Genomic DNA, 532,268 nt, shown 5'->3' with positions numbered 1-532,268 from the left:
TTATATTTTTCTCATAACTGTCACGACTTGGTCTATCACCCGTTTTCGTTTTATCGTTGACTCCTGGGACACCCTGTAGATGATAAATTTGACTAAAAGAAAATAATAAAAATATTTCAAGTTTAGTAGTTCTTTTTATTTTCTGTATCCCACAATTTCCAATTATAATAGAAAAAACTAAGGAAACTTAGTGACAAGACACGATTCTCAATGCTCCGCCCAATTTTGCCCACATAATATACCACATATACCACTTTATAAATAACTTTAAACACTACCTTAAAATTATTGTCTCTCTCAAGATAAAAGTTGAAATAAAAACATAGAAAACGAATAAAATATATTTAAAACTAAAATAAAATATATAAAACCTAGTGTAAACATACCCTTATAATAGTCATAGCCGTTTAGAACGTCCGAAATATATAATTATAAGAGCCAGCATCGTTATAAGTACGGGAGGTCACACAAATAGATGTACAAAGTACGTGAAGATGGATTGAGTGACAAAGTTTAATCAAAATAATCATAATAAAAATTAATATTGGATATTCTTTCTACTTCTATAATAGAAAGACGTTAGTAGTTGCTGAAAAAAATGTCTAAAATAGTTTTTAAAATAAACGGAATCCAGTATGAAGGTAAGTTTAGCTTACGAAAAAAATTTTTATTTTAATACTTTCTTTAATGTATTAATAATTTCAAACGCGGCTGGTGTGGGTTCGAGCTGCACACAAGGAAATGGAATATTTATTTAAGTTTATATTTTCATTTCTTCGCTCTCACAACAAGGTAAAGCACGACGTTAAGTTCCACCACTCAACCCGCAATGCCTCTAGAATTCGACTGAAAACTAGGGAACAGAATGCCTTAATGCTTGTTTCTTAATTTTTTGTAATATGAAATATTAAATAAGATTTTATAATAAACTAAAACGGGCAATATAAGTCTTATTTGTGTTAGTCGACACAGCTAAATAGCATGTTTCACGAAAAAATTGTAATGTAAACTATCTATCCAAATTATAATTATAAGGTAGATTATTTACATAAATTAATAATAACTCCATATAAAACTTAACAATTTACTACTTCATATTCTTAATTAAAAATGTAAATATAAGCAGGAAAAGAATAATTTAAATTACTAAAATGTTTTTATTTAAGATTATTTTCCTTATTTTACTTACATATCTATGAGACTAGAGACTATCTTGAGACTAGAAAACTTCAACTTTACAAGCTATTTTTAAAATGTAAAACTAAAAAGATGTTATGTAGAAATAATTAAAAATTTCATTATAGCTGACGGAAAGTACGGGCCAGATGTATCATTAAACGAATTCATAAGAACGGTAGCAGATCTTCGAGGGACCAAGGCCATGTGCCAAGAAGGAGGATGCGGAGCCTGCATAGTTTCTGTTCAAGCCGCCTTACCACCAAACAATGAGGTCAAGACCTTCTCTGTTAACTCGGTAAGTATTTAATATATATTTGGATTCACACTGTATACGATAAGTACTGGAAGTGGCAACTGGAAGCCCAGTGAAGAAATACTCCGTTTCCATTTAAACATTTCCGTTCCCCATTTTCTGGTAAACTCTCGAGGCATTGCGTTGAGTGGTGAAACTCTAAAGCGAGCTTTGGCTTCTTATCAGAGCGAGGATATGAAAATGTGGAGGATATGAAAAAAATCCCCCAAGCGTATATAAGGGAGGTAAGTCTAGATGGTAATGAATAATTATTGGCTCTCAAATCAAAATAAGATATGTCCTATATTAACTCTTTAAAACTATTCTTGAAAAAAGTTAAAGACGTTTAAAAGTAGTATTTAATATAAAATAATATAGGTACAGCAAAGATGATAAACGAAGATTAACACTAAAATTGTCATAATTACTTCCTGCAAAATAATTGTCTAAATCATTACAGCTTGAAATGTACAAATGTACTGTATGTACACAAATAATATAAAATATGATTTTATTTCAAAATGCAGATTATTTACATATATATATATTGACAGCTGGCTTGGCATTGGTATGCAGATGGAGCCTAGAGTTAAGACACTTCGTTCCCCATTTTCCGCTGAATTCTAGAGGTAATGCAAGTTGAGTGGCGGAATTGCCTCTGCATGCCGTTGTGCCTCTACCCCGCAAATGGCCCGACAAATTAATTGCTATCATTATAAGGTTGGAAAAATTCAGACATTTTTGTAATTATTTACAAATTAATTTCGAAAGTTGTATTATATTTAGTAAAGATTATATTATAAAATATTTTAAATATCTTAAAATTATAATTATTTGCTTTACAGTGTCTCGTATCAATTTTCTCATGTCAAGGTTGGGAGATAACGACTGTAGAAGGAATTGGGAATAGAACAATAGGCTATCACGATATACAAACCAGATTAGCCAAGTTTAATGGCACCCAGTGTGGCTATTGTACGCCAGGATGGGTTATGAATATGTATAGGTAACATAATTTTTAGCAAAACAGTATTTACTTTTTATACTTTTTTTAAATCAACATTTTTCTTTCCAAAATGTGTAAAATCACTTTAGAAATGTTAAAAAACTGTATCCATCTATGCATATTTAGTATGTATATAAAAATGCAAAACTAAATATTACAAACAATAATGCGCTATGGGAACTTGGGAATCTAGTATTAAGAGACATCGTCCCCATTAACAAACTTCCTTTCCCTTTTTCCGCCTGATATTTGAGACATTGTGTGGATCTCAACTGCGCTTACCAGAGCGAAGATATTAAAAATGTAAATTACTATAAATATTTCATCTCCTCGTGGGAATCGAACCAGTCTATTTTAATATAAAGTCACACTTTGCGCCACGACTGGCCTTTTTCTTCTGACTGGATTCGCTTCCTACTATTTGATTATCAATCAGTAATCAATGATTATAAATGATAATATTTATAAGATATCTATCATTTAATTGCAGTTTATACACTTCAAAAAACAAAAAAATGAACATGGAGGAAATTGAAAACTCATTCGCCAGTAACATGTGCAGATGTACAGGCTACAGACCGATAGCTGAAGCGTTCAAAAGTCTTGCCTCTGATGCTGATGAGTGTTTGCTAAAAAAACTTCAAGATATAGAAGACTTAGGAGTATTTAAAACTTGCGGCATCAAATGTAACCAAGCATGTAAACATAAAAGAAAAGAATCTTTTAATATAGATGTAAGAAACGATTGGTGCGTTTTGGAGAAAGAAAATAATAAAATGATTACTTTAGAAGGAAGCCAACATAAATGGTTTAAAGTATATAACTTAGAAGACGTGTTTAAAGCTATAGCTGAATGTTCTGACTATAAACTAGTGGCTGGTAATACAGGACAAGGTAATGTGACTAATTTAAAAAAAACTATATTAAATATCTTTGTAATATTTTCAATATTTTATTTGAAAAGCCTTACGCATATTTTATCGAAAAATCATTACTTACGAGGGTCAAGTCAGAAAATAGTAAATATTTATACTCGAAACAAAATTGCTTTATCTTATATTGTATATTAAATTTATGAACTATGAATACTTGGACAATTTGGTTTTGATAATACATTTAATTTTAGGAGTTTATCATATAACAGGATATCCGAAAAATGTAATAGATATTTTCAATGTGACCGATATTAAAGGATACATAATAGACGTTAACCTGATAGTGGGAGCGGGAATGCCATTATCCGAAATGATGGAAGTATTTCTTAAATTATCATCAGAAAACGAAGATTTTAGCTATTTAAAGGAATTTTACAATCACATGGATCTTGTAGCACACATTCCAGTTAGAAATGTAAGTAAAAGTTTTGACTGCAGCTACAACGGGTTTAATCGAAGCTTATCTTCATAAATTGACTTTTAAACAGGAAAATATTTTTTTGTGCTAAATAGTCAATTGAATTCCAACCAAGTACATAGTTCTATGAAAGACAAACCAAACGAACTCTTCTGCTTTAAAATATACCATATAGGACCAAATAAGACTAAAAGGTTATCAGAAGAATAATTAATGTAATAAAGATACAAGGTATTATATGCGGAATTCTAACACTGACATTTGTCAGTGTTAGTAGGTAACAAACCTGTACAAGTGTAAGTATACAAAAGATAACAGTATAAAGCAGATAAAGTATCCTGCGTGATAGTATATGAGTACTGGAAAAACAATAACTCATGTTGTCATGTCATGTTATCTTTATATCATGTTATCCTATTCTTTCTTCTCTTTTATTTAAATGTTAAAGTTAGCAGGACAGGATCGTCGTCCATTGTACTTGATACTAAAAGATGCATGAAATTAGAAACTAAAATTAATTGACGGTTGAGTTGACTATCTATTATTTTCATGGAATAGAACTTTTTATATTATCAAAAATTCTTACTTTAAATAAAGTGTTTGGTCATTTGTTTATATTATTTATATATTTCAGATTGGCACAATTGGTGGAAATTTGTACCTGAAATACACGAATAATGAATTTCCATCTGACCTTTTCCTACTTTTCGAAACTGTTGGAGCGATGATAACTATCGGTAAAGTTTGTACAAGAAGTTTACCTTACATTTTAAGCCTAAGATAGTTATTGTATTTATAGTAGTTACTTATTGTATTTATAGGCATACTTACGTGCATACGAAAGCTTATTTTAAGGTTAAAATATTCCTTTTTTTAGCATTATCCTTTTCCAGCATATACTAGTAGTTATATGCGTAAGCAAGAAAAATATAATATGAAGGCACTCAATTACCATAACGATTCCAACCCCTGTGTCAATATGTTGGTAATAATAACATATTTATGATCAGTTCATATTTATAACGTTATTTTTGTTAAATAAAAATAACAGTATAATTATGTCCATAATGAAATATTTTTTATTTTTTGTAACTAAGCATACTAAGTAAAAAATCAAAGATGTATGACGCGCTGTTCAAACGTTACAAGACTTGAATACCCACGCACTATAGGAATAGCGCGTGGGTATGCGAATCTGGAGAAATATCATATAACAAATAGTCAATTTTTAAAGTACTTGCTAATGAAGTAATAACTTGAAGTAAATACACATGTTTGTATTTAATTACTTGGTCGATTTTATGTATTTACGTAGGAAAATAAGTAATACAAAAATCCTAAGTTTTTAAAACATTGAATGATGAGGCCATCATGCCACAGTTGACACCGCGTACTGGTCACACTAGAGAAATTATTTGTTTCATTTCTTCTCTGTGGTAAAACTAATCAATGTGTTAGGTTCCGCCACTCAATACATCATTTGAGTCTCGAATCCAGGCGATAAGTAGAGATTGAAGTTTTGTAAAATCATCTCCAAGCCAAGATAAATATTAAGGAAAGCTTCGTTCTCGACTTCACCGACAAAATCACGGGAGATCAGAATTCTGTGTTCACACAGGTTCACTTGATTGTTAATAATTCTATAATTTAATATCTCTCTGATTAATTTCAGCTACGGCGGCCAAAAAATATCAGACTATAAATCTAGTAGATTTTTTAAAATTTGATATGAAAAATAAAATTGTTACGAGTATAAGCTTACCACCTTTATCAGATTGCTGTATGGTCAAAACTTATAAGGTTAGTGATAGACCAAATTAAAGTATTTTTCTCTATATTTTTATTGTGCGATAAAAAATATCTATTCTGCAGATAATGCCTAGATCACAGAACGCCCACGCAATTGTCAACGCTGGATTTCTTTTCAAATTTAAGCAAAATGAGCAAGTACTAGAAAAAATGTCAATAGTTTATGGCAATATAAATCCAAAATTTATACATGCAACTAAAACTGAACAAGCCTTGATTAACAAGGATCCTTTCTCAGATGATGCATTACAGTTAGCACTCAAAACTTTATCGTCAGAGATTAATCCTGATGAAGCATCACCTGAACCATCTCCAGAATATAGAAAAATATTAGCTTTGGCTCTATATTATAAGGTGAATTTACTGCTTATCAAGAGGTATTATTTTATTTTCGTATAAAAAATTCTGCAAACAAAGATTTGGCAGATATTTGTCTCTGCTCGTGTATATAATTTTTTTTAAATCTGTCTGTTATTTAAATGTTAAATCAGTAATATATTTGAAAAATTTCAGGCTATTTTAAAACTATGTCCTGATGACAAATTAGATAAAAAATATCGATCTGGAGGAGAGGTTATTAAACGTCACATATCAAAGAGCCTCCAAAAGTATGATACAGATAAAAGTGTTTGGCCACTAAATAAGCCAATTCCAAAACTAGAAGCGTTAGCGCAATGTAGCGGCGAAGCCACTTTTGCAAATGATTTACCAGCGCAAATAGATGAAGTTTTCGGTGCATTTGTCACGGCTGATGTAAACGCTGGTAGTATTATTGAAGAATTTGATACTACAGATGCCATGGTAAACTTTCTATATTATTTTTGTTTGTTTAATTGAAATTTCTTTCATGCTCATTTAAAAATAAAACACGATCATAATATTAGGATTTTATATGAGGAATTCTCAATGATTATTCTGGTTACAGAAAGTGCCCGGCGTTATCGAATTTTACTCTGCCAAAGACATACCTGGCGCTAATAACTTCACACCAATTAATATTCCACTTATTTCATCCATAGAAGAAATTTTGTGTTCTAGGGAAGTAAAATTTTATGGTCAACCTGTAGGTATAATTGTAGCTAACAAAGAAAAGGCAGCAAGCAATGCTGCTAAGCTTGTTAACATAAATTATAGGTCGATTTCAAAGAAAATACCTTTATTAAACGTAGAAGATGTGTTAGCGTCATCAGAAAATCAAAGAATAAATACAGATAAAGTAATAGAGCCTACTGAAACTGGAAACGATATAGAAATGGTAATAAAAGATGAAATATCATTTGACACACAGTATCACTACTCCATGGAACCACAAACTTGTGTAGTAAAACCAACTGAAGACGGATTTGACGTTTATGCTTCAACTCAATGGATTGACTTAACTAATGTTGCTATTGCTGAATGTTTAAATATTCCTGTAAATAGGTAAAGTATCTACAGTGAAAAAATATGAGTATTACTTCACTATTCTTTTAGCATACTTAAAAAATATAATATGAAATTCTACTCAGGAATTTCTATAATCGAGGCCAGTCGTGGCGCAGAGGCACAAAGAGTGTACGAAAATCGACTGGTTGTGGACTTGATCCCCACTCGAGGAAAGGAAATATTTATTTAAATTTATATTTTCATTCCTCCGCTCTGGTGTCGAGGCAAAGCAAGCTCGGCGACGACACGCAATACCACCAGAATCCGGTGAAAAGTGGGCAACGGAGAGTCTTAACACGAGGTTCCCGTTGCGTACCCTGCTCTGTGCGGGATACAGCATGAAGCTGAATATTTTATAATATAGCTTTACTAATGTTAAGTTGATTACAAAAATTTTTCACATATGAACTATTTCAGCGTAAACGTAATAGTCCGTAGAGTTGGAGGTGCATATGGAGGAAAAATAACTAGATCAACACAAATTGCCTGCGCTGCAGCGATCGTATCATATTTACAAGGAAAATCTTGTAGGTTTGTACTACCTTTACAAACCAATATGAAGATCGTTGGAAAAAGAGCTCCAACGTACTGTAATTTAGAAGTATGTCATATCATTTTTGTAGCTGTATTTTATAAGTTACATTTAAGATTCTGAAGTGTGATTTTAAATTTTCGTGTTAGTTTTGTACATTTCGTTTGTACATCAAAACTCTACTAATTGTATTAACTTTATAGTTTGGTGTAAATAAAGAAGGCGAAATTCAGTACTTAAAAAACAAATACTATCAAGACAACGGGTGCTCAAAGAACGAGACTACAACATTGATGACATTAAACCACATGCACAATTGTTATAATTCCAAACGATGGCATATAGAAGCTTGCAGCGTACTAACTGATATTCCGTCAACAACTTGGTGCAGGGCTCCAGGTAACGTTACTTCAGACAAGGTAAAACGAATATTTGAGTTAGTTTTCGTATTTTTTCGGATATTCTTGCGTCTCCTACATAAGAAAAATAGCACGGCAACCAATTTTTTATTACATAAAGAAATGTTTGAAAAATTAATATTAATAATTTTAGCTTCCTCTGAGGGTATCGCAATGACTGAATATGTGATGGAAAGAATAGCACACGATGTAGGCAAAGATCCATTAGAAGTACGTTTACAAAATATGACAAAGGAGAATAATCCCATTCCAGAATTAATAGACGAATTAAAAAAGAATTCTGACTATGACCAAAGACAACAACATATCGGAGATTTTAATAAAAACAATCGTTGGAGAAAGCGAGCTATGAGAATATTACCAATGACTTACGACCTATTTTATTTAGGTCCCTATAATTGCATAGTGTCAATTTACCAAGCTGATGGCTCGGTTGCCATAACTCATGGTGGTACTGAAATGGGACAAGGAATTAATACAAAAGTAGCACAAGTATGTGCTTACATTTTAGGAATTCCAATGGAAAAAATAATCGTCAAACCCAGTTCTAGTCTTACATCACCAAATTCTATGGCCACAGGAGGTAGTATTGGAAGCGAATGTGTTGCGTATGCCACTGTAAAAGCTTGTGAAATTTTAAATGATAGGTTAAGTCCAGTGAAAAAGGAACTAAATAATGCTAAATGGGAAGATATTATTAAAAAAGCTTATTACTTAGGAATTGATTTGCAGGCGTCATATATGTTTTCTTTAAATGAACCTGTAAAACCCTACCTTATATATGGGGTAGTTATAATGGAAGTGGAAGTTGACATTCTAACTGGGAATTATGATATAATTAGAGTCGATTTACTGGAAGATACTGGACGAAGTTTGAATCCCGAAATTGATATTGCTCAGGTGAAAAGTTTAATATTTATTTTACTTCGACTAATTATAAGTGGAGTTGTGGTTGAGTTAACCCTCCACTCTCTCATTTTAAAGAATCTCTTCTTTAAAAAATGTTTAAATGACTACAATATTAAACTCAGACAGACTGAAACACACACTAATATTATTTTTCCAGATAGAGGGAGCATTTGTAATGGGTCTAGGATATTGGACATCCGAAAAAATCATTTATGACAAAACTACTGGAAGACTACTGACAGACCGTACGTGGACTTACAAGCCACCCGGGATTAAAGACATACCAGCTGATTTTAGAGTTTACTTCCGCAGAAATTCAGATAACAAATTTGGTGTTTTACAATCTAAAGGTACTTGCAACATAAAATAATAAAGAGACGAATTAAAACAATGCTATAAAATAAATATTATTTTCATTATTATGTTTTTAATTAAATGATTATATTATTTAAATGATTATATATTTTATATATATATATACATATATATGGCTGCGTAAACTTATAGCAACGGGTGAACCAGCACTGTGCCTAGCAGTAGTCATTACCCACGCTTTACGAGAAGCTGTGAGGTTGGCCCGTTTGGACGCAGGATACGAAGACAAATGGATTAATATTGGTAATTTTTTTTTTTTCGTTTTATTTACTCAATAGTAATTTGCATATATGTAATTAGGACGTTAACCCATTAATGCATATTTTGTGCGTTTTTACTGAAATTTTTTTATAATGAGAATGATATTTTTCCTTGCATTTTGAAATGTTGAAACTCTGCAGTTAAATGCTTAAAGATTTGATTATTTTCCAATGAAATAAATATAATTTATAGTTATAATTAAGAAATTAATATCTTTTGTTTAATATCAATTTATTCAGCTTTTGCATTCTCATTTACAACTTTATATAATAGAAAGTTCCAGACATAATGTAATACGCTTTTACTTGGATGAAGTGGGTCGTATATGAAAAACAAGTATCCACCTCCGCTTCGCTAAAGTCCCAAAGCTATCCCACGTGTATTTCGGTAATTTTAGAAAAACACATGACAATTTGCTTCTTGACTTAGTTAAATAAAAATTACCAAAAAACCATAATTAATAAGGTGATTTTGATGATTTCTTTTAGTTTCTTAAATCGTCATGTACAAACGTTTTTTAGTTTCTTAAATTGTCATACTCGTAGGTATACCAACGCTAGATAAAAAAAGACAAATTTTAAAAAATCCTTTTTGAGGTTCTATAAGATTAATAAATGCCCTCAATAAGAGATTTTTTCACATATCACACTCCTAAGCAACAACAGGCCTACCCTGCTAAATGAAGGATATCGTATAGAGCTAAAAAAAATGTTTTTTTTTTTTTATTTCAGGGAATCCTTGCACCACGGAAAATGTATTCATGGCTGTTGATCACAAACTAGAACATTTCAAATTGAAATAAATTCCAAAGTATAAGTTTCCAAGGTCTAACCTAAACTTTGCATTTTTACGAGTGTTCATATATATGTAGTGTAGGTGTAACGTCAATTGCTTATCCTAAGCCTAATATTCTTTTGTTGTAAGCAATTTATTAAAAATAAAAGATAAATAAAAGATATCATTAACCAAGAAGGGAAAATATATGTGACAAAGCAGAAAAAAAAGTTAAAAAATGTTCTTGATGATATAAAGGAAATTATAAGATTAATTATGAATAACTCAAAATTTCAAATTTCTTTCAAAATTTCAATTTCAAACAATGTCTGGCGTAGAAAAATTTACATATTATTTATGATATATTTTTTTTATTGCTTTCTAATAGTAAACTTTTTATTTTCTAGTTTTACCTCTAATAATTTCTCACACAAATGTAAACTACAACTTTATATTTAGTTTTACTTTGTAAAGTTAGCACATAAAATAAATAAATTTCTTTGTATTAAAATATATTTATTTAATACACTTTTTGATTGTTATATGCTTCTAATTTATTGACATCTCCACTTCCCACCCCAACAAAGATGAAACAAATTATTTAGGTATCACCGCATGGGCAAGACGTTAAGTTCTTTTTTTCAGCTTCCCGTTGTATCCTGCAAATCTCAGGGTAGGCAGAGGGACTCTTCGTTTCTCAGTTCCCACTGAATGGCTTGTTTTTGCCTTGGTACCAGAGTGCCTGAGATGCAGAGCCCCTGTGCCATAACGGCCAACCTAGAGTTCAATATGCAAAAGTCTGATTTTGGGCGGAAAATGGGGAAAATTATATCTTGACTTAAATTCTCTCTGCCTATTATATTACGCGAAAAAAAAAATGCAACTTTCACCGTAGAATCAGTCTCTAATACTACTCTATTAAATATTACACAAATAAAAAAGTATAAGAAAAAAGAACTGAAATTTTCTCTACACAAATCCAAATACAAAAGCAGCTATAAACAACTTAAAACAAACGAAGGACAAACAGGCGTGTACTTACGAAGAGTTTAAAAACGTTATTGGAAAATATTTCTTATCAAATATTCAAGGCTCCGCCCCATTCGACAGTTTGATTGTGTCTAATAAAAAAAACATATCTTCACTCTTTATAAAGAAAATAAGTATATTATTCGATTTCTAATCGCTATATATAATAAAACAGTAAAAATATTTTGTCTGTACATTTAGTATTTTTGACTGAAATGGTTAGAGGGGCACTTAAAAAGAATAATAGAAAGCAAAATATATTTTTTTAATTTCTTGTCTGTCTGTCTGTATGTATGATCACTAATCTCTGTAAGTACTGAACCGATTTACGTAAAACTTTCACCAATTTCTTTGTTTTAACCCAGCTAGGATCTTAATATTCAGTATATTTTTTAATATACTGAAATGAATCAAGCTTCGTTTAAGGTTTTAACTAGAACCTAGGAACGTTGTTTTAAGACACTCTGTTCCACATTCCCTACTCTATTCCCTACTTTTCACCGAATTCTTGAAGCATTGCGTGAGTGACGGAACTCAACTGAGTAAATCTGATTGTAAGAAATCATATGAAATAGATAATGATTTTACTTCTAAAGATTACAGGGCTGTAACAAATCACCCTTAATTAAAAAAAAGTTATAAAACTTCCTCTCTAATACTTTCCAGAACTTTAATTGTTTTAAAAAAATCACCTGCTATATTTTCTACCCGTATGTTAATTAAAAACTCTTACTATTATTTTACATTCAATTATGTTATTTTAAAATAAGTTAATAATTTCTTTTTATCAGACAGTAATAATAAACCTTTCTGTAATTGCAGGAATGACGTAATAGCCCTCGAGCTAACGATACCATTGGCTTATGGGCGTGGCTGTACAGTCATGTCCTTAATAGATGAAACTATATATTTTATTAAGCCATATATTTCTGGGTTCCCATGTTCCCCCTGTGTACCCCTGCGTAAAAAAATATATACACAATGTCTCTAATTCGGAAAGCGGAGATCGAAGTGCTTTGATATTTGATTCTCTTTATCTACCCTGCCGGATGGGGGGTAAAGTATAATCCTGAAAAAAATATGATGTATTATAAGATTTATGATGGTCAGTGTGGTGTAAGGAAACAAAATGGTTAATTCGATTTCCATTCAAAGATTTTTTTATATTCAAAACATATTTTTATTTTTTGTATCTTTCGATACAAACTATGCAATCGGATAGCGTTTCTAATAAACAATCTTCCTAATAAAGAATATTTTATAAAATAATAATAAACGACATGAAAAAAGGATACTGACCAAATGTGTGTAAAGTTTTTAAATATTAAAAAAAAAATAAGAACATCTTCACTACTTTTGTATTAAAGTTTATTGTTAGTATACCTCTGCATACACTACACCCCACATGATATGATGGATTCATTAAAAAACACAAAATTTTAATAAAAAATATGAAAATAAACTATTTACTAATAGAATTAAACATTTTTACTTTTTGAGTATACGATAGTAGCTTGGCCATTGGAAAGCGTTGCAGCGTCGTCCGAGTACTGGAACAGCTGCCCCCGAGTACACACCGTCACACGTACGTATGACATGCCTTATTATATCCATGTAGATATTCTATCAAAAAATACTTTTTAAATTAAATAAAACAACTATTATTTAAACATTCGCTTTAATTTTCTTTTCTCATCTTTTCAAGTCTTCTCTTATCTTGTCTCAATGTCTTTAACATTCAATTTAGGCTTTAAAAATATTCTTTTGTCATCTAGATATGCAATTTTTTAAGCAAATATGGACTGCGAAAATTAGGCCAAAATAACATTGGAATTCCGCACATAGCATATATAGGGTAGGCACAGGAAACCTACTGTTAAGTCACTCCGTTCCCCATTAAAATGCTTCTGTTCCCCACTTTCATCCAAATTCTTGAGGTATTGAGTGTTTAGTAGCGTAGCTTAACACCGCTCTTGCCTCGTTATCAGAGAAATAACAGAGTGCTTAGCACTAGGTTCTCAAATTCCCTCTGCCTATGTGCGAAATACAGCGTGATGCTAAAAATCCATTAATCAACCAAGAATCGACCAAGTTTCCCGAGATTTCTCCACTTTTTGATTTGCAGTACCACGCTGAAATCTTTAAATTTGGGCGTGTATTCTGTATAGTGCGTACTCTAGTGATTTATTCGACCGTATAAGCGGATATCCGAAGAAAAAGGAATATCCACATCGGCCTATTAGAACACCAAACACCTATCCGTAAACCGTCAAAACATAAACGACTTCAAACGCAAAAAAAATATTTACCTTATATATTAAAATCTATTTATTTCACATTTCATTTTTTCATAATTTGTGCATTGTATAGCGTGTCCACTTTAGAATATGTATATAATTAATTTCGAGTGTAGATTGTTTCTATTGATAGAAATATAAGTTTAATTATCATTAAACATAACACTATGAATTACTCATATAATTTTTGTTTAATATCTTTAAATTTTGTAAAAACGTGCAATTTTATTTAATTTATTAAGACACTTCTAATTACATAATAAATTCAAAAGGTGTGATAAGGTGTGCATACCTTTTGTTTAATCTTTAAAACACTAGTTTAAATTAACTATACAGTTTTCGAAAAAATACAAATAGTTATAAAATTACTGAAGCAAAGATATAATGTATGTGCGCAGAAAATAGGAACACACATGTAAACACGCACAGGTGCACACACACACACACATACACATACACACAAATACACACTCATGGACGATTGGATATCTTTTTCTTTTTTGTTATTTTTGTATTTTTGTCAAAAAATTTAGGTACCTTTATATATAAGAATTATTTTTTGTTTGAGAATACGATGGAGTAATTGTCGTTTCTCATTTCTAAGGTATAACTAAAAAACAATGATGCTTGAGAGTCAAAACCCAAGCATCATTAACTGAATTACATCTTTTGCCACAATGACAATGTCCTATTGTTTTAAAATTGTTTGTTTTTCATGGCAACAAATTAAACAAAAACAATTACGAAAAATTTTTAAACTTTACATATATTTATGAATATTTAAGTAAATATAATAACTTCTATACCAGCCACTTGTAATCCCTGTATAAACTTTGAACATTATTATAAGGAAAATTAATAAATAATACATAAATAATGATCTACAGTTTACAGTAGAATAAGATCCTTAATTAAGACGCTTTGTTCTCGTTGGCAGGATAAAATCATGTCTTGTTACCTAGAAATTATAAAATTAATGTATTGTTTTAACCGAAATATTAATAAATAACTAAAATTGTATCTTGGATTTTTCTATATTTTTTTCTTTGATAAGAAAAGATAGAAAGATATTATAATGGTTATATATTTTTTCCTTTTTTTTTAATACTGAATAATTACAAGGAAAATAATAGTTGAACTATACAATGATAGTGGAATCTGGAGAAGTATTTTAAAAAATATGCACTTTATATTTTTTTCTATTAGGGCAAAAACCTGAAAACAATGCGACCTAAATCTTTTATTTATAATTATACAATCGACGGAAAGTGAGGAACGGAGTGTTTAAATACTAAAATCCTCTGAATATCCTGCTATGTGCGGGATACAGCTGAAGCTACAAAAGAAATAAACATACAAAAGTCCCCAAAAAAATAAAAAGATCAACAAGTTCAGTATTTAAGCTAAGCACTTAGACTGTATAAACTTGTACTTATACACTATTACTCTCTACTTTTTCTATAAATTAAGAGAAATCAAACTTTCTATAACATAAAAACGATTATCGAAGCACGTACATACTCTTTGGTGGACTAACATTTTTCGTAAATTATTTATTACATCCCCCGAACTAGATAAAAATATATTTTTTTAAAGTTTATCACCGAGTGGAAGAAACATTATTGGAAACCTATTGCTAAGGCACTCCGTTCCCATTAAGATACTTCTGGTTGCCACTATCTACCAAATTGTGGAGGCATTTCGTGTCGGATTGCGCAACAAATAAAATATTAAATTAACAAGTAAAATATTAAATTTATTCATTTTCTCCAGTAAATATCGTACAATTTAATTAACTTTCATATACTCCGTAATAAGTATTCTTCCTTATATATACTTTTAATATATGTAAGGAAAACTACTGATGATGTCAAGTTGATGAGAACCGACACATGGTGGTTACCCATCGATTGCACATTAACGGAGTAAATGCATTGATTTATTTTTTTTATTAATATAATTTATGTAGAGCACGTATAATATAATTGTTATGAATATTTCTGTAAAAAGGGGGTGACCTTTAGATCAACATGCCGCTTGCCAAGCATATGAAAATTGCAGCTGGGTGCGGAGGTGCTGCCATGTTTGGAATTCTTTTTGGATGGGTTCTTTTTCCTACGATTCTGAAAAGTCAACTGAAAAAGGTAATAACCAAAATTTGTATGATATATTAGTTTGTATGTTATATAACATGCAGAGAGGGTTAACCCTAATTCGAAAATTGTGTTGCTATTATTCTCCCGTGACGGGAGACGAATGACGGATGGATGACTAAAAATGTTATACCCACAATCTCTCGGGATATTTTTTGTGTTTTAAACGATTAATTTTGTTAAAAAAGAATAGTATTTGTATTTAATATTATATTTTACTAGTAACTGAATCGCGACTTTGCCAGTCTACTCTCGCTATTATATTATATTGTATCTCGTCCTTACAGTCAGGTAAACTGACTCCGCATATCCCAAGAAGAGATTACATCTCCACAACATTCATCTTTTTAAATTCTTCTTCTGTAATATCCAAGTTTCTGCTATAGAACAGAGTCGGTACCAGCTCTCCATTATTTACGGCCAAACTTGAAGCTAAGCAAACTCCCCAAAAATTTGGCGGAAAATGGGGGACGGAATTTCTTAACACTAGGTTCCCTCTGCCTAACTTGCTGTATGCGGGATACAGTGTGACGATAAATACAAACATAGTAATTTGAAAACTGTCCAAAATATCATAACTAAGAAATGTTTCTAAATACGTCCACGTCAAAAGCTTGTCGTTTACCAAAAGAGCTTTGATACAATGCTTTGGAATCCTCCAAATCTTTTCAAAGTGAACTTCAGTTGTTCAGTTAATTCAATACAATTATATTTTAAAATACGTCAATCTATGTCTGTTTGGAATATTACGAATCCATACCTATATTATAAATTCGAAAGTAACTCTGTCTGTCTGTCTGTCTGTCTGTCTGTCTTTTACGCAATCAGGGCCAAACCGCTAATTTAATTGTGATAAAATACTCATATAGAGATACTTGAGGGTCTCGGGATGAACATAGGATACTTTTTTTTCTCATATTTGTAATTTGTAATATTTTCGATATATACCAATATATTAAAATACTTATTAATTTTACATACAATTTATTCCGCCATGTTAATAACAACCGTCGTTGCTAAACAACGATTTGCAAAGTTTGTTGTTAGAAAACGTCACTCAAAATGAGCTTGTTAACGCATCTCTCTATTGAAAACTGAAAATAATTTCATAAATATATTTAATAAATATTCGTATAGTTCAAGCGCGCGTAGCCGCGTTCGGGTCCACTAGTATAGTTATATATTTCATCTCTAGGTAATAATTTTGTTTATCAGATTGTTTGATTTAGAACCATAGCTATAAGTTCGGCCCTTTTGGACAATGTTTATATTTAAAATATTTAATTTTCTCTATGTTGAATAGACATACGATGTTCACAGAATATAAAATTGTATGTGGCCGTAATAAAAAGTAAAATACAATAGTTTTTGAGCTTACATATAGAAGAATAACAAAGGGAACCTAATGTTAAAGCAGTCCGTTATATTTTGCGGATTAAATGGACGAACTCAACGCCGCACGTGTTCTTGTTGCTAGAGTGAGAAAATGGAAAAATCAATCAAATTTGGGAAAACCCAAATGGAAATCAAACCCACACTATATAATGATATAGTGATCTCATTTACTCTCTTTTAAGTACAAAATTACAGTCACTTTAAGTTATTTTTCACACAATATTGAATAACAAATCTAATTTTAGGAAATGGCTCTATCAAAAAAGACAGACATACGTCAAATGTGGTCAAAGGTTCCCTTCGCAATCGACTTCAAGGTGTACCTTTTCAACTACACTAATGCTGAAGAGGTCCAGAAAGGAGCTCTACCTATTGTGAAAGAAGTTGGACCTTATTATTTTGAGTAAGTTTCTTGTTTTTGTTGTAGCGTGTGAAATAAAATAATAATAATGTATAAAATAGATAATAATTATAATAATAATTATAATCAGCTTCACACAACAGGGTCTTACAGTAAGTGAATTTTTCATATTTTAAAATATGAGTAAATCTGGACTAAATTAAATAAAAATTTAATGTTTGTTTCTTTTTTTTATATTTTGTCTTATGCCCAAATGAATAGGGTATAGTAACTCTCTACTTAATGTCTCAAATATATTATTTTTTATTAATATATTTAAGATATTAATCATATCGAAACTCATAAACTGTCATAGTATTTTCTAAACCTGCAATCTTCCAAAAAACCAAACAAACTGTGATCGCACAGCAAAGGTTAATCTTAATTATTTAGTTACATAATGAAAAAAATATCTCGTTTGGTTCATCTATCTACTTCGTATTCTCGATCTTGTACGACGTTGACAAATTAAAATGTACTCTCTAAAGAATTAAGTTTACATGATGGAAAATAAAATACAAACGAAAATTGAAATACTAGAATATTGCCTAAAACTAATAAAGACAGAATCGATATTTGAAACTCATATGTAAAGCAAAGGAATGTAAGGCAACAAGGAACAGAGATAAAATTTGCATGACTGATCTGAACAGTTGTGGACCTGCGATCCAAGAGTTTTAAGGGTCATTAAAGCTCGCCATCCGTCATCCGAGCTTCTGTCCTCAACTTGATTAAATACGAAATGATTCTACTAGTGCCGCCTTGCAAGTGTGTTCTAGATATGAATTGATGACAGTTCCAAAATAGGCTAAAATGTATTAATTAGCAAATCATGGAGAGATTTTACCATTATTCATATTGCTTTTACTTCAAACAGAGAAAACAAAAAAAGTAACAGTTTATTTACTAAAATGTTATATAAGAGTGTATTTTTTATTTTAAAAAATATAATACTTACATATTAAGGGCAGTCGTAGTACAGGGACACAAAAGTGCTCCTGGAAACGCGACGGTTGTGGGTTCGATGCCCACTCAGGGAAGTGAAATATTAAATATTTTTATTTCTTCGCTCTGGTAATGAGGCGCAGCATTGCCTTGAGAATTCGACGGTTTATGGAATACAGAAGTGTCTTAAAGGGAATGGAATGTCTTAACCAGGTTCCCAGGTTCCCTCTACCTACCTTGCTATGTGCGGCATACACGTAAAGCTAAAAATTATAATAAATATTTTTCAGATAATTTAGGCACTATGTAATATTGTTGTACCTACGTGTACATCGATTAAGTTTTATTAATACCTCGTATTCATTTTCGCAACACGTAATAATGTTATGTTTTATAAATGGAAAAGGTTTTTATACAAGCCTTTAATTTACTACAATCGATACAGAAAAATATTGTAGAAGTGTTAGAGTGTGACGTGGCCCAATGATTATGAAATTGCTTCGTAAATAATAGGATCTTTGTTTTATATAGGTTTTTCATTCCAAATTCATTCTTTTACGCAACAAATTTAAAATTTACTCTTCAAATTCATCTTTTTACATATCAAATGCGCAATTTTTCACTTCAAATTAATCCTCTAATTTTTCGAAAGAGACGTTTAAACCTCAAATTCATCCTTAAAATTCAATCTTTCTGAAAAAAAAAAAATTTTAACTGCAAATTATTGGTATGAACATAAATATTATTTGCTCTGCAGCGACCGTAAGAAGTAGACCATAATTTAAGTTTTAATAATATTTATCAATATTTATTTATTCTATAGTTATCGTCGTGCAGTGCCACGGGCTTGTCACTGTAAACATGGCTATGGACTACTATGGATTCGTATTGCGTAGGTACAATGAAATATTTAATATTTTCATTTCCTCGTTCCGGTAACAAGGCAAAGCACGGCGTTAAAAGTGAGGAACTATCACTAAGTCTTATCACTAAATTCCTTGTGTTATATGCGGGATACAGCGTGAAGCTAAAAATATATTCACTTATAATCTTATCAGTTATCCTATTCTTAACATATATTTTATTTTAAACACGTAAACAGCATTATTTTCGTAAAAATAATGGAAATCCAACTAAGAAAAACGGCCTCAAAATTAGCTTATAAGCATAATAAGCATATTTTACTTATAGAGAATGGAAAGAAAAGGTTGAGATGGAAGACCAAGATGATACAGACACAATTGATTATAAAAGACTTGACAAATTCTACTTCAGAAAGGACCTATCTGGCCCAGGCCTAACTGGGGAGGAGGTGATAGTCATGCCGCATGCCTTTATGCTCGTATGTTACTCTTATTTTACAACTATAGTTTTACTATCCATGTTTAATCTTCTTTTTTATTAAATTCTATTACAGTCATAATTAAATCAAGTAAAGATATTTCGCATAAATTTCATAAATAAGTAAAATAATATACTCGTAATTAACTTGTTTTAACAAATATTTATATCCTTAGGGTATGGCGACGATAGTTAATAGAGAGAAACCTGCAATGATTAATATGGTCGGCAAAGCTTTAAATGGGATATTCGATAACCCTGAAGATGTATTCATGAGAGTTAAAGTTTTGGATCTTCTTTTTCGAGGAATCGTTATAAATTGTGCTAGAACAGAGTTTGCACCTAAAGCAGTTTGTACTGCTTTAAAGAAAGAGGCTGCCGACAGGTTAATTTTTGAGCCTAATAATCAGTACAGATTCTCTTTATTTGGATTGGTAAGTTATTTTTCATTTTATATTTTTGCAAGTTTTAAACGACTTCCGACTTTCTTACAATTTATTTATTCCATACCGCCATTTATCTTATTACTTCGTTCCTCCTAATTTAAGTGAAATTTCATTAATAACAGTTGCTTTTCATTCAGCGTAACGCAACTGTTGACAAACACGTAGTTACTGTTAGGCGTGGTGTGAAGAATGTGATGGACGTTGGTAAAGTAATAGCAATAGATGGTAAAATGGAACAAGATGTATGGCAAGGGAAATGTAACGAGTTTGAAGGAACCGATGGAACAATTTTTCCGCCATTTTTGACTCAATTTGATAAGTTGGAATCATTTGCTGGAGATTTGTGCCGGTTAGTGCTAGAATCTAAAGTAATATATATTTATCATAAAAAATATATTCGAAAATGGGCTAAAGTCAGTGTATTTCTTGCAACTTATAAATATTTATTTTTACTGAAATAATCATCAATACAAAATTTAATTAATATCGATTCTAGATCGTTTAAGCCTTGGTACCAAAAGAAGACATCTTACGGAGGAATTAAAACTAACCGATACATTGCCAATATTGGTGATTTTGCTAATGATCCTGAGCTCCAATGCTATTGTGACTCTCCTGATGCATGCCCGCCAAAAGGTTTGATGGACTTGACTAAGTGCATAGGTGTTCCAATGTACGTCTCCATGCCACATTTCTACGATAGTGATCCTAAGTTATTGGAAGGTGTTAAAGGATTGAATCCTGATGTGAATGAACATGAAATTGCCATTGATTTTGAGCCAGTGAGTATAATATTTAATTATTATAAATTTAATGGTCCTTAAAAAGATTAAAATTTGGTGTATTTAAAATTGTTTTAGATTACTGGTACACCATTAGTAGCTAAACAAAGAGTACAATTCAATATGCAATTACTGAAAATTGAAAAATTGGATTTGTGCAAGGATCTACCTGACGTTATGGCGCCTATGTTTTGGATAGAAGAGGTAATACTAGCACCAATTAACAGCTTTAATCACCTTTATGGACGTACAAACAGATTTAATATTCACATTACAATTAAATATTTTTGTTTACTTAACAAAAGAATATATTCTAGTATTACTATACTAGTACACAGTTAATATGATATCAAATAATGCTAACTATTTTCAATGGTCAGATGTAAAATAGGTAGGTTACTAATTACTAAATTTCTACTGTGCAAAAAACCTTGATTGTTATTGAAGAACATTATAGTTGGGTCTGAATAATTATGACGAGTTCTTATCTAGATAATTTTTGCAAGCCAGAAAATGTCAGTTTCTTCTAAATATTCTGCAAACCGGAAGCCAACCGACCTCAATAAAAGTGAAAATATGGGTAGGACGGAGACATTTACGTGCAATTTATATACCATTGAATTTGTTTCCAGGGTCTAGCTTTAAATAAAACATTTATAAATTTGTTAAAACATCAACTATTTCTACCGAAGCGTATTGTGGGGGTGGTACGTTGGCTGCTCGTGTCTTTCGGCACCCTGGGTTGCCTCGCCAGCTTGGTGTATCACTACAAAGGTACTATTCGTGTGGTAAATATTTATTATATATGTATATCTAAGTAGTGTATTTTCTGTATTTATATATTTATGGTCAAGTTAAATGTTTGTTTTATAAACATGGGTGTTGGAATTGGTTGGGGGAGCCTTGTGGAATATGCCCATCACAAAACATTAAGGCCCAAATGTATAAATCGCTCTAAAGTCTGAGATTTATCAACACATTTCATAAAGTTCAGTTTAGTGTTGGTATACAGTATAATCATTTATGTAAATATGTGAAGATTTTCATAAAAATTAAGTCAACTTCGATAGAATGATCATCTAACCAAGGACCTTGCCAAATGGACCAAGTAATTACTAACGACCAGGTTCCCCCTAGATAAATTGCCTCCAGATGCCTATACACCCATAATTGTCACATTGTGACGAGATACTTAGATTCATATAAATAATATGAATATTTCTTAGTATACTTCAAATATATACATATACGACTGTAATCACGAATATATTCCGCTCAAGGCATTGCATGTTTAGTGGCGAAACTCAACGCTGCCCTTTGCCTCGACGCCAGAGCGATGAAAATATAAATTTTAAATAAATATTTAATTTCCTCAAGTGGGGATCGAACCCACAGCCAATCGACTTAGTCATACTTTGTGCTCTGCGCCACGAGTGGCCTTAACGTAAACAATAAACAAAAAAATATATTTATTTCAGAACACATAATACGCTTCGCTGTGTCAACAGACTCTGCGACCACAAAAGTTAATCCAGAAGTCACTGAACATAAAGAAATTAACACTATATCTCAAGGACCACCTAAAATCGAAATGTAATATTATTTAACTCTTTCAACAATTAGTTATTTATGTTATTAGGTTAATAATTTTAAGCTTTATTGACTTATTATCAAATTCCTTATTTTTTATCCAATTCGTCGTAATTAAAGGCACAGCTCATATATACATACATGTATCTAATAATATAAATAGAAGTAGATTATTTTGTAGTTTAAATTGCACTAAATTGACTCTCTGTCATATCTCAAGATATGAGAAATGTATAAATATTTACAATTTATTTATTCTTTAAATAAAAGAATGAATTCTTATAGAAAAACAGCATGCACTCTGTTAGGTACAAAATTGTTTTCTCATTTCGTTCATTATTATTTAAGTCCATAGAATAATACAGACCTCTTTGAAAAATGTTCATTTTTTTCGTATCGAAAGCCTTAAGTAAACTCACCTATAAATATGTATCTATTAAAAATTTAATAATTTTATTGATAGTATTATTTAAGCCAGCACCTACAAAGCAGTGTGGAATCCTTCAATGCATCAATTAAGTTTTATTAAATAAACTATAGATTTTAATATTTAGTTTCATTTCGAATTTCCATTTCAGTTTTCAATTCAATTTCCCTGGAGCCTAATTTATTAGTGGATCCCAATTATTATTAGTTAAAATTGAACGTTACTTTAATCAATTTTGTGAAGATTAGAGATAGAATACAAGATATATCAAAATTATTATTTCATTTTCTCCTCTTATCATAGGACTCTCATCATATGAGACAGGTACTGGTAGAAACCATTGTTTTTCCGTTCGTGTTCAATTTGTCTAGCCTAAATAAGAATAATTTATTTACTTCTATTACACCTTTTAAAAAAAGAGTAGACATAAAGAACCCGATTTTAAGAATTTTTGCTTTCTAGTTTCCACGCGATACGACTCTTTTGCCTCTCATTTTGAGGGGAGTACGAGGTTCCCCAATTTCTCACTCTTTTAACCGACCTCCCTCGAATATCATCGATATTATGTTCTAGACTGACAACCGAAGTCTCCCTATAGCTTTCTTAACTTAGTTTTTTATTAACAAACAACAACCAATAATAGTATAAAACATGATTTATTTCTCTAAAGCCTATTAAATATTTACAAACTACCACCTAATAATATCACAATAACTTAATATGGTAACATATGGTAACTAAAGAAATATTTTGGTATTCACAGATTTTTCTTTATCGATTTTGCATCTATTATCGATGTCTTAAACGGTATATCGATAAACTTATCGATTTTTTTACTTTGTACATTAACGAGCCAGTTGAAACTGAACCTTAAAGTGTAAATAATAAGAGCGACAGCGATGATTACGAGGATGAGGAAAGTGAAAGCAATATCTAACATATAATACTCGATGAAATTTAGATCTTTAGCAGACGATTGTAAATGATATGCCCCTTTGTGCTGTATCACGTATTCTGTCCAATATATCGCCCTTTCTAGTGGAGATTCCTTTTGATTTCTTAACAAAGTTTGACGATATTTCACTTGAGATTTATATTTTGGTTCCACAATAACTTCTTGGATCGCTTGGTACAGTTTCTCTGAGGTCAAATGATGGAGATCTAATTTCCTCGCGTACCCATCTGCTTCAGCTTTAGCTGCGTTTGCGTCGTGGTCGCAGAAAACTGGTATTGTTATGATGGGTACTCCGTGGAACACCGTTTCGAACATGCTGAGGAGGCCTCCATGAGTCACGAAAGCTTTTATCTTTGGATGCCCTGTAAAATGTCATTATATTTTGAGTAAAAGTAAAGAAAAATGCAGTATTCTATACATAATAATTAATAATTATGATATGATAGGTTATATAATGATGATCATTATTTCAACTCGTTAATCAATAATATAGTAAACAAAAATAACTTAATGATGCACCATCACAGCCTTAAGTCGGTGACTATTTTTAGGGATCCGCGCCTCTAAAGGAAAAACGGAAATCTTATCAGATCACTTTGTTATTCGTTTGGTATGACCATTTATCTTGATATCAAGTTTACGTATGAAGCTGAAATATTTTCTGCATTTTCTATGAAATTTGCTCATAATCAAAACCTATGTGGTACTTCCCGTACGTTTGCCGAGAGTGTGTACTCGCTGCCTACTTAGAACAAAAAAATAAAATATAGCCGCTAGTTTGTCAATATAAAATGCACAATGAAGTGTTTACGCTGTAACGCTGTATGCGCGGGGAATGGCGCAACTCAACGCCGCACTCTGTTTTGTCACCAGAACGAGAAAATGAATATAATTCACCGCTTCAAGCGTTGCTATTTTAAAATAAAAGAAATGTGTTTATTATAGCAAAAAATATATATAAACAGCAAAAGCTAAATTAATTTGCATACTTTTACAGAGTAAATTGTACAATCTAGAAACAAATTATACCATCTTCTCTCCAACTACAACTGTAGTGTATATTTTGACAAAAACCACTATTTTAGATAAGTATAAATTAAACAAACTAACTATATTAAACTAAGAAACGAATTAAAATATGCAAATGTAGCTAAATTGCTTAAGAGTTTGCATAACTCTGACATAAAATGAAATATGTAAATGAAACGATGTCAGTCCTTATATCTGCTCCATCACCGTGTTGAGTAAGTGTGTTGAGTTGAACGCTTCATCGTTATTGTGTCATGAGCTTTTACTTTATATATATACATATATGTTTGTAAATATAACAATAATACTAGAAGTATTATTAGGGTTTTTTTTAGCTTTCAGACGGGTAGGGAGAGGGAACGTACTGTTGAGACACTCCGTTCCCCATTCAAACTCAACGCCGCCCAATGCCTTGACACCAGAGCAAATATATAGAAATATAAATTAAATCAGCTTCACACTCGCACACAGCAGGGTAGGCAGAGGGAACCAAGTGTTTAGACACTCGGTTCCCACTTTCTGCCGAATTCTGGAGGTATTGTATGTTGAATGGCAGAACTCAACGCCGCGCTTTGCCTCGACACCAGAGTGAAGAAAATGGAAATAACACTAAGTTCCCTCTGTTTACCCTGCTGTGTGCGAGATATAGCTCAGAACAGCTTCACTGATTTTTTTATATATACATACGGATGTTGTTATTATTATACATTTATATGTAAAAAAATGGACCCAAAAAACTAAATAAAACATAACCACACCTAATAAATCCTGTTGCGGAAGCCACTTGTACAATCTTACATTCGATGGTATATCTGTCAAATTTTGCTCCCCATCCTGTTTCCATAGCACCCTCTGGGGTAGTTTTTTCAGGGCGTCTATGAATAAATGATGTGCCGCAAGAGGCATTTTGTTTGTCCGAACCGATGACCCCATGGACACGTACACAAACCCTGCTTCACCCGCGCCAGATATCCATTCTTCTAAATCCTGGAATGTAAAATTACCTTCGTTATTGAATAATATGTGTTTAATCTATATATATAAAATCGAAAGGTCACTCACTCATCACGAAATCTCAGAAACTACATGTGCTAGGAATCTCAAATTTTGCATAGGACTTACTTATAGGACGTAGGTGCTCGCTAAGACGGGAATTTGCAATATTCGATTTCTAAAGGGTTGTTTTTGGGGTCGAAAGTTTGTATGAAACTTCGTTACTACAAATGCTAGGAGTCTCAAATTTTGCATAGACGTCACTAGGAGGTAGTCATGGAGACAGAAATTAATAATAACATAGTTCACGCGGGTGAAACCGCGAGCGGGCCGCTAGTAATATACATAAAAGACATTCTTTTAAATCTATTTAAATAAGGCTAAATATATAATTTTATTTCCATTTTCCAAGTTATAATTAAAGTGACCATTAAAGAAGTAGAATAAGGGGTCTTTGTACGTATAAATATATAATTATTAATAGATATAAACACCTCAATATCTATATTTGTATCAAGTCAACCCAACCAAAACAAACAATAGTACGTCTAGACCAATTTTTCTCTTCAAATATATTTAGATATTGTGTAAGACAATCAAAACATTTTACTCACAGCATCCAATCTCTTAGATTCCTTGCAATGTATACAGGCGACTTCAGCAACGTTCGGCAAAAACGGTCTCGGGTAAGTAACAGAGAAGTGTCCATTTTGAAGAATAAAACTAACATTTTTAGCTATATCATAAACATGAGGCATTTGAGGTCCAAAATGTCTTCTTAAAACTCGTTGTAAGATTGCGACGCTGACCCCATGACCCAACATCGCACCAACATGCCAAAAAGCATTTATAGATCTGTCTATAAATCCCATATTGTCCGTGAATGATCGAGCAAAGAATGGCATTACAGAATATGGCGCTGGACTTCCTGAAGTACTTGTTGGTGATGCGTAAAAGGCTACAGTGTTTATGTACATGAATGGCACTTTCATTCTATATGCAATTCCCAAAGCGCATTCTGGATAGGCCCCGTCTAATATTATAAGATCATAGGTTTTCCCTGAGCGTAGAAATGATCTTGTCTCGATATCATTGAGGAAGGAATCGCATGCCTGAAAAGAAATATATAATATTCTTATATAATATCCTTATTATATAGGTAAACATTATACATGTGCAAATAACAAAAGCCTAACATTTTACTTTTACTGTACGGGATACATACGTGAAGATAAAAAAGAGTAGGCAGAGAGAACCTGGGAACGTCTTATTAATATATTCCGTTCTCATTTAAATACTTCCCTTCTCCACCTTTCGCCAAATTCTAGAAGCATTGCATGTCTCAATGCCGCGTTTACCCTTGTTTGTTGGAACGAAAAAATTAAAATGTTAAATCTTTCAATCCCGTAAATATTTTTTTATTTCTTAAATCTGAATAAACAAGTTCAGCTATAAAGGCTTAATATCATAACTATTAGCAATTTAATGTAATAATATATTGACAATACCTCATATCCATATCTTATAATATCCATATATGGCAAAGGCTCCTCCCCTCTCATCCTTGCACCAACAAGATCGAAGGACATATATCCTCGTACAAAAGAGGCCAGACCTTGGGGGGTGATTTCTTCTAAGCCCTCAATGTGAAAATCCGGAAGGAATGGACTGATTAATGTTATGTTGTGATCCCTGTAATTTAAAAGAGATTTTGGATAAGATTTTAACTAAAATATATTATATTGTGAAGATTAAATCATTCATGCTAACTATATATCTTTTTTTTTTATTTCGCGCTGTTTCCCGCTTCTAGCTTGTAGGCACGGAACCTAGTGTTAAGACACTCCGCTCTCCACTTTCCGTCAAATTTTGGAGATATTACATATTGAGTGGCGGAACTCAACCAAAAAAAAAACGAAAAAATGCTACCTTCTTATTAGTCCTCTCGCTAGTTCTAAGAATGGTATTTTGTGGGACTTGGTGCCTCCCATCGTGATCATCAGTATGTCGCTTCCACATACTGACGCCGCGAGTAAAATCGGCAGACAGAACATAGGCCACCGTCGACCCTGGAAAAAAAATATAATTTATTGATTTTATTGATTTTTTTAGTTCGATTATTTTATTATTTTTAATATATTTAAAGTTATTAGAAAGAAAAAATATTACTCATTTAGAAAACGTATTAAAAATTGAACGTTAAAAAAATTTGGACTCGCGCCCTGGCTACCGTATGATAACGTTAGAGAACGTGTGGCTTAGTGGTCAAAGCGCTTGGGCGGAATCCAAGAGGTGGGGTTCAAATCATGCTACATAAATTTTTTATAGGTTTTCTAAATAAGTAAAAAGGTTTTTGTTTGTTCTCTCTCTTCATCCTCATAACAAATTTATACTACCATGTATAATTTATATTTATTTTCGAAACATAAAGAACAATAAAAACAAATCTTTTCTAAATTTCCTCTTCGATATGCTTACATAATGGTATATAATGTTTATGATGTACGTACGTACTGGCCAACATGTAGTAATAGCGAGTTTTGATCAATTGCATTCACAAGTGTTGTAACACATCGAGAATATTTCCTATTACAACATTTGATTTCATAGAAAAAGAATTCGTAGGTTTTATTGAAATAAAAGCGATTTTTATATTACAAGAGTTAAAACACTCCGTTCTCCACATTTCAGTTATTTTTCGAGACGCTTTTTTTGGTGAAAGTAGATTTGCCTACCAAACCAGGAAAGTAATTTAAATATAATAATTCCCATGACTAGAAAACGAACCTACAGTCATCAAACATACCGTTAGAAAATTTTCAGTATAATTTTGAATTTTTGGATTACTTTACTACTTTAGATAAAAAATTGGTAATAGCATTTTCTTTGTATTGAAAAAGTATGACAAGCTTTTTAGTTTTTACTTTTTATATAATTGTGCCATACAAAACAAAAATTACATTATTCAAACAATTGCAATTTCTATTAATGCACTAGGTATAGAATATTAGGATATATTTTATTCCAAGTTTATAGTGATTATAAGATTTGAAACAACCGGATTCGAAGCTGCGTCCCGAAGCATGTCTAGGTCACGGTCCTCCAAAAAAATACATACAAACTTACACAAAAATATTTCTTATGCCAAGTAATACTATTGTAGACATAGAATAAAAAGTCGTATACATTTGTGTCGTGGGAAGAAAAGGTCCATTCATATAGCAGCTATTACTAAAAGATTGCTTACATGCTATAACCATTACATTAATGCTAAAATGTTTACTTTATTGATTATATGACAAGATTTTTTATTTAAAGGCAAGGAGAGCTTTAAATCTTAATCAAAATTAAATCAGCTTCACGCTGTATCCCGCACATAGCAGGGTAGGTAGAGGGAACCTAGTGTTAAGTCCGAATTTAAGAAGCATGGCATGCTTAGTGGCGGAACTCCACCAGACCAGACACCAGAGCGAAGAAATGAGAATAGAAATTTAAATTATTATTTTATTTCCTCGAGTGGAGATCGAACCCACAACCGTCACGTTACAGTCACACCCTTGTGCCGCTGCGCCACTGATACTCAATAATCCTGATAATCTTCCTAACCTTTAATAACCTTGACCAATTCTTCTATTATCTAAAAGGTATTTAGTCTATCAGCTTAGTAAGTAGTAACATTGCAACGCACGTATCAGTTGATTAATATTATCTCTTGTCCCATTCATTAGGCAAAGGAGGGTAATGTGTTTGGCACGTTTGTCCATTTTAACTAGTTCGCACCTTAAAATGAATAATAAGCCTAGAAACTAACGATGGTCGTCATCGATCGTCTATTAATGTTATTTTATTATGATAAATTATTTATTTTTGGTATATTTATTGTTATTACATTTAGCTGCAAAGCGGTATATTTTGAAAATAAATATTTATTTTTTGTAAATTTAATTGGAAATCGTCCGTTATCCGCGGTATAGATATCCTCCATTCAATAAATCCAAATCCAGTTCGAACACTAGGTTCCCCCTGGGAAAAAAAACTGTACGTCTATAATCTATATATATATTATAATAGTGAACAAACTTAATTTTGCGGTGCTGCTTTAGAATATGCACACAAAGCCATTTTATCTCATACCTTACATGAACTAGCGGCTTTAATACCAAATTTTGCCCCCTTTTTAGGCTATTATTTGTTAAGATATAACCAAAAATTTATAGTTTTTTTCCTGACCAAGTACTATCCGTAGATGCTAGCTTTTTTCAGGAAATCAAAGGACCGTAAACTTGAGTGTATGGTTTAAATTTCAACTCGACATCTCCAAGCATTCCTGAGATAAAGGCTCTTGACAGACAGACAGAAAGATAGACGGACGAACGGATAACAAAAGTGTAAGAGTTCCTTTTCTTCTTAAAGTGTACGGAATCCTTAAAACTGAGACAGCAAAAATAAAAGGTATTTTCTGTAATAATAATACATCATAGCGTGACTTTACATGTTATTAATTATTATATTATCCAATTATTATAACAATTTAATAAATTGACATGACATATATACCTACCTACCACGAATGTGTGTGTGTGTGTCATTACAACCTGCATCCAAATGTCGGTCAGATTACAGAAGTTGACGCAATGCTTGGCCCTTAGATAATATCTTTCTTCATTTACCTCTAGTGGTTTACAAGTTTGGAATGTTCCTTTAGAAAGGAGGAGGAGGAGGAGGACCTCAATTTGACTTTTAATTTTTGAGAAATTTGTTAACGAATATATATTTAACAGGCTAGGCTAGTGTGAAGACACTCCGTTCCCCACTTTCCGGTAAATTCTGTAGACATTGCGACACCTTGCCTCAGCACCAGAGCGAAGAAATAAAAATGCAAATTTAAATCAATTTCCTTGCCTCGAGTGGGAATCGAATCCACAACCAGTCCCTTTTACAGTCACGCTTTGTGTCCCCACGCCACGGCTGGTCTCAAACACATGGCATGGCAGTGTAGGTAGGCTGGGAAAACCTGGGAACCTAGTGTTTAAGAACCCCGTTCTCCACTAAGACATTTCGTTGCTCACTTTCTACCGAATACCTAAGGTATTGCGTGTGGAAATCAACGCCGCACTTAGCCTCGTTACTAAAGCTAGAAAATAGAAATATTAAATATTTCATCCCCCGAGTGGGAATCGGAACCACAACCGACGGCCTGGGTTTCATAGAATTACATTAGAATAAAATAGAATAGCAAAATTGAATTTTAGTATTCAATTTATATTAAATATAAATTACCTTTAATATAGTGACAAATATTTCGTTCAAACTTTTTCAGTTTAAGTTATGTTTTAGATTTTCTTAAGCCCTCTGTGACCTTAATATAAATAGAAAAGTTGTTAAATTTATTATGCTAGGAGACCAAATATTTGATTCCATTTTTCTTTTTTTTTTACTCTACATCTGGTTTTTACATGAATAAATAAAATAAATCTTTTTTTTAGAAAAAGCTTATATTTCGGCGCTGTAATAAGGAGAATATTTTTTTCTTTTAAATTTAACTATCAACTCATATCCTCTCTACTATTTATATGATCATAAAAGCTTTTCGCACTAATTAATATTTAATTAAATTGTAATTTTAAAAATTTAAACTTAGCAGATTTTACGTAATTACTTTTTACTAGTTTATTTACAAAAGTAAATCATAATTAATATCCTAAAATAAAAAAAAGGAATCAGGTCTAATATCAAAAAAGGAAAACTGCATTTTAAGTGTTAAAACAACCTGAACCACAACGACCTTGCCTTATTTTCCTCCAACATGCCCTTAACTCAAAACAAAAGATATATTAAGATATATAAACAAAGCCATTAAAAACCATAAAGCGAAACCATAAATAATTACTAGCATCACGTGCGGTGTGGTCCGCACCTTATATGGAGTAATGTCTTCCATTCAAAGGCTTGCTTTATTTTAATGTAAATTAACATGTTTACAAACAGTGTAAAGCTTGTGTCGCTTGTTTTTAAGTTTTATAGCTTTGTATCTATCGTTATATCTTTGTATAGCTTTGTATCTCGGTGTTCTATTAAGTAGATAATATATTTCAGGCACAGTAAAGACAGTCTGTAAGCTAAAATTGTAAGATTGAATTAAAGTCTGTTGACAATTTTGTCTGACAATTTTGTCTTATTAAAATTTAGAATAAAGCTCTAAAAGCTCTAAATTTAGAATCGCAACTAAGCAGTTAAAGGCGGCGTTAAAACCCGTCGTCCATAATATAATTTAAATTAGCAGAATAATGTGACTAAAATATATGTTTCGGAGAAATTAATTATTGTTTATTAATACTTTCATTTCTTCGTTTTGGTAACAAGGCAAAACGCGGCGTTAAGTTCCGCCACTCAATACGCAAAGCCTCAAAAATTAATTTCAGAAAATAGAGAATGAATTAGGTTCCTTCAGCCTATCCTGCTAAATGCGGGATATAGCGTGAAGCTAAAACAAATATATGTAAATGAGATATATAATTTAAAATATCATCATAGTTAATTCAATAAGTAATTATCTTTAACCAAAACTCTACCGTCTTTACAAGTATAGTTACTCACGTTTGTTTGTATGAAAATTGTATTTAGCAATGTTTGAATATTTAGTCATAATAGATCATTGTGACACTGTTTTAGCTTTAGCTTAGGAAAACTGTTAAGAGAGTGCGACGACCTGCTTTTAACACAGCATAATGAGAAATCAATTTTGTAAAACATTTGCCAATCAAAATTTTGTAATTTAATAGTTATTGCTATATTATTTCGTTTAAACAGTTCCAATTCTCTTTTTTTTTTGCTGTATTGGCTATAGTTATTTTATAGAGCGGTTTTCAATTCAATCATAATTTTAACTTTATTTATCATCTTTTACAGTTTCTTAAATACAAGTTACAAGTTAGTTAGTTTCCTATGACATACAATATAAGGGTCTTCAAAACCCGAGTGAATAGGTATCTGCTAGGCAAGCGTGCCACACCGTAGATCGCATCAACGCTCACCAGATAGACTGGGATCCGGCCGTTGAATCCTGCATAAACGAGTTTTCTTAATTAAACCTATATTAATGAATAATACATGATTAGTAGAACAGATTACACCTGGGTTGCCTGGAAGAATCCTGCCGCAATCACCTTTAATTTCATTTTTTCGTAACTCGTTTTTGGAGATAATTGCACCAATACGTTTTTTATATGAATCGCACATCATTTGAAAGATAATCGCATAAGGAATTGGAAAATTAAGGGTTGCCAGCTCTCAGTCTGCCGCAAGTCTAGGGTTGCCTGGTTTAAAGATGTCACTAAATGTTAATAATTTGCACTCATGTGTTTTTTTAATGAATTATATATCAAATTAAAGCTTATTTTTTTCTGAACACTATAAAACAGGGTTGCCTGGAAAATTCCTGCCGCAAACTGGGGTTGCCAGCGTTTGAAATATTTTATTCCGGTTCCGTTTGACTATGAGAATAGACGATGAAATGCGCGGTCTGCCCCATGTTTTAAAGTAAAATATTATATAATAGAAGGTCAATCTTAAAATCAATGTTTATTCTAATTGTTCACCTGTTAAATGATGATTTTAATCATATTAAGTACACGTAGAAAACTATTTAAAGATGAAATCATCCTTATTTTTCAAGTAAAATAATGAATGTATAATATTGAGTCTTTGCAAAATCTATTTTCTAAATACTAATATTTATTTAAATTACCATTTTGAAACAACTAAAATATTTTATTAAATAAATGTTTACAAATATCGATCTACTATAAGCTATTAATATACATACATATACATCATGTTTCCTTAATATAATGAAGGGTGACCATTATTGCGGATATTTTTTAAATTAATTATATTGAAAAATATATTTCAATGAACTCTCTGTCTCTCTCTCTCTCTCTCTCTCTTCATCCTCTACTTGTTTGATTTGACAACGCTTGCCGCAACTTTTTTTTTCTCACGCAACTTTTAATAATTTGCATAGGAAAAAAAAATATATATATAATAGAATTATAATAAACAAAACTAAGTTAGCAAAGATTAATTCCAAGAAAATTCGGCAGTAATGCCGACTAATAAACGCTATTTACGATTTATGACCAGGAGTCGGCAAATATCAATTAGTTAGTTCGCTATTTTTTACTATAGATAAACATTTTGCAGCGCGAAACAAAGCAAACCACATGCAATAAAATTATTTTCGAAGATGTATTGTTTCTAAATGCAATAAAAGGGCAGATGGCCAAATGAGTTGTTTTTGAGCATATTACTTAGTTACTTACCTTTCGTTTTAGAGTAAAGACGTTTTTACTTGACAAAAATGAAGATGTGTTTTTTGTGCGGCCGGAGTGAAAATGTGATAGAATTTAACGAGGAATCTCTCCAAAAGTGTAAAATTATGCTATTGTTTCGCCAAAAAATGAATTTTAAATACAGTGACATTTTTTTTAATAGTGACACAATGCACGGTTATCATTTACAGTGTTACAAAAAGTTCATTGTTTTAAAACAAAAATATAAAGAAGTATTTTTTAATTATTTTCTAATGCAAAACGTAAGTATACTTTAATGTTTAATATTATATATTTTTATCTATGTAAATAACTTCTAATACAGAATAAAATCTAGACAATTGTGGCAGTGGGATAGTTGCCTCAGTTTTGATTACACTAAGTTAGGGACGTTAGGAGTGATTGTGCTTTATTATAATTATAAGAACAATTCTTTCAGACCTAAATGCCTTAAAAACTATCAGCATAAACGGACAAGTTCTTGCTAGTGAAATTTTTTATTTATAATTTTTTAATAGTTATTATTAGTTGAATAGTTTTTCTTGGAATTAATCTTTGCTAACTTAGTTTTGTTTATTATAATTCTATTATATATATATTTTTTTTTCCTATGCAAATTATTAAAAGTTGCGTGAGAAAAAAAAAGTTGCGGCAAGCGTTGTCAAATCAAACAAGTAGAGGATGAAGAGAGAGAGAGAGAGAGAGAGACAGAGAGTTCATTGAAATATATTTTTCAATATAATTAATTTAAAAAATATCCGCAATAATGGTCACCCTTCATTATATTAAGGAAACATGATGTATATGTATGTATATTAATAGCTTATAGTAGATCGATATTTGTAAACATTTATTTAATAAAATATTTTAGTTGTTTCAAAATGGTAATTTAAATAAATATTAGTATTTAGAAAATAGATTTTGCAAAGACTCAATATTATACATTCATTATTTTACTTGAAAAATAAGGATGATTTCATCTTTAAATAGTTTTCTACGTGTACTTAATATGATTAAAATCATCATTTAACAGGTGAACAATTAGAATAAACATTGATTTTAAGATTGACCTTCTATTATATAATATTTTACTTTAAAACATGGGGCAGACCGCGCATTTCATCGTCTATTCTCATAGTCAAACGGAACCGGAATAAAATATTTCAAACGCTGGCAACCCCAGTTTGCGGCAGGAATTTTCCAGGCAACCCTGTTTTATAGTGTTCAGAAAAAAATAAGCTTTAATTTGATATATAATTCATTAAAAAAACACATGAGTGCAAATTATTAACATTTAGTGACATCTTTAAACCAGGCAACCCTAGACTTGCGGCAGACTGAGAGCTGGCAACCCTTAATTTTCCAATTCCTTATGCGATTATCTTTCAAATGATGTGCGATTCATATAAAAAACGTATTGGTGCAATTATCTCCAAAAACGAGTTACGAAAAAATGAAATTAAAGGTGATTGCGGCAGGATTCTTCCAGGCAACCCAGGTGTAATCTGTTCTACTAATCATGTATTATTCATTAATATAGGTTTAATTAAGAAAACTCGTTTATGCAGGATTCAACGGCCGGATCCCAGGGTAAGACTTGATGCGGTCAAACGCAAGCCTATTCAATATTAAAAAAAAAGTTTTTAAGGTTAGGTTATCTATGCAGTTAGTGCCATTTTTGTGGAGGGTAATGTATCACTAAAAGTTTGATAAAATTTTCAATAAATAATTAAAAATATTTTAGAAATTATTATGATTTATTATGACGATTGTGGGTTCAATCCCCACTCGGGGGAATGACTTATTATTTATTAATATTTTCATTTCGCCGCTCTGGCACCAAGGCAAAAGCCCAGCGTTGAGTTCCGACTCTCAACACGGAATGCCTCGACAAATTCGACGGAAAGTGGAGAACAGAGTGCTTTTAATACTTGGTTGATGCCCTGCCTATCCTGCTATATGCGGGATCCAGCGTGAAGCAGCGTATTAAACTACAAATATATTTCTGTTCGTAAAAAAAAATATAAAAAAATATAAAATATTTTATATGTTTTGTATGACTTAATAATTTTTTATATGCGTTAAGTAAGATAACGAGTCTAAATTGTATAATTCAATAACTCTTTAAGTAGTTATGAGTCGCTTTTACACGAACTTTTAAAAACCAATAAACTTCGAGGTAAATTCGTAATATTTTGGGCGTCAAGTAAAAAATATAGGGTCAAGTCCTTTAGTTAAGGAAATCGAGTTAACTTTCCGATAAATTTGACCTTAAAATTTTTATAATAATTAACTTTATTCGAACGGAAACTCATGTGGAGGACAAATGGAGCTTATTGTTGTCACATTCCTCCGTTCTCTCATTTTATTTACATTATAAATATATGAACAAAATTTTTGACATTTAAAAATATCATTCCACACGTATTAAAGAAAAACACTTTTGTAGAAAACATATAAATATTTGAACGTAGCGGAAACCTGTACCTCTTGGAGACTATCCAATAGATCTGACCACTAAGCCATAGGTTCAGAACGTTTATACTAAACGAAGAACACAAAACAAAAAATATGCAAAGATCTTAAAAATCTGATTGCACCTATCCAAGTTTTTAACTATTCACATTAACTGATGAGTGGTTTCAGGACGGCGTTATCCTATTACCAGAGCGACAATATAAAAATAGTTAATTGACCCGAGTGGGAATCGAACCCACGGTCGTTGCATCTACAGCGCACGACGGCCACGACTAGTTTACATATGAATATCTAAAAAAGTACGTATAAATGCTAGTCGTGTTGATTTTTACTGCCTTTACTCAATTTCATATAAAAAAACTTGGCACAGCCGAGGTGTAAATTGAACAACTCGTTTTTCGGTTAAATAACACGCAAGAAAAGTCCTTTCGTGACCAAAAGGCCTAATGAAGGCCAACCAGTTACATAATTTTATTAATATCGATTTTTTTCGATTGGAATTCTTTAAAACACCTAAATTGTTCTTTAAAGCTACTATTAAATTATAAAGGCGTAATAAATTATCTGTAGACGTAGGCAGGGGAAGCCTAATGTAAAGACACTCTAATCCTCACTTTCCGTTGAAAGCATATTGAGTGGCGGAACAAACAGAGCGAAGAAATGGAAATATTTAAATATTTAATGTCCTCGAGTGAGAATCAAACCTACAACCTGTCGTATTTACGTACGTACGTCTCGTGCCTACTCTACGGCTTGCCTTAATAACAATCTTTTCTTTAATATTAATAATGCCCAAGGCTAACGAAAATTAGGTTGTTCAAGATTTCTATAGCGATGCAGCTCCATTTTCCTTAAAAATACCTTGAAAGTTGGAACAATGTGATAATAATGAATAAATTAACAAGTTATTATAAAAACGATAGCAATAGAAAATTATATCATCGAAGGTACAATACTGTTTGATAAAGTTCAAAGTCAAAAGAGATTTATATAAAAAAATCCAAAATTAAATTAATAATAAAATAAAAATTATCCTTACTCTAGCTCTAGCTCTAGCGATATATCAGTTCTCTATATTCCAATAAAATAAATAACTTATTATTTTTCTATATAATTAGATAAAATACTTTTGAGTTAAGATTTTGCTTTCCAGTTTAATGGAAAATACAGTTCTGCATAAAGCAGGTTAAGCTGAAATTTGAAAATAAATTTATGTATGTATATAAACACAGTAAACTTATTGTCTAAGTCACTCCGTTCTCTGGTTATCATTCAAATTAGAGGCATTGCCTCCACCACCTTTGGTGGAACTCAACGTCCACTTCGACAGACTATTTTTTTGATTATATTATTGTTGTTGGATAATGTTAAATTACAATAAAAAATAAATGTACTAACAGAAAAACTAGTAAATAAAATAATAATAAAATAAAAGTTAAATCAGCTTCACGCTGCATTCCGCACACAGCAGGGTAGGCAGAGGGAACCTAGTGTTAAGACAGTGGCAGAACTCAACATAATAAAATAAATAATAAATTATAAAATAAATATAAAAAGCATAATATTTCATTAATTTTGACAATTCTTTTGCTACATTAATGACTTTTAGTGTATTCAAGATTATCGCAAAAAATGCTAATTATTTATTTCAACACAATTACTAATTATGTTGAAAGATTAGCATTTTATTTTTTAAAAGAAATTAATGATTAAGTTTAAATAGAATTAACAATTAATTTGTCGCAAAATTTTCAAGTTCAAACGTAATTATATTTTAAGTCACATTTTAAAACTACTATTTTTTTCTATAGCTTAGCGACGTAAATTGCAAAAATTAATAAAAAATAAGCAAAGTATAATTATTGTAGGTACAAAAATGAGATACAAATCCATTAACATACCAAAAACATCACCTAACGAACTAAACAATGTACATTTTTTATATATTTGTATATATGTATTAGTATTCTAAGTCTTAATAGAACAGATGACATATCTATCATAATATACTGTAGTAAGGTAAATAACCGCTTTTAAAACATACAAAAAAAAATCACATAAATAATAATTAAATACAATATGATAATATATAACTAGAATATAAGAAAAAACTGATTTTCATACATACTGGCCATGACCTCAAAAACTACAAGCCATTTGCAAATTAGCTAACGAAAATCTATGATAAATATATTAAGGAAAAAAACTGATAGCTACATAATGTTTTAGATAAAGTAATAATTTTATCGTTAGACTAGCTGTCACCAGCGACTTTGCCTTCGTAGGAATAAAAACTAAGAATTGTGAATGACTGATTCTAAATTACATCGAAACATTCTACGTGGTACTCCTATATAGCCAACTAGCGATACAAATGCGGCTTCACCCGCTTAAACTTATAGTTATATACTGCCTATGTAATATACTGAGTTATAAGCTATGTTACTGCAAAATTTGATCTATATCAGGATGCTAAATGCAGGATACACAGTGAAGCTATAAAAAATAAAATAAAACAAAACAGTAACAGACCTTAAGCAAAAGCTAAAACACAAATATTAAATTACATAAACAAACTTAGATGCTGTAACCGTTGTTATTTATCTACATTACACTACACATAATAAATATTATACGTATTGTATATTACGAGAGTGTTACATCACTATGTTAGAAAGATAGCATTAGCGGAGATTTGCCTTTCTTTCTATAATAAAAGCTATATTTATATACGAGTATTATGAGAAACGTACCATTCAGATTAGTTAATGTTCCGAATGATTACCTATCCGAGGCCAGTTGTGGCTCAAGGCTTGTATTGGGTATTTGGGTTGTAGGTTCGTTTCCCACTCGAGGAAATGCAATATTTATATAATATAATATATCATACAGAGGCAAAACTCGGCATTATATATGCCTCCAGAATTCAGCGAAAAGTGGGGGAAAGGTTATCAAGTTCCCTCTGCCCACCATGCTACCATGCATGATAAAATAATTTATTTTTAAAGGTGACAATGTAATTAAGTTTAAACACTTAATAGTAAAAAAAAAATCCAAAAAAATTGCAAGAAAATATGAATAACTAGCGGCCCGCCCGCGGCTTCGCCTGCGTGAATTACTTTATTATTAATTTCTGTCTCCATGAGTACCTACGGCCTATAAGTGACGTCCTCTCAATTTGAGACTCCTAGCATTTGTAGTACCGAAGTTTCATACAAACTTTCAACCCCAAAAACAACCCCTTAGAAGTCGAATATTACAAATTCCCGTCTTAGCGAGCACCTGCGGCCTATAAGTAACTCCTGTGCAAAATTTCAGATTCCTAGCACTTGTAGTTTCTGAGATTTCGTGATGAGTGAGTGATTTTATATATATAGAATAAGCGGCATTTTTGGAAAGATTTATCGTATCGTATATAATTAAAAAGAATGATATAAAACTTTAAATAGTTATACTATAATGAAGAATTGTAAAAATTTACATAACACGTTCAAGTTTAATAATACTAACCAATTAATTTATAAACATTCATTTAATTTGTTAACATTATGTTACGGTGTAATTTTGAAATGAAAAAAAAAAGTTTCTTTATTATAAAAGAACTAATATACAATTTATACATATTATTAAAATGTTAGTGGGGATAATACTAGTAGAAAAAGGAAGTGATCCTACTCTTTCCTCTCCATTAAAATATATGTATTTAGAATATTTTAAAATATCATAATAAATTTCTAGTATTAAAATTATCATTTTTAACATTTTATATAGGTAAAGCAAACCAAAAAAGCATATTTTATATATAGATTTTTACATACATTGTACTTTTATAATATTTAACAGGTGTTTCGCTTGCGTCTCCGGCCGCGTGGAATTTACTGATATTGTTATTTCGTTATTCCCAGTTATTATGAGAAAAAGTAATAACATAAATTGTACCAATATTTACTCAATATAAACATTGAATATTCGTCAAGGGAACCCACTACTGTTGCGTTTACAATCAGACGGCCAAAAACCTATTATATAGCTACAAAAAATAAATGCCGAAAATAATTAATTGGAAGCAATACTTATTTAATACTTTATCGTCCCTGACAAGTTGTTATAATTAATACACAATTACGCATACATAGTGCGATACATAATAAATGAGCAAATTTGGATTTCCGGACGGAAGCGAAGCAAGATCTCCAGAAAACCTTTAGATATTAATGTATGATACTATATTTGTTCCTAATTATATTTGCCATTAATATAAATGTCAACATTATATTATTTATTGACAATTTCAATATGAAATAAGACATTTTTTTATATTTTTGCTCCAATAGAAGTAGTTGAGGCCGTTGAGAATAAATAAAATGTTTTTTAGTTTTATGCATATTGCAAAGGATACATAGTGTTAAGACACTCTGTTCCCGACAACCAAATTCGAACAGTTTTAAACTTCTTGATAATTTACACAATCTAATAAGAAATAAAAATAGTATGTATTTTATATTCAATACATTTTTTATTTTTCATCATTCAAGTGGAGAGGTTGAAGAGGTAATCATGTGAGGTAAAGTAGCTTTTGTATGGGCCGATTAAAAGCTTTTACATTCCAAGAGACCCTAAATTATTAAAATCGAACAATTTTGTTTCGTTCAGGAAACGGAAATTAATAAAAAAGTATGTATTTTATGTCTATCAATGAGAAAACGTGATTCCTTCAAGCTTATTGACATGAAAAAAATACATTTTAGTTCATTTTTTTCACAAAAGTATGTATTTTTAAGTATTATTTATTTATTATTTTTTGTAATGTGTGTGGAATACAAAGTGAAATTTAAAAAAAAATAAAGAAAATCTCATACTAGAAATGTACTATAAGTGCCTTTATACACCATAGATATACCACATAATTACACACGCTTTCACTATCGACGGGCAATTTCGTTCATAGACGATTTCGATTATGTAATATTTTTACGTACTGTTTCTTTATTATTATATTTTTCTTTATTAGTCGACATATTTAGAGTCGGTTAGGTTCCGTTTTTATTATAATATCTTTAATTTTTTTATTTTTTATAAACAGAATTAGTATGCGCTCTTGCCTCAGTACACGAGCGAAGAAATGAAAATATCAATAAAAAATAATTCATTCCCCCGAGTAGTGATCGATTTAAGACAAAGGCTTGTGCCCCACCACCACGAATGCCTCTGCTATTTCCTAGTTATGATAATATCATTGTTTTATCTAAAGATATACCTTAAATGCAAAAAATTTCTGCCACTCAACACACCTCCAGCCTGCCTCCAGAATTCGTCAGAAAGTGGGGAACGGAGTGTCTTAACACTAGGTTCCCTCTGCCTATACACCGTGCAGCTGATTTTTTTTTTCAATCATAAGCATGTCACACTGGGTTTCTATAGTCCAAAAATTCAATACTAAAATTTGATTATTGAATAAAGACTATAGTATTATAAGTGTAGGTTACCAGGACGTTATATGACCTTACGTAACGAAAGGTTTAACCTGTTTTAATGGTTTCATATTGAAAAGTGCCAAATATAGATGTTTCCGAGGTTATTATGTATATATTAATTAACATTGCAATATTAACTTAATGAATCTGATTATTATTTTTGCATTCATTTTATGTATCAGGGCAGAAAGGAACCTAGGAATGCCTTATTCTTAGTTTCCTATCATTTCGGTTCCCTATCCGGATACTTATTTCCTATGGATTTAGCGATATTAAAGAGCATACCAGATAAATCTATTTACTTGAATATTATATAGCTAAAGAGTTTGTTAAGTTGAAAGCGCTAATCTCAGGAACTATCAGTTCGAATTGAAAAATATTTTTATAGTGGATAATCTATTTATATTAAAAAATATATTTATTCTTTGGTTATATTATAAAAAAATATTCAACGTTCGTTAAGTCTCTAATATTAAATAAATAATAAACAAAACAAATATGAGCGAGCTAAAATACATTTAAAAGTAAAATGAAAACTGACTTTTATTTATTGAAATAAAACAAAATAAACAAACAAATTACTGCTTAAATAAAGCTTTACCACTTTCATTTCAAATACATTCACAACTTTTATATCAAAACAATAACATTTAATACTTAGAAATAAGAGCAGCCTGTGTTAAAATTAAGTAAATATTGCTTTAGGGGCGTTGTGACTCAGTAGAGTAACGTAAGCAGACTGTAATCGCGTTAGTTGTGGGTTTGAGTTCACTCAGAGAATTATTTATTGATGTTATCTCTGAATTAGAAATTAATTTATTAACTTCATATATAGTTAACCTAGAGTTTTTACCTGAGGCTTCGTCAGCGCGACCAAATGGAAGAGTTAAATAATCTATGACACATGACAGATGTCATAGACATGATAGTTGTCTATGACAAGACAAGTAGATATATGACGATGAATATAGCGAAAATACTCTAAGCCTAATGTATTCTAAGTTCCTGACTCTGGATGTAACTTCAAACGCCAGCACAAAGGGCTATATCGAAGAAAAATACGAAATATGACATAGTCTTCCTGTGTGAATGGACTATCCCATACATTTTGTATTACGGTACATCCATACCTATATCCATACCTATATTATAAATTCGAAAGTAACTCTGTCTGTCTGTCTGTCTGTCTTTTACGCAATCAGGGCCAAACCGCTAATTTAATTGTGATAAAATACTCATATAGAGATACTTGAGGGTCTCGGGATGAACATGGGATACTTTTTTTTTCTCATATTTGTAATATTATCGAAATATACCATTATATTAAAATACTTATTAATTTGACATGCAATTTATTCTGCCATGTCAATAACAACCGTCGCTGAGCGACCGTTGCTAAGCAACGATTTGCAAAGTTTGTTGTTGGAAAACGTCACCCAAAATGAGCTTGCTTAACGCATCTCTCTATTGAAAACTGAAAATAGTTTCATAAATATATTTAATAAATATTAGTATAGTTCAAGCGGGCGTAGCCGCGTTCGGGTCCACTAGTATTTCCATATATTAAGTATCTAGGTGTAGTAGTACCTACACCTAGATACTTTCCAACTACTTACAATGTTATTTACTTAAGGCTTATATTAAAAGGTGCTTTTATAGTTTAAGTAAAACTAAAATCATGTAACAGCCGCTAGCAATGACCAATCACTACCAAGGAGACATTACCACTTCCTTATATCCCACTATAAAGTGGACCATTTAATCTGATTAAAAAATCATGTCATATTTTTATAATATACTAATTATATATTGAAATAATACAGTAATTGTTATTATTAAGAGCTTTAAGTAAATGTTGTTTAAGATTTTTGTATTCATTACTAAGTAAGGTTATTTATTTAACTAGGAATTTTATCTTGGTTCTGTATAAATAAAAATATTATTTATTCGTATATGTTTTTTTCAATAACTTAATAGTAATACACTCCGTGCCTCGTCATTCTATTAGGATGAGGAAATTAAAATAACCCATTCCCCTGAGTGGGAATTGAACCCATAACCATGACGTTGGCAGTCAGAAGCTGTGTATTGCTATTTTTTAACTGAACAGTAAAATTTTTAAGTAGAATGACAATTAAATACTTTCATACATTATATATATATTCTAGATTTGCCTTTAGATATGAAACCAGTGTCAAAGTAATGTAGTTGAAATAATAAATTCAAACGAAACTCGTTTAAAGTTCATAGTACGCTCATTTTTAAGGTTCCGTACGCAAAGTGTAAAGCGAGACCTTCTTATTCAGATTCTGTCTGTCTATCTGTCACTGTATATTATGAACCATTATAGTTAGATTACAGTTACAGTTGATTTTTTATATAATTAATAGTGACCTAGGTGTGCGAGTCCAACTCGGACTTGGCAGGTTTTTTTTTATTCTCGTAGAAAATTTCAAGCAAAATTACCGTAAAGCCTGTTCTTTCTATTTTTCACTTTTCGTCTGTATACGAAAATTTCTACGGGGACGGAAAAACAGGAATATACGTTTTAAAGTGTTATTACTTACAAACTTTCTATTTATACAATTTTAACATAAATACAAGATTCCAAAAAAAAAAGAACATCCCAATATTATTATTATTTTTTTATATATTTTATTATATTATAGTCACGAATTATTAAAAGGCGAATATTTATTCATATACATAATAAATGCAATCTTCATATAAAAGATTCAAATGTTGATTTCACATTTTATAATCTTACAAGAAATGTTTATTGCCAAAACCATTGTTCGCCTAAAGCCGCGACCGTGACCGTAGTGAGAGTACACTTTCGCTATACTTCCGTAACAAAAACTAATATAATATCAACTTTAAAACCTATGTAATAAGATTCAAAATACTATGAACTCGCCAAATCAGGATATAAATTCATATAAATTAAAAAAATAATCTTTATTTATATGTATTTATGTTACAAATTAAAATAACATATTTTTTTTATTTAATTCACATATAAAATATGTTAATACTGACATTACATGTATTATGAGAAAGGTCGTGTTATATCAACTATACGTAATTGGTTTCGGTGACATATACAGGTTTTTTTTTATATATTTCCATACAAACAGTAATAAGGCCGTTCTGGTACAGTGGCACAAGGGTGTGACTGTGGCGGGTTCGATCCCAACTCGATAGAATGAATGAATGATGAGATGAGCTCGACGTTGAGTTTCATGACTCAAAGCGGAAAGTGGGGAACGAAGACAGACAGAACACTAGGTTCCCTCTGCTTAACCTGCTGTATGCGAGATATTACGTGAAACTGATTTATTTCACAATTTTTAAAAGTAATGGCTTAAATCTTATATTATAGAGCCGTTAAGGGTTTGTAAGTACCCTAATGGCAATATTTAACGTTTTCCCTTACGATGCAAAAAATATAATCCTGACCTAAAACTGTTACGCAATTCTATTAGGCAATTTTAGAAGGTTACTATTAAAATTTATATATATATTAATAAATGATTATTAATATAAACTGGTTAAAATAATACAAAAGAATAAAGCGAACAATACAAACTACTTCACTTAAGTGATTAAACTTGTTAAAATTTAAATCAACGTAATAAAATACAGTTACATATTTTTACGAGAATTTAATATTATAATAAATTTATCATTATATACAAATGTATAAATGTTAAATAAAAAAATAAAAATAAGTGTTAAATAACTGTATTCCGTACCGTTCTGCTATTATTATATTTTCTAGTGCTCGAAAATTAATGTCATTTCGTTAGTTTTCTCTAAACTTTGTTTTGTCCGTGGCTTTGCCTGCTTGGACATAGTCCATATTTTTCAGTTTATATAAATATTATTTTAGTATAACTAAAATAATATTTATATAAACTGAAAAATAATATATGTTTATAAATCTTAAAATAGTTCAGTCTACTAGTGAAAACCAAATCAAAACCCTCTCCATGCAAAATCTAAGTGAAGGTACATCTTCTGTTATAAAGAATTGCTAAAAGGATGATTTTAAATTGCTTTTTTCATTAATTTATCATTTCTCTCATAGTTAATTACGATGTCTGAGATATCCAAAACAAATTAAGCATTTAAAAAGTGACTTGAAGCATATTTTTTACTGTCATAAGCGTACGAACGGAAGTAGGTAATTAAAATTCACTTAGAAGCAGATAAAGCTTAAGAATTTTAAATACCAATTTCATAAATATACAAACTCGAAATTTGAATTAGAGAATCGATGTGACATAACTCGGAATAGATAATAATAATCGATGTGAGTAATTTGGTTAATATCATTTATTTAATAAATATAATTATTTTAAATATATTTATGTGTACGTAGCAATATTTACTTATTAATTCGCCTGCTTGTTATATTTTAAGTATAATTATTGACAGCATTGCCATCCCTTTTTTCCAGATACTTGAGGAGATATTTGTCGCATTACTTGTCAAATTACGTAACAGATAAAAAATGGCAACTCAAAAATAGTTTTAATTGAAGCAGGGGAGAGCAAAAATAAAATAAAATTGTCTCTAAATCAAAATAACTATCGACATTGAATAAAAATATACTTATATCATTTTGCGTGTCGCCACTACGTCTCAAATATTCCTTCCAATAAATAAGGAACATATAAACATATCTATATACGACGTAAGCACCTATTGTATAATTGTGTAATGTGCTATTAGTTATTATACATTAGTGATAAGGAAATCGGAGAGCACGTGAAAGGATGTACGATTTAATTCCGTCATTAAGTCACCTTGATAATGATTAAACTACTCCAAACATTCTTAGCCATGGGGATAGATGAATATTTTAAATTTTGAATCTTTCGAGGATTTCTGTTGAGTGGAGAAGCTCAACGCCGAGTTTTTGCTAGTTTAATGATTAATCATTATGCATTTTTCTAAAAATGATACAATTGTAATAAAAAATAATAAATTAATGTATGACTATGTTCAGAGATAGGAAGTATTTGTATCATCATTTATTATATTTAGTATACTGAATCTGTGTAAAATTTAAATAAAGATAAAACCATTTTATATATTAAATACTAATATAGTATAAATTATTCTTAAAAACGGCCAAATTTTGCATTTTTATATACATACATATCAGCAAAAGACACGTTTTTTTTTCACTTGTTTTAAATCTATTGACTATTAATTGACTTTAAGTTCTCTAATATTTGCCGCTTTTACTTCTACAATTACTAGATTATTGTTATAATTCATTTTATTCTCCCTTATTATTTATGTAATTGTGTCAGAGAACAGATGAAATACTGAAATTAGCTGATCCGTTAGCCATTTATTTTTTCGCTTTTTGCTGCCTACATTATCAGTAATATTTTTTTAATGCGATAATATTCAAAAGGTTTCACATAGAGACACATCACTATGTGTAGGCCTGATTATATGGTTTCACGACAACTGAGTACATCATTTCACTGACGGGAAAAGTAAACTTAGAGTATCTGTAAAAAGATATTATTCAAAAGAAAAGAAAAATATTCAAAGTAAATTAATAATGTTAAAATTTTTGTTCAGATATAATTTAAGATTGTATATATGTTACGCGTGGTTTATACGTATTTCTTCACACGTTACAATTATATAACAAGCTAGTTAACAACCGCACAGATGCCTTAAAAGATAAATAAAATTATTTACAAACAATGAAAGACTGTCCACTCTCACTCTTCTGCGTAGAATAGTTAAAAAATTTAAAAAACCTTACATTTTAGTAATGTTTTTGTTTATTTTATCGTAAAATGTCGTTATTTAAAAATGTCAGTTTATTAAAAACAAAAAGCCAATTATATTTAAAAAAACTGTCTCTTTTTTTTCATTTTTTGAATCTAATAATACTACAGACATATGGCCCGTGCCCTCATTTTCCATATCATAATTTTTTTTACAAGTTTTGTTACAAAAAAAATTTTTGTCTTTTTTAAAATATTTACAAATAAAAATATTTTAAAAAAGACAAAAGTTACATAATATACCGACGATTCCTATAAGACTTAAAGATATTATTTTATCAATACTACAAAATGCATAACATGTAAAATGTATTATTATACAGGTTACGCTGTATAACGCATATAGCAGGGTACGCAGAAGCAACCTAGTCGTGAGACAAAACACACCTTTCCCCACTTTCCGTCGAATTTTCGAAACATCACGTGTTAAGTGGCGGAACCCAACCCGGCGCCTTACATTGAGCAACAAAATGAAAATGTTAATAAATAAAAATTAATTTCTCTAAGTGGGAATCGTACACACAATCATCGCGTTTAATCACTGCGCCGCGACATCCTCTATTATTATTAGCAATAGCTACCAAACAACAATTTGAAATTAAATTTAAATGTCAAATTCAATTTATTGATAATTTAATATACGCTAAACGCATATAAGTTTATACATAAAAAATATAATAAAATAACTTACCATCTTCAAAATATATATTTAACACTGGCAACACTTATATTTTTAACACAAAACACAATTCACTACAGCGCCATTAACTACGGAATGCACTTGCTCTCGTCTCGATTCTGCAAAAAAAAAAACACAACTTAGTGAAAGTGAACGTGGCGTTGATTTTGGCAGAGTTAGGCGCCAATTTTTATTGTAACGTTATATAGTAACCGTTGGTTAACAGTTTTTATAAACAAATAGATGACATTACTGTTTAATTTTTTTTTATCTATTTAAAATCAACTGGTAGTTCTGGGCGTTTTCCGTTTGGTTCGAAAAGCTTCAATATGTAAGAAAACAAGCCATTTAATACCTTTTGATTCCCTTGAATGTAATAGTTTAAATAATAATATTTAAATAATTCCAGCTGAATGAAAAGGGAATGTCTTAATGGTAGGTTTCCTCTACGTGCGGGATACAATGTGAAGCTAATAAAAAATAGTCGTAACTTAAATCTTTTTAATTAAAATTGTATATATATAGACTGACTTTTAACCAACACACTAAACTAAGTATTAGTCACTCTCATGCTTTTATAGACACCATAACAACTACATTATATGTGTTATAATTATACTCAAAAATATATATATAATTATACTTTTATATTCTGTATGAAAGAAAAAAATATGTTTTACAAGCACAGATTTGCCACAGAACTAGAAATTTGCAGATTATAATGAATTAAAATAACAATTTAGCATCATAAACTTCAAGATCTTTGAAAAGATAAAGTTAACATTTATAAAAAACGAGGTTAATTTTATACTTTTGTTCTCGATACCTGAATTTTACTTTCCATTTCAAACATTACGTAAAATTAATTATTACATTCGTAAACATCCGACGCTTACACAAAATTTGCTTTAAAACATATTATTTATTAAATGTTAAATTATTTATGAGACATAAATGATGACACCCATTCGTTCATAAAAAATTAAATATTTAATTGATAGTTTTATCACTATTTTCGCTGCTACTTTATTTTGGCGTATCTCTCCTTTTGGGACAGGATCATTTGTTCATATGAATGAAATACTTTAGGAACCGAGAGTTTCACCTATTTCAGCTAAGCAAAACATAAAGAAATCAATACAACAAACGCTCTTAAAAGAACATCGAATCTAGAACTATTGACAGAGAGATTCTCTAACTGAGCTATAATGGTCGTATATTAGAAGGACAATCACAAACTAAAAATATTTTAAATTGTCAAAGAGAATGTGGAAGAAAATAGGACCACGTACATATACGTAATCAAAAGCGGTGTCAGTATGTCGCGGCATTACGCGTTTATTTGCACCCAGTTAAATATACACACCATGTATAAGCATAGCGTACATAACTTACATCAAGTAATTTTTTTTCAGCTTCAGCCTGTATCCTGCATGACGCAGGGTAGGCAGAGGAAACCTAGTGCCTACCTAAGACTCTACGTTCTCCATTTTCGGTCACTTTTTCTGGAGGCATAGCATGTTGCCTTATTATTAAAGACTCAACGTTATGATATAATTAAAAACTTAACCTATTTTACAACCAATATTTCTTAACAACGAGCCTTGTAAAATTTAAATAAGCTCCGACTGTTAATCCTAATGAATTATTGTTGGTTTCTTTTTAATCTTTTTAGTTTAATCAGTATTTTTTATATAGGTAAATATTTATTTAATTTCATCTCATATAAAAACTGAATAAAGAAAAAAAATATTGAAGTAAAAACAAACATAAAGCCGAATTAACCTCCTCCTTTGTGTATTCAATTAAAAAAATAAAAAATTAAAAATCATAACTAATAATAATAATATACTTTTAGGCGCTTTTAAAAGCCGGACGTATAAAATTCAATAAATGTACACGAAGCCTTACAATGTGAAAACACTTTAGTATATGAACTTGAAAGGTGTTATACAATCTTTATTTGCGTACAATTATATTTTAGTGAAAATAACACGTTTACTAGTTACTTGTATTTTGAAACTACTTGCACAAACATACATATTAAATACATAGTAAATACATAGTTTAGTATTATATATTATAATATTAAACTATACATATAATATATATGTTTGTATGAGTCTAATATCAACAATTTTAGGTGTAGATATATTTGTACTATCTCGATTGTATCTACAGTATGGTACAATTGCACGTGATCTTTAAAAGTAATGGTCAATAATTCTCCAGAGTTTGCTGGAAAGTGGAGAATGGAAGTTCTTAATGGGAATCTGTTACCTGAATTCTGTCCCATTAAGAACTTGCGTTCCCCACGTGTCTTAACACTAGGTTCCCTCTGTCTACTGATACAGCGTGATATTAAAAAAAAGTGTTTTAATTTGATGAAAATGGGAACCTAGTACACACTATTTCCCGTTTTGCACTGAATTCTGTAGGCATTGCCCGTTGAATGGCGGAACTCAACGCCGCGCTTCATCTCGACATTAGAGCAAAGAAATGAAAATAAAAATTTAACTAAATATTTTATTTCTTCAAGGGATCGAACCCAAAACCTTACATCAACGCTCTTGTGCCCCTGCACCACGACTGGCCTCAAACTGCAACTACTAAGGAGTTTGTATATCTGTTGACTTTACAAGATAACTAGACGTGCATTAAAATCCGTTTCAATATAATTGAAAAGTAAATTTATTTAAGAGGACATTGGCATCTTCATATATAAACATGTTAATTTGAATATCATTCACATATACCAGTAACCAACGTAATACCGACAAATATGAAGTAATTCTGCTTTTTTTAGCGTGACGATGTATCCCGCTCACAATAGAGTAGGCAGAGGAACCTAGTGTTAAGACACTCTGTTCTCCATTTTCCGTCGATTTGCGGAGGCGTTGCGTGTTGAGCCGCGGAACTCAACACCGCGCTTCACATCGTTACCAGAGGCGAAATAAAATATAAAAATATCAAAGTTGTTAAAAATAAAAAAATCCACACAAATATATTCTCATAGATAAATTTTATATATTCATTCTTATTAAATGAAAGATTTGCAAAGCCCACTTTAAAAGCGGTAATAGATAATTTATGCATTAATTAAATATTGCTCTATCAAGTTTCAATTTCAAGGTTGCCTTTGAAACTTTTGAAGTCCACTCGGGTTGTTTATTAAAAGTTTAATGAAAGGACGAAACGATGAGATTGTGAATCTTTAATTAGTTGTAGTCTAGAACTTCCTTATGTTTAGGAAATGCCTTTTTATTTTAGAAAAATCTTTTTATTTTCTATTTTTTTGAGAACATTTAGTGTTAAGATACGTGTTATCTTTCCAATGTCAACACGATGTGATGAATAACGGAATTCAATAGCAAAAATGACAAAATAAAGTAATAATTAGTAATTTGTACTGAAAAATATATTTTAGATTTATTATAATACTGCAACAAAGAAATATGCAGTTTCTATAGATAATTGTAATGACATTTGCCTGTATACCCCACTAACAACCTTATTAAATGAAACCTAGGTTTTAGTATATAAAGGTTTAGTAATTCGAGGTAAAAACTTGTTGTGACATGACGAAACTAATTGAAAGCTTTGATCAGATCCTTTGAGATTATACTGCGATTTTCTGCGTATATAGAGGAAACAAAATTAAAATAAGCGAAATCGAACTGCAATTTCATCCACAATTCAACAGAAATATTGTGTAAATAACCATAAGTGTTTATATGATTATTTGATTAAAAATTATTTTTGTTACTTCTTGCCACTAGAGGACGGAGTACGGAGTGTCTTAACACAAGGTTCCTTCTACCTACCCTGCTGTGTGCGTGACGCTAAAACTGTCTATATTTTAGTAAGTACATACTACCAATATATATTTTTTATTTTAAAATAATTTGTTTTTCTTCTTTGTTTATTTTTTATTATTAAAGAAAAGAAAAAGTGGTTACTATTAAATATTGTGATATAAATAGCCCTAAGATACAGAAGTTACTCCAACTTAGAAAACATAGTAATCTAACACCTTACTTTCCATTTATATCTAACTTGAACGTCTAACACTACTTTTCTATTATTCTACCACAAACATTGTAAATATCTTTAGTTTACATCTTCAACAGTAAATCGAACCTTAGACCTATGAAGTTCCACAAAAATCATTTAATATAAAGGCTCTATCGATACGGCACGAGACGTAACAAGACAAACCCGTTATATCCGTCGCACTTCCTGCTCTTTCCTAGGGTACTAGAGCGGTAAGGCGAGCTTATGCAATGGACGATTATGCATTATAACTATTACATAATACTTTGGTAAATCATCTTTCAAAGCTTTTATAGTTTTTGCAATGTCTCATCCAATACCATGACTTTTTTAATTAAAAATAATGTAAGCTTAAAAGTAAGAGAAATAAATGTAAATACTCACGAGTACGAAGCAAAAATAAAAAAACAACTCACAGATTTCTGAACTGGCAAAATAGTTCTTTTCACAGATATTTTAATATACATTGGCATTGCATGTTGAGTGAAAGAACTCAACGCTCTACGCTCTTTATCAAAGTGAGAAAATGAAAATATTAAATATTTAATTTCCTTGAGTGGGAATCGAACCCACACAGTGGCACGCTTGTGCCGGTGCGCCACAAAAGGCCCCCTACTACTAGGTAAATAATATGTAGATATATTCAAACGTTATAAAATTCTAAATACTCACGAATTTTCATATATAAAAAAAATACTAAGATTTTCTGGAACATAAAACCTTATTGCCGATTAATTTCCAATAAAACAAAGTTTGGGCTGCCGTTTGGGATCACGGTCACGTCTTGAGATTCCATCAAAAGTTTGTGCCCTATATTGTCTGCTAATATTAGTTTTTCTAACATAAATTGATAGAGTTGAATTCGTTATTTAAAACAAACACATGCTTGAAATAGGGCTCTTCGAATAAATTAAAATAAATCTAAATTAAATCAGCTTCACGCTTATCCCGCTTACAGTATAGTAGGCAGAGGAATCCTAGTGTTAAGACACTCTATCCTTCACTTTCCGCCGAGTTTTTCGAGGCATGACAGCTTCCCAATTTTAATTTGTTCAGTAAATTTAATTTAAAGTGTTTGCGTGATTTACGTACGTTTATTCTTAACGCATCCTATTTTGCCTTCAATTATAATAACACGTTACACTGTTGTAAATGATTAGATAAAAATACAAGGATCAAATTATGCCTTGAAAAATATTAAGAATCCGTTAACCTACTACTCTAGTTCAGCATGCTTAGCGTGAACGCCATCCTAGAATAATCGTAATGCAAATAATTGTTTTGTTGTTTCTTATTCACAGTAAAGAAAACAACTGGAAATATATTTTAATTAAATATTTTTAACTGAATAAAATTTATAGAAAAAATACAACATTAAAATTTATAGAAAAATTTCAATATATAAAAAAAATACAAGAGATTTTATGCAGGAGTATATATATTATTTAAAAAAAAAGTCTCAACTATTTCTGTTTAATGTAGACATATTTATATATATTATATATATATATATATATATATATATATATATATATATATATATATATATATATATATATATATATAATTGAAATTAGTATAAAAATGTAGATCTGCACGTTATATTTTTCTTATATTACTTCATAAACAAATTCTAATTGATACAAGTGAGGAACGAAGTATCTTTTAACTTACATGAGTAAAAAAATTAAATTGAATTCATTTAAATCTAATGTTATTAAATGCGTTAAATTGTGATTAACCTAAGTAAAAAAAATGCTAAAATAAAACTTATTTTATTAATGGACTGTAATTACTTTTCGTATCTTGTTCGAATTGTGTTGAGTAATTTAAATAGAAATTTATCTGCACAAAGTAATTAATTACATCGAAATCTAGCAATTTGTAAGACCCGCTAAATGCATTAAATACGATATCGAATTACGATTCATAAAAGCTTTCTAGCAATATTTTTAATTTAATCTGCACATTTATTTCATACATTTATCTCTATATAAATTTTATTATTATTTATTTATGTCCGTTTATAATTTACACATTGGTTAATATTTCAATTATTAAAAAATTATAAATAAGAATTTTGTTTGAATATATTATTTTAAAAATAATTTGTATCACTTAAATAATTCAAAACTCACTTGATTCCGTAGCGATAAAAAAAATTAAAAAGTACGACTGCGCGTGCGTTTCCCGCGCGACTACGACGAGAATACTTCCTCTCACCACCACTACACGTGTGGCAATGATTTCTTGACGCATTTCGACCTTTTAATTGTATATTTTTTTGGTATAACTTACCCTACTTTGTATTTTTGTTATTAAATAAATAAAAACAAAAAAATATATAAATTTATAAACATTTTTCTGGACTCCCAAATTATGATTAATGTAGCTTAGCAGGATTTTTGATTTCAACAAGAAAATATTAAAGCCCATGACGACCTTTTTTTTTATTCTCCAAAATATTCGTACTGTATCCGTAAAAATATTTTATATAATAGATAGAGATATTATACTTTTATTAATTAAATTATTTTGCTAAACTGTTAAAATATCTTGTCGGCCCTCTTGTACCTAGATATTTCTTGCAAAACTAAGAAACTGCTTATGTTACAAACATAGATCCCTATAAAATAAAACAGTAGTGCATAATAAGTTAGAAATAGAAACATTGACGCTCTAGTTATCGTCAATATTAATATTTCTATTCAGAATCCGGACTCGATTTTTATTTTTCGCTATTTTTGAGGCTTCTTCGCTGAACGTCTGTCAGTCTGTATGTCACAGCCACTTTATAATATATTCGTCATCCTTCTACTAATAACACAAGGTAAGTACTACTACTATAAGAACTACGCAATAGAAACTTGGTAAATAGATGTTGGTATACCTTTAGTTTTACATGACTCCCACATATAGCGAGGTGGGCGGAGAGAATTTGATATTAAGACAGAAATACATGCAAGTGTTTTACTAAAACGGGGTAAAAATAATTTACTTAATTAATCTCTCATCAAACCCTAAACGAACGCTTTTACGGTCAAAAACTGTCCCACTACGTTACGATGGACAATATGTAGATAAGCGTTATTTATAAACACAAGTATATATTTAATGTATTATTTTCAATCAAGGATAAAAATAAAATAATTGCATAGGACAAAAATAAACGATAATAATCCTTTATTTTTATCAAATTAAATACAAAATATAATGTTGATATAGGTACGTACAATGGTTATTAAAATTCAATATGATTAAAATAAATAAACTAATTAATAGTTTTATAATTAAAAGGAAATAAATTTTAATTATATATTTAAATAGCTAGTGCATCTATTGAAGAGACAAAATGGTGAAATTGATAAAAGTCACTGACACAATTTAGCCTAAATGTTTAAAGCATAAAAAGATCTAAAGTGCGAAATTCGGACAAACTATTTCACGTTTAATTTACCGTTCAGTTTTTACTTACAATAGAAGCAAGAATTACTATTTATTGGACATTTTTTATTGTATGATAGTATTTTTAATTTTTCTCTTGTAGTAAAACTTTACCTTTTACTTAAGTAAAAGAAGCTGTAAGTCAAATTATTCTATACAAGATCTGCTTGTACGTTTCTTGAAAAACTCGATGAAATGATGGCACACCAGGATCGGATCGGACAGGATAGACAATTGTGACTCGAAACGAATCCTACTAGAGGAAATTTTTTTAGGTAAGTAGATACAGATATGGAATTATGGTAAGGTTTTTTCCATATCTAGTCTATAGATATCGAAAAAACTTTTCAATCATTAGGTACCTTACTCTGGGCAAGAAGTGAGAGACCACACAAAGTTAACAATATTTTCTAACTAATATATAGACATCAGTAGAAGACATAAAGGAAGATATTAAGTGTGACCTTCGATTACTATCATTAGCCAGAGAAAGTTGTTTATAATAATAGTCTAATAAATAATACGGTGCGGTGGCTGCTATCTCCACAATAATAACAGCATGCACCTTTCTAACATGACGTAATTCATATACATAGATTTTTTTTGCCAGCTTGCATCTCCCGCGTATAGCAAAAGAGAACGTAGTGTTAAAACTATCCTTTTTTCTTTTCTTTATTTTTTTATCAGCTTCACGTTTTATCCCGAATACAGCAAGGTAGACGGAGGGAGTCCAGTGTTAAGATACGTCATTCCCCATTTTCTGCCGAATTTTTCGAGGTTTTGCGTGATGACAGGCGGAACTTAACGCCGGATTTTGCCTTGGTGCCAGAACGAAGACATGAAAATATTAAGAAATAATAATTCATTCCCTCGACAGGTGATAAAACCCGTCCCTTTTCAATCACACAGGGTCCCCGAACAACGACGGGCTTTGCTTTTTCTGATATATATGTTAATTAATATAATAAAAAATCGTCATGGTCCGTATATAAACTCGACAATTGTGAGTTCGATCCCCACCTCTCCTCTAGAAAACACGGCGTTGAGCACCAAAGAATTAAACCAAATGTATTAATACTAGGTTCCCTCTGCCTACTCTGATATATAAAGGATACAGCATAATGCTATTTTATTAGAAGTTTATTTTTTGTCACCAAGATGCTGCATCAAAATTTGCCTTTGATTTTTCTAAAAAAATAATAACTAATTTAGGGAGTGATGATACTTCTATTAAGAAATTAATATTTAAATTGTGACGTTTGACGCGGCGAAGTTATAAGTGCGCTATTGAAAAGGTTAAATGTCACAGGCAAAAGAACAATTTTAGCAATAAGGTAAACAATTTTCGTATGTTTTTCTTGTAAGTTTTTCTTCAATTAGTTATTAATTTATAATTATTTTAAAATAACTATTGATTGAATATCAAAATAATTAAATATTTTGATAAATATCTAAAGAGAATTTTAAAATCTATTGAAGTGTGTGCATATAACATTGTATTAATAAAGAAATGATTATAGAGAGATAATAAAGCAAATGTTTATATTCTTTTACAATTTATTTATAAATATACCTGTTTATAATAAACGAATATAATATGTTCGACAAAATCAACAAATAAATTTAATTTATGTGTATAATAACTCAATACAAAGCGATAACTTAAAAAAATTAAAAAACCAAAAATATATTAATCAGTCAAAACATATAAGTAGAAATATTCCATTATAACTATTTAAATGAAGATAAAAGTTAATCTTAGATTAAAAATAATGTTTGTTACAATGTCTACAATCAAGTTAAGAACTTATAAGTACCTAAATAAATGAGGACGCTTTCAGTAAAACATATCGCTTAATATAAAATAACATTTAAAACTAATGTGTATATTAAATGCAAGTTGTCTTTTTAAGCTTAAAACACATTTTTATATGAGAAAAGGGGCAATTTATATTTTTATTAGCGTATGTATAACATAACTATAATTTATATAATATAATCAAAACGCTGCGTTCAGTTCTGCCACTCAATAATCAATTTTTCACACACACATCTTTTCACAAAACAATTGAGTTTTTATTAAAATTATAAAAACAAGTATACAAACTTAAAATAAATTATTCTATATTAAATTAATTATAAATTATTTTAGAGCACCAAGTAACAACGAGTACAATATTTTCTATACAAACATTACAACTTTTGTATCAACGCCCAGTTTTGCTCCGACACCAAAGCGAAATAATGAAAATATTAAATATTTTCATGGGCGTTGAGTTCCGCCACTCAACACGCAGTAACTCCTGAATTCGGCAGAAAATGGGGAGTGGAGTGCCTTAACACTAGACTCCCTCTGCCTACCATGCTACATGCGGGATACCACGTGAAGCTGAAAAACAATCCATAATACGTTTATTACATGTTCAAACCTGGAACTGATACTTTGACAGACGAGAATGTTTACTTCCTTGCGCGGTACTATTAATAAAAAATAATTTTACCATTGAAACATTACTAAAGTAGAATAACAGAATGATTTTATGAAATATAAAATAAAAAAAGGATAATTTGTTTAATGTCAGTTAGGAGGTATTGGAACTTCACCGCCGACATACGCTTATGCTATAAAACTAATAATGGATTTAGTTTTCATTTTCTAAAAGTCACAACACAAAAATACCAAAGTACATTAAAGGCACTCGTTTTTTTTATGCACAATACACATATACCTATAGTATAATTTCAAAACAAGCACTTTTCTATAATAACAGAATTATTTATCTGTACTTCAATATCATCTGCCAATTTGATGTTACTTAATGTTTTTTCTTCTTTTCCTTTGTTTGGACCATTCAATGCTTGTAGTTGAGATGAAATGAAATGTTCGGATATATGTTGTCTTAATTCAATATGAAGACGGAAGCTTTCTGTACATTCTGTGCATCTGAAATTTATTTACCAAATAATTATTTCAAGGAGTACTCAATGTCGCACCAGAACAAGTGCAATCTAAACAGCCTATATCAAAAATTAAATAGCTTACTACTTGAAAATGTGTAAATCTGCCACTAATTTTGCCAAACATAGGTGAAAATTTAATCATAAATTCTACTTGCAACGTTAGATAAATATTTATACTATCCTACAAATATTATAAATGCTTAAGTTTGCGAGGATGGATTCTGTTCAGTTGTTCTCACGCAAGAACAACTGAACAGATTTAGATGAAACTTTACAGTAATATTTAACACATATTACAATTTATATAAAGATTTTGTATAATTTGACTACAATATTAAGTTAAAGACGTTAAGGTCACAAGTTGTTTTCGTAATACTCACTTATATATCTTGTCGCCCAAATGTGCTCTACGATGTTTGACAAGATCATTACTTTGTGTAAAGGCCCTTTCACACATCTCGCATTTATATGGTTTTTCACCAGTGTGAATACGATTATGGCGTTTTAAATGATCTCTACTTGAAAATCTAAAAATAGATAGAAATAATAAAATTTATGTATTTTCAAAAATAATCGATAAATCACTATATTAATATAAAATTTTTGATTTTTATTAGCTGTACGCTATCAAGCACATAACAAAGCATAGCATACCAAAGGGTAGGCAGAAGGAACCTGGAAACTTGGTGTTACGTCACCCTGTTCCACTTAAAACACTTCCGTTCCCAACTTTCCACCGAATTCTGGAGATATTGAATGTTGAGGGATTCGTAGGGAGCGTAGAAATGGAAATATTAAATATTTTTTTTCCTCTAGTGTAAATCAAACCCACAACTTGTCGCGTACAATCACACGCTGTGCCTGATCTAATATGTTTAGTACAGTGAAATTAGTAATGAACAGAAATATAATCAATAACGAATAATATATTAGACACTAATTACTAATGTTAAGTGGTAATAAATATACTAAAAGTATTATATTATGGTCGCTGAGACACAACAGTACACCCTCTGACTGTAAACGTGATAGTTATAACTCAAGGTAATGAGTTTTATGCATTTTCACACTCAGATAACAAGACAAAAAGCAGCATTGAGTTCTGCCCGTTTCAATATGCAATGTCTTATAATTTGGGAGGTGCTGTGAGGCTCATAATGTCTTAAAACTAGGTTCCTAGATTCCCTCTGTCTACCTAGCTAGATACCCAAAAAATAAATAAATTCCTTACTTCATGGAGCATGTTTCACATTGGTAAGGTTTTATTCCCAAGTGTCTCAATTTGTGTTTCACTAATGAAGTTCTCTTTGTAAATGATGCTCCACATTGATCACATGTATAGGATTTTTCACCTGTATGAGTTATTGTGTGGGACTTTAATTCTCCTGAAAATTATTATTGGACATATTACTTTTTAGGTAAACTGTGTGTTAATATTGATGCGATGGTTGCAGGTTCAAGGTCAAATGATGAAATTAATTGTTTCCGTTTTGCCACTTTGCTTAGATAGAGAAATATCTGTACCCAAGCAATTCAATAGAATTCTGTCACTTAAATTTCTAAAACTCTGTCTATTGTCTCACACTTGGCTAAATACAGCAGATAGTGGTGCTGTGATACCACATTGATATAGCATAGAGCAAAAATATCACTTTTTACTTTTATAAGCACAAGTTTATAATAAAGACGAAAAATAAACCAAAACAACTTATAACAATGTGCACAACACTCAAAAATTTTGCTTATATTAAAATAAGTATTTTTAACAACACACAAAAGAGTAATGAGTAAAATTATTAATCTAAATTCCAAAGGATTTGCTACTCTCAGAATTTACCGTAATATAACATATGAAAAATATTCATGGATTTTAAATCCTACATTACCTTTACTTACAAATTTCCGTGGACACATTGTACATTCAAACTGCTTCAAACCTAAGTGACGTCTCATATGTTGATCTAAATTTGTACTGGAGTCAAATTTCTTACCACATGTCGGACATAAGAATTTATCTCTCTGATGTACTTTAATATGTGCCGTTAATGTTGTTAAATGCGCAAATGACTTAGGACATAGGGGACACGAATGTGGCTTAATTCCATTATGCCTATTCACATGACCTTTTAATGTTTCTTCACTTTGAAATGCTCTAGGACACAATGTGCATTTATACTGACGACTATTTTCATGGATTTTCTCATGTCTTTTTAAGTGGCTTATTTTTTTGAATACTTTGCCACATTTGCTACAAGCTATTATTCTATTTTTTTCTGTATGTTTTCTCATATGAGCTGATAGGGAATTTATAGATTTAAATTTTGAGGGACACATGTTGCATTGTATAACTTGATTTGAGCTTTGTTCAGTTGCTTCACCATTTGTGTCATTATTGTCATTATTTTTCAATGATTGTGTTTGCTCCTCATTCTTTGAATCTCTTGGAACACATTCTTCATTAACTTTGTGCCTTTGTAGATGATATTGTAATCTTGTAAACTTTATGAATGTCTTGTTACAATGATTACAACTATACTTCTTTTTACTACTTTTCTCTCTACACTTTGTATTTGGTTTGTTAGGGCTATACTTATCGGAATTAATATTTTCATCTATATTTGAAATTAAAATATCTTCATGTTTCATTTCAATTTTGGGTTCAAACTCAAAAAAATTATCACCATCAAAGTTCTGTTCTTCTTTGATATTAAGTTTATGGACTTTTTCCATATCAATGTTAATGGACATTTTGGTATCATTGTTACTGAGGAGTATTTCTCTTAATCTCATATCAACTTTTTCTGCAACTTCCCGAAAGTTATAGAAATTTAAAAGGCATTTTTGGCAAAATTTACAGATTTTTTTTGGTAAAGCATCTTCCTTTTGCACCTATAAAAATTTTAAAAATTTATATCAAATCATTAGTTTTTAATATCACAATAATTATAAAAAAAGGTACGAATAAGAGGAAGTGAAACAAAATAGTAATCTTTATAAACTTAAGGTATTAAACTACTTACACTTAATCTTGTACATGATGTTAATATATCAGCTAAATTTGTAGAATTTAATGTATATATAAAAATATCAAACATAGAAGAATCTTCATTCATACACGTACGACAACAGTTCTCATAAGATTTTAAATCTTTATCAGATTCCATGGCAATTAAACTGTATCTACATTAAATTTATTATAGATTTATATTCTTGTTAGATTATGTTAATAAGGTAAAGGTAATAATTTTAAAATCATATAAAATTATTTTGCAACAATAAAAAATAATAGTTTTATTTCTTCTGTCACTTGAATTGAATGTCAATCACAATTGTCAAATCTAAATATTTATTACTGTCATCGAACTTTGACAAGTATCCACAGACCTTGTGGTCTTGTGGTTCCAAATTTTCAATCCTCTATAGGCCGTTTTACGCCTGTGAAGGCTTGCCAAGCTTCAACCAACACCAGAGTCTAAACCAATACATCAAACAGGTGTATCCATTGGACCAGGGTTGTGATGGCTTGTGAGAGCTTGTCGCCGATTTGGTCTGATGTATTTTGGTTTTTAAGCGCAGATCAAAGGGAAGGCGAGGTATGCACGTGTAGGCGCATAACGTATATTAAGTCTCAAGCATGGAACCTGTACTCTTTAGAGTAATTTATGGTCTCACTCATGAGTTCATGCCGAGTAGATTTGTTATACTGCGCATTATTATAATTCTTTACAAGGAAATAAATAATTGAAAATTGCACTATCTACTGATTTATTTTAATGTAAGCCAAGTTATAAATATTGTGCGTTTATACATATGGTAAATGAGCTAAAATATATGAAACACTATTGTTAGTGTATTCTTTCATTGTTAATTCAGAATAAATAAAACCTCAAAGTTATTTTAATTTCATAAACATATATTAATTTATTCCAATATACAAAATACTTATTTCATGTCGTTTTTTTACTGTTTAATTGTTTGTTTGTTTGTTTCTCTGAAGAGCTTTCAAAAAATTCAAAAGTGGACCGGTCCGAATCGGTGTCAAATTTCAAATGGTGGTGTTGATAGCCACTTGGCAAATCTCAAAAGTCGTGTAAGCACTGCATTAAACGCATTTATATATTGTTTGATAATTTACACGAATCTATATATAATTCTAGTAAAAAAAATTACTTCTCACCTTCACAGTTTATTCCGCAGGAGACTTTGGTTATTATAACATATTAAGAACTGGATAACATATTAGTATTTTATGTCTGGCAATGTATCCTTTACAAACGTCAATTTGAAATTGCACAAAACTGCAGTGTAGTCTGTGCTTCGAGGTATAAATATTTAATATTATATAAATTTTATATTATAAAATATTTTAAATAAAAAAAAATTGTGTTATTTCGTACGACCTAATAAAATAAAAGAAGGTGAGTTTTAATTATACTTTTAATAATGTTTTTATTTTAACATACCAAGATATTATATCATTGGCTGACTATAATAAAACTTTAAACTTCGTTTTTGCGTATTATTCATTGAACAAAAAAAAATTAAAAATAGTTTATTACACAAGATTTAAAACGGATCTTGTCTAAAATAAAGGAACTTATACATTAATATTCAATTTCTAATTATGTGCTATATCTAAATAATTATACAATTTATTGTAATTTGATCATTGCGATCATTGTTTGATGGTAATATACACATACATACTTAACATTAAATAAGAAAGAAAAACGTAACAATCAGTGCTGACAAAGTATAGTGTAAATATAGATGCATTTTTATGCAAAATATAATTAAAATAATATTTTTATACTCTTCATACATTTAACATTATATTTGAAACAAAAAAGGGACAAGTGTTCCTTAATTTTGTAAATGATACATTTGTTATACAATAAACAAGTTCTTACTGTTACTTAATTTTTAAATTTGGATTATGTTTATAATGTTCCAACATTCTAAGTTTGTTCCGTTGTTGTCTGTTCTTCATTAATTAATACTGTATGCCCAGTTATGTCAAACACAATACCTTTTTGTATAACATTATATTGATTGTATACAACAATAAGGCAATAGACATAAATACCTGAAAAGTGTAAATTTATTTGTTATCAGTACAATAGTAGTGTACATTAGGCTTTTATGGTGGAGTGGCCCAATTTCTGACTGTAATGCTAAGGATCTGTGTCCGATTTCTACTTTAGGGAATTAGTTATTTTCATAAAGTGTAGCAGTGAATACTGCCTCAACACACAATGTCTCTAAAATTTGGCCAGATAGTGTGAGATAGTTATTTTGATATATTCCCTTTGTTTCTTGTAAAGTGTGAAGCAAATAAAAAAAAATTGCATTGTAAACTACTTACCAAATATTACAATTGTTATTACACCTAAATTCCAGTAACCTTGTATAAATTGTAACAGGCCAGTTACAAATATAATTATCAATAGCATAGATCCATAAAGAAAGTAAGCAAGCACAAAACCTGATATCTTCTGTAAATTAAAAATTATATTGTTTTTAAATATTGCTTTTTAAATATTGTTTTTAAAAAAAATACACTAAGTCATTAGTTGAATGATGATTCAAGAGATTCAACAGCATACAGAATATTTAGCATTATATTTGGAAGACTAGTTACCAATACTTACTTTCCTTATTCCTATGAAAAGCAAAGTAGAAAAAACCACTGCAAGTGCAGATAAAATTAATAAAATTCCAGTAACTATCCATATTATCTTTGTGTCCAAGTTAACATGAAATATGTGTGGGGAATATTCTTTAATATTATGTGTATAATTTGGTTGGTATAACTTTTCTTCTCCTATGATTATATAAAGAGAAAAACCTACACCGAAAGTTCCTAAGATCTGAAAATAATAAAATTAATAATATATATAACTGAGAACTCAAACTGTAACAAGTTTGAGGCTTTAGAAAGGGTACGCGGTAGTTTGATGCCGCCCTGGTAAATGAATTATTTTATTTTTTTCTCTGGTGGATTATGCATGAGGTTGAATTCCATACTGAACACACAATGTCTTGAAAATTACAATAACACTGGGTAACAAATGGCTGATTATGCATATAGTATAAGTAAAGCCAATAAAATATGCTGCTTAATAACTAAACAATTATTATATTTGAGTTGTAAATGAGACCAGTCATGGTATAGGGACACACACATGTGACTATAAACACAATAAGATGTGGCTTCGATTCTCAGTCGAAGAAATGAAATATTTAATATTTTTATTTGTTCTCTCTGGTGTCGAGGCAAAGCGCGGCGTTGAGTTCCGCCACTAACATGCAATTCCTCCAGAATTCGACGAAAACTGGGAAACAGAAATGTCTTAATAATCTTAATGGAATGGAGTGTCTTAATACTAAGTTTCCAGGATCACTCTGTCTCCTTGCTATGTGCAGGATACAGCATGAACGTACAAAAATAATGTTTATTTTTATTTCGAATAAGAATTTAACAATAACATCGTTTGAAGCGACACCTCCATTTTAATATTTTACTCGTTTTAATATGTTAAAATCTAAGAACTGTTATAAATACTTACAAATGTTGCAATACTAAGTATAATGAGTCCTCTTGCCATTTTGAATTACGCGTAACAACGCGGCTTTTATCACCACTGTCAAGTTACTATAGAAAACAGGATAATTTAATAATTTTCAGTTCAGTTCAATTCAGTGCTTAATTTATAGGGCTTCGAGCGTGCCAGTTGAGCACCAATCAATTCGCCAATATCACATTTAATTATTTTATTCAAAACTATTACAACGTAATAATTTTATACGATATTGTATGTTTTACATTACTTTTTAATTCTAGTTCCCACTGAAACAGATTCTGGAATGACAATGAGCTTTACAAGTCAATCTCAAAATGTTTAATCACCAAGTTTGAATGAAAACTTTTTTCTAGGAACGACTTTATTTAACAGGGCCGTATTTCGAATATTTATATTTTTCATGCTTATTAAACTAAATTTTGTGATTTATTTATTTTTCACATTTCGCATCTCTCTTAAAACAAAGGCATTGTATTGGTTAAGGGGTGCAAACCAATGTACAAATCAATAATTTTTACAAGAATATTTTAAATAAATTGACCCAAATTTTTAACTAATTTTTAAACTATTTTTTATTTGTGAAAAATTATGAACAATTTAATTTAACAATCAGTGACGCGAATTTGGTGAATATATATATATACCTATATATTTAAAACGAAATAAAATATTGTTAATTATTAATATAATATTGGTAAGTTCGGCCCAGAACCTTAACAAGCATACATCATCAACTTAACATATGTGCCAACACGATTTATCCGGTCAGGGCGGTCAGTTATCGGGCTCTAAGGAGAAACGATAAAAAATATTTATAAACATTGTACGAAAGCTTTGTAAGCACAATGCTAAGTCTGAAGAACGTATGTACCTATATTATATTACTAGCCGACTTGGGCGGCTTTGCCCACTTGAACTATACGAATATTTATTAAATATATTTACAAAATATAATAAAAGAGTGGGAACGCCACTGAGTGCCACTGACTGAGGTAAGCCCGTAACCGATGATGGTAGAAATGTAAAATTTGGACAGATGTTTTTTTCGTAATCTTAGACACCTGGGATTCTGAGAGTTTAATTTTTTTTAACCCTTAAGGAATGAAATAGGAGTTGAAAATTTGTATGGTTTTCATTAGTTAAAATTTGAAATTTAGACTTGAAAATATTTCATCGAACACGTGTTTCATGGTTTATTAGAATTCACCCCTAAGGGTGCAAATAAGCAAGCCAAGCTGCGCACGTTCGCTAGTTTTTTATAGATTAGCTGGGTTGTTATAGTTCTTAGATGTTGCAGATCTTCTATATGTTAATGGAAAATGTCTATCGCGCTCAAAAACTTATGTTATGGAGGGATCAAAATATTTCTTATAATTTAGCTGGAAGTCTTTAAAATCGAATATAGCTTAGATCCTGCCCAAACCAAATAGTTACAAACAAACAAAAGTTTCATTCAATTAGGTTCAGTAGTTAAGAGGATGTGCCTGTACAAAAAGAAAATCATAGAGCCATATTCTATTATTTATCATAAGCGCCGCTTACCGCTGCATTCTGTTTTCGTAAAAATACACATATTATATCAATCATTCAATATACTATTTTTTTGTGTTTTATCAAAGTATAGATTGTTCAGTCGTCCCTTAAAAATAATTGTGGAAGATTTTATTGTAAAAAGGTCCTTAGAATAGAAACCGTAGACGGTGTTGAATTTGATTCGGACTCGTTACGTAAACGGTCTGACTTAGAATTGCGCCACATCATATCCATGTATGGTTTGTTAAATTAGCTTTCTTCACTCGCTTTCTTGACGATATATGATTAGACTACCTCGTCTCTGATAATGTCAAATGATGCAGAATATGCTTAAGAATTTTTTTTATAGATCTCAGATATATTTTTCTAGAGCGTAAAACTACAGAAACATAAGGTAATATTACATTTTTATTATATTTTTAGTAGTACCTTAAAAAAATTATACGATAATTTCGTTAAGTTAATATTTATATTTGTTGCTATGCTTAAAACGTCAATTATCCACGGGTAAGACAAAAAAATGATGAAACTGTCTCAAGACCAACTAGAAAAACTTTATCGAAATGTATTGTAATAGCGAAGTACGCTTCTTGCCATTGAACCCATAGATAAGCTTCTGTAGAGGTCGCTATGACCTGTTTCCACAAAACAAATACAAAATTGTCAGTGTCGCGCCGGTCACCGCAAAGTGTAGACGTGTTTAGTGTCGTGTTATAATATCTCGTGAGGTAAACTTTTAATTAATTTCTATAATTGCAAAATGTTTGCCAAACAAAAATTACTGCAATATTCTCATATTTTTCTTAATACTTTTTTTTATAAATGATTTCTTTAACTTTCTTGACCTTCATCAGTCATATTCTAGTAATTTATTATGCAATAGCTGTAATGCTAATTAATCGTGAATACATAAAAAATAATTAAATTTGTTATACGATACATATAAGACATTTATAGATTTTAATCAGAATATGTGTAACGTGGCAGGTGTAAACATTTTCACATAAAATTTACTTCGGTATTATGTAGATATACAAACACTGAGCTCGGTATGTGATAAGAATCAAAATTACTTTTCATTTCCATTTGCAAGCTTCTACAGATCTACTGTACATACATTAGTGATTTAAAAGAAACTATCGACACAAATTAATTACTTTAGAAGATGGAGGACTTCAAGTAATTTGCAGATGACATTGTCTCGGTCAAAACTTTTTTATTTTGCTACCCAATTTAGTAAGATTTTTTAAAAGCCATTCTTTAACCGGATTAATCGCGTATATTTAAAATAATATATTTTTGGAAACCCATTACATTTAATAATACATTATTTCACACACTTTGCGGTAGTTAGTCTGTGGTCACGGATAGATATTAAATATATAAGGATCAAAACATCCTATTAGCAACTCTTTCTACTGATTTATTAACAATATTAAGGACATTGAATGAAGAAATTGAAAATGAATATTTTAAGGATTATTTACATAATATGAGAGTATGTAAACAAAAATCTTATAATTAGTGTTCCATCCATGTTTGTAACAGTATCCATTTTAAAAGTAAGCAGCCAATTAACGCAAATGCACTTTGTATGGCAGCTGTACCACGCGTAAAATATTGTTCATAATTTAAAACACGAGGCTTATATCAGACGGCTAGTTAATAATCACATTTTTTTTATAGCCCAGGTCCAGGACTGAAATCAATAGTGTTTTTATTTCGTAAAACAATTAATTACCATATAAATATTTTATAATAATAATCAAAACTATTTATTAAACTACAGAATAAAACCCATTCAATAATCATAACAGTTTGTTTTGTACAATTTTCCTCAACTTTGCTAATAAACAAACACAAAAATAAAAATACAAAAGCTGATAATAAAAGCCTGTAGGTACATCTTTGTTGGGAATGCTCTAAGAATAAAAATAAAACTCCTTATTATTAGTTTCTATATCAATCGGAATCATGCAACCGCAAATGATTTTCCCTTCCTCTATTGAAGTCGTTATTTATAGATCATAATATAATTTTGTTGTTCGTGAACCGATAACAATGTAAGATTTGTCTTATTGTAATTTTAATGATATCTTAAATTTCATTCTTGTTTAAAACAAATTTGTTTGCTTATGCGGGTATTGTAATCCCTTTTAAACAAAACTAGCGTTTTAGTAGGAGGAGTGTTGAAAATTAATAAGGTAAGATTTGTTTACAAAAAAAGAGTGATGACTAGTAATTTCATACATAAAAGTCTAACATTGTTTAAAATATTTTTAATTTCTTTATATCAGTAAATTATAGTTTAACTTATAATTTTCTTCATATTCCTTTGGTTGGTGAGCTAAAATAAACATGCTTAAGTACTTATATTAAGAAGTTAATGTTTTACCTGCTAGTTCATTTACAATGCTTTCATATATTACACATGAACATGACCCCATTCTCCCTAGTATTAGCTTTAAACCTAACGATTAACAGCACAGAAATGAGCATTTATTTACGCATTCAATTAATTATAATAGTTCGTTCTGAAACCTATTGCAGATTAGAGGGTTCCCAGGCTTCTCTTCTCAAATATAAATAAGAGATTTTTAAATAAAATTTTCAATATTTTGATTTATTTTTGACAATATATTTACATTTTTTTTTGTCTTTGGCTCGGAGAAGTCTTCTATAAAATTGAGATCACTGATCTATAATGTTATTATGCAAATTGTACGAGGTCAATAATCTCTAGATATATTAATTTTACTACTAGTTCGAGTTCGACGGCCGGCATTGGCACATGTCAACCGACAGGTCAGGGTCGGCGCCTTTCCAACTTCAGTTAGAACCTCGGACTATATAAACCTGAGTTAATGAAACTGAGATTGCATTAAAATTATATATTTATGTATAATGATATTAGAAGCCAGTCCTGGCGCAGGGGCATAGGTGTGGCTATAAATGCGACTGGTTGTGAGTTCGATCCCAGCTCGAAGAAATGGAATATTTATTTAAATTTATATTTTCGTTTCTACCCTCTGGCATAGAGGGAAAGCCAGAATAATAATATTAGTTTTTAGGCATAAATAAATAGATAAATTATTTTTTTTTGTGTTTTATATTGAGTGATCAAACAAGTAATGTCTAAATGTGCGAAAACTTAATATAGTTTCTCTAGCTAGAACTAATAACAAGATAATAATTACTTATCTAATATTTTTGTGCTAATTAATAATAAAAGATATAAATTATAACAATTGATTACCATTATTGATACGGTATTATCAGTCACAAACAGAAATAAAGGAAAACAACTTATCCAAATTTCCATTATCGGCCAAACTCCTATCGTATAGAGACAGTACATTTAGATTGATTGTTGAGTGACACATTTTTTTTTACTTTAATTATTATAAAAATAATAATATTACGTACGAATCCTTCACGTGATGATGATGATGTAAATTAGCTATTGTTTTTAATTATGTTGTTGTTGAACTTTATATATGAATAAAGTAATATTGTAGTCTGTCTGTGATTTCAAAATAACCGTGTTTTCCTAAAAGTGTAATGTTATTTAACTATACTAAAGCATTAAAAAATATCATTTTTATCGTTTTTCCTGCATTTGTTTGTTTCAGTTAACTTAACAGTTGAACAGTTAAGTTAATTAACAGTGAATGTAATAGTAGTAGTAGTATATACCTAGATTTTATCCCCAAATTCCCACGGGATCGAATTTTACGTATTATTATATATCCATCCATCAGCCTTTTAAGGTCCACTGCTGGACATAGGCCTCCCCCAATGCTCGCCACTCCGCCCGGTCCTGCGCCCTTTGAATCCAGCGGGTTCCCGCTGTCTTCTTAAGGTTTTCGGTCCACCTGGTTGGAGGGCGGCCTGTACTCCTTTATTATATATATATTTATTAATTATTTTAAGATTATTTTGAACAATAATTTTCCCACGAACAGCAGCTTTATAAGTAATATTAAAATTAATGATAATATGTATTTAAATTTATGTATGTAATAATATAAGGGATATTACAATTATTCTCACTTAATATTAATATATGGGCTACATAAATATGTATTATCTTCCATAACGTTTTAAACGTATAAATCGAAAAAGGCTTAAATAGGTCATATCTGTTTTTATTTTTAGCACAAATGATTCAAAGTGATAAGAAGAAAGTAATTAATCATTTTCATGTAAAGTCATTAACGTGCTAATATATAAAGATTAGTAAAAAATATTTGCATGTCATTTGTGGAAGAAAGGTTGAAATACTTACCTCTTTTTAACTTGACGTTGTACTTCACCACGCAGCATTGGAGGCAGAGAATTTTTTTCTGGTGTTAAGGTACTCTGTTTTCATTGAGACACTTCCGTGTACCAATTTCTACCAAATTCAGGAAGCCTTGCATGGCGGAGCCTAACGCTGCGTTTCGCCTTTGAACCAGAGCGAGCAATAGAAAATATAATAAATATTTTATTTGCTCAAATGGGTATTGAACTTACAACTTGTCGCATTCGTATTCGCGCTTGTGCCCCTAAGCCACGCCTGGCTACAAAATTTTGTCATTTTTTAAATAACTTACTTAATTTTTTTTATAGTTTAAAACATTTTTTAATTATATTTATTTTTAATACAGGTAATTGTATAACAATAGCTTACTATAATACTTAGGTACAACAAGAAATATTAATTGTCTGACTTAGCTTAGAATTTTATTATTAGTAGTACATTATATTATAATTTTTTTAATGTTCTAAATTTCTTTTATCTCATTTGTTTCAGATCCACAATCGAGCGAGACCTCACGAAACGAACCGATCTAGTCAATTTTTTAATATAAATATTATTATAGTTGAAAAATGAAATAGATATTAACTTATTGTGATAAATCAAGTACTTAGTGTTTGTTAAATATTTTTATTTGTTATCTATCTTTCTAAAAATGCACATTTTAAAAGCAAGATACGCTCTAAGAGCGACCGCGAATCACTTGCAAACATGGAGTTGTGCAAGAAACCGGACGGCAGCCACAGTAAGTAAATATCAAATTAATTATTACTATATAATATATGTTATGCTACTTACCTTTATTTATATGGCATAGTGATACTAAATATGACATAAATATAGGGTGGTTTTGAATTTAAATTCCAAAATAATTTAAAATAGATTTCTTTCGATTGCTTTCGGTCATTTTTTGCAAAACAAACTTTTCGTCATCTTACAAACTTACGAAACGAGTGGTTTTTGTTATATATATTATATATACTAGTAAATATTACTAGTAAATAAATAATTGGCAGTGGCATGGATTTTTACATTTTTCTTTTTTTTATTTTCTTTGCCTACTTTGCAGCAGCAGATAAAAAAATGTCACGTTCAAAAAATCTGTATTTCTTCGTATAGAATTCATATGGCGTTAATATTATTGTTTATTTAAATAGGTGAAGGATACTCATATTGTTTCTTATTTACCTGTTTTTTCTTTTGCCTGATTGAATACTGATTGCTATCTCTGATTATTTTTTATCTAAGCTGACAATAAGTACATATCGTACAAATATATTTACTTAACTATTAAATATTATGACCTCGTACATCGTACACAAATTATTTTAAATAACAATTTAAAATGACCTTGTATAAGTCTCACAACACATATCTTTTTACTTTATCAGAAGATTTTTATAAAGAATTGTTGCTGTTGCTTTGATATTTAATATTTATTACTAAGTTCGATGAATATAAAATATTTCTTAAATAAATAAACTATCTAATTCAAGTCGTAGTACGTAGTAGTGTAATATTAAAATGCTCCATATTAACGCCGTATCACATTGTAACAGACCGAGACAAATTTTGTACTAAATCATAAAAAATAATAAGTATTAGATACTTATTTTACGAGAACTTTACGATTTTAAACCATTCGCTTCTTTTTTTTATTTTTTTATTATTTAATGTAACTTTTTATAAAAATATGATTTACAAAAATTATATTTAATATCTAAGTTTACTTAATAATAAAAGTTTTGAATATTAATTATGGAAAATATTATAAAACTTAATTATGCAACGTTAAAAAATATTTAAAAAAACATTACTTCAGTTCATTTATTAAGGCGTTCTGATTTTGAACAATATTTAAAAAAAATAATAACATTTAAAACCCTTGTCAACTTGACGTTTATGTAGTACCTGAAGTTTTTGTCAAAATTTATTTTGTAATAGGTAATACCACAGAAAACGATACCTAAAACTCGAAGAATTATTGAATTTGATTTTAGGTAATTCACGTACAAAACGCCATAAAAAACTGAATTGAACTGAACACTATTTCATCAAAAAGCATTACAATATGATTAAATTCGAAATGAAGTAGATAAATAGACATTTATAAAAATGTACAGTTGTAAAGTTGTCTAATTTAAAATAACTAAAAGTTTCAATTAAATCATTTAATGGTACCAGTAACCACTTGCGGGCACAGGCGGAACGGCCCGTTACTTTTAAATTATATAAATATGTAACCGTAACATTATATTACACATTAAGTATATATTTTTGTATTACCTTTAATACGATAATGCTAACTTTAATTTTCTCCTAACAGGACTCAAAAACTGTAGATTACAAGCCGATCAGAAGTGTTCTGGTAGCAAATAGAGGAGAAATAGCAATCAGAGTGTTCAGAGCATGTACGGAGCTGGGCATTCGGTCTGTCGCTATTTACAGCGAGCAGGACCGCCTTCAGATGCACAGGTACCTAATGTGTAATAATGGAAATGGAATTACATTAAAAAAAATAAAAAATTACAAAATTTCTTCGATTTAATTTATTCTTTGTAAACTATTTATAAAGTAATTTAGTTATAAATGAACAATGGACATGATCTTTGAGATTCGCGTGTGGAGTTTTGATTTTGCTAGTTCTTGTCAGAAGAACTTTATATCGAATGTAGCTAATTTTCTTAACAAAATTTTTACAAATCTTTACAAAATACAAATTTTTTTTCTGTACAAAACAGAAAATAAATATTCCATTTGCATAAGTAATCTGTTTTATTATATAGAAAGTAAACCATTTAAATATTTACATTAACACTGGTTAAAACTTGTCCGCCAACATAACATTTTTATCGCATTTCGATTTAATATATTTACGATAAGAAATGATAATTGGAAGAAAATTAGTATAGGTTTTGTATATGATTGTAATCTCTTTACAAGTTTTTTATTAACTGACACTTTATTATGGCGATAAGTTATTTTATCAACATTAAATGGAAAAAATATGAAGATTTATTGCATATTTCTGTGACGTTTGAAGCTTATGATATAAAATAGTATATATTTTAAATATGCCACTACAGAAATTTAAAGTAACTTTAAAAACAAAGTAGTAAGTGTATTACTCTGTCCAGGAAAAAATTGTAGAATTGTAATATCATTTGAATATTATGCAGGATAGATAGGCCTGGGCGCAGGGCTTGTGCCCCTACGTCACGACGGCCTCATAAGCAACGTATACAGATACTTTTTAATCTATTGGCAAAGATGTTCATCAAACAAAAAAAATGTCCGAGATGGTAATCGAAACTACTAAATCTGATTTAGCATTCACAATCATTTACTACCAGACCAATAGACAAGGCAATTTATATTAAAAAACTATAAAAAAATACCTAAAAGAATTTTATTTAATCTTATGTGCGCACTTATGTTAAATGATAGTAGGATTGACTTTGCACTTTGATTCTGTTTTGTTTATTACTTTTTGTATATTTTGTCTAATATAGAGATAACCTGATATCGTAATGTTATCAAGACAAACAATTGTAGCAATATTGACATAAATGATAAACATGACAATAAAACTATGCATTTTTAAAATTATCAGATACAGATGCTCACATATTTAAATAATACGATAAAAGAGTTATCTTCTAACAATATAAAATCTTCATTAATATGTATTACAAATAAGAAGAAAGGAGAGCTATAAGATTTTTTTCCTTTAAATCGATTAAAGCAATCGTGCGACTCTTGAATTTATAATGTAATAGCTATATATATATATGTTTATATATAGTATGTTTTTAGAATTTTTCCTCAAAACAATAACAATACTTTAAATGCTTATAGAAAAATAATAATTAGTAGTAGGGAATGTAATTGTCTTAATACTGGACTTCTAGGTACCCTCTGCCTACCCTGCTATGTTCAGGATATACATCGTGAAGCTACAAAAATATTTTGTATAAAACAATACATTCTTTTTTTAACTATTTCTAGACAAAAAGCCGACGAGTCATATGTGGTAGGCAAAGGACTACCACCAGTAGAAGCATATTTAAGCATCCCAGAAATCATCAGAGTTGCAAAGGAAAATGACGTGGATGCCGTACATCCTGGTTATGGCTTACTTTCTGAAAGGTAACATTTTATTATTTATGTATTACGTATTTATAATAAGGATTTCCAAGGCATTTTCCATTTCCCGCATGCAACACGCAGAGAGAACTTAGTCATTTTCTTATTTTGCCACTATTCTAGACATGCTAAGAGGATTGGGGTTCCGGACGGAGGAATTGAATTTAGAAATATATATTCTTTAATTTCTTTAATAATTATATGTATTTTTTTATTTTAGATCAGATTTTGCGCAAGCGGTAATAAATGCTGGACTTCGCTTCATCGGACCATCTCCCGCTGTTGTACAACAGATGGGAGACAAGGTAGCTGCGAGGAAGGCCGCTATTGAAGCTAGTATGTTAATTGTATTTTATATATAGTTTATACAGTTACCTTTAAAGAGAATGTAGTATTTTTCTGATTTATAAGCTATATTATTATAAAATTTTATCTAAAACTGTTTAGTAATTTTGGCGTGAAATTCAAATTCAAATTCAAAATATTCTTTATTCAAATAAACTTATAATAAGCACTTTTGAATCGTCGAATGAACATATGAACAAAAAGTTACCACCGGTTCGGAAGGCTGAGAAGCTATCCTGCATTACATTCAATAGACATTAATTCCATACATGTTTGTCCTCTAAGTATTCTTGAACAGTGTAATAAGCTTTACTTGTCAGAATTTTTTTTACTGATATTTTAAATTTTGGAAGTGGCAAATCTAGAATACACTGTGGAATTTTATTATATACGGAAACGATACGTAAAGTGGAACATTCATCCATCTTCATATATTTTTTTCATCATCAGAGGTGCCAATTGTACCGGGTACTGACGGACCAATTACTACAAAGGAAGAGGCACTAGAATTCTGTAAACAACACGGCCTTCCTGTCATTTTCAAGGTAAAATATTTAATAATATTATATGGAAATTGTTTGTTTTATAAAGTATCTAATTAAGTTTGTAACTTTAGTGTGAAACTTGAATTATTTTACATAAGAACAATGGAATAGGCCGTCATGATGTTTACTTAACGTAACTACTTATTGTGGTATATTATATAGTGGCCGTTCATTTTGAAAATTACCACTTAAGCTATTATTATTGTAAAGTTATCTTATTTTATAACTATATCTGAATATAGGCTAAACGCTTTTTTAACATTTCAGGCTGCATACGGCGGTGGAGGTCGTGGTATGAGGGTAGTAAGAGAGATGAGTGAAGTGGCATCCTCCTTTGAGAGGGCCTCTTCAGAAGCATTGGGAGCCTTCGGTAACGGATCTATGTTCATAGAGAGATTTATTGAAAGGCCAAGGCATATTGAAGTGCAGTTATTAGGTAAGATGATTGATTTATAACTAAAAACGAATTTTAATCGAAAAGATTATGGGTTCGATTCCCACTCGGAAGAATAAAATATTTAATATTTTCATTTCTTCGATCTTGTGACGAGGCAAAGCGCGGCGTTGAGTATACAACGTGAAGATAAAAAAGAAGAAAATGACATCTTTTATAAGAATCTACTGACTCTGTCAATAATCCAATAATTTGAGGAAAAGAAAAAATACATCTCACTTTATTATCACAGTTTATACTAGAATTATATTCCGAATCTTAACAAACAGCTTATGCAATTTGTATAGGTATTCTAAAGATACTAATTAGCCTTGACAGATAACGGTTAAATTGACCTAATTACATGTTAATAACCTTTACGGTGATATGAACATTTTACTGTCTTATCTAATTTAGCATTTTTCGACCGTTTTCCTACCTATATTTTTAACTTAACATATAGCAGTGTAGGCAGAAGAGTGAACTAGTGTCGAGACACTCTGTTCCCCGCAATCCGTCCGAATTCGAAATATAATGTGTAAAGTACGAGCACTCAAGATTAGTGGACTGAAAATAATATTTTTTCTCAGTTTGTATTAGATTTTCATGAAGCATAAATAATTCAGTCAATAAAAAAACTCAATATTTTACCCAGCGTGAGTTGAAGTTGGGGCTGTCGTGTCGCAGTGGGATAGCGAATGAATGTAAACAGAATGGTTTTGGGTTTGATTCCCATTCGGGGGAATGATTATATTTAAATTATTATCAACACGAAATGTCTCGAAAAGTTGGCGGAAAGTGAAGGACTGAGTAAAACTAGGTCCTTCAGTCCTTTATGCGAGATGAAGCTAAAAGAAACGAAATATATATATATTTACAATAATTTATTTTCTCAGGTGACAAAGCTGGTAATGTAGTACATCTCTACGAAAGAGACTGTTCAGTGCAACGTCGACACCAGAAAGTTGTTGAAATCGCACCCGCGCCAAGATTGGATCCTGAGGTTATTGTCTATTATTTTCCTTTTTTTTAATTATTGCCATTTCATAAATCGAAATCGAATGAGGCCAGTCGTGGCGCAAGGGCACAAAGTGTTACTGTAATTTCGACTGGTTGTGGGTTCGATCGCTACTTGAGGAAATGAAATATTTATTTACGTTTATATTTTCATATCTTCGTTCTGTTGTCGAGGCAAAGTTCTGCATTAAGTTCCGCCACTCAACACGCAATACCTCCAGAACTCGGTGGAAAGTGGGGAACGGAGTGTCTTAACACTAGGTTCCTTCTGCCTATCCTGCTGTGTAGCTGATTATAAATCGAACGAAAATCAAAGGGACAGCCTCTATAATGCGGAAAGGACACATTTGCTCCCCATTCACGCGAATTAATTTTTATTTCGTCGCCCCTGTACGTAACAAGACAAAGCGCGGCGTTGAGTTCCGCCACGCAACGTACAATTTCTAGAAATCAATTTCCCTAGCCGGTGCGTTGGAAACGGAGTGTAACAACTAAACGCTAAAATTCCCCTTCTATCTTATCTTACATGTGGGATGCAGCGGGAAACAAATAAAAGTAATTTGTAATACTTTAAAACTATTATTACCACTAATTAACAAATACTTACAAAGATTATTAATATAACAGACCCGTCAAAGGATGACCGACTGCGCGATACACTTAGCGAGGCATGTCGGGTATGAGAACGCGGGCACTGTGGAGTTCCTACTTGATGATAAAGGCAACTTCTACTTCATTGAAGTTAATGCTAGGTATTTGAGTCTTAAAATCTAATTAAGTATTTTGATTTTTTTGAGAGTTAGATTGTAGATTGTTACAAATATAACATTATTAATGATTTTATACATAAAATTTTTGTTTTTAAGAAACTGGTCAAAACACTTTAATCATCTTTTTACATTTTAAAGTGATATTTCCACAATTAAGTTTTTTGAATGGATCTTAAAATTGACTTAATTTACTAAGGTTTTAAATTTTATCAAGAATAAAGAAGTGAAAAATAAAAATGCATAAGATGTTTAACATTGTTACAGGGCTTTAGTCGAAACGAGTTCCTCTTAACTCTGAGTTAAATAAAAATTAATCAATCCAGTTCCCGTTAATTCAAAACAAATTTTAAATAATTATTATCTAATTTAAGGTTACAAGTAGAACACACAATAACAGAAGAAGTAACTGGTATAGACTTAGTGCAGTCACAAATAAGAGTTGCCGAGGGAATGACTTTACCAGAAATGGGTTTAACGCAGGATAACATCAAACCTCAAGGGTACGCGATACAATGTAGGGTGACTACTGAAGATCCGGCTAATAACTTCCAGCCCAGTACAGGCAGGATTGAAGTTTTTAGGTAATATTTTAATATTTATTAATTGTACTTATAAATAAAATTGAATGTCTGTCTGCGATTTCAAAATAACCGTGTTTTTTTCAAGTCTTAATAGTTTATTTTTGTATTGCACTTAAACTTAAACAAATGATTTTAAAATTATTTTTATGGTACAACGACATTATAGGCTTGAACAATACGAGTAATAAATAAATATTTGTGTAGTAATAAAATATTAAATAGGGCATAAGATTTTCGAGTTTAATCCAAATTATTTTGTTATAAAAGTAGAATGGATTCATATTGTATTGCACTCTAAGTATAAAAGCGATATAACTTAAAATTTGTAATATGTGAGAAAGTATAGAATCCTAGATAGTTATTTCATGATTTCTATATCGAAAAAGGACATACATAAACAAAGCTATGCTAAAGCTGCTTAACATAATTTCTAATTATATATTTGTTTTATTTTCCAGATCCGGTGAAGGCATGGGTATCCGACTTGACTCTGCTTCAACTTATGCAGGCGCTATTATATCACCCTACTATGATTCTTTACTAGTGAAAGTAAGTTCATTGAAATATAAATTTTATAATAAAAATAATTAATTTATCCTAATATCATAATTGTACAGTACAGTCGTACCTGCCCAAAAGCTATCTTAAATGGCTGCGCAGATTTGATTTTAGTATTTTTTTTACTTTTGATTATTTTCTTCCCGAGTGTATAATGCGCAAAAGTTCAAAAACCCTAATTTCAGCTACGACCCATAGACCTTACTGTCGACCGCAACTACAGTTAATCCATCTAATTTACTGTTTTTTTTTTAGTTTTACAGACAATTATTATTTAACAATATATTTTTAATACTATATTAAAATACTTCTTCTCCTACTTCAAGGTAATATCCCACGCTCAAGATTTATCAGCATCAGCAGCTAAAATGAACAGAGCGTTAAGGGAGTTCCGTATACGTGGCGTTAAAACCAACATACCGTTCTTACTCAATGTATTGGAGAATCAGAAGTTTTTGAATGGTGTGGATTTTTTTTCATTTTTTTAATATAAATTTAATCTTAGATACATAGGTGATAGAATACTGTATTAATTAACAATTTTATGCTTAATCTATATTTTTAATCAAATCTGTTAATTTGATTACTAATAATGATTTAATTCGACATAAAACTATGTATATATAACTTAAAATATTTTATTTAGTAAAAATTATTTGCCGAAAGCTTTAAATTATTGTGAAACGTAAGATAATCAATATTATCTCACAATTAAATGTTTTATTGTAAAATTTAAAATTGATTGTTTAATCTCTTTGTATTATATACTTCGCAGCATATAGGGTTAACAATTCATTTAAATATCTACATAATATTTATTTAATCTATAATATTCTAATTGTTTTAACAGGTGCCGTGGATACTTACTTCATAGATGAACACCCACAACTATTTATGTTCAAGGCATCGCAGAACAGGGCTCAGAAAATATTGAATTATTTGGGACAAGTCCTAGTAAATGGCCCCGCTACACCTTTAGCTACTAAAATACCACCATCTGATGTCAAACCGTACATACCGCCTGTGCCTTTAGGTAAGATTCCTCTTTTTTTTCAGATTCGCATTGTAATAACAGGGTAGGCAGGTAATTTTTTTAGGATCTTGTAAACTATTTACTTGTTTTTTGTTTTTAATAATATACAAGGCCGTCGTGGTGCAGCGGTACACCGACTGACTGTGAACGCGACGGTTGTGAGTTCCATTCCCTCTCTGGTAATGAATTATTTTCATATCCTCACTCTGAGCTCTGCTTCTGCTAACAAAACAAAGTCGGCGTAGATTTCTGTCATGCAACATACTATGTCCGGGAAACTGGGAGGTGCGTGGAGAACGCAGTGTCTTATCACTAGGTTCCCAGATTCCCTTTGCCTACCTATGCTTTGTGCGGAATACACCGTGGATCTAAAAATAATGTTTTTTTTCATTAATAATGATTTTATCTTCACCAATTAAATTTAGGTATTTAACACGTGCTTAATGTCTATATTACAATAAATCAAGTTATTTAACACTAAGTTACTAAATAACTGTAAAATATTTTTTTATTTGAATATAACAGATCTCTTTTGAATAATTTTATTTATTAATAATTAAAGGATTACTTTATTACACAATTTAAGTTATTACTTTAGTTACGAATTTAGAAACCATTCTGTTTTAATGAAGAGTTAAATTAAAATACTAATTATATGTTACTAATATTTTAAATTCACATTTCAATGTACTTGAATTTTTCAGTCCGCCCTGGTCATGGTAGGTTCGAGAAAGTTCTAAGATAATTACTTTTCGCCTGCTTTTAATATTCTACAGTTTTATTTAATTTAATTACCTTCATTTTATAACCACTTCTAAAAATTCACAATGATTATGGTAAAAGTGTTATTTATGTTTAACATGATGTTTTTGTTTTTTTTATACTTAGCTTAGCTGTATATTGATAAAAATGGTTATTCTATTCAAAAAATACTTAATGAGCATTAAATATATTAAGAAAAATCTAAATGAAATCATTTTTATCAAATCGAAAGGCAAAATTTTAACATAACAAAAAGCCATTTTATGTTGTAATCCATTTATAACGTTAATTGTGCGTCCACTAACACCGGGCTAACTTTAGTTTACTTTTTCCGCCATTTTGTTAAACAACACCAGCTTTAACACGCACTGTGCCATTATTATCACTAAACATATTTTTCAGACCTTTCCCCAGAGGCCGTTAAAAGGCAAGAACTGACTGGAGAAAACACAGGTACGGCCATTTTATATCATGCATGGAATGACATTTGTGAATAAACAACTAAATGTTTATGGGTTTCCTGCAATATATTGGCAAATTAAAAGAAATATATAAATTTCTATAAAAGTTAATAATGTATTTAATGTTATGTTTACGTTATTCTTTATATCATTGGAAATATTAATGTTCTCAATATGTGCATATTTCAATTGTCCATTTTTATGGGACAAATTTTAAAAGAATAAACAATCGTGCTTAAAATTTAACTTATAATAACTTAATATACACACCTCCCCCGATTATAAGAAAACAAAATCTAAATATGCATTTTTTTTTATAAATCGTTAATGGTTATAATAAAGTGTCCTTAGTACCATGACAATTTATTCTATAGTATACAGGCATATAATCGTTTCAACGTATGTTTACTTTGAAAATATATTAACAACAATTCACATATAAATATCTGTAATGTAGAATAGCACAACAAAAATAATTACATGCTAATGATTCATTTATATTTAACAAAATTGCAGCGGTAGAACCTCCGAAAGGTTTTAGACAGATTCTCAAAGACGGTGGTCCAGAGGCTTTTGCGAAAGCAGTGAGAAACCACAAAGGTCTCTTACTGATGGACACGACCTTCAGAGATGCGCATCAGTCTCTGCTGGCGACGCGCGTCAGGACTCACGACCTGGTATCAGTGTCGCCATATGTAGCGCACAATTTGAATAATTTGTATTCATTGGAAAACTGGGGTGGAGCTACTTTTGATGTTGCTTTGAGGTATTCTATTTCTTTTTGCTTGTTTTGTTGTTTTTTTTATTAGATTTCTATCCTCGTTCTATAAACGAGACAAATCATTCAATACGCAATGCCTCCAGAATTCGGCCAAAAGGGGTCAGAGTGTGTTAACACTAGGTTCCCAGGTTCCCTCTGCATACCTTTCTGTGTGCTAAATACAGCGTAAAGCTAAAAAAATCTTAGCATAATAAGTTAAATATTTAAATATTAACCATAATTATGATTTATGACATATTTTCTCTATATATTAAAAGATTTTTACACGAATGTCCATGGGAGAGGCTAGAGGATATGCGCAGGTTAATACCGAACATTCCCTTCCAAATGTTACTGAGAGGCGCCAACGCTGTGGGCTATACCAACTATCCTGATAACGTTGTTTTTGAATTTTGCGATATGGCGGTAAGTAATGGTTTTTTTACTGTTGATTATTGTTTAAATAATTTGATAATAATATATTAATTTAATATGATATTTAAAATATGTTAATAAAAAAGAAGAAACGAAAAAATCGTTTAAAAAAAAATTTCCATCAACAGGTAAAAACTGGTATGGATATATTCAGAGTGTTTGACTCTCTAAACTACTTGCCCAACCTAATATTGGGTATGGAGGCTGCAGGCAAAGCCGGAGGTGTTGTCGAAGCTGCCATCTCTTATACCGGGGATGTATCAGATCCTAGTAAAAAAAAATACGACCTTAAATATTATTTGAATTTAGCTGATGAACTAGTAAAGGCAGGAACACATGTTTTGGGAATTAAGGATATGGCCGGTTTATTGAAGCCTCAGGCTGCTGAGTGAGTAGATGTTTTGTTTTTTTTGTATGGTTTATCACGACTGACAAATAATGTCATAATTTGGTTCCTAATGAACAATTGTATAAAAATATAACATTTTTACTCAATGATAACTTGCCACGAGATTTATTAATATTTTACATTATCAAATTTCACCCAACTATATCAAACCATCTGGGAAGCTTGGAAGACTATGTGACGTCATGTCGGTTACTGTTTCATATTTACAAATAGAAAAAACAAATTTAAAAAATGTAAACGTAACTACTATTATATTAAACTAGTCAATGTTTGCCAGGCTACTAATAAAGGCGATACGCGACAAGCACCCGTCGGTGCCCATCCACGTGCACACGCACGACACGTCGGGTGCGGGCGTGGCGGCCATGCTGGCGTGCGCGCGCGCTGGCGCCGACGCTGTTGATGTCGCCGTGGACTCCATGTCCGGCCTCACCAGTCAGCCCAGCATGGGCGCTATGGTGGCCTCCTTGCAGGGGACCAACTTGGATACTGGTAAGTCGAATGGGTGCAATAAAATGTTAAAAAAATGCGACTGACTTCTTGTTAGGGATTTGCAGGCTGGCTACTAATGGGAGCTATGGTGGCTCTCATACAGGGGACTGACTTAAATTTAAAAAAAAGCGCCGACTACTATTAGAACTTAGATTAATCCTTATTGATAAAAACATTTACAGGTATTAAGCAGAAGCAAATTCTTAAGTAAACTTATTATACATTTTTCCCCAGGCATCCCCCTACAGACAGTATCCGAATATTCCGCCTACTGGGAACAGGCGCGTACACTGTACGGGCCGTTCGAGGCAACGGCTACAATGAAATCCGGTAACGCCGATGTCTACATAAATGAGATACCCGGAGGTCAATACACTAATTTACAGTTCCAGGCGTTCTCTTTGGGACTTGGAAGCCAGTTTGAGGAGGTTAAGAAGGCTTATAGGTAATTAGATTTATTAAATGTATATTTTTTCAATAAAACCTACTTCACTGAGACCATCGTTTCGCATCGGCAAATCGCCTGACTATAAAGACTGTTGTAGGGTCGAATTCCTCTCTTTGGTAATAAGACAAAGCGCAGCATGTAGTTTCGCCACTCAACACGCAATGTTTCGAAACTTGTGATACCTATGTAGGATATCACTATCCCGTAGGAAATTGTCATTTCTTTTGTCAACCAAGGTATTTTATACCCATTAGTAAACCTAAAAAGATTGTGGCGAAGTCGCAAGCAAAAGCAAAGTAAACAAAGATTAATTTTTCAGGGAAGCCAACCTACTCCTCGGTGATATTATCAAGGTGACCCCATCTTCTAAAGTGGTAGGAGATCTCGCCCAATTCATGGTGCAAAACAAATTGACCGCGGCAGAAATCGAATCTAGGGCCGAGGAACTGTCGTTCCCGAAGTCAGTTGTGGAATTCTTCCAAGGTGCCATTGGGGCACCTTATGGTGGATTCCCCGAACCTCTTAGGTATGTATTTTTTTATAAATGTATTTGCTATTGATTTTATTTTGATTAAAGTTATAATTTCTTAAAGTAATAAAAACTGAATATCATTGAAATGTTTTTTTCTTTGTAATGACTTAGTGTTAAAACACTAAGTTTTCTACCTTTCTTTCGATATGCAGAAAACAGCGTAAACCTAAAAAAACCTCCGTAATAAACATATAATTTCAGATCGAAGATACTTAAAGATATGCCCAGGATTGAAGGTCGTCCAGGGCAAGAGATGCCTCCACTGGACTTTGTCAAGTTAAAGTCTGATTTGCAAGAGTCCCACCCAGAGGTATTAAACAAATTTTATTTAAAAAGAAAAATTATATTGTTGCTTGAACTAAAAACTAATCTCTTTGAGTCTTTCTATTTAAATTTCATTTTTAATAGAAAAACATAACTTTTTTTTTCAATATTTATTTACTTACACTTTGAGAATGTATGCTTTTTGCATTTTTATATTTTAATTCTTAATTTTTTGAATATTGTTGCAAAAAAAAGGTATTATTTATTTCTACTTTATGCCATATGCATAATTTATAATACCATAGTATATACGCCATCTTGTTATAACTTAACAACAACTTGGTCTTGGAGCCTATCTTTATTATAATATCAACATTAGTCTAATTTGTTTGTCACAAAGTTTTTGCCAAATATTGTCGTGTTAAAAGATAAAATCGAGGCAAATCATCGGCCAGGGGCATAAAGTGTACCTGTAAACGCGGCTGTTTGTGGGTTCGATCCTCACTCGAGGAAATGAAATATTTATTTAAATGTTATATTTCCACTTCTTCGCTCTGCCTACCCTGATGAGTGCGGGATACAGCGTGAAGCTGATTTGATTAGATTTAAAAGCTATTTTTTTTATTCTGAAATTTAAATATATTTAATAAAAACCTTATTTATAAAAGTAACCTAAATCTTGTCCATCCAGGTATCCGACAGAGATGTGATGTCAGCGGCGATGTACCCGCAAGTGGCGAACGACTTCTTCCGCATCAGAGACAAGTATGGACCTGTCAAACATTTGGACACCAAGACTTTCCTTATTGGACCCACTGTAAGATTTTAATTTTTTTTGTGTTAGAAATTTTTATGTTTGTAGTGTATGCGTTTATGAACACATTCTTCATGTAAAAATAATAATTGTGCTCGCAACGCAAGTGTGACCCAATATCTCGAAAATTGGACGGTGCGTGTGGATTGTCTTAATACAAGGGTCTAGGATCCTTCTGCCTACAATACTATATAGAACATATAGCGTTTATAAAAAAAGACAATTAATGGTAAAATTAACACCAATTAACAACTCTGACTTGGATTATAATACAAAAACCTAACAAATTAAACTTATTATTCAGGTGGGAGAAACAATAGAAGTTAAAATTGAGCGTGGAAAGACGTTAGACATTAAGACATTGGCCGTATCAGATGAAATGACGGCGGCTGGTGAGAGGGAAGTTTTCTTTGAACTTAACGGTCAATTGAGATCTGTTTTTATAAGGGACGATCAGGCTAGCAAGGTAATTTTTTTTATATTGTGTTATTTTTTATTTATGTGTGGTAATTTGGTGGTAAATTACTTTATATTTGCCTGGGCGCATTTTTTTATCAATATATTGTGAAAAGTTGTTGATAATAAAATTATTGAATATTTTTTTTACATAATTACATTTTCATCTAAAAGACAGAACAGAGTGTGCATCACTTTTGTTAAAATCAAAAAAATAAATTTCTCTCTTAAATTTAATTTAAAGTTAAGAGATTTTTGTTATTTTTGTAGGAAATGAAGATCCATCCAAAGGCAGTGAAAGGTGATAAGAACCAAGTTGGAGCGCCTATGCCTGGAACAGTGCTAAGTAAGTATGATTTTATAATACAAAAAATAACAAGTATTAATTGAGACTATTAATAGTAATTATTTTTTAAGCATAGAGGTAAAGAAAAAAATAAATAAAAAATAGTTCCGAGCAAGCAACGCAACGCTTCGAAATTTCAGCGGAAAGTGAGGAACGAAGTGTCTTAACACTAGGTTCCCTCTGCCATCCTGTTAAATGCGGGTACAGTGTGAAGATGAAAAAAAAAAGTTTAAATGATTATAAATTTACGTTTGTTGATATAACTAATACATTTAATAATTTTATTCCAGCAATCAAAGTAAAAGAAGGTGACCATGTAGAAAAAGGCCAACCCATAGCCGTCCTATCCGCTATGAAAATGGAAATGATAGTTCAAGCACCCCGAGCCGGAGAAATTAAATCAGTTTCTATAACTAATGGACAAAAGCTAGAAGGAGACGATTTGATTTGTATTATTGATTAAATATATTTAATATTCATATATTTATACTGTTAAATTGTATATATATAAAAATATAGTTGAAATGAGTTATGAAGTTATAATTTCTTTGTGGATATGTATACTCTTTCTTAATATTTTGTAAATTAAGCGATTTGTTTTTGTTTTATATTACTTCTATTATATAAAGAGTGTAATGGTAGAGCAGTTCAAATAAATACATATACCGAATATAAGCAAGAAAGACATTGTCACATTTAGAATATTATAGAATATTTTTCTAATTTTATATGAAATTGAAATCTTTTAATATAGTTAATAATTCCTTACAATTAATCTGAATCTTTTAAATTCTATAGTATCTATAGAATTTTGTTATTTTGTCATGCACTTTTCTGTGAAAGTTCAAAATTATTATTTATTAATTTCTTGGAGCAACAAGGGTATGAAATTCGTGCAATTATAATGAAAACAAAAGCCTGTGATATTTTCACTATATAATAGTGGGCGATACTTAATGCACGACGGTACAAAATGTCCAACATCACATGGTGAGGCATGGTCGTGGCGTAGCGGCACCGCGTGACAGTAAATTGAAATGAATGAATGCGAATTCTTTTCATTACAACACAAGGCGTTGAGCCCTGCCACTCAACACGCAACGTCTCGATATCCGGGTTACAGCGTGTTACAAAATGGGATTGTAAATTCGATATTTGTTAAAAATGTTATAAACATATTTATAATCAATAAGCGACACAAAGTGTTAGAATAAGATTTATCTCAATTTTAGAATAATATCTTTTATTTTATTGTCATATGATTTGATTCAAATTTGTTAAAAAAGATGGGTATAAAAAATAAAATCCAAATGTTTTTTTTTACTCTTTATTTGTTAATGATAAAGATATTTTTATAGTTCAATCATCACAAATGTTTGTTAATTGAGTGCTTCCAATAATATGTTAGTTTTTATTCTTTTTTTTACTGTTTTTATTTGAAAATTTATAATATTATTTAATAAATGTTTTAAAAGTTACACTTTATACAATTTTCATTTACTTTCCCCATAATAATAGATGATGTAATCTAATATATATAAATATTTTATTCTTTATTCCTTTATAAAATACTGTGAGACTTTTAAAATAAAAATAAAACTACAAAATCATTTTACAGAATATATTTTTGTACTAAATTTAAACAAGTCTTATTACATTAGATGACTTATGAAAATTATAATACTAAAAAAAAAACATTAAACATTTGGATTATATTCATTAAATTTAATTGATAAACAATTAAGGCATACAAAATTACAATGCCTAGTACTACGTACTTTGCATTATATTAAAGATTTACATCTTAATACCACAGTATAATCTTAGTATTAAATATATATTTTATTGTTTAAAATACATGCATGTGCAATTAGAAATAGTAGGTAGTTAAAAAAGTATATGGTTTTTATTTCTAAAGTTGTTTTAAATTATACTAACCTGTATAATTAAGATGGATTTTTAAATTTCTGATCAAACAAAATATTTAAAAAAACGCTTTACCTATGGCACAGTTTAATGAAATGTAAATTTAATAATTTATTTCAATGAATCTGGTCAAATATAATATGCTCGAATAAAGCTTGTAAACCAACATAGTAAATTTTTATTAAGCAATCAATAAATAAGCAATCAATAAAAAAACGGATTGAAGTGATCGATCTGAAGTTCTACTAAACATATAAATGTGGAGCTAAGTATATGTAATTATTATGGAATATATGAAATTATTATAACTAAAATAAAAAATCTGCTTATCTTTATATATTTAGGTGTCTGTGTAAAACTATTCTATAGTGAATAAATCTATGTAACTAACCAGTAGCTGTAACTATTCAGTAGCATTTATTTAGTTACAAATTTATATAGTACAAAAAAAATATTATAACAGCTGTTATTTATTTGTTATTTTAATTTATATGTCAAAATTAAAAAGTAATACATATTCATAAATATTTATTTTTCGATATTTGTCAGGGTCAAAGTTAAACAGTAAAATCTTAATGATAAACATAAAATAATAAGAAAATGGTGCAAAAAAAAAAAAAACACCAGGCGTGGTGGCTTAGGAGCACAAGCGTGTGCAAAATATATTAAATAAATTGACGCTATTATAATTGAAGGTGCTAGAGACAAGCTAGTTAATTATTTTTATATTAAATATAATGTTACGGATCGCTTGTAGGCGTGGAAGTCTCGGGGTAGTCGCGGTCTACGAGCGGTCGTCGGAGGGAGTTGGCGGGAATGGAATTTACATAAAATTTGGGCGGGAAATATTTTTTATTGTAGTTATTGTAATTAAAATATAATTGTATGAAATAGTACAATTGGAAGTGAATAAGGTGGAATACGTTTTGGTTATAAGATATAAAGGTCGGCTTTTCACTGTGGCTACGCCCGCATGGTATAATGGATATAACTATGAGATTTGTAAGACACGTGACAAAAAAAAAAAGTGCCAAACCACATGTGGGTTATGTGGAAAGTAATTACAATTAATTGAGTAATTCGAAGAAAATAATAATTCGAGCCTGTACTTTCTGATAAGTGCGTTATACCAAACAAATTGTAACTTTATAATATTAAATACCGATAACAAATTCACTAAGAAAATAAGTATTCGTGTATTAATTATAGCATAATCTAATCCAATTTCATCCACATTTCTAAAATAAATCTTAAATATATAAACTTAAATGTTAGTGCGAGTAAGTGCCTAATTGGGTCAAACATAATTTATTCAGAATAATTACATAATACATTGAGATCACGTAATTCTGGTCCAAAATTCCAAAAAAAAAACTGCCAAACCAATAAAAACATCGAAAGTTATGTATAACTTTTTAAATATACAGTAGAACCTCGATTAGCTGGACTAATTGTCGCTGATAGATATTCTGATAAACGAATATCTGAATAATTAAACAATTGATAATAAAGGATGTTACACATATTACCATGAAGATTAAGTAAATGTTTATTTTCTTAATTGCCTAATTCTATATAATTTTTTTCTATTAAATCTTATTAAACGTTACTCTTTTAAATCTACATTTAACAAATTAATAATCCAGTCCGTATAACCAAGGTCCGGATAATCGAAACTCCATTTCAATATATACAAATTTTCAATCCAAATCGCCTGGATGTAACAAATCTTTATCAACTTGAGCATATGCGAAGGAATCAGCAATTTCCTGTGACAATTCCAATTTCTCTTGTATTATATCTATTTCATTTCCCGAATTAACCGAATGATCGCTCAGACTTAGACTATCAGCGTCTTCGCCATAACATCTTCTTTTGTGGTCCGGTGGTAGATTTTTGTATGAACTGTTTTCTACTCGTATTGCTTGAGTTGTGTTGCTAGAAAGGAAATAATTTATTGAGATTATTAGAAAACTTGTCAGGAGTTTGATTCCCGCTCGGGGGAATTAATTATTTTTATTTTCTTGATCTGGTAACAAGTCAAAATACGGCTCCGAGACCCAACACGTAATGTTTCGAAAATTGAAAATGCGCGGTGAGTGGCAAACGGCGTACGTAAATAGTAACTTTTCTCTGCCTTCCCCATATGCGGTATATCCCGCGATGTTAAAAAAAATAAAACACACATGATTTTTTTATTTTCATGTCATAAGATCAGATTTGAGGCTGTCTTAGTCTTTAATGAATTATTTTTATTTGCTGTAGTTACAAAGACAGAATCGGAAACGGACTGGTTTAACACTGAGTGCACTGTCAGAAAAAGTGTGAAGTACTTATGTACGTACTTGCATTTGTATTTTATTACATACCAAGTTTTCCTCAAAATGGGCCGCCCCATCTCCACTTGCAACTCCAACGAGTACAACTTGGCCAACGACTCCAACTTCTCCTTCTCGACGGGATCTTGAAAACTTGGCAACTTCAACTCAGATTGGCAAGAGTCTTGCAAAAACTTCGACAATTGTTCATTAGCTGCGCTCAAAATCAAAAAACCTGGACGTTCTTCCCTAATGCGCCTACAACCCGCCCTAATTTCTCGGACCTCAGAAACCGTAGCATTCCCCATCGAATGTTCACTATAATAATGATCGCTCTGCGGTGATTTCTCACTTAAATTCAGATCACTCGACGATGTTTTCTGTAAAGTGAAATTAGTTCGCGGCGTTTGATTAAACTCCTCCTTTCCCTCAGTTTTCTCTTGAAACGCTTGAAATGAATGAAAAAACGTTTCGTCTGCGTTCTGTCCGGATGCTCCCGCGTTTATAATATCACTGAAGGTCGATAGCGAGGAATGCGGCATAATATCTTTTTCTTTTGAAGCCTCTTCTTCTAAATCGACTACTGTCTTCGAATCCGATACCATCGCGTCATCGTCGTTACCAGAATCGACTTTAGCACGTTTCTTCTTATATCTATTCTTACAACTCGCCCAACCACCTTTTACTAGTAACTTTTCCTTCTTCAAACGTTTTGGTGGAGGCATATTACTGACTGATTTAGTACAATTATTATTGACCGATTTGGAGGATTTGAACGTTAGACTTTTGTTAAAGACCTTTAATTCTTCTATACCAGGCCAATCTGTTAGTTCATCGTCTCCCTCTCTATCGCTATCATTTGTTATAACACCATCTGAGTCACTACTGCTTAGTGAACTACTTTCATTTCCACAATCCATTCCGCTATTAGAATCCTCGAATTGCAAAGGATTTCTTAATAAATTAGGCGGTGGATGACTTTTGTTTAACATTTTGATCTTCCTCTGATATTTTCCATCAAAACTTTTCCCTGAACCTGATGCAGCGTTAAAAAACGGCGGTAGATCTGTGGCTATTCTATATCCGGTTAGTTTAGATATATTTAGGGTTCCATTTTTAGATAAATTCTTATACACGAAATTAAAGCTGGAACTGCCGGGCAAAGAAGGCGTATTGGAAAAAGAAGATGGGGTGTCATCTTCAGCGTTATGATTCTTTAATACAATTTTTCCTGGTTGTAAAACAGAATCTTTCCTTCGTTTCTCACAGTCGTGCCTTTTAGATTTAAAATCACTTTTAAAGAATGAAGATTTAGAGGAGCATCCACCACTAAAGGATCTTTCTCTCATTTCGCAACCATCACTTTTATCTCTGTGAGACCATTTTCGTTTACCGCAGAAAGCGTTCCTAAAGACATAAAATTATGAATTAACAAATAATAATATGATATTTTTTATAAAATTTTATTCTATTTATTAATTATGTATTATTCTTTGAGGTACCTCTCCTGTTTTTGTTTCGGCACGTGTAGTAACGGAGACACGCTTTGCGTCTGAAGCGTAATTGTAACAGGCAGGGTGTTGGGCTAAAACAAATAAGTCATGGTTTAAAATAATAAAAAGTAGTTTAAATATATTTATAGAATCATTTCACGTTTATAAATCGATAAATAATTATTCAAGTTGAGAAGCATTTAATTGTAAAATTAAATATTTACTGTAGGTATCGACAATGATTCGTTGCCGCCCTGAACTATGGCGCATTGTGGACTCCTGCGATATAAATTATAAAAATCCGTGACACAAAACTTTTTTATAAAATAAAAAGAAATATTTGCTCACTATGATTTGGCTAATTGGTAAAATATTAAGTTCTACAAAACACGTCACTAAAGCAGACGGAAAGCGGAGAACAGAGTGATTTACCACTAGGCTTCATCTACCTACTACGTCTAAATATGTTGTAAATAAAAAAATACGTGAATAACACGTAAAAAGAAAAAAATGTTTACAATATTTTACGCACATATACAAAAGAAATACAAAAATAAAATCATTTATGATAATACAATTAAAATAAAAATAAAATATGCAAAAAAAGAAAATAAAATAAAAAAAAGATTTGTCAGAAGTGGGATTCGAACCCACGCCCTCAGAGAGGACCAGAACAACTCGCACCTACATTTGTATAGGCAAGGGGAACCTTGAGTCTGGCGCCTTAGACCGCTCGGCCATCCTGACATGTAATTGAAATGGCGAAATAGTACACTAGTTGATGAAATATGAAGATTATTTTATTATATTTATTTTTATGTTTCTCAGTTAAACGAATTAAGCAATGTAGCGTTATAATATAAGTTTTGTTTACGATAAATAAAAAAAATTACTAATTACTAGTAAAATGCGATGAATAAACAAAGGCCAGTTGTGGCGCAGGTGCTCAATGTGTCTGTAAACGATAAGTTGTGGGTTTGATTCCCACTCGACGAACGGGAATATTTAATATTTTCATTCCTTCGCTCTGGTGTCAAGGTGAAGCGTGGCGCTCAGTTCCGCAACTCCACGCAATGCCTCCAGAATTCAGCGGAAAGTGGAGAACGGAGTGTTTTAACACTAGAACTCAGACTATCCTGCTATATGCGAGATACAGCGTGAACCTGATTTGATTTAGATTTTTAAAAATAATAATTGCCTAAAAAACAATTCCTATCAGTTCACTACTCTCTATCTGACAATGTAATGTTATACAATGTGAGTACATTGTTTTTGTTATATGATATGTTGTTTATATTCATATAACTTTTGAAACAACTTCTTTAGTATTGCTATAGCCAAGTAATAAGCAGATTAATATTAACAGTTAAAATGTTTAGATTATAATAGTCTGTTATAGAATATATTGTATATGTAAATTAATTTTCAAAGATAAAAAAATTAAAATTTTGGTATTACTATATAAAAAAATTAAGTAAATCTTACCTCAGTAGTAACACTCAGTATTTCAATCGGCGGAGATCTCTTCCCGTCAGAATACTCAACAGGCATCTTTTTATACTTCCTCTTCCTTCTAGCATTTGCAGGCCTCGTCGGTGAAAAGTTTTCATTAAATGAATCTGATTCAAAATTTCCTATCTGACAATAATGTCGAGATTTCAAATTTGTTGAATTGTGAATGTTTAGATGAGGGTCGTCAGAATCTGATAATGGTTGTGTGATCAGTGGTGCTTGTGGTGGACTACTTGAGCTGCCATCTTCTACCAAACTCACTGTGACTGCGGCAGCTAAGACAAAGAATATTTCCGACATATTCACATAAAATTGTTGATTGTGTTTCAATAGCATTATGGTATTTTGTGTTTTTAAAAGCTAAAATATTACTATTTAACATAATATTTTCATATCTACACAAATTCAGATACAATTATTGTGTCATTCTATAAAAAAAATATGAATAAAGATCAGACATATTTATTATCACCGATATTAGTTTTTCTAAATAAATTTTAAGCATTTAATATATTTTGTATTTTGCGACTACATTGGAACATTTTTATTTTCATTAAAAGATATTTCTATAATAACAAAAGAATAATATTAACTTTTATTTACTTCATGGTATTATATCAAATGACTTCTATACACAAACAAATATCTAATCAAGCTGCCTGCTAAGATGTTAAGACAAATAAGTCATGGTTACTATAATAGTTCCACATATATAAACAAATAACTAACGCAGGTTTCCCGCGGATCGAGTTCTTCTCCGCAGTCCAAGCTTACGCCGCTCCTGCCTGCCACAATTACTCTCTTCTAGCGCCAGGTTTAAGTCATGAGAGAGCCTCTCCATAATTTTTTAATAATACACTTGAGCCATTATCGCAAACGACTTACGAATTGACATCTAGAACTTACTATACGACCGGCAATACTTTGTTTACACCACTATTTGCCCTACTTCCAAGTTTCCTTTCACTAATTCTTTTCAAATTCATATACAATTATATTTATGATTATTCTTTCTTTTTTAACTATGACGATAATACTAATTATTTTTTATAATATTTTGTCTCTATTAAGAAATTAAAAACTTATTCAAGCACTATATTTTACATATTCAACTAATGTTTTATTTTCACTTTTGTTTTAATATTATTTTTTAAGGCTATTATAAATTGTAATTTACAAAAATGGGCAAAGAATTATTCACACACAAACAAAGATGTATTATTTTGATATATAGCAAAGTTGATAGTTGAATGAAATTCACAGATTAGTGAAATATAAAAAAAATACGAAGCCATCATTTTATTTTACAGACATAGACTATATTTAGGAACCAATTCTATTCGTAATTGGTTGGCTACCCAATCAATTTATATTTTTTGTAGTTAATTCTCTGAGGAATAATTAATTAATAAATTTAACATTGTAAATGCTGTTTTAAAAACCAATGATAAACTTATAAAGGGTTTATTATAGGTTTGTTTATGTACATTATAATAATAAAATTAGAATATTTTATAACTAAAAGAATTTTGAAATAAATAAATGTTGCTTAATTTTGAAAATCATTTATTGTAACATTATCAATGTAGAGGCAAAGCGCGGAATTGAGTCCTGCTACTCAATACGCATTGTCCATAACTCGGCGGAAAGTGGGAAATGAAATGAATACTAGGTTCCCTCTGCCTACTCTGATGAGTGCAGTGTGAGCTGTGTATGTGTGTGTAATTTGATTTCAATAATTATAATAGTTAAATGACTTTATTGTATTTTATTAAGCAATATATTAAGGTAAGCGTACTTAATCATATTTTACATTATAAAATTTGAACGCAGCCGTAAAGTTTTTTTTTAAAGCGTGTAGCCTGTGACCGTTGTTTGCAACTGTCAATTTGTGCGCCAATTTTACTTTTATTAGTTTTATTTGAGCAAGTTTTAATAGTTGTTTTCAAACACAATTTTTGAACCAGGTTTGTATTTACTGATTATAATTATTATATTACTTTCATAATGTTCGTAATATTAATATATTTAAGATGCAATCACAAAATTGTCTTTAAATAATATAGCAGTCGAGATCTTGGTTTTAAGCATCTTATATGTTTATGTTGGATTAGATATTTGAATATAACACATTAGTTTGAAGTCAGAAATATAAATGGTTTAAATTTAATTAATACTGATTCATTACTATTCTAAAAGTTATCGTAAGTTTAGATTCAACTTCAGTCATGATGATTTTATGAAAAGCACTAGATGTCGTTCACTACAGCACTATAAAACATCGTGCAGGTCAGTTTTAAGAATTATTTTGATAAGCTTTATTAAGCTTTTGAGCTATTTTAACATTGAGCTATTCATCTTCATTCAAAGTTTAGTGCATTTATTCAGTACCCACTAACACCTTATTCATCATTGTCGCTAATATGCAGTTCACCTAAATATTTTAATTATTAACTTTTCACAAAACTACTTCAAATAAAATTAGCTTTAAATATTTCTGTCTCTTAATGCTTTCCTAACTTTAAAAAATATAGTATTATATTAATGCATTTTATTCATATATACTATTGTTTAGTATAGATCATTTAAACCATTTAAATATTCACATGATTATAATAAAAATCACTTAATACCAAGGTATTTTAACATAAATTATATTTTTTTATTTTATTCTGAATTGAATATAACTAAAATAGTGACTTGGTGGCGATGGATAGTACATGGTAAGGTTGTTGGTTCAATCCTTACAGAATTAATTATCCTTGTTCTGATCTGAAAATGTGTGACATATGTGTATAAGTTCTGTCACTTAAGATGCGACGTCTCAAAAATTAAGTGACACCACTTAATTTTTAAGGTTTACGAAGTATGTTTTTTATACTAGGTTCCCTCTGTCTACCCCTGCTATATGAAATTTATTTAAAAACATTAGTTATGATTCTGTTACCTGATGTTTTTAAAAAAATACTTTTATCATATAGATTAATAAGAAGTTATAATATTTTAACTACAACATAAAAAAAAAATCTAGAATATTTTGTACTTTTTTTTCTACTTGTATTCTTTATATAGTAGAAAGGCAGAGAGAAGAGGAAGTGGGTTTGATTACCACCCGAGGAAATTAATCATTTTACTATAAGTGGAGTTGAATTTCACCACATGTATTAAAATTGAGTTCTGCAGCGTGGAATAAAGTTTCTTAATACTAGATTCCATCTGCCTACCTTTCTATACAACATAACAAAAATAATAATTGAAATATTTGTTTATTATTTTTCAATTAGATATAATAGATATACATAGGTAATGGAGTCACCAGAAGCGCCGCGGCGTACCCGCGCAGCTTTGGCCGAAATACCCGCGCGTCTGGACAGGCTGCGTGTGACGCCATTACATCCACGTACGACGAATACGAGGGAAGTGTCGCCATCTCTCCCGCCAGGGTATTTGAGTCCGGCGCCATCACCTGATGAATTCTTGATACAGCAAAGAGGTTTCTTGTTATTATTATTTCTATTTTTTGTTATACCACTTAAGGAAAAGAAATATTATTACTTAAAACATGTATTTTTTTGTATGGAAACCGTCCAAGTAGCGAGTTCAATATTTTTAAAGTGAATATAAGGCAAATGGGAACTGATTCTTTTTATAATTTTAAATCGCAATCGTGATGTAAAATTATAAAAAGAAAGTAAATATACGATGATTGTGGGTTCGATCCCCATTGCCTCATTCCTTCATTTTATTTAAATCGTCATAATCTTTCAATTACGCGTATACAAAGCATAGCATTGATTACGACCATGCACTCAACATGTATTGTTAAAATCGAAGGAAAATGAAAAACTGTTAAAAATGAAATAGGATATACAAGAAGTAACCAATTGTGTTTTTGGATATTTTACACAAACTTTATATAATTAATACAAAGTATACTTGTAATAAGTAAAGTATATAGTATGAAATAATCATAAGAAACCACAGTGAAAGGACTAATAATGTAAATGTGATATGAAATGCTACATACACTTTTATTTCAGGTCGCAAGCGTCTCCCAGTGACATGGTCGCCGGACATCGACCTAAAGCGATCAACCTTCCAATCAACTGTACGCACTCCCCCAAAAAACACACCCGGTAGAAATTCTCCCCCCAAATTGGGTGTAACATTACGTTCTACACCCCGAAAACGCCTTTTACTAGGAGAAGTTGAACGGATACCGCTAACTCCCGAAAAAATCGACTTCAGCGACTTAAGTACGCCGCAAAAATTCAAAATTAATACCCCAATCAAAGGCACGCCACCTATAAAAAGGGCGCGGCTGGATAGAACTTTCGATGGCGAATTCGCGGGTCCTTTAGACTCTGCCCTAAAAGGTCTTAGTCCTACGCAACTTATCCATATGATAAAACGTATTACTAACAAACACCCCGAAGTAGAGAAGGAGATACGTCAAGATATGCCAACTCCAGATTTAACGCCGTTAGAGGAAAAATTGAATTATTTGAAATCTAATATTTTCAAAAGTTTACCGACTTCTCGTTTGACGTCCAAAACGGATTCACCAGCTTATTCTCGAGTTTCAACACATTTGATGGCTTTCAAAAAGTGTTTGATTGATCAAGGAAAGGTACTTGTTGAATCCCAGCATTGGGAGTCTGTTATAAAATATGTTCTGCTATCATGGTCTTATGTTAAAGCCACACCTGTATGGGACAATCAGCCTCACAATGCTCATAGGAAACAGTGTTTTAAAGCGCTAAACAATTTTTGTATAATGGCTCTGAAAAAGGGGGCATTTGACAAAGATTTCATAATCGATGTCGAGGATAAGCTCCAAAGCATGGAATCCGATAGTGATGAAATACTGTCTTCTGTCAAATATGTGCAAGGGTTAATGCAACATTAGTGTTTTTTTTAAATAATATCTAATTTTGTGTTGGTAGTTCTAATTATCACTTATATTTCGGTCGACATGGCATTTGGCGGTAAAAGTGACGGTTGCAATTTCTATTCGGGTGGTTTTTTTTTTTCTTTTCTGGTAACAAGACAACACAATGTGTTGAATTCTGTCTCTCAACATGCTATGTCTCAAGAGGTATGAACAGTTGGGAATAGTGTTTTAATACTATGTATCCTTTGCCTACCCTACAATTTTGCGGGATACAGCGTGAAGTTATAAAACACCATTTATTTAAATTTTTAATGTAGCGATTTTTTTTATTATGCCAATTATTATTGAAATGTTCTAGTTATTTAAGTCTTATGTACAATATTTTTTTCTCTAAAATGTACATATTTTAAATTTTAATTAATTCATTTGTTGTGATGCATTTGTTAAGATTAATTATGTATTAAGTCACTGTAATTTTGAGCACTTAAACTAAATAAAATGCGTTGTTTATTTATTTTAAGATGTTAGAATTTTTTAAGGTCAATCCCAGTGTTAATAATTTTAAAAAACATGTCAAATCAGTGAAATCCCCCATTTTCGTAACTAAAAAAAATCCAAATGTAAAATTTGTAACTTTATAATATTATTATAGATATAACTATAACATTATTAATTTACATATTTTTTTAAATTGTAATTTCTAAGTTGAATGCCAAATATGCCTTCTGCCTAACTACATGTAATATAATTAATATATTTTACCTTTTCATTAAGTTAAGTAATTTTGTTCAATGATTTTTAAACGGTTTTGATATACATGGTGTTTTTAATTAGAGTAATTTAAAAAAATATATTTTTCTCTTTAATTGGCTTCACAAAAATAGTGATTTTATATAATCTTCTTGTTTTCGGTATTTTTAATTATGTAGTAATTTTTTTTTAAATTGACTTGATTTTTTTATATGTGGCCTTATAATGTAATTAAATATAAGTGAAATTGTGCCTTACTCTTAATTCCTTCAATTGTAAAGGATGTTGACAAATATCCAATGATATCCCAGTTTCGTGTTTAGTTATAAGCAACTATTTTGAATAAATTATTTTTTAAATATTATCGTTTTTTTTTTCTATGTAAAACCTGTAACTGATATAATAAAATAAATATTTTCTTAATTGTAAAAATTGACATATAGAAATTTCGATAGTAATTTATGCAATTTAATTTTTAATTTAATTAAATTTTCGACGCCAGAGCAAAGAAATGAAAATATGAAATATTTTTTCTCGATCAGTGATCGAACCCACAACCTGTCATGTTTACAGTCAAACGTGTGTGCCCTTGCGCCACTACTGTCCTCAGAATGTAAGTAGTTTTCTAAAATACATATTTATTGTGTCTATATTCTTATTGTTACTATATTCACGGAACGTTTTATAAGAATAACAGGAAAGTTATTGCAATCAATGATTTGTTTATTTCTATAGCTTCTTTATGTTTCGAAATTATTTTGAAGTTCTTATTTAATTATTCAGGTTTTTTAGAAACAGAATAGTCTGGTTCCCAATCCAAAAATTTTACTAACGAAAGATTTGCCCCGAAAAATTAAAAAAACAATATAACAACACAAAGTGTTATGAAAAGTAATTTTTAATATGATTGTACCACAAACAACTAAGCACACAAAAATAATTAATATATTTTATTATAAAATGAATATAATTACCAATTGTAACATGTACCTACCTTATGTAAAGTATTTTTGCGAATAATTAACGACAATTAAGAATTTAACCACAGTTAAAGAAGCCAAAGAGTAGCAAAATAATTAATTAATTACACTATTTACTAATTTTAATGTATAAAAAGAGTAGCAAATCAATTATTTTTATCATCTGAGTTTCATTCTGATATGAATTTTCTTAATAATTCATGTTACATAAATAAAATAGATTTGAATCTGTCTGAAATTTGTACAATGTCGGGTGAACGCATTGAACAATACAAGATCAAAGAAAAGGAAATTGGAAAAAGATAACATAAAAATATAGTCCTGGTAATACTCGTCTCTACCAAGTTTTAATAAGCGGGCGAAACCGCGAGCGGGCCGTTAGTATTTTTAAACAAGCAATTTAAGTTAAAAATAAAAAAATAATATACTATGTAAAGTTTATTATAAAAGCTTTATTGTTTTCGAGGCAAAGCAAAGAAAATGTTGACTTCTTATGAAAGCCCAATAAAAATCCCATCCCCATCTAATTACTTAATGATGTAAATAACAAAACAATTAATTAATTGATTGTGATTTAATAATTATCATTTGTTTAGTATAAAAGCTCTAGTAAGTAATCTAAATATATTAGTTGTGTTTGATACGTGAGTTGATAAGATCTTCGCGACACTATATAAAATGAATTTTAATTTATCGGAAATTTGTACCATGTTGGGTGATCGAATTGAACAGTATAATAGTTCCAACCGAAAACGTAAAGTTAGCAGAGGTAAGTGAATGAATATTTTATTATATAATGAGTTCGTTTCCTAATAGGAAGAATGAGTTATTTTCATTAATACATTCCTCGCTCTTATTAAAACAAAGTCCGAGGTTAAGCTCTACCAATCTAAATATGCTCTACCTCTCCAAATTCAACATCTAATGTCCCGCATTCGGATGAAAAGTGGAAAACGAACAAAATTTTCAATTCAACTTATCTTTTCGTCATTTAGTATTAGATACATCAACAGTTTAAATGTATAAAATTCATAATATTACCTACATAATTTATTAATAATCTTATATGATTTTGTTTACAGAGAGAGTTGTGCATGCCAAGATCGCTAGGCTGAGGTCAGAGAAGGAATACAAGGAATTTTTTAGTGGAAAATGTAAGTCTATTATTTTTTTTATTTCTACACTTAATTTCTATTTTGAAAAAGAAAAAAAAAGGGAAATAAGGGTAAAAAAGAATCTAATCTTAGATTCCCATTTTACCTAAATATACTTATTATGCCTAAAAAGGCAAGGTTTATATATTTTTTTGTTTTATTGCCTAAATATAATAAATGTAGTTTATAATTTCTTTTTGTTAAAGGTATTTCAACATCGACCCCCGTCCGAACTCCGAAGTTATTAAAGAAGCAACAATCTCCTGCCAGTTTCTCACCTGCCACTAAAACTATACAAGAAACTCCCAAACGAAGAGTGTTACGTGTTCATAGAAAAATTATATCAAACGCAAGACGATTGACCTTTGACAGTGAAGAATTTGATGATAATATCTGAATATCTAACGTTAAGGGTACAATATAGTATAGAGTTAGTGGAGTGTCCACAATCTAGTATACCAGTCTCCAAATCATCGAAAGACTTTCTTCTTACATTTCTTCTTTCTTACTTCTTTATCTTTTCTTTACGATGCAGTGATAAAACAAACATCAATCAAAGCGCAATCTAGTCGTCATATAATTATGTATCTAGACCTAAATATATAATAATAACATATGTTAGCAAATAGAAATTAAAATGTAGTTTGTAGTATTTACTATGTTAATAATTTAATTTAAAATAATTGTTATAGTGTAAAAGATTTTTTTTAAATTTATTAAATATAATTATGTTGTTAATAATGTCGATGTTTTATTTCTTATTTTAATGTCTAAAAATAAAAATTGGATAATCCAGAACATAGTAGATAACAGGCGCTTTAAAAAATTAAACACTTTCTTGGTTGTTTCTAATACACTGTATCCCGCATAAATCAGGATAGGCAGAGGGAACCTAGTGTTAAGCCAGTCCGTTCCCCACTTTGTGCCGAATTGTAGAGGCATTTCGTGTTGAGTGGCAGCACTCAACACCGCGCTTTGCCTCGACACCAGAGCGAAGAAATGGAAATGCGCCACGAAGGCCTATAGGCCAGTGGCGTTGGCTATAGCCAAACGTATTATTTTTAAATGACGGATTCTTGTTACAGACTACTTTGTAGAAATACAAAGCACAGCTAAGAATGAATTATATCATTCGTTTATAGGTAGTATTATATTCTTTTTCATAAATAATTTGCCGCATATCTAATAGTATATATTAGATTAAAATATTGCAGTGGCGTAGCTAGGGTATTTGCTGCCGGTGCGGCTTAGGGGACTTGATGCCCTTTAAAAATGGTCTAAGGTCTAAAAAAAAACACCAAAGTGTCTTCTACTCTCACGTAGATCAAGTGTCACACACTAAAATATGACATTGGCTACCTTTAAAAAGAAAAATCGTCGACTTGATGCCCCTTTCCTTTTGATGCCCGGTGCGCCTTAGAGGACTTGATGCCCTTTAAAATGGTCTAAGGTCTAAAAAACAAAGTGTCTTCTACGTCAGACACTAAAATGTGACATTGGCTACCTTTAAAAAAATAATCGTCGACTTTGATGCCCCTTTCCTTTTGTTGCCCGGTGCGACCGCACCGCTCGCACCTCCCTAGCTACGCGACTGAAATATTGAGTAAATATTATTTAAAAAAACATTTGGAATAATTTTTCCACAAAAATTTACAACATCTCTTACAATTTAGTGTATGGTCAATTAAAAAAATGTTCCCATTTTTTTTCATAAAATTTAATTAATAGCCTTAAAAAGGCTCCGCACCTCGAAACGAAAAAACGGAACCCTTATAAGATCACTTTGCTGTCCGTTCGTCCGTTCGTCTGTCAAGACAGCCAAAAGATACAGCCATTTGCCCTCTTTAAGGAACGAGTGAATAGGTACTACCTAGGCAAGCATGCTCCACCTTCGTTCGCATCGTCACTTACCACCAGGTGAGATAGCGGACAAATGCTTGCCTATCAACAAAAAAAAAAAAACAAAAAAAAAGCCATTTATGCCGCAAAATAGCATTGCATTTTGTGTTAAGTGGCGGAACTCAAGGCTTGGCTTTGGCCTTGGTGCCAGAGCGAAGAAATAAAAATAATAATAAATAATAATTCATCTGAGTGGAGATCGAACTCCCAGTTGTCACATTATAGTCACACTCTTGTGCCCCTAAGCCACGATGGTCTCAATATATAAAATAAATGTCTCATTAGAATTATAAATATTTATTCTAAGTTTATTTAAGCGCGGCGTTAAGCCCTGCCACTTAACACACAATATCTCTAGAATTAAGCGAAAAGTAGCGATCGGAGTGTCTTAACACTAAAATATATGATAGGTAGGCACCACGCAAAGTCGCCTAAAATGCGAGGAAAAGAGTTAAGCTAAAAAAATAAAAATCATTTAAAATAACACCGACAGGTTTTTATAAAGTTTGTGAATTCGATTGTCATCTACGAAAGATTTTACCATCAGTTTTCACAAATGAGTGTTTTGTTTGTTGTTTAATTATTGTTTTTTTTAACTTTAGGTTCATATCTAAGAGTTAACTGTAATGGGCTGAAATGATTGAGTGTAGTAAAACACTTTATTTGGACATTTTATGGACATCCAGTAAAACAGACCTGTCATCTAATTACATACTTAATGATGTAAACAACAAAACAATTAATTAATTGATTGTGATTTAATAATTATCATTTGTTTAGTATAAAAGCTCTTGTAAGTAATCTAAATACATCAGTTGAGTTTGATACGTGAGTTAATAAGATCTTCGCGACTCTATATAAAATGAATTTTAATTTATCGGAAATTTGTACCATGTTGGGTGACCGAATTGAACAGTATAATAGTTCCAACCGAAAACGTAAAGTTAGCAGAGGTAAGTGAATTAATATTTTATTATATTGTGAGTTCGTTCTCTAATAGGAAGAATGAGAATTTTCATTCATTCATTCATTTCTCGCTTTTATTAAAACAAAGTCCGAAGTTAAAGAAGAAAAGTGGAAAACGAACAAAAATTTGCAATTAAACTAATCTTTTTGTCATTTAGTGTTAGATACATCAACAGATTAAATGTATAAAATGCATAATATTATCCAAGTAATTTATTAATAATTTTATATTTTGTTTACAGAGAGAGTTATACATGCCAAGATCGCTAAGCTGATGTCAGAGAAGGAATACAAGGACATTTTTAGTAAAAAATGTAAGTCTATTATTAATTTTTTTATTTGTAGCCTTAACTTCCATCTTGACAGAGGAAAAGAAGGGATAGACGCTAGTTTTACCTAAAAACTTATTCGTTTATTTTTTTGTTTTATTAATATACTTAAATATAATAATTTCTTTTTGTTAAAGGTATTTCAACATCGACTCCCATCCAAAGTCCTAAGTTATCAAAGAAGCAACAATCTCCTGCCAGTTTCTCATCTGCCACTAAAACTATACAAGAAACTCCCAAACGAAGAGTGTTACGTGTTCATAGAAAAATTATATCAAACGCCAGACGATTGACCTTTGACAGTGAAGAATTTGATGATAATAACTGAATATCTAACGTTAAGGGCACGTACAAAATAGTATAGAGTTAGTGGAGTGTCCACAATCTAGTATACCAGTCTCCAAATCATCGAAAGACTTTCTTCTTACATTTCTTCTTTCTTACTTCTTTATCTTTTCTTTACGATGCAGTGATAAAACAAACATCAATCAAAGCGCAATCTAGTCGTCATATAATTATGTACCTAGACCTAAATATATAATAATAAGATATGTTAGCAAATAGAAATTAAAATGTAGTTTGTAGTATTTACTATGTTAATAATTTCATTTAAAATAATTGTTATTTTGTAAAAGATGTTTTTTTAATTTATTAAAAATGATTATGTTGTTAATAATGTCGTATTTTAATTTCTAAAAATAAGAACTGGATAATCCAGAACATAGTAGATAACAGGCGCTTTAAATATTTAAACAGTTTCTTGGTTGTTTCTAACACACTGTATCCCGCATACCCTACCCTGCTGTAGGCAGAGGAAACCTAGTGTTAAGCCACTCCGTTCCCCACTCTGTGCCGAGTTCTGTTGTGCGTGTTGAGTGGCAGAACTCATTGCCGCGCTTTGCCTCGACATCAGAGCGAAGAAATAGAAATATAAACATAAATAAATATTTCACTTTCTCGAGTGGGGATCGAACCCACAACCGTCGCGTTACAGTTACACCTTGTGCTACTGCGCCACGACGGCCTATAGACAAACGTATTATTTTTAAATGACAGATTTTTGTTACAAACTACTTTGTAGAAATGCAAAGCACAGCTAAGAATTAATTATATCATTCGTTTGTAGGTAGTATAATATTCTTTTTCATAGATAATTTGCCGCATATCTAATGGTGTATATTAGATTAAAATATTGAGTAAATGTTATAAAAAAATACATCTGGAATAATTTTTCCACAAAAATTACAACATCTCTTACAATTTAGTGTATGGTCAATTAAAAAAATGTTCCCATTTTTTTTCATAAAATTTAATTAATATTTTTAAGGTTCCGCACCTCGAAACGAAAAAACGGAACCCTAATAAGATCACTTTGCTGTCCGTTCGTCCGTTCGTCTGTCAAGACAGTCAAAAGATACAGCCATTTATGCCGCAACATAGCATTGCATTTTGTGTTAAGTGGCGGAACTCAAGGCTTGGCTTTTGCCTTGGCCAGAGCGAAGAAATAAAAATAATAATAAATAATAATTCATCTGAGTGGAGCTCGAACTCACACGCGTCGCATTATAGTCACACTCTTGTGCCACTAAGCCACGGTGGCCTCAATATATAAAATATATGCCTCATTAAAATTATAAATATTTATCCTAAGTTTATTTAAGCGCGGCGTTATGCCCCGCCACTTAACACGCAATATCTCTAGAATTAGGCGGAAAGTAGCGATCGGAGTGTCTTAACACTAAAATATATGATAGGTAGGCACCACGCAAAGTCACGTAAAATGCGAGAAAAAGCGTAAAGCTAAAAAAATAAAAATCATTTAACATAACACAGACAGGTTTTTATAAAGTTTGTAAGTTCGATTGTCATCTACGAAAGATTTATACCATCAGTTTTCACACATGAGAATTTTATTGGCTGTGTTTAATTATTGTTTATTTAGCTTTAGGTTCATATCCAAGAGTTAAATGTAATGAGCTGAAATGATTTAGTGTAGTAACACATTTTATTTTGACATTTTATGGACATCCAGTAAAACTGACCAATCATCTAATTACATACTTAATTATGTAAATAACAAAATAATTAATTAATTGATTGTAATTTAATAATTATCATTTGCTTAATATAAAAGCTCTAGTAAGTTATCTCAATACCACAGTTAAGTTTTCTACGTGAGTTGATTAGGTCTTCTCGATTTTATATAAAATGGTTTTAAATTTGTCTGAAATTTGTACCATGTTGGGTGACAGAATTGAACAGTATAATAGTTCCAATCGAAAACGTAAAGTTAGCAGAGGTAAGTGAATGAATATTTTATTATATTGTGAGTTCGTTCCCTAATAGGAACAATTAGTTATTTTCATTTCCTCCCCCTGGTAACTAACAGTGTAATGTTAAGTTCTACCAGTCCGCCATTCAACATGACTCGGATTCGGGTGAAAAGTGGAGAAAGAACAAAGAAAAATTTCCAATTGACCCAAGCTTTTTGTCATTTTGTATTACATTACTTACCTACATAATTTATTAATAATCTTATATGATTATGTTTACAGAGAGAGTTGTGCATGCCAAGATCGCTAGGCTGAGGTCAGAGAAGGAATACAAGGAAATTTTTAGTGAAAAATGTAAGTCTATTATTTTTTTTATTTGTACACTTAATTTCTATTTTGAAAAAGTAAAAAAAAAAAAGGGATATAAGGGTAAAAAAGATTCTTGGTAGATTTTCATCTTACCTAAATATACTTATTATGCCTAAAAAGGCAAGGTTTATATATTTTTTTTTGTTTAATTGCCTAAATATAATAAATATAATTTATAATTTCTTTTTGTTAAAGGTATTTCAACATCGAGCCCCATCCGAACTCCGAAGTTATCAAAGAAGCAACAATCTCCTGCCAGTTTTTCATCTGCCACTAAAATTATACAAGAAACTCCTAAACGAAGAGTGTTACGTGTTCGTAGAAAAAATATTTCAAACGCAAGACGATTAACCTTCGATATTGAAGATTTTGATATTTAATGTAAAATTGGAATGGCACAGTCGATACTGTCTTAAGATACGTCGGAGCCCTTGAGTACACGTGATTTTGGGCTCCGGTTGAAAACTAAGTAAAAAGTAACCAATTGTTACAGATTGTAGATGTTTACTGAGCCTTATTTTATATCAGGGGCCATGGGCACGTTATGATAAAGGAAATGGGCACAATCAGGCCGCATAGGATAGTTTAAAAAGTTACAATTTTTTTTAATAATAATTTATTTATAATTAGTTTTGTAATATTTATTATGATAATTAGGTAATTTGTTTTTAATTTATAGTAGGTATTTATGCATGATCTTATTTAAGTATAATATTAATTTTTGTTCTTGTTAATAAAAAAAATATGTAATAAAATAGAAAAGTTGTTTAAGATACGAATAATCGTTGTATGCAACTTGCCATGAAATGAATATATGTACACATACGTATGCATATAAATAAATATGATTTCAACTCTAGCGTAGCTCTAGCTAACTAAAATAATAACTAAAATGCTTAAGGTATGACGGGTGTATATTTTACAAAACAATCATTAAACTAATAAACAATATAAATTTACATGAAAATGGTTCAATCGCCACCGACGACAAATAAGAGTATGCGGAAATATAACATAGCAAGCATCTCTATATTTTCTAATCCTTTTCGTTCTGTAAACTGTATGTATTAGGTACACATAAATGTAATGTTTTTATATAGTTTTTTTTATAAATAAATTCTACATACTGCAGTGTAGGTACTGCAAAGGCCAACAAGTGACAGCTAAAATAAAAGTACTTTTTTGCATTCTTGCTAATATAATTAAATCCCGTAAATCCGGTTTGTTTTTTGTGATGAGGACCGCCGAAATAAATTACAAGTAAAGTCCTAAGTAACAATTTAACGCTACAATATTCGTTTATATTAAGTTTTAAAAGTTGTATATTTCATTTTTTTTTGTAAAGTGATAGTTAATTATTTAATAATATAGTTTTTGAATATAAATATATATATAATGATATTAAAAAAACAGTTACTTTACCAGTCAATAAAATATTTATTTATAAACGATTTGTTTTATTTTCACGCATACTTCCTATTTAACCAGCTAGAGGCTAGAGCGCACTTTTTTTTTTTTTTTTTTTTTTTTTTTTTTTTTTTTTTTTTTTTTATGGAAAAAGGACAAGGCAAACGAGCGTTCGGGTCACCTGATGATGATCACCGCCGCCCACGACCCCGTGCAGCACCAGAGGAGCTACAGGTGCGTTGCCGGCCTTTGAGGTGGAGATAGACGCGCTTTTTGAAGGTACCCATATCGTACCGACCTGGAAACACTGCCGCGGGTAGGCCGTTCCACAGTTCGGTGGCGCGTGGAAGGAAACGCACTTATTAAAACTTCTCTACTTTCCAGATATGAAGGGCTAGGGGACCGAGTCCAATGCTACACTTTATATAACTAACTATACCGGGTGGAAGCGTCAGCGCACCTTTTACGGGAACAGCATATAGGTTAAAATATTTCAAACCCATACCTAAAGAAATTAAACAAGATGTTATATATATTGTTATATGATTAAACATCATCCCTGTATTTCCATATTTGTATTTCGTGTGACGCAAGTACGCATAGATACAAATAACGCATACACTTACTACTACAAAAATACTACTAAAGGTACAACTTTGAACTTTATCGCCAATACGTACGACTCCATTTCGGAATGAGGCGTGTGCGGCGGTGTCCCTTTGATAGGTTATTTGTGCCTGCTTCGTCCTTAATAAATGGCGTTTTATTTTAGAACCATAATTTTATTATTTATTTTGTTTGTAAAAAAAATAATTTTCATTTTTGGGAAAAAGAAATATTGTATTAGGCTTTTATAGAGTTGTTAAAACTGCGGTTTCATTTAAAGTGGTGCTGATAAAAACACTGTATAATACCTAGACTGTAAACATTAGAGTTAAATTCGAGGCCATCGTGGCGCAGAGGGCCGGCATGTGACTACGTATGCGACGGTTCTAGATTCGTTCCGTACTTGGGGGGGACAAAGGTAAAGTCTCGAACACATGTGTCGAAGAACGGAGTGTTTTAACATAAATTAGTTTTGAACTACCCACTATATGGTTTATACAAGGAGAATGAATGAAAACAATACGAAAATAGGACAATAGATTTATCGTGCGAAGGTTGACATACCTAGTCGAAGGCTATTCACATGTAGATGTAAATCTTTTATATCTTTAGGTATATATATATGCCTTTGTAATGTCACTACAACTGTTTTTATTTCCCTTGTTTATTCTTAAGTTAGTTTATTTCACTTTTAAAAATAAATTAATAGTTTTAAAATAAAACACACATTTTTAAGGATTTCGGCACTTCAAAATCAGCACGAAAAATTTCCTTCCTTCTAAAGCATTTAAAATGTATAATAAAACAATATTTTATTACCGTTAGTCTTCAGTCAACTGCGAGATTTCTTGTTGAGATGTCTTATATTGAGTTCAGCGTGAACGGACAAGCATGTTCAGGTAGCGTTTATTTACATATAAGTAGTATTTCAATAATAAAATATTATTTTCAATAGCCTTAAAATGGATTTTGGTCTCTTAATATAAAATTAAATATTTAAAAAAAATATAAATATTTTTTTAGTACTTAAATTTATTATTTTAATATATTGCTCAAATATATTCCATTTTCATTTATTCATGAAGTAGGACAATATGGTAGATTATTATTTTCTGTAATAGCTAAAAAAACGTCTAATACAGTCCGTATTAACATTAGGTTTCCAGGTTTACCCTGCTATGTGCGGATAGAGCGTGAGGCGAAAAAATTAAAGTAATAGGCATTTTATCTTTTTCAACCGACTTCTGTAAAAGGAGGAAGTTATGCATTCGACTGTATTTTTTTTATGTTTGTTCCCCCAGAATTTTTAACTGGGTATACCGATTTTGATAATATTTTTTTTATTCTAAAGCTGGTGCTTCGTCGTCGGTTTTACGTGTGATTCCATTTTAATTTGGTCTGTTTCTGCCAATAGAAAGAAAATTACATACTTAAGTCTTAAATTTGGCGACAAATGGACAAATAAGTATATATAACGCCACCCGATTTCGATGAAACTTTTTTATTAGAAAGGATACACTTGATGGGTAGTTTGATGAGAGTTTAGTTAGATTCTGATTATGAAATCCGGAATGAAGTCGGTTTTTTTACTAAACTACAAACAATTTAATTTTATAGTGTTATAATAAATTACTTTAAACTTCCCGGACCTACATAATTTTACACATAAATAATAAACATGCATATCTTTACATACAATTATTAACAGTTATGTTTTTCCTTTATACTAGTAGTAACTTTATTTAACTTTTTTACAGATTTCGATATGATTGTTTTTTTTGTAGAACATAAAAATATTTCAAGAGAAATAGAACATAAAAATATTTCATTTTCAAATATTGAGTAAACCGTAAGAACTTATTTCTTTCGTTCTTTTGCAATATTTTACAAACTTGACTTCAATGACTTAAAATTTTGGGCGTTGAATGGGGAACAGGTTGTCTTAACATTACGTTCCCTCTGCTTAACTGGCTACTAGAAACTGAAGGTGTAAAAAAATAAAAATTTAACAACCATCACACAACCATGGCGTATTGGCGTAACCACATCCTGACGATAAAATAAGTCTTTTCGTGCGATTTTGGAAGTCATTCGCTTTAATACTAAATTTGTATAAAAATAAAAAAATAGGTACCTAAGTATACCTATCGCATACGGGCTTACGACGTAATAACGTAACGTATAGCACGTTTTTTCTACTACTATTAAGTTTTTTTTAACTTCACGTTATATCCTGCACGTAACAGGGTAGGTAAAGGGAATCCGGGAACCTAAAGTGAAGTGAAGGTACTCCGTTCCCATTAAGACATATTCGTTCCCCACTTCCCCACCAAAGAAGAAAAGTGGGAAACGGATATGTCTTAATATATGTCTAGAGGCATTAGGTGAGAGTGTCGCAATATGTCGCCTTTACAGTCATACGCCCCAACCTGGCCTATTAAGTTATTTAAGTATAATATAAGAAAAATCCTTCGAACTGTGAACGTAAGAAAAATCTTGTTTCTTTTATTCGTTTGCACGTAACTACCGTAATAGGTTCATAATAACGGACGTTACTTGTTTCGATATGATTATTATAATGAGACGCTTGTCTCTTACAGACTTCATATTTTTGCTAAGTATTTTTTTTTGTTAAATTATAACATTCAATATATTACTAACATTTAGACTCTCTTATTTTTTTAAACTATTATCTACGATTTTGTTCTTTCTTGTTCTGTTTATAAAGAAATATATAGGAAAAAGAAACTAGATATATAATCGTAATGAGACCGTCTAAACTTAGTAGGTACTTTAATATTTAAAATGACTTTAGTTAACATCTGCGTAACCTCAGACTTTTTTTTTAAATCTGCCCTAATATTTTACGTATATTATTATTTATTATTCGGTGATTTTTCTTTCGGCTTATTGCAATAGCCTATAATTTGTTGATTTTTAAGTTAGGCCACGTTTGTTTTGAGAGCACAATGGAATATTATTTTTAAAGACAACAAATACGTCTTTTTATTTATTTAACACACTTTTAAAGTAATTTAATGACATTTATGCATTAATTCAAGTTTTTAAATGAGGTCGTGAAAAAGTTTCGTTTTCTTGTTATTTCGTGTAACATGTAGAGTCATTGTAAGCGTATAGTAATCATGTTAATTTTTAGTCCATTGAAAATAAGACTAAAGATATATAAAATTCTCTCTCTTTTCTCTCCTCTTTATTCTCTCTCTTCTTTATTTCTTTCGTAATGTTCGGATTTTTTTTTAGTATTTTAAGATATTAGTTTTACAAATATTACTCTCACATACAGCTCTAATATTAGATGATGTTACAGAAAACTGTATTTAGTAATGACAAGAAATAAATAACAATTACTCCAATAAAAAAGTATTTTGTGTTAATTAAAAAAAAATTCAAAGTGATAAAAAACTGACACTATAGATATGATATAATACATGTTTTACATTACTCACAAAATGATATGAAACATGCGATAAAGGAAAAACGTAAATAATTTACCAATTTTAATTCATGTAAAGCTGAAAAAAATTCTAGCTGAAATAGAAAGTATCTAGATATCAAACTTTTTTACCATCGTAGTTGTAGTAATACATATTTCTTATTCTTTTGTAAATGTTTCTTGCTGTATAATTTCTTTCACATTGTTTCAATTGTGGAATATAATAAATAAATTATATTTATTACAATTAAAGACATATATATTTCCTAATTTTCTTTGCAAAAATCATTTGTTTAGTTTTTTAATGCAACCTTTTGCACCCTTAAAATTTCACCCTTTTTTTGTTTCCCTCTTAATTTTTGTGAACACACCCAAGGGTGTGACTGTAACGCGACGGGTGTGGGTTCGATCCCCACTCGAGGAAGTGAAATATTTATTTACATTTATATTTCCATTTCTTCGCTCTGGTGTCTGAGGCAAAGCGCGGCGTTGAGTTCTGCCACTCAACACGCAATGCCTCCAGAGTTCGGCAGAAAGTGGGGAACGTAGTGTCTTAACACTAGGTTCTCTCTACCTACCCTACTGTGTGCGGGTTACAGCGTGAAGCCGATTTTTTTGTATATCTGCAGATATTATGGGTTAAGTAAGAAATGGTGTTATTTTAAGATATTTATTTGTCAATTTCTTTAATATTTTTCTATTCTCTTTCAGTAAACTGCTCAACCCACGCCAACACCACGTTGAATGCGTACCTCAGGTACCACTTAGGCCTCCCTGGTACAAAGGCGATGTGCCATCAGGGAGTATGTGGCTCTTGTATAGTTAATGTTACTGCTAAAAGGCAAACTTCTGGTGCTGTAGAGTTTTTTAGTGTCAATTCTGTAAGTAAATATGAGGTATATTAGCAAACTTGTGACTAATATAGTTTTTAAAATATGTTATTCTAATTTTCTTTGTAAATAAGCAGTGATTTTGACGGTTACTACTTTTATAATTTATATTTATCTAGATACTAGAATTAGGTATGTTGCAAACAACATATCTGATATAATCGAAGGTAATATAATCTTTTGAATTGTTTAATTTAATATGGTACTTTTTTCATATAAGTATACAGGGTGGAATTGTCAGCACCACTTTAAATGAAACCACAGTTTTACTTACTCTATAAAATCCTAATATAATTCAGAAAAAAATAAATCCCAAAAAGGAAAGTTTTTTTTTAAATTTAAACAAAATAAATAATAAAATTATCGTTTTAAAATAAAACGCCATTTTTAAGGTATAAAATAAACACGCACACACACACCTGTCAAAACGGCAACGTCGCACACGTATGTGTGCGTCACACGAAATACAAGTGTAGATAAAAATCGTGAAATGAAAAAAAAAATCTACGTCCAAACTTTTACCTTATATGTAGTTTCAGTAAAAGGAGCGCTGCCTCTACCATCTGTATAATATATTTTTTAAAATAAACATATTTTGTTTACATATTATCATTTATTTAATAAACATCTAGGCACTTCAAACAAATAATAATTAACCCATTGCAAAACCTTTTAGTGTCTAGTGCTTATATTTTCTTGTCACGGATGGGACATCACTACAGTGGAGAGTGTAGGGAATAGACGCGATGGCTACAATGAGATACAAAAGCGTTTTTCTTTCTACAACGGCACCCAATGTGGATACTGTACGCCGGGATGGGTAATGTCGTTAAATAGGTTAGTATTATTATGCAATATTTTAATACAATTTACAAAAATAATATAATCGTATTATACGGTTGGTACGGCGTTGAGTTTCGTCACTCAACACGCAATGCCTCCAGAATCCGGCGGAAAGTAGAAAGCGGAGAGATTAACACTAGGCTCCCTCTGCCTGAAGCTGAAATAATGAAATTATTTTATTATTGTTAACGAGAATGTTCCATTAAACAAATAGTTTAAATATTTATTAAGTCTCGTTTAACGACTTTAATTTGTCATTTGCGTTACAATTTAAAAATAAAAGTAAAGCGACCTCGTAACACATGTTTGTCTTAAGCGTGAAGGTCAATCTCTTGTTATTTTGTAGGAAACATTAAATATTAATTTGTGACATAACATATATTATATATGGCAATATTAGGTATAGAATTTTTAATCTATGGGAAATGTCATGCGAGTCCCTTTGACACCGTTGTCGCCTCTGATCTTAAACGCGACTTTCGACTTCCACTCGGAGGAATAAATTATTTTCATGTCCTCACTTTGGTGAGAAGGCTAAGCGTGGCGTTCAGTTTCAACACTTAACCCACATGGTCACGCATATTGGCATGAAAGCCTACTCTGGTATAGGCGTAAAACCGTACAACTGATTCTCTTAGAAAAACAAAAAACACTAAGAGAGAGATTTCCTGAAATATGTTAACATACTTATAGGAATAGGACATAAATAGATTTAAGAGTAAAACTATGCGTCAAATGTACTAAGCAAGTTAAGTCGCAAGCCATAATTTGTTGTATAAGCTAGTTTTTTGTGAACTCTACTATCGTGATAACATTCCCCGTATAATCTATTAAAATCATGTTAATGCCATATCAAAAGATAGGATAGAACTGTAGAAAAATCGTCTTTTACTTCTGCTTCACGCTGTATCCCGCACACAGCAGGGGGAACATAGTGTCAAGACATTCTGTTTGCCACATCCCGCCGAATTTTTCGTGGCATTGTAGCATTGCATTCTGACATGAAAAATTCGGCGTTAAGTAGCGCCTCTCAACACGCAGTCTCGATTTCGAGCGTAAAGTCCCCCCTTATTCCTCCAGGCTATTTTGGCACTAGGTTAATTCAGCTTTTTCTACTGTTGCAGGATAAATATTTTAAAAATTTTTTTTACAGCAAATCAACCATTACGTCTACGACTTTAAAATAGTTACTTAAATATTTGCAACATAAAAGACATTAATTCAAAATTTACTTTGTATTGTTGAATTTTGTTAACATAAATAATTATATTTAAACAGCTTTAATAATTTGCAAATGACGCATTATATTTTAAATATTATTTGGTTAGGTGAAAAATTATGTTAAATACACTGTGAAAAATTATGTTAATACTTGTGTTAAAATTAAAAATATATAATATTGTAGGTAAAGTAGGTAGTTCCAGAATTTAATTTCTGTTTCTATTTATGTAATAGGAACATCAGTTTTACGCTGTATCTCGCACACAGCAGGGTAGGTAGAGGGAACCTAGTGTTAAGGCACTTCGTTCCCCACTTTCTGAGGAATTCTGGAGACTTTGCGTGTTGAGTGTAATAGGAACATATAATATTTTTTTCCATTTATTATAGACTTTTGTTATTTATCTAATAATCTAATGGCACATAGCATGGCATATATATGCATAATTTTTTTTAATGATTCTGATAAATGATGGAATTAAATTTATATTATTTAAACAACTGTAGACATCTGTTTCGAAGTAAATAATTTTAACAGTTAAGTATCTATGGTATATGAGTAGCATTTCTTACGCTATATATTTCTTTTATTAGGTAGGTATATTATGTATTTACAATTGCTACACTGCGTTACAAATATTTTTTTATTACAGAAGCAATGAAAATCTTTCTTGTTTCACATTATTTTTCTTGCTCATGCGTAGCGCAACACAAACATATTCGTGATTTTGGCGAGAATTGACGCGAATTATAATACGAGTTTGCGTTGCCATAGCAACGTGTATGCCACTTTATAAACATAAAAGTGTAAATATTTTCAAATCTTTGGTAGTAATGTTTTATTTATTGATTTAATGTACTTTATAAGCATCCAAAGGACCGTCGTGGCGCAGCGGCACAAAGGTGTGACTGTAACGCGACGGTTGTGGGTTCAATCCCCACTCGAGGAAATGAAATATTTATTTAAATTTATATTTCCATTTCTTCGCTCTGGTGTCGAGGCAAAGCGCGGCGTTGAGTTCTGCTACAACACGCAAAGCCTCCAGCCAAATTCGACGGAAAGTGGGGAACGAACACTAGGTTCCCTCTGCCTACCTTGATATGTGCGGGATACAGCATGATTATTTAATTATTGAAAAATATTAGCGTTATGCACTTCTACATATAAAGGATAAATGTGATAAATTTCATATTCCCATTCGCGCAATTATTGTAAAAAGGTGTCCAAAGATTTTGCTTCACGTATTAATTACATAAAGATTATTTAATGTCAAACAAAACGCAATTTCATAATAATTAATCGTTTAGTTCAGTTCTTTAAACATCGCGTTTCAAATCGCAATTAATTCAACTAGATATCTATGGATAGTCACGCACTTTAGTACGACGGCTTCTAACTTAATTACTGTAGATAATTACTTCAGAAAAAAAATAAATACAAATATAAATAAATACTGACAATCCTATATAATCGACTTCTTTTTCAAAAAGGAGGAGGTTCAATATTCGTTAACAGTATTTTGTTTTCATGTTTTTTATTATGTTTGTTGGTTGATTTCTCAGTCATTTGTGGACTGGTCTTATAAATTCTTTTTTATTTGAAAGAGGGTACCTTCCTTTTGGTCCCATTATCATCAAGTCAGGATCTAATAATGATTTTTTTTTTAAATTTTTAATAATTTATATTGATACTTGTTGAGCGGAGTGTCTTCAAACTAGGTTTCTAGGTACCCTCTGCCTAACCTGTATTTATTCTAATTTTTTTGTTTTTTTTTTAGCCTTCTACCTAAAAAGCTAACAAAAGCCGAACTAGAGAACTCCTTCGCCAGTAACACCTGCAGGTGCACTGGATACAGGGGCATTTTGAATGCTATACAAACATTCGGTGTAGATTCAAATCCAGCATACGTGCACGACATAGAAGAAATTACTACTTGCCTTAAAGATAAGAATAAAATATGCGACCGTCGTTGCTCCGTGAGCAGCGACTGGAGCGTGATGAGCGATGAGAAAACTGTTACTGACATGATTGTACTGAACTGTGGACAAACTATCTTCATTAAAGTTTTTGATGAAGATCAAATTTTCCAAGTGTTAAAAACTTATGGCACCGATTCGTATATGCTTATTGATGGCAACACCGGCAAAGGTAAGTTTGTCGACGTTTCGTTTGTTTTTATATGAAAGTGTCATAATAATTAATAATGATTTGTTTATTATCAAGCGACAATTGTGGATATATTTTTTTATAATAATTTCACCTATATATAATAAAGAAAATTATGTATGTTTTATTATTTTCCAAACAGCTACTATAATTTTCATTATTTTTTGCAGCGGTTATAAAAAATTTCGCATACGCCACAGTTCTGGTAGACATTAGCGATGTGACTTCACTAAAACAGTATTACATCGATCAAAATCTAGTTCTTGGGGCCAATATATCTATACAAGACTGTATGGATATATTTAAAACAATATCGCTAAACTCAGGAGATTTTTCATACTTAGAAGAGTTTTATAAACACATGGACTTAGTTGCAAATATTCCAGTTAGAAAGGTAACATTTACACAGATTAACAGTTTTACACAGATTTTTTAAAATTAATTTCAAATTTGTTTTTATTTTTAATATCTTAAATACCATAGCAGAGGGGTCGTAGTGGCGCAACGACAATGCGTGTGACTGTTAACAACGGCTGTAGGTTCGATCCCTACTCGGGGGCTTGAATTATTTTCATTCGCTCTGGTTGCAAGACAAAGCGCGATTTCGAAAATTAGGCTCTGTGTGGTGGATGGAGTACCATGACAGTTAACATCAGGTTTTCTCTGCCAACCCTGGTATAGGTTATGCGGAATAGAGCATTCCATAAATTGGTTACAAAAATAATATTTCATTGAATTGATTAAAACTTTAATTTGCAATAAAGTCATTCGGATTAGTTAATAAATAATAGCGAAAGTATTATGGGACTTACTTATTAAAAATAAGGATAGAGATGTGCAGCTCAGAAAAAAATATTTTTACTATAAGCGTGATATTATTACACTGAAAAGTTTTTTTTTTCCAGATTGGGTCCTTGGCTGGTAACTTGATGTTGAAGCATATGATACCATCTTATCAATCAGACATCTTCCTTCTCTTCGAGGCAGTGGGAGCCGTGATTAATATACGTGAGTTATTTCCTTAGTAATTAATCTTTCCTCCAGGATCTCCGGTTTTACTGTGACTTATAACCTTGGATCCATCTCTAAGTAACCATAGGCAAAGGGCCAGAGATTTTTGGTTACTGGAGGAAATATGGAACATATTGAAAACTAAATTGAGGCTATGGAAGTTTGGAAATATTTACTATTATACTATTATACAGTCGACACGGAGTCTACATGCAAATTGTTAGAAACGTCGGGTTTTCCAAAAATGTTTAACACTCAACGGTCAACCGAAACTCTTAAAAGATTTTCATTTAAAATATGTAAAATGGGTGTAAAATCGAGAGAATCAAAGATTTTTTTACGGTATATTTAATTTAAGTCGTCATCTAAATGTAATAATTATTTATTCTTAATAATAAATGGCCATCATGATCCCACTCCTCCTCCTCGCTTTAGATAAAGCGCGACGTCGAGTTCAACCGCCACTCAACTAAAACACGGAACGGAGGTTTCCTCTACCTGCCATAGGAATACCTGCCATAGGAATAGGAATAGGGAAATTAATAATTCACGTTATTACTTTAATCATGCTACACTAATCAGATTAATGCTGGCTCTGGTTACAGTAAATGTTACATATTATATACATACTAGTGGACCCGGACGCGGCTACGCCTGCTTCAACTATAAGAATATTTATTAAATATATTCATTAAATTATTTTCAATTTTCAATAGAATTAGTAAGAAAATATAAGTTTAATAATCAAAAAGAATAATAAGTAGATACACATTATTAGAAAAAAATATCTGAGTTATTGAAATTAACCAACAAAAGGATTAAAAGTTACTAAAGGATAGATATTCTTAATATTAGAAAAAGTACCTAAAGTTTTCCTTGAGTGCGTACATAGATATCGACTCTACGAAATAACAACATTTCTCTCTATAAAGCAGGATAATTTTAGCGGGCAATATCAAATAAAATAAGAAGAGAACCAAAGTGTAGCTTAAATTAATTATAAACAGCAAATAATTACATAAACATTTACAATAGTTCGAAAATGTATGAAAATTTATAAAACCCGCCCGTTCGCGTCGGATATACTGAGCCGCCCGTAGGCTAGGTCATTTGGAATCAGTGACATCTCCTTAATTATTGATTAGAATGTTATACAGTAAACTATAATTTCAATCTAGATAAAATAAATGTTAATAGTGACTATTATATTTATTTTCATAAGGATGAATATCAAAATGTCGCGGTAACGGTTGCGTAGCGACGCGACGGTTGTTATTAACATGGCAGAATAAATTGCATGTCAAATTAGAAAGTACTTTAAAATATATTAGTATATATGTGTAATGTAATGTTATATAGCCTATAGCACTTCTGAAGAATGCAGCTTTCATACAAAACAAAAACAATGAAAATCGGACCAGTAGATCCAGAGATCTTAGCGTTCAAACAAACAAACAAACAAACAAACAAACAAACTCTTCCGCTTTATTATATTAGTATAGAAGTATAGATAATACTGATTGTTCCTGCGATTAGATACACCTTTTGTACGATTTCAAATGTTTATTGAATTTGTATTTCGGTTTCATGTTTGAAAATAGTGAAAAAGACTAAAAATAAGACTAAAATTACATAATTTTAATGATTCTAGTGTTAGATTTAATATTAATATTAGAGAAATATCTACGTGAGTAAAAATATCTTAAACTTTGTATTTAAAAACTATTTTATTAAAATAAAATACAATTATTATTAAAACTAGTTCTTAACTATAAGAGTGCTGGTAGTGGAATCCGCCTTATCCCTAAGGTTGGTCGGCTTTAATACAAGTTCGGGTGTCCCCACCCCTTTGGCTGGTTTCCCACGATGCTTTGTTTCTCATGGAGTTATTATATGAAAATTCCTCGAAGTCGAAAATCATCGAGCCTATTGTCATCGACATCCAAATGTTCATCTGCCCCAACATGTGCAGCAGGGTTCTCGTAATGCTTTTAAAGAACTTTCTCTCGGAGTCATAAATCTACCAAGGGCCCACATGCCGTCGGGCGCTTGTTTTATATTTATTATCTTTTATTTAAACCATGTGTTACAACAATGCTAGACTAGGTTGACTGTCCCCCTCCAAATTCGAAGTACATGTTTCGAACTAAACCTGGATCTGAGAATTTAAGCATAAATTAGGCATATCAATATAGTAATAGTTATAATAGTTGTCAACCATATTATACTATGTCGTGATTTTCATAGTTAAATGTTGGAATTTCATTTATTCTCCATTTCCATTAGCTGTAATTCTTTTTCCATCGATGGTTTTTTCCATTTGACATCTTCCGCTATTCACAAGTATTCTTTTATAAAATATTTCCTTTGCATATTAATGTTCTAGTTCAGTATAATCTTCGACATCATATATTGTATGCTATAATTACCGTTCACATTATAGGATAGGAACAGGGAAGGTTGTATTGGATAGTAGGTACAATATTTCATATTTTCTATATACTACTTTACACAATTATCAATAAAAAATCATATTAAATTTACAATACAATCTAGTATTTACTGAAACAATTTTTATTTTAATATGTTCTAAAATAATATGTATACTTTGATATCTGTGATTTACATCTTTCTAATTTATGTATAATAATTTTTATTTCTAACTTATATAATTATTGTATAGCACTTTCCATCTAATATTTGAGTAGGTTTTACTACATTTTCCGAAGGGTCTAACTACTTGAACTTATATCCGAAAGTATAGAGGATTCTGAAACAATTAGTTCCTCTACGTGATAAATTTTTCCATTGCTTATTTTATATTTTTTATGCGGTTCTATACTTAAGATTTTGTATGGACCCAGAAATCTTGATTTCGTTTTGTGCCTATCTATCATTGAATTTTTTAAATAAACCTTATCATCTATTTTAAATACTTTTGGAGGCTGAATCAATCTATCATTCCTATAACTCTTTTGTTTTCTACATAATTCACAATTTAAAATATATTTCTTAATAATCTTTCGCATATTTTCAAAATAATATTTTTTCCGTAATTGCTTATAAACACTTTTAATACCTGCATGTTTATTATTTAATAAATGACACTCTTTAATTAAATGTAATTGTTCCTCTTTTTTATCTATCTCTATTAAAAACTTAGTATATCTTATTGGCTTAAACTTACTATGACCAAAATATTTCCTATATACTTCTAAAACTTTATAATATAATTTTTCATTAGGTATTATAAACGCATATTTTTCTTTACTTAAATATTCTAACATAAAATTTTTAATAACTTTTTCCTCATTATTTGGTGGAATATAAAAATACCACATACTTTTTTTCATATTTCGCGTTTTCGTTAGGCGCACTTTCAAATACTACACGTCTCAAACGTTTCGGTGGATAACTGTTAATAATTGGTATGCCACTATCACTGTCTTGTTGGCATGAATCTATTGTATTACTTAATGTTTTATTATCTGAAAGTAGTGAATTGGACTCAGTATTTACAGTAGAGTCCGTTTTACATGGTGTACTGTCTAACGATATTTCCTCATCGCAATGAGCTTGTAATGAATCCGAGCTCGTCTGGAATATTTCAATTATATTTAATGCATCTGCATCGTGATTCTCTTTATCTTTCACATGTTCTATACTATGTGATGTTTTATCGCGGTTGGCAACTTCGTGAAAATTTAAATTAATATTATCAGAATTAATTTCATGGTGGAATACTTCCTCAGCAACAATATCTTTCCCTAAATTGATCTGACCAGGACGCAATGGAGGGGCTGATTGCATTGAAACATCCCCCATTTCCTGCGGGGTCCTATTTGTATTAGGATGATATTGATTCCTTTTAAAATAACTATTCTGCGGCCTAGTAAAAAAATTATTTGCATTCGGAGTCCATTGATTTTTATTATGGTTGTAATTATTATTATTATAAAAATTATTATTATAATTATGTCGCATCGGAAAATTATTCGATCGCGATGTAGACGGATTAATATGTCTCTGGTTATAATTATAGTTCGGTTTATATTGCGAATACCCATTTTGATGTACATTACGCGGCGGCGGTAAAACACTATAAAAATTTTGTTTAAAGTTGTCATATCTCCCTTCTGCTTCTAATTGCAATATTCTAGTTGCTGTTTCATTAAAATTACAGTTAGATACATATATTTGGTCATGATACGGTAAACTTTTTCTTAAGGTATTCTGGGCGGTATTTATGTACGGCTCCATCACCTCATCTACTAAAAGTTTTTCACTATATTTATCTAATAATTTACTTCTAATAAAAAATAACTTTTGTTTTAATTCGAATATTAAATCTTTATATAAACCTTTTCTCCTAACATTTGCTAACTCTATTAATAACGTATTTAAATCTCTATTATCTCCGCATTCTCTTTTTAATGCTAATTCTATATTATTCCATTTTAAATTATGCTCAATCATAGATATTGATATAACAGCTTTAGATTCTAATTTACTTAATAATAACATAATATTTTGTGGTGTATCTCCACCCGCTATCTGTAGCCATTGCTTAGCACAGTTAATATAATTATATAAAGTAAATGCATCGCCATTATACGAAGGGACGAACGAAAGTAAGGTTTTTGGATCCATTGTTTAATGTAAACACGGGACTCTAAAATGGTAGGACGACTGACTCGCGCTACTTTCACTACTCTCACTATCAGAAGGAGAGTGAATAACACTACTAGTATTCCTATAGCTATTATATACAAAAGTTGGGAGTTTCAGATGGGAAGGAATGGTGACAAAGATAATGCTACTTGGTACTTACAGAATGCTCTCGACGGCAGCTTCCTTGATCATTTTCTTCCACTGATAACAGTATTTTTACGTATTTATATGGTTTCGTTGCCTAGCCATAGTCTTGAGAGACTTCGCGAAACTTTTGCGGAATTACTTATGATTGCGCGTTTTGTTCACTTAGCTAGGCCCCACCGATGGGCGCCAGTAAAAATATCTTAAACTTTGTATTTAAAAACTATTTTATTAAAATAAAATACAATTATTATTAAAACTAGTTCTTAACTATAAGAGTGCTGGTAGTGGAATCCGCCTTATCCCTAAGGTTGGTCGGCTTTAATACAAGTTCGGGTGTCCCCACCCCTTTGGCTGGTTTCCCACGATGCTTTGTTTCTCATGGAGTTATTATATGAAAATTCCTCGAAGTCGAAAATCATCGAGCCTATTGTCATCGACATCCAAATGTTCATCTGCCCCAACATGTGCAGCAGGGTTCTCGTAATGCTTTTAAAGAACTTTCTCTCGGAGTCATAAATCTACCAAGGGCCCACATGCCGTCGGGCGCTTGTTTTATATTTATTATCTTTTATTTAAACCATGTGTTACAACAATGCTAGACTAGGTTGACTCGTGTATATATATATTAGGAGACTATTCATCTGCAAGAACCCCTCTTCGGGTGAAGGCATCCTCCAAAAGACTCCAAAAGGGGCCATGACTGTCTGTCCTGAGCAACTTGAATCAAGTGGGGGCCATCTACTCTAATTATATCGTTCTGCCATTTCGCGTGAGGTCTCTTGGATCTCTAAACTTCTATAATGATATCCAAAAACATTCCAATCTGTTAAACTTTATAATTAATACAAAACTTCCTTAGTTTTAAATTTGTATATCCTTTTTATATTTAATAAGTAAGTATATTCAAGTGCAATTTTCTACAGGTAGCAGTAACGGGGAAACTACAAAATTAACTTTGCCTAACTTCCTGAATTATGATATGAAAGGAAAATTGATAGTAAACTTGGAACTACCGCCGCAAGGGTCTAATTATATTTTCAGAAGTTATAAGGTACGATATATTATCAACAAATTATAATAATAATATTGAAGGTTCGATTCTCACTCGAGGAAATGAAATATTTTTTTTTATTTCTTCGCTCTAAGGTCGAGGTTAAGTGAGTCCCTTCATTCAACACGCAATGCCTCCAGAATTCGGGGGAAAGTGGGGAACGGAGTGTCTTAACACTAGGTTCCCTCTGCCTACCCTGCTATGTAACTCTTTATTTTCTAGATAATGCCGAGAAGTCAAAACGCACTAGCATTAGTCAATGCTGCTTTTAACATAAAAATGAACATGAGTACCAGTGTCATAGAAAAGGCTTCAATTGTTTATGGAAATATTTCCGCTGATTTTATACATGCAACTAAACTAGAGAATTATTTGGAAAGAAAAAATGTTTTCAATAACCAAATATTGCAAGGCGCTATACAAGTGTTGAGTAAGGAATTGTTTCCAAAGGCGGAACCCCCGAAGCCTTCTCCAGAGATGCGAAAGAAGTTAGCAATCGATTTGTTTTATAAGGTAAGTTGATTAAATTATACTTGTTGGCTATATAAAACGGTAATTTTATAAAAAGTGATGGTTTAATTATTGCCCTTATATAATATGCCTTTATTGATAAAACAATATAAATAATTATTAATTTTTCCCATTGTTTGTGTTTATTTATAAGCGACTTTTTTACAATATCTGTGTAATAGGCGGAAAATGAAAAATGAATTTTTTCTCTTCTCTCTTTTCTTCTTTGCCTACCTTAATATAGGTAAACAAATGATAATAGATACGTAGAATAGAAAAACGTCAACATATCTTTATCTAATTTCTTAATACATAATTCTATTGTTGATAGTTCGTCCTGAGCATTTGTCCATCGAATATAATCAATGCCCGATATAAGTCCGGCGGGGTGTCGAACGTGCGACCCGTATCCAGCGGCTACCATGACTTCCAAGCTGACCCCTCATTGTTTCCTCTGAACCAACCGTTGGAAAAGTTAGAAGGTGTTATTCAAAGTTCTGGAGAAGCGCAATATGTGAATGATATTCCACCACATCCTAATCAAGTGTTCGCAGCGTTCGTCCTTTCGAAAGTACACGCTGGTTCTGTCGATGTTGTCGATAAGGAAGATATTTTGGTGAGTTATACGTTTAAATAATAATAATAATAATAATAATAATAATAATAGTATATAATAAATATATATTTTAGGTATTTGAAGTATATATTTTTTTAAACATAAGTGTCATAGTGGCCGCTCGTTTCTCACTCAAAGCGACAAAGCGCGGCGTTGAGTTCCGCCACTCAACACGCAATTGGTCAAGAATTTGTTGGAAAATGGGAAACGAAAGTGTCATAATGGAGAACGAAGTGACTTTATAGAGTCTAAATAGAGTTCGCAGGTTCCCTCTGCTTACCCTGCTATGTGCGAGCTTGCTAATAAAATCAAATAATAAAAATATTTGCAGAAATTGGAAGGCGTGTCCGCCGTATTCACGGCTAAAGACATAAAGGGTGTGAACTCATTCACGTACCCTGGTTTCCAATTACAAACAGATGATGAAGAAATATTGGCAGATCAAAATATCAAATACTTCGGTCAGCCCGTCGCTATAGTAGTAGCTTGTAACGAAGATTTAGCAGTTAAAGCTGCTGAATTAGTTAAAGTTACATATAAAAATGTGCCAGATACGCCACCAGTTTTAACTATAGATGATGCTAAAAAGGATAGTAAGAGAATATTTACTGGTTCCACTATAGAGCCTAAAAGCAGAGGGAATAATGTAAAGAAAGTGGTGAAGGGTGTGTATGAAATACACGCACAATATCATTATTATCTGGAGCCGTTGACCTGCGTGGTGGTGCCCGTGGATAAAGGGTTGGAGGTGTACGATGCGTCACAGTGGATGGACTTGACTCAGGCCGCTATAGCTCGGAGTTTGAATATCTCTGAGAGTCTGTAAGTATGTAGTAGTAGTATGTGTATGTAGTTAAAATGTTTATATTAAATATTGTAAAGCAATATTTAATATAAACATTTGAACTAACGTCTCGTCGTCGATACTATCGTGGATTATTCAAATCACTTGTTGTTTTCACATTTTAGTCGCTAATAAAAAGTTTTTAAAAACTTTAAATACATTATTTAGTAAAAAATGTAATATCATTTCTAAGTGTTATTTAATATAGTTCGTAGTAGAGTGCTATTTGCTTTTATATATTATGAAAAAAATATTGACGAAATACTTAGACTAACGCCACCCGTCACTCCCGTTCGAATCTTAGAAGATGACAAATTTCAGCCTTCTACTTTACGTAGTCGTCTGTGCGTTGTCTCTCAGAAAAGAAAGAAATTTATGTATATTTTATTATATTATAACAGAGTGACCGTAATAGTACGCCGCCTTGGAGGTGGTTTTGGAGGTAAGCTAAGTCGTGGGGTGCAGGTAGCTTGCGGAGCAGCTCTCGTTGTCAGCGAGATGGACGTGCCTTGCCGTTTTATATTACCGATGTCAACTAATCTCACCATTGCTGGACGCAGGTTGCCGTGCAAGTGCGAATATGAGGTAATGTATGGTATACAGTGTTTTTATCTTCACCAAATTAAATGAAAGTACAGTTTTAAATAGAAAAAGTGATTTTTATCAAAGAAAATAAAATTAATAAAATTATTGTTGTAAAATAAAATGTCATTTGCTAAGAATGCACACGCCTTATCTCTTTACTTCATAATCAGTTTTTTTAACAAAAAACAATATATTTTTCCGAACTAGGCAGGAGTAGATGATGATGGCAAAATTCAATATTTAAATGCCGTAATAACTGAAGATGATGGGTTCTCCCATAACGAAAATATATTAAGTTACACTGCTGAAGGTTTCCCTAATTGCTACAACAAGGATTATTTTAATCTGAAAACCTTTGCCGTACTCACCGACAAGCCCTCTAATACGTTTGCTAGGGCTCCCGGTAAGTTGTATATCCATGTAACATAAGGAACGAAAGACATCTTGATTGATTTTATTCTCTTAATATGTGATATAAGTACTAAATATAAAGCTTTTCTTATATATATATTTTTAAATATTATATGAATATTTACCATTTATTTTTATAATTATTAGGTACAATGGAAGGCATTGCATGTATAGAGAATATAATGGAACATATAGCTGTCGCTGTACAAAAAGATCCAACTGACGTTCGTCTAGCTAACATGAGAACAGAGGATAACGATTTACCTTCACTCATTGAAAATCTTAAAATGAAAGCTGATTACGATAAAAGACTTGACGAAGTTAAAAAGTTTAATAAAAGCCAAAGATGGTATAAAAGAGCAATAAAGATCAATGTCATGTTGTTCCCTGTAGTATTTTATGGTAATTACACAGCCATGGTGTCCATATATCGAGGGGATGGCACCGTAACAGTTACTACTGGTGGTATCGAAATGGGTCAAGGTGTAAACACGAAGGCCGCCCAAGTTTGTGCCTACGAACTAGGTATTCCTGTAGCATCCGTGTCTGTATTGCCAAGTTATTCTTTCGTAGCTGCTAATAATGTCTTCTCAGGATCCAGTATAGTCAGCGAGAGTGTGTGCTACTCTATTATTCGTGCTTGTAATATACTTAAGGAAAGATTACAGCCTATAAAGGACAAGTTGAGCAATCCAACTTGGTTCGAATTGATAAAGAAAGCTGGAGAGGAAGAAATAGATTTGACAGCCAGTTACATGATGAATGAAAAAGAGCCGGACCTCTCTGGATATAGTGCGTTTTCGGTCTCTATTTTGGAAGTAGAACTCAATTGTTTAACAGGAAGGTTTGAGATCATTCGTGTGGATATATTGGAGGATGCAGGATTGAGTGCCAATCCCAAGCTGGATATTGGACAGGTATTACTTACAGTTTTTGTTCTATAATGTAATAATAGTTATTGATTTAATGAAAATGTAAAAATAAACAATTTAACTTTATTATTTTATCCTATTATATATTTTTTAATTTTCGTCACGTACTCTACTTTTCTAATCTTTAATTTTTTTTAACCTAAGTGGTAGGAAAAAAGATAATCAAATTATAACAATATAATAACTAAAACTGTAATGACATGTTCTTATATTGGTCATACACGTTTTTAACTCCGCTTTCAGGTAGAAGGAGCGTACGTCCAAGGCGCTAGTTACTTTACATATGAAGATTTCAAATTCAGCCCTCAAGGCGAACTCTTGAACAACGACGCGCTCAGCTACGAGGTGTACCTCGCTAAGGACATTCCTATTGATATGAGAGTGTATTTACGATACAATTCCAAAAATCCTAAAGGAGTCTTAGGGGCCAAAGGTATTATTAATAAAATTGTACTATATATATACATATATCTACAACTTATTTGATACCGCTTGAATGTGACCATAAGTAGGGCACAAAAAATACAATATAAAATGTATGTAGGTAATTGTAAATTTGAGAAAAAAAAAAAACTATACAAGTCTTTGATTTCTAGTAAATGAGTGATAAATTTATTATATAAGTGCTACTATATATGTATATTTCTAGCTGTGGGTGAGATGGGTATTTGTTTGTCGCACGGCATTCTGTATGCGCTGCGAGATTGCATCATGGAGTCGCGCAAGGACTCCGGGTACGACCCCACAGAGTGGATCGATATTGGTAAAGTAATATTTAATAATTATACTATAGCTATAGCTTTTTACTTCTAGTTGAAAGTACGTACTGGCTTGGTGTTAAGGTCTTACAACAGATTTATCCTATTGTAGAAAAGTAAAAACAAATTGTGTTCATGTTTTTTACTTCTTAATTATCAAATCTATTTTAAGGTAAATAAATAATTTGTTAATCAAAAAATTTTTTGAAACTAACAAGATATTCTCAGCAGAACTGAGCAGCAGATCTTTTGTAGGACTGGGACTAATGTAATTCTATGTAGGTAATTTGGCGATTCAAAACTGCTTGTAATCCGCCTAATTGATAGAAGAATATTTTAATTTTGATTTTGAAATAAATATAAGTATCTAGCGTATAATACGCCATAGAAATGTTTAATTGTTGTACATACTATCGTAGTAACTTAATAAAATATTAAGTATATTTTTCTCCTTTTGCAGAAATACCTATGACCACAGAATCCATATTAAATGCATTGGATGTTAAAACAAGTGAGTTTCTTTTAAGCTAAAAGGTAAAAAGTCATTATTGTAATGAATCAAAATGTATTAATATAATGAAGTTATCAAAATAATAATTATCTTGTTTTATTTACATACTAAATTAACAGAAATAAACATTTCAAATATCTCTATAATTTCAAAAAAACTATAGAATAGAAAAACGACGATTTCGTTTGCCAAAACAAGGCATACAGAAATAACTTTTCCTACATAGTAGGTACGTAGATTGAACTCCCAACATTACATAATTTTTGAGACGCTGACGTTGACTTGTTGAGTAAGCATTATGAATTTATGAATGAGATCGTGGAATTCTTCTCTAAGCTTTGTGTGGTGACTGATGAGAGATGGAAAATAGTTCCAAGGTGAGAATAAATTTAAAGTACATATAATGATATTAATAAGAAATTTACCATTTTTGAACATCTGCGTATCTGACGTTAGACCAATCATCTTAATCCAAATGTTGATGTTCAATAAGCAATTTTAAAGAGGCAGTTAAAACCTTAGGAATTGAAGGTTTTTTTACTTTTGTTTGAAAAAAGACTAAAATCATTGTCACAATTAACTGATGTTCCAGAATGTTCATGAACAAACTCATCATTTATACAGTCGCTATCCCCTACCATAAGCGATGTGACATCATCGTTATTAAAATCAGCACTCATGTGACAATGGTTCCCATTCTGGCGTGCAACTGTTTCTCGAAGCCACCGATTTCCTTCTAGCAATTTCTTTGAAACACTACCTTTCCGCTGTCTTGACCTTTCTTTCCCTCTCGACGGTGTTTACGCCTTAAATCATTTGACGACGAAAAACTACTTCAACTGGAACTTGAAGCTAAGCCTTGAAGCTAAGGGGCTTCGCCGCTGCTGATTCGGTGAGGAAGAAGTTCCCGGATCCTCGGAGACTATATTGTTTTCCATGCTAAACACAAAAAGAGAACACTATTTTTCGAAAAAAAAGGAAAGATCGATTAACTTTTGTCAAGAAATTATCAATTAGCTACATGAAACAAAAGCGTTAACATATAGCGTTAGCGAAAGTAAGTTAGTTAGTTCTAAATGGTAAATTAGTGAAATTTCTAAAGGCAAGAATAAGAATAGGGCTCTTCGTCACTAGTACTTAATTAATTTCAGGTTTTACAGTTCAGTAACATAATCAACGATTAAATAGCATTCTTTCTCATCTAAATGATTCTATACTAAGAAGCTGCCCTTGTAAACGTAATAATATTTCCTCTCCCCTTCCTTTTTTTCTTCCCTTCTTTTTCCTCTTCCCCCCGGACCACCGTAAGTAAGGTACAAACGTGTCTAGAGTCCGTGTTAATTTGTTTAATAAACGAATAATTAAAATTTAAGTGAATAAATTCATCTTCATATAATAGGAGAGCATAAACTGAAGAAGCTTAACTATAAGCAACATTTGTTCCTGCTCGCCTGGTACTTTCGACTCCGCCCAAGTGAGTGAATACTGCTTTTAATATATATCCATCCAATCTGCGCAAACGCACACCCCACCTGGCAGCTGGATCCGCCCTACTGCTTGGAGTTGTCCACGCCCCTTTAATGCAATTGGATCATCTTCAAGCAACAAGTGGCAGCTGCAGTCGCTCCTCATTTGTCGAATTCTACGGTTAGCAATCACCTCTCCACTTATACTACCCTGGTGCTCCAAAATGGAATATACTCTAAATAAATCACTCTCAGACACAGATATCATCAATACTTTGGGACAAAATGACACTCCTCCTAACTTTGTGTCGACCAGAAACAAAAGGAAAAGGAATGACGACTCTTCAGTCGAATTTTCATCCTTCAAAGAGGAAATTAAAGATATGATTTCAAGTTTGTTATCAGGTCAAAACCAAGAATTTAAGCAGAATTTAGCACTCTTGAAAGAAATCCAAACTACTAATAAAAACATAGAAAACTAACTCCATAGCTTTCCTTTCCTCCCAAAACGAGGAATTTCAGAGAAAAATTACTGGCTTGGAGCATCAGATTAAGGAGGATAGAAAATATATAACTGTTCTGGAAGATAAGATCGAAGAAATGCAGAGGTATAGTCGTAAAACAAATTTTGAAATTAAAAATGTGCCCAAACAAGTAAACGAATCCAAAGAAGATTTAATTAACATGGTTACATCATTATCTAACACCATTGACTGTCGCTTAAACGCATCTGACATACGCGACATCTATAGAGTGCGCCTAAAAAAGGAAAATGTAATAAATACTCCGATCGTAGTAGAAACTTCGTCGACTCTGTTAAAGAATAAAGTTATAAGATTATGTAAGACATTTAATATTAAACAAAAAAATAAACTTTGTGCCAAGCATCTCGTTCTGCATTCTTCTGTGGATACACCAATTTTTATTACGGAACAGTTAACTACCATGGCATCACGCTTATATTTTCTAGCACGCGACCTTACAAGATCTAAAACTTATAAATATTGCTGGACTGCCTACGGAAAAGTTTATGTGAGAAAGGAAGATACATCTCCCATCATACAGATACAAAATGAAGCACAAATTCACAAGCTCTCACAGGGAATATGACTAGAATCAGACTCTTTTAACGTTTATTATGCTGAGGTGCTACATGTATTTTACTCTCTAAGAATATTTAATTTTTATATTTCGTTACTAGTAACGATAACGTTTATTTTTGTACCTTTTTTATTTTGTTCTAACTATATTTGCTATATCTATAACTTGGTAAGCAAACTTAATATATCAATGTTAATATTTTATTTACTAATCTTAATATATCTTAAAATTACACATCATTCATATAATCAACACAAACACATACTCGAGCATATGGTTCACCAAATAATATCGAAAATAAGCACACATAATATATATTGGGATAATACTCTTGGCTTCTTCTTCTTATTTTACCCCGAATGGATAAGCACTCTATTTTTTATTTTTGATCTAAATGGATCACAATTCATTTAAAACGTTACAAGATATTGACCACACGGTTATTACGTGCTCTACACTATGTGATATTGAGGAGCTAACAAACATGAAGGTAAATAGTAATGATTTCACGATTGTGTCGCAGAATATAAGGAGTATCTACAATAACTTGAATGATTTTCAAATAACTTTGTCACAATTAAATTTTTGCGTAGATATTTTAGTTTTAACAGAATGCAGATTAAACTCATCTAAAGAAGTGCCGCGTCTCCCTAATTATAACGTATTTACAACATCTCAGCATATTAACCAAAACGACGGTGTAGTTTTCTACGTCAAAAACACTCTTAATGCCAATACCCAGCAAATAAGACTTACGCAAGCTACATGTTTACAATTAAACACTGACGACACATTGATCCTAGGGATTTATAGATCGCCTTCAAATCCTAACGCAACGAACTTTATAAGTTCCTTGAGTAATCACTTAGAAACTATTAAGTCATACAAAAATATTATTATTACGGGAGATTTAAACATAAATATTATAACTAAGCCTAATGAGAACTCGAACGACTATAATAATAGACACAATTACCTTTTAATGTTATCTACGCATGGGCTTCTCCCTGGGCATTCACTTCCAACTCGAGGTGTTAACTGCTTAGATCACTTCATGTTAAAACTGTATAAAAATATATATTCATCATATATAGCAGTCATTAATACGTCTACAACTGACCACTCTACAATTCTATTAAAACTTTCTCTGCTATGTAGTGTTAATCGATGCCCTAAGACAAAAAAGTTCACTGATTTCAGCAAGGCTCTTTCGATGTTAGCTGAAAAAAATTTAACAGCTTTGTTATGTTGTGAAGGTCCTAATCTTGTTACTGAATTGCTTATTTCTAAAGTGACAGAGTCATTGAACGAAAGTTCTTATGTAAAACATATCCCAAAGAAAAATCGTTCTATTAAACCGTGGATTACACCTGGCATTCTGCGATGTATTCGGAACAGAAACCAGATGCAAAAAAAGCTAAAAAATAACCCAGATTGTGAAATAATGACAATCGCTTTTAAAAGATACCGTACTCATTGCAACAATTAATAAAAAAGGCTAAAAGAAAATATGATAGTGAACAATTAATGTCATGTACTAAAAATCTAAAAAAACTCTGGGACAAAATTAGAGCCATAACTCCTTTAAAGCCCTCTATGTCAAATTGCGATAGGCTTTTGAATGTAAAACCAACTCCAACAGATTCCGTGAATTATATTAACGATTACTTTGCGAATATCGGAAAACAGCTTGCAGATAATATACTTTTAAAATTAACTAAAGAAAATAACATTCAACCTCTTATAAAATCTACGTCATTTTCTTTCGTACTGCTTGATTCGGACATTAAAGAAATAGATTCCATTATTATGAATTTGAAATCTGATAGTGCCCCTGGTTGGGATAACATTCCAACGACATTTTTAAAATTAGTCAGACATATCCTTAGCCCTATAATCTGTCATCTAGCGAACCTATGTTTCAAACTAGGAACCTTCCCTACTCTAATAAAACAATCAATTATAACACCAGTTCACAAGGGAGGGGATAAATGTAATATTAATAACTACAGACCTATTTCAGTTTTACCATCTATTGCCAAAGTTATAGAAAAGCTACTAAACTCAAGACTACTTAATTATATGGAAAAATTTAATATTATCTCTAATTCACAGTATGGCTTTCGACGCAAAAAAAGTACTGAAGATGCCATTGTGACACTAACTTCTCATATTTCCGACAGTATTGATAAAGGCAAGAAGTGCTTAACCGTCTTTCTAGACCTAAAAAAAGCCTTTCACACAGTCTCCGCTCCTATTCTGCTGCAAAAACTCGAGAGTGTCGGTATAAGAGGTACTCCCCTGTTATTATTTCAAGACTACCTAAGTAACAGGAAACAGCGAGTAAAAATTGGTGAATATACAAGTAGCGACTGTCCCGTAAGCTTCGGTATTCCCCAAGGAAGCGTGTTGGGGCCATCTCTATTTTTAATTTACGTGAATGACTTGCTAACTATGAATATTAAGAATGGTCAAACTTTTGCTTACGCAGACGACACTGCAATTGTCTTTTCGGGTCCTTCTTGGAACGAGGTAAAGCAAACCGCGGAGATGGGACTAGCAAAAGTGTCTCTATGGCTTAAATCTAATGTTCTCACACTTAATATAGACGAAACCAACTACATTTGCTTCACTATCGACAATAGAACTCAACCCGGAACTAATTTTATACTAGAATTGCATAAGCCCGTATAGTAATACTTCTGCATGTGATTGTGCCCCTTAGATCTTGAGTAGAGTTTCTACTACCAAATACCTTGGTGTAATGCTTGATCAGCGTTTATCATGGCATACACACATAGACTATACAAGTACGAGAATTCGAAAAATTATATGGGTTTTTAAAAATCTGAGACATGTAACAAATAAAACAATACTAATCCAAATTTACGTAGCTTTAGCTCAGTCAGTATTGGGATATTGTATCTCTGTATGGGGTGGAGCATCTAAAATAAAGTTCCTTCAGATAGAAAGAGCACAAAGATCCTTGCTGAAAGTTATGTTTTTTAAACCTTTTAGATTTTCAACAGAGTTTATATACTCTAGCTGCGACTTATTGTCTGTACGAAAGCTATATATATTAAATTGTGCTTTGAAGGTTCACAAAGCTGTAGTTTTTTCAAACAACCTGGAACAACCTAACAAAAGGAGGTATGTCCCAGCTTATACTCCTCTTATGAAAACTAAATTTGGTAACCATCAATTTGCAAACCGGTCGAAGTGTTTATATAATGCAATAAGCAAAATATTAAACATATATTCCTTAAACTTCTTCGAATGTAAAAAAGCTGTTACTGCTTGGCTGCGAAGCCTAGATTATGACTCTATAGAAGCCCTGATGCGACGTTGAATTTGCACTACACATACACAAACGCACCCACGCACTCACACACACACACCCACACACACACACACACACACACACGAACACGAACACGAACAGACAAACACATGCACACATTTTAGCTTAAATTGATCTATATACATAAATTTAGTTATTTATTATTATTGTTTGTTTTCTATATATTTTGTATTGTAAAGTAGCTATAATTATATCCCATTTATTTTTGTTTTTGTTTCCATAACGAATGTATGAAGTGTTATGGAAGAGCAGGGCCTCCTGTTACAAGTACTAGTATTGTACTAGTTACTTACTAGGCTGGTCTCATTACTTTCTATGTAGCTATATAATATGTGGAACTGAAATAAATATTTTTATTTTATTTTATTATTTTAATATATATGAAATAATATAGATATATTATCCAGAATGGGGTGGTTGTATATCAAATTCCATTACATTACTAAACGACTAACTATAAATAAAAAAACACCTTAGATAATACATGTTTATTGTTGCATCATTCATCAATTATACAAAAATGTAGGCCAAAATTACATTAGGCTTTTTAGGCCATACGAGAAAAACCATAAACCAAAATATTCCATATAATTAGAAGAAAAAAAAACCCAAAAAAAATAAATACCTATTAATAAATTATTCATTCGCTATACAACCTAAGATGCTTAAATCACTACACAATGTATGTATTTACATACATAATATTATATATCTATACAAAGTAATATCAACAGTTTTTTTTATTTTTGTGTTATGCAAAAAGTGCAACCCGAACTAGCTTAAACGAGACGACGAATACACGATTTTAGTATATTTATTTAATCTAATATAATATACAATATGAAATATTTATTAAATGTTGACATGTGTATGCAGCGTTTAGACTGGACTCATTTTGGTGGAGCTGTATTTAAAAAAACTATGATAAACTTACAAGTGAGTTAGTAACTAGTTAGTTTTTTGAGATTTTCAACAACATTGTGAATACAATAAAAAAAAGATAAATAGATTTCAATAATTGGAAGAAAGGAAACTGTATGAAACTAAAAGAAATTTAGGATATTACATACTTATAGTTAGTATGGATACATAACTTTTATTATAAATAGATTTATTTTAAAGAAATTATAGCCATTTAAATTCTTAATTTGAATAATAATAATATAAAATACACAAACACACAGCCCATCAAAACACACAATCATACAAACTAAAATCGCGTATTCATTTGAAGCTTGGTCGAAATTCATATAGCGCTGTACCATCTATGGACAAATGTAACTACGCTTAGAAAACTACAATCTAATTAGTCGCCGTTAGTTCATAGCTTAACAATCTTACTGATACGAGGAAATATATTCCTTAAATTATTAAAAAAAAAAACTTAATTCATAGATCATAGCTACAGATAAAAAATAAAACAAAAATGTTATTTATTGTATTTCCCTCGTATTGTAGATTATGATCACAAAAGCTGGTAACGTGATTGCTAACAACATATTTTTATAGGTAATTTCAATTAGACACCGAAGAAGTAATTTATTATTACAAAAGTGTCCGTCGCGCGCGCAAACACTAAACTAACATTGAATTTCGATTAATTTCTAGAAGTTTCGAGATTCGTTGAAGATCTTAATAACAATCAGTCGTTTAGTATTAATTTGTAATTACTTTTTACTGAACTTTTTAAATTGAGCGTTTCTACTGACTTATAACAAATGCCTGGATATTAAGGCACCGAATAGAATTTTCGCACGTTCAATTTTAAAAAGAAATAATTAACTATAAATCTTTTAAAATATTTTATATGAAAAAAAAAACTCTAAAAGTTATATTAGGCCCAGAGTATATATAGTAGGATAGGCAAAGGGTCATTTTGAAGATAATTCGTGTTGAGTAGCGGAATCTAACGCCGTGTTATCTACTAACTTTCTGTTTGTCTTTTTACCCGGGCGAGAAATTATTCCTCTTAGTGAGAACGGTACCTCCAACTGTTGTGAGACGCTGTAGCTACGCCACTGACGGCCTCTTACAAAATTCATTCTTTTGAAAATCAAACGAGCGAAACACTTAGGTTTAGCTACCGTTTGGGCTAATTATAACAATTGCAAAAGGTCTTTTATTTTGCAAATGTTAGTATTTTTTTTCTTATTTTCATTTGTCTCGCCTTATCAACATTTCTTATAACAATTCGTTCGATCAATTTAACAAATCTTCTTCAATAAGTTAATATATTATTAATTTCAATGTTATCAGCAAAAAATAACATAAGAAAAAAATATGAATTACAAACAAAACATCGTAAAAATAAAAAAATAACAAAAAAAAATTTACATTTTAACTTAAAAAATATACCTATTATTTAAATACAATGTTGTTTATTTGTGATTATGAATATCTTTGGACACTACACGCTTTAGTTCTACTGCAACTATTATACCCTGCACATATGTATAGAACAGTCGGTAATGTATTGAAATTAATTATTAAATAATTTTATTTTAATTTTAATTTGAATAACCATTTTAGGTTTTCCTCGTTTTATTAGTCTCTAGCGGAACATCCTCTAACTATATTGTGGAAGCGATTATAAAAAAATAAAAAATAGCCCTTATTCTTTAAAAACAACTTTATAGTAAAAGAATATTTAACGAATAAATAAACGAATTTTTCTTCACTGTTATTTACAAAGTAATTTCATAAATTAAGAAGAACCTTTATTTTACATATAAAGTTATTAAATAGAAATAAAACTATAAATAATAATAAATTTCCATACATTACCTAAAAATACAAAATCTAATTGGCGTTCCGCAAACATATCAAAGTAAGCATTATAGCGACTGAAAACCATACGAAATCCATAAAACTCTTACAGTAGGGTCGACGAGTTATGGCCGCCCCGAAGTTAAACTTTCTAAACTTTTGCGCATTGTTCACTCAAAGTAGATAATCAAAAGTAAATAAAATCCTAATACAAATCTGCGCAGCCATCTACAGCTTATTTCAAGACGTCCACGACTCATCGACTGTACTATTCAATCCATACAAAAAAGCCAATCATACAAAAAGGCTAAAACGTATTCTACAAAATATGAGGTATATTTTAAAAACTAGCGACCGACTTTTCTATACTGATACAAAATAGATCAGATCTATATAATTGTTAAAGTTTCATCATTTTGCGTCATTCATTTAAAAGTAATGTTAATGGACGCTATAACTTTAGTTATTGTAAGATTTTTTTTCATTTATATTTGAATATAATATGTCTGTCGTATGTTTAAGAGTTACTTTGGCAAAAAAGATGATTAATTCATTCATTTAGTAAGATTAATGTCAATTCAACGCAATGCAGTGCTATGTGCGAGCGCAGGCGGTCTCAGATAAATTGGTAGCTAATTGTGTGGACGCTCTCTTAGGAACCTATCTGGTGAGTGGTGGCATCACTTCTGCCACTATATGAAAATAATACTGCCTGAGGAAAACTTTAAACAGTTTCTTTGTATGGAAGTTGATACTGTTCACTCTTAAGAAAGCGACTGAATATGATATTCATTTGTTGTAAATGTATTTAATGATGGAGAGTAGATTTCAAAACGTTGGGGTGTCTGTAGGAGATATTTTTTTATACATATGAGAATAGTAAGGGAGTTCAGTGTCAAACTGTAATTTCGACCCAATAAAGTTTAAATGTTGTAATGTAAACTATTAATAATTATTAATAGTCTTAAATTATATAATGACAATGTAGAACTATTTCTGAATTAACTTATTATAATTCTCATAGAGGACATATTTGGATATATCAATAAAAGCCATAATAAAAAAAGAATATAAAAAATGTGTTCAAATATTATTTTCTACGGACAGACATATTACATTCAAAATTTACATCCTCGATCACGCAACATTACTAGTATTGTCCTGGCTTCGTTTCTTGTGATCGGGGGTCGATTTCAATATGTCGGGTTGTCCATGAGAGACGATACGCTCCATATGAGGGAAGGTCGATGTATGGGAGCTTAGGGTCAAAGTGGCATTTCTATCTGACAATGTCATTGTTGTATGCGAGTGGGCGTGGGGATGAGTATGGGAGTGGGAGTGAGGGTGGGAGTGCGGGAGGGTCGACGGGGAGGAATGAGGGAGGGTCTTTCGTATTGAACGATGTGAGCCATTACGTGTGAGAGAATTCATTTGTGGAGTTCCAGGCCCGCAATGGCGGAGGAGGGCATTCTTGTAGTCTGCTATTAAGTGGGTTAGCTCGGCCATCTGGAATGCAATTTAGAAATTTATTTAATCCAAAATATCTTTGGATTCAAATTCACTTTATATATATTTACAAATATATTCTTAATTATTGTGCAGTTATTATTTTTTATTTATACTGTATACGATACCTTTGGCTTATTGAGACTGATCAACATCTTGTGTACGGGACTCGTGGCATCCTCCGCGTCGATTAACATCATTAAATCATCCTGTAAATAAATTTACATAATAATAATATTACCACCAAGTTTTAATATATAGTCTTACTATAATCAATTGTATGTATGTGGCTCCAATAAGTTATTATTGCTTTTGTGCCTCTAAATGTTTGAAACATCTATACTACATTTGTTTTTAGTTAAAACTAACTAACTAACTAACTGTAATATGAAAATAAAAGCCCAGAAAAAAATCCCCGTCATAAGATGAAGCGCAGCGTTGATTTCCACCACTTAAAAATGTCTTGGACATTCGGCATTAATGGAGTGACATAACACTAGATTCCTTCTGCATACTTTTCTATGCCGAAATAAAAACGTGAAACTGTAGGTATATACAAATATAATAATTTCACCAGCTCCACTTAATGCTGGAGATACGTAAAAAAAAAGGAAAACCAATTTTACCTGTAGCCCTCCAAAGAGTCCTATGGAGTTGAGGGCGTATCGCCCTATGACGGCCATTGACGCGAGCTCCAGCACCGTGACGCCGTCCTCCGACACCGCCAGCCATACCATCGATAAGTCGGGTTGTTTTATCTGTAAATTTAGTTAGTTTAGCTATAGTTATCTATTATTAATACTATTTGTTTATCTCTACTCTTGTTCTTCTTGTATATTTATCGATAAATAATATTATAAAGCTGAAAAGTTTGTTTGGTTGAACGAGGTAATCTTAACAAGTAATGGCTCGAATTTATTGCTAGGTAACTCTTTTAAAAAAGAAGGAAGGCTATTAGTCTTAGATATAGGCTGTTATATCCCGATAATATTTAATAAAATGATATATTTTTATAAATTTTATAGCTCTTAAGTAAAGGGTTGTGGGGTCGATTCCCATTGGGGCGTTAATTTCATTTTCTTGCTTTAGTAACAGAACAAAGTGCGCCGTGGAGTCTTGCATCTCAAATTCAAATTCTCAAGAAATAAGCGGTGAGTGGAGGAACGTAGTGACTAAACACTATTTTCTTTTTATCTACTTTGCGGTACAGAGTGTGAAGCAAAAAAAATAGTAATAATAAAGAATAATCTGAATTTACCCGAGCTTGGAATAACGTAGCGCCGAAGAAGGGCCATTTTCTGGTACAATTTAGGTAAATTCTGACACAATCCGCCGTACTGCGGCCTTTTAGTGCTATCCATTTTGATCTCAGTTTTTCTTCTATATCCCTGTTAGACATTTTTAACAAACTATAGCATAAATAATATACTTTTTAAATGTATTTTTTATTATGGTATTTTTAAAGGTAAATAACCTTTAATTTTTTATTTATAAACCTTTTATAACCTTTTATTTATAGGAAGATGTATGTATTTTTGACAAACTATTCAAAATATTTATACGAATTTTTTTCTATTTTTTAAAAAAATATATTGCCCCTTTATAACTAACGTACAATATTTATCATAGTTAATTAATTACTTATTAATATTACAAAAGGAACTTGTATAAAAATAATTATCTATATATATAAAAGGACTTGTCCTATATAAAACATTATACATCATTTATGCAGATAGGTATGTGCGTATGTGTGTAGATGTGTATTGTGTGCGTAAGTACCTGAGTTCGTCGTTATTAAGAGCCGCCCTATATCTATAAGGATAAAACCTCTGCGCGAGCGGTTGCGCGTGCGCGTGCGGGTGCGCGTGTGCCGCCGCGTGCTCGCCCATGTCCAGCTGCGCCATCAGCGCGCCCAGCTCCGCCGCCAGCTCGCGCGTCACCGGGAACCGACCGCCTACCACTGTGACGGGAACAGAGGGGGTCAATTTGATATTTTACTCTGTATTTTTCTGTCTGGATTTTTATGGACCTGTTACTTTTATGGGGAATAAATGTAATACGCAAAAAAATAAACAATTATATCATTACCTTGATGATTTATCTGATAGCAGAGCAATAACCTCTCCTTGTCTGTTTCGGTCCTGACGGAATTTTTGAAGTACAACCTGTTGCGGTACGTTAGTCTGATTACTCTGGAATTTTCGAATTTTCCAGAACCTTTCTCTCTTAACGCCGTCTCCCATTTTGATATTACGTCGCATAACTGAAAAAAAAACTAGAGTAGTATAAATGCATAATATTTTTTATTTCAATTACTAGTTCAATAATTATAATTAAATATGTATATTATACATAAAATAATAAAAAATAAAATTAAAGTCGGTTTTTAATACATTTAAATAATAATAATTAATTTAAATAATACCAAAAACGAGGAGATTAAATATTACTATTACTTTTCTAGATTTGAATATCGATTAATCTTCTTTCAATATATGAAAAACACTATTTTCTTACTTTTTTATCCGGTTTAATGTGGTGTTCCAAGTCCTTTTCAATAGGATCATCGCTGAACAACGCAAAGCCTGACGCAGCTGACTCCCGACATCCTAATTCAGTACTTAACGTCGATAAAAACTCCTCTACTGTTGTTGAACCGTCGAAACTTATTACCTGAAGTGAGAATGTGACTTATTTTTATAGTTAGTTAAATTATGTAAAAATAATTACAATTGAAAAGACGTACTCCTATATTCGTGAATATTTTTAATAAAATTTCAAAATGCGTAGAGATTTATTATCAAGTTTTTATCCTTTTATTTGTAAGAAAAGATTATAGAATTATTATTGTTGATTATAGAGGCTATTGATTAAAGCAGAGAATTTTAAAGCGTAATTTAAAGCAAAACTTGTTTCAACTAAATTAAAGAGTATAACACAAAAAGCACCGCGCAATCGAATAAAATTTGCATTCAATTAATAACAAACAATTTTTAAAACATTCTGTAATATAGTTTTATATCATGTTTTAAAAATATAGATTTCTTTTAAAAAAAACAAATGACTCTACTAAAAGTCAATTAAATCATTATAACATACCTGATAAGTATTATTGAGCATATGTACAGGTATAGCGTGTGGCAGACAATGATGATATGGATTCTTTAACAATATAGATAGCACCTCCATCCGCGAAGGTTTGTCCGTCCGTCCGCCGTTACGTAACGTCCTCTCTAACGCGCGTGAGCAATACGCTGCGTATTTACCACATTCCGTCCTGAAATTGTTGTAGTTAAAGTGAGATAAAGTAATTCAAAATATGAAGTTACATATATGATTAATTTTCGGCGCAAAAATACTCAGCTCAAAAACCAAAAAAATCGTTATTTTCTTCGTTTTAATGCGTTCAAACATTACAATTATACAATTGTCAATTGTCAAATATTACAATTATATTGTTATATAATAATTCATATGATTTCTATAGGATTAAAGATAAAGAAATATAGAAAAAATAACAATTGAACTTACTTAGAATCAGCATGCCTGCTCAAATGTAATTTCAAATACCATAATAGCCTGTTGTTCCGCGGTACAAACAGACTGACGGCCAGCGCTAGCAACTGCCAGCCTTGTACAAAACTGTACGTAGGCGGGTTACTCTTACAGTCCACAGATAGAAGTGGCGCCTGTAAAAATCCAACATGTGTAGATTATATTTTATTAAGTTTTTAATGATTAAGGTCTTCGTTATTTTCAATTTGCCTTTCTCATATGATCTTAATGGATAGAATAATGAAAATGGAACTATTTATTGGCTTCAAATGAAAATGACTAAACTGACTGAAACTGGCTGAAGTTGATCAATGAATTCGTTTACCCTAATGAGTTGTACACATCGTTTTATTATATCTAAAGTTCCAGTTGAAAATTGTGACGCACTTTTCATAAAATTATCTGATTAATACATACGTTGTTAACGAAAATATGTAAATTGTAAAAGAATTTTAATCTTTGTGTATTTGAGTATGAATAAATCTAGTTTCGTACTGTATGCAATATTGGAATTTTAAAAATATTACTTGAGCGCGTAGACATTATTTAAATAAATACAATTCCTGTAAATGTACAAAAAAATAATATTATTGTACCAAACATTTTAATAACACAAATGAAATTTAAATCTCTACTAATCCAATTGTAGTGAAAATAAAGCCGCCTATCCATGACAAGTGCGCCACATAACATTACCTGTATAGAACTGGGCGATCCCGCCGAGTTCTGCGGCAGGTCGCTCTTGTTGTCGCCGGTCACGGACGACGCGCCCGTGTCGCAAGTGAACAACGACTGCGTCGCGCACAGTAGCAGTTGCTGTACAAATGAAATGTTGGTGTTCGGATCGTCAGTGGGGGGCTTTGTTTCTACGAGACTACTGTCTTTTTTATATTAATTGGTAAGGCTTTATGTTTGTGTAAATGAAGTTGCGACTCAATGTGATAGATAATATATAAATAGTGTAATGAACACTACTGAATGTTAGTGAATGTTGTTAAACAGGTACGAGTAAAGCATACAGGCAACATTTAAGGGGGGGGAGTTGTTATTTTTTTATGGTTAAATGAGTCAAATAGGACATCTATGTCGTATATTACATATATAATAGGATAGGATTTGTTCTCATTCATAATCATGTATTAGAATTATTTAACTAGGTACATAAATTCTCAATAATTATTAATTACTAACTGTTTCGTTTTATTATTTTAAAAGGATTTTTTTATTTATACTGACTACAGTTTAATAAATAAATTATAAATTAGTTACCATATTTAATAAATATTTAAAGTTTAGTTAGTGTGTGTGTGTGTGTTAAGTACGTAATATTAAGAAAATATTTACATAATGTGGAAATAATATTGTCATGTGTGTATCAAGTTGCCTTCACCAATTTTAAAGTACTTGCCTGCACTAAATTAACTATTGAAAAAATATTTTCATGAAAAATATATTGAACTTTCACCGTGTGTTATACCTATTATGTACATTGTGGTATAGCTTAATTTTCTAAATCGCAATACAACTGCATAGTGTTATTAAAATTACTATAATATTGATATAGTACTTCGAATTGTATAGATAAAAAGGTTACATTAATTATTTTACTAACAAGAATATTAAAAGAAAAAAATAATATCAGAGAATAAATTGTAAGCGTTTTGTTCAAAGAATTACAATAAATACTATTTGAAGGAACAAAAAAAACATAAATTACATATAATTATGAAAACCATAAATTACGACAAAATGCAGTTGTAAAGGATATAAAATTATCTTTACTTACCTCCCACATACTACACATACATATATAATATATGGTCTAAACAAACTTGCAACGTCAGCCTTTCATACAAAGGAGATCGTAGTGCATAGTAGCTATGACAGTATGGGATGAAGAAAGAAAAAAACATTCCCTAGAAACTATGGGGAGGGCAGACATTCTTGGAAAAAAACTTCAAATTATAAAAATAAAGGGAAAATTTACACCAACATTCCATTTGATATGCGACTATATTTATAAAATATTTGGTCATGGCAACATTTATATATCATCTGTTTGAGTTGCCACATTGAAAAGTCATTACGTATTAATGTTGCCAGAACTAGGAGATCAAGTTGGAATACGACTTTATAAGTAACGTATTATTTTTTTAAATAATATTTACAAGATAATAACCCATTTTTAGTAAGAAGCCAATAAATATTCACATTTACAATTCCAAATTGATCATAACGAAGCTTAGATACAGCGACACACAAAGCTGTACACTTATATATTTAAATATGGTTTGTTAGTGTATTTAGATTCCGAAATGTAAATAACAAATGCGACTAATTTCGGAAGATGTGCTCTAAACTAAAAAGTTATTTGTTTTAATTATCTATTAGAATGGACTGCATATTTTGTTTTAAGTTGCATTCAAGGGATGATATGAATTATAATAATCACCCACCTAGCAAATATTCCTTACCCCAAAAAAGAAATGATAACTTATTTTTAATATAACAAGAGTTTTAACAAAAAATAACAAATGAATTAAAGGACCAAAACTCACAAGCTTCTTTTCATTTAACGTTATAAGAATATTAGTAGAATGTTAATTCAACATTATATACAAGAAAGCAGGAGATTTAAAAAAAAACGGGATTGAAATCTACAAATTTCAATTGAGCCTATATAGCGTCAATTATGATAAACAACTTGAAAAATACACAGTCCATTCACATATATTATAATATTAATTAAACTATATCTAATTATTTATATTAAACTAACACCAACAAAACAATTTATAAATAATAAAATAGCTCGGAAGAGTGTCTACTATGAAACTACTCTGTGTACAGATAAGTGACAAGTTATAATATATATAGGTGACATATGAGAAAAGCATTGCGGCGTTTCGCGTGAAGCTTATGCTGAATAAGCTAATTAAATATTGATTAAATATATTTATAATACATTTGATGGTATATATGTATATCGCGAGTTTTATTATCAATAAATTATTTTAAAATTAACTTATTTGGTCAAAGTATTAGGATTGTCGTGCCAATCAAGGGTGAAACAAGCACGACAATCAAGGGTGAAATATTTATTTATATTTTCACTTCTTCTCTGTGGTTTCGAAGCAAAGCGCGGCGTTGAGTTCTGCCACTCAATACGCAATGCCTCCAGAATTCGGCAGAAAGGGGAGAACGGACTATCTTAACACCAGGTTCCCTCTGCCTACAATGTTGTGTGCGGGATACAGCGTGAAGTTGATTTTTTTATTAAGATTTCTGTTAGCCACTAAGTGGATCAAAGGATAAAAGTAAAGTCGTCTTTATAATCAGGCATTATTTTGACTTTTAAAAATTTCGTGTCGTTTTATTATTTTTGTTTTATTTCGATAAGCATTTATACTTTTATATACCATCAGATGTATATTGATATGAAATAACAATAAGGTTATATTTTAATTTACAATAAATAGTAACAATTTACTCTAACATTAATGTTATATAGTCTGTGCAATAAATTTATTTATTTACAAGTTTATATTACATTACTTTGAAATCAAGTAATAGCAAGATGTATAGCATATAATTTGGAGTTTACTTGATAGATGAAGATTGGATGTTGTGAAGTATCATAAGATATATATCTTATGATACTCTGTCGATATTTATATTTATTATTATTATTATCAACAATTTCAGTTGTATAATTAATTGATTAAGTTTTTGTTATATTTATTTGAGTCGCATCGTTCGTTAAATAGGGGGTTCAACTCCCACTGCACATTAGACGGAAAGAGATATATACGACTATAGAGGATATATGCGATATAAGTGGGATAAAATATAAACCGAGTCAACTCGAGTTGAAATGGAGTTAAATTATTCTGAGTTAAATGGAATTTCGAATTATCTTGAGTAACTACTTTTTTATCAGTTTAGACAATTAAAAAAACTAATCAACTCCAGTCCCATCACTAAACCCTAACATTAAAAGTACATTACGGTTAAAGAGTCGTGACCGTCCTGAAGTTAGAGAAAACTGAGCATTGTTAACTCAATAAGAAAATAATCCCAACTAACAAACAAATCAATTTCAAGATCGCGCAACTATCCACAGCTAAGTTCAGGGCGGCCCTACGAGGCAAGCCAGTACGCAAGAAGCACTCACAGCGCGCGGGTGTCTCCGCGGTACCTGCACGCCGTGCTTGGAGTGGTGCGGCGCGCTCTGCTTGCACAGCGCCGATACCAGCTCGTCTTGCAACTCCGCCACCTCCAGGCACTGCTGCAGCGCGTTCTGCGCCAGCACCACGTGGTAGTCGATGCCCGCGTGCTCCACTGCCACTGACATGAACAGTTGGACGCACTGAAAACCAAACATTTGCTATTTTTAATAGATTAGAAACAAATAAAAATTTGAACTCGTCATGGCGTGGCATCTGCCACTTAATTTTCGTAACACGTAATGTGTACACCGGTTAGTTCCTAGAACTATGTCGGTAGAAGTGCTTGCTATGTCTGTCCCTAGAGTTAGACCCCTCGAACGCCAAGCGATGGTTGGATGTTGTGATGCTGTGAGGACATAAGAGCCAGTAGACTAACCATCCAACCAGGATACTGAAGAACGTACACAAGAGACTAAGGGCAGACTCTGGCAATAATAACCGGGACTAATGCCATGTAGAAGATTATAATTTTTACAAATAAAAAAATAATATACTTGAATTAAAATTATTTAATTTAATTTAATAAATGATTTTAGTATTAGTTAAACATTTTTTTATTTAAAAAAAAAACTTTATATTACCTTAAATAATTTCAAGGCTTCTGCTTGCAACGCTTCAGAATTGAGTGATGTTAACGGAGACGTTATATTTTCTTTGGAATATAATAATGTTGGATGCCTCCATAATACACAATCTGTAAAGAAAAATACTTTATTAATAATCTTTTATAAGAAATCTTTTAGAGGTTAATTTTAAAAAGCCATACTAGAAAGAATTGAAAAGTATCTGACTACTAAGTGGGATATAGTGTGTCAAATACATACTTACAGTAGTGTACCGACTTTACAGGAAGTATATAAAAGAAGCTTGGGTTCTGTCTCCACGGGTCATTATTATTATTGTTTAATTTCGAATGAAAATAATAAATATTTCATTCCCCCGAATGGGAATAGAGCCCACAATCGTTGTGCACACTTGCGCCTTTGCGCCAACGACGATAAGAACAGGGAATTTATATATTAAAAACATTTTTTTATATATTATGGCTGAAGGTCTGATCTAATCCAGCACTGGCACTGCGTAAACAAAAGAACAGTAACATGACTCCTTTATATACTCATTTATTTTATTAGAGAAGAGTTGAAATACCATTCGATATTAAAAAAAACACTAACAATCACAAAACAACTTACTAGGATCGCCATCGGTTTCCATAAGTTTCTGTACTAATTGCTCAAAATGTGTCCCTTGACTGAGTCCACCACCGCTCACCACTGTTAAGTGGTAGAGCCACGAGTCCTTGTCGGATTTGCTCTCGAAAAGTAAGTAGGTTGGGCCCTGGAAGAAAATTTGATTTAAAGATATTAGTGTAAGCAACTGCTATTTATATTTAAAATTGTATATGATAATTTCATTGTCAATTTGAAAATTGTATTAATAATCAAGTGAATATCTACGAATCCTTATCGCATTTATTCTCTAAAAGGAGGTGAAAAGAAATGAGTGTTAAGTTTTTTATAATTATTTTTCTTAGTTAATATTAACTCACTCACAATTTTACGTTATTATATACAAAAATTTCATAACACTGACCCCAGTGACCTGATGCTGAGGATATATGGCGACGGTAAGGTTTCTAGAATCATCGTTCTTTTCCTCTGAATCCGAATCGGACACGTGTTCTACGTCTTCCACTCGCGCGTCTCTCATGTTTATTTGGCCAGTTGGGTTCTGAAAAATGTAAGAATTTATGTATATATTCATTTTGGAAAATAAAGTATTCGAGTAAAAGAGTTTTATTTAAACTTCAAATACTAATTAAAATTTCACAAGAACAAAATTCCTTACATAAAAAACATATTTCAAAAAAGATTATTGCTGGAAATTCGACTTTTTTTTATTTTCTTTATCTCACATCTTTTTGATAGATGAAAGTACTTGTTCTAACCAGATTTCAACATCTACATTATTAATAAATAGTCTCTCGAAAAGGTTCAAGCTAAAAACCTTCCGAGTTGACACTTATCAACAATATGCGAAAATTTGTCAATGTTCTCAATAACATATTTAATAAGTAATAACTATCAATTATAAAATCACCTGGTCACCAGGAGTCTTAAAATACAGGAACATCTTGCCAAGTAAAACACACCAACTTTTCTTGGCGTGTCCATTTTTAACTTTAGTGAGCCAACCTTGTATTGTAGGCTTGTTGTCTTCTTTGCTTAATAGTAATTTTGTTGCGTTTCGCCTTTGGACGTTCTGTAATATATTAATAAAGAAATTTGTAAATATTTATTTTGCCAATATTTATTTATTTATTTTTAAGGGAAACATACAGTACAATAAATATATTCTAATAACACACAATAAATATTGCATATACCAATCTATTTCCCACAAACTACTTACTCATAAATCTAAAGAACAATTTAAGTATCGACGCCTAACCAAATACAAAATAAAAAACAATTCATAAAAGTTTCTTTAAACAACCCTTGAAATTAATGATTTTTTTATGAAATATGCCCGAAACATATGAAAGTATGAAACATTTTACAAAACCTTGAATTTAAAAACAATTTTTATAGATAAGGTGCCCATATAAAGGTTTGAAATATTACAAAAAGCTTAAAAACAGTTTTTTCAATATTATATTATTATATAGTTTCTTTTCTAAACTACGCTACTTGTAATATGGAAATTAAATACTTTTACGGTTTTCGTGGTGTAGTGGTACATACTGTAATTGTAAATATAATAGTTGTGGGTTCGATTTCCACTCAATGGAATAAATTATTTAAAATTTTCAAGGAAACATAAATAAATTGGAAAAGTTATTGAAATCAGGTGATGATTGATTTATTCATATGCTTTTTATTCTCGCTGGTTTTCTCGTTACATATTTTGTATCAATTTTAAATTTAAAAAATCGGCTATTTCTTAATTACCACGGTACCACAGGAGAATATACCCAGCATTTCCGACTAGGGATCTTTTAATAAGAAGTAAATGAATATGTAATAATTTCACTGGGTTTGTTTAAATTATCAATCACTTTTCTCGAACGTGAGATTACTGTTGCCCTATTTCATAACGACACCGGGAAGGAGGACAGGAGGAAGAGGGTACCTCATCCCTAAGAATTCGAAAGCACTGCGTGTCTACGTGAATAGGAGGTAGTCAGGAACAGGGTGTTCCCTGTGGGACTCGAATCTAGGCTTGCAGCTGGGTAATAGTAATAATCAAGTAATAAATAAGGTAATAATAATATTCATTATATGAACATATAATTAACTTACCTGTAAAACTCTTATCCAATCCTCCATGGTGGCAATGCTATCAGCTGTCAGATAATAAGTCCGACTGCCGGTGAATATTTCAAATGTGGCTGCACCTTCGTTTCGTGATATTTTACAAGCTTCACCCAAACCGATTTGGCCTTGAGGTTTTCTATTAACTTCTGATTGGGACTTCCAGTAGGATAGCGTGCCGTTTTTGAGGACAAACCTGGTGAAATTAAATTTAGTAGAAAAGTGTTTTATAATGTAAGTAAGTATTATAGAAATAATTAAGAATTATTGGTTAAATATATTTAAGGAGTTCGTTACTCGAGTACGTTTAAAAAAAAAGACTAAGTTTTAGTAAATTTGTAAAAAACATTAAATTTACTGAATATTCTTTGTATATCTTTTTAATTTAAGCAACTTAAAACTTTACACCATCATTTTTACATTATTTTGCTTGTTCCAATGTAGTTGTCACATAACCATTAAGTTGTTGTTCTGTTTTTATTAAATTAAAGTTTGTTTTTATTAATAAGCCTAAATAAAAATTTGATTAGATGCATTAAGGATTTTATCCAGGTCAAAAAGTTTAAAGAAATTTGTGAAAAAAAATTACGATATTCCCACTAACCATCTCTTCCTCCAAGTCTTCAACTTGCCACCCAGCTTAGCCAGGTGCCCGCTCTTCTCTAGTGCGTCGTGTCGGCGCGGAGAGTCCCGCGCGCCCAGCGCTCCGCTCTCGCATGACACCGCGTCCGGGGGGATCGCGTAGTCGTCCGACATGCCTGATTCGAAGGACGTGTCTGGAACGAATGAGTTAATGAACAAGTGGTGAATTGAGTGAATGGATGGTTGAATGAGTATAAACATATTATGTTTATTCGCATGCCCAAATCAAGAAAAGTAAAAATTTCATAGTGAGCGAATGAATAAATAGACAAGTTAGTGTCACCAATTTTCGGCACTTCAACTTGTATCAATGTCAATTCAAATGCCTGGAAATGGCTTACATAACATATTTTCACAGTGAAGTCCCATACAATGAGTACATATATGTAAAGAAACCATATATAAAATTATATTGAATATACCACCAAGTACTAACCATTTGTACCTTTATATTGTGTGTGTGTATTATATATTTATGCATAATATAATTCATTATCCATTTAATATCTCTTAAACTAAACAGCTAGCATTTTAGATGTTATACTAAAAAGTTGAATCATTAATTTGAATTCAATGATTCTATATTCTAATAACAAAGTACTATGCGAGTGGATCTGAACACTATTGCATGTGATGAAATGAAAACTACTTATATTGCTATTCATTAAGAATTTTCGTTTTGTTATCATCATAATGAATGGAACTGTAATAAACCAAAATCAAAAAAATCCTGACAAAAAATGTATGTAAATAAATGTAAGATACACATTTATTGTAATAAATGTTTCAATACAAACCTCTAGTTTTACTCTGTTTACTCGGCGATCCACTGCTAGATCTTTTGGCTGGACTCAAACTGGAGCTGGTCTTCACACTCTTGGAAGGACTGCTTGCACTTAAACTAGTGTCTGATGAACTGCACTGTCCGTTCGTACTGTTTAGCACCAGACCGTGAGGGCCTGAGGTTTGTTGTATGGAGGCTGGGAGCACGCTTGTTAGATTGATATTGTTGATTGGCATTTGGGAGGTTTGACCTAAAATACATTTATCATTAGAAAAATACTTTTATATAATGCGCGCCTATGGAAAGTTCTAATGTAAAGGCATTCCTTCATTAATGATTATTTCTAAAACTAAAATGACTAAAGAGGTAAATATATAGTTTTCTTTTTGAAATGTAAACATTCTCTCTAGACATAGTCAAATTCTTAACAATTATATGTAGAAAATATAAATTCTATATTGCAACAGTAGTATAAAATCAATATTTTTAATTTACACATTAACCTATAGTAGCATAAAAACATACCATATAGAGGATTATGATGTGGTGTATTATGGACAGTGACACCCATAGATTCTTCTCCATCCGACGAGTCGTCTGAAGAATCCCCCGTAAAAGGCATCGATCTAATTTGACTGGCTCTCTAAAAGATTTAAAAAATATAGTAATTTCATTATCGATTGTGGACACAAATTTAATTTTTAGATTCACCCTTTATCCCCATTCATTAAATTTGTTTATTTAAGAAAACTTAGATCCCATTTCATATTGAAATTGATAAGATGTATCAGAACGACAACTTTAGGTCTTTTATTCAATAGTTTATAAACATTTAATTGGCTCAACAAACTGGCTTAAAAATATGTAATTAAAAATTAAAAAATAAGTATTATACTATAAAATTGGCAAAAAAATATTTCTTAATCTATAACACTATTACTATTCTAAGTGAAAATAAACAAAAACAAACAATAATCACCCCCTTAACAGTAGCATAAACAGGCACAGAGATATCCTGGTAGCTCGTCGACTCGTGCATAGTCCGCGGACATGGCGGCGGACTCAGCTCCTCTTCTATTGACTGTTGGAGACCGTCGTCTGCTACCTAGTGGAAATGAAATTATTTTAATTAGTAAATTATCTTATTAATATTAAATTAATATTACAGATCTAAAAGTTTATTAGGATTGATGTTTTCTCGACTTTCACGTAAAAGATGAAATTTTACTGTGATGTTCTGATATGGAAACCCAGTCCCCCAGAACCCCAGTCGGCAATCTGCCACGACTGTCCCTTGCACTACGACATTCACAAAATAACTTCAAACTAACCTGATATATTTTGGCCTCCCAGCTGGGGAATCTGTGTAAGGGCGGAGTGGGGGGCCTCGGCTGTTCTGATGTGGAACTGTCTCCAGTGGAAGACCCACCACGACTGTTGCCTTGAACTATTACATTCACACCTTGCCATGCTGGGGTTCGTTCTGGAAAATAAATGGAAAAACATGTTTTCATGTATTATTATTATTTATTATTAATTAAGGTCGTAGCTGCGCAGGGACATTAGCGTGCGACTATAAACGCAACGGTTATGCGCAACTCTCACTCTGGTAAAGAAGCAAAAGCGCGGGGTTGAGTTCCGCGACTTAACGGGGAAGTTACTTATAAGAAATGATAAATTTAAGTTTGCGGGCATATGAAATTTTGTATGAAATGAACAAAATAAGTATAAAGTGAGTTTTTTATGATATACCTATAAATTTTCAACATTCAAACTTTTCTTTTGTTTGTATTGTGAGGTATTATAATTGTAGGTCTATGGGAAGTGTTTACTCTATATGTTTTGATTACGCGGCTAATTAATTCCATACGAAACTTAGCAAAAAATACAACACTCGTAATTTTTTGATAGCGTTCACTTAAAATCTTAACATTTTCTATGCTCTAAGGAACCACAGACATGGATATACGATATTAATTTTAATTCGAAAACTCCACACGATCATGAGATAGATGGTACTACTGATAGAAGAACAGAAAGACAGACAGACAACAACGTTAAAAGTTTGTATCACACAGAACATCTAGGGAAACTCCTGTATATATATTTTTTATAAATATATTTATATTATATTTATATAACTAACCTCTACTAGGCGTATATATTTCAGCGTAGTCGTGTGTCGTATCACCGTCGGTCGACGTGTTCGGTGTTGTTGGTAGAACTACCAAATTTTCTACTGCAGCCTATAACAAAACATATTATTAATTTGTATTACTGATTTTACGGTTTCTTTTTTTAAATATTTTAAAATACATATTAAATACTCTAAAAGATCATAATTATTTTCTTAATAGTGTTTCAAACAAAATATTATATTATAAATATTTAATGTATTTGATGACCCTCTGTTATCTAAATTACTTAGTAAAGTAACAAAGAAAAAATTATAAGCAAAAATAACAATACATCATATGAGAAGTATTATTTATGATTCATATTTTTTATAATAAAACATGAATTTCATATCAACGTGGCGAAATTATAATTGCTTCCATATTCCTATATTGACAAAAAGTTGAGAACTACATTAAAAAATCTTCAAGTCAAAGTAAAACTATGTATATTATAAATCAAAACAAACATACAGCTAAATCATCTGCTAGAAGACTGGCCGTCGTCCTTTCATCCATGGTCTTGTTCATAGTATTCAATTGACTGTTGGCACTAGTCTGCGTCAAATTAGTAGTACCTATCGATAAATTTCTTCTATGCCTCACCGGTGTACTGTAATGGGGTTCCGATGAAACAATTGGCAACTGAAACGAAAGAAAAGCAATTTCATTAAATAAATTAAATTGTTTTTTTATCTTCAGTCTTGAAGTATAGTGTTGAGTGGCGGAACTCAACGCCGTGCTTTACTTAGTTACCAGAGTGAGGAAATGAAAATATTAAATATTTCATTTGCTCGAGTGGGAATTGAATCCACAACAGTCGTGTATACAGTTGTATGTACGTGCACCTGCACCACGACAACCTCAATAAGTAAAATAAATCAAAATAATAATTAACATATTAATTCTATGTACTAGCACCATCTATTATAAATTGTAATTTTTATTTCAATACCTTTATTCTTGTTAAGTCCTTGTATTTTTTCAGTGTTACCTCCTGTGTATTAGATTTTTAATGTTAAAATTGTATACAAACTGTATGAATAAGGGACAACAGTCATAAAAAAAATATATTATTTACTTTACAAATTAATAAAGTTTCATATATTAATTAAAAATTAAATTATTAATTAAAAATTAAATTATTAATTAAAAATTAAATAAATAATTTTGAATTTTTATATTACTTGATTTAAAATGTTTAAGTACATTTTAAACTTAAAAAAATATATATCAAAATTAAGAAAAGATTTTGTAATAATAAACAATTTAGCAATTTAGATATTTTACACTACACACTGAAGGCTGAAATAAAAAATCCTAAATAGCAATGCAATGCTGTGAATCTAGAGATATAACAAAATAGATTGTGCTTATAAAAAAATACTATGAAATAAATAAAAGATTGATTATTGGATAATTTTCATGCAATGTTTATACCGTTTGTCACAGTATAAGACCTTATGAAACAATATAATTTAAATTATTTAGTATTGAAGATTACAATAAAAAATAAAACTTATTATTTAATATAAGATTATAGTAAATTTCAGTTCCTCTAAATAAAACAGCTATTATACACACTAAGCCTATAAGGCTATAAAGTAATTTATTTTCACACACGGCAGTATATACTCGGTCTATAGAATATATAGTAACAAAACATAAAATAATCTATAAAAGTGAATTAAAATAGCATTACAAATAAATAGGTGGTGCTGATAAATAAATAAAGAGCACATCAACCACAAAAATTCTTCTAAAATCTACCTGGGGGCCTTCTAAGCTCTCTGAGCGACGACGATTGTTTGCCAATAGGCTTGATGAGGCTCGAGTGTCCTCAGATCTCACTTCAAGGGACAAACTCCCCCGAGAGGGTAGGAACTGCTAATAAAGGTTTTAATTCTAAATCTTATATTTGGTTATAAATAATAATTTCCTACATGGAAAGGTATTTTTAATTATTATATGTATATGAGAATGAGGTCTTATCATTTATTATATGCATTTTGTACTTACAGCACAATTTCTGCTTCCTTGAGCTGCTATGTGGTTTCTTAATAACTCAAGCTGTTGATTACAGCGGTCGTTTTGTTCTCTTAATTGTTGGTTCTGTTGTTCGAGTTCACGGAGCTTGTTCGTCACCCACTCCTTTATGCGGGCGGCTTTTGCTTCCACTTGTTTCGCGTCTTGGAGTCGCAGCTGCTTCTGAAACAAATTAGTGTTAATGATCTATTCATTCATTTAATAATGTTTTGATTTTGAATTTTTGTCCGTTCGGATTAGATATTAATCGCTTATATAAGTATTATAAAATTAAATCGTATGTTAAAAAAATATCGAATATGTTATAGACACATTCGATAATAATTCAAATATTTATTTATATAATGTACAATAGATGAAATTTTAAAAAAATATACCTGCATTTTCTGACTTATGTTTTGTATTATTTTAATAGTGGTTTTTGCTAAGAGTCTTTACCTACTATAATCATTAATATAGGAAACAAAAATAAATTGAAATAAAACATATTTTCAGTCAAGAAATTATAAAAAACGTAACATGAAGTCAAACATAAACAAAAACAACGTCCTCTTATAAAGCGTAAAGTAACGTTATAAACGTCATAGTGACGTTACGTAATGACGTATCAGTCAATGACGCCAAGGCAAGGACCGGATAATGCCTCACAATTTTATCAATGCATTCAATATATACAGGTGAAATTTTACGAATATTTGAAATTTTACGAAAAGAATATTTGTTTTTATTTTACCTTAAATCATAAACATTGCCAAATACAATTTATAATTATCCTTCAAAAATTAGAAATCCAGAAGTAAAAGCTTTCTAAACCTCGTAAACAAAATTATTCCCTAAAGCGTACTTAAAGTAAAATAGGCATTCTCAAGTCAAAGTTACATAAGCTTTTACGCAATAAATTACAAAACGTTTCTTTTTGGGTTGGGTTGTAGTTAGATCTTAAGGTTTCGGAATTATGAACTATATAATTGCGTACCTGTTCTTCAATTTGGCCTTCAAGTCTTGAGATGGCTTTCGGCGCACCCTCAGCGCCAGCTGGCCACTCGCAAAGCCGCTGCTCCATGGCGCGAACCTAAAACGCAAAAAGGCAATTCTTTAATATAATATTTTTTTCAACTTTTCTATTATGATATTTTTTTTATAATTTTGGGCTGTAGGGCGCGAGGGTTGTAGGTTCAATTCCCACACAGGAGAATTTATTATTATTATTTTATTTCTTCGCTCTGGTACAAAGCTAAAGGCGTGACATTGAATTCTACATACACACAATGCTTCAAAAAATCGGCGGTAATTAATTACTTCTGCCTACCCTGCCATATGAAAAACGACCATTTTATAAAACCACTCAAAGTTACATATGATTCAAGATTTAAATTACTACATGTAATATAATATATCTATGTAATACCTAAGTTTAATATGGCATTTCGTATTGTTTACATAGTACAAGATTATACGAAACCGCAGTAATGTAAAATCATTCCACTTGACATATAACCTTAGACTATACATCTGTATTAGGAGTCATGTCGTACTTGGTTACATTCTGAAGCTGACCGCATTGTAACAATGTTATCAAGACAAGCTGAATACCAGCTAATAATATATGTTGGTATGAGTATAATAATAGAATTTATATAATGCATTTCACGTTCATTTAAATGAAATATTATATGTCTTTAAGAAACAAAAAAAAATAGAATACATATTTTAATTAATAATTAATTAATAAAATTACTAGGTTTAGGTTGTTAATATAAGTTATTCGCACGAATAGATTATTTTTTAAGTAGGTGTTGATACTTACACATATCCATACAGGTATGTAGGTAGACCATTGTGACGGCTTTCGTTATAAGGAGTGTAAAATGGATTACTTCTCAATACATTTTAGTTCATAGTTTATATTTAATAAAGCACTTTTCACTCATTGATCACTTATTTTCGATTATTTTTTCACTTTTAAAGGAAATGAAGGTATATAATAAATTATTTAATATGAAAACTATGCTAAAGTAATACAACAAAATTTTTAAAACATTTTAATATATCGATTTTTGTTATAAGCTTCACAAGAAAAATAAAAGTTTTTAATAGTTATATTTCATGAAGGAAGGCGAAGAACAATGCAAAGAGAACTGAAGGAATACCCAGGAATAGATCGCATTAATCACAAATGCCGTAATTTGCCTGACTCATGACACGAGGGGACGCCACGAATATCCAGAACTTTCTATATCGGGTAACACTTAGAGGGTGGACGTGGAAAAATAAATGATGGACACGTTCAGGAGGAAACTTTCAAAGTGGACAATAAAATACGCATGTATCAAATTTAATATCAGAGTGCTGTTTTGAAATTGTCGCTTGAATTTTTTATCATCTAAGCCCCATTAAAAGTAAAAATTATTGGTTACAAAAAAAGACAATAACGTTTTGTTACTATTTCTATACAAATATATTGAGTTTGTATAAAATATTGAATTTTAAAATCTTTTCAAGTACTTATCGTAATTTGGATATCTTGTATAATAATACTTATTAGTATAAAGTTATTAATTTTCATATAGAAGTTTGAATTTGTGGCCAAGTGTAAATAGTGTGTAGGAGGCACAAACAAGTACGTTCATTACCAAGTTCTGTCTAATTAAACTGTTCGCAGCAATGAATTGTTCAGTTGGAAGCTTCCTTATTTATATTGCACTCGGCGGCAGTTAAAGTAATAAAGCTAGAGAGGATGCTGTGAAAGATTACTTCTTCATAATATTTACACTTATAAATTAATTTTTACTTAATAATGGTTATGGACGCGTGGATATACAAAGAATTTAATCAGACAGAACTGTAATTGAGGGGAGTTTCAATTGAAGGGATTATCATAATAGTAAATAAACTGAAAATATTTTCAAAATAATCAAATATAACACTTTAAATGTGAATGCTAAAGTTTCAACAGACTTAATAAAATATGTTACAAATGAACGCACCGTTAATTTCGACCGGATGTCGCGAGTATCATTTTGCTCTTCTGGTAATTTGAAATAACTACAATTTCAGCATAGATTTAAATTTAATTTTAAGTTAGTTGAATTCGTTAGTTAATTGAATTCGTTTCGATAATATGAAGATATAAGAGAAAATATTATTTCTAAATAATTTCAAAACCAATGTGACCAATCTAAGTAATTTAATAATATTTGTTTCTCTACATAATTTAAAAAAAAAATATTCGAATTATATCTTTCATCGGATACATCGGTTTGGAATAGAATCGTATGTACCTATCAATGTAAGCAAAGATGTTTAAAATATATAAAATTTAAAAAAAATATGCTTCTCAAACATACGAACTGTTACGATGAAATGCTTAAACTATAAATATATATAATTTATTTGAGCTAATACAAAATTCTTACTAATATTAACGCCGTAAAGGGTGGGTATTTTAATTTGTTATGAAATCACTTAAAATGTACACGTTAGATGAAAACTGACTAACTTGCAAATATATTATATATAGGAAACGTAACTTGTATTTGAAATAATTCAAAGAATCATTTCCAACTTGAAAGGAGAGTAAAAAGAACAAGCACAAAGCAATTTCATGCCCGCCTGTGATGTTCCAATTTAGTGCTGGAGTTATATAACTTTCTTAACGTATAGCGTGATAACAGTCATCAAAATGGCTTTACATAAAATTTTATCATAATATGTTAACATATAAAATCACATATTGTAAAAAGAAGGTTTACACAGTTCATTGGTTTATTTTTAGTATATTTTTTTATTAAATAGCAACAACATAAGATTAAATATGTTATATGATAATGCTATAAAGAGGAAGAGGCCCCCTTTTTGATTTCTTATGAGTCCAACTTTCACTACCTGATGAAAAAACTTCTGCTCAAGCTTAGTATATATTGGAAATTATATATCCTAGTCATATTGTGGTCATAGTCAAGGTGGGATTGGAGTGTCTTAACACTATGTTCCATGTGTCTACCCCGAGATACAGCGTGAAGCTAAGAAAAAAAAAACTTAAATTGATTTTATAATCTTTTTAAAAATTTCTATAAATAGAGAAAGAGGAGAGTGTAAAGGCCACCCTAGACACTTAGTTTTACAAACAAGCTACACACTGTTTGTTCTTTCCTAAGCGATCAATCTGTGTAACAGTGGCACGCTCCATTTGGCATCAAAAATAGATCAAAGTTTAACACAACTTGCAATTACACGAGTTTTAAACATATACAAATGTCTTTTTGAGAATTTTGGTAATTCCGAAAAAGACATTAAGATAGATAACACATAAATATTCTAGATATTTAGAACATAAATGAATTAAAAAGAAAATTGAGAGAGACACTATTTTTGCTTAAATGTAAGTGTAATGATATGTGCGCCCACAACCCCGTGCAACACCAGAGGAGTTTTAGGTGCGTTGCCGGCCTTTGAGGTATTTTCTAAAGTTATTGTTTAACTTACTATTTAAGTTATTATTTAACTTTTGTTTTTATAGCTTAATTTAAATGAATTTAAACCTTTATAAACAACTAGTGGACCCGGACGCGGCTACGCCTGCTTGAACTATATGAATATTTTCGTCGGTCTATTATATTTATTTTCATAAGGATGAATATCAAAATGTCGCGGTAACGGTTGCGTAGCGTCGCGACGGTTGTTATTAACATGGCAGAATAAATTCCATGTCAAATTAGAAAGTACTTTAAAATATATTAGTTTATATATATAATGTAATGTTATATAGCCTATAGCACTTCTGAAGAATGCAGCTTTCATACAAAACAAAAACATAGTAAATCGGACCAGTAGATCCAGAGATCTTAGCGTTCAAACAAACAAACAAACAAACTCTTCCGCTTTATTATATTAGTATAGATAGTATAGATAGATTTGTCATTTGCTCGTTCAATCGTTTCATATGCAATCAATCCCTAATAATGGTGCGCTCCATTTAACACCAAGAATAGATCAAAGATTAACACTACGGGTTTGGACATGTCTCGGATGTGGCATCCGTCTTTTTTGGACGGCACTTTGTATGTATGTTCGTCTGTACTTATGTCACGTAACAATTATTCATTATGTAACTCGTGCTTATGAATTATAGAATACCATCGACTGATGCATCTATTCAAATTGTTTTTGAAGGTCAGCTTGACGCGTCAAGTGTGAAGATATTAGCGAGGTTGTTTATTAGTATTGCAATATTTAATAATTATATTTTTTCTGTACAGTGAGTTTGTGGAATAGAATCAATCAAAAAATTGATTTGTAAAATAATTTAATCATAATAAATAACATTTTACTATAACGTAAATTTAAGTAAATAAATTTTATAAAGTTATGGACTACAGTCTATCAACGCTTTATCTTAATTCATATTTAAGTCTATCAGTTCATTTTTATTATCTATGTCATATAATTGAATAGGCAATTAAATATTTTGTACATATAAAGATGAAGGTATTAACAGAAAAGATTTATTTTAAATATATATTACAAAAAGTACTTTAAAAGAATCAATGAACTTTTTACTGTAGTTATTACAAGTTTTCTTCTTTAAAAAGTGTAATTTTATTTCAATCAATCGTGTGGGTTTACTGGGGCAGAGTTACGTCCGTCCATAATGAGAAAAGTTTGGCCAGTTTGTTACACAACAAGTTTGTTGGCTTTTTTTTAAAAGCATGAGTTTTATCTATAATATGTACGCTGTCGGGAACTAACTTACTATATGAGATTGTATATTTTGATTTGGATTGATTTGAATAAAGCACAGACACTACTTTACACTTAAAGTATATTATTTTTATCTTACTTTCTATAGATTTAGCGATATATTGTGTAAGCGTGTTTTAAGGCAAAATGTTAAGCAACCCTTTACTTACCAAAAATTTTATAGTTAAATTAAATTTGAAAAGTGTGAATTTATTGAAATACTTATACGATTTTAGTTTATCGGCGGTCTTTACGTATAGCAGACAGCAGACACTATGTAAATTTAAAAAAAGTTTTAACAACCCTGCAAAAAAGTTTCCAGTTTGTTCACTAACTATGTGAGCTGTAAATCGAATGTAACTCAGAAAATGTAAATTCTAAAAACTATATAACTAGCTAACTTTAATATTGCCGTGCCAATTTTCATGTATGTATGTTACCGTAGAAAAGAACCCAGTTTCTATTATATAGATAATTAATTATATTAACAAGTAAAGTAAAAGTATTACGAAGTACCAACCTTAAGATTTTATAAGTATAAAAAGTTCCATATCTAATTTCCCAACAGCGCTCCCTCTAATTCAACTTTACCTTTTCCTCTCATTTCAAGTTCTAATTAACTTAACCTAAGTCGGATTTACCGCGCTATATTCCCACAGCACAGATAATAAATCAGCGTAGTGAAAACTCGTGTTAACACTCGCATCACGAAACTGTTGGTGGTGTGGAAGATTTTGTCGTATATTTTACCTTATATCGCTTAATATAATTATTATGTACATTGGAAAAATTATTTTAGGTTTGATTTGTAGTTATGAATAATGTTTGAAAAAAAAATAGAATAAGCTACAAATATACATGTGAGTTCTTCTCAATAAAAAAAATATTAAAGAAATATGTATCTACTAAATTATACATGAATTGTATAATCACAATATATAACTAAATCAACGTGATAAAGAAAAATATTTATTAAAAAAATGATTATTCATTAAAATTGTCAATTTACGTAGCTATACAATAGATGAAAACTGAATATTGAATTACAGAATTTACTGCCCAATTTATCCACTAATTGTATTGTGAACGTTACAATCAGCATAGGGCTTCCGTATCGAATGCCATCAATAATAATTCAGGTGCTAAATGTAGCGATTAACACCCTTTTACGTCTAACAACCTTTTGCGTTTCAGTCACAAATAAACCTTTTTAAGCCGTCTAAAATAATTAGAAGATATTTCGTCGTCGATAAAATTAAATTTAAAAAAAAATACTTTAATTCTAATTTCGTCAAAAAAAAAGGATTTCACAAATTTTAAATATCCAATAAAACAAACATTTAGCACTAAAAACTTCACTAAACACAGATTATAAACACAACAATTCATTCGATCTCAGCACAATTTAAAAAAAAAAACACCTTCAACTCCGGGAGTATTTTAAACATGGAACGCGACGTATGCGCTAGCTGCGGCGCGGAAGCGAACTAACTGTGCCGCCCGCGATATCCTACAGGACTACGGATCGATATTTACATAGTGCTGTTAATATTACCATGGCTTGTTTATTTTTATCTTTATGTTTTAAATGGCTGAGAATACGTCTGACGACTACGACGAGAGATGGACTTAAGTGGATGAATAAAGTTAGTAGTAAATTATTTCATTCATAAAATATACTCATAGTTCAAGTGGCTCGTGAGTTAAATATTTAATTATGAAAGGTTTTAATTAATCACCTTATTGTACTAATACTATACATATGAAGGTAAGTTTGTTTGTTACGCCTTCACGCCAAAACTACTAACTCGATAATCATGAAACTTTGTAAATATATTATTTGATTGAGGTGTTAGAAATGACAAAATTCTTTTTATATTTAAAAAATATATGAAAATAAATTTAAGCGGGCGAAACCGCGTTTGAGTCTCTTGTATTTAATACATTAAAATAATAGGGAAGCTTTTAGTAGCAATTGTCACATTTGTTAGTGTCGTAAAGTTGGTTAGAGGAATTCCCCTTTATGTATTTTAATGATCACCATTCTAATATTAATAATATGATATACACTATCTTTTTTTTATAAAAAAAATAAAATTCAGAAAAAATAGATTTCTATATTGTTTTAAACATTTTTATATTCCAAACAATAGCTCATATAATACCTAGAAAAAAAGAAACAAAAATTATTCCCATAAATATTCATAGGACATGTTTGGTCGAAAACGCTTTTGACATTCCTAGTTACGCTTGTTTAGTATGTAAATTTTGTTCGTATGCGGTACGCTCGGAGAAAATTTCATTTATTTTCCATGTCTTTTAGTACCGTAACCGTAATGTAGTATTAAAACTTATGAATTAATTTAATAAGTAAAACATGATTTCCCTTCATTTCAAAATAAAATAACAAATGTAAACTATTGCTAAATTTAAACCTAGTCGTGGCTTTTACGGGAGCACGAGCGTCCGAGTATAAGCGCGACAGATTGTAGGTTCGATTCTCATTCAAAATTTTTAAATCGAAATTAGTATTTCTCTCATTATACAGTTTTACTGTAAGATATATACCATAGTACAATTTTACCAAACCTAATCTAATTTTTGAATAAAAGAGTATAGAAAGCAGACGAACAGACTAATAAATCTCAAGGAAGCATAATAAAGTTTTGGTAAGAATACATAAAATGCAGTTTTATTGCGGTACGACGCGACGCATTCTAAACATGATTTAAATCTACTTCGTTACTTTCTATTGTGGAGACAAAAGATAAAATCTTTTTTATACTTTGCTATAGTGGACGCGAGTTATTATACTTTTATAATAAGTAAATTAAAAGGGCAGTGTTATATAAGAAACAGATCGCATGTTGAGGATAGAATTAATTTATTTTATTCATAGCATCTCTTTTGAATTGTTGGTAATCAATAAAAATGGTAACTTTAATATATCTTTAAGTGTTTAAGAAAATGCCAACATTATACATTAAAAAGTGGAGACAATTATATTATTTAAAAAAGAAAAGTACTGTGCCTGCATCTCGTCATCGATATGACACATTTCTTAAAAATATATTAGATTTCATTAGATTATAGAGTGTATTAAAAATACGCAGAGTTTTAAAGAGTTAAAAATTGTACAGATTTGAAATAAAAAATAAACATTACAGACTAAAAATCACCTAAAACAGTAACAGTAAGCCCACACTTACGAGTACATTATAAAAGTAAAACCAAGTATGACGCATCTGGAAAACTTCCAGACACTAGACACAGCCAAGTTTGCCAAAATCAGGAGTTCCAAGAGTAAAAGGGGAATTGAAGTTTTAGCTCTTCAATTTTACTTTTGCTGTAGTCTTGTGAAACGAAGATAAGAGATGATTAAGGAGGTAAACGTTTGTGAAGCTTTTACTGTATTAATTTTGGTAAGCTTCTCTTTTGGGCTCTATATTTCTTATAAATTTGTTGCTTTGTAAAGTTAAATTATCCTAGGTCTTCGGTAGGTTCGATTTCGTTATGGGAAACTTAAAAATCATTTCGAGTCGTTGAATATATGTACGTTCAACAATTATTACTTATAAAAAAATCAACGTAACTTATAATTAAAAAGAAAACTTTTTATTTACAAAATCTATTTCGTTTTGTTTTATTTAGGAAAACTTTATTAAAATTGCTTGTTGGTTAATAAGAATTTTTCAGAAGCTCAGTAAGCTTTTACTCATAACATTAAATATTTTATTAGTAACCTTGTCATTCTTTTCTGTGTGATATAAGCACGATCAGAAGTTTTTCTAACATAACAAATTAATTCACCAAATAACTATAAAAAGGCACGATGCCAGACAAACTCGAATCTATCCATCAACATATAAGCCAAGTTAAGCAATAAAAGCTTCAAGGTCAACGCTTGCCACTGGACTCATTCCAAATATCTATGGCATCCCTTATAAGTTTTCTTATCTGATTACATATATAGGGCTAAATATCGATCCTACTTTACAAGGGGTCCGAGACCCTACTTTTGCCTCACTGACTTACTTAGGGGTGCTATATTGTTATTTATAAAAATTAATAAGCTAATTTAGACTTTACGTATTGAAAAATAAGAACTAATTGCGGAGAATTTCTCCTGTTCGTGAAAGTAAGTAAATGCGGTCAAATATTTGTCCATTACTAGGATGTATGTTTTTCGCGACCCCTAAACATTAAAATGTAGTGATATTAACAATGTATAACATGTTTCTATATAAGGAAATAATACACTTAAAAACTTTTTCAAAAGTAATTTCTTTTTAGTAAGTTATCAATTCGATGGATTCAAAGGGCGCAGGACCGGACGGAGTGGCGAGCATTGGGGGAGGCCTATGTCCAGCAGTGGACCTTAAAAGGTTGATGGATGGAAGTTATCAATTTAGGGAAAGACTGTGGAAGTATAAAATTATTTCTTAAAGCTTACATTATATTAATTAATCAATACAAAGTCGTTCACATGTCAATCGTTTTTTGTTACAAAATTCTGCAAAACATAAAATTCGATAATTAATTTGTATGTACTCTGTACTCTGTTTGATTGTAATTATTTTTTACTTACTCTTCGCAGAATTCTGAAGGCATTGTTGAGTAGCAGATCTTAACGCCGCGGTTTGCAGAAAAGAAATTATTAAATGTTTCATTACCTCGACTGGGAATCGAAGCCACCCTGTCGCTTTTTAATCCTATGAGACTTATGCCACTTATGCTACACCATGACTGGCTTTTAATAATATATAACAACGGAATTTAATTAAGGTTTGATTAAATGTTTGTCAATGTCCGCATACCGACTTTCAAACGGCGGCGAATAATGCACGGAATATTTCTATTTCGATCATAAATGCTTAAAGAATTTTGCTATTATTATTGCTATTAGAAACCACAATCAATTAATTGTAGAAATAAAATATATAAATATAGATATTAATGATGTTTTTATTTAGCTTGATCTATCTCATAACATCTATAATATTAATAAAGTTATATAAGTAAGCTAAATGAAAGTTATCGTTTCGCAGATTTTTTTAATGTTTATTTAAACTTTATATTGACTCTTAGCTATTGTAATAACGTTTTTAAAAAAGGTAGCTAAATCTAACAAATGAGTTGTATAAATATTATTTTAAATCTATACGATTTATAACGTGGCCGCATTAGGCAGATTGACGATAGCAGTTCAAATATTATTATTATACTGAATGCTTCGTCATACAAGATATTTCCAAGGCGTTTCACCCACCTTCCCCACCCATTTCCGGCGCCGACGTGGCGCCTATGCTCTAGAATTTTACTTTACGTATACTAAGTCAGTATTAAGTTTAAACTGTTTTTAGTAGATAAAAAATATCAGCTTCACGCTATACAGCAGAATAGGCAGAGGGAATTTAGTGTTTAAACACTCCGTTTCTCACCTTCAGCCTAATTTATCGAGGCATTACGTGTTAAGGGGCGAACCAGGCCAGGCTTTGGCCTTAGTGCCAGAGCGAAGAAATGAAAATATTAAGAAATAATATTCCTTTCGCGATTGCCGATATCAGACACAACCCTACTGGACTTCTTTAGTCTTAGTTTTTAAAAGCACATTTACTTGTTAAATGCATAAATGAGCTAATATTATTTTTTAAATAAATAATAAATTACTTAGTGTCTCCCATATCATATCTCGTCAGCATCAGCATTTCAAGGTATTAAATGAAAGTGTTAAAAAATATTATTCTTAAATAAATATGGAATAAAAATGAAATTCCATTCTGAACGTTCGACTTAGAGGATTTCAACGTGAAAACGTTTAAATTGCTATCGTCTCTAAACAATACTATTGACTTCAAACAGTCCAGCCAGTGCTTTGTTATAATGAAATAGATTTTATTGATCATATTTTTACTGTATAACCATGTGAAAAAAATTCTTTTTCACCTTCGCGTTGGGTCCCGCATACAGCAGGATAGGCAGAAGGAACCTAGTGTTAACACCGTTCCCCATTTTCCGACGAAATCTCGAGGAATGTTCGGAGTTGATGGAACTAAGCGACGCACTTTACCTTGTTACCAGAGCGAGAAAATTAATAATTTATGCCCCCGAGTGGGAATCGAACCTACAATACTCACTAAAACGGTTTTCCAAAAATATATTATAATAAAGAAAGTACATATATTATGAGCCTACTTGCTTACAAGTTGTTTTATTAACTAGTTCATTGTAAATCTATCATCGTTTCCAACTATGGATATAATCCCAGAGTGAAAGCTTCCGAGAGCCGATTTGTGTACTAGTAGTTGATTTGTTTATTTATTCTAAAATTGGGTAATTTATAAGTATATGGATATATTTTGGCTTTATTATTGAATTTACAATCATTGACACAATACAATTTATTTGAAAAAATATTGCTATTTCTAAAAACAGTGTAATAAAAAATTGCTAGGTATATAGCAGGGTATGCAGAGGAAAAGTAGTGTTAAGAAAAGTGGCGGAACTCAACGCCGCACTCGAAAATAATACATTCCACCGACTGGGAATCGCACCCACAACCGGCGCGTGTGGGATGCTATACCACTGGGCCACGTCCAGAGTCAGAGACATTCTTTTATAATCCTAAGAATTTTACTACACATTACAAACGAAAATATCTTCCAGTAAAGCTACATGCAAAATTTGACATATTTAAAAAAAAAAACAAGTGACATATGTGACATATTTAAAAAAAAAACAAGTAAATTAAGTAACAATTTAGTTACTCACAGTACTTAATCATTGTTCTAACATGGTAAAAATAGACATTGTTCTGAGCATCTCTATATTAGGAAGATTATTTTGTTTCATGATGTAACCAGATAATGTTTCTTCATAACGATGCTATATTCCGATATAGCTTTCATATGAAGAGGTTTAAACGTAAACATTTACATTTTAGAGAATAACTTTTTTAACAAAATAACTCTTAAAAAAGTTACTTTCAAAGCAATAATAGTTGTTGATGTTAAAAGTGTCGACATATGGATATATTAGTATGTTTAAATACTTTATATTAAGTCTATCTAAATACCCAGGGCAGTTTTGCTAATAATAAATAAACAAAGATCTCGTTATTATCTTTCTCTTCTCTCTTTCTATCTTCTCGTTTTGTATAAAAGATTCAATTATAAAAATATATTTTATTCTCATTATAATATTTTTCATACTTATTACTTGAGATTACATATAACAATATAAAAGTATAAATCCATTATGCCTTCGCAATGTTTAGAACAAACTTGAAAATTGCGAAGTTTGCAATTTTTAAGTGCTACGAGAGTAGAGACCAGTAAATGTAGAGACACTTACTCCCTTGTTTTAAATGTTTTAGCGCACGGTTAAATATACTGAATGAGAATTATACCATACTACATACATACATAGACATATATTTTTGTCGTTTTTATACTCTTCTTTTTCTTCTTAATGTGTAATTTTGCACAATAAAGTGTAAATAAATAAATAAATATATTTTTTTTACTAAATAGAGCACCTTATTCAATTTTCTTTTAGATTTACAAAAGATTTTCTAATGAAGAAAAAATTGTAGTGAATCATTGTAATTTCCAAAAAGTATAAAAAAAATCTAATTTCCAATATATTTTCGATATAAAAACAAACGATTTCCATGAATAATCGTCAGTAAAAGGCATTTAAAGGTTTTTACATTTCGAAAACCCGTCAAAAGTGAGTCATCCAACACAAAAGGCAGAGCAATAAAAACGACAGCACACGTTTCTAGCAAATTGGAGTGGCAGTCGTTAAAGCATTGATTCCTTCACTAATCCCGATGGTCTAGCGTTTGTAGAGCGATGCACGTACAGAAGTGTCTCTAGTGATTAACCTAAAGCTTAATAGTATATATAGTTTAATAATACATTAAGATATTTTTTAGCTTCACGCTGTATCCCGCAAGTAGCAGGATTAAGCTATTTCTGAGATTAGCGTGCAGACCTACAGACAAACAGACAGAAAATCTAAAAATCGTTGGTTTGGGTTCTCTTATTGATCAATAACGTTTTTCTTATTTGTTTTCCATATACGGACACCAATTTCATACTATTTTATTATAAGTATATAATAGATGAATAGAATGGCATTTGATAAAATTAATCATGATGATGAATTTACTTACTTCAACATCCATATTTATTTACATATATTATTTTTATTACATGTACAATTTTCATAACTAAACTAAGCATAATAGGACTATGCTAAACATAAAAATAAAATGAAACATAAAGTTAAGGAACACATAGAGTCTTGTCTACACGAGTTCAGATAGTAGCAATTTTACAGTACACTATTCTAATTCAAAAAAGGGAAAAACGACTTATCGCCGGAGCCACGGTCTGGCGCGTGTCCAAACATAAAACATATCTATACGCTCGCATATTCATTTAAGTTCTGAACTACTGCTTCAAAATAATGCTTTGAAAAATTAAGCCTTATTACTAGTACAATAAAGTAGTCAAAGAAAATGAAAAAGAGTTATTATTGTCGTCTAAGATTTGTTGTTTTGGTGTCAGCATGGAAAGGTTAGGTGTGTCAATTGTTGTTAATACTGACCAAGTAAGCTTAATAGTTCTTTCATGGCTCTATAGTGGCTTAGCAAGAATTGTTGTTTTTGTTGCGATGTACCGTTATTATTTATACTGTACTGTTTTTTTTTAAACAGAAAAATGTTTATTATGGATTAAATGGATATGGATATATTAACAAGGATAGAATTATCACACTAGCAAAAAGAAATAAAATTGTTTGTTTTTTATAGTTTTTTTATTTTTTTGAGTAATTTGTCATTTAATTCTTAGAATTGAAGAGTTATGCTTTGTATTTCTCTCTTTTTAACAGACGTTCTGGTCGATGTCCACGCCTGGATGCCAAGTCAAAGAGGAATATATATATATAATATAACATTATGTATAAATTATGTTATAATTTGTTAACCCAACTTACAGTAAACTTAAAAAGTAGAGAAAAAACAATTTGTGACTGAGTTTTCTATACCTAACTTCCACTGTGTAAATAAATTACAAACATTAGCGAAAAATAAAAACAACAAAAAAAAACAAATTCGCTCTTTCAAAAATAACTATTTAAGATAGGATCGTGACAAATTTACTAGTAATTAAGTTCGTGACGGACAGACAGACGCTCAAAGAATATAGATAAGTTGTTAATATTGCGGGAGACGGCAACGTTTCCTGTGACAATTTTGGACGTGATTTCCTGCGAGGAATCTCCAAGTCGACTTGATGAATTCAATGAGGAAATATTAATAATCAACTGTGGAACATTACAGGCACGTTCCAGGAAGGGTGTGAATAAGTGAAAGTATTTTAGTACGGACAGTCAATTTGAATTTTATTTCTGATTTAAGATTGATGGCTAAGATAATAAGAGATTAAGAGATTTTTTCACGCTGTATCCCGTATGTAGCAGGGAAGACAGGGAGAGCCTCTGCTCCCTCACGAGACACTCCTCTCCCGACTTTCTGCTAATTTCTGGAGATAATATTTATTCAGTGATGGAACCCAACGCCTTGATTTGCCTCAATTTGCCGGAGCGAAGAAATGAAAGTATTAAATATTTCATGTCCTTGAGTGGGAATCGAACCCACAGCTTGACACAATTTAGTCACACGTGCCCTTGCGCCACGATTGGCCTCATACTAAGAGTTTCCTTTGATTATTGAAGTTAATTACAATATGGGTAAGTATAATCTACCCATGTTTTTATTATCTCAGGTTGTATTTTAAAAACAACAATGCCTGTAAAAAAAATATTCTAATGACGCAAACTGTCGTAGATTCTTATTCAACATCTAATGCAATTCTTTCGCTCGCACCACCTACTTTAAAACTTTTCAATCTTGCATTGCGGGAAAGTGCAACTGTAGAATCGTCGCGAGAAACACTTGCGAACGACCGAAGGACATTAAGCGCTTACAAATGGGATATAAAAGACGGATTCTCAATACAATGGGTGTTTTATTAAAATTTTATTTCTCGCCAGCTGCGTCCTGTGTGTGTGTGTGTGTGTGTGTGTCAGTCTATATTCTATAGGATCTATGTAAATGCGCAATGCGTCATACTATGCACTATGCACTATGCAGGCTAATGAATAATGTATGGTTTAATCATTTGCTAAATTGTTTTTGGACCTTTGCCTTGTTGTTAGTAAATGTTTCTTTATATGATTTTAAAAATAAGTGTTTTTTTAGTTTCACACTGTATCCCGCACAAATCACAGAAGGCAAAGAGAACCTTGTGTTAGGACATTTTTCGCTGAATTCTGGAGGCATTGCGTGTTGAGTGGTGGAAATCAACGCCGCGCCTTGACACCAACCACCATGCAAAGAAATAGAAACATAAACTTCAATAAATATTTCATTTCCACGAGTGGGGATCGAACCCACAATCAATCGCGATTATGGTCACACTTTGCACCACGACCTGCCTCATTTTTATAAAAACAATCCTAAAATATCTTAATAGAACCTTTAAAAAATAAATCTACATTAAATAAAATGGCGTCCTCATTACGTGTGATATGTGCCTTACCTGATATTTTTTTGTACAGAATATAGGTCGTAGTGTCGCTGTAAAAAGTAGTAAAAACTGTAGTAGAAAAAACGTAAAATGCAACAGTGTACGGTAACGACTCTGTTCACGATAGCAGCGTTAGTTAAAAGGCTTTAAAGCGTTGGCAACGATAAAATATGAATGGAAGCCAAAAGAATAGTGATATAGAACGTGAGGAAGTGATTAATTAAAAAAATACGAGTTTATGTATATTCAAAAGAGCCATATAGGCGTAGTTTTGTTTTATCTAACTAATGATTGTGGGTTTGATTCTCATTTGGAGAAATATCTTGAAATATAATTTAAAAGTTACCCCGATCTCGTTCAGAACATTACAATATTTCATTTTCACCAAAATTATGGACGGAGTAACATTTCACTAAATTCTGTTCTCTTCCTATATTATACATATAGAATCTATTTGAAGATAAAAAATTACGTTAAATAAATTACAATCTGGGTAATTTTTTGTATGTGTAATATCAAAACATTTTTATAAGCGTTTGAATCTATTATTATTCTTTGTATCTTTTTAACAATTCGTGTCGATTTTAATTGATTAATTAAAATACAAATGTTCGCACATTAATACCGTATTATATAACCGTAATGTACAAACATGAAAGTGTCAAGAGCTCGCGTGACAATAAAAGCCTTCACGCGATATAAGTTAAATGGATGACCAAGTATTTTATTAAGCTTTATCGTAATAATTTGAGCAGAATAGTCCTCGTAGAGTAGTTAGGAAGTATACCTATCGTATAGAGGCAAAGCGCGGTGTTCAGTTTCGCCACTCAACAAGCAATGCCTTCAGAATTTGGCAGAAAGTGGAGAATGGAGTGTGTTAACACTAAGTTCTCTCCGTCTACCAAAGCTGATTTGATTTTGATTTAATTATTGAGCACGCTAATAAGAGGAATCGTAAAATCAACAAATGTCTGACTTTCATTTTCAACAAAGTTAAATCTTTTATAATTGTATACGCTAATTGGACTTACGACAAGTTTATTTCTAACTTGTGAACTTTACTCGTTACCTTAACGGCTCCGTCGGGGACTATAGATATGCTGAAAAGTTGTTTAAAATTTGTTGCTCTGATTTTACGCGTTAACGTTGTATATAGAATATACCTACAGATTTAATTAAACTATATTGAAATTGATTGAAATTAATATGCGAGCTTTTTGAATCAATCGTAAACAGCAAAAACTCTAGTATCATATTCAATTCTCCACTTTCTGCTGTTTTTTTTTCTATTTGGTACCTAAGAGTAAGCTTAATTTTCCCCAGTAAAAGAAACGAAAATATCTAAAATATAATTCTTTTAGTACTTTACTAACTACTTTGAAACGTGTGAATTTCACAATCATGATCTTAAATTTGCGTTGAGTTTTGTATGACACAATTCTGTTTGCCAAGTAAAGCTATAATTTGTCACTGATGTAGTATATAGTAATTAATAATCTATAGAACAATATTAAAATATATATAGATTTGTAAATAGACAAAAAAATGGTTGATATACACGTACCAACTCGCAAAAAAATATGATGCTATATATAACTTAGTGATAGCGATATAATCACTATATATTATCTGTAAATTAAAAGACAGCATATTCTTCTACTACCTGTATATAGAAACAATAAATACAAAATATACAATAATATACGTATCGACTGTCAGAGAAGAAAGAAATAGAGTTTATTTCTATAAGAAAAAACACTGAAAAAGCAAACTATTAACTTCTTTCTTCCAGGTAAACTAAGAAGAGTTTCCATTATGTGTATCACATGCCTTAATCCAGCCACCGACCGCTGTCTGTCTAGCTGTCAAGGCGGGTTGTTGCACCGTGAGTCACTGTAGACATCGATTCAACGTACCAAATATAAACTCTTGTAAATATTGTGTTGAACGATCGCTTTCTTACATCCTTTACTGGATTATATCGTATCGTTTATAATATGTTACTGAGATTATTAACTGTTGTATTAGTATTAATAATTTAATATATTTTTATTTTGAACATAAGTTTTGTTTTCTCTGTACGATGTGTTTTCTCCTTAAGTTATAATATGTGTAAATGTATGCATTTATTCGAAACTTGTCACTACTCTCCTGCTTCTAACGACGATAAATATTGTAGTAAAATATTTAAGCATATTATTGTTTTAAATATTTTAAAACAATAATATATACATTTTTACAGCCTATTTTAACAAGATAATATCGTTTTTCTGTTTGTAAATCACGAAATCTTCACGAATCACGATTCTGTGAAACTTTCCATAACATTAAACGTTTAGTATACAAACACGACGCTGTGCAATTATAAAAATTCACTTTAAACTATACATATACATAATTTTTACCATGTCAAGCAGTTCATTTACACTACTCAATCACCATTGTTGGGTTACGTTACGTCAAACATGGCGGGAACGTAGTACGCATGCGGACAGCTGGCGCCGCGCCGCCATATTGTTGGATCGCATGTGCTTACTACCGTATTATGAATTAAAACTATTGTTTTTTTTTAATGACACAGCATCTTAGATATGTCACATTTTTTATCCGCCTTAAATAAGGTTTTTAGTATTAATTTAATAAAATATACAAAATGTTGATTTTATTGTAATTCAATTTGGGTGATGGCAATTTATAGCAATATATTTTAATTGCATAGTCCAAAACAAACAATATACATATTTGAAAAAACATTTAAAACTTGGAAATGTTAATAATTATACGTTTAGATGATACTTCTTTCTTATGCCATAAATAAAGTAAATTTACAGTTTAGTAAATGAAAATAGCCAATAAATGTAAGCCTGTTTAATTTCGCAAAGTAATTTTAAAAATAATATAAATAGTACAGGAGAAACAGTAGTATAAAGAACAAAAATGTAAATGTACTTTGTGCAAAAATGGTAGTATAGACATCCAAATGACAGTGGTATTAGTAAATACTGACCATAATCGTATGAAAAATTTTAGAGACAATATTGTAAATATAAACCTGAATATTTTTATATACAGACATGCCATACCAAGTGGTAGAGCTTTAACTAAAATCATGCATAATTTGACGAATTAACCGTTAGATATTTAATAGTTTATATTTTGTACCGAATTATATAACACAATTGAAATTTTCTAACTTAAATTCTTTTTTAGGAAAACACTAATATGTTTTATTCAATTTCTTGCAACAACAATATCCCAAATTCTATAAAATATACTAAGTTTTATTTATATACAAAAATAAGTATGACATTAACTAATATATTGCATTTCTTTTTTAAGACAATGTAGACTAAAAACATAAAGGAAAATCCACTTACAGGTGACTGCTATGAATTAGGATCCGTTTTCTTCATGGCATGTCCTCGTTTCTCAGCGAATTCTGCACTCAATCTGTGCGCCTTCAACGTGTTAGGCTTCGACATATCAATAGATTGTCACGAATAAAACTATAAAACTAATAAAAATTCGTTGTATCCGATATCTTACGTATTTGTTTAGCACAAGCGACGCTCTGAACACAAATAATTAATAGCTATCGATTATTTATTCTATAATCCGATTTTAACTTCTATATACAGTCACACCACTTGTTTGTAGATGATTTTAAATAAATTCTTATATGAGACGGAATGTATGGAGGCGAGTATTTTATTTTACATTAAAATAACACGGATTATGTATATACAGTTTAGATGTGAAGTTATTGCGTGTAGAGCTTGGTGTCGTATAACTTGAAGTTGGGGTCCATTGCGCATGCGTAAGGGTGCTTCTGGTAGGGTTACCATTAATGTTACACAATTATTTCGTTATTATGGCTTGACATATAAATATAAACTTAAGTATATTATCATACAATATAAAATGATAGCGATAAAATGTTCACAACTTTTTACTTTCTCCGAATTGAAAAAATATTGCCCTAGTCTTTATTTATTGATAAATATAATTTTAAAAAATCAAGTTTTTATTTTCTCTGATATATGTATGTATTAAATATGTAGTATTAAATAAAAAAAACATCACTTGAAATATATATTAAAAATCGTTTATTGGATTTTGTACCATGGTGACCCTACAAGGGTGACTACTGTATTGTTGCCAGTGCCAGACTTTTGATAAAAAAAATGAGATTGTCTATGAAAGGGATTTCAGTTTTATATTCACGTGAATACAGGTTATAGTCGTATGTAGTTATATGTATATTTGGTTTTTGTGTACAAAGCACAGAGCCACATGGGTAGGGTTACGTCATTGATTGTAACCATAGATTATACTCGAGTAAAAAAGACGTTGCGCATAAATGAAATCTTTTAGCCGTTATGTCATCTTTTTGTTATCAATTATAATAATACAAGAGACACAAATGCAACGTCTTTTTATATTATAACTAAAGGACAATAGTATTTAGAAATATATATTTTGTTAAAAAAATCCTATGCCCTTCTAATCCCTCTAAGAACATACGTGCAAAGTTTCATGACAATTAGCTGAGTAGTTTTGTCGTTAAAGCGTAACGAACAAACTTACATTCATATATTTATAATATGAGTATGTTGATGATTATTATTATTAATACTCTACTGTCTGTGAAAGAAAGATTCTTTTTTATCATTTATCATAATGTAGCTAGCAGTGTTCTACAGATCGATCGACTGCCATATTATATTGTGCAAAATTTCTTTTTTCTTAAAAAAATTAACTAATTTATAGTTTAAGTTTATATTTGCATTATAAAGTCTTTAAATTTTTTTACTTTTGAAATTTTTTGCTAAAGTTATTAAAAATTCACTAATGCTATTTCAATGCTAAAAATGAATGTTATTTAATTGCAGAAACTATATTTTACTTATATAGCTTAGTTTAACAAAATAGAAAGCGGTTTTTAGAGCATTCTATTCACATATAAAAGCACAAACACTATGTTATGCCAGTATTTAGGTCAAGACGTTGAAGTTTGAGAGGCAGTTAGGTTTTATGTCTATTCTAGGAAAAAGCTGGAAGTAGAGAGCTTCTTTCAGATAACAAAGGTCTGGGTTACGAGTATTTTCTAAACAAACAAGACAAGTATGTCAAGTTATCAATAGAATAAAATAAGAGAACAAAAGAATAAGTACTTAGTACGAGTACTACTTTACCATATTAGGTTTTCAAAGTTACATAATATTTCGTAGTATAACATTAAAAATCATCTATCTTAATTATAATATAAATATATATGTGTATATTAAAGTTATTCCTATACTAAGATTAACTTTAAATTAAACAGAGTTGTACATAGAGCAATGTGTAAACAAAACGTTGTACTAATAAATCTGTACGAGTATAGCAAATATGAATGAGTCATAGTGCAATCGGGAAAATCGATAGCATCCCGGAGGATCGGCGCTTTGTGTGTACAGTTCGCAAATAAAACACTTGCATTGAAAATGCTGAACGTTATTATTATACTTTTAACATTTTTAAAGTATGGTATAACCATAATTTAGAAAGGATAAATACTTTCTATAGAACATTATATTATTTATATGTATTTTATTTGATTATATTTAAATACTAGTTTTTCTCTAACGTAGCAATAGGACATTTTCATTTCAAATGATCAAAAACAAATATTCCTATGATATTTAAATATTTATAAATTGAAATAGTAAATAAAAATCTTATCCTATATTATTTTCTTAATATATACTTGTCAATTATTGAGTATAATTAGCGAAGTAAAGTGTGAGCTTAAATCAAAATAATAAAAAAATCTACATTTGATTTTAAAAAAATGTGTATGTTAATAAAAAAAATATAGAAAGATTTACTTACAATATCGACTTAATTCATAATATAGATAATTTATTATGCATATCGTACATCATCACATAATAACCCCTAAACGGAGCGTCCCCACTGAAGTGTCACGAAATTTAAATAAGCGAGGGTTGATGACGAGCCGCTTACTTATATTAATAATGTATCGAAAATAATTAAAAATAGCCATTTGACTAATTCCCGGTTATGATTCATTAGAGTTATTAGTAATATAGGAATTGCCGGTCTCTGGCCAATTCGTATTTGTTATCAAAAAAAATATTTTCTTACTAAGACTTTCTGATCATATAAATACCAATTAATTTTTAAATAAACTTTTTGAATAAATTTTATTACAGTAATAAGAATGTATAAAATTAATTCGTTGCTTATATTATACTAATTATATGTAAATGGATGGAAATTCGTCCCTTTAATGTAATTTGGAGGCATAAATAATTTGTAGAGTCCTTAATTAAAACGTTACGTTTGTATTGACATCGGATCGCTTTGAAGTAAATTAAGTGAAAATATATTTACATTTATAAAGAGGGTAAGCTGTTAATTCGTAGTAAATGTAAAATTAGTCGACCTTTCAAGGCTTAATACGCTTCGTTAAATTTTATTAAATATTTATTGGTATTTTCAATTGATTTTAAGTCATGTTTAAGCGTTATATAGAAGGCGCATATTTTTTTAGTACAAACGTTGAAGAAATCATATGATAAATTAAAACATGTAGGTTAGTTTTGCGTTAGGGGCAATAGAACCTGACTGTAAACTCGACAGGTCCACAACCTGTGTTTAAATTTATAAATATGAAAACTAAAAATAATATATTTGACTTCCTCGCTCTGGTGTTGAGGCAAAGCCTCCAGAATTTGGAAAGTGTGGAAGTGAGACAAGTGCCTAACCAATCCACTTGTGGGGCAGCGTGAAGCTAAAAAAAATATACTCCCGTGGTTCGTATACGATCTCTACGATCGTCTACGGATATTTTATTTTATATAAAAGCAACGCCGCAGTATTTCAGCTGATTTTCCTATAATTATTTTTCAGAGACACCAACAAAAAAAAAACAATTTCACACTTACAATAACCATCTCTAACCCCATGTCATTATATTTCAGAAACTGTATTGTATTTCAAAACTAATTTGCGAAGCTTTCCAACAAAACACTGAAGCTCTCAAGAGCGAAGGGTCTAATGTTTTTGCCGACCCTACTGACTTGCATTAAATGTTTTGTGAAGTATTTCTATAGCTTTTCAGGCAGATAAAAACCGGCCTTTGAAAATAATTGCGAGATTTATAACGATACTGGAAACGGATGAGTCATTGTGAGTTTTATTTTATTAATTTGTCGCATCCGTTACTCCTAATGGGGTGAGCAGGATGAGGTTTTTAAAAACTTTTTTCGCTTGACGCGTGAATATATACTTACTTGATATACTAATTATTTTTTTCATGGAATTTGAAAATTACATTAGTTTTGTTACTTTTAAAAATAAATTACATATATTTAAGTTGTAAAATTAATAAAGTTACAATATTTTAATATATGTTATATATTTTTTGTTCTTTGATAAATAATTAAATACATACCTTGTCTTCCGCCTCCTCCGCCCTCCCTTCAGCTTCAAGGACTCGCTGCTCGAGCTCCGAGAGCTGAAACAAAGAAACGTTTTTTTAAGTGTACTTCAAAAAACACCAGGGCATCACATTGTTTCCTACCCGTCTATTACACGATATAATATTAAGTATAATAGTTCTTATATAAAATATTAACCTCGAGAACCTCGATTATTCATTGTCTATGAAGAGAAAACTGGCTTTCTTAAGGTAAAACATCGAAAATTGTAACAGAATATTATGGAAAGTGTAGCCATCTAGTGGTAAATCTGAAATAGTTTATGAAACTGAAAACTCTACCTCGAAACAAACCATTTCAGCTGTTTTCATGACGTAACTCCGCCACCCTTCGCTAGATGGCGTTGATTCTCGCACATATTTTATTGAACCACGTGGTTGGGAAGGGTAGTTTATATACATTATGTTGTAAAGGAGGCTGTGGCAATAGTATTGTATTGTTATGTAAGAGAGTATTTGTGAGGTTTTAGGCGAAAGGGTGGCACATCCAAGCTTTGATGTATGTATGCAAAGCTACGAATTAGGCTGTGTTTTAAAAGATTAAACGATGTTCACAGTAGGACGGGGATTTTATTTTGGGGTTGCCAATTTCTATAGTAATTTGTTTTAGTGTCCGATAACAGTTTAAAAGAATTAAAATAGTAATATAGAATTGCTTGTAAAAATAACAATATTATATTACTTCTATTTCCACTATTGCAGAAGTTCCTGGCTCCAACAAAATAAACTTGCAATTGCTACGTCGAGTAGCTAGCTGACAGTGCTTTCTAAAAATACGGAAATTTTATAAAATCACATACATTTCAATATAGAATTTGCAAACAGACTTTTGACAGTAAATTTTATACAATTTCGATACAGGATTTACCTGAAGGTTTGCAGTTAACGAATTCACAAATAAAATAAGTTTCAGATGCACCGTGTGCCGAGGATGACGTAAATCCAAATAAAAAGAATTGTATGCTGTCAAAAGGAATCCGTATTAAGTGCATTTAGATTTATAAATCATTCATATTATCAGTTTAGATGGCATCTAGACAGCTTATAAATAATAAAAACAATTTATAAAATGTATTATTTTAAATTTTTTGAATCTTTCCTCATATCATTATTTGTCAACACATTATTACTACGTTTGTTGGTGGTTGTAATAATTGTATCATCATGAAACGTGGGAGCTTAGGTGATAATAAAATACTATGATATTAACGAGCTAACCTCACGAAAAAACCAGGACCTAAATAGTGGACTTTATCAGAGATTTTTCTGAAAAAACTTTGAGCTATAAGCATAGTTTGTGCTGTAGCACTTGTATTTGGGGGAAAAAAATGTGTTTTTTTGTTGTTTCTTTTTAAAACATATATTATTGATCTCGATAGCATAGCGATGTAAGCTTTTTTATTCAGTTTTTCTTCTGTTAGTGTCTGGCATCCTAAGTCTTTTTTTCGACTTACTAAGGAATTGTTTTCAATTTCAATATAAGTCCCCGAATCGTACCCACAACACATGTAAGTATGCGAATCTTATTAAGGATCAAACTATCTCTACCGAATTTAGTAATATAGAAAGCAATAAAAAGAATTAAATAAAAACATTTAAATACTTTTCCAAAATTAATTTGACAATTTCGCATCAATTCTCTAAATCGCCAGCCATTTTGTTGAGCTCTAAACCACTGTCAACATGTGTTTATGACACGAACGTACATACAATTAATTGTTAAGTTCAAGCAAATTTTGCTCTTAACACGTGTTAAATAGATCTGAAATCCCTTAAAGTTTGTTTATGTATAGCATTTTGGTATGGGGTCACAGATAGCTATTAAGTTCGTAATGGCGTCTGAACTACGATATATCTTGACCCGTCAATGTCTTTGATGATATATGTTTATGTATTTTTTTCAGTTTCAAGCTATATCCTACATATAGCTAAGTAGACAGAGGGAGCTTAGTGGTAAGACACTCCGCTCCCGACTTTTCGCCGAATTCTAGAGACATTGCATGTTGAGTAGTAGTACTTAACGCCGCGCTGTCTAGATACCAGAGCGAAGAAATGAAAATATTTAATATTTTATCGAAGTGGGAATCGAACCCATAATCTGTTGTGTTTACGTTACATTAGTACAGCCTCTACGCCACGACAGGCCTCATTAAGTAGGTATATAAGCAATTTTATAATCATTTTTAAATATAGTGGCTAATAAATTTTTGCGCGTACTTTTTCTGAAATTTAGTCTCGTTTTAAACAAATTTAAATTAAAAATGAAACAATCTTATAAAGTATCGAATTTGCATTAAAATATTTAAATTTAAATGTATCATAGTATCAAAGGCAAACGTCGGCGACAATTGAGTTAAAATACTGACAAAGATGTTGAAATTATGCGAGCTCACGCACTTCATAAATATTAGTGACAAATATATTATCATATTCAAATTTTTGTTACTTTCACGCATTTCCCGCATTTTGTGGGGTAATTGGTGATAGACCAGTAATATATTACTTGGTTTTTAACTTTCTACTTATTTTAGAAAAATTGTGTGCAGAATTAGGAAACTTAACGTTTGTTAAAATAAATAAACAAGGTATTTGAACCTACAACTATTCTTTTGTAGACACCATTGTAACACAATATGTACTTGTGTTTTTCATAGTCAAGGAAAAACGCGGCGTTGAGTTTCGCTATTTAACACAGAATGTTTCCAATCAGGGCGAAAAATGGTGAACAGAGTCTCTTAATACTATGTGCAGGATAAAGCGAAAAAAATGTACTAGAGTTTTACTCTCGGTGACACCAAGAGTATGTCATGTGTCATATTCATATGAAATGCTTAGTTATTTTCATAACTTATGCGGGTAACGCCACAGGCAGAACTTAGTATTTACTACAACGTAAATACATTCCAGTTTTTATTTTCGACACAAAATTGAGATTTACAATACAATACAATACAATACAATAAAATTGACTGGTAAACAGATTCAGCTGAGCTAAACTCTCATATACAGCCAATACACGGTTCAATAAAATGACAGTTCCACACCAGCCGTCAAGATCCGGCCTTATTGAGCCATAAATATGTCGCGATCAATTTGTATAGAATTTCTCTGAATTTGATGATTACGAAATGTTCACACCCTGTATTGTATTGCGTTCTAAATATTTTATGTTATATATTAAGGATTTTTATTCAAAATCTATGAAAATTTATTATGTAGTGATCTAACACTCTATTATTTACTTTATTTTGGCGCTTATTTTTCTCTGGCTATCTCGCTAATAATAAAGAGTTTAGGATCGTTATTCAAAATCTATGAAAATTTATTATGTAGTGATCTAACACTCTATTATTTACTTTATTTTGGCGCTTATTTTTCTCTGGGTGTGTCGCTAATAATAAAGCGTAAAGTTAAAAAAAGCGCTCGATACATTCATATGTTATATAATTAGTATGAAAAATTTTCTCTATGAAAATAATTGTAAAGAAAATTCTTAAAACTCTCTTAATTACAAACAATAATGGAAATTTTCGTATAAAAACTTATTTTAAGAGAGTATATAAAAACATAATATAGTTTAAAAATATGTTATGTAAAATAATATTATTAGTATCTATAACATAAGATAAGATCCCTTTAGTTAACTTCATCACTGTCTAAATTTACGCGTGATATCCCTAACAAAGTCGCCGGGTTACACCAAAAGCAGTTTAATTTTCTGCATCGAAGCCGCGACCCGATATTGAAACTGTGAATCGCCGAATTTTCCACTGGACTAGGTTACTTTGATGTCCCTTGGAACGGAATGGAACAGTCATGTTAGTAGAGCAGAAGTAAATGAACGGGTTACGCATTGTGTTTTCATGAAAAATTTGTATACATATATATTCTTAGATGTTATTAAAGTTTGTTAAATTAAAATATATATTTTTTTAGTATTATTATATAAAGTTATATAATATAAGTATTATTAGTAATAGTGTATATTATTTTAAGTCAATTCATAATATTTTCTAAATTACTAATATTAAATGCAAAGGACTGACTTTTGTACACAATATATAATATATATTTATCTATATATATAAAAGGACTTGTCCTCACTGACTGAGGTAAGACGCACGCACAGCCGTAACCGCTGGTGGTAGAAACGTGAAATTTGGACAAAAGTTTACTTTCGTAATCTGGACATCCACTAAGAAGGGATTTTGAAAAATTTTAACCCTAAAGGGGTGAAATAGGGGTTCAAAGTTTGTATGGAAAAAATTTTAAATCGGCACCGATTTTTATAAAATTTGAAATTTAGATTTTTAAAAGTATTTAATTGAACACGTGTTTCATGATTTTCTAGAATTCACCCACTAAAGGTGCAAATAAGGGGTTGAAAGTTTGTATAGGTTTTTTTTAAATCGTCAGCAATTTTTATAAAATTTGAAATTCAGACTCTTAAACGTATATAATTAAACACATGTTTCATGGTTTTCTAGAATTCACCCCCTAAGGGTGCAAATAAGGGGTTGAAAGTTTGTATGGGAAAATTCTTAAATCGCCACCGATTTTTATAAAATTTGATATTTAGACTTTTTAAAATATTTAATTGAACATATGTTTCATGGTTTTCTAGAATTCACCCCCTAAGGGTGCAAATAAGGGGTTGAAAGTTTGTATGGAAAAATCTTTAAATCGCCACACAAGTGGGTGATTGTAAAAGCGACTACTAGTGGGTTCGATCCCCACTCGAGGAAATGAAATATTTCTTTAAATTTGTGTTTTTATTTCAACGCTTTGATGTCGAGGGAAAGCATGAAGCTGGGTATATAAATATATAATTAATAATTTAGTGTTCAAAATCCTTAGCACAAGTCGATATAACTAAATTTAATGATATAATTATATAGATCTATACGTTATATAAATTATTAAGTAATTTAATGGAACATCTGAGGCCTTTGTGGCGCAGCGGCACAAGGGTGTGACTGTAACGCGACAGTTGTGGGTTCGATCCCCACTTGAGGAAGTGAAATATTTATTTACGTTTATATTTCCATTTCTTCGCTCTGGTGTCGAGGCATAGCGCGGCGTTGAGTTCTGCCACTCAACACGCAATGCCTCCAGACATCGGCAGAAAGTGGGGAACGGAGTGTTTTAACACTAGGTTCCCTCAGCCTACCCTGCTGTGTGCGAGATACAGCGTGAAGCTGATTTGATTTGATTTTAATGGAACATCTTATATTAGTGATACAATCATTTAATAATACAAGCATTACCATAAATGGTATCCACGAGGAACGATCGATCTTCTAATTGGTCGACGAGTAATTACTTTAACACTATTGACCGAATCTCAGAGGACCATTTATGGACCATTTATTATACATTCAGTTTAAGATATTAATCTAGTATTTATAATAGAGACATTATATATAATACTAGCGGCCCGCTCGCGGTTTCACCCGCGTGAACTATGTTATTATTAATTTCTGTCTCCATGACTACGTCCTAGTGACGTCTATGCAAAATTTGAGACTCCTAGCATTTGTAGTAACGAAGTTTCATACAAACTTTCGACCCCAAAAACAACCCCTTAGAAATCGAATATTGCCAATTCCCGTCTTAGCGAGCACCTACGTCCTATAAGTAACTCCTATGCAAAATTTGAGATTCCTAGCACATGTAGTTTGTGAGATTTCGTGATGAGTGAGTGACCTTTCTATTTTATATATATAGATTAACATTATATAATATATAATTTATATTTGTATGTTGTAAATATTAAATACGGAGGGATTTTTTAAAATTAGTTTGAAGCATATAATCAGCTTCACGTTTTTCCTCGTATACAAGGGTTCTTAGAGAGAACCAAATGTCAAGACACTTCATTTTCCATTTCCCACCTGAATTCGAGACATTGCGTATAGAGTGGCGTAACTCAACGCTGCGCTTTCTCTTGCCACGGCAGTAAAAAGAAAAATAATCCATGTTCCAGAGATCCAACCCCAAATACTTACATCGCGTTTACAGTGACAATGTCCTACCATCATGATAAAATGTATTATGAAAGAAAAAAATAATGTATTTCTTTGTTAAGTAAGCTATACTTTCTCATATCATCAAATTGAAATTTCACCGTCAATTAATATTTAATTGACATTAAACATAATATTTAAGCTCTATTAAATATTTAAGTTAACTAAATATTGTTAATAGCCTGGTTTTAATAAATGTATGGTATTATTAATGACCTAATAACCTTTTCGTCCTGACCTCGTTTCGTACACTCGCTATCACGTTTAGCATTTATCACTAGTTCAGATTATATTTTCATCGACGAGAATGTTTTATGTTTGTGGCAACCAAAATATTGCTATATTATACATTTTTTCTTTTATTTTTTTTCAGCTTTACGCTGACTCCCGTGTGTAGAAAGGTAAGCAGAGAGAGCCTAGTGTTAAGACATTCCATTCCTCACTCTCCGCCGAATTCTAGTGGCATTGTGTGTTGAGTGACGAAAATAAATGCCGCGCTTTTACCTCGACATTAGAGCAAAGAAATGAAAATATTAAATATTTTATTTCCTTCAATGGGAACCGAACTCACAACTTGTGTTATAATCACACCCTAGTACCACTGCGCCACGACCGGCCTCAAATTAGACAAAAATATAACAATATTAAATATCGTCGTAGCGGAATTGAAAGATTTAATACTCTGCGGCTATAAAATGGTTACGAATTGAATTTTCGTTTTAGAGGACTATTTGTATTAAAAAATAATTTTTAATTTCGCATAGCATTTTCTTCAGCTTCTTGCTGTCTCCGGCATTCGGCAGAGTAAGCAAAGAAAGCGGAAGGTGTCTTTTCGAGATATTGCATGTTGGCTTGCGGAACTTAACGTCGCACGTTAACATTAAGACATGAACTCTCTCTATTTATTACACCAATAAATATTTAAGCTATCATATAAAACACTACTTATCAAATCAATCCAACAAAAGCTTTGAACGCGACCCAATAACCTTTATTTCCAAGGCAACACGTCAAGACGTCCATCCTCGCCCTCTCTTCCCGGACAAACGACCTCCCCGGTACGGAGAGACAGCTGTGATCAAATATTAACAAAGTGCCCGTCCTCGACGATACAGGCGGAGTGTTTCACTCACTTAGGGTTTTGGATTTACAGTAAATATATATAAATGGTTTTGTGGAAGAAATTATGGTGATTCAATTGATTTGGAGAAAGGTAATGGAATGATTGTTTAATTACAGCTATTGACTGGGATTTTGAATAATTAAATGTATAATTTGGCGAAATTATTATGAATTTGTATAATAAATATTGTAAAAAAGGGACACCAGGGAGTGACTACAGTCACACATTACAATGTGACGGTTATTAATATTTTTATTTCTTCCCTCTGGCAAGGTAAAAGCCCGGCGTTGAATTCCGCCACTCAACACGGGATGTCTCGAAAAATGCAGCGGAATGTGGGAATGTTTACCCTTCTGTACGCGGGATATAGCGTGAAGCTTATTTTTTTAACTAATGTAAAACAAACACCAATATAAAAACTTTTGTATTACACCCTTTTAAATTTTCATTAAAAAAATCAATTATAAGTAAACTAAAGAAAACAAATAAAAATTGTCATTATAAAAATACACAAATAATTAAAATACATTTATTTTCATAATATATTTTAATTAATCCATTAAACCGTTATCAGTCCTTAAGTGACGGATTATGCCAGACTGCCGTAATGGCCGAAGTTATGAACTGATGTAACCGAGTAGATCAAGCTCGTCGCCCAGAGAATGGATTTTTTTCTATAAAATATTTTATGTTGTGGATAGTTATTTAATGGATTTTAGATACTATGAACATAATATTTATTATTTTTTTTATTTGCCTTTATAGGCACAAGGAGCCTTATGTTAAGACATCTAACCTCACTTTCTGTTTTGATTGACACCAGAGCGAAGAAATGAAAACATAAATTTAAAGAAATATTTCACCAATAATACACCGACAGCCAGATCAATTTTCATCAATTATTTGCTTAAAATTAAAAAAAAAAAATTCAATTTGCTGAATAAATTGAAATTTACTCGATATTTTGTCTTTTTGAAATAAAATATAGGCACTGTCAATAGCACATGTAAGTACGTGCAGGTAAAAATATTAAATGTGAATACGAAAATTTCGAGGCAAAGCACGGTATTGGCTACAGGATTAGTCTAAAAATGGAGAACGAAGTGTTACAGCATAAACCTGACATATAATATCTTTTAAAATGATTAACTCTCAGTGGAAATGTATCTTACGTATAAAATGTTATGAAGTTCGATGTAACGCCAGCACCAGCACCTGCGTAATATGATCGTAACGACTTAGGAGTTGGGATATTTCTGTCATTAAAAAACCTGTAAAATGGAAGTAATATTCTATAAATTTTATAATAAATGGATACTGCTGGCTTTTAAGCTCAACTTTTAACGCGATACTTTTCCGTCGCACTTAAAAGTATTAAGTGTGCTAATAACACTTTGAAAGATATTGAAATATTGAATATTTAATTTGTTGTTAATTATTTTAGATATTCCAAGGTTTAGCCGAAAAAAAAAGTATATATATTTAAAATATCTTATACATTACATTTACAGTTTAATTTTTTTTACTTCAAAGCAGAATATGCAGAGAGTACCTAGTGTTAAGATACTCTGTTCCCCAATTTTAGCCAAATCTAAAAATAAAAATAATTTAAACATAATCAAAATACTATGTTTTTTCTTTTTGTTTCCAGTTAGTTAATATTATTTTAGTATGTAGTGTTTAATTTAAGCCTAGAATTATATACGAACAAACCACCAAACACTACGTAGCAAATGACTGAGAAAATACAAAGAATGTTAGTAGCGGTTACCCAAAGTGTGGCGGACTCTTTGTAAACATTTCCACTATTGCAAAAATGTGAGAATTTTAAGTACTAATGGTGGCTCTAGCGTTTTATTTCCGTATAAAACGGCTTTCCATTGAAATTTCGATGTGAATGATAAATATAAACGTTAGGAAAATAAAGAAAATGAACAAATATTTGGAAACATGAACTATTTATTTTCAACCCAGAATCTGGGCTTAAAAATGCTGCAAATTATTATTTTGACAGTATATATATTAATATTTCATATACCTATTTTTATTATTATTGCAAAAAAACATTGGTCTCTCGAAATCTACTTTACATTAAAAAAAAAAGCTAAAAATCATAATATATTAAATGTAACTGACACTGACAGAGACAGATTTTTTAAATATATTTATTTTTTAATAAAAGGTAACATAAACAACATCGTTGTACAGTCGAGACCAACGCGGCGTCGAGTTCTGCTACTCAACAAGTCAGCGTGCAATACCTCCAGAATTCACCTGAAAGTGGGGAGCGAAGGTTCTTAACACTAGGCTCCCTCTGCCTACCCTGCTACGCCAAAAACATCGTTGAATACTGTATAAAGTAAAACAATCTCCTAAAACATCAAAGACAAAATACATACTAACGTAAAATGGAACAGCCGAAAACACGTTAGAAGCAGATACCAAAAAGACAAGACTACCAATCAAGTGAGTGGAGGCCAATCCATCAACGAGCCTGTGGTATACCAATTTCCATGCGAACTTTTCATCGTCTCGAAAAACCAATTAAAATAACTCATCCGTCGGCTCATTCATCATCAACCAGTCAACGGTTGATAAAACGAGTTTATTGCGTTTAAAAGATTATGATTTATTATGGGATCCGCGATAATGGACATTGTGATAACTTTTTTGATGTTACAATTCATCTTAATTTAAATTAAATTTTAAATAATATATATTAAAACCTCGATCAAACGCATTTATTTTGGTATATAGTAAAATTACTAGAAATTAGTTGGGTTTCAGTAACTCCTAGACTTCAGTAGACCAGTGATAACCCAGCCATAGTGTGAAGCTAAAATTTATGACGGAAAAGTGAGTGGTAAGAGAGGTAGGGGGAAACCTCGGTTGACCTTCGAAAACACAGTATCAAAGATATTTGAGATTGATGACAATGGATGAGGCGAAAGAGGTATGTAGAGACCGTAGCATTTGGCGCTCCTTTCTTTCTGACTACCCCGCTAGGGATAAAGCGTGAAGCAAAGTATGTAAATTAAATTATATTTCATACGATATATTTAACAACAGTCAACACAAAACAAGATTAATCCTTAACTATAATTAAACTTACAACCATATATAGTTTATTATATCCAAACTAATATTAAGCAAAGCTAAAAATTGGGCACAATGGATGGTGGAAGTTCAAGCCAGGATCGTTTCGCGAGCTGATATTCCTAGATACCTATTACGTTTCGCCACACACGTTAATAAGAGCCAGGTAGTTGGCTCTCCTCCAAAGTACTAGATATTAGAGGACATTCTGCAACCGCTGTTAAATCATAGGTGTGCTAGAATAGTGCATATTAAATTATATTTTGAGTTGAAAGATTCATTACTTTATATAAATAATAACGTATTAAATTATTAATTATTTTATTAAATATTTGTTTTGTTATAAAAAGAAAACAAAAATTAGATGGTATAGAAATAATTGTAATTACACATTTCTAATTCTTTCAATATCGTGAAACTTGACGATTATATATAAATCAGTAAAAAAAAAAAAACTCCATACTGTTTCCTGCATATAGCAGAGTAAGCAGAGAGATTCTAGTGTTAAGACACTCCATTTCCACTTCCCGTCTAATTTTCTAGACATTGTGTGTTGACTGGTTAAGCTTACCAATCAGTTGTTCATATGGGTACTAAGATGCCTATTAATTCTTGTGAACCCATCGAGTTTGGGCACGTTTAAATAGTCTTAATATTCAGTTTATTAAAATATATATAGGTACTTGTTTATTAAACGTATATATAACTAGCGGCCCGCTCGCGGTTTCACCCGCGTGAACTATGTTATTATTAATTTCTGTCTCCATGACTACGTCCTAGTGACGTCTATGCAAAATTTGAGACTCCTAGCATTTGTAGTAACAAAATTTCATACAAACTTTCGACCCCAAAAACAACCCCCTTAGAAATCGAATATTGCTAATTCCCGTCTTAGCGAGCACCTACGTCCTATAAGTAACTCCTATGCAAATTTGAGATTCCTAGCACTTGTAGTTTCTGAGATTTCGTGATGAGTGAGTGACCTTTCGATTTTATATATATAGATTAAAAATAAGAAAAACTAAACTCTTCACGTAATTTTAAACTATCTATAAGCTTTAGTTTTTCCATTTGAATATACTAGAAACTCATAGTTTATTATATAAAACTAGTTTCTATACAACCCTCGTGGGTACAATATGAAGTTCGCTAACAGACGCGATTACAGTGTTTGTCCGAGTGAAGTCGAGTAGAAATATTCTGTCTTTAGCAAAACTTTCTTGACTCCCCTTTTATTTGGTGGCGAATATTTTATTATTTTCGTTTCATAACTTTTATTTATGTACAGATAATATTTTTTAGCTTAGTACCCAGGGAACCTAGTGTTAACACACTCCTTTCCCCATTTTCCGCCGAATTCTGAAGGCATTGCCTCGCGAAGAATTTAAAATGATAAATAGTTAATTTCCTCGATTGGGAACCGAACCCACAACCTGTCGAGTTCACAATGCCCACGCTTGCGCTCCTGCGCCACGACTGGCCTCGTGAATGTTATTCATAAACTATTATATTGTTAGACAATATATTTAACGTTGAAACTGTCATTAGTAAATTTGGAAGCGTAAATTGCATTTACACTTTTAAAAATAAGGCGTAAGTTATTTCGAAAAAAGTTAAGTCGTAAAGTTTCAATAGAAATCGTTCAAACATTATCACAAAAAAGAAAAATATATTAACATATTTTGTTTGTTAAAACTACTTATAATTCGTAGTTTCAATAAGAAAAATGCACTTTAAATCAAAATATATGCAGAAATTTCACAATCGCACTATAGGGTATTATCAGTATACGAGTAGGTACAGCCTCCCTGCACGGTACTTTATCTTATCCATTCAGATTTTTCCCGCTACCACAAAAAGAGCACAGAATCACATAATTGAATCTGCACCGTCTTAGCATACGAATTGCCGCATCAACCTCTCTACATTAACCTTCGTTTGCGGTCCATACGATGCTTTCAACTTTTGTATTGTATGGTTTACACTTGAAATTTAGACAAAAATTGATATTCTATAGTTTACTGTTTCACGCTGTATCCCGCATATAGCAGGTTAGCTAAAGGGAACATGATAACCTAGTGCTTAGACGCTCTATTCAAATTTAGACTCTTCTGTTCCCTACTTTCTGTCTTGAGTAACTCAGCACCACTCCTCGGTTCTTAGGCTTTCCCCCGAGAGGGACTCGAACCAACTACCGTCGGGTTTGCGAAACGAGACGAAAATAACTCAAGGCGTATTATGTTAACGTAAGAAAGATCCAATCCGTGTGTTGAGACTATGGTAATTATGGTCTCATTATATTTTTATACTTACAGGGATTGATGTTATAAGCCACAAAGACAATCAACAAGCAATATCTCTACAAATACGGCGGAGAATGACAAGCGGAGTGTCGTAACACTAGGTTCCTTCTGACTACCCTGCCAAATACGAAATATACCGTGAAACCACAAAAAACAAAAGTAAATACGAAAACTAAAACGTAACTAAATATTAACAACTAATTTTCTTCTCCAATGAGAATAGCTGATAGAATTAACGCTGTCTCTACATGTCACGAAGTGAAGAGGAATCATTTCCTGCTTACCCTTGCGGTTACTGTTCTCAGCTCGAGCCTCGTTTCGAATGGTGCCGACAAAATGTCATACAGCTGTGAAGTTTCCATATGAAAATTGAATTAGACTCCTAAAGTGCTTTTGATCAGGGCTTTTTGTTTTTGATATAATGAAACAGATGTTGGAATATATGTGTTGGTCTTGGTTAAATGTAACTTTTCGGTGTTTAATATTTTCATTTCTTCGCTCTGGCGAGGCAAAGTGCGGTGTTGTGTTCCGCACTTATGCAATGTTTTCAGAATTAAGCGGAAAGTGAAAATTAAAGAACAGAATATTTTTTGTTAAAAAACATTTTAATGCGTAACCCACTAAATACAAAAAAAACATTAAAAAAAGAGATTTATGTACGATGATTAATAAAAAATAAAAAATAATAACTTCGCGCTTTTTCCCACACACAATAGGGTTGAGGGAACATAGTGTTGAGACACTTCATTCCTCACATTCTGCCGAACTGTTCATGGCATTTCATATTGAGTGGCGGAACTAAAGTGCCTGTGCAATGAAAATATTAATAACTATCAATTCATTCCCTCATCCCTGATGAACGAACTCCCAACCGTCGTGTTACAGTCACACCCTGAGAAACGGTCTCATTGTCATTATTACTAAAATTAAATAATTAAACAATTACAATCATATTTAGATACCCAGGGTGAAAAATAAATGGTTATAAAGCTCAACCGTATTGAAGTAACAAACAACACCGTTCAAAGGTAATGGAAATAATTACTTAAAACATCATCTTGTAAGCTTACAGCTTAAAATCTCACAAATGGCGATAGGTCCAACAAACTCACGGGGAAAATAGGGACAAAGGAAAACTGACAATTATTTAAGCAGTGCTTCAGGCTAAAAAAGCGAGGGTACGCTATCTGGTCGAGTGAATAAATTGTCGGTACAGTCCACCACAGAGGAATACATAATGACCCTAATGATGTACGGCATAAGGGTCATGAATTAAGTTTAGGGTTAAGTTCCTTACTGTAGAGACCGCAAAAAAATTGAAAACAATATATACGACGGACTGTTGGTATCGGTAAATGTGATGGGAATTGTTAGTCTGTGGTGTTGTGCCGTCGCGCCGCATCATGTCGCTGTTTGTCGACGTCTGTGAGGCATTTTGAGTTTTGTTGTTACGTAGATTATGTTCGTTTTTTGTGTAGCAAGAGACCGTCTTGGCGCTGAGTAGTGGGTTCGATTTCAGCTTCGATGAAATTAAATCCATACCTAAATTATAAATTCGAAAGTAACTCTGTCTGTCTGTCTGTCTGCCTTTTACGCAATCAGGGCCAAACCGCTAATTTAATTGTGAGAAAATACTCATATAGATACTTGAGGGTCTCGGGATAAACATAGGATACTTTTTTTTCTTATATTTGTAATATTATCGATATATACCAATATATTAAAATACTTATTAATTTGACATGCAATTTATTCTGCCATGTTAATAACAACCGTCGCTAAGCGACCGTTGCTAAGCAACGATTTGCAAAGTTTGTTGTTAGAAAACGTCACCCAAATTGTATTTGCTTAACGCATCTCTATTGAAAACTGAAAATAATTTCATAAATATATCTAATAAATATTCGTATACTTGAAGCGGGCGTAGCCGCGTTCGGGTCCACTAGTATTTAATATTTTAATGTTTCGACTCTGGTACCAAAGTAAAAGAGCGGCGTTGACTTCTGGGTTAACACTAGGTTCCCTTTGCCTATCCCGCCATATATGGAATATGGCGTAAAATGAAAAAAAGCTACATTAAATCCCTTTATTTTTCAACGAACAAGGGACCCCTACGGACCCAAATGAATTAGTTTAAAAGTGGGTCAGACATTCCACTCCGCTTTACATTTTTGCATAATGTGTTTACCTTAAGTTTATAACTTTATCAAGTCGTTTTTTGTCAACGTTAAAAGTTAATGTGGCATACTGTCAAAACATTTTTCAGTTTTAATTTAGTATCTATTGTTATAATAATATTATTTAAATGTAAATACTCTGTTTTGCTACAATTTGGAGGCGGATCTCCAGCTTCACTTCGTATCGTGCTAACGACAGTGTAGGCAGAGGGATACTAGAGTTAAGACACTCCATTCTCTACTTTCTGCCGAAATTTTCGAAGCATTGCGGGTTGAGTAACGGAACTAAACACAGGGCTTTTGCCTTGGTGTCAGAGCGAACAAAAGAAAACCCACAACCGTTATAGTTACACCCTGAGCCAGGATGGCCTCAAGCTGCAGATTTACATATAATTGGATATGTCATTAATCTTCAAAATTATATAGCTTTTGCTAAATTAATGTGATATTCAGAGAAAAAAAATCGTGACGACACAAGTGAACGTTGATGGCATAGTGGGCTAGTGTTTGACTGAAATGCTGACTGATGGGTGAAGGTTCGATCCCCATTCCGGGGAATGAATATATTTAAAGTACCCATTTTTTATATAAAGCGTGGCAAAGAGTTACAAGGCAGTTTCTTGAAAATCGGACGGACAAAAGGGATTGGGAAATGTTTTAACACTGTTAAATTGCCTAATTCATATTGTTTTTAAAAATACATTGTAAACACTTACTTTGTACTTTATTGTAAACATTCCATTAACCAGGATTAGAACTTACAACCACAAGTTACAAGTCAATAATATTTTTCAATAAAAAATAATAAAAAAAACATATTTTTAATATATTCATTCTCATAATTGAAAGGCCTGAGTCGAGACGAGGGTAGAACTGTAGTAATACTAGTATACTACCCTACCCTATAATATCTATAGATATCTGTTAGTCAATTTTCCGCCCGTGAATTTTAAGCAGCTTTTGAGTGATATTGAAAACATGTAAAGCCTAATTACGTTATAAATTTGAAATTAATAATCGAGCCTCGTATAAACTCTTTATAATTATCTTGTTTTGGTTATTCAATTAAAACGAAACGAGTTTTAATTAACATTTCTTAATCAGGTAGATTGAAATGTAAATAATTTATTTTGTTATATTTTAATTATATTACTAAATTATTACTTTTATTTATCGTTTATTTTTTATACATTACAATTATATAATCTATACTAATATAATAAAGCGGAAGAGTTTGTTTGTTTGTTTGTTTGAACGCTAAGATCTGTGGATCTACTGGTCCGATTTACTATGTTTTTGTTTTGTATGAAAGCTGCATTCTTCAGAAGTGCTATAGGCTATATAACATTACATTACACATATAAACTAACTAGCGGACCCGGACGCGGCTACGCCTGCTTGAAATATAAGAATATAATTTCTATAGAAATATAATTTCAATCTAGATGAAATGCTAAAAGTGACTATTATATTTATTTTCATAAGGATGAATATCAAAATGACGCGGTAACGAACGCGGTCGCGTAGCGACGACGGTTGTTATTAACATGGCAGAATAAATTGCACGTCAAATTAGAAAGTATTTTAATTTATTAGTATATATGTGTAATGTAATATTACATAGCCTATAGCCTATATATTAGTATAGATATATTTTTAAGTACTTTCTAATTTGACATGCGATTTATTCTGCCATGTTAATAACAACCGTCGCGTCGCTACGCGACCGTTACCGCGACATTTTGACTTCCATCCTTATGAAAATAAATATAATAGTCATTTCATCTAGATTGAAATTATAGTTTACTGTATAACATTCTAATAAATAATTAAGGAGATGTCACTGATTCGAAATGACCTAGCCTACGGGCGGCATAGTACGAGTATGACCGACGCGAAAATATTCTTATAGTTCAAGCAGGCGTAGCCGCGTCCGGGTCCACTAGTACAAATATAAATGCTTAATATTTTATCCGTTTAAGGCAACGTTTAAGTTTTTATTTTTAAGTTCTCTTGAAAGAAGATATTTTATTTAAAAAATGGATATTTGAAATTCAATCGTAAATCTGAAAGTTTAGCGTGAACAACTTCTCAACACTCAGGCCGGACTTGATATTTACAGCTCTTGTACTTCTCAGCAAGTTACTTACTATGTATTACATTTGACGTTTGTTTACAGAAATATTTAGATCTCTCTAAGACGCAAAATTAATGCAAAAAAAAAATATTTTTTAAAATAACAATAATAAATCCACGATTTTTAGTACAATAATTTTAAAAAAAAATATTGTAAATACAAGATCGTACTCTATGAAAATATTATTATATAAAAAAGTACATACAAAATACATTGTTCTGTAGGTTAAGTAAAAATTGAAGGTACATTTTTATTACCAGGGATTTTAGTTAGGCCCGATATATATTTTGTCCTCAAATAAAAATCAATCTAGCGGAATGGTTCGCGTGTGCTATTTTTCAGCGTGGAGTGTTTCAGATTAAATATTTGCGGTTTTCTAAATATAGTAGTATAGCACGGTCCGTTATTGTAGATAGTAATACTGTGTTAATACACTCTGTTCTCCATTTTACTGGAACTGGAAGCCGCAGTTTGTTACCAAAGTGAGGAAATGAAAATTATTCATTCTCCCGGAATCGAACCTATAATTGTCGAGTTGACGCTGTCCCACTGCACCACAACGGCCTTTGGATATTTTATTAAATCTTTTTTATAGAATCGATATTAGAATAGTACTCGCGATGGGTTTTAATCGCGGAATTAAATTTCCGCACGAGCGAATTATAAATATTTTTCGTCACTACAAGGAGCCACTTAATATTTAAAAAAAAATAAAAACGCAATCTTCAAAATAGCTTTCAGCGTCGTCATAAAATAGAAGAATATATTGTCATTTAAAGATGTTTTAAGCATTTCAAGTGATTCCTTTTCAACACAACACAGACAAGAAAAAAGAAAACTTTCTCTTTTAGTCGTCTACAAGAAGTATTATTGCTTTTTATAGAACTCTACTGAAACTTCTACGTCTCCATTAACTAATTGCAGAGGAACTTCTACAGATGTTTTCCAGGTCCTCTTGATGAGGTGTCATATTGTACTTGCAGTAGGTACTCGTATGTAAATATGCAAAAAATTTTTTTAATTTTTACAATTTTAATGTCTCTTTTTCATCTATAATTTCTTTAGTTTGATATTTTTTAAATAATATCTTTAATTTTTTAACATTTTTATTGTTCCGAATTTTATTTAATAAATATAATTAATAAAATTAAATATAGGTAATATTAATTTCTATATCTAATAAACATGTGTATGGTAAAATAGATGCTTTTAAGTTTCAATAGCATTTTTCCATCAGCCGTCATCGTTGTTACCAATTCGTGTTGCGGCTGCGGTCACAACTCTCGTTTCAATTACTTGGTGTTCGTATTGAGAGATCAATACTTGTTAATATTGTTAACAATATTAGACTTTACTTTTCAACTATACATTTTATTATTAGTCTATATATTATCACTAGCGTGAACTACGTTATAAATTTCTGTCTCCATGAGTCCTATAAGTGACGTCCATGCAAAAAAATTGAGACACCTAGCATTTGTAGTAACGAAGTTTCATACAAACTTTCAACCCCAAAAACAACCCCTTGGAAGTCGAATATTGCAAATTCCCGTTTTAGTGAGCACCTACGTCCTATAAGTAACTCCTATGCAAAATTTGAGATTTCTAGCACATGTAGTTTCTGAGATTAGGTGATGAGTGAGTGACCTTTCGATTTTATATGTATAGATATAGATATTTGATGTATCATGTATATAGATTCAATCCCAGAACATAATTTAGTCGCCCAATTTCAAAGTCAATTTCTATAAATTCGTATTATCTTCTAAGCTTTTATTTACTTGTATTATATACGTTTCAGGGTGAAACTGAAAATAAATATAAATATGTCTTCACAAATATTTCCCACATAAATTATATTTACAGTGACTCTCATACGTTCTTTTATATAGAACACGCCATGTTTGAAGTACTGAGTTATCTCCTTACGTTCCCTTGTGACGCGTACCGCTTCGGGGCATCTAAGCCTCGTGTAGACCGCGAAATACCTCAAAGAAATATTTCTTGTTTACTCCTATATTTAATATTTATATTAATATTTTAATATTAATATAACGTTATAACATACACACATAAAAAGGAAAAAAAATACTTAAGGGTTTATTAATAGGAGGAGGAGAGGATATTAAGGTATAGGTTTAGTGAATTTCTTTACTATGTATAAAATAGTAGATTTAACGTGCGGCTTCGCCCGTATGGTCACAAGCTACAAAAGCCTTAACTGCGATTTGTATGGCATGTGACACTTTATAAGTTCAAAAACATATTTCCTGAGATGAGCGCGTTCAACAAAACATAATCTATATATATAAAAGGACTTGTCCTCACTGACTGAGGTAAGACGCACGCACAGCCGTAACTGCTGAAGGTAGAAACGTGAAATTTGGACAGATTTTTACTTTTGTAATCTGGACTAAGAAGGGATTTTGAAAAATTTTAACCCTAAAGGGGTAATATAGGGGTTGAAAGTTTGTATGGAAAAAAAATTAAATCGGCACCGATTTCTATAAAATTTGAAATTTAGATTTTTAAAAGTATTTAATTGAACACGTGTTTCATTGTTTTCTAGAATTCTTCCCCTAAGGGTGCAAATAAGGGGTTGAAAGTTTGTATGGAAAAATCTTTAAATCGCCACCGATTTTTATAAAATTTGAAATTTACACTCTTAAAAATATTTCAATGAACACGTTTCGTGGTTTATTAGAATTCACCCCTAAATAAGCAAGCGAAGCTGCGCGCGTCCGCTAGTCTTCTATATTACTATATATATTTATACATATGCGAGTTTAATAAATAAATGTTAATAAATAATAAATTTAAATGTAATTTAAGCTTAAAATCTATTTAATTTTTTATGTGCAAATCTTAATTGTTTGCAAATATCTATACATCCATCGTACATTGATCTTTGTAAAAGTTTGCATTAATAACAAAAAAATAGGACGTACTGTATACAAAGGAAAATTTTTTAACCAACTCGATTTTCTTCAAGAGGGTAGAGGGGTTCCCCTTGCTCCTTTGATGTTATGATTAGGTTTATTCTGTATAATGATAACAGAAATATGCATTTTTCGTTTAAAATGAATTGTAAGGATCTTCAAAGCACTTTGACAGTGAATTACCCCGTAAATAGCATTTTGGGGAGATTTAAGTGTTCACAGATAGGGGAACCTAGTGTGCTTAGAATATTTATTTTTCCATATTTCGCACGAATTTCCAGACATTACTAGCACTAAAAATAAATATAAGAAGAAATAAAAGATTGGTTGCAGCTTTTTCAATTATCGCTTTTATAAGATATTTTTTTACTTTGTACTCAAAGTTACTTTAAGGAATATGAAAAATGGGGAGTGTCTTAGCACTGGGTTTCCTCTGTCTATCCTGCTATGTGCAGGATACAGGTTGTTGCCAAAAAAACGAAAAGAGAAGTATTTATACTCTACACAACTATAACTAAAAATGATTACACAACTGCTTAACAATTTAATTTAGTACATTTACATACCATGTTTGTAAAAATTTGTTTTAAATAATATTACTTGTTGCAATCCCGTACATATCTATTATCTCATCTCTTTTTGTCATAGAAATGAACGGCGCGCGACGCGACGCGACGGTGAGAACACACCGGTGGACCATCGTATGAATTTTCCTTGTAAGCTTCCACTTTTGACAGCAACTTATCCTAAATTTTACATATTTTTCACTAAATTGCTTTGTTTTTCATATATTTGAGAACATGGAAGAAAAGGTTGATTTGTTCCTAGCAAAAATTTCAGAAAAAGGAAAAAGTTTAAAATGACTTTCAAAGACTTGAAAATAGTGAATATAATTTTAAGTACACATAAAAGTTACTCTAGTAGAGCTCGGAGCTTTACTAGAGTGACTGAAAACTCATTCAAAGTTTTCTTAAGTTTTCTTAAATTTTTAAAGATTTTATTATACGTAGAGTATAGATTAATACAATTATTTTAAAATATTCTGCACGATTTTCTTTAGGCATAGAATAAACTTTGTCAAAAAACAGACAAAAACCATCACCAACAAACTAAAAACCAATCAAATTATGTAAAAAGATAAAATACAAAACCGTATAAAGACAAGATATTTATGAAATAAAAAGTTAAATTGCTTATTTAATCTGTGTACTTTATTTCTAAGGAAAAATAAATAACGGCGATAGAAAAGAATCTAACGACTAATGGCGAGCAATTCGTTCAAGATGCCGCCCACACTAATGTTTCTCGCCAAGGGTTAGTTAAATAAAATATTTTATCCGCCTCCTCAGCAAACCTCAAAAGTATCCATTAATATACAATCAGGAAAAAAGATTCATTTTTTTCAAAAAATCCTTAATTTCTAGTACGTAAGGTCTATATTACAAAAGTATTATTATTTTGCCGACCGTACTCGATATAGAACAAATGTAAGAAAAAGCTTATACTGATTTATGTTAGGTGCGTGCTTCTTTTTGTTGGATGAGACCTTTAAAGTAGGCATATCGTATGTAATAAAAGTGATATGAACTGCTTTATCCTATTGATAACAGTTTAATTCACCGGCCATTTTTTTCATGTTAACTTGACTAGAAAATATGACATTATACTGAGGTCTGTCGGGGCGCAGAGGCACTCTCACGCGACGTTGTGGGTTCAATTTCCTTTTTGAGTTTCACCACTCAACACGCAATGCCTCCAGAATTTGGTGTATAATGTGGAACGGAGTGTTAAGACACTAGGTTCCCAAGGTCCCTACTCTGCTATGCAGGATGAAGCGTAAAGCAAAAAAAACATTACGTTCTAATTTTATCAGATAACAGTTTAAAAGAGTAAATATGCCCACTACACATACTCGTCATTCGGTTCCCTTCCTGAAGTGCTGAATACAGTGATTACTAGTGATCTAAAAAATAATAAAAAACGAATATAAAAATATATTCTATTAAAGGTTCACATAAATAAATGTACATAAAGTCAAAGACCTGCACAACTAAAAATTTCATAGCTTCCATCATCCTCCTAGCCTTACCAAGCAAGTCAAATATATTTATTGATCAATACTAGGCTATAACGGCACAGCGGCGATGGGGAAGATTATTCAGGGATGAATTTTACATGGACACCGACTGGGATTTAAGTCTTACATATTTGTATAGAACAGACAGACGTCCGCACCGGATCAAATATGACGAATGTTTTAACGAGTGTCCATCCATGCATGGATTTGGGCCTCGATGGATATTGTAATCAGTCTGCTAGTATATCTTATAGATAAGTATAAAACGCTATAGAAACATATAAAACTGAAATGTGTTTTCTGTTCTATTGTTGGATTATTAATTCAGCATCACGCACATAATAGGGCAGAGCGAACATAGGAACCTAGGATTAGAAATTTGATTCCCCCTAAGGTACTACAGTTCTCCACTTTCTGTCGAATTCGTTCTTCGTTAAAGGTGGAACAGGATATTATATGTTAAGTACCTATGAAAATTGCCTTTTACTATAGATAGATTAAACTGGCTATATATTTATTATTATATATGCTATATGTCTTAACGTAGAGACTACTAAGACATGCGTGGTCAGCATCTGTTTAGCAACTCATTAAACATTTAGGTAGATTAGTATATTAACAGTGTGTGACGGATGTCATCGGCGAATAACATTAACTGGAATTAGCATCACCTAATTTGCATTAGTAATAGGGGTAAGGTTCTTGAATTAAACTCTTGTTATTAGAAGAAGTTTTTATGTAGCAGGGAAGGCAGAGGGACCCTAGTGTTATCATCGAGAAAATGAAATATTAAATATTTTCATTTCTTCGTAAAACGCAGCGATGAGTTCTGCCACTAAACATGCAATACATCCTGAATTCGGCGGAAAGTTGGGAGCGGAGTGTCTTAACACTAGGGTCCCTTTACTTACGTTGCTAGAATCGGGACACAGTGTGAAACCGAAAAGAAATGTATATATATATACTAGTGGACCCGAACGCGGCTACGCCCGCTTGAACTATACGAATATTTATTAAATATATTTATGAAATTATTTACAGTTTTCAATAGAGAGATGCGTTAAGCAAGCTCATTTTGGGTGACGTTTAAAACAACAAACTTTGCAAACCGTCGCTACGGTCGCATAGTGACGGTTGTTATTAACCTGGCGGAATAAATTGCATGTCAAATTAATAAGTATTTTGATATATTGGTATTTATCCAAAATATTACAAATATGAGAAAAAAAAGTATCCTATGTTCATCCCGCGACCCTCAAGTATCTCTATATGAGTATTTTATCACAATTAAATTAGCGGTTTGGCCCTGATTGCGTAAAAGACAGACAGACAGACAGACAGAGTTACTTTCGAATTTATAATATAGGTATGGATATATTACGGCATATAAGGTAATTTAGCTTTTCCTTTCTCGGCACGTCATATGAAGAGGTTTACTGAAGGTTTTTACTGTGGGGCCGTTTATTATAAACTTTATGGTGGCATAAAGCATAAAATAATGGTGTATTTTTACAACCCGAAGCTGTAAAACACCTTTTATGATTGTGATAACATCGCTATTGGATATTTGGCGCGTGTGTAGCGTTTAGTATGGACGATTGGGATTTTTAATTAAGTTTTTTTTTTGTTTATAATTATTTATAAGAAACGTTATAATGTTACGGCAAGATTTTACAGTATTATCAAATAAAATTTTTAAAATTGATTATCTATACTGTTTTTTTTAATTATTGATGAGAATTAATATATATTAATGATAAAGGTGTGTAAAGAAACGTTTAAATTTTATTTTTGATATATCGTGGTATATTTACAGTATTTTCCATCTAGTTTTCCATTCTCACAGACAAAATCTAAAACGAAGAAATTGTCAATAAAACCAGCTAATTTAGATAGACGAAGTCAATCAACTGTAACTGAAGCGAGATAAATTGCATTAGTTCTCAAGTTAGTGGTGCTCTATTGTTATTTCTATTTTATATTGTTTTAATCATTTTATAAATCTTTTAGTTTGTTCATTGAAAATCTTATCTTAGAAATTGATTGGTCATTTTAAGTTATTACAAAACTGTTTTAGATATCTAGGTATTAGTGTAGCAAAAGACCGTGCAAAATGGAGTAGGTTGAGTAGGAGGGCAGACCCTGGCAATAGCCGGGATTAATGCCAGGAGGAAGAAGAGTGTAGCAACTTATATATATTCTAAAAGAAAACTCTTTTGCCTCGTCTACTGTCGTCAACCTCTATATAGATGCCGTCCCTCATGTTTTTTATGTGACCTTCCTCTGATATTCTCGATACTACTGACCGTTCTGGAAGGTAAAACGAGATCTCACCCTGCCTCTCTTACCACTTTCTTGCTTCATTTTTTTTCCCCTCGTAGCTTAGTGTCACAACCGCGAGGCTTTAGACGCAACGGTTGTGGGTTTGATTCCCATTCAGGGAATAAATTTTTTAATATTTATGTTTCCTGGCTCTGGTAACAAGGAAAAAGCGTGGCGTTGAGTTCTACCATTTAACTCACTCAACACGCCTTGAAAATCTTTGTCGTCTTGCCACTAAGTTCCCTTTGTCTATCCTGTGACAATCGGGATACAGCGTGAAGCTGATTTTCTTTTTTTTTTATTTCATGAATTGCTATAGTCATATAACAAACTATACCTTTCTCATTTCTCCCTTTATTTTCTTTTATCGATAGTTAATACAGGCATAAAGGAATTCCGATTCATCTAATTGATGGACTTAATTGAATACGTCTAGCCAAAATGAAGAAGTCTAGGCATTACGTCGTCTGGGACCGTAAATCATCTTCATTGTTCTAGAAGCTTTAAGCTTTTTCAAAAGGAATATTTAATTATGCCTAGAATAGAAATAAGATATTTGTTAAATTAATAATATTAAATTTATAAAATTAACTTTTACTTATATAATTGAGTTCTAAGCATTTATGTATAACAGCACCAATTTCCTGCATAATTTAGAGAGGCTACTCTATCTTACGAGATTGATACTAACATAAGTATAGTTTTATGTACAAGTAATTATTCTCCTGAATGAGAATCGAATTTCACAACAGACTTTAAAGACTGTTCCACTGTGCCACGATGGTGTAAAGAGAAAACAGTTACAAATTTGAAGTCTGTATATTTAACGTATGGTAAACGGATACGGAATGGATGGAACAATGTTTTTCTTCTTTTTAAAAGAACTGTAGTTTTTTTTTGTTTAAAAAAACAACTGCATATAAGGTATTTTTGTAGAGATTTGGATGAAGTAATAGCTTTTTTAAAATTAAAATTAGTATTATTACACTATATTTCGTGCCTTTTCATTGTTGTTCTCAATTTTATTATTTCATCATCAATTCCGTTGACCTTATGTTGATTGAAGAGTTAAAATGAAGTAAAAAATATGTGTTTTTATTTTTAAATCTGTTTTTAGAAGTCAAAATTAAATAAAAATTTTATAAATATTGCAAGTCTCTTTCTTATAAGTTTTACTGCTAAAAGTTTTATTTACTAAGCTACGAACACAGGTGTAGAATAAAGAAAGACAAGTTGAAACTTCAAATTAAGAAGACGCCGTTCTTCCTTCACAATTAAATTCAATACACAGTTTGAAAGTAACAATGTAAGTCTGTACAAAAGTCTATCAGAAACGACTTACTGTACTGGCGATGCATTTTACTCTACGAGCTGCCAGTCTGCTGTGAAATTGCTTGCTAATTGCGTTAAGCGAAAAACTGTTTAGACTTATTTCCACATAAAGTGTATTTAAGTTGTTTTCTATTATTTTCATTTAAAGAGGGTTGAACTATTGTAAGGGATTTTTTTAACATATAGATATTTAACATATAAAAATTGTAATCTAAGGTATTGCTATTGATTGAATATTTAAAAGATTCTATTATCTCTACAAATATTTTAATATTTATTATTTATTATGTATGAATATTTAAAATAATCTGGGGTCTTGGTGGTGAAGAGGAAGGAGTTTGATTGGAAATATTGTGGTCATGGGTTCGATTCCTACTCGTTAGAATTATTTCTCTTCCTTTCCTCGCTCACAAGTAAGAAGATTGTTTTACAGACCATTTTTAGTTATGATTTTTTATCATTCTAGAAATAAAAAAATATATATACAGTCACATAAAAATTATTCAACAAAAAAAATAAAAAAATTATCAAAAGATGTCTACTTTCAGGATCTTCCTTCGAAATTCGCAAATACGGTGCCATTCGTTTAATTCATCAAAACAACTGAATCGGAATCTGAACCCAATCATCGTAACTAAGCTGGAGCTGGAGGGAGTCCTTTCCTCCTTTTTCCGTAACGTCTCGCGAGGCCTCGCCAATTTTTCCATGTGGCTTGTCAAAGAAAATTTATTAAGGAAACGAAAACTCGCGATCGTGTACGAATAACAAACGTTACGTAAAATTAACGAAGTTACTGTTTATGTTGCTGCGAAATTGGAGGATTTTGTGGTTAAATATTTATATTAAAATGTTTTGGTATTAAATTGTTTTTTGTGTTTGTTTTGATATTTTGTATTTTCCATACTTTTTGGTATTTTCCGTATAGTAGGAAACACAGAGTAAGTGTAATGTTGAGACACTCCGTTCAATATTTTCGGAAAATTACCCATTATTTGGCTACGCTTAACGCCGTGGTTTGTCGATCTGGGCGGGGAAATGAAAACAATTGAAATACAGTCTTCTCGAGCGGGATACAAATTCACGCTCAAATTCTAAGTAAATCCAACTGCACTATATAGTTCCATAGAGAGAGAGAGAGTTTCATAGAGAATATTTCTTATATTTAACAATATTTTTTCACTTTTTGCAATTACCAACCATATAATCTAAATTTATCATTGAAAATACCACTCTAAAATACCACGAAAAACCCCAATTGACAAACAAAACCAGTAGCCTCAATATAAAGAATTCTTAAACTGAGATAAGAGAGCTTAGACGGAATCCTCAATCGACTGAAGTAAATTTCCTAGGTCCATCTAAGGACGTAAACTTGGCCGGTAAACAATGAAGGCCATTGTGAATTCAAAGCACAGTGCGATCGGGCTCGAAAATTTTCACCACTTTCTAGAAAATTCGAAATTTCTCTCAAGTTCTAAAACAAATAACATTTGTGAGGGATTTCGTGAAATTAGCCGTGTTTGGAGACCGACCGTGAGTGAAATTGTCACGTGGCATTTTACAGGAAGTAAAGGAAACGTGGTGTAATTACAAGTGTCTATATTTAAGTAGTATTTGTAACTGTTCATTAAGAGTGTATGGTTTTGATATTTTCTTTTCAACTTAGTAAATATTTTTTAAAATATTTATTAAAGATATGGATATAGACGCAATAATTGTCAACTATATTTGTTTTTTTTTTGTGTCTGTAGAAGTATTTATTACTTTTATTTAGCTTCACACTGTATCCCGCACAAAGCAGGGTTAATGCTGAGGGAACCTGGAAACCTAGTGGTAATGCACTCCGTTCACGATAAAACACTTCTTTTCCCCATTTTTCACACAATTCTGAAGGGATTGCGTGTAGAGTGGCTGTTTTCAACGATGGGCTTTGTTCGTTACCAGTGCGACGAAACGAAAATATTAAATGTTTCATTTCTTCAAGTGGGAATCGAATTCATAATCGTTACGTTTCACTTTTACCCCAGCGCCAGAACTAACCTCAAGCTTTTTGAAATAAAAAATAACTATTAAGAAAAAAAAAACAGTTAAAATTACATTTTTATAGTTAAATCTCACCAAAAAGTTCCACTGCTTAGCCATATTCATCCCCAAAACGTACCTATAAAAGAAAAAAAAACAAAAATTAATCTCAAAGTGCAAAGCTCACGTCCACCAGTATTAACGCGAATCGTCTGTGATTGAATAAACTTTGATTGGCTAGTTCATATCTCGCTGGATGACGTCACGTCCGGTACAGTCACGTGGTCAATTTCCGGCCCAATTTCCGATGCAGGCACCCGTCATTTTGGGAGCGACGGTGGAGAAGTTAAGATGTCTTATATAATTTAATATCTAGATTAATTTATAAATATTTAGTTATATTTTTGTAAATATAATATTGTGATAGGATTTAATTTTATTTTAGCTTAGATGTTTTTGAGGGAGAAAACCATATACCGCCTTTGAACTTAAACCCCAAAATCTAATGGTAATTTAATAAAGTACATATAATAAGCATATTGCTTTAAATAAAATTAATTTCAAGGCTTGATCTATTTTATATTCCTCCAGAATAAATTGTAAATAAATAATTAACTTGATAAAAAAAATACTTTTCGTATACCTGAAATATAAACACTACTAATATTATAAATGTAAATGTATGTGAGGATGTATGTTGGTTCCATTTTCGCGCAAAAACTACTGAACCGATGTAGATGAAACTTTACATTATACATTTGGTAAAAATTTAATATCACAATAAGTTGAAGCGGGCGAAGCCGCGTATGTATCGCTAGTTATATATAATATAATATGATATAAGTAACACATTAGGAGCTAGTCATATCTACATACGTCATCGCTACCACAGAACAGAATAATTAAAAGGACGAGAAACACATAATTTAATTAAGCAAATGGATCGTACATATACAAAATTAATTTAATTAAAATTAATTACTTTCCCTCGCAGGGAAATCTTGATATTGCTCGGGTGTTTTCTTCTTAGTGGTAATCATTCGAAACTTCCTTTTGTGGTGAGTTTTGTTGTAAACTTCATTGTTTAAGCCCCATTATGCCTTTAGCGTCGATAAATTAATTGAAATCCATTCGTGAAAGTTTATTATTCAGTTGAAAATTTTCGACAGCTTCCAAACTTATGATGCGTACTTTGTACGGGTGGTTTTTTTTTTGTTTGTGGTTAAAAAAGGAAACATGGTAGTTGAATAAATATTTTAATATTTAGAGAAATCCCTTTTTAAAAAAAACCATTTTAAGTTACTGTATTTTTAGAGAAATAGTTTATCAACAGACTTTTTCAGCTTCACGCTGTATCCCGCACACAGCAGGGTAGCCAGAGGGCACCTAGTGTTAAGACACTCCGTTCTCCATTTTCTGCCAAATTCTGGAGGCATTGCGTATTGAGTAATTCAAATTAAAAAAATACTTAAAAATATAAAAAACAAAAAAATATCAAGACGAAAACAGATGTTTACTATAAATTAAAACACCTAATTACTCTTTGATCTCAGTCACTTTTCGCCTATTACCTTAATATATCACCATCAAAGGCTTTCCACAGAATCTTTGTTTTTCGTGCTTTACAATAACCGTTCTTATTCTCTCCAGCATAAAGCATATTCATCATCTTAATTTTGTTGCGTCATTAGTACATCTCAAAGTTATTACAGTCCGCTACTAAATTAGTAATGCTTCAATTATGATGGCTTGAATTATCCTTCCTAGAATACGGAGGCAAAATCAATAGTTACTTAGTAGTGTGTAAACACTACCTTGTGGTTTAGTATTATGAGAGGGAAATGAACGTTATAATTAATTGGTTGAATATGGCTTAGTGGTTAAAACCTTTTGTCGTTAACGAAAATATTCAAAATAATTACTTTAAACTAAAAACGTAATATAAATACAAGTACGTACGTTATAAATTGGTTATTGAGACCCAGCACCCGTAAATACTGGTTTTAAGACAATGTGCTCAGTGAGTGAGTGGCGGAACTGAACGCCGAGTTTTGTCTTGTTAACAGAGCAAGGAATTGAAATTATATGTTTCGTTTCTTGTCAACATCAAAGAAATTCGTAATTTTTTTTAAAACATCTCGTTTTTCAGAAAGGAAAAGTTAAAATGAACAATTACGCAGCTAGGAATGTCACGGCCATAAATCAAAGGATGGGAGATTAACCGGGGCATATCTTCACCTAAACCGGATTTTGTCGGATGTCGTTCGACGTGGTTCGAATACATTAGCCAATGCTCCTCCGGTCGACTTATCACGATATCCCGACAAGATTATAATCGTTCTTTGATGCAGTCGGTTAAAACGTGGTGCGAGAAACGATTTAAATATTTAAAGTCTACTTGGTTTGATGCCAACGTTGTTTTCTACTTAAGGGTATATTTATATATAAATAATGGTTCGTTTCCATTAAAATACTTCTGTTTCCCATTTTCAGGTTCCCAATTTAGGAGGCATTACGTGTTGAGGGCTGGAATTCAACGTCTCGTTACCGAAGTGAGAAAACCAAAATATTAAGTATTTTATTTCCTCAAGTGGGAATCAAACTCACAGCCTGTCGCGTTTACAATTTTATTTTAATGTATAATAATAATTCTATCATCAGGGATTTATGTCAAACCAGTATTGTATGCCTTTGATCTCACTAAATGCAACTTGACAAATTTGGGCATAAAATTGGGAACGGAATGTTCTAACACTAGGCTCTATCATCCTACTCTATTAACCAGAAAAAAATAAAGCTGAAAAAAACAATAAAAGAACAACAAAACATGCAAAAACAGTTCAAACAAATTTAAAACAGCACATAAGCCCAATAATTGAAAAGGTCGCGAAAACTGAAATTTCCTTCAATCCACAGCGGGATGAAGGCGGAACACGAATCTCGCATTATCGAACGCTCAACTCCTCCATGCAATTGTTGTGAGAAAGAAGAAACTTGATTTGTCAATATTTATTTATAGATATTTAGTTTCAAAAGTACTGTATAGTATAACAGGTTCTTTTAGTTAATTCTTTACTAGCAAGGAATGCAATCTCAAATATTCTGTACTAATATTATTAAACTGAAGAGTTTGTTTGGTGGAACTAATCTAATAAAATACTAATTATTTTTTTAGCGTCACGCTGTATCCCGCACACAGCAAGGTAAGAGGCAGAGGAGCAGAGGGAACCTAGTGTTAGGATACTCCGTTCCATATTTTCCATCAAATTCTGGAGCCATTGCGTGTCGAGTGGCGTAACTCAACGCCGAACTTAAAAAATATTTTCTTTTTCTGTTGTATATATATATATATATAGGTCGTTTAAAGAGGAATGCTTAAGGCTTATATTACTTCAAGTTAGTAATTGTCTCTGGGGTCAAAGCTACCCCGGACTCCTAAATTTCAATGCTGATCGCTTTGAAATTTGCAGATTTTTTTTAAACTGAAACAATTACTATTAACCTATATTAAGAAAACAAAAGAATAAACTCAAAATACTAGTAGAATAATATGAAACTATTTTATTCTTCAAGAAAATTTTATATAACATGAAAATCATGTTCCAATTCAATTTCAATCGAAGTTTTATTTTTAAAAAGGAAATATTTTCTATTAAAGCAGCCACATTTCACTGACGCCGGTAGCAACAATTTATCGTACATTCAGTTTGATTTGCATATGAACGAGTCACTGGCTATTTGCCGGGGTCTTTTGGACTGTGCGAATTAGGCAATGGTCGAATGTTTAGCGCCGATGTATGGTTAAGGGGGATAGAACTTGCATGTATTTTGAGTTGGGGAATGATAAATCTTGACATGTTCTATCAATGAATGTTGAGGCCAGTCGTGGCCCAGAGGCACAAGAGTGTGTTTTTATAAGCGACAGGTTGTGGTTTCAATTCCCACTCGAGGAGAAGAAATATTTTATATTTTCATTTTTTCGCCCCGGTGACAAGGCAAAGCTCGGTTCGGATTCGACGGTAATTGGCGAACAAAAGTGTCTTAATGGAAACCGAGTATCTTAACACTACGTCAACAGGTTCCCTATGCCTACTCCGTAATGCGTTGGACTATAACGTTTAAATATATTAAAACAATAAAAAATATGTATTGGTGTTATTTATTTCTCTTCCTTTCCCCACATTAACAGATTATTTTATATAAGCATTCATAAGATCATTATTTGAATCTATAATCATTGTTTAAAGTTAAATACGTCCAACTACACCATTAAATTGTGAATTAATAAACGAAATCTCAAATTAACTATGCAGACCAGAAGTCAGTAGTTTTCAGTTGGGTCTAGTCAGTTGTACCAATATAGTTCCTATATATATGAAAAATTTATGAAATATTTCAGTGATTTAATATTGTAATTATAGAAGTATTTTTTGTACACTCTAAATTAACTAATATAAATACGATATAAGTCAACTATTCTTTTATTTTAATACGTTCATATGTTGTAGAGTAGAGAAAATTAAGTAAAACATTTCTCTACTCTTAATTAATTTTCTGTACATTTTAAGTCAAAAATATGTATATTTTGATATAACGTGCAGAATATGTATACTCGTATGTCTAAATACAAAAAAATGTGTATAAAATTAATAAATTATTACACTTTCCCCTTTAAAAAATTAAATTAAATCAGCTTCACGCTGTATCCCGCACATAGCAGGATAGGCAAAGGGAACCTAGTGTTAAGATAATCCCCACACATTATTTCTATTATGACATCTTTTTATTACCTCCTTGAACTCAATAGTCAGTTAAAAGAAACTAAAATAAAAAAAATGCATTAAACGAGACACAGTGGACTATACCATTTAAGTCCTCTAAGAGGCTAAGGACTTAATCTCGCTATTACACGATCTTAACGATACCTCTTATCCGTGCAACGTTCCAGGTTGCCGTTTTACTGTCGTGAAATATTGCAACTGTTTTTTAGGTGTATACAGGAGTTCAGGTATTTCTTGGTTAAGAGAACCTGGAGAAATTTTCGGAGAGTAGTTACATGTATATGTATTATATATGTAGGTATATTTTTTTTGTGTTTGAAATATAATTACAACTAATTTGATTAAGAATGAGTAATGAAAATATTTAAAAGCTTATATGCTAGCACGTTTTTTTGTACTTTCTAACATATTAAATCCAGTTCTGATATTTTATTAATCATACATTTTGTATATTGCTGATTGTAAGACAGACAGACGACAAATGTTTTGCCAATGTTAAGAAAAATGGAAGACATATATACCATTTTATGGTTTATAATTACCTGCATTTATTTGCGAGTTTTGTAGTACCTATTATGTTCCATCCTATCCTATCCTATATCTTATAAAACAAAGTCGCTTTTCGTGTCTGTCTGAACTTTCTAACTCTTCTTCTTCTAAACCACCCAACGGATTTTTATGCGGTTTTCACCATTAGGTCGGGTATTTCTCAGGGAAGGTTTATATATAGTTTATTATTTGTACATTCTTATGTAAATTAACATAAATACGATAAATGTGTCTAAAGTCCTACCCATTGAGACACTTTCGCGCATGCGCTGCTTTAATGGTAAGTACTACATGAAAATAATGTACTGGAGTATTGTTCCTCTTAATAAGATCTACAAAAAAGTCCGCGACAGCATATTTTTATCTTTTAAGGATAACGTGTAGTGATCTAATTTCTGTCTAAAAATAGTAATTTCAATATTTTTTTTTTGTGAGGGATATTTTTCCATAATGATATTAATCCTTATCCTTTAAAATACTTTATTAATTTTCTACGTTAAACGAAGATAAAATTTGCTGTTTACACTATTTCGAAGTTGCGAATAGTTTTAGAGAAAAACGCATTTAATTGTTGACATATCACGCCGTTGACTCATCAGCTGTGCCGACTCAAGTTTTACTTATCCCTTACTCTCAGCATATAAATAAGTATATTAGTTACGTTGGCCATTTCTGTTTTTTAATTTTAATAAGTACTTTAGAAGTTGTTACAATATCAAAACATCCTTGCTGCGAAACGCGCCCCGCGACGTTTTGCTTATACAAGCGCGTCATGAGCAGTCATCGGTGGTTCAGTGGTAGAATGCTCGCCTGCCACGCGGGCGGCCTGGGTTCGATTCCCGGCCAATGCATTCTATTTAATTTTCCTCACAGGCAGCCACGCAGTGCTTGCTTTTCATCAGGGACAGAATACCCTCTTCAGCATTAACCACAAACGAAAAAAAATAACCCGCCTGCCTCTATAGCAACGAAGATTTAGATGCGTTTGCACTTGCATTGGATAATTGGAGTTGAATGTATTATTTCAGCGCGATATATTTGGTTTCATATTTTTTGTAGTTAGTTAGATAGTTATTAGTAGGTAGGTTTTTGTTTATAATTTCTTCCGTTAAAAAATAGTCATTTAAATATATTTTAATAAGTACTTGAAAAGATTAGTAGCACAGATTTAAAATTACGGTACCTACTAAAAAATCCTTGCCGAGTAAAACAATTGGAAAATCCTTATTGAAACTACGAAAATGCGGGTTGCATAAGAGTTTAATTAATGTTCACATTATCTTATGTGCTTTGCAAACATACATTATATGAATAATCCAGTAGTAAAAGCGGGCGAAGCCGCAAGGGGGTCGCTAGTATACGATAAATTTGTTTCTATAATATAAAAATTATAATATAACCTCAAAAGTAACTAGAATACCTAAATTTCTTCTAAGTTTGTTATATATACAATTTAAAATTTAGATTCTTATCAAGGATGCTTAGCTCTTAAAGCGTAAATATATCCAGGTGAAGTGGTGACGGGTTATATGGTCCGATTTATTTGCTTCCTCGCTTCGCCTACTTCGCCTAGGCGTTGAAAGTTTACATAAGCTGGATAAAGTACTTGTGAGTCTTCTTGTAATCTTCTTTCTTAGGAAAAGTAAGAGCAAGTTAATGTGAAATAGCTAATATGATATTAAATATTAACAAGTGACTGTAACGCGACGGTTGTGGGTTCGATCACCACTCGAGGAAGTGAAATATTTATTATTTTCATTATCTTCGCTCTGGTGTCGAGGTGCAGCGCGTCGTTGAGTTCCGCCACTCAACACGCAATGTCTCCAGAATTTAGTGGAAATTAGGGAGCAGAAGTGAAACACTAGACTACCAGGTTTCCTCTGCCTACTCTACTAAGTGCAGCGTGGAGTCAAAGATTATATTTTATATGTGTATTTTATATGTATACACAAAATAAGCATTTAATTTTTTTTTAAATAATAATTATTCTGGCAAGCTAAAGGGCAAATTGTCAAGGCGTACCATTAACAAACAATGCTACATCCCTACTCTTCCAGGATTAATAGTGAAACATAAAAATCGAATACCTTCTCGGGACCTGGCGTTTTATTGCTCGTCCTTTGATCGCGACAATGGCAACTGTAATAAAATTTCAAAAAAAAAAGAAACACACCCCATTGTAGGCCCCTCTGCGGGGTTGAAATTTCAAATTGCGTTTATTTCAGTAAAGGAAGGTAATGTGGAAGTCCCATAAATCGCACCTATTAACTTTTTACGGTATAACATTTACAGAATCTTGTGCTAGGCTAAAACGGAATGCGATTTGGTCTCTAATAGCTTATTTGTAGCCGGAAGCGTTTCGACCGATGGGACCGGTCATATTTGGATTTATAGTCGAAATACCCACCTTCAGGCGATTTACGAGGTTCTGTGAATATTATTAGAAGATCAAAAAATATTAAATGTATGTCTGTATTTATGTTTTAGTCAATGAATAAGAGATTCTGAGGTCAGTCGTGGTGAGGGCACAAGTGTGTGACTGTAAATAGGACTTGGTTGTGGATTCGACCCCCATTCGAGGAAATAAAAATATATTTAAATTTTCATTTCTCCGTTGAGTGCCGCCACTCGACACGGGTTGCAGAATTCGGCTAATACTGGGGAACGGAGTGTTTTAACACTAGGTTACCTCTGCCTACCTTGTTGTGTGCGGGATACAGCGTGAAGCTTCATATAAGTTAGAACCAAACGCATACTATACCGGAATGCAATTAACAAGCTACTACACTCGTAAGTACTACACAAGCACTGTCGTCGTCTGTCGACCAAAAGAAAAATACAGGCAATATATTTAAGACTATTATACTTTTAATTACCCTTTAGCTAGTGACTAGGGTGATTTACGTAGTTAAAAACAACACGCAATTACAGTACAGTGGACCGGCACAGCAAGTAGCCAGCATGGTAAACCCTCAAATGATGGCGTGAAATTGTTCACGTATAATAAAACGTTATCGGGGCCATTCGGACCGCTATAAATATGGACTTGGAAGCAATCCAAATTATCGTTTTTAAATAAAATTGAATATGTCTGTCTGTATCATTCGTTAATTAGTATAAAAATATGGTGAAGTTCTGATTGCGTGCGACAGATGTTACTGATGGGGGTGGATGACTTTAAAATATTGTTTGAAATTGGTATTAAAAATATCGATTGAAATATAACAAGACCAGTTCTGGGTACAGGCATGTGAATGTAAAGGCGACAGGTTGTGGGTTCGATTCCCACTGGCACGGGGCACGAGAATATTAAATATTTCACATTTTCATTTCTTCGTTCCGGTGTCGAAGCAATTCGCAGTTTTGAATTTCGCTACTCAACACGAAAAGTCTACAGAATTCTGCGGAAAATGAGGAACGGAATGTCTTAAGACTAGATTCCTAGTGGGGAATCCTTCTGTGCGGAATATAAGCGAAAGAAAAAAATATAAGAAGTTAAATTTTAATAATACCGTGAATTCACAATAATTAAAATAAATTAATTTATATTTATTATTAAGTAAGTCAATTTTTATTATTTTTGAAAAGACAATTTTTAATGATCAATTGTTTTTTTTTAAAGATATTAACAATTTCACATAGACTCCAGATCAAAACAACCAAGGACCTAAAGACCTACATTAGGCAAAAGCCAGTTATACCGATGGGCAAACTAAATTTCCTTTTAAAAAAAACATCAAAATCACAAACTAAACCAGCAAGTAACTGAAGCATTTTTCCTCCGTAACATAGTTGCGTGCAAACGGCACATTAATCGGAATTAACGCGGAGTACGCTTTCTGCCGATATATGCGAGCTTTTAAACTGCATTGCAGATAACGGACAATAACCATCAAACGAATATCCCCTTTATTACTACGAGATATCGTCGACAATTGTATATATTATACATCTATGAATATTCCTTTGGGTGAATGATCTGTGTGATAGGATTTAATTCACTTTGTCGGTCAAAAAGACTAATTTATAATGTACCCGGACAAGCCTCCTGTAGATAAAGTTATTAGCATTTTATTAGAAAAGTAGGTAATGTTTCACATGCAAAGGCATAAATTTTCAGTGGTTTACATTAAAATATATTAGGTTTTTCTTTATATTAGCTCGAGTATATATGTAAATGATAATGATGTATATATGTAACTCTACTTTGCATGAAATATATAAATAAATATATATTTTGTTATATATAGATATCTCCTGTTCTTTGTAGAAATGAAGGAACAATTCTTAAATTCAATTTTTTTCTGCAATCTTCAATTTTCATTTCTATAAAAAAAAAACTTCATAAACGGCATAAAATACTTAGAAAAGTAATTAGAACAACACATAAAAAAGCCGTCGTAACCACTGAATAAACATCTAAAGAACTCCAGTTAACTATTTACAGCGTTGTTAAAAGTTAAACCACGTTTTCCATCTCGAAGAAAAACTGAATAAAAAAAATCGATTACGACCACCAGCACCACCATACGGTTGCGAATATTATAAATTGACCGACCGCAAAATCATCTCGCGTCGGGATTTAAATGAATAAATAATCGAGTTTCCGAATTTAGGGCAAATCTTCGTAACGAGTTGAAAACAAATAAACGCCGGGAAGTTATTATGCTGGCAATAAATAATAAAGCGAGCGCGCCCGTAGGGGTTCAAGTTTTAATATGAATGTTGTGTCGACGCCCGATGTCGGGTTAACGGGGATGTAAACACCTTAGTCGAAATGTGGCCAGCTCACCCGCTATGTAACATACTCGTATACGGTCCCTTGCATCTTATGTGATGATAATATCACATAGATTGGCTAAATATTTAATAAACTATTTAAATAATATGGTTAAAATATATTTAAATATAATTTTTGAAGTTAACCGTAGAACATAGCACAAGAGTGGCTGTAAAAGGGGCAGGTTGTGGTTTTAATTCTCACTCGAGGAAATTAGATTTTTAATATTTTCATTTCTTCTTCTTTATGGTAGCAATATAGGGTTTCTCCGTACCACACGCCATAAGTATAATAAACAATAATTGTTACCCTCGTTAGTCCACGAAGCGATAAAGGTAAGTAAAAATATTAAATTCTCCACCCATGTTAAAAGTTTGAGGCCTTCATGGCACGGGGACTTAAGTATGTGATTGTATATGAAATATTTAACATTTTCAGTTTCTTTGCTATGGTTTCGAGGCCAAGCGCGGCGTTAAGCTCCGCCACTCGGCACGCAATACCTCGAAAGTGCAGCAGAAAGTGAGGAACGGCGGGTTTTAACAGTAGGTTCCCTGTGCCTACTCTGCTACGATATAAAACGAAACAGAAAAAAAAATTTAGAGATTCATCCTAAAAAAACCAAAACCAATAACAATTAGTTATCCAGCATAAATTTAATGCCAAAAATAATATTGTCAAAACATTTGCATGGTAATGACATATTTGACAAATTACCTGAATAATTAGCATGCTAATTAAACAAATTGTGGAATACGTGAGTGGTAGGTAGTACCTAGTGACTGATACATTCAATTTGCAAATTCAATAAAAAATCAACAGAAGTAAATTGAAATGTGAGTGAAAAATAAGAAAATACAAACCCATCCCTCGTGTAGGTATTCGGTAAAAATTGAAACTGAGAAAATATTTGTTTTAACGAACAATTTTTTGAGTGAAAAATCAGAAGTCTAATATATACGTATATTTTTGTAAAAGGATTTATGTTTTTTTTTAATTAATAAACTGGAGTGTAGATTATTTTATGAAATATTAAACTTTTTAAGGATTTTAAAAAATCTATTTAAAATATCTATCTATTACTGTTGTAGCGCTATTGACAAACGGAACGTTTGTACGGATCTGCCAACCATATATGAATGGAAAATGGTAAAAGAACGTCTTGTCCAAAACTATAAATATTTAAAAGAGCTAAGATCTTAAAAAACAAAATGGCAATGATACTTGAGGAAGGTCATGTAAAAAGCATCACCGTTTGGCGCTCAATTCTTTCTGGGTAGAAATTAGGGCTCCAGTGTCAAACTAAAAAAAAAATAGTGTTTCTGAGTTATTAAAAAATGGATGAAAGAGATATTCCTTTCCAAATTCTTAACCACCATCCCAGAAATACTCCAAAATACTCCAAAATACTCTCATACTCTTACTATGACGTTAAAACCCTCATAGTAATAATGATACTTAATGAATATTCAGAAAAGCGTTCCAAATTGAATGAAGTGTTTACACGCTTAGTGTGCATCATGTTCCTACGTAACATATTGAAAATCGAGTTGGTAATAAATTTAAATTAATTAGCGTACAGACTGGAATGAGCACATCGATTATAATCGATTCGGCCGCACTCATCAATTCGTAATTAAAAATAAATTCGAATATACGATTAATTGAATGTTTATCGCGAAAGCGATAACGGGTGTTGTGCGTTTTTGCTAAAAATCGATTTTATTGCTTGCAATTTGGACAGGATTATCTCCTGAATGGGAAGAATTACAAAATTTGTTTAATTGAATCGATATAAGCCAGTTAAGTTATACATTTGCAAGCGATTGTTTCGGGATTGGTATTTGCGTTATTGGATAGACGGATGAAACATGGGAATTGAACTTTTTTATATCTGTTATATTTACAAATTCAAAAAAAAACTATGTAATTTTTTATTTTGAATGGTATGTTTAATATTTTCATTTCGTCGCTCTGGCAACGAGGCAAGCCGCGGCATTTGGCTCTACAATTCAGCGGAAAATGGAGATCAGAAGTGTTTTAACCCTATATTTCCAGGATCTCTCTCCCCATCCTATTACGAGCGGAATGCTAAAAACAGGAAAAGTAAACATAATTAATTCATATATTTTACATTATTCTCACAATCATAGCCGGTAAGCATTAACAATTGTAAGTTGAAATATAAAAAGTTAATAATGATAGTTGTTCATGCTTAATCATATAGAGCGAGATGATTTTATACAATCGAATGAGTTTCATTCAATATTTCAATGGGTAATGGTATATAATGATAATCCACTATGTAAATGATAATTTACTATGTGAATGTTTTTTTCAGCTTTATACTGCATCCTATATACCTAAAGCATGAGACGGTTGAGGGTGCCTGAAGGGTTTCACTATTCAGGTCTTGGCTCCATCATCAGACCAATTTCAGAATTATCTATATTGCGATATTCTTTTACTGTAAAATGTCATGATTTTACAATTATTACAAGTGGATCAAATTCAGTTTCTTAGATTTTATAACAGTTATATAAGTCGACTTATAACAAAAGTCAGGTTAATTTGTGAAGAGGGAAAATATGTCTTTCATCAGCAACGATAATCCATCAACACGGTTGTCTCGTCAAAATACCAAAATTAACATTCAAAGAGTGATCCACGTCTCTTCCGCGCGAATATTTACATGAATATTTCGTTAACCACCCCCAGGCCAGGCCCGACCAGGCCCCGCCAGGCCCCAGGCCAGGCCTCGGTCATACGTTAACGCGTACCGCTATTAATTTTTAATTTCGCTTTTACGACTTTTTTGTACTTTGTTTTTATTTGCCGTTTAAACTGGCCGGTTTATTAAGCGCGCTTTTCATCGCTGAATGCGTTCGATGAATAAAATATGTCTGTATCAATATAGTTCAATTTGGAGGGTAGAAGTTTTAACTACAATTTCGAAAGTTTTTTTTGTGTGTGCGTGTTCACACCGGGTACAGGTTTGTAAACAAAAATAAGGGTTCTACAATTATAACTTTAACTTTTAATTTTGTATTTTTTTGCAAAATTTAAATATAAATGTAAATATATAATAATATTAATCTTTAAGCGACTCGACAGTGCGCGGCCATTTGTAGCGCTCACACAGTTAACATCAACGAGCGAACTTAAGAATTTTAAATAAGACATTTCAATTATAATAATAGCATCCTTTAAAAGGTATTTCCTTAATAAATTTCCCTGCACATCAACTCTACACATACAAATTAATTTAGCGAAACTAACTTTCCAGTTAACTCCATTGTAAGCACAACAATAAGTCTAGCAAATGTGAGGCTCTACCTCTATCTAAGTACAATGGCAAGCATGATCTTGTGCTATCCATTATATTACGGAAAACAAACGCTAACAAAAGCAAGCTCATCAGCTAAATGCACCGGCTGCGTTCCCCATAATTAGTTGGTAATAAAGAAAGTGGAAAAATATACTATAATATGCTATATATGTGCTATATGTCGAATATTTATATATTATAAACAGTTAAGTGAAGAATGTTGTGAAATATTAATAATTAAAGAGGTATGCAGAGACCGGAGTGTTTAGCTCTCCGTACTCTCTGACTACCCCGCTAGAGGTAAAGAGTTAAGTTAAGTTAAGTTTTTTTAAGTTATTATAGAATGTGAAAATAATTATCAGAATTATCTATATCTTCCCTTACTTCAAACTTTAGAACAAAAATCTGCTCTTTACTTCAGCAATAGGTTTTTTTTTCTGCAATAATAGCACCATCAATTTCTATGAATGTGGTATTTTTTATCATTTATTAATTAGTAATATTAAACAAAAGTTCAATTTCACTTTAAATATCGTTGAAACTATAAACCTTTTATTTAATTTAAAAGTTCACGGAGACGAAGTCAGGCACTTCACAGAAGCTTGTATTGTATTAACAAAGAAACATTATTTTTAAAATCTCGAGATATAGAAAGATTTCCAAATATAAAAAAAAACATTAGTAAATATAATTCAATTATTACATTTAATTTATATTGGTGGTTTATAGGAAAATGAAAAACAACGTAGGAATACGTAACCAAAGACTTTCTATCGTTAAAATTGAAATATTCTATATAAATGACATAAGTTCATGAAACGAGGCGAAGGCTACATTTTTTGCATGACGTCGCGCCGTCTGCGGACTTTCAATCTTTTTTTAATGGCAACGTAGACACGAGCGTGGTGTTAGTTATATTCAATAAATATTCTTTCAGCGTCTATTAAATTTATAAGATAAATTGAAAATTAAAAATAATAATTGGTTATTTAATGCCTCCAGAATTCGGCGGAAAGTGCGAAACGGAAGTAAGTTATTATTGAGAACGGAGTGTCTTAACACTAGGAACTCGCAGGTTACTCTACCCTGCTATGTGCGGAATACAACGTAAAACTAAAAAAAAGATGTAATTTAGTGTTTCGTGAAAACCAAACTTTAGATGAAAAAATAACATTTTCTTGACTTTTCACTGAAAAAACCTAATGAAACTCATCGCTGTGCATTGTGCAACCGTTGCTTACTAAATTAGAAAACATCTCAATATGTTACAAATATAAAAAAAATCTAAAGGTAATTTGAAAAATTAATCATTATTTTTATACAACAATCTCAAAAACTCTTAATTCAATATAAAACATAATCAACTCACAAATTATATTAAAGAGGTAGTCTAGAAAAATAATAGCCTCTCCACCCTGGCTCCTAGTGCATACTTCACACTTACTTAATTAGCCCGAGCCTGAACTCAGACCCCGTCTAAGTAGTGCTGTGCTTAGCACAATTTATTATGTACCCTCAGTCTGTTAATATCTTACGGTGTTATGAATAAAAGTACTCCCAGGGTACTCGAGGGTCCGGGCGGTCGAGAGTGACGTTTATAATATATCAGTGTTTATTACGTTTTAATTTAATATAAGAGATTGTAGTGCAGAGGAAAATGATATAGTAGTAGTTTAAAGATTTCTAGGAGGAAAAATTATGTTAGACAAAGTAAAACTGTTATTTTTGAGGCCACAAGCGAAACGTGAAATCTCTTTTGCTTTAATTGTATTGGGCTTTTGATAGAGAAGAGAAAATTGTGGTTACATTCATTAGAATGATATATTCATTTTAATTCTAATGTATTTAATCAAATAAAATCAGCTTCACGCTGTATCCAGCACACAGCAGGGTAGGCAGAGGGAATCCAGTGTTAAGACACTCCGTTCCCGACTTTCTGCCGAATTCTGAAGGCATTGCGTGTTGAGTGGCAGAAATCAACGCCGCGCTTTGCCACGACACCAGAGCGGAGAAATGGAAATATAAATATAAATAATTATTTCACATCCTCTAGTGGGAATCGAACCCACAACCGTTGCGTTATTTAATCATATTAGACTTTTATTAGCTGTATAAATTATTCAATTAGTAATAAAAAATATAATTCTTGTCTTAATTACCTACTAACTAAAATATTATCCACCGAGGCGAGAAAAATATTTTATTTAAAAGTAACACGTTTTATTAACATTTTTCACTATCCAGTTGGACGATGTCATTATAAAAAAATAGGTTAGTATAATTAATTAATCACTTGTAACGTGTCACTCTAAGCCATTGCATTTTCCAGGGTGACTCTAAAATTAGATATTTGTGGATATAACGATGAAAATAACTTGAAGGTGTGACTGTAACGCGATGAGTGTGGGTTCAATCTTCATTTAAGGGAATTAATTATTATTTATTAATATTTTAATTTTATCTCTTAGCACAAAGACAAAAACACGGCGTTAAGTTCCGCCACTCAACACGCAATGCCTCGAAAGATTCTACGGAAAGTGGAGAACGGAGTGTCTTAACACTCCTACCTTGGAAAATAACTAATACATCATTTAAAATTAACATTATATACCATAAGACTGTGTTTAATTCATGGTACACATAGTACGTAAATGCTTTTTGTAAGTTTCTTACATAACTTTTATAATATTTTTTTGTATATTTATAGTTTTCACCATAAATATTTTCTTTAGAAGTCCCTTATTCTCAAGAGAGGATGATCTTTGAGGAAACTTCAAGTTTCTACGCATTGTGGATCCCAGATACGAATATCCTGTTATGAATGTTGAGTAACATATATTCATATGTATTCAGAAGCAATTTGTTGTATTATAAATATATCCATATATATTTTTAGCTATAAGGTAGTTTTTTCTTTATTTATAAATAATAGTTTTTTTTAATTATTTATACAATAAACAATATCACAGTAAATAAATTCAACTATATGAAATATTTAGTTTTCAATTTAGATGTAGTGAAAACACGAATTGAATAACATTACTTATATATACTATTTGCTAAATTATCTTTAAATCGTGTATTTTAACATGTATAATATTTAATAAACATATCTACATATATCCCAACATTTTGCCTTAAGCCTGGCAACCCTGTTAACAGTGACATATGACGGATGGTAGTTACGACCCTATAGTTACAAATACATTAATTATTATGATATATTATTATATGCATTTTGTAGGCTATGCTTCGTTAGTGGTGGGCTGCCATGATTTATTAACGTGGTAGCAGTAAATCTTTTTAATAAATGTTGACATTGCAATATTAATATTATAGATGTTATTAGTGTAAATATACTTATAGGTAGGTGATATTTTATTTAATTAATTAACTATTAAATCGTATATTATTTCACTAGAAGCAAGGTTTGAGTACTGTTAAGATGCCTTAATTTATTTCTTTAAGAAAAATAACATAAGTACTGTAAAAAATTTAAAATAAATAAAAATAATAATAAACTTATAAAAGAAATTTGCAATAAATTCTAATTTTCTTAAAAAATACCAAAAAGCTCACCTTTCGAAGCATTTCCTCGAGCGAGTCCATGTCGGCAACGGCGGGTAACCCGCCGGCGCTTACCCCGTTATTGTTGTTCGTCATAGAGACCCCCGCTGTTGCTCGCGTCGCAACATTCGGCACTCACACTTGGTACACAATTCGTATATACACTGGACTATTCATATTAATATTTAGTTAAATATTTTTTTGGTTCTGTTTAAACATAATATAAATATATTTTTAGATTAAAAATTTAGTGTTGATAATATCACTGTCACTCTCTTGCTTATGTAATATAATATTTCATTTTATTTTAAACATTTTGCTAAGTATTTTTATGAAAAACAGTAATTAAAATGTAACTTATTTAAAAAATAGAACTTTCATAAATGATTAATAAGCTTTTAGATATTAGCGTTTGAAGTCATTTAATTATGTATAATGTACGATTTGTCGAAAACCACTGTTGAAACATTATAATACAATCCCTCATATTAGACACAAAAAGAAATTAAAAGCTGCCGTTAGCTATCACTGTTGGAACCCGAAATGTGTAAAAAATGAAAATCGTACAGATTAATGAATGAATAACTTCTGACAACATTATTTCTTACCGAGAAAATACACTGTATTTTAAACTAGTTTCACAATTTCTTCACACTACCACTATTGCTATCAAATAAATTTTGTTTGTGATATGCGAGTATCGTCGCTGGGGGGTTAAGCTGTGTAAACAGAGATAGTGGGTCGATGTGACTTTGCATATACGTTAAGGGTTTAGCGGTGTGTTATGTTCACCAGCAATACATAATACAGGTGGTGTAGCTTTTGTAAAAATCTGTCACAGAGTTACTATTTAGCTTTATTAACCTTTTTTATTACAATATTTTGAATAAAATAAATAGATTTAGATAGATTTGGATTTCCAGATTGCATTCTTAAAATTTTCTTTTTATGTTCTTTACTAATTGAAGTAAAACTGTAGACTGTTTGAAATAATTATTTGGTATATTCACATGGATATCTACGATCGACTCACGATCTACAGATATAGAGACTGACTAGATATTTGCATAAATTATATATAGTTCATTTATTACGATTAACTGCGATACTACGATTAGGATGAGCTATTGTAATTAACTTACATTGAAATATATAAAAACAAAATTAAAAAGAAAAACATTTATTTCTATAAAATTCTTTGAAACTGAACTGAATAAAACGAAACATAAAATATAATATATTCAAAAGCAATTAACAAAATGCAAATATAGAGTTATTAGGTCAAACTAAATTAAGTTTTTAGTTTTAAATCCTTCAAAAGAAGGCCTAAACTGTTCGAAACGTCACGCAATAAAAATAAATATTTAATGAACAATAAATATAAACTGACGTTATCGCGATAAGTAACTCGTAAATTTGTTAGTAAACGTAAAGTATGAATAAAAAATCCTGTTTCTAATCATATTTTTTTTTTTTTTTTTTTTTTTTTTTTTTTTCGCGGGTAGGTGTTAAAAAAGTTAACACTTTAAAGTTTTACTGTCTTCGATTTTTTGTTAATTTAAATCATTTAAAAGTAATTTTATTCAATTATAAGTGAAAAAATAAGTGTAAACAGTGTGAACAATTATTGGAAAATACTTTTGTTGTGCATTTAATGTGTTTATTTGCGTAAAGTAGCACTTACCTGCTGGCTCACTAATTATACTAGTCTATAACAAGTTATCAATCAGAACACAATATGAGCAGAGTGGAGGATATCTTGGAGGTTCATAGAAATATTGCAGAGGCACTAGGAAAGAGAATGGCACATTTCGAAAAACAATTAAATAACACTGGTTCGAATGATACCGGTAAGGGAGGTCTCGACAAGCTGGCATCTGAATTTAAGGAATTTAAGACTTCAGTGTGGAACATTTTGGATCTCCTCAAGTCTTTAATCTCAAATTTATCTTCACAAATTGATGAAGTTGACAATTCAACCAGAAGAAATGCTCTTCTTTTTGGTGGGATTCAGGAGGCAGAGGGTGAAAATTTGGTCTCCACTATACTTGGAACCATTCAAGTCCTCATGGGAGTCTCTGATATAAACCCTTCTGCCATACAATCCTGTCAACGGCTGGGTATTAAATCAGCAAATCGTTGTCGTCCAATTCTGGTGCGCTTTAATGACTTTAAGGTGAGGAGTGATCTCTGGGGCAATAAGAAGAAGCTAAAGTCCTCTCAAGTTGTGCTGAGTGAGTTTCTCACAAAATCTCGCCAGTCCATATTTATTTCAGCGCGCAAATCTTTTGGAGTGAGGAATACATGGACATATAATGGTAACATTTTTATCAAACTTCCTAATAACGAGCGTAGGCGAATATCTACTACTGCTGAGCTTGGCGAGTGTTTAAAACTGCTTCCTCAAGCCGTTTCTCCTGTTTCTCCAGTTGTAAATGCCACTACCTCTGAGCGACCCAAAATAAGTCCTACAGTCATCAGTCAACCCGTGGGGAGGCCCTTCACTAGGCGTAATATTGTAAAGAAACCCTAGCCTATTTAAGTAATTTGTATCTTTAATTTTAATTTTTCACTTATATACATCCCATATTCAATGTGACCATATTATTTATCTTTTGCATCTTATTTGCTTAGCTATGTTGCCGGTTATTGTTATTAAAATATTTTATGTCATTGCAATATGTACTCTTTACTATACTTTATTTCACATAATAATATACACATAATAATATGTAGTATGTGTTTTTTCTTGTCCTGTTGATGCCGGTTACTGTTATTAAAATATTTTATGTAATTGCAATATATACTCTTTACTATACTTTATTTCACATAATAATATGTAGTATGTGTTTTTTCTTGTTCTTTTGATGCCGGTTATTGTTATTAAAATATTTTATGTAATTGCAATATGTACTCTTTACTATAGTTTTTTTCACATAATAATATGTAATATGTGTTTTTTCTTGTTCTGTTGATGCCGGTTGTTGTTATTAAAATTTCTTATGTAATTGCAATATGTACTCTTTACTATACTTTATTTCACATAATAATATGTAGAATGTGTTTTTTCTTGTTCTGTTGATGCTGGTTATTGTTATTAAAGTATCTTATGTAATTGCAATATGTAATCTTTACTATTCTTTATTTTATAATAGTATAATATTTCAATAATAGGTAGTATGAGTTTTTTCTTGTTCTGTTTACTTTTAGTGTTTACAACTTTCTTGCTTAATGTTATCTGTCAGTGTCAACTGTCATTAGTAAGTTAATATATTTGTGACACGGACAGCAGTATTTTGGTAACTTAGTTTTTATTGTTTGTAGTTAAGGTCGTGGGATGTATGTGAATACATTTTAATCATTACAGCATTAGTTTAAGTCTGATATGATCATTTTGTTTTATATACATTTTTTCTTTTTATTTTCTCGAGCCATCAGGTCATGTGTGTGTTTATTTCATATTCACTTTACAATTAATTTATTTTTGTTTTATCTAATATATATATATTTTTTTAATTATAACATACTATTTTATTTATATATATTTATTGTAATTTATTTAAATTTATATTTTTCATTTTAATATATTTGTATATATATATATATATATTTTAATTTTATTTTTTTAATATTATATTATGGATTCAAGTATCGATTCTTATCATTCCGCGCTCAGCTATGACGAGTTATCCAGTAGCTCCTTTTGTAGTTTGGATGACCCCAGTTTGTCGCTTGACATAGTTCTTTCGAATGAATTTGCACCGCTTCATAAAAACTTTAATTTTTGTCACATTAATGCGCAGAGCATCCCTGCTCACTTTTCCGAATTTTATACCACTTTCAACCAAAATAACATCCATGCCGTTTTGATCTCCGAATCTTGGCTAAAACCTTCACTACAATCTACTTGCTTTTCTGTCCCGGACTACATACTAATAAGAAACGATCGTCTAGAAAGGGTCGGCGGTGGGGTTGCCATATACTTAAAAAGTCACATTTCGTATAAAATCATCTGTCAATCGACTCCTTCACCTGAATCGTGCTTAGAATATATATTTATCGAAATAAACCTAGGAGTAAAGTTTGCCCTTGGGGTTGTGTACTGCCCACCTAATAGTAATTATTTTAATAACTTAGAGATTCTTTTCGAAGATCTTTTAGCTAACTACTCCCATCTTATAATCTCAGGTGATTTTAACACGTGTCTCTTGCGAAATGATACTCGAGCGAGAAAACTTAACTGTATGTTAGAGTCACTTAATTTAAATTTATTACCACTTAACCCTACTCACCACACCAACAATGTTGATACACTGCTTGACCTAATAATCACATCAAATTCTGATCTTGTCACCAAATTTGGTCAATTTTCTGCTCCAGGTTTTTCTCTCCATGACCTTGTTTTTGCGTCATTAAAAGTAAAATCACCCAAGCCAAAACCACAAACTCTTTCAATTAGAAGTTTCACCAACCTTAATCATGAGAAGCTTAAGAGCGATGCTTCCTGCATTGACTGGTCGGCGATCGAAGTGTTGTGTTCGATCGATGAGAAAGTTGATCTGTTGACCTCAAACATAACTGGATTGTTTGACAGACATGCACCAATCCAACTCATCCGAATCAAAAACCAACCAGCTTTATGGTTTAACGACGATTTTCGTAAAGCCAGGGCTAAGCGAGATAGGGCTTTTTCAAAATTTAAAAACAATCGATGTGATCTCAATTGGTCCATTTATAAGGCTGCAAGGAATCAGTGTAACCAGTTGGGTAGAAAATTAAAACGCCAATACATCTTTAATAAAATACGCAATTCTTCTCCCGAAGCGACTTTAAAATTTTTAAAGTCCCTCGGTATTGGCAAACTTTCATCTTCCTCAATTAATCCTGATCTTAATTTGAATGTCCTGAATATGCATTTTTCATCATCTTCTGCCCTTGATATTAGTGTTAAATCCTGTACTCTTTCTGAAATTCACAGTTTGCCGAAAATTAACCTCCCTACCTTTACCTTTTCTTCTATCAGTGATAATGATACCAAGAAAACCATTCTAGCTATCTCCTCTAAAGCGGTAGGATCTGACGATATTAGTCGTGGTATGATCACCCTTATTTTACACATCCTTGTTCCTGTAATAACCCACATTATTAATTTTTCTTTTTCCTCTAGTCAGTTTCCCGTGATGTGGCGCAAGGCATTTGTTCTCCCACTTCCTAAAATATCTAATCCTACGCTACCGTCACATTTTCGTCCCATTTCTATCCTACCTTTCCTCTCTAAAATTCTAGAATCCACCGCTTACCAACAAATCTCTAGGCATTTTTCTAAATACAATCTATTAAACCCTCTACAGTCCGGATTTAGAACTGGTCACAGCACCACTACTGCTTTACTGAGAGTCACTGAAGACGTTAGATCAGCAATGGAAAATAAGCACTTAACTGTGCTTATTTTAATAGATTTCAGTAATGCATTCAATGCCGTAGACCATGATCTTCTTATTGCACTCTTATCCTGCGCTAACGTCTCCAGCACAGCTTTACAATGGTTTTCGTCTTATCTTCAGGGGCGTCGGCAGTCGGTTCGTGTAGGCCAGACCTCTTCTGACTGGCATGATGTGACAGCTGGTGTCCCTCAAGGCGGTATTCTATCTCCTCTTCTTTTTTCATTATTCATTAACTCCATCACTTCCGTTATAACCTCTCGATACCATCTTTATGCTGATGACTTGCAGCTTTATGAACACGCTAGTGTAGATAATATTGTTGGTGTTGTTAATTCTCTTAACAATAATCTTCGTAACATTTCGATTTGGTCGTCCAAATACGGAATAAATGTTAATCCTGACAAATGTCAGGCTATAATTATCGGCAGCTCGCGACAGCTAGCCAAGCTCGATTACAGCAAACTGCCCAACTTAACATATAATGGCACGGTCATCAATTTCACCACCACTGTAAAAGACTTAGGTATTATAATTGATAATAAATTAACTTGGAGCAATCATGTGGCAGATATGTCCCGCAAAATTTACGCTTCCTTGCACTCAATGGTGCGCCTCAAAAATTTCTTACCTGTGCAGACCAAACTACAGTTGGTCAATACCTTGCTGCTTCCTATTATTGATTACGGTGATGCTTGCTCCTTGGATATGAATAAAGAACTGGTAAACAAGCTCGAGCGGATACTCAACACTTGTATACGCTTTATTTATAACCTCCGCAAGTATGACCGTATATCATCTTATAGGAGGCAGCTTGGCTGGCTTTCTGTGGCTGATCGCAGGAAGTCTAGAGTCCTTTGTTTACTTTACTCCATCCTCTTCAATCCTCAGTCTCCCACTTATCTATCTTCTGACTTTTCCTTCCTTTCCTCTTTCCACGATACATCCTTACGTTCCCAATCCAATTTTATGCTGTCCACACCCCGGCATACGTCAGGGTTCATGTCTGACTCCTTTGCGGTCGCCGGTGTCAGGCTATGGAATGAGCTACCCGAGCCCATAAGAAAAGCTCCCTCTCGTGAGGTATTCAAGCGCCGGGTAAAAGAGTATTTTTTTAAAAATAACATAAATATATAATATTCATCTATTTAATTAATTGTATATATTGGAGTATATATGGTATGCTATATTATTATATGGTTTATATTTTTATGTATTTTTTTTTTATTTCTTTTATTTATAATATCCGTAATATTTTATTATAATTATATATTATATGTATAACTATTTATTATATGTATATTTATATATTTATTGGATGTGTATGTATGTATATGTATGTATATTTTACTTCTGCACACCTGCATACTCATTATCCCACATGACAAGGTCGGCTGGGAGAGAATGCTTTTAGCGTTAAGCCCGCCTTTTGTACATTGTTTTTTTGTAATTTTGTGCAATAAAGTATATATAAATAAATAAATAAATAATTTTAGGATACCATAGCACCATTGAATTAATATAAAAAAAATCAAAATTAAATCAGCTTCACGCTGTATCCCGCACACAGAAGCGTAGGCAGAGAGAACCTAGTGTTAAGATACTCCGTTCCTCACTTTCTGCCGGATTCTGGAGACATTTCGTGTTGACTGGCAGAACTCAACGCCAAGCTTTGCCTCGACACCAGAGCGAAGAAATGGAAATGTAAACGTAAATAAATATTTCATTTCCTCGAGTGGGGATCGAACTCACAACCGTCGCGTTACAGTCACACCCTTGTGCCGCTACGCCACGACGGTTTCATTATATGTATTCTTTCTTATTATAGGTATTACTTAAAAATTACTTCATTAGGCTACCTGTATCCGTTTCAATACCGCACGCGACTTGCGTGCCAAAAGTCACGATTGGTTTAGTTGTTTTTCTATTTATAAATACTAAATATACTAAGTATACTAAATATTTGTATTTTTTCTACTTCGCACTAGTAGTGTTTTTAATCATAATAAATGATGCATAATAGTTTAGTTTAGTTTATACTTTATTGCACACAAATAGAAGAAAAAGAATAAAACAAATAGAACAGAAAAGACATAAAAAAACAAGTATGCAAAGGCGGCCTTATTGCTTCAAGCAGTCTCTTCCAGGCAACCTTTGGTAACAGCAAAGGACTTAAAATATAAGAAGAGAAGGGTGGAATAACGTAAGTGCAAACTAAATAATAATAATAATAATACTAAGTAAACACATAAAATACTTATGATATATACAAAAATACATAAGCTCATACACAATACACAAATACATTAATTTATAAATACATACATACAAACATATATAAACTTATACAAACAAATGCTACATATAATATAATACAATATATGATATAATATGTACAATATAATTAATAGATAGAAGAGTCTACAAATTTTCTAAATTAAAAAGGTGTTGTTTTAGACGTCTTTTAAATATGTTAAGTGACATTGAATGTCGCACTTCAGTAGGAAGTGCATTCCAGAGAATAACAGCTTTCACAGTAAAGGAGTTGGAAAAGAAGTGGGTATAGCAGGTTGGATGTTTGAGGAGGTTATCACTTCGCGACCTTAGTTCAAGGTGTAGAAGAGAATCGGAAGCAAGGAAGTTGAATCGCTCTTTTAAATAAGAGGGAGCGAAAGGATTGTAAAGGATCGAATAAAGAAGAGTAAGCATACGATAATTGCGGCGAAGTCTAATAGGAAGCCATCCTAGCTGACGACGGTAATCGGAGACATGATCATATTTACGCAGGCCAAAAATAAATCTTATACATAGATTTTGTAACCGCTCTAGTTTATTCAATTGCTCCTCAGATAAATCCGGGTAACAAGAGTCAGCATAATCTAAAATCGGTAGCAGTAGTGTATGAGCTAGAGTAGTTTTGGTTTTCATAGGTAGAAAATATTTCCATCTTTTCAAGCCTCCGATATTAGCGAATAGTTTTCTGCTCACCTCAGCTATCTGCGCTGACCAAGATAGTGAGTTGTCTAAAAAGATCCCAAGGTTTTTAACGGTCGGTCTAACAGATAAATCAGTACCATCGAACTGTATAGTAGGAAGGTCATTCATATTAAGTTTTTTTAACTGCTTAGTACTACCAATGATACTAACCTGTGATTTGCCAGGATTAACAGATAGGCCATAAGACCTGCTCCAACTAGCAACATTCTGCAAATCCATATTGAATTTACGAATAGCTTCATCTATATAACATAATAATACAGTAGGCTAACTTAGTATACAAGCTTTTACCAAACCCATCGCCTAAGAGCCCAAAATACCTAACCGCAGGGGCACAGGACCCACTGTGGGTTAAATCGAAATGATTAACGCGATACCCCCTAACCAGAGTGAGGCAATTATTAAATAATTCTTTCCCCGAATGAGAATCGAACTCACAACTCACACCTTTGACCAGTAGTTTCAGAAATCTTAGCGTTTAAAATAAACAAACACACCCTTCCGCTTTATTATATTAGTATAGATATTCGTATAGATAGTTTAGAATATGTTTGTACAGTAATATTTTAGAAGCAATAGCGTTCGATACGATAACTTTCCAAAGACGAAGACTAAGAAGCAATCAACGGGAGCACTGATAAGCGAAGATCTAGGTCATCTGAACTCCAAACTTATTTCATCAATTCATCATAAAGACCATCAATCACCGTCAAACTATCTTCTCTTCAGCTGAAAATTTAATTGAAAGTTCCAGTATGCCGTACATCCGTTTGGAACTCGTTTCAGTTTGTAAACAACTCGTCTGGAGCACATGCTGTTAAATACTCTGTCTGTCTGTGTTTAAACATTGGTTATTCACTATTTAGTTAGTGCTTATCCGAAATTTCAATATTGCTCGAGCGTCAATAGCTATACTGATTTAATAAACTTGTTTATTTAGTTCTTTTTTTAGCTTTAAACTTGTAAAGCTTTTAAATATTTTAATAGGTTTTATTTGTACTAGTATTATTTAAGTAGAATTTTCTTAACTGCAATGTATTTTTTATGAACTTGAATAAAAAATGGCTTAAGATTAGCAGCTTCGCTAGCTTATTTAGGGGTGAATTCTAATAAACCATGAAAAATGTGTTCAATCAAATATTTTTAAGAGTCTAAATTTCAAATTTTATAAAAATCGGTGGCGATTTAAAGATTTTTCCATATAAACTTTCATCCCCTTATCTGCACCCTTAGGGGGTGAATTCTAGAAAACCATGAAACACATGTTCAATTACATATGTTTAAGAGTCCAAATTTCAAATTTTATAAAAATCGGTGACGATTTAAGATTTTTTCCATACAAATTTTCAACCCCATTTTTTGCACCCTTAAGGGGAGAATTATAGAAAACGATGAAACACGTGTTCAATTAAATATTTTTAAAAATCTAAATTACAAATTTTATAAGAATCGGTGCCGATTTAATTTTTTTTCCATACAAACTTTCAACCCCTGGTTCACCCCTTTAGGGTGAAAATTTTTCAAAATCCCTTCTTAGTGGATGTCTAGATTACGAAAGTAAACATCTGTCCAAATTCCACATTTGTATCAACAGCGGTTACGGCTGTGAGTGCGTCTTACCTCAGTCAGTGAGGACAAGTCCTTTTATATACTCGTATATAGATTAAAAAACAAAACTACTACATATTAGTAAATTAATAATTATGTTTCAAGCGGGCGAAGCCGAAAGCGAATCGCTACTAAAAACATATATACTGTGCCAGCATATAAATTACAGAACACATGTATGTGTGTATAAAAGGATAAACATAAAGAGTAATAACTTTTGATATTTCTAATTAGAAAACTAGACCGTATAGGAATATTCTATTCTATTTCTCTCACAGTGTCATATATCCATAAAATGGTTAGGTTAGAATATAATCGTAAAATTTAATATTCCACCAGCAATAACAAAATACTGTACCATTTTCGTTGAAACTAATTGCGAATGCAAATAAGCTGTTAGCCCCAGCTTGTGTAATGGCTCTGAAAGTTTCGAGTGTGGCTTGACACTGATTGGCTTGAGAACACTCCTTTTTATGCTTTAATCATGTTTAAGCTCGCCTTTTAAATTGCTTCGGATTATACTTGTTTTAAAAATTGTATTTTTTCGTGTGTGTGTGCATGTTTTAATTGTGAATGAAGGTAATTTTAAAGGATGAAGTTTGTGAGTTAAATTAGGTTTTCTTAATTTTTGGTAAAATTTGGGTGTTAAATTATAGGTAATTCTCACATCACTATATTTGTGCGTATACAAACACAATTGCTGCCGTGATTTCGGGCGAAGCCGCAAGCAAATCACTAGTATCAACACACACACAAGAACACACCCCGGATTCGATTCTAGAACTACATAAACAGGAAACCAACCACCCAACCAAGTGGTATCCCAATTTTAAGCAAATTTTATAGCACACACTGTACACAAAGGCAATTTACAAGCAATATAACAATAGATGCAATACAATGTGTATGGGATGCATTTTTTATAACTTCACGAATAAGCGTGCTGCTCATAGTAATTTGTAGGCACGCGTCATGGCGTAGCTGGTGGAGAATTTAAAATTGGATATAAAAATACATAATAATATGTTACATAGAATCAGCAGTTATAAATCTATTAATACAAAAGAAAACAGAAAATATTTGAAATTTAAATTGTTCTATAGTGGTTCTGTTTAAAATTAGTATTTTTTTATGGGCCGGTTTAAAATTAGAATCTACGACCAATGAATGCGTTATTCATTTAAAAAATATTTTGACTCTACCTTGAATCTATAATATAAATATTAACTATACAACAAATATAAGATTTTTTGATTTTCTGGTACCTATTAAATAAATATAGCGCAGCCTCAAGTTGCAGAACTCTATACGCAATGTGTCGATTGGGCGAAAAGTGGGGAAAAGAGTATCCTAACATTAGGTTCCTTTACTTACCCTGCTAAATGTGAACTACAGCTATAAAAATAATAAAGAATTTTCTTAACAATTTATTAGTTTCCATAAAATAAATAAGATGGGATGGTTAAATCCCTCTATTAAATATATCAAATTTTACAATTAAAAAAGGGAAATGCAAAGTCCACACACATTCATACATACATTATGGGACAATGAAAACTAAAAGTACATAAAGCTGTTCACTTCTGCCTCGGCCCAGGAACCACGGGGACCCGTGCCAAGTGTCATTGACCCCAGCAACAATGGCTACGGCTAATGTATACTACTACATGACTACATGACTTCTATGTAAATAGTATAAAAAGTTTACTTTTCTTTTGTAATTCTGTTTGTGGCTTTGTATTTAGTGTTAGGTTTCTTGAGACACTTGTAATGGATTTGATGGTTTATTTTTGGTTTTTTATTTTTTATGTTGTTATAATAATGGAGGTAGTGGCATAGGGGCACAAGCGACATGTTGTGGTTTCGATTCTCACTCGGCACAAAGTTGGGAGCGGAGTGATTTAACACTAGGCTCCTTTTACCTACCATGTTCTATGCGTGAAACTAAAAATGAATAACAACGGAAAAATCTTACGTATTATTAGATTAATATAAATGGGATTAAAGTAATATTGTCAATTAAACAAACTTTATAGGTTTATAATAGTATTGATTGAAGTCATTGGTCGTAATTGACCTTGCTAAAATCTAAAACATAAGTAGAACTAAGCCCTTTTGTACACAATATTAAAGAAACTACTACTAGAGTCAAATGTAAATTGAGAAACTTAACTAAAATGGTAAAATCTTTCAAGTATTATTTGGGATTTTCGAAACTTTGTGTTAGCAAAAGAGCTTAATGTTTAGAAACAATTGTGAACATTGTACGAATGCTATATTTGAGGTCATCGTGGCGCAGTAGTGCAGGGCATGACCGTGATGGTGATGGTTGTGGGTTTTATTTACAATTAGGAAAAGATTTTATTTATTGTTTTCTTCCCGTTGACTAGTATTAGTTACTCTTAATACGCAATCTCTTTAATTTATCGGGTGGAAAGTGGGGAACAGAGTGTATTGACTTCCCTTCGCAAACTCCGCTGTCACAAAAATGTTACTATCTAATTTTAAATAATAATATTAAAACTTCACTGCCTAATTTATAACTAAAAAAAATCCACTTAAGAATATTCAGAAGATTTAATGTCCCAGAAAATATCTGAAAAAAAAAATATTAATAATAAATAATAATTGCATTTATTTCACCAATTTATATGAGGCATTAAGTTTCAAAGAGTCTTTTTAAAATTTTCAAACTCCTGAAGCTGCGAGGCTTATAACTTTTAATTACACTAGAGAACTATTTAATCGGCGCTGACGTTGTGGTAGTTTGGGTGAAACGGGTTTCGTTAAAGTTAAGTTCTTAATTTAACCCATTGTTGTGAGTTCAAATCACAGACCAGAAAATATTTACGATTATTTCATTAGATAATTTATTAGAAAATGAACGAAAACACGTATTTTATACTAAATATAAACATATGGCAATATACTAGCAGATAAAGCTTATGATTAGGATTTTTTTTTTTTTCAATTTAAACAATCATTCCCCCAGTTCACATCGAACCCATAACTCTTGAACCATCCCACTGAGCCACAAGGGTTATAGAAAATTCCTTCAAGAACAAAATGACTTCATAAAATACATAATGGAAGTTTATATAAGAGCTAGAAGCATTCAGTTACAACCCACGTCTAAATTCCAACCTTTTGAAGTGAATGTCACACGTTAAAGAGGAAGTACGTAACGTGACCTCATTGTTCTGACCTACCCATGTAACACGAGATGATGCCGTCCAAATAATAGAATAGTGGATATTGACAGTGAACTTTAAATTGTATAGAGTTATTTTTAAAATTATGTTTTAGAACAAGAAAAAAAATAGTGTCAAGACACTACGTTTTAGGCTTTTTGCTATTCGGGATATGGTGTTTTGATTAGACACTAATGTTTTGTTAAATAGTTTTTTTTAAAACTTTTTTAATATAAAATATATATATTTATTTAATACTTAATAGACAATATTTTTAAATCTAGACTTAAAAGAATATAAAAAAATAACCGAAATTTTCACTAACTATATCTATTCATAGTTCAACCCAACCACGTTTAAATTACGAATCTACGGTTATAGCACTTGTATATAAAATATTTTACCACTGTACCATTAGGTACATTGAAGCTGTCAATCCAGTCCAAGCTTCGCCCATGTCTTGGCTCTGGCTGGGTCAAGGACCACATCCACGCAAAATGCAAATACGTGCGTCACCATTCGCCTTTCATTCATAACACCTACGCTGAATGAAGTGAGAGGTAAAAATGTATTGACTAATAGTTTAACCGTTTGTTTGTTACGAATATTTAAGTTATATTATGTTTGACGCCGTCTTGGTGCAGAGGTACAAGGGTGTGACTGGAAGGTTATGGGTTCTGTTCTCATTTGGAGGAATGAATTATTATTATTATTCGTTAATAAATTCATTTTTTCGTTCTGGCTCCAAAGCCACCGTTCCGTTACTCCACAAAAAAGATTTCGAAAAATCGGCGGAATGCGGGAACCAGTGTCTTAACACGAGGTTTTCTCTGCCTAGCCTGCTATATCTAGGATACAGCATTAAGTTAAAAAATTATTTAAAATTTTAATACTAGGTACATATTTTTAATTTTCAAAGGACTGCTAATATAGCGAAACGGTTTCGTACGGGTCGATTCCAGTCGGGTGAATAAATATATTAAAATCATATTTTTGGGCACTGATAAGAGCGCGTCATTGGACTCTGATACTCCCTGCAATTGAAAGTGGACAATAGCATACCTTATGATTAGGTTCAATCTATATACATTCTTAATTACAAGAGATGAATATGTTAAGCTAAAAAAATATACAAAAAAAAAACCCCCTTGTAAAATTTGAACTCAAACCTATCATTATAAATCTAACCATAACTAGATTACAAAAGGCAAAATAAATAACCATTTAAATAGTAATCCCCACACAATAAAAGAGCAGGTTGCATACTAAACACCATTGTTTCATATTAAAAGTATTAAAACGTTTTCATTGATGTATTCCATACGTGGCTAAATAAGTCTCTTTTTCCAGTTACTTCGTACGTGAGGCCTATCAATAGTATGTGTTATTTATTTGACAGAATCTATACTAATATAATAAAGCGGAAGAGTTTGTTTGTTTGTTTGTTTGTTTGTTTGTTTGTTTGAACGCTAAGATCTCTGGATCTACTGGACCGATTTACTTTGTTTTTGTTTTGTATGAAAGCTGAATTCTTCAGAAGTGCTATAGGCTATATAACATTACATTACACATATATACTAATAAATTAAAATACTTTCTAATTTGACATGCAATTTATTCTGCCATGTTAATAACAACCGTCGTCGCTACGCGACCGCGTTCGTTACCGCGTCATTTTGATATTCATCCTTATGAAAATAAATATAATAGTCACTTTTAGCATTTCATCTAGATTGAAATTATATTTCTATAGAAATTATATTCTTATATTTCAAGCAGGCGTAGCCGCGTCCGGGTCCGCTAGTTTATTATAAAACTATGCTGATTATAAAACGCGTGTAATGAAACGTATTTTTAAGATATTTTTAAAATTCCATTTCAGTTCCGAAGATATTGCGGTAAAATAAGCCTTTTTTAATATTATTTTTTAATATTTATATATTCAAAAAAAAATTGTAACTTCCGCATATAAGTAAGTAATAAGTAAAGGTATTCCGCAAGATATGCTATTCTATTAACAGACAAATATAATTTTTCTATTCGACTAAATAGTTAGATTAGTGCGATCAGCTTAATTAGATTGAGAAGAAGAGAATATCACATCTGGTGCCATATAAGGTATATAACATATTTCTATACAAAAAAACACAATTAACAACGAAGCTGCATCATGAAGGTATAAGCATTGATTTATTAAAAAATGTCTATTTACAAAAGTGTTATAAAGGATTATCTTTTTTTAATATTTAACTTTGAGTAATAAAAGTGTTCCCCTTCCTCATTGTTGACAGACTGTCTACGAAGTCAATTTTTGACTAGGAGCTTCCAATATAGAAAATTTTGCTTTTATTTAAGTTTGTTATTAATTTTTTTAATTAAATAAAGGGTCTTAACACTAGATTCCCTCTGCTTACCCCAATATACGGGAAAGAGCGTGAACGAGCGTGTAAAACAAATTCAAAAGTACTTAAGAATCGTGCACCTTATAAATATAGACTCCAAATGCAACTTAACTACAACTTTGTAGCACTGCAATTAATGTTAGCACGTTACACAGAAACTTTCTGGGCTTGTCGCGTCTACTTTGAAAATGTAACATTAGATATTCTTACTGTTTCATACGTTTCGAACTTAATACTCGCTGTGTTCTCTAACTTGGTGGGCACGTAATTTTAGTATTATAAGGATATAAGGTCTACCGTGAATAAGCATTGTTATTATATTTTAAATATTCTTTGGGTAATACTTAACTGTTAATGGATACATAAAATGTACTTGTACAAATAAAAGGAAAAACTATTTGAGTATGTTTTAAATTAATCTTTTTTTGTCATAAAAGTTGTGCATTTTTTTTATTTTGTAATTATTTTTGACGTGATAACGTTTTATAAATCGAGGAGCGACGGCTGTATGCATGAAAAAGCATAACTCATTGTCACGTTCTACCTGAGCCGAGTGTGTAAGCGAGAGCGTGGAAAAAACGATTGAGAGGCACAATTCGTCTGTCCATTCATTGTTGAAATGAAACTTAAATTAACGAATTCCATGAATTGTCCGTTTGCTTAAACTTAAGTTTCAATAAATGTTAATTATCGAAAAAAATATATAGGTATGGAACTCCTTTATATTATACAAAATCAATTCTAATCATAAATATATGCAATTTTTGATTGATGTTTTCTTATGGCATTATCATCGGTAAACAGACAGACAATATTACATGTAAATATTTCATATTTGTATTACATGTAGGTATTTCCTAAATATGTTTTTTCGTTATAATGCCGTAGAGGAACAGTGTCTTAATATAACCGGGTTGATTGAAATTGTCGAAAAAAATGAATGATTATCTCTTAATATAAATATTTGAATAAAACGTAATTAAATTTAATATTGACATTTAAAAAAAGGGTCGGCTCAAACAATAAACAAAGTAAGGGCTTTCATTAAAATAAAAACGAAAAACTTTTAGCCAGATTGAATTCATTAACCAGGCCCTATAGCGCTTTGTCAACTCCAAGTTTCTATTTTTTTTCTTCTACGAAATTATTTTTGTATAATTTGTTTATATCAAAATATTTATACATAGAATTGAGAGCTATACGTAAAAAATATTAGAATATAAAACTCTTATAAGAATTATTGCTAAAAAAAACAAGAAATATACCTATACGATATTTATATTCAACTTAAGCAATTAACACCATAATATATCTTAATAAATTTTAGGAAATAAAAAAATCGACAAATTTGCTCTAATAAATAATTTCATAACACAAAAGACCGTCGTGGTGGAGTGGCACAAGCGTGTGAGTGTAACGAGACGGTTGTGGGTTCCATTCCCACTGGATGGAATAAATTATTATTAATTAATATTTTTATTTCTTCTCTTTGGTCACAAGGCAAAGCGCAGCTTAGAGCTCCGCCACTTACATAGTTTACATATTACTGAGCATACAATGCTTCAAAAATTCGACGAAACGTCCTAACCTGCTATACCGGGATACAGGGTGAAGCTTAGAAAACAAAATCATGAAATAATATATTAATAATAGTATCCACCCTGTAACATATCCTCTAGAATGTTATTAACAATGTGTTTACATCACAACAAGCACACAAAGCTCTTTGACGTAGCCGTCGTCTACGTTGTTACGGGAATTACGTACTGCAAGGCATTATCGATCAGTTGTTAGCATGGTGAGAAGTTCGCGAATACAGTTAATATTGTAGTTTTACGTATGAACTTGGGTTTCTATCGGTAGTTTTAGTATGCTGATTGTAGAAGCGAAGGTTGTGGATTCGATTCCCATTCGGCCGGATGAAACATTTTTATTTCCTTGTCTCGGTAAGAAGACAAAGTGCAGCGATAGCTCGGCAAAGCGACAAATGCTTGGAAAGTTGAGCGATAAGTGGGTAACCGAGGTTAACAGTAGGTTCCCTTAGCCTACGCTAAAAAATATTAAAAGATTATATTACAAATTAAATATATCTTACATATTATATTTTTTATGAATGACTATGTAATTGGTACTCCTACCCGATAAGTGAATCCAATGCCGCGCTATGACCTAGACCGATATCATTTACTTCACTCAACTAACAATTTCTAGAGGTTACAGGTTTTTAATTATGAACTTTGATTGGTTGTGAGTATTTTTCATATAAGTCATAAATAAAAATATTTTGTTCATATATAGTCGAATTTAGCCGAGTAATGTTATATTTTAGTTTTGTCAAACTATGAAGAACGGAGTGTTCTACCAAGTTATAAATAATTCTATAGGTAATAAATATAGTAGTTCTATAGACACACATATAATAACTTACTTTTTAATCTAAGCTAAAGAAAGAACATTTAATATCTAAATTAGGTAAAAGTAAATATTTTTTAAATAATTTATTAAGAATACTTTGGTAGCTAAAGCCACACCAAGCTTTTGTTTCATTCCAGCATAAGCAGCTTAACATGATTGGATTGTTCGGAAATATTAACTTGGTGGCACAATTATTATCTCGGGACCAGCTTTGTTTTATAAGATATAATAATAATGTAATATTCGTAATGTTTTGTTGTCTTTGTCGCTACTTGCTCGCTTGTATCTCTTAAACTAAGAATATTTTGTTTATTCCTTCTAAGAAATATAATATGTTGTTATTACAGTTTATTATTAAGAAAAGTTAGTAATGCTACTAGATTCCTATCTAGATATCTTTCACCCCCATAAAAAGTAAGTAAACATTAAGAAATTTATTTTGCATTTTAAGTACGCAGACGATAAAAATATATTAAAAGTAATAAAAGGAATAATTTAATATCAAAAACTTTCAAATATATAAGGGACATAGATGGAAAATGTATTTATCCTAAGATTTAAACTCACATTTACGAAACGTACTGGCTTCGGTACAAGAATTATTATTATCTTCTCTAAAGGTCTTATGTTATCTATTTTATCTGGAAGACAATAACCTGAAGCGATACAGCTTAATAGTAACGTCAGGAAGACGGTTAGTTTAAACCGCTTTGCAGGATCCGAGATTAAGTAAAGCGTATTGCGAGATAAATAACAGATTTTCTGTAAAACTTTCAATATATTTTATATTAATAGAGAATCGAGAAGAAATAGGTAATAATGTTAGTTAACGTAAGGTTTAGGCAACATTTGCAAAAAAAATAACAAATTTAAATAAAAAAATATTAATTAATATTGATATACCTATATAAAATTATGGCACGTACATGGATGGATTATACATCACTATTATTTTTTTCTCAGTGTCGATTTAAAAATGACTCGTATATTTTTTTATTCAATCGTTTCATGTCTAACACAATATATTCACTGTACCTACACTAACAGAATAAAAAAGATCAATTTTCATTCAGGGGAACGAACTACGAGTATATTCATTTACTCTCTCTCTGATAACAAGACAAACCGTAGCATTTAACACGAAATTTCGATATTTGGGTTGGGAAGTATTTTAACACTACCTTCCCTCTACCTACGCAGCTAGATACAGGTGTAACCCGGGAACCTAAGTCCAAAATAGTATTAACATCGTTAAATATAAGTTTCAAATCTCATAAGTAACTGTCGCAAAATCCAAACCTACTTCCCGCCGAGAATTATGCAAAGATTGATAGCGTATATTATGCTAAACATCCTATACAAAGCAATGGGTTATTAACAACCCTTTAGAAATAAACATAGTATAAAGGTTTTACTTTACGGCGTTTATAGAGAAAGGATTTAAGCACGAGGGACAAAAGTACAATTTAATTGTTTTAGTAGGTGCTGGTTTTCATTCCAAAGATTTTTTTTGGAAAAAATATAACAAACAAATAGCTAACTAAAAAAATATATTAATGATACTTTATATATTTTCGTTATTAGATCAATAAATATGTTGTTAATTAGATTTTACTTTATTGTACAGTCTATTTTGGCCATTTCCTTTCAATTATTTAACTATAAAACATTTAAAATAAAGTTATTTAATAAACTATTAATATTTAAGAATTTATTATACTATTTATAAAATCATATTACATAAGCACTTTAACGTTTTTTTTTTATGAATAAGATGAAATGGCGATTGTGAAAGTGTATATCGTACGTAAAACCTTTCGGAGGCTGAAAACCTTGTAGGTCGATGACCCAAGCACAATAGAATAATGTGAGGATTGTTAGAAATGGGAAAATTCTAAAAACTGCAAATAATATACATGATTCTGTTAAAATTATATTATTATTCCTTTACCATAGAGTATTTTAAAGTTATAAGATAATAATTACTTTAATAATTTAGTAAAAAAAGATAAAGTTGCGTAAAATTCTTGTCTGATTTAACATTTTCTATGAAAATAATATTGCTAAATATAATAATGTAATGTCTATTGTTTATAATTTGGGCAATCTATATGTACCCTGCTTAACTTCGCCTGAGAGTGAAAGTGATAAATGGATACCAACACGAATTATTATTAGGATTAAACACTAATAATCACTATCAAAAAATATATAAATATAAAAATATTTGACACTTACATCAAAACGATTTATTTACAAAATTTATTTAAAAAAAAAAACTTCCAACTCATACATAAAAATGCACTTCACATCACCAAAACACTAACGCTCACATCTTAGACGTACATTAATTAAAATTTCAAAGGAATTCGGTAACGAAAGGGTTAATCTGCTTCACAAAATATTACGTTATCCAACGGTAACGGTAGCGGTAACGGTAACGGGCGTAGCGTACGTCTACGCGGCGCGAGCTCGCGGAGACGACTGCCGACTGCGTTACTATAGCACCCGCCGCTACGCCGTAGCTCTAACGCATTACAGACCTTTTATAACGATGGTAAATAAACAATGTTGCATTCATTGCACTTATGAAGTAAATTTGATTGTACTTCTTTCTTTTTATGTCGGGATATTATGTGTTTTCTTATCGGTAGTGTGTTTTATAATAGTTGAGGGTACATAAAGATTTTAAAGCACGGTTTTGTATTAGTTTGTATTTTTACATTTAATTTTAGTGGGGAACGGAATGTCTTAACACAAGGTTCCCAGGTTCCCTTTGTGGTAGACAAAGACATTTGATTTGATATTTCTTGTGTGGTAGTAACTTTGTTTGAATACATTATAGTCGATTTACTGTTGTCCATAAGTTAAACACAAATACTAATAATACTTTGAACTAAATGAATTTATTAAAAGTAAATGCTAAAATTTTGTAGACGAAAATTTATAGCACTGACTTGTAGAAAGAAATCGTAACAAAATTTTCATTATTTTATCTCACCTGTTTATGTATGTGATTATATATCATTAGAGGGATTATAGGATTATGTTCGCCATTTTATGCGTTTTAAAGTTATGCTTAGTTTAACAAGACCCGAGACAAACAACTTTATAATAAATTATGTAGCTTCGTAATATATGAAGAGAACGAAGTGTCTTGACACTAAGTGCCCTCTGTCTGTCCTATTATATATTGTTTTTTTATTGAAAGACTTTATTTTAATTACACTACGGATTACGGACTATGTCCGTGTCATTTAGTTTTAACTGACTATATATTTTTTTTGTTTATTGTTCTTTTTAATCTATTTGGACAATATCATTATATGTGGGTGGAATCTAAGAAAGAGTAAAAATACTCTTTACAAAATTGTAAAGAATATATTTTTTCAATCCTTTACACAAACCTTCTTAAGCCCACTGACGGTAACTAATGACGTATTAAAGGTCAACAGCCCACAGGCTTAGCTAATGTAAGCTCGCCTCAGTTCAATGACAAATTGCTCCTTAATTATCTATAGCGTGGTTACAATGCTATGATTTAGAACTATATTATATATGTAGATATGGATATACGATAATGCAGTTCTTGAAGGCGATCTACGTATATATTGTATCTATGTTTATATTAATACTTGTTATGTATTATTATTGATTTGAAATTGTGTTAGAAACTCTGTAGTGTTAATTAGTATATCTTTATATGGCAGTTTAAAATCAGCTTCAGAGGGAACCTTGTGTTACGACACTCTGTTGCCCACTTATCGCTGAATCGTTCGAAGCCTTCGTGTTGAATGGCGAAAATCAACGCTGGAATTTTTGTTTTAGCGCTAAAACGAAGAAATTAATAAATAATAATTCATCCCCTCAAACAGGAAGGGATCGAACCCACGATCATCGTACTGTGCCATGACGGCCTCGCTGTATAAGCTCGGTCGCAAGAGTCAATATGAACTAGCCACCTTTAAAGTGGTGGCTATTTCATATTGACTCTTGCCTCCAGTAAAACACAAAATCTTAACTAAGCCTGAAATAAGTGTCGCTTTTTTTTAATTCAAGGCATCGCACAATGCCTCCAGAATTCGGTGGAAAGTGCGAAGCGGAGTGTCTTAACACTAGGCTCCCTATACCTATCCTGTTTTATACGGGATACAATGTGAAGCTGAAAAAAAATAATAGGGAAACTTTTTCAAATAAAAATTTCAATCACCCCTAATTACTAAGGACACGTGTGAGTCAAGTTCCCGTTATGAAATTTCAATATGTGCTGCATCGCCTCAAAGGAATCGCGTGCTCCACGTGTTCTACTTGATTGGAATACCGATGGCATTTCTCATGCTTATAATGTAATTTAAGTTATTAATTTACTTAAATGGACTTTAATTGTAGAGATTTTATAATTGAGATTAATTGTAACGTCTTGTTGTAGATTAAGCTTATCTTGATGGATTAATTGTTAATTTGTTATCAGTTGTAATATTACATCCGTTTTGTTTATATACATTTATAAGGAGGATGTTAAAATTATTACATGTATATGTCAGCTGGTTCAAATATGATATAGCGAAAGTACGTACGAATTCTGAAGGGAAAATTGAAAGAAAATATTTAGAAAAAAAAAAATTTTTGTTCCTAGTTGAAAAGAGTTAACTTCATATCTTTATTTTTCGCATAGAAATGAACATAATTTACGTTATTAATTTAATTAAACTGACTTTAATTATAGAGATTTGTTAATTAAGATTAACTGTAACGTCTTAGATTACTCTTATCTTACTTATCTTGAGTGATTGGGTGTTAATTTGTTATCAGTTGTAATATTACACCGGTTTTGTATATATATTGCATAAGAATAGAGTCAAAATTATTATTATGTTGAAGTCAGTAGGTTCAAATTTAATGAAAAGTATGTGTGAATTTTAAAGGTAAAATTGAAAGGTATATTATAGGAAATATTTAAGAATTTTCTTGGATAAAAAGACTTAACTTGGTCTCTGTACTTCTTGCATATAAATGAACATAATAAATTGTGTGATAATTATATTTTTATATAGTTACATACAATAAAGATATAAAATTGATAAAGACAAACATACAACTTTTCACTTTAGGTTTTCGTAGTTGAGTAATAAAACCCACGTTCTCAAAAGGTCACTGATACCTACGTAACTGTGTGAAACAAAATTTCCCGGTCAAGGCCGGTCTTAGACTCTGATACAATAATAGATGTTCGCTAAATATAGAACGAATAGAAGCCTGCCCGACTAGATTTGGTAAGAAAATCTTAAAAGTTTGGAAACCAGAGGCGTGGCCATGGCTATAAACGGTGGTTGTAAGACTCGATAACATGAAATATTTAAATTAATATTTTCATTTCTTTTACTCTAGTGTCGATCTATATTCTGAAGGCATTGCGTGTTAAGTAGCGGAACTCTACGCCTCGAGCCTTCAAAACGAAGATACCAAAATATTAAATATTATATTTCCTTGAATGGAGCTCGAACCCATAACCTATCACGTTCACACGCCCCTGCTCTACGAAAAGGGCGACAAGTTCATATACATTTTTCACACTTTACCCACAGATGTTACACATCGCACTAAAAACATTCCCAACACTAATTGCCCCAACACTAAAATCCATACACATAAATTAGGCGGACAGCCATACAAAAACCTGTTTACAAAATAACAAATGCATTTACAGAAACTCTATGCTAAACGTAATAGAGATTACATTACTTTATTTATTTCCATCACTTAGATTGGTTTACCGTCATTGGTTCATATAGTGATGTAAGGTTCATATAGTGATGTAAAATACGGCATTAATTAAATTAATGGACCAAAATGGGGACTGCGGCAGATGGATACCCACAGACACACTGGGGATATTTCCCTATATGATACCGCAAGCCTGTTTTTTTATATGTGGTACGGATATTGTATTATGATAAGGGCAGGATTCGATGTATATATTTTTTGTCATGTTAAGTTAAGTAATATGTTGTTTTTTCGGGTGTAACTTAAAATTACATCGTTTTTTAGCTTCATGCTTTATTCCGCTTATAGCAGGGTGGGAAGAGGGAACCTGGGAATCTAGTGACAAAATACTCCATTTCCGTTAAGACACTTCTGGTTCCCCACTTTCCATCGAATTTTCGTGGGATTTTGTATTGAGTGGCGGAAGTGAAGTGAAGAGAAGTGAAGTGAAGAGTGGAAGAAGTTAATATATTAATGAATTAAAAACATACGACTACTTAATACAACAAAAAAAACAAGTATCTTTAGTTTCTTATAATATTTTCTCAATGAAATATAAATTAACTCTAACACGACAATCTATGATTAATTTTAACAGACGATACCCATAAGCCTGTAAATGTATCTGAAAAAAAAAAACAATGGTACTATAAACATAGAAACTAGAACCCAGTTTCATTCCATATAATTGCACTCTACAGTATAAGATTTATTTATCTTCGCGAGGTCAAATTTACGAACGCGTATAAAATACTTAAGCAGTAGTATCGCCCACGTGCTATTATTCAATGGAGTTGTTTCATAATGCAAGGTACGTCTTCTATGTGTTGCAGAATAAACTTTAATATTTGTTATTAGATATATTTTTGTTAAGATTTCTTTGTGGGTGGCTATGATACGCGAAAGACATTGTGTGTTGAGTAGTGGAACTTAACGCCGGGTTTTTACATTGGTGCCAGGGCGTAGAAATTAAAATAATATGAAATAAATTAATTTCCTCGAATCCACAACCTGTCACGTTTACTTACGGTACATGATTATCACACGAGGAAATGAAATATGTTCGTTCTGGTGTCGATGCAAACCGCGAGATCGAGATCAGCCACTCAACACGTAATGCCTTCGGAATTCAGCGGACAGTGGCAAATGATGTGTCATAACACTAGGCTCCCTCTGCCTATCCTGCTATACACGGGATACAGTGGAAGCTGAAAAAAATAATAATAGCACAACATAGGATAGTACAGGCAAGTATAATAGTACTCGTATAATAATCCTTAATTTACCATGCTGGCGTGAAGAGGCGGTGTCGGCCAACGCGAATAATTCCGAATTACATTTTGCATACAGTACTGCAGTAGTCAGTAGTCCGTGGTTCCGATATACTGATGTGGTATTCGTCTGTCAGTCAATATAATTATCATTGTATGAAGCCTTCGAACATTTTCATACACGAGGCAAATATAATTATTATATTATTTACAATATATATAATTAACGATACATATATATGTTTTTTAATGTACGTAACAGGTTTTTCTCGTGACTTTGAAGGGCTACTTAGAAAAAATATATTTTATATACTCGTATTCTTTCCGTTAGTCAAAAGTACATACTTCCGCCTACACATGTGAATTGAATAATGGTTCAAATAGCAGAAAATATAGACATTTAATCAAACTTAACAGTGAACACAGGGTGCCGGCCAGGAACGCAGTGTTTCTAACTCCACTGTAAAAATAACTATTAAATATATATAAAAGCAACGCAAGTCAAACACAATAATAACTATATGTCCACGTGGTTAAATAACAATTAACGTTTAACGGCCTTTAATTTCGCAGCATCCATTTACAATTATACATTTATTGACACGATCTCGTATTTACTCATTAGAGCGGGGCCCCGTTGCTAGGCAACGGCACGCTCGAAATTTTCTAATTTCACCCTTTACCGGGGATTACCCGGTAGCCAGGGTGGTACCACCACCAGTGTAAACTGAAACTTAAATTATATATCGCTTATGTTACATATGTTGTTAAAATATTGAACACACACAGAATTGTAGTGATTGAGCTCAAAAAGTTGAGGTTTATGGGAAATCATCATTTAATTCTGGACTAAGCTTTTATACTTGTAATAGAAGTAGTATCGCTGCCCACCCGGGCCGAGGAATATTTTCTATTTCCCGATCTAGCAAGATCTTGGCGTTCTGTTTCGTTACGCAACCTACAATGTCTCTCCGAAAGATTGATGGAAAGCGAAAAACGGAGTGTCTAATTTCTGCCTACACTGCCATGTTAGGCATAAAGTAAGAAAAAATAATATGATTTTCTATTAAAAAATAACAAAATAAATACGGCTGTATCTAATAGAATATCATACAATATTGCTTTATACTCGTACCATTTTAATCCTTTTCCTTATATTGATAATGAAAATATTGAGGTCGTCCGTTCTAATGCTTCGTAAGAATAGAATGGAAATATAGGTTAAAACCGTATTACCGACGTTAAAAGGTATTTTCAGTTAATATAAAGTTAATGAATATTACAGACCATTGTGGCCCGATTGGGATTTACCTCACTATAGAGTTGATAGTGGTAGTACTCATTAAAATATGTATATGATATTATTAAAATATATGTATATGATACATATATGTTCCTTCTTAAAATACGAAAGACCTTATCAAGTTTTCCCTTTCTTCCCTACAAATTACGGAATAATGAAAAAACACAACAGTAGCAGAACTAGATTAAAGGAGACTTAGAGTTAAGACACTTAATTCTCCATTTTTCGTCTGAATAGGATTCTCCATTTTCCCCAATCATCACGTTTATTTTCAAATACAAAAATCAAATAATCGCAATAAATCTTTGCTGTTTCTCTACAAACATATTCAAAAGCAATCTTGAAAGCTGAAGGAAGCAGTGTGTTACAAAACAGAGGCAGAGAATTCTCTTTGACTAGAATTCTAGAATACAATACTAATAGTATCAGTTCCAAGGCGTAAGACTTGTTCCAAAGACTAGAGGACTATAAGGCTCTGCTTCCAAAGCACAGCTTAAGTTAGTCAAAGCTATGAAAGCTATTATGATATAAATAAAATCGAAATATGTGGAGGCAGGTATTAAGTGAAGCTATCAATATCAAATTAAATACAAAAATAAATAATACCTAATTGAACAAAATCCATTAATTTTAATATTTTTCCTTTTTATTATAATAAAAACTACATTTTGGATTGCTTGTTAAATATTAATTATCACGTTTGATTAATATAATTCAATAATATTTCTTATAGTTTCGCACCTACACTAAAAATAAGGTGATTTATTAATAACTAAATATAATATTCTGATCTCTACTCTCTCTCTGCTCTTACTAAGTACAATAAAGGACCAAGAATATGGAAAATTAGCATGTAGGTACCACCAGCTCAAAGGCTGACTACGATTAAGACACTCGTCGCGCCACTTTGGATCTGAACTGGAACAGGCGCTGGCACTAGCAGAGGTGACAGATTGCGTGATTGCTCAGACGGTAATAGCCGTAGTAATAATGTAGGGGGGAATTTGGTAATATATATATATGTAGAAGTATGTGAAGGATTTTTAATAATGAGGTTTCTCTATTTATTTAAGACATTTTGTTTTATTTTGATTTTTGAGAAAAATTACAAAAAAAATATAAATAAAAATTAATATTTTTAAAATATAATTAAAAACAATATAAATAGAAATTTACATAATTTGTTTGATTTTTAATTAAAATTTTACCTGTATATTATAACTATCTAATATTTCATTGTTATTATAATGCTGTAATTGTTTTTTTTATTGTAAAATCGATTAACCAACGTAATATATTTTTCTTTAGTTTATGATCACGAAAAAAAAGCAACAAATAAGTCTTGTATAGATACATACATAAAAGTTATTTTAATATAAACATTGTAATTATAAAGAAATAGGTCAAACTTCTTATGAAAATGGTAAAGTCATTAAAATGTATATTAGTTAACGTATAAATTCCCTCTGAAACGTTAATACGACTTATCTAACATACGAGTACATCCTACTTAGAAGCGACAGAGCCCTCAAAGGAATTAATTATATTATAGCTATTTACTAAAGCTACTTTATAATCGTTGTATCTAGAAATAAACATAATAATTATTATATTTCTTAACAAAAACATAAGGTAAAAATTATAAGAAAATATAAAATAATAAAAAATAAGGATTTGCTAGTAATTTCTTATCTTATCTTAATATTGCGTAATAAATAAAAAAAAGTTAGTGATTCATCATTTCGTTCTTCCATTACCAGGCCAGGCTAGGTACCAACCCAGTTTTCAAAATATCTAAAAAAAAATATATTTTATCATTAAAAAATATTTGAAAAAAAAAAAGAAAATTGCAAACTAAAATAAAAAAGAAAAAAAATCCAAAAAAGGAATTAGCAGAGCGTAGTTTCGATCTACGGACCTCTGGGTTATGGGCCCAGCACGCTTCCACTGCGCCACTCTGCTCTATAGTAGAGTTGCGAATTAGTGTGTCATGTTCGTATGATAGTTGAAATGAGTCACCATTCTTATGAAATGTATATCTAACGACTGTTCTATAAATTTTCTACAAAATAGTATTAATAAGTATACTATTTTGTAGAAAATTTATCTTTGTGATATATGATTTTGTTATAGAAATATTTTAAGAACGAGCTTTAAACAATCAGGATTAAATTGAGCTTGAAAGATTTCTTATATTATGGCAAGTCAAATAAAAGCTTATAATAAAAACCAAGAGAAGAAACTGTAATTATAAGAGAATAAATGAAGGTTTTAATCAATACCTACTCGGTAGAATTATTTTCATTTCCGGAAGTTGAGTTATATCACTTTATATGCTCTCGAAATCTGGCGAAAAGTAGAGAACGGAGTGTCATTTTATGAAATAAAAAAGAAAAACAAAAAGTAAGTCACCACCATGTTCCATATATAATAGTAACATGTACAAAATTAAAGGGCCCGCCGAATATCCGGTTTAGAAAAAAAAACACCTGTCCCCTCGTCGGTAATGGCGTTAAGATTTATCTCCTATTACACGAAATTTTAATGTTACGCACACCGGACTAATGTGAGACGCCTGCCAAATATTTATGTTCACGTCGAAATGGTCAGTAAATATTTAGTGAGGATTCGCACTTCGACGGTTTCCAAGAGGCGCGGGTTCAAATCCCGCTAAATTCATATTTTTATAAGGTTTCTAGAAAAGTAGGATTCACGCTATAGTTTTAAATTCAAAATTCAAAAAATATACATTGATTAATTAATTAAAATTGTTGTAAATTTTTTTATAACTTCCACCATATCCATTACCACTTTACTTAATTTGGAGTCTGTACTGAGAAAAGAAAGGAAAATCATGCAAAAAGAGTAAAGAAAACCCATTAAACCATTTAACAAAGGCACGTAACGTCCGATTTTTGCCATAAAATTATTATAGGCTGAGGGATCGTGGGTAATGGTCACATTGACCACTGGTCCGGAAACTCGCGATAATGTAACTGAATTATAGATCATTTTGGGATGACTCTCACCAAAATTAATTTATAAAAGCCGAGTGCTAGGTAATGTAAATCTTTGCAGTGTTATAATTTTATAGCTGAGGGTAATAAAATTAGCTTCAGCTATTTTTAGAGTAGCGAATGATGCGACTTTAATAAATGCGACAGGTTGTGTGGGTTTGATTCCCTATTGAAGAAATTAAATACTTAATATTTTCATTTTCTTGCTCTGGTAACGAGGCAGAGCGCGGCTTTGAATTTCGCCGCTGACCACTCAATGCGTTCAGACTGTAAACAGAGTGTCTCAACACTAGGTTCCCATGTTCCCTCTGCCTACCCTGCTATATGTGAGTTGCAGTGTGAAGCTTTAACAAAATATATAAAGAAAACGGTCGTGAAATGCAAGCGATATTCGCTCTACCGGCTAAATGGAATTGTTTTAAATGTTTATAAGTTTTTTTAACTACGTTGTCTTATCTTCCAGGATATTACACTTCCTGTAAAGACTATTAAAGAAAATAGTTTAGCCGAAGCCGCAATTTTAATTTAAAACTTAATTGAAATTTGCATTTTAGCATTCTTCGTTAACTGTGAACGAAGTAAAAATTAATAAGGCTTAAAACTTTAGACTACGATAAAATGGACTATATATAACAAAATACAGTTTTACTAACAAAAAAATTACCCGGAAACTACGTTTACACCAACATATATATTAAAAGGTAAGTCCAGGCCCTCCCCAGAAACCCCCCCTTTCTAGATACGCTAATGCATGTGGGTATTGAAGTTTTATAGAAAAGAAAAGTTATAAATATATGGAGGCTCAGCCTATCAACCTATCTTTACGAGTGGAATCCCCTGAAAGCTTTATGCCATTGTTTGTTGGATAACCGAAAAGGTCGAATTTATATAACTCTCAATTATACTAGGATTTAAAATGGTCACGGCACGTGCGCGAAACGAAAGTAAAAAACATATTTCGACGATATACGAGCGGAAGTACAAAATGTTTTTGCATTTTTTAAAATTTAGTCACCATTTTTTTTCGTTTTTTGTTTTGTTTTTATGAAGATTTTAGAGCGAATTGAAACTACTGTGGCATGGAACAGAGTAATTTTATTTCAATGCTGTTTTCCTTTCCATACAATTTACTTTTTGTTTAGTTTTTGTATACAATGTTTGGATAGTTAGTTTACTTTTATATGTGTAAAATATTTATTCTTATTTATATTAAAAATCTTATTGTGGTATATTCATAATTTCATTCGATCTATCAATAACAATAATTTTGACATTAATCCTTTTGAATACTACGCAAAATCTGGTTCCAGACCGAGATCAGGTGTTCCACAATGGACCTAATCAGGATTATTCTAGACCAATTATGCAAATATGTTGATAAGCCAACATATACGCAGACACATGTTAAATACTTATGTTAATACAAATAATTACCCTAAGTAATTACTGAACCCACTACCTACGGCCTAGGCCAGTTATTAATCACTAAACCAAATGGTAAGAAGACCTTTGATTAATAATTTGTCTATTTAGGAGTTATTTAAACAGTAATATTATTCTATAAGGCAATAATTAATATTGTATCCGATACTGCCTTATATTATAATAGAATTGTACATAATATGGGTATAGCAGGTACTATTGTTAGTTTCGATTACTACAGGCTAAACAATGTGCATACATGCTGAGTATCACATTACTCAGGCCAGTGGAGATTGCTATTGCAACTAAGCTATACTAAATCTATATATTATTAAAATCTTTAATTATAATGGTGTTTTCATTTTATTTAATAAAAAACTATTTTCTTAACAAATTGGATAAGTATATTTTATAACGCTAGTTAGCTAAGTTAATAATTTCTTTTAAATGATTATTTGGTTTGTTAACGGTTTTTCTTTTACTTCGTTTTCTGATTTCCGCTTGGATTTGTGTCTTACAGGAGAGAGAAAATAAAAATATTTCTAAATTGTTTAATTTATTATTGAATATTTTTAAAGGTAGAGTTCAAAGTAATCACTAGTAATTTCTCTACCTCCCATCTCCCATTCTTATCAAATATCCTAAGACGTACAATTATCTTTGGTTTTATATACAAATCAAAAATGAGCTAAGAAATATTAACAAGAAATTTAACCTCCACTTCCTAATTCCAAAATTCTGTACAATATAAGCATTTTCTATGTAAATTTAAATTAACTAAATCAATATTCGCTAACCACCATAACGAACGCCATTTGTGTTGCAGAATAAATACAGGGTCTGAGGGCAAGTTAACCGCATTTGCATATTGATTGTTTATAGACGTGTCCAGACTTGTCCGGCGTGTCTGTCTTAGGAACTCAAATATAGGAACAATGCCGCTTAAGACTCCTGCTGACCATTCTGGAAACTGTTTTAGTTATATATTGATAAAAGGTAAAAACATTGGGTGTGACTGTAACGCGATGGATGTGGGTTCAATCCCCACTCGAGGGAATGAATTATTATTGATTAAAATTAAAATTTAATTTCTTCGCTCGCCCAAGGCACAAGCCCGGCGTTGCAATGCTCGCAATGCTTCAAAAAAATCGGCCGAAAGTGGAGAACAGAGTGTAGGTTCACTAGGTACCCTCTGCTTATCCTGTTGTGTGCGGGATACAGCGTAAGGCTATTTATTTATATTTAGTTAAAAACATGAGGCCTACATTCCTCCTTCGTTCACACATTTATTATTTACACAGCAACAAACATCAGGTGTGCTTCTGAACCCAATGTACATAACCCACCCTTTCAGATTATCCAAAAAGTTTACCCTTCACTAAATAACCCTGTCACTCCATCAAATTGCAGTCTAAGGCAATTTTTAAGGCACTTCTGTAAGGCACTAGCTCCAGCCATTATCTCGTCAGCGTCATTTTAAGTGCCATCTATTTTAAGTCTCCTCTAATGGAGGTGTCATGTTACTTTCAGGAATATTGTTATCCACTTATTTTCTTTACCTACTTTTCAAATATTCGATGAGATGGAAGGAAAGTCGTAACTTTTACGTGGGTGTAATGCTGTTGCTATTTTTGTAACAATTTCAATTGCTTCAAATGACTTCTATTTTTATTTAAAAGTAGAGGAGGCCAGTCATGACGCAGGGGCATAGACGACTATCAATGCGGCAGGTTTTTGGGTTCAATTCCAATTTCATATTATCATTTCCTCGCTGTGGTAACGAAGTAAGGTGCGTGGTTGAGCTTCGTTACTTAACACGCAATGCCTCCAGGAGCCCGCAACAATTGGGGAACAGATATGGGTTCTCAGTTTCCCACTGCCTATCCTGTTAGGAACGGGATATAGCGTGAAGTAAATAGCAACATGTTCCTGCTCTAATAAATGAGCTAAAGATCAGTTGTCAATTAATTATAACAAAAATAGACTAAAGAAATTTTGTGTAAGGATTTAAGACTTCAGCAACAACAAGATAATGGGATATACTTACCAGTTAATTACAAATCAACTATAATTGGTAACGTCGTTGCTTTTATTCATATGGCCTGATGTATGGGGCTGTTATCACCTAGCCCGCTAATTGCATTTCAACGGCTGAATTATGTCCTACGCGTGGGTCACGCAGACAATGAGCGTCTGCTCTGGGTGTTTACTGGCCTGGCCTGGAATGGCTTGTTGGATGGATGTTGGGCCAAAGCTATTTCTGTATAAAAGTGCTATAGTGATGGATGTGTCTGGCTTTGGTTCTATTATCATTTTGGGATAATAGATGAATTCTTAATATTACATTATATTTCTAGGAAATAGGCAATATGTCTTATGGCTGATATTGAAGCAAAGTTTAGGCGTATCTGATTAAATATGAAAAGCTTAAAATCACATTAGGGTATCCGGTTGTAATCTACTTATAATTATTTTAATCAAAATATGTCTTGTAGTAAGAAGTTACACATGGGGGCTATAAATGTACTTTTACTTGCAATTATGCAAATAAGCTGCTATCGCTAGATTACTATATCTAGAGTATATACAGGGGTTCCTGCGTTTATCCAGAATAAAAAATACAAGTCTTCAAGTTCGCTTTGAGTCCAATTTGTTTTTAAAATTTTCTACCCCAAGTACCACCGATAGGGCAAAAAATCGTCTGGTATCCTCACAGCACCTGCAGTGTTTGCATAAACGTCGTTTTTGCGAAGCTCTAACGATGCAATATTTTGTAAATTCCAAATTGCAACTTTATCGGATGACGCCATCAAATACGAATGCTGTGAATTATACGTTCGCCGTATTTTCTTCACGGACGCCCGACTCGTTGGTTTCCATTAAAGTGTGAATAATTGCCATACCTTTTAAAATTTCAAGTTTCTATTTGTAGGAGAAAGAAAGATTCGCCTTTCACTTGAAAATTCGACACTATTTTTCTTTCATTCAATGAATGGTCGGTGAATTCAATGTATTAAGGAATTGAAGTCTTGCTATTTCAACGTCTTTACTTAGAAAGTGTTAAATTTTACTCCGTATTTTTACTCCGTAGAGTATTTATTTATATAAAATATAAATACAATTAGAATTTCACATTATTATAATTGCAGATTTTTATTTCGTTTTCTCGTTAAAAGGCAAAGTGAACTATTATATACAAGTTTAAATCATTTTTAATAAATACTATTTACAACTACAAAGAAAAATGAGCTAAATTTAAATGCAATAAGGTTCAAATTGTCGTCGTATTTGTTGAGTGTACAATAATTACATAGGAGAATCTATGGACGGGTAAACCAGAAATGGTAGTGCAGTTCCCGGTGAAATGTGGTTACACGGTGAACGGTGGTTGTGAAGATGGAGAAGTTGACGTGATACCCGATCGTATCTACTCTAGCCTATAACATGTCAATATCATGTTAATAGTATATCTATTATAAACTTATAAGTAAATTTATAAAACAGTGTATAGTAAAAACTATTGTATTTGTTTGTTTATTTGTTGAGTACCACACTATATTCCTAGCGATGTAGTCAGAGAGAACGGAGTGTTAAACGCTTCGATCTCTATAATACTCTACATATCTCGTTCGCCTCGTCCACTGTCATCAACCTCTTCATACATAATATATTATCGAAGTAAATTATATATTTTTTTATCAAAACAAGGAATAAAATAATATGTAGGTATAACGAATTAACAGCTGAAATACTAGAAGTATATCTATTTTCTTCTTCTTCAAAAAAAGTAGCCTCTTTGAAGATTTATTCTTATTCATAAAAACTCTACACCACTTCACTGACAATATACGTACAGACATACATAAATACACCTAACTATTGCTATTGAATATAGTTACTTATTGTTTAGAACAGGCATTGTTAGATAATGTTTATGTGTTGAGATGAGAATGAAACACCTGTTTTGCAATAGTTAGGTTCGTAGCGCCTTTGTATACCATTTTGATTTGTTTGTTATAATCTTTCGTGTTGTTCTACTTGAATGTACTCGTTAGTTAGTTTAACTGGTTGCTGGTAATGTTCACTTTATTTTGTGTTATAGGGTTTATTTTACTGTTTAATTGTTTTATTATTAACTATACGGTTAAGGAAATTCATATAGAAAGCTAAAAATATGTTGAATTATAGTTACAAAAATCTGATTTACTAGTACATACATGATAATAAAATCTTTTACATGCAAATAAATACACTTTTTTTAAAATTTAAATATATGATATCTTTCTGGATAAAACACAAGGTCACTAAGTTGAAATTGCCTATTCATATCTAGTTCATTACTGACTCACTTTTCTGTGAAGAATACTTTCTTTCCAAGCAAAATCCTTTGAGGATTTATGCTTTTTTCACCTTTGTCCACGTATTTTTTATTTATGTATAAAAAAACGCGCAGTGTCTCGAATGGGAAAGCGGAGAGTAAAAGCTCTTTCACTAGGTTCTCTTTACATAGTAAAAGGAAGTACCATATCACAAGACACATGGTCCACGTAAGCGTAAGTAAAATTGCAATAATAAACTAGTTTATAAATAAATAAAAAAAACATATAACAGTAATTTCACTCTAAGCTAAGTTTAAGTGTGCCTTAATAACACGTCTTGTAAATGGTTTTGCTCATTCTCGTGTATGTAGCGTCGACGTCTCGCACCTGCCTCAGAAATATTGTTATCTTCTCTGTTTGCTTAATTTGTTAGCGTGAGTTGTAATATATGACATTTACTAAATGCTGGTATTTTGTATAAAACTAAGTCTAGTAATATTTACGTATATACCATTTAAATTAATTTATTTTAACAAATAGGTACTTTTATGCTTAATTTAGTTTTTGCTATCATATATCGCTTAGTGTTTTAATGAATTGTTGACAAGTTAAAATGATATTTTAATAAAACTTTATAACAGTAATTCGGTTGACAAAGCCATTTTTCTGCCATTACATAAGAATTACGGGATATATTATTTAAACTACACTTTGGTTCTCTTCTTATTTTATTTGATATTGCTCGCTAAAATTATCCAATTTAATATAGAAAAATACACACAGGCAAAACTTTAGGTACTTTTTCTAATATTCTTAATATTACTTTAGTTACTTTTACTTCTTTTGTTGGTTCATTTCAATAACTCAGATATTTTTTCTAATAATATGTCTCTACTTATTGCTCTTTTTGATTATTTAAGCTTATATTTTCTTAGTAATTCTATTGAAAATTGAAAATAAATATAAATATAATAATAATAATAATATAATACTTTATTGCACAAATAAGAAGAGAAAAAAAAAATACAAATCATTAGAAACACGATTAACAAGTGTGCAATGGCGGCCTTATCACAAAAAGCGATTTCTTACAGGCAACCAAAGAAAAAAACGGGAGGATTAAATTTAGAAAAGAAGGCAGAAAGGTGCAAAAAGTACATAAAATATATTAAAACCAATATTCAGAGAACACAAAATAGTTTAATACATACATTTATACATACATATCTACACAAATGCCTACATACATACATATATACATACATACAACAATTAAAGATAAATACATATATAATTATAGTATTGTCGTTTTATGAATTGAGTTGGAGATAGTAAAGTTAAAGACGTCGTTTAAAAATCCCAATTGACTGGGACCGTCTTACTTCCAGCGGCAACTTATTCCATAGCTTTACTGTTTTAACCGTAAAAGAGTCACTATAGCATTTCGTGTGGCATAGAGGAATTTCGAGGATATGGTTATGGTGGGAACGGAGGTTTTGGGAATCGAAGGTGTCTGACCCCAGGAACTTAAAACGCTCCTTGAGATAGGATGGTGTAACAGGATTGAAAAGGATGCTATAAAGAAGAGTGAGGGCATGCAAGTTACGCCTGTATTCTATTGGCAGCCATTTCAGTTGACTACGATACTGAGACACATGGTCATGTTTCCTTAACCCAAAAATAAATCTAATTATAAGATTTTGCAGACGCTCAAGTTTATTTAGTAGTTGCTGGGACAGATCTAAGTAGCATGTATCAGCATAGTCTAGGATAGGTAGAAGGAGAGCGTGGGCAAGAGAGATTTTAGTCTTTAACGGTAAGACGTTCTTCCATCTTCTCAATCTACCTATGGTACAAAAGACCTTACGACTAAGCTCAGATACCTGAGACGACCAGCAAAAAGAACCATCCATCCTGATTCCCAGATCATCTGATGATATTTAATAAATATCTTATAGTTCAAGCAGGCGTAGCCGCGTCCGGGTCCGCTAGTCATTTATAAGTCACGTTCTTTAACAACAGTTTTAAACAGCACGCAAAAATCTTTAAAATAAACTTCAAGTGTTAACAGAACTACAATAACACAATTTGATTTATGTTCATCTCCATTTACTAAGAACTCTTTATAATTCTCCACGCGTCTTAAACGAGATCCAAGAAATTTAATTTCCAAAACGACCCCCAAAACCCGCCATCAATCATACAAGGATCAATGGTAAGTAACGTAAGTAACTTTAAAACCCCATTAAGGAAGTTCCATTGAACTCGTTCAGTATTGTGCGTATTACTTCCCCGCATTCGAGATAAAGCTTAGTGCGTAAACATAGGGAACCCTCGAGAGGAACTAACGATCCGTGTTCAGTATTGAAAATTTATTCTCAGTACGCGGCGCTCTGATGGTTAGTTATGACATTTGCCTGTCTACCCACCAATCTACCTTGATCTTTTATTACCCAACATTCGCTATGTTTATTTGTTAAAATGCACCGCAGATATTGGATGCCAGTCGTGGCGCAAAAAGTCGTTGTTTGTAAGTTCGATTCCCAGTTGAGGAAATGAAATATTTAATATTTTCATTTCGTCGCTCTAATGTCGACGAAAAGCGCGGCGTTGAGTTTAGCCATTCAATGGTTCCAGAATAAGGCAAAAAGTGGAGAACGGAATGTCCTAACAATGGGCTTTCTCTGCCTATCCTGCTACATGCGTGATAGAGCGTGAAGCTGAAAACATTGGAAATAAAAAGAAATTGGATGCCAGCTCAAACTAAGCTGGTAGAGCTTAGCACTAAATGTAAGAAGATATGTTTGGTGCGAGTTATTTTTTCGGATCAACAGAAGCTTTTTCACTGTTTGAAAGGAACAATTCCGCTGTAAAAATATGTATTGGAAACAAAGATGGTAGATTCATGTTTATAGATCTCGTGGAGTGCTCTAAGAAATAGTAAATTTGTAGTTGAGGGGAAAGCTTTTCTTATACTAACAATGACTTCCATTGTTGTATAGTATAGCATATTTATTACGTGTTTGTGTAAAATATATGTAGGTATATCATCATATTTAAAATTCGTTTATGAAAAAAATATATATAAAAAAAGGCAACATTTTGATATTCGATAGGATAATTCCTCATACGAAGGCCGTCATGGTGCAGGGGCGTAGGGCTGTGACAAGGGAATCAAGTATTACTTATTAATATTTTCATTTCTTTGCTCTGGCAACAGAGCAAAAGCCCGGCGTTGAGTTCCGCCACTCAACATGCAATACCTCGAAAAATTCAGCGTAAAGTGGGGAACGGAGTGTCTTAACACTAGGTTCCTTTTACCTGTCCTGGGTGTATGAAGGCAATTGTAGACTTCCCTGTACTTTGCAGAAAGTCTTTACTCATAATTATTCTTTATTTTATTCTTCTTTATTTTATGTATGTAAAATTTGAATATTCTTAGCTTTACACTGTATCTCGCACATAGCCGGCTAGGCAAAGGGAACCTAGGAACCTAGTTCCCTGTTCCCATTAAAATATTTCCGTTTCTTACTGTACGATAAATATTCTTAAACATCATATCTTATAAATTTAGATGTATATTAAAATTATTTTACTGATAACTAGGGTCTAAGTAATTTCGACGACAAAGTCCCGGACCCTCTGAATTGCTTTTTGTCGCGGTAATAATTAAATTTGTGACGTTTCGCCGGTAGCCCGTTGCGATATTAGGAAAGTTGAATTCTGACATTAAGAATTTCTATGATCAAAGAATTTAGTATTAATTTAAACATTTTTAATAAAGACCAATTTCTTTATAAATTATAAATCGTAGAGAAAAAATGTTTCAGTATAAATTAAAACTCTAAAAATCCATATACCACTATTTATTAGTACAACCAATGGCTATACTACAAGATACATCAATATATTTCTTCTCAAAGCTTTTACTCAATCAAAGGAATTTTCCGAAAATCTAAAGTGATATTAAACACCCACCCATTATAATACATCAACCCAATAAAAACCAGTGACTTCCCTTCAAGATACGAGATTACTTCCACTGTGAAAGAGAGGAAGCTCAACAAAGCAACTACTCAGATGAACTTTAAAACTTTTATTAAACCCTGTACCATTCAAATAGTTAAAATGGCCATTCCACAGAAATGAGCGCATATAGGGAAATGAATATTAAATGAAACTGCAGAACGTATTAACTTTAAGACAAACTAACTTCAGCATATGATTGTTGCGTTTTTGAATTGCATTGTTTTTGAGGAAAAATAGACTATAAGACCTTCATTTAAAGTTTAAAATTCATTTTTCATTGTCGCTATTGTATAACTACTCATGAAATATATGTATAATAAAGGATGCGGCTACGGCGTAGAACAAAAGTACGGTTTTCTTCCGCTAAAAGCTCGTTTATTATGAAAGCAATAAGCCTTCTCCTTTCGTTAATACTGTATAGCGCTATAATTATAAGTTTAGAGTTGTTGATATTTATGAAATTCACAATGTTGTTGTCAATTTTAATAGATTTTTTTATATATTAACTACGAACATTCGTTCCCTAGGACAATGGAGTGTCTTAACACTACGTTTCCTCTGCCTACCCTGTTGTTTTCGGGATACAGCGGAAAGCTGAAAAAAAAAACTATCAAAATTGTATTGAAATGTACGTATTTACGTTATATATTTGTTTGCCTACTAGAGAAAAATTTTCACAAGCTACGGTGATAAAATATTGACACGAATAAATGTATGCGCTATTACATGTTTACACATGAAGGGATATATGCTTTGGGTAGAAATTTGCGAAAAAACGACGACGTTTCACGCTTGGTTACGCAGCTTGGTAAACAAAATCAAGCGGGATATGGCAAAATATGAAGGAATATGAAAAAAAATACAGATCTCTCGGTAGTGTTTCGTGAAGATTTTTTTTTAAATAACTCATTTTTCGCTAATGACTGAAAGCTATAAAATGGGGTAAATTATTTTTTACTTTTTTTATTAGCTGACAGAAATACCAGTAGTTTTTAATGCTTTGATACATTCCATTGCAGAGATAGCTCTAGCACTAATATAAAATATAGAAACATATAGAAGAAAAAAGAAAAAATATTAATAGCTTACATATGACCGAACTCTCGAAAATAAAATCTGGCTTTTATTCGCACTATTAAGACCATATTTTATTTACTTCCTCTAAGTAAACTACAAACAAGTGAAACTTATAATAAGCGACGGTTGCCATGAGTTAGAAGAAAGTTGGTAATGAGATATCTTTGGATTTGTTATTGCTATACACGTTCAGTATTTTGTGGTTTGTATATATAAGTACCTCTAGATATTCAGTATGTAATATTCTTTGTAAAACAATCTTTTGTTTGTTTGTCTTGTCTTTGTTAATAATAAGAAAATAATTTGTAAGCTAGGCTTAAAATTATGATCCAAAATTAAAAAAATCTGGCTCGGCACTCAATTTTCAAGTAATTCCGACGGTATGAGGTGGACTAAATTCATCATAATTATCATCATCATCATCAGCCTGTCCTCGTCCACTGCTGGACATAGGCCTCTCCAATGGCACTAAATTACAGTGGTAAAATTAAAAGCGATGTCCATAACCAGAGCGAGCGAGAGAGAGAAAATATTAAATATGTCATTCTCCTTGAGAGAATCGAACCCACAACCATCACGTTGACAGTCACACCCTAGCGACGGCCTCGTCCAACTACATATATATTTCACAAGTTACTATAAATATATGTTTAAAACTTCCACCACACTCCCTAGTAATGTGTCCCTCGATAAAGCGAGCATATGCAGAGTGCAGCAGTTGCGGACTGATGTCAATTTTCTCCTTAACTAACCCTAGATTAAAATTACGGCCCCAGTTCAGCTATCAAGAAGTGAAGCAATGTAGTGATTAGGTTCATTTAGAATAGTAACGTTAAGAAACATATTAAACAAGTAACTTCTAAGATTATAAATATACTAGACATAAACGCGGCTTCGCTTGCTTAAGCTTATATTTATATATGATATTCTTTAAATTACCTTATGTCCTTTCTAATATCTCTAAGAATATGCGTACAAAGTTTCATTATAATCGGTTGAGTTGTTTTCGCGTGTAAGCGTAGCATACAAACTTACATTTACATTTATAATATTAGTATGATTGATGATGTAGTTTAGTTAATAGGAAAGTCTAGATAAGGAATTCCAAATTTTACTTGTGATTTTTTTTTTGTATACACAAAACGCTTTTTAATTTTCTATACGCTCATGCACGTGCACAGATAAAAAAAAAGGAAAATAAAAAATCTCTCTCTCTCTCTCTCACTTAATATATCTGTAACTATCACTTATCTTAATTGCTTTAAAATTTCTTTTACTCAAAAGGCTATTTATTTATTTAAAAGTCAAAAATATTAGTAAATCTCAAATATTTTCTTCAGTTTAATTTGTATCTCGTTAAGCATCAGCTAAGCCCGCACAGTTATTTAACCCCTTCGCTTTGATTAGTCGAGCATTAAACAACGTAGATATGTTGGCACGATACCTATAACTTTCCAGAGCCTCCAGCAGAACTAAGATAAATCACTTTTGTTTTCATCTCTTCAACTGTCAAAACAAAACCTTTGGTGAATTTGAAAGAGTGTGTTGACCTGGTAGGATATTTAGGTGAAAATATTTTTATAACAGGTTTTCTTCAAAATAATGTTGTTATTTTTTAATGTTTGTTGATTCTTTTTTGTTTTTCTATTGGTTTTATTCACAGAACCAGTATATAACTGTAGATACATAGAAAAGTAATTAATATTTTTTCTTTTTTAAATATTAATAAGTATCTGCTTCTTATTTTTATTTAAACGCTTTCAAACCCGCATATAATAGTTTAGATAAAGCGAACACAGTATTAAAAGATACAATTCTCCATTTTATCTAACTTCACTTACAAAAATATTAAATAGTGCCTTACAGCAATATTAGGTTTCATTCGGCAACTACGAAAAGAGCTAAGCAGTATTGTACTACCGCACGCAGGCAGCACCATTAGTTACTGTCGACCCCCAGACTAGGATATTGATATTTCTGAAATGATAAATGGTCTTACAAACTCGTTTCGTCCTGGACCCTGTGTGGATGTAGGCCAATGTGGCCAAATATGGATTTTAACGATATGTAACATTTGTTGTACGAATGAAAATTTCAGTTATTTTTAGTTAGTTCTTGATATAATAATGAGAGGTCAAGAAGTTACTTATGTTTAATATTTTTTGATTATATATAATGTAAAAATAATTAATTCCCCGAGTAGGAATCGAATTCACACTCAACGAATCTTAGTAGCAGAGTTCTGTTTTACTTTTGGGTATAGAACTTCAAAAAGAATTACGACCAGAACGATTAGACCAAAATTTTTGTCAATTGACCAAGCACAAGTATTTCTAGTCTTTTGTCAAAATATTCATCTTGAATGACATTAAAATAACTTTGTCTTATATTATTCTTTCATAACTTAGAGAAACATTTATGCCTGTATCCACAAGGATAATCGTTCTGTATCGTTATCGTTACACAAGTAAGGATAACGAAAATATTACAAAGGAAATTTATTCTCTATTTCTCTTTATAATCATTGATGTAATTGAATGAAATCAAATATTTGTAAAACGAAAAGTGTTTTTATTGTTCATTCTTTCTATCTATTTTGTGATGGAATAAAGCTGCTTCTTTGATTTATTTATTAAAATAATAATAAAATAATAATATTTTATATTATATATTAAAATTATTATAAAGTAAATAACTTACCTTCCCCATTCGAAGAAGTGAAATATTTAATTACATTTATATTTCCATTTCTTCCCTCTGTTGCCGGGCCAAAGCGCGACGTTGAGTTCTATCACTCAACACGCCATGCCTCCAGAATTCGGCAGAAAGTGGGGAACGGAGTGTCTTAACACTGGGTTCCCTTTGCCTACCCTGCTGTGTGCGGGATATAGCGTGAAGCTGAAGTTTTAATTATTTTCCGATTAGATAATGTTAATTGTATGTTATGTTTGTGGATCCTATTTAAGCTCAAGCGTGTGGCAATATTTATATAATTTATTTCACAGTAGAACAGCTTTATCTCTGTTAATGAAGTTCGGACCTCGCTACAGTGGTTTTCGCATTTTACATCAAACTTTGCTCTAGGTTCAAAGGGCAAAGCGCTAGTGTTTTGATTAGTTACCACCATGTTGATATACGGAACATCTCGAGCGTAACTTACTCATTTTCATATCCTAAAGGCATATTTGTCCTATTTTAATACATATATTTTGTATTATAATAAACGTTTTAATTACAAATTGGCCAATATTTGTTGTATTTGAAAAAATTTAATTGAGACCAGTGTCCGTTCTCACTTTCCCGCCGAATTTTGTAGCCATTGTTGAGTGGCGAAACTCTACGTTACCAGAGCAAGGAAATGATAACATTAATTATTTCATTTCCTCAAATGGGAATCGAATCTACAACCTGCCGCATTGAGAGTTCCAAGCTTGTGACCCTGTACCACGACTAGACTCATCTAATGCATCAGCAGTCATCGTTCCAAATTCCATGACCACAGCCATTGAATTCGTAATAAGAAACTGCATATTGCAATTTCACTAGTATACTATACTATACTATCGAATATAACCATAGAAAACTAATATAGAAAGTATATTTTCAAAAATTTGAATTTCAACAGCTCTCCAAGGCTTGGTGGGGCTATAAAAATATATAACATTGTTGTTTGGTCGTTCGCGAGTCCGACTATACCGATAATGTTGGATTAAACTTGCCTTGTTCCTGTTACTTTAACTGCACTAGCAAGACGTTTTAGTTTCCTTTTGTTTGTATAAAGATATATTTGAAATAATTTAATAGAAATCTAAATGTAATTGAGATATTACCTTAATGAAAGAGTTATTTGCTCTCAATATATATTATGTATAGTTAATAATTAAAAAAGATTGTGCAAAATATTATTAGTAGTTCAAAGACCTTGTCTAACGATATCAAATAGCATTCGATTTCACAAAGCGAAAGCTACCTAATACACAATTTAATTAAAAAAGAGTACGACGATTTTTCTACCTATTCTGCACAAAGCAATGTTATTTAAAATAAAAAAGAAATAAACTTATAAAAAAACAGTTTGCACATTATATTAATTAATATTACCAATAAATTGTCAAAATTATAATACTTTACTACTATTTTAGTACATTTAATGTTATAATTAATGATAACTTTAATCATAATTCGACCTCCAAAGCACAAAATTTACATGTTCAACGTAAATCACGAAGGCAGCGTAATTAATTAATGTAATCTTTTACAAGGACTTGAACACAGCGAGTAAGTCATGTTCAATTCGTCTAAAACTGTATTTCGGATATTAGGTATTTAGTAATTTCTATATAGGTACTTTTTTTATTTTTGAAACTTTTTTTAAGGCGAAATTGACGATATATCTGTTTATTACCCGACTGCGGTGAAGCGAAGCGATGAGAAGAAAAGAAGAGAGCTATGTATTCATTTAAATTATAGAAATTATGCCAATATGAATTACTTTGTAAATTGAAAAATGAGATTACAAACCACTTCTACTACAGTTATTTAATTTCAATCATAATTTATTTTCCACTATTTCAATCAATTTGAACCGTTTAAAATGTAACATAATTATATTTATTAAAAGATAGTGGTATTGTATTATTAGTTGTTTTTAATAAATCTACTATTAGCGTGTGGACTCCAAAAGGAATTTAACAAATTTCAGTTCGACGACATTTTTATGTTTTCCCTAGATTTTATTCTATCCGTGAAATAATTTTTGTAACTGTTTGTTTCCTGGGACTTCCTTTGCATGCAACACGCCATACGATTTCGACAAAAGTTCTTAGTAAAATGTAAAATGCGACATAATAATAATGTCACATTAAATACTTAATTTCACTTTTCAAGGCAATAAACCATTATTCAATGAAGCCGAAAACTTTGGGTCGATCTAAGAAGTGGTACTGGTACTTATTGTTAGAGAAATATTAAGGCAAAGCGGAATTAAACTATACCAAAAAGAAACAAGTTGTTGATAGAGCAGTTTGGATTTTTTTTTCAGCTTCACCCAGTATTCTGCACATAGCAGAGTAGGTAAAAGGAACCTAGTGTTACGACACGCCGTCCCTAGTTTTGACCAAATTCTGGAAGCATTGTGTGTTGAGTGGCGAGAGCGAGGAAATGAAAATAATAAATAATTTATTACGCATATTAATATATATGAATATAGAATCGAACCCACGAACTGTTGCGTTTACAATCACGCTTGTCTCCTGCACCACGACTGACTTACAAGTTTGCTATTTAATTAAAACCTTACAGAACTATTATTAGAAGCGCATTGCTAACTTTCAACAGTAAATATGACTTTAGCATAGTACAAACTAAAGTAAAATACAAATATTTATACAATTTACTAAAACAACGCAGTGAAATCTCAACGTGAGCCAGTCTCTATTCTAGTGAGATAATAATTGAAGCGTGATGTACTCGTATAATAACGCGACGTGCTGCTGTGAACGAAATTAAATGCTAGACGACGCTTTCATATAAATATAGCTTATATTAATAGTAGTAAATAAGTCAAAGAGTTAACATAAATTATACTTTATTAAGTTTGTATGCTCGGCGTTTATAGGTTCGATTCCTAGGAGGAATGTATTATTTTCTTTATTTCACTCTATTGACAGAACAATGCGCGGCGTTGACGTTCTACCAACAACGTAACTCGCATAAGGCAGAGTAGGCAGAGGTAAACTAGTGTTAAGTACTCCCTCTCTGTTCGTCACTTTCCTCTCAATTATCCAGATATAGCGGGTTGAGCGACGGAGTTCAACACCGCGCTTTCTTTTGTAACAAGCATAATAAAAACACAGTCATTATAAGAATAGTAAAAGATAAAATCTTAAATGATATCTAAGTATTTTAATACAGAATTGTTTATAGTTCTACCCTGCACTAAAACACCGAGTAATGCGAAATGTAGCTAGACAAGCAATTCTTAAACTACACTGCTATTTGGGAGATCAAGGACTTTACGCTTCTTGAAAACTCACCAGCTCCAAAAGTAAGACTTCGTACGTATTCTTACCTGAAACAAAGGAAATGGCATTTTACAAAACTGTTTTAAATAAACAAAATGACAATTTAAATTCTATTAGTGTATAAATGAAAATTTTATATTGTATACGAATAAAGGAGTTGTAATTGATCCAGATGTTATATAGTGATATTTAAATACTATAGTATGAATATTTCAATAATTCACGTTGTATCCAGCAACTTGATAGCCATAGGAAACGTAGTGTTGAAACACTCCGTTCCTCATGTACCACCCAGTTTTGGAGTAATGGAACTCAATGAAAAAATGAGTCTCTCCTGAGAATCGAAACTAAAATTAAATTTATTAGATTATCTAAGATATTAAAAATATAGACACTAATAGGAGTTCCATAAAAATTACTCTACCTCTCTCTCCTTCCTATAACACAATAGCTACCTTCATTCTGTCCATAACGTTGTCTTTAGGAGTAATCGTCCAGCGTACAAACAAACATCCCCCCTTGGAACCCTGATATACCAATCCAATCACCGCACTTTATTTACAAAGACTTCCAAGATAATTTGTGTGCCTCCCAAGAACATCAGACGTGCTTTATCTTTCGATCGAGAACAACTCCACAATATGGTGTAGTCCATTCAATTAGTTTATGGTGTAGGGTGGTGATAATATGGGAAATAGGTGAAAAGGAAAATCAGTCATTTTGCTATAGGCATAAAGCTTATAATATTGAAACATGATTTCTACTAGATATAATGTTGAGGGCAGTCGTGGCATAGGGGCACAAGCGTACGACTGTAGACGCGACTGTATATGGGTTCTATTCCCATCTGAGGTAGTGAAATATTTAATATTTTCATTTCTTCGCTCTGGTAACGATAGATCGGCGGAAAGTAGGAAACGGAGTGTCTTAACACTAAGCTAAAAAAAGTTTAGAACGTTTCAAAGAATTTTATTAAAACGGTTTAAGCGAAACAAAAGCGTATATGTATTCAGATACAATATTGCGTGTACCTTTTCAAAAAATAGGTAATTACTTCCCACATTGGGGAAGTAAATCTTTCATGTGCAAGTTTCTTTTCAAGTTGCGTTATTAATGTTTGACATTTGTTATGAATTGTTTGCGACGAGCAACAATTGGTAGTTTAATTAGAAATATTAGAGGCGGGAAAATGAACGCCATTTTTCCGCTGTAAGGAAGGTACTTCCTGAAAAATATAATATTAAATTTTTCTTCGACGTCAAACAACCGCTGTCAAATACAAATATCTATGTTTATGAATGGTTTTCAGCTTTATTGCAACAAAAAAATATATTACATTTTAAGAGGTATAAACTTGCCTTTAAAAGTGATCTAATGGAATAAGATAAGAATAAGAATAGATCTAATTACAATAGGATGTGCTTTAATACATGTTTATAAATAAACCTAGTGTTAAGACACTCTGTTCTCCAGTTTCCGCCTAATTTTTCGAGGCACTGTGTTGAGCACGGAATTCTGTGACGGGCCTTGCCTTGGTGCTGGCGAAGATATGATAATATTAATGGGAATCGAACCTACTACCGCGGCGTTACAATCACACCCTTGTGCCTCTGCGCCTCAAAATTTGACTAGGATCTAGGTACATAAAAAAAACTGCTTCCCGCTGTATCCCGCACACAGCAGGGTAGGCAGAGGGAACTTAGTGTTAAGACACTCCGTTTCCCCACTTTTCCCCGAGTTTTGTTTTTGAGCGAAGAAATGACAATATTAATTTAGACAAATATTTCCTTTCCTCGAGTGGAGATCGAATCCTCAACCAGTCGATTTTGCAGCACAGTTTGTGTCCCTGCGCCTGCGCTTCAAATAGGAAATTGACATAAACAGCCTAGTGTCAAAGCACTCCGTTCTCCTATTTTGACCAAATAGTTCGAGACATATGCGTGTTGAGTGGCGGTACTTAACGCCACACAAACTTTTTTTTAAATATATTTTTCGTTACACATTAACAGCAAAATATTTGTACAAATGTAGCAAAATATGGAAAAGCAGATATCCCGGACAGTTCCTGTACATCGCGCTCGTCGCGTCCGGTGAGCGCTTCCTACCAAATGTTACTTCGCTGATGAAACTTTCATATCCGGTATATTGTATTTTATTAAATACAGAACTATTTAAACTTAATAACTAGTACTGTTACTCTTAATTATAACGCGACGGTTAAGGGTTCGATGCCCACGAGGGAATAAGCTACTCGTATTATTTCATAATAGTTTCATTTCTTCGCTTTGGCACCAAGACGAAAGACCAGCGTCGAGTTTCGGAATATTTGAAAAAATCGGCGGAAAACGGAGTATCTTAACACTAGGTTCCCTTTGACTACCGTGCTTCATGCGGGATACAGCGTGAAGCTAATTTATTTATGATTTAATTTTTTAACTAGCACTTTTAGATTTTTTATTTTATTACTTTTTTAAAAGCATATAAAAATATTCAAATTAAACTTTGATCTTAACTAGAAAATTTATTCATAGATTTTTTTGTAATAGTAGACTACAACATGAAGTAAAGTAATATGCTATAAAAAATAAAGTAATGTACTTTAAACCTTAATTTCAGCTTAGACTAGTTTAATAAAGATTCTAGATTAAACTACGCATTTTATATACTGTATACAATTTTATGAGATTAAAGTACCTATATAGAATTTTTCTTCACCATCATGGCGCACTAAGACAGTTTGATTGTAAAGAGGATAATTGTGGGTTCAATCACTATTCTTTTTTTTCAGCTTCACGCTATACCCACACATAGAAGTGTAGGCAGAGGGATCCTAGAGTTAAGACACTCCGTTCCCAACTTTCCGGCAAATGCTGAAGGCATTGCTTACGCTATGCCTGGCCCCTGCGTACGAACTTAGGTAGCTATATTAAAAAGTCCAAAACAAAAACAGTACGAATACATTAACAACTAAATTACCTGCTCCGCTTCAACACAACACAAACAAAACAGCAACATTTCCATTTCATCACACTTCAAGAAAATCATTTATACCAATATTTCAGTACAGTACATAAAATTATGCGCGTCCCTAGTCACTTGCCTAACCTTAAAAACAAAAGACTTCATGAAAATTGACTTTCATCGACTTACATTAGGAGGACGGAGGGAAAATAAAGAGGAAATGAGGAACATTACATAAATATTCAAGAGCATCCACTCCATAATGAAAAACCCGGAGGTTTATTCAAATAGAGGCAGATGTGTCGACATCTTAACGATGCGAGGATTAATGAATCGTGAGATTAGAGATGCTGTGGCTTTAAAAATTGATTTTGAAGTTCAATTGAAAATAAAACCTTCACAATAAAAAAACTTTCACGCATTTATTCTGCAAGTCAGGGTAAGCAGAGAGAACCTAATGTCAAGATAATCTGTTCTCCCATTTCCTTATGAGAATACTTTGTTCCTCCGAAGAGGACGTCTTGATGCAGATATATAACGTGCGATTGTAAACGTACAGGTTGTGGGTTCGCAATGCCTTCAGAATTCGGAGAAAATTGGGGAACGCAAGTGTCCCAATGTGAAGGGATGGTTTAACACTGGGTTCCCAGATCCTCAATTCACATCAAAAACAAAAAATACAGTTAATTGTGCTGAAGATAAGCAAAAGCGATTTCTTACGAACCGAAAGAAACAAAAAAATTAAGTTAATTTACAAAAGAATACAGAAAGTGCAAATGTACTTAAAATTATATAATAAATCAGTATAATTATATACAATAGTTTTATACATAAATAAATACACAAACATACAAACAGTTATCTCAGGACAATTCTGGAATAGAAAGACAGATTGAGTATCCTCTCTCGGGCGAGTAGAGCTGACTTATTTGTGATGACAGTCATATTTCTCCGACTTAGAAAATGCTTTTAAAATAGAATACTTTATTTATCATAATTTTTCAAATGTAATGTAATTTTTGCTAATGGAATAAGTAGTATAAGCTTTAACGGTCTTTATTTTTTTCTATAGAAGATTATATTCGCATTTAGGAGTAGACTTTTAAGTATTATGATGTAGGAGTATTCTCCACTTATAATTCTTAGAATCTAACTATACTACAGATAGAAATAAATGTAAAAGTTCCTTCAAATAAGTTTTTACCTTATTTAGATGTTTAACTATAACTAGACACCAGTAGTGGCGCAGGGGCACAAGCTTGTGACTGCAAATACAACGGGCTATGGGTTCGATTCCCACTCGAGGAAATGAAATATTTAATATTTTCATTTCTTCGCTCTGGTTACGGGGTAAACCGCGGCGTTGAGTTGCGAAACCTAGAAAGCAATGACTCGGCGAGAGCGGATTGTTTTAATACTAGGCTCCATATGTGGGATACAACATGAAGCAGAAAAAAAACTATCGCTGGCCGTAAAGAAGCCGTGCCTCTAGTGTCAAAGGGGCACAACTGTTTCTAAAAAGCTCATTCTACATAACTTTTTTCACACCTAGTTAGCAAAGTGTTTGAAATGTAAATGCGTGTATCTGAGCGAGACTAGTACACGAGTATAATTAGAAACACATAAAATCATTGTATTTAGTCATATAAATGTAAATTTGGAAAATATCTTTTAACTAGAATTAAACTAGACTAACGATATAAAAAGGAAAAATTAAAATATCTTCCAAAATAAATTCAAACCCTTCAAAACAATCAATCTCCATAAAGAACACTCTAAGTAAAAAAAGTAGTGTTCCTAAAAAAGCTAATTTTACGCAACTTTTTTCACAAATAACAAACAATTGAAAGAACATCAAAAGGTAGAGTTTGAAATGTAAATGGATCTATCTGAACGAGAGTAGTATACGAGAATAATTGGGCACCTAAAATTATTATAATTATGTAACTAAGCTAAAGATAGTAAAAAAAAATTTAAACACCCCTTAAACAAATTCTCATAATTTACAGCCATTTCCAAGCACCCTGACAACTCCACAGCTGTGTCAAAGAGACAAAACTATTTTTAAAAAGCTCATTCTACGTAACTCTTTTCACACATACTAAGCAATACTTTATTAAGCAACTGAACGAGGATCCGAGGGTAATGTTTGAAATGTAAATGCGTGAAACTGAACAAGAGTACCATACAAGTATAATTGGTACCAGCTAACAGCCCCCGGCGTTACATTACATGCGGCAATTAACATGTAATTATATGAATTTGATGCTTTAGATCTCCCTATTTGATGTATAAGTGAAATTATTATAAAACTAGGAGGGATCCAAATGCGGTTTAAACTTCTTGTTTTATTATAGACAAATTATACAAAATGTTTACAGAAATTGTAGCCCATATGTTGATCTGAAATAAACTGTAAAGTTTTATCTATATGGGTTAAGTGGAATAAGCTATCATCTTTCATTAGTAGAATTTACATACAAATGACCTTTGATGATATGGCTCTTAAGTTATAGTGCATTGTTCTTAATGCTGTTATTGTAAATTTAAAATATAATTAGCATAAGAAGAAAAATATTCATTAAAAACATTCAGTAAAAGTTAAAATGAATATTAAAAAAAAGGTGTAAAATTCATCTCTTCAATTATTTTAATTCCTATATCATCGTTTAGAGAGAAGTGATTTTAATATATTTGTTTTATCGACCTGTATTCCTATTCTTTACTAGTTTAATTTTAACGTTATTTTTAGATTGAAAGCTAAAGGCTAGAGGTAGTAGTGGCGAGGCGCGCCATGAATTAGTAAATAAATGTAGAGGTAAGAATACAGGGTAAATAATTCTACAAAAGTAAATAAAATATGTTTTACATGTAAATAAATAATATCAAACGCTAGTTTTAACCTTTAAAAAAGTTTAAGTGAAGGTTAAGCTAAATATGTAACGCTTCTCGTGAATTATAACATTGTCGACTAATTTGTAGTTGTTATTTTCCTTTGAACGAGTAATAACTTTGTTTTACTAAGGACATAGAAATAAAAGTACAAAAGATTTATAAAATAAAAATAAGTTTTTGGAACGGTTGCTTTGAAACTTAATATTAGAAAAATTTAAAGTAGACATAAAATATGTGATTATGGCGCAGTGGGACCTTATTATAAGCGCGATAGTAATGGACTCAAATTCTTCATTTAGGGGAAATGAACTATTTTACTTCCTCACTCAAACCGCAATTGCAAAAATTAGTAAATAGAGAGATTTAGATTGGATTATTTCTATTTACCCTGTTATGTAGAATAAAACAAGAAACTGGGAAAAAAATCTTAAAATAATTATGACCCCAAAGTATTACATGTTATCACAAAAAGCACCACAGACAGACGACAACTCTACCACTCTACATATATATAAAAAGGAACACAGCAAACTCAAAGTTATGTAACAAAAGCGAAGTCACTCCGCTTTGAATACGAAGGAATAACCTCAAAGTGGGAAAACTTGCCCTACTTGAAAATGTGCGGGAAATCCGTAAGATCTTAAAACATTGGCTCCCTGAAATATACGATCTGTCTGAGATATGTATGTGGATGTATGAAATCTGGCACTCTATGCTTTTACGTAATAAAATAGGTTTACCTACTATCGGGATAAATATAGTGGGATTATGTCATTTAGTGTCATTGTGTCAGCTCTTGAAATTTGAGGTCGTCCTGATGTAGCGGCTCAGCGTGAGACTGTGAAAAAGCCGGTTCTGGGTTCGATTCTCACTCTGGAAAATGAATTATTTCATTTTCTCGCGGTAGTAAACGAACACAAAGTTAAGAAAATTTATTAAATATTTATAAAGTTATTAACATATTTTCAACTTTTTCAGACTAGATAAAAAGTAGTATTATTTTCCGGCACAGAGTGCTCAATTTCTTCGATTATCATCATAAGCAAACGCTCTCTCTCTTTCTATCTTTCTCTTTTTTACTATGATATTTTGACGAATATTTATATTACAATTCTAAAATATTTTTTAGAAAAAGTTATACTGTTTTATCCTATTTGAAAATAGCTTATTGGTCACAAATATTATCAATATTGAATGTAAAATCATAATTAATATTAAGTTCATATTTATTAATGAATTTCTCCCTAAAGACACTATAAAATTTCCACAGTTCATACAAAAGCTTGCACTAAGTACTAAACAAGAATAACACTCAAAAACCCACCTAATATAAAGAAGTAGTAAATATAAGAAGTTGATTCTTGTTAGTCATGCGATATTGGATACAAAACAGCCAACAGATGTGTGTAACTGCTGAGCTGAACTCTCCAAAGTTGGCCAAACTCGAGTTAGGAAGTACTGGGAACTCGACGAAAGGTCGAACTTATTGATACCTCCCGCCTGTTTGATTTTCTGGTTAATTGTATTAAACGTATATAGGTAGGTATTTATGTTGGGTAATATGGTTATTTTAGAGTTTTTTATGCTTAGTTAATTTTTATTGATAACCGATTGTAAATAATTTTATATCTTAGTAAGAAAAAAGTAATTTGAATGATTTATATCGATTTCAACCTATTTATTAAAAAAAAGTACTGAACCGACATATAATGGATGGTTTTTTTAGCTTTACCCTGTATCTCATAATAGAAAGATATGCCAGAGAGGACCTAGAATTAAGACAGTCCTTTCACCATTCATTGTTATTCATTATTTTCCTTGTTACCAGACCAAGAAAATTAAAGTAATTCATTACCAAGAGGTAATCGAACTCACAACTCTCATATTGAGGCGAAATTTCAAATTTAAAACGTCATAACATATACTATAGTCATTCATCTCAGTTCCTACAATATCACATTGCTTACTAAAATAATGGTAGGGATCCATAAAGGATTTGTCACTGCTAATCGGCTCTCCCTTACAAAACTGTTTAAACTCGCTAACCTATTTACGTGTTTATCTCACTTCGCAGGAACTTGCTGGATGCAATTTGTTTTCTTTTAAGTTGTATTTACATCTTTTGTCTGTAAATGTTGGCTTAAGTTGTGAAATGGTGATGTTTATTATATTTTTTAGGATTTACGTTTATATTTCCATTTTTTCGCTCTGGTGTCGAGGTAAAGCGTGGTGTTAAGTTCTGCCTCTCTACAGGTAATGCCTCCAGAATTAGGCAGAAAGTAGGGAATGGAGTGTCTTAACACTAGGTTCTCTCTACCTACCTTGCTATGTGCGAGATACAGCGCGAAGCTGATAAATAAAAGATAAAATATCATTAATTTTATAAAGTGAAAGTTGGACTAAATGGATATTTGTTATATTGTAGGCCTAAAACTGCTGAAAAGAATTAGATAAGCTTTTACAGTAAAACATATACGTATACTTCACTATAACATAGGCTACGTAAATGTCCACGTAATTTTCTAACTCTACCGCAAAATGTGCACATTTCATAATTATTTGCATGGAGATACAAAAATATTTAATAACTAAAAAAAAATCCCGAGAATTTTATATATAGAACCTACATGCTTTGGCATTTAATCTCCTAACTTTGCAATGTTATCATATTAACATACAAAAATGCCTAAAATATATAAAGTCTTGATTAAATGAATAGCCACGCACCCTAAATGCGTTTTTCAGACAGCAAATGGAGACAATCCTGGGATTAACGTTCATCCCAGCCTTCAGCCGAGACCCTGCGTACGCACGGTAACCTCATGAAAATGTATCAGAAAAATCAAGTGGCATCTCCCGTTTAGGAATATGGTACAAGTTAGGGGCGAGGCGTTTTTTTGTTAATTTATAAAGGTTTTTCTGATTTTATTATAATTTGTTTGGTTTTTATGATAAAGAAAACTTGTTTAGATGCGTTCATGGCGCAGCGGTCGTAGGATATGACTGTTCACACGATGGTCGTGGGATCGATTCCCACTTGGGGGAAGGAATTTTTATTTATTAACATTTTTATTTCTTCGCTCTAGTATAAAGGCAAACCGCAGCGTTGAGTTCCGCCCTTCAACACACAATGCCTTCAGAATTTGGCTGAAAAGTGGGAAGCGATGCTTCTTAACATTATGTTTCCTCTGTCTTCCCCCCTGCTGAGTGGGGAAACAGCGTGAAGCTGATATTTTATTTACTAATATACTTTAAAAATCGCGACTCGTCTAATACCTCGACTTCCCAACATAAATATTCAGTGCGTAGCGAAGATCTCTTATTAATGAAAAAGGGTCACGAGGTATTTTAATTCAACTACGTGTTAAGGATTTGGTTGGAAGGCACGTGCGTGAGTTAGGGGGACTGTTGTGGTCAAGTATTCTCAGGGATACACCGCGTGATTAGATTTCCCTGGATTCCGCAACTAAAATGGACAAAATCCCATAGAATTTCCATTTTTAGGGGAAATATTGGGGTTGTAAATGTAGCACTGTTTTCATGGATTATTTTAAGTAACTAGTGTTATTGGTATGAGAAAAATAAAAATAGATCGAAGACGTCGCGGCTGAGCAGCACCACGTTACCACCACCACCACCACCAGTTACCAGAACGAGGAAGTGAAAACATTAAATATTGCTCTATAACCGCATTTAGTTATGAGAATTTTGCCCCCATAACTAACAACATTACATAATTCACAAAATTGTATAACTAACATTTATTCCAGTAATAACTTAATTTTATTACCAAAGTACTATTAAATCCACTCAGCATTCCGACTACTGTTAAACGTTTCAGCTATTTCCACATAACTGCAGAACAGCCTGCCGCCGCAGGCAGGAATTACTCGAAAGCTATAATTTTCTCCGCACACCAGCACTTAAGCCCTTTTATTTTGCGAAAGCCGAAGTAGGTATAAACACAACCCCAGTAATTACTAAAGGCTAAGCGTTAAGACCCGAATTTCCTGTTGAACGACCCTGAGGGTTAAGGCTGGTGCCGTACATTATCACTCCTCATGTTTGAACTAGTCCGTCGTGTCGTCCTCGCTAGGTCGTCAAGACGCAGGAGTTCAAGTGTGTGACTGCTACGCGACAGTTATGGGTTCGATTCCCACTCGAGGAAATTAATTATTTATCAATATTTTCATTTCGCTCTAACACCAAAGCAAAAGCCCGGCGTTGAGCAGCCACTCAACACGTATTGCCTTGAAAAATTCAGCGGATAGTTGGGAACGGAGTGTTTTAACACTAGGTTCCATCTGACTACCTGTGTGCGAGATACAGTGTGAAGATGATTTTTTTTATGTTTGAATGCTCTTGGATGACCGTGTTTCTATATATCAATTCAGAGAGAGGGGTCACTATACGCTTGCTTTGAAACCGGGACCCTCACGAAATCTTGGAACATCCGGAGTCTTACTCAAAGAATGTGTAATGCTAAGCCGCTGGAGTAATGTACCAGAGTAAATTAAACTCTATTCTCTGATCTTAAAATTGATATTAGATTGTAATCATTCACAAAGTAAATCAATTTGAAACTTGTATCGAGTTTATGTCTAGCTCCGAAAGTTTGTCCGAAATTGTTTGCATATATTTGGTAATTATTGAAACAACGTTTATAATGTTATGAATACTAAGGAAGTGACTTTGAATTTGTTACAAAATTGCTTTTACATAAAAAAGGGTCTGTTCAGTTAACATATAAAGTTACAGGTTACTTTTAACTGGAAAAAACGAATATAGAAAACTAATACTATAGAAACTTTTAAGTAGAGACGGTAAGTGTAGATATATTTCTGTTTTAACTAATAAGAAACTAGTATGAAAAAGCTTTTTAAATTAACTAGGAATTTTAGTACATGCTTCTTTCTGTATTTTTTTTTGTATAACTCTTGGATCTGCAACATGACTGTACTAAATAGATTTTAATTCAATGACACCTAACGAAAACGTTAGTAATTTGTACAAAAGATTTTTTTAGCTTCAAGCTGCATTTCGCACATAGCAAGAAAGAAAGAGGGAACCTGAGAATGGGTAGGAATCGAACCTATATCCGTTAGTTTTGTAAACACAGGCATATCCCCCTGCGCTGTGACCATCATGGCCGCGAAGGAGAAAAGAAGAAAACAAGAAAGGCCTCTAAGGAGAAAAGAGAAGAAATATTTTAGGTAAAGTCAAGGCAAATTACTAGTACAACCTAAGAAAATATAAAATAATTTTAAGAAAACGTAGTACAATTCTACAAAGTGAAATACTAGGTTTAACAAAAATTAAAAAAGTACTCGTCTGCAATATACATACTACATTTTACATAAAATGAGCTTTTTTACTCGAAGAAGTTGTTCAAAGGAGCAATGAATATTGTAAAACTGTCGATGAAAGAAAGAAAATGTCTAATTGTAAAACTGTCGATGAAAGAAAGAAAATGTCTAATTAATTCTAAATGTAGAGAGACGGACTTTCATGAAGTCGACGTGAAAAGCAACACGGTAAAATTTTAAAGAAAACTTCAACATTTCAGGAATATTCTTTTTTGAAGTATTTTTTAGTAAGTTCTAAATTAATTTCTTTAATTTTACTTATAACTTTTACGTAAACAGTTACTTTTGTATTGTAAAAATTGTATTGTATTGTGTAAAAAAGCGTCTAGTGGCGTTCCTTAAATCCAATTAGGACACAAATATCAAATATTTTAATTAATAACGAAAACGAAAATCATAACGATTTATCGTCATTAGTCGATAACGATTATTTAGGTCACTTGTAAAGGTGAGGTGATTTTTTCCGTCTAACACAGTAAACCTATAGATTGTTGTCGTAGATATTAACTTCTTATCAATAAAGTAAGAAGATTAACAAGCACTGACCGTTCAATTTGTTAACAAGGAGATTACGATAAAATACGATAACTATAAGAAAATCCTATTTATGGTAAGGTTTCTTGAGAAAGAAAAAATTATAGGTGATAAAATAAAAATTATAGATGGGGTAAAAGCGTAGAAATGAAAAATTTCATATTTTAATTTCTACGCTCTGGTGTAGAGGCAAAGCGCGAAGTTAAGTTCCGCCACTCAACACATAATGCCTCCAGAATTCGGCGGAAAGTGGGCAGCAGAGTTTCTAAACACTATGCTCCCTCTACCTATCCTGCTACACGCGGGATACAGCGGGAAGCTGAAAAATAACTAAAATTAATGTTCATATTATAGTAAAAATATTGCTTCGTTTTTTAATTTTTACATAAATACTGTGGAGCACTGAAGTAATTTGATTAAATTAAATTAATTAACTTAACTTAATTTAACTTTCCAGTTTGGTTATAAATTTATCGTTAATCTCGATATTTATAAATTGTTAATTATTAAAATATTAACCGCTGTGTTATTGAGGCCGTCATGGCGCACTTCTCAAGCTTCTTTAACGCAACGGTTATGGGTTCGATTCCCACTCGAGGAAATGAAATATTTAATACTTTCATTGTTTCGCTCTGGTAACGAGGCAAACTGTGGTGTTGAGTTCCTCCGCTCTCTTGATTCATCGGAAAGTGGGAAACGGAAGTACATTGAGGAACGGAGTCTTAGCACTAGACACTCTCTGCCCACCATACTATAAGCAGAATATTTCGTGAAGCTGAAAAACAAATATTAAACTGCATTTCAAATTATTCCAATCTTTCCCTTTATAATCATCCTCTTCTAAAGTACTGTAAAATATTTTTCTATAAAAAAATCACCAAATCGATTTTGACAACACAGTAATTTAATTAAATAGAGTATAGTGATAGAAACACTACGTACCTATATATTTATAGGCGTTGAATAGCAATAACAGTAAAACCCTGAGGCGAGATTTAAGGAGATAGGTGTGGAGCGAGCACGTGTGGAAGTAACGTAGGAAGTATGTGATTATTACAACTGGGGTTCTGGAAAAAACTGCGTTTGTTTCTAATAAATACTGTTGAAGAGTTCAACAAACTTTATTTGTATTTACATTTTTTACTGTGAAAAAAAATAAGAGTATTTTTTCTCGTATTTTTTTCTATGAAGACAATTTAGTGTTGAGACACTTTGTAAATTGTGGTCACTCCAAATTTCACGGCAGCTTATAACAATTGTCAGCGATTTTCAATGTTTTTTGATTATTCATTACTAGCATTTTAAAATAAAAAAAAAACTAATTTAATAACTTTATATACATATAGCTAATAATATTATATAACAAATACTATTCAGTATAAGTAATAAGCATACAGCCTTGACATCATAATAAATGAAACAAAAATACAAAATACATTCGCCGTACGCTCGAGTCGACCATTTACTTAATTTATAAGTCTCTTTGTTCTAGAAACTAAATATATCAACATTGATAATAAATGGCTGTCTGTGCAAGCACTAGCTCGAAAACCTCAACCCTCAAGCCTGAAGCTTCTATAGTAAATATGACGACAATCAGATAAGGGGTACCATGAGGGAACCTAAGCTTGGCTTATGGGGACCGTACCTAAGAAAATCTTTATTAATAGAGCCAGAGTTGCAGCAACGCTGAGTGACAAAGACGGATAGACGTCCTGATCCCTTAGATAGATGTAAAGGATTACCAGGGTGAATGCTGGAGGAGAATGTTTTAAGGTCTTACACGGAAAACAGATTTTCTGTACTATAACTAGACTTATATATTTTAAAGAATTTCAGCTTCATTTTGTATACCGTATATGGCGGGGTAAGCAGAAAGAACCTTATGTTGAGACCGGTGGTACTTAATGCGGAATTTAACACCGCAGAAAAAAAAAGTTGTTCCCCAAATTGAGATGAAATCCACGACTATCGTTACAGTCAGTATATAGAAACGAATATAAATATATCAAAGTAAATTCAAAAGTTCGTTCGCTTACTCCTCAATAAACGATATTTCGAAGGATAGAGCTTCTGAAAACATGAATATTCATACAATGTGTACGATAAAAGCGGAATAAGAAATATGTTTTCAATTTGTCGTCGACGTTTCAATGTAACGATGTCGTTGAAATCGACGAAATACAACAAATAAAATGAAATAAACCATTTTATTTGTTATATTTTAGAGTTGAGGCCGTGGTGACGCATGGGTACAAGGGTATGACTGTAATCCGGTGGTTGTGAGTTCGATCTCCATTCGAGGAATGAATTATTTAAAAAAAAAAAAAAAATTCATCAGCTTCACGCTGTTTCCAGCAAACAACAGGATAAGCAGAGTTCCGTTCTTCACTTCTCCACTCCAATTTTTCGAGGCATTGCGCGATGAGTGGCGAAACTTAACGCCGCCGGGCTTTTGCCTTGGTGCCAGAGCGAAACTACTGTTATAAATGCTTAAGCCTCTTTTGGTTTCCTATGATATTTTTTTAAATACTTAAGCCAAAGAAATAATAATGTTTAAGATATGACAAGACCTTGGAAATGGTTTTTCTTTTATTTATGTACACTCATATATAATTGCGATGGCTGTAGGTTCGATCCCCATTCGAGGGGAACAATTATAATAGTTATTTATTCCTGCATTGGTAGACAAATCACCGCGTAGTGTTTCGCCACTTACAAACCAATGTGTGTGAAAAGTGGAGTCTAGCTATAACTGACCAAGAAATTTATCCTATATCTTATAAAACAAAGTCGCTTTTCGTGTCTGTCTGTTGTTTCTAACTCTTCTTCTTCTAAACCACCCAACGGATTTTGATGCGGTCTTCACCATTAAGTCGAGTGTTTTTCGTAGACGGTTTATATATAGTTTATCATTTGTACATTCTTATGTAAATTAACATAAATACGATAAATGTGTCTAAAGTCCTACCCGTTGAGACACTTTCGCGCATGCGCTGCTTTAATGGTAAGTACTACATGAAAAAAATGTACTGGAGTATTGTTCCTCTTAATAAGACCTACAAAAAAGTCCGCGAGAGCATATTTTTATCTTTTAAGGATAACGTGTAGTGATCATATTTCTGTCTAAAAATAGTAATTTCAATATATTTTTTATTGTGAGGGATATTTTTCCATAATGGTATTAATCCTTATCCTTTAAAATACTTTATTAATTTTCTACGTTAAACGAAGATAAAATTTGCTTTTTAAACTATTTCGAAATTGCGAATAGTTTTAGAGAAAAACGCATTTAATTGTTGACACATCACGCCGTTGACTCTTCAGCTGTGCCGACTCAAGTTTTACTTATCCCTTACACTCAGCATATAAATAAGTATGTTAGTTACGTTGGCCATTTAATGTAGATGAACTGTCTTTTATTGTTTTTTCATTTTAATAAGTACTTTAAAAGTTGTTAAAATACTAAAACATCCTTGCTGCGAAACGCGCCTCGCGACGTTTTGCGTATTTATACAAGCGCGTCATGAGCAGTCATCGGTGGTTCAGTGGTAGAATGCTCGCTTGCCACGCGGGCGGCCCGGGTTCGATTCCCGGCCGATGCATTCTATTTAATTTTCCTCACAGGCAGCCACGTAGTGCTTGCTTTTCATCAGGGACAGAATACCCTCTTCAGCATTAATCGTAAGGTCGAAAAAAAAAACCCACCTGCCTTTATAGCAACGAAGATTTAGATGCGTTTGCACGTATTGGATAATTGGAGTTGAATGTATTATTTCAGCGCGATATATTTGGTTTCATATTTTTTGTAGTAGTTATTAGTAGGTAGGTTTTTGTTTATAATTTCTTCCGTTTTGAAATAGTCATTTAACTATCTAAAAATAGTCATTTAAATATATTTTATTAAGAACTTGAAAAGATTAGTGGCACAGATTTAAAATTACGGTATTGCGTTACCTACTAAAAAATCCTTGCTGTGTAAAACAATTGGAAAATCCTTATCGAAACTACGAAAATGCGGATTGCATTAGGGTTTAATTAATTTTCACATTATCTTAAGTGCTTTGCAAACATACATTACATGAATAATCCAGTAGTTAAAGCGGGCGAAGCCGCAAGAGGGTCGCTAGTTCAAATATAATTTTAAAAATAAGATAATTTTCATATTATTAAGCATCAGCGACGCTCAGCCTAAATTAACATTTATTTATATATACAAAAATCGATTAATTTTTGCCTTACAAGTCTAAAATATCTACAAAGAACCTACAATAGGGTACTAGGTACCTATATATAATACTTTTTACCATCCCCCTACGATAAGCAATTTATTTTATCCAATACATTACGTTACAACGTTATATACAGCACTAATATATTTAATGTCAAGTAAATGTATTATTTGACCGTTTTATCATTGAAAACGTTAAATCTCTTCCAAGATTACTAACAGATATTTGGCTGACATCCAGAGGTTAAATGAAAGTTGGTATAAATAATTATTGAATATTATATGTTAGTACAAAAAATAGATAAATAAAAATTTATTTAATATTTTGTATCGTACTGCTGTTTAAATATACTGAATCGGTTTACTTGACTAATGTTATTTAATATATGTAATTATAAGTTGTGGGTATTTAAGTAAGAGAAAAAATTATTTCGAGACATGATTAGGACAACTTTGGAAAATATACTTTTTTATTAATTATTAACATGTAAAACCTACTAGGTGCAGTGGAACAGCGTCTATAAGCGCGATAGTTGTGAGTTTGATTCCATTTAGTTAAAAAAATAAGATTCTTTTTTTTTATGGCATAAGGACAAGGCAAACGAGCATTCGGGTCACCTGATGATGACTACCGCCGCCCACGACCCCGTGCAGCACCAGAGGAGCTACATTCAAGCGGAAAGTGAAAAATAGTGCCTTAAATCTTAAGCTTACTAAAATCGCAATAAGTAAAATGAAAACCTATATAAACGTATGTACGTACGTATTTTTTCATGGGCGATGTAAATAATATTATTTACTACAATTATAACTTAAATCGCCTCCAAAACAAAGGACTAATGGCCAAATAACTGTTATCTACAACATAAAATCATATACGTGCCGTCTGTATACATTAATTGTGCACGTTATAAAAACGTTATTAGCAGTATAAGCAATTTGAGGACAAAATCCAAATACAGAAGCTAAATTAAACAATTTACACTGAAAGTTAATGATGATGATAATTTTGAAAGAAAATCATATTTTTCGCTAACATTTTTATTTATGGAACAGAATATTTCTTTCTGGTGAAAATTATATTTCTATTCTAAGTAAGAAATAGACTTATTCTCCAATGGATCGATAAAGCTGATTTCATTTAGGATTTGATTATAAAAGTTTGAATTTTCTCTACAGTGCAATATACGTGAACGTACGTACAGGATTTTCGAATAAGTTTTTATTATAAGAAAATCTTATATATCTTAGGTCACTTTTCTTATCACTAGGTCTTATCATTTTTTTCTACTTAGACTGTACTTAACAATTTTTCTGCATCTATATAAAATTTTACATAATATAGCACTAAAAGACGACGAGTGTAAGATATACTATTTCTATTTAATTAGTGTAGGGGTTCCACAAATGACAAATGGGCCACAGTCACACCACTGCGTGAGGCCAACATATAAATTCACTAAAATTCACTAAAAATTGTCGACTTGGCTTATATAGTAAGTTTTACCGGTCAAAAACGGTTGTTGCGGCTGTTTTTTCGTCATTACCGTCTCTAAATTGACTTCGCGTGGACTCTTATAGTAGCTAGTGGAGGAATTATTAAAATGTTTGTAGATAACTTAAAATGAGCTTTTATGTAGAAGTTTATCAAAAATAATTAACATGCTGAAGTAGTATTTTAGAACCCAAAACGTTAATTGCTCTTATATTTCATTAGTTGAAAAGTTTAATATTTTCATTTTCACGCTAAGGAAAAGTGGCAAAATGCGGCGTTGACTTCCGCCGCTCAACACAATGCCTCCGTCTGGAAGTGTCTTAATGGGAACGGATGTCTTAACACTAGGTTCCCAGTTTCCGCCCACCTATACTGATATATACAGGATATATAGCGTAAAACGAATAAAAAAAAATCTTTCAAAGAAAAAGTAAATAGATTTGGTAGAAAATTAAAATGAACGAAATTTATATAAAGTAAATAAATAACTACGTGTTATACACAATAACTTTCATAGTAAATAATAATAAATTACAGAGTACCGAAATCGAAACTGAAAAGATGAAAGTTTCGAGGGCACAACAATAACAATGACATATGAGCAATCACGACGCGTGAATATATATCGGTTCATTATCTCTTGTCTAGACTAAATTTCACGCTCTATCCCGAATATTAAAGGATAGGCAAAAGGCACTTTCCGCCTTAAAAATCCTCCCTCCTTAAAAATTCTCTTAGAAATTCTCCCTCCTTAAAAATTATTTAAGGCGTTGTGTTGAGTGGCGAAACTCGTCGCCGCACTTTGTCTTGGTACTAGAACGAAGTAATGAAAATAATAAATCATACTTCCCAGCGGGAATCGAACCCACAACTGGCGCGTCTACACTAACACGCTTGTGCCAATCCACACCAAAATAATCTACCGCGTAAATCTGAAAAAGTAAACAATTTTAATAGCACATACAAATATTCGTAGTGACCGCGAACAAAGAAATAGCTTTTAAGCTGGTCATAAAATGAAGTGTCTCTATACTTTGTATTAGGGGATTAGGGAACTGTTTTCCGCGAACAATAAGGTACTACCGGTTTTAGTGTCCCCTTTGAGAAAGAAAAAGCGAGTTTTCTTCTTATTTCGGACATTTCATCTTTTAAAGTGATAGGTTAGTTCGGGGTCGTAGTGGCGCAGTGGGATGGCGTATGAATGTAAAAGCGTTTGTTGTGGATTCCTTTCGTACTCGTGGGAATAAATTATAATCATTTCGTCGTTTTAGTAGCAAGATAAAGCGTGGTTTTGAGTTACGCCACTCAATACGTTGTCTCAAAAAATTGACGTGCTTGGGTTATTGTAGGTATATAGCCTATATATCTTTATTTATTAGATTAGCCTTAATCTACTCCAATTATTTATATTTTAATATATTTTTGTGTTTCCCGAAAAAAATATTCTCGTGAATCGTGAAGGAAATTTACTAAAAAAAATGTAGCAAATAATTGATCGAGCACTATGAATGTGGAATTATCATTACCATTTATATAAACCATCCTGCATGTGCTACTAGAATATCGCTGTTATCCTTTAATTAACATATCTGTAGTAAATATTTGTCGATCATTAGTATTCGTATTTACTGCACACATTCCGCCCAAATTTGAGACATTACGCGTTGCGTGGCGAAATTCAACGCTGGTTTACCAAAGAAAGAACTTGAAAATAATTAAAATCATTTCTCCGAAATCGAACCCAAAACCATCGCGATTACATTCAAACACTGTACCACTAGGCCAAAAGGAAATAATAAAAAAAAAAAAAAACTATAAAAGAAAAAATGACAGTTCCAGCCAATAATATCCTCGACCGAAGTGTACAGTACAAGTTTGATTGGTAAATGATGGCGGCGCTGACAACTTTGATGGTTACGGAATGGGATTTTTAATGGCATCTCGATAACTGCGTCGGGTTGCCGTTTGTTTATTGAGGAAACCGACCGCTGGCGAGGTGTCTTCAAAAATATTGAATTTTAGGTAATTTTTGTTATTTTTTTTGTGGTTGCTGGGACAAATATTGATTTTGATAGTTGTTGTTGATGAATAGTAAGTATTTTATTTTTGTAATATATTAAAAGTAATGAATTTCAAGCCTGACAATTTTATGTATTTTACGATTTCGAGACATTTTACTTATATTTAGTAGCGAAACCCAAAGCTGTGCTTCCTTTTAACGTTCTACTTTTGCCATGATAATGTACAATACATTTAATATACAGAGGCAACAAAGGCAGCGGGACCCAAGCGTCAAGACTCTCCGTTCTCTACTTTCCGGAGACTTCTGCGCGTTTTGCTTTGTTACCAGAGCGAGGAAATGCAAATAAGCGATTCTATTGAATGAAAAATCGAACTCATCACCGTTGCGTTCACTCCGGTCAGGCACTGTGCCGCTGCGCCACAACGGGCTCAATCATAATCAATAAAATAATTATTTAATATAATAAAAAGTGTTACATAAATAACCGCCACGTTTCCATTTAAGAAAAAGAAAACTATACATTCAACAAATACCTCAGTAAATTATCTTTGTAATATCTTCACAAAAACCCCCCATACTCCATCTTAAATGTATGGCCATAAAACGCAGCGAGCGGTCGTTAGTACCAGATAGCTTTAAGGGTGAGGAGCGCCACAATAGAAGGTTGTATATTTGTGTGGGCGCTAATATTTTTAAGAAATCAGTGTATTTTTATTGCTTTTTCTATATTGTTAAAGGTAAATATGTTAATTTCCTGTAAAATAGTATGTGTAATACTTTCAGAATTTAATAAATTAAATATAATCTCAAATTTTCAATTTTCTGACTCATTTAATTGATAGTAAGTACTATTTTTAATTTAGTACTATTTTTATTAATATATCAAGACAGGAACTGTAAACGCAATAAGTCATGGGTTCGATTACAACTCCAGGAAATGAACAAGAACAGAGTGTCTTAACACTAGGTATCCCCTACCCACACAAGAAATGAAGAAAAAATAAAAGATTCGATAGGTATATATTACCAGTCGATAAAAGCTACTTCAAAATCTTATACGAAGCTATAAAACGGAATAATATTTCACAAAGCCGTTGACTCGTCCACCGCAAATATTTAATGTCACACAAATACTCCCGGAGTAGTGGTATGGTCAGAGTAAATAGCTTAAGAAAATGTTTATTACAAACACAATCGCTTGAAATATTTTATGTACGTACGAGTACGTCTTACTGAGTGGAAGAACTACGAAACTTTTATGGCTAGAACAGTTTACGCTATTGTCAAACTGGCTTTTTTGAAAGAGAAAAACTTCTGAAAAGTTAAATGCTTCTTGAATATTTAAGTTTGTTTTTTTTTAACGGATTTTATCATTAGTAGATGTTTTTTCGCATGTATCTCGTGTATTTTGGGTGGTTTGTTTTTTTTACCTTCACCTTGTATGTGCAGAAGAACATAGCAGGATAGGCAGAGGGGACTTAATGTTGAGACACTCCGTTCTCCATTTTTCTGGAGGCACTGCGTAGTTGCGGGACTCAACGCCGCGCTTTGCCTCGACGCCAGAGCGAAAAAATGGAAATATAAACGTAAATAAATATTGCACTTCCTCGAATGGTTTTTTAAATATAACTTGACATTAACTTTTATAGATAGATATTAAGATATTTTTCTCAAACATCTGTAGTTTTTGTGGCTAATGTGAAGTGGTAGCGAATCTCAATGCGGCACTTGTTAAATCAAATCGGAGAATAAGTCTATCATTATTCATTACTTAGCTAGCTTCTTATTCTTTTATCGAGCTGGTATGATGATGGAGTCCGAAAGTACAGGACAAAATTCTCGGCCTATACAAATTTCTAGACTGGGTTTCATTGATTCGTCTTAGCATATTCAATAGAATAATAATAAATTTATTCAAATAGTTTGTTTATAAAGTAAAAAATAAAGTAAAAAATAAAGTAAAATAAAGTAAAAAATAAAGTAAACTTATTAATAGTTAAATCTTTATATACGCATATAAATTATACGAATTTGTATAAAATTTACACAAAATCACATAACTTAATTTCAAAGCGATTAAATTAAATAAAAAAAATCTCAAATTTATTCCAATACTAAAAAAAAACTAATAAAATTTTCAAACAGTGTTAAGCGGAACGAAGTGAAAAATAAAATAAATATAAGCAATGACCGTAGACGCTCTCCTGGGCGTCTTTTGTACGGCGGATCGCTACAGTGAAATCTGCACGTTTTATTTTAAGGAACTATCCGTTGATTTCAATAAGTGTTTGTGTTTTTTTTCCTTTGTAAAACGCTTAAAGAAATATGTTGTTATAAAAACGGCAGAATTTTAAATGTTTCGCGTTTTTATCACGATTTTATTACATAGACCTATAACTAAGCTGTAACCACTATTTTAAGCATTTCTCATTATCATTATTGATAATTATAGTTCAGGCAATGATGCAATAAGCTGGTTTGATGATGGAGCTGGAAGTAGACAGAAGAAACCTAGGAAACTACTATAAGTAAATATAGAATTTAGTTTTTTAAGTGATATTTTTTTACGCGTGTTTATATTATGTGGTGTTTGTTCAGTTGTGGAGTAGCATCATCATAGTTGGGGATTCGATTTCGGTAAAGAAAATATTGTATTGTATTCTCACAATTTGAATAGTACCATGAATAGCTACTATTCTTTTAATAAATATACCAACTTATGAACAGAACTGAAAGAAAATAATAGACGAGACGAGAGAATTTCAATATTCCAAACAAAATTAAAATAACTCTGTTATTCTATGATAATAAAAAAATCTATTTCTATAGAAAATCACTAGTCATATAATATTCGTAAGGAAAATACGTGTTTATCTTTTGTTACGTTGGAAAATATTAAAAAAAGGGAAATCGCTTCAGGGGTTGTAATATTGTTTGCTTTTAATAAGAGCTGTGTTTGCGCGTGAGAATCTGCACCGGTCTAGTCGGTGGCTGAGAAACATGTATGTTTTATAGCTACTAGGTATATATAACTATATATGTGTATTTTCCTTTGTTTTGTATATGCTGGGAATTGTTTATCCTATCCTATCCTATCCTATTTCTATATCTTATTAAACAAAGTCGCTTTTCGTGTCTGTCTGAACTTTCTAACTCTTCTTCTTCTAAACCACCCAACGGATTTTTATGCGGTTTTCACCATTAGGTCGAGTATTTCTCAGGGAAGGTTTATATATAGTTTATTATTTGTAAATTCTTATGTAAATTAACATAAATACGATAAATGTGTCTAAAGTCCTACCCGTTGAGACACTTTCGCGCATGCGCTGCTTTAATGGTAAGTAATACATGAAAATAATGTACTGGAGTATTGTTCCTCTTAATAAGATCTACAAAAAAGTCCGCGACAGCATATTTTTATCTTTTAAGGATAACGTGTAGTGATCATATTTCTGTCTAAAAATAATAATTTCAATATATTTTTTATTGTGAGGGATATTTTTCCATAATGGTATTAATCCTTATCCTTTAAAATACTTTATTAATTTTCTAAATTAAACGAAGATAAAATTTGCTTTTTACACTATTTCGAAATTGCGAATAGTTTTAGAGACAAACGCATTTAATTGTTGACACATCACGCCGTTGACTCATCAGCTGTGCCGACTCAAGTTTTACTTATCCCTTACTCTCAGCATATAAATAAGTATATTAGTTACGTTGGCCATTTAATGTAGATCAAAACTGTCTTTTACTGTTTTTCATTTTAATAAGTACTTTAGTAGTTGTTACAATATCAAAACATCCTTGCTGCGAAACGCGCCCCGCGACGTTTTGCTTATACAAGCGCGTCATGAGCAGTCATCGGTGGTTCAGTGGTGGAATTCTATTTAATTTTCCTCACAGGCAGCCTCGTAGTGCTGGCTTTTTATCAGGGACAGAATACCCTCTTCAGCATTAACCACAAGCTCGAAAAAAAAAACCCACCCGCTATAGAGGCATAGCAACGAAGATTTAGATGCGTTTGCACGTATTGGATAATTGGAGTTGAATGTATTATTTCAGCGCGATATATTTGGTTTCATATTTTTTGTAGTAGTTATTAGTAAGTAGGCTTTTGTTTATAATTTCTTCCGTTTAAAAATAGTCATTTAATTATCTAAAAATAGTCATTTAAATATATTTTAATAAGTACTTGAAAAGATTAGTAGCACAGATTTAAAATCACGGTACCTACAAAAAAATCCTTGCTGTGTAAAACAATTGGAAAATTCTTATTGAAACTACGAAAATGCGGGTTGCATTAGAGTTTAATTAATTTTCACATTATCTTAAGTGCTTTGCAAACATACATTATATGAATAATCCAGTAGTAAAAGCGGGCGAAGCCGCAAGGGGGTCGCTAGTTTTTAATATATTTGTTTATCGTACGCTGAAATATTACTTATTTTGTAGAGAACTATTCGGTGGAATGAATTGTTATTTATTAATATTTTCATTTCGTCGCTCTGGTTCTAAGGCGAAGCGCGGCGTTGAGTTCCGTCACTCAACAGGCAATGTTTCAAGATATTTATTTTAAAGTTTTATAATAGATATTTTTCTCTGCATAGCCTACTATATGCGGGATACAGCGTGAAGCTGAAAAAAAACCAGAAATGTTTTTAAAACGGTTTTTAAAAAATAAATTATACCTAGTTTAAAAGACTTAATATACATATTTAAAATAAACAATCCGAGCTTAGCACTACTTTTATAGCAACGTCAAAATATTAATTCAGTGATATCAACCACACAAGCCAAATGCTATTTCCAACGTAAGTTTGTTTTAATTTAAATTTATTACCAGTAAACTTCAACCCGACTGTGAAGTTTTATACGTCATTTATAAATCGTAAACCGGATTGCGATTTCACCTCAGGGGAACTATAGGCACCCCTACAACGATTCCGAACTGAACTTAGCTAATAATTTAAGTTAACAGTGTGTTTGAGAAATATCCGGATGGTAGGGAGTCCATTAATTAAATGGTATGGTAAATAGTGGAATCAATAAATATGGCGTGGTTTCATTGATTTGTGATTTTGTATTTCGATTTTGAGATATCTGTATTTTTTTTAGGTTCAGGCTTGGCCCCGCATAAGATGTGTCTACCTTAGCAAACAGAACCTAGTGTTCTCTCCATTTCCTCTTTTCCACTTAGTTTCATATTGAATGGAAGATTCGCGTTTTCAATTATTATTCAAACCAACGAATATAATATTCATAATATAATATATTAAAGTAAAGCTTTCAAACGTCCATTAGCTTAGCATAGCACTGTCGGTGTACCGAATGCTTCCTTTGAAGAGTTTTGTCCCTTATAGAGATTTCAACACGTACTCACAGTACCTGTATGTACAGTGTACCACTCATATAAAACCAAATGGTATTTATTGTGAACTCTATATATACGTTCGTAAGAGCAAAGTGCGCACGCTGATTGACGCATTGTACCCTCACTCACCTCTAAAAGCCGATAGAAAATTGAATTCTTATCCTTAGTAAACCTGCAGCCTCAAATCCGGCGGTTGCAAGGCTTTATTAAATTTCAATCATTTTGAAGGAACGAGGTGATCTCAAACAACACGTACGAGTAGACTGTACGTGGATTACACATACACATATATGTACATATGTATGTACGTTGTACGTTGTACGCTTTATCCTTACAAATTGAAAAATCAAATTTCACTTTTGACTAGAACTGGTTTTTGAGACAGCTGAGATTCGATTTTTATAGAAAGTGGAAAACGGTGTGAAGTAAAAAAGTCAATATTTTTTAACAAAAAAAATCGATTTCGAGCATAAAACTATGCAAATTTAAGATTCATGTGATATATTCATGGATATCCTTGACAGAATTGAACCAATTAAAATGGGGCCACACTGAAAGCGCCAGCTTTTAAATAAAAAAATATTAAAATCCGTTAACCTAGTCCAAAGTTCCAAGGTAACAAACACAAAAAAATACTGTCGAATTGTACCATTAGTATACTCCTACCTTAATTCTCAATCAGTCCCATACAACCGAAGCAACAGGGGCGTCTAAGATTTCCTATTCGAAACAATTTAGCACATATGTAAATTCACTTCAATAAATTCAGAGAGAACGTTTGTATGTATTGTAGCATTAACATGTAACATTGCTATTTAAGCTAACAAGTTGAATTTGTGCATGTACATACATGTAGGTACATGTCGTAGTAAAACATGCGGTGCGTGGGTGAGTGCCGAATATATCGTGTCACTTAAACCACTTTGAGGCACCGCTGTGACGTGACAGATATTCCATAGGACGACAGTGGCCAGTGGAATAAGCAGTTGTTTTGTTTAACTAAATACTCTAGTCCGAATTGAGGGTAAAGCTTAATTTTAATTGGCATATACCAATCAGTTATTATACGTTATTATTTATTTTGTATTTCTTTATATTATTATATTTTTTATATTTTATTTCTTTATATTATCAAAAAACGTTTTTTTTTTCAGCTTCACGCTGTATTCCGTATGTAGGCGCAGGGAGCTTAGTGTTAAGATACTCCGCTCCAAACTTTCAAAATATTAATAATTTCATTTTCTGGGCGACTGTCCTCAATCTTTATAACTTACATATATGTTTTTTCTCTCATCATTCCATATATATATATTACAAAAATTCCTATTATCCGCAAAAGCCTTACTTATTCAAATAAATCGAAAAACATGTAACAAGTATATTGAAAAAAACCTTATTTCACGTGAAATTGCCTTGTTTGTTTCTATAGTGTCTTTTTTCAATCCAAGAAGAAGGGGACGACAAATAATATTCTATTACAGTGCGAAAAGAACCCTAGCAATTGGCAATATCTGTTTAGATGGAAGGATACGGACGCATTAGTTTATTAGGTGTGCAAAGAAAGATAGATCCGTCAAAGTCAGTTGCATTCAGACTGGGGAGCGTTGGGTCCCGTTTTACCGCTATTTGCAGTTGTCTCCAGTGTGTGGCCCAAGTGGTTATAGAGTTTTTTTTTTATTTTTACATTATTATTTAGTATATTCAAATGTATCATTACTCATATAATGTAACAGAGCAGAGCTGGTCTCTCCGTTCTCTCTATGAATAGAGCGTGAATTCCAAGATAAAACAATTGATATCTATTTAACACCAATTACACGCATTCTGTGATTAACTCTTAAGTGATAAATAAATTGTACTGTTGAAACAGATTTCCTTGTTAGTTTAATGATAGATCTTGTAAGAATAAAGAGAAAAATTATGTCCTTTCTTCCCAAGTTTTGAAGCAATTATTTTATTTTCGCTAAATTTAATATAAAATATAGCTATTTACATTTTTTTTATATCAATAAAGATTCATTTAAGCGATATCAATCGCTAACAGCTGCACCACACAACAAATGCATTTCCTAAGGGGCACTGGCAGCATGTCCCCCGAGTACAACCGCGGTGTGCCGGTGATTTGTATTCTTCCCTATCACGATTAAGAAATTGTCCTGCGGTCGATAATAGGGTACCACCAGGAGGGTGATAAACGGGGTGCAAATGAAATGACTGATTACTTGCCATCCCTTAACTTACATTGCTTGAAGCTAAATGTTTACGTAGAAAAATTTATGGCATTTTTCTTGAAAATGTAACTAATGGATGTTTAGAAACAGGAACGGTATATGATTATTTTATAAAAAAATATATTTAGGACCAATTAAAATATTTTTTGTCTGCAAAATAGAGAAAAAATCATCAATGCGTAATCAAAATACCTAAAACATTTTTTACAATCAAACTCGAGGACCGTTTAAGGGACCCAAGGTCAAAAACACTGATATGACAATAACACAATACATTATAACAAAATCAAGATAAATCTCACAAACACCTCTACTTAATAAGTAGCAGCCATCATTTAAAACCATAAAAGGGCAATAAATAAAACACCATTGTTTTCCCCAAGAACACCCTGACAAGTTGTCTCGTAAGCTATTGTATCGATTTAGGGCTCCATCATGAGAATGCGCCGCAAATGTTTCTTTATCATAGTCAATAAATCTGAGTCTCTCGCAAATTGCATCTGCCATCAATCTGTGCTACCGTCGTTACGTACTGTACAGAGTACTCCCTCATCAGACCTAATAATAGGTTCAAGTTACGTTTTTATACTCTTTTTATAGGTTGCAAATATATACCTATACGTACGTATTTCTTTAATTTTTTTATATAACTTTCAGTCTATGAATTTGAAAAAGAGAACCAGCGATATATTATTACTCTATTCTCTACTGTGGAGACTTTGTCTCTTACCATCACCCAAGCAAGCTAATATACAAGTTTATCGTTTCAATTAACCTTATCTAATAAATAATTTTAGTGTTATTTTATGTGATAAAATTTTCAACAAGCAAGTTACACAAAGGGAACTTACTTTTACCATACTCCGTTTCCTATGTTCCACCTAGTTTCGAGACATTATGAATTATAATGACCCCGATGAATCTCAACACCCCGCTTTGTTTTGTTACCAGAGCGAGAAAATAAAAATAATTAATGCCCTCACAAGAAGGAATAGAATCCACTACACCACGAGGGCTCCTGGTATATTAGAAAAACATAATATAACTAGCGGACGCGCGCAGCTTCGCTTACTTATTTAGGGGTGAATTCTAAGAAACCACGAAACATGTGTTCAATGAAATATTTTTAAGAGTCTAAATTTCAAATTTTATAAAAATCGGTGGCGATTTAAAGATTTTTCCATACAAACTTTTAACCCCTTATTTGCACCTTTAGGGGGTGAATTCTAGAAAACCATGAAATACATGTTCAATTAAATATTTTTAAGAGTCTAAATTTCAAATTGTATAATAATCGGTGGCGTTTTAAAGATTTTTCCATACAAACTTTCAACCCCTTATTTGCACTCTTAGGGGGTGAATTCTAGAAAACCATGAAATACATGTTCAATTAAATATTTTTAAGAGTCTAAATTTCAAATTGTATAATAATCGGTGGCGTTTTAAAGATTTTTCCATACAAACTTTCAACCCCTTATTTGCACTCTTAGGGGAAGAATTCTAGAAAACGATGAAACACGTGTTCAATTAAATACTTTTAAAAATCTAATTTTCAAATTTTATAAATATCGGTGCTGATTTAAATTTTTTTCCATACAAACTTTCAACCCCTATTTCACCCCTTTAGAGTAAAAATTTTTCAAAATCCCTTCTTAGTGGATGTCCAGATTACAAAAGTAAACATCTGTCCAAATTTGACGTTTCTACCATCAGCGGTTACGGCTGTGCGTGCGTCTTACCTCAGTCAGTGAGGACAAGTCCTTTTATATATATAGATTATTCTAAAGTACTAAACCGCCTATAGTACAACCACACCCTAAACCTCTCCCCATGCTAAAAACGCAATGTTTACGTAGTTGTTACTCTTCGTTAGACAACGATTTGTCATGAATACTTTAGGAATATTGTTTTTAGATTGAGTGGAATCTGCGAATCCGGTGTAGGGAGAGGGTGGTATGTTTTAGTAAATTGCTAATAATTAATATTAAGAAAAAATATATATATTAGATATTATTAATTTAGATGATTTTTAATACTAATATAATAAAGCTGAAGAGTTGGTTCGAAGGAAGTACTGGTTCGAATTTAAAAGTAGATTTTTATTGGATAGTCCACTTACTAAGAAAGAGTTTATTTATTACATAACATAAATCGTTTCAAAGTAACTCACTGTACCTGCTGAATGTATCATCACACACAATTCTTGGTTATTTCCATTTCAACTCAGGGGCGAAGCAGAAGGTAAGTTTTAATATTTCGAATGAGCTTATTCACAAAAATTATGAGTCAAACTCAAAGTTTTGAGTTCGAACTCAAAAGTCTTTAAAGTTTCTGATTATAGTTTTTTTGTTATTTTTTTTAATTTACTTAAAATAATATAAAAGTTAATTAAAACTACGAAACAAACATATTAATGGATATTATTTGCCCTCAACTTTGTAGATGTGAACACAAGCGGCTTAATAATAATGCTTTTCGACATGAGTTTTAACTTCTAACTAAAATACTAGTTAACTCTATGATGCCATAATCATATAGAAACTATCTGAACTTTTCTGAAAAGGGAAATTTTTAAAACATAAAATAATATTTAACAAAGAAAATCTATTAGTATTTCCATACTAAATCAAACTGAATATTTTCATTTTCATTTCTCATTTCCATTTTCTTTTTTAGCACAAGTTAGTTTTGACCTTAAAAGTCACACTTAGTACCACAGGTATATATATCGACATTGAGTGATCGTTTCTTATTTTCTAGCTTACAAGGCGAAAATGAAAATGCTAAAAGCGCAACTCCAACTCATATACTATGACTATATGAGACTTTACATTTGCCACGTGCCTTTCATAGCTGCATGTAATATGAACATTATATAGCTCAACTGATGAAAATTTTCACGTGAAATTAAATTTAAAATTTCAATATGTCCACAAAAGTTTTTACTTTAATATTCTTCTATCCAAGTACTTATGACATAACGTTGACGCTGTCATGACCTAGTTTCTAGAATAGGATATTAAGAAGCAGGGATTATGGATTCAAATGCATTTAAGAATAAGTTTTTTTGTTGTAATTTTGCCAATTAGTAAGAGAACTTAACGATAATTGATCCTCCACTTCAAGCATATCCTTATTATTAGCATTACTTAGCAAAATAACATCAAATTACTAAAAAAAACACAAACCCTTAAAAAACCACTAAACACGGTTGCATATCAGTGATTGCTGACTCCAATGCACCTAAGTGCAGGAACCTAAATAATTCAGTGCAGGATGGATAGCATTGATAGGGCCCATCCGTCACGGGGCACTGCGTAAATCGTCTGGAACTTTCGATTGCATCCCCAAATACTACCCCTGATATATGGGATAGGGATTATAATATTGCCTATTTAAATTTATTACTATAGTAATATATTTTTGTGCATTTCACTTTGGGTTAGCTTTGATTTAGTGAAACAAAAAAACCTTTAAAAAACCTGCAAATCTATACTATACTATACTATATACTATATACTATACTATTACTATATACTATATGTATACTATCTATACTAATATAATAAAGCGGAAGAGTTTGTTTGTTTGTTTGTTTGAACGCTAAGATCTCTGGATCTACTGGCCCGATTTATTTTGTTTTTGTTTTGTATGAAAGCTGTATTCTTCAGAAGTGCTATAGGCTATATAACATTAAATTACACATATATACTAATATATTTTAAAGTACTTTCTAATTTGACATGCAATTTATTCTGCCATGTTAATAACAACCGTCGCGTCGCTACGCAACCGTTACCGCGACATTTTGACATTCATCCTTATGAAAATAAATATAATAGTCACTTTTAACATTTTATCTAGATTGAAATAATAGTTAACTGTATAACATTCTAATAAATAATTAAGGAGATGTCACTGATTCGAAATGACCTAGCCTTCGGGCGGCATAGTATGAGTGTGACCGACGCGAAAATATTCTTATAGTCCAAGCAGGCGTAGCCGCGTCCGGGTCCACTAGTCTATACTAATATAATAAAGCGGAAGAGTTTGTTTGTTTGTTTGTTTGTTTGTTTGTTTGTTTGTTTGTTTGAACGCTAAGATCTCTGGATCTACTGGATCGATTTACTTTGTTTTTGTTTTGTATGAAAGCTGCATTCTTCAGAAGTGCTATAGGCTATATAATATTACATTACACATATATACGGATAAATTAAAATACTTTCTAATTTGACATGCCATTTATTCTGCCATGTTAATAACAACCGTCGTTGCTAAGCACCGGTTTGCAAAGTCTCTTTGTTGTTTTAAGAAAACGTCACCTAAAATGAACTTATATTTTGATATTCATCCTTATAAAAATAAATATATTATATAATATTTAATAAATATTCTTAAAGTTCAAGCACGCGTAGCCGCGTCCGGGTCCACTAGTAATATAATAAAGCGGAAGAGTTTGTTTGTTTGAACGCTAAGATCTCTGGATCTCCTGGATCGATTTACTATGTTTTTGTTTTGTATGAAAGCTGCATTCTTCAGAAGTGTTATAGGCTATATAACATTACATTACACATATGTACTAATAAATTAAAATACTTTCTAATTTGACATGCAATTTATTCTGCCATGTTAATAACAACCGTCGTCGCTACGCGACCGCGTTCGTTACCGCGTCATTTTGATCTAGATTGAAATTATATTTCTATAGAAATTATATTCTTATATTTCAAGCAGGCGTAGCCGCGTCCGGGTCCGCTAGTCTAGTATAATATTAGAAAACTGAAGAATTTGTTTGCTTGAATGAGCTAATCTCAGGAACTAGTCAACTGCTCGAATTAAAAAATCTATTTATGTTGAATTGTTAATATATAGGGAAAGGTTATTGGCATTAATCGTTGAAAAGTAACACACTGCACCTGCGGTCAAGTAAGCTCGGGGCTCTAAACCGCTGATAAAAGCAATTTTAACGTAAAATACAATAGAGAATTAACTTTATTAGTAGTTCTTTATGAAAAACGAATAAAATTATATCGGCATCTTCTACCTACCTGAATATTTAGAAGGCAACAATATTATAATCAAGTAAAGTTATAAATCAATATTACAATTTACCTGTAAAACAACAATAATAAATGTACAATAAAAATTTAAAGACATATTTAAAATATATCGTGATTTATCCCAAAGGCACACAACCTTTATTGAATTCTGTGCGTCTCCGGAACTCAGTATGCACATTTTTGCCATAGCCCGCCTCCTCTATTATACCTTCTATAACGTGCGTTCCTTTAAAAAGCAAAGCATAAAATACGCTTTAAAAAGACAAAGGATTTGGTTGTAATATTTTAAAATTGTTTTATAGATTATTTTAACCTAACCTAAACATGATAAAGAATTTTAAATTACAATCACTGTGAGATTCTTTCTAAATTGTAACAAGTCAAGATTGACGTCTAGAAGAAAAAAAATATAGTTAGCTCATCGTCGCCCACAACTTCCCAAGTGTAGACTTTAAGGAGTTAAACGGAAAATTCCGATTTTTCCCGTTTTCGTAGAAGTTTCGACTTACTCTCATAGAGCTCCCCCCACACTTCCTAACCTATGTACTTACTTAAGACGTCAAATTTCAACTTTCTAAATCTTTTAGTTTCCTCTATATGTTGTCTGTCTGTCACTCAGTAACACAAAAATGCAACAATATATTTATATTTACGTATCGAGAGACTATTTGAAATGAGGGGATATCGGTAGGTAATTTATAATCGATCCCTTACGTCTGTTTGTGGCATGTCAATTAGGGAAGTCCCCCAAGATAACGTCGTTCTAGATAAACTTAACCATAGACATACCTTGCAATTAAGTTAAATAGATTTTTTCCATTTAAACATAAATATATAACAATTTATAAAATTAAGTATTAAGTAAATATTTCATTTTAAGACGCATTGTTTTCTGTTTTCTAAATTAAATTGAAATGTGTTTACGGAACCTATCGCCGCGTGTCGGCTAACCCAGAAGAACTAAAAAGTAACTGGACAGAGAAATTATTTATGTTATGTATATATAAACATAAAAAATAATCTCATTATTATATCATTAATTTACACAACAATTCCCAGATAATACAACTTAAATTTACTATTATCAAAATCATCTGCTAAAAAAACAAAAATAGATCACAAACAAAATAAACTTATATTAAAGTTCAATAAAAGAAATTTCCCAAACTAAAAAGACCAGCAGTTTTAAAGTGCTAGCAATATTGAAATACTCGCATGTCAAATCCACTTATAATATAAAGGGGGGAGCTGACGTGCCTAATATCAGGAGATTACCGCCTCATTAATGCACAGACATGCTACATTTAAAACTTTATTACTGAAAGGAATGTGTGTTTTGGTTCAATGATTTAATGAAATTCTATACGCATAAGTTAAAACGAATATGCCTTGGAATGTATCTACATATACAAAAGATTGATATTGAGTTTAACAGTATTATCGTTCGTATTGTAGTGTCCTCGATTTCTTCTTCACTTCACCTTTTTATTATTTCTCTTATATGTAACAAATATTTGTAAAAAAATTGAACGAAACGAACGAAATAGTAACTTTCCGTCTAGCTAAGAGCCAATTCCTATTATTAAACAAACAGGTGGGTCGTCTGTAGAAAATTAATGAAAAGTTTATTTAACTCAAAAATAAATACTATTGTAAAATAAAGAATATTTAAATTTTAATTAATAAAACCAAAATAAGATAAGCTTAATCTATAATCGATATAAACGGAAATAATTGAACAGAAAATAACACCATTTCTGTCTAGTTATTAGTAAGAAACTGTAGAGCTATCTCCATCATTTTCGTTTATACCCCACATATCGTACGGGGCGTTTAGCATGCAAATTCGAATTCCATGCAGCGCTCTTCCCGTAAACTATCTTCAAGATGGGGGTAACACGTTACATCGCATTGTATGGAGATGATAATGACTCCATAATTTTATGACGGCGCCAGACGTAGCAGGTCAGAATATGGTTAAAATCGAAGTGAAAATTGTGTTACAGTGGTGCAAAGTACGGGGAACTATAGGTTATTCCTTATGTATGTAATAGAATAATATTGTAAACGTAGACAAATTTTTGAAGACAAATAAAAATATGTAGTGATAAGAATGTAAACATAACAGAGGTCGTTGCTATGATAAAGCTTATAAATAAAATTGAAGAAGAAATAAAATTTAAGAACAGATAATTTTAAATTTAAAAGTTGACAAATGTCTTTTGTTGTTTTAAATGTTATTTTATAGGAATAGTTTTTGTGTTCTTCTTTCGTGACAAGGACGCCTTAACTAAATTAAGACGTTCCGTGTTCTTCACTTTGTATTGTAAAACACAACGCTGCAGCCTAATTCGTAAAGCCTAGTAGATAACATAATTAAATGGAATAATTGTCATTTTTGCGCCTTAGTTCTCTTTGCCTGGGATACAAGGTAAAGCTAAAAATGTGTTTTTATAATTCAAAGACAATTGCGCGGAATAGAATTACAATTCAAAACATCTGGAACCAAATTAGCCAGTTTGTTTAGAGAGAACAAATGGAATGAACAAAATAAACACATAAATCCATACAGATACATAAATTGAGTACCAGATACTAAATATTCCTAAAACAAAAGCCATAGCTTCGTATTTAGAACTATAGTTACTAGAAGACCAATCAAAAGTACCTGATAAAGATATATCCCACAATTCGTTTAACGGACTCGAGTATGCAATAGATTTTAATTTTCGATAATGCTTCGGTAGCGAGCCAAAACGTCGAGTGATTTGTTGCACGCTATAAAATGTACTCACAAAATTGCATATTTATAGATGAATATTGGAAATTTAGCTAAAATTTCAGTTTGGATTCCTTCAATACAAATTTTTCAAATTTTTTAGATAGGTGAGTTATTATTAATTTTGTAAATAATATTATCAATAGATTTTCTTGTAGTTCGTTTGTTAATAATGCTGATTACGACGATGACAATGATTAATATCTTATAGCTTTATTAATTGATTTCATTAATATTTAACACAAAATATGTATTTTCATACGTACCTAAAATGTATACAATATACATAGATCATTCAGATTCTCATTAAACAATCAAGTAAAATCAAATTTAAATAATTATGACATTCTTAATAAAAAAAAAATACAAATTAAAGAAAAAAGCACACAAAAATACAGAACAAGCCCGTTCTGGAACTTAATTTAGAAAGTCTACTCCAAATTAAGGATTCCAATGCGAAAGCTCGCGCTCTGTCAACGTACACAGTACGAGTGTAAGTTGATTATATGGAAAATCCGAGGCAGGTGAAGGCGTTTCGTCAAACTGTTATTACGTTAAGTCGGGCGAACGTTCGAGGCATTCCGTGTAATTGAAACTTTAGGGAATTCATTTTGCACTTGACTATTTGCATTAATATAGCATGAATGTTGAATTTGGCTGTAAATTTAACTGCAGTTATGCTAATTCAGGTTGAAATTTGGTTGACACCGGGTTGTTTGGATACATCAGTTGGCGCTAGCAGCCGGCCGTGATTGCTCTCGTGTGATAATTTGATTTTTCTAAATTAATTTTATGTCAGAAATGCAAGTTATATTGAATTCTTAATATAAAAAAATATGGTGAATATGTCTATCTTTTCAAAACTAATCTCTCTCTCTATCTCTATTTTTTTAGCTCCATTCTGAATTCTGCATCTGAGGAAACCTGGGAACTAGAGGTACGACACATTTCGCCTAATTCTTGAGGCATTGAGTATTTAGTAGTGGAATTCTACCCCGAGCGCTACCTCGTTACCAGAGCTAGTAAATAAAAATATTTAATACTTCACTCCCTGAATGTGGGAATTGCACCCACAACCGTCGCGTTTACAATCCCACGCTTGGGCCCAAGCGCCACAACGGTCTAGTACATATGTACGAGTGCCTACATATAGATACGACCTTATGCCATATGGTAAATAATAAAGTTTTTTTAATATAAAATATGTTATTATAACTCGATGTCAGTATAAATACGAGAAATTACAATTGAAATTAATTTTTACTCGTATATATAACCTGCAACCTGCATTTAAAGCTTATTTAAACTTTCATCGTACTTATATTGTAATAAAAATAATTCATTACTTTTCTCATTTCCCCCAATTCCCAACAATGTTTAAACAAGTGTTGCCGTAAAAGTTTTAAGAAGCACTAAAGATAGTCGACATCAAATAGAAATAAATACGAAGCACTAACTCCGATCGCAGGTAACAATGTTTCAGCTTCTTGTCACTACGAGTGCAGGTCTGACTCTATCTCAATACTTCAAAGTTTATATCTTTCACGATTCGGTGCATATCTTAACTTGGAGACGTGAAGTGTATGAACTATAAAATATTCATAGGTTCTAGTTAGAATGCAAGTTTAATATTATTTTTGTTAATAAACATACTACATATAGCTTAATTTGTATGGATCATGTGAAATTCAACGTATTAGTCTATTATATATTTGTAATTACAGGTGTTTCTCTGATGTTTGAGGGTTACTGAAAAGAGAGACTGGTTAGTGGAGCTTCATGTCACTCACTAAATTTGTTCTACAGAAACACTTAAAGTTTCAATCGTCGATCTGTTATGAACAATTGAACTGTTAATTGCTTTAAATATTATTAACAAATCTGTAATCTCTAAAATAATTTTAGAGATAGTGCTATTTTTGGCAGCAGTGAAAAAAATTTACAATTCTTTTATTATGTCATATTATTATTTCATAATGACACAACTCTGATATAAATAATACCATTTTTTATTTATGTACAAAATTTCTTAATAATAATCGAATCCACGAATGGTTTTTAATTAAATTATTAAAAAAATAAAAACAAAATTTTATCTTTTACTTTTCAATTCAATTTTCAATTGAAAAATGAGATATCATCTTGTCCATTGTAACAGGTATAAGTTAGAATGCAAGTTCGTTATCTGAACGCCCACGGGCACGTCTGCGAGAGCGACATTGACACAAACAACCCTCCCAATACTAGAAATATTATTACATTTAGTTTCTAATATAACATATTTTCTATACAGATAATAAATTTGTCACTCATCTGTCTGTACGTGGAAGATATATGAGAAAACCTCTATTCGAGATGCCAATGCAAAATAATGATTTTATATTTTTCTGTTTACTGTAAGTTTGAAAGCATTAATCTCAAAAACGGCTTAACCGATTTAAATGAACTTTTCATTATTGTATTTTAGCAAACTTCCCTTAACATTTAATGTTTGTTTTATTTAAGTTGATTCCTAAATAAAACAATTATATCGATTTAAAACATTTGTTTTGACAAAGTCGTTATAAAATAAATGTTTTATTGTCTTTAAAATAATTTTGTACTTAAACTGAGCGAAGCCGCGAGTAAGTCGCTAGTTTATAATATGTGCTCTTATTATTTGAGGCTATGGAGTCGCAGTGGGGCGGTGTGCCGCCTTACTGTGAGTTCGATTCCTAGTCGAAAAAATTATAATATTTCAATTATTTTCTCTCTCTCTACGGAAAGCAGAGATCGTAGTATCTTAACACTAAGTTAAAATTTAAAAAAATATATTAATATTAACAAAAATTTCCATTCAAGTTAAAGCTCGAGATATAGCAACCTACACCATGACAGTGCATATTGTTATCGCCCGCCTCAGGGTGCGTCTGGGGCGTGAATCAGATCGGTCGACGTCGCTGCACTTAGGAAGTTTCGTTATTTGTATTCGTCATAGCTGATTTAAGGAAAAATAAAAAATAAAATCTCAATTCTGATTCGTAATATTTTTTCATATCTATTTGACAGCTAGTTGGAAGATTGTGATTTGTTTTATAAAGAAATTAAATATTCCATAATTGCCTTTTTTAAATTCTTCTATTTTAGCTTGATGCTGTATCCCAGGGTAGGTAGATGGAACCTGGGAAACTAGTGTTATGACAATCCCTTCCCAATAAGCAGAACTTCCATTTCTCACTTTCCGCCGTATTCTGGATTTCTGATTGCGCAATTCAATTCCACGCTTTGCCTATTTTAATTTTCTTGCTCTGGTAACGACCAGAGCAAGAAAATTAAAATATTTATTCCTACGAGCGGGAATCGAACCCACAACCTAGCGCATTTACAGTCGCACGATTATTCCCTTGCGCTACAAATCGTACCCAAAAATATATTTTAAATAAAAAATATTATTTAGAATATTGAGAGAGAGACCAAAATGGAAGGATCCGTAATACTTAAAAGCTATTAATTTTTTCTCGCACCAGACGGCTATAGAAATGTACCTACTACCACCTAGAGTAAAAGTTCAGTTCATTTGACAATACAAGTCTGCAAGTTTATAATTTCGCCTCCGGATACGTCTCGCCGAGTACCGATCGCCGTTAGCGACTTCGGTGCACTCTCTGATGCGGATGTCAAATAGAGAAGTATTTTTTTTGATTGAAAATATATTTTTTTTCAGCTTTATGCTGTATCCCTTATATTGCAGGGTACGCAGTGGGGGAACCTCGTGTTAGAAAGGATTTGTCTTTTCAGTGGAAAGGAAAATTACAGGCAAAAAAGTTAGTATTATCTAAATTGCAACATAATATCTATAAAAAACTGTTATTTCACCATGATTCGATACTATTGACTGGCATGGCATCTTAATATGTCTACAATAAAATTTCATCCCCCTAGCTACATATTTTAGTTGAACTTATTGTAATATAATATTATTTTAATAACAATAAAATCCTAAATATTAAGATATATTTATATATGAAAAAAATGTAAAAGATCTGAAATCGATATATGGACCGTTTATTTTGAGAGTGGTGTAAGTCCATTTTCTTTTGTTTCGAGAAAATTAAAGGTTAGTATGTCGATGATTATGCAATTTCATTTACCGACCGATTTTAAGTTGTTCAAAACATGGGTTTTTTTTGAGAAATTAAACACGGACTAGTTATATATAAAAAAATTACATTAAATTAAGCATGAATTACGTGATAGCTCATTTTTCTCAAAAATGGACTTACACCACTTTCAAAATAAACGGTCCGTATACTAGTATTTATAATTTCTTTTTCTAGGTCAACGTCCAAACGAAAATAACAGCAAAAGTTAAACGAGATATAAAACGCCTTAAAAAATGTCATTATTCGGAGCATTCATCTCTTGGAACGCTAAAGAAATCCTTTGTTCACAATACTCATTTATTCGGAGAAATTTTTTTCTCCGTTAATGTGCAAATTAACCGTCAGAATGCGAAACGCCAAACAATGCTTCCCCTGATTCAAAGTTATAAATTCTTTTGGAACAGAGAATTCTCTGTTTGGAACGATTATCTTGTACTGTCTATCTGAAGGTATAAATAACAGGTACCGAGTTTAAGATGATGTAGATTTAGATATATATTTTCTTTTTTTAGTTTTACCCTATCCTGCACATAGCAGGGTAGGCAGAGGGAGCCTGAGAAGCTACAATTAGGACACTCGATTAGCTATTAATTAATTAATTATTTAGCTAATTAATTATTGCCGTCTTTCCTTCGAATTCTTGAGGCATGGCCTGTTGAGTGGTGTTATAAGAGCGAGGCAATGAAAATATTAAATATTTAATTTTGCCGAGTTGGAATCGAATCCACAATAGACGCTTTTATAATCACACGGTTCTGCTCGTGTGCCACATCGGCCTCAAATATATATTTGCTCTTTAATTGTAAATAGTTAGTTGAAACAGTAATAAAAAAAGTACGACGAAAACAGAAAAATAAAATTACAATCTACAAAGTGACATTCACGCATTTTATATTAAAGTAGTAAATAATAGTATGTACTAAAACTAATATTATCATATGTTTTACGTCATCTAATAACATAATTTTCATTTATCTCCTTTGCCTAAAATTCAACAATCAGCAAAAACAAACTTACCACTTAAGAATATTAGTAGCTACTTATTGAACTCTAACTCACTACTAGCAATAATTTAGAACGTGGATATTGTAAATTATCAAAAAAAAAGGCAGCGGCGGAGATTTTCCTTCATCAAACATAAGCCAGGCCGGCCGTTTGATTGAATTAACATGAAACTTTCTGGCCTCGACTGACAAATTTATCGCCATGAAATTTTTTTCCCACCCATCCACCGAAAAAGCAAGTTGGACTTACAAATTTAATTTCGTTTATTGGGATTTCGCTTTTTACGTTACGTTTCCAATTTTATTTTGTCAAAATTGAATTTTGCCGCCTTCACATTTAAAAAATTCACAGGTTTATATTTTTTAATTTATAAAGTTAGTTTGGCAGCGGGTTTTTTATAATTTATGTGATTTATTCCTTTTCATGTAGAATTTTTGGGAGGTGAAAATTATGTTATAATTTTGTTTATTGCCTAAAGTGATTTTAGAACCTTTTTTTAAATATATATATTTTTATATATATCGGGTTCCGGACTTTTAGGGAAAAAAGGAACCTTTATAAGATCACTCTGTTGTCTGTCTGTCTGCCTTTACAGACTCTTTATCTCACGAACTTTTATTGTGAAATCATAAAAAAATAATAGCCTTAAAAGGGGGTCAAAATTTGGTAGCTCGCTCGCTAGTTCAAGTGAGGTATCACAACAAAAGCTCTAAGCTAAGCTTGAATTTCAGAAAAAGCTCAAGACCTCTAATTTTTGTACGGAACCCTTCGGTGTGAGAGCCCGACCCGCGCTTGTCCGCTTTTTTGTGTTATAAGTCCAATACTTATAAATGTCATTGGAGAATAAATTATTTCGGAGGAATGAATTCAACACAAACGTCTAAAAAAGTCTCGGAGAGTGAAGAACGGAGAGTTAACACTAGATTCCCTCCACCTAACCAGCTATATGCCCGATACAGCGTAAAACCTAAAAAAGTAAAATAATCAAAGAAACTCATAAGATAATACGTAGAGCCTAATATAAAACGTTTACTTGCCATCCGAGGGCCTAAGCGGGGTTGACACAAAGCGCGTCCTGCAAAAGAACGGTCATTAAACAAGATCGCTATCATAATTGAATTAAAAATTCCGACACGACCCTCCCTGTAACGTGCCCCCCTTTCTGAATAACAGTTTTGCGTAATACTTGATATCACCTTTTTGTTTTGGTACTAAGGTTTGAATGGCAGTTTGTGCCTGAAAAAAGATTTAATAATAAGAAAATAGAGCATATGTCTTTAAGTTATTCTTGTGAAATATTGTTTTCGGTGTTGCCAGTAGACATAAGTGCAAGTCTCGCACGAATTAATCTATATATATATAAAATCGAAAGGTCACTCACTCATCACGAAATCTCAGAAACTACAAGTCCTAGAAATCTCAAATTTTGCATAGGAGTTACTTATAGGACGTAGGTGCTCGCTAAGACGGGAATTTGCAATATTCGACTTCTAAGGGGTTGTTTTTGGGGTCGAAAGTTTGTATGAAACTTCGTTACTACAAATGCTAGGAGTGTCAAATTTTGCATAGACGTCACTAGGACGTAGCCATGGAGACAGAAATTAATAATAACATAGTTTACGCGGGTGAAACCGCGAGCGGGCCGCTAGTTTAATATAAAACTAAAGCAATTTTCTTTACATATTGTTTTAAGTCACCTCGGCATCCACTAAGAAAATAATATGAACTAATGATTTTTAAACATATGTATAAGAAATTAAGAATAAATGACATAGTTTTTTTGCTTCGTGTTTAATTCCACATATGGCAGGGTAAAGAGAAAACCTAGTGTTAAAACACTTCACTGTCCACTGTCCAACCGAATTTGAGACACTATATCCTGAGATACGGGGAAAATAATTCATTCCCTCGAGTCGAATTGAACCTACAACCCGTCCGCTACGACCGCCTTAATAACAATAGACGTTTATAGATGCTATAACTATTAGACGAGACGGCCCTAATGCAAGCGAGATTGTAGTCCCATACTGTATTTTACTTAAAATATGTGAAAATCTCAGCTAAAACGCTCACAGTGACGGAAGCTTCAATTTTAAAGTTCAATGAAAAGTGCATGATAATATAAAATGTTGCTGAAAACTTATATAGGATGAAGGAAATTTAAAAGTTATAAAATTTTATCATAGTTTCAACGGTATTTTACTGGCGCCGTCAGGAGGATCTCAATTTAGTATATTATTTTTGGATATGTATATATAAGTTTGACGTAAGGCAAAAATGTTGAAATATTTTTGTTTATTGAATATTCTTACTAGTGCATTTCAGTCATTGATATTTTATATCGAAAATGAAGACGCCTGCCTATATTACATTAATGTGAAAAACATCTAAAGAAAATGCGCAACTGGTGAAAAAATATTAAAACATAAAATCAACAATATATTAAAACTACATAAGACAAATAATTAAATAGTTCCTCAACTAAAAAAAGAACAAAACAAATAACTATTACATATATCTCTACCCATTTAGATACATATAAACAGACGTCTTCAATAGAGATCTCCATACTAAATTAATAGAATAATTTACTCAGAACAATAGCACTAACAGCACTTTAAATCCAATACGTACGAGCCAGTTACATAAAACGATAGACAATCTCCATTCCATTTGCAGTATCTTTCTATGTTCTAGCTTAGAGAATATAAAAGAAGGGACTTCAGCATTTTCCGTGCTGACTCAGATTGGACCTAATTGAAAAAAAAACACGTGGATAGCAAAATGAAACAGTTAAATGTAGGTATCTCTATCTACGTATAAATATCCGGGATAGTGCTCTATGAAAACATGTAAATAAATATTCGTTTTTTTTTTAAATTATTTTCTTTAATTGTACATAATATAAAGTAATTTAAGCTTATTATCTTAAAAGTACGTATAGCCTCCATTTTTGGTAAAAAAATCAATCTAGATACTAAATGTACAATTTGAGGCAAAAAATAATGTTTCCAATATGAATTAAATTTATAAATATGTTTTTATTATTATAATTACGATTTAATAAACTTTTTTTATTATTAAAATTACGAAAAACAAGAAAAAATAACAACTAAACAAAACGATTTCATACCATTTCTATTTTAAGTGTAGTTCTACGCGGTCCGCACCGGTGCTGGTGCTGATTTCATACGTCCAGTGGCAAGTGCATTCGAGTGAAACTCAAAGGGAATAAAAACGAATCTGTTGCATTTTACCTATTTGCCATCTTTTAAATTGAGGCTATTTAGAAGTGTTTCGATATAGGAGAGCTGGTCAGTGTGTAGAGAGTTAATATTAAGCTTTATTTTTTTAATTTTAGAGTATATTTTTATGTTAACGTGATGGTTATGGGTTCGATACCCACTCGGGTTAGTAAAATGTTTCATATTTTGATTTCCTGTAGTAAAGGCATAGCGCTTCGTTGAGTGTGTTTATGAGGAATGGAGTGTCTTAACACTAAGTTCTATATTTCATATTGGGCGGAAATGGAAAGACATAATGATGTAATATTAATATCTTTTTCTTTCAAGATAAAAGATATAATTACTATGTATTTTATTATGAAGTAAAGCAATTACAGCTTCTATTTTGTACATTTTTGTTTAAATTAAGTAATTTCTTTATCAAAAAAGTTATAAATATAATAAAAATGAATAAAATTACATATTTCTTTAAACTATACGTTATTTCGTAGAGTTGCCCTGCTCGTGAGTTTAGATTAAAATATTTGTAATAGTTGGAAGCTATTTGGGAGCGATTGATTTATCGTAACTGAGAACGCCTGTAGCGAAGTGATGTATGGGCCTTTTGAGATTTGTACAGAGTACTGAGAACTAGAGTAACCAGTTAAGATAGAACATTAAATACATATTTTTGAAGAACTTGTGAAGTGTTGATTAAATGTTAATAAGTAATTATATTGTTTACGCAATAAATAGTAACACAATTTTATCGTGTTATTGAAAAAATACAAAAATTATACATAACCTATTATGTGTAGGTAATATATAGTAAAGAACGGAATGCTTTCACACTAATTTCTTTTATTTTTCTGCTAAACGTGGAGAAACGCGAGGCTATTGTATAGAGGAGGTAAAAACAGGCTGCCGTGAGTAGCAGAACTTAACGCTACGCTTTACATCAACACCAGAGCCAAGAAATTAAACTATTAAATATTTTGAGTTCCTCGATTGAGAAACGAACCCATAACCTGTTGCATTTACAAACCGACAGGCTACATTTAGTGGACTAATCATCAAATAGCAATGCAAAATCAAATACTTACACATAGAAATCAAAATTAACAACTAATTTCAAGTCTCTGAACGACCCTACACTACATCTCACGTGCAATTTCAAAGGTGCGATTTGTAAAAGGTAAAGCGCTACAAATTCAATGCACACGGGAAGAACACAGCGGACACGGGTTTTGACAAATATGTATATATATTGCGTTTTATTTGGCAACGAAATAAAAGTTTTTTTATGCGTTATTTATGGAACTGTCAAACATGTATGAGGAAATTAGAATATATCATACCCGGATTTATAAATAGTTGTCAGGTTTCGAAATGAAAACGGCTGCTCAAGATCGATCTTAGACTTGAGAGCAGTCTACAAATACGGACCTTTATTTTTTTAGTACAAATGGTGGTAAAACGTTTAAAACTAGTTATTTATACGTGTAGATGATATAAGTAAGTTTTTACTTTCGTCATTGTCAGTTTATTTGATAATTCAAGGGCTATGCTTGGATTCGACTATACGTAATTTTTTGTCTCTAAGCTTTATATTTTTCCGGAGAGTTGCTCGTGCTCGTAATACATTGAACTAAAGCTATTGCATTTTAAGTCCCAGTTATTAATACTACATTTAATCGAAAAGGAAGAATAAATCGAAAAAATTAAATATATATTTCCATTTCTTCGCTCTGGTGTCGAGGCAAAGCGCCGCGTTGAGTTCTGCCATCCAACACGCAAATACCTCCAGAATTCGGAAGAAAGTGTGGAACGGAGGTTCCCTTTGCCTACTCTGCGGTGCGCGGGATACAGCGTGAAGTAACAAACACGCAACTATCGTGTTTAAAGCGAGACCTCTTTCACTATGTCACGACGGCCTCGTTTTACAATTCACATCCAATATTATATAGTAAAACAGAACGTAACAATAAAAGAGAAGATAAATATCCACTAGAAAGATGTATGATATTGAAACATGGCAGCCACTGCCATCTAAAAGTAAATTATCACTTTTGTCTGCACAGTTCTGCTAGTTTTGACTCTCACTTTAAAAAGATAAATGGTGTGTTCGTTTATTTGTATATCTGGCTAGTGTTATTGTATAACGTGAAACGATTCTACTTTAGACTCGTAAATTCACAATTATTTTAGTCTATAAATTTTTTACATAAATATCAACATTTCAATTGATATTGCAGTATTGTAGTATTCGTCTGTCAATAGTAGTGTTGGGGCCAGTCGTGGCACTGGCCCCAGTGTTGTCGGTTCGATTCCCAGTCGAGCAAATGAAATATTTTATATTTTCATTTTTTCGCTCTGGTTTTAAGTTCTGAATATATTAATGCTACTATGAAAAAAAATAATGTAATTTTAGAATAAGTTTAAGAGAAAGGTAAACGATATAGAAAGATAAATAGTAGATTTCCTCTTCGTTTCTTATTTAATAATTTTAATAAGTACTTAAAAATATTACAATATCGAAAAGGAGTAGGATATTTAACTATTTTAACTTTAAATTAGATTTTAAAAAGACTGTATATTTCTATAACGACTTCCTGTCGATAAATTACAAGCAAATCCCAGTACAATGTTGACAGTCGCTAAACTTTATAAAGTACCCTAAACGTTCCACTCCGCTTAATTAAAACTTCAGTCATTGAGATCCTTACAGATTCATTGTGAAATCGTCAATTATTGCTTTCCTAATGATTTCTACTCGAATTTGTAGGCTTTTTAGATGTTTTTTTTCCTCTAATTGTTATAAGGTACCTATTTTAAGCTTGGCGCTTCATTCTGCATATAGCAGGGTATGAAGATAGAACCTAACTTACCATACTTGACTAGATAAGACATTCTTTTTTTCTCCATTTTTAGTTTCTTCGCTCAAATTCAATATATAGCGTTTTGTAAGTCAAGGCTTTATTTTGTCTTCTAGAATGGGGAGACGAAAATATAATGGCGTTGAGTTCTGCGTGTCTTAATGGAAACGCATTGACAGAAGGAATGTCTTGACAGAAGGTTCTCTCTGCCTACCCTGGTATGTGCGAGATATAGTGTGACGCTAAAAAAAGCATAACAGCACAACCAACCACTAAAAAGAAAAACAGAGTCATAACACTACGTTTTCATCGCATTTTCGAGAAGTAAATATATTGTTAATATTGGCATCGTACGTTTAATTTTATTCTTTTATCTCTACAAAACACAAATTGCTTTTTAAAAGTAAAATTTAAAATAGAGAATTTAACTATTATTTTAGACCTCGTCACGCTCCAATTAGTAAACGATTTCAGTAGAATACAGACTACATATACATATTATATGTAAATGTACATATATAACATCGAGACATTAGTTTCAGTCTGGTAACCACGTTGAAATGATTGTTATTTTAATGTCTTAAATGTATTATAGTATCTAAAAATCTGATATAATCAATATCGAAAAATAATAGTTATTGCTTTCTGCCCGAATTTGGGACATTCCGCATTGAATAACGTAATTCAACGCCGCGCTTCCTTATACCAAGGTGGCAAATAAAGATAATTTAAATATACTTATCCCCTCCAAATCGAACCCACAGTCATTGCCATACAACTATGAGTACTGCCCTAACGCCCCATGATATCCTCAACTTGATGGTTCAACCGTTTTAAATAGCTTCTAAAGCAACATATTATACAGGGTGGAAGAAGCAGCGCTTCTTTTACTGAAACTGCATATAGGGTAAAATATTTCAAACCCAATATTGAAAAAAATTATCAAGATACCTCAACGGTTTGGACGTAGGATTTTTTTTACATTTCACGATTTTTATCCATACCTGTATTTCGTGTCACGCACACATACGTATGCGACGTTGCCGCTTTGACAGGTAAGTGTGTGCGTGCCTATATTATACTTTACAAATGGCGTTTTATTTTAAAACGATAATTTTATTATTTGTTTTGTTTGAAAAAAAAAACTTTTTCATTTTTGAGAATTATTTTTTTTCCGAATTATAGAGTAGTTAAAACTGTGGTTTCATTTAAAGTGGCGCTGACAATTCCACCCTGTATATTAAAAAACTCAATAGAGTCTTACTAAATAAGATAGAGTAAGTTTCGAGTAGGTTTAATAAGTAAACTTTTCTAAAATATGGAAATCCTTACAATATTTTAGTTTTCCCAGAGTATGTTATTGCTCTCGCTGAGATATGAGTCGTTGACTATGCACTAATGGAGCGAAGGAGATGACTTTGGAGATGCCACTTACAAGATTCGTTTCACGCTTCACATGCACGCTAAGAGCTGTCTAGGTCTCAGAGTTGATCAGATATGCAAATATACACCTTATGGGGAAATGTGAAATTTTAAAATATTTTTATATTTTTACTTTTTCTTGTGCTTGTCTAGTTAATATAGATATAGCGACGGTCTAAGCATAGTCGTGAAAGATAGTGGGCGAGACCAGTCGTGGCGCAGGGGCACAAAGCTTCACTCTGGTACCCAGGCAAAGATTGAAAAAAAAAGCGGAAAGTGGAGAACAGTGTCGTAGCACTAGGTTCCCTCTGCTTACCCTGGCTGTGTGTGGGATACAGCGTAAAGCTGATAGCTAATTGTTTTCAATAAAACTAAAGTGACTTGTGTCATCCATTCTTAATTATTGATTAGAGGATAGTGTTTTAAATTACCTCATCACAGTGAATATTGAGTATTACCTGATGCGTATTTTGAATGGACATAATGGAAAAATATATATGTTATTCGATTCATATATTTATACACTCCTTAACCTTCTACAGAGTTAGTAGTACGACGAGTCCAAAAGCAATGAAAAATGGATCAACCATCTATCATAAACTCTTCCCCGTGATATTTCGAAGCGCAAAAACTTACCGGGAACGTGAATAATGTCACGCGAAATTAAATCCCCGGGCTATAAAGACCAGATGACGGTTTCGCGGCTAACTTCTGGATTTAAACAGACGGTATTGCTATTGAATTTGAAAGGGGACTTGGAAGGTTTTATCTTTGTATTTTTTGTCATCTTTTTTTCTCTAGCTTCCTCGGAACCGACCTGGCAACCTAATGTTAAGACACTCCGTTCCCATTAAGACACTTCCGTTCCCTACATTCCGCCGACACCATCGTTGCTCAATTTGATGAAAACTCATTTCAATGAATAAATGTACCTGAAGCGCCATTAATAGTAGCTTTCAATTATAATCATCTCTTAAATTTACAGGAAGCAGAGAAATGAATGTCCTATCTCTCCATCTACCTCAAAAAAAAAAATGTACGGAAACAATATAATTATAATGTTATTGTCATTATCCATTCATTATATTTGGGGTCAACTTCTTCATTATCAACTTGATTTATGGCTTCGTGAATAAATTATATTTCAATGACTAGTGAAGTTATTATTTGGATTCAATTTTCGTTCATTCATAATTTAATCAAAGGTTTATTATTAAAAAAAAATTAGCATATGTCATATCTTCTTTATCATATCAATTACCATGAAAGATATTTTTTTATATCTTTCTTATATCTTACTTAGCAGGGTACGCAGAACTAATTTATTGTTAAGACACTCCTTTCTCATTAAGATGGTCCTATTCTCCACTTACTGACAAATTCTGGAGGCATTGCGTGTCGAGTTGCCGAACTCAACGCCGCACTTATCTTCTTATACATTTAGTTAGAGTTATTAACATTTTGTTCTCATACATATTAATTTCATCTAAAGCTACAGAACAAAAACAAATATTTTCGTAGTTACATGTAAAATAAGACTATAACATACGAGTAATATGACGAAGTTTCACATTTGACCTGAATATTGTTATTTACGACGCCAAAAGGCCGATATCAATCTATAAAGGATAAAGTGAATCTTTTCCACGCAACTAACGTTTGATGGAATCACGTTTATGGCTAAAACTTACGCCTATATCTCTTAAGTACATCAAAAATGGTTCCCGTTGCTATATTTTCATAAAAACATACAGGTATAACAGTTTTCCATTCAATATTTGTTGAAATAGGCGCAGGACTTGCAGGAAATGCGTCGATAAAATAAAAATAATAAAACTAAATTCTTAATTTAGAGAAAATAATAAGAAAACAAAAATGAGAAAGACGGTGAGTTAAGGCGATGTAGAGTAAGAATGAGGGTTCGATTTTCATTTGTAGTAATGAAAAAAATTTTGTTTTAGATCTGGTAATAAAAGCTTGGCATTGAGTTGTGCTACTCAGAACACAATCTCTGGAAAGATGGGTGGAGAGTGAGATACGGAATGTATTAACAGGTTCCCTCCGTCTCTGCTCGTCGTTTGTGTATTAATAATACTTTAAAAAAATATATTTTAATTTTAATGAAGTTAAAAAAGTTCCAGAAGTTAAAACGATACATATATAAAAATCTAAATACATTGTGTATCTACGTACATGTACTTATATACATTTTTTAGCTTCACTACAGAAAGGTAGACAGAGAGAATCTAATGTTATCTGGTAAGAGACTCTGTTGCCCATTTTCCACTGAATTCTGGAAGCATTGCGTGTTGAGGGTCAACTAATCTCAACAGCACGCTTTACCTCGACACCAGAGCATAAAAATAAAAATATTAAATATTTCCTTTCAAATGGCAATCGAAACCACAAGCTGCGCCACGGTTGGCCTCATAAGGTATACATTTGTTTACGAATAAATATTATAAATATTATGTACATATGTACGTTTATTTACAACGAACAAAATAAAGTGTTACGAGGCGAATGATATATCACTGCATTACGTTTAACGCCGCAACAGTATGAGCTATTCAAATTAAAATTGGGCAATTTAATAAAGGCTAAGCGATAACTGTGTTTATTAATTACTCTACGCTTTTAATGTTTCGATTTAATTTGTGGATTTATATTATAATTATGTATGAGTTTAATGTGAATTTGTATGGTTAAATCTATTTACGTGGCATTTTGCATTTATTTAGTTAATTGATTTGGGTTTTTGGATATGGGTTAAATGGTGCGTTCGAAATTACATCATTGAAACTATACTGTCTGTTCAAAACGTTCTTTATATTTTACTGGGCACTTGTTTTTGCAAGAAGCTGAGGGTTTGTACCAGCAAAATCGATAATCGCTAGGTTTTTAGACTTATATAGGGTACAGGTACAGTTTTGCATGGAAACTATAATATAACGACATAAAAATATTTTTATTACATAAACCAGTAGTTCCTGAGATTAAAGCGTTCAAACAAACAAAAGATCTAGCCTTATAGGTAATGTTAGTATAGTCGTAGAGTAAAAAATGTTAAAATCTAACATATATTGCAAAAAGGACATAATAACGGATTTGATAGAAAATAAAATACTTCAATTATGAAATATAAATTTGTCACTCGGTGAGGTTACTTCAATTGTGTTCAAGTGGACCTGGAGTGAGGTATTGTTGCGTGTGTATCGAGTGTCATTGGAACTATAAGTACTTTGTAACACTTTTGTATATTTTTATTGACATACAATTTTTTTACGTTAGTTTAGTAGAACACCCATATTAATAAATTTTAAAACATAAAAAAACCATGTAGTTTATAATTAAGTATTAATAGTAAATGATAATTATTGATTCTTAATAATATGTTTATATGACTTCTTCCTGATTTTGATAGTTTCTACTCGATTTTAGGGGATATTTTGATAATCCTAATAAAGGAGTACAATTTGAACGTGATGTTTTGTTTTTTATTAAAATAGTTGGTATAATCATTCCAAGTCATTATAACACAATTATATTACTGTAATTAACTTCACCCTTCAGTTTGTTTTTTATAAATTACTTTAACAAAGTAATCTTAGAAAAATGTTAATATTTAAATTTTTCATACAAATTTCAAGATTCTAACCTTATCCCTCAACATGTCACGCACTCTCGTCGCCTGGTGCCTGCTCCTGTGTAGTTCCAGCTGCAGCTCCAAGCATCGTTCTTGCCAGTTCACTGACCCTATGTCAGCGGCTGCCAATTCGTATTCCAGCGGATCCAAACGAGAGGAATGTGCGAATGGTCTGGAAGCAAATATATTTTATTTTTTTATATTCTCATGAAAAATATAGTATTTTATTTATTAGTAATTATGTCTAAAATGTTTAGTTTCTATATATATCATTGCAAATTGGGCTTGAATCTATTCCTGCACTTTATCAAACCAGACGTCGAAAATGTCATGATTTACACCTATACCGTCGTTATAAAACAAGATAGTTTGGTTAATCGCGCGTATCTCAGGAACTACTTAGTATAATTATGTTATAATTAGACATATCCCATTCGCTAATAATTGAACAGCTACGTTTAACAATTTCATTTAACTAAAATTAAAGTTAAAGGATAAATAAAAATAATATAAACCTAAATAAAACATTATAAAATAGTACTTTAGGAACATCGTCCAGCATTTAAAAGTGAATTTAAATGTGAATAATAAAAGAAACATAGTAAATTGCAGAAAAACATCGCATAATTCTTATAAATATGTAAAGCGAATGAAGCATGAACAAAGTTTATTCAATTTATGTTCAATGTTCCTACTGTAAGGTCGAGCGAGGCCAGTCACTCCAGTTCGCATATTCTAGCAGTTTTTTCTTTGATTACATTAAACTTAGAATTCCTTATTAGTAACTTAGGCCATCTTTCCAGCAAAAGAAATATTTTATGTTTTGACACTACGAACACCGCGGCACAGTGGATGTGCCCAATTGGAGACATTTAGTTATTCCAGTAGAGATTGATAATTCAAAAAAACAATTTCTAACAGTTTCAGAAACCCATACTAATGTAATGCATAAATATTTTACTTTCTGTCTATTGAAATGTTGAAAAGATAAAGAAAATAATAGACTTTTTAAATAAAAAGACATCAGTTGTGAATCACTGTTGTCGTGAAGCTCAAGCTTTCAATAGGTTCAAACCTATTTTTTTTTAATTTTTTCAGCTTCATGCATCCCACACACAGCAGGGTAGGCAGAGAAAACATAGTGTTAAGACACCCCGTTTCCCACTTTCAGCCGAATTCAGAAAGAATTGCTTGTGAGTGGCGGAACTCAACGCTGTGCTTTGCTCCAACAACTGAGCGAAGAAATGAAAACAAAAATTTAAATAAATATTTCATTTCCTCGAATGAGGATCGAACTAACAAACAGTCACGTAAGCAATAACAATAATTAAAAACTTCAAAAACTGTCATTGACTTTGAAATAATAGAAAATCCTACTAAAAATATAGACAAATCCTTATGTAAATTCCGACATAGCTAAAATAAATAATGAGAAGCACAATGCTACCGGCGACGAATACAAACAATATATTAGCATTTTGGATACGAAAATTTGCAATCTGATAACACGGATATTGAGAACAGCTAATACTTCGATTTGTGTGCGAGGACATCATGCAGGATACCTATTGAATGGATATTTGTTGAACTAGTATCTACTGTGCCCAAAATATATGATGGATAGATTTTAGATACTGTGCTTATATTGAGGCCAGTCGTGGCGTGGCAGAAAGTGTGACTGTAAATATAGGTGGACTGTAAATATAGGATAGGTGGTGGTTCGATTCCCATTCGAGTTAATGAAATATCTAATGTTTCCATTTTCTTGGGTCTGAGCGCTGGTGTCGCACTGTCTCCTGGATTCGGTGGAAAATAGGGGGAGTGTCCTCTGCTTACGCTGCTATGAACGAGATAGATCGAGACTATAAAAGAAATATTTGGTAGTACACAATGTCTATTTTAAGTGGGTTTCTACAATGAACTCAATGTTATCTTCTTCTTCAAAAACACATTACTCAAAATTCTAAAAGTGTATTTTTATAAGTCATCGTCAACAGCTTTCGCCCAGATAAGCTAATCTTAATAAAAAATGAGCAAACTGGTTAAGATAGAAAGAAATATATTATTATACTCTTCGATATATTTCGTACATTAACTATAGAACTATAGTAACTTTGAAGCCAGCGTGACTTAGGGGCACAAGCATACAACGCGACAGGTTGTGGGTTCAATTCCCACTCGAAAAGAAATTAAATATTTAATATTGTAATTATTCCGTTCTGTTACCAAGGCAAAAAGTGCCGTGGAGTTCTGCCACTAAACAGGCAGTGCTTCCAGAATTCAGCGGAAAGTGGGTAACGGAAATGTCTTTCTGGAAATAGAGCATCTCAACACTAGGTTCCCAGGATCCCTCTGCCTACCCTGTGCGGGTTACAGCGTGAAGCTAAAGAAATAGAAATAAGAGTAAACACCTACCAAAAATATAAACTATACTATAATGCCATAATAATAAACACGCACGTAAAAGTATCTCTTCAACTGCATTAATATTCAACCGCAGGACGTATTATCGCAGCATTAATATGGGATAGGGTTCATCAATTTAAATGGAACATATTTCACCCTGGCGTAATTTTATATGATATATTTCGTATGGCTTGATGATGTGAGGGATTATTTGTATGGTACAGATGCTGTAAGGAAATATATTTAATAATTAGGAACTTTATTATTTACTTCCCTTAGATTTTTGTATTAAAATGGTAAAATAAGGATTGATTATTTTTTTGCATCACGAAACATTTTTAACGGAATTAAAAGTAATTTTGTACAAAAAAATCCCAATTCACGGATGTAATTATTTTATTAATAAAATTTATCGATCTATCAAAAGTTTGAGTTTTTTTGCTTATAAATATAATTTTTACATGACTAACTAATAAGGTAAAAAACGTCAGACACAATTATGGCACACTTTGAAATTGAACAAACGTAGTATATATACACTCAATACAAGCCGCGGTCATGAGTTCATATCCAAAATTGGGTAGAAGTTGAGATATTTTTTATCAACAAATTTGACACATATTTTGGACAATAAATAAAACTTAACAAAGGGGCACAAGATTGTTACGGTAAACGCGAACGGTTGTGGCTTCGATTCCCACTGGAGAGAAACAAAAATTTAATATTAAACGGGATTTCCTTACACTAGGTTCCCTCTGCCTACCCTGTGGTCGGAATACAGCGTAAAGCGCGTGAAAAAAAACATGTTAGCATTATCGTGTCGCATTTGAATCCTATCCCGATAGTGTAACACGATTATTTCACCAATCACTCACTGAGTCCTCAACATTATCCGATCAATTCAGCACAAACGAGTTCAATTTACAATAATTTTCTCGTTGAAATGCAATTATAATGAGATGAAGTAAACAAATAAAATGTAATTTCTAGGGATTAACTGGCTGATTGAGAATATTAATAATTCAGAACACTCACGCTGAATCAAGTTAATAAGTTTCGAACTATTTATTTTCTTGAGTATATACATGAACGACTAATATTTTATGTACATATACTTTTTTTTCTTTTTTTTTTCAGATTCACGCTGTATTCCGCACACAGCAGGGTAGGTAGAGGGAACCTAGAGTTAAGACACTTCGTTCCCCATTTTCTGCCGAATTTTGGAAGCATTGCGTGTTGAGTGGCAGAATTCAACGCCGCGTTATACCTCGACACCAGAGCGAAGAAATGGAAATATAAACGTAAATAAATATTTCATTTTCTCGAGTGGCTTCTATCTGGAATTTAATGATTGATTTTGCAACATACAAAGTGAATAACAGAGTGATCTCTTTTTACACTGTATTCCCAAAAATTGGAAAAATAGATGATAATGAAACAATAAATAATTATTCATGCAAACATAATATAAACAACGTCATTAAAACAAATTTATAAAACTTCTAACAATCGAAACCCAACCGCAGTATAGAATGCATTAAATTAGATTGGAAAACTGCATACACTGTTATTGCAGTGAAACGTACCAGTAATTACGTTATATATGCGGCCTACCTTTGAATAATTTAGTGAGGAAATTGAACAGGAAGGTGTGGTGATGAACAATATTACTGTTAAATACGTTTAATATTCTAGTGGTGTTATTGGCTTGGAAAACAGAATATTAGACCATTTTTTATATTATAAATAGTGATTGGAAAAATTATAAAACGAAAATGAGTGACATGAATAGCCAAAACTACTGTACGTAGAAAACTAAAATCTTCATATACATGCTTTGTACTCTCCTCTCAGTGATGATGATGATGATGATGATGTCCCGAAATATTTACGACTACAATAGAAAAATCATAAATTATAATAAAATTTATGAAATACATGATTTTGACGCGGCTTAGACCTCAACTGGCTCATATAGAAACCACCGCTTATTAGCTATTCTCTTACAATATAGATATGCATGTACTAGCGGACGCGCGCAGCTTCGCTTGCTTATTTAAGGGTGAATTTTAATAACCCATGAAACATGTGTTCAATGAAATATTTTTAAGAGACTAAATTTCAAATTTTATAAAAATCGGTGGCGATTTAAAGATTTTTCCATACAAACTTTCAACCCCTTATTTGCACCCTTAGGGGGTGAATTCTAGAAAACCATGAAACATATGTTCAATTAAATATTTTTAAGAGTCTAAATATCAAATTTTATAAAAATCGGTGGCGATTTAAGAATTTTCCCATACAAACTTTCAACCCCTTTTTTGCATCCTTAGGGGTTGAATTCTAGAAAACCATGAAACATGTGTTTAATTATATACGTTTAAGAGTCTGAATTTCAAATTTTATAAAAATTGGTAACGATTTAAAAAATACCTATACAAACTTTCAACCCCTTATTTGCACCCTTAGGCAGAGAATTCTAGAAAACAATGAAATACGTGTTCAATTAAATACTTTTAAAAATCTAAATTTCAAATTTTATAAAAAATCGGTGCCGATTTAATTTTTTTTCCATACAAACTTTGAACCCCTATTTCACCCCTTTAGGATAAAATTTTTTTAAAATCCCTTCTTAGTGGATGTCCAGATTACGAAAGTAAACATCTCTCCAAATTTCACGTTTCCACCATCAGCGGTTACGGCTGTGCGTGCGTCTTACCTCAGTCAGTGAGGACAAGTCCTTTTATACGCGTGCGTATATCGCTTTAGATGATAATAGGGTTAGTTCAAACTATTAACACCATATGTATAATAGTAGTATATGCTCCCGCATGTAGCAGGGTAGAGAGCGGAGTGTCCTAACACTAGGAAGTGTTAAGACACTTAACACACTTTCCGTTGAATTATAAATTACGGATATCGAGTGCCCCAGCCTCGTCATTTATTTAAACTATTTCAATGCAATTAGTTAACATTACTAACCAGCTCTATTAGAGAGTAACTATTAAATTCACAGAATCAAATTAATTTCTACAAAAAAATTAAAATTTTTACCTAAATAAAATTTTTAATAACATAATAGTTTAATACATCGATTTCTCTAACCAAGGGAACTCGCCTGCAATCTACAGTAATTACCTACGGCTAGATTATGCAGAACTAGGTAGTCCTAGTAACTAATGACAGTCGGGTGGTGTCGGATGAAAATGTGATTACAACGTTATATTATATTTTACATAATGTTTGTTATGTAATTTCTAATTAAAGTTATTTCAACTGATAACTCGCTCTGATTATTTAATTAGGCTGAAGTTTAACTTTTTAATAGTTTTTAAGGTTTTTATAGCATATAGGAATAATATGTAGGTTCAGTAGAGTGTATGGTCAAAACTCTCCATTCTCCATTTTTCACCCAACATCTTTTATTTTACAATAATTGTTAACAAAATAATTTATAAGAAATGAATTCCTTCGACTGGTCACTTTTTTATTGTGCATAATTTGAAAACAGAATTTAAATTATTTTAAATATTAAAAGATTATAAATAGATTTGCAAATTATGTATGAAAATATTATGCAAATTATCAGCTTAAATGAAAACTGTATTCCAAAACATGCATTTTATTTCTATTTATATGTACAGACAATGCAGCGACTATGAAGTTTTGTAGGGCAATTTAAAAGTGTCTATGGATTCAAATTCCATCAAGGGGATAGCACACTCCCTTTGTGCTTATGACATAAATAGTGTTAAATATCGAAATGTAGTCGTCTCTCTGTAAGATTTTATATTTGACGATGATGTCAACTTTTAAAATACCTGTCTAGTACACAAATACGTGGATAAAAAAGTTGGACAATCCTCAACTTGAAATTTACTTCCTTTAAACCAAAAAGGTTCACTTTTTTACTTTTACTTTTAGTTTTCAAGAAAATTCTGGATAAATATACAAACATGCATACACTCAGGAACGTCTCATCCCCTTAATTTGATTATTTTTAAGAAATATTATCAATTAATACATAAAAGCTATAAAAAAGCATATTTACCTGGGCGGCGGTGGCGGTGGATCCCTGGACCGCCTGGGCATCAAACGTGGACTGTTCGGCGTGCTAGATGACTGACCCGCGCCACTGTGGTCAGTGAACCTGGACAGCGGGTCAAATATCTGCGACAGCCGCCGCGATCGCTCTTCCGACATTATCACTACACTAACACGACACTAACACAACACTATCACATCACACAACCGACGGTGTCACTATCTATCCATTAACTATTTTGAACGTTCAAAATTTGAGCGAACACCTCGCGACGTACACCGTGCCCGTCCTCTCGCCATGGCAGTCATCGCTCAATATTCCATATATTTTAGATCTGAAAAATAAATAAATATTATTAGGTCGTCGTTTCGCAAGAGTGTGACTATACGCGACGGTTGTGGGTTCGATTATCACTCAGAAGAATCAATTATTATTTATTAATATTTTCATTTCTTCGCTTAGGCACCAAGGCAAAAGCCCAACTTTGAGTCGAAAAATTCAGCAGAAAGTGGAGAACGGAGTGTCTTAACACTAGAGTCCCTCTGCTTACCCTGCTGTGTGCGGGATACAGCGTGAAGCTGATTTTGTTTTTTAGCTAAAGATATAAGCCAATTAGGTAGGATGAGTGTTAAAACAAAATGTCAGCGTAACGGGTGCGACGACAAATATTTTAGGCTTATTGAAATGCTATCCCGGCGAGTGACATTTAAATGACAACAACGTGGAATAATAGGGGCGACGAATAAATTTTTAATAGGTGCTTTACTTCAAAAAACAATGAATTTAAGCATTTTTTTTTACTTCACTTCATATGTTATTAATTATTTGATATTCTGAACTTTTGTTTATCCCGTTGGATCTTCTTCTTCCTCCTGGCATTAATCCCGGCTATTGCCAGGGTCTGCCTTCCTACACAACCTACTCCACTTTGCACGATCTTTTGCATCCTCGGTGGTTAGACCATTGGCTCTCATGTCCTGCATCACGACATCCAACCAGCGCTTCCTTGGGTGTCCGGGAGGTCGCACCCCAGGGACTGGTATAGCAAGGCACTTGCGTCCGACATAGTTCTTAGGCCGGCGCGTAACGTGGCCAAACCATCTCAAGCGACTCTCTTGGAGCTTATCCGCTACGTCACGGACCCCAAGACTACCTCGAATGAATGTGTTGCGTATGCGGTCAGACCGCGTTACGCCGCACATCCACCTCAGCATCTTCATTTCCGTGACGTGAAGCTCCTGAGTGTGCCGAGATAGTGCTGGCCAACATTCGCTGCCGTATAAAAGAACCGGTCGGACGATGCTCTTGTATATCAGCCCCTTGAGCTTGGGCGGTATTCTGCGGTCGCAGACCACACCAGTGACCTCCCGCCATTTGGCCCAGGCAGCGCTTATCCGGCCATGGACATCGTGATCGATGCCTCCAGACTCGTGCATAACGGATCCAAGGTACCTGAACTTCTCCGACTTAACGGCTGGCTCAGGACCTATAAGGATGGTGCTCGAGTCCCGGCTCCCGCAGGCCATAAACTCTGTCTTCGACACATTTAGTTTAAGACCGCCGTTCTCAAGCGTACCCTTCCAGAGGTTCACTTTACGCTCCAGCGTCAGTCGGTTCTCGGCAATGAGTGCTATGTCGTCGGCATACATCATCAGCCATGGAGGCTGGTCCTGGATGTGAGCCGAGACAGTATCGAGCACTACATTGAATAAGAACGGACTAAGAGCCGAGCCCTGGTGAACCCCCACCGTAATCGGGAAGGGTCTAGTGTCGCCAACAGCAGTCCTAACCATAGAAGCGGAATCGTGGTACATGTCTCTGATAATCTCAATATAGGCCTCAGGGATCCCTTTGGATCGCAATGCCCACCAGATACACTGACGAGGCACACAGTCAAAGGCCTTCTGCAGATCTAAAAAGACCACATGCAGAGCTCTCCTTTTTTCCCTGTATGCCTCCATCAAAGTTCTGAGGGCGAAAATGGCGTCCATGGTGCCCGATCCTGGCTGAAATCCATATTGAGACTCAGAGATAGTACACTCTCGGCGGAGCCTGAGGTCGATCATGCGCTCGAAGAGCTTCATGGTATGACTCATAAGCTTAATGCCCCTATAACTACCACAATCTTGAACACTGCCCCTTCCTTTGTAAATAGGGGTAATGAAGCTAAGCCGCCACTGATGCGGCATCTTACCAGTGTTCAAGATATGGTTAAAAAGGTCAGTAAGCATGAGCACACCAAGAGAGCCCAACGATTTCCACGCTTCGATCGGAATGTCGTCAGGTCCCACCACTTTTCCGTTCTTCATGCGTCGAAGGCAATTACGTGTTTCGTCAAGGGTTATTGGGGCAATAAGTCCGAGGTTAGGCGGTGGGTCGTGATGAAGACTGCATGGGTGCTGAGTATTCAGCAACTCCTGGAAGTAGCTCCTCCACCTCTCCTTCACAGAGGCATGACTACAGAGCAGCGTGCCCTGGGAATCTTTGACGCAAAGACATTTTGCGATTTTTGTGTACTCCAGTCTGTCTTCAGGAGAGTTGGATTCCTGCCACTTCTTAAAGGCAGCCTTCTTTTCACGAGTCACCTCCTGCACCTCGTCATTCCACCACCATGTCTCCTTGTCGATGACACGTCCTCCCCTAGAAAGGCCAAGAACTCGCCTGCCCGCCGCAATGATTGCCGACTGAGCCCGATCCCAAGCATCCTGAGCAGTCTCGGTGTTCGTCGAAATATCGTGACTTTTCACCTCTGCCAGGAAGTCGGTCTGCATCGGTCCATTCAGCAACCACCACTTGATCCGAGGCCTACGTTTCTCGGCTACTTTCTTCTTCGGAGTGACGTTAAAGTCCATGACAAGAAGACGATGTTGGGCCGTTAGGCTTTCGCCTGGAATGACCTTACAGTTAGTTACCCTGCCCATATGACACCGTCTGGTCAATAAGTAGTCTATTTGAGTTGAATGGGACCCGCTCTTATACGTGATAAGGTGCTGAGAATTCTTTTGGAAGAACGTATTCACGACGGCCAGATCAGACGCAATACAGGTTCTCAGAATGTTTTCTCCCTCTGTATTGCGAAGACCGTGCCCAAAACCCCCGTGAACACGTTCATACGGCTCAGCAGCCCTACCGACGTGCCCGTTCAAGTCCCCCCCAACTAAGACCACTTCGGTCGACGGCACAGCAAGTAGCACCCCTTCATACTGCTCCCAGAATGTCTCCTTTTCGGCCGCGCTACATCCCGCCTGGGGAGCATAGGCACTGATTAAGTTTGTGATAACGCCCTCAATCAGTACCCTCACTCGCATCAAGCGGTCGGAGCGACGGTCAACTTCAAGGAGCCCATTCTGTAGCTCTTCAGATAGCACTACCGCTACACCGTTTCTACCCGAAGGTGACCCAGTGTATATAAGCCGGTAACCCTGTCCGATGTTACGGGACTTATTGCCCTTCCAGCGAGTTTCCTGGAGGAAAGCACACTGGACCCGACGTCTCATGAGTACATCTGCGAGTTCCCTGCATCGTCCGGTTAGAGAGCCAATATTCCACGTTGCAAAGCGGAGTTTCCTTCTGGGTACTTGCGTCTTTAACCGTGCCCGTACTTGACACGGTAGCCCTCGCCCACTTGTCGCAGGTGTAGGGCGATGTGCCTGCGCGTCGTTTCGCGGCGACGCCCTAGCCGTACCCAGTCTGTTGTTGGTTCGTTCCATATTGTGGCTGTTTGTGGTTTTCGTGGAGCGACTGCCGTCTGACCTCCAAACCCCTTTGTGGGGAAAACCGAAGAGAGAGGAAAATAGAAGGGTAGGATAGGAAAAGGAAGGAGGGAGCTAAGGAAGGAGGAGAGGGGGGGGGACACCATTCTTACGGACTGGATGAGGATATAAGAGTGGCGGCTCGAGGATCCGGGGTCGCGTACCCGTATGCCCACAAACCAATATCGGACAGATATTAGTCTGGACACCCTCTGAATGTATGTTTATCCCGTTGGATACAGTTGAATATTATACATATTTAACGATATCTCTAAACAACTACTCTAGAGTAATAAGTAAGTCCTAATATTAATTATCAAATCTTAAGTATAAAGTTAACAATATAATAGAATTTATTTAGAAACTTTACGGTTTAGGCTCCTGTAAGCGTTTTATTTTAACGACACACAATTAAATTAGACATAAACATAAAAATCTAAATTAAAACCTTAGATTCATCTTCTCAAATGATTTCAAATTAGAACAAACCACATAAAACCAAGTCAATAAAAAGACAGTAAACGTAGAAACTCGTAAATTAGGCAATTTTACACGAAATATAACAGAAAAAGTGGTTAAATCTGTGCCAGTTTCTCTATCTGACACGAGTGAAGAGGTATTTTTAAACTAGAGGTAGAATACTATGATTTAGAGCTCATTATAATCAACGCCGGATGCTAGTCAGGCCAGTCGTTAAACAAATCTACGTTTTACGTCTAATTTAAAATATTCTCCGTCGAGATTAAATTGCTAGTCGTATCGATAATAGTTGTTATTTTCAATTTTACATTAAGTTGGTTAATTTGAAAATTTATTTTTTAGTAGAAAATATTAATAAATATTTCTGTTATGAGAAAGCTTAAGTTTAAAGAGAAGTGTTGTTGCTTATATGTATAAATTTCGTTTTCAATTTAACATTAATTAAATTGGGTGGGTTAATTTCCCATTTTCAAATAAAAGGTGAATTATGAACAAACATATCAAACCCTTTAACCATAAAATACAAGAGAAATGTGATTTTGCTAAATATCCTCCTAATTTCCTCATAAAATATACGACATTAAAGATACATCTCATTCCCATCGGCATCCCATCATCGAGTTCATTGATTACGGTAACATCAGTGGGGTGAAAAATGACTTTACGAGGTGGCAAATTAAAAGGTCACTGGCCAGAAAATTGCCGGACCCCAGATACGTTGCTTTGATTAATGTTATCTGGAACGGTATCTTGGACCCACTTTAAATTGGGGTCAACCCCTTCTTTTATTAGTGATGTTTTTATCTGTATTTGTGGGGATTTAGGATTTCAACAAAAAAATTGTTTTTATTTTGAAAGAAAAGTTATATTTTTGGATTTATAGATTACTATTTGCGTTATGCTTTTCCTGCCGCATTTCTAAGGTGAATATATTTTTTAAATCAGCTTCACGCTGTATCCCGCACACAGCAGGGTAGGCAGAGGCAACATTGTGTGAAGACACGTCGTTCCCCACTTTCCATCGAATTCTAGAGGCATTGCGTGTTGAGTGGTGGAACTCAACGCCGCCTTTTGCCTCTACACCAGAGCGAAAAAATGGAAATATAAATTTTAAATAAATATTTTTTAATTTTGAAGGCAAGCTTGGAGTTATTTTTAGAGCTTATAAAAGGAAAATAAGAATTGGAAAGTGTTAATAGCAAAAATATTACTACCTAAAATGAAACACCTAATAGCAAATCTTGACCTTCATATACATTTTATATAATGAATGAATTTATTGCATTAGGCTAGTAGATGCCAAATAAATACCTATATCTAAAATTTTATTTTACATATCTTTACATATTTTATTTAATGTGCCAATACCGTTACGAGAATTAGATAGACACCCCAGACTAGGATAGCAATTTCTTATCCATATTTGGCACAGGCTTTGTGTCTAAATCTAACATGCCGGTGGAAAGTTATGATGTCACAGCTTGTACAGATTACAGACGATATGGTACACTATACTAAAATTATCGTTTCATAGAAAATTTATTGATAATAACTTTAAAAAAACTGTAAATAATACACATTTACTCTTTTCGATATCGACCTTCTTCGATAACTGAAAGGTATATGTTAAATATACTTTTAACTTTCATCGTTGTTCAGGTCTGTGCTGGAAGATAAAGCTTAAAAGTGATATAAAATTTAAAAGCCATCGTGGCGGACGGTCTGTAAACGCGGCGGTAGTGAGGTCGATCACTACTTGGGGAGTGGTAATAAACGCAATGCAAGAGTCGGGAATCGAACCCACAAATATTGAATGTTTCATTTACTCGCACTGGTAACGAGGCAAAGCGCGGCGTTTACTCAACACACAATGCCTCGATAATTCAGCGGAAAGTGGGGAACGAAAGTTTCCCAAGGGGAACACCATAAAGCTCCTAAATAAAAGAAAATAAGTACTACATAGTATGACCTAAAAAGAGTTCGTCAAAATCTTTTTCTGCAAAAAATTGCTCCAAACCAAGTCAAGAGTGTCTCACAAAGGCATAAGTAAAAGAAACTAATCAATAACACAGGTATAAACAAGGTAAGCACTTTTAAAGCCATTGAACGAGATACAAGAGCGTTTCTAATGACCTGGGGTAGCAGTTCTCATTAGGCCTCACTAGCGTCTCCAGAAAGTAAGTGAAAGGAAGAAAGTCTTTGGGATATTGAATTATGGGTTAAAATTTCTTTATAAAAATAGCTGATTTCCAATGATTAAGAAATAAGTGTAAAGCTTTTCTGTAAGCTTAATAACTTTAGACTGGAGGCCAGAATAAAAAAAATTTGCACTTTAATAATGAATGAAGGACTTAAGCCCGATCTGAATAAATGATTTAGATCTGATCTGAATCAATGATTAATTGTCATTGTTTAATGATTTATAATTCAGTATGTAACTGTCAAATTTTAAGTAAAAAATATAAATATTATATAATATTTATATTTGAAAAACTTTTTTTTTTATATATTTTTCCGAAACCCCCACAAAATGTGGTCACACGAATTCTACCCCATAGGCGACTTCACTACGCTACTCTTATATCGGTCACGACGTGTACAATGCGATTCGCAGTATAAACATAAGAAATATAATAAAAATCTTTAGGTATATTACTAATCTTAGTAAAATCAATACATTTATATGCTTATTTATACATATTTCACCTATACTTTTTTTTTCATGATGGGTTATAATTTAGAATAGATTTATTTTGAAGTTGTTGGTTCGATTCCCACTCGAGGCAAAGTGAGTCATTGATTTCCGCAATTCAACACGAAATGGCTGCAGAATTCCTTGTAAAATGGAGAATGAAGTGTTTTAACACTAGGTTCCCTTTGTCTATACTGATGTGCGCGAGATAAAGCGTGAAAGTAAAAAAAGTGAATAGTTTTTCTGCCTAAGAACTCCATTGCATTAGTTCCACCCTCTTGCCAGGTACTTATGGAGCGGCAAGCAAACAAATATTACCGTGTTTCAGCTTGAAGAGCAATGTGGGGGTCGTTTTGAAAGACAAAGAATAAAGTGTTTATTCATTTTTGCACTTGAACCCAATGATAACCTGGAAATCTTTTTATAACCTTTAATATTGATAATGAATATTTTACTTTTTTTGCTGGTTAACTACTAATACAAAATTAAATTAACAGTTATTAAATTTGACATACTTTGTTACAAACACATAATTATATTACATTTTTCGTTGAGATAATTTTTGGCGTTTAACACAGAAAAATTGGAATTATTAAAATTTATTTGCATAACCACTGAACTAAACTATGAAAATATTTGTTTTGTAATTATCAATATTCCATCCCGTAATAGATTTTAACCTGCAACAAACACACTCAATTGGTGCACTCCATCCATAAATCCATAATTTCTATATAAAATCTTCATATTGTAATACAATTGATGAAATAACTTCCATTAGTATAATACTTAGGAAAACAGCGAGCCATCTCTCATATTGTGACGTGTTTTTGTGGGCAACTCTCATTAGTGTCTGTCTGGCTGTTACCGGGCTGTTACCGCAGTCTTTGTTCCCGAGTAATGGTCCACGCAGACGGTTTTTATATATATTAGATGGATGCTTAGGGACACTTGTACGCATGTTTAGTTTGGATGTTAGATTTATTTCTATAGATTCTATGAAAATAACTATGTTCTAGTGGATTGAAGCTATTTTTTCTTGTTTATAAAAATGCATAACTATAAGCATATATGAAAGATTTTAATCTTTAAAATCTTTCATATTTTGTCAAGTTTCGATGTTAGAAATCTAACATATTAATGCCACATAGGTTATATATATAGCTTTCGCATTGTGCTTTTCTTTTCGCCATTTCAACTTCATGCTGCATCTCGTATAAAGAAGGGTAGGAGGAAGCCTAGTGTTAAGACACTCTGCTTCCTAATTTCCGCAAAAATTCCTGAGGCATTGCGTGTTGAGTGCCGAAGTTCAACGCCCGCTTGCCTCTACACGGGAGCGAATAAGTAAAAATATTAAATATTTAATTCTTTCAAATGGGAATCGAACCCACAACCTCTCGCGTTTATAGACACTTGCTTGTGCCCCTCAACCACGACTGGCCTCCTCCTTCTTTGCTTTTTTCCATATACATGGAAATATTCATATGTAAATATAATACAAGTACTCGTATATTCCTCATGCTTCGTTGTCACATATATAGGAAGAAACTTCTTTGAAAACAACTTAAACAACACTTAGCATCCCTGTATAATATACATAATCGATTTATCATCCACAAAGGGCTATATACTAAGCGGGTAAAAAAGGTCTTTCTAATGAACCCCACTAAATAACTGCCTTAAAAAAGGGCAAAAGGAGAGCATTAAAGCCGACGCGATAAGACTATCAGCTTCGAATTGGTACCTCATTTTCTTACTCCACTCTAAAGATCGATTACCCTAATTTTGTGGTAACCAAGTATCGTAAAGCCTATTTATTCACCGTATCTGGGAAAACGCCCCTGAGCCTCGTTTACCTTCCTGCATTTTGACGATAACGTGATTGACCTTATAAATAAATGTTTGAAATTTTGATATTTTTGATATTAGTTTGCTTAGTAAGTATATATTAGAATATACTGTGATGAGATGAGATACTTTCTTTAGGGAAGTTCCTAAAAGTTAAATATCTTTTCGATACTCCTTAAAAAAACAAAAAAACAATGGTAGTAGCCAATTTTTATATGAATTTACGTATGATATAAAATATTATCTGTATATTTTGTTATGATAATTTGGGTTTTTTTTCAGCCTCACACTGTATTCTGCACACAGCAGGGAACCGAGTTAAGAACTCAAAGTCGCGCTTTTGCCTTGTTACCAGGACGAGAAATAATAATATTAATATTAAAAACATAATCGAACCCACGATCTTTAAAAAAGAAAAAAAACATTTACAGTTCACGTTTACAGTCACACTTTTAAGACAGCCTCAAAAATAACATAATTACAGCTAGTCATAAAGCATAGTCGTTGAATAAAATTAAGTATAATATCTAAAACCATTTTTTATATTAAACAAAACTAGATTTTTTTAATGAAATACAAGTTTGAATACGATTTATAAGTCAGCTTCATGGTGTATCCCGCACACAGCAGGGTAGGTACAAGGAGAGTTAAGACACTTCGTTCCCCACTTTCTTTCGAAATTCTGGAGGCATTGCGTGTTGAGTGGCAGAACTCAACGCCGCGCTTTGCCTCAACACCAGAGCGAAGAAATGGAAATATAAACGTAAATAAATATTGGCTTCCTCGAGTGGGGATCGAACCCACAACCATCGCTTTGCAGTCACATCCTTGTGCCGCTGCGCCACGAGGCCTCAAGTCACTTAGTTAATATCCTTATTGTGCGGAAGCTTGAACGAATGAAGAAGATTGACGACTGGTCCAGAGGGAGCTGATCGCAGCATTAACAGAAACGCCAGAGCCAGTTGAGGATTTATTATTTATTATTAAATAAGTACTATGGACAGTCACCAGTCAGGCTGCAGGTGGCAGGGTATCCCCCGTCGGGGTCACCAATGTGGGCAACGTGTATAGCGGTGATGTTACTAAGACGAGACCTGATATTCAACTCTTTTATTATATATTTAATTTGGTTATTTATACGCTACAAAACAATAGTGGAACAGTATTTCACAATTGCATTTGTAGCGAATAAATTCAGGTTGCTGATATAGCGTGTTTATACAGAATATAATAAGACTAGTGCAATACCCCTACAGTACCTTTCAAGAGATAAAAATACTTAATTCTTTGTTTTTGTAATAAGTTGGTAGTTAAATTACAAAAATGTTTTTGTTTTTTATAGCTCACGATGTATCCCGCCAAAGGAACCTAGTGTTGAAACACTCTACTTTGTGTCTTTTGTTTTGTTTATGACTCCTCAACATAGATTTCAATCCCAACCAATTCGTTCAGACACTTTAACTTGGTCAAAGTAGCACCAGAAGCTATACTTCATAAGAAAAGAAGACAGAAGTTAACATGGCTATAACCAATCTAAGACTATAATATAATATTACGATATACGAGAGACATTTTATTAAATCATAAAGGCACCATTGGTAAAGGGTTTACTGTCGCTTTGGGCTATCGAATCTTTTCGCGAGTGTTTATGATTATTGCACTTGAATTTTGTATCTGTTTTGTTCAGCTTGGTGAAGGGATGTACCTGAATTCTTTCGATGAAAATTATAATGTCAATGTTATGATAGTTGAGATATTCTCTAAATCGTATTTAAAAAACCGATTACATATTGTTAAGATAAGATTACACTGCGCCAACAGAAATATTATATTGTTTGTGAAAATTTCTGCTGTCTAATTATGACAATTTATGAAATACAGCCTGGTGGCAGACGGACAGACAGACGGACGGACAACAGGGGTTTAGTAAGAGGATCCCGTTTTACCCTTTGGGTACGGAAGTCAGTGTCTACTAAGTAGATTTAGATATATTAATATGTTAAGGTTAAGTAAAATAGCAGATACCTACAGATACTTTAATTTTATATCAAACGTTTCAAACCTCGTTTAGTTTATCATTCGATATAAATGTAGTCCTCTGAGATAGCTGCGGTACTAAACAATAGATCTGGATATTGTACTTGTCTGCAATATTAATGACGTAATGTTCCATAGATACTGGTCATTAAATTCCACCTTTTAAGCCTGTGGTAGCAACATACATTCAATATCCACCCAGTCTTTATAAAAACTTTTCTATAAAATTATTATAATTTCTCAAATGAAACAAGATTGATTTTAATTATTTAAATTTATTGATTTGCGAATTGTAATGACAAAAAGAATTTTCCTTCAAGAAAAGTTTCTAAAGAAGAATATCAAGAAAGAATATTAATATCTATGTGTCTAGTAGACCTCAGGATATCTATCACCTTTCATATTCATAACGTGATTTTTAAATGGACTAATTCGATTTGGCTTAAGTCTTCTTTTTCTTTCTTAATTGGATCGACAAGGATGATAGACCATATTGCTAAACGACACCATTAGAGTCAAGTGTAATCAAATAGAGGGCACTAGGCCCTCAGTATAAACACTAAGCAATCGATTTGGCAACGTTCCCAATAACTTGATACGGCCTTACGCTACGAGCTCGTCTAAGATCTTGGTTAAAATAAAAATGATAATAGTATACGTTTTTCTTGCAAATATGCACTATTAAGGCTAGGATTTGCATAATGAATATGAAATATTTATCCTTTATTATAATAACTACGTATTACCGAACTCTGAATTTTGAAAAGATAAAATGGTTTGTAATATAAACTTAATATCGTTTTTTAGCTTAGTGTAAGAGGAAGAAGGGAATGAAAGGATGTCCAAACATTTCATTCTCCAATTTTCGTCCCAATTCGAGACATTGCCTGGCGGAACTCTACGCCGTAGTTGTCTTACTAGAACTTTTACAATCTAAATCTACCATTTAATTCTAGCCATTTTTAATACAAATTAATAACTTAATTTTAATAAAAGCAATAAAGACTTGCTAGCAAAATAAATGCTCAAGACTTTATAAATGCTCAAGACTTTAAGGCAGGTGGCACTGAGTGAACTGCTTAGCCTAAAATATTCAGGTTCACGTTCAAGCTAAAACCTAAAGCGGTAATCGATATTCCAAGCTCTTACACTTTAAGTAAGGTAAGGCTGTAATATTGTAATTCTACTTCATTTCTTTAGAATTCTTAGAAGGTGTATCGATCAAATTATAAAACACTGGCCAAAGATATTTTGACAGAAAGACACTCAAATTTGGTTTGTTAAAAAAACTATTATATTTTGATGAATTTTAACATGTAGATTGGCGAGGTAATATATTTTTAGATAAATCAGCTTCACGATGTATCTCATACTCAGCAGGGTAGGCAGAGGGAATCTAGTGTCAGGACACTTCCGAATTCCAGAGGTATTACGTGTTGAGTGGCGTAACTCATCGCCGTGCTTTGTCTCGACACCAGAGCGAAGAAATGAAAACAGAAATTTAAATAAATATTAGATGAATATTAAATGGTGAATTTGCAAGTGCATGGTGGTGCACAGTATGGTTCGAAACATCATTACTATTGATGGCAATCTAATCCACAGTATTGGCTCTCGAGATGGGACAAGCACTAAGCAATCGATTTGGCAGTGAGCCCAATAAAACTTGATACCAGCCCCACTCGACCTACTTCTTGCTTAAATCCTCCTTTAACTATTGGGAGTAAAGCATATTCTGATATACCTGTTGTTTTGGACTTGTAATATAAAACGCAGGACTAGTAATATAAAAAAATATTTGATTTTGAAATACTATAAGCTAACTTAATTTTTACTTTAATTAATAAAATTTTCTCATTGGAACCACTTCTTAACTAAGTAGTATTTTATATTTCTTAATATTCACTTAGCTTCTATCTACGCTGTTAGACACTTTTAATTCAGATTTAGAATGGAAAAAGAAGATCAAGAAAGAAGAGAAGATTATAAAAATAAAGATATTACATATAACAACGTCGACATTTTCACTCCACCTCACTGTGCCCTATCGCACCAGACAATGGTTCGAGCCAAAAGGCAGATTTTAATTACGAGCGCCGCCTGGAGGCTGCGTTATTCATCGTGCCTTTGTAAAGCTATGTCTATTTCGAGACTCATCTCCACGCCTATACAAATGGTAGGCCATGTGATTTTTTATGTTTCCAGCTCATTGCAGAAATATATTTTGTATGTAAATAATAATCATTTGTTTATTATATTATTTTTTTGTAGTTTTATACTATATTCAGTTTGGTATGGTAGGGTAGGCAAAGGGAACCTAGTGTTAAGACACTCCGCATTTCATTTCTTCGCAATCAACCCATACTCGTAACCTGTCGAGTTCTTCGTCACACGTGGACGTAGGATATCATAAATAGTTTAAGGAGTATTTACCATTCACGTAATAATAGATTTTGTTGATATTAAAAATGTTCAGTTAAAAGAGAGAAAAAGAATTCTACGGAAAAAATATAATATGATAAAATTCTGTAATACGAATAAACTTGGCTTCCAAATCGAACGAACTCAATTTAACAAATATTTCCTAGAAACCCAATTGAAACTTCAACTTCAATCACAATGATTAGTTCAAATTTTTCTCAAAGCCAACACAATTTGCACGAACCAATGCAAATATTGGAAATGGCAAATACTCTGACTGTAGAAACGTTTCGAACAGAAACAATAGTCATTTGAACGATATTAGTTGGACGAGTTCTATTGTATTCACGTATTGTATAGTTTTGATTTTAATTAAGTTAACTATAGCAGGAAAAATAAAAAAAATCCTAATATTAAATTCATTATGTAAATTCTAAAATTCTAAGATATCAATTTAATATAAACGTATATAAAAGATAATTTGTTAATCTAGCTATTGTAATAATTAATTTTATTTGTAGCTCAATTCTATTTCATTTCATTATTGTGAAAAAAAATCTGTGGCTCTTGCCAAAGAAGCCGAAAGAGCTCAATATTTTTCACTCTAATATATAAATCAAATATATACGACACAGTTTTTACTCAAAGTTTCGATCGAACCGATTTTTTAATCGAATTTAATGCGTAATTTACTACTAACGCGTAATTAACTAACACACACGGATTCTATAAAATTGCTTAAATCGATCACAGTTAAAAATGTGTTCCTACAATCAAAATCAAAGTTTCGCAAAATCTCCAACTGATCTATATCCATAAATGGCCACAAAAACAAATTAAAACCAGCCAATACATAACAAAAGAACAAAAAAACTCAACATTCCTCTGTCCCAGTGATACAAGGTAAGTTAACTAGAGCAGGCGTTGTATCGGCAGAGTAAACAATAGGATTCATCAAACTCCACAGCACCAGAACAATACTGCTCGAGGTCTGGAGGGTTCTCCAGTGAGAACACTTAATTACAGACGACAGTCTTTATTTGAGTTGGCTGCAGTAATGTATTTGTACAGAGGACTGTTTCTGCTTCAATGTCTTCGAAATGTGTCTACGTTTCATTGCATTTGATAAAGTATTTAGTAGTTTCGTGGTTGGTTTCCTTTGGAAGTTTGTTGAGATATAATTTGTGTTTTTATACGTTTTTAAATTGCGAATGTTTTTCATTATTTTCATATTATATTTTAGTTCTTTGATATATTATGGATGTAGTGTGTATAGCTAATATTTACCATAAAAAAATCTTTTAATTTTATTATCATTTTTGTCGCCCGAAAAAGGCGGCACTTGCTTATATATAAAAAAATGTACTTTGCGACGTTGAGTTTTGCCACTCTATGCGCAATGTCTTGATAACACCACGGAAACTAGAAGGCAGTCTTCGTAAAGCGTGAAGCTATATTTTTTTATTACAAAAAATATTACCTTACAATTTCCAACGTTTATCCTAACTCCGGAGCTAATGAAGTAAAAAAAAGGATGTGGTTTACGAAACCTCACAAACACTTCCAGAAATATAATCCAGTGAAGACGTATAAGTATTGAAGATCGACCTAATTTTAATAGAATTTCGCACTTCATTATACGATTCAATAAATCTTTAATACTTTTAGCTTATTAAATGATTGAAAAGTTTTAATATTAATTAAATCTATTTTAGATTTTATATGTTAAAAGAATAAATTTGTTTCGGTATAGAATTAGAAACGTTTACTTCGAGATTCCAATGTTTGTGAATTGACTGAAAATTAAAATTACCGTTTTTAAATGAGTAAGAGAAACATTAAAAATATTTTCTATACAATTACGTACAAAGTAAAGTTAATTCAGCAGAATGAAATTAAGCTGAGTTTACACTGACGGCCCGAAGCGCCAATGATTGATGAGGGTGCGTGACGTGTGGCAACGAGACCAGTCGAGACCAGACTTAGGCCCGTATTTATAAACTGTTCTCAAGTCTGAGATCGATCTTGAGATGCCGTTTTCATTTATAGATATATAATTTATGAATTGAAAACGGCATCCCAAGATCGATCTCGGATTGAGTGTAATTATTTTTGAGCCCAACAAATTAACACCTATATCCTACAGAATTTTCAAGACTGATTTTATATAAAAACTATATAAATAATATCTGTTAAATAGCTAAATGAATTAAATTTCACTTACATGTAGTCTTCTCTACTATTCTCACATATTTTAAAGAAAAAAATATCTATGAACTAATTTCTAACTTTTAAGATAATGTTTTCTACATATGTTAACAAATTTAGATTAAGTATAATTAATAATATAATTATAATAATTAATCACTATTAAATCGTGTGTTTCATGGCGCTAACTCCAAATGGGTGATAAACGCCGGCGTTAAAGTTTACGACATCAGCATTTGACAGGGATGACGAATTTTTTGACTCTTTTTCCGCTACTTAAATTACAGAAAAAAATAACGTTTTTCCTATTTTACATGTAATATGTTAATATTAAAATGAACGAAAAATGTAAATTACATTTTTGTAATATAATTTACTTACAGCGTATTTAAATTTTTCTGTACCTTTATGATTCTATATGGTCTGGTTATTTGAAATGATAGGTGCTAAAAACTAGCACGCAATATGCTTAACTGAGTTCTAACTGAGTAAAAAGTAATGTTTAGTCACTAGCCTCTATCTATGTGTATAATCAGATAAGATAATACTAGAAAAATGTAAATACGCTAAAAAAATAGAAAATTAAGACATGAAACGCTTCACAAAATAAAAAATAAGACCGGAAGTACTATTAAAAAACGTTTTATATATCAAAAGAAATGAGCATCAAAATAGAAACTATTCCCGCACTTCCTCCCACAATGTACCGATATTTCATTTTCTCGCAATCGTTAGTCATTTGAAAGACTTGCTAAAATTAGGGCCGGTGTATAAAAGGCAGGAAACGTAACTGGGTCGCGACGGGAACGCTCTTAGTGGCGGCTACGTAACTATGATTTGTGACAATTGGAGATTTTGGTTTTTGTTTGGCAAGTATTAGTTTTGGAAGAATGAAATTATTTAAATAAGTATTTGTAATGCTTAGGTACATGCAATTCGAAGCAATTGTTATATTTAAAATATTTTTTAATTTAATAAGCAGACGGGACGGTGGGACGACCCCCTGCCAGATGGGCTGACGATATGAAGAGATTGGCGGGAAGCGGATGGGTCCAAAAAGCTGAAGATCGAGTGTGGTGGCGAGAATTGGGGAAGGCTTATGTCCAACAGTGGACAAAAGATGGCTGTTGATGATGATGATGATGATGATGAATAAGCAGAAAAAAAATCTTTACATTTAAAATTCATAATATTTATATGGACTAACAAAGTTATCAGAAAATTTAATATATTTTATATACTTTTGAGTATTTCACAACCAAAAGACTTCAAGATAAAATAAACTGAGCTCCGTAATGTTATCCGTTAATCTCTACTCAGACGAGATTACCGAGTCCTCCGTTCCATTGATCAGTGAACACAAATAATAAGAACCCGTTGTAATCTTTCCGTTGGTTTTTTTTAATAATAAGCTTTTGCTTTTCAATCAAAACTTGAAACGAAAAGTATAAATTAAAAGATAGAAAGCAGTAAGTACCTTTTGGTAGTAGAAGCAAATATTTTTTTTAGAATTGTAATCCAAGTCAGTATTAAAGATATATATTTTTCCATTGCAGACTGTTTAAAAAAATATTACAATTAAATTATTAGATAATACATATTACATTTTGGAAAATTGGGTAGTTTCCTTTTCGGAAAATTATGTATATAATGTTACATTACTAAAAATGTTTCATTATAGACCTTGATGTTTTTTGCAGCGTTGAGAAAGTAGAAAGCGGAATATTTTAACAGTAGGTTACGTTCCCATTAAGCCACTTTCGTTCCTAATTTTTCACCGAATTCTGGAGACAATACCTGTTGAGTGGCGGAACTCAGCCTTGCGCTTTGCGCTTGATTTGGTCGTTACCAGAGCGACAATAGAAAAATGTTAAATGCTTAAGCAAGTGGGAATCGAATTCACAAACAGTCAGACGCTTATGCCCCTACGCCCCGACTTGCCTCAATGTTATTTTAGTTAATAAGATCTCTGATTTAACTATATAAATTAATAATACTATGAAAAAAAACACATCATCCAAAAATTTCAGAGGAATTTCAATTTTTTATCATATTTTCATACTTTTAATTCATTATAAAGATTGAAACGACCATTTGCAATATTTTGAAGGACTACTCACGTACTGCACTATATTTGTGCTTACATTGCCCCACCACGTACACCATACATTAAAACATTATCTTTTATTGTTTTATGTCCTCGTTTGTTATTTTAGTGGCTCTCTAATTCATTTGTTTTTAATTTATTTGCTGTTAAATTTGAAACATTTTTTAATTCTTGTGATGGTAGCGATTATGGCAATAATAAATAGATATTACCTCTTATTAAATCTTTGTCATGACCATAATATATAGGATAGTGATTTTCATAAAACGTCTTTATCTAAAAGCAAAAATATACACGAACATAGTAAATTAAAAAAATAAAAATAATAATCTATTTTCTTTAATAAAGCCCAAAATAGAAACGTTGTAAGCTTATCCTTTTCCTAAAATAATCAAGTTTTAAATAAAAGCTTATAAAAAATATTTTCGTGAAAGACAAGAATTTCTTTATATAAGAAACTAGATATACTCGTATAATATACAATTGCTTCAAGTTTCAATATGGTAATAAAAAATGTAATTTGATGAAACCTGAAAGGCTTTATGACTTGAAATCTGCTTACAATGTGTCCCCAGACGATGGATCGTCTTTATAATGCCTTAGAGATGTCAGAACGTTCTAAGTGCCTTTCAAGTACCCACATATCGTAAATTATACATAGAGTAATAGATTGGCGTATAATGGAATAATAATTTCTGTCTGATTAGAATATTCCTGGTGGATTTCTATAGAAAAAGGGTTTAATCTCTCTTTATTTTCTGAAGGTTACACCTTTGATTCCTCCTATATACAGTTTGGTTGGACGCACTAATCTCAGGAACAACTAATCCGAAATAAAAAAATATTTAGCTAAAAATTTAGTTAAAAAAATATTTATTTAGCATAAAGTTCTTTCACTGCAGCTTTTTTAAATTTTCATGTTTGTTCAAAACAAAGCAAATGTGTTGATATAATAAATTATTATTTGAATAAATACGTGATTTATTACATGTCAGTATTTAATGACAAATAACATTGTTTTTAATATTTTAAGCTCAGGCTGTCAGTGCAATAGACTACTCCTGGCGCAGGGGCACAAGTGCGAATAAAAAAGCAATAGGTTGGAGGTTCGATTCCCACTCGACTCCTTCGATCTACTAACAAGGCGTAGGGTAGCTACCTCCTGAATGCAACGAAAAAAGGAGAAAGGGAGTGTCTTGATGGGAAGGGAGTGTCTTAACACTAGATTATGTCCCAGTCCTCTCTGCTTACCCTTTGTGCAGGATCCAGCAAGAAACTAAAAGAAGCTGATTAATTATTATTATTACAAAAAAAAATACAGTTATAAATAAAATATATATAGATACTACTACTTAGACATACTATTTACAACTGTACCATTTAATTTATCCATAGTAGATATATAAAGGAGTCTCGTAAAGTGAACTCTTACGGTATTGCGACTGGGGACGGTTTTATGCATGATGGTATCGAGTGTTTATAGAAATCGTGACGCGTTGTAAACGGCAAGCGCGCTTGCTCGTCAAACGTACTGGGTTTTAGTACCTTATATAGATGTACTAAGCGTTTATGTTTACGGATTGCAGTCGGGGCTAGAGTGGATTAAAAATATATAAAGAAATGAGGATCTAGCAATAGCATAAGTTGCAAGTTTCACAGGCATTAAAACAGTTTGGATATAATGGATTTATTTATGTGTGAATTTTAAATACAAACTTTTGTCCAAATAGATTAGATATCTATTAATTCTATGATTTACATAGTCTTTTACATTCAGGCTGTATCATGCAAATAGCAGAGTAGGGAGAGAGAACTTGGAAACCTAGAGACAAGATACTCGGTTTCCATTAACGCCCAATATTAATAATGTATCTCCTATCTCCAGTTAACGTCTATCTCGTACTGTCCGACATGTCTGTCCAATCACTAACCTGCATGCCTACCTCCATCTCTGTCTATTTCAATCTATGGTAGCAATTTTTGGATTAGGATTGGTTATTAACATTGGGCGTAAGACACTCTCGTTCACAGCGAACCAATAAAAATAATTTATTAAAAATATATATTTTATTTTTGCTATATACTATGATAAAACATAAGGCGCCCACAACCGGGTTTGATCCCCACCCCATTATTTATTAATATTTTTATAAAAATTCATTACCTCCTTTGTTTCAAAGTTCTTTAAAAATACCAATACCATATTCTAAGCTTGTTACAATAAAATTCTTCACGATCGAGTCCAACTCGCACTTGGCACAATTTTTATATAAAATTTTAAAATAAACCAACAGAACCCTCACTGTAAAAATATAATTATGCACTTTATTTTTTTTTAATACATATTTCTAGTTAAAAATCATGGTAACGGTAACTAACGACGTGCCATTCATACATATTTATTTCAAACTAAAATTTTATTTAACTTTGTAAATTTATTCACGAGTGAGTTAAGATTATAATAGTTTAAGTTCATATTAAATAAAGTTATTAATATTTTGTTATTTTTGTAACGTTTTTGTACTACATCTGTATATTACATCAATTTTCTTTATAATCTGTATTTATAAAATGTGAAATCAGGAATAGTACATTTTATTAGCTTCACGCTGTATACCGCAAATAGCGAGGTAGGCAGAGGGAACCTGGGAACCTAGTACAATAGATAATAATGCAATTAATTTCGAAATAAGAGCTTTCTAATATTTTATAAGTTATATTATAGTTATCTATTCTAACAATCTTTTCTTAAAGCAGTAGGCACAGAATATAAGTAGAGGTTAATAGTGGGTTTGGCCTAAAAGAAAATTTCACTGTAGATAAAAAACTAATCTAATAGAAAACAGTTTCCGATTGTTTATCCTTAAAGTTCCATATTATCTTTAGGTTCGAGAAAGGGGGTGACTTCGTTTCACATAAATCTCTTCACGGCCCACTTAGCAAACGACTGACAAAACTTACCTAAATCTTAAGATCATCATATAGGTAGGTATAACTATACCTAATACTAGAATGTTACATTAGAATTTAAATACACCTGGGAAAAAATAATATTTTTTACAATATTTTATGAACAGTTATTTTTTTTAATTAATACAAAAAAATATTAAATAATGTATAAAACGGAACTTTAAACAACTTTTGCAGCATCTTTTTCAATAAAACTTCTAAAAAAATTTTCAATTGTTTACATATTTCCTTTATTTTTATAAATTACTAGTGGGCCCGGACGCGGCTACGCCCGCGAAAATATAAGCCTAAATAATTAAAATAAGTTAAAAAATAATAATAAGTGGAGATTTATTATTAGAAAAAATATCTGAGTAACCGAAATGAACAAACAAAAGAAATAAAAGTAACTAAAGGAAATTCTTAATATTAGAAAAAGTACCTAAAGTTTGCCGTGCGCGCGTACTAAACATTTTTCTATATTAAATAATTATTAATTTTTGCGAACAATATTAAATAAAATCCCAAATGATTAAAATTACGATATTTTAAGTGTATAACATCAGTATAGACAACCGAACTGAGATAAATTAATTATAAGCAGCAAATAATTACATAAAAAATAATAGTAATTCGAAAATATATAAAAACTAGCGACCCTATTGCGGCTTCGCCCGCTTTAACTACTGGATTATTCATATAATGTATGTTTGCAAAGCACTTAAGATAATATGAAAATTAATTAAACCCTAATGCAACCCGCATTTTCGTAGTTTCAATAACGATTTTCCAATTGTTTTACACAGCAAGGATTTTTTAGTAGGTACCGTAATTTTAAACCTGTGCTACTAATCTTTTCAAGTACTTATTAAAATATATTTAAATTACTATTTTTAGATAGTTAAATCACATTAAATAATACATTCAACTCGAATTATCCAATACGTGCAAACGCATCTAAATCTTCGTTGCTATAAAGGCAGGCGGATTTTTTTTTTCGAGCTTGTGGTTAATGCTGAAGAAGGTATTCTGTCCCTGATGAAAAGCAAGCACTACGTGGCTGCCTGTGACGAAAATTAAATAGAATGCATCGGCCGGGAATTGAACCTGGGCTGCCCGCGTGGCAAGCGAGCATTCTACCACTGAACCACCGATGCGTGTAAGGCAGGCGGGCGCGGCGGACTCGCTTGTATAAGCATAACGTCGCGAGGCGCGTTTCGCAGCAAGGATTTTTTTATATTGTAACAACTTCTAAAGTACTTATTAAAATGAAAAACAGAAAAGACAGTTTTCATCTACATTAAAAGGCCAACGTAACTAATATACTTATTTATATGCTGAGAGTAAGGGATAAGTGAAACTTGACTCGATACAGTTGATGTGTGAACGGCGTCATGTGTCAATAATTAAATGCGTTTTTCTCTAAAACTATTCGCAATTTCGAAATAGTTTAAAAAGCAAATTTTATCTTCGTTTAACGTAGAAATTTAATAAAGTATTTTAAAGGATAAGGATTAATACCATTATGGAAAAATATCCCTCACAATAAAAAATATATTGAAATTACTATTTTTAGACAGAAATATGATCACTACACGTTATTCTTAAAAGATAAAAATATGCTCTCGCGGACTTTTTTGTAGATCTTATTAAGAGGAACAATACTCCAGTACATTATTTTCATGTACGACTTACCATTAAAGCAGCGCATGCGCGAAAGTGTCTCAACGGGTAAGACTTTAGACACATTTATCGTATTTATGTTAATTTACATAAGAATGTACAAATAATAAACTATATATAAACCTTCCCTGAGAAATACTCGACCTAATGGTGAAAACCGCATAAAAATCCGTTGGGTGGTTTAGAAGAAGAAGAGTTAGAAAGTTCAGACAGACACGAAAAGCGACTTTGTTTTATAAGATATAGGATTTACAAAATCATCAAAGTCAAGATCATACTATACCACTCGTAGGCTGGGTCATTTGGAATCAGTGACATAATTATTTATTAGAATGTTACACATTACACTATAATTTCCATCAAGATGAAATGCTAAAAGTGACTATTATATTTATTTTCATAAGGATGAATATCAAATTATAGAAATCATCTAATTTTTGTTAATATATACAAAACTATATCGGCGCGCGCCATGTATGCATTAAGCAAACTCACTTTGGGTGACGTTTTCTTAAAACAGCAAACTTTGCAAGCTGTTGCTTAGCAACGCGTATCGACGATTGTTATTAACATGGCGGAATAAATTCCTTGTCAAATTAATTATTTTAATATATTGTTATATAACGAAAATATTACAAATATGAGAAAAAAAAAGTATCCTATGTTCATCCCGGGACCCTCAAGTATCTCTATATGAGTATTTTATCACAATTAAATTAGCGGTTTGGCCCTGATTGCGTAAAGGACAGACAGACAGACAGACAGACAGACAGACAGACAGACAGACAGACAGACAGACAGACAGACAGACAGACAGACAGACAGACAGAGTTACTTTCGAATTTATAATATAGGTATGGATTATTATTATTATTATTGGAGGTTAATCGTCACGCAGTGGCACAAGCGTGACTGTAACTGTGTACGCGACAGGTTATGGATTCGATTCCCACTCGAGTTAATGAGATATTTAATAATATCATTTTTTCCGTCTGGTGTCGAGGCAAAGCGCGGCGTTGAGTTCCACCACTCAACAAGCAATGCCTGAATACAAAATACAAAATAAACAAACACGTGTCTAAATAATATTAGGTTCCAAAAGTATCAGGTTGCGTAAGAAGGCTATAATTATAAAGCAGCGTATCGACGGGGTTCCCCTTGCGATGGCATAAATAATCATGTCGAGATTTTATCAGGGAAAATACGATGGCGAGCTGGAAAATAGTTTCCTTGCCCACCCCTATATGGAATTCTAATTAGGGTGAAGTAAAAAAAGACTGCTTTTCCGTATCGTTGTTGTGGAGGAATGCTTGTGAGTTACGGATTCTTTGGAAAAATATATTTCTTTTTACTGATTGTTTTATTTTTATGACTGCAGTCTCTTTCGACTTAGTTTTTTTAAGATAGTGTCTCTGGTCACCTTTGGAGTGAGTCACTCTACTCTCTAATTTCTATTAGTCAGCCCAATTCAAAAATTGCCTTCATGTTATAATATCATTTAATAATTTCAACCACACATTAGAAAAAATAGCAAGCATTACAGTAATAGGGTGACTTTCTTTTCCGCCATTTTCACGACCTCTTGCGTGTCCTCTGGGGAGCCCTCATATTTTTACGTGACCTTCCCCCAGTATCCTCAACACTATATTTTGAGAGGTCAATTGAGATAATAGTCTTCCGATAAATGCTTATGACACTTGCAATGAAGACAAATCGATTCATATTACAACCATCCATTTATCATCTTCAATTATAAATTAAACTCGCAAACTTCGTGATAGAATGTACGGTACATATTACGCTTTACGTAAATTAAATATTATGTACATAATATCTAAATTAATTCAATTTAAACAAGTAATGGTAAATAATGATAGCAGATACTTTTTTCCTTTTCTTTTCTTTGAATGTTCTTTATCTCATTATATAAAGACTTCAATGATTTTATATTACATTGCATTATGGTTTATTTTGGAGCCAGTCATGGCACAGGGGCACAAGAGTGTTACTGTAAAGGCGACAGGTTGTGAGTTTGATTCCCACCCGAGAAAATAAAATATCTCATAAACTCATTTCTTCGTTCTGTCGAGACAAAGCGCGGCGCCGAGTTCCTTCCGTCTTTTAACAAGCAACCTATCCAGAATTCGACAAAAAATGGGGGGCGGAGTGTCTTAACACTAAGTTCCTTCTTCCAGCGTGACTTACATACTATAATTGGGCATCAAATCTCCAACAGAACAACTAAATTAACCATCATCAGTGACAGCTTGATATATTAATAGATCCAATAGTTGCAAGTAACAGTACAATAATCGAGTACTGCAGTCTCAAGAGAACAAGTGGTGCTCTAAGTGGTTCCGCACGTCCTTTAACACTTCTCTCGCGTTACTGCATTCCGCTACGTTCCCAAGGCGTTTTGCTTTAAAAGCCTCTTAGCAGTATGCAATATTGAATCTAAAGTGCATGGGTAAGCTTTATTTTATGTATGTAGGTACTTTTAAAATATTTCCCTCTTTTGCCTGCAGGAGATATTTTTAGCCCGAGCAGAACAGGGTAGGCAGAAGGAACCTATAGTTAAAATACTCCAATCCCCATTTTTCGCTGAATTCTGGTGACATTGCGTGTTGAGTAGAGGAACTCAACACCTTGTTTTATTTCGACACCACAGCAAAAAAAAATATTAAATATTTTATTTCTTCGAGTGGAAATCGAACCCGCAGTCTGTCACATTTACAGTCATACGCTTCTGCCCCAAATCCCATTACCATATATTACATAAACACGCCATCATAATCTGGTGTAAGATAAAGTTTCCACCAAGTAGTTCCTCAGAACAGCTAATTTAGTTCAGCATCCGCAGTAACGGAGTTATGAGTGACACGTCGCAGCTGTAGCTGCATGAGAGCAATTTCTCGAGAAAATAGTGCATGACGGGATTTCATCATAAATTATGTTCATCTTCGTTCTGACACTCTATTATATGAGGATTTTAGTGATTTACTTGATTATGTTAATCTTTTTATTGTAGTTTTATTTGTGTAAGCTTTTTTTCAGCTTGTGTTTCCCGCATGAAGCTGGGTAGGCAGAGGGAGTGTAGTGTTAAGATACTCCGCTAACCATTTTCCGCCAAATTCTGGAGGAATTGCGTGTTTACTGGTGGAACTCACATTCCTCGACACCAGAAAGAAGAAATGAAAATATGAAATATTTTATTTTCTCGAGTGGGCATCGTACCCACAACCTGTCGCTCTTACAATCACACACTTGTACCCCTCCGCCACTTTACTTTTTTGTCAATATTAATGTGTTTACGCTGTAAGTAACATAAAACGATAATGTTTATTAGAATATTTTTAGACTAAATTAATTAAATGATATACAGTTGATATTAAAACAAATAATATTATATTATCGATCCACATTTCTCCATCAATATAAAACTTTTAAGAGCAGTCAATTGCTCTCACTTGAATACATTTAAGAGCAGATTTCAATATATTAGGGTAAATTCAGTAAATTGACACAGTCCCCGCCACCGCATCGCGGATCCTATTAGCAGACAAAAAGCAGCGGAGTTTCAGATTGAAATATCTGTACGCGGTTTGGGGGGGTTTGGGGGGTTGAAGTTCATTTAACTCTACACAAAAACCCGTTCTATTGAATGACTTTACAGTATACATATAAGAATGTATGCAGTATGTACAACTGGATTTATCTATAGTCTATGTATGGAATTCGTTTTCTTCATGCGTAAAATTTTTAAAAATAATTTGTGCCATTTTCCGCCTAATTTTCCAGATATCGCATGTCTAGTAGTAAAACTCAACGCCCTTTTTTAAAATAAGTTCCAAAAAAGCTTAGTGTCTCGTCACTACTTCCCTGTAATATTAATATCTTATCATTTTCTACAGTAAACAAAACACTTCTTATTTATTTCCCACCTTCTATTTGCATAACAAGTGAAATCGAGCGAAAACCTAAATGAATATTACAATATACAGTATAAAAGGGGGGAGTATATCGAATTTGCGCATTTAAAGCAACCACAACGCGAAATCCCATTAGCAAACAAAGAGGGCATCAGAGCCTCGCGGATTTAAATCCCGGAACACGGTTTTGACGGTGCCAGATTACTGACAAGTTGGGCGTATAATCGATGTTCTCATACATGTATTGTATGTATACTTATATGGTAGAAGTGACGGTTTTGTTTTTGGGGGTGGGTAAATAATGGTATGTTGAAAATAAAAGTGGAGAAGATAATAGAAAATTCAGGGTTCCGTATGAATTTCAGGATTGTAAGTCAACGAGCACGTGACTTTAAAAAGTAGATAAACTATGTTTGCACTCAATTTGTATGAAATTAACAACAAATATAAGTCTTTAATGATTTTTTTCTATGAAACAATTACAAGTTAGATTTCTCGGCTTTTTTTCTTTTATCCGTATGGGTACACCACTTATGGAGCGAAAAAGTAAGAAGGGGAGTGTTTTAATACTAGGTTCCCTCTGCCTCTGCTAAATACGGGACACAGCGTGTAGCTAAAAAAAGACAATTGACGAGTTGATATTTTTCATTATAAAAGCATACGATAAAAGCTTTTAACGTGAGTTTTAGTAAACGTGACAATAAAAATAGAGTTCACAAATTAAAATGGTTGAGTTGATTTATTTAAACCTACAACTAAATTCAATTGGCTTACAAACTCTAAAAACTCCAATCCACATGATCCATTTACAGCTGTTCTATGTTACAATCACTGTAAATTGATAAATAAAGTATAAAACGAAAACACTGTGTACACCAATAAATGGTTTTTTTTATTGTTTACCCTTGTCGGAACCTCGTAGACATTTGGACGCTTCTTCCTCATTTCCATCGAATTCTGGAGGCATTGCGTGTTGAGTGGCGGGCTCAACTCGAGTGAGAATCGAACTCGAGTGAGAATCGAATAATAACTTATTAAAATCAAGAAAAAGAAGTGTTTTTGGCTAAAAATGTTTAATTAATTTAGGTCCTATAGACTTACGTAGCCTCAGGCTACGTACTAGAGTCCGACGGTGTCACATTTTTTTATGAAAAAAAAGCCTTCCCCTCTTCCGTCTTACAGCACATGTAAGGTTGGTTTATACCTTTTTTACCCTTCCCTCGCTAACTCTTGACATTACTGCAAGAACTTAACTGATTTGTATACAACACTATGCAAATGAATACAGCAAATATAGTTAAAAGTAATATTATATTACGTCTTTTAGCGATAAATAAATGAAATTTGCTTACAACTAGGTCTGGAGTTTTAGTTTATAGTTGTTTGAAATGTAAATCTTTAAGCAATTATTTTTATTTTGTTGATATTTTTAAGTTGAAATGCAACGTCGAAGTGATTTAGGTGCTGGTCTGAGAAGGGCAGAGGGAACCTGGGAACACATGCAGCGCACAGAAAATTGAATTCCTACTAGAAAACATTATTTAAGAAATTTTAAAAATAAAAATATTATAAATACATATCTATTTTACCTTACACTAATAAATAATATTCGATAAATAAAAAAATCCAACTAAATCATTATAAAAATAGCTTAAATAAAATAAAAAAAAACTGTAAAAACCAAAATAACTGTAACCAGAGCTCGCATGTTACAGTACAGTTAACATACAAGCAATTATAATAAAATGTATGAAACTATAGTATCATTATAAACGTTATATCAGTTATTTTCTCTAGTGGATATAAATTAAATAATTTTTATGTGCGTGTCGACTCGAAGCAAATATAATGTTTGTGTTAATGGCGTTGGTATTGATCTTACTAATTATTTAATATTTCAGCTAACTGTTAGGGTATGGTGATTGTTTTGATTGCGAAGCCGAAATTCATAGGTTCGATTTTTGTTGTTGATGATGATGAGTTTTATTATGTTTTTAAAACTCTATACACCTACTTTGTGGGTTCGTTTTCCACTCGAAGGAATAAAATATTTTATGTTTTTTTAGCTCTGGCAAGCTCAAGGCAAAGCACGGCGTTGTGTTCCGCCATTCAACATGCGATATATGCAGAATTCGGCGGAAAGTGGGAAGCGAAGTGTCTTAACAATAGTCTCCTTGTGCGTACTTTGCTACGTGCGGGATACTGCGTGAAACTAAAGAAGAAGAAGAAGGAACAAGAATGTCAATTATTATTTTTTTTATTTGACTATTACCATCAATAATTAGTCCCAATATTCAAATATATAAGATATATATTACTCAGTACCTACTAAGCAAACAATATTTAAAAAATTTACATTAGCCAATAAATGAAAACAGATACCTAAAAAAGGAAATTTAGAAAATAATCCCTCCTAATTTAGTGTTAAAATATTCTGTTTACTTTTGTGTCGGAGATATATTTTGATAAAAAAAAAGATATCGTTAGCAAAGTCAATTACATTCACAATTAAGGGGCCGAGAGAGCCCGAGATAGAATAAGTTGGCTTAAAATTTGAATAAGACATTCGCGAGGAAATGCAAAATGTAGATGAATTAAATATTCATACAAGAATTCTACTTATAATAATAAAATGTTTTACGTCTTTTAAGTTTTATGTTTATACAAGTTTCCGTAGATTACAAGTTTGCAAGCCCGGAGCGTTGATGTAAATTAATATTTAGCCTGAAATTTGAAATAAGGAAGGATTAAAATTTAAATAAATTTATTTAGCTTACGGGTTACCTAGTGTTAAGACACTCCGTTCCCAACGCACCATTAAGTGGTGGTCCATTTTTGAGACATGAAGCCATTCAACAGTGGCGGAACTCAACACCGCGCGTTCTCTTGTTACCAGAGATATTAGATATAACATAGATTGCTTATTACATATAACATGCAAATGCGCTTAATTTTTTTTTATATAGCGATAAATCCACAGGTAAGAAATACGAAAAATGCAGTCAGAAGTTTGCGTTGTTGTAATGTTTTCTTTGGAAGATGTTTGTAAAACTTCTACTTGAATTGTTGATTGGCGTTCTTAAGATACTCGTATTTAGGTACCTACAGACATGATTTTATCTGCGTAAAAGTGCTTTTAAAAAATATTTTTTTATTCCTTCTGAGTATTTAAACGCACTTAAGAACCGTTCCAAAGTTTTCCTTTTTCATTTAGCATATGTAAAAAAGGAATTATTTTCAGATTAAATATAAAAAAAACTATGAACTTCAAGCAATCACAGAAACAAGTAAGACACGACCCAAGCGACTCATAACAGTGACAGCTAAAAAATATACCTAAGACTAAAAACTTTTAAGTTACATCCTGCATTTTTAGGAAGCTTCGGTAGGTGATTCTTTTCCACAATAAAGCACCATTGCACTTTGTTGACTTTCAGTTCCAAACCCTCTCCGAACCTCATACAAGATGCAGAACACATCCAAAGTTGCCACATAATCGTTGCTAGTTTCATCACTTACAATGAACTAGAACTTCCAAGTTCCAGCAAACTTGCTAACTGAATGCCGTAGCCGGGGGGTGATTTATGCATATTGCAGTCAGGATATATCGTTCTAGAGGTGATTTTTTTTACAATGCAACTTCTGTGATAGTTTGAAAAGTTTTATTTATAGCGTAATTACAGTACAGTAATAGTTCATTCAAGTGTATTTGGAAAATTTATGAGATTTTATAAGAAATCCAATAAAATTCGATCTGATTAGTTTTGGTTCTTTTTTTTCAGCTTCACGCTGTATCAGGTATCAAAGGAAGCCTAGTGTTAAGACACTTATTCTGCTCCGTCTTATACTGGAGGACTACGTGTTGAGGACTACACGACATCAGTGCAAAGAAATTAAATAATTAATGTTTTATTACCTCGAGCGGGAATCGATCCACAACCTGTCGAACTTACTTTTATTTTTAGGGTATTGTTATAATTGCACCTACATTAAATGTTATGGCAACAACGTGTGATGGAATGGAACGATGATAGTGGGTTCCAATATATCATATAGGTATGTAAAATCCAATGCGAGTTACATAATGATAATTAATCATTAAAGCTTAGAAAACAATGGAATATTACAATTCCATATAATCATTTCATAATAATTGCATTTTATCTAAGTAGGGCAGGATTTACGAGAGGGCAACAAGGATTACGATCCGGGCGCTTTCTAAAAAGAGGGGACTTTTGACGGTGAGAAATGATTTTCGTAGAACATTCTAACGAGTGTTTTTCTACACAATTTTAAAGTGGTGGAACAAAAAGCTTAGTGATGATCTTTAAAACAGAATGGATATACGTTGTAGGGCACCTAGTATTAAAAAACAAATTTTATATTGAAAGAAATATTCAAGAGTTTAAAAGTATTCTCAAATATGCCCTTACATTTATAGAGTACGTACTAGCGATCTAAACGCCGGCGCCGTCCAAGTTTGCCCATAATTTTTGTTATATTAATAAAATTATAGATGTTAGCCAAATTATACAAAATAATAATATCTTTTCATAACTGTGTTTAGTATTTATTACATGAAAGTTGAAAAAACATTATTACAAACTTGTATATTTATAAATTGCCAAATTATTTAATTACCTAACACTTTCTAGCCCAATTACCTAGAAATTTCGACTCCAATAAAAGCTTTAAAGTAAGCTAAATAACGACAAAGGTTGACATTATACTGAAAAGTTTAATTGTGTTAGCGCTAAGCAAAAGCTGTGTGTAAATGAGTTTGTTGGAGACGTAACCTAAGCCAATTTACGTCCGGCGATAGATTATTTGCCTTTTCAAGAAATATTATTTAAATCTTGCTCTTTTTTATCGGGCATTTTTAAGTTATAAATATCATTAAAAAGACCTGGCCTGTGATAGATTGTACGTTCGATTCCCATTCCAGTAATTCATTCACATCTTTAATTTTTTCACTTTGATCGCTCTAGGCAAAGCGCGGCGTTGAATTCCACCGCTAAATTCGTGATGTCTTTATAATTCAGCGGGAAGTGGATCTTTAAAATTCAGCGGAAACAGGAAGTCCCGTTGCTATTAACGAAATAATTAAGGCAATGTAATATAGTATCCTCCCAATAAATGAAATTTCCAACACAAAAACTATTTGAGTTCCTGAGATCAGTATGTCCAACCAAACAAACTCTCCAGTTTTATAAATAATATAATCATAGTATAGAAGCATAGATTAATAAAATTTCATTACGCAAAAAAAAAGGATTATTTTGAATGTGAGAAAATTCGAATAAAAGAGCATGTCGTCTCGTACGATAAAAGCGACATTGACGGATGCTCCGAGCCTGTCTCCTGACGTGACAAGTTTGGTTTTTATTGTATGTTCGTCTGATAACACCATGTACTATTCTATCTCGGGAAAAAAATCTGACGCCGTTTTTATACCAGTTTGATATCGTTCCATCGTGACGTGAGAATGTCGTCGTTCTCAACACGCTATTTTACAAACAAATATTATTTAGTGTCCCGCATATAATAGGGTAGGCAGAGGCAACCTAGTGTTGAGACACTATTTCTTACTTTTCGCCGAATTTTTGAGGCACTTTCAGTTGAGTTACGGAATTGAATAAAAATATAACAAATAATAATTCATTTCCCCGAACGGAATCGAATCAACAACCGTCGCGTTACAGTCACACACTTATGTTGCTGCGTCGAAACGGCGTCAATATATATAAAAATGTTATACAAAATAATATTCAGTTATACAATAAAAAGTTAAGTAAAGTCTTGAAATATTTATATGGTAAAGGTAATTAATATGTACTTAAATGGGGAACCTACTTAACTGGCTCGAAGTAAACTTCACCTACGAACTGAGGGGAAATTAACAACTTTCTTCATATGAAGGCTCTCTTCAATCTGACATGAATATGTACGGTAGGTACGTATCGTTACATTAGTATTTTATTATGTTAATTAAAAAACCAGTCAAGTGCGAGTCGCACTTCCCTATCAAGAATTCCGAACCGAAAAGGATTGTAGGTCAATAGGAAGTACAATTTATGAAAGCTGAAATACGTAAAAAGCTGAAAGTTCACACTTCGTGCTATATTTCTGACTGACATCAAAGTTATCCTATAAAGGTTCCGTCTAGTTTTATTTTGAGGTACGGAACCCTAAAAAAATTAAACAACGAATTCAATATTATTTGCCATATATTGAAATAATAAATTTGTTAATATATTTAATTGAAAGGGCAAACCGCTTTTAGTGTTCTATTATAGACAATACGAGAGGCTGTAGTGGCGCATCGACGTAGTCTGCCAAGAGACGCGGCGGTATTGGGTTCGATTCCCAATCAGATGAACGGATTATTTTCATTGTCTCGTTCTAACAAGGTACCTACGCTAGATACAGAGTGAAGCTTAAAAAAAACTAGATTTTAAAACCTTTTTTTTTACACAAAGAAGAATAATGAAAGCTAATGCATATTTACGTAAAGGATTTGTACTAACAATTTTTTACACAGGATTCTTATCCTATCTACATTCACAATACAGAAGAGTTAGTACGGTTATTTAGTATTTAAGTAAGGACCTGAAGCAGTGTTATTTATTTCAGCATATCGCGAGCTAGCTCATTATAGCCGCCCCGCATACAAAACGAGTGGAAAATTGCATCTATTTCATATCATGAATTCTCTTGACACTGCAATTTGCATGCATTTATCACAAATACAAAATATTTCAAATAATAATTGAATATTTATTATAGTGTCTGTTTTCTGAAAATGTGAAATAAGACTAATATTTTTATTTTGTGCTCTGCAATGAGAACAAAATGTGTTTAAACTTTTTTTTTAGATTTACGCCATGTTTCGCACATAGCAGCATAGGGTAGGCAGAAGGAACCTGGGAACTTAGTACTAAGACACTCGTTCCCATTAAGATACTTCCATTTCCAACATTCCGCCGAATTCTGAAGGCATTGCGTGATGAGTGGTGAAACCCAATATGGAATGCCTCCAATGCTATGCCTCGTTACCAGAGCGAACAAATGAAAATATGAAATTATTAATTTCCTCGAGTGGGGAACACGCTTGCCTGCGCCACAACAGGTCTCAAATATTAAAAAATAATAATGCACAAATACATTTAATAAGCATGCACATACGTAATTGAAGCTTCAAAAGTATAAAATGTGAATTCAAAGTAGACTCACAACTCCACAGAGCGAAGCAAAGTCGAAATAAAACAAAGAACATCCTTTAGACATATGAGAAAAGTTGGCAACTTGTCTAGATAATGATAAACAATCGTGGTGGGGCTGGTGGCGCTTCCGAAGAGGTTATAAATCAGAAAAACTAGCCAAAAACAAGAACAAATGTATTAAGTTTAAGGGAACAAGGAAAGTAATAATTGTTGCTATTTCTCGCCTCTTGACTTTAAGAAGTCGAGGAAATTGCTGAAATGCTGCTGCAATAAATGGGTTTGTAACGTTTTGTTTTTCAACTCTGTTGAACGGTTGAATGAAATAAACCCCGCTTATTACTGCTGCAAGTTTAAACTGAGGTTTAACCTGACAGCTGCTGTAGTTATGATCAAATTGTATGTTTTATATTTTGTCGGAAATTAAATTTATATAAATAAACCAATGTATAGTATAATCGTTTTATTTATATATTATAGCTATATAGTCGTTTTATTTTTTTTAGTGGTTCCCGATGTATCCTGCTTACAACAGCGTTAAAAAAAGGGAACTTGGTGTTAAGACCCTCCATTCCTCACGAAAATCCTCATGAAAATCGGCAAATAATTTAGTCCCGACAAAAAATTAAGCCATAACTGTTGCTATAAAGTCAGAAGTTATGTCGCTTAAAGATAAATATACAAAATTAATTTAAACTTTGCCTTATTACTAGAAAAGAATCTAAAATATTAATAAATAGGTCTAATATTTATTCCCCCTTAGTAGAAATCGAACCCGCTACCGTCGCGTTTACACTTTTGTGACCCTGCGCCAACGGGCTCAAGATTTTAATTCTTATAGTTTAAAGCCTTTTAGTTTAAATCTAAATACAATTATTAATAGAGAATTATGAGTCAGTAAAAATATTTATCTAATACAAATATCCAATCCAAGTGATGCTGTGGTTGGATTCATAGGCAATAAAAATGGGATGATCACATCCTAAATTGCTTAAAGCAACGGCCGTAATATATTTATGTTATATCATCGGCACTCTATAACCACTCATTCTCGGGTATTTCCCGTAATAAAACACCATATATACGAATGAGATAAAAAGAAATATAAGAGTTTTCCGCAATAAAGTAACTAAAGCTTAGAATTAAAAAATCTTTTGAAAGTATATAAAATATGTTAAAGCACTGGTATTTAACTGTTACAAGCGCAGAGAATATTTGGCCAATTAGTTAATCAATAAAATTTAAAAGAAATTTTAAAGGATACTTTTCACTTTTAAGGGATTATTATTGTGTACAAACACTTATTTTTTTGGAATATTTTAAAGTTTATCTAAATTGAAATATCCAGAAAAGTTATATAAAAAAATAAATAAAATGAAAAACATTTTGTTCACATAACGACTTCACCATTTCTTGAAATAAACAAAGTTAATAAAACAAACATAAAGTGACCCTTCGTACGTATTTCCGCAGGACCCAATTACTCTACGGCATTAATTCGTGGGTCCTCAAATTTTACGACTACCCTCAGTAATTTCGTTTTATTAAAATACGTAGCGCTATATACGAGTGCGCGGCCCGCGCGCGGAATTTCCGCGGAATAAAAATTTAATTCGATCAGATTATACGCGGGTGCGGAGATTTTTTTATGATTTACCTTTTAATCTAGGCTTTTGTATTTTGCGTAAGTACTTATTATTTTTTAAGGTTCCGTCCCTTAAAAATTTAAATTTGAACAGCGGAGAAAGGAGTACTGAATAACTACATTTCCCCACAAAATTAGCAACATAATATTTAGGTTTGTTCATTTTTAAATCATTAAAAAGCTGTCACGTACGTATCTCACGGTTACTGGAAAAAAGACACCTTGAAATGAATTAGCATTTCTAAATGAAATTCTACTGTTTTCTGAAAGTTCTCCAAAATTCAGAAGAATATTACTAAAGTACAGAAAGAGAGATTATATTGACATCATTCATTTCTCACTTCAGGGAATAAAATATTTAATATTTTAATTTCAAAACCACTGTCAAGAGTTAAGACACTTCGTTCCCCATTAGGATACTTACTGCAGAAATGAAAATATCAAATATTTCATTTCCTCGAGTGGGAGTAATATTAATAACTTTATATATATTTTTTTATACATTGTATAATCACCAAACTGACACCACCCAAGCAATCTACCGAGAAACAACCAAAATAAACAACGACGTAATAAAAAATTAAATTAAAAGTAATTAAAATTATAATGAAAATGATCAGATTTAAAGATACCTTGTTCTTAAACTGCAAAAGGTAAAATTATTCGATTTAAAAATCTTTTTTTAAATTACTCTCCCCCATGCCTCTTATCTGTTTGCCGTTTATATTTTTTACTTTACCATAAGACAATAACTGTTGTTGTTCCTAAACATTTACATTGTTTTATCTTTAGAGCTATTTTAAAATGCTTTATGAGCAATCTGGGATTTTATGATATAAAAAGATATAAAGTACATAAAAACACAATACAGAATTAAAGTGGTGGGTTTTTATAAAAGTAATAATAAAAGATTTCTTTAAGATATAGGCTTGATGATTCCGGACAAAGAGTCATTGTACAGAGTAATGACGCACATGTATCTATGTAAATTATAAAATGGCGTATTTCATTTTATAAAAAAAACAGAGTTTTTAAGATATTTTTACTAGTAGCATATAGTACCTCCACGCCGCGCTATGTCTTATTACCAGAGTGAACAAATTAAAATATTAATAAAAACCTACAATCGTCGCGTTTACAATCACACGCTTCTGCCACTGCGCTACGATGGCCCTAAGGTCTTTAGGCCTTCAGGATCTTATTCGACGAGATAATTTTTTTCAACATAAAGTAAACGAACAATCATCCTTCAAACACTTCCATTTATACTCGAAAAAGGGACATAATACAAAAAAAATAAAACACAACAGCTAAACCTTTCAATAAAAAAGAAACCGAAAAATATATCTATTGTATGACAGAATCCGTACAACAATAGCTACCTTCAGCTCGCAACCGCTGAAGCGTCAACCAGCATTAATCACGGAGACCAGACGATAACCACCAGGCGCTCTCAAACGGGCGCACTTAAAATAATTTAAGTCCAACCACAAAACTTAAGCCATAAAGCAGCAAAGACAAACTCCTGGACATTTTTCATTAGAGCGTGGAAATTCCAACCATTTCCGCCGTAAACAATTATAAGTATCCAAGTATCCGGTTGTGCTAATTACGAGGGCCATGTTTCAACTGCATTGTTCAAGCTTTCTTTGGGTATTCAGTCATAATGGAAGTTATGGAATGCTGAATAATTTGAGGAATGTTTATTGTGTATTAGGTTCGAAAGATTGGCTGAAAGGCGTTGAAGACAATTGAATGGTACAAGCATGCGACTGTAAATGTGGGTTATGGGTTTGACTCCCACCCGAAGAAATAAGTCTTAATGGTAACCAAGTGTTACATTAATGATAACACTTGGTTACCACATTCGATTTCCAGGTTCCCTCTACCTCCTTGCTATATGCGAAACTGAAAAAAAAAAGTTCATTAATCTGTTAAGTTTCTGGTAACTTTCTAGACAGATGTTATACTACAATGTGTGTCATTTTATCTCATTTAGTAATTAGAACGACTGAGAAAGGCGGCTACGAGGACTTGACAAGGAAGTCAAAAGAATTTATTACACGGTAGTCGGTAGTGCTTTGCAATGTGCACAGCTGCTCATGTTTATCGCATTATCTCATGTATGGCTCTAGCCTACTCTCTATTATATACTATAGCTGTCAGTGTAATTGGTCTGGTGGAGACAAAGCGAAATTTGATGGAAAGAGACTCTCTATATAGGTCGTCGTGGTGTTTGACTGTCAATCGAAGGTTGTAGGTTCGATTACCACTTGGGGGAATGAATTAATATTTTTCACTTCTGCGTTCTGGTAAAAACAAGGCGTTGAGTCCCGGCACTTAACATGAAATGCCTTAAAAACGACAGAATGTCTTTACGTAACGCTTCCTCAGTCTACCCTGCTTAGGATAGAACGAAAACTCAGTAACAAAATCTCGTTAATGAAGGAATATGAAAATTTGCATAAAATAATATTTTAGGTCAGTATAGTATGTATATAAAAACTTTATTTAAATAACTTATTAAACGTATTCTAATATTAATTTATCATTCATCCTCAGCACTTACTTACACGAACATCTCTGACAGACTGAAAGGAGGAAACAGAAATTGATCAAATGATTTACATCAAAATCGGCCTAACTGAATCAAGTGGCGTCTGACAAATTATACAAATGAACACAATTTGCGGGAAAACGGTTCGGAGTCGCAATCTGTTACAATTATTTGTATGTAAATTGGAGGGCTCCATAGTACTGTCAGGGCCATTTCGTCTATCAAGACATTTCTGAGACAAGGGGACTTCAGTGAAGATTGTATCTCGGAGTACTTCAAGTTGAGATAGGAGCATGTTTCGAGATAAGTCTAGTACTCGTATGGGTTGAATATGAAGGGTATCTATTCCTAGAGATTCTGTTACAAATTTATAAAATAACTAGCGGCCCGCTCGCGGCTTCGCCTGCGTGAACTACGTTATTATTGATTTCTGTCTCCATGAGTACGTACGTCCTATAAGTGACGTCCATGCAAAATTTGAGACTTCTAGCATTTGTAGTAACGAAGTTTCATACAAACTTTCAACCCCAAAAACAACCCCTTAGAAGTCGAATATTGCAAATTCCCGTTTTAGCGAGCACCTACGTCCTATAAATAACTCCTATGCAAAATTTGAGATTCCTAGCACATGTAGTTTCTGAGATTTCGTGATGAGTGAGTGACCTTTCTATTTTATATATATAGATGTAACATTTACAATTTATGCTATATATGTATAATATGAGATCAATCATTGATTTTGAAAATTTATCAACAATAATATACAATGTACTATTTTGAAATAACTGCTATTCTAATATATATGAATGGATATAAAAATAAAAATAAACACATTTAAAGCTTGAAACTTATAGCATAAATCATATAATTTCACAAAATTTACTTTATTCTTACAAGGAGTCCAAAACTCCAAATATTTAATAGCAACACCGCAGCAGGCCAACCCAAGTGGTACAAGCAGGAATATAGGGGACTTAATGTGTGTAGTTGAATGTTGTATACAAAGTGACATTAGTTAAAATTACTGAACTCGGCTATCACTCCCAGGGAACCAGTTGGGGAAGTTTACGGAGGCCGTATTACAAGAGATGGGCACTTTCAGTGCCAAGTCAAATGTCTTTTAGATAATTTAGAGAAAAAAGAACAGATTCATAGAAATAGTACGTATAAAATAAATATACCGTAGTTTCTGTTACATATATATTTATAACCAAGACGTAATTGAATACATTTTTTATTTGTAATGAAAAATAAAGAATAAAAAAGCAAATTATTATTTCTTCCTATTCTCTAATATTAACGTTAGCCGATATCCTCCCACCTTCCTGGAGTTATTGTCAATATAATTTCTGCAAGTTCCAGTACATTTTGGTCTGGTTGATGGTAGGAAATACCGAGACTCGTCTAGCGGAACTATCCATGGCATTACGGTTACCCACAGACTCTGGATCGGTCCAGGATCGCAAGCGTAACAAATATCTTTGATGGTTGTTTTTGAATTGCCCCATTTGATAATAGTTAAAATAAAAAATATACAAGAAAAAAATATATATCAATCTTCTATTTTTTTTTAACCAATTAAAAACAATTATGAAAATCAAAAAAGGCAACCAATTTTTTTAGTAGTAGTAGTAGTGAGAAATAGTTAACTAAACCACCACCAATGAACTAAACCACCAATGAAGAGAAAAGTTTGAAAGTAAACAACTATCACTATAAAATTATGGACTTATATATTTTCTTATTGACATAGAAAAATATATGGATCGAAAAGAGCACCCCCTTCGGGTTGTTTCATCCTAAATAAGGTAGGTTTAAATTTAACCCCCAAAAAACACAAACCCTTATGTAAAAGAAAAGGGAGAATACTTATTAGACAAAACCCTTAAAAGGGAATTGGAAATATGGCATAATATTCAAAATGCATCCATACGTTTGCACTTTAACGATAAAGGAAATCCCTAGCAAATAGGTTGCGCATTCGTCGGACAATAGACGAGTATATGATCCGCTATCCGGATTTGTCCACAATAGGGGAGCTCAGCACCACATAAAAAAAGTAAATGGCTACAGCTTTCATATTTTTTTCGCAATTGAAAAACCATTTACTCAAATTATTTAATTTTATTTTAGTTATAACTATAAAAAAAGCTTATTTTGAAGCAAACCTAATAAATAAATGAAATGAATGATAATTTCGTAATGATCGTTCCCTCGAATGGGCACCGAACCCACTACCGTCACGCTTAGTACGCACTACCACTACACCACACCGACCTCACCCATTCAACAATTCAATAAAATACTACCATTTTATTCGTATCGCGTAATATTTCACAACTTAATATATTTCATTAAGCAAGCTAATTTAAAACACTTGTAAAATAAAAAATACACTGTAGGTAAAGTAAGTTTTTAAAACGTTCACACAAAAGTTTTAACAGTGTAGTTTAATGGAGTGTAGTGAAGATTATTGCACTTATATGAACGAAGTCACGTATAAAAATTCCCGTTGCATTTCATGATTTATATTCGTTTATTTCTTTCATATGTATGTGAAACATTTTGGATATCAATTTAAATATCAGCTTCATGCCGTATCTCATGGGAAGCAGAGTAGGCAGAGGGAGCCTAGTGTTAAGACACCCCACTTTCCTCCAAATTGCGTGGGAATCGAACCCACTACCTCTCACTTTTACAGCTGCATGCTTATACCCCTGCTGCACGAGTAGCCTCAAATACATATTTCCTACACTCAAAAAAGCTATGACATATATGACGTAATCTGTAACAGAAAATTTATGACCGGTAAACGAAAGACCAATTTTTCCTTAAGTGACCAATATTGAAGGTTACACGACAAAATACACATTTCTCTTACGCATCAATCAAAACGGATATGACGTCAGTTCGGAAGCACTCCGGGGGACCCTGGCGTCAGCCCTAAACGCTTTGCGGGTACACTAATGCCCTTGAAGTCCATTATAGGAACCTTTCGGTGGGAAGTTAATGGGTCTTTGGCAAGGGACAAATGCGAGGTATATATCAGGAAAACTTGCGAGAACTTAAAACATAAGATATTGTGCTGTTATTGACCTAGTTTTGTGAATCGTTTACCGTACATATGTGTATGTAGTCTTAAAAAGTCTTTAAGCAAAATCATTTAAATAGGTTTTCCCTGCCTGCTTTGCTATATGCGGGATACTGCGTGAAGCTAGAAAAATGCTATATACATACACGAAAATAAATACAAAATTCAACTCGGTGTGCTATAGAATATTTAAATATCTTATTACTATAAAATCAATTTGTGATTTCAATTACAAACTGGAAAAGAAGTTTATAAAATTTACATACAAATAGAAGGGCATAAAAAGTTCACAAAATATACAAAATTCTTTTTCAATACATATAAATATATTATTAAAATATCTATACATCAAACAAAAGACATTCAAAACCACTCATCCACACAAGAATAGCGTTTAATCAACCTCAAAAGTTCCAAGTAAAAGAAAAACAATCTTAAACATAACTTAAGGAATGAAAGAAGTGAAAATGAAAAGCTGATTCATGTTTATACAGAATGCAAAGACAATTTGCACTAACGTAATATGAGGGGAGGCTGCAGCGAATGAAAAGATCTTGATTAAAGTCATTCACACGAAACGAGCTACATTTGCACAATCATTTAGGCCACAAAGAGTCGACAAGAGAGTGACAGAGAATGTGATCTTATACTATGATGATGTATGGAAGCAGGAGTACTTCATTATTATTTCAATGACGTTCTTTTCCTTTTCGTAATACTAAGTGTAACAAGATACACGATTCACAGCTTCATGGTTTTCCCAGCCTAGGAAGGTGGTTAGAGGGAACCTAATGTTGAGACATTTCGTTTCCCATTTTCAGTCCAATTTTTGAGACATTGCTTGTTGAGTGGCACAACTCAAAGTGGCCGCTCTTCGCTTTGTTAGAAGCGCAAGGAAATGTAAATATTTATTATCTAATTTCCTCGAGTGGATATCGAATCCCATAACCTCTCAAGTTTACAGTCGTATACTTTGCAAACAACTAAATAGTTGATATGCTTATAAATGCTTCCAGGTTACGGTAGAAAGTGTAGAACGGAAGTCTCTTAATGGGAACGGATTGCGGACACACACACAGTACACTAGGTTCCCACGTTCCCGTCTCCTCGGCGTAAAGCTAATAAAAAAAAATACTACATACGAACCTTAAGTTTTTGCCTACCTTATTAAATACGAATAATACCTGAAGTTCGATATAAACACAATAATTTTTAACGAATAATAGAAAACAAAATCTAGTATTTAAAAAGGTCGTTTCTTTGTATTTCAAAAGGAAACCAATGAATATTTCACGTGTACAAGCAGCTGCCTCGTGTCGTCGAGCTCGTGCTAGACACAATTAACTCGGTACAATGATACAATTTTCAATCTTGCTTTCAGTGTATTCGAGTAATATTGTTTTATGTTCAAATATGAAATTGTTAGAGCTATTAGTGTTGTGAAAACTCATTTTTGTCAGTATTCTTTTAATATTTGTTAAATTAAATTTGTAATTTAGAAAAAAAATAGATAGCGGTGTAGTCTTAAATATAGGGCTAATTTAAAATATGCAAAAAAAATAAACACACCATTTTACTATACATTGCGCACTTTATACAAACTTAACGAAATATATATCTTAAAAAAATCCTCAATACCTCAAAAAAATAACTTATTCACTATTTATATAAATAAACCAAAACAAAACTTATACATTATTTATGTTAAAGGAAAGCGCACATGGGGTGCAAAGCATGGGGGTCTAAATCACACATGTCAAGCTGACAAGTGCGGAGAAGATAGTCACGGTGCCTGACGTCCTCCAGGCGCGGCCCTGTCGTAGTCGTGCCCTACTAACCTTATACGTGATGGAATATCATTTTATTTTGGTAAAATATTTGGCATATAGCATTACATATAGCATTTTGGGCATAAGGAACCTAGCAGTATGTACTCTTTTAACATTCCATTCCCTAATTTCCGTAGGATATTCGAGACATTACGTTGAGAAGCGGAACACAACGCCGCTCTTTTGCCTTTTTACCACAGCGAAGAAATGAAAATATTAATAAATAATAATTCATTACCCCGAGTGAAAGTCGAACTATCGCCATTTGTGCCACTGTGCCATATTTATTTAAAATTAAATTTAAATTATTTGTTTTACAAGTTGTATTAAAAATATTTTGTAAAAATCTAAACGACTAGACGAAGTTTTGCACTCTTCAATTTATATCAATAAATCATACTGATACAACAAACACATGAAAACCTGCAAAACTTAAAAAAATATTGCAAAAAAAAACAACTTTATACAAGAAAAGCAAATAACAACTCCATTTCCCAAAGCTCGTTTAATAACATTTCCTTTAATTTCCGTGAATGATTTCAATAGCAAATGCAGCTGGGCGAAGCAATTTATAATAACAAAAAAATAATTTAATAAACAATAAAAATGGAGTCAGTTATTTTTTAACAACCTCAAGCCCATTTATTTAACAGTTAAACGTAATTACGGCTTTTAATAAACCCGAAACCCGTCAAATGCACGACTTAAATGAATTTTAGTTCACTTTTAAAGCTCCCGCCTTATATACAGTACTAAGAAATAAATTACTTATATTTATTTCAGCTTCACTTTGTATCCCACACAGCAGAGCAGAGGGAACCTTGTTTTAAGACATTCCATTCCGCATTTTTTCGCCGAATTACGGAGGCATTTTATTTTGAGTCGCGGAACTTAACGCCGCGTTTTACCAATAAAATTGAACATAGTAAATATTTCATTTTCCCAGAATTTTAATTATTAGTGGATTAATCCAACCACACCAAAAAAATTGGTAAGCCTTTGATTGAAATGATTTTAATTTAACTTAATAACCCAGTAATTTCAAATAGCGTAAAATTTATGAACGTAAATAATGTTCCACTATATATTCTACATTTTATCCTTGCATTTTAAAACATACGTTTTTAAGTTTGTACTGAAAAAAAAACTGGATCAACGTCTACAAACGTCTATTGAAATTTTCAAAAAAAAAATAAAGCGAAAAAAGGCACGCCATAAATTAGGTCTACAAAAAAAATAGAGATGATAACATATCATTGACATGGCTCAACGGCCGAACTAACACTCGTAAACTCTTCTATATGACTATATAGTGGGTTGGTAAGTGCGGTAGAGCAGACGAGCTTGAAATGAACAAGGCTTTTTTTCTTTTAGCTTCACGCTATATCCTGAGAGGCAGAGGTAACATAGTGTAAAGACACTCCCGTTCCCATTAAGATACTTCCGTTCTCCACTTTCCATCGAAACCTAAAATGTACTCCACTAATATAAAAAATGAATGACTGAAATGTTTTATAAAGTAAAATTAATCATTATCTTTTATTCTGCGCGGCGTTCGGATCCATCCATTCTCCAGCCTCCAGAATTAGGCGGAAAGTGGGAAGCGGAGTTTCTTAACACTAGCCCTCTGCCTACCCTGCCACATGCAGGATACAGCTTAAAACTGAAAAAAAAAGTTTAAAAGACACATTTTTACAGAGAAATCATCAGTTTTCCTTGATCAAAAGAAGTAAGTCTGCACTGTTGTTACAGGCTTTATCATTACGCATTCTGACAGCCGCCCATCAAACGAGCAGGACCCCTATAAATAAGCTACAGGGCTCCAGATTGCCCGGGCATAAATAAAAGGGTGCAGGAAATTAGGGTTTTTTACTACGGAACTCGTTCTTGTGCTGTGCTCCGGCTATGTTATAAACCATTTTTAACACCGTGAAAATGCTTTATGTTGGGTTTGCCACGTTAAATATAGTATTTTATAAGGTTTTGTGTTAAGCTTGTGAGATGGTCGTTAAGCAACTATTTATATGTTACATCTTGTAAAAATGTCAGGTGGTAAGTATAAGAACATACTTAAATAACCATAATTTACTGTTCCTCTTTTACATATACACACTTCTAACACTGTTTCTATATAACACTTTACACTTATACACGTTTTAAAACGCATAGTTCCAACAATGACACTGATTTTAAATACTTGAACACTGTCACAATTTTACACCTTACGACAGGCAGAATAACGACGTACTGACCCAATCCTTCAAAAACGTCACTTTTTATAGCCGTTCCCTTCCTCTTTTATAAATAATTATGTGGGTATTATTATTTTATTTTCTGTAAAATACCCTCACACTGACAATTGTCTTACAGTTCGGCCGTCCTGCACCGAAACACGACCTCGTGTTTCCAAAAAAACAAAACAAAAAGAGAATAACTATGGTTCATAACTCTTACATAATTGACTGTAACAATGTCTCTTACAAAAATAATTTACAGCTTTCACAAACAATATTTAAAGGCAATCTGCCATGTTAAACTAGGGCCAATTTTTACCTACGTAACCTGGGTCAATCTGCCCACCTGAACCTAGAGTAATCTGCTAACCTTAACCTGCGGCAATATGCCCATATTAAACTGCGACATCTGCCCGTTTTAAGCTGTGACAATCTGCCCATTTTAAGCTGCGGCAATCTGCCCATTTTAAGCTGTGGCAATCTGCCCATTTTAAGCTGCGGCAATCTGCCCATTTTAAACTGCGGCAATCTGACCATTTTAAGTTGCGGCAATCTGCCATTTTAAACGGCGGCAATCTGCCCATTTTAATCAGTGGCAATCTGCCCAACTAAACCTGCAAAATCTACTCACCTTAACCTGCGGAAAACTGTCCACCTTTACTTGCGGCCATCAGCCCATTTTAAACTGCGGCAATCAGCCCATTTTAAGCTGCAGCAATCTGCCCATTTTAATCTGTGGCAATCTGCTCACCTAAACCTGCAAAAATCTACTAACCTTAACCTGCGGAAATCTGTTCACCTTCACCTGCGGCAATTTGCCAACCTGAACCTGCGGCAATATGTCCCTCCTCACAGTGCTCCTCCTCGACTCCCACTGGCTGCGAGCCAGCGAAGATTAGAATCCTCCGTGAAACGTGGCGGCAGAAGCCTGCTAGGCACCTTACGGAGTCAAAGATGATGTTGTCACCGTTGATGGTCTGCTCGAGGTAGCTCGCAGCAGCTACCTGCGCGTCTACTTGGCCCAAGTTGGTAAGTGATCAGCTTTGCGGCAATCTGTCCCTCCTCACAGTGCTGCTCCTCGACTCCCACTGGCTGCGAGCCAGCGAAGATTAGAATCCTCCGTGAAACGTGGCGGCAGAAGTCTGCTAGGCACCTCACGGGGTCAAAGGTGATGCTGTCATCATTGATGGTCTGCTTAAGGTAGCACGCGGCAGCTACCTGCGCGTCTACTTGGCCCAAGTTGGTAGATGATCAGCTTTGCGGCAATTTGTTAACCTGGAACTGAGGCAATCTGCCCACATGAACTGAGGCAATCTGCCCACATGAAGCTGGGGCAATCTGCCCACATGAAGCTGGGACAACCTGTCCACATGAAACTGGGACAATCTGTCCACATGAACCTGGTACAATCTGTCCACATGAACCTGGTACAATCTACCTAACCGAAACTGGGCACAATCTACCCAACCGAATCTGGCAGCATCCTGCCCAACTGAAACTAGGGCAATCTACCCAACTGAAACTGGAGGCAATCCGCCCAACTGAAACTGAAGGCAATCCGCCCAACTGAAACTGAAGACAATCCGCCCAACTGAAACTGTAGGCAATCCGCCCAACAGAAACTAAAGGCAATCCGCCCAACTGATACTGAAGGCATTCCGCCCAACTGAAACTGAAGGCAATCCACCCAACTGAAACTGAAGGCAATCCGCCCAACTGTATCTGAAGGCATTCCGCCCAACTGAAACTGAAGGCAATCCACCCAACTGAAACTGAAGGCAATCTGCCCAACTGAAACTGAAGGCAATCTGCCCAACTTAAATCTAGGGCAATCAGCCCAACTTAAATCTAGGGCAATCAGCCCAACTTAAACTAGGGCAATCAGCCCAACTTAAACTAGGGCAATCTGCCGAACTTAAACTAGGGCAATCTGCCCAACTGAAACTAGGGCAATCTGCCCAACTGAAACTGGGGCAATCTGCCCAACTAAAACTGGGGCAATCTGCCCAACTGAAACTGGAACAATCTGCCCAACTGAAACTAGGGCAATCAGCCCAACTGAAACTAGGGCAATCAGCCCAACTAAAACTGGTGCAATCTACCCATCTTCTACTGGGGCAATCTGCCCATCTTCTACTGGGGCAATCTGCCTATCGTCTACTGGGGCAATCTGCCCATCATCTACTGGGGCAATCTGCCCATCTTTTACTGGGGCAATCTGCCCATCTTTTACTGGGGCAATCTGCCCACCTTGAACTGGGGCAATTGCTCTAAAGCTAAATCTAAAACTATACATTAAACATAACAATTCACTTAGAAGTAAATAAATCCATATACATGTATACTTTATCTACGTGACATAAGTATACACTGTATACTATACTTTTAACTTCACTTAACGCCACGCTTTATTCCTAGCGGGGCAGTCAAGAGAGAAAGGAGCGCCAAACGCCACGGGCCCCTACATACCTCCCTAGCATATATCTATCTATCTATCCATAATAGTACTAAAATATTATCTAGACTATTTATCAACTTATACAAGACTTCATTAAATTAAATAATTCGAGACTGACATTCGTTATCATCATGACTACCCGATTTGGCTTGAGAATCACTATCGTCTGAAAGATGGTCAACACTACCCACGCTCTAACTTTATCTATGGTCATTATTGCTTTATAAACACCAGTACACTTTTTGTAATTAGAACAAGATCTTAAATGTCATTTGTTTTTTTGTTACAAACTTGTAACCTTTTTATTACGAAAAACTCTAACGACAAATTCATTTTGGTACTTACACGGCGGTTCTTTTATGCTATTATATATTTGACCCCTTTTTTTTAAATACTTCATTTATAATTTTATTACGAATTGATTCTCTATTTTATTCTTTACATCTACGCTTAATGACTAATATAAGACTCTCAAAGTTGCTACTCATTTTTTTAAACCTCAGTCGGCGTTCAACCGATTCCTTTATTATGAATATTATTTAACAACACAATTATTGTCTGCAATTGCTAACGATTGAATTAAAGTACGTATTAAACAGCACTAGCAATACTAAATAGAATATTTCTATTTATTATCTTTTTTATACATCAAAAGGGTTTGTTATTATAATAGTAATGACACTTTAAATTAAGTAGATTCATTTACTATATAAAAAGCACTTGTAACTAGCACCAGCAACACTGTATTCTATTTCCTATTGTATAACTTTTATTCTAAAACCTCTAACCAGTCTGTTATACTCAATTCAATTATAACTAATAATTAATGACATTCTAACATAATACTCAGTAAATAATACTGTGACAAATATATTTACTTTCTATATTGTACAAATTTAAAATATAAAAGTAGCTCATTTGACAATAAGCTCGAAAATATACAAATAAACAATTTGTTTAGCCATGAGAGTCCAACAGAACATGACGCTGCTCGCCTTACTATTCCTATATTCAAACCACTACTGGAACATACGATTATCCTCTCCACCTGCTCATTAGATCGTGGAGTAGAGATAACGGTAACAATAGACTTAACACGTAATTCGTGTTTTTAAATGTCTGTCTTATAAGTCAACTATCTGGTCAGTCTAACTGAAGTAGTGAATATAAAATATAACATTTTATATTGTATTTACATAATTAGCATCTGTTCCTCTTAACTGGTTGTATTATTTCATAGTTTAGGAAAATATATCAATGATTCACAACAATTAACTATTTTTATTACTAATCTTTTAGGTTTTGCATCAGTTTTGTGATAAACACAATATAAACATAACCGTACGTATTTTTTGCACTTTGTTGAATTTACTTGAAACATAAATGACTACATCAGTGTTCTGTTCATCATTTAAAACTGGATTAAGACTTAAAACATCCGCGTGGCTCATTTTACTAGCCATACTATTCAATGTGCCAATTACATTATGGAATCTGGCGCTACCAGCGAGTAACTCCCTCGAATTTTTTAATTAACATCAAAAGTTGCCCGCAATGAATACAATATGTCACCATTTTAACCTTTAGACGAGTGAATAAAATCTAAAGCACTGTAACGCAGAAACTACTGCACTAATACATGTATCATGTATCAATTAATTTAATTTGCTAGATCACCGCCTAATTCTCTTGAATTACAAGCAAAACAATTTCAATATGTATTCCTTTAATGAAACATCTATATTAACGCTTATCATTTTTGTCTTCAACAAATTATTTTAGAATAAGTTTGCCATTTTTATCGTTAAATTCATTTAATTCTTATAAAACAAAATATTCTTTACACGTCTATAAGTTTATTACATCTACCATTGCTATACACTAACCATTGATAAACCGTTGTTTGATGCTTTGACTTAATAAGACTTTTTTTGTTCAATTCTACTAAATGATAATACTGCGGGTATTATAATGTTATTTAGCTATTATTTTAAAAGTATCGTAAGTCATAAACATTATAAATGTTTGTTCTGTAACAGCATAACCTAAGTAAATATTCATTAGACACTAAGCACTTCCGTTATTGCAAAAATGCTATTAATAATAATTTAAATATCATAACTATCTACGGGTGTAACTGTCGAGTTATCAAAACCTATCGAAGGCTCCGTTTTATCCTTATTTTACTTAATATACTACTGACCTTTTATTTCACTTAAAGTTCTTCCTAGTTTAATAAAAGAATTTAAAACAATGCCGTTTACTGAGACCACGTCACTGTTAATTGTATTACTTTTTTTTTTATTACATTTTCACTTCATTTACGCGATTCACTTTTCTACAGACTTTAACCAAGTAAACTAAAAGATGACATTTAGCACACTGTTAGATTTGTTATAAAGGAGACTTTAATTATAGCGACTACTTTGACTTTGAATCTTAATATCTTATTAGAATTTTGTTACCATATTGTGCGGCTTCTGCACTTCTACTTGATTAATATTACTGTTACTATTAATAAAATGCTCGTACCTTCATAACGATGCTTACTTCAAGGAAGACGATTTTCATTGTCTTCTTTAGAAGAGTCATCTGCACGGCTGTCACGCTAGCGGCAAACATACTGTTCACGCTTCGGCTTATAAACATGGTCGCTGTTGCTTTGTTGAACACTACTACGGGCACGCCTGCTACCACGCACCTACCTTGTTCCTCACGTTCACGTCTTCTGCGATTTCGACTGTACCTTCTGCTACTTGGATGGCGACCATAACTATGCTTTTGACTACAACTTCGGTTATTCCGGTTGCCGTGATCGCTTCCGCTTATTATCTCCGCGTCTATTCTGTCTACGATCACCGTCGCAGACGTACCGCGTTGGTCGTCGTGCGCCGGTTGGTCTGCTTTGGGCGTAGTAACAACACCAGTTATCTTTAGGTGTTGGATCCCACTTCTGACATTTGTAAAAATGTCAGGTGCTAAGTATAAGAACATACTTAAATAACCATAATTTACTGTTCCTCTTTTACATATACACACTTCTAACACTGTTTCTATATAACACTTTACACTTATACACGTTTTAAAACGCATAGTTCCAACAATGACACTGATTTTAAATACTTGAACACTGTCACAATTTTACACCTTACGACAGGCAGAATAACGACGTACTGACCCAATCCTTCAAAAACGTCACTTTTTATAGCCGTTCCCTTCCTCTTTTATAAATAATTATGTGGGTATTATTATTTTATTTTCTGTAAAATACCCTCACACTGACAATTGTCTTACAATCTTGTAGAAATGTTTAAAAATATATTGACAATTTACTAGTTTCACTGGACAAACAAGACTGTTAATATTATTTCACATATTCGTAGATTTGTAATGTTTGTCCAGATACCACTTTCAAGGACTAGCTTGGACGAGTTTAGAAGCTATTTTTTTAGGATGCCTTGACACCCGTTAGAACATCATATTTTATTAAATGTAACCTTTAATTAATTGTACACAGTGTAAAATTACAGTTAAAAACATAAACAAGAATATGAAATCAATTATTACAGATCTAACACATAAATTCGTTTAGAAACACTTCCAAAGACAACTTGGCAGACGGAGACACCAAGTTAGGAGTGCCAAGTCGAGGCACTGAAACTTGCACCGATGCATTAATTAATTCATTATTAGCAGCAAAGCGAGAAGTTGCGATGCATGAGGATGGAGACGGAGATTTACATTAGGTATCTAAGAGTTAATGGAAAACTGTCTGTCACACATCCGTAGTGTTCATACTCTACGGCGTTAAGCCTGAGATATCTCACTAGACTGAATTTAATTAAACGTGAATGTTCATAAACTTTTCCGTTAAAGTAATTAACTGAGTGAGGTCATAAAAGTTAAGGTTACCTAAACTTCGTCAGCTAAGTGGAAGTAGGACAGTTTTAAGTGAAATGTTTTTGATTGGAAGGTACGTCTTGATGTAGCGTAATACTGTTGGTGTTAGGAGCATTTCTTAAATTTAATAAAATATTATTTTGAGAAACTAATTTTTAACATAATATATGTACACACATACATGTTGAGGCTAGTCTTGGCGCATGGGCGTCATCGTGCAACTGTAAAAACGATTGGTTGTTCGATTTCCACTCGAGGAAATGAAATATTTTATATTTACATTTCCTCAGCTCATCTGCAGAATTCGGCGGAAATCGGGTAAAGGAGTGTCTCAACATGTGCAAATACGGTTTTAACTAAAAAAAATGTAAACATGGATTAATATGGAAGACATTTCATAATACACAAATAAAAAAAATCTGTCAAATATATCGTATGTAAAAATTCATAATTATAGGCAATGAACTAAATTATTATCCTTTGTGAATATTATTAATTATCCACAGTTGTAATAAAACAGTAAAAATATTTTGTCTGTACCTACATTTAGTATTTTTGACTGAAATGGATAGAATTAAAAACACATAAAAAGAATAATAGAAATCCATTTTTTTTTTTTAAATTTCTGGTTTTAACATTTCTGGTAATAGCCCTAAGCTGTTAAACAAAGGTAATTAAAGTAATCAAAAGCTGCGATTAACATGCGTTGTCCATTCGGAGCCCCGTGTAATTTAACTCCAACAAGTTTTAGGCGGCGGGTCAGAGGGACCATATCTCATTATTAGGATGCCTGCTGGTTACAGAGCCGAAATCTTACCCGTGCAAAGGTGAAGTTTAGCATAAACAAACCTACGAACCTATATACTATATGTATGTATATTAATATAGTCGAACAAGTTACCCTAACTTTGACGAAATTAAACTGGGGCCGTGAGACTTTATTTTATAATATAATACTAGCGGCCCGCCCGCGGCTTCGCCTGCGTGAACTACGTTATTATTAATTTCTGTTTCCATGAGTACCTACGTCCTATAAGTGACGTCCATGCAAAGTTTGAGACTCCTAGCATTTGTAGTAACGAAGTTTCATACAAACTTTCAACTCCAAAAACAACCCCTTAGAAGTCGAATATTGCAAATACCCGTCTTAGCGAGCACCTACGTCCTATAAATAACTCCTATGCAAAATTTGAGATTCTTAGCACATGTAGTTTCTGAGATTTCGTGATGAGTGAGTGACCTTTCGATTTTATATATATAGATTTGGATATTCAACTAAAGGCTTTTATTCTCCATTGAGATATTGTAATATGCTAAAATATGAGTGATGAGTGAGTGACCTTTCGATTTTATATATATAGATTTGGATATTCAACTAAAGGCTTTTATTCTCCATTGAGATATTGTAATATGGTAAAATATCTCAATAGAGAATAAAGTGACATTATGTCAATCGGTATTCGCTACTTAATTTCAAACACTAGTACCCATGTACGTGATATTTTTTCCTTTGTATATGCTGTCGTTTGAAAGTAAAAAAGTCTAATGCCTGTCCTGATAAATTTATTTATTAGTTTGCTAATAACCAAATATCTGTGTGAGTGCTAGTACTTCAGGGAGACGGTGAGATAGTTGTAAACGAGTAGGTTGCCGAGTGGACGAGTAGATATGACCCCTCCTGTATACAATAAAACGTGGCGTTATCTTTTGCTACTAAACAAGCAACGTCTTAAATTCAGGCGACAGGTCGAAAACGGAGTATCTTAACATTATGTTCTCTCTGTCTAGCCTGGTATCCTGTTACAAGCAGGAGGAAGCGTGAAATAACAAAAAATCTGCAATAAAGTACATTTCAAACAGCCGGAAACTTTTACTACAAAATTTTATAAGCATTATGGCCATCATACCGATACAAGATATTATAAATCTAAAGGCATCTCCAGACATGTCAGATGCAATAACAATATACCGGATAGCTATCAGGGTTCAAACCCAATTTCCCTCACTACATATTACATTATCTGTCAAAACGTGCACAAACAAAGGCGTGGGGAGAAACGGACAAGGAATTTACTGGGAACATTGTGGAAATGAAAATTCTTTAGTCGACGTATTTTTTACCCTAAATTTCTAGAATATAAAAGTAAAAAATGCGAAAATAAATGTAACTAAAATTGTTCATATTTAATTTTAGGATTAACAAATTATAATTTTTAATGAAAGATTTAGAAGTTTTAATCGTTGTAATTTAAAAATTGCATACATATTTTAAAAGATATATGTATTTAGTAAAACCCAAAATAGTGTCTTAACTTCACCAATAACTTTAATTAATTGTTTTTTTTTTTAATATATTAATCAAGGAAAACCATTTTTTCGAAACATAGCAAAAATAGAATAATACCGACAAAATGCCACAAACCATCAATAACCGCACAATGGAAAACGACATTATAAATCTCAGAACTTAAACAAGTTATTCATTCCTGCACATTTCGCGTAACTCCCTTTCAGAATTCCATTCCTCGCCCGAAGAGGAGATATTAACATTGTTCAATTTCCATTGAAGTGGTATCCGTAGTATTATATCTATCATTTTCATGAAGTTCGCGAAACAGGGAGTGCGGGCCATCCATTACAAACAGTCTGTGCACTTGAGAGCCAATCGGAAATTCAATTTCCGATATGATACGATCCGCTAAGAGATTGCTGAAATACGATAGCTGCTCAACGATACAGTCTCAACTTAAACGATATACACTCAACTAACGGAACTGGGTTACGGGTGGCATATTTGTTGGGAACCCTTTGAGGTACTTACAGGAAATTGGCAAAGGAAATTCTTTAATGAGATTTTGGCTTTCGAAAGTATTAACTAAAATTAGAAACTAAAATTAAATTTGATTCCGTCTTGGCGCAGCGGCACAAGGGTGTAATTGTAACGCGACAGTTGTGGGTTCAAACATCACTCAAAAGGATTCTCATTCTTCGTTCTGACATCAAAGCTATAGCTCGGCATTGAGTTCGCAATTTAATTGGCGGAAAGTGGAGAACGGAGTGCCTGAACACTAGGCTCCCTCTGCTTACTCTGCCATATGCGGGATACGGCGTGAAGCTGATTACCAAAATATGCTCATTTTATTTAGACATCATATTTATTAATTGATATAGTTATATACTGGAGAAAAAAATAAAAAAGAACATTAACAGATGGTATATTTAAAACACATCAGATGTAAACAAACACGCTCTAAAAGTCATGTTCGTAAACATCATATTGAAATACCAAATTAATAATCAGAATCACTTTCGTACCGTCTTATAAAATTAGACAGTTTTCCTAAATATACGGAAGAAGGGCTTCGTTTTCTCTGCTTTCTTGAAGGACCGGCTTTAGAAGACCTGAATGGTCTTTTTCTTGATCCTCTATTGCTTTTATTAATTGCTAATTCCGTAGTTTGAACCATTTGTGAAATATTTTGTTTTGCCTTATTAGTTAACTTGTTATGATGTTTATTATTTTCTCGAATTACTATGCCCTTTCGATGGCGATCGGGAATGTAGGTATTATTTTGTAAAGTTTGTTTGTTATCTTCACTATTGTTTGGCACCGTATTAGTAAATGCGGCTTTCATAGTCTGTCTGAAAATGTCTCTCGTGTTAATAAGGCTTATATATTAAAAGGGATTAAACTATTAAGTCAATTAGTAGTAAGAAAATAAATACTAGGAATATAGGGTATAACTAAAATGATATTATCCAACATTATTACCTGACATCGTCGGCAGAATTGAACTCCATATTCTTAATAATATCAGTCTTATTAAGAAATATTTCACTAGGGTCGTTTGAATTATTTTTAGAATTATTTTCTATACCTTCATTGTTATCCTGCATATTGAGATATAATATTTAATTTAAATAAAAATAATTTTAGTAATAAATGATGACATAATAAAAATAATACAAACATCTAAATGACATTTTTAAGATAACGTCTTCCTGACACAGATAAAACATGCAGGTAAACAAATAGGTAATAAATAAATGTGAACATTTGAAAATGTTTATTCATTTAATTTAAATAATAATAAAGTCTACGAAATATTTCAAGAAGTTCACCATCATGACATGTTATATCAAAAGTAAACAATTCACAGATGTTCACAAGCCTCTAGCTAGATGAAGCTGTGTACGTTTCCTAAGAAGTAACGACACACAAGGGAACGATGCCTGATAAGCTTTATAATTTAACACAAACACCAGGAAAGACTTATTAGCCAAGACGAAATTTGATGCGTACGCTTAAGCCTAATTTTGTAGCGGACTATGAAAAGATCAAAATTAATAAAGATTACTGTAGACAGAAAATTTCATGAGAAAATTCTGAAAATTCTACTTTACATGATACGTGTGTAAAAATGTTCCCTTTATCTCTAAATTTTTTGTAAATATATTTGAAATCTCTTCGTATAATAGATGTTATGTTGAAGTTTCGTACAGTTAGATTAATGGATTTTTACATTCACGCTGTATCTCGCACATCTGTGATGCTATTGGTAACTTGCGTTCTCAACTTTCCCCCGAGTCTGCCGGCATTGCCTAACTCAATCCCGCGCTTTGCCTAGTTACCAGGGCAAAGAAAAACCAGGGTAAATAAAAATATTAAATATTTCTATCCTCCTTGTGAGGTTCGAACCCCCAACCATCTCTTTTAGAGTCGTGCACTTTTGCCCCTGTGCCACCAAAACATTAATAACTAATACAATGGGTTATATAAAGCATATACTTTGCGATGGAATAGGGTGACAAATATTAGTCACCCTATTCCAAATAATATATAACCAGCATCAACGAGCAACCTTAGCAAGCCTTGAATGCCCAATAAGACTGTCCAACGCCACCCTGCGCTATTCTCGTAATGGAATTAGCTGTTTATCCGGACCGTGCTTTCTTTAGTGCCAATATTGAAGATATAAATGTACTGGAAATGCTAAACTTATTTTTTTTTAAACCATCTATAGATGTACTATTTTTTTTTATTTATACGTTTTATTCTTAGCATTAGCTAAGAATAAAACGTATAGCTTCTTGGAAATAAAATGTAGCAAATTTCCTTATTTCGGCATTAATTACGCTTACTATATTGTAAACTTTCGTAACATTATGTATGTAAAGGAAAACTCCTAACAAGAACATAATTAAATAGACACTAAATACTAACTCGCAGTTTTTGATTTTTCCCAAAACTTAGCTCGAAAGAGATTTTAAAAACAACACGTAAAAATTGAAATCATCTTAAAAAATCAGAATTTCTAACAAGCAATATCTGATATTCTTTTTTTCAGAAATTCAGAATCTGTGTTAGCAGAACTCGCTAGCACCCGTTATATGCGTCACTGGGATTTATGTGTCGCCTTACTTCTGTATCGGCCGCCCTTTGCTGATAATTTACGACGCCGCACTTTCAGTACACGCTCAACGTTGATGGAAGGCGGTAATTATAGTTGTTGTACTTGAGTACCTCTTCTTATATGTTTTCACGTACATTTTCAAAGTAAAAATCTTGAATTTGCTTGTATTTCCACTTCATATTAATATAATAACTTGTGGCTATCTATATCAAAGTCAATAAATAAAACCATGATAGAATAGTAAGATGTATAATATCTTTTGGAAATTTGCTTGAGGGTTGCACTTTGTTAATAAAAATCTGTATTCAGTTTCGTAATTTTCACATTTATATAAAGAAGAAGAAACACTGTCTTCACACAATGGGCTCAGATGGTCGAATAAATGCACCCGCGGCGAAGTTTCGAAATTCATGTATTTCTAAATATTTAAAGGAAATAGATACAGCAAAACGTTTTTACAATTTAAAATAGGTTTCCACTCGAAAAGCTCGGTTGTGATTTAAAAAGTTAAAATATATTTTTTTCTTCCCCCACAAACTAGGGTAGGCAAAGCCAACCTGGTGTTAAGGCACTCCGTTCGTCACTTTCCGCCGAGTAGCCAAAGTTTATTAAATTGTTACCTAATTATTTTCATTTATACAAAACTTTTTTGGTTCGATTGTTAAGCAAAAGTTCTTATAATATTAAAGTAAATTTCATTCACTACTACAATAACAATAAAGTTTTGTTAGTAACAATTAAGAAAGTTCGATAGATAGCTATAAAGAAACTTTACTAATTTGAACTGAAAATAAATGAATGAATCGAGCCAGTGGAATATCATGGATTTGGAAATAAGTTTCAAATATTCAAGATTTCCAACGAAGTCTTAAGTTTAAATCCTCGTAATAGTCTCGAAATCTTGAGAGGAATATCTGAGTTACTCAGATTCCATCCTATATTTGCTTGGCGACAGATAAAAGCGTTCATTCGGGGGTTCGGCGGGGGTTGTTTGAGAACCGCGAAAGAGAGTGCATTGAGAATATCCTCACTATTCTTTTCTTGAATTCAACGTTTATTTGAAAATTTCCAAGATTTTCCTCGATGATATTTGGTTTTATATTCTATAAACGGATTATTTTCTGTGATACGAAGAAGGTTTAAGAATCTTATGAAAGGAGAGCTTTAGTTATTTATTTGGCTCTGTTCTGATATAAATCTTTTATTTTCAATTCCAGTGAAACGAAGACGAAATTAGTCTGGATATTTACACAAAAAAATACTAAGACTAGATTATGAACTTTATGGTATATCTGTATTCCATCTCTTGCCCAAATGATATTTGTTTATCTAATGTTGTTATGAACATCATTTAAGAGTTTAATAATTATACTGAACATAAGCCATGATTGCTAAATAATTCAATCAAAATTAATTCAATATTCATAGAAGCCTTTGTGGCACAGCGGCAAAGGTCTCGTCATTAAAGGTAACGGTTGTGGGTGCGATTCCAGCTTAGGGTAATAAATTGCTAACCTAACCTAACCTTACCCTAAGAACAAGGCAAAGCGCGGCGTTAAGTGCCGTCACTTAACACATAATGCCACGAAGATTGGACAAAAAATGGAGAACGAAGTGTTATAACACTGGAGCTAAGAAAAAAATAAGTACATCTATTACATGAATGTTCTAACAAAGTTATATTACCACTTAAACATCAGCGAAGGTCATCCAACAAGGAGAGATCGTTAAGTCGATTGTGATGGCAGCTCGTATACATAATGGTTAGTGTTTATAGTCGTCTTAACAATTTATATTATGATAGTATGCTTTCCGGTAGTGAAATTTATTATTATTATAGAATACTCTCTTCTCTACTCTCTCATGTATTGACGCTTAAATTAGTTCTACGAGTAAGTTGCCAATTTGTATGCTTAAGTATTATGAAATATTGGATTTTTAACACGTTTTTATTAGGTCGAGCAGTCACAAATTAAGTAGGAAGTAAAATCTAAGAATCTGAATTACACGCACTTCTAATTATTGTATCACCCTGACAATTGGAAATTGTATTTAGATTAGATGACAATACAATTAATATTGTACCATGGAGCTGGTCTGATGATGGAATTGGAAGATGGCTGCTGCTACCTAGGATTCATCACAATCTGCTTACTAAAAGCGTGTTTTTAGTTTTTTTACTTATTATTACTTAAAGGAAGATAAGCCTATGTCAAATAAGTCTAATTAACCGCATAATTTTGAATTGGTATCTAATAACAAAGCTATATTTTATACGAGAATAAATAAACAGAGTTATATAAATAAATAAATAAAATTTCATTTATTTGGCAAATATCTGTATCGTTTAATTTATATCCTCTTCATTTCGGAGTTCACAGCGAAAGGCTTTAGCTGAACACTTGTATTAAGTGGGTGTCGTTTCCATATTAAAACAGGAATGAAATGAAATCTTACAATTTCATGACATTTTTTTTATTTGAACGAAATCTTTTGTTTACAACATCATAATATTTTACGTTTCGAAAATTGATAATGTTTATTTAAAAAACTGTAAATATACGAGACGACGTACAACCAAACATTGTCTCACCATAACAGGAACTAGTGAGAATCGAACCCACGACCTTCAAGTTTAGTCAGGCGCTACCTCACTACGCCACGATAGCCTTACTTAAATAGCCAATAAGAAATTTATAAGCGTAATAAAAAGTTACGTTAAGTAAAGTTGTCATACAAAATCACTTATTTGTTTCAACATCCAGTGCGATAAAGGACGAGCTGGATATTTCGAGCTGCCTCAAAAATTGACGCGAACTGTGTAGATAACGTAGCCTATGAGAAGGCACGTAAATCTCGGTGGGAACAGCCTCATTTTACCGTAAAAATGTAAATTAGGCACAAAAACATTTTGTTACAAAAAATTCAAGGCCCTGCATAATCAGAGTTTTATGGTAATTGTTGTTTTATTATATTAGTTTAGAATAATTAGTTTAGATTTTCATTTATTTTAATTATAGTTTTTAATGATATATAAATTTACTGTATTCGAATAATAATATTTTTCGATCGTCTCTCACTCATGAAGTTAGATAATAATAATTCAAAAAATATTTTATCAAAAACATTACATCTCATTGTTTGGGATTTTTTTTTAACAACTCTAAGACTAATTGTATTAATTATAGTATATTTGTTAAATATACAAAGATAATCCTAATAAATAAGACTATTTTTTTTACTTTGAAGAGACCTTAGAAAGTTATTTCACTCATATGGTAATAGACTGCTCAAAAAGTACATCTGAAGCTGAACTAGAATTCTAAGGCTAATGTATGCTGCTGTATGAAATGATCGAGGTTCGGGCACGGATGATAGTGCTTCATTGTCACGGCGCACGTTTAGACCAGGATTCACTATTGAAGAATGAAATCCTTTTACATTGTGTTATTGATTTTTATATCAAAGGAGTACGGAGCGAGGGAATTTTTCATATTTACAATGACTATTATTTGACGACCAGTTGACGTCTTGTGGACTAGAATAATTTGAAGAAATTTTATGAAATACTAGATTTTCTGTAATATTTTCTTGCTTTTCCAAGCCAAAACTATATAAAATTTTATCAACGCTCGTAAATTGATGATTAAAACTAGAACAAATCGCGTTATAAGTAAAGCGATCTATTAAAACATCTCGACGGAGAGATAAAATAAATTATTCTTGAGAATGCCATTTAGAGGAGCGGACTAAATGATTTCAAACAAAACCATTTGAAAGAACACCTGAGTCTGGTATCCTGGAGACTGTTAGGAACGAAGGGACACGATAATAGCTTAGCATCGGATGGTACTAGTTGTTGATGATATGTTGGATTACATGTACAATTTTGTTACCTTACCTCGTTTATCTTCGTAAAGAAAAAACTTATTAAAGCATTAGTCTTTATATAGAAATAGATATATATTTACGTACGTATTTATCTACCATAAAATTTAGGAACCCAAGTAATTATATTAATGAAGACTGTTAATTATAAATAATGAACATTATAGTTGAATAACTGTTCCAAAAATTAGAAAAAGCATAGAGTTTTTCATAAAAAAGAAGGCTTTTAATAAAAATGACTAATATTTCGCAAGTCAATGTCGGCTAAATTAATCTTCCAGAGGATTCCCCGGGGCAGCCGACTTGATCCAATTTGTACAAAGAAAAAAACTTTAAACCGTAACGGCAGGTAATTCAAAGGTAGAAAATTAAATAAAAACGTAGCTGGCACAAAAGAACATTCATAAATGTTAACATTTCTATGTGACCGGAACATTTGTACATGACAGATGTTGAAGAGGAGTCAGCTCTGGAATATATGTATGCTTTCTTTGCAATTGTACTCGTAGAATGTGGGTTACCATATGTAATGCTCCGGATTACTGGCATATTTTGTTGTTGGAATTAAATAACGAGGCCACGGCGTAACAGTGCTTGCCTGGTAAAGCGATTGTGAGTTCAATTCTCACTAGGGGGAATGTTTATATGTATAACTAAATTTAATTACTTCGCACTTATACAGCTAAGCGAGTCCTAGGCTCTCTACACAGTACGCAATGTCTGAAAATAAGTCTTGGAAGGTGAGCTAACTCTCCCTTTTCCGTCTTCCTATTCGTGTTCCATTCAATTCTGTTTTTTTTTTCATCGTTTTTATATTATAAACTAATAATAAAAACTATATATATGACAGTGCAGAAGCTATTGTAAAAGAACCATTTCAATATTACATAGCGGTTAATGTCTTGTCACAACTATTCATGTTTATGATGAAACATAATGACACAATGTGACCAATTTAGCGACTTAGTCATTAGAGCAAACAATAACTGACGAACTCGAAGTCAGATTCTAAATAAAGTTTTAACGATTGCGCAAAATATATGAGAAAATATATAAGATACATTGAAATTGTAGTGTGCTTTAAAGGATAGATAATATTTATATCAAATGTAAACATTATCCTTTAAAAAGTACCTTGTTTTTAAGAGTGGCTTAGGTACTTGTTTCATTCGGTATGTATATAAAAAAAATATCAAAATACATATGTCAGCGCGGCGTTGAGTTCTGCCACTCAACACGCAATGCCTCCAGAATTCGGCAGAAACTGAGCAACGGAGTGTCTTAACACTTAGTTCCCTTTGCCTACCCTGCTGTGTGCGGGATACAGCGTGAAGCTGAAAATACATATGTACCTGTATGTATGATCTATAAAAACTATGACTATTCGAACTGAATACCTTGTGTACCTTGTGCTTAAATTAGTAGGAAAAAAACAAAATACTTATAAAGGAAAAAAAATAGTTTATAAATTTGTGTATACACACATAAATCGTATTTATGTAAATTCTAAATCAATACTCTTTTACAAAATACTTCTTATCCTCATTTAACTAGTCGACACCATCCTAGTTTACACATAGAAGTGATATCTGTAATCAGCCAAATGCATAAAAACTAAACAAAAATATTAATTTAAGCCAACCATTAAAAAATAACTAAACCAAAGTATCAGACAACTAAAATATAAATTAAAACTAGATACACAGACAGCAAAACCCCATGAGGTTTTATTTAATTAAATATCTCCCGATTGAAATCACTGGCCGTGAGAAATCTAATAATTCACCTTTTTGTGCTCTCCCAACGAGCATTGTTAGACAGGCTCCGTTGAATCTAAAAGGCTAGCTCTAGTTCTACTTCTATCATGCAAAGGTTAAATGCAATCAGAAAACAAAGAGCGAACGTATAAAGGTGGATGTCGATAAACTAGGTCATTCAAATGAAGATCAAAACACGCGCGTTGTGGAAGCTATATTATTTTAACCACTTATATATCTTATTGTATGTATAATTTAGTTAGTTTATGATTTGTTCATAATTGTAATTATTTATAATAATGGCTTTTATCACTGTGTACGATGGGAACGGGTTGCATTCGACAATGGCTATATTTTTATTCATTTTGTGTGAAAAATATAAGAAATCTCATACGACAATTTTCAAAAATATTCGACAAGAGGTTCATGTGAAACAAGGTAGGCAGAGAGAACCTAGTGTGAAGATATTCCGTTTTCTGAGTTTATTGCACTTTCCAAATTTATAATTTATATTAAAAAAATATAAATTAAATTAAAACATTTTATTACATAAAAGTAAGTAATATTCACCCTGAAAGATCAATAAATTTACTAAATGTCGATATAATTTGATCCAGTCCAATAAAGTCCCCTTCATCTTATAGATATATATATACGAGTATCTATAGTCAACCTAATTTCCTATTAAAAGTCCGTTGTTCCTGCGTTACCAATTAATTCACAATTATGGGCTGCACAAAGCCTTATTAAATAAAATGTTTCAGAAGCCGGGCGCTCCGCTAATTTAGAACAATTTCTTTCCTTGACGAAATTTTAATTACAATGAATTAATACCGACATAAGTAACTGAAGGAATTGCTTCTCAAAATGAGTTCTGTACTAAAAGTCTAAAATAATCTAAAATTATTCCTTTAATTATTATTATCTATATATATAAAAGGACTTGTCCTCACTGACTGAGGTAAGACGCACGCACAGCCGTAACCGCTAATGGTAGAAACGTGAAATTTGGACAGATGTTTACTTTCGTAATCTGGACATCCACTAAGAAAGGATTTTGAAAAGTTTTAACCCTAAAGGGGTGAAATAGGGGTTGAAAGTTAGTATGGAAAAAAATTTAAATCGGCACCGATTCTTATAAGATTTGAAATTCAGACTCTTAAAAGTATTTAATTGAACACGTGTTTCATGGTTTTCTAGAATTCTTTCCATAAGGGTGCAAATAAGGGGTTGAAAGTTTGTATGTAAAAATTCTTAAATCGCCACCGATTTTTATAAAATTTGAAATTTAGACTCTTAAAAATATTTAATTGAACATGTGTTTCATGGTTTTCTAGAATTCACTCCCTAAGGGTGCAAATAAGGGGTTGAAAGTTTTTTTGGAAAAATCTTTAAAACGCCACCGATTTTTATAAAATTTGAAATTTAGACTCTTAAAAATATTTAATATAAATCATGTTTTATTAGAATCCACCCCTAAATATGTAAGCGAAGCTGCGCGCGTCCGCTAGTATTAAATATTTTGTGATGGCGTGATGGCGTTAAATATTTTTGACAAGGATTAAAGGCAGACAACAAAGAAATTCGTCATTTTATATCCAAATCTAATCATAAGACTACTAACTCAGTGAATTTACAAATATATAAACTATAAACAAACTTAAACTAGAACAGAATTCGTATAACTATTATATACCTGTAGATACGGTTCTGTTTGAAAGTAGGCCACTAGCCAATTTTCGTCATCTACGAAATATAAATATTCAACAGTTATGATCTGAGCATCGCCATACTAGGTGTGCATTAATATTAAACACTCTTAGCATAATTTGAATGGAAGCCGAATGCAGTGCTTCTTTGAGGGAGCAAAAAGCCAGGTCTCTGATCTCGAAGATCAATGTCACCCTCGCACGGTGAATTCTAATTTATCCTAGTATTTAAACTTTCAACATGTTTTTTTACAATATTTATTCAACAGTTTTAAATATTCCATAATGGAATTGTTATTTTATGTCATAGTGTTATGATAGGGAAAAAAGTACAAGGAAAGATGATACCTCTTTGGTCTTTCTTTCAAGTACTTATTTTGAGTTAAAAAACAGTTTGCTTCCAATATTTTAAATATAATTTATTTATTGGTGTATAAATGCGATAACTTTTATAGCCCTAGATAATTTAAATTATAAATAATTGAAAACTCCCCGTTGCTCAGTGACTGGCAGACAACACACAGACAAAACTACTGGACCGAAATACGTAAAAAATTGGTATTTAGATAAGTTAGTAGAGCAAGAGAGTAATTCTCGTAATTCTAACAGAAAAAAGAATATGAAGATAAAGGCGACGACTAATATATAAAACATATGGTAAACATAACATGAATATAAACGTATATATATACATTACGTCTACATGCTCTCAGCAGCAGGTATATGTTTCTAAGCCTATGAATATATTTCTATGCTATGTCTTAGCCTAAGGGCTATTGATACACTCGTACCATATTCATAGGTGCCCTTCCTGTGTTTGTGAATTTGTACGTGATGTTGCATGTTGATAACAAGTGAACATAGATATATGTATACATGTTCTATCAAGAGTTCCTTGAAATATATAAATCTTAAGAAATATTACAATTAAATAAATAAAAAAGGTATAATCCCCCTTAAATACGACCCTGACAAGGGGAGCCTAGTGCCAAGACACTCCCCCATTTTCCGCCCAAATCTCTCCAGAATTGGGCGAAAAATGCACTGAGATTGAGTGACGCAACTCAACGCCGCGCTGTGCCTATTTTACTAATCTTAAGTATATATATAAAAAAATTGTAACGCCCCCAAAACAAATAAAGATATCTGGCAAACTGTACCATAAAATATATGAAGGCATTTGAAGACAGTAATTTCACGCATTATATATCCTGTCCCGAAGCGAACATGTAACATTCCTCATTCGACTTCCTCGACTTATATACGCACGTACTAACGTATACATTTTTTCTATATTTTACTATATGCGCTCTATAATCTGTGGTAGTTTTTATTTCATAGTGGTAAGAAACGTTGATGATTGAATATTCAATTAAAGTTCACATTTACTATCAGTTGTAGAAAATACAGAAAATCAAAGAGTTAATATTATTATTTTATGGATATTCTGAAAGTTTTCTTAATTTATAGGAACAATTTTGTCTTTTTTCTTCTCGGCTTCTCTTAGTGGAAACCGAGCCTTTAGGTAGGCAAAAGGAACTTAAACTAAAGACAATTAAGTCCCTCGAGTGGGAACTGAACCCACAATCGTTGCGTTTACAATCTGGCTGAATCTCGATCACTCTATATTTTATAGTAAGTCATATATAAAAAGTAAGTATGATACATATATTGGCTAGCCATTTCAATACAACCGCCTAAAAAATCTTCCGATTTAAAACCTACTTGAAGATTTTACCCTAAAACAAGTTCCCCCTACCGAAGCCGGACGAGCGTGACAGGGGCCAATGATACATATTTATCTAACAATATTTATGGCCGTCCTGAAAAACTACCGCGATTTTCTTGTCTCTTTTCATATTTAAAGTTAGGATGGTTTATGCGGATCGATCGGCGAATGGTGCGTGAATGGATAAAAGGCACTTACTATGAATAAAACAATAACTTGAATTTTACCTTTGATCTATTTTTATAATGTACCAAATATAAATGTACTTGTTTGTTTTTAATTTTTTTTTATATTTACATCATTTTATTATGTAATCTTAAATACAAATTAGTATTGATCCACAAGCGTGCTATAGTAAATTGCTTTATATTTTCTTCTCGTGTCTTTGGTAAGGAGGCAAAGCGAGTGTACTTCCACTCATCACGTAAGTGTATTAATGGGAACGAAGTGTCATACACTAGGTTTACAGGTTCTCTCTGCCTACCCTGCTAAACTTTAGTAAAGTATTATAGAGAATATTGATATAATGTATTAAAGATAGTTGAGAAGTTGTGACTTTGTGACCACAATTATTATTTAACAATAACTTTTTTAAGATGAAAAGAATGTTATGTTACTACTTTTAAAAATATTTGTAAAGAATCGCGGCCAATCATGCCGCAAGGACATGCAGGTTCCCTCGGCCTACTCAATTATATGCGGGATTCATAACGAATAAAATATACATATACAACATATAATTTATTTTTTAAAGCTTATGTTAGTCCAAATACATTTTTTTCAAATATTTAAAATTTTGACAACAATGGCTTAACAAACGAAAATAAATAAACTATAATATTTAAACCAACCAAAAAAATCGGGATACCTGTTGATCCCAAAACATTGTATAGCAAATTCGTTCCATCATAAAGGCTATAATTCTCCAAGTTGAACCTGGCAGGAAGCAGGTGGACAGCCGAGGGTCGATGGACCTCGAGGACAGATGCGTAGCGACACACCCGACAGCTTTTAATGGCGGCCCGCGTTTTATACGCGATTACGTGTGTGGGAATTATGGGGGTATTTGCAAAATGTTAACGAAACATGGATAAATGTTCTAGTATTCTAGAAATCCCATAATATAAACCTAGATATGATTTAAGTGATTTATTGTAGTAATTGATATACGCAAGCAATTAATATTTATAACAATAGCCCTAATATCACAACATAAGTAGTGTATCACATACTTTAAATGAATGTATAAACCAATTGTCGCATTTCCAAAATATAATAAAATGTCATATAGATACCTATCGTATTTTTTTAATATATTTTTTAGCTCCATGCTGTATTCTGTACATAGCAGGATAGGCATAAGCAACCCAAGGGACTCAGTGTTTACGCACTCTGTTCTTATTAGAAATATTTCTGTTCCCTATACTCCGCCAAATTCTGCAGTCTTGAGTAGCGAAACTCAACACAGCGCTACTCCTCGTAACTAGATCGAGGAAATGAAAATAATAAATATTCCGTTCCTAAAGCGGAAATCGAACCCTCAACCTGTCGTGTTTACAGTCGTACGCTAAGCCTCACGACTGGGCCTCAAGTATTTATTTACCCTAACAAATTCTCAATGGTCTCTCCCGCTGATTCACTTTAAGCACAAATCTGTTTCGCCTAACTAATCTTATATTACAATTTATTTTTTAAATAACGACAAAATCTCCAAAGCAACAGCGCGTAACTACGTTATAGCGAGGCACACTGGGAGCATTTCGAGAACACTTTGATAGCTTTGTTAGGCAAAAGCCGTTATGATAATTCAGTAATATAAAGAGGCAGTTTGAATCGATAATGTATATTTAGATAGAAAATTGCTTCAGGATACTAAATAGGTAAATTCTAAATCTGGTTCCGCCCACCATTATATTAAAATTGATGCTGGAATAACAAACAATGCTATTTTTGGTAATTTATTTTAATCTTTGCTTGGTTTACCTAAAATATTTGCTTAGAGAATAACTAAACTGGATTAACCCACGAGAACGGAGTGTCTTAACACTAGGTCCACTTTGCCTACCCTACTGTGTGTGGTATACAGCATGAAGCTGATAAAATATTTAAAAGTATTTCAATTGAGCCTACATTTTAAATTTTTAATTGAGGCAGGAACACTCGCGTGCGAATGTAAACGCAACGGTTGCGTGTTCGATTTCCTTGATGGGGATTGAAATATTTATATATTTTCATTTTCTCGCTCTGGTAGCGAGGCAAACGTTGAATTCAGCCACTAAACACGCAATGCCTCCAGGTTTCGGCGGAAAGTGGGGACAGAGTGTCCTAACTCTAAGTTCACAGGGATAAGTTAATAAACATATAATCATCCCAGATTACGCAACAACGTTAAACAAAACGGTCTTATTCAATACAAATCTCTTAACCACTTATCCTGTTACAATTTTCACGTCCACAACACAAATACACGTAATACAATCCTATAGTACCATAAAAATATTAAGCCCAACATACTATAAATATCGTTAGTAAATCAGAAACATGAATCGCTTCTCCTCTAGGACGCGCTTCTTCGCATATTATCACCCACAAACCCTAAATCTTGAGATAACGTGTTTCCACGACGTGGAAGGGCCAATTGAATCCCTTCCCATGTTTAAAATAAAAATTTAATAACAGCGGTTTCGTATTATGCCTATTTTATGCCCTCGACGCTTTTACTTGTTATTTATTATTTTATAACCCCATATCATGTATAAATTTGCCATTCAAAGGGATGTAATATTTAAGATTTTTATTTCCTCGCTCTGGTAACGAGGCTAAGAGCGGCGTTAAGTTCCGACACTCAATACGCAATGCCCTCAGAATTCGACGGAAAACGGAAGTGTCTTAGTTGAGATGGAATTTCCTAACTTAAGTTCCCAAATTCCCCCTGCATATTATGTGCGGGATAAAGCGTGAAGCTAATAAAATATTACAGTAATACAGTATTATTATAGTTTCTCAATCATCAAGTGTGTGAGCGAAACCAAGAGTATCAGCAAATGTTAAATATTATATGAGAACCCACATTAAAACAATGGTTGTATTTACTCAGGCTTCGCTTTCATCAACTCTATTTACTTAGGGAATACGTAGAAAATTCTGCTCTTCATGGTTAAAGCAACACTAGAAGCTCACGAGTTATTCTCCATGGGAAACGCGGTCTCTGAACGATATTACCGTACAACGGAATTCACGTTAAAAGAAGGCTAAAATAAAATTGTAGATGTAAATTAAATCTGGACCGCGGTCAGAGTCCCAGGCGGTTCTACAAGTCTGAGGGTTAACAGATTTTTGCTCACTTCGTTGGAGTGGCTATAGTAATATTTCTTTTTTCATTATTTCACTAGTTCCGGTTGGAAAATTTATCTGTAGCGATTTTGCATTTTAATAATCTACGAGTAAAATAATCTGTTATAAGATAATCTGATTGTAGTTTTATTTTGATTGGATGTAGGAATGTATTGTTTTATCGGATTATTATAAAATAGTTTGAGTAGTTTAATTATTCGCCTTAACTGTAGAATATGGTAAATTCTTTATAAAATTACATATATTTAGACTAACACAATTTTATACTCATTTTTAACTTTCTACTAATATATATCATAAATGTTATTTTATTGCATATTCTTTTTAAAATCATAAAAAGAAACGTTTTTGGTGAACATACCGAAAAATCACAAGAAATAGATTTCAAAACAAAACACAGCCAAAGATTCTAGATACCATAACAAGACAAGAAGACTATTAAGCCAGAAATTTGCAACATCAGCTTATTATTATGGAGAACCGTAAATCTCCGCAATAAATCACATAACTATTACGCCAATTAGGCGGCGGTCAGCGCCCTTAATCCTCTGAAGGCCCGACTTAGTAGAAAAAGGGCCAAGGATCGACCCAACTTACTCTCAGCCATGATTCAAATTGATTTATGTATTCGCGAGGCAGATCGAAAAATTTTGCTGGCGAGTATGTTTTGAGGAAGAATTAATAAGTTTATATTTTGTGAATTTCAAAATTATAAAAAAAAATGTTTTGTTTCCATTTCATCTTTTATGTTCCTTCTGCATTTATTCAGAGACCTAATAAGCGGATAATCTAGCCATCGTCCTTTGTTTTATTACTAGGACGCAATTATTAAAGAAACGTTAAGCTAATAGCAATTAAAAAATATTACAAAAAAACAAAATTGTAACGCACACGTACAGTAGTCTGAAGAGGCCACAATATTAACAAATGAAGAAAAAATTTAAAAGCTGGCAAACAAAATCAAAGAAAAGGTTTGATATAATACACATATGACGTACATATGCACACATACGAAAGTGTAACAACAAAAGAATATTCACGAAATTTTTGCGTCCTATTAAATGAAACAAAAATAGTTTTACATAAATCGTCATTTTGCGGAGGAAAACTAAAAATTCCAACCATTCACAGAAACTTCCTTTTAAAAATAAACAGCCGAAGACAATGCCACCGCCTGCTAGAGTACTGGTATTTCGTGCATTTTTAAAATAGCATATTACGCTGAGTGTATTCTACTTATTTGAACTCTTTAAGCTGAAAGCTATTTACTTTGAATACAATGTGCTGCTTTTCGGAGAATACCATTTCTTTCCTACTATTGATTTGTTATATGTTAAATAATTGTCCTGGTCTCTTTAAAAATATGTTGCCATTTAGTTAATGTAACAAGTCTTTTATTTTACATAATTTATTATTATTAAAATGCCGTGGCCGAGCGTGGCCATCGTTGTGCAGCGGCACTTCATCTGACTGGAAACGGGACGGTTGTAGATTCGGTAAGGAATGAATTGTTTTTAATTTCCAGGTCTCGTAAAAATTATCAAAATGAATCGAAAAGTTAAACAATGTTGTCCCACTAGGTTCCCTCTGCCTACTCTGCTATATGCGGGATACAGCGTACCTCCCGCGCCTCCCCTATGGAATGGTTGTAGTAAGAATTGGCATTGACAGAGATGTTCATTGGCAAAAATAGGCCAATGAACATCTCTGTTTTTGAAAAAATGAGAGTCGTGCAAAATTGAAGAAATAATGATTCTGTTTTTGAGTATTGTAGAGCATTGCATGTCAATTTTGTTAAAAAATAACATTAAATATTTTTGATAATAGATTCTAAAATCAAACTAAAAAATAACTTTAAAATCGTAAGATCTATAATAAAAATAGCTCGCCAAGTATAACATAACATGTTATTTTATAATAAGTTGTCGAATGAATTTCTGGCTACAAGTTGGAGCACGCACGACTGCCCTGATTTCCGTGATATTGATCTTAGTCGGAAGCCGCCTCTGCCAGATGAAAAGAAACAGAAGGGGCCACATATCGTTACTATTTGTCTGCGTAAAGGCTTAACCCTGGTGGTTTACTTGGATTTTTTACTTATTATTTAGTGAGGTTCTCATATTCTACTAGAATATTTAGGTATAAATATTTAAGGCCAGTCGTAACGCAGAGGCACAAAAGCATAGGTTGTGGGTCGGATTCTATTCCTACTTGAGGAAATGAAATATCTAATATTTTCATTTCTTCGCTCTAATGTCGAGGCACCCTCTACCCTGTTAGGTGCGGGATACAGCGTGAACTAAAACTAAATTAAACAAGCTACACGCTGTATCCCTAGCGGGGAAGTCGGAGAGAACACCGCAAACACTACGATCACGGCTGAAAAAAATAAAAAAGAAATAAAAAGTTAGTATTGATATGAATGTAATCGCTCTTTTTGATTCGAATCTATTTATTTAAATTGTGTGTTAGAATTGAAATGGAGAATGTTTATATTTAAAATGTTTTCATTTCTCGTTTTGGTTAGAGAAACGTGACATTTATATATTTGTCATTCAATGCTCAATGATCTATCTGGGACAACTGTACCTACATGTTTCATTTCAAGCTATATACGATTTAAAAAGATTTTACTACTGTTGCAAAATTATATGTATTTCAAAGAAAGAAAACATTGTTATATTTTATTTCATAAAATAAGAATTCATATTAAAATTTTGGAGTTTCTGTGATAGTGTCGTCACCAGCGTGACATCAATCATAGGTAATCGGAAGCTATCAATGCAGAAATGAGTGTAATTTGCAGCGACCGCCACATTTTATAGTCCTCCCAAATTGCTATCATTATAATATGCAACGTGACACGACGCACTATACAGTAATGACAATCATTAATTTCGACTATATCTCGCTGTTGCCATATATTAGAAATTACGTCATGCCCATTACTCGAAGGACTCACTATACAACTCGCCTAGCCCTCTTCAAAGGAGTCCGAATAATCGATTTCTCACGTTTCCTTTTTTTCAAAGCTGCATCACCTTTCATATTATTATTATTTATTATCACCAAACGTTCCATCACTCGATACTGTTTATCAGCAAAAGGTTTTAAAATTGCAAAACTAACACCCATTTCCTTCGCTTTCATCAAATCCCCAGCCAAAGTGGAATTCTCATAAAAGCCAGTTTTAATATATTTTAAAACGTGTTCGACTTCTGAATTGGTGAGATTTAATAACGCGGCGATCGCCATTTTATCGTGGTCTTCCGAATCTCTCTGCTCCACTTCGAGTTTAATATGTTTCTCGTCATTGGGGTACACTATTTCCTGAAGCTGGAATCGGTTCGGTCCAGCTCCCGCCATTAAAACGCATCTGAAGTTAGTTTGCTTGCCAACGACCCCGTTAAGCCAATCGGAGTTCCGCTCGAGAGCAGCGAGGAAAAAACTCATAAAGTCGCTAACTTCTTTTTGCTTTTTGTTAGAAACGATAGCAGCCAAGGCTACTTCAGGACCATCTTTACCTTTCGAACTGCTGGTGCTAGACTCGTGTGCTGACTTTGTAAACGGTTTTTTGCCAAACATTTTGCTTCTAAAACTTTGGGACATTATTTTAGTTATTGGTTGCGAGTGTGTGATAAAAAAAACAGTAATTTTGTATTACATTTCTGGTGACTTGACGTGTTCTGTCATTTTAAGTGATAATTTAAAAGTAGGTTATATATTTATTAAAATATTAATAACTTTGGTGCGCAGTAAAATAGGCGATCGATTTATTCATTTATTCATACTATAAATAAAGTAATCCTAATCATAATTATGAATAAGAAATCATGTACGCGAATTGCAAGTCGACTTATCGACCTGGCACGGAATTAATAAACGGTAATGTTGAATATTTCGGATATATAATATTGATAAATGATAGTAAAATATCTAATTAATTTTCCTTGTTTAAAATTAAACGTTCACAGTGAAGCCTTACTATTAAATATCATCAACGCTGTTATCAACGATAGCCATATTTTATATGTGACAAAATCTCACGACTCTAAAAGCAATGAATAACCGCTTATCTAAATATAGATGCTAAATGCATTCATAAATATATTATATGAAATTCTAGCTCTGGTGATTTAAATTTTTAAATAAAGGTAACTAAAACATTTATATTCAGAGATAATTATGTAATAGTATTCATTAATCTTATGTTATTGAAATAAAATTTAACAATTATACTTATTTATAAAATAATTATAAATATACAAGTAGTATCTAATAGCTATATATGTATATAGATTTAGAAAGTAAGTATCCTTGAAACCATTGTATCCAGGATGGATGGCTGCGCGCGAAAATTACGATGCATTCTTTTTATCAATTTAAATTTCTGTAAACAACTAAATAATGGGTTACAAATCCCACTCAGGGGTCTGGTTTATTTTAATTTTTCCGCATTTGTAACAAAACAAAACGGCGTTGAATTCCATCACTCAACACGCAATATTATCTAGAATTAGGAGGTGCGTGATCAGAATGTCATCATACTAAATTCCTTTTGCTTATCCTGTTATATGCGGGATACAGTATGAAGCTAAATAAATGAAAACAGTATATTAACGTAATTTAAAAAATAAAAAATTGTGAATTTCTTATAAAATATTTAATATAATTATAATAACAGAGAAAGTAATAATTTTTTGAAAGTGTTTTACCTAGACTTTTAATTTAAATATTGCAGCTAATTTATACGTACATTTTACTGACGGTATACTTATTTACATAAAATAAGATCTGTCAATATACTCTCACGTCAACCTTGACTAATCAGAAATTATTACAAAACAGCGTTTATGATCTCATAGTGGAACGTGTTACATTAAAACAATAATATATTTTATATTAGATATATTAATATTTATTAATCAAAAATGTCGTTTATTTTACTTTATACTTAGTGTAATTTGAGATTTTTCTATATGTGGGTATTATTTTTTGTTATAAATATTTTTAAACGTATTAGGGTATATGTTTTTATATACAGATTTTTTTAAATTTATTCTTGTAAGTTGATTCATAATATTTATATAATATATATTTGTTATTATTAAAACCATATAATAAATATAAGTAAAAATAAGCTTTAAGCAGATATGTTGTTACTAAATAGTCTGTCAATTAGATATAGTTTAGAGTATCAATTGGCAAAAATTGTCGACTGCCTTTCCACACAGTAATGTATCACATCGGAATCGAGGTCACCGTCTCGACTGCTGCAGCAGCGGGCGTGGGTTGTAGGTTAGGTGGTTTCAAAACAAAACGTTAGACTAAAACTATAAGACTAACTTACCCAAATATTATCCTGTTAAAAGATACGCTCGAGCAGTCAGCGGCAATGCTGTCTCGGATACACACGCACACATGGACGGCTCGCACCAAACGTCATAACCGATGTTAACATCGCTAATTATTACATTTAACACTGTTTTTACACACTGCCAACGATACACAGCACTTATGATGGCTTTATAAATTATATATGTGAACGGCAAGCGTCAATAACACCTGTGACCATATAAAAAACGTATATTTTTGGGCAAAGACAGTCTAATCACCACTCCTTTTCTCTCACAGATTTCTATGATAGCGAACAGCTGCGGTGCGTGGTTGAACCAAAACAAATACCAGTAGAGCTGTCTGTTGGGAACTTTCTGGAAACTATGGAATGCGAATGTAACTTAGTTTCCGCAATGCTGGCAACCCGTCGCTAGATGGCGGTAGTATGTTTCTTAATATATTTCTTCTAAATATCTATATATTTATATTTCTTCTAAATTATGGATATTGACATGTTATAATAAATAAGAAACTTCATATTATATTACGTTAATAATATAATTTAAACAAGTTTAAATAATAACTATAGGTGATATAGCATTAAAAATATTTAACAGTTATATTACAAATTATAAACTTATAATATTAAACGTGTTGTAGCAATGTAATTACCTACACATTAGCTGGCAATTTCACAAACACATTATTCGTGAATATTAACAAAAAAATATTTGTTATTTATGAAATAATAAAATAATAAAAGGACTTGTCCTCACTGACTGAGGTAAGACGCACGCACAGCCGTAACCGCTGTTCGTAGAAACGTGGAATTTGGGCAGATGTTTACTTTTGTAATCTGGATATCCACTAAGAAGGGATTTTAAAAAATTATAACCCTAAAGGGTTGAAATAGGGGTTGTAAGTTTGTATGGAAAAAAAATTAAATCGGCACTGATTTTTATAAAATTTGAAATTTAGATTTTTAAAAGTATTTAATTGAACACGTGTTTCATAGTTTTCTAGAATTCTCCCGTTAAGGGTGCAAATAAGGGGTTGAAAGTTTGTATCGATTTTTTTTAATCGGCACCAATTTTTATAAAATTTGAAATTCAGACTCTTTAACGTATATAATTAAACACATGTTTCATGGTTTTCTAGAATTCACCCCCTAAGGGTGTAAATAAGGGTTTGAAAGTTTATATGGGAAAATTCTTAAATCGCCACCGATTTTTATAAAATTTGATATTTAGACTCTTAAAAATATTTCATTGAACATATGTTTCATAGGTTTCTAGAATTCACCCTCTAAGGGTGCAAATAAGGGGTTGAAAGTTTGTATGGAAAAATCTTTAAATCGCCACCGATTTTTATAAAATTTGAAATTTAGACTCTTAAAAATATTTGATTGAACACATGTTTGATGGGTTATTAGAATTCACCCTTAAATAGGCAAGCGAAGCTGCGCGCGTCCGCTAGTAATAAAATATTCTATATAGTAAAGATATTTTTTTTTTTTTAAAAAACAACAAAAACAAATTCTCCGCCGAGACAGCTTTCGCTGCCGTGACCAGGATTCGAACCTGGGTTACTACGGCCACAACGTAGGGTCCTAACCACTAGACGATCACGGCTACCGGAGATATAACGAGGTATTCGAAATAACTGTATATGCTATATGAAAATACTTTAGAAATATTTTATATAATTATAAATAATATTATTTATTACCGCAAATATAATAATTATATTATACAAATGTAACTAATGACTAGTTCTGACTCTGACTTATAATAAACTTATACAATTTGACTTTAGAATGGCTTTCATTTTTTTATTGTTCACAGCATTACATTGCAAAAATATAATTAAACGTACAAATGCTGAAATTTATTTTTATCAATATTGAACAAACAAGTTGTAAATTTGTAATTGATATTTTAATAACTGACATCTAGAGTACACGAGGTAAGTTTTAAATTGTGTTAGTTTAAGCTTTCCATCGTGGATGGCGTTGTTCATTTTGAAGGGAAACATGAATCGCGCTGGCAAGATTTTCCAGCGTTTAATGACGATCAAAATTTTCCGAATTTTACTTATCGCTTCTCGGCCTTTTGGCTAAGATCAAAGTGTAGTATCTGTTCTTTTCAGCTTAATATCTGAAAGTTCCCGCACCGCGGGACCAGTATATTAAACTGATTTTTGTAAACTGACGGGATGTTCGGGGCTCGCTCCACTCCTGTCACGGGTCGGCCCGGCATTGCAGTGCCGCCGGGATCGGCCCACATATAAATCAATCATTTATCTATATCTAAATAATTATATTCGTCTAATATTATTTATAATTAATATATAAAAAGCGTAGGTAGGAATTAATAATTGGCTTCAATGCCTACTTTATATAATAATTTATCATCCCACTCCATTTAAGTTTTTTTATTTATTAAAAAAACAATGAACAATATAAAATTGACATTCAAATCTTTATTTTCAATGGTAAAAGTATATATGGCAAGACTAAGTATTAAGCTTTTTAAGTTGCATATAATCCGGCCCCTACTGGTTACTCTATGATAGTGATTTCATACATTTACTTGCCACTTTATTCAAATTCAAATAATTTTATACAAAACGAGGGGCCCGCTCGCGGCTTCACCCGCGGGAACAATGTTATTATTATTTTCTGTTTCCATGGCTACGTCCGAGTGACGTATGCAAAATTTGAGACTCCTAGCATTTGTAGTAACGAAGTTTCATACAAACTTTCGACCCCAAAAACAACCCCTTAGAAGTCGAATATTGCAAATTCCCGTCTTAGCGAGCACCTACGTTCTATATATAACTCCTATGCAAAATTTGAGATTCCTAGCACATGTTGTAGTTTCTGAGATTTCGTGATGAGTGAGTGATCTTTCGATTTTATATATATAGATGAGAAAGTACATGCTTCATTTTTGAACGTCAAATAATCTACCACCAGTTCAAAAGTAAAGTACAGAACGATCAACAACTTAAAAGTACAGAACAGCTGTAGATGACGGCGCAGATATGATTTCTAGGTTTTTCTCATTCTCTCTGCTAGGATTTCTCATTTTTTTAACTTCACGCTGTATCCCGTACATATCAGGGAACCTGGCAAATGTTCAAAATATCTAAATTCAGGTGGCTTGAGGCCACGACATCGGCCGTACAATGTAACGGTTGTGGTTCCGATCCCCACTCGAGGAAGTGAAATTTTATTTACGTTTATATTTCCATTTCTCAGCGCGGCGTTGAGATCTGCCACTCAACACGCAATGCCTCCAGAATTCGACAGAAAGTGGGAAACTGAGTGTCTTAATGCTAGATTCCCTCTGCCTACCTTGCTATGTGCGGGATACTGTGTGAAAATATAAAAATATACTTTTATTTAACATTTAATGTGTCAAATTTGGACAGACAACTAAGACACAGTACCACTAAGTTCATTTTATAAAAAACAAAAATAAAGGACAATCAATAAAAATCACAATCATTGCTATCGTTTATTGATTTAAAATACAAAACTTAGTGACATAAAGCTCTATCCTTTTATTGTTACAGTGCCTGCGAACTGACAATTCGATAGGAAATAAACATTAGCTCCTCGCGCACCACGTGTCACGTGTCACGTGCTACATGTCACATGTCACAGTACAAATAAATATATTTATACATATATATGTATTTACTCAAGCGCGAACACCTAGGGCCAACTCGAGTAGTGGATCAGTTAGAACTATCAAATAGGTTGGTGTTCTTATTTCATGAGGCGGATGCACACAAACACACATACACATACACATTGTATAATCTTATTTAATCAATTCATTATCAAATTGCATTTCCAAGTTATAGATAATAATAAAAAAAAAATTAATAGACAATTTACACTTTAACAATTTCGTTAAGCAAAAATACAATGCCTCCGGTATAAGGCGTTCATCGTACTATTAATATACAAAAATTATTTTAAATGCATACATAAATACATAAATAAACGCAAAAAAATGTAATTCAGACAAATTTACAGATGATTGTATGAAAAACATTAATATTTATTTTGTGATCTTAGCTATCAGTCATTAACCACTAGACCAACGGGTCAGTCAAATATAATTTGTTAACATAAAGTATATCAAGAAAGCCAAGATTTAAAAAAAAACCATGTAACAATTATTTAAATAAGACCATACAAATTACTATTGTTTACAATTTTCATTTTAATATCTAATATTAGGCGACAAAAACAAAAGAATAACAAAGTTTCAAGAAAAATACTGTATCCATTAATTAGCTAACTCAAAACTTAGTTTACATTTAATTTTAATATTTTTATAGACAGTAATAATAATTGCATATTTTTTATTTTTCCCATACCAACACATTGGAAGAAAACTCTATTACAAATAATTTCACTTGCCAATACAATCTTACAAAGCTTGTATTAATATATATTACAAAGTGCAACAAAGAGTACGTACACACATTTCATAGTGTGTGTTTGTGTGTTTGTGTACAGCCGCCGTAACGCTTTATCTCAGGCTCGATTATGTAGTGGCAGGTTCCCGATACAATGTTCCAAACTGACTCGCTTTGATACCATCCGAGCCTTGCAAGAAACACATGTCATTCGAATATAAAACAGCCAGTTCGAAAACCAAATAGAGCACATTTTGTATTTGTTTCGACATGTAAATGTAAATTACTTAAATAAAACAAACAGTCCCATAATACTTCGCCAGTTACATTTTCAATTAATCATTACGAAGGACATTTTACATCGTTTATACAATTACAAAAGGGGTAATAATTAAAAAAAATAAGAAACAAAAATAATCAATTTCGGAAACCTACCTGCATGTATTCTGTATACTTCCCTATAATCAAACAAATGTGTATCCCATACCTATTTCTTATATTCCTAACAATCCTATAACCTCATGAAGCAAAAAAGTATCAATACAGTAAATATATTATACAGATATTCGAAAAATTTATATTTCAGACCAGAGAGATTAGAAATAGATTCAAATCTACAATGAAATAAAACTTTCGGAAAACAGTCGCAGCGCTTACAGAGCTAACAAACATAAGAGAATACTTTCATGCTTCATGTATCGAAAATAATTGTACCATACAAACGTCGTATTTTAAAATAATCTTCGGGGGAGCTTCGGGGGTCAGGACCCCGGATCGGGGGGAGCGGGTGGGGGTTGGGGGTTGTTTACTTTTTATAAAAAATCACGGCAACATCCCGCAGCACAAAAAAATCTGCTTTCAGTTGCAAGACGGCGCGCGGCGCCGGCGCGGGGGTCGCCCACTATTTGTATTATACACAATGAAAAAAATATAATTTGCTAATCGCCGCCCGCCCGCGCCGCCGCGCTTGTAAATCCGGCACAATAAGGCAGTGTTCAGTGTACGCTATACAAAATATCTCCGTTACAAAGTTACGACCAGTCTGTTGCGATGAGGTTAGTCTATTGTAGATTCAAATCCAAAAAGGTTTCAAGTCAGTTTAATTCATTAACTCCTATCTGAAATACCCAAAACATTTTTTTATATATGATCAACATTCCCGTAACCTACAAGTACATTTTGTGTTTTTTTATAGAATTACCTATACACTATTCGTCGTTTTTACATATCGTCTGAATACTCCAATGGGTCAAAAATAACCTATGTATTAAAACAGTACACGTGTGTATCTCAAACGTTTACAGGATCTCAAATCTCATGCATTCGAGATCGGAAATTAAATTACAATATTATACAACAACTCTGAAATGCGAGGGCAAAGTTTCAACGTCGCGCATCGGGAGTATCGAATCGAATCAATTTGTGCAGTCAAAAAATACATTTTTTTTTATTATTTTAATCTATTTTTTTTATTCGGTCGTATCAACGAAATTCTGTTTGGCCCTTTGATTTTCAGTCATCAGTTGCCGACACTTTAAAAATATAAAGCTTGCGATAATTAACCGAACGAAAGCTTAACTAGCATAGACGTATCTAAAGTATATTTATCCAGTTTAAATTGCAGTCTGTATCAATTATTAGTCGGTCCTAAAAAATGTATGTACAATATTTATTTTCTACCATATTGCGTCGTTGATATGCATTGCGTAACAATAAAAAAACCTAGCTTTCATGCCGTCGATGCGTCCGGATGTGGAACTCTAAGTACGGTCGAGTGAAGCAAATAATACAATACACGTCACCACAACGTCTCTTTACACTCAGACTTATCGCGTTAAATTAAAATATTCAATTATAAATATGCATCGAGTCCTGCCACCGGGCGCCTCGCACCGCGCGCCGCGCCACCTCCCGCGCCTCACTGTCCGCCTGGTCCCTCAGTCGCGCACTCGCACACTCGCACACTCGCGCATTGTCTCCGAGCACTGAGTCCTGAGCACTGAGCACCGCGCACTGGGTCCTGAGCACTGAGCACTGGGCGCCGAGCACTGGGCGCCCTAGGAGGGGCGGCGGCGATGGCGGCGGCGGCGGCGCTAGTGTATGGCGACGGGGCTGTGCTGCAGCTGGCACACGGGCAGCATGTCGTCGTCGCGGCGGACCCCCTCCACGTCCATGCGCTCAGCGCCGCCCCACAGCCGAGCGCCGCCCACTGCAATCAATACCACACACGTCACGTCACTAAATGTTCTAATTGCACTTCATAAAACCGAAATTATTTCACTTTATATATTTTCCTATGTATTATTCTACACTAAGGATAGAAAAAAAATTTTTGAAAATGTATAAATATTTTATAGCAGCGGGACTCGAACCCGCGCCTCATTGATGATACCGTTCAAGCTCTCTGACCTGAGATTTTTACATATTGTCACTACCCAAACATGCTAAGATATATGATAATTGATAATTTGTCAAGACAGTATACTATTTATTCAATATATGACGTTTAAACGTTTAATTAAAAAACGTTTAATTTATACGTTTTCTAGAAAAAATTATATCCTTAGTGAGAAATAGAATTTGGATGTTAAAATTTATTTAAGTGAATGTCAGTAGACATGGCTTAAAGGAATAATAATAATAATGGCACGAAACTATTTTAACCGTCAATTTTTATACATTTTAATGTTGAATTATAAATTATGTGAATAATTTCGGTTTTATAAACATTTCTACATAAAACAAACTAATAGTCTAGGGGGGATCTAACTAGTCGGTAAACCAAGAGGGACCTACTCAAGAGACCACTAACCGCCTGAATCATAGTACAAATTCCACTAATAAATATTGTATTCAGTTTTAAACGGTTTTATAATTACTAAATATTGTGACGGACACAAATCACATAACGAAAAATAATAATAATCGACATCTGCAAAATATTTATTAATAAACAGAGCTCTATCAAAAAATATTTAAATTATTTTTAATGTAATAATTCACTTTCATATAATAACATACAAATTAATGTTTAGTTAGTATATTTTTTTTATATATATGCAATTTGTATGATAAAACACAGTTCATATAAAATTTCAATAAAATTTAGTAAAGATGAATTAAATTAAAAATAACAATGATTATAATAATTAGTGAATAATATACAAAAAAAAACATATTAATTGCAGATATCGAATAAACACCGACAAGCCATGCACTAAGTTACGATGAATGAAGACATGCCAAAAGAAACAGAACATGAGTTCCATGTGAGGGGTCACTGTAGCGATAGCGAACGTGTTGAAATTATACTAAAATTTAATTTGGTAATTACATGGTATTTTTAAAGTTATGGAATGGTTTTAAGAAACAATATAAGTATAAAGTGTTACCATATATATTTTAAATTTCTTAAAAAATGTAAGAAAGATATTAATTACTACAAATTATGTAATTATACGTAAAATTTAATCATTAAAAAAAAATGTAGATAATACATGAAAATCATCATAGAATCAGCTTTTTTTTTTACTTTAATCATAATACAAGGGCAATAACTGTAAAAAACTTAACAATACCATGTAAAAGTAAGCTGTGACCGTGGGCGTTATGGAATATCATTTATTTTTTAGTTTGTTTACTAAAAAATATTTTAGGTACTATACACAAATGAAATTTAGTTTCTTTTTCAACCAATTTTTACGTTACATCGATACACTTAATAATGAGTAGAGTAGTCACTCACAAATCAATTTAATGTAAATAAGCATATTACTTGATATATATATATATGCATGAAATTGAGTCTTAAAATATTCTTATATTTTCAAAAATAATAAGGTAGCCATAACGTCACATGTTATAAAACAGCAAACTATTTGATACTGAAAAACTATAAATTTATGTTGCCACTGCCATTGAAACCTTGCATAAATATAATAATCGAATATAATAAAAACAACTACAACTGTCATTTTACCAGAATTACACAAAATATCAATAAATTATAACGACAGTAACAATATAAATAATGATATATGTACATATTATGTAAATATATATCGTCGATTAAATAGAATAGTGATATAATTATTAAAAAGTCCTTTTTAACTTTCATAATACAAGCATTCAAAGTTTTTAATTCTATTGATTTAATTTAAGTTTTATATAATTTCAAAGGCATTTATTTAAAGTTTTGTAATCAATTAAAAATCAAAGTAGCAAGAAAATACTCTTTCTTTATAAATATACAAAAAAGTTTATAGTCAAAATTACGGTTAAAAATAAAACTTTCAAAACGACACTTGCGCCATCTGTCACTCTTGACGCATATTAATAGTATATTCATCAAATGTAATAAATCTGCAAAATATTATTCACTTATCCATTTAACCCCCGATATATATGTAGATATATATACACGTATATAAATGTGACGCAGCACGCAGCACGCAGCACGCAGTACGTACAGGGTTAGCGGCGGCTAGTGCGGCGCCGGGCCGCCGGGCCGCTCTAGTCATCGCGACTCCGGCCCATCTGCCGCGGACATGTGTGGGTTATTGCGGTGTACGTGGACGTGTACGTGGGCCGACGTCATTTTGTGATATATACATACTGATTATGTTGCAGGTTCGAATCCTAATGCACTTGTCAATTTATTCATCGTGAATGATAAAGTCTCCATATCAAATTATTTATGAAAACTTTGGCCAAGGCAAAGATTATTCAAAATGAGATCGCGGCTCCGGTCCATCTGCTGTGAGCAGTTGTTAGTTATTGCGCTGCTTTACGGCAACATTACACACTATGACATCACAATATGACATTAGATCAGATTCAATAAATATATCTGTATATCCAAATGATTTCGGCCACGTACATATCTTACTTAACGCAGAAACAAACACGACACCTCTTGAACAGATAAACTTAACAAGTAAAACACGGATTTATTAATATATTTATGTTATATTATATACATATAATTAATATATTATAGTAAGAAAAAACACCCGATTAGTTCAAATGAAATGATAAGCTTCCTGTGTTAGCGGAACACGACAAAAGCTCCAATGATAATGTTAGACCTACATCTACACAATTTCGTAAAATAAAAAAAATATATCGAATACTATGGAAAATAATATACGCTCAGTTAAAATTCAAATTAAAGATTAAAAAAAGGTACTAAGTAAAATTAACATAAACATTTGAATAAGCGAGATATGTACAAAATAACTATGAAAAGATTATTTTTTAGCAGTAAATTAAAAATATTAAATAATAAAAAGTTTGTAAAATGTTAGTTGTAAAAACCTATATTATTTTCCATGCTACATAATGACCAATGACACCAATAAATAATGTGAAAGAGAGACTTTAGAATATCAATTATAAAGTGATTTTTTGTTCATAAATTAAATTACAATAATTGAATTCCATTTTTTATAATTCAATTTCTTTGAAACTTCATTCTTTTAATATATGTCTTTATTAATAGAATTTGAATAAATTGAGTTTTAGTAACATTTACCTATAACCATTGTACTGTTAATAAGGAACTGTGTAAAATGGTATTGTGTGTATGTTCACAAATATATATATATATTTGTTAGTGTTAATGTAATTTCTGATGAGAATTATTGACGATTAGAGATAATTTTATTTTCTATAAAGTTTTATTTTTTGCTATTTCAGTGACTTTCCTATCCTCAATGATACATTAAAAATTATATTATTTTTAATTCCTTTAGAAGACATGTTGTATGTACATAGTACAGAATCTATATATAATGTAATGTTCTAAACCGTATAGCTTTTAACGTTTATATATTGTAAATATACAATAATAATAAAGAAAGATACAAGCAATCAATCAGTTCTCATATTGGTGGATCCATTGACACAGTGTACTTGAAGAAGTTATGAAGAAGAAGTATGTTATATAAGTATTTTATATAATGTATTCTGTATATACTCTAATGTCTGCATGTATGTGAAGTGTCTTTAGTGTCTGTTAGTGTTAGTGTTTAGTACTGACCGTGCTGATGGTGCGCTTGTGCCTGCTGCGTGTTGGTGGCCTCGTCGGCGGTGCGCTTGAAGAAGTTGTGCTGTAGCGCGTAGTATGGCGTCACGCGCTGCTTCGGCTCGTATTCGAGCATGCGTAAGATTAGGTCCTGGAATTTTATATTGTTTTTATTGTAGAGTTTAAGCTAAACAATATATGCAAGTGTATGCTATACAATGTATGTATTAGCGTCACGTTATATCCCGCGTATAGTTGACACTGGTAGGTAGAGGGTAAAGGATGCCCTTTTCTTCTTTCATTGTCATTGTGAGTTGAGTGAGCCCCATTTTGTCTTCTTACCACAGTTAGGAAATGAAAATAATTTATTCTCCTCAGTGGGAATCAAACTCGGTTAAAAAAATTATATTTGTTCAATAGTCATCTATAGATAATAAATATATATTTATTTAATATTTTCACAGACAGCTTGGTAGATATTTATAAAAACAAAAGGATTTATACCTAGTTGTACCCAATTGATAAGTCTATTTTTCTGCACAAATTAAATTTGTGAATTCTTAAATAGTTCTTTTCTTTGACCTGAGGCAATAGGTCACCATCTGACTGTAATACGGCGGTTGTAGGTTCCACCTTCATTTAAGAAATTTAACTATTTTCAATTCCTCGCTAAAGTAACATGCTAAAGTTCCGCCACTAAACACACAATGTTCTCACAAAGTTTCTTAGCCTACCCTGCTCTATGGGCTCTCTACTCTCTATCTATAATAAACAAAAGAACCTACCTTAAACTTAAGATAATCAGATACAGAGTGTCCGGGTTCTCCGCGCCGCCTCGCCGCCGGCCCGCCGCCCTCTACGCCCAGGATGTCGTGCAGGCGCCGCGTGCCCGCAGGACGGTATTTCCTATAGCCGCTGCCACAAAAATATATATTATTATTATTATATAATATGTATATAAATATATTATTATTATTTATTATAGGGCTTCCGCTACAAGTTTAAGCTAGCAAAGCGTATTTGGATCGTCAGTTGGTATATATATGTAAAATAATGCTAGTGGGTTCCATTCCATTTAGTTAATTTTGAATGAAATTTTCAGATTTATTTGAGATACAATAAATATGTCATCAATAACGTACTTAAAGGAATTAGATATATTTTACTAAGACAAAAACTATAATAATAATTAAGCAGTACTCACCCATCTTTACCGGCGACTTTCTTTAGAACATAACCACCACCCTCAGATGCTGGTAATTTGTCAAAGAACTTTCTTGTTTTGTGTGCCTGTAAACAAATATTGTAGATTAGTTACTCAAGTTGAAATGAAACATTTAATATTTTCACTCTCTCGCTCTGGTAACGAGACAAAGCGCGGCGTTGAGTTCCGCCACTGAACATGAACCACCTTCGAAAAAAGTCAACGGAAAGTGGGGAAACGGAGGTGTCCTAATGGGAACGTTGTTTCTTAACACTAGGTTCCCTCTACCTCTACTAGGTGCGGCATAGAGTATGTAACTAAAAAATTGGATACTTAGTAATTATTTATTTATTTTAAATGTATCATTGTATAATATGCAATTGTATTGAAAAAGTTGTAACGTAACATCAAAAACGTTTGTATATTCCCAAATATTTAAAAACCTATTTGTATATATAGATAAATGAATCGTTCTGTCGCAACACAATTAAACACTACTCGTAATATATCGTTCAAAACTTCAAAGTTAGACAATTATCGCAAGTTAAGAGCCATTATATGTTCATCCAACCTCCTTCGCGAACTGTAATTGTTGTCGGCGTTGTGTATGTCTTACTGTTTCACGTATGTTTCAAACCGGATTTGTCGAATCATATTCTAAAGTTTTCTCCAACGTTCCATTAAATTTATTAAAGTAAGCTTTGAACTTATATATTAATAAGTCATCATTTATTAAAGAAAGCCATAACTGCTCCTATTCATATCACAAATGCCTAAATGATAATATCATTTAATTTTGGATAACTAGTGTCAAAAAAAACACAATTAACACTTATAAATTATACTCTTAGTGAAAAGATCGTAATGTTTTCCCGAAATAAGAGATTTCCATACTTCACTTTCAAGCATTAAGTTTTGATGAGGCCGTCGCGGCGCTGAGACACAGTGTCTAAATATAAACGCTATGGTTGCAAGTTCGATTGTCACCTAACATGAAATTGAATATTTTAATTTTCTCGCTCTGCTAAAAAGACAAACCACCTTTTATGTGGAATACAGCTATACTCTAAAAAAAGAATCAAATTTGAATACATTACCTGATCCAACAAATGATCTGGCGGCATACCCAAAACCTCAACAATCTTGTTCATCTGATCCAACTCGTTGGCCCCACTGAACAGAGGCTCACCGGTGTGCATCTCCACCAGGATACAGCCAAGCGACCACATGTCTATCGCCAGGTCGTATGGAATGCCCAGTAATACCTCTGGTGATCTGTAGAATCTTGATTGTATGTATTGGTATATCTGGAAACATGTGATAGGTTAATAATTTTACAGTTGTTGAAAGTTAATGTTAAGTAAACAATTTTGATTGAGCAAAGTTCGATTAGTGCGAAATTTAGATAATTATTACAATCCATGTTATATGACATTTATATAACAAGATTTGTTGGTTTTCTTTTTTCAGTTCCATGTATCTAATAAATAATGTGCCTTAATTAAAATAACTTTATATATTTTACAATTATTCAATTTTAGATAGTTTTATAATGTTTAAATTGTCAATATATTTTTCAATAACTCGATAAAATACTCTGATCTGACTCTATTAAATATACTAGGATTGTTTCCCTTAAAAATAAATATTCCTAATAACTCCCATTTAAAATAGTGTTCTAGATGACAATGAAAAAAAATAAAAATAATTAATCCCAATCCAAAGTCGACTTTTAATAATCTCCCTGATAAGACATTTGTTATTTATTAGATTAAGATAGAAATAAACAAAAACCCATATAACAAAAACTTTAAAAATAAAAACCCCACATTTCTGGGTCCCCACAGCTTGTTATTGAATACGAGGAATCAATGGTATTTCCAGACTGATAACGGGAGGCCGTTAAAATTAAACGTAAACAATACATTTGGAAACAAGGAAAAGATATAATACATATCTCACGGACTCAAACTTTAATTAATGTCGTTTTATCGATATATGAAGTGAGTTCAATAATAAAGCAAATAATTAATATATATGTTTACGTGTGAAGGGACCAAGTCCAATTGATTTTTCCTCAGTGCGGCGACAACACTCATTGTACCCACAGTATATTTACGCGCAGTTTCAGATAACCTATGATCTAAGGGGGGGACCTCGAAATGATTTATTTCTACAATTAACTCAAGTGCGAAATAATAGAATGATTTTGAGTTACGATTCCAGTTATAATTATCCAAGACTACATTCAATATTAGGGCAGTTGCAGTAGAAGAAATATTAAGAAAATAAATATTAACTAAATGAAAATAAGACACAATTGCGGCTAAATATGAAATATTACATGGTGTTGAGTTTTTGATAACCTTTGATATGAATTTTAATCAGAACCAGAACGCACCGATTTCGTATCAACTATAGTAATTAGTTTGTATGTATGAAGCCACTTAACAAGTCATTAAAATGTACTCAATATATTTAAATGATACAATTTGAAGCTTAGTTGAACTTAGAGGCCAGAGAAGAATCTATACATAAAATTAAAAAGTAAATCTGATTATTTAATTTTGTAAAAAATAGTTATGACATGTTTTGATCAAATAAAGCCAATTTGATAGAAAATATCTTATTTTTTTATTATATACTTATATAAATTATATGAATATATTTCAAATATCAGTTAAGACCACCAAACTAAAAAACTATAAAAAATATCGAAAGCTATATAAATATCATATACCTAGTGTATTAATATTAATAATATATCATGGCATATGCAAATCTAGTAGTGGTAAACGAGTGGTACTTATTAATAAACGTGTCGGTGGCAATAAATGCCGCCAATAGCGAAACACGAGCTGATAACGATACAAAGTATCAAACATTATGAAATTATCGCAATTATTATGTCATAATTCCAATTACAATTATTTCATACATTCTTTGTGAATAAGTCAAGTTATCTTTAGGTATGGGAGTTATCTTTAGAAGTTTTTCCTTGTATTGAGTTAAAATTATTTTTTTAAATTAGTAACAACATACTAAGGTGAAATACTTTATTATAAACATAATTAAACCTTAATTAATAACTTTAAATTAATTTCTTGCAAGTAATAACAAATAATCAATGTAATCTACACTAATATAATAAAACTGAAGTTTGTTTGGTTGAACGCGTTGATCTCGGGAACTGTACATAGGCTATATTATAGCTGCGCTCAGAGTTACCTCGGGCACTCAGAATGTACCATGAGTCGTACACAGCCCTTAGATATTTTCATTAGAATATGCGGGCGAAGTTGGAGGTAAGAACTAGTAAATAATATAAAATACCTATAAGTTTTACAGATGAATAGAAATGATGACCTTAACACGAATACATATACCTATATAATGATAAAAATCTTTATCAGGTGGTAATCAAATCAATAACATCCGTTTACAAACTACCTAAACAAAGTGCTGTTGCCTACTTAACGTTACTTTAAATATATTTTTATTTAAGCACCGTATCATTAATTTTTTATGAATAAAAAAAACATGTTAAGTCCATCATTATATATGAAAATTCATTATAAAACAATATGAGATAAAGTTTATATGAATCCAACTAATTATAATAATATTATTTTCTTACGATAAGTTCAATACATATATTGCGCGTTATAAGATAAATAAACATACGTACCCTTTGCCCTAGCTGACACGAACTACCAAAGTCCACAATCTTTATGGCTGACCTCTTCGGATTGCATAGTAGTATATTCTCAGGCTTAAGATCACAGTGAATTATATTTAGTTCTGTAAAAAAATATGTAGACTCAATAAAATATTTTTAACAATTACAAACAATATAACATTTAAAATATACTAAATATATTTATTAATTAAATAATCTAAAAGTTATTAATAAAACACAAAGATTATTTATTATTATTAATATCAACTAATGTTGCTTTACGACTTTTATCTTCAGAAGCTTATTAGTTCACTTTATAAAATAATAAAACTATATCCATGTTACAACTACAGTAATACCGAAAAACTATAGGAAATACTATCGAGGTCTACCGGCGTCGCACTCGCACACGTCAATGAAGATTTAATTGACTTTAAATGAACTTAAATAAACTCAAATAAACATACTTGTATTTTTCTAGCACTAGCAATTTACGGTTTTTGAAACTCTATCAAATTTGTAATTAGTCTTTTCTCATACATTACATTGACATATTTAATTTATTTAAAAAAAAAAACGTGCGTCATTGTTTACATATTTTTTTTACTAAATGAGCGATACTATAATATATAATGAAAAAAACAACGCTACAACAATATCAAAAGCAACAAACAATCAAACAAAACAAAAAAAAATCAAGAATGTAGAGAAAGACTCTATACATACAGCCGATACAAATAAATGTAAAATTCAAAAGGTAAGCGACAATTGTAGCAATAAAACGACGGCGCCGTAAACGTATTAGGTGCAAATCGTAAACATCCATGTGTACAAACGTAGTCAGTCATTGATTGTTTTGCTAAATTATAGACATGTTTTTGTTTATTCACGTTGTATTTGCTTTATGTCAAATAATTATATTATATGCCGTCGAGAGGGTGTGACTGTAAAAGCGATTTGTTGTGAGTTCGATCCCCACTCGAGGAAATATTTATCAAAAATGTATATTTTCATTTCTTCGCTCTAGTGTCTAGTTATTCCACTTAACACGCCATGCCTTCAAAAATCGGCGGGAAACGGGAACCGAGTGTCTTAACACTAGATTCCCCCTGCCCACCCTGCTATGTACAGGATACAGCGTAAAGCTAATAAATAAAAATAAAATTATACACCAGCAAAGATAATCGTGAATACTATAATGATAATTTATTTTTAATAACTATTTTCGTATTGTATTGTATAGAGATAAAGTAATTGCGTCTGAAAAACAAAAGTGTATTGAAAATTATAAAGGAGTTGAACTTATCTACGGGCATATACTCAACATATGGCTAACACCTGGCTTCATTAAACTTTGCATAATATATATATATATATATATATATATATGTAGAAAATGCTTTATAATTATTTCCTTTTATTGTAAACGACTAAAAGTATTAAAAGGAAAAGATATCTGCCTACATTAACTTTAAATGAATACTTTAGATGAAACATTACTTAAGAATGTACATTTAAAACTTTATTGAGGAAAAAACGGAACAGATTACGGCAAATATGTGTGGGGTTTTACACTTAGATTAGAATGTTTGCATATAATAAATATGCGAGTTAATTAATTGAAGTTATTAAACCCATACTCAAGCTGAGATAGGAAATGTAATTATTTATATAAATAATACTACTATAGCAAAAAACTGCAAACTTTTGTAAACTTTGACATGCTAGACAAATCTCATACAAGTTCTCAAGTTTACGCAATTACTCTGATTAATTAAAACTATTTATATATTACAACTATAGAATATACCAAGTCTTATAACTGTACAACTTCCTATATCATATATAAGTTTAAACAAAATTTATCATCTAATTACTTACATTATTTAGTAAAAAAACAATAAAAGGTAACCAAAAATAGTACTCACCAGGTTGACTAAGGAAAAGTAACGCGGTGCAAAGCTGCTGCGCGAACTTGCGTGTGAGATTTAACGAGACACCACGGAAATTGGTGTTGCGGAGCAGATCGTACAGATTGTACGAGAGCAGCTCGAACACTAGGCACAGGTGGTTCCGCCACATGAAGTGACGCTTCAGTTTTACTGGAAAATTGTTCAAATTTGTATCATTAGTTTCACTGTTAAAAAAATTAATACAAAACAAAAAGTCTTTCTTTAATATTTTCACGCAATTTTGGTGACATTTAGGTGACACTCTTATCCCCATTTTCCTTGCCTTTTGTCTAACGTGTTCAAGGAAACAATTATTTTTATATTATAAACGTGCTGTCACTCACCAACCCTTTGCATGTTCAATTAATATAGGTTAATAAGTACATATTATAATAAACTTTAATCTCAAGTCGTAGAAGTCGGCATAATAATTTACATGGTTCCATTAGACATCTAGGAATGATGGGGATTTTGAAGTTTATATGAAATAAGTTTATCCATGTTCAAGTTCGTTTAGACCCGCTACAATACAATGTACTAACAACTAAGTTTAGGCGAAATCAGTTTAAACAAGTAAATCTAGTATATTGTGTTTGAAGCGTAACAAATTATGAATGGCAATCCTCATAATGTAGAATGCTCAAGAAGTAAAATTTTGTATATATGTACCTATATATATTGTACCGCAGAATACGTCTCTTTACTTTTATATTCAAAGTTATTTCTCATTGAAAGGTAATCTCTTCACGTAAGTCAAAAAACACGTCTGTAAGTTAAAACTTACTAAATGGGGAAAACCCTTTATTCAAATATAAACGTCAATCATATTGCCATTATTACAAAAACATTAAAAAGTAATTGCCATTGAGGCCAGTCGTGGCGCAGGGAGGTAAGCGTGACTGTAAACGCGACAGGTTGTGGGTTCGATTCCAACTCGAGGAAACGGAATATTTAGTATTTTCATTTTGTCGCTCTGGTGTCGAGGCAAAGCGCGGCGTGAGTTCCGCCACTCAATACTCGGCGGATGGTGAGGAGCAGGAAAAGTCTTAATGGAACGGAGTGTTTTAACACTAGGTCCCCAGGTTTTCCAAAAAAATATTTTCATTCCAATTAAAATAAATACAGTTCTTACCTATATAATACTTATTTTCTGCATCTGCTCTGTTCATCATTTCTAATAACTTGACTTCTATTTGTGCCTGGTTTAGGAAAGGTTTCTTATTCTTAATTATTTTTATCGCTACTTGACATTGCTCCTCGTGGTCGTACGCTTTTACAACCTGAAATTAACCAGCGTTGCTTTAATCACACATTTCTAAAATAGACTACTTTTGTTTTTATGAAAATGTATAACGAACGTAGTTGGATTTGAATTCCTGCTTTTTTGCAATTTCTTTTTAGTTTCACATCACATTTACATTTATCAACAGGTTTCAAAAACAGAAACCACCTCCTAGTTGCTACTCTCCGTCTTCCATTTTCGCTAATTTCGATATATCATTTTGCATTCATTACCAAAAAATGACCACAAACGAAAACAAAAATTAAGTTACCTGTCCAAAAGAGCCTTTGCCAATCGGTGATGAGATCTCGTATCTATCGAGAAACTTCTCCCCATGCTTGATGATGTAGTCGTGGTTGTCATCATCGAAGCCCTCGTTGTATAGCTTCCTTTCCTTCTTGTGTGAACCATCGTCGCCTAGGTACTGCGCTCTTCGTTTCTTCTTTGCGTAGTATACCTGTGTAAAAACGTTGCATTTAGTAATCTTATAATCTGTCAATGTTATACATATTTTAACTATGTTAACTCAAGTAACCAGTTTTCTTTTAATATAGACTTAATAACTAATAAATCCCCAACTTTTAATTTTTTGTTTTAATAAGAAAAATATTATAAAAAAACTGAAGAAAAGTTAAAGAAAATTGAAAATATGTCCTTCACGTGTTTGTCGATACAATGTTAATCCCCAGGTAAGTAGGCAAGCCTAGACAGCCCGGCTGTTTTTACTTCGTGCATAATATATGTAGCTGTCGGATTAGTCGCTAATAAAAACGTCTAAGGAGAAAAAATCACAAAATATAGCGGAATATTATGCTATAAAATCAAACAGGTAAACTATCTAGCCCCTACTTGTACCTTATTAATTTTTTTTAGCTGCTTACGAAGGCAGATGGAATCTGGGAACTTTGTGTTAAGACACTAGGTTCCCATTTAGCCACTATCGTCCCCCACTTTCCGCGGAATTCTGGAGGTATTTTGTGTTGAGCTGCGCAACTCAACGCCGCGCTTTGCCCCGTTACCATAGCGAGGAATTTAAAATATTAAATATTTCCTTTCCCCGAGTAGGAATCGAACCCTCAACCTGTCACGTTTACAGTGGCACATTCGTTCGCTACGAGTGCTACGACTGGCTGATCTACCTACTGATTAATGTATTTAAAAGACATGTGCCTATCTTTTTAAAATAACTATTACTGCCAATAATCCACAAGAAAGGAATAAACGTAATTACCGCATAGTTTTTAATATTAGATTTATTATTTCCCAGTTTTTAAATAGTTTTATACACGTTATTTAGTGGTCATCATTCAAGATTGATAATATTTTGACAACATTTGCAGACGTCGTCAAACATTGACAGACTTGTCTAGTACAAACTTTTTGTTCATTTATAGTCTTATATTTATTCTCATCAATAGTTCTCATCAAACTTTAACAATTGACCGAACGAGGCATAGGCAGAAGGCATACACGAACCAAAATAAAAATAAAAAGTGTCCGTCCGCATGCATTATAGGGAAATGAGGAGGCGAGAAGCGCGGGAATTTGGCCGGACGTTGACCCAGATATGCGGTTGACATTGATCGACGACGTTCGATACGCTTATATAAAACATTCGTAGGTACAGCGCTCTACGCGGGTTCGGGCCTGGAGGCGGGCGGGCGGGCCCCGGCGCGTCTAGCGAGTGACGTGACTCACTGCTCTCGGCGCTGCGGGTCATTATGCAAATGAGTGTCACCGCTGATGATGATTGAGCTGTACTCGCGGGACTCCGACGTGACCGCGGGCCGCGTCACGTGACCTACAGTACCCACCTAGCCCAGCGCCGTTACGTAAGTTACGTAGCGGGCAACAATAATATTGGAGCGTGCATGCCATTCGCAGCGTGGCGGAAGTGTCGCATATCGACGCGGCCGGACGATAACCCAAATTTCCGATTGCGACCTACATACCCACCACGAGGGCTGTTTTACATTCGCCTCGCTGATGGCACCCGCGGTGCGTGATGCGTGGTGCGTGGGGCCAGCAGCAGCCAGCACCGAGGAGGCGGCGCGAGGCAGCCGAGGCCAGTGACCGCGGCACGTGGCGAGATGAGCGCGTCGGGCCGGGGTGAGACGGCGCGCGGCGGCTGTCATTGATTTTCCCCGCCGCCCCCTCTGCCTCCCCCCCCCACATCGCCCGCGCGGCGGCCGGCGCTCTCCCCCCGCCGCCGCGTCTCACCCACTTCCAGCGCCCGATAACGAGGTTAACGGGCGACGTGAGCGTCTCCTAAACTTTAATTATACCCGTACACCCGCACAGCCACAGCCGCACAGCCGTCGTGCATGTTTAACCTGTTCCGGTCGCAGCGCACCTGATGGCGGGTAGCGGGTTGTGCCCACCATTCGATACCTAATGGTCGCACTCCGAGATGGCAGCGCGAGCGGCGGCGGCGGGAGCTGTCGTCGCGGACCCACTGTTATTCAAATCCTCTAACTACGTCGCGACGTAAACGCGCGACTACGTAAACTTCATGAATTTATTATAAGCATTTGCTATTGAGCCCGAACACTATACCTTGTAACTTTGAGGGATACAAAATTAATAGTTACTCTCAACCTGAACGGCTTAACGAGATTTTTTATTGTCCCTTTTGATAGCAGTTAGTTTTATAACTAAATTAATATGGAAACATCTTAATATTCTGTAGAATACATTAAATATTCTTATAGTAAATGATTTTATCAGACACTCGAAAGACATCGAAAAAAGTTATGCGACACTTGATAGAAACGTGAAAATAAGACGGCCTTTATAAAATCAAACATACTAAAATCGATCTAAAATAGGTAACATCCATCAATACAGCATTTCCATTTACAATCTGCGTAAGGTGATTTATTGACAATAAATCACTTGTGTTGGTTGATACACCGCGGCGCGGTCATACGTATGCCAAATAATTTAACAGATCTGTTGCGTCTTCACAAGAATTTCCATGCCAACACGTAGTTGCGGAATATTATTCGAAACAATAATAAACGTGGGCGAAAAGTGAATTTAATATGATAAAATTAGGCATTTATGTTTATTACAGGACTAGCGGCCTTCGCGCGGCTTCGCCCGCTTGAAATATATGACTAATTATTTTAAGGCCGTCGTGGCGCAGCGGCACAGGGGTGTGACTGTAACGCGACGGTTGTGGGTTCGATCCCCACTCGAGGAAGTGAAATATTTATTTACGTTTATATTTTCATTTCTTCGCTCTGGTGTCGAGGCAAAGCGGGGCGTTGAGTTCTACCACTCAACACGCAATGCTTCCAGAGTTCGGCAGAAAGTGGGTAAAGGAGTGTTTTAACACTAAGTTCTCTCTGCCTATCCCGCTGTGTGTAGTTACCTACATACACGGTTATTAAACTAAATAAGTCGTAATTTAAGTATTAAACTACTGTTAAGTAGTATAATACTTAAACATATTAATATATTTTTTTGATAATGTCATTAAAACAACATTGGTTATAACATATAACTTCCGAGTCTTAAATGATCAACCGACAAAAAAGATTGCAAGGCTCCCGGAAACTGCGAACGGCATTCGCTAAAATTTTATTTTTTATAATTAGTACTATTTAATATTTCGGTTTCAATATTGTTAATGTTAAAAATACATACCTAATTAATATGTTGTATTTGACTTTATCATAGTTTTTTTAAAGTGTTTGATGTAAAGAATTTTACTTAGGTACTTCCTTGTTACACTTTCACGCAAAAATTATGGAACCTATTTAGACGAAACTTTACAGTAATAGGTATAGCTTACACATGAAAATAACAATGAATGTAAATATTTTGTATAGTATAGTATAATTCGATTATATTCCATAATACCATAGCAGTTTAAACGGACAAAGCCATGTCTGGGTTGCTAACTAGTATTAAATATAGAAATGCATGAAATGTAGAACTCTGAAGTAAGGCAATATCGAAGTATGTATGGTATGGATATACCACCGATATGCCATGACGCAGCCGCACGCATGTCAGATAACTATTGTGTTCCGTTGCATAATCACGCGAGAAGCCAGCATCCTTCGTGTGGCCATAGAAATTTCCTACAGTAGTCTATGTACTACTAGAAGTGTCGGAATAATGGTATTTTTGTCGATATGCTAAACTGAGGTGTTTCAAATATATTTACTATTGTATCAAATATACCAAAGTACTTTTCACTTTTTAAAAGGAAAGAAAAAAATTAAGAAAAAATGTCTCATTATAAACATATTTTAATAACATTTCAAATTATTTTTCGAAACTGTGATATATTTAAACTTATTTAATGTATTCCAGTATACATAACGCAATGTGTTCTTTAATTGCCGGTTATTCAATTACGAGAGGCCGCCAGCAAAACGAGAACTATTGCATATAGGAACCATTTTCGTCTGTTGTCTTCCGGTCTTATTGCTTAGTGAGATTTTTTTGTTTTTAGTAAATTTTAATTGGATATAATAATGTACACTTATTTATATACATGACTAGCGGCCCGCTCGCGGTTACACCCGCGTGAACTATGTTATTATTAATTTCTGTCTCCATGACTACGTCCTAGTGACGTCTATGCAAAATTTGAGACTCCTAGCATTTGTAGTAACGAAGTTTCATACAAACTTTCGACCCCAAAAACAACCCTTTAGAAGTCGAATATTGCAAATTCCCGTCTTAGCGAGCACCTACGTCCTATAAATAACTCCTATGCAAAATTTGAGATTCCTAGCACATGTAGTTTCTGAGATTTCGTGATGAGTGAGTGACCTTTCGATTTTATATATATAGATAATACTTAATAATTAAATTACCGAACAGAATCATCATCATAATAAAAAAACAAATTTTATATGAGTTTCTCTAAAAAAAAAGTTTCTTCAATAACTCGTGTTCCGAGAAGATCCCAATGTGTTAGTAAATATTGCCGTAATGTAACACTCCATATACGGTGCAATATTAAAAACATTTTTAATTTTAACGATTTTTACATATTTCCAATAAAACTATTGAACCGGAACTGTAAAAGGACCGTAATTACGGATGTAGATTGGGTTTCCAAAATGTTTAAGACTATTAATCTAAGAAGAAGAGAGAGAAAATTCAGAGAGTGTAATTTAAAATGAAGTTTCCACGTTTAATTCACATATCATAAATTATTATCCTAACACTATTATACCAACAGCTGAATTGGCGTTTGCTCGTGTGAGAATCATATTAATTAAGCACACACGATCTTTCTGACTGTAGACTGCAGCGCCGGTGAGCATTAAGCTTACCCGAGAGATAACTTGTCGTGTCAATCAATCAAAATTAATGTTATATATATACTTAGGTTCGAAATTACTGAAAATAAAATAATTATAAATAAAACTTTGGGTAAATAAAACTTTGAATTCCGCCACTCAACACGCAATGCCTCAAAAAATTCGGCAGATAGTGTCAAACGGAGTGTCTTAACACTAGGTTCCCTCTGCCTACCCTGTCAGTATTCGGGATACAGCGTGAAGCTCATAAGTAAAATATAAAATATAATAATGCATAGCGCTAGTCATATTTGGAGTACGAAACGTCACCGTGACATCATCTTACTGCACATGACGCAATGATTGTGTCATCGCGAATTCGACGGACTGCTAAAGTTGACTTAAGATGATGTTGGACAAATAAAAAAAAAAAAAATCAAATAAAGATATAATACTAAGCAAATGTTTTCGGTAGATAAATATGAAATCTGCAGCAACGTTCATAATATTAACGTGCAGTTTACAGCGTCACAGCGGGCGCGGACATTTCACCAACGAGAAGAATCCGTTTCGAAACAACGAGTCTCGCACAGCAGCCCCCAAAAAGCTAATACGAGTGAACGCTAATTAATTTTTCATGGTCCCGTCGCCGCCGTCGCATGGCGGACTACGGAGCGCGGCGACGAGCGCCGCTACGAGATCACGTCGTCGTAGCTCGTAGCATCAATTAGGGCGGCGGAACTGCGCAAGTTTACATCATTAACACCATAAAAAGACAGTTATTGCGAGAAAATTTGCGCAATCAATTAGGAGTTTTAAGAGGGGTCGGGGGTGGGTGCGTGCCGAGTGCAGTGCGGGGGTGTGCGGGGCGGCGGCGGCGGCGCGCGCATCTGTGTGCATTCGGCATATTTACCCCGATAGTGGGCGGGCGGGGTCAGTGACCCGGCCGCGACGCACACGCCGTTGCATTAGTGCCACCGCACCGCACACCATGCAAAAAGCTAACACTGTGCGTCGAGTGGGCACGCACGCTTTTTTAATCATCTGCCTACCTCTGATAGATCTGAGTTGCTACGAGTTAGATTGGCCCGCGGCTGAACTCCGCCTGCGATCTGCGAGAGCACGGCGCGTCCCGCAGACGGCAGCGCGACTTTGGACCGTCGCAGCCGTATCGATCTCGTGTTTATTTCCAACTGCTGCTGCTGTGCTTTGGTTACGCGATATAAAATTTATAACAAACTAAAATTGACGTCTGATCGTTCATTGGACTGGCCGTCCTGCCGGGCATGTATAATACAAACAAAAAAACACAATCTATCGGGGGTGGATGCCTGGACGCGTAATTACATATCAAGACGTATAAGGCAAATGCACACGGGAGTCATAATTATGCCACAGCATTCATAAATCCAGTGATTAAGTCAGACAGACACATTCACGGCGGTGAGTATAGACCGAGGTATACTTATGCAGAGCCACCCTTGCAGCGGGCGAATGGTCGGATGCAATACCATAACCTACCCCAAGCTTTCCCCTCGTTGAGGCAGGTCAGGGCAGACGCTTTTGAAGGGCATTTACATAATAACCAGGCGAATAGTATTTACAAAATGCCATCCATTAATAACATACGTCGATGATATACGGCATACTTTGTTTACTATTCCTAACTTTGAAATTATAAGTTTTTACGTTCGAATCATAGTTCGAATTCGTTAACATTATATCAAGTATAGAAATCAAATTTGAAAATACCCAATGTGCTAAAATTCCGTTAAATCAGAAAAATATCTGATTACAACAATGTAAAATATGATCCTAAGATATTTTGTTAACAATAACATATATATATATCGGTATGAAACCGACTTGGTGTCAGATACTTTACACAGGCTGTTTAAAGGACATAAGAAGTCTTCAAGAAGAAGTTATTACAGATGTGATTGAATCTAAAATACAATGCGTTAAAATCTTTTGAACGCTACAAAATAAAACCATGGACTTAAAACATCGTCCGACATACAACTTAATCCTATTTGTTGAACAGGAGAAGGGAAAAATATGCATAAGACTTTATTATTGGCAATATATTAGATATTACGTTATTATTATATATGCATTAGTACCAAAAATAAATGTCTCGTTTATCAATATTGATGATAATTTGCACATAAAATTAATATAAAAAATAATAGTACTTCAATATAGTGTAAAGACTTATCTAATTATCTTACATTCAGGAAGTGTAAACGTTTGTTTAGTAAACCATGCATATACTGTCTGTATGTTCTTAATTATTTTTCAAATATAAATCAAATCCTTTTGGTATGAGTGGTCCATCAATACATTATGAAAGTAACATCGAATACGGAGGCATCAACAAAATCGATATCAATTAGGCTGATTAAAAAGAATCCTGTTTTGTAACATACTATGGTCACCGATACACGTGGGATGTATATTTGACGGTAGGCTTTACATGTACATTATGTGCTAGTTCGTGCACAGTGATATCAATCGGTCAATAAGTACTTAGTTGAATCTTTCCATTTCCAAAAGTAATGTTAATTAAATTTAACATATCAAAATGTATATTTGATAGCCGGAAGTCTTCCTGGTAGAAATAGTTTTAAAAAAAATTACAAATACAATTTTTAATTATAATTTCGAGTATCTACCAAATGATATAGAAAATATGCTAATGTAAGCGGACAGACACGAAGGTTAATGATTGAAGGAAGTGAGACAAAATATACTTTTCGTCATAATAGTGTAAGGAAATGTCTTATAAATATAAGAAACAAATCAGCTTCACGCTGTACCTTACACACAGCAGGGTAGACAGAGGGAACCTAGTGTTAAGACACTCCATTCCTCCGCTTTTGCCGAATTCTGGGGCATTGTTGAGTGGCAGAACTCGATGTCGCGCTTTTGCCTCTACACGAGAGCGAAGAAATAGAAATATAAATTTAAATAAATATTTCATCTCCTCGAATGGAGATCGAACCCACAACCAGTTGGTTTTACAGTCACACTTTCTAAATATAAGAAACAATAATAAAATTGATAGAGCAACATGTAAAACGGCGATCGACGTTAAAAACATAAAAACTAGACGATTACCTAGAGGTTAACGACCTAGAATGATTTGTAAGCATTTTGTCAGCGATTCAAGGGTTTCTGAAAGTATTAGAAACTGGCTGTGCTTATATGCTTGCTTAAATTATTATCGCTATATGCAGTACTAGTAAAATCAAGACAACACTGGAATTTTAATTAGTTAGTAGCTACGGCCTCGAGTCATAAGCGTGAGCGGGCGACGCTACCCACTTCAGACAGCAACAAAGCTTAAACGAACGTCGACAGGCCCGACTAGTTGTTTCGATTTGAACTTTAATATAGGAAATAAAAATCAATAATTAAATCGAAGAATACGCATGACATGCTCGATCGAAGTATCGGCACCCGGCGTCGGCCGAGCGTCGTACGTCGCTAATAGCTCTAGAGCGGCCATTAAAAAGGCATACGCGTTCAAAAAGGCCGCCCTCGGTGTGCGCCGCCACTTCAAAGTTTGACCTCGCAATTACTAAAATTGGTTTGATTTACCATTTTAATTGTAACAAAAAGCTTATTTTTTCCACCGGCGTGGACGAGGGCACCGCGGCGAGTCATTGCAATCTCGACCGAGTGACTTTCGGCCGGAGGGTGCACGGGGCGCGGCGGGGCGCGGGTCGCGGGCCGTAGGCGCGAGCGGAGAGCACTCGAGGTCGGATGCTGAGAGCGGGAGGGGGATGGGACAAAATCGATACCGTCGGGCGGCGCGCGACGTCTTGCCTCGGCCCCCGCGCGCCCCTCTGATGAATGAGAGCGAACATAGTCATCTCTGCGGATGGCGGCTGGCGGCTCCGGCGCCTAGACTAGGCTGCGCGCCCGACTCGATGCGATAACGAAGCGAACGTCCAATCAATCAAACCGTGCAGCCCTACTACAATTTTCAATATATTCTCAGATCGCTACTGGCTAAAAAACAACGGCTTATCTTTTCGATATTTCACACACTCTAACCTACACAGTATAAGTTCACACATATGCAGCATGTAATATGAATTATTGAAAAATCGCCTTGTATATTTTTCTTCCTTCTTGTATACATTTATAATCAAATATATGGCGCATTATGAGATTTATACAAATAGCTGTTATCCCAGTATTTTATTTCCAGCGAGGTCTTAGCCTTCAAGCAACGTGCATAAGCCGGAAATAACTTTATGAGTAAAAAAAACGTGTAGGATAATAATGATAATAATAAGAATATGAAGCATATAAAATTATAAAATCTTTAAAAAATCCCACTCTTAATACAAGACTTGATTAGAAGGGAGTGGGAGGGATTCGTGATTGTCAACTTTACATACTAGGTATAGAAGTAAGAAACGCTTAACGATACAGGAATTATTATTTTTTTATATTAAAAATAATAATTCCAGTTGAGTTGGAGACATGGAGACGAAATGGTTAACCTCTGCATAAAAATTAACTGGCTAGTGCATTGACTTGATTGCGTCCTTCGTATTCTCGGAAGTGGATGTTGCTCTTTAACTAAACATTTCAAGTTGCTGTGAGTGAGTCTAATAATTGATATAAATATAAGCATATCAACGACCAAATGTTTTTATTATTATATACAAACAAACAAAAAATATATATTTTGTAGTACAATTATTTTTTTATAGGACGCTACAAAATTTATATAATATGGAATTATTAGAAAATATTTACAGAAAATAATAATATAATTGCAAAGAGGCAACGAAACCAGCTGTATCCTATTCTATCTTAGACAGTCCAATGCGACGCTTCGTCTTCACATCATTAATACTGCTGAAGGTAAATATGGCGGCGGCATTGTGCTGTCAACTAGGGCTACTACAGTTATTTTGAATAACCTCGGTAATGTTCTATAATAAATGAATAGTTTAAAAAACTAAAAACACATTGTTTTCATTGAAAATACATTAATAATACGAATGCAATGAGCACAAACTCGATATGTTTACTAGAAGGCAGTCCAAGGTTTCAGCATCGATCATCCCATTCCATCATCAGAACCCAGCACCGATACTACCATCATTTTATATTGTCATTTAATCTACACATACTTAACTTAGTTACAGCTAAATATTTAATTCCCTCGAATTAGATTCAAACCCACCGTCGCGTTTCCACGCTTGTGTCACTGCGCCTCGGCGTTATGATATAAAACAAATTAAAAAAATGATTTTAATAAAGTTTTCATATATTTCTAAACATGTGCCGTAATTTCTGTGTACAGGTTACCTAAATCCACTTAGCAAAGAAACAGTAGTGATAAATGATTACAAAAATCCATTACTGTCGGTAAATAGATGAGTGAAAAATATTTGGAGAGTATTTTTAAACCACCGCTTTAGATATCTTGTTTTTTATATTTACTTATCTTCGGCTTTAGTCATTAAAAAAAAATCTTAAAAAATAATAAAATAATTGTTGTAGTGTTTTGGTAATTCCAAGTAATTAATAGTTTACGGATACACATTACTTTTAAGATTAGGTTTTTTTAGATCCACTTTGTATCCCGCACATAGCAGGGTAAACCAAGGGAACCTGGGAACCTATTATTAAGACACTGTATTCCCATTAAAGCTAGAATCGACATCTCTCGAATCTAGTCTAATAGACTAGACTTAACCGGAAAAATAGTAAGCTTGACCTTAAAAACTGACAACTACTATCTTGCCTAAGTAATTTATAAATAGGAAACTGAGAAATTTAATTAAAATATAAAATGGAAAGACATTTTATGAATCCTTATCCTGGTAGCGAAGTCCGGCACAACAGATAAGTACATTCTAGTTATTTCCGTCTAAGAGCTACATTTTACAAGTACCTGTACAAAAACAGAGTCTTGGTTACTCGGGATTATTGTTACCTTTGTTGGATAACAAAGTTAATAACGATCCCACTATCGGTTTAGATTTCTTCGGGTCGAAGATTGTCATGGTTATTAATAATAATATAAAACTAATAGCACAATATATAACAGAAGAATATTGAATTGAATTGAAATATTTTATTTCTGGCCAGCCGTGGGGTACAAAGTTTGACTGTAAATGAGACTGGTTTTGTGGGTTCGATTCCTCCTCGAAGAGCTTCAATCTAGGGTAGAGGAAATGCTCGGCGTTGAGTTCCGTCATTCAACACGCAATGCCTGTAGAATCCAGCGGAAAGTGGAGTGAAGTGCTGTTTGCGGGATACAGCGTGAAGTGGATTTATTTTTTTATATTTTTTTATCTATCTCAAATCTATTATCATTAAAATATGTTATAAAATAATTATGATTCACATACATATACATAATCGAATATGTTATATAATATTTTATATCACCAACACTCCACGTGATCTGGAGGAGGTCAGATGCGTCGATAGACACGTGCACGCTATCACCTGGACGCATCTTGGGCCGTCACAACATACACGCACGAAGTACGGTGGGGGGTCTCCCTTTGAGAGTAATATACTATGTACCTACTTAGAGTAGTGGCCAAAGCAGTGATAAGTAAAAATATTTTAAATAACATCTTTTTGCCGAAAAACATATTATAAATATAATGAAAATAATAAATAATGTTTTTTCAATTTTTTCAAAATAATAAATAATGTTTTTTAAAATAATAAATAATGTTTTTTTTTTGTCTGTTATCGGAGTATTTTATTTTATTACAAAATATTTATCGTTTTAATTATTTTCAGTATGTAATTTTTTAAAAATATTATTTTTATATAAATTGTTATACTATGATGGTAATACAAAAATATTCCTTTTGGGATAAAATTTTGTTGAATAACCAAGACATAAGATAAATGGCTACTGTCCGATGGCGTAAGTCACGTGCAAATTGAAGTAAAAGATAAAACCACCGGAATTACGTTGTTTGTTACGATACTATGGAATTTTTTTACGGTATTTAAATTCCATGGACTGACGTAAAGTACGTCGATGGTAATTAGTAGTGAGCTCTTGACGCAAACGTATAAAAAGTACAAAGTATACACCTAGGTACTCGGATATTCATATGTTTAAAAATCAATTGTCATGGCTATTAAAACATTGTTTACAGATAAAATTTTGCTTTTAGAATGACGACAATGTGTAAAAAATTACAATAACATTTATTTACACAAATTATCAATTTTCATTATAACACTTTTTATAATAATAGTAATATAAACAATGCTAATTGTGTCATATATATTTATTTTATAAAAAGTTGTGCGACACAAATGAAAGCCTCCAAGCGTACGCGCGCGTAGTTAAACATACCATTGTGAGGGCTCGGAAGGAACGCCAGCGGAGCGTATCGGACAGAGTCCTGAGGAGGGCGCCCGTGGATTCCCCCTTACGCACCATCCCGGCTTCACGCACGGCTGGTGGGTCACTGGACTTCACACAACACTATCCACGCGTCCACTCGGTCTCGCGTACTTCGAACACACAGTACACAAATATAGATATGTGATATTAAACAAGTGCCGTAGCAACCGCAATAACCGGCCGCGTCCAAGCGACTGGCACGTTATCGCCACGACACCTATAAAGTAATGTCTAAAGACGCATAACAGATCAATTTGTGAATGGACACGGCCTCGTTGTTTTGGTCAACTGACGCGGGTCCCGAATACCTCTGGCATTGGGAACACTTATACGTCAAGAGCTAGGAATTTCAGACTAGAAATAGCTCTCATGAGTCGCCTTACCGAAAACAACACGTCTGTCGACAAGTTTTCTTTAATTGGTCCACTCACACAGATTATATATAGAACATTATTCATTTATAAACACTTCGTAGTTTCGTTTGAAGCTCATAAAAAAATATACGATTTACAATAATTTAGAATGTATCATTCACTTTTAAAAGACGGGGTAAGATGAGATTTATGAGTAGTTATAAATTAATCTATAGCAATTGTAAGAACAATCGATAATATATATTTAGTTAGAATAAAGTGTCAAATTATATAAAATGTATATATGGGGTACAATAATCAAAACTATGCTCTAATACAATCGGCGTGTGTCCGCTTATTGTCTAAATGTTTATAATTAGCCGGCGCCAGGCCGGTGGCAGGAGTCCAGGTCGATCACTCGGCTAACGGACCCAACACTATATCGGTCGGTGTATGCGGTCGTTGACGGGGGATTTTGTCCGGAATCGGTAAGCATTTCTTGTAAACAATGCATGCACATCAAAAACAGTCATCACTTAAAAGTACGAAGAAATAATCGATCGTGGACGACGACGAAATTACTATTTATGAGATCGACTCGATCTTTGCCCGATAATATTTAATGATACTTTAGACCATATCATAATAAGAGATTTAAAAGAAATCTTCTACAAGATTTTTCTTAAATTTGCGTTATTTAGCCTGTTAATTAAAAAAAAACAAGAGTTATTTTACCAACTGACAAAAATGTAAATAAAGTACATAATAGGGACATATTTCAGGGAGTACATATTTTATGGTAGTACCGTTTTAAAGGAACATTAAAGCTATTACACGAACACCCTTTACTTCCTTGACAGCAATGTCTGAAGCTATTCAGGGAATTCGGAGCCCGGAATCTTTGGTGGGAATAGTTGCACTGACAATACCCTACTTTGGTTGTTATTTACAATTATTTACGTATTATTACTATGTTATGACAATAATAATGTAACATAGGATAGGAAATGTTTAGTTTTTAAAGTAATATATTACAAGGAAAAAATTAACCTAAAAAGAACTATAAAGAATAAAAATCTAAATCAAACTATAAAACAATGCTAGTTTTACCTTAACAAAACATACAACATCGACTAAATGACTAAAGAATAGATCCTTTTTTTTTAACCGATAGAAATATATGAGTATATTTCTGTCGGTTAGATTTTTTATTATTGAATTAATAATTCTAAAAACTATAAATAATATTTAAAACATATTTAGATAAGCAACGTCTACAGATCACAATAATTATGTAGATACGACCGTAGACGCAGTGGCAAAGCATCCGAGCGATCCGCCGCCGCGCCGCCCCCGATAGAGCACGCAGTTAAAGAGAATTTCATTTCAAACGCTTCAGATTAAACGGAATTCAATTGTCATTGCGAGATCGATTAGATAAATCATATGATAAATTTAAAAGTAAACGTGTTCATTAAATAATTAATTTGAAAAAATATAATACATAAAATATATAGATCCACTGATAGGCAGACGGTGGCGAGGGTTAAGGCACTCCGTTCCCAATTTGTTGGTGATTTTTAATTGTGTGTTAAGTGGCGGAATTTAACGCCGCCTTCCCTCTGCCTACCCTGCGATATTATGGAAAACAGCATGAAAAAAAATCTATCGGATAAAAACATCGTCCTAAAATGCATAAATGAAATTGAAGAATTAATATTACGCTTATATTCTATAAAATATATCCATATTACATTAACTTTACTTTACTACATCTAAACAATCATCCTTAACATTCATATATTATTAACTTAGCCGAGCACGGGCCACGCAAATGACGCAATAGCCCTTCAGAAACTTGACCGTGACAAACCTAAACGATGGTCTTTCGCATCGAAACATCTAAATCGAGCGTAAGTCTATCATTTACTACCGTATTATTTACTCGATAGATTACCTCTATCAATTCTTGTTTACGTATATCAATGCGAAATATAATTTGCAATAATACCTTTGAGTTCTTATGTGCAATACTGGTCAGATAAAGGTACCATTTAGTTAAATAAATTTCTTATTATTTTTAAATAGAGTATATATTTTAAAGAAAAACATATTTCAAAGAACAAACACTAAAATAGTATCAGTCGAGCTGCTAATCCAACCACAGAGGACGATATGACATTACAATTAACTGAGAAACGTGAAATATCTAGATAATTGTTTAGGCAACCATGATGTCAGAAATGTCTGTTGCTATCAGCCATCGTACCTACTGAACGGGACCACGATTTGGATAGCCGCCGGCGGGCGATACACGTGACAGCAGCGAGATACCGATCACAGTTTTAATAGAGTTCTTCGATGCACCCAATTACGGCCCCTGCCTGAACCAGTTACGTTCACCAACAATCGTGATACGATTTATATCCTAAAGTTAAGTCTAGAAATAAATTGCAAGACTAAGATGTCTTACGATTAGATAAATTTTGTACATTATAAAATTTAAGATATTTTTGAGAATAAGTTCCAATGCATCATGGATAATGATGGACTACAATCTACTTAAAAGTAATAATTTTCATTAAATTAATTTTCATCAATTCAAAGATTTAGCAAAAATAATACTAGACAAATTAATAAAAAAAAATGCTGCATATCTGTCTGACCGATGATTTTGATGAAATATTTTATAAAGTCTTTCACATTATTTACATTCCAAATAATTCAACTTCGAAATTATTTGCACCTACACAATATACAATAATTTATTATTGAAGATAAAATATCTTCTTATACACAGCACTTCCCACTCAGCGCGAAGTGTCTGAAGGAAGCTCTTCCACATAATGGGTGGTGCTAACGATTTCCTTGGATGTGTCATGAATAAATTCAATAAGCAAGACTAGCAGCTGGTGTGTTGATGACGAGAGGAAAATAAATACTCGTAGCAACGGCCCGGATTAATGAGAGCGCCTTGTTGCTACTCGCGGTGTCACGTCACACGTGTGCACTTTAGGGTTTTGGCATTCGCTATTTTTACTCTGTTTTTTTTTATTATGTTTTTCTAATATATTTGTATTTTATATAGTGAATATATTGAAAAATTCTACAGAATTTAATATAATTATTTTTATATTAATGAAAAAATATATATGTGATTTAAAATAACTAATAACAATGCTTAAAGTAAAAGAAAAGAAAATGAAATAAAATGTATTAAACAATTCTGGATACTGTATTATAGTTTCCGCCTAAATTTAAAAATATACGTTCCAGTTCCGTTAGCTCTAGATTTATTTTTAGTTATCGCAACCACAATAAAAAAATATTATTTTAAGATTAGTTCAACTCAGTTTTTAAATCAAAACTTTTTCTATACATAAAAACCTAATCAAGCATATAATAAATAACTTTTAAATTAATCAAAATATTAATACAAAAATTATATATTAAGCTTGATAGTGTAATAACTTCAAGACATCTGAATGTCAACGCACCGGCCGGTCACCTTGGGGAAATGAAAACACGTGAAATTTGCGAGTCTTTATCGTAAAAGTCGATACAACACGAACCGACTCGTAAACAAATCACAATAAAGTTCGCGTTACGTTAAACATCATCAAAGCTGCGTTAGGATTATTTTAGAATAATAAAACAGCAAATAATATAAGTTAGCAACAAAAGCTCCCAATGTCACGCTAAAATAAAACAAACGCGACATTGCGGAGATATTTATAAGCTGTTTGTACAACGATTCAAATGACATAAGTTGCTAGGTGATTACACGCATTACAAAAATTTAAGCGTTTGTCCGAGCGCCGTTCAAAATGATTGCTTTCAGTAGGTATACACAACCAATTATGTTTACTAAGCTATTTTAGTATATCAATACATAAATTTAGACCAATCCTGGCGCAGGTACACTGATACACAACCCACCCTGGGTTGTAGGTTCGATTTACTCAGGAGGATATGAAATATGGAGGATATTTAATATTCCTCTTTTCTTCGCTCTGGTGCGAAGGCAAAGCGTGGCGTTCGGCCACTCAAAACGCAGTGCTTCCAGAATTCGGCGGAATATGGGAAACGGAGTGTATTAACACTAAATTCCCTCTGTATAACCTGCACTGTGAGGGATACAGAGTGAAGTTAAAAAAAGCACAAACTTTAAAATGCCATATTGAACAAAGAAGCATGTTTACACGAGGTTGCTATTAGTCATGAGATAACGTCACGATTTACGTATATGTCTTGATTCCAAGAACATGACGTAGGCTGCCTATTAAATAATCGCTGTAACTGGGCGCACTAGCAGATTAAATTGTTGATGTATCAAAACTCTTACTTTTAATAGCTATATACATACTAATAGAAAATGAGTACACCGACATTAGGTAACATATATTTAGAAAAATGTAAAACAATATAATTTTCACAAAAAAGTAATTCAATCTTAAGTTTAGCATTTTAATTACGAATAGGTTTCTCCGTATAGGGTTGATCGAAAGAGTAACTTGCCATCTGCATTACTAATACCGACGTCTATGTATCGACGACAAAGCCGCAGGAAGTTCTCTATTTCACGCGTATATATTTTACTGAGTAGAAGGATATTTACAATTATTATATATCCACCAAAAAAAATTCAAAATACAACATAACATATAAATACCAAAGAAATTTTGAATCAACATCTAATTTATCACTAGATATTTCACGTTACATTGTTAACTAATTCTGTTTGTGTTTCTTCTTTCAATTTATTGTAATTTAATGGTCTTCGATCACTGATTGCTTGGAGGTGACATAAAATTACTTTAAATAATGATAATAATAGATTTGGTTTACAAACATAATGGGTCAATATTGAGAGAAATATTGTGATCGATCTCGCAATCGCAAACCGCATTGGTGCAGCAGGTGCCAAAGATGCTGCTCTAATTTTGCTCAATCGATGTCAATGTGCTGAAATAGCGAATGCGGCTTCTGAAAATACACCAAGGTCGCCTAACATACATTTGGGACCCTCGGCTGAAGTCCGTTCCTTAATGTCAAAGGTAAGTTCCGTAGGCCTGATGGATTGCTTTTTGCTGCGAAGGTTTAAGGCGATGGTAATTTTCAGTTAAGTAAATAAAACTTCATTTCGCATGTGTTCATGTAAGTTTCAAGTATTTTAGTAAATCCCATAATTCTTAGGAATTATGCAGTCATTTAAACTTGTAATTGTCAATTTTAAATATTTAAATTACATTTTGCATGAAAAACATACAAGATATTCTTAAGACAGGCGCCACGCGCTGTTTGCTATAATCTTAACTAATGAGTGTATACTACACGGATTGCACTAAGTAACTTTTCTTCAAATTGTATTTTCTTATCATACATTGCGCATTCTTATGAAAAATGTGAATAAATACCAAAAAACATTTTAAAACTTGTAACCTATTCAAGTTAAGTTATAATATTTAATTAATACGTTTTTCCAGAGTAAGCAAAAGAAAGCGTACATTTAAAACATGATTTCTTTCATTCATTTTAAAATTAGATAACATTTATCCATCAAAATGAAACGCGGTCAGTGGAAAATAAATATAGCGGACAGAGATGTGTCAACTAGAACAGTTTTATCTACACGTGAATCATCTTAGTTTTTACAAATTCCAACATGTTCCACTTTATAGTTGTAAACAAATTTTTCAAAAGTATTAGGTTATTTATCTACAAATCTATATTTAAAATGACAAGGAAAAGTAACAGTTGTTAAAAAATACATTATTTGGATTTAATTTTAAGTTATAGATAGATAGATGAAAATGAAAGAACGAAAGAAAGAAATGAAAGAATCTTATAGACAATATCTCAATATTCTGTTCAGACGCAAGCAACTGGAGCGTTGCGGCGCCGGCGGCGCACGCGCAGTTTCATTGTTGCCCCCCGCCCCCCCCGCCTTTACCGCTGAGCTTGTTACGGGACATTGTGAAATTCAAATCTGAATAATACTGTAATCTAGATTCATATTATTCAAATTTGAATATATGATTGATATACGTACACAATTGGAATTTTACTCTGTGACCGTTTCACATTTTAATGAATAATGTTTTGGTTCACTTCTTGCCTAAATGACTTAAAGTACGAGTGACGTAAAGTAACAGTGCAGCATCACAAGTGATGAGAGCGGCGGTGGCGGTGGCGGTGGCGGCGGCGGCGGCGGGGCCGGGGTCGGTCGGTGGGTCCATCAAACAGATCGGGCGCGCGATAGCGTCTCCGGCGGGCCGGCGCGGGCGGCGTGTTTCACATTACGATATTGGCCACCCCGTCAATTTTATACGGATAGTGGATAGTGGCGATGGGGTGCCGCGTTTTTGCTGATTGAACACTCATTCAATTCTGTATTCAACTATCTACAATACTTACAATCATTTACTAATTATTCATACGTTTACAACAAAGTTACAGCAATGAAAATTATAAAAAAAGAGAATACATTTCTAACCTTGTTGGAGTCAGGATCTTATACTCCAATTCAATTAATATCAACCATCAGGTATTTACATACCTTCTACTTATGTCATATACTCGTAAGTAGAACCATCCTGATCATTTATAATATCCATCAAGGACAAGATAAATAACAGGAAATATAAAAATAAAATAAATGAAAACAACACAAGATAAAAGGAATATAATATACCTAAGTGTTAAATATTAACGAAGCATAATTATTAGTACGGAAATAAAGTGCTGCATAATAGGGCGTAAACCCCTCCACTATTAGGCTTATTTGGCGCACTTTATTACAGATCATAAATATACTGTAGGTAGGTGTGACGGGAAATATATATATATACCTATTTTTTTTATTTGTATACGTTTTTGGTACATCAATACTAATATCGGTGTTAAATTCCATTTGTAATAATATTATTATATATTTCTGTTGAATACTATGGTAACCAGAACATGTAATTGTATACTATACCATAAAACTTTGATAAGTAAATAACTGTAACAAATGGCGGTGAAATTACCTGTAACAACAAATAATATTTTATTAATATAGAGAAGTACCAACTGATGAGTTTAGTGCCCTGCAAAGGATCGATAGAAGATCGTGGAGCCGATCATGCAAGTCATCGGGGTCGTCAACATTATGTTTTGACGCACCGGATAATGACGTCAACCTGACGTACTTGATTTTCTGTAGCGAAATGTTTTGAAAGAGACAGTTTTATTTTTTACGGTTATTTTAGTAATAGAATTGAAATATTTGTTTTATCTGACACGCAAATGTATTTATAAAAGTTTAAAGATCTCAAAGCTGTAGTAAATAAATCATAAATAATAACCACATGATATACGCATCCATCTATGTATGTGAGTTTATATTAATTAATCTCAATGTTAATAAATACAAAATATATTTTTAAAGCATCATAATCATCAATTATAAATACAATTCTTAGTTTCAGAACATATCATAACAAGGAAAGCCTCTCCCCACGCCCGCGCTCCTAAGCTACGACAACAGACTAATCGCGTGAAACGCATCGATGGGATCTCACCGCTCGACTCGCTACAGTGCTAGATTTGGTTTTGCGCTAATTTTCACTATCGGAAAATTTAGTTAATTAAATCTTAATTTTATATATTGAAAATCATTTTCATAATTTTAAAATGTTTTTTTTTTACTTTAGTATCAATGATCTTCATAATAAAATTATCTAAATAAAAGCAGCGTTCAACAAATATAATAATCGATCTTTATAGTTTCTATAAAAACATAACTTTACTAATATCATGGGTGAGCGTAATCCGCCCGCATCCTGCACCCTCGCGTCACACACCACTTAAAGGCATCGACCAGCTCACATGTATTGCATTATAAACTTTATCATTAGCGGCTCAGGAACTTTCAGAATACGTACGCGCGTAGCACTAGCAGTCCCCGCGACGGTCAGAGCTTGCGACAATAGGAAAGTTATTCCGGGATAGCGGCGGACTAACTATTGTTTGTATTCCTAGCAATGGCCAGTTAATAATTATCCGTACACAAAATACGTATGATGCCTGTAAATTTGTTGTCAAATCGTGCATTGCTACGAATATTTTAGCAATCAATTTCAATTATGTATGAATATATCTTTTTATGAATATTCTACGTATTCATAAAAAAAATAGATAATACACGACAAAAATCAGAATGTAACACGACATTATAATATTAATTGAAATAATTATTATTTAATTTCATAAACAATGAACGATTTACCGAGAGGGTAAAGTGTCAATTACAAATTTTCACCAATTATATAATCTGTATCTGCAATAATGCAATATTGCAGTTTACAGCCAATATTCATTGAATTGCGCGTTCATAGTAAAAGGGGATGATTGTAAAAATTTGATAAACGAAACGTCCGATAGGGCTGTTTGGAAATTAATATCATTAAAATTTATTCCCTCATATTAGAGGGTCTCCCCCCCTCCTCCCCGCGCCGGTAGGGGTCGTGGGGCAGCAGCGCCCTCTCACCGCTTCCGGGACGCCGACGGTTTGTATACGTAAACACGTTATAAATTATCTTTCGCTTCGCAGATTGCAATGAAAAAAACATATCATATTGTGCTATGAATTGTTTACACTAAATATACACATTAATATTGTTATTACGAAGGAAAACTCTCGTTGTATTAAAAGACGCGAATCTTGTGGTAAGGTATTTGCTTTTATATATAGAAATATCAATAAGTAGACAAAGAACAGTAGCACTAGGAACCGAAGTAAGTACGCAATACGACAAAAAATACAAAGCAACCGGCGGCGGCGGCGGGAGGATATTTCTTAGCGAATGTGAGCGTCGATATCTGTCTAGAGGAATTCGAGACTCTCATACAACACTATAGGTGTAGATATTTTTAACCTAACTATAATTACAATTCAACCCATATAGATATAATTAAAATATAATAATTTTAACAAAAACAAATTTAAATACATTAAAATTCTTAAATTAATTATAAAAACGCAAATCTCGCATTATAACGACAATATATGAACTAAATGGACTTAAATTAAATATTTAATTAGAAATCTTCGGGTAACTCATAGACATAAACCTATATTCTATTAAGGTTGTAAATAAGATATTAAAACGAAAAATTACAGCGTAAGTTAGCGCGGCGTATACGAGCCATGGCAACAAATCTCCACAAACATGTTGTTATTTCTAAATCATTAACAGGAAGGGATATCGGTTACAAAAACAATAGATTAGATTTAACGATACACATGTATTTCAAATAAATAGCATCGATATTATTATTGTTATCGATGCTTAACCGTGCACGAATAAAAAAGCTTTTGTGTAAAATGCTAATTATACGTGTAACCATGTGGGTACATGTAAATAATTCTATCCTACTAATATTATAAATGTGAAACTTTGCGATGATGGATGTTTGTTCAACTTTGACGTAAAAATTAGTAAACTGATTTAGATGAAACTTTATGGTAATATAATAGTTGATATATCAGATTAACATATAGGCTACAATTTAGTATGTAAATATGTCGATAATTTGGCTAATATAATAAACGGTTTAAGCGGGCGAAGCCGCGTTTAGGTCGCTAGTATTTTAATAAAATATTCATAAGCAAGTAAGTGTACGCGTTCGTTGCTTTACCGAAATTCTGTTTTGGATTATTAGGAACGTGATGGGAATGTTCAGGAGTCTTAGATACATTTTTATGCAAGCTCCTCTATTTGTGAGTCGGTATTCAAACGTTTCAGTCACCAACAGCGAATCGAGAGCCGCGTCCCAATTCGAGGCAGACGACTGCGGCATTCTGGGCCGATTGGGCAACCGTCGCGTCGGCGGCTTGACGAATTGATTTAAATCAACAATGCTGTTTTACTTTGTTTACGTGGAGACCGTTACATTTTTTCATTTAACTAATTTATTTATTTATTTATTTTTTAATTTAACGCTAAACAAATGTAAGGGTAAAAAAAATCTTAATAATATATAACTGGCAACTGCCTATACAAATAACCTCACACCTATTAAAATGCACCTATTTTAGTTTTTACATTAAACTTCAGTACATTTAAGCTACATAATCTCATTGAAAACTCCAAAAAAGAACAAAAAAAGACAAAAACAACAAAACTATTTATTTACCTCGATTCCACAAAATACTAAGCCGAAACCCTAACACATAATAAAAAAAAATCTCTACATCACTGCAACAGTGCGGCGGCGTACCGCTAAAAGCGTCCGTCTATCGATAAAACGGAAAAGAAAGAAAGAGAAAAAAAAAGAAGCAAACGTTTGAAACGCGAACAATGTTGCCGAAGATAAAAAGAAATGCAGCCGTGGTGCCCGCGTTCAACACGAGATCGTGCCTGAGCGAAAGTTGCGACGGCTCAAATCAGATGCTCGAGAGAAATCCCGGGTCTCCGCTCTCTCGATACGCCGACGACGTAACGATCCAAACAACAATTAGCACTAGCCGGGAATGTCACGCGGCGCGCCGCACTCTTCAAAACTCCGCTTAAATTAAAATTTTCTTTTCAAAGGAAAACATTTTTATTTACAGGTGCATATCCTTTAATTCTTACATTAAAAGCGTTTGATTTATTTATTGATTTACAACGGCGTTGAGAACGAAGCACATTAGCCTTAGAGTGGTTCGACGAGTCAATTGTCGTGTGACTGCACTCAGGCTATTTCTGTCCACGCCGTCCCGTTTTGGACCAATATTGGACCGGACTGATATAAATAAATATAATTGGGAGATGAGTGGGTAAGGAGGAAACGGTAACAATGGTATGCTCTAATATATTTTTGGATATTTGTTGAGTTAAATATAAACTAAGCTGCTGAGATGGAGGGTGGCTGCAAAGGAAAATGTCATTCAAAATGCAATATTAAGCAATAGAGTAAAACAGCATCATCTACCCACATATCGGCTGATTTAAGTTCGTTAGATGTACACCGGACAATTGTGATTGAAGGGAAATGATTTAACAGTTATCTGGGACGGAACAGACGGATCTATTGTGATGAGCTGGCAACCAGGATATCTTAAATTATTCTATTGCAAACCAACAGATTACATTTAACTATTAATATTTGTAGTTAAGGGATTCTCGAGGAACACAGGATGTTGAATGACCTACTGTTGAGATATCTTAATATACATATTTTCTTACATACGAATAGGTATATATATATTGAACATAAATATCACTAAAGCTTAAAGTAAAAGGTTGTTTCGCTTTTATTAGTGCTTATTTGCATACGGGTCCAACATAAGTAGCTTTCCAGTAAGCCTTTTGAAAAGTTCAGTATTCAATGATGTAATTTTATAAACCGAGAACAATATCGAGCCCAGGGCGGGATCCGGTCACTCCGAGTTTATTGACGACATGTTTACGACCACTCTAAAGTATGACTTATGAAAAATAAATGTCTATGAAACTTTGTTCTACAAGGAAAATGTATTTTAAATTATGCATAATACATTTGTACATATAGTTTCAAATCTTTTCTCTACATCTATATTTGCAGTATTTTTTTTTAATTTCAATGTGGGAAGTGTATGGAAGCTGGAAATATTTATAGGTGACACTTTAAGTAAACAGAGGAATGTTAAAGGCATTGAGCACAGCGGCAGCGGTCAAGAATACGTTTATTGCTAGCGTTATTGGAAAATTTACTTCCGCGTTCTTTACACAGAACACCATTACTATTAAAATAGTCATAGCTATACTTGTTAAACGAATTACACAGTCGTATGAAAGAAAGTATATTCTTACTGTAACAATTTCAATTGAAGTAGTGTTTAATTGCAATTTAAAATGTTGTGAGACTATGAGTGATTTTTTTTATCTTCGTTTGTAAAAATATCATCCTATTTAGGCATTACACTTTCGCGAAATTCAGGAGGCATTGCGTGTTGAGTGACGGAACTGAACGCCGCGCTTCGCCTCGACACCAGAACAAAGAAATGGAAATATAAATTTAAATAAATATTTCATTTCCTCGAGTGACCTCTAAAAATAACCCTCTCAACAATACAATAAAACAGGCCATGTATACCGCGGGTTAGGTATATTATAGTAAAATGTTAGCCCCCAAAGTAGTAGGTGGGCGCGTTGAATAAATGAATAATGGCACTCGAAGGCGCTCGCGCGCGGCATACCAATCTATCCGGGGGATGCTAATAATGTCACTCACATTTTTCAACGGCCACTCCGTCACTAAGATCCTTCTCTATCGACGTTTCACGTCGCGAATCGTTCACGTGCTTCTTATAAAACGGTTTTGTTTCGTAGCTCATATATTTTTTGTAACGGAATTTTACACTTACTAAAATGTTATATCAATTTCTATTAAATCACACTTTAGCCTAGTGTTAAGACACTCCGTTCCCCACTATCTGTCGAATAAAATGTGAAAAATATTGAAAAAAAATCTTAAAAAGACCTATAGGTAGCAATATCAAAAATAAAAGGTCAAATACTCAATAGACGCTATTATAGTCCATATACCACAGTATCGAGACTGCCAACAATCCAATAAGCATCCTCGCGGCCCCCCAGGCCCCAGATTCCTATTCCATTAGGTGTCGTCACGGCGCGCAATTTGCAAATGAAAACAACTTATTGAAATTCTTTCCCGCGTCGCACCGCTCGCGGCGGCGCATCGCATAGAGGAGAGAACGCAACTTACTCAAATTAAAATGCTTTAAAGGATTCTCACGATAACTCCTCATGAGTTACATGAAAAATATTCAACGAATAATATGCTAATGAGTACGAAGCATGAAACATTGCACAACAAGAGGCAACGAGAAAGGAAATTATAAAAATGATTTGTCAAAATATAAATGTTTTAATATATTTTTTATAACTGTTTTCATTTTTTTTTGGAAAAATGAAAGTTTAAATGCAAGTATTAAATAAGTGATTCACAAACCATATTACTATCGTATACCTATATAACAGTGCATAGATAAAGAAAAAAAACTATAAAATACAATAATTATAGTAGTAAATAATTAGAGTATCGAATATATTTAATCCAATAATGTCGTTGGCGTCGCAGCGACGCGACGCGAACGTGGCGAACCGCAACCTCGTCTTGTGTTTCTGAATCGCTTTGAACTACTGTCCACTGTAGACATGGGCGTTACGTAGCGTCACTAGTTTCAGAAACTGCTTACAAGCCAAATCACGGCATAACTAGTTTCGGGCTGACGTCGAAACTAGTTATGCCGTGATTCGGGGCTGCGCGGTTATTCGAAACTACACACGTGTTACGTTGTGGTTATGTGTCTGTACACATAGCGTTTATTTCACATACGTAGTTTCATGAGAGTAAGCAGTAAGCACTAATCAAGTTACATCGACACTAGCACAGTTGTATCTCGCTCTATTATAGTACGTACCGCAAGAAAAAAAGAGACGAGAATAGGCGAATTTGATTGAAAAGCTACAAACATCGTATTTTTTGTATTAAACACCCAATAAAACGAAAAAGCGATTCTAAACTGTAAATGCAGAAGTTAAACTATATTATTTACATATAGTTTTATGAAAATTCCAAGAAAAAACCATATTATTGTTAATAGCTACATTGACACTTATATAGTTGCATCTTGCTCTATTTTAGTACGTTCCGCAAGAAAAAAAGAGACGACAGTAGTTTTATATGTATGCATTAATGCAATTTGATCGATTATTATTTTATATCGATAATTAAAACAAAACTCTGCCTCGACACCAGAGCGAAGAAATGAAAATATAAAATGTAAATAAATATTTAATTTCCTCGATTGGGGATCGAACCTGCAATCGTCGCGTTACAGCCACGCCCTTATGTCGCCACGACGGTGGATTTTAACCAATTCCGAGTTTTTTTAGTTTAGCGTGACGTAGCTTTCTTAATGTTTATTATTTATTAAAAGAGGTTTGGTTACAATGGCTTGCGACGTTCACTTCACACTTGTATATCTTAAGCACATTGGGATTTTTTATTCGATCTACTAGACTTTTAAGAATTCCAGTTCAGTTATTATTTTATTTAATTCATTAATTACGAGTCAATTAGAATATTGTTCAACTGTCTGGAATCCATATTATGAAACACATAAAAACTGATTAGAACGAATTCAAAAAAGTTTTTAAAAATGTTATCTTCCAGAGATCACGAAGTACGATGACTTATTAAAATATTATAATATGTTAAAATATCCCATCGCAGAAATATTGCCGATCTTTGCTTTTTACACTAATTAGTGTCTTGATTGTTCAAAGATTTTAGGTGAACTTAATATTATTACCCTTAGATTGAATGCAAGATTATGTACCCAAAATTTCAAAACGAGGTTCGCTACAAAAAATTGACGCCTACATCCACCACTTAATAGAGCTTTGAGTGTTGATAATAAATTAGCGCAAGAATCTGAATTTGATGTTTTTAATGATTCCTTACGTTTGTATAAAGCTCAACAGAAAAAATATTTAAATACGTAATAAAGAATCCATAACTGAGCTTACATTTTTTTTTAAGATCTTAATTTTGGTTTTGTATTTTGTTTTTTTTTTGTTATATGTTTAGCTATATAGCAGTAGTGCAGGCTGCTAAAATTAATTACTTTTTAAATGTTTTTAATTTTAAGTCTTTTAAATTTTTATTGTATACCTTATTTTAATTATGCAAACAAAAATTCTGAAATGGTCAGCGAATAAAGGCTTTATTTATTTATTTATATTCAGTAGCAAAATTTTAACATTTAATTTTAATTTAAGTACTAGTTTTTTTGTACCACAAAGTCAGTTCAGGTGACATTCGCCCTTAAAAGAGGAAGCTGTCCACCTGTAAAGTTAGGCCTATATACTCTACCTCACAGTGACCATGTAAGATATCTTGGCCTGCACATCGACCGTAGATTAACCTGGAGGCACCACATGAAATGTAAAAAGCAAGAGCTTCAACTAAAGTACAATAGCCTGTACTGGATGCTGGGAAGGAACTCAAGACTTTCTATGGACAACAAACTTCTTATCTACAAAGTCATCCTAAAGCCCATCTGGACATACGGCCTGCAACTATGGGGCAGTGCAAGCGACTCCAACCTAAATATAATCCAGCGCCAACAAAACAAGATCTTAAGAATAATTGCAAAAGCACCTTGGTATATAACAAATAATGAAATTCACGAGCACCTCGGGATGAGAACAATTAAGGAAGAAATTCGGAGTATGGCAGCTAAGTACAAAGAGAGGCTAATCAATCACCCCAATCAACTTGCTCGCCAACTCACCATGAACCATTATGTGAAGCGATTAAAGCGACACCATATCCTAGAGCTAGAAGCCCGTCATTAGCTCTGGGCAGCATATGAGTTGATGCATCCGCTGGGATGCCACTCGGCACGACAGCATCACAGAACAGATTCGCTCATAGTCACAAGACTGATTGCAAATAAACACTAAGAAAAAAAAAAGTACTAGTTATACATTTATAACTGTGTTTATGTTACAAGTTTAAAAGCCTGTTTTTGTAGTATGTAACGCTGGCGTCCTAATAAATAAATAAATTAATCTATTGTGCTCTGTGCTTACTTTCAATTTTAAAAAATAAAATAAATAAATCAGCTTCACGCTGTTTCCCACACACAGCAGGGTAGGCAGAGGGAACCTAGTGTAACACTCTGTTACACTAGGTTCCCCACTTTCTGCCTAATTCTGGAGGCATTGCGTGTTCAGTGACAGAACTCAACTCCGCGCTTTACCTCGACACCAGAGCGAAGAAATGAAAATATTAATTTAAATAAATATTTCATCCCCTCGAGTGGGGATCGAACCCATAACCAGCTGGTTTTTACCTCAAGTTTGGTCTCAAGTTTCATCCAATTTTAAACCTTATTATTTTGCTATTACGTGTCAGTTTCGCGTTTATGTTTTTTTTTGTTTTTTTAAATTTCTTTTTCCATTCTGTAAGTGTAAAATTATTCCCTCTTTTTGAATGTATTTTTACTTAAAGTAGAATTTTAATTTCACTCCGTAATTAGATATATCAAATATTATTAAAAAGCGATCAGCGAAAAAACTATATAAAATTCTGTATATTAAAAATATATAATATAATAAAGTGTATATAAAAAAATATATAAAAATAATTGTATATAAAAGAAATTAATAAATAATTACATTTTAGTAGCAAGATATTGTAATTTAACCTAAAACGTTTTCGTAATCATAACTATAAAAGTAATCGTATTAAACTTACGCTTATGAAGCATTTGTAACTAGTTACAGAAATAACTAGTTTCTGAAACTAGCTACGAGTGTACCCGAAACTAGTGACCACTGGTTATGCTTAAAAGACGTTACGGCCCATGTCTAGTCCACTGCCCCCTGCCCACTCGTAGCGACCATTTCTGACCTAAGTTTTGCAGACACCTACTACTTCACTTAATTACGTTAACTTTTTAAATTATATAGAACGATATAGAATTGATATGTACAAATTAATCGTTTTGTACTCCAGAATTAGGCGAAAAGTGGAGAGCTAAGTGTCGTGACACTCTATCTGACCTTTCCACACCCTTCTTACATGCGAGCTACATGGTGAAGCCTTTTTTAATACTTTTATAAATTATTACAATACTTAAGTTATGTCAAAACGACGGTATTAGCTGCAGCTTTTCCATGGAAGGAGTGGCGCGGCGAGGCGCAATTACCCCGAATGTAACCCCCATAAACCGCCAGCGATTATACCATTACACGTTTAGCATCGAACATTGGCTGTGCTCGACAACGCCCGGGTGGAGAATAACGTGCATGCGCCGGGGATACTTAGACGGCAGTCGTAAAGCAGTTATAATAGGCGCAGTGCGGAAACACTGCTTTATGGGGGTCCCCGAAACACGTAACGTGCGCTCTGAATCGATTATCGTATAGTTATTTCGGCATTTGAAACGGCTCACGGAATAAAAATTATTTATGAATCGTAAAATGTGCTATGTTACACAGTACGTACACGGCGGGTATCAATCAAATATTTTTGTTACGGTCGAATTGTTCAGTTAGGTACCCGGACTCATGAGGAAAATCGTTCTAAACAGAGATGTATTTTTGCAAAAGAAAGTTTGTTGTTTGTTCTTATTACTTGTGTGCGAGTGAAAGTGTGATTTTTTTCAATTAACCTCGATTGTTTGATTGAAAAAAAAAACTATTTCAATGAAATAATTCAGTAATGTATAAAAGAAATGTCTTTTGTTAGAATTTCTACTTAAATCAAAGAAAAAAAAAAACAAATTTAATTATTGCTTTTATAAATAAAAAAAACGTTCAGCAAGCATATGTGAAAAAGTAAAGGGCATCAAAACACCTTCAAACTTAATCCAACTTATACTATCTATAAACACAGAATGTGCAAAAAAGATTCCAAAGACGCGACAATAATTATAGCATTTGGCACCCCCAACCTCTTTGCCTGTCTGTGTTGTTGAAAATTTTAAGAGCACAATTGTTAAAATTAAAGTATTCTCTATTTTGTTTTGCTTTATTTTTCTGAATCTAGCTCAAAGTGAACGATTAAAATGAATTGGGGGAGAAAAAAAGACACAAGTAAACTTCTTTAACCGTTATGAAGATGTAGGTCAGATGGACGGAAAATAATTAACGTACGGCGAAGTTGATTCTTTTGATGTCGCCGCGCAACATACGAGGTGGACACGAAGGTAGATCACTTGAACAGTGCGAGTAGCGCGTGTGACAAAAAAATATCAATTTTGCGATGGAGAAAACCACCAGATCAAAACCTTATTTCCTCTGGGATCGCGGAGTTATAATAAGAAAATCATATTTACTACGTCATATTTTTGGTTTTGGTTTACTATTTAATTGAAATCGATTTTAGTAATATAAGTTATAAAAAAAATACATGTTAAAGATAGTTTTTATAACAAAACATACATAATTTCATTTTTAATTTATTCATTTTACTCCTAAAAAAATAATATAAATAAAAATATTTACGTTTTGTGATGTTTTTTTGTAGTTTTCTATAATTTAATATCCAAAAAAAACAGTAATTCATAAACAAAACTAAAACAACACCCATACATCCCCAGTACAGGGTACCGTAACTATACGCACAGACGGGACCCTCGCGCGGGGGGACGCGTGGCTCCCGATCAGATCACAAGGGTCCACAGCCAGTCGCGTGTGCATAATGCAGGGCCCCGAGTCCCCCGCGACGCCGGCGTCAACGACCCACAGTCAAGGACGCGCCGGAGTAATGACATCGCACGGCAAGCACCACGCTAGCGATGGGACGAGTAGATTGCTCTTTATTTTGTTTTTTTTTTTCTGTTACGTATGTAGATTTATTTAGTGCGTATAATAAAAATTTTAATATTGAATTAGAAAAAGTATTTCATCTCTTTAAGATTCAGCGCGATATTTAAATAATTTAAATTCAATTATTTTTTAAATCTTTGCCTAAATCCTCTTGGGAAGCGTGTTGGAAAAGTTGAAGGTGAGAAATAATTAAAATAAGGCCAAGAGCACTCAGTCGTTGCAGTTTGAATCCAATAACTTATTATATGACTTTTAATTGAGTAAGTTTTCTTCTTTGGGAGCGAAGATGTTTTGAGCTTAAATTATTAATATAGTTGGAATGTCTTGTTTTTAGATTCATATAATATAGTTTCTTGGCATTTGAAAAAAGTCACGTAAACGATGTGTGATAATGTTTGTCTAATTGCTTATAGTGAAATATTATTAATTTTATCATTTTCTTGTATATTATCGTTTAACTCATACAGTACAACATATTCAGTTGCTTTAACTAGTGTATGTAAGGAATTTCTTTGTTCTTTTTTTCTCCACATTAAGTTTTATTAATATTCCAAGTTAGTGACAAGAGCAAACCAACCACCACTACAGAAAGCACCCTCGAGCCGAAACTTGTGACGGAAGAGTCATAAACTCGTAATGCATTAAAAGCATACATAGATGCATGCATGCATGCCTATGCTATTGTGGCAACTATTCAAAGTACATCACGTTTAATTGAACGGCTTTGTCGTGCACCAACTATACACAGCGAAGCCTCAGCGTGGCACTTGAAACCCGATAGCCTAAGGGATGGCGCACCGCGCACCGCGCACGGCGAGGGTACGAGATGCGGTGAAATACACGTTACATGCGAACGGTTGGTCCGAGACCCTTGTTTCTATGGTTTTTATTAAGGCTGCGTCACATAATAGATACTGGGTGCATCGTGTTGTGTTACAATATCGCTAAATATAACACTGTACCTTCACTAAATTAAAAATTAAATTAAATCAGCTTCACGCAGAGGAAGACACTCTGTTCACTACTTTCCGCCGATTTTTCGACGAATTACGTGTTGAGTGAGGGAACTCATCGCCGGGTTTTACTCAGAATAAAAAAGAAATTATACTATATTTCCTCGAATGGAGATCGAACCCACGACCATCGCGTTACAGTCACACTATTCTGCCTAAACGCCACGACAGAACAGCCTCATCTACAGTGAACTATAGATTAATCAAATTGTACATCGTTACAAACTTAAGAACAGTAATTTTGAGTTTGACGTTTAAAAAAAACTTAACGCCGTCGTCTTTTTTTTTCGTTATAACAAAATCAGAGTACTTTGACCTCGCGTCTGTTTACACACAAAATGAGTGAATGAATCATAACGCTATTGACTGAGTGAACACAACGCGGCCAATTCTGATTGTCTCCAATCAGTTCCCACAATTCCTTAAGTGTGTTTATGATTAAATTATTAGGTCCTTGTGGTGCAGCGACGCAAGTAAAACGTAAATAGTTGTTTTTTTTTTTTTTCAATTTCCGTATATTGAAATTTGAAACTATATAAACACATTACCTAATGTGCAACATAAGCACCTACGAGTGTCTTTGACAGAGTAATGGTGAAATACTGTAGTAGATATAGAGTTATAGACGCGTTTCCATAACACAAAAATTATTATCACAATAAATTGGAAGGATTTGTCTCTATAAATTCTAAGTTAGAAGTCGAATTTTAATAATACTTTTGTTGGTAAAAACAAATTAACAAATTACAAGGAAACAAACTCACAACCGTCGCGTTTACAATCGCGTGGATGTGTACCTGAGTTATAACGACCTTAATGTATTATTTTAGTATTTTAAAAAGGGGGAAATTACTTAAATCGTCAAGCACTCCGCGGTCGCGCGCTACAATACAATTTGTATCCACCATAATTACACAAAATCGGGCCGACACAAGAGAAACTGTGTATTCGTCACCTCATTTAAAAACGTAAGGCTAATTTTACCAACGAAAACTATAAATTTCGTGTATGATTGAATAACGAAGTCACGCTATGCTTGGCGCCGGCTGGGTAATACCCCTTGCACTAGCTCGCCATATAACTAAACTACTAGATATTGCTTTTCTAGTATAGTTTAGACTAATAGTATAGTTATCTTTGTTAGATAAATACTTGCATTTTATGAATAAAAACACCAAAAGATAAAGATATATGTATATCTGTAATATTTGCAGATATTATAGATATGGATAGTTCACACGTGTACGTTAGTATAAATATTAAATATAGTTTATACGCCTTGAATCAATGATATATAGTAGAAGGCTTTTAAAAAAATGAAAAGAATTGAAGGACTAATTTAGTCATCATGGTGCAGATAAGACGCCTCAAAGTAATAATGACTTTTGTTCGCAATAGTTGAGGATTCAACAACCTAATATGGAATAATTTTCACATTTAAAATGATGGGGTGTCCTCAGTCTGGCTAGACAAGTGCGGTGATGGATTTCCTCTTTCACTAGACATAATATTTCAAAATTGCCGGAAAGTGGGGAAGGGAGTGGTTTGTCAGTAAGATTTACCGACTTACCGCAACGAGGACAATGTATGACTAATATTATAACAACAACAAATAAAAAATGTTATTCATGAGTAACAAAATTTAGTACCTAGGCTGTAGGTGGGTATGATTGACAATAATCTTTCTGATTGTATAATAGTAACAATAGGCCATAGTAGTGAGTCACATACTGCACCTTGCAACATCAACTGCAGCGAAAACTTTTAAGCATTTATCATTTTCAAATTCGTTACCAAATCTTTCTCTCTGTATATATTTGATATTCACATTTTTGTTATTATACATAATTATTAGACGCCATGTGTAGATTCAAAATATATACTCGTTTTACTAAGAAATTAGAATTATATTATAAAGATAAAGTAGCACTGGAGCTAGACCAAGTAAAAGGAAATCGAAAATATGATAAACGTTTACCACAAAGCTAGCAGTATAAATTCGACCGGGTTTTCATTAAAAACGATTCTGCAAATATCTCCGCGGCGAAAATCATTCGAGGGGGGAAAGGAAAGCTCTGCTTAGCGTTCTATATTTATTAGAATAACGACACGTATTAGGAAAATAAATAATATAATAAATTATAAGAAAACATTTCGTAATAAATGGGTATTGTATTATCTGTAATGGATCAACGAGATTTTTCGATTCATTTGATTCAATATACACACGGAAAAATATTAAAATTCCACGTAGCACTCGAAAATCACCAGTAAAAAGATGTTTATATAAGAATTAACTATACATGTTTTAAAATTTAAAATTCGGATTTTAATAGGAAATACATTTGTTCGTGCATATATTAATTATCGCCGAGGTCACTAATTCTAGTTTTAATTATTATCGATGAAAAATATTTTGTTTTAGAAATAGTAATACAAAGCAAAATTTTTGTGCGTATTTTTACGAATATTATGCGTACGGAGGAGTATGAAATTTGGCACAATTATATAGAGAAGTCCTGACTGCAACAATATTTAAAAATGCATAAAAATATTATTAATTAATAAAATAAATATAACACACAAGTATATAATTTTGACAATACATAATTTTAATATAAATTATTTTTTGTATAAAGTGACATATACGTTGCTATAGCAACGAACGTTGTACGCGTGAATTGTATATAATATATTCTCTTGGTTGAATAAATAAGGTAAATTCTAAATAATGAGTAAACATTTTCTCTACAATATCATATTAATTAAGAAGTCAGTTAACAGAATAACAATTTTATTCAGTTAAAACAAATAGAATAAGGGTAATAAAAAACCAGTTTCGGTGTATGAGAAGATCCATCATGTCCATTCACACGGTCGCACCGAGAAACCTGTTTCCCTAGAGACACCTGTCTCTCGGCCTATGATTGCTGGCTTTTAAGTGTTCCGTGACAGAAAGGATTCAACATCGTTATTCCATAATAGGTTATATCTAGAACAATCCTTTGTATCAACCTTATATGTATTTTTTTAAATAATGTAAAATTAAATATGTTTTAATTATTAAAACGCTTTCAAATAAAAAATATTAAATTTTAATGAAGGTATTCTCTAGTCTCTTAAGAAATATTCGTGTTAAGAATATCAACTTATATGTACACACTCCATTACACTACCTAACATAATAAAAACTAAAAAAAAAACACATCTAATAAAAAAAACCAAAATCTATAACATAGACGCGAAACAGTCAATCAAGTATGACAAATAACGCATTTAAGACAAAACTAAACGAATTTTGTTTAGTAGATAAGAAATTGTAAATTAATTACTTTTATTAGTTGCAGTAGACTAGTATTGCTATTACTTCGGTGGCACGTAATTTCCCCGGGGGGTGGCCGGGACCGTGAGTCCTCCGTCCTGTGTCGACGCGGTGGTTGGACGAAAGCGGTTCTTATTGTTTAAGTGGTTTCTTTAATTATATAATTTACTTTTTTTGTACAACACTTTTCATTCAAGATTGCATTGTGTATGAAAAAAAGTTTAAATCGTGTTCGTGTGAAGTGTACAATAATATAAGTAGTAGTGTAGTAGGTGCTTTGGGTATTTAAAATAATTTCCCCATTTTGTTTGTAACTCTCATATATTTAGTTTATATTTATATTCAAAACTAGTTGCATTTACGTGGGAGAGTAATTTTTAAGTAGCAAAGTATTTTTTGCCGAACAAAACATTTTAAATTGATATAACTTTTTTATTTATGAATCTATAGAAATAATACGAACACTTAAATGTTAATAGTCAATCAAACTGTATCTGATATAAGCGTGCACAGACAAGTAGATTAATATTGATAAAATCCTCAAAAATAAATTTTCTTTGATAGACAAATTATTTTAAATACAGAGACGAATCAGTTACATTTTCATTATACGTATCTATAGATAGATAAACAAACATAAACACTATTCAATAAATGCTGTTATAGTGGGTTCATATATAAAAAAAACCTATCCACATAACATAATTTAGCCGCATTCAGATTTACTACGTAGATACCACCGTTCGAGCCATGTGACAATAAACGTCGCGCCCCGCGACGCGACGCGACGTGGGAAACTCAGTGTTTGAGCTAGAACATATGAATAAGTGTTCATGATGGATTACAGTTTCGACGGTAGTTCGAGACGCGGTCGTATCTAAAACTACTAAATCTGGGAATTTTTTGGGCGGAATTCCTTTCGTATCTTTTAATTTTTTAGCTTCACATTGTACACCGCATGTAGCAGGGTAGGCAGATGGAGCCTATGGAATTTCAGAGTGGAACTGAACGCCGCGCTTTGCATCAACACCAGAGCGAAGAAATGAAAATATTAAATATTTAATTTCCCTACGTCGTAATCGAACCCACAACCTGTCGCGTTTCCAATCACACGCTTACTATGCCCCTGGGTCACCTGGCCCTGGTCTTTATGAAAAAAAAAAACTTAAAATATAAGATTTTCTGAATTAAAGAATTATAATATAAACTGGTGAATGTTATCTTAATAACTAATTATATCAGTTTGTATTATTAACATTATTATTATTATTATTAAAAAACCAAAAGCGTCTCACACAAACATGCAAGATTAGCGCAGCTGCTCCACTTGCACCTGCAGTAAGTTGTCGTTGTTGTTTTGTTTTTTGGGTATTCACCGGAATACTTTTTAAGTGGCGAACGTTATAGATACGAATACGAATGTAAAATAAATAAAGAGGTTCATTATAAATTGAAAAGTGCTATATTTCCTTTTTTCCCTACGCGTGTTTCATAAAAACCCACACGTGTCCCTCGTAAACCTTTCGCGCTTGCGCTGTGGGCAGCAGCCAGATTAAACATTTATAATTGTATCGCGCAATAATAATTACGGGTCTTGGTTACTCAGGTGTTAGTTATTATATTTATAATATTTGTTCCACTACATTATTATGTTAATTTAAATCCATTCGATTTACATATCGCAAAAGAAATGATATAACAATAAATTTTATATAGACATCGATTTTTTAGAACCACAGATGGTTTTAAAATTAAAACATAAGTTTTATATCCACACCTCTTGTGTTGTCCGCGAGGTCTAAGCTGAGCTTTTGATTTGTGTGTATGTTTATTTATAAGTGATATAGATGTAACGCTACTTGTTTGGTCTAAACCGGTTTATACTACTTTTTAACGAACTGCCTATACCTCTTGTACTAATACCAGCGTCACATATTTAATTCTTAATATTTTATTTTTGTGTTCAAATTATGAGAAGTGAAAGATAATGTTATCACTGTACAAGTATGGAAAAATGTAATTGACTAAGCAGTAAAAAAGAAATCGTTGACACAACGCTCTTCTTGATGATATAACAAAGGACAGAATCATTATTTTCTATAGCAAAATTAATTATTAACTCAAATGGCACAACGAACGAGAATAAAAATATGAGCATGCAATATCCAGCGCAGAAAAAAATATATATTGTTTAAGTTCTAAATATTTTACTATTCAAACAATTATAAACTTACTTATTGACTAAAAAAAAATAGTCAGTCAGTCAGAAAACCAATAATTATATATTAAAGAATAAAAAATAGGTAAAGAATATAGAATACGTAGTAAAGAATAAATTATTCCTTCCATACGTATTTCGTCACGGCCGTCTCCGTCACTTGACAACATTATCATCAGGCTCGCTAACGGTTTGCGCAATAGTGCACGTAGGCGCTATCAATGAAATCTAAATAATTACATTGTTATCGTGCAAGTATCGGTTTGTGGACACAAACGGAGCACACTGATCCACTTTCCATGCTTGATAACAATTATTTGGCGCCATACTTCAATCTTATACTAAAAAAATAAATTCAAATATAAATATACACTTATACAGTAATATAAGACATTATTATAAGCATTTGTTTGATATCTAAATCAGATGAACAAAAAAAAAACGAAAAATTAACAAAAAGGCACGATGTCCCCTACCGGATGTGGGGTCCAGAGTCGAACACCTGTTGTTAGCGTATCGTTTTTTGTAAGGAGCCGAGTAAATATCCATTTCATCCTGTTTTAGTTTAACGAAATGATATTTAAAGATAATTTGTATAGAGATATTTGACGCTTTATGCGGAGTAAATGCGGAGAATGGAGTGATAAATTTCTATATGTATTTTCCGTTTAGTGCTTACTTTAGACAAATTAAACTTTAATAAAAGTATTCCCATCAGTGTCAATTGACTCTACAATCATCGTGTTGAAAAGGTCAAATGCACCTACTGCACCGCGACGGTGTAATTAAAAACAATTTTATATTTATTTCCTCGTATATCTCGTATACACATAAGCAATAAATAAAAAGAACCTGTTAACTAAAGATCAACGATTACAGGTGCACTTCCAACATCACGAAATGCATTCGTGATATAAAAAAATACTACTTTGTTTATCTGTTTGCCGTTATCTACTTTCGATACTAAATAGCTCAAAGTGTACAGATTATTTCTTTATGCAGGCAGAAAAACACATTTTTTAATATTTATCAAAAGATATATGAATTGTTGAATGAATAAATCAGTAAATAAAATAGTTTTTAATTTAAGGGAAAATAAAAGAAAATTGTTCTAATAATACTATTAGATTTAAAAATACCAAAGCATTTATATTTGAATTAGTTGGAATAGATAAATATATATTTATCACTTAATGACGCTCGACAGAATATTTAAATATTTTTTATATTACCTTATCATTGAGACACATTCTTGTGCACACGTACTTCACAGTACAATGACGTTAGCACATTTGATATTGCTGACAATAGAAAGTAATAGGAATATTTAAATAGATTATAAATTTTCTTTTAGCTTCACGCCGTATCCGGCACATAGTGGGTTAGGCAAAGGGAACCTGGGAACTTCCCCACTTTTCGCCGAATTCTTGAGGCATTGCGTGTTAAGTGGCGAAACACGCTTCACCTCTTTGCATGGTTACCAGATTCTGTCGCGTACGCAGTCATACGCTTGTGCCCCTGCGTCACTACAGGTTTCAAGTTATGTACTATTAAAATTAGTTAATATAAATATATTTTTTGGGATAAAATAAAAACGTTAAGTTAATAGCAAAATAATTTTTCATTGTACAAAAAAATAGTTAAACTAAACAAAAAAAAAAGAAAGCCCATTTCACATACAATCGAACAATCGAATCATAAAAATTTTACCAATATTGCTGCACATCACTAGTTCAAAGCACGACGAGACAAGGAGTGGCGCTACGATAAGCAGATATGAGTCACGTCAATACGTCGTCGATAGAATCCGTATTCGATTCTCGATAGCGAATTATCCACAGAAATGTGGCTATCTGACGTACCTATAGGTATGCGATATACGGTTGTTGCTAGTGGCTTTGTTGTGATATCGACAACTACGTTTTATATATGTATCTTTGTTTAGCTTCACACTGTAGCTTCGCACATAGCATGATAGGCAGAGGGAACCTAGTGTTCAGACACTCCCTTCTCTCTTAAGACACTTATGTTCCTCACTTACCTAGCGAATCTAGCGTCGTGCTTTACCATGTTACTAGCGATCGAGGAAAATCTGAATATAAATTATTTCATTTCCTCGAGTGAGAATCGAATCCACAATTTGTCGCACGCTTGTGGGGCAGAACTGGCCTTTATATTGTATTTCTTCAAATAAATATTCAAAAAAATGCTTTGAGTTAAGCGTGTACGTAATTGAACTTACAAGATTAGAATAAAGTTATAAAGAGTAAACTTACAATAAACACTGCAAAATATTTCTTACCTGAAATCAAACAAAAAGGAACATAAGAACATTGTAGGTACATAATTACAATTAACTTATAAGGACAACAAACACAACTTTTATATTAATAGCTATAAAGTCACAACAAAAGATTTGCGCTCAGTACGAAAACCCGAGCAAACCAAAGTGAAATTATTATAGTTCAAAACGGCGGAATGTGCTTAAATTCCGTCTAGATTAGAAGGTTGCGGTGGTTTTATAAAAAAATATTAATAATGCATCGTCTGAGGTTCACCATACATCTGTCGGGGTACGGAAGAGCGTAGGAAATATGACGTTCCAATATGAACTTTAATTCGTACGCGATAAGAATGATACGGGGTCAGCGTACAAAGGTCGCGCTTGACCTGTAAAAGCGACCGGTCGAAAGGTCAGAAGGCACTCATTGTGCATAATTACGACTCGAACCCATGTTCTAAAACATACTGAAATTATAAGGATAGACTTGACAGTTCATCACAATAAATCTTTTGAATCTAACATGCTGTATCATCCATCTATCTTGACATGTCCTGGGAATCCCCAGTATCTTCGCTGAGATAGTATATTTTTATAATATGTGTATTGGTGATTGTACCTAGTATATTTAATCTGATCTGGTAATTAGATACAAGGCTAAATAACACATTCAAGTGGTCATTGGTGCCCGTAAATAAAGCAGCTAGCATGAATGAATATTTATGAATCATCGCATACTTTCCTAAACATTATTGAAGTCAAGAAAATATTTAAAAATGCTTTGCTATAATACTTGCCAAAGACGCATATCACGACGCCACGATATAAATTTTAAACTATTAATTATTATTTCTTATATCCTTTCGAAAAACGCTAAAAATATCCTTAACTACAAAACCAAGAAATTGCTAATAAAAAAATAAACAAATGTTTAAAAGAAGTGAAAATAAAAATAACTTTTCATTCACAACAAGGAGCTTCACTAATGACCTCAAAGTATAAACTTAAACAAACATCTAAAGAAACATCAGAAATTAAACTATCCACAAAAAAAACCGAAGCGATCGAGCTAAAAAAGCGAAAAAAAAAAATACGATTTCGCTTTTGTCAGAACGCCACGGCAAGTAAACAATAATAGGCACTGATAACCCGCCGCCGGTGAGTGTACACCCCCGGTTCTGGGAAACAACACTGCAATATACAATTAATCGAAGGTGCGTTTCATAGAAATTTCCAGAAACGTATGACCGCAGATTACTTCCCCGTTGCAATTTAAATTACTTACTCATTTTTTTAATAAAACGATTACCTGCTTTATATTTTTTTATGACTGTACAACGTATAATGGATAATATAGTTTATATATAACTTTTAAATTACCCCTTTTTAGTAATTTATGTACCAAAAATCTAAAACATGTTTTATATAATCTCAAAAATTGCAACACACAAAAAAGTCTTTAGTCGTAAAGTAAGTAAGTCGTTAGATTCTTTCCGTAATACACATTCCACCTATTAAATTATTATTTTTTTCAGGATATTTTAATTTAAATATATACATTATGTGGAACATGATATTTATTTATAAAAGACATGTCAGTTATTTTTAACTTCGACCTTGCTTGGATATTTTTTGTTATTTTGATGATAGGATTTTTTTTGTTATTAAGAAAACTGATCTACTCCTATACTTTCTTCACATTGTATTGCAAACCAAGCTTTTGTCAGTCACCCAACGAAAGTATATGATCTCATATGAACCAGAGTACCGTCACTGTAGTTGAGTGTAGTGACGCACATTTGTAGGTTAAGCCTACTTGGGAAACCCACGCACATTCGGAGACACGTGAGCGTGGAAATAGGATAAGCCGAAGAACAATAAAGAGGACAATTGGGAAAGCGATCCTGTCGTTTGGCAAAATGATACCACTTAATTGGCGCATATGTTTGACCGTTTCAGGCTTATACTTACGAATTTAGTATCAAATTAAAAGAAAATATTTAAAGTACAACTTAGAGAGTGATTGAAATAAGTGTTTCAAAGCGTTTAGGGAATGCGTATTGAAACAATTTAATAAAGTCTTCTCAAGTTATAAATCCAATCCTAAGCATCTCGACTGACGAGTATAAAATAACATGAACTGCCTTCGCTCCTGATTACCCTCTATAAATAGCAACTGCCCGAGTAAGACACGGGAACACCCACACAATTCGTACAACGTTCCTCTTAGTTATTTTAAGATGTATATTGATTTTAAATAAACAAACTTGTTCTTGAATATTTTTAGCTAACTGGCTTAAGTATAAACAAAACAAGTAAGATATTTATACTTACCAAGTTATGTAGTCCTTTTTTATAACATAAGATCTTACTCCAAGTTTGATAATTTTAATTATAGAAATATTTACGCACTTTAACACCACATGTATTGATTTAGATAATTTATTCCAAATTGTTGCTAGAGTAAGTTAGTAAGTTACCAGTAAGTTATATATATCGTGTGACATGTATTTAAAGAACTCAAAGCATAATAATATAAGAGCTCAAAAGTGCATATATTAAATTGAAATTGAAAATATAAAACTTGTACCTACTGTATTATAACTTTCCTTCATTTCGTTTAAAGAAAACATAAGAAAAGATATCAAATAATCTTGTTAAAATTTAATTAAAAGGAACAATATCGGTTAAGCCACAGCAATGATCGTAAAAATAAATTTTGAAATGAGTCAAGCTTTAATATTCGTTGTTTACTGTCACGTAAATAAGTAAAACGCTTCTTATTAGAGGCAAGTAAGCACCCCGAGAGACTGTGTCGAAAATACAACTTTTCATTTTATTCCTGAATGATTCACATCTCAACTTTAGGGTGTACGACACACTGGGGGATTGGCCGCACTTTCTCGAAGACGTATAGGGAGTATTAACTATGATTTTAATTAAACGTAATTAATTCAAATCAACTTGTGTGCCTCTTACTTACTATATAAAACAATCAATCATAAATCCTCGTTTCGTATTATATATTATTTCTTTTTAGTATAGTAATTGTATAAATTACTGGCAAAAGGCAAAACATATAATAGAAATAGTGAAAAACGCAACAAACTGTAATTAAATAAAAAAAAAATGCAAACTGTAAATATAATATTTTCTTTCCTATTAACGATATATAACAATAAATTTTAACATAAATATTAATAAATTCAATGGCATAAGCTACGACGAATTGCTGAAGTACTAAACACTGACTGAGTAGAGTAGAGTAAGCAGATATCCTGTGCACAATATGTGCAGGTAAGATAGGAGAGGTCGAGAACAATGGCGCGACCACCCAAAACGCGGACCCCCGAGTAGCAAAATTGCTAGTTGAGAACTTGTATTATTTAAATTATGTACAACAACACAAAACATTTACTGATTAGATACAACTATACAAGTTTAATTATTATTGTTGTTTACTCAACAATTATATCTTTTAATATATTAAATATAAATATTCCAAATTACATAAAAATTAAAAAGCCTAAGTGCTTTCACACACACATTCATACATACGTATGTACGCCAATGAAAGAACTAATTAGGGGAAATCCAAAAATTTCACTTAAATCATATTTTAGTAAAATAACTGTTCGCCGTGCACTGATAAAGTCTGATAATGAAGTTCGCCGACGATGCCGTTTTAATTACTTGAAACGGTAAGCACAGCAACGGCTTCGTTTTATAATAATATTAGCTATGCCCGAGGTACCACCACCTGTACCGCTGTTCCAAGCTTAATGATGTAAAAATTATATCTTATACAAGATATATCATATGATTAATTTCATTAAAAAAAAAAACATTGACCACACTTCATGGTCTGAAATATTAATATCGATAAAATTTTGAGTATAAGGTAGGTAGTATATTTAATGCTGTTAATGCGAAAATTACGTCGCTTATAAATAATCGTAATATAAAAAAAATACCATAACAGTGTATGTTACACAAAAATTAAAAAGAGGAAGCAACGAATACATATTTCTTTATTTCATCACGAAACAGCAAGGAAGGTACCTTGTATAGAGTGTATAACAGATCATTATTGACCACTTAGGTCAGCGGCAAACATTCTCGACAGGCCAACGCTCTATTCTTCTCTTCAGAGTGATATACAAAAATGACCCCAGGACGAGAGGTGACGAGGGTACACAGTCGCCTGACAATATAAAGATCGTTGGCTCGGAGATACTGCTGGCGTAAATGTGGTTCCTGGAATGCTTCGGTCTCCTTTGCAATATTTTTGCCGTCGACGAATTTGGCATGACTTTTTCCTCTTTGTTTAAATATGACTTCTGTGTACTCGACTAGACCTGTTTAAGTCATACGTTAATTTACAATTTTTCATACATATTAAATATAATTTATTAATATAAACGCGAGGCAAAAGATTACAATTATTTTTACTTTATATAGATTCTATATAAATAAATGTTCAACATTTATACCTTTCAGAAAATAAATTTGTACCTAATAAAATAACGTTATCTATGATTAGAAGCGATACTAAAGTATTCCAGGTACACCGGCACCTGTGCGTAGTGATAAGTCCCATATTAAAGTGCAATGAACATAAATAGAGATAAGGCACAAATGGAACCGTTATTTCCTACAAGCGGCATGACTCAGGTTTCTGGGTGAAGTTATTCAAGTTTACATCCGCTATTATTTGATACATTCTAATGCAATGGTTCTTACGGAACTCGAGTGCGGTATGTGGTATTTCCTTGATTTACAACAAGTATTTTATATGTATCTAGGAAGGTTGGAATAGGTACTAAAAATATGTATATTTAGTCATTAAAGCGTTAAGATAACAAACAACAGCTCACTGATTTTCTCGCCTATAATGAATAGTGCCAATGTAATACGATGGACATTGAAACTCAGACCAAAACTCAACAGAGTGGAAGGTCTTTTCAAATGCGTCACGAACCTAAATCAGGGTACCCTAGTTAGTGGATAATCCAAGAAAGTTTATATTTAGTACATTAAAATTCTACAGACTGATAATATAATAAACGAGGCGTGAAAAATAGAAATGGTTGTCATATTGCATATTTTTTGAAAGATTGCGTTTAAGATAGGCACATATCTCTTAAGATAACATGCCACATATAATTATTATTATTCTTTAGGTATATAATTACATAAACTTATAGATGCGCAAAAATGAAGTTGTATAATATTTAGTTATTGTATTTTATATTTTTCTTTTTGACGCATATGGTACTTACGCGCATTCGGTACTTATGAATCTTTGCCTCGACTTATATAAATGTAGAGGTAAGCACCTCAAAGGAAGTTTTGCATTATTGATTTATACATATGCATGTTTCTATTAAGTATTTTCAAGACATTTTAATATTTCAAGAAATATTTACCTTTTATATTTTCGTACATTTATAACGAGTGAGTCCAGTTCTCTGATTATGGACTTTCAAGCGTTTCAAAAGAACACATATCACTTCGCCATTCTTTTAACCGTTGTCTACAGGAAATTCGCTATTAAGTTTATCGTCGTCACAAACGTCACTATGAAACAAATAATATCCGCCCATCGCCAAATATTATTGGCACCCTACAGCGAGATGGCGTGCAATTTGCCACACTGACAGCACGTCGTAGCACATATTCAGGAAACCTTCATAGCCTGTTTAAAAGAGGCTTTTTGTAAAAAGTAGCTGGTACTTGTTACAATAAATAATATTTAAATTATTTATATCTGGGAGAAATTACGTATGATTATATTATATTAATTTGTTTTGATTCAATAATTATTCGTGAAAAATACCGCTAGAAACTAACAGTATCCGCACGTTTCAAATTAAATAAAATAAGAAGAAGCACCACCATTCAAGTGTTGTGAATATTATTTAGTATTTGAAGCTGTGTCAACACGCGAAAGGACTTTATTAGCAGTCTCTGTGACCGTCGTTACTAATTAGTAAGAGCAAGACTAACAAGTGAAGTGTGTTTGGTGAGCCTACCGTACGTACCGTACCGTACCGTACGGTAAGCGCATGCCTCGACGGGGCGACATTTAGAATATTTCACTTATTTTGCATACTAACAAGCGCAAGTACGGCGCGACGTTGCGTCACCGCGCGCGTTGCGCAACCGACTCACGCGCATGCACGCTGCCATTCATCCGGCCGCACTGGCTGGCAACAGTCTAGATTCGCTAACACTACAACTGTATTTCCGTCTCGCTGTTGCGGACAGAATACACACACTTATTACCTTTGTCGGGACCTGACGACGAATTTAATTAAAATAAATAATTAAGGAAGTACCTAATTATAAAAAATGCACATATTTTTACATAATTTGTACGAGAACTATTTCATCGAAACAGTTATCTCTACATAGCTGAGATAGTTAGATTAACGAGTAGAACAACATTGCAACAGACATTCTTAAAGCTGTATCTACAAATCTAATTAGTATCGACGTATTCATAAATGTTGATTAATTGTATATTTCCTCGGAACTCTGTGATAACGCACCGGATGTTTAGACGTGTACGGCATTGTTCATATTAGTCTAATGTATAAGGTTAATAAGTACCGAATACAACAAGCATTTTTGTGAGTTTGAAATTATAAACCGGATGCATAATTTTCACCTTCTTTTTATATTCTGACTAAAAGAACAACACGAACGAACACCCGATAACATTCAACAACATCTATTAAGCAGAAAATACTTATGTTCCCAGAAAATGACATTATTTACGACTGAAAACAATCAATGGTCAAATGTACTATCAATAGAGGAACATGCCCCAAGGGCAGAGCAAACAAGTAATTACTGTTTATACTCCAAATCATTGACTGCATCCAACAACGCGCCCTTTAGGTAGAATGTCGTTCGTGGATTGAGACAATTGATATTAGACAGCGACATCGAATGTTTTTACAAATTAGACATTATTTTTGTTTTTTTTTATTAGATAAATATTAATTTAGTGCCTTAGTTATTTAAATTATATTAAAAAGGAAGTACCTACAATAACTCTGTTATCCTAATTAAGATAAACAAAATAACTATATATAATAAGACTATGTCTATACGTGGCCGCACTTAAATGGTGATATATGGTGTCACCTAATATTGAGCGTTGAGTGATGGACACACATGGGTGAGATTAGGGAAGTGGCATAGGCTAAATAACCGTTGGCGGTGAAAGAGGAAAATCGTATATACCTATCTACTCGTATTTCACACTGAGCTTAATGTGATTTTAGTTGGTGTTTTATGTCTATTTATTATTATTTCGTCATTTTATTCATGAAGCAAATTACTTGTGGCTTAACTCTCTTCCCCATCAAACATACATTATTTTTGAAAAACAATCGACGAATGTATGTATGTATGTAAAATTAACATAAATTTTAATAATTCAACATATTTAAAATTGAAAAAAAATGAATACAGGTGGTCTTGCTTAAGCACCATAATCTGCTATCAGTACAAGATGCTTCTGTCGTAGTATCGAGACGGATGTTTGCATAAGATATAGACTTTCAGCAGTTTATTGACCGCTTGAGGTTGGCAAACCACAAGAAATCTACGGAGGACCTTTGCGAAATATAAACACTAATAAATTAAACTATAATATTTATTTTTTTCAGCTTCACGCACATACATACCAGGGGAGGCAGAGGGAACCTAATAATGAGACACTCCGTTCTCCATTTTCCGAGTTCTGGAGGCATTGCGTCTTAATTGGCATAACTCAACGCCGCCCTTTGCCTCGACACCAGATTGAATAAATAAAAATAATATACATATTTTTATTTTCTTTATAAAATCATATATCAGGTATTCTAAATTAATCAGCCAAAAACAAGTGTAAACTAATTTAATAAGCATAAATAAAAGATTTTCGGCGAAAACATTCCCAAAAGTAACGCGCGGGCGTGACGATAATGGAAATATTCAAATTAAAAACATATAGAGGTAAACGCGTCAATTCCATTAATTCTATTACAAGGCATGTTTTCAACCAAAAACATCCTTAGTGTATTGTAGCGTAGCTCCTCTGAGTATTCCTGTTAAATATATATTTTTCGTCATTATAGGGTAAGGTAAGCATGTGAAAACGACATATAAAATAATTTTATTATTTATTTTATTGCTTTGCCCGATTACACTTGAATGATCTTCTAATGTGCCTACTATTGCAGGTTAATTGATAATTATTATTTGTTGATTGGAATTTTGAAAAAATAATAATTATTATTGTTTTGCATTTCTGAATTTCTGAATACATCTCCAGATAAATTATTCAATATTTTTTCCTCTTTATTAATTACCCCATTACGTACGTCATAATGAATATTATAGCTATCTTTAAATTCTTGAACTATCTAGTTTAAGCCACTTTAAATATATCAAGTAATCCCATTAAAAATTGCCAAATCACGCGTACTGTGCAGATAAGAAGAAAAAAAAACATTTCAAATAAATTAACAGGTAAAATATATGACACAGCATATTTTTATTTCAATTAAAAAGGGGATATAAAATATTTATGATAATATTTGTGAATTTAAAATTCAATTGAACTCAATGGCCTAAAGTAATTGTTGGCTACACATATAACGTACGTACCTACGGTATATGTCTACATGCTTAAGAGTTGATATAAAATGAAAAAAAAATAAAAACAAAACATAACCAAAAAAAAAATCCTACAAAAGACAATGCACTTTCGCCGTCGTTACGTCAACACTAACAAAGATAGCATTATCAGTTTTCATTTCATTCAATAATATCAATGTTAGGTATGCGGCTCGCACAGGCCACAGCGATTGGGAAAACGTACGAGAACGAACGCGCACGACTCGTGATACTGATGATGACAGTTCATGTACCTGCGCGCGTTGCTAACGAAAACTACGAGCTCTAAACAAACTTAACTCACACCGACCATGGAATTAACAATCATTTAATATTTTAAACGTCACGGACTTTTCAAAACTACAAGTAAATATTTAATATTAAAATTTAATTTTAATACGTCACACATTGGGTTCATTAGGATTTCGTTCATATAATACAAAATTTTATGATTAATCTTATCTCCCACTAGTAGATACTATCGACATCACCAAGTCTGTCTGTACGTTTATTTCGCACATCCATGAGGTCAGAGATGAGTCACTATTGCCACACGAGATGAGTCACTGTAGTGGAGAATGGGAAACTTATTGTTCTCGTCGTGTCCTTAATTTTACTCAGCTGTTTTGGTAATAATAGACGTTGCGGATTGAGATGTAGTAACACGAAAAAATATAATTATATGAAGACGAACGTGAGAAAACACAACAATGTCAGGATTTTCGATGCAATTGTGCATAATTCAAGTTATTTATCAAAATCCAAATATTTATGAATGTTTAAAATAAAATATTAAACCAATCATTACAATACAAAGGTATAGTGTTAAAATTTCAGAATGCCTGTGGCATTATATTCTGATCGGTATACAAACATTATTTATAGTGGTTATATTCTTTGATTTATTTTTTCCATTTGGGGAAATCCACGTGACACATTTAATTGCTGAGTCCACAACATCTATTTTAATTTCAGATTTACATTATTTATTCTTATTTGAGTAATTTATAGTTTTAATCTTCATATAATTGGAAGAAGAAAAACTCGGAAGTGGTCGTCGTCAACAGGATGGCATGAAGGTTGTACGAAGGTCTTGTTGGCACAATAAAACCAACAGGTACTTTTCTTGAAATGGCAAATAAAATATGACTGTCGATTTTTATATTTCTATACTTTATAACAAAATTGTATAGTAATATATTTTTTCTTAACTAGAATAATAAAATATACATTTCTTGTAGGTACATTATTTACTATAAACAATGCTACTAGGTATAAATTAGCTATAACAAAACCAGCAAGCAAGTAAAACCAATGTAGGTATTTAGTACAAATTTAATAAAAAATAAAAAAAAGTCATTAAAAATTATAGTTTAAACAAAACGAGATAACCTTAACCAGCTGATTCATTCAGAGACATACGGCCTTGCGTGCAATGCAATTGCGACGCTAAATGTCTTCGATTCTCATTATCTCCGCAGGATATTTCGCTTAGTTAGACAAAGCAGAAACCTCGTCACGGCGGATTCATAAAAAACCTTTAACAGCGATCACTATCGCAGCCTTGGATATATGTTAATTACTTTGTATTTAGTTGATAAAGTACAATTTAAAAAAAAGTATAATAGTTAAAATATATATTATAATTGGGAATTTAATATCAAAAATCGATTAGGTACTAGTTAATGGTTAAAGCATTATTGAGAAAGAAAATATAGATGAATGAAACGATGTTTATATGTACATGCCTGATAAAAATGTCGTTGATCAAGTTTCGGAAGCAAGGTGACTCCCGTGACCCGAAGGTGACCCGCGCTCGTACGCAGTTCGACGAACTCGGTACAATATCGTTAGCCGAATCCTCACTTTGGCGAGATTTATAAGAAAATTTTAAGAAATTTGTTAGCATTACAAAGAGAGTGAAGTGCCGCAATTAGTAATTACGACCGAATCAATTAATTAGCTCTTACATTAATATCGTAATTCGATTAGCGGCTAACTGATATTAACCTAGTAGATATATACGTAGGATAAACAACATAATTGATTAACTTTACTTTATATTATATTTAGAAAAAAAGACCTAGACAATTACAGATTCTGTAAAATTTATAGATATTTGGGGATTATTTTTATAAGAATATAATAAAATAAATATAACCAAAACTGTTTCGAACTCTTATAGTACAATAAACAGAGACTTATAGAGGGGGTAAAATAATGTAATTTATTTACCGCCACCACGGCGACAATACAAACGGCTGACAACTAATTGCGAAAAACCAGATTAACGCTCACTGAACATTAGGGCTGCCATTGATCAGATTTAGTGTACATAGGTCACCCCTATTTTGATTTAAAAAAGAAAACAACGAGGGGTCAAAGCAAGAAAAAAAAATATAAAATATAATTTTAATAGTTAAAACCATCAAATATCTCTGTAATTACAGAGATATTGATTAATTTTATGCAAATATTTAAATATTTATATGATAAATTTTGTTAATATCTGTAAACGTCTTTTAACGACTTTACCGTGAATACGCCCACAAAAAAATCGTAATATTCTTTATAGCAGTACCTATATCGATGACAAATCAAATTGTGCCCACGCATAATAATATGACTAATATCTTCAATTATTTTCCAAATTAGTATTATATTTGAGCAGTTCACAAATAGAAACATATAAAATGAGGAAATATTTTTAGAAATAACTAGATTTTTAAAACGGGAAAACTCGAATGGAATTTGTTAAATATCTAAACTATGGATACCAGTTTTACACTGATGTAGATTTACTTAACTAATTGCACGTTTTATAGTCAATAATTAAGATTCCTAGTAGCAATTTCAATTAAAGAAATACATCACAGTATTTGAGAAAGGCGTAGCAAATCTACTTTGCAACTTAGTAGTTGTGAGGCCGATGAGCTTTACTGAGACAGTAGTAACCTTCGAGTGATTTATTATCCTGTTTCCGTAATTATAATACCTAGTTTGTAAATATGGGTAAATAGAGACATTGCGTGAAAACTTGCGGGAGCCAGATCGACGAAACGAAATTTTAATATAAAATCTAGTAAAATTTGCTATCAAAACCGCATGAGCACTGCGCTACGTTGGTTTTCATATAACAACATGTGAAAATTAAATTAAATACTTAAGAAAGTTTATGAAATACCGTAAGAATGAAACCACAATATTTTTAATTTAACGTATTTAAATGTGCAAGGAACTAGAAATGTTCCAGTGTATATCTGATGCTAGATTGCTGTAAGAAAATCGCCCTATTCAAGTTACAAACCGCAACGAGATGCCGAAGAAACGGTTACTTGTAAATATTTCAAAATACATATTCTTGTGTGAAATGTATTTTACACCAAACATATATAATAAATCGAAATATTTTATTAGAAAACATTTGCTTGTATTGTTTTTTTTGCAATTATAAACGAATATTAAAAACAAAGGCCAACTTTAAAAATAAAAAGAAAAAGAAAAATTAAAAGAATAATAAGATATCGTTATAAATTGCACAAGAAACGCGATAGCCGGCACTCCGCCGTCACATAGCGTACAGGTTGAGAACAACGCCAGCAATAGTTAGGGTGGATCAGGACAAGTGCTCGCCAGCTAATTGCCCGTAACCGTACAAACGAGATTACCGGCGTACCGGTGCGTTGAGCTGACCGTCCACTGAAGTCTTGCTACTATAAAGTGTTATCTTACTGTTACATTTTGTTACTTTTTAAATATATTATACACGTGTAAATTATTATATAATTAATTAGACTATAACTATGTAAAACACTAATGGAATATTTCAGCGGCATTATTCATTCAATGGAATGCAAATTCTTGTACAATAATTACAAAACAAAATAATAATTTGGTGACAAAATTGTGTGAAATAACTTGAAAATTAATTAACAAAAAGCAAATTATATTCTTCAAAGATAATTAAGACATTCTTGGTGGGAGACAAACTGTTAGCTACCGACTTGTTTTGAAATGGTAATTTTGGGGGGCGTTATAATTTGGCCTTAAAAAGATGTTTGTTCGCCTCCTTATTGTTTAATAAACATTAGGGTACTTTGAATTGACCGAGAACTTTATAATATAACAGCGAGAGAGATGGATCCATATCATTACTTCTATTGTATGTTATTACGTCTGTTATATAATATAATTTTCTAAAATAAATTTAATAAATATATAATAATAAATTTAATTAAATTAACTCGTCGTCAAACTTTATTATATTGCCTATTAAATTTATAACTGATGATGTTTCATATTTCCTATTTCATCTAGCCAATGTTTATAATATAAATACTTATAGTTATTAAGATAATAGATTAAAGTAATTAACATCTCACTAGAAGAGAGAATTAAGATTTTTTTTGTAATACTTGATACTAAACATACACACGTCTTTTTCGAGCATAATCTAAAATACCTATATACATACAATTTGATACACAAGAGGCTTACCTAACCGTCGCGTCGCCTTGGTACATTTCACTATCAGACGCCGTGGACGCGTGCACCGGCGAACACCATCAAATGATACACGAGTTTTTTATATCACACTACGTGATAGTGTTATTGACTCGATAAAACAACACTGTAAACTGCGGTAAGGACGAATATTGATAAGATAGTTTGTTGTTGTCCAAAATAAATCTATGTCATGTTATATGGGCATATCATTATAATAGTAATCTCCTAAAACTTAATGTTAAAACACTGCGTTCCCCATTTTCCGCTGAATTTTTCGAGATTGCTGGTGAGACGAGAGACGCTGGGTTTTTGTCTTCGTGCCAGAATGGAAAGATTAATATAAATAAATAATAATTCATTCCCTCGAGTAGGAATCGAACTCACAACCGCCGCGTTACAGTCAGACTCTAGTGCCCTTGAGCCATACAAGTCAGTAATAAAAAAATCCCGCACATTGTTTTGTCTCAAAAAAATGTAATCATTCAATAGACATTCTCCATATTAAGTTAATAGCTAAAACCATTAATCTATAGTTAAATATTTATCAACGAGTATTTCAATATAATGAATGTAAACCACAACGTCTCTTTTAAATTGTTATTAATTGACGTGTGAATAAATGAATAGTACGTACTTGCAGACATTAAAAACACGATATTTTATGATTTCATATTGAAAATATACTAAAGGAAAGAACAAAACAGTATAGGTATATCCTTTTCCATTTGTGTCAAATATCATATTTAATAAGTTTTTTATGTGTAGTCGGGTTTTACCCGCGGAAGCGGTTGACTCAAAACCGCTAATAAATAAAGAAATTATTTGTCATCGCTTTAATTGTCGTGTTACAGGGCTGTCATCGTCTTAAAACAATAAGCACTTAACGTAGAATTAGTACAGTAAATGTTAACATCAACATAAGAAAAAATAACTTTCCAACCAAAAACATAATATGTAAATAACAAATAAAATTATTGAGATTACTTCCATTCAGAAGTCATGTAAGATATTTTAATCTAATATATTTCCTATACCCGTTTATAGAAAGTTAAGAGAAAATTTAGCCGAGATCCATAGGTTCACTTGCATAGTATAAGATAAGTATGTCTATAGACTCGGCTATTGTGAGCGTATAAATAAAACAAGGTAAACCTGTGAAGCCCTAGAAATAATCTTTCGTTTAAGTTATGCCCTATGCAATTTTATAGAATTTATAGATATGTTAGGCCATTCGTGGCACAGAGTCAGAAGCGTGCGACTGTAAATACATGAGGTTGTGGTGTCGATCCCCATTCGATTTTATTTTATAAAAATTAAATGTATAGAGCGCAAAGAAGTGTAAAACAATTTTTAAAGCAAGCTTTACTTAACAAAATATAGTTATTTTTTACAATTTTTTTCCCTTAAAGCTTATTATAATTACTGTTCAATCTTTGCTTAACCAGTTTCGGGAAAGCCATTGAGAGCCGATTGGCTACACTTATTACCCAAAGCCGAAAAACAAGGCAGATTCATTAATTAAACAAAGAACAACGGATGACAGACCGCGTCCTCATTCCCGTGGAAATTTCAATACTTCGCCATCGGGGTTAACTGTGACAAGGTTGTAAGAATCACCTGAAAAATGATCTTCGCTTTGTTGTTTTTTTTTAAATTATTTTTACATTTTAAACAACTAATGATAACCGACCTCTCTTTGAATAGAATATGTCCTTATTATCTATATCTATGACTAAGTTCATCGTAAATTACTTACAAGTGAAGGTTAAGCGATGTCAAGTAAATTTTAACAGGTAATTAGAAAAGTAACGGATGCCTTGGCATCGATAGCGAACCTGATTCAGATACCGGTATCCACCAGCCTCTTTAAATTTACATTTTTTTAAATTAATTAATTAAAAAAATATATATAATTAGAAAGTAATTGATTCTACAGCACTATAGAAGCACGAAATTACCAGAAACTCGTATACGTTTGGAATTCTACATTCCCAAGGTAAATCGTAAATAAGTTTATTGTTGAACGCTTAACGCACTTTTTTTTCGTAATAGATCTTTGGCAACAATGTCGATCATTGTTTTTGTGCACGCAATCTGTCAGTTACTAACATATACTCGTTCGTATGCGTTCACGAAGTGTCGTTTCTTTTACTGTTCTTTAAATTACAGTGTTATTTGTATTTTATAAATTTCTTTAGCAAATAAACAGTTTTTTTTTGGAACAGAAAATTAATGCAACACCTGTTACTTCATGAACTTTTAAAATCTGACAAAAATATTTAGGTAAATATAAATTATAAATACAAATTTTTAAATACAAAAATATAAATTATTGGAGGTATCCCCGACCTCCTTTAATTTATATATTTTTATAAAAAATTTAACCCTGTAACTCTAGCATACAAAGAATATTTTAGGTCATTTTCTTTTCTAGATAATCAATATCCGCGTTCCGTTAATAAGGATACAACTTCCAGTGACACCAGGACTAGGCCTCGTCGATCTGGCGTGACAAGTACACCGGACCTTGGAACCCTTACCACGTAGACAATAGGAGTCATTATGCAATAATCTGTACAATGCAATCACGCTGTGACCGCTCGTACTTCGTACAACAATCCGGGTGGCAACAGTGTAGTCGTGACGTAGACTCACCTTGACTCACTTCGGTTGGCCCGCTTGTATGTTTGTTCGCTGCGTACGAGTGATTAGTCTTATAAAAAAAACCGACATACACGTTGACGACGGCGACGTTTCTCGTGTTTACATAATAAAAACGTCACAGATTATACATAATAATCTGTCTTTACTATCTGACTATTATATCTATGGACCGGATAGGTTTGGTTATAGTAAGTTTTAATATATAAATTAGAAACCCCTTTTTTATTCTATTTCTATGGGGCTGAGGAAGTTTTATTTTTTGATTTTATCACTATTATAATTAAAATTCCCTTCGGCTGGGCAATGTTATCAATATTTTCATACTTAATGTTGTTTTTACAATAAAATGTTTAATTATTCCTAAACATAACTAGATAATATTATAAGTTAAAGTAAACTAAATAAATAGTTGTCAAATGAAAGTCAATTTCATTAAAGACGTTGCGTTTTGTGAGTTTACTGTTTCACATTTTGCTTTAAAGTATTCTTGATATAAAATATTAAATACATTAATAATATTATCTTTATAATATATCAATAAAATGTCCTTTCATAATAAATTGTAATTGCAACCAAATTATATACTTGTTTTTATACAAGTTACCTTGTTATGCAATGGCTCACACGTGTGCCGATACAGCGTACCCATGACTTACATATGAATAAGCAAGTTTTTGTAAATAATGTGCGTGGAAAATTAAGGCCGCATTTATATGTCGCTGGTGGACGTTATTTATACGTTTAACTATATTAGAATATTTAAATGTTATTTTTATTTATAGAATTCTCCATTGTTGTTACAATTTGTTAATTATTTAATAAAAGATATTTTTTTCAAACAAACAACAACAAACTTCTAATTTTATAAATGTAATGGACATTATAGATGTCATAAACATATGAAATATTTGCTTAACAAGACATCTTTCTAATATTTTGAACAGAATATTTCACACGACCCCATACACGGTTTTTCCATATTCATCATTTCATCCGTGTGATATTTCCGACACTATAAGAGCCTACATATGTATATACTTCGTAAATTTTTCATCGTTACTAAATTTTCTGATACTCATAATATCTTTTTTATTTTGCTATTTGTATTTTAATTTATATGATTCTTATTGTTTTACCGGTTAACAACAACCATTGGAAATTTAACTCATTAAGTAAGTTAAGCACGTTGATGAAGATTCAAATTAAAATAATAATAATAATTTTTCAAACCATTTCCGTTTATCATACAATTTTTTAAATATTTAGCAATTCAACGTCGTTTCCCAATAAACAAACGGACGAGCGTGCCAATATCCGCCAAATGTATATACATATACAAATATGCGATTTAAACATTCCAATGTAACAAGACGTAGTAGACAAGCTGGTAATAGACTAGCAACAGTAATGTTTTCTTTTCAAATCGCGTCTCGAGTCGCAATTAATTTTCTCAGGCGCAACAGCTGATGCCTCGCGTCTCGGGCTGAGCGGTGAGCATAGATGCGGCGAAAGCGTAAATGACAATGCGGCGTTGCACGCTTGAGAATTCCGTTACCTAACATCTGATAATTTTGATGTTTGATCAGATATATAAAATGTATGAACATTGTTTATATGAATAATAAAGATTCAGTTCATTTTTTTTCAGCTACACGCTGTATCCTGTAGGTATATAGCAGGATAGGCAGAAGAAAACTCCCGTTACCCATTTTTGCCGAATTTTCCAGCATTGTGTGTGCTAAACCACTCCCGTTACCCATTTTTCGCCGAATTTTCAAGCATTGCGTGTGCTTTGCCTTGTTATCAGAGGGAAGTTTTCCCAGAGTGGGGATCAAACCCACAACTCCTACATTTATTAGCTTGGGACCATATTTTTACATCCATCACCATCTCCCAAGCCCACAAAGCAAACAACAAAATAAAAGACATCCAACACACGAGATAAATCTTCCCCCGACATCCGCAGAACGGGGTCAGTCAATCTCGCGTCTCGAGTGTGTCGAGTCAGTAACCGATCTATAAATATTGATCTGTGCTCTCCTTGACTCGAATCGCAATAACCGGCCGCTTGCGAAATTCGCCCGGCGGCGTTAGTCATTGTCGTCTATTGCATCCACTGCGGTGTTGCGGACAACTTGCTTCATACTCCCCCACTCCCCCTCCGCCTCCTCCACACACTGCTTGTACCTCCTCCTTCTCCTCCTCCTCACTTGTTATATATCTACCTACTGAATGTATTTACTACCTACATAATAAGTAGGTAGGTCTCTACCTACTGCTTCTATTTACCGTCTCGTACGCCAATATAATGTAGATGATCGTTTAAAGTGAAAGTTAGGTCTGGTTAAATTGAATATGTAACAATGGGTTTGTCTAAATTAAAAATATATATTAGCATTAATAGTCTTCACTTTGAGTTATATACAATAGATTTAATTAATGAGCTTGTCAAATATTATTTATAATTATTTACTTTAAATATGCTAATATAATTTATTATAAACGAATTTAGATTTAATCTTTATGAAAAAAAAAACATGAAAGAAAATTAAAATATAGCAAACACCGAGAAATTCAATAAAATCCAACAAAAAAAAACTAGCAAAATTATGATATTAGCAATGCACACGTATTGTCCGTCTGTCCGTGACGCAATTGGGTCATATGAAACCAATAAGTTTTGCGGCGTAACCGCAGAGCAGTATTAATAGAGGATTACCTATACGGACCCCGCAGAGAAAGGGATACGGGCTAACGTAATAAAAACCGTAGCAGTCGGATGGAGAAAATAGGAAAGTAGCAGTTTGTTGACCTCGCGCTGGACAAAGGCCTTGCTTCTTATAAAGAATGAATGCATACTGTGACATTTAAAATATATACTATTCTTTTTTTTACTTTAATACAGCATCCTGCAAATAACAGGAACGAGGGAGACTATTCTGTCGATTTCTGTAGGCATCGTGTGTTGAGCGGCGGAATTACGGCGTTTAAATTCACATATTTGTGCCCCTGCGCCTATCGACGACAACTATCCTCCAAATATACTATACAAGAGAAAATAAATTAAATGTAGAAAATATGATAATATGTATTTGAAGGATGAAGGAAGTATATATCAGAATAAATATATTGTTTTATGCAACATATATGATAAACTACAAGATACATACAAGAGTTACAAAGTTATAATAATAAATAAAACTTGATTAAAAGTCGAAGTACAAAACAAGCACAAAGAATATTAATTAGAACGACAGGGAATCGAATCGCGACTCCTACACAGATATAATATTACGTAGGAACTCGTGCAATAATTTTCCGCCTACACAGTTGCTCAGTGAAAATTTCAAAGTAAAGGGCAGTTGATGCGTGTAGGCATATGTTAAACACTAAAGTTCTTTAGGTCTATTTATAAATCGAAACATTTTAATGTCGGGAATGAAAAAAATGTAATTAACGCTTAAAACGACAGACTGTTTATTTATATGATACCTTTTGATATTTTTATTTATATCAATAAAATATTTATATTAATAAACCTATATAGCTAATAAAATTTCATTGATGAAGAGTTATAACTGGAAATATTAACAATTCCATGAAGTTGAATAATCGATTTTAGCACTCGATGCTAGACGTTACAAAAACATCGCTCGCCTTGCGATCAAACTTAGACATGGATTCTAAAAATAGGGACGTTCCAGTTTCTAAAAATGTACGTAAAATAAAAGAAGAATAAATAAATAAATCATATACATACATACATCGTTAGGTCGCATAACTCAGGAACGGTCGTCACAAAGTTCCAAAGTGGCGTAGCGTCATGTAAACAACCAAATAGGGCAACGACCACGTTTAAACGTAAATAGAATATTGCCTATTAATACTGTGTTTAAAAATAAATTGTGCGCTTTTGAAGGGGAGACTCCACGTGTCTCAAACGCTAAGATTAATTGCCCGACTGTTGAACAGAAATAGTAATTGTTTGAAGTTGGGGCGCTCCAATTTTCATTTTTGTCTTCACGAGACTGGCATCATTTAAATGAGAGTATAATACGAACTTATTTTACTGTTTCATTTTATAATTTACAGGTTTCCGTTACAGCACACATAGTAAGTACTTGAAAAAGCTATATTTTAACTTAGTAAATACCACGTTTTATTGAAATTGCCTAATTACTTTAGGCGAATGACTTTTATACAAATATTAGAAAAATAAGTGAACATTTTCAACACATCGGTTTTAAAGTAGCTATTGGGAGTTTTTCATATAAAAGGCACTGAAAGTAATGAAATTAAAGTGATATTTAGTAACATTTAAAAATTAAACTTTTATTATTAATATCAATTTATTGTTTACAAAGTGTTGACATATTCAATAAAAATATTAGCAAAAATATTCTTCATTTTACATTACCGTCCACGCAGTGTAACTGACATTTCCTATAAGTTGATAAGGTAGTGAGTGGGCAAAGGCATTACGCTCATAATGTCACTATGTGTAACCCGCCTACTACAAAAGTTACAACTTGATTAAAGTGCATTTTAATTAAAAAAAAAATAATAAAAGGTTACACGCTGTATCCCGCACACAGCAGGCAGAGGGAACCTAGTTTTAAGACACTCCGTTTCCAACTTACCGCCGAATTCTGGAGGCATTGCGTGTTGTTTAGCGGAACTCAACGCCGCTCTTTGCTTCGACACCAGAGCGAAGAAATGAAAATATTAATGTACCTAAATAAATATTTCAATTCCTCGAGTGGGGATCAAACCCAGAACCATCGCCTTACAGTCACACCTTGTGCCGCTGCGTCACGACAGCTTCAATATGTTGAGTTAAATAATAATAGTAGATAAACAAACAATATAATTATAACCTCCATCGTTGCTAAATTAAACTAAACACACCAAAACTACGAGGTTATTTTATATTGATCAACGAACGATTTTCGTGGAAATCCAGCTTTACGGTGCGGCGCGTCCTACGCTGCAGTGAAAACTCACGCCCACGTGTACCAAAGGTCAGATGTAACACGTGGCGGCCGGTAGCTGCCTGTGTACACCATTTGAGCAATTATATCGGTTTGTGTCTACATTGCCACTGAAAGCGATCGCACTATGACCATTTGGACATTTCGTAAATAAACATTGATAAAAATAAATAAGAATATTGAAAAGTTATAAAATAAGACATTAAAGAAAATATATTTATTTTATATATATTTTTCATAATTTGTCGAAATTTCAATCTGAAACCATCTCGATGTCAGTCCGCATTATGTGGGATGACGCATCCCAGTAATCCAATTCGTAATTTTTAATAAAAAATAAATAATATGTTTTTTAAACTAAATTTTAATAAACTATTTCTACCAATTAAGGGTATTAACGAACACAAATATTAAAATATTTCAATAGATTATTATTTCACAAGCACATCGCTGCCTTACGCGTGTACTATGTTACTCTAATCAAAACACATCTAATCACGATTCCGATAATTAAACAATGCCTTAGTAAACTGTGGATTTACTCAGAAACAATGGATACAAGTAATTATAATAAAGCATTAATTAGTCAAATGCTAAAATTTTATCTCTACACGTTTTCTATACTATCACTAAAGTAAATGTCCACTACTGAAGTAAGTAACCCACATTAGTTAAGATCATTTAGTTTCTTATACGGTACGCAGTTACCGGTACTCTTAATTAATCTATAATATTTATTACTCTTTCATATATTTATTTACGTTTTCTTGTGGCTTTATAGCAATATGTGGTGATTTACAAGACACTTATGAGATTATTGTTTATACAACTTCAAAACATCAAGTCTTAAAAATATCTGTTCTAAAAAGTTTTGAAAAATCCATATGTCATATATTTTTATTTATTTATAATAAGCAACTTACCTCGTTTATGTGTTTGTAGGTTTTGATGAGGTCGACGCTAAGTTTTCTTAACGGCGCCGTTGAGGAATCCCGAAAGTGGTGTGGTATTCGAGCTTGCATAGCCTAGACAATAGAAAAATCATTCAGTTGCTTTACGATTACGTAAACAACGAGCAAAAAGCTATTAGCAGATAATAAGTAAAGCACGGCAATCGAGGCCAGAGGCAGTTTCATCTAATGAAATAATAATTTAGGTAAAAAAACAAAAAAGTTACGACATGCTGAGGCAATCTCGTTTAATTTAAATATAATAAATAATGTAATAAATTAAACAAGAGATTGGGTAATCCAACACCACAATATACAATATGAGTACTAAAAGTGCGACTACGACGATTGAACATAACAAAATACAAACTAGCAGTGCGAAAAAAAATCATAGTGATAAAATTCTATATGAAATGAAATCTGACCACAAATGTAATAAAATACACTCTAAAAAATAATAAAGTGACACTTTAACTACCATAAACAAAACAAGCGGAAGAGATCTGCCTAAGTGTTTTTTTAAACAAAAAAGAAAGTAAATTCATCAAATGGATCCAAGTGTGTACGTAAGCGATCTACACGAGACAGTTTGATATCGTTGCTTCGTAAAACTTACTCATTATGGAAGCACATACATATTTCAAATGTTATAACTGAAACTGAAAATCGTATCATTATCATCATCATTAATTAGAATGAAACGAAAAAAAAAATCTGCTTTTACAGGTAAAACTTTAGTCGGGGGGCCCATTAAATAATTACCTATGTCTAGACACGAAATACCTACACTCGTACAGCGGTACGTTTAGCCCGTACTTAACACTCGAATACATTCAGTATTCCAGCAAAAGAGAGCTTGTAGATAATTAGTGGCACTTTGTTTGAGGGATAATTTATTTACTTGCGCGTAACGTCTACCGCTACCCTACACTGACAGCGTTGTTAATGGTGCTTTTAATAAAACAATGAGGACGATACCGCTGGTACGCATTTAACGTGCTAAGACGTTCAAGATACATATAATTTTTGTAATATTATTTACTTTTAAATATATTATTATTGACAATTAATAAAAATTATATTAAAGAGTGTCACAAGTCTCGTCTTTATGTTTAATTATCTCTACCACGTAACGTAATCGAGTTAGCCCAAACTGCCTCGTGCATCATTTACCTGGGCGGGGGTACGGTAGCGCCAGAAAGCTCTTGGGTTGCGCACTTGGGCGCTCACCTGAATGTCCGAAGGCGCGCTCATGGACGCGAGCTGCTCTTCGGCGACCAGCCGCCCGTACAGAGGGCCGTGTCGCCTCTCGCCGCCGGCGGCCTCCGGCATGCCGCCGCCGACCACACCCACTGAAACAAACACAAATCATGTTCAATACGGAGAATTACTACCAAACTTGAGAGTTACTCACGATCTTAACACTTAATGGATATTATAAGTAAGCAAGCAAGCTTGGACCCACCGATTCTCAATTAAAATGTCTTTGTTTCAGACAGAAAATGTATATAAAATTTATAGGCAAATAAATGTATTAAATAAATTGATGTATACAATATTTTTGGGTTGTAAATTAAAATATATTTCCAGGTAAAATTCTGTATTTCCCTTCCTTAGAATGATGCACATGCACATGAAAATAAAAATATTCAATATGCCATCTAAACATATAACCTGAGCATGAGTTTTAATTTTTTAACCATATGATAAAAAAAATAATGTTTTCCTTAAATATTACGAAATATGTTTTTGTGTGAGAAAAAAGAAAACAATAATCATAATATAATACAATAGTTATAGGTATATAACGTTAAAAGTCAAGTACAGTCCTTGAGTAGATGTTGAGGAAGAAGATGAGAAAGAAGAAAACAAACAATCTGATAGAGCTATTACTTTGCGAGTGCCGACATTGTTTCGGACTTGTCAGTTACTAAGTACGTATCAATCTTTACAAAGTTCATCGCATGTTGCCTGTTCACCGACAGGCGTGGAACAAGTCACTAAGAATCTCTCGGCGGCTTCCCATTGGGACTGTTTTGACAAGTAGCAAGCAAAGTGTTGAGAGAGTTAAGTTTTATACTGTACACAGAGTAGGTAAAGTGAAACATATTGCTTTTAAGACTTTTTCCTCTTTTACCTTTGCCACTTTCTCTATGGGCTAAGACAGAAAAAAATCTGTTACTCTTTTTAATTACATAAATTTACCCACTCAGATATTGTATTGGACAAGTCTCTGAATCATTAGTTTGGGATCTACATTCACAATCATTACTTGTAGAGTAAATTGTATCACCAACAGTTTCACAAGTCTCTCCACGTCCTTAATGACTCATGCTTCTGATATTTATGAGACCCTTATAAACATATAGGCAAATAACAGATCGATACAATTAAAAATTTAGAATTGTTATAAATATTAAATATATTTGCTGACATATTATTTTTAATTGAAAATGTTGCGTATATTTAAATATTCTATGATTTATTAATTTTATACAACAAACTATTAACATTCACAAGTTATTTTATTTAGGTGCTACTGGAGCCATAAAGTGTTATCATTATACGTATATACACACGCATCTAGGTATCAAATTCAATTAGATTATTTTTTATAGCATGAGAACATAAAATATTTTGACCGTATAATTTAGTGAGTTAACTTTTGTCACGCAATGAATAATTTCATGTTGATGAAACAGATTGCCTTGTAAATTACGGGTCACTTACTACCTAACTAATAGAAGCTAACCAATCGTTGTAAATGACAGGATTTTCAGCCTCAAATTATTATATAGAAGTTTTGATGTTTATTGTCCAATATTGTTTGTTGATGTTTATACATGTTGCTTTTTTACACACATAAGTGGGTCCAAAGTGTGAAATTAAGTGCAGTTAAGGAAAGCCGAGGTTGCAGACAAGTTAATTCAGATTTATTTATGTACCGTCTGGCACGACGTGACATTTCATAATAAAACACAAGAGTTCGACTCACTCGTTTATTTCAAGGCGACTTTTGCACAGAGGAAAGTTCGTTCAGTGCCTCGTGAGTTCAGCTCACTTTGTGTTAATTCAATTAATATATCAGTTAATCTCTGTATTATCTCGTCACTATTGTTTTAGACTTTCGTAATACACAAAACATCTGTACATTTTTTAGTTAGTTCAAAGAAACTTTTTACATCGTCAACTTAAGAGTTTAAACAGCCTATTAAACAAATTATCAGGAGAGACAAAGAACGCTCTTAAAAAACTATAAGTACCTATAGGTATTATCAGAAGGTTTTTCAATTTCGAAAATTGTTTTTATTCTCTACTACATATATAAAAAAAATATAGGTCAATTTTGTACTCTTACATTACACTCCTCAAAGCCGACAATATTAATGCATTCAACAAAACAAATCAAAAACAACACAAACGACATAAAACCAAAATAAAAAAAAATAATCAATCAAAAAAGCAAATATCATTCTACATGTAGAGCAAGTGAACTAGTAAGGCTTTCTATTATCGCCGTCCACGCCGTCCTCCGCATGCTATCGCATGTGATCTGGACAACTGCGTAGTTGAGAGGCGCATACGTGTGACGTCGGCGTAAGTGCGCTCCTTTAGCTCTGTCACGTAACGTTCGCGATTACTGCGGGTTTATTTATTCAGATGAGTTTTACGTTTAGAGACAGTATTCATTTAAGATTGAAGTTAGAATGTATATCTCTCACTCCAAATAACATGTCTACGTTGGTAAACAAGTAAAAAAGCAATTAATTTATAATTTAATTTTAATATGGCTGAAATTTAAAATGGTAATCCCTAACGTTATATACTTGCTGAAAGTTTTCCCTATTAATTAAATATATTAAAAAATATTTTGACTATAGTGAGTGCATTTTCATATATTTACATACGAAAAACACGCTTAGTAAGTGAAATTTCACCATATATCGAAACAACAACAACAACAATGCTGAATAACATCTTAAATTAGGTCCAGTAAGGTCGCACTAATTTTAGGGACACGTGTAGATCGGGCATACAGTACAAGTACGAGTACAGGAGAGCAGCAGAATAACAATCACGACAGTGTATTTTAACTGCGCAGTATCGAGTCCAAGTGTGGGTTTCCCCGATGAGTTCCGTGCGGTCCGGCAGGGCGGTGGAGGGCGGGTTTCGACGTCACCGCTGCGAGCCGCGCGGACCAGCCGCAGTGCCGGCCGACAACCTGTGGTAGGTATGCGTGGAATGCGACTAGCGGCCACCAGTTAATAAACCGGCGTGGGAGGTGCGAACTAAGTTTGCCGTTTATAAAGTGCAATTGCACTTTTACTATAATAATGAACATTATTTCACCAATAAAATGACGATTCATGTTATGATAAACACCAAATATCAGATTTCAACATGGAGATGACGCAATTAAGTTGGAAATTTACTATATATTTTCGTCGTAATGTGTGTAGTTTGATAACGAGTCAGCTCGTATTTAGATGAATATTAAATATTATATTCGTATAATATGGAATGAATATCAAAATTTTGCTCTTATTTTAATTAAATATACAAGTAAAATTTAAAAAGAAACATTTATATTTTTTTAAAGAACTTTGTATGTACAAAAGTGTATAAAATAACAACTTACAACCATCTTTGTCCTCCTGTTTTATAGTAGACATCCCACAGATTCAATGGGCAAATCCAAGGTATCTAAACACGGAACAAACAACTTATCACAGAAACGGATCATTTCGCGTCAAAAAACAAAGCGCTCAGAGCACGTATCATTAGGAAAACAAAGAAATACTTGGATGATAGTGGCAATGTCGGAAGCCAGCGTTCCTCGCGGCACCATCTCGATAGCACATTTTGTCAGTATACGTTGGCTCGTCCTTGCGCGTCACTCACTCGGCGTTGTGCAACAGTGTTTATCCACGTGGCGTTGTTGACAACATCGGCGGCGATCAGAGCGGCGAGCGGCGCGGGCGGCCCGAGCCAACTAACGCCGGCCAGCTCTGACGACGGCGACCAGACCACGTGACTCAGGTGACAAACGCGTCGATCTACTTACTTATGACGGATTGCGGTGTTTTTATCGATGAGGGATTCACCATTAAGTATGCATTCAATGTCATGTTGTTACTCTTGCTATGTTTATGATTGTGTTACTGCGCTCTTGTTACATTTAATGCCCGATCAACAATAGTAATTATTTTTTATTTTCAGCTTTACGCTGTATTCCACATATAGAAGGGTAGGCAGAGGGAACCTGGCAATCTAGTATTAAAACACTCTGTTCCCATTAAGATTTTCGTTCGGCGTTGAGACTGAAAATATTTAATTCGGACCCTCAACCTGTCGCGTTTACATTTGCACGCCCGTACTTCCGCACCAGAACTGACTCCACATACAATACAAAGAAATAATTTATCATTTTTGTTTAGTCAATTTTCAACTCAAGACCAAATAATGACTACAAAAATTACACCAGCGAGAGCTGAAAAACCGATAAATCACTAAAGGTACAGACTGGCATTTGATCACTTCTAAGTATAAAACCGCCGTTTACAAGTACAAAAACCCGGCTGCTACCGACCACGCAATTTCTCCGATTGTATGCAAATCCTCGAGTCAAACAAAGAGTGAAAAAGCACTGACGCAGGCGTTCCTCGCCTCCATCCCACCTGTGCACCCGGCCCGCCTGAGCTGGAAGACTAGAGTAGGTACAGGTACAGCAAAATCTCGAGGCAGAGCCGTATCGTAAACAATCTCTCTACGGTTATTCCTGTATAGACCTTAGCTACCCATAAAATATATCGATTGCTGTCTTAGAAAACTTTATAATCTACCGTGTTTTCACCTTGGTGTGGAGGTACAAAAATTTCGTTTTGAAAATTAATATGCAAAGGCCACCGTGTAGGTATATCAATTTAATAGATATAAAAAATCTCATTTAATTATCATATAATAATGTGAACACGCATGTTCTAAATGAAAATTCAATAAAAAAAAAGATTCAAATTTACTAAGAAAATTATAAAATGAAATAATAACCTTAATTCCTATCTAAATTACCTACTATCAATATAGTTCTGTTTAGTTTTGCTTTACGTTTTTCCCGCTTACAGCAAGGTGAGCATAGAGAACAGTGTTAAGGCACTTCATTCTCTATTTTTAAATTAAATTTCGAAGTAGAGTAATAATTGGTAGAAGTCCGGGTCTTATCTAACCAGAGCGGAGAAATAAAAATAATGTCAAAAATAATATAATCATAATAATATAATATGCAGGTTTAGTCAACGAGCATTAGGTATTGTTTCTAACAATGTCGCAAGTCTTGTCTAGATAGGATGACTAAGGACATAATTTTGTTTCTATGCCAGCATTAATTTGCATGTAAGACTATTTAAAAGCTAATTCCGCTTGACGGCTACAACCAGATTTCCTTGAATTAAAAAATATTACTTTCAAGGTCTAAAACATTAACACTACAATATTTTAATATTTATTAAAAAAACATATACGTAGATTTGTATAATATATAGAAAATATTTAAATAGCGGCGTCTTTGAACAGTTTTAGATATTGTTCAAATAACACTTTACATATTTTGTATTTTTTTTTGGCATTCTCTCTAAGAATCGATATTAGCCTTAAACAGATTAAAAAATAACTTATTCACAATAGATCTAAGCAACAACCTGGAACGTGAATTTCCTAGAAAAATATTAAAAACTTTAAATAATAACAACAACGAGACAATGACTTTTCCCTATTCTTATTTTATTTACAAAGGCCAAACAATTTAGTTTTAAGTTTTGCTCGGACCTTCTGAGAAACCAAAAGAAACGCTTAGCTACCTAGACGTATTAATGTTATCATCGGATACTGTGAATTCAGACTTAGGTATATTATTTGACCTTGTCTGCGGGTGATCGCCAACGTTAGTATCAAACGTTTTAAATACGAGCAGTGACTTTTAACACGAACAAAGAAAACATATTTTGTTAATTATATCATAAAATTATTTATTAACATAATATTATGTTTATGATAAGTATTTTTATGTATGTTATAAAATAAAAAAAATGTTTTATTTTTCTTCATTCCCCCAAAAAAAGAAAAAAACAAAAAAAATCATTTAATAAATATTTAAAAAAAAACATAGTCTCAAGGACGAACGACACACGCCTCTAGTTCGTACAGAGACAGACGAGGCGAGGAGGCGAGGAGGCAGCGAGGCCGCGGTCCGGTCCCGGGCAGGTTTAACGTCCGGCGCGCGCGTCTGGCCGTTAACCCGGGGCCCGCGAGGTGCGCGAAAACAACGCGCCCGCCGCCCGCGCCGTTATCGACGCCGCACGCGATTGTACCGCATCATTGATGAAAACATATACGTATACATAGTATATATCCATAGTTCGCGCGACTTGCATTCTGGCGCCAATTTTAATACATCCGGTCAAAAGAACGACTGTATGGAAATTGTGCCCATCGAGTTCTTTACATGTTGAATGAATGAACAAACTTTCTTTTTTTTCTCTTATCACAAATTATACTTTTTGCTAATTAAAGTTATTACTTAAGGCTTATCGCAATTATGGAAATTTATAATACATGGCAATTGTTTAGGTATTAATTGTTCGCTTAGTAACTCAGGTTGTTTTTTTAAATAACATAATAGTTTTAATGTGTTTTTTTTTTTAATTTATCTTTTGAAATGTTAAATAAGCGAGGCTATGATAAATTTTAATCACATATTAATTTGAATTTTTAAAGATATTTCTTTGACCAATAAATATTCACATGTAATAAGGAACAATAATAAAATACACTGGAAAAATCATTATCTATCATTGATATAAGCGCTTGTAATGTCAATAATATATCGCTTTACAGATAGCAGTCGTCGTACGTCACTCAGTATCACATTACATTCTCCCATGGGAGAAACTTATATCGAAACAGTATTTTTTAAGATTTAAAAATATCTTTGGAATAGTGTGAAAGATAAGGCAATATTTACTATTATGTTTATCCATGAGCCCATTCGAGAGGGCAGAGGATATCATTAAAACTTTACTTGGTAAATCGATGCGAGCGTGACGCAAAACTCCCAATTTAGCATCACCTACAATTAGAATATATTTAATATTTTTTCCTAAAATTGGAAAAAAAAAATAAAAATTTTAAAATTCAGGCCAATTAAAGTTTGTCATTGCCACCGAAGAACATACCTACATCAAGTTTTTTATATTTTATTTTTAATACCAATGATTCAGTATATTTAAAAGACTTACACATAGTTTAAAGTATAAGATAGGTAAATATATTTGATCATGATCTGAGACAGTTAAGACTGTCTAGCATTTGTTAGCTTTAGTTAGGTTAGCTGTAGCGTAGCAAAAAAGGCCGGTCAGCGACGCGGGGCCCGCTGAGCAATGCTGTGTTGCTGTGTTTAAAACATTATATTTTGGCTACTTAATTTATTTATAAGTAGTAAGTACAATTTATAAAGAATTCATTGTGGACGTTACAAAACTAAAAAAATCTCCGAGGACACTATAACTGGTGGCTGTCTCAGACAGAGAAATCAACTGATCTAACCACGTATACATTTTGTAATTTCTATTTCTGCAATAAACCTCATTATCCTCATCAATAGACCCTGACGTCGACCATGATCAGGGCATTGGCTGTGTTATTTCATAGCACCTACCACTTTTTAGCTTCTCACTGTCAGATATCACAATAACCGTTAACGATTTTCTATTCTCATAAAATATCACCAATACATATTATTTTTCATTAAAATATCTATAGAAAAGTTACGAGTAAATTCAGTACAAATTAGAACTAAAAGATGTGTAGATACATACAATTTAATAGGCATACCAGATAATAGATATGTTTTAATAATAAACTTGAAAAAAGTTAAAATTGCATAAAATCAAAGAATTTTATTTTAATATCTTATTTGTTCTGTGTCAGTAACTACGAACACAATGTACTTATTTACACATCGATTGGTGCTTCGTATACAAAACGTATATTAATACAAAAGGACTTCCGCCACCAAGTTTTGACTTTCCATATATTCATTCAATAATATATTAAAATAAACCACCGTTCGCCGCGCAAAAACCTTCGCGGCCGGTCGTTGACACCGGGGGGCACTTTAGGGCTGACTCGTCACACTCCGCCAACACCGCGCCTTATAATAATACTTAACAAAGTATTTATTTTTCAACGACAGCGACAGGTTATTGTAGTTACGAAATATGCGTACTTCCTATGGAAACACACGTAAAAACGCAAAAATGTGCACTTTTGTGAAATTCAATAATACTTTCCAATATGAGGCTCGACTGTCGACGTCGAATTAATATCATTTATGAAGTTTATTACTTGCTAAATACATATCTGCAATATTTCCACCGGGTGTAAACAGATATGTATTGGGTTTTCCAGAACGATGACAACATTTAGCTGGCTTGTTGGAAACAGCGTCGGTAACGACAAAGCAGGCAGTATGATATGTAAGCGAGACTAAATCCAATTAAAATGCAAATGATTGTCGGTGAGCAATGAAATCGTGGCCGCAAATATAATGGGTCGAGTGCGAGCGGAGCCTCGACGCTGGAGAAATCTTAGCCATTTGCATCGGGTACCTGAATACCCACACGTTTGGTGGACCACGGGCCCACGCTCAGGCGGGCACTGCTGCAGGCACTACCGCGGACAGTCTGCACAATAAGACTACGCTGACAATTATGCGAGTCTCGCTATTTGCCTCTATATCGCCTTAAACACCAAATTTTAAATTTATTTTAATATTGAGGCCAATGGTGGCGCAGGGGCACAGAGTGTGTGATTGCAAACGCGACTGGTTGTGGGTTCGACTCGAGAAATTTAAATATAAATATAATATATCATTGAAAAATAATATATAAATTTATACGAAGTGTCTAAATACTAGGTTCCCTCCACCTGCTGTGGATACAGCATACCACAGGATACAGCGTGAAGTAATTTTTTTTTTATGAATATTCAATTAATTTTACATATATTATCAAAAATATGCTCCAATAGTTATACTATAAAATATTTAAAAACAACACGATGGCATATCAGAATAAAATTCGACCTGTAAATCATCTAGTTTCTCTCAAATCTATCAGATTCTCGGAACCGTACATTTTGGTGGGCCAATAATTTGTTCCGCATTCCGATGTGAATTTCATTCACTGACTGCAGCCGAATCGTCTAGACTGTGTGTCGGAGAAAGGTGACCATTCACCGCCGAGACGGCCCGCCTGCGCCGCCGAGGAGATATGGCCACTCAAACGGTTACCGTTAAACGTCCAACTAACTATATCCATGTGTTAGCGACCAACTATAGCATTTACCGCTACCTTATATGAAAAACTAATATTATTCATGAGCACGGACATTATGACGTATTACTTATTATTAAGTACAAAACAATATCATCACAATATGTTGACGAAGGTGACTCTATTGGAACAATAGCTTAACTAAACTTATACATAATTACTAATTACTCAAATATAAGGAAAAATGTTATATTATTGATAATTCTGACAAGGACATTTTCAGTACCGATATTCTATAAGTTAAAAATTAAATAAATTATGATAGATTACATGCACAATATTTCATACGCTCTAGTCGACTCTCTCATTACAATTGGATTGCAATCGTATTTCACAGCATTATTGGCAGTTAGCTTGATTTACTCAGCCTTAACGAGGACCGATGGAAATGAGAAAACGTTTAAAACAAGTAAACTATAGCAGGTTACTTTCGAAACACGATATCATCTACATGACGGCCGCTGCACGAGCGTTTTGGTTTAATGGCAGCCAGCGCATGGCCGGCATCCGCATAGCAACTACTTTCTGTCGGTGAATGAAAGTTGATCGCGGGTGTGAGCGCGGCCCAGGCTCGGGGACTGCCGTCAATATTTGGCACTTCTGTTCCATTCGGGAACCTTTTATGATTCCCATTGTTTTGCGATCCGCCCAATATTTACCATTACATTGGTTTGACTAGCAACATTCAAGTACTCACCAACATCTCAGCAGCGTTGAGATAGCGATATATAATTATTAATTAATTACGCAGCACAATTAATTATACCGTAAATGTATAATTAAAAATAACTTGCTGTATACGTCATGGTCAACTTTCAAGAATAATTTCACCTCGGTTGGTTTACGTACATTTGGTTAAACTTTCGTGAATGCTATATTTTGATTTTCTTTACGCATAATATTTTAACAATAATATATTATTTCCTTAGTGCAGGAATCAACAAAATAAATAAAATAATTCGTTACAGTATCACATATTTAGAAATTGAAAAAATAAAATTATGTATATTATAAAAGTCTTGTACTCTGAACTTATAGACTCATGTTACCAATTATTAGTAAAAATACATTGTAAAACCAATTAACCACCAAATTGTTTGATCTCATTCGGATTTGTGATCGGTCACAGAACTAGAAACTGGGTATCGGGAGCACAATCCTCGTTTTATTTACGTGGATCCGGCATAACTATCTTTAATGGAGTGCCAAAAGCGTGGGAGGTGAGAGAATCTGAGATATACCATCATCTGGAATCGTAAATATACTTATCACATAATTAGACAATTCTAGCTGTCTATGCTGCCCTCATTGCAGGAATAGATAACATCGATTTGGGTTTAAAACTTTACTTTTCTTTCACGTGCGGGTTTCCCAATGACGCCCATAAAGTTGTCTCCACGATACGAACCGTATTACGTATCCTGATCCCAACAGCCCGTATCGTAAATAAATAACAAGAAATGAAGTGATTTACTCAATTTACGGGTATTGTGGCGGTGATAAAGTATAATTGTGTTCCAATTTAATATTGTCAGTCGTATATCGGGATGAGGGCCCAAAAGTTGTATTATCTAATAAAAGCATCAATGCAAGCACCCATCTGCGAGGGTTGAGCGTAGAATTAGGTTAGAGGTTGGGGAGGTCGACGCGCGTTAAGCAGTTTTGGGGTCGAGGCTACATGAAGCGATCAATTTAACACAAAATAAACTTCGCGTTATATCATAAATCACAATATTTTTCGGTCCAGTGAACTTACAGTTGTTGTTATTTTTTTTAATATTATTTCAACTTAAATTTGAGATTAAAGGCCGTTTAAACAAGTGGAAATTGATGTTGTTTCTTTAAAAAAAACAACTGCTTTTAAATTATTGGTATTAATATTATTAATTAGCCTTAACCAAACAATCTATAACTCTACCCTAATCAGATGCAAGAGTAAAATCAGGTCAAAGGGATGTAGGGCAGTACTTACAGGTAGGTCACAGAGGGCTGTGTGCATTCAACAATATAAATCTATACACACAGGAAACTGCCTGCAGTTGTGTCAGTGGAGGTGATAAAATGGAAAATTCTATTATGTCTATTACACTAAAGACCCATCCATGTAACTCAATGCAAGTTTAGACTGTATGTAACAAGTTGAGCTCAACTTGAACATCAAAAGGAAAGTGCTCCCTTGGATGTTTAAAACATATAAATTATTATAATGAACAATGACATACATTACTACTTGTATTCTACTTAAAAAAAAGAGTATTTTTATAATGTTATAGCATGCATATTAAGCATGTGCTTAAACTATAGATATATGTTTTCAATAAAGTAGTACTTAATATCAAATGAACTTAAACTTTGAACTTGTAATTTTAATACAAAAATGGCAAACAAAATTAAACTTGATTGTCAATATTTTTTAAAATTCATTAGTATACTTAAAGTACCATAATATTATATTTATTTGCAATGTGCATTATTTTTTTTGTCTTAGGTCGCTCAGCCTAAAAGAGTATCTAAAACAACATGTTGCCAGACTGATGTAGAAACGGACCTCAAAAGTACTTTTATTTAATTGAATCTAATCAATCTTTTATTTAAAGTATAATGACCAAACATTAACTTATTATGTTGATAATAAAAAAAAATTCTAAGAATGAATATGAATGAATGAATGAATAAAAAATTAAATTGAAGTTAATATAAAATAGAAAATGTATATATATAGTAAAAGAAGTCAATTTTTTCCACAATAAGACATCTTTATCTTCTAGAAATATTATTGTTCTAACACAACATTGTTTTAACTATTATTGTTCTAACATAAAAACATATTAAAAATACTTACATTTGTTTTTGGCATTGTCATCCATGAGCATGTTGAAATGGTGGTGGCGGTTCCACGCACGTTCCATTTTGCCTTCGTGCGGAGCCCCGAGAAGCACCAGGGCCGCCCCAGCGGGCCCAACTCCGTCTAGGGGCTCCAGTGTCCTCAATGCACTACAACTTTGTCACACACTCATAACCCAAGAGGCATATCTAATCACTCGTTCACTGGCTCAAAACGCCGTCGCCTCGGACGGCGATGTCATCGGCGCCAACCCGCGCCGCACATGCCTTTGCACTTCCGTTCACGCACTCACCGATGCACTCGCGGGTAAACAACGGGCGACACGGCACCGCGCGGTGATTCACCCTGGCCCGCTGCAGGCCCGACCCCGTCACGTGTGCGCTCGGACACCACCAACACTACCACACCAAAACAATTGCACGGACCACGGTACACCCGACCACCCGACCGACCGACAAAATCTATTTCGGTTTATGAAAATGAATGAATGCAACGGAATCGACGATAAACGCGACGGGAGGGAGCAAGACGGACGACACGATTTTCCTTCTTCGATCCGATCCTTACAAGCTCGAATCGAACTCGCGAGCCGCGAACAAAATAATAACAAATGTGCATGAGATGCTTGTTAAATTATTTGCACGTGGGTTGCGTCACAGGATCGAAGTTGCTTATTTTTACTAAATTATACGACTTAATACTATTTTAAAGTCGTGACGGAATATATCTGTTCACGGTAGTGCAATAGCAAGCTTGTGAACAATTTCTATTTTAATGAAATGTGAACTACACCATAATACACATAAGTATCAAAAGTAATTGATTAACTTCACATTATAACAGCGTAATTATACAGTCATTAACTACACTATTTGTAAACAAAACACAGCCGTCGATACATTCAGTAAAATAATAGTTTTAAACAGAAATCGCGAACGCGTTGATCAAGCGCGACAAGTAGGACAAAACATGGCAGACTCGTCGAAAAGCACACGAACTTTGTCTGTGGTCGTTTTTATTTTTAAATGCTATAGTTGCCAGTGCGTTCCATTTTAAATTTTTACACAAATACAATAAATGATTTTACTTTTAACATTTACTTATAAGAAGTTAACATTATTTTATTCAAATATTTTGAATTAAAAGCTAAAATACATAATATTCTTTGTAAAAAGTGAAAATATTGATTTTATTTAAGAATAATAATATGCCAATAGTGAAACATGGCTTGCGTAAAAAGAAGCGACAATAGCGTGTACCATAGACATTCGCGATATGGTTTTATGGCGAATAATAAATAGATGTAATTCTTTACTAATTTTATATTATTTAACTTTATATTTAATTTATAACTAATTTTAGTGAAATATTTTTTTCTCTATTTATTTCTCTATTAACATTATATTAAATAAAAAAACTATAAAATAATATATTAGAATCATAAATAATTTTCACTTTACTTATTGTAATAGTAAGCATATCTGTATAATTATTTTAAACATAAAAGTTCTATACATGAATACTTAAAATACTCAAAGTTGCAACCAAAGAAAAACGGAACTTTGATATACGAACGATATGTGGACAAAAAAATGGTCAAAAGTTGCATATAAAGTTTATTCCTAATTTGACACAGTTTTTACATAAGTAATTAATCCACAATCAATATATTATATTTTTCAACATATTATTTGTAACATACACATATTTAACTATATTACTAGTCTATTCTATAGTACTAGTATCTCTATAGTGTGTACTTTATAATCTATATATTATTTTTATAATCTGTATTCTGTGGGGAGAAGTGTACAACATTGTCTGGCTAAGCTTTGGTGAATTTATAAATTGTGACGCCATTACAAGCACTAAATAAATTAATATTTTTAACTAATATTAAAGTGTAAAGTAATAGAAATATTTATAAATAATAATATTATATTCTATTATTTAGAGTGTAATCTCTAAAGCAATTAATAATTTGAAGAGGAAAGTGTATTAAAGGCAAAACCATTTCTTCAATAAACAACATGCCTAAACGTGGTGGAAGAATACGAAACTGGAAACCTAATGAACATTTTGGCAAGTTATATTTAAATATTTTTATTAAAAAAATATTGATTCATTTTGTATGTATAATGTTTTTACCACGCAAAATATGGTCAAATATTTTATGAGAAGTACATAAAACTTGTATAGTATATATTTCATACTTAATTTTATTTTTCATTTCATACGAAAGTTATTTATATTTTACCTAGAACACGACGACCGGATACACAGTAACAATACCAGACGAGTTAGTTTCAAACCAGGAACAAACAAAGGGAAAAATAAGTTCCGTACATGGAATGATGCTCAACTATTACTCGATGGCGATATTGATATGGGAACGACAGGAGGACCAGGGGTAAATAGAAAAGGATTTAGAAATCGAGGGGGTCGTCTAAGTTCTCCAGCACCGAGACCTGCATCAAAAAGGAGATTTATACCTGGACCACTGCCATGGTACCAAATCGTAATTCCATACGGAGCTAAACATGACAAACAAGTTGTTTTGCAAGCTCTTCTAGGATTTTTGTCACCTGAAGTGTTTATACCACATTATTATAAAATAAATGGCAATGCAGCAGTTTTCTATGTGGATGATGTGAAGATTGCGGAACAATTATTTAATGCAGACAGAAAAATTGTAATGTCAGATGGATTCAAATTGGTTGTAATAGTAAGAAACTCAGTACCAAATGTAGCGATTGATGACAACATGAAGGAGAAAATGAAACTAGCAATGGCTAAAAGATACAATGTTACAACAAAAGCTTTAGATTTAACCAAGTTCCATGCAGATTCAGGTAAAAGTCTTGTTTTATAATATTGCTTGTAATTGATATTTTTGCAAGTTTATTTTAAATCATCATAAATATAAAGCTACTTCAGAACATACTTCTACTAAGATCCAGAGACAAACTAAACAGTTAGTAAAATATTAATATTACAATTTCATTATTACGGAGACTGACAGCTATCTTGCATAAGTGGAAAGTTTCAATGAATGTTAATTCTATACATTTTTATCCTTTAATTATAATTGCTAATGTTGTTTACACAGTTAATTAAATTGTCTATAGTGGCTTGCCTAACTTAAAATAATTTGCAGAACTTTATAACAACAAACTTATGAAAGGTGCACATTTTATTTGTTGCCAGTAGCTTGGCTGTAAATTGAATAAGTTTTAAGCTATTTTTTTTATTTTCAGAACTGACTGATATATTCTGTGCTTTATTCCGTCCAATTGTTATGTTAGCAGCCATTGATATAATAGCAGAAAACATTCCTGATTTAGAAGCCTTAAATTTGAATGATAACAAGTTGCATGGGATTGAACATTTGAAGATATTGTGTACCAAGTTCAAGAACTTAAAAATTTTATACTTAGGAGATAACAGGGTGAGTTTCTTTTATTTAGTAAAGTGACTTTTTCTATAGTATATATGCTTATAGCAGGATTCCAACCTGCACCTTTTGGAAACTATCCAAACACTGAACATATTATGTTCTTATCAAGCTATGTTAAATTTTTATGCTTGTTACAACTTTGTTGTTAGCATTTCATGTAACTTTTCTGATAATATATTTTTATCTTTTGAAGATGTTAAAATATAGAGGTATATATTTTTAAATTAATTAGTTAAGTAAATTTTTAAACTACAACCATTGTGTTAACTGTCAGACACTGTTCCACTTTGCCATAACAACATTCATTTTTTTATCTACAATTTATTATTGTAATTCTTTTATAGATACCATTCTTAGGCTCCCTCGACCCATTGAAAGCCCTGCCTCTGGTGGAGATCTACCTCAAAGGAAATCCTTTAATGAAAAAATTTAATGATCATGATATTTATGTCAGGTAACACTAATTCAAAATTTGTTTCTAAGAAAAATGAATTCCTAGTTGAAACAACTTTGAAGATGAAAATAGCATAAAGTAGCTATGTCTAAGGCAGATGGAGGTGTAAGGGTGAAATAGGACTCTTGCAAGGATAAATAATTCATAATATAAATATTTTATAATTTTGTTTAATTAAATGGTTCTTTTACTGTTTATTATGTTAATCTACATATTTTTCTATTGTGTTGAGAGTTTGTTAAATTGGGATAATTGATTTAAAGTTTACACTGTACTTTACATAGCTCTTATAAATTTTACTGTTGTCCCTGATATAATATGAAGCATTTTTTTATTTATTAAAATTAAATCATTTTGTGTATTCTTTTACATATGTAATTATATTTTACAATTATGAAAACATAACAAAAAGTGAAGGACTTGAGGAACGTTAAGTACTTTAAGTTCAAAAGATTATGTGGAAAACTCTATTGATATGTTATCATTACACATCACTTAAATACACTTTAACTTTAACACATTACTTTAAATATTTTAAATTTATTTACAACATACATTTTAATTAATTTATTATGATCTCATACACTTTTACATTTTAATATTATACATGTATTATAAAATGATAATTTTTATATGCTCTCTAATGTGTCCTCTTACTTTTAAAAGCCCATTTCTTAATATATTTATAGGTTACATAGAGATGATTCTTAAGATTTCTCAAGAGGTAATTTACTTCTGATATATTGTGAATGAGTCCTTTATTTTTAGTTATGTTTGTCACATCAGAGAGGGTTTACATTATATTATCAATCAAGGTTCATTCACAGTCTAATTTATGAGATGATTTCTTGCATGAGAAATATTTTTATATTTGTGATTGCATCGGAATGATAATATGAATGTTTTAATTGTTTCTCATATAAAAATATTTTTAGCTGACGAAGATGAGATCAAAAACAAACTGTGACAGGCATTATAGTGTACACTTTCCCTTATGTAATATAATATAATTTGGATATTACAATTTTTCACATATATTTATATCAGTATAACATAAACACAGTAATGACCAAAATTAATTTGTATTATAATTTTTAATATAAATGAAAAGTAAAAAAACACACCCTATTTAATTGTAATGCTCTATTTTTAAAGTTGAAACATATATAATGTATAAAAAAACATGTACTACTTATATTCAACTTGTTCTTTATGTTCATTGCATTTTTTGTTCTAATCAACATTACAGAAGAAATTAAAATAGTACAATTCGGTCGTAAAATCGTAACTGTACCGAGATTAGATTTATATACTCGGGATGAAAATAATCAAAAGTAAATAAAGATCCTAAAATCAAATCTGCGCAGTTATTTATCTACAGCTAACTTCAGGGCGGGCACGACTTGTCGACCGAACTTTGCTTTTTTTAATTGTGTTATTACACAAAGCTTTTTAATTTACACTTCGCTTTTTAAAGATTCCAAATGAATAATCATAAGCTAAAATGGTTTCCTGATAATTATTTTAATAAAATTATTATGCATTTATTAATAATGACAGTGCCCTTTTCATATATAAATAGAATAAATCCAATAATATTTAAAGTGAAAATAGCACTGTCATTATTATAAGTATGTATATTATTAATGATTTGTAAGAGTTTCAGACATCTTTACATCTTATCCAATGTTTGTATGTCCAGCGATGTGCGGAAGAAATTTCCCAAACTGGCCAGATTGGTAAGTTTTTTAAAGGAACACATTATTTTAAAAAGTACTTTAATATTACAAAAAGCTTATAAATAAAGAGTATGTCAACAGCATTTGGCATTTCATTCTGAAATATGTCTTCCTTTTTTTATATAATTTTGTATATTGTTTTAGTATGTTGAATGAAAATTCTTAGTAATAATATATATTTAAGTTAGAATATAGCAAACCCTAATGAACATTTACTGGTCCACCATTAAAGTACAGTAAGTATATTAGATGTGCCATATTGTTAACAAACATTACTAACACATTACTCAATATATAACTTATAAGTTTGTAAAATTTTAATGAATATTAATACTAAAACTACATTCAATATAACAACCTTTTTCCATTCTCTGTCTCTTTAGAGACATTGCAAGTTAGTTGTCAACCAAACTTTATAACCAAACCTGATAAAGGTCAAAATTGATAAATTACATTTAAATCAACAGCCACAACATTTATCACACTAAATACCAACTATGATATGTTAATATAATCTTTCCATTTTAATAATAAAATTGACAACAGGATGGCGAGGAGCTCCCCCCAGCAATCGGTTTCGACGTATCAGAAGACCTTTCATTGCCACCAAGTCAACAATCCTTCCTAATAGACCCGGCAGGACAGACTTTAGTTAGAGATTTTCTAACTCAATACTTTGCTATATACGATTCGGAATCAAGACAGCCATTGTTAGAAGCTTACCACGAAACGGCCACTATGTCCATGGCGGCTAGTTATTTGAGCAATGACAGTAGGAGTGCTGCGCTTACTAGGTTGGTTATTATTACAAATAATAATTTCTTATTCATTTAAATTAAAGTCTATAATATTAGCAAATTTGTTTTTGCAAATAATATATGATACTAAAAGCTACTTTACAATATTCACATTTTTCATAAAATATGTAATATTTTTATAGTATGAGTATAGAGTTTTTTTTCCATATTTTAATATCAGGCATCAACTTGGTCAAACGATTTTGGAAATTCTTGACCCGGTCGTTGTCACAGCTAGTCATGTTTCTGTTACAGGTTATGGGTTTGATTCCCACTATAGGAAATTAAATATTAAATATTTCCTTTTCTTCCCTCTGGTGTGGCAAAGTATGGAGTTGAGTTCCGCCACCTAACATGCAATGCCTCCAATATTACTTGGAAAGAGGAGTGTTACTTTTGTGTTACGTTGGAGTGACACTTAGCCTGCCTACCCTGCTACATGCGGGATACAGGGTGAAGCAGAAAAAATGTATTTTTATTTTCTTACAGACTGAACGCCTACATATCAAACAGTAGAAATATAATGCGCATAACAGAAAGAGAGTCCAGAAGAAGATATCTACGTACGGGAAGATTACAAGTTGTATCATTCCTGTCGGACTTACCAAAAACTAAACATGATTTGATGGGTTTTGCTGTGGATTTATTAGTTTTTACGGTAAGTGGGTGTTTTATTGTTAATCTTCTGTCGTCTTAGATGTATTGTCGTATAAAACTATGTTTTCTTTATCTTCACGCCCTATATCCTAACTACTACATAATTTTATGGCAAATTTATATTATAATTAATTACGACGACAAAATTTTGTTCTTTCTCTTATCAGAGCGAGAAAATGAAAATAATCCATTGCGCCGAGTGTATATTGAACCCACAATGCCGCAGCAGACGCTATACCGCTTTGGCTATATGCGGGATACATAGTGAAAATAAAAAAAAATAAGTAGAAAATATTGTAAATTAATAATTTAATGTTGTTGTTATTGTAAATTAATAATTTAATGTTAAAATGTGTTTTTTTTATCCTCAGCCTGCAATGATAGTTCTGACGATGAATGGAGTATTTAAAGAGACAGTGACAGCAGGGAACCCGACACGCTCATTCCACAGAACATTTGTGATAGTGCCCAATAGTGGAGGCGGGTTCTCTATCACAAATGATATGCTGTTCATCACTAACACTACTAGGGAACAGGTAAATTAATTAAATAAAATTTTTTTTAAAAATATACTACACCAAAGTAGGATTCACAGTTTCTCGCGGCTTCCCACATATAATAGGGTAGGCAGAGGGAATCTAGTGTATAGATACTTTGTTGCTCAAGCACCACAATTTTTTCAAGACAATTTATATTGAGTAGTGGAACTAAACACTCTCTTGGAGTACCAGAGCAGAGAAATGTAATAATTAAAATCAAGTGGTTCACCTCAGTGGGGATTATACCATTGCGTTGTAGTCTGATACTGTTCCACTGCACCACAACATTGTATACAACATGTATTGTAATGCTATTATATTTTGGCATTATTTAGATAATGTGAGAGAATTGAGATACAGAAATATCATGTAGTTAATTTGCCCCCATTTTTTATCTACATACATTAAAATCTTTGAAATATAAATTCCGAACCTTTTAAATCTAAAAATTTAAACTTGTTTCACATGTTGAATCACCTAAATGATGTCATTTTTCTTAATTTTGATTATATATTTCAAAGTCATTGCTAAATAAAGGTTACTGTATAAAGTAATTATATGCAATAGTATCATCGTTTTTTGAATTTGGGTGGCTTACTTTCATTTTAATTTCCCCATTTTCCCCAGGAAGAAAAGTCATTCCCACAAGATGGAGCTCCTGCCCCTACACCTGCTCCAGCCCCAGCACCTAGTTCACATGATGATAACCAACGAGCCATGCTTGCCACGCTGTCTCAACAGACCGGGATGAATGAGCATTGGACTGTAAAGTGAGTACCAAATTGTTCTATTGGCGGAACTTAACGCCGCACTTTCTCGTGCTAGGAGGAGGAAATGAAAAAACGTGATATATATTAAATTTACAGTCGTACACTATTGTGGTGTGCCAAAGTAAACTGTTTTTTTATTTATATATTTATGTATATTGACTCAATATTATTAGTAAATACAGTTAAAACATACAGAGGATAAAGAGCAGATTATACATTGACTAAAGAGATTGGATCATTATGGTAGAAATAGTAGTATTTGTATTTTGAAATATTGTAAGAGTCTGAAAGTATCTAAATTACGTAAAATATCATTGTTATACCAAATTATTGACATTAAATACATTTATGTATGATATATTCAGTTAACTGAATATCGAATTTTATATGTTTGCAATATTAGAATATTTTCATTATATTTTTTATAATTTAATATTATTTTCAGTTGTTTACAAGAAACTGGTTGGGATTATCAACGAGCGTTGTTTATTTTCAACCAACTTAGATCAGAAGGAAAAATACCTCCAGAAGCCTTTGTGAAGTGATTTAAAATATAAAAAAAATACTAAGGCTGTGCCTCCTCTGATAAAAACTTAAGCAGGATTAGAAGATAGGAGATGAAGAAGAATTAAGAAACTAAAAGAAAAATACTTATTTAGTTAATAAAAAAAATAAAAAAAAAATAGCCAAAAAAATATAACTGGCAAAAAAAATAGTATATTATAATTGAAACTTTTCATTGATACTTCATATAATTTTTTAAACTTGTAAAAAAAAGTGAACCATTAGTTACGTTATTTTGTTTGTATTTCCATATAATTCATTTTTATTATGTATATCAGTACTTATTATTATTCTTAATTTTTGTCTATGTTTCCTCTTAATTGGTTCTAAATTGTTATCTGATATTACAAATAACGAATGTAAATTTCTTGTTGGAATTAACTTTTTTATAATAGTTGTCATTAAAACATGCTATGTAATAGAAATTATAGATAAAAGCTCAAAATTTTTCATTCAATTTCGTAACATTATATACATTTTATCAAACGAATGTAATATATCATAAGCTATAGATAATGTACACTGTTATTTTTCTATAACATCTTTGGTTGAATTATTTACTGAATAACGTGTTTCTTGCAAATATATTACTTTAAAAGGTTATTGTTAATACATTTGCATAAAGTAATATAACCTTTTTATATCATGTTAATATTTTTTTTGTATATGTATTTTACTAATATAACTTTCAACTGTACTATATAATGTGATGTATGTATTTGCGAACACTGCTGTAAATATTTAAATTAGATAAATTGTTGGTTATTTTCCTATTGTAGTATATTTTTTCTATCAGTCAAGTTGTATGTAAGTAATTGATTTGATTCTATCGTACTTGTGTATGATAATAAATAATATTGTGTAAAATATTCTTGAATTGAAAAAGAAATGTAAAACTCGAATTTCGTTTCAGAAATGTAAGTTAAACGTTATTTAGAACAAGGGGTGGGTGTGAAATGGCGCAGGATGGTCGTTGGTAATATTTCCCACAAGTAGCCATTTCTGTGTACCTGTTTTATTGACACATTATTTAACATGGTAATATTCTTATTGAGTGGTATAATATTATACTCTCTTAGAATATGGCGGCGGAACCCCATGTGTGTGGGCTAGTCGCAGTGGATGGTTTGCCATGGTGTCGTCACGGTGCTAGTATGTGCTATGGGAGGTCCTTGACCCCTGCGCCAAAATGGGGATGCTTAGGGACTTAAGGTCTTATGATTACGAGTTAATAATAAAGTTTTTTTAAATGTGTGTTGTTTTTATTTTTAAGACCTGTTTCTTTTTAATTTGTTTTATTTGGGTTTTGGTATGATAATATGGTGACACAGTTTGTTACCATATTGTGTGTTTTTGGAATTCTCACCATTCTGTAGTCAAGTCTTTTAAATTTTTAAGGATATGAGAGTACAGTTTTACCTAATAAATTTGTTTTAAATTTTGCTATATGTTGCAAACATTAAGAATATTTTGGAAAATATTATCTACCTTATGGGTAAATTAACTACCTAGTTGCCAACATAAAAATTACGGGTTATCTGTTTACTTGATAACGTCATAAGGAGACATTTGAATTATTAATTATCATAATAATTAATGATTCAAATGTTTCCAATTTCCATTTCTTTTGCTCTGGTGTCTGGTGCAGTGGTGGTCTGGTGCAAAGCGCGGCATTGAGTTCTGCTACTCAACGACACGCAACGCCTCCAGAATTCGGCAGAAAGTGAGGAACGGATTTTTTTAACACTAGGTTCCCTCTGCCTACCCTGCTGTGTGCGGGATACAGCGTGAAGCTGGAAAAGACTGAATAAGTATGTAACACGAATGGCAAGGGAGAAATTAAATTACCTACTCCAGCAAAATATCTCCAATCCCAGCAGACATTCAGTTTTCATTCGCAAGTTCTATTGATAATTATATATTCTGTTTGTTAGATTCAATATGTAAATAAGTAAAAAAATATATAAACATTAATGTCTCACATTACCTGACGAGGACTGGCATTCATTGTCTCGATGTTGCGTTGGAGGAAAGCGGAAAAAGATTCTGAACGATTGTTTTTTTACTGCACAATAATACAATTTACGTCGTTTAAGGAAGCGAGTTGAACGTAGTAACTATAATGAATCTAATTTTACTTGTTTTGTTTACACATTGACATTGCTAATGAGGTATGATTATTTATTTAGAAAACTATTGTTTATCTATCTGCTTTATTTTCTGTTCTGTTCTGTTCTGTTCTTTCTATAATGGCGTTCCGAACGTGCCAGTTGAGCACAAAATCACTTCGCCAGTGTCACGTTGAATGGAGAACTCACGCAAGAGGTTGTACGGTAAAAAAAGGAATAATATTATACAACAGAAAAATGCATGTTTAAGAGAGATCCAGTTAAAATACTGCCTTCACCTATAACAATACAAAAAATATATATACAATATATAAATAAAGAGGGTTAGTAATATCTATTATTTTACACAGATGTTAGTTTATAGTTTAATTTTGTTATTCTTAATATATTTACATAAAAATTTACATAACGGACTAAACACAAACATTAACAAACACTGGACATTCAGGGGGCGGGGAACTTTATAAGGAAGGGTGTCATATAAGGGACGGGTCAATTTAGGACAAGAGAAAAGGATGTGAGAAGGAGAACCGTCGTCGAGGCCACATTCACACAGAGAGTGATCCCTGACCCTGATCTTAGCCAGATGAACAGGTGTACATGCATGCCCAAAACGCAAACGACAAATTGTTGATATAATTCTCCGTTCAGTAAGTTTTTGAGTAAAAAACCAAGGTCGCTTTGGGATAGAAGGTTGGATAGAAGCATAGTACTTACCTTTCAGAGACTTTGATCTTTCCCAGAGTTTCCTCCAGGACTCATCCAGATGGGCAGATGCAAGGGACAACAAATCCTGGGCCGAATTAGAAAAGTGATCTAAAGTGCCACACTGAGTAGCTAACTTAGCGCAGGAGTCTGCCGATTCATTCCCACTAATTCCAGAATGTCCTGGAATCCAGACTAAAGTAATATCCAAACCCTTTAGATAACATGAGTACAATTCTTCACGAATCCTTAATACAATTGAAGATCTTAATTTACTATGAAATGGGTTACGTCTTAACGCCATTAGGCATCTTAGTGAGTCAGTAAAAATAACCGTCTGTCTAAAGTCATGGGAATGTGCAAACAGGATTGCTTCTAATAAAGCAACAGCCTCACCTGTAAACACAGAAGATTCGGGAGGACATTTAAATTGTAAAATAATTTTGAATTTTGGGATCCAGCATGCCGCACCAACACAGCCCTCTTTAGAGAGCTTTGATGCATCAGTGAAGATGAGAAGATGATTACACCAATTGAGTTGAATTATATCTTGAAACTTTGTGTTGGTGCCAGGATCTTCTTTGATCAAGCCAAGATCTGTTATGATATGAGGAGCATAAACCAAAGCCTTGTATGATGTACAAAACAATGGGTTAGATGGAGAGCAGGACAAAGGATGAGGAAGATTGGTAAATTTGAGGAAACTATTAAGTACATATGGTAGGGGTTTGTCACGAGGAATAAGGTCGACTAACTCGGATAGCTTAGACCTTAAAGGATGGGAAGAAAGCTGTAACATTTTGCACACAAATCGATCGGAGAGATATTGACGGCGGATAGGAAGAGGAGGATCAACACACTCTACCTGGAGTGCGTTAGTGGGAGTAGACCTCATTGCACCTAGAATGATTCGGAGACATTTATATTGAATTCGATTGAGTTTTTCTGACGCTACTTTGTTAAAGGGGTCGCTTTATTTTCTATATCAATGAAATTATAAAATGAGCGAAGAAAGTCTGAAATAAAAAGCATAAAAAATCTTCCACAGACACTGTACCAATCCAAAGCCGGATAGGCAAAGGAAACCTGAGAACTAAGACATTCCCGTCTCCCAGTTTTCGTCGAATTCTTGAGGCATCGTTCAGGAAGTATAAATAGTAAATATTTATTCCAAAGTGGGAATCAAACCCAAAACCGTTGTATCGTATTAGCCCGGATTAATGCCAGGAGGAAGGCTTGTGCTCGCCTCTACTCGACTGACTCGAGTTATTGTTGTAATATTTAAAAATCATAAGTTCGTATTTGGTTACGAAATCATTAAAATAAAAATTAATTAGCCATTATTTAGCTTTAATTATAAAATGAACTACAAAAAAAAACATAACATTTGTTAACTGTACCGTTACTAAATAAGCGGACCTAAATTTAGTTGATAAGAAACTCATGACCTAAATTCCAATCATATTTAAAAGCATACGTTATTTTCAGTCATATCCACCTATATCAATCATATCAGCGAAATGAAAAATTAATAATTAAGTTGTATCAATCAATTTAAAACTGATATGAGTAGTAATTTTAAGACACTACGTTCCCCATTTTCCGCCTTGCGACTAAAGCGCTTACTAGAGCGAAGAAATGAAAATATTAACTTAATCACGTCGGCCACAATGTGTTAAATAAAAAATTTTTAAATATATATATACTTGTTCAATTTCCAATATCAAAGATAATACTATACAAGTATACAGTCTTAAAAAATGTATACAATTTTCCATGATGATGGCTTGAATAATTTAGAAGTAAAAGCGAAACAAACAAACGCATTCTCGCAATTATAATAGTAGTTTGTACTTCTTAAATAAATCAAATAAATATATTTACGTAGGTACAACAATAATAGGATTAAATTTTACTGGAAGTCCCCGAAGTATGAAAATATTCCGAGTTGCGCACGCGCAGTGTTGACTGTAGAGGTAGTAAACTAACGATAACCAACTTCGTTGAAGATGACATAGATATTGTGGAATTTTACGTGTATTTGTCACATAGTTTGCTATATTGTTTGGCATAATTAGGTATATGAGAAACAAAAAACGTTACTAAGGCGGGTTACCTCTGAGAAATTATAATAAGCAACTAGTGTATATAGTTACTTGACGACAATGTGACGTAGTGGAGCAGTGTCGATACATTCAGTATTGGTAGGGTTGAGGGTTCGATTTTGACACGGTGACTATTTTATTACATATTTATGTAGTTTTCATTTTCTAGGCAGTGATGGTTTTCACCTTTAAACACAGAATGTCTCTAATTGTAACAAAACAAATATAAGGCAAATATATTGCTCACATTTTATGTTTTACATTAGTTACCTTATAAAATATATAAGTATATTTTACTGTGTTTTTTCAAGAACAAAGCTGCGAACGCCATAGAAAATCATGTGATAAAGTGTTTCTTATCTGAAATTATATATGTACATGTTCATGTTATTATTATACCCGTGTAAGGCTATATTTAAAATCAATGAACATTTCATACAGTATGTAGAACCAACTACAAGATTTTTTTAGTCGTTAGTTCGTTTTTAGCGTTCCGTACCTCAAAAAGAAAAAATGTGAACCCTTATAGGCTTCTTGAACCGCCTCTCAACCGCCTGCTTGTGTGGACGCAATCTTGAGATAAATGCTCTTGACAGATGTCAAGACAACCTCTACGTTTCATGCTAAAATTAATATCAACTATGTAAATCAATGCCTACCAGTTAGTCAGTCTCCGGTTATGAATTTTGGTAAGGAGTGAGAACTGCAGTACAAATAAGAGAAAATAACTAAGAAATGAAAAAAAAAGTATATTGTAGATAAAAACGCATAGGTATAATATTAGTTTGTCAACTTTTATGAGTTGTACTTCTCGTTGTGCCCGATTTTGAAATTGGTAAGGAGCCCTTGATATGCGAGTCCGATGCAATATAGTATTTAAATTTGTACAGAAAAGTTGTCTTTAGTAATTTACAAATATTTTGTAAGCGTTATCGCAAATTTCTAGGAAATATTTAAAATAAATAATTTAAACTGTGTTATTAAGTCTTAGGTACCTAATTGGGGATGTTGTTATACTCGATGTTGATTAAGAGCTTTCCAGTAGTTTAGGCACAGTGCGGCGCTAAACTCCATAATTTGTCTTAACACACAGAAAGCCGAAAAGGTGTGTTGCAGGACTTATAATTAGATTTCCTTTTTAGGTCTTTCTAACTAAAAACATTGTTAAAAATAAAAAAAAAAAGTAAATAAAAAATCAGACATGGATTAGGTTATCTGCCTGCATGCCGGTCTTGGACTTTCAAATTGATCTAATATTACAAGTGATTCAAAGTATAAAATTTTAAATGCGCACAAAGTTTCCTGTACCACTGGACTTGGGATTCCCATAAACTCAGAATAAATCGTTCTTAGAAGGAACGGTTGTGGCAACATTTTGTTATTTCAGACATAACATAATAAAGTATAAGGAAATAAGAGTTAGTATTGTTTGTTATTTCAGATGTGAATGTTTTTGAATTTATAAATATACATTCACAATGACTAATATGATCCTGCATGAAACAGGGTAGGCGGTTAGGAGATTTGTGTTAAGATACTCTCCGCCTGTCCTCTTTCCGAATTTGCCGAATTTTGAAGGTAGGTACGACGTGCTGAGTGGAAGAATTGAACGTCGCACTCTGCTGCACCTGAGCGAAGAAATGAAAATACGAAACATTTCATTTCCTAGAGTGGGAATCGAACCCACAAAAGTGTGGTGTAGTTACGCTTGGGCCCTTGCCCCACGACTGGCCTTAATACCTAATAACATATATAATACATACATAATAGTTTTTTTAAGATTTATTATATTTTAATTGCAAATGACTTGCATTTGAGAATGCGGGTGATGAATTGAAATCTTAGTGGAATTGAAAGTCTTAGGTCAGACAGATACAAATTATTATGGGTTTTACATAAATAAACATTGCTATCCATTTGTAGGTAAGGAAACAATTTTATTAAACCTGGCGACAGAAGATTTTGTATCTACAGACTAAAATATTACAATTCTTGACGCCGGTGACTAGAGATATATGTCAAAATTATAGCTGAATATGATCAATAACCATACTCTGCGTAAACTTTGCCACTTTCTTGATATTTACCTACGAGTAAGTAAGAGCCCTGCAGCACGATGGACAGACGATTTAGAGAAGGTGGCTGGCACCGGATGGATGTGAGAAGCCCAAGACCGGGATTGTTGGCGCTTGATGAGGGAGGCCTACGTTCAGCAGTGGACGACGATAGGCTGATGAAAAAAAAAGAAAAAAACTGTATCGTTCTTTAAAGTTGAGGCATATTTTTATCACCAAACAGGTTTATATAAATTTGTAATTGTCTCAAAAACAACAATTTCAATTAGTAGTAAATAAGTTAAATTAGAAACAATCTTCTCTCATTGGTTTCGCCATTAAAGCGAACAATCTAAAGAAAGGCGTTTAACGTCTCTGCAATTATATTATCATTTACGGTTAGTTCTCTAATGGGTGTTTAACGTTACCATTGACGTAATAAAGAAACTTATTATAAAACCTAAGTAACTGATCGATGTCTGTACATGCAAGGTAAATCAGAAAAAATATTACTAAGAGGATACAAAACAATGATTTTTAAATTTTTTTATTGTTTGTATATATGTATGTCTGTCTGTGTGTCGCGTTACGCTCATCTCAGAAACGGCTTAACCGATTTAAATGCAGTTTTTACTTTCTTTTTTAGATTCTGGCAAGCTTAACTTAACATTTGTTTTATTTCAATCGGTTCATAAATAATAATAAAAAAAAAATATTTTGTTCGATATAATTTCTAACATAGTTATTTTATACAACTGTTTTATTGCATTGGCTAAATATTTTAACCATTTGAAATTCTCAACTGATCGTTATGGGACTGCATTGAAAATAAAGGGGGCCGTGGAGCAACATAAAGGCTATTTTTTATCCCGACTATTAATGATTCGCGGGATTGAAAACAATTTTTGAGGGAAAATTAAAATACCATACTACAATAATTGATTGACTTTTTATTAAATACACTTAATTAAATATTCAGCGGACGACGCCGCACGGGGGCCGCTAGTAGAGAAATATAGAAAAAAAATTTTTCGAACCTATCATCTTCATGCTCATGGGAATTTAGTGATTGACATTTCCCCCATGCTTCACATAAAAAGAGATGCGTACACCGTACAAGATACAATAATACCGTAGAAAGTATCTTTACTTTTACAGTTGTATGTGAAACTAATATTGTGCGTAAAACTGTGGCCTGTCATTGCTAAGGGGCTACAAGCGTGTGACTATAAACGCGACAAGTAATGGGTTCGATTCTTCGAGGAAATGAAATATTTAGTATTTTCATTTCTTCGCTCTGGTGTCGTGTGTGGAAATGAAGAAAATGAAAATAATTCATTCATCCGAGAGGGCAAAGAACCTACAACCGTCCTGTTAACAGCCCGACGCTGTGACACGACCGCCTCAAATATTTGCCTTAAATGTTATTAATGATGTACTTGCAAAGCTCGTTTACGCAAAGTCGGCTAAAGCGGCAGTTGACAACATTTTTCATGGTTGACAAATCGAGTCATCGACCGCGCTCGGCAGTGAGCAGTGAGCGCCGCGGCGGTGAAAATATTCCGTGACATTCTAACACCGTACTGCAGTTTTGGTCCAAATTGTGCATAGTATACAATGTTGCATTACCAGCTGGGAACCTGTTTAGAAGTATGCAATAATATGTATTTATCTAAAAATTACTAGTTTAAAAAAACAAGATATGAAGAAATATCTGAATTAATATCTAAATATAAAAAATATCTATAACAATTTTCACTGACAATTTAAAAAAAAAATTAAATTGGCGTATATTAGAAGAATAATACACCTAAATTTTTCTACACATATGTATAAACGTACTCAAATTCATTAAAAAAAATCAAATTTAAAACAACCACAACTCCCAATCCAGTCCGTCCATCATATAAACCGTGTGCTCCTTTCTTAACACTTTTACTCTGCACCTCGTATTATCTTGATTCATTTATCCGAGAACCGCCAATGTAGTACTAGTCGGTGTTCACAACCAGTGGCCGTCGGACGCAACTAACTAACTAACTTGGATTTCTAATTGTTTTTAGTGTAAATGATATAAAGTATTAACTATAATTGTATTGTGAATGTATAGTGTAACGGTAAAGAGCGAGCGGGACGTTTCTTATAGCGATTGAGGTCAGTACTGTGAGATGCACTTATCTTAGGCCATTGTTTTATGTTAAACTGCATGTGAATGTTGTTGATTTGAAAATATTTATATGTGGTATTGCTTATTGGTGATTTTAATAACGTCGTCTATATTAAAATTGAAATCTTCTTTTTCAAGTTAGTGTTTAAAATGGTTCAATATAAATATTACAGAATTGTTATTGATATAAAGATATTCAACAATATCTGTATTTCCCTAAATTTTTGCGTAATTTAGCTGCCAAATGAAGATTGCATTAAATTTATATGAATTTGGTAACGTTAAAAACAAAGAAATATAGAAAAAATTAAAATTACCCTCAACATTTAATAAATTCTTGTAATTAACCTTTAGTTAGATATGTAGGTAACATATCTAACTTTTATACTAATGTAACTAATTAGAGTAATGCAGTATAATTATCGCAAACAAAACGGAGTTTATATCCGTTACATATAAATATTCATCTATGTTTACAGTTCGATAGATTACACTCAACACTATGTGGTCAATGACTACATCTAATATGTGCATTACTAATTTCCTTAAATCGTGAATCACGAATCTAATTAAGATTTAGATTTAAAATATAATAAAATAACACAACAACCTATTTGACAGCATTGCAGTTTCCAGTAAATGACGTAAAATTGACGTATGAAATTACGTTTTGTTCATCATTGTGATATTCTATAGTTGTGGATATACCTATTCTCTACCGCTTCTATGCCAATTTGGAAACAGTTAGTTAAAGGTTTTTTTTAACTTTATAATTTGATAAATATTTGTTTAGTGGAAGGTATAATTGTTAAATAAAAAAATACCAGTATTCTTTACGTTTTCGATCAACTGAATTGGTCAAAAAAGCCAGATGTGGAGATTAATTCAATTTTTTTATTAAATAATTCAATATTGACGAGGGAGATTGATTGAGGATGTAAAACAGCATTCTAAGAAAAAATTGTATTCTTGAAGACTGGGACAAATTACTAATATTATTCCTAATATTTAAATAAATGTAGCAAATCTATTTTTTTTCCAATAATCTATGATGAATACATTAGGTACTACGCAACAGCTATCAACTCGCCATCTTTATTAGTTGATAATTATAATTAGCAATTAAAATTCGCGTTTTGACATACAAAAATTACGATAATATTATTAAATTTAATAAGAACACCAATTTAAATTATTTTGATGTAAATGAGTAATTAGGATCTATTAAAATTTTAAATACTCCGGAAGGAACAGCAAATTGCAAAGAATTGGGGATAATTGTAAAAACATCATATAATTGATGTTTTTTCATACTTTTTGGTTATTTTGATTTTTAACTGTAACGACAAGCATTACAGCATATCTAAGTCACTAATACTTAATCGGAGATAATAGGTAGAAAACCTATATAAAATAAAACCAAGCCCCATAGATGAGAATATTGATAAAATTAATCTTGACACTTTTCTTTCGTTAAGGGGAACCTGGGAACCTAGTGTTAAGATACTCATTAAGACACTCCCGTTCCCCACTTGTGAATTCTGAAGGCGTAATGCGCGTTGATTGGCTCAAATTCAACGCTTCGGTGTGCCTCGACACTAGAGCGAAGAAATGAAAACATTGACTATTCCGTTTTCTCAAAATGGAATCGAACTCACAACTATTTGCAGTAACACGCGTGTGCTACTGTCCCACATCTGGCCTTACCCTATTGATATTTTTCAAAATATGCCTAATACAACTTACAAATACTTAACTACTACGAGTATATCTACATCTGCACGCATAGACAATTCCTCATTCTCAACTAAAAACTGTAAATGAACAATCATGTTGTCATTTTAATTACAAAAGCTTTACAAAAAAACGTAAATAGTTTTTACTACGCTTTCCAATACTAATTGATCGGTGGTAACTGCTGACTGCTGACTGCTGAACAGATAACGGGCACGTACGGAAGCGAAGCGAATTATACTATACTAGCTACCAGCTCGAGGTTTCGCCCGTTTGAACCACATTATTGTTAATTTATTCATTTGTATGAATTTCGTTTGCTAATAATAATATTTTTTTAATAATACTTGTACCTTTATAGAAAAGATTGGACATTCTTAAAATCGGTATCATTTTTTTATTTAGTTTTACTAGACAAAATACAATAGTGTAAACTGAAATTACAATGACAAAAACTTTAGTTTCTATCACGATATTAAATGCTACCAATAACATATATTCTTATATATTTTCCATGTACAGACACCGATCCGTTACTATTTAATTATAAACATTGATAGCCGCGTAAGTAACTGTAAGCAGCCAGGTTAGACTGCTTGCGTGACTGTGCCGCGGAAACATTGTGATTGTAGAACTTTGAAAACACTTCCGAGTCTTTAAATTGATTTTTAAAGCAAGACGACGTTTTTTTTTAGGTTCATTTATATGTTGATCGTTGTGTTTGATTATAGGGGAAACGGAAGTATTTTACCGCTAGGTTCACAGGTTCCCTCTGCCTACTCTGATACGTACAAATATCTGCTACGTAAAAAATAATAACCCTAAACTAAACATAAAAACACTACCCACTCATGTTAGATTAAAGTTTCCTGTCACAAAAGAACATTCCATTGCCTTGTTAAAAATACATTTGATCCATGCATTTTGATTGATATTAAATTGACCTATTTTGCCACTTAAGCCTTCATCAGGCATATCATATAGAGGAAGTTTTTTATGTCAAGAGAGTGTTTCCTCATATATGTAGTTAACTACGGCCAGCGAGAATTGGATCATCGCTGAATTAGTGACAATTGCTCAACGGGACGTACCAAACGTATTATGTATATAAATAAAGTAAAGTGAAGTGTCTGTCTGCTGTAATAACCATATGATATAAAGATTCTATGGAACAGCTGAACCGATAATTATGGGACTTTCATTGAAATATAGAGTGGGCTGTGCTGTCTGTTTTATCCTGATTTTGGGTTCGGGAATTACATATATATATTTCTTGGTTTATGTATATGTCATATGTATAATGTATATGCGCATTGATAAGTGTCTGATAATAAACGCGACGGTATAGGATTCGATTCCCATTTGGACGAATGAATAATTTTATATTTTTCAGTCTGGTAGTAAGACAAAACTTGAAGTTGAGTTCCGTGTCTCAAAACGAAATACCTCGAAAATTGGTTGTGCGTGTGTCTGTCCTCTCTTAACAACAGGTTTTTTCTGTTTAATTCGCTACATGAGGGATATAAAACAAAAATTAAACATTATTGTAATGTATATGGAAGACATATTTTCTAGTAAATTATAGTGTCGGTTTGTCGATCTTGTATTGGTAAATTTTGAAGTGATGAACGTTGTACTTGTACACGAGTTTTTGATTTGTCTTTGTTCTTGGAATTAGTATAATTGTGTCAAAATGTCAGTCGAATATTTAATATTTTTTAAAATTTGTTTATTGTTTCAACAGGCAATAGTCTTTGTCGATATGCAATGATAATTTAATATGGTAATTTGTCATTAATAATAATAAACTAAATCTAGAAGATCCACAACATTATAATATCTATAGGTACAGGGTTTTTTCTATTCGGCATTCTTCGAAGACTTCAAATTTTAATAATGAACGTGTCTAGAAATTTTGGCTTATAATAAATGATAAATATAAAGGAAAACGAGTAAAATGATGAAATTATTGAATATTTGCAAGATCAATGTGTATCTTTAAAATTATATAAATAGTGTCTAGATTGTAGTATGTATCGAGGACTTAGACGATGTGACTATTGTTTTTACAGTCTGTTTGCGATCGTAAAATAATTTCAGAGCTTAGCTCCGTCATTTATCTAAAGAGTTTTAAACTGGCATGTTATAAAATGATGTAATATCTAGTTTTTATGAGGTACAATTAGTGTTTATGTCATAATTACTTTTCTTTTATTTTATATTAATTTACACTCTTTATTTACATTGATGATTTGGCGTAGTTGGGTTCAAACACCAGTTGTAGATACTATTACCTACTATGAAAAAAGAAAATGTTTTCTCAGACCGGTTCAATAAGTGCATATTCTAATTCAACCGCACAATACGTACTTTTCCAACCACAAAAGACAATGTATTGCACAATTATATATTGTACCTAACTTAAGTTAATATATTATTTATTAATTACATCTTCATCGCGCCGTCTTCGATATTCTTGATGCCACCTATAGCAGGGTAGGCAGAGGGAACCTAGAAATATAGTGTTAAAACACTTTCATTCCCCACTTTTTTATTTCTTGGCTCTGATAGACAAAGCGTCGCGTTGAGTTTCGCTATTTAACACGCAATGCCTCGAAAATTCGGTTGAATTTAGGGAACGGAGCCTTTTAACACTAAATTCCCTCTGCCTACTCTGCTATAAGCAGGATACAGCGTGAAGCAGATAAAAATATGTCTTTAGACAAATTTGCTTGAATATTATAGTAGCCATGGTGCATTGCTGCAGTGAAGGATGAGACAATAGCTCAGTAAAAACCCGTTACGTGTAAACGATGTCGTTGGAAACTTTACTAATTAACTACAGATTATATTTAGGTATAATTGCAATATATATATACAAACTTGTTTTAATTTAATTAATAATGTTTACATTATGTCAACGTTTTTTATATAATTTCTTGGGCTACCTTGTTGCATATAACGCATTTTTTACGTACGGTAAAAATAACAAAAAAAAATTGAGAGATATACTCATTTTCGTGGAAAACCCCGCGTCTTTTCTGAGCCTGGGGCCAGATAGGGCCAGGGAAAGCCAGAGCAAGAGTTGTGAGAATTGTCTCATCCGAGGATATGAAATCTTTAATATTTTTCTTTCCTTGCTCTGGTGGTAGGCAAGCGCGGCGTTTCCACCACTCAACACGCAAAGCCTCCAGATTTCGGCGGGAAGCGGGGAGCGGAGATCTTAACACTAAATCTGAAATCTGTACATATATATTTTGTCTCTAGTTTGACGTCAAAATGTTCTATGGCTTTTGTAATATAGATAATGAGGCATAACAAATTGCTTAATTTATTTTTTTCTTTATGATGCAGTAGGTACTTTGATTTTTATTGCTGATAACGCTGAAGTAATATAGTACGTTTCACTTTTTAGTATCTAATAATTACAGCAAAAAAACAATAATAGGTTGTAAAATTTATATGATCTTTAAATTTTTTTGGACGTTATTAGTTTTTTTTGCTATAATAGTTAGGTATAATGTTAGTTCTAAAATTCAGGTTAGTCAAAGACATTGTTTTAAAATGGCTTGAAAATATTCAAAATATGTAACTAACAACAATTTCTATAACCTACCTACCTAGAAAATGAATATTTCCATAATGTTACGGTAATTTCGTAGCATTTTGAACCATGACCTAACACGTTCTAACAATCGCTAAAACGGATAGAATGGAGTGAAAAATAGTACGTTTACCAGGTTATTTAGAATGTTGTGACGTATTCAAATTTCTTATTTTTTTACTATAGTTTTATTTAAATTTGTTTTTTATAATATTATCAATGTCAAGATAACGAATCCAAATAATATGAAGATCATATGATCTATATAGTTAGCTAGTTCTATTAAAATATAGGTGTTTCCGGTAATTTATAAAATAAACGTCAATGGCGTTGATATTAAGGTTTGTATGTTTGTAGGTGTTCGAAGTAGTGTCTTATAAGTCCTTCTATTCGATGTCTGTCTTGCAAAATATTGAATAACATACGTAACAATAAATTAATCGTTTAACCAAAGATATTCTAGTGTTAAGATATTCCGTTCCTTTCTTCCGACTTAATACTCAACATTGCGTGTTGAGTAGCAGAACTCAACCGCACGATTTGTTTTCTGACCCTAGCGAGGAAATAAAAATAATTTATTCTTCCAAGTGGGAATCGAACTCGTAACCGTTGCTTAAGTTCTAAATTTTTTTTTAATGGGCGGGCATTTGTAGAAACTTCTCTCACAGCTCCATAGATGTCGTGACAAACAACTTTCGCACTCGTAACAATCAGCCTTGATAGAACTGTGGCAACCATAAAATATTAACATGACGTTTCTATTTTATAATCATACGTTCGTTTGTACTATATGAAATGCATTTAATATCTTTGTACAGGTATTAAAGAATAATCTAGAGATCTTTTTTTTACAGCTTCACGCTGTATCCCGCATGTAGCAGAGTAGCTTAGTGTTAACACACTCCACTCCCCATTTTCCACCAAATGATTAAATTAGTAAATTTATATTACATGTTACGGTTTTTAAATCAAATGTTTATAGAGACTAAAAACTTCCCTTTCTTTAAGCAACGAATTTACATTACGGGTTTTATTATAATTTTATGATGATTTTAATGGTTACATTTTATATTATAAATTAGGTACTCAAGGAGGAGGAAAAAACTATAATGCTGTCGGGCCTTTCCACCTAACCACCTTAACCGCCCAAGTACATATAAGGGTGTCTATTCAAAGTAGTCTAAGAAATGATTTAATATTACTCTTATTATATCATACATTTAATATGTTACTTACTTATATGAAATATAAAATGTGATACGATATTAATGTCTCGAAAATTCAGTGGATAGTGGGCAACGTCGCTTAATGGGAGGAACAGAGTGTCTTAACATTAGGTTCCTAGGTTCCCTTTACTTAGGTGAAGCCTTGGCGGCGCTATATACTTGGTCAATGTATATTAACAAAAATATTTAGATAAAAGATAATTGAGTCCAACCAAACAAATTCTTAAACTTTATCAATTTTTATCCGTATTTACTAAGATTTACAAAAGAAATAAAAATTAATTATACCTCACATATAGTCATTCACTTATAGTTTCTTATACAGCAATGTAGGTATATTTACATTGGAAATGTTATCATCATGAACTACCTACGAAATGGGTAAGTACATACTATTCTAAACAAATGAAAACGTTCACGTGTTTCAGTTAAACAGTTTACGTTTTGATTTTGTAAACTAAATCAATTGTACATTTCCATTGTAATGTTGGAATATGTACCTTAGCCATGTAGACTACCAGCTTTTGACAGCGGGTTCGATTTCGTGGCCAAATGGAGATGTTTAAGTGACCACATGACTTCTAAGCAACTTTAAGATCTGACCGCAAGTTGAGTGTGAAATAATTAACTTGATCTGATATAACCTACCTCAAGAGAACCTAAAAGAACTTTTCAATTCGAAGTAGTAGGTCCTGAATCCTAATTAGTGTGTTTAACTAAAGTGGCGTCAGGTTTATAAATTTAAAAAAAACATTACAGTACAGTCGTATAGATTTATATTTAATTTTTAATTAATTTCATATCTCAGTTATTAAACACTACACTAAAAGAAAAACAAAATAAATTTAAAACATATCTATTTATAAACTATTTTATAATTATAATAATTTTAATTTAAAATTGTTAAAATTTTCATGTATTTATATACCTATATATTAAGCTTAGTCTTCATCAGATTTAAATGAAAAAATCAAAAACTCAAATAAGATCTGTATTCACATACATACATATATGGTCGCCAGGCTATGCATATTTTATGTTTTCTTTATAATAACAAAAAATAAATTAGTTCAATGTACTGTTGATTTATTTGATGTCATATTAAACAAAGTAAGTGTCTAATTATTTCATTAAAACTTGTAAGTGAAATCAACTTTCTTTATCACGTGGTATCTTTAAGATAACATCTCATAGTTTTTACAATGAGCATTAAAGGAATTAGAAACCGTAACGTATGGCGGTGATTGTGTTCAAATATAAAGATAGGATTATTTGAATATTTTTTAAATGTATGAAATTTTATTGAGGCCAGTTGCGCTACAGGGACCTAAGCGTGTGATTGTATACATGATAGGTTGTGGGTTCGATTCGCACTCGAGGAAATGATGAATTGATGGAATGATCGAGAAAATGATAAAATTTTTGCTCTAACGTTGAGCCTAAGGCCCGCTTAAGTTCCGCCATTCAACACTAATGCCACTATAATTCAACAGAATGTGGGGAATGGAGTGTTAGCACTAGCCCTCTTCCTAACCTGGTACTTGCGGGATACAGCGTGCAGCTGAAAAAAAAACAATTATAACCATCGTATTAGCTTAAAAAATATTTAACATAAATAGTATTTATAATAAATATTTTAGCTCCCATAAGCCAAGTGCGTAAACAATGTTTGCAACAACAATACTAAAATATTAATATTATGATAATTCCATACAGTCACCTCTCGCCGGTTTCAGTCCACTGTCCCATATACGACGTTAAATTACAATTACAAAACGGAACACGCCGTTGCGTAGTATTTTAGAATAACAGCCTGAGAGAAATATCTAGTCTTTATAACCTTGAAACATTCGATTTGTGGGTGTCTATTATTTACTTGTAAAATAAAAAAATGGGTACTAAAATAATGGCGTGAAAGTTATGTTTTGAATTTTCACTGAGCAATTTTATGTATTGCAGATAAAATTTGTAATAAGAGGCTAGCTTGCTGTAGAGGCAAAAGGGTGATTGAAAACACGACGGTTGAGGGTTCGATTTTCGCTCGAGGGGATAAAATATTTATTATTTTTATTTTTTCATTCTGGTCGAGGCAAACGCTACTCAACACGCAGTGTCTCGAAAATTCGTATATTACTACTATGTGCAGAATACACATAAGAGTGTACATGTACGCAGTGTGACAGACAAAAAAAAATGAGGTACTTATAGAAAAAAAAATTTTTTAATCTTTGTAGAGACTGTAGAGGTAGAGTCCCTTTATTTTCAAAGATGACTACGCCTCACTACTCCCAGTGCACTACAAATAGGGTATTTTGGTTTACAACTTGTAAATTTGGCCTCTACATGTATGATGAGGACAGGATAAGGAAAAAAATAATACCTATTTAAAGAAATTATTTTATTATTTGCTTATTTTGCATTTTATATATTACAATATATTTTTGGCAAATATACTTAAGTGTGAATAATTAGTATTATATATTTCTAATGGTACCGTCAAGTGCGTCTATAAGTCGAAAAAATAAAATACAGTCGAATTGATAACCTACTTGTCTTACAGAAGTCGGTTAAAAAATACAAACATACAAAATTTAGATATTGCTACTTACCGAGGTAAACGGAAGCAGCATAGGCCTTTAAAGACTTATTAACTAATATTTCGCTGTGTAATACAAACCAAAAAAAAAAAAAATAAACGATGCCCATAGCATTAAAAAAATGTATTTCCTCCAGTACACGATGTAACGATTTTATCTTATCTACATCCGATGTTACGGATATTTCGATATATATATATAAGTACCGACAACGAGCTTGCAAAACGTTTTGCGCGTCGGAAATTAATAAAAATTATCTTTGAAAGAGGAAGTTGAAGTTTTTTGTTTTGAATTTTTGTTATGTTGGCAAATTGTCGATTATTTATTCATTTTTACTTGATTTAATTATAAAATAGAGTAAAGAAAACGAAGTAATAAGTAATTTTATCTTTCCATTTAAACACATCGTGGACATTTTCGTTTTCCCCCATAAAATTTACAACGACTTTTTATGTAAATACAGGACCGGAATTTTGGGCTGCAGCCCAGGAAATAAATAATATATTTTAATAAAAAATATTTAATTAATATAGCTATCTATCTATATTTACCTACACAAATTCCATTACAGCCCGGGCAGCCAGCACAAACATTGCTAACACACCGTGCCCCCATTCCGTCATGGTGTTATCAGACCTTATCTGGTATCTAGGCCGACAGGTATTAAGTTAAACTGTGCATTTTTGAGGACGTCCTCGTATGTATAATTTAATTTATTTTTTTATTAATTAGTTAAATTAATAATTATTTGTACTTATATTTCCATCAATCCCATCAATCATTATTATGTTTATAATACAGAATTTAAATTTTAATATTAAATAGGTATAGATAAGCAAAATAAAATATAATTATTGATTATATACATATCAGTAGATATATACGCCACCAGACCAATCGGGGTGCAGGGGCACAAGCCGCAAGCCTGAGACTGTCAGCGTGATTGTGGGTTTGATTCCCACTTGAGGAAATGAAATATTAACTTGCATAAAAAGTAATAATTGAATTTTCAAATTCAAATTCAAATTCAAATTCAAATTCAAATTCAAATTCAAATTCAAATTCAAATTCAAAATATTCTTTATTCAAATAAACTTTATAAGCACTTTTGAATCTTATTATCTTTCAATAAAACTATATATATATATTCATATCTTTGTGACGTCACTTTCCAACAGACTAGCTTTAATGATATTATGACTTACATATGAGGATGATCTCGGTAAAGATATTATTATTATAAAGAATAGTTATTAAAAATAACTAAAAACTCTGAATAAAAACTCTTAAGCAGCATTTAATTGAGTTAAATATAGTTAGTGTATAATCGTAATATAAGTGCAGTGTATATAAAAAATGGCTTCAATGTAGTTAAATTATCCATTATTTAAATTTTCAAATTACAAAAAAGTTAAATAGCTAACAATATAATTGAGAATTATGTTGCTTAGTAACAGTATATTATGAAAGTACTACATCTTATTTTATTTGCTTTTATATTATTTTTAGAAAAGATCAATGATTTATTATTTACGTATACTACTTGTAAAATATTTACTCATATATCTTCTTTTTATGGCTTCATAATGTATCCTGCAAATAACAGGCAGAGAGGACCTGGGAGCCTCGGATTAAGACACTCCGTTCCTATTAAGACAGGTTCCTATTAGGTTCCCAATTTTTCGCCGTATGGAACTCCGCAGTTTGCATCAGATCATTACTAGAACGAGGAAATGAAAGTATTAAATATTTAGTTTCCCCGAGTGGGAATCGAACCCACATCCCTTGCAATTACGTATTGTACCACGCTTTTGCCGCTATGCCACGACGTTGTCCCCATTTGCAGATTACAAAATAAAAACAGAGGACCTAATTATCATCCCTTTATTTTTATTGATCATTTTCCTGCAGTGCTCTCTTTCCATAATCTTCGCGGATTTCAATTTTTATTTATGTTGTTCTATCTATATATTTCTTTTATGTGTGCAATAAAGTATATTCTATTCTATTCTATTCCGGTATTATGTGAATTCAGAGTTATATATTTATGTACAAACATAAATTTAATATATTTTCTTATATTTCCATTTTCTATTTCTACTATTATAACATTGTACATTAAAACCCAGCGAAAATTTTGTTATATTTTACGATTGGAATTTGAATCTACGAATATTTTGTAAACAGACAGACATACAGATACATTATCGTTTCATAATGACCAATTAAAATATTACTTATGCTTAAGTATAACTTGTTTCTTAAGTTAATTAATAAAATTCAATATACCTGTATAAGCATAGAAACACCTTGTAAAAATCAATAAACTCAACGATTGTCTATTAGAAAATAGTCTAAATTAAATGTTATTTTAGTGTTCAGTGTCCTTACATCGCGGCAAGGCTGGCTTTGACGTCACGCGCCTGAGATGTCCTCAGATTGAGATTAAATAACAAATAAAATAGACCTAACTGCCATAGAAATAAGATTTAAAATTTAACATTTCTTTAATATATAGAAGCAAAAAACGGGATATACAAGGTGAAATAAACCTTGTAACATTTAACATAGAACACATATTATAAATAGATTGTTTCGCACCATACCATCGAGTGTAGGATGTTGCAGGAAGGTCATGGAGTTTTAATGGTGATGGTCTTCCTGGTCCCCATTGTTGAGTGTGGCTTGTTTACAATATTTTTATGTATTCATTTTTTTCTTATAGCAACTAATATTTTATACCTTTAGACAATAAAAAACAAACCATAAGGTGACGGTACTAAAAAAATTAACTTCCTTCTTTATGTTAAGAATTCTATTCTATTCTATTTAAAAAAGTGGTAAAGCACAGGCTCTGCCAAAAAGCATATTACTCTGTTAAAGATTATGTTCGCGATAAAGATGTTTGGAAATGAGTTGCTCTATTTCTAAGTTAAAATTGTTAATTGTAATTTGTAACAAATGTTGGCATTTAAAAAGAGTGGCCATGAGTTTCTTTGCCTGTATCTTCTCATGAGCTCAACCATTTGAACAGGCTTTTTTCAAGTCAAAATTGCAAATTTTTTTTTTGGTTATTTTGTTTTGTATTTTTTTTTCTACTTTATGACATGTCCAAGTAAATGTTAAGCATTTTTATGGAATAAAGATATTTTGACTTTGACTTTGACTTTGACTATTGCGCAAATGTAGGTAAAAAGAAAACAAAAATTAATGATCTAATTTACCACTTTCATCCCTTTTAAGATGTTGATTATATATATGTTGACCTGGCAACTAACGAATCTGACTGAAGACGCGACGGTTGTGGGTTCCATCTCGACTGGGAGGAATCATTTTAGATGGAAGACAATTGGAGGAATAACGAGGTCTTCGTGAGGTTCCCTCTGACTATCCAGCTGGATGCGTGAAAATTTCTACTATCATTGTTTTTTCAACTCCATGAGTGTAAGGGGATTAAGTACTTTTATCCCTATAAAGACCCACTTGAAATTATCTAATTACATTTTATAACGGAGAAATTATCAATAGCTTGTAAAAGCTAATATTATTATATACATTACACCTTATAGCTGATACTTCAGATAACATTAAAATTAAACATAAATAAATATATGTAAAACACAAAATATTGTTTTTGGTACTGAAAAATGTTGTTTCTTTTAAATTTATTTATGAAAAAAAACTTTTAAATAAATCTTTTAAACACAGTTAAACTTTTACTATAGCACCCCGTAAACTGTTATCTGCTACTACCTACTACCTACATTTAAAATTTATATTATTTTATTAATTTTTTATATTATAGTTTTCCTTAAAAATTTACCATATTATGAAACCCTAACCCGAGTGAAGAGATGTAGTGAAAATATCTAAAAATATTTCTAAATTGCTATATAAATTAGGCTGTCTTCAACTAGTATTTTTCCAAATCGTAATAAAGTTTCTCCATGGGTATAGATACCTACATTTAGATATCTATATCATCAACGTCACCGGCGTCTTTACATTTGAAGATAACAATATAAATAACAGATTAGATATGTCTGAAGAACTTCAATTAGCAATTAAGATAACCTTAGATAACGTTAACCAAATAAAACCTAATTGCTCCGCCGTATGAAGGAAATTTTTGAACTTTTTAAAGAAGTCTTTTTTTGGTAAGAGGTGAAAGCGGCTTTCGTCCCGAAACACGCAATGTCTCGAAAATTCGGCGTATACTGGGGAATGAGAAGGGTTTAGTTTAGTTTGGTTTATACTTTATTGCACACAAATAAAAAAAAAAGAATAACAGAAATAGAACAGAGAAGAAATAAAAAAACAAGTATGCAAAGGCGGCCTTATTGCTTCAAGCAATCTCTTACAGGCAACCTTTGATAACAGCAAAGGACTTAAAATATAAAAAGAGAAGGGTGGAATAACGTTATGTGCAAACTAAAAAATAATAATAATACTAAGTAAACACATAAAATACTTATGATATATACAAAAATACAAAGCTCAAACACAATACATAAATACATATATATATAAATAAATACATATAAACACATATATTCTTATACAAACAAATGCTACATATAATATAATATAATATAATATGTACAATATAATTAATAGATAGAAGAGTCTACAAATTTTCTAAATTAAAAAGGTGTTGTTTTAGACGTCTTTTAAATATGTCAAGTGACATTGAATGTCGCACTTCAGAAGGAAGTGCATTCCAGAGAATAGCAGCTTTCACAGTAAAGGAGTTGGAATAGAAGTGGGTATAGCAGGTTGGAAGTTTGAGGAGGTTATCACTTTGCGACCTTAGTTCAAGGCGTAGAAGAGAATCGGAACCAAGGAAGTTGAAACGCTCTTTTAAATAAGAGGGAGCGAAAGGATTGTAAAGGATCGAATAAAGAAGAGTAAGCATACGATAATTGCGGCGAAGTCTAATAGGAAGCCATCCTAGCTGACGACGGTAATCGGAGACATGATCATATTTACGCAGACCAAAAATAAATCTTATACATAAATTTTGTAACCGCTCTAGTTTATTCAATTGTTCCTCAGATAGATCCGGGTAACAAGAAGGGTCTTAATAATTAAATAATTTTAAAATAATCAAAGGGAATAGAGGCTGGCAGTCATTAACTTTTCCATCGTATCGCCTACTTGGTTGCTAACACGTAATCAAATGAACATGAAACAAAAATTATATACAATTATTATATTTACTTTGGTTAAAAATAATGAAAAAAAAAGCAAATAGCGAATGGAAAAATACCGTCGAATAGCAAGATGATCTACAAACCCTGTCACGTACCAGATCAGTAATAAGTCGGCATTACGAGACCGCTAACTATGAGTTTATTACCATATTTTGGCGCACTGTTCGTGATATGCATATTATATTTCGTTTATTTCTAAATGTTGCCATTTTTATATTATTCAAGTAAATGTCGTTTATGTGTAAGTATAATATTTTCATTTCCTCGCTTAGTAACGAGGCAAAGCCTGGCGTTGAAATCCGCCACCCCACATGCAATATTTTCCCCATCTCTAGAATTCAGCGGAACGTGGGGAACGGAAGAGTCTTAATGGGAAATGAGTGAAACACTAGATACCTACGTTTTCTCTGTATATGCGGGATACAGCATTTATTATTAAATTTCACTATTATAATATTTAATTAAAAAGAAGTTGTCCCTGTTTCCACCATGTTATAAATATTGTTTTTGATATTTTACATTTGCACGTGTTCTGTCATACCGCGATCTATGTTTACCTACTTATTGATAAAGTATAGTATTTTTATTCTGAGATAGTTCTGCTCGTGGTTGTGCGCCGGGTGGGTCTTTATATTAAAACAACCCACTATTAAAGTATTATTTAATAGTGTATTATTATTAGTAAAAACCGCAATAACATCTGTTGTGTGAAAAAAAATACCTAGGTTGGTGGAAATCCCCTTTGTTTTGTACTAAGTCAATATTGTTATTTTTCAGCTTCACGCTGTATCCCGCACAGCAGGGTAGGCAGAGGCAACCTAGTGTTTAGACACTCCCTTCCCCATTTTCTGCCGAATTCTGGAGGCATTGCGTGTTGCACATTTCATAGAACATAAAAGAAACAAATTAATAATATTTCCATGAAAATTATAAAGATGCATAAGCTATTCTTCGTACCATATAATGTCAACGTTATGAAAGTAATATATATGTAAACGTGGGCTTGTGTACATTATGATAAAATTTTCATTCTAATCACCTTTATAAAGACAGGGCATTGTTTCAGCAGCCGTGGTACTTGCAAGTTTAATTAAATTAGTGCGACATATTTTTTTAACAACTGTGAGTGATAAATTATTATATTAATGTTATAAGGACACTTAAAAAAAACGCAGTATTTCTGGGTGCATATAATTTAAGTTATGAACCCAGGCGGTGTTTTCTTGTATTGCTTTATTTTCTCCTTACTCTACCAATCACCTAAAATGGAGAAAGAAGGAAATATCGAAAAATATACGTGATCACAAGGTATTAGATTATAGTTTGAGATATTTGAATAACTGACAGAACTGAATGTGTGATCACATTAATATTACTAATTATTAAAATGATTTTGTTTGTTGCAGATTGTTAGACAAGATTGACTTCAATAACCAGTGCAAGTGACAAATTCAAAGGTAAGTTTTAAATGA

At 32.3% G+C, this 532,268-nt stretch overlaps 16 protein-coding genes and 4 non-coding genes across 54 annotated transcripts; 10 read left to right on the top strand and 10 right to left on the bottom strand.

Moving 5' to 3' along the window:
- The first annotated feature begins 1,308 nt into the window (after window positions 1-1,308).
- Window positions 1,309-10,831, top strand: LOC146531014 (uncharacterized). Of its 2 annotated transcripts, XM_085199771.1 has the most exons (15): window positions 1,309-1,474; window positions 2,317-2,477; window positions 2,968-3,371; window positions 3,604-3,827; window positions 4,465-4,567; window positions 5,503-5,630; window positions 5,703-5,993; window positions 6,153-6,440; window positions 6,565-7,061; window positions 7,482-7,665; window positions 7,800-7,995; window positions 8,149-8,915; window positions 9,082-9,274; window positions 9,432-9,542; window positions 10,292-10,831. In XM_085199771.1, exons 1-15 carry the CDS (start codon window positions 1,382-1,384, stop codon window positions 10,360-10,362), a joined length of 3,711 nt encoding a protein of 1,236 aa, XP_085055897.1. In that variant the 5' UTR covers window positions 1,309-1,381; the 3' UTR covers window positions 10,363-10,831. The 2 variants fall into 2 exon arrangements, with proteins under 2 accessions (XP_085055897.1, XP_085055896.1); XM_085199770.1 differs by having other exon boundaries at window positions 7,800-8,915.
- Window positions 10,832-12,893: 2,062 nt separating this feature from the next.
- Window positions 12,894-23,259, top strand: LOC146531013 (sensory neuron membrane protein 1-like). 2 transcript variants are annotated; one of them, XM_085199808.1, is made up of 10 exons: window positions 12,894-12,948; window positions 15,671-15,804; window positions 17,454-17,611; window positions 19,745-19,895; window positions 20,071-20,328; window positions 20,478-20,689; window positions 20,837-21,122; window positions 21,201-21,326; window positions 21,755-21,896; window positions 22,601-23,259. In XM_085199808.1, exons 2-10 carry the CDS (start codon window positions 15,691-15,693, stop codon window positions 22,717-22,719), a joined length of 1,566 nt encoding a protein of 521 aa, XP_085055934.1. In that variant the 5' UTR covers window positions 12,894-12,948; window positions 15,671-15,690; the 3' UTR covers window positions 22,720-23,259. The 2 variants fall into 2 exon arrangements, with proteins under 2 accessions (XP_085055934.1, XP_085055935.1); XM_085199809.1 differs by having other exon boundaries at window positions 21,755-21,910; window positions 22,601-22,691.
- A 517-nt stretch (window positions 23,260-23,776) lies between these two features.
- Ugt50B3 (UDP-glycosyltransferase family 50 member B3) lies at window positions 23,777-55,193 on the bottom strand. The gene is made up of 7 exons (XM_085199807.1): window positions 55,088-55,193; window positions 48,909-49,015; window positions 28,046-28,185; window positions 27,625-27,808; window positions 26,731-27,228; window positions 25,882-26,110; window positions 23,777-24,456 (listed from the first exon to the last, which is right to left on the bottom strand). Exons 2-7 carry the CDS (start codon window positions 48,909-48,911, stop codon window positions 23,897-23,899), a joined length of 1,614 nt encoding a protein of 537 aa, XP_085055933.1. The 5' UTR covers window positions 48,912-49,015; window positions 55,088-55,193; the 3' UTR covers window positions 23,777-23,896.
- Window positions 55,194-57,911: 2,718 nt separating this feature from the next.
- LOC146531011 (uncharacterized) lies at window positions 57,912-62,686 on the bottom strand. The gene is made up of 5 exons (XM_085199804.1): window positions 62,375-62,686; window positions 61,241-62,243; window positions 60,586-60,739; window positions 59,735-59,881; window positions 57,912-59,337 (listed from the first exon to the last, which is right to left on the bottom strand). Exons 1-5 carry the CDS (start codon window positions 62,516-62,518, stop codon window positions 59,136-59,138), a joined length of 1,650 nt encoding a protein of 549 aa, XP_085055930.1. The 5' UTR covers window positions 62,519-62,686; the 3' UTR covers window positions 57,912-59,135.
- Window positions 62,687-63,632: 946 nt separating this feature from the next.
- Window positions 63,633-88,854, top strand: PCB (Pyruvate carboxylase). Of its 4 annotated transcripts, none has more exons than XM_085199775.1 (25): window positions 63,633-63,772; window positions 72,267-72,516; window positions 74,098-74,246; window positions 75,780-75,920; window positions 76,138-76,253; window positions 76,713-76,807; window positions 77,075-77,243; window positions 78,137-78,243; window positions 78,885-79,009; window positions 79,399-79,608; window positions 80,067-80,157; window positions 80,493-80,628; window positions 81,017-81,199; window positions 82,364-82,414; window positions 82,939-83,188; window positions 83,461-83,608; window positions 83,746-84,005; window positions 84,304-84,518; window positions 84,753-84,963; window positions 85,286-85,492; window positions 85,700-85,808; window positions 86,454-86,579; window positions 86,881-87,042; window positions 87,303-87,378; window positions 87,669-88,854. In XM_085199775.1, exons 2-25 carry the CDS (start codon window positions 72,427-72,429, stop codon window positions 87,839-87,841), a joined length of 3,600 nt encoding a protein of 1,199 aa, XP_085055901.1. In that variant the 5' UTR covers window positions 63,633-63,772; window positions 72,267-72,426; the 3' UTR covers window positions 87,842-88,854. The 4 variants fall into 4 exon arrangements, with proteins under 4 accessions (XP_085055901.1, XP_085055900.1, XP_085055902.1 ...); XM_085199774.1 differs by lacking the exon at window positions 63,633-63,772 and adding an exon at window positions 68,070-68,199; XM_085199776.1 differs by lacking the exons at window positions 63,633-63,772; window positions 82,364-82,414 and adding exons at window positions 68,070-68,199; window positions 81,904-81,918.
- Window positions 63,865-66,286, bottom strand: LOC146531010 (uncharacterized). The gene is made up of 4 exons (XM_085199832.1): window positions 65,924-66,286; window positions 65,006-65,224; window positions 64,720-64,849; window positions 63,865-64,440 (listed from the first exon to the last, which is right to left on the bottom strand). The coding sequence occupies exons 1-4, from the start codon at window positions 65,960-65,962 to the stop codon at window positions 64,313-64,315; spliced, it is 516 nt and encodes a 171-aa protein (XP_085055958.1). The 5' UTR covers window positions 65,963-66,286; the 3' UTR covers window positions 63,865-64,312.
- Window positions 88,855-88,985: 131 nt separating the features above from the next.
- On the bottom strand, window positions 88,986-95,913 carry LOC146531007 (uncharacterized). The gene is made up of 5 exons (XM_085199790.1): window positions 95,357-95,913; window positions 94,601-94,902; window positions 93,125-93,207; window positions 91,674-93,029; window positions 88,986-91,242 (listed from the first exon to the last, which is right to left on the bottom strand). Exons 1-5 carry the CDS (start codon window positions 95,466-95,468, stop codon window positions 91,005-91,007), a joined length of 2,091 nt encoding a protein of 696 aa, XP_085055916.1. The 5' UTR covers window positions 95,469-95,913; the 3' UTR covers window positions 88,986-91,004.
- On the bottom strand, window positions 93,745-93,862 carry TRNAL-CAA (transfer RNA leucine (anticodon CAA)). Its single transcript has 2 exons — window positions 93,825-93,862; window positions 93,745-93,789 (listed from the first exon to the last, which is right to left on the bottom strand). It is a non-coding gene; the product is annotated as a tRNA-Leu (tRNA).
- A 550-nt stretch (window positions 95,914-96,463) lies between the features above and the next one.
- LOC146531006 (uncharacterized) lies at window positions 96,464-100,633 on the top strand. Of its 5 annotated transcripts, none has more exons than XM_085199819.1 (4): window positions 96,509-96,594; window positions 96,842-96,916; window positions 97,931-98,120; window positions 98,668-100,633. In XM_085199819.1, the coding sequence occupies exons 3-4, from the start codon at window positions 97,934-97,936 to the stop codon at window positions 99,534-99,536; spliced, it is 1,056 nt and encodes a 351-aa protein (XP_085055945.1). In that variant the 5' UTR covers window positions 96,509-96,594; window positions 96,842-96,916; window positions 97,931-97,933; the 3' UTR covers window positions 99,537-100,633. The 5 variants fall into 5 exon arrangements, with proteins under 5 accessions (XP_085055942.1, XP_085055944.1, XP_085055946.1 ...); XM_085199817.1 differs by having other exon boundaries at window positions 97,912-98,120; XM_085199816.1 differs by lacking the exon at window positions 96,842-96,916 and having other exon boundaries at window positions 96,464-96,594; window positions 97,912-98,120.
- A 4,488-nt stretch (window positions 100,634-105,121) lies between these two features.
- Window positions 105,122-106,227, top strand: LOC146531005 (uncharacterized). The gene is made up of 3 exons (XM_085199839.1): window positions 105,122-105,257; window positions 105,513-105,584; window positions 105,737-106,227. Exons 1-3 carry the CDS (start codon window positions 105,167-105,169, stop codon window positions 105,925-105,927), a joined length of 354 nt encoding a protein of 117 aa, XP_085055965.1. The 5' UTR covers window positions 105,122-105,166; the 3' UTR covers window positions 105,928-106,227.
- A 1,545-nt stretch (window positions 106,228-107,772) lies between these two features.
- LOC146531004 (uncharacterized) lies at window positions 107,773-108,819 on the top strand. The gene is made up of 3 exons (XM_085199840.1): window positions 107,773-107,898; window positions 108,155-108,226; window positions 108,437-108,819. The coding sequence occupies exons 1-3, from the start codon at window positions 107,808-107,810 to the stop codon at window positions 108,619-108,621; spliced, it is 348 nt and encodes a 115-aa protein (XP_085055966.1). The 5' UTR covers window positions 107,773-107,807; the 3' UTR covers window positions 108,622-108,819.
- Window positions 108,820-111,103: 2,284 nt separating this feature from the next.
- On the top strand, window positions 111,104-130,931 carry LOC146531003 (uncharacterized). The gene is made up of 16 exons (XM_085199773.1): window positions 111,104-111,153; window positions 114,420-114,589; window positions 115,275-115,435; window positions 118,438-118,808; window positions 118,997-119,220; window positions 119,732-119,834; window positions 125,579-125,706; window positions 125,929-126,219; window positions 126,548-126,832; window positions 127,164-127,654; window positions 128,078-128,261; window positions 128,469-128,664; window positions 128,820-129,589; window positions 129,848-130,037; window positions 130,254-130,367; window positions 130,823-130,931. Exons 1-16 carry the CDS (start codon window positions 111,111-111,113, stop codon window positions 130,891-130,893), a joined length of 3,792 nt encoding a protein of 1,263 aa, XP_085055899.1. The 5' UTR covers window positions 111,104-111,110; the 3' UTR covers window positions 130,894-130,931.
- A 1,252-nt stretch (window positions 130,932-132,183) lies between these two features.
- On the top strand, window positions 132,184-134,975 carry LOC146531002 (uncharacterized). Its single transcript, XM_085199445.1, has one exon. The coding sequence runs from the start codon at window positions 133,835-133,837 to the stop codon at window positions 134,927-134,929; it is 1,095 nt and encodes a 364-aa protein (XP_085055571.1). The 5' UTR covers window positions 132,184-133,834; the 3' UTR covers window positions 134,930-134,975.
- A 2,298-nt stretch (window positions 134,976-137,273) lies between these two features.
- Window positions 137,274-404,757, bottom strand: LOC146530999 (uncharacterized protein CG43867). Of its 19 annotated transcripts, none has more exons than XM_085199749.1 (31): window positions 404,458-404,757; window positions 330,223-330,550; window positions 323,778-323,937; window positions 181,623-181,685; window positions 158,797-158,892; window positions 157,794-157,982; window positions 157,545-157,661; window positions 156,730-156,771; window positions 156,249-156,419; window positions 155,747-155,846; window positions 154,932-155,083; window positions 154,580-154,705; window positions 154,126-154,243; window positions 153,614-153,850; window positions 152,779-152,950; window positions 152,163-152,370; window positions 150,961-151,122; window positions 150,454-150,591; window positions 150,054-150,198; window positions 149,442-149,554; window positions 148,806-149,000; window positions 145,328-145,447; window positions 144,608-144,765; window positions 144,176-144,353; window positions 143,594-143,749; window positions 143,165-143,339; window positions 142,856-143,036; window positions 142,332-142,461; window positions 141,700-141,831; window positions 141,202-141,282; window positions 137,274-141,073 (listed from the first exon to the last, which is right to left on the bottom strand). In XM_085199749.1, exons 2-31 carry the CDS (start codon window positions 330,372-330,374, stop codon window positions 140,705-140,707), a joined length of 4,536 nt encoding a protein of 1,511 aa, XP_085055875.1. In that variant the 5' UTR covers window positions 330,375-330,550; window positions 404,458-404,757; the 3' UTR covers window positions 137,274-140,704. The 19 variants fall into 19 exon arrangements, with proteins under 19 accessions (XP_085055875.1, XP_085055879.1, XP_085055876.1 ...); XM_085199753.1 differs by having other exon boundaries at window positions 148,830-149,000; XM_085199750.1 differs by having other exon boundaries at window positions 157,545-157,658.
- TRNAM-CAU (transfer RNA methionine (anticodon CAU)) lies at window positions 254,505-254,576 on the bottom strand. The gene has a single exon. It is a non-coding gene; the product is annotated as a tRNA-Met (tRNA).
- Window positions 402,069-402,768, bottom strand: LOC146531000 (uncharacterized). The gene has a single exon (XM_085199538.1). The coding sequence runs from the start codon at window positions 402,714-402,716 to the stop codon at window positions 402,069-402,071; it is 648 nt and encodes a 215-aa protein (XP_085055664.1). The 5' UTR covers window positions 402,717-402,768.
- A 1,246-nt stretch (window positions 404,758-406,003) lies between the features above and the next one.
- TRNAH-GUG (transfer RNA histidin (anticodon GUG)) lies at window positions 406,004-406,075 on the bottom strand. Its single transcript has one exon. It is a non-coding gene; the product is annotated as a tRNA-His (tRNA).
- Window positions 406,076-406,539: 464 nt separating this feature from the next.
- Window positions 406,540-406,732, top strand: LOC146530997 (U2 spliceosomal RNA). Its single transcript, XR_014878875.1, has one exon. It is a non-coding gene; the product is annotated as a U2 spliceosomal RNA (small nuclear RNA).
- Window positions 406,733-410,827: 4,095 nt separating this feature from the next.
- On the bottom strand, window positions 410,828-499,281 carry mnb (minibrain). Of its 8 annotated transcripts, none has more exons than XM_085198948.1 (13): window positions 489,854-490,014; window positions 489,692-489,756; window positions 486,226-486,404; window positions 485,026-485,127; window positions 423,295-423,480; window positions 422,874-423,021; window positions 421,718-421,891; window positions 419,799-419,911; window positions 417,208-417,417; window positions 416,111-416,196; window positions 415,692-415,821; window positions 414,922-415,057; window positions 410,828-411,090 (listed from the first exon to the last, which is right to left on the bottom strand). In XM_085198948.1, the coding sequence occupies exons 2-13, from the start codon at window positions 489,723-489,725 to the stop codon at window positions 410,975-410,977; spliced, it is 1,614 nt and encodes a 537-aa protein (XP_085055074.1). In that variant the 5' UTR covers window positions 489,726-489,756; window positions 489,854-490,014; the 3' UTR covers window positions 410,828-410,974. The 8 variants fall into 8 exon arrangements, with proteins under 8 accessions (XP_085055074.1, XP_085055078.1, XP_085055072.1 ...); XM_085198952.1 differs by having other exon boundaries at window positions 486,283-486,404; XM_085198953.1 differs by lacking the exons at window positions 489,692-489,756; window positions 489,854-490,014 and adding exons at window positions 413,351-413,417; window positions 498,283-499,281 and having other exon boundaries at window positions 410,950-411,090.
- Window positions 499,282-500,063: 782 nt separating this feature from the next.
- sbr (nuclear RNA export factor small bristles) lies at window positions 500,064-508,509 on the top strand. Its single transcript, XM_085199009.1, has 10 exons — window positions 500,064-500,367; window positions 500,547-501,137; window positions 501,543-501,733; window positions 502,087-502,196; window positions 503,899-503,935; window positions 504,482-504,729; window positions 505,222-505,390; window positions 505,761-505,925; window positions 506,556-506,698; window positions 507,144-508,509. Exons 1-10 carry the CDS (start codon window positions 500,316-500,318, stop codon window positions 507,241-507,243), a joined length of 1,806 nt encoding a protein of 601 aa, XP_085055135.1. The 5' UTR covers window positions 500,064-500,315; the 3' UTR covers window positions 507,244-508,509.
- Window positions 508,510-532,268: the final 23,759 nt, after the last annotated feature.

Source organism: Heliconius melpomene, chromosome 16, assembly GCF_056956725.1.
Source record: "Heliconius melpomene rosina isolate 202511_hmr_F chromosome 16, ASM5695672v1, whole genome shotgun sequence".
Taxonomy (NCBI): domain Eukaryota; kingdom Metazoa; phylum Arthropoda; class Insecta; order Lepidoptera; family Nymphalidae; genus Heliconius; species Heliconius melpomene.
This window is presented reverse-complemented; position numbering and strand designations above follow the sequence as displayed.

Bases quoted from the DNA above. Each gene is read 5' to 3' on its own strand.
- LOC146531014 (XM_085199770.1), top strand. From the start codon at position 1,382: ATGTGCCAAGAAGGAGGATGCGGAGCCTGCATAGTTTCTGTTCAAGCC. The intron at 7,062-7,481 runs GTAAAGTATCTA...GAACTATTTCAG, and splicing joins TTAAATATTCCTGTAAATAG to CGTAAACGTAATAGTCCGTA. The intron at 9,275-9,431 runs GTACTTGCAACA...GTAAACTTATAG, and splicing joins TGGTGTTTTACAATCTAAAG to CAACGGGTGAACCAGCACTG.
- LOC146531004 (XM_085199840.1), top strand. From the start codon at position 107,808: ATGGTTTTAAATTTGTCTGAAATTTGTACCATGTTGGGTGACAGAATT. The intron at 107,899-108,154 runs GTAAGTGAATGA...TTATGTTTACAG, and splicing joins AAAACGTAAAGTTAGCAGAG to AGAGAGTTGTGCATGCCAAG. The intron at 108,227-108,436 runs GTAAGTCTATTA...TTTTTGTTAAAG, and splicing joins GGAAATTTTTAGTGAAAAAT to GTATTTCAACATCGAGCCCC.
- LOC146530999 (XM_085199749.1), bottom strand. From the start codon at position 330,374: ATGTCGGAAGAGCGATCGCGGCGGCTGTCGCAGATATTTGACCCGCTG. The intron at 150,199-150,453 runs GTCAGTGTTATG...ATTTTCTTCCAG, and splicing joins CTCAGCATCAGGTCACTGGG to GGCCCAACCTACTTACTTTT. The intron at 141,074-141,201 runs GTATCGTATACA...ATTGCATTCCAG, and splicing joins TCAGTCTCAATAAGCCAAAG to ATGGCCGAGCTAACCCACTT.
- PCB (XM_085199775.1), top strand. From the start codon at position 72,427: ATGCACATTTTAAAAGCAAGATACGCTCTAAGAGCGACCGCGAATCAC. The intron at 72,517-74,097 runs GTAAGTAAATAT...TTCTCCTAACAG, and splicing joins GAAACCGGACGGCAGCCACA to GACTCAAAAACTGTAGATTA. The intron at 83,189-83,460 runs GTATTCTATTTC...ATATATTAAAAG, and splicing joins ACTTTTGATGTTGCTTTGAG to ATTTTTACACGAATGTCCAT.
- LOC146531006 (XM_085199816.1), top strand. From the start codon at position 97,934: ATGGAGTCACCAGAAGCGCCGCGGCGTACCCGCGCAGCTTTGGCCGAA. The intron at 98,121-98,667 runs GTTTCTTGTTAT...CTTTTATTTCAG, and splicing joins ATTCTTGATACAGCAAAGAG to GTCGCAAGCGTCTCCCAGTG.
- LOC146531013 (XM_085199808.1), top strand. From the start codon at position 15,691: ATGCCGCTTGCCAAGCATATGAAAATTGCAGCTGGGTGCGGAGGTGCT. The intron at 20,329-20,477 runs GTAAGTTATTTT...CTTTTCATTCAG, and splicing joins GATTCTCTTTATTTGGATTG to CGTAACGCAACTGTTGACAA. The intron at 21,123-21,200 runs GTGAGTATAATA...AAATTGTTTTAG, and splicing joins TTGCCATTGATTTTGAGCCA to ATTACTGGTACACCATTAGT.
- Ugt50B3 (XM_085199807.1), bottom strand. The intron at 27,229-27,624 runs GTATTGTCAATA...ATTTCTTTTCAG, and splicing joins TTATAAGATATGGATATGAG to GCATGCGATTCCTTCCTCAA. The intron at 26,111-26,730 runs GTGAGTAAAATG...TTTACATTCCAG, and splicing joins AATCTAAGAGATTGGATGCT to GATTTAGAAGAATGGATATC.
- LOC146531007 (XM_085199790.1), bottom strand. From the start codon at position 95,468: ATGGAGAGGCTCTCTCATGACTTAAACCTGGCGCTAGAAGAGAGTAAT. The intron at 94,903-95,356 runs GTTAGTTATTTG...TCTTTGTCTTAG, and splicing joins TCGATCCGCGGGAAACCTGC to CTGCCGCAGTCACAGTGAGT. The intron at 93,208-94,600 runs GTAAGATTTACT...TATTTGTTTTAG, and splicing joins TACTGAGTGTTACTACTGAG to CCCAACACCCTGCCTGTTAC.
- sbr (XM_085199009.1), top strand. From the start codon at position 500,316: ATGCCTAAACGTGGTGGAAGAATACGAAACTGGAAACCTAATGAACAT. The intron at 504,730-505,221 runs GTTGGTTATTAT...ATTTTCTTACAG, and splicing joins AGGAGTGCTGCGCTTACTAG to ACTGAACGCCTACATATCAA. The intron at 505,391-505,760 runs GTAAGTGGGTGT...TTTTATCCTCAG, and splicing joins TGGATTTATTAGTTTTTACG to CCTGCAATGATAGTTCTGAC.
- LOC146531010 (XM_085199832.1), bottom strand. From the start codon at position 65,962: ATGGCAAGAGGACTCATTATACTTAGTATTGCAACATTT. The intron at 64,850-65,005 runs GTAAGTATTGGT...TTTAATTTACAG, and splicing joins TTTTCATAGGAATAAGGAAA to AAGATATCAGGTTTTGTGCT. The intron at 64,441-64,719 runs GTAAGTAGTTTA...TACACTTTTCAG, and splicing joins AATAACAATTGTAATATTTG to GTATTTATGTCTATTGCCTT.
- LOC146531005 (XM_085199839.1), top strand. From the start codon at position 105,167: ATGAATTTTAATTTATCGGAAATTTGTACCATGTTGGGTGACCGAATT. The intron at 105,258-105,512 runs GTAAGTGAATTA...TTTTGTTTACAG, and splicing joins AAAACGTAAAGTTAGCAGAG to AGAGAGTTATACATGCCAAG. The intron at 105,585-105,736 runs GTAAGTCTATTA...TTTTTGTTAAAG, and splicing joins GGACATTTTTAGTAAAAAAT to GTATTTCAACATCGACTCCC.
- mnb (XM_085198946.1), bottom strand. From the start codon at position 498,349: ATGGAACGTGCGTGGAACCGCCACCACCATTTCAACATGCTCATGGAT. The intron at 485,128-486,225 runs GTAAATGATGCA...TCTATTGTCTAG, and splicing joins GCTACCGTACCCCCGCCCAG to GCTATGCAAGCTCGAATACC. The intron at 415,822-416,110 runs GTGAGTACTGCT...TTTTTGTGGCAG, and splicing joins AAAGTCGCCGGTAAAGATGG to CGGCTATAGGAAATACCGTC.
- LOC146531002 (XM_085199445.1), top strand. From the start codon at position 133,835: ATGGATCACAATTCATTTAAAACGTTACAAGATATTGACCACACGGTT.
- LOC146531000 (XM_085199538.1), bottom strand. From the start codon at position 402,716: ATGTCCCAAAGTTTTAGAAGCAAAATGTTTGGCAAAAAACCGTTTACA.
- LOC146531003 (XM_085199773.1), top strand. From the start codon at position 111,111: ATGTCTTATATTGAGTTCAGCGTGAACGGACAAGCATGTTCAG. The intron at 118,809-118,996 runs GTAAGTTTGTCG...TATTTTTTGCAG, and splicing joins TGATGGCAACACCGGCAAAG to CGGTTATAAAAAATTTCGCA. The intron at 130,038-130,253 runs GTATTATTAATA...GTATATTTCTAG, and splicing joins AGGAGTCTTAGGGGCCAAAG to CTGTGGGTGAGATGGGTATT.
- LOC146531011 (XM_085199804.1), bottom strand. From the start codon at position 62,518: ATGGAATCTGATAAAGATTTAAAATCTTATGAGAACTGTTGTCGTACG. The intron at 62,244-62,374 runs GTAAGTAGTTTA...AAATTTTTATAG, and splicing joins CATCATGTACAAGATTAAGT to GTGCAAAAGGAAGATGCTTT. The intron at 60,740-61,240 runs GTAATGTAGGAT...AATAATTTTCAG, and splicing joins ACGGAAATTTGTAAGTAAAG to GAGAATTAAAGTCCCACACA.